At 45.6% G+C, this 576,716-nt stretch overlaps 1 protein-coding gene across 1 annotated transcript; it reads right to left on the bottom strand.

The window, feature by feature from the left end:
- Positions 1–153,319: 153,319 nt before the first annotated feature.
- ZNHIT6 (zinc finger HIT-type containing 6) lies at positions 153,320–513,752 on the bottom strand. Its single transcript, XM_078645491.1, has 10 exons — positions 513,557–513,752; positions 492,705–492,770; positions 451,216–451,322; positions 451,048–451,133; positions 317,153–317,256; positions 261,444–261,512; positions 259,649–259,729; positions 250,339–250,416; positions 197,855–197,979; positions 153,320–154,451 (listed from the first exon to the last, which is right to left on the bottom strand). The coding sequence occupies exons 1-10, from the start codon at positions 513,652–513,654 to the stop codon at positions 154,363–154,365; spliced, it is 903 nt and encodes a 300-aa protein (XP_078501617.1). The 5' UTR covers positions 513,655–513,752; the 3' UTR covers positions 153,320–154,362.
- Positions 513,753–576,716: the final 62,964 nt, after the last annotated feature.

The raw sequence follows: 576,716 nt of genomic DNA, 5'->3' as shown, positions 1-576,716 counted from the left end.
AAGGTCTCTTTGTGTTGGGTTAGGGCGTGTCCATACTTTAGTGTCTTAGATTTGAAGAAATCACATCAGCATACACCAGCTCTCTCTTCATGTGAACCGCATCAACTGTTGTGTATGTGTGTTCGGCAAAGCAATATAAAACCCGCCTCATGCCCAGAATTGGCAGAAGTTGCACTTATGTTATGAGTATGAAGTCGTGGAGATCAGACCTCATAAAAATTCTGTATCGTGTTGTTCTTGAAACTTTAGCACTCGCTGTACAGATATAGTTTAACAAGTAAAGCAGATAGTAGACCAATAACATATTATTCTCATGTAAACCACGATGAACTACTAGGTGGAAAGCTAAAGCAACAACTAAGTGTCGTGTGCAGAAGTTGCAAAAAAGGAAAAATGGCGTTTAAACCGGTAATGAGCCCATGCTAACTTAACACGGTGTAAAGATATCCAGGACCTAGATGACACCTCCTCATGATCCGGAAACGAACTGAATAAGATAATAGAAGTGCCATCTCATGAGAGCAGATTGCAAGTTTATATGTGGACGGTCCGCAAGGTAAAGCATTAAAAACTAGGAAAATTCAATGCTAAAGAAAAATAAAACAGCCAAGTACTTTATCGAGTCTTAAGCCAATAGGCAAGGTAAATAATAAAAACTTGACAAATAAGTCAATGAATTGTCAATGAAATGCTAGTACTCAGCATATCAAACATGAAAAAGGTCTATGACATAACTGTGTATGCAAAATAAGCTGCAACAGCCTCCAATAGGAAGTCACCGTCTTCATCCGAAAACAGTTCAGCCATCCAATTTAAAAGCGGAAAAGAACATACGTGCTCTCCCAGCACCGGATCCTCTATCACCATCAGAGGACAGCTCGGTGGGTTTTCAAGAAAGCTGTGTTCCAAGAAAGACTGTGCTGCCGCCAGTAAATTCCAGGGACCAAGTAGTCCATGCATCAATGCCACAGCCATAATCCTTTCGCCAGGACAAATCAACTCGTGAGTAATGATAGGAGTCATCAGCTGATTAAAGTCGACGTCAGGAGAAACCGGTCCGCAGAGACACAAATCAATGCCCCAATCGAAATCACAGGTCAGGCAGTGAAATACAGGCTGGACACAGGTGAAGTAGGAGAACCGAAAAGATAATCCATATGCCGTGCTTAATATCGCCAACGGCATTGTGCCATAATATTCTAGCATGCGATTGCGGAACAGTGTCAGCAGCTGCAGGGTCGGAGGTTGCATAGGAGGGACATCCATATTTAAAAATGTAAAAAAGCACAAGAGCGTCCGCTGGTAATGCAAGTAAAAATGCCAATCCACGAACCAGAGTGCAGAAAATACAATGAAAGGGAGCAGGGATGACTCCAAAGATTTTCTCAAATGAAGTCACGAGACCACTGGTAACAACTTTAAAAAAGTGTGCCAGGGATTTTGTGGAGGATGCGTTAAAGATAGTCGGAAACATGTTGCTGAAATTGAAAGGCAAACCTGTGTACGGGTGTTCGCTATGTGAAGTACGAAAGTTTCACGGGCCGAACTCAAGGCCACCTCTCTCTGAGACAAAAGAGCTCTTATTCTTGCCATGCCGTTGAAACGTGTCCCAAGGTTGGTATTTGTGGCCAGATTGAAAACTCCCTATGTTCATGTGTGGGAGGAAATAGAACATTTCTGCAGCAAATAACCCGTTCACTTACTGTTACGATAAAAGGAATACTTTTAATTAACTCAGAACAATCTTCATTATTGAGCATCAAATAACTACCATTTTCCAACAACTTGAACGTGGGGATGATAGCAGGAACTGGCGTGCCTTGCAACACGCAAGCCATATTTGGTCGGTGTTTGTTGCATGAATCGTGTAACTGTATGTGCCTACACATTAGTGAATGATCTGGCGTCTCAGTGCATTCCTCTCCATTCAGATAAACTTCTTGATCATCTTTGAAGCATCTGTATGTGTATGGAAGCGACCAGACCTCATGAACAAAAGCACTACCTAAAGGTTCATAAAGACCTATTGGTATATATTTCATACAATTTGAAAACTTATATAAAGCAAAAGGCAGCGTTATTAAACCGTGGATAAGGCATGTTGCCAAAAAACCCGCAATCCTCTGCTGATGATGTCACTGAGCATGTCATGAATGATGTAATATGTGACATCATCAGTAGTGGATTATGGGTAATAGTATCTCTAGTTTACTCCCCTATAGCTGTCTTTCTTTTAACATAAGTGTGTGTTTCCTTCCCTTATACTTACTGTTTTTGGTTCGCTTCCAGTTCGCGTACCAGCGAGCGAACTAGGAAGCGAACTAAGAGAAATAGAGGTTGGCACAGTTCCAAATATTGTACCAATTTTTTAATAACGGGGAGGTAGTTCTGAAAAGAACTTTTTTTTTTATTTTTCTGAACATTTTTTTACTGTTTTTGAATTTTTCGGAACAGTTTTATATTTTTTTGGGTTTTTCTTGGAGGGGGCAATGAAAACGATTCATTGTAAAGGGCTCAACAGGAGCAACAAAACAAAAAAAAGAAGTATTTATTATTTTGGGCGTTTCGGACAAACTTGCATATGATAGTCAATAGCTCTGTTGATCAGAGTGATGCTTCTTTCTCCGTAGGAAATGAATCCATCGCAAAATACGCAGGTGTGTTTTACTTCACCAAATCTCATTTGTATATTTGGCACCATCTCCCTGCCCTCTGGTCCCGTTACTTCCGGTACAACAGATCTTCTGGCCATAATAGGGAGATTATCTAGGTCGTTCCGAAACTGTGCAGCACTGTAGTTGTTAGGATGCCACCTAGTCATATGGCGATGCATTGTGTAGTTTCCGAAACTGTATTTTTTGTCGGTCCCTCTGGACAGTCTATCTTGACATATAAGGCAAGTTACGTATCTTGCATTTACTTTTTTCTGACCTTTGGGAATTTAAAAAAATTGCCAAATGAAGTTTTCTTTCCGGTGAGACGTCTTGGGCTGCTCAGGCAAAAACTGCCTCTCTTCGTGCTCGTCCTCCTGTTCCTCTTCTTCTTCTTCTTGTTGAATTACAACTTGAGCAGGTGGTCCACTCTTCCTTGGATGTGGTGGAGGTGGTGGGGAAGCACCAGCTGAAGCTACTAAAGAAGCCATTGCTCAGTGATCACAAAGGGTCTTTCTCTCACAATGATGAAAGTCAGAGTGAGGAAAGAAGGAGGGATTTTCATCATTTGGGAAAAACAAGAGTTCTCAACCAATCAAAAGTGTTCATTTTAGATTATATGACCTAGTCTTACATCATTAGGAAACCAAAAGTGAAATGAACCAATGAAAAGTGTTATTACCAAGTCACATGACTTGCTGTGTTTACGTTAAGCGCTTTGCAGGGCCTCCCGGTTTGCTTCCAGAAACCTGCGCTTTGGCACTCGCTTCGCGTACCAGTTCGCTAACGTAGCACGTCATATGACGTATCACGCGACAACGTGGAACGTCATGCGGACGGGAGGCGTCACGATGTTGTTTTCTAACGCGGCACTTGCGGTAAAGAAACGTTTACCGGCTCGCGGTCTATTTCGCGGCATCAAGGTCAGCTAACGGGAAGCTTCCCGATTCGCGAAGCGGGAACGAAGAAAAAAAAATATTTAAAAAAAAAATTATTCATAAACATATAAAATATATTTTTGGATTTAAAGAAGAATACATTTTACAGCTACAGATATTAGCTGTTAAAAAACCAATGAAATTCACAGAAAAAACCATAGGTTATAGACCATATATAGTTAGGAATTAGCATTTACAAAACCTTGAAAATTCACTGAAAAAACCATAGGTTATAGACCATATATAGTTAGGAATTAGCATTTAGAAAACCTTATTTTACTCACACAAAACCATTGAAATTCCATATATAGTTAGTTGCACTAACTATATATCGCGCACCCGCAATCCACTGCTGATGATGTCACATATTACATCATTCATGACATGGTCAGTGACATCACTGATGACATCACTGATGACATCTCAAATGACATCACTGATGACATCACTGATGACAACATCCAGTGACTGTATGCTTCTGTAAAGTTAAAATATGTCTTACATATTGAAGAATGAGTGGATGTATAAGTGTCTGGATGAAGGATTTAGTAGGTGCATGACTGACTGTATAAGTGAGTGATTAAATGTGTCTCACTGAGTGCATGGGTTAGTGACTAAACTGTTTTAAATTGTGCATCATTGTGTCTGTTGTTTTGTAATCTGATGCATGTGTTGATCATTAGCTATATGACTAACTATATGGGTTATTGATTAGTTGCCCAAGTATTTGTATGGGAGACTGAGTGTGTGTGTGGGTGTCTGGGAGGTGTATGACTCTGTGCATAGATGTGTGAGCAGTTGATTCACTAGATGTATGGGTTCAAAAGTGCATGTGGAAACATCTGTATGGGCGGTTGACTGTGTGCATGAGTGTATTGGTGAGTGAATGGATATCTCAGTGCTACATGTCAAAGTAAGTACATATGTAAAACACAGTACATGTGATAGTTGACATATATAAATAACTGTGCATAAGAGCCAGTGAATGTGTGAGTGGCTGTATGGATTATTGTGAACTTGTATCAGGGATTGTATAACAGAGTAAATATGTGTTATTATATGTTCCAATAAGTAAGGTGTGTATAACTATATAGTTGAGGAAATCGAGGTGTGATTGATTCTTTGCAAGACTGACTAGGTGTGTGAGTAACTCCATGGATGAGTGACAGTCTGTGAGTGTCTGTTTACACTGAGTGTATCTAAGGTTATATTAGAGTCTGAAGAGGTTCATTGTATCATCACATGAATGATGTCATCAGTGATGTGATCAGTAATGTCAAATGAGATGTCATCAGTGATGTCATCAGTGATGTCATTTGAGATGTCATCAGTGATGTCATCAGTGATGTCACTGACCATGTCATGAATGATGTAATATGTGACATCATCAGCAGTGGATTGCGGGTGCGCGATATATAGTTAGTGCAACTAACTATATATGGAATTTCAATGGTTTTGTGTGAGTAAAATAAGGTTTTCTAAATGCTAATTCCTAACTATATATGGTCTATAACCTATGGTTTTTTCAGTGAATATATATATATATATATATATATATATATATATATATATATATATATATATATATATATATATATATATATATATATATATATTGAATTAAGTTACCTATTCAAAATAAAAATATTTTTACATTTTTTTAAGTTTAATAAACATTTCAGATTTTTCTTATACCTCATAGTGGGATGATGTTTGAAATGTTACTATACTTTCTAGCAAATGTACACTCCAAAATGGTGATTTGCTAAAATTAGTAAATTAACCCAGTGCAGGTAATAGGGGGATTCTGGATCCAGAAGCTATTATTGAGCCAGATCTGGAATCTGGGTTGGACCAAGTGAAATATGCTAAATATGTCCTAGTTTAGTCTGCCAACACTGGGACACATGTTCCAAGGTTTGTATGTTGTCTGCATTCCATTCAGAGCAGCAACTTGCAGGCAGCAGGGGCTTTCCTATTTTCACTTCAGCTGGGCCCACAATAAATGCATGATTTAAAGGTCCATCTTCCCTCCTTTTATTCCGCATCATCCAGACTGGGAGCAATGTGGACCTCACAGCAAGATGAAAATGCAATGGAGGGAAACAAAGGCACATAGCTTGTTATCACTTCACAAGTACTAATGAGAAACAATGATTTGGGAGCAGTTTTTACTTTGTTATGCCCTGTTTATAAGAGAGACGCATGCACTGTAAGACTCTCAGATGTATGTATCTGTCTTTATGAATAATTACACAAATAATGATTGTACATAGCACTTACTCATTGTTTTTTATAACTTTATAGCATTTAACGTTCGGATGTAGAGTGTCAGAGTGTTTTACATCACAAGCATATATTAAACAGAGATAATAAATCATACAAGTGTATAAATCAATGAACATAAACTGTTATATAAGACAAAGAAGGGTTATAAGATGTAGGAGTCACATATTGTCCTTACTAGTAGGCAGTATATGTTATGAGTGCATGGTCTGGAGAAACACAAAGTCGGGAATTAAATTGGAACATAGCGGTTGGGGTTGTCTATACTAGTAAGAATGTATTACCACCCAAAGGAACCCTATTAAGCAACCATGGAATGAAGACAGATTGAGAAAAAATCAATAAGGTTTTAAACCCATGCTTTGCAGTTTGCCTGCAGCTCCTTGTTGTCAGTTCATAGCTCACTGTGTTATATTAGAAGTGTTGCAATTTATGAGCTGCAAGTAACAAAAGGATAATTGTTGCAAAAGCAGTAGTCCACTTAGATATTTACAATCATAAGAACAAATGAAAGTCTATTTAGATCTGCTTGTTACACAATGTGCTTTGTTTTCAGAAGGCACATTGACCCTCCTGGTACTTTATGAGTCAAAACTGTGACTAGACAAAACACAAATCTATCCAGCAAGCACAGTAACCACCAAAGTTGCATTACTATTATTATTAGACCCTGAAAATTGAAAAAGATGTCTGCAGCCAGTACCTTTACTTCATAATCTATTTTAAAATGCATCCTCTTTGTCAACAATTAAGTACTCCCGAAAAGATTTACTGTCACGTGTGCCCTTGGCAGGAATTTCATAGCTGCAGAGAATTCAACAAATTTAAAAGTTAACTGTTACATTCCACACCTCGTGACCACCCTTTTTGCGTTGCCTAACCTTGACCCCCAATATTTAGGTCCCAGAATAAAAGAAATGTCCTTTTGCAGAACTGAATGAATTTACTACAAACTGTATGTTTAAATTTACACGAGTAGATCTACTCACTTGTACATTTACCTGTGTGAAAAGACATCTCAGTGCCCATGGCAGACCTAACAGTGCTCACTTTTCTAAAGCAGAAATATCCATGGGCGTTCGCAGGGGGGGAGCAAGGAGAGGCACTTGCCCCCCCCCCCCCCCACCCCCTGGATCGCCAGTGCCTCCGGTGTGGGACCTAGTCCATCATGCTTTTGAAATGGTGCCATTGTTCCAGGTGGCAGCCCCCTCCATTAGGTGGGAAGGGTGCAAGGGGGTGGCCGAGAAGGGTGTAAGGCAGCGGGGAGAAGGGTGCAAGGCAGAGAGGAGAAGGGTGCAAGGTAGAGAGGAGAAGGGTGCAAGGCGAAGGGGAGAAGTGTGCAAGGCGGAGGGGAGAAGGGTGCAAGGCAGAGGGGAGAAGGGTGCAAGGTAGAGGGGAGAAGGGTGCAAGGTAGAGAAGGGTGCAAGGCTGAGAGGAAAAGGGTGCAAGGTAGAGAGGAGAAGGGTGCACGGCAGAGAGGAGAAGGGTGCAAGGCGGAGGGGAGAAGTGTGCAAGGCAGAGGGGAGAAGGGTGCAAGGTAGAGAAGGGTGCAAGGCAGAGGGGAGAAGGGTGCAAGGCGGAGGGAAGAAGGGTTCAAGACAGAGAGGAGAAGGGTGCAAGGCGGAGGGAAGTAGGTGCAAGGCGGAGGGAAGAAGGATGCAAGGCAGAGGGGAGAAGGGTGCAAGGCAGAGGGAAGAAGGGTGCAAGGCAGAGGGAAGAAGGGTGCAAGGCAGAGGGGAGAAGGGTGCAAGGCAGAGGGGAGAAGGGTGCAAGGTGGAGGGGAGAAGGGTGGAAGGCAAAGGGAAGAAGGGTGCAAGGCAGAGGGAAGAAGGGTGATAGGCGGAGGGAAGAAGGGTGCAAGGTGGAGGGGAAGTAGGGTGCAAGGCAGAGGGGACAAGGGTGCAAGGCAGAAGAGGAGAAGGGTGCAAGGCGGAGAGGAGAAGGGTGCAAGGCGGAGGGGAGAAGGGTGCAAGGCAGAGGGGAGAAGGGTGCAAGGCAGAGGGGAGAAAGGTGCAAGGCGGAAGGGGAGAAGGACGCAAGGCGGAGGGGAGAAGGGTGCAAGGCAGAGGGGAGAAGGGTGCAAGGCAGAAGGGAGAAGGGTGCAAGGCGGAGGGGAAGAAGAGTTGAAGGTAGAGGGGAGACGAGTGAAAGGTAGAGAAGGGTGCAAGGTGGAGGGGGAGAAGGGTGCAAGGCGGGGGGAGAAGGGTGCAAGGCAGAGAGGAGAAGGGTGCAAGGCGGAGGGGAGAAGTGTCCAACGCGGAGGGGAGAAGGGTGCAAGGCAGAGGGGAGAAGGGTGCAAGGTAGAGAGGAGAAGGGTGCAAGGTAGAGAAGGGTGCAAGGCTGAGAGGAAAAGGGTGCAAGGTAGAGAGGGGAAGGGTGCAAGGCAGAGAGGAGAAGGGTGCAAGGCGGAGGGGAGAAGGGTGCAAGGCAGAGGGGAGAAGGGTGCAAGGCAGGGAGGAGAAGGGTGCAAGGTAGAGAGGAGAAGGGTGCAAGGCGGAGGGGAGAAGTGTGCAAGGCGGAGGGGAGAAGGGTGCAAGGCAGAGGGAAGAAGAGTGCAAGGTAGAGGGGAGAAGGGTGCAAGGTAGAGGGGAGAAGGGTGCAAGGTAGAGAAGGGTGCAAGGCTGAGAGGAAAAGGGTGCAAGGTAGAGAGGAGAAGGGTGCACCGCAGAGAGGAGAAGGGTGCAAGGCGGAGGGGAGAAGTGTGCAAGGCGGAGGGGAGAAGGGTGCAAGGTAGAGAAGGGTGCAAGGCAGAGGGGAGAAGGGTGCAAGGCGGAGGGAAGAAGGGTTCAAGACAGAGAGGAGAAGGGTGCAAGGCGGAGGGAAGTAGGTGCAAGGCGGAAGGAAGAAGGATGCAAGGCAGAGGGGAGAAGGGTGCAAGGCAGAGGGAAGAAGGGTGCAAGGCAGAGGGAAGAAGGGTGCAAGGCAGAGGGGAGAAGGGTGCAAGGCAGAGGGGAGAAGGTTGGAAGGCAGAGGGGAGAAGGGTGGAAGGCAGAGGGGAGAAGGGTGCAAGGCAAAGGGGAGAAGGGTGCAAGGCAGGGGGAGAAGGGTGCAAGGCAGAGGGAAGAAGGGTGGAAGGCGGAGGGAAGAAGGGTGCAAGGCGGAGGGGGAGTAGGGTGGAAGGCGGAGGGAAGAAGGGTGCAAGGCGGAAGAGGAGAAGGGTGCAAGGCGGAGGGGAGAAGGGTGCAAGGCGGAAGGAGAAGGGTTCAAGGTAGAGGGGAGAAGAGTGCAAGGTAGAGAAGGGTGCAAGGTGGAGGGGGAGAAGGGTGCAAGGCGGAGGGGAGAAGTGTGCAAGGCGGAGGGGAGAAGGGTGCAAGGCAGAGGGGAGAAGGGTGCAAGGCAGAGGGGAGAATGGTGCAAGGTAGAAAAGGGTACAAGAGAACGGGGAGAAGGGTGCAAGGGGGAGGGGGAGAAGGGTGGGAGGGTGAGAAGTGTGCAGGGCGGAAGGGGAGAAGGATGCAAGGCGGAGGGGAGAAGGATGCAAGGCAGAGGGGAGAAGGGTGCAAGGCAGAGGGGAGAAGGGTGCAAGGTGGAGGGGGAGAAGGGTTCAAGGTAGAGGGGAGAAGAGTGCAAGGTAGAGAAGGGTGCAAGGTGGAGGGGGAGAAGGGTGCAAGGCGGAGGGGAGAAGTGTGCAAGGCAGAGGGGAGAAGTGTGCAAGGCAGAGGGGAGAAGGGTGCAAGGCAGAGGGGAGAAGGGTGCAAGGTCTAGGGGGGAAGGGTACAAGGTAGAGAAGGGTGCAAGGCAGATGGGAGAAGGGTGCAAGGCAGAGGGGAGAATGGTGCAAGATAGAAAAGGGTACAAGGGGATGGGGAGAAGGGTACAAGGGGGAGGGGGAGAAGGGTGGGAGGGCGAGAAGGGTGCAAAGCAGAGGGGAGAAGGGTGCAAGGCGGAAGAGGAGAAGGGTGCAAGGCGGAGGGGAGAAGGGTGCAAGGCGGAGGGGAGAAGGGTGCAAGGCAGAGGGAAGAAGGGTGGAAGGCGGAGGGAAGAAGGGTGCAAGGCGGAGGGGGAGTAGGGTGCAAGCCAGAGGGGACAAGGATGCAAGGCAGAAGAGGAGAAGGGTGCAAGGCGGAGGGGAGAAGGGTGCAAGGCGGAGGGGAGAAGGGTACAAGGCAGAGGGGAGAAGGGTGCAAGGCAGAGGGGAGGAAGGTGCAAGGCGGAAGGGGAGAAGGACGCAAGGCGGAGGGGAGAAGGGTGCAAGGCAGAGGGGAGAAGGGTGCAAGGCAGAAGGGAGAAGGGTGCAAGGCGGAGGGGAAGAAGAGTTCAAGGTAGAGGGGAGACGAGTGCAAGGTAGAGAAGGGTGCAAGGTGGAGGGGGAGAAGGGCCAAGGCGGAGGGGAGAAGGGTGCAAGGCAGAGAGGAGAAGGGTGCAAGGTAGAGAGGAGAAGGGTGCAATGCGGAGGGGAGAAGTGTGCAAGGCGGAGGGGAGAAGGGTGCAAGGCAGAGGGGAGAAGGCTGCAAGGTAGAGGGGAGAAGGGTGCAAGGTAGAGAAGGGTGCAAGGCTGAGAGGAAAAGGGTGCAAGGTAGAGAGGAGAAGGGTGCAAGGCAGAGAGGAGAAGGGTGCAAGGCGGAGGGGAGAAGGGTGCAAGGCAGAGGGGAGAAGGGTGCAAGGCAGAGAGGAGAAGGGTGCAAGGTAGAGAGGAGAAGGGTGCAAGGAGGAGGGGAGAAGTGTGCAAGGCGGAGGGGAGAAGGGTGCAAGGCAGAGGGAAGAAGGGTGCAAGGTAGAGGGGAGAAGGGTGCAAGGTAGAGAAGGGTGCAAGGCTGAGAGGAAAAGGGTGCAAGGTAGAGAGGAGAAGGGTGCACGGCAGAGAGGAAAAGGGTGCAAGGCGGAGGGGAGAAGTGTGCAAGGCGGAGGAGAGAAGGGTGCAAGGTAGAGAAGGGTGCAAGGCAGAGGGGAGAAGGGTGCAAGGCGGAGGGAAGAAGGGTTCAAGACAGAGAGGAGAAGGGTGCAAGGCGGAGGGAAGTAGGTGCAAGGTGGAGGGAAGAAGGATGCAAGGCAGAGGGGAGAAGGGTGCAAGGCAGAGGGAAGAAGGGTGCAAGGCAGAGGGAAGAAGGGTGCAAGGCAGAGGGGAGAAGGGTGCAAGGCAGAGGGTAGAAGGGTGGAAGGTGGAGGGGAGAAGGGTGGAAGGCAGAGGGGAGAAGGATGCAAGGCAAAGGGGAGAAGGGTGCAAGGCAGGGGAGAAGGGTGCAAGGCAGAGGGAAGAAGGGTGGAAGGTGGAGGGAAGAAGGGTGCAAGGCGGAGGGGGAGTAGGGTGCAAGGCAGAGGGGAGAAGGGTGCAAGGCAGAAGAGGAGAAGGGTGCAAGGCGGGGGGAGAAGGGTGCAAGGCGGGGGGAGAAGGGTTCAAGGTAGAGAAGGGTGCAAGGTGGAGGGGGAGAAGGGTGCAAGGCAGAGGGGAGACGTGTGCAAGGCAGAGGGGAGAAGTGTGCAAGGCAGAGGGGAGAAGGGTGCAAGGCAGAGGGGAGAATGGTGCAAGGCAGAGGGGTGAAGGGTGCAAGGTCTAGGGGGAAGGGTACAAGGTAGAGAAGGGTGGAAGGCAGATGGGAGAATGGTGCAAGGTAGAAAAGGGTACAAGGGGATGGGGAGAAGGGTACAAGGGGGAGGGGGAGAAGGGTGGGAGGGCGAGAAGGGTGCAAAGCAGAGGGGAGAAGGGTGCAAGGCGGAAGAGGGGAAGGGTGCAAGGCGGGGGGGAGAAGGGTGCAAGGCGGAGGGGAGATGGGTGCAAGGCAGAGGGGAGAAGGGTGCAGGGGAGAAGGGTGCAAGGCGAAAGGGGAGAAGGATGCAAGGCGGATGGGAGAAGAGTGCAAGGCAGAGGGGAGAAGGGTGCAAGGCAGAGGGGGGAAGGGTGCAAGGTGGAGGGGGAGAAGGGTTCAAGGTAGGAGGAGAAGAGTGCAAGGTAGAGAAGGGTGCAAGGTGGAGGGAAGAAGTGTGCAAGGCGGAGGGGAGAAGTGTGCAAGGCGGAGGGGAGAAGGGTGCAAGGCAGAGGGGAGAAGGGTGCAAGGCAGAGGGGAGAAGGGTGCAAGGTCTAGGGGGGAAGGGTACAAGGGAGAGAAGGGTGCAAGGCAGAGGGGAGAAGGGTGCAAGGCAGAGGGGAGAATGGTGCAAGGTAGAAAAGGGTACAAGGGGACGGGGAGAAGGGTACAAGGGGGAGGGGGAGAAGGGTGGGAGGACGAGAAGGGTGTAAGGCGGAAGGGGAGAAGGATGCAAGGCGGAGGGGAGAAGGGTGCAAGGTAGAGAAGGGTGCAAGGTGGAGGGGGAGAAGGGTGCAAGGCGGAGGGGAGAAGTGTGCAAGGCGGAGGGGAGAAGTGTGCAAGGCGGAGGGGAGAAGTGTGCAAGGCGGAGGGGAGAAGGGTGCAAGGCAAAGAGGAGAAGGGTGCAAGGTCTAGGGGGAAGGGTTCAAGGTAGAGAAGGGTGCAAGGCAGAGGGGAGAAGGGTGCAAGGCAGAGGGGAGAATGGTGCAATGTAGAAAAGGGTACAAGGGGACGGGGAGAAGGGTGCAAAGGGGAGGGGGAGAAGGGTGGGAAGGCTAGAAGGGTGCAAAGCAGAGGGGAGAAGGGTGCAAGGGGGAGGGGAGAATGGTGGGAAGGCTAGAAGGGTGCAAAGCAGAGGGGAGAAGGGTGCAAGGGGGATGGTGATGAAGTTAAAAAGGTCGTCCCTCAGCAAACATTTCTTTGGACGCCCATGGAAATATCTATCAAAATATTTATAAGAAGAATTCTGTACCAAAATGTATCTCGTGGTTCAACTGACAAAGAGGCTATTGAAACATTGTACCTACCACCATTACTACTTTTGACGCTGAAATAATGCGCTCGTTTGTCAATAAACTACGTTCAGATCAAATAAAACATTGCATGCTGCACGTAAACCCAATTACGTGTACAGCGCTGCAAAGGACGCTCTGTCTTTGTTGCTAGTTATTCAGCGTAGAGCAGTTGAAGAGTTTTCATGGGCACTTACGTCATGTACTTAAATGCGCATTCATTTTCTGAATCGATGCAGAACTTTCTCACTCCACTCCACAAACATGAAGCGAAAGATCACTACAGCACACACATCGACACACAGTGCCAGCATGCGCAGATGTTCATCACAGGGGTTGTTGCCCGTTCCAATGAGCGTTTTTATTCATTTATTTCACTCTCTACATCTCTGAACGCTATTAAAGGACACAGTCACAAATGTAGCAATCACATCTTCGGTAAACAGTGCCATCTAGTGGCAGAACTGATTATTTAATAATGCCAGCAGAGTTTTGGAACAGCTAGTGGCTGTAGGAGGCGCCTCGCAGACCTAAATACCAGGAAAATTAAGTCGAAGGGCTGGGGATTTGTTTTGACCCTTGACCCCGTTCCACTGCGTAAATGAGAAGAATGAAAACAACTTCGCTGAGGCCCATTAGCAGGAACATAAGGTCAGTGAAACCATTACCATAGCTTTGGACAATATGTTTGCACTTATTTTGTCAAACCAGAAAGCTTTTGTGCATAATCCCCTTCAATTACAGTAATTATTAGATGGCAGACAATGGCAACAAAGCCATAGCTACGTTTCTGAAACAGCTCACAGCTGACAAAACACGAGCAGAAAAACTGTGCTAAAATACCGAAATGATCCAAAATGTGGTACCCTAGCAACAGTATTCATTGGTAAAAATTGAACTGACATCATCAGCAAGTTAATCTCAGAAGTACGCTGCTTAGTAGATACGTGCCTAGCCACAGAATAGGAGAATTTCCACCTCTTTGTTGTCGCTAAAGGTTGTAATATCTACCTCGCAACTGCGTTGGAAAATGAGATGAAGGGTGTAGTTACACTAAAGATGAAAATCAGATATTCTGGGACTTTATTCAAAGGCGCAGAAGTATCCTGTTCTAGCAAAATGAATAGCCCTGTGCTAAAAACATCCCGTGAGTTACTGGCACTCCCCTATGATGAACATTTATTGATATAGAAAGGCAGAGACACACATTTCCAGAATTTCTAAGCAGGGCTAATGTTTTTGTGAATAGCAGGTTGATGTCTAAAGTGCCATGGTGGGCTCAAAGGGATGCACTGGAATGCAGCCCTGAGTAGGTACCAGTGACTACGTTTAATTCAAGTATTAATTCAAGTATTCCACCACTACTTTTTATGTTTCTTCTGTGCAAGTGGGATGGGTAGGTCCAACCATGTTGCAATCAACCGATGAGGGCCATAGAAGCCGAAATCACCCAGGGTTGTGGATGTTCTGGCTCAGAGGGGCCTGGTCTGGAAGTTCAGACGGATGTGTTCCAGTTGATGCGGGACCAAAGCTGATTTGCATTGGTTAGCTCCTGTGTGAGGTGGTATAGTGAGCAAAAAAATGATGGACTGGAATGCGTAATGTAATTACCAGTGGCAGAGATCAAGTCAAGCATTCCACCATCACTTTTTTTCTTTTCTTAAGTGTGATGGTATCTTGTGCTCACTGTGCCAATGTAATGAAGCTGCACCCTACTGCCAAGGCCCAATAGGCCGGAATCACTTTGGGGTTGCTGGTGTTCCCGTTCAAAGTAGACAGGGGTGGCTGGTGTTAACGGGCAAAGGGGCGTTGACCTGCTAGCTTCGGGACTAGCATTGGGAGCGGCGGGAGGAAATCAAAGAGAGAGACTGAACGCCATGCAGCGGCTTCAAATTAAGTGCTCACTGCTTCGTGTTGATTACAAATGCAGTTTTTTTTTTTTAAAGGAAGGGATGAGGTCAGAGACCTCCTGCGCATGTGCTGGCCGGGGCGAGGACTATTGCTCGCCCTCGAAGCACATGCAAGAAGAGTGAAGTCAGCCTGAAGGGAGTGGCCAGAGATAGGATCAAATGGTTGGTTTTAAATCGGGCGCTTATGCTGCGGCCCAGGTGGTTTTAGCAGCGCGCTATTGAAATGAATGGTAAGGGGCAGGGCTGGCCTATCTCAAGGCAAAGTAGTGGGTGCCAACAATGGGAGCACTCCCTTGCCTTCGCGCTACTTTTAGACCTCCTGATTGGATAATGGGAGCTGGGGGAGTGGGCTGTTGAAGAGTTTGCCTGTGCAGCTCTGATTTCGGCATAATCGGCATGCAGCAGGTGTGCTGTACTCCATGTGTTTTATAACACAAATTGCCCGAACCACAAAATCTCCACAAGCTTATTAAGAGGGAAAAGATCAATTTATTGTGATCACCCTCGACATCTTACTTAATGTCAATATTTTTTTAATATCTTTTTCAAGTTATAACAAGCTATATGACAGAAAACAACAATACATTAAATATTTACACACCTATATATACTTTGTACATACATAAAAAACCAAATTCTTTACACAGTACAAAAAAGAAATTTCTTGCATCAAACATTACAAAAAACTAAGAATACATCACAAGCAACATTTAGGCAAACAATACAATCACAAAATTAGAAAAATATAGAAAAATCTTTAGAACAAACCAGTCCTAGGGGGAATTATAAGCAAATGGATTGCTCTTAAACAAATCAATACTGGGCCAGTTGGCTGTATTTATTGCTCGGGACGGAGACTGACACCGGCTGCAGTCATAGCATTGCGGATTATTGCCAGGCTGGGGTGTGACAACAGGTAGGTACTACAATCGAGAAATCAGGACAGTCCTGCTTGTAAGCCCAGGGTGGTGTTGTTTGGTGTTTTGTAAGCCTGGCAGAATCATGGGTGTGTGTGGTAAACTGTGATACTTGTTGTCGGCCCATGCTTCAGAGGAGATATTTGGCTCTTGAATTGATTTATATATTTATATTGTTTGCCCGTTACGCTATTAATTATGATTTTAATTGGTGTTAGATTGCTCATGTTTTGTGTGAGATGCTTCACTATTTAGCATCAAAAGTATTGAAACACAGACCTTTTGGCCTTTAGAAAGGCATTGAAAACCTGGCTTTTTAATCAGTGAACTTCACCTGCTATCCTTAATTCCTCATGAGTGTTGTCTTTTTTTTGGCTAGTGCCTAGACACCTTCGGGTATTAGGAGCGCTTTAAACATCCTTTATTCATTTCACTTTCATTTCACAGTGCAAGCTATTATACAATATTCAAAACTCGCTCTTTTATAACTTTCAATCTAACTGTAGTACAATTACGCAAATATTTTAGTCACATCGATATACCTAATCTCGAAATAAAGACTATTTGAATTTGATATACCTAATCATTTTTAGTGTTTTAATATTGATTCCAACCTGAAGAGAATAGCACTGCTGGTGTAACAAGGTATTTCACTGGCACCTTCACCACTACTGGCTCTCATTGCAGAAGAGGTGCTCGGTCACCGCTTTGCTCCTTAATGTTATTTGTTTTCACCCCTTTAATCGCTTTATTTTTCAAACGTGTCAGTAGTTTCTGACCCACCAGTTTAAAGTTTCACCAGCCATCACTGAGAGTAGACCTGGCCTAGTAATTCAGACTGATCTGCTCAAACCAAGCAGTGGTGTAGCTGGCTACTAAGCCGACTTTTGTCCGAGGGGGGACGTTCGCAGCCCCAAAAACTTGTGCCTCCGGGGGCGGCCCGCCCCTCCCCCCTTGCTACGCCACTAAACCAAGGCAGGTTTGTGTATGGCTGGGTTCCTGTCTCAGCTGACCAAATACGCCATAACTGGTCGGGGTTGCCTGCATTCAAAGGGGAAATGGCTTGCCAGTTTACATTGGATTGTTCCTAGTAGAGCAGGACCAATGTCAGGTGGCATGGTGGACAAAAAAACAATAGATTGGAATGCAGCCCTTAGTAATTAAAAGCGGCTGAGATAAATCCAAGCATTCCACTAGCCCTTTTTGTTTTCCTCTGACGCACACCTGTGGGCTTCGTTTCAGATTTAATTGTGCATTTTTCCTGCTGCGACAAGTAAATACAGTTCAAGCTTCCTGCTTTTACAACTTATACATTCTACAGCCTGATTTAACTCCGGAGGCAAATTATCATCTTTCACTGCTCTCATTTGCAGTAGCCTTGGCTATTTTATCCTCGGCTATTTTATCTGCATTTATTTGGGAACACCAAATCATATTATCAAAAGATTCCCGTAATGCTCTCAGAATACACTGTACGGATCCTCGAAAAGGATCAAGCAGAACGTATGTAAACTGAACAGCAAGTAGGGACATATTTGATGACGCCAGACTTAAGCCCAAAGAAATGTAACATTAGAAACATGAAATCATCACGTGATAAAAGAAAGTGGAAGGAAAAAGAAGAAAGGAAGGGGAAGGGATGTTATAAGAACAAATGAATTATGAATGTGGCAGCACGAGATTGAGAAGCTAGGCACACCAATACTTTACACTTTGCTAACAAGACTGTAGAAATAAATTACCCAGAGTCTCAGTTACTTCAAATATATTCAAATTTACTGCAACAATTTACATCAGAAGAAATGTTTTCTTAATGGAGCCAGTTTATATTAAATCCTGTATTCAGTCTACACAGACCTGTCCACATTCCACAACTGCAATATAATTATTCTAGCCACAAGAAGTCCAAAAAACAGACATTGTATATAACCCAAGGCATAATTCTGAATAAAGCCATTATTGTGAAGAAGTGTTAAAGCACACTTATTTCTTGGTTTTGCATCTAAAATAATACAAAGTTTTTGAAACCACCCCAGGCCAAGCATTTGCAATAAATGTAGAAAAGTACCAATCTCATCTTTAACCTGCCCATCGAAGACTACCATGTTTAACACCACGGCAATGCATCTGAACTTTTATTTCCAGAAGAACAGCTTCTTTCGAGATATGGGCAACTCCAGAACCAATGACTTACAAACAAAAGATTTCAGAATACATCTTTATACACATGGCAAGTGATTCATCCTCTGAGTTCTGTCTTTAATTTTAGCACTCTTAATTTAAAGACCTCTCTAAATATTTGTAAAACAAGGTGTAGTGTAGTTCCTATATTCCCAATAGGCTCTGCACATTGGAATAGTGTATCCTGTAGTTTAGACGTAGGACTGAAGTTGACTAGGTCTCTACCGAATATACTAGAATTAATTGTGTGTGTGTGCCAGCCAGCTCAGAGGTCACTAGAAACTTTCTCGAATTCACAAGAAGGGATTAGTTTCTGACAAACCGCTTAAAACATGACAACTTTGTTTCCCAAGAATAATAAATGTATCTCTAGATTCGCTGAAACAATAAATAGTTATTTCACTCACTCAATCGTGCATGCTTCTTTTCACCAGAGGTGCAGATAAATAGAGAGACGGGCGTTTTCAATAAAAGTATTTATTGAACAGTCTTCTATCTCATGCAGGAGAAATTAACTGCTACAATCGTGATACTGGTTGCAAAGTACAATGCGTACAGTACGAAGAGTATCATAGAATAATACTGTAAAAGCATGATATGGTTTCTAAGCCATAAAATACATAGAATACATACATCAAAAATTAAAGACTAAAAGTACTCAACTGGTGCTTCTAAAATACGCCTACCCCGGTGTACCTAAACTAGGTCTAGTACAAGGGAAGAAGTAAGTGAGGTATAGCTTAGTTTCAGCATTCTTTTGTCAAGAATCTAATCCAATAATTCTCTAAGGGTCTAATCAGATCCGTACCTTGGTTTTAGAATGAAGAAGGTCTGGTATCTCTCTCTCAGGACTCGATTTCCCAACCACCCACAAGGGTAGATTGGAAACACTGGAGCTGAATTTCTCGGCAGGAGAAAAGACAGCGTCTCTCTCAGTGCGTCTGCTGGAGGGTCGGCTTCCTTCGGCACTTGCTGCAGCAGGGCGCGTCGGGCAAGTAGATAGTCGAACTGCTCCAAACCACTGTGTGTTTGTTTGGACAAGTGTGGGCATATTTATACCTTGAAGGTGCTGAGTTTGATGTAAGATTGGACATAATAACGTCATTAGAGACTTAATTCTCTGAAAACTCTATGAGTTCTTGGATAAATTAATATTCACGCAGGGGGAAGTCCCTGACTGCTGAAGGCGGGTTTTTCCAAGGAATCGTTGTAGATTTTCGGAACTAGTGGAAGTTGCCAAAGCCATATTAGGACTACTTGAGCTATGTCTTAATATAGTTATGAATTCTATGACCATATAAGGATATGATATTTTATACCTATATAAGGGCATGAATCGGGAAAATTATACTAGGGTCCTAAAACGCTATACAACACCCACTCAACGTATTATGTCTAATTTTACTCAATCTATAAGCATAAAAAACATAACTAAAGCATGTGTTCATAATGCCACCCAAAATACATGAAATGCATCAAAACATGGTTTATACACATACATGAGTATTTGTCTAGCACGCACTTTACAAGCAATAGTTGTCATTAAAAAATGCTATCATAATGAAGTGTAAGATGACATTTATGAAATGGCTCTAAATTTACAGGAAAAAAAAGGACGAGACCATTCCATAGCATATAGATAAACTGTTATCCTTTTCATGGGATAATGCCAAATATTGTCTTTAGGAAGTATCAAATGAATTTCTTGTTCTCTAAGAATAGTTCTACTTTAAGCAGATTACTTTGTGCCAAGTGAAAAAAGTTATATTCTTAAAAAGCATAGGAATTTTTTTTTTTCAAATGTAGAATGTAGAAACATAGAGTTCCCAAGTCAGAGGGTTTGCTTTGAAAAACCGAAGGGCGAATTTCAGAATTCAAGGAATGCTGTGTGCACTTTCAAAAGTTATTCTCGGTGTCGGGAGAAAACATCAAATCATCTATGCTGGCAAAGAAGCTGTCTACCACAGTTGGTGAAAGTGGAACTACTTCATCAAGTAGATCAAATGTGCATAGATGTGAAGCATCGCCGTCAGCGTCATTCGCATTAGCAATGTTCGATGTAGACGGTACCTGTGTGCCTGTCGTTCCACGTACCTCACCAATAGCTGGATTCGCTGGTGAGATCTCAATGAATGCTGTCATAAGGATTGACAGCCGTTGGGGGCAACACGATGTATGAGTCATTACAGGACCCAGCAAAGTGTCAACATCCGTTGGCAGTGCTGATGGAAGTGTAACACAGATGTCTAACACGTATTCTTCTCCGCAAAGCAGGCATCGTAGAACAGGTAAGATGCAATCTTGCCAGATTGGTCTGAATGAAAGGAACCAAGTGGTATTCAGATCTCTTAAACGAGCCAAGCCAAGAACCTGTGTAATTCTGTCACGATACCGCATGGCCAAGAGAGCCCGTTCCATTGTAGTCTGGGTATCGTTGGTGACTGGACTTGCCATATCGGAGCAGGAGAAACAAAAATAGAATTCCTGCTACGAGTCCCAAAATGAGAGGCAGACTACGAACACAGAGTGCACGAAATTTGGAAAAATGCAGAGGACTGCTTCAAATGGTGTTAACAGTCCCGAAAAGATCTTCTTAAATACACGTGCGATTCCACTGGTATCAGACATGTTTAAGATTTGACCTAACATTTCTGTGAAATGTACTGGGCAGTTTGTTGATAATAATGGATGTAACTCTGCAGACGTCCTTGCAACTTGCAGATCATACGTTTCTCTAGACGAGGTCAGTGGCACAGTTTTTTGTAAAAGAATGGCTTTCATTCTGCTTAAAGTATCAATTCGTATAAAAGAGATATTCAGTGAAGGCCATAACGCCGTCTCCCTGTCTGTCTTGCTTTTTGGATACAATACTTGCATACAACAAGTGATCCTGGCTGACACACTAACCAGATAGGCTTTTCCTGGCAACATGCCACAACAGCTGTGATCGTTGAGCATAACATAGCTCCCATTTGAAAGCTGCCTGTAAATCGGGTCTATCACGGCCGCTTGAGTACCGTGCATGTGTCAAGAAAGGTTACCCTCGCAGGCTCCATGTAAATTAATACCTTCACATAAAAGTGTATCGCTTAGTGAATTTTTTGTTCTAAGAAATACCTCCTTTCTCCCACTCCAACATTTGTGTGTGTATGGTAAATTCCAGGTTGACTTAATGTATCCTTTACCCAACCTTTCATACAAGCCTGCTGGTATATGCCGTAGACAATACTGAAATTGGAAAATCGTCACTGGTATCGTAAAGTTAAAACCTAATGAAGACAGCTGAGCATAAAAGTTCGCAGAATAAATTTGTTTAGTATTGGTCAGCATGGTTTTCATTCCTGTCTTTTTCATATTTTTGAAATAAAACGTTTCTGCATATGTGACATTAAAACCTGAGAAGTATGGAAACTTTTCATAAAATGTTTTTGAGTTGCCCTTTGGCGGCGTTGGACAATGTTCCCATTGATTATAAGTAAAAACATTTTGTAGGGTTTGCAGATTCGTGCAAATAATGGTGAAAATAATGATTAAAACAATATATTTGTTCATAATCTAATGAGCCTTCTAAGTATTCATGTTTTGTGAATTTAGCTGACATTTATAAATCTGTCATCGTGTTATTAACAGTTTCAAAGTCCCAATCATCAGAAAATGTGCTGGGTGAGACAAAGTCACTCAAAGAAACCTTAAACTGGTGTAGAATCTTCAACAGTTCCACCTCGCCATACATGTCATAATCAGTTGTGTCCCATGCTATACCACCAGGTATAGGAATGGCTGTGATGTCCACTGATGACGGGTCTCTTTGTTCACGATGAGATGATTTGTGAGGTTTCAGGAGCAAGTTGATGTTCTTACTTGCTGTGTCCATTGTACTGTATTTTCCATCTATCATCCTTCCTAAACTTAAAACAAGAATGAGCCAGAGCAGCAGAAAAAGTACACATAACACAATCCAAAATTCAACCCATGGTGAAACCAGATATATTCTTGCAAGTTGATGAAAGAGTTCTCTTATTTTTTCTTTGAAAGTTTTATTAACTGGCGTATTTTCAGGTTCACTGTGATCCTCAGAAAATGTATCAAAGTTGATGAAATAGCCATAGGCAGTTCTGTCAATTGTTGGGATTGCATCCAGATTGTTCGGAATCGCTGGGGCTGCTTCATCCTTTGCCATGTTGGTATAGTCAGAGGCTATATCATTGTATCATTGTAGACAGGTGTTTTTTGACGAACTCGTATTTGGGTTTCAAGAGGTACAAGTTCCATGGCTTGGTTGCATAGTCCTTCTTTTCTTACTGCACGTTTATCAAAGGTGATAAGTCTTTCAGTTTGAACCTCTTGGGTTGTAGCAAGATTTGGTCATCTGCTACATCTTGGGAGTCCACTGGGCCTACTACTTATTATCGGCCACATGATGTGGTTTGACGAAGTCGATAGACATGACTCGGTTCTCCTTTTTTCCAGCAAGGGGTGGTAGTAACGCTGATCTTGTTCCGTGGATTGCTAAGACAGGTACTGGTTTTCTGGTTTTCTGTAAGAAGGCCCAAATTCCTTCTTCACCGCGATCTTTTCACTAACTAGATCCCCAATCTTTGGAATCCAGACAGGTCTTGCTGGGACAGGTGGTTTTTCTTCAGTGGTCGTTGGCTTTTGTGTTGTGTTACTCAGACTTCTTCGTGTTTCATTTCAGTCCTGTAAAACAGCCAAATGGTCTTTGATTTCAAAGGGTTTCTGTTCCATCACTGAAGTTTGACAATCAAGATCATGGATGATCATTCTAGTACCAAATAGTATTTCATATGGAGTGAGTCCCTCCAGAGAATTTCTTGGCAGATTATTAAGACTACGTTGGACATTTATTAGATGTTTGACCCACCCGTCACCCGAACCTAATACCCTGCCTGTTATAGATTGCTTTATGTCACGTTTTTTTCGCTCCACTACTGCATTTCCCTCAGGATTGAATGGACTTGAGTACCGCAATGCAACGCCCAAGCTAGCCATGGCCTCTTTGTAAGCTCGAGGGCTAAACACAGGACCCATGTTAGAATGTAGCATGCCGTTTGGGTATGTGCCGATAAAGACTCGCAAATCTTTTATAACAGTCCGAGCGTCAGCTGAGCACTGGGGCCACATCCAAATGAATCTTGTGCAGGAATCCACTGCGACCATGATATAATTATAGTTGCCATCCCTTTGTAAGGGACCACAGTGGTCCAGGAAAACACACGCTAATGGTTTATCTGAAATTAGAAGAGGCGTCTGCGCAGGTCGTTTCACTGTAGAAACTTTCATTTTTTGGCAGATTTCACATTCTAGAACATAGTTTCTAGTTTGTTTCCTCATGCGCGGCCACCAATATCTTTGTTTTAATAATGATACTGTGGCTGAAACTCCTGCATGTGCAGAGGCGAGTCCTTCATGTGCTGCTAAGATTAGCCCTAACACATGTTCCATGTTTGGGATTACTCTATCCCCCACTCCAGGGATTCGAGCAAAAGGAACATTATTTGTATCAGTTATATATTAGTACTTTACTGGAAAGCCTTTTGGGAGTGTTTTACCACTGTCTTTTACTGAAGCGCTGACAGCTTGCATTATGTCGCTGTCTATTTTTGTTTTTGAACGAGTGATTGCAGCTACGGACGCCATTTGCACAGCTGCCTTCGCGGCCTCATCAGCAAATGAATTCCCTGCAACGTGAACGCCATCACGCTGATGACTCAGTGTATGAATCATGTGAGTCTTTTGTAGTTCTTTTTGTAATAGAACTACTTGTTCCCAAAGCATTTTATGCTTAATTGTGCCACCTTTAGCGTCTGTGAAACCATTCTGAACCCAGTTCTGCAAATATTCATTGTAAGATAGAACGCAGTAATACGAATCGCACACTATGAGTGTGGGGAATTCGCGATCGGTATTTTCAAGCGCCATCTTAAAAGCCTGTAGTTCAGCTCACTGAGCTGTACAGTCTCCGAGAGATTGAGTTTTTGTGACCATAGGTCTAAATTTCCCTTCGCGCCAGCGACCTTTAACAATCGCGCACGCAGCACTGTAAGCTTGTTTACCCCCAATTGCGGGTTGTGCTGATCCGTCTGTATATATTATACAGCCGTAATGTTGAAGTGGCAGAATTTCAGTCGGCAGAGGACATTCTAATTCGTATTGTAGGAATTCTTGTGTTTTTTAATACTGGTCAAAAACGTATTCAACGTCTGTTGCGGCAAGAGAATTAACCCATTGTATCCATCTTGGATGTAGAGCTTTAGCATTTGGAATGCTTGCCTTTGTCACTGCCTCTAAGGCAGGTACAGGTGTAACGATTTTTATGCGTTTACCCTGTGCGAGGGCTCTTTCTCTTGCTACAGCAGTCTGAACCACTGTCAGAATCTTTTCTGTAGAAGTGAATTTCATTTCAGCTTGTGTGTGCAAGTGTGATTTGTATGCTATTGGTACCGTCTCACCTTCGTTAAAGGTTAGGTGTGTGAATCCGCATCTCCCTGGGATGATTCGGATCACTAAGTTACGCACGTTGTCGTGTGTTTGTAACTGTGTTTTTGCTAACATGTCTGTTTGTACTGACCGCAAAATTTCTGTGTTTTTGTGTCCAATTAGTACGTTTGAAATCAGGTTTGATTAGTTCGTAATGGGTTTAACCCTTTCTGCTTAACTTAGAACATATGTTCTTCCAAAATTCAGGAAACCTAGAATTGACTGTAAGTTTTTCAGCGTTTTTGGAGGTTGGAGCAGTGCACATTTCTCTAAAAAGTTTGCTGCCAGGCTTTTGCCTTCACTTGATAACTCATATCCCAAAAATAGGACGTTGAGGTGGGCAAATCGTGATTTCTTAAAAGTGTATTTATACCCTTCAGAAGCAAACCCAAGTATTATGGTGTTCACTCTTTTCAAGTGCACGTCCAAATCATCGTCTGTAAGATAGATGTCATCAACATAGGATAATGCCTCATCATCCTACGTTTGTAGTAACTCTGTTACTCTGGCTGAAAATAAACCTGGACTATTCTTGAATCCTTGGGGAGACGGCAAAATTGTCGCTCTGTCCCCATGATGGAGAAAGTGGTCAAATACCTGCTTTCTGGTGCAATGTTTTGACAGAAGAAACCGTTAGAAATATCTAATGTGGTTTTATACTTTTTACTCACGATGTTATTCATCAGTGCTGCACTGTGTGCATTTTGTACTGCAAAAGTTTTGCAACAAGAATTTACGTGTCTGTAGTCCAAAACTAGACGATATGTATTGTCTGGCTTGGAGACAGGAAACAAAGGATTGTTCATAGATGAGGTGCATGTTTCAATCACCCCTTGGTATTTAAGTTGATCTAAGATCTCCCTGACTTGTTTTTTAGCTTCTTGCTTAACTGGATACTGCCTTTGTGTGTAGGTTGATTTTTTAACTGGATTTTATAATCAGGAGATTCCTCATCCCATCCTACGTGATTTTTGTATAATGCTGGAGCCTGGGCCACAGCCCGTTTTCTGGAATAGGTGTATTTTTTATGAATTGGAATGTGATTTGAGAAGGCAGGCATAATGATATCTTCGCCATGTGGGCATTCCCTGACAAATTCAGGTGGCCAGTCTTGTTCAGCTAGAAGGATATCATAACCCTTAGAGAGCTTCTCCCAAAAGAGTGCTCTAATTTTTCTTGGTTTGTCCCCCTCCATCCGGAGTATTACTTCATATAACGTATGTGGTACACTAACCCTGGTATCTGCAGTTTCAATTTGGATGCTTTCATTCAAGTCCACTGTCTCCAGATGATCCTTCAGGATCTTGCGAGCTATGGTCACCTCTGCTGCGCTGTCTAGCATTGTTTGGGCCCACTCCCCGTTCTTGAGTTGTGTCCTCAAGATCCTCGGCATGTCTGATCTTTACACTTGCTACCTTCTTTTTGGTGAATTGAGTTTTCTTATTTTTTGGAGCGTGTTGTTCGTCTTTGGACTTCACGCGTTCTTCTTTCTGTTCTGATCGTCCTCTTCTTTCGGATTTCTGCGACGAAGTCGGAAAGGTACGAGAGGAACGTGTATCATTATCTTGATATCTATCAGGTTTTCTCAAAGTATCCCTATTTCTAAGGTTATATCTCTTTTCAGAGGGCTCCTGTTGAGGAGACCTTCCTGTGGACTGGGAACGCTTCCCTTTTGGAAGTGTCTGTTTGCTGTTTTCCCACTTCTTTTTAGTAGTAGTGAGATTATTTTTAATAAAACCTTTTTCAGGATTTTCAGTTAGTTGGGGCTTTACTGGTTTCCCACCCAAACTATCTCTACCTAGTTCTTCGTATGATTTTTCAATAATTCTGGCAAGTTCAAAAGGTTGCTCTGTTATATCTGTTTCTTTTAGTTTTTGTCGGATTGCCACTGATGCTGTTTCACCTTTTATGTTGGCTAATAGTATAGCCGAGACCTGTTTGAAATTTTTCAGTAATTTCATACCCAGATTTAAGGCTGGTTCTGGACCGTATTCGTTTTGAATCTGTCTCAGAACGTCTGGTATTACCGCCATAGATGGGACACCATGTGTTTTTGTGTAGATTGAAGCAAAGACTGTACCCCAAGTGTCGCAGTCCTCTACGTGTGGTGCAATCCCCATTGGGAAGCAGATTGTTAGAATCCTGTGTTTCTCATGAGGTGTACTATCAGGGAATACTGCCTCTATTTGAGTCATTTTTTGAGGTAACCAGAATGGAATTTGTTCCCGTTTTGTGGGTAATTTACCAATGACTGACTGTATAGTCTGTGGTGTAATTTTGTTTGTGTTCCCCTGATGAGGGATGTGCTGTGGAATTCTTACAGCTGGTTGGACTGTTAAAGTCCTCATGACATATTGAACCAACTGCCTGTGTATTTTAATCAGCTGTTTTAGCTGAGCTAACAGTTCAGGAGCTGTCATTCTCTCAATGTCAGGATGTGGTGTATAGCTGGCCAGTACCGGCCATGTGGCTCCTGGTCTTCCTTGCGCACCGAGCCTGGTAATGTGATTTTGATGTTGTAGGGCTCCATTGAACCAGAGCTGATGCTCTTGGTAAGTTAGTGGAATTTCAACGTCCTCGAAAGGAACGTATTCCACTGGTGGTTCCTCTAATTTATAGAAGTGGAACTCGTGTGTTACTGCATTTGCTGCAGGAAACATAATCCATGAATAGAATACCTCTGTCTGCCGATATTCATGTGCCTCAATAACAAATATTACTTTACCACCTCTTGGTGATACCCCATTTTCTATGAGTTTTATAGTAATTGTTTTCCTTATATTTAACGGGATGAGTACAGCATCCGGGTCATTTTGTTGGAAAGCTGTGTCGTCTAAAACTCCCTGAGCTGCTGCGGCAGCTCTCTCTCTTTCGTCGTCACTATCTGTCATTTTGTTGACTGATAGTGTGCAGAGCAAGTTTCAAGGAAGCAAAGATTAGGTGCACAATATTTTTGGAACATGTATCCTTCAACGTTGAATAAACTAAAAACTAATACATAGGATTTTTTCGTCCTACTCAGTTTAAAGTGGATATTTTATCCTTTAACCCACTCCAGACGTCTATTGGAGTATTTTACGGGGAAAAAGGGGTCTATGTGAAAAGCACAACTGAGTTACTCTAGTATCTAGCGTTAAATTATCGCCTTACCAAATATTGGGCGCCATGTAGTGTAGTTCCTATATTCCCAATAGACTTTGCGCATTGGAATAGTATATCCTGTAGTTTAGACGTAGGACTGAAGTCGACTAGGTCTCTACCGAATATACTAGACTTAATTGTGCGTGTGCCAGCTAGCTCAGAGGTCACTAGAAACTTTCTCGAATTCTCAAGAAGGGATTAGTTTCTGACAACCGCTTAAAACATGACAACTTTGTTTCCCAAGAATAAGAAATGTATCTCTAGAGTCGCGGAAACAATAGATAGTTATTTCACTCAGTCAATCGTGCATGCTTAGTTTCACCAGAGGTGCAGAGAAATAGAGAGACGGGCGTTTTCAATAAAAGTATTTATTGAACAGTCTTCTATCTCATGCAGGAGAAATGAACTGCTACTGATACTGGTTGCAAAGTACAATGCTTACAGTACAAAGAGTATTATAAAAGAATACTGTAAAAGCATAATATGGTTTCTAAGCCATAAAATACATAGAATACATACATCAATAAATAAAGACTAAAAGTACTCAACTGGTGCTTCTAAAATACGCCTACCCCGGTGTACCTAACCTAGGTCTAGTACAAGGGAAGAAGTAAGTGAGGTGTAGCTTAGTTTCAGTATTCTTTTGCCAAGAATCTAATCCAAGAATTCTCTAAGGGTCTAATCAGCTCCGTACCTTGGTTTTAGAATGAAGGAGGTCTGGTATCTCTCTCTCAGGACTCGATTTCACAACCACCCGCAAGGGTAGATTGGAAACACTGGAGTTGGATTTCTCGGCAGGAGAAAAGACAGCATCTCTCTCAGTGCGTCTGCTGGAGGGTCGGCTTCCTTCGGCACTTGCTGCATGCAGCAGGGCGCGTCGGGCAAGTAGATAGTCGAACTGCTCCAAACCACCGTGTGTTTGTTTGGACAAGTGTGGGCATATTTATACCTTGAAGGTGCTGAGTTTGACGTAAGATTGGACATAATTACGTCATTAGAGACTTAATTCTCCGAAAACTCTATGAGTTCTTGGATACATTAATATTCATGCAGGGGGAAGTCCCTGACTGCTGAAGGTGGGTTTTTCCAAGAAATTGTCGTAGATTTTCATAACTAGTGGAAGTAGCCAAGCCTTATTAGGACTACTTGAGCTATGTCTTAATATGGTTATGAATTCTATGCCTATATAAGTATATGATATTTTATACCTATATAAGGGCATGAATCAGGAAAATTACACTAGGGTCCTAAAACACTATACAACAAAGGATGCAGGTAGCATCTCGAAAAATGCAACCCTGCACCAAACAGCGATGTGCATTGAACCACTGTGATGGCGGTTTCTGTATATGCTTTATAAATCACCGCTAGTTTGGTGGTCATTTATACTATCGGCAGGTGGTCCCTGCACCAGAGGGATGGAGTAATCTACTCCATCTCCCTGGCGGAACAACGGGCCATCCACCATTATATAAACCAGCCCCCTTAGTCTGTTGTTTCGAGCCCACTGTATCAAAGTCAGATAAGCGTGCCACAAGTGCCTACTGAACTGGATTTTCAAGCAGCAAAAAGCTCTGAGCAGGAACAACCTGATTTTCTTGCCTAGCGTGATCATGCCTTTGATTTATTGACAGGGGTGGTTGTTATTGATCCTTCAGAGGTCTGTAGATACAAAGCATTTTGACATCCAAATTTTTCAGAGATTTCCCAAGAAGTCCTGGAAAAAGGCCTCTTGCAACTTTTGATGTCCGTGTAGCCACAGATGAGGTCAGCCAGCTGATCCATAGAGTCCACTTCTTTGTCCTGGTACAAGTTGGAGCATGTACAGCCCTTCAAGCATTCTAACAGGTTTCAGTCAGCAGGTTGAAGGCTTTTCTGTTCTCCTGCAGGTCCAGAAAGTGTTTTCTGAGGGTCTGGAGGTCAGGTTCACTGTTGCACTTTTTGTACAGTTGAATAGCCAGTGGGTGTTGGGTAGCTGCTCAACTGTACCTATAAAAACCCGCTCACCAATGAGCAAAAGGTTTGCAGAACACCCTGTTTTCTGTACTGCAAACTGGCACAAAATGCACTGTTCTAGGGGGATTCCAAGACTGCACCGGCCTTCTGCCCTTGGAAGGAGCTTGTGTGTCAGCCAGGGTAATTTTTAGGAAAAACAGCAATCACCTTCTGCCAAGCTACACCCAACTGGTTCTGGGACCAGCTCCCTCCTCTCCCCTTAATGGGAAGAAAGCAGGCTGACTACTCTGTGTCCTGGCATCAAAGAGTTTTCTATCCCCAGGGTTCTCCTTACGCTAAAGTATGAATGGGCAGGCTCTCCCTTTCAAGTTAATGAACTTCCCAGAAACTCCCTACCTGCCCCTCTCGAGCTGATGGGGATTGTGTGCCCCACACTTAATTAAGGTCAAACACTCACAGGGGCTGCTGCTAGAAGGAAAATACTAATTAGACTCCATGATCTTTAGGCAGGGAAAAGGTAACTTCCTAAACGTTACCTTTCCTAAATACATATTAGAATATAACAATTTAATTCGATTTTTAATAAAGATAAAAACAAATAGTGGCTTAACTATTTCACTAGCTTGTTCCAAACCAGAGATAGCATAACATATTAATCAGCACTCTAGTTTTTCTCACAGGACAACCATAACCTTCCCAGTGAAAGTGACATGCCAATATGAAAATTCTATATGTCTCAATTTTATATACTAATCACCCTACCTTGCGGGCTATAAAGCCTACATATGGGTGACATATTAATATTTAAAAGGAATGTTTTTCCCTATCAAAAGAATGTCATTTTGACAGGTCTAACTCCAAGATTAAAGTGCAGCGGTCAGACTATGTTAGCACAAAAAAGAGAGAGGGGCCCCTTAACCACCAAAGGAGTGGGGCACCAAATAGACCGCAGTCAAGAGAAAAGTCCCCCAAGTAGCACCATCGCGGCAAGAGGGGTAGAGTGGTCCGCTCCCTCATCATAAACACTGTGAGCAAATTTGCATAGCTGTAAGATAATTTATGACAATCAGAGTGAACTCTAGGTGAGAGATTAGTAAATCCTCACAAAAGGATTGTAAATTACATAACCGCAGCCACGACTGGGCCGGTTCCCTGAATTTGTTACAGATTCATATGGTCGTGTGGGAGTTATATTTTCTTGTCCTGAGGAAGGTGGTGTTTTAAGCAGCGGTACCCACCGAAACGCGTTGACGCAACTGTTTAAAGGCGTACTGTAGATTGTGTGGACATTTGTTAGGTTTATTGTGAAAGCTGTCTGTATATAGTACACTTATTGAACAAATGATCTAGATCTAATGTACGTTCCTTTATCATTGATGAGAAATCATTTTTCTTGCAGGTTCTCCCTTTAACTCATTGTGTGTCAAATATGTCAGCTTGTTTTTAACCATATTTTAAACAATGTATTGTATTTTGACCTTGTGTTTGGTTAATTTTAATAAAATATTTTTAGAACTGTGATCACTTGGCCTTTGATCGTGGTGGATTCCTTTCTGACCGAGCCATTCCGATGGGCTCGGTCGGAATGGAATCCGACTCGGATTTCCGGATGGCTTACGACAGGCTCGGAGAGCCCGTCTGTAATCCGGAAATCCTTCAGGACTCCCCTGGTCGTCTCGTTACGACCGAGGGAGTACGATGGCAGTTTTTCACTGCCTTTTCGTGCCGGTTTGTCCGGCATGAAAAGGTAGTCAGAAACTGTCTCTGGAGGCCCCCAGCAGGGCCCCCATAGGTGTGAGGCTGCCGAATGATGGCCTGGGGTCACTTATGGTGCCCCTCCGTTGATCCCACCACCCGGTGGCAGACACCTTGGGGTGCCAGCCACAGGGAGCAGGGATGAGCTGCACCCCTGCATTTCACAATGGAGGCATGCATCCCGCTCGGAATGCATGCTCCCATTGTGAAGTATACGAGTGCGACCGAACAGGGTTCGGTCGCATCATACTTGCAGGGCCGTAACCGATCACAGCAGATCGGTCAGTTACGGCTCCTGACTGATGTCGGACGGACTCAGATCCGTCTGACATCGGAATAGGCCTCTATGTTGGTATGCCTGAGACCATGTTTTCCTTATAACACTAGTGGGTGGCACAATAAGTACTGATGCCTACAGGTGAGATTTAGTCTCCATGTCATTGGTATAGTTTGTACACCATATACAATATGCCAATCAGGGAGTAGCCAATTTGTATATGCTCTATGGATCAGACCCCATACACTGGGCACTTGACGGCAGCACCCTAGGGTGCAGAGTCTAAAATTCAGCATTAACATAGAGCAACAATTATGAGAGTGACCATGCAAAAAGGGGCATTTTCTCATACACAAATTACCACATTTTAGCATAGAAGGATTTAAGGTAATTGGAGCATAGCTATCCACCAATGGTATAATATTATACCATTCATGTACTCATGCTATTGCCCTGTTTCATTTCAAGAAAAACTCTTGTAAGAGGAGTGTACCAACTATGCCAAAAGAATCTTCTCAGAATTACATTTAGGCATTCTCTCCTTGCTTTTAAAGCAAAAAAGGAACTTGCAGCCTGCTGGAAACAGTAACCTCCAGGGGACTCCGCTGCTTTCAAGATGTCTGAGTACTTGATGTGCACCGACCTGGATATCCAGTCAGTCCCATGGGGCTCCTTTGATGCCTGTCTCCCAACAACAAGGCATAGGACTGAGACCTGCACATAGATAAAAGAACAGCATCTGGGAAGACTGACATGCTCTTTAGCAAAAGATTAACATCTGCAAAGATGGAACCATCTCCTGTAATTTTGTAATGATATGGCAGAATCTGTAGAACCTGCCCGAATACCCGCTACTGTTTAGTAAAGTGCCAGCAACTGATCGAAAACATGAAAATATGTAACCATCTATGAAGACTGGCATTGAATCTGCAACCAAGTATAAAACATTTCTGTGTTCTTTTTAAAGATGAGCTACACTGGAGCCCTACAACCTGCTTGCCTTACCTGTGTGATCCTCTGTACACAGCTGATGAATCACTCATACACACTGTCCCAACTGCATCTGAATTGTCTAATGACCTAACAAGATTCCTTTCACCCACCTTGTGCCCCTCACTCACCGGACATAAGGTTACAAAAAGTGGTTTCACATTACGAGGCAACTTCATGTAGCCTGTTCGTGATTTTGCAATGTGACCTAAGTACTAATATGTTTCTTTTCAAAATGTTCAGTCCCAGTGGGTCACTATCAGGAAGGGGGTTTGGGGATGCCACTTACCGCTCTGCCTGGTTCATGTAATGCTGTTTATCCATCCTGCTTGTGCTGTGTATCTTGCAGTCAAGGGAAAGTCTGAAGTCATTGCGGTGTGATGATAGTGTGTGGACTTGCTGCATCACACCACACTAGATGCGTACGATTACCAGATGGTTAAACACTTGTGTGTTGGAGGGACAGCGGTCCTCTTGCAGTTTTTGGTATAACATTCCTCGTAGTTGATGGTGACCATTCTAGGCAATCATGCCTCAGTTTTGCTGCAAAGAGGACCTACTACTTGGATATCTGATTCCCTTTATAAAACACCTATTGCCGATTGAGAATTGTTTGTATGGCCACCGAAACAGAGTAGTGTCCTGGAAGAGCACTGAGGGTTAAAGAAAATGGACATATCATAATTTTGAACTACTGAAAACAGGTGCCTAATATAGTAAGGAGTTATGGTGAACACTCGAAAGTCATATTGTTGATGAAAACGAAGTTCAAACTTGAACTAATTTCATAAAATTGAAAATGAGGTTTAATTTGCTAAGGTGTTAAAGTGAACACTTGAAATGCATGTTGTTGATTAAAATGAACTTTGAACTTGAACTAATTCCAAACTGTTGTAACTTGGGTTTATTATACAAGGAGTACAGTTAATGTTGCTGGTAGGACCAAACTTGAACTATTCTTGAAAACGTATTGGCCCCTTTTTGAACGGATAGGTACGAAAATATCACGAATAATGTTTTAGAATTTCAATGAGATCATATCATTTCCATCTATAGCGACATTGGGATATCAATTACCTTTATATTTTTTTAGAATTCATGTAAATAGTGTATCTTCATAAGTGAGTATGCAGTGACGACACCTGAGGTAGTTATATTAGTTTTCAGGAATTATCAGCTCCATGTCGCAGTGCAGAGCCTCACAGAGAAAGAATTCCAGAATATCATTAACAATTGTAGCTACATTTAGTTCTCCGCATCACAAAAAACTAAAGATATCTCTTTGCCTTGTAGGAATTCACTACGTTCCGCAGACTTCATTGACCATCTGAGTGATGAGACAGAAGTGCTAGGGTCCCATTTCTTTTTTTTTTTCCTTGACCCATTCCTCTTTCCCTTACTCATCTACGAGCCCTCATTTCTCTCATATAGGATTATTGGTGGAAGTGGCGAGAAGGCGAAAAGAGCATCTCTCCCAAAAGATCCTGTTTATAAGGTCAGTGCATACCTCACAGAATGTCTTGCTTTATGAATATTAATTAAGCAGACTTCTATTTGCGATCCCCTGTGACTGGCTACACGACAAGAAGCAACATGCAATCATTCCTTTGTTTGCATTCTATTTCTGGACTCTTTTTTTTCAAAGCAGCCTGTGCAGTATTAAAAAAAAGTTATTTTTTTCCCACTTGGCACATTATTGGGGGGAGCAGGCAGTGGTCTATGGACTACTGCCTGCTTCTTCCTAATGCCACCTGACATGATTTCCAAAGGGGCAGCTGTCCCAAGAGGAGAGCTTCACCTCTGCAAATCTGTTACCATCTCCTTTGAGGTGTTAGGGCCATATGTATCAACATACCCTTTTGCGATTCCTAAATAGCGATTTTTAAGAAATCGCTATTTAGAAATCGCAAAATGGTATGTATATGATGTAAATTGCTATTTTTTAGCGATTCCTTAAAATTCCTTAATTGCGATTAGCAAATTGCTAATCGCACTTAAGGAATAATTTCCCATTCATTTCTATGGGCCAGGAGGCCCGTAGGAATAATTGTGAAATTATTCTCAATTTGCGATTCGCAATTTGCTAATCGCAAATTGAGAATAATTTCAAGGGTGCAGGGGTGTCTCAAGAACACTCTGCTGCACCCCTGAAAATGACATGTGTGTGCATATGGCGCACATACATGCCCTAAGGGCATGTATGAGCGTCATATGGCACCTTTGGTTTTAAAAAAAAATGCTTTTTGAAAAGAATTCGCAACTTACCACCAACTAGAAGTTGGTGGTAATTTGTGATTCCTTATGGGCATTTAGGAAGGTTTTTTTCCTTGATACATTGCATTTAAGGAATCGCCAAATTTGCAATTCCTTAAAAAAAATTGCAATTCCTTAAATGCAATCGCAAAATAAGGAATCGCAAAATTTGCGATTCCTTATTTTGCACGCACATTTCCTTAAGACATACCATTTTGCCAAATTGCATTCGCAAACGCCGAAATTCTGCGAATTTCGGCATTTGCGAATGCAATTTGGCTTGATACATATGGCCCTTAGGGCCATATGTATCAACATACCCTTTTGCGATTCCTAAAAAGCGATTTTTAAGGAATCGCTATTTAGAAATCGCAAAATGGTATGTATGAAGAAAATCGCTATTTTTTAGCGATTCCTTAAAATTCCTTAATTGCGATTAGCAAATTGCTAATCGCAATTAAGGAATAATTTCCCATTCATTTCTATGGGCCAGGAGGCCCGTAGGAATGAATGTGAAATTATTCTCAATTTGCGATTCGCAATTTGCTAATCGCAAATTGAGAATAATTTCAAGGGTGCAGGGGTGTCTCAAGAACACTCTGCTGCACCCCTGAAAATGACATGTGTGTGCATATGGCGCACATACATGCCCTAAGGGCATGTATGAGCGTCATATGGCACCTTTGGTTTTTAAAAAAAATGCTTTTTGAAAAGAATTCGCAACTTACCACCAACTAGAAGTTGGTGGTAATTTGCGATTCCTTATGGGCATTTAGGAAGTTTTTTTTCCTTGATACATTGCATTTAAGGAATCGCAAAATTTGCAATTCCTTAAAAAAAATTGCAATTCCTTAAATGCAATCGCAAAATAAGGAATCGCAAAATTTGCGATTCCTTATTTTGCACGCACATTTCCTTAAGACATACCATTTTGCCAAATTGCATTCGCAAACGCCGAAATTCTCCGAATTTCGGCATTTGCGAATGCAATTTGGCTTGATACATATGGCCCTTAGGGCCATATGTATCAACATACCCTTTTGCGATTCCTAAAAAGCGATTTTTAAGGAATCGCTATTTAGAAATCGCAAAATGGTATGTATGAAGAAAATCGCAATTTTTTAGCGATTCCTTAAAATTCCTTAATTGCGATTAGCAAATTGCTAATCGCAATTAAGGAATAATTTCCCATTCATTTCTATGGGCCAGGAGGCCCGTAGGAATGAATGTGAAATTATTCTCAATTTGCGATTCGCAATTTGCTAATCGCAAATTGAGAATAATTTCAAGGGTGCAAGGGTGTCTCAAGAACACCCTGCTGCACCACTGAAAATGACATGTGTGTGCATATGGCGCACATACATGCCCTAAGGGCATGTATGAGCGTCATATGGCACCTTTGGTTTTTAAAAAAAATGCTTTTTGAAAAGAATTTGCCACTTACCACCAACTAGAAGTTGGTGGTAATTTGTGATTCCTTATGGGCATTTAGGAAGGTTTTTTTCCTTGATACATTGCATTTAAGGAATCGCCAAATTTGCAATTCCTTAAAAAAAATTGCAATTCCTTAAATGCAATCGCAAAATAAGGAATCGCAAAATTTGCGATTCCTTATTTTGCACGCACATTTCCTTAAGACATACCATTTTCCCAAATTGCATTCGCAAACGCCGAAATTCTGCGAATTTCGGCATTTGCGAATGCAATTTGGCTTGACACATATGTATCAACATACCCTTTTGCGATTCCTAAAAAGCGATTTTTAAGGAATCGCTATTTAGAAATCGCAAAATGGTATGTATGAAGAAAATCGCTATTTTTTAGCGATTCCTTAAAATTCCTTAATTGCGATTAGCAAATTGCTAATCGCAATTAAGGAATAATTTCCCATTCATTTCTATGGGCCAGGAGGCCCGTAGGAATAATTGTGAAATTATTCTCAATTTGCGATTCGCAATTTGCTAATCGCAAATTGAGAATAATTTCAAGGGTGCAGGGGTGTCTCAAGAACACTCTGCTGCACCCCTGAAAATGACATGTGTGTGCATATGGCGCACATACATGCCCTAAGGGCATGTATGAGCGTCATATGGCACCTTTGGTTTAAAAAAAAAATGCTTTTTGAAAAGAATTCGCAACTTACCACCAACTAGAAGTTGGTGGTAATTTGCGATTCCTTATGGGCATTTAGGAAGTTTTTTTTCCTTGATACATTGCATTTAAGGAATCGCAAAATTTGCAATTCCTTAAACGCAATCGCAAAATAAGGAATCGCAAAATTTTCGATTCCTTATTTTGCACGCAGATTTCCTTAATACATACCATTTTGCCAATTTGCGAATTTCGGCGTTTGCGAATGCAATTTGGCTTCATACATATGGCCCTTAGTTTCATTTCAGTGGTTTGCGACCGCAATTGTACCTGCAAACCATGATACATATATCACTACGAATTGCAATTAAGAGGGCATGCCTCTTTCACGCCCATTTCTAACTGTGATTCAAAATTATTTGGTAAAGACATTTTATGATTTGGAAATGCATTTCCAAATCACAAATTGGGTTTGGTGCATATAAAATGCCAACTTGAAGTCGCAAACCCTGTGATTTTGCAAAGTGCTGGGTTAGGGCCACAATAGTTTCATGCATCTCGCCTAGAATAGATGTATGAAATGCATAGCTTTCTGTTCAGACCATATTTAGCAAAGGCGAACTAAGATGAACAGTTTTATCAACGTACACCAAATTCTGAAGCACAGCACAAATATATAGATCCTACTTATTTGTATTGCATGGTTATAGGGCAGGAAAAAATTAAAGAGCGTTGCGACTGTTAGTGAGATTTTTATTGTGGGATTTTCCAATTCTACAAATATCTGTCTTTCTCATTGAACTTGCTGTTCATTGCTTATAAAGTTCTATTCAAGTAGAGCAGACTTACTGACTGCAACAAAGTTAATAATGCTGAGTTACAGACATATCTTAGACTGTGCCAAGTGACATAGTCTCAACAAAGCCTCTATAATTCTCTTAACGTGGTCCCTGAGTCGACTAACATATCATCTTTACTTGAGCCCATTTCACCCACTGTGGATACTTTAGTAGAAGTGTTAATGCCAGTAAGTCAGTAGTGCAAAGAATGAAGCTGGAGGGTCAGATAGCTGAAAAAGTGTTCCAGGCGACATGGGAAGAAGCAGGGAGAGCTGAGAAAGTGCTCCCGCTGAACATGGTACTTGAAGAAAAAAGATTAGTCAATGCTCATGCAGAACAGGTGAATCTTTAAAGGGCCCTAGATCTGAAGTGGGAGTAGATAGAAAATAAATATTGATAACCTTTTATTGATTTTCTATTTCACTTGCGAGGGTACAGATTTGTGGTTCCATGATTTTGAATTTAACTGCAATACACATGTGATTAAGGATCATTGGAGCAGTGCCTTGATGCAGTGGTCTCCGTAATAGGACAAACTACTAGGGTAGCTCAATAAAAAGTAAAGAAATGCGCATTTTAATAACGTGAAAGTTTTTTTCGTTAAAATATTAGAGCTGCTTCCTGAAAAGTGCAAAAATAAGTTAGCAAATGGTCCCAGAAATTCTAACAGACAAGTTAAGCATGTGTGGACTATACTTTAAAATGGCTAGATTGTAGGTAATTAGGTAACAGCATAGAAAGGGGCGTATATAGTGAAAGTGTCAAGGTTTGGCTTGAATAATTGCTTCACAGATTTGCAACAGCATCTACTAAACTCCAAGCTCACTATTTCTTGCGAACATATTAACATCCCCGACCAGCAGATCAGCACCAAAAATGTTTCAATTAAGGGTTCTTAAACCCTTCAAGTGCAGAGTGGCAGGTGTTCACATGGATGGTTCCCATTTGATGCCCATGGATTTTCGAGATTATGTTGGGCCTATACTTGCCCACAATCACCTAGGAGGCAGACGGAGTTGTTAAGCCCATAGAGGATATCTGTTATAGAGTTCTGAAAGCAGGGAGCAGAAGAAAGAAAAAGTGGTATTCCATTTAGTGTCTTGAGGATGGGTGGAAGATGACTAAGTGGTTTACCAATATGGTCAGGAATCCTAAAAAGGTTAACATTAATGAGCTTTCTGGAATTATGGAGAAGGGGGCTGCCCGGGCCGAGCGCTACCCTATAAAATTAAACCGGCACATACAACAGCGTGTATGACACAGAACACAAATACACAAAATCAATCAGTATATGATACCCATTCTATAAAAGACTGTTTTACAAACTATTACACACAACTATATAAGATGCAGTCTGCAGTCTCTCCGCCCGAAATCTGTAGTTACTTGGATACCAATGCACTAGCTTTGCTATCAGACGAACAACGTGAATATTTTTGTCACCACATCACGAAAGATGAGATAATAGAGGTCATTAACTCTCTTCCCAATAATAAGGCCCCATGCCAGGATGGTCTCCCAGGTAAATTTTACAAAACATTCCGAGACCTGCTGATATCTCACTAGGCCGAAATGTACGAAGAGGCCTAAGAGGAGGGAATGCTTCCGATGTCACTGAGGGAAGCCTTATTGATAGCTCTCCCCAAACCAGATAAAGATTTAGCAAAATGCGACTCATATCGCCCCTTATCCTTAATAAACATTGATGTGAAAATTCTGACAAAAATAATAGCGAAACAAATACAACCATTACTGTGTAATTTAGTACTACCGGACAAAGCAGGCTTTATACCGACTAGGTCCACTACATAAAACATACGAACAATTTTTGTAATGTATCATCATTTGGATCTGGATATACCAGCAGCGGCTGCACTGCTAGACACGGCGAAAGCGTTTGATTCGATGGAATGGATATTTATGTTAACTGTTCTGCGCAGGATGGGATTTCCTGAGCCATTTATACGCTGGATAACATTATTATACAATGAACCCAAAGCTAGAGTTAGAATAAACTGGTCCACCTTCAACACGTTCGACATAAGCCGTGGAACGAGGCAGGGATGCCCGCTCTCACCAATTTTATTTGCACTGACTCTGGAACACCTAGCCTGCAAAATCCACCAAAAACACTCCAAGTCAGCTTTACAATTCAGTTTGTGACCTATAGGCATCTCATTATATGCAGGTGATACGGTGGTATATACACGCTACCCTGACACCAACCTAAACCCACTCATTAGAGAATATATCAGTTTTGAGAACTACTCAGGTATCCAAATAAATTGGGATAAATCTGTAGTAATACCTATTATTTATTTATTTATATAATTTGTAGAGCGCGCTGTAACCCTGCGGGCATCCTGGCGCTGAAGAAAGGTGCAACGCAGACCAGTCAGTCTTGAAAGCAAGAGGAGGGTGTCTCAATGAGGGTCTGTTACTACTACCCCTCGGGGGGGTTAGGGGGGTAACCTTGGAAAGAGCCAGGTCTTGATTTTTTTACGGAACAGCAATAATTCGCTGATTTTCCTGATTTCAATTGGAAGCTATTCCAAAGGCGGGCCACTGCTACGCTAAAAGCTCTGCCACCCTCGGTCGCTTTTCTAACCCTAGGTACTCTGACAAGGTGAGTGGAGAAGGAGCGGAGGGCCCGTGTGGGCTCGTACCACTGGAACTTGTCTTGGAGTGGTTTAGGGCCCTGACCATGTACTGCTTTGAAGACGGTGCACAGGGACTTGAAGAGGATCCTCTGAGGCACTGGGAGCCAGTGCAGGTCAGCCAATGCTTGAGTTGTAGAAGATCGGTGGGCTTGTGAGAGTGCCAACTTAGCTGCTGCCGCCTGGATACTCTGCAGTCTGGAAATCAGATATCCAGGTGATTCCAGTAACAAGGCATTGCAGTAGTCCAGGCGGCTGAGGATGGTACGCCTGACTACAGTTGTTCTTGCCTGTACCGGTAGAAAAGGCAGCAGCTTACGGAGATCTCGCATTAAAGTTAAGCAATTGCCCACCAGTTTATTGACGTTGGTCTCCAGATTTAAATTTTCATTAAAGCCGACCCCCAGATTCCGCACCGTCTTCACTGGTGTCAGTGGTCCATCCGAGGCTAAAGGCCAGAAGTCTGCAGGCAGGCTTCTGGTAATTCTCCCCACCTTGCAGTGCATGATCTCTGTTTTTCCGCTGTTGAACTGGAGCGAGTTTCCCTTCAGCCATGCCGCCATTTCATGCATGCAAGAAACAGAACAGGATGGCTGGTCAGGATAGTTAAAGACAGAGTATGGAACTACACAGCCAAAAAGTGCCGTGCAACCAAGGGTTTAGATATTACCCAACAACTTATGTATTTTTTGAAAAAAGCTTTTGTATTATTTCATGAAAACAATGGCATCAAATAAACACTCCATCACAACAGTTGGTACAAAAACATGAACGAATATATACAAATATATACAACAATGTCACAATCAAGGCAACATACAATTAAGGAAAACAATGGGAAAAAAAACATATAATCAAATTATTATAATGACACCAGCTATTGTCTGAGATACGGAATCAATAGCACATAATTGCAAGTTAAACACTTTTTTTACATTTCATAAATGAAATAAACCAGTCCTATGATAACAAAACCTGTGAACAGGACGGAACTAAGATGGAATAGCCTGCCTGTCACACAACACCTGTGAATAGTGAGTTTGTAAGAAATTACAGATAGGGCCCACACGGATTGGTGTCACTACAACGCATGCTTTTACCACGCATGCCTTTACAACGCGGTTTTTACCATGCAGTCCATTACAACGCATAATGCTTTTAGGCGCTGGATAGTGAATTATTTAATTTACTATTCCAACTCCAGTCCCCGTGGATAGCAGGGAAGGTGTTGGATAGTATATTAAATACATTCCCTATCCTAGAGCGCCCCCCAGCGCATTGCGTTGTAATGGTTTGCGTGGTAAAAGTTGCGATGTAATGGTAGTGCGTTGTAAAAAATTCGTTGTAACCGTGCTACACCGGCCCACACATGTGGTATGAGTTTGTCCCTAGCTGCACCCTTTATTCTTGACACAGGCTGGGGGTCAACGCGTTTCGAACCTTGTTTAGTCTAGGTTCTCCTCAGGACGAGGACTGGGTAAAGATGTTCCTTCTCAGCCAACACATTGGCTGCTTGGAGAGAAGTGGACAGACCACAGGATTTATTCTGAATGTTGTCTCAAAGATGCCAAAATCAGGGCGCCTGGGGCGATCTGTGTTAATCAGAAGGGGCTCACATTCTCAGTTCTATGTATTTTTAAGTTGCGGAAGGCTGCACAAGTTGTGCACTGTACGGAGGAAACGGGCCGCAGTCTGCTGTGGAACGGCTCGGCGGGAATCAATCTCTCGCTGTTCAGTTGCAACCTTCCAATGTCAGAGTCCGTGATTCCTCATGTCTACCGGTCAAGTCATAGTAATGGAATGGCATGGAAACTCTCTAGTGAATCCGCCTGAGCACCATTAAGGGAGATCATAAGCTGTGTATCATCAGCATAGTTGATTACGCTGATGTCATAAGCCTTAATGATGCCCATCAGGGGTTGCATGTAAGCATTAAACAGAATGGCACTTATGGAAGATCCCTGCGGAACCCCATGTGGAACTTTGGCAAATTCAGATTGGTATGGAGGGAGTGCCACTGCCTGCCACCTGTCTGACAAATACGAACGCAACCAGTTAAGTGCCATTCCCTTCACTCCAGAGGTTTACAGCCTTGTCAGCAGAATATCATGGCTCACCGTATCGAATGCGGCGGACAGGTCCAGCAGGATTAGAATTGCTGACTCACCCCTGTCCGCCCTCATTCGTAGGTTGTCCAGTACCATCACCAGTGGTGACTCGGTCCCATGGGCTGGTCTAAACCCAAACTGATCCTTCTCTAGAATGCTATTCATCTCCAAGAAGAGGGACAGGGACTTACTAACCAGACGTTCCGTGATCTTAATTGGATAGGGCAGGAGCGAAATAGGTCGATAGTTCTTGTGGCAGCTGGGGTCGAGATTAGGTTTCTTCAGCAGAGGTGTGATAACAGCCTGCTTCCATCCAACCGGTACGGTGCCTGTGCTGAGTGATTGACCACATAACTGGCGGAGAATAGGAAAGAATTTGGACCTGAATTTCTTCACAGTTTTGTGGGGTAGAGGATCCAGCGGAGATGCTAAGGGCTACTTGAAGAAACTCTTTCTCAGAAGGGATTGCAAAAGTGTCCAGGAAGGCCCTAGGAGGTAGATACCTGGCCATTCCTTCTTCACGCTTCCTGCTTGTCCCTGTGCTCTGATGTGGTGGTATGAGCGAAGGAGAGTCCTCCATACTCTCCACTATTTTATTTATTTTGTCCTGGAAAAAGGAGGCCAGTCCATCACACAGCTCCTGTGAGGGTTTGATGTTACTACTAGTGCAATCAGGGTGCATCACTTCTATCACTATTTTAAAGATGTCTCTTGATTTATTGGCGCTTTTCAGTATGATGGCTGCAAAATGTTCTGCTTTGGCAGTCACTATTTCCTTTTTATATTTTATTATTGACAGTCTCCAATGTAATTTATTCTGCTCCGTGTACTCCCTCCTCCATTGTCTTTCGGTCTTTTTGCAGGCGATCTTAAGATTTCTCAGGCTTTCCGTGTACCAAGGCGCGGAGGGGCTGCCTCTTTTCCTGATCACTTTCAGCGGGGCAATTTGCTCAAATTTCTGGGTCACGTGTTCACAGAGCGTGCAGTAGTTCTCTGTGATGTTACTCTCTGGGTTAAAGAGGGCTTCTAACTGAAACAGGGGCTCCCCTGTTTTCCCCTTTTTTGATAGCCCTTTCCAGTCACGACTGATGAAGGTCCTGATTTGTTTGGTCATAGGCCTTGCATTGTTCAAGGCTTGGACATCGAATATCACTAGATGGTGATCTGACCATCCCACTGGTAGGATTTCTCCCATGACCATGACATCCTCTTCTGCGAAGATTAAGTCTAAAATGTGGCCTTCCCTATGTGTTGGTGTGGTCACCCATTGTTTTAGTCCTAGATTGGCACAGGACTGTGTAATATTGTGAAAGGCCGTGTCTAATTTACTATTGGTCCACAAGTTAAAATCCCCCAGCACTAAAAGTCTGGCATGTGTGAGTGTCATATTATTGATAACGCCAATCAGTTCCTGCTGTTGCATGCCATTGATGGCCCCTGGTGGTCTGTAACACACCATGCCGGTTAGGCAGTGACCTGAATCATATTTTATCGAGAATCCAAGGAACTCTACACAGGATATTTCATCTATGTCCAGCATAGTAATATTCAATTCTTCCCTGAAAATGATTCCAGTTCCTCCCCCCCGCCCCCTGAGCCTGGGGTTGTGGAGGACCTTGTACCCCACAGGGCAGGCTGGACCCAACTCTGACTCCAGCCCAGCCACCGTCCATGTTTCTGTCAGAAACAGGACATCCAGGTTGTTAGACTCGATCAGTAGCTGTGTCTCGGTTGCATGTTTGGGAAGGGATCTAACGTTGAGCAGGCCACAACTCAAGCTGCCCTTACACCTTACCTCGTGTGCTGGCTTGAGCGTGTTATCCGACAAAATATGACGGTATTGAACTTCCCTACGTATTGCAGCTGCCTCATTTCCTGGTGGTTTAGACTGGTAAACTCGTGCCAGTAAACTTATTGGAAGAGGGTTTATATGCGGCTGGCGGGTCAGACTGTTTGGACAGGGGTTTTTATACGTGGTTTTTGTGTTTGGTGTGGCTCGTGGGCAGGTTGCCTTTCCTCTTAGAGGATCAAGCTCCAAAAGTGACTCCCTACTGTAACAGATGACCCGTTTGTCTGGGGTGGATCGAACAGGGGGGATGGCCCTGAGCCCGGTCCAAGCGCGGACGGGCGCAGACGGGCTTGCCTTTGGCGCGCCGCCGTGCGCAGGTCGCGCCATGGTGTTCTTATATGTCAGCCGGAGTCTGCCGAACACTAGAGTGCTACCCCCAAAATGGCCGCCAAACTCGGGCCACGGAAAGTGAGGGCACGATGTGGGCTCGGTCGCCAAGACTCCCTCCACACAAACAGCATAAGCTGCGGTGGACCGGGGAGACACGACGCTCAACACCAGGTGAGAATGGAGTGAATGATTGCCAGTTAAAACCAGTAAAGCTAAAAATAAAATACTTTTAAAAGCCGAGTGCTTACAAGCCTTCTAGCGTGCTATTTCAAGCACACGGGTAGCAGAGAGCTACGTTTTTGCCACCACGCATCCTTACAGAGAGTACGACACAACCAAGTCTGGAATACCCATTGAAATGGCACACAGATCTGATAAAATATCTTGGAATATGCATCCATGGTAACCCTGAAATAGTGATTAGAGAAAATTATGGGAGAGCACTATCAAAACTTCAAGCACAGGTGAATAAATGGATTAAATTGCCACTCTTACTAGCTGATAGAATCGCTTTGTAAAAAATGATAGTGCTGCCTAGATTCCTATATTTGTTCTGGAATATTCTGATTTGGCTCACACAGACGATCTTCTCCAGATTGAGGTCTGCCTTACAACGCTTGACGTGGGCAGGGAAGCAGGCCAGAATAAGCTGTAAAATCTTAACAAAACCATATCACCAAGGGGATTTTGGAGCTCTGGATTTTCAACTATATTTTTATTGTGCGCAGGCGCAACACGCACATCATTGGTTACACCCACACACACACATCCCACATATAGCAGTGGAACACGACAGCGTATTCCCCACTCCATTGATAACCTATATCATAGACCTGAAAAGTTTCACACCGAGAGAAGCGATCCAAACAGTATACCACACTTCATGTGCATAAATTAGCTTACCATGCACAAAAGCTCCCATTATATGCACCAGCAATGCCCCTAGCTCATCATACCAAAATTTCAGTTACACAGGAAAAGAAAATGCTCACATTACTAGGCGAAATGGGATTGGTTGACATGAGGAAGGTGTTTCCACACAACCTATTCATCTCACGAGATGACCCGTCTCACTGTGCACATCAGATGCCATTAAAGCTGTTTTCTTATCTGAGACTGAGAATGGCGATTAGGGAGCTATATACATAATTTCCAGAAGAGCCACAACAACTGACTGCATTACAAATTTTATTAACAGCACCTACGCGTCAATACCTAGTAACATGACTGTATAACGCATCACAGGATAAACAAAATTGTGGATCTAACAGATCATTACAAAGGTGAGAATCAACACTAGGCATCACAATAGATTAAGAAGACTGGGGCTACAGCTGTGCTCAACTACACCTACTCACATCAAAGTGCAATCTCCGCATAATCCATTTAAAATTTTTACACCAAATATATCACACCCTGGTCAAATTACACAAATATGGCCTCAGAACAGACGACAATTGCACGCGTTGTAATACACCCAAGGCTGACTTCTTACATATGGCCTGCCCATGCCCCCAACTTTACAAGTACTGGCAAGACATTACTAATACACTAACGACTATGCTAGCAGAACAAATCCCAAACACACCAATGGTTTGCCTACTGGGAATCCGCAAAATTAGATTAGCCAGGAGACGGACATTTTTGGCAGTTGCACTATTAATTGCTAAGCGGCGCATAGCCATGCGTTGGAGTAGTAAAAGACCCCACAGACTTAAAGAATGGCTTACTGACATAACCTAATGTACAAAGATACTGGAGGCCTATGCAGAGGAAATACCACAGGCTTCTAGGCCTTGTGATTTCTGGGAACCGTTAATACAATACCTACACACAATACCGGTAGTACCCTGAATCGATATATAGTGTACTTAGGAGGTATAATGGTAAGAAGTACTTGGTGAGACGGCGGAGGGCCTGGACGGCGATGTTGATTGTACAATAGTACACACCAGATCAGTAGTATACATAAATAGAAATAAATTGTAATAAGAAACCTAGCAGATCCTTATGAAGTTCGCATGTTGAGTAGCTGATCCCTGTATTTGATTACAAGCTCAGATTATAAGATTTGTAACCAAATGTGGAATGATAATGTATGTGTGTAATGTGCTGCTGCTGAGTGGCAAAAAATAAAATAATAAAAAAAACAAACATTAATGAGCTTTCTGAGCTGTACTAAGAGAAACAGGTGCCACTTAGTCACCCAGACTATAGTCAATTGAAAGCTAGTTTGCTCACAGTAGTACACTCTAATCAGTTCTGAAAGTTTCAGTAATCATTATAAATCCAAATCCTGCTGAATTGTTTAAGACACCCTAGAATCAGGGTACCTTCCAGTGAGGGGTATGTCCTTCCCTGCCAGGGAATATCTGCAAGGCAATGATATGCCAAATTCCAAATGGGCAACTATAACTCTGGGAAGCAGAAGGGCAGCTAAAGACTGTAAATATTCCGCTTTGAGTGGATACAAATGTGGGTCCATTGACTCCAAAATCTCTTCAGGAAACTGGTTTATATTTGATGTCATGGACCATGTCACCTGCTATCATGGAGAGATACCCTTAAGTGCAAGCACAGCCCCGTGGTGCTGCCAACAATGGTTATCACTTTTACCAATGTGGGGGTTCCCCAAGCAGGCATCACCGGCCATGGTACCAGCTCCATCTCCACCTATATGAAATTATATGTGGTTGGAAATCCAAAGTAGCATAAAACTTACACTCAAGCTGGGTCCAGGCGCAGGTTCAAGATTGTGGGACTTTTTAATGTCCCTGTGGCTCTGAGCAGAATCCCAGCAAACTAGCCCTTGGAGTCACTTCTGGTAGTCCTGGGTGCAAGTGTAGATGCAGGGCTCAACAGTAGGGCTGGCCTCTCAGGGTTCAAGGCAGTCACCAGGCAGCGAAGCAGTCCTTCCAGGTGCAGCAGCAGTCTAGCAGAGTTCCCAGCAGGTCACAGCAGCAGGTAGTCCTCTTAGAGTCCTTTAACAGGTCCAGTAGAGCACTGAAGAGTGGGTCTGAAGGTTCTATTTTTATACCCTGGTGCCCTTCTTCTAGAAGGTAGGAGAAGCTTCTCGAAAGGTTCTTTGAAATGCATGACATTTACGGACTCCTCTGCCCTGGCTCCAAGATGGCTGCAGTGACAATACAGGAATGATAGGTCATTTGAGTGAAGGCAGAGCACAGGCTATTCAGGTGTAAGTGGGGCTGTGCTAAGATCCACGGCCATCCTGCCAGTAGAAGGCCCATTGAGTCACACTTAATCCATCCATTGTGTGACTGTCTGGGAGGAATTCAAAACGTCTAACTGTTATCTACAAGGGCAGAAGAACAAAACAACTTCCTCTGTCGCAAGTGCTACCTCGCAAGCGGGACCCTTGTCCGAATGGCTCTCTTTTGACCATTTGCTCGTAAACGTTTTTAGCCGAAGGCTACTCAGCCGGAATGGCACATACAGACTTTCAGCTAGGGAGGTGTGATTGTGTCAAGGAATACTTCGAACTTTGGGTCGGGCATACACCCAAGGAACTGGTCATTTTCAAAAGCCCAATAACTTTTTTTTTAATACAATGGCCTCGATCTTTTCAATATTTTCAGGACTGTTCCATAGTCTATTCAGCCCCAGTTTCTTGCACCAGGTCGAAATATATTGCAGCCAAGGGATTTTAGTAGCACCATTGTTCTTTATCAAATCCCTCAGTCCACCTCTAAATTCTACTAGTTCTGGAGTAGACCTCACCAGATACGTACCCAGAACATCAATGGTTTTAACTGTGCCATATCTGGGATGCGTTTGCTGCCCAAGTAAAAAAAAAAAGAGGAACAAGAGGGATGCTGGTAGGCATGCGGCTGTCAGTTTCAGAGTGATAGTATATCCCCAGATCTCTGCGCAAAAAAAGGGCAGGGCTTGGTGCTTTGGCGTGATATACCTCAAGAGCTTGAAAAATAGATTTAGACTAGATGTAAATTTTATGTAGACAGTCAAAAGTTGTAATCCTTCCAATGTAGCACAATGAGATATACACCTGTATCAAAGAGCTACATTCGAACTGCAAGGGAAGGGTTTAGAACCCTATTGTTTTCTTCTCAATCTGTTGTCATTCTAGGATTCCTTAAAAGGGTTCGGATGAATAGATATCAATTCTTATTAGTAGAGACATCCCCAACCCCTGCTCCATGTTATAAATCAGGACTTTTGTTTATCACACAACTGGCATCTAGCCAGATCCTCTGTACTATAGCTCAACCCACATAACAGTTTCTTTGATGTAATTTGTGAAGTCAACTTTGACATTAAAGATGCCGTCATGAGCAGTTCCTTGGGGGTTAATATGATTGCATTACACACTATTGTGTGCCCTGAAACCTCTTTCCTCAGTCTTTAGTTGTGCTCAGTGGCTGTAGAATATAGAGCATTACATTTTGCTATTTCCTAAGAATCCACAACATATGCCCAAAGGCTGTCTGCTGCATTCTAGTTGTGCATGCCATGACTGGTCTGGCCAGTCCCAATGCCCCAGGAACTTACATAAACATCCTTCAGGATTGTCATGTATCCAACCCCCATGCCATGAGCTTCAGTGGTGTACTCTGTGCCTAATCTTCTTTCCTTCAGGGCTCATTTTAGCACAGTGGGTTTCCTTTTTTCCGTGAAATCTGTAGATCTCAAAAGGGAATTGCAGATACAAAGTGGTGCCACAAAGCACACCGAGATGCATGAGTCTGGAAAGGACCTTTTGCTCCGTGCTGCCTCTTTAGGAAGGGAGTGATGAGATGGGGAGAAGGCCATACCTGACATCACCCGCAACCAACACAAGTGATATTTACTAAGATGTGGTTACCTTTGGAATGCTTTACTTGCATGTATTCAATGACAGTCGTGTTGATGTATAATGCAAAGGGGCGAAGTTTGGAATCACTGTGTGATGCCATTTTACAGATATACATGCAATATCAGAGGGCGTTAGACTTACTTAGTAGTCACTTTTCCCTACAATTCCCAGTAATCAATTGATATGCAGAGTACAGGGTTGTTGGAAAATGTAGCTGCCTTGTTGCACCCAGGAAAGGCAGCATTCCCCTCAGTGAAGCTGCCCCTGGCATCTCAGACTGCGTACATGTTGATGAAGTGTCAGTACTGTCAGCCAGGCTTCATAAAATCTATCCCGAGGCTTCGTCGGCTGAAGGCTGGTATGCTGTCAAAGGTAACATACTGGCAGTCGGTGACCGTCAAGTGGGACAAACAGTCCTATTCCCTCATACTGATCGCCACATGCTATCATAGCCTGCTGGACTCATTACAGGGCTGTAAACTCCAAACTCCACCAGTTTACTCCTACCTCTTATATCTCCCCTAACTCCCCCATAACCCTCCTTCACTGTGTCGCCGGAAAGTAATGATGATACACTTTGAGACGCTTGTAACAAGTCTAATCCAGGCCGAGTGCACCACAGGGGATCCTTGGGGTACACTGTGTGACAGGAATATGTGTCATATATAACTCGCTTTATCTGCAGCTGTACTTGGACTTTAAAGCGGTTGTTGAGTTGTTGGAACATGCATTTCCTAATTATCATACACATGGATTCATAGACATGGGGCTCTGTGACATACTGCCTTTACTGCTGTTGTAAAACTCTAAGCACCAACTGATGTATTCACTGTAACAGTTACAGTAAAATCTAATAAATAATGTTCCATGTGGTGGGGTGGCTGAGGTGCCACTTGGGTGTAATCAATGACACCTAACACTGGTGTGAAGTAATCAATTGAATAACGTTCTCTTGCCATCAAATGCCTTTTAGTCAGTGACTGTGGCTTGGTGTTAAACTAGTGCACTCGCCTGATGATGCATCTGAGTAGCTGGTGCAAGCACCATGATTGATTTGCCAGCAATATTCCCACTGTGCCCCAAGTGACACTGCAGAAAGATCTAGTGGCCACATAGTGTAGTGCAGCCAAGTATGTGTACATGTGCAGGAATAGCCTGGGAGAAGAGAGTAGGTAAAATGAGCTCCTGCTCCCAACCTGGAACCATGTCAAGGATCACATTAAGTGGTAAGCAGTATCTAGAAATTACTGCTTCCCTGGGTATACCAAATATGTTGATCCTCTGCCTAATCATCCTGTCCCTCCTCCTCCAGTAATTGTTCTTCAAAATGGAGGGCAAGGCAACAAAGTAATTCACTGACATTGTGAAAAATGTTTTGGCCTGTGTCTTGCTTTATTTATCATGAAGGTTTGTTGTGTGTGATGTTACAGTGAATCTTTCCGGGTGATAGTTGTGGTGCAGTCATGAGTAAGACTTCCTCATCTCCTTGCGGTAGCCAGTGGGTTGAATGTGAATGGACCATTGGCTCTATATGTACTCTTTTCTAATTGTATGTGTTTAGTGTTATGTGACCTTATTGACAATAAAACTATAAGCCTGCCTTGCAGTATAGGTGGTTGGCAATGTGTGGTGTGTGACTTTCTCCAATGCTCGGCCGGAGTAGATTTGAGCCAGTTTGGTCAGTTGTATTATTAGAGTAGAAAGTAGCAAGTGTAACTTTGGTGACTAGCAATTGTCTTACCATTTTGTTAGTTTGGCCCTTATTTTTCTCTTCAATTATCCGATGAAGTTATGATGATTAGAAGTCATAAGGTGTTTTCTACTGATTCGCAGTAGCTATTTAAACAATCCATTCATATTTTTTTCTTGCATACATTTATATTGGGTTTTTTTCACGAACCACGTGAGGAATTCTTTAAAAAACTGCTTTTGAAACAAAGAGCATATTAGCACTAAAGACTGGCAAGTATTAACTTCTAATATTTTAGACACTTCATTTTAAATACTGTTCTCTATTGATACGCATAACTGTGACATTTTGTAAATAAGAAAAATAGATTTTACATGTATCTCTCAGGAATTTAACTTCTTTCACATATAGATAAAATAATATGTGGTATTACATTTTTAAAAGAGTTATTACTATTTATATAGCTTTAGCTCTGAAGAAGTAAGCACTTGTTGACTTGTATTTGGACACTGTAAATATGTGGAATACACCTATCTGATGATTGATAATTTGTGACTGTTCCTTAATAACTTTGCTTTGAAATCTGAAATGTAAGAAATTAAAAGAATGTGATCAAGGGATTACTGGCAAACTATTTAAAGTATTTGACTTCAGTTGAATGAATTGGTGTTGAGTGCCTCTCTTAACCTAAGGAGGCTACAAATATCCAGACTCAAGTGGCCTCCAAAGATCCATGAATTTCCTTACGACTTCATATTGTGTCGCTAACTACTTGCAAGAGATCCCAGCTTGCTTAGCGTGGATCTTTGTGCTGTAAAGGGAGTTAGTGCTGCTACCTTAAGAGCACTGGAAATTTGTTTAGTGGGTGCCATGTTTAAAGTGCCCTTTTGGCAAACTGTTTTGTATTCACAGAAAACAAACTCCCAAAGGGGCAGTTTGCTTTCACTGGGCAAAAGCTAAATGACATGAGATGCAGGGTTTTTTCTCACTATGTAATGGAGGCTTTTCTGCTTTTCCTTGCCCGTGTCTGCTTTACATTAAAGGTCAGACGGGGGCAGGGAAAATGATTAACTAACGCCCTTTCCTAATAGGGTAAGATGACCGCTACGACTCAGTGGTCTTGTAGTGTGCAGATCATTGGATCAAGGGTTACTGTTGATGAAGACAGCAGAGGTTCGGCTAGTAGTATCCCAGTGGTTCCTCTGACTCTATGTAGAGCACGGGAACTGCAAGTTAGGCTGGGCAGTCGGACTGCCAGTTTACGACATTCCTCTTGCTTTACCAAACCCTGAATAAGGCCCTTTGTGATTAAAACACAGACAGTATTTATTGTGATAATTTCATACTGGTGGTTTATTATATACTTTTCCAAAGGATTACATATAGGGCTCAATTAACCCTTTTTCTTGAGAGGGTGGCAACATGTCGAACTCACAAAATGATTGTAAACTTACAACTAGTTACTTTAGAACCATTTTGTAGATCCATCAAATGAACTTCTCCATAGCATAGGCAGAGCTTTCTATCTATGCTATGTAACTGTGTATTAAAAAATAGGGAAACATACATCACCTGAGGAAAATATTGTACACCTGAAAATCATCACACATGTAAGAACATAAATACAAAAAGAACAATTAATGGACAGAATGCAGAACAATGTCATACATTCACCCCAGTACAGAGATATGGGCCTAAATCCATCCGGTTTTTCCTCACCATGCCTTTACAGTTTGGACCCTGCCTGTTGCAGTTACACTTTTCGCCCTAAGTGGGATGGGTATGCCCAGACGTGGGTCCCTTGCTCACTGTGCCACGGGATTCATGCTAGCCTGGCTGATGAAGGGTGACATACACCGAAACCCATCCAAGGAAGCTTTGTTTCCGGTCCAGAGAGGACCTGGCTTGGCAGTTCGATCTGGACTGTTTCCATGAAGCACAGGGTCTAGACTGTTTTGCATATGACTGGGGGAGAATGTTTGAATCATTCAGCATTCCGTCCATCATTTTGTGCAGTTACACTTTTCGCCCTAAGTGGGATGGGTATGCCTAGACGTGGGTCCCTTGCTCACTGTGCCACTGGTTTCAAGCTAGCCTGGCTGATGAAGGGTGACATACCCCAAAACCGGTCCCAGGACACGTGTTTCTGGTCCTGGGACGACCTTGCTTGGCAGTTCGGTCTGGACTATTCCCATGAGGCACAGGGTCAAGACTGATTTGCATATGGCTGGATCCAAACGTGTGTCGCGCAGTGGTAAAAAAAAGATGGATTTAACCCTGATCTCTTGACTGGGGGAGAATGTTTGGCTCATTCAGCATTGCGCCCATCATTTGTTGCAGTTACAAAGAATACAACCATTTACCGTGTGATCTGCCCTGGTGTCTTCCACAGTGCTTCAAGATGCCGGACAGCAAGACATCAGCTACACTTATGCTGTGTGCCAAACTCACACTCACACACATACACCTAGACACACATAAGCACACACCCAGACACACACACACACACACACAAATAGGTAACATAGAGTGTATGTTTTAAGGTGTCTGAGTGTGTGTGTAATATTATATGTGAAATATGACATGTGTTCTTTAAAATTCTCTAACAATTTACATATTTGCATTTTTTTATATATGTGCATCTGCTATGTTTACATTTTTATACACAATTTTTCATTGGAGGCTGGAACGTTTAAAGTTATTTGATAACTTTTTTAAATTATTTATATTTCTTGTATTTGTAACATTTGCCAATGTTTTTATGATTTGCAAGGCTTTCTGCAATATCTAAAGCTATATAACCAGTATTTAAAAGTAACGTTATCATTTTACATTTTACAACCTCAGTGCTACCTCTGTAAAGCAGAGGAATGAAAGGCCATGTCCAAACTAGGGGTGGGTGGTAAACTCCACTCCACCAGCAGAGTTTGAGGAGTTTTGTCAACTCTGCAGTCCACTGGGAGAGCTGAGTTCAGCAAAAAACTCAGATTCTGCTGCATGGCAGAGTTTGCCCCTGCCACCCACCCCTCTATCGACTACCTGTTGTGAGCAGTGTTGGATGCCAGTGGGCGTTCTTGTTCAGATTTTTCAGAGGGTGGCGGCGGTAATGTATTGTGAATTGTGAGCAGGCTCAGGTGCCAGATGTGAGTTCATGTGTTTTGGTTCCCTGTAAGGTGGTGGTGAAGTGGCAACGTGCCTTATGTATAGTGGCAGGTACAAGTGGTGAGTCATGGTATTTGGGAGGGAATGCAGGAGACATTGAAGAGGGACTTAGCAATTGCTGTGATGCTGCCCTCAGCCGTGGGCCATCTCACAGCGCTGTTTCGTATCCTGCACACAATAAAACAGATAATACAGAGTCAAATTAAAACAATAATGGTATTTTTATTGTACTTTACAGATAATTTAGTTAGAGTATTTCTAAGTGTTCAATACCATAAAATCTAATGAAGCACTTTTCTTCATGCGATTCTTTAGTGGAATACATTTCATCATAAAGTTATTGATTATACTACAAGCAAAGGTGTAGTAATAAAGGAGATATGTTTAACGGCATTGGAATTATAAAAACCGCTGCCTCTTCCAAGATGGCTGCTAAATAGTGTTGCGTTCGGCACAGGCCATGCAGCGCCCAGTGGAGCAGCGGGCTCACCTCACATGCAGTACAACTACTCGCAGAGGCCTGGGATGCTCGGCTGTCTCCATGCTTCTCCTGGGATCGTGCGGGGCTGTCGAGCCTGCTTGTACGAGCTGAATACTGTCACTCTTACATCACAGTCTGAACACAAAGCCCAGGGCTAACTTCTCTCAGACCACTTCACACCCTCTGGGCAGGTAATTTAAACAGCTGGAGAAGGAACATTGCAATGCAGTAATGGAGGGGGTATGTGAGTGGGACAGATCAATGGGTGGTCACCTTTATAAAAAAAAAAAAAGCCAGGATGGTGGGTGCTGACTTTGTAAGTGGCTTATGACCAGATAGTTGGAATTATGGCAGTGGAGAGCAAATGTAGGGCAGAGCGGAACTCTGCAGAATTCCATGGAGTTTTTATGCAACTCCATGGAATTCCGCGTAGTGTAACTCCACGAACTCCAAACACCCATAGTCCAAACACTAAAGACAGGAAATCCCTCTGGTGCTTGTATCAAACACTAAAGACAGGAAATCCCTCTGGTGATTGTATTACAGGAAATGTCTTTTTTGGGTCAAAACTCAGGATGCAAGCAGAGTGCTTCACTCACAGCTGGAGACTTTTTTTTGTTTGCTGTGATGCGCAACATGTCATGCACAATAATGCCACAGCTTGTGAAAGTGCTTTCAGTGTGATTCATGCTTTGGAGCACAGCTCAGCCTCCCGAGCTTCTGACCAATGGGAGATGTACCATTGGAAAAAGGAGATTCTCAATCTCCTGCTAGATGATTCCTGTTTGGGGATCCCTTCAAAGGGGTATTCAAATAGCAGTGATCTACCCAGAAGAATAAGGGTTTTCGAAAGGTAGAGCTCTGCCCCTCCCCAGAATGAGCAATTACTCCCATTGCTTGCCCATCAAGGTCCTCAACAGTCTTTTGCTCCACCACCCAGGCAATGGCGGCAGGCAACACTTCAAAGTGGTGAAGGCGTAAATGTTTGGGATGATTAGTGAAGCGTACAAGCCCGATAAATAAGGAACGCTCGGGGTGAGAGGGGGTCTCCACTATACTATCAGATTGAAGACTAAGAATTGTAAAAAAGGGAAAAACAAGACAGCAGGCCTTTACCATATTGGCACCCAGGATCTGGAAAAACATCTTCATATTCATTAACACCACCACCATCAATGCTGCAATGTAGGAAAGATTTGAAGACACACTTCTTTAAAGAATAGTTCATAACAACGCAGTAAAGAAATCACTAACCATCTACCACTAGTATCACTCATTGACCGTATGCTTTCCTTTACCCTGTACAAAACTCCTCTGCCTTTTTTGGCCAGATTCTTGCTTTGCAAATAGTACACATACACATGAGATACAGTATGCGCGCAACTCCTTGATGCCAGTAAATAGATCACTGTGCTATATTAGAAGAATTGCAACTTATGAACTGGAACAAAATGATGTTAAAATCAGTAGTCCACTTACCTTCCTACATAAAATACAAATCTATGATCTGCATGTTACATGATATGCTCTGCACCAGACAGATTATCCCTCTGTGCCACCTTATGAGCCAACACTGTTGCTGGACAGATCACAGTCCTCTCCCAGAACTGCATTAACTACCACTCTTATAATTCCCTCAAACTTTTGTTGTCACACAAAGATCTCTACAGCTTGTGTCTTAACTTTCCTAGCTAATAATGTCTTCACTTGTTACCTCCCAGTTCGTATTAAAAATGAGTTGGGTTAGGTTTACGGAGTGTAAGCTGAAATTCAGAGATTTTCTCGCTTTAGTTTTGTCACGGTTATGAGGCGCTATACAACTGGTGCATACCAAACATTACAATACTATAGAATGTAAAAGGCATGACTTGGCAGTGTATTCATCACGAACAAACCTTATACCCAAGTGACTTACTGATCCTCCAACACCTGAACCTTAAATCATTGATTTTACAGCCCATTCCCTCATGGCTGCTCATCCATCTCCATCTTGCCACAACCCATGAACTGCTGTGCAACATCTCCCACACAAAAATAAACCTTGCTGATGCTGCCTGAGTCGAGTGCAAAAGGGACCTTGGTATGTGTGACATGTATGTGCAGGGGCATTGGCACACAGTAGGACGTCCCTTGGCAAGAAACCTGCATTAGCAATTCAAAGAATATTGACAAATTCAGGGGTAAAATGGTGACAGATTGATGTTCTGCTGAATGGTCATTTTGTCACTCCTAGCATCACCATGTACTGTAGTTTGAAGTAAATTACATTTATATCAAGAACACTGCAACAATATTGTATAGTTCATATTTTCTTGAAATATCCTAGCATTCAAAATAAATGCATACTTTTAGAATAATAATAATAATAATAATCCACATTTGTAAAGCGCACAATCACCCGTAAGGGTCTCTAGGCGCTGGGGGCCGTCGGGAAGATTAAGCAAGCTATTGCCCAGAGTCACATGGTGCTGGGCTAACCTGCTGCCGGAGCCGGGGATCGAACCGTGATCCCCAGATTCCGGAGTCAGTCACCCTGGCCGCGGCGCCACACCTCTTCCTTTATGGTGTAGAATATGGTGAAGATGCTGGAAGATTATGAAGCAATGCAATCAGTGACTGTGGCACCTTACTTACAGGTTTAACATTTGAATGACATAATTAACTAGAGTGTTGCCTGCTTTTTCCACCACTTGGAAGCCCTTTGAATAAATGGTAGGCTATTTTACTATTATTTAATGGGGCTTTCCCCAGTAGGTTATGTTTTCTTACAGATTCACATATTTCACTTGTCCTTAATTAAACATCTAACACCATCCACTGAAAATGTACTTGCCTTGCTTGGATGTTTACTAGCCCTTAGTAAGTGGTTTCGCTTATTTTGGAAATCTGACAGTCTTGACAAAAACCTTTCCTTCCCTTTATCGAAACAGGACATGCAGTATGCTCTGCACATCTTCGTGACTTATTTCACTAACTGCAGCCCCTGGTTTCCAGCAGTTACCGAAAATCCATGTCAGATGACATTTTAATCCTAGACAGTTTCAGAGGCTGGTCATTAAAATTATCATCACTAAAATCAAGGTCTTTAAGAGACGTTGCTTTTGACCAGAAAGCAGAGCAGAACATACTTTTCTGAAGTCGAAATCTGCTGTGCTGGTGAAAACAATTTTTACAGCACTGACGACAAAGTACACAGATTGCAAAACGTTTGATAGTGTTGAAAATGAAACTGCAAACAACGGCTCATTTTATTCAGATTTGTGGTGGAGGTCAGGCAGTTATTACTAGATAGTAGATTATAACGTATATTCAGTGAATATAACATAGTCCCTTCCTAAAACAATACCCGGGCATCACAAACTTGCACAAATCACCCACATTCAACACCCCACACGTTAGTGAAAACAAAGCCCAAGACTGTCAGAATGGTGGAGTAGCTAAAAGGATGGTCTGCTCTTCACGCTGTCACACCTCAGCCCGCCTTTTCTCCAACCCTACATACCTGATATCCATGTGGCCACCTCTCAGCAACTCCGCACCAGCTTAGGGACAGCGGGCTCTGGTTCCAGGGTCAGAACCAGCAGGCATGAGAGGAACAAGGCGGAGAAACTCACCCCAGTACAAGATGCCACTGCCACCCGCCAGGCGGGCAGCCCACTAGCATCAGGCATAAGCCAATCCAGATGCTGCTCCAGCTGTTACAGCAGAGCTTGGATTGGCTGGGGTAGGGAGCCGCATTGCTCATTACTGAGCCTGGGGGCTGTGGAAAAGTCACCCCAGGCTCCACTATACGTAGGGGGAAAATTCTGAGTCAGCCTCTAGAGTGCATGTCGGGCTGGCCAGAGAGAGGCCGCTGTCCAACCTAACATGCGCACTTCTCAATGGACCTGCCTCCTCATCCTTGAGACTGCAACCGGACCGTGGCGGAAATGCCTAAAAAGTCCTAAAATGTTTAGGAATTTACTTGCATTTAATTGGAGGGTCAGGGGGGCAATGCCCCCAATGCCCTTAGGGACCCTGCACCCAGAGTAGATTGTAGGCCTGTTCCATATTCTGTCCACCCCAGTGGGCAAAACTCCCACTACTAAGCCCACTAGACCTCAAGGCTGTGTTTGTTATTGATAAAATGGGTTGACAGAGGGCCTGTTATGGAGTCAGAGCACACCCCCAACACCTAAATGGCAAACAACCTTTATTTTCCCTGGGGCCAGTTTGTGAGATTTACCCCCAATCTGTCCCTACTGTGATGGGCCAGAAAGCACATACCTGCAGGGATGTATATTTTTTTCATAAAAAAGAATGGAGTGAGGAAATAACTGTCATGGTTATTGGGCCCCACTTTCCTACTCCTAAAGCTCCAAACTGGGAATTTAACTCCAAACTGTCTTGGGGTTAAGTTAAGTTAAATTAATATAATTTATATAGTCCACTGTTAGACCTGGCATCCTTGATGTGGTTTCCCCTGACTTTTTTTGTCTTCTGCCTCCTGTATTTTTGACTGTATACTGGACTTCGTTTTTGCTGTTTTTGAACTCTGGGCACATTACCACTGCTGATCAGTGCAAGTGCTTCCTGTGCAAATTGGGATTATGATTGGTTATCCATGATTGGCATATCCGATTTACTGGTAAGTCCCTAGTAAAGGTCACTGTGTGTGCCAAGGGCCAGTAAATCAAATGCTACCAGTGGGCCTGCAGCACTATTTGTGCCACCCCCATGAGTAGCTCTGCAAACATGTCTCAGGCCTGCCACGGCAGTGTCTGCAAGTGCAGTTTTTATTCAACTTCCATTTAGACCGGGCAAGTGCACCCAATTGCCAGGCCCAAAATGTTCCTTTTATTACCTATAAGTAAGGCTCCCTGTTTTCCGTTTTTACTGATTTACCCGATCAGCACCGAAGACACCATCCGCACAATGAACTCCGTCCACTCCGGATCTCCGACCGACCCCTGCCCTCACCACGTCTTCAACAAGGCCGACGCTGTCATCGCACCCCACCTGCGGGACATTATCAACACCTCCTTCGACACCGCCACCTTCCCGGAGAGCTGGAAGCACGCAGAACTCAGCGCTCTGCTCAAGAAACCTACAGCGGACCCCACCGAACTCAAGAATTACCGTCCCATCTCGCTCCTCCCGTTCCCGGCCAAAGTCATCGAAAAGACCGTCAACAAACAGCTGGCCGCCTTCCTCGAGACGAATGGATCCCTCGACCCCTCACAGTCTGGCTTCCGAGCCAACCACAGCACCGAGACCGCCCTCATCGCTGCCACCGATGACATCCGAACCCTGATGGACAACGGAGAAACAGCGGCCCTCATCCTCCTGGACCTCTCCGCGGCATTCGACACTGTCTGCCACCGCACCCTAGTGCAGCGCCTCGGCAACATCGGAATCCAGGAGAAGGCACTGGAATGGATCACCTCCTTCCTCGACGGAAGAACACAGAGAGTCCGCCTACCACCGTACAAATCAGAGGCCACCGAAGTCATCTGCGGCGTCCCTCAAGGATCCTCGTTGAGTCCCACCCTCTTCAACGTCTACATGAGCCCCCTCGCGGCCATCGCACCCCAACACAACCTCAACATAATCTCCTACGCCGACGACACCCAGCTGATCCTCTCCCTGACCAACGACCCCGCCACCGCCAGAGCCAACCTGCACGAAGGGATGAGAGATGTAGCCGAGTGGATGACGACCAGCCGCCTGAAGCTGAACTCAGACAAGACGGAGGTCCTCATCCTGGGCTCCTCGCCCTCCGCCTGGGACGACTCCTGGTGGCCCCCCGCCCTGGGCACCGCACCCAAACCGACGGATCACGCACGCAACCTGGGCTTCATCCTGGACTCCTCCCTCTCCATGACCAGACAAGTCAACGCCGTCTCCTCGTCATGCTTCAACATCCTACGCATGCTACGGAAGATCTTCTGGTGGATCCCCACTGAGACCAGGAAGACTGTCACCCAGGCCCTCGTCACCAGCCGACTGGACTACGGCAACGCCCTCTACGCCGGAACCACCGCCAAGCTCCAGAAGAGACTCCAGCGGATCCAGAACGCCTCAGCCAGACTCATCCTCGACATCCCACGAAACAGCCACATCTCCGGACATCTGAGAGACCTGCACTGGCTCCCCGTCAACAAAAGAATCACCTTCCGTCTCCTCACCCACGCACACAAAGCCCTACACGACCAAGGCCCGAGCTACCTCAACAACCGAATCAACTTCTACGCTCCCAAGCGCCACCTCAGATCAACCAGCCACGCCCTCGCCGCCGTCCCCCGCATCCGAAGAGCGACAACAGGAGGAAGGTCCTTCTCCTACCTGGCCGCCAAGACCTGGAACTCCCTCCCGACCGACCTGCGCCTGACCCAAGACCACCTCTCCTTCAGGAAGAAGCTCAAGACCTGGCTGTTCGAGCAGTGACGGCACCCCCCCCCCCCCCTAGCGCCTTGAGACCCCACGGGTGAGTAGTGCGCTCTATAAATGCCTTGATTGATTGATTGATTGATTGATTTTTACACATAACCACAGACAGAAAACATTACTTTTCTTGTCTGTATTTAATTTTAAATGTTGATCAAAACGGAAATTGGGTTGCTTTTTGAGTAATTCTAAATACTGTCTGCCATGACTGCCAAGCCAATAGATATGTGGATTGATAGACAAGGGGGTGAGACAAGAAAGGAATTTTAGTAAAGAGGCTTTAATAGCAGTAGATATGCACAAGGTGGATACTGAAATCTGCATATTTTTCTATAAGGGCACTGATTTATCTTCTGCGGGTGTTCTCAGCACTGAAACCTGGCAGACATTCAAGCATCAGTGCATATTTATAGGTTAAATAAATGTGGAAATATACTCATTTCAGCTCAATTTTTCCACAAAACCCAAACGAAATATGGATAAATACAGAAAATATTAGCAAAAAGTAAAATATGGATACATTCAGATGGAAAAGGCAAATAAAAAAAATACTATACAACCAGGAGCCCTACATGTAAGGCACCCCTAAGGTAGTCCCAATGTAGCCCCATGGACAGGGTGCAGTGTATGTGAAAGGTAGGACATGTACTGGTGTGTTTTACATGTCCTGATAGTTAAATACTGCTAATTTCATTTTTCACTATTGCAAGGACTGTCTTTTCCATAGGTTATCATTGGAGATGCTTGTTAACACTTTATAAGTGTAATTTCCAATTCAGGAGAGCTAGAGATTTGGAGTTTGGGTTCCCTGACGAACAAGTTACATACCTTTGGTAATGATATATCTGTAAGAGACATATAATAGTTATTGATTCCTCATCTTAGAATTACCCCAAGGCGTCAGACTGGATCCAGAGAATTGTTTCATCAGCAGTACCCCTGCGTGTCGGTAGGAGGCGTAGGTCGACTCCGTGTTCGTCGTTGGGGTCGTGGTTGCCAGAATGACATTGCTGTATCTACTTAGACACCACCGCTGCGCCCTGACGTCAGTTCTTTACACAACATTCCACGGCAGAAGCGTAGAGCCATGCAAGACACTGATCACTGGTGCACAAAACTAGGGCCCTGAAAGGGAGTCCCTTACCCTAGAAGTCAGTTCGCAGAACGGGGAGGATGGGTAGGGCAGTGAGGAATCCATTAATAACTAATATAGGTCTCTTACAGATATATCGTTACAGAAGGTAAGTAACTTGTTCATCTGAAAGAGACTATTGGTTATGGATTCCTCAACTTAGAATTGATACCCCAGCAATACCAACCCCGGAGGTGGGTCTGCGAAGAAAGTTCACACCAGAAAGTCCTGGAGAACTGAACGGCAAAAGAAGCTGTCTCTCCGGACTTGGCTGTCCAGGCAGTTGTGTTTAGTAAACGTGTGCAATGAAGCCCACATAGCTGCCTGGCAGATGTCTTGAAGGGGGGCTTCACGTCCCAAAGCAGTAGTGGATGCCGTCTCCCTGGTGGAATGGGTGTGCAACCCCACTGGAGGTTTCTCTTTCGCTAAGAAATAGCAGATTTTGATGTAAAAGACGATCTATCGAGAGATGGTCCATTTTTGCAAGTCCTGACCTTTCTTGGCTCCCACATACCCAACAAAGAGATGAGAGCTGGTCATCCACCAGGAATTGCTTTGTGCGATCTAGATAGAATGAAAGCGCACGTTTTGGATCCAGACGGTAGAGCCTCTCTTCCTCTTTAGAAGGATGCAGAGGCGGGAAGAAGTTGGGCAAAGGGATGGTCTGTCCCATGCGGAAAGAGGTAACCACTTTGGGAAAGAAAGAAGGCCTAGTACGAAGGACAACTTTGTGCGGATGAACAGCCAGGAAAGAAGAAAGAGCCTGAAGCTCAAAAAGGCAGTTTGAAGTGTCAGAAGTATGAGAGGACAGTTATGTAGCGGCTCCAAAGGAGCACACATCAGACACATTAGAACCAGGTTCAAGTCCCACTGGGGTATTACGAAAGGCATTGGAGGATACAAGTGATTAATGCCAAGGCTCTCCCCACTGCTGAAAGAGCCCTTGCACCACCTCCGAGTGAAGACGTTATTCATGATCCATCATGCACCTGAGTTTGGCTGCCTGCCGTTCAGAGAACCTGCCAGATGTTGATACACCAGGGACATGCCTTGATGTTCCAGCCACTTCCAAAGACAAAGTGCCTCCTGACATAGGGTCCACGACCCGCCCTGTTTGTTGCAGTAGCACATGGTGGTGGTGTTGTCCGTAAACACCTGCTCTACTCTCCCTCGGACTGAAGGAAGGAATGCCTTCAGTGCAAGACTGATCACCCGAAGCTCCAGAAGGCTGATGTGGAGCCTGGACTCCGCCAGAGACCAGAGGCCTCTGATCTCTGCCTCTCCCATGTAGCCGCCCTACCCCAGAAGTGATGCATCTGTCACCACTGTGAATGCTGGCTGGAGAAGGGAGAGGGACCCGCCGTTGACCCAATCCTGATTCGTTAGCCACCACTGCAGTTGATGTGCAGTGCCCTCCAAGATTTGGATGCAATCGGAAAGATTCCCCTGATGCTGTACCCACTGGAACTTCAGGTCCCACTGCAGAGCCCGCATATGCCACCTGGCATAGTCCACCAGCAGGATGCAGGCCGCCATGAGGCCCAGTAGCATCAGGGTCATTCTGACTGAAACCCGGGATAGAGGCTAAAAGATCGGAATCATAGCCCGAATATCCCAGACTCACTGCTTGGGAGGAGAAGCCCAAAACTGCGCTGTGTCCGGAACCGCTCTGAGGAAAATGAGCTTCTGAAAGGGAATCAGGGGTGACTTCGGCACGTTGATGGTGAACCCCAACAAATGCAGTAGGTCAGCTGTAGTCTGGAGGTGGGAGACAACAGCCTGGGGTGAGCCCGCCTTCAACAGCCAGTCGTCGAGCTAGGGGAAGACTGGAGCTCCTGATCTGCCCAGATGAGCTGCGACCACCGCCATCACTTTTGTGAACACCCGAGGGGTGCTGGTAAGGCCAAATGGGAGCACAGTAAACTGAAAGTGCTTGTGGCGTACCGTGAACCGTATGTAACACCTGTGAGCCGGCAGGACGAGGATGTGAAAAAAAGTTTCCTGCAAGTCCAACGCTACCATCCAGTCTCCAGGGTCGAGTACAGACAGGAACTGAACCAGTGTCAACATTTTTAACTTCTTCCAGAGGAAGCGGTTGAAACCTCCTGAGATCCAAGATAAGACGCAGGCCCTTGTCCTTCTTGGGCACCAGAAAGTAGTGGGAATAACAACCATGACCTACTTCTGGGGCAGGAACTCGCTCTATGGCTCCCTTGGCCAAGAGAGCTGTAATTTCCTGTTGGAGAAGGGCCATGTGACCCTCTGGCACGCGATGTAATTGAGGTGGCATGGATGGAGGTGTAGTCTCCAAGGTGAGGGAGCAGACCCTTTGTACTATCTGCAAAACCCACCTGTCCAACATGATGTTGAGACAGTGGGGGAGGTGATGGCCAATCCTGCCGACCACTGGCGAATGGTGGCCCTGAAAGGTCGGGCTAGGAGGACTTGGAGGCTGCTGCGGAGGGGGCACTGGTGGACTGGCCCGCCCGCCATCCCTCTGACCCACAACGGTGGGTCCCACGTCCCTGGCCACACAGAAGCGGGACAGCTCGCGCAGGCCTGTGGCTCTGGGCGGAATGTGGCGGGCAGCCCTTCTGTAACCACGAAAGGGGGGAAAAGCAGACTGCACGGGGCGAGAGGCAGAAGCGAGGCCAAAGGACCTAGCCATAGCCCTGGAGTCCTTAAAGCGCTCGAGCGCATTGTCTGCTTTGTCCCCAAACAAGCGTCGGCCATCAAAGGGCATCTCCAAAAGTGTAGCTTGGACATCACCCAAAAAGCCAGTGGACCTCAGCCAGGCATAGCGTCTCAGGGCTACTGACGTTGAAATCGTCCTGCCCAGCGAGTCGGCGGTGTTCAGCCCACAACGGATGTTAAACTTTGCTGCATCTCCCTTCGGCAACTGCGCAAGAGAGCACAGCCCATGCCTCCTCCGGGCACTGTGGCAGCACCTACACGACCGTGTCCCACACAGAATTGGAGCAACGGCCCAAGAGGCATGCGGTGTTCACCGGCCGCAGTCCTAAGCTGGAGGAAGAAAACATTTTCTTCCCAATTTGGTCCAGCTTCTTTGATTCCCTATCAGGTGGTGCGGTAGGGAATGCACCCTTGGAAGTCGAGGCTTAGACCACCAAGCTCTTAGGGGTGGGGTGTTGGGAGAGGAAAATGGGGTCGCCTGGGGCAGTGGCGTCAGGCAAACATCCTATCCACAGGAGCCACTGTGTTGGGATTGGACCAAGTGCCCAAAAGGATGTCCGTTTGGGCCTCATTGAATGGCAGCCGGGGCTCCAAAGAGGCCACTTCCGGTTGAAGCACCTCAGTCAGGAGGTTAGTCCAGACTACCACTATATGAAGCTCAAGGTCTAAGGCCTCAGCTGCTCTACGCAACACCATTGCGTATGATGCACCCCCCTCTGTAGCCACTGTAGGAGGAGATAGAATGACAAGGACTGGGGAGGTGTCCAGACCACTAGCCTCATCCAACTCCTCTCTCCAGTCCGGTTCTTCTAACTGGTCTGCTAGAGAGTCCACAGACCCCTTCCAGCCCTCCACACCCTCCTATGGTAGCCACTCAGGGCGATAGGGAACACCAGGGGAGAAAAGTGGTACAAAAGTACCAGTCGGCGCCGGTTCCGACTTCGGTCGACGCCGGTCCAGCTCCCTGTCCACATCGAGGGGGAGGCTGGGGTTGAAGTCGGCTGGGGACACAACTGGCATTGGAGGGGGCAAAGGTGGTACCACTGGTTTCGGCGCCAGAGGAGGTGTCATGAGGTCGACCGGTGCCAATCCAGATCCAGGCCTGGAGAAAAGCTAACCCCAGAACTGGTTTTGAGTGACCACAGAGTATGGGGCTGCTCATTTTCCTGGTCATACATTGGTGTGGGTACACAGACCCTGCACAAGGGCCAAAAGGCTTCCCCATTTTGGGTGTAGGTGCCCTGAGGGATTGTTTACAGTAGGGTAAGCAGGAACTGCTGTAAAAGTAGTTACCCCAACCCACTGGGTAGGGCCAACCATAAATGTGGCACCCAGTGCACCCTTTTCAGAACAGCTTCCGGACCTGTGAAAGAACAGGAGGAGGATTTTAACTGCTGTTTGAAACCTGTAAGGAGACCTGAAGTGCTACTCACATGTGAACCCAGGACAAAGAAGTGGACTCCAATGGTCATTTTTCTGACCTTCTGTGTGGCTACGGGGCACAGCAAGCTGTAAGATGCTCTTTTCCTGAACTGCCAGGGTGACCAGTAGTAACTTGACCTAGACTGGACCCTGCTGGTGGCCTCTGGTGTAGTGAGTCTAGAACGCCCAGGTGCAGTTCCTGAGGTTTTGGGAGCCTTGGCTATGTAAAACTGGGCTTATCCTAACAACTCTGAAAAGTTAGGGGTTAAAACATATTTGGACACTGTGTCATATTTTTACACAGAGGACCAGGGCCATCCACCTAAGCGGGCCCGCTGCAAGGTTAGTGTTCTAGTTGTTGCTCCTCCCCCAGTCCACACTTCCTACTTAAAACCGGATGCAGCGTCCGCGCACCGGTAATTGTGACTTTCAGCTCGCTGCTAGTGCGTGGGGAGCTTTTGATCGCGTTCTTTAAAATATCACTGAATTGCACTGATTTGTACTGTTGCATTTAAAATTGGGAAAGTGTACGCTACCTGCTTTCATTCTAACGCTAACGCGGTGTCCGTCTATCAGAGCAGGCCCACGGCTAGGTTAGCGTTCTAGTTGTTGCTCCTCCCCCGGCCCACACTTCCTACTTAAAACCGGCTTCAGCGTCCACGCAATGGTAATTGTGACTTTTAGCTCGCTGCTAGTGCGTGGGGGGCTTTTGTTCCCGTTTTTTAAAATATCACTGAATTGCAGTGATTTGTACTGTTGCTTTTAAAATTGGGAAAGTGTACGCTACCTGCTTTCATTCTAACGCTAACGCGGTGTCCGTCTGTCAGAGTGGGCCCACGGCAAGGTTAGCGTTCTAGTTGTTGCTCCTCCTCCAGCCCACACTTCCAACTTAAAACCGGGTGCCGAAGGCGCGCCAAAGGCAAGCCCGTCTGCGCCCCGGGCGCAAACAGCGCCAGCCACCCTGCTCATTATTCATTAGAGGAGCAGGGAGGTAAGAGGTCCTTTAGTAGAAAGGAATTGGTGGCACTGGATAACGCCAAGTGTACTGGCGGGGATAAATGGGCAGTCCTTCAGAGTCTTTGTAGGACTTGCCCCACCTGCCAGTTCTGCTTTCATACCAAGGAGCCAGCCCCCGCCCTGTGTACTGAGAGAGAGAGCAGAATTCGGGCTGCACTTATTAATTTGCGCTCTATGGTTAAACATGCCCTAGACATCCACAAACTTCTCTCAGATGAACACTTTGATGTGATATTTATAACCGAAACCTGGCTCAATGAATCTTGCGCCCCGGTGGTTGAGCTTGCTATCCCTTTAGGATATAAAATTGCAAGACTGGATGGCAAAACCGGGAGGGGGCGGGATTGCAGTGGTGTTCAGGGATACTTGGGTTTTCTCCAGCGAGGCCTCTGTGGGGTTAGTGGAGGGGGAGGCGCTTGACTTTTCCATCGTTATATCGCCCCATTACACACTGGGCGGTACATTGGTCTACCGGCCCCCTGGCCCCCCTGGAGCATTCCTGAAAGCCCTGGATGATGTCATTACTTCACGGACCCTACGCTTTTCAAATTTCCTCCTTTTGGGTGATTTTAGCATTCATTTAGACCAGAGGTCTTCAAACTTTTCCAGGTTGAGCCCCCCCAGCTGAATTCCCCCAGATGTTGGGCCCCCCCACCACCCGACAGAAACCTCGGGAATCCGGCACACCACATGATCGACTGCCATGCGCACACCAAGGGCCAAATCCGGCAAACAATGCTCAACACAACAAGAGTGCCTAGCAAACTGAAGGTCTGTGAGTGGGTGTGGCGAAACGACAGAGGCGTACCACACAGCTCAAAACACAATCCTCCAAAACAAAATGTGCGCAAATTCTCCCCACTAGGATGCCCTGCCTTACACAGGACACAGATCAACAACAACACCACCAACATGAATGTGACGGGTGTGCCGGTGCCCAGCCACACCTAGACTCTCAATCTGTGGGTGGATCCCTGCCACTGCCATCCTCAGGCTGTGCTTCACATCCAGTCCTGAACGGTACCTAGTCTTCAACACCGCAAGTGCTGAGAACCCAATCTCACAAACTCCCCAACAAATAAACAAATACATTGTAGGATGTAAAGCACCATGCACAAGTGAACCAAAGGGAGGACCGCCGTGATGAACCCACTATAGGGAACACACCATGGGTGCTTCACCAAGCGGAACCCAAAACATGGAACCCGACCTTGCCCATGGGGGCCCCGCATTCAAGTAGCAGCTGGACGTCACGCAAAATGTCACACGCATGATGCATAGATCCCACACATGAGCACACATAGAATACAGAACAGTAACCCATAGGCAAGGGAGCAGCCAATCAATTCAAATACCTTCCACTTTGAACCACAGCTCCCATGGCACCAAGAAAGCAAAGGAAGTCATCACAACCCTCCCCATCCATCATGTACACTTTGTCAACCACCAACTCCCTCACCATTCATTCCGTCCCTCCATCTGAGCCCCATCCACATCCAAACCCCTTCCACCACTTGCAAACCCATCCACCATCCATCCCTCCATCCATCATCTCACCCATCCATCCACCCCCTCACCCATCCATCCATCATCCATCCATCCCTTCACCCAATCCATCCCCTCACCAATCCATCCACTCTTCCACCCATCCATCCACCCACTCATCCATCCAACCATTCACCCAAGCTATCCTCCCACTCATCCATCCACTCCTCCACTCATCCATCCACTCCTCTACTCATCCATCCACTCTTCCACCCATCCATCCACTCCTCCACCCATTCATCCACCCACTCATCCATCCAACAATTCACCCAAGCTATCCTCCCACTCATCCATCCACTCCTCCACTCATCCATCCACTCCTCCACTCATCCATCCACTCTTCCACCCATCCATCCACTCCTCCACCCATTCACTCATCCATCCAACCACCCACCCTCTCACCCATCCAGCCATCCCCCCACCCACTCATCCATCCACCCAGTCACTCATCCGTCCACCCACTCAACCCCCCACTCATCCATCCACCCGTCCATCCCGCTCTCCACCCTCCCCCCCACTCATGCATGCACTCTCTGACCCATCCATCTCCATGCTCCTCTCCTCACCCATCCATGCACACACCTACCCATCCACTCTGACAATCATTCATCCATGTCCTCACTCATCCATCCATCCATCCATCCTCCCCCTCTCTCTCCATTCCCCCCTCACCCAGCCACCCATCCCTCCATCCACCCTTCACCCATCCACCCACTCATCCATCCACTCATCGACTCATGAATCCATCCATTGACGACTCATCCACCCCTTCACTCCTCCATCTATCCCCCCGTCCATCCACCCTCCTCAATCACCCATCCATCCCCACATCCACCCCTTCACTCATCCATCCATTCATTCATTCACCCCTTCACCCATCAATACATCCATCACCTCTCTCATCCATCCACCCACCGACTCGTCCACCATCCACCCCCATCGATCCATCCACCATTTCACTGATCCATCCACCCCTCCACCCATCCATCTACCCTTCCAACCATACACACATCCATCCACTCCCATCCATCCCTCCACTCATGCATCCATCCTCTCTCCCACCATCCATTCACCCCTTCACTCACCATCCATCCCCTCACTCATCCATCCACCCCCCACCCATACATCCACCATGTCACCCACACATCCACCATGTCACCCATCACCCCACCCATACATCCACCTCTCCACCCTCACACATTTGATGATTCAAATTCGAATCTGCAGACCAACATCCCTGAACACCGACACTTTGGTACCCACACAAAGATCCTCCGCAGACCGGAGCCCACTGTCCCGATTCATGGCCCAAACCCGGATGGCAACCTCTCCCTCACTTCCCAAAATAACTGAAGGACTCTCGCCCCCCCAACTCCCCCTCACTCCCACCCCCCTCGAAAGGCTGGGGCCCTGGGCCAGAGCCCACCCCGCCCATGCCTCAAAACCTCTGCGAAACCTTATCTCCCTTCTGGGAAGAGCTAACTCTCCCAGGAGGGGGTTAATTCACGGAGTTGACAGATTCAGCTGCAGTGGGAGGCAAAGGGTCTCCTCTGCTAAAACTGAAAGCGTGTCTGTCTTGCTTTTGTTTTTAGCAGAGGAGACTCCTGCCTCGCACCACAGCTGAAGCTGTCGACTCCGTGAATTGGCCCCCTCCTGGGAGAATCACCCAGACAAAGAAACGGGCACAAATGGAAGATCGGAGTGGAGCCCGCGCCCCCCCTGGGATGGTGCCGCGCCCCCCCCAGGGGGGCGCGCCCCACAGATTGAAGAACCCTGATTTAGACTGTCCTGAGTCTTCGGGTTCTAGGGAGCTAATGGACCTGTTTGATCTGGCACAACCCAGTGGATAAAGTCTCCCTCACATCAAGGGGGACATATAATTGACCTGGTTTGGTCCAATTTCGCCTTGTTGTCATTTGACCCCCTTCAGGTCACTTGGTCTGACCACTATCTGGTACAGTTTTCTTGGATTATAGGGAAACTTCCATCCCCTATAGTCCCGGCCCATAATAAACCGGCTCGGAAGATTGACATTCCGGCCCTCTCTAAGGTTCTCTCCTCGTCATGCCCGCCGGTCTCCTGTGATCTTGAAGGAGCGGTAGATTGTTTTTCCTCTCGGATCAGTCAAGGAGTCGGTGCGGTGTTAAAACCCGCCTCTACCAGGCGACCAAGACTAAGTCCATCTAAACCATGGTACTCAGGCACTCTTAGCAACCACAAACTGGGTTGTAAAACAATGGAACGGTGTTTAATGTTGGCGTCGGGAATACTCTCTCCTGGCCAAAAATGCTCTTCACAAAGCTCAGAGAGACTACTATGCAGCCATTGTGGAGGCAAAAAGCAGTTTCTATGCAGAACAGATTGCTAAAGCTAACAACAATAGCAAGGAGATTTACTCCATTGTAAGAAGCTTTTTGGCACCTGGCGCTGAACAAACGGTCCTCCCAGCATCATCTCAATGGTGTGAGGAGTTTTCTTCCTTCTTTGTTGAAAAAATACAGAACATCCAAGACAGTCTTGGGCTGGGTTCCCCGGCACCGAGGGATTCTCTATCTCCGTCTCTTTTAGCTTCCACTCCTTCAGTTCCTCCATTTATGAACTTTGTGCCCATAGCTGGACCGGATACCCTGGCCATCCTCAAATCTCTCAAGTCGGGGTCTCCAACTGACCCCAGTCCTGCCAGAGTGTTGGCGGGGGTCGCTGAGGTGGTTTATCCAGAGGTCAAGAGGATTATTAATCTATCCTTACAGACCGCTGTTGTTCCTTGGAGCTGTAAACAGGCTACTCTCCTACCACTTTTGAAAAAACCTTCTTTAGACCCGTTCAAACTAGTTAGCTATTGCCTTATCATTCTCTTACAGGCATTGAAAAAGGTCTGTGAGAAGTTGGTTTTTCGACAGCTGGAGGCCTATGTGGAAACATCTGGTCTTCTCCATCCGGCGCAGTCGGGATTTAGGGCAACTTACAGTACTGAGACTGCACTGTTGGAAATGGCTGAGGCGATTAGGAAGTGCCTGGACACTGGCGGCAGAGCGGCCTTGATTCTACTTGACCTCTCTGCCGCCTTTGATACAGTGCCCCTCCAACTACTCCTTGCCCGCCTCTCAAATATTGGCATTGCTGGCTCCGCCTGGGACTGGATGAAATCCTTTTTGGAAGAGCGTACCCAGCAGGTTTGGATGCCTCCTTTCTCATCAACTGCCAAGAAGATGTCTACTGGAGTCCCTCAGGGCTCTACTTTGAGCTCTTTGCTCTTTAATATCTATTTGACTACTCTGATTTTTCTGGCCGAGGAAATGGGTGCAAAAATAATTGCATATGCTGATGACACCCAACTCCTATTTACCTGGAAGGACTTCGAGCTGTCGACAGAAATTGCCCAGAACTGTCTCTCTGCTGTGTTTAAGTGGTTGTCCCATGCTCAACTGAAATGCAATGAGGACAAGTCTGAGGTCCTTTTATATGGTCAGTTCCTGCTCACCATCAGAGAATCTTTATGGCCTCCAGACTTCCCTCGACCTAATTCTGAGGGTGCTCCAGCAAAAAACTTGGGGGTCTGGTTTGAAGAGGACCTGCGCTTTATGGTGCAAATTAAGAAACTCACAGGAGTTTGTTTTGGCACCCTCAAGTCACTTAGAAGTTCTTCCCCTTGCTGCAGAGGCTGGCCAAGGAAATGGTCGTTCGCGCATCATTCTCTCCCGAATTGATTATGCCAATGCTCTGTATGTGGGAATTCCTGGATATTTACAAAAAAAACTACAGACCATACAGAATGCCGCGGCTAGACTTCTGTTTAACATCTCGGGAAGATGTAGCATAAAACAGCATTTACGCGAGTTGGATTGGCTGCCAGTGGCTCAGAGAGTGCAATTTAAAGCTCTTATTTTGGCACACAGAGCTTTGCACAATCTTGGATCAACGTACATCAGGAAGCGCTTTGCTTTCTATGTCCCTAATAGATCGTTGCGCTCAGCCACCCACTGACCGATGGTGATCCCACGATTCCGCAGAACGCGGCTGGGGAGGTCAGTCTCTGTCCGTCAAAACAGCTATGGCATGGAACTTCCTTCCCCTGGAATTACGGAACATTCAGGACCTCAGACTTTTTTAAAAAGCAACTGAAAACCTTCCTCTTCAAGCAGTCGTGTTAAAGTTCTCGCTCCATCGGGTCACTGTTATTTTGCACGCCAGGACACTCTTGATTATTTGTGCACTGTACAAATCCATTATAATATATAACATAACATAAGCCGATCAACCCAAGGCACAACTTTGCTGGACTGAAGACACAGGTTTCTTACTCTTGGAGTTCCTCGGCCAAAGCTAATCCATTTTAGCTAGCCCTAAGCGATAAGGTATCCAGCCTTGTGGAACTCATTGTCAGATATAGACTAGATAAACCTTGACTGGGTGAAGGCAGCAAAAGTATCTGGCCAATGCAAAGACTTTTCTGGGCACAAAATGTATATGTTCCACTCTGAGCTGTTTCTTACAAAACCAATGTCTTCAGTTGGATCTCGTCAAATGGCTATCCGACTTTGAGAGGACTTCCGTGGATACACCCTGCAACCTTACACTGCTGGAGGATTTGAAATTTCAGAAACTTAGTCCCAAGTAATATCTCTGACCTGCACAAAACTGTCTAATGTACCCGACTCACACTCCACCTTGGTTGGCCTGAAATCATGCCTAGGTACCAGTCTACTGCAACTATCATTTACCCTTAGGACTTTTTGACACTATATCTCCTGACATCTTCTTAAATTTAGATTTCAGGTTACCTTAATTACATTTTTTGGTCATTTTGTTTACTAAGTTTTACTCCATTTTCTAAATTGGAATAGGATTTCTATTATGTTATGTTTTTGATTTTTTAACAGTTTTTGTACCTTTAAATGCGTTACACATTTTTATTAAGTTAAGCCTGTCTGCTGTGTGCTATAGCTACCAGGTGTTGAGCTCAGGTTTATATTGCTGCAACCTTTGACTAGAAGTAAAAGGTTAGTAACTTTATTACTTGCGTTGGACTTTCTTTCACCACAGTTAATAATTTGCGTTCCTACATATTTAATTTATGGTCCGGATGTAGAAAACAACAATTGTTATGAAGAACTACCTTTATAGCTATCCACCTGGGAGGATTCCATAATAATATATGGGGACTTTAATTGTAATCAGGATATTAAGTGGAAACATCCAATAGAAGACACAAGGGATTGATCTATTTCTTGTATCTCAAATAGGGGCCAGGAAGTGTGAATTGAATATGGCAACACAATGCAATTGTACCACTCTATCCTGACTCTCTCTGTTAGTGTATGCCACTTACAGATCCTTTCCAGCCGATGCACATTAGAATGCTCTTACAGGGTGATAATTGCTAATTGGCATGATCAGTGGCCCACACTTATCTGTTTATGCTGTGCAGGGTTGGAGATGTGCTCAAGTCTTTCACAGCAGAAGAGTGCTGCGGTGCGTGTAAAATGTGGTACTGCTTGATGTGAGGCTTTGTGTCTGCAATGCTCACAATATGTGTAACAATATGTGTAACATAGAAGTGGAGTCAAGACATACCATAGGTCCCACAACACCACAGGACTCTTAAGATATCTGCATTGTTGGTGGGCATCATTGATTTATGCATAAGTAGTTCCTCATGTTTATGTGCATTACTTGCAACGCAATCTAGAGAACGGGAGGGGCAGATTTACTAACAATTTGCATGGTGTTTGTGTCACAAAAGTGACACAATCCAGTGTAGACTGCCATTAAGGGACTTACTTTCCAGCAAAAAAACGAATTTGTGCTGCAAAGTAGCTTTCGGCACCTGCCTAGGCCTGGGCGGTAAATTCCATTCCGCTCGCGGAATTTGTGTAATTTCGCATTCCGTGGAGAACGCGAAATTGCCCAAAATTCTGCGTTCCGCGACTTCGCAACATTTTTGGCTTGTTCGCGTTCTTAAAATGCGTGTTCGCAAGATATTTCCCCCGAGCAAACAAACAGCGATTGTGAACAGTAAAAAAGCATCGCGAACAAGCAATTCCGTGTGTTCGCGGAATTTCTGCGTGTTAGCGGAGATTTTTTACCGTTTCGCGGAGATTTGCGTAACACAATTATGCAAATTCCGCCCACCCCTACTCTTGCCCCTAAAGAGGGCATACAATGGGTGGTGCATATGCAACCACCCATGGGTCTTGACGTAAAGCCCCATCTACTAAGAAATGATATGCAGGGTTTTCCACAAAATAATACCTCTTCAAGGCAGTCATTAAAATGGATAAATGTTTCAATCTCTTCTACCTTTTCCAACATAGAATGTCTGTTGTACTGTATAGCACACAATTAATGTGAGAAAAGGTTTAAATGATGTCTAAGCATAGAATTTTGTACCAGAAGTTTAGCCTTCCAGTACAAACCTATGCTTCATGCACACATGTGCATGGTGGAAAGCAGGCTCAAAGAAAGTCCAGTACAGGGGCAGAGAATAACTGACCCAGATCATTAGTAGATATGGCACTGTCCTGCTCTCACTCTTTATTACAACACAACAACTTTAGTTGCTCCGCTGTTTTGTGTGAAATGTTAGTAAATGTACACCTTAGTTGCCGCAGCCAAACCTTTGTTAGTCAGAGTCTGGAACTTTACATGTCATCAACCAGATTTAACAAAAAACGTCTGGACACAAAGAAGTATTCAAGGGCGATACTTGAGATTAAGAATTCAGACTTTGATATTTGCACACTGTTTCTGGTATTATCTTTCCAAAAATTATGAACTCTTAACTCACACTTGTTATTTCACAAGTGGAATGAAAAGTATCCTGTTCAAGTACAGGGTTTGTTTCCCTTTCTTTTGAATCATGTATGCTCTTAGGATATTGATGGATGTGGGAAAGAGTTTGCTTATTGCCAGGGACACACTCATAAATCCTAAAGTGTATTTATTATGTGCAGCGTATGAACTTGTTACATCAAGAATGATTCAACGCACAAACTATTTACAGAATACTGAAGGTAGTTATATAAAGTGAAATGTGTATTACAGTTCAGGTTATTTCTTGTACATATTTCAGAAGTACGCAGCATATTGCAGCTCTAGGAAGTCACTGTTTTTTTCCTCAAACTATAAAGAGTCAGAAATAGAGAGGTTATCACAGTGTATATCATGTCATATTAGAAATAGTAAACATGAATCAGAATGATGAAATTCTAAAGAACTCTTTATTGTCAGTGCAGATTGAGCCCAGCTGTAAGAACAGACAGAGTGAGGATTCTCAGTGTTTCTATTTCTCTCTCATTCCATCCCTCTTTCCCCAGCTCTACAGATAACCAACATATTATGCTTTGTATGATGCATGTCAAGGCTGTCTGCATTTACCCTTATTATATGCTCTACATCTGGAGCTCTCATTGCAGTGGCTATTAACTACATCCCAAATGCAATCATTAACTATTGAGGTAGCACAGTTTAAAGTAACTGCACGCTGTTTTGTATGCAATTCATATCCCTCATGAAGCATTAAAACACTACTTTGGAATCCAAATTTAGTGGATAATCCAGTGGTTGTTGTTGGTTACTGGGATTAATCTTTTTCTTTCAAGGAAGTTATTTGATATTTACTTTTGTTTCTTTACAGTAGGTTAAATAAGTAGGAGTTAGGTGGGTTCATTAGTGAGGGTTGCCTGTGTTCATACAAATGGATGTTGGGATGAATAAATAGGGTAGATGAGATTAGGTATTGTTTAAATGTAGTGGGTATAGATTAAAAGAAGGTGAGGCTGTGATCTATGAAATTAGGTCTCTGCAAATTGCAGAAATACAATAAAAGGGAATAAGGCAGGCTGGTATGCAACTTAGAGTAGGCTATACTCAGACAGAGGAGGCATAAAGAGAAAAGAATGTAAGGAGAATGTCATTTTAAAGAAAGAAATGAGAAAGCGCAATCAAAAGTTTATAATGTAAGTCAATTGTTCATGCAGGGTATAAGAAATATAGAGCAGGGGGCTTTTTGAGATAGGAGGCAATCTGGGGATGTAAAATTATAGAAACCAGCAACACTATTTGCATATTTTACAAGTGCTAGAATCAGGAGAATTGTCAATCCACCTTTAAGATTGATTGCATCCTTTCATAGATCTTCATAGATAGAAGGAGCTTCTTTCAACTGTGCAAAGCAGCTGGACTTCTTGTTGCATATCCCATCTTTATGATGATGGCACAACAGGGTATCCATTGTGGTAGAGTTGAGAATAACTAGTCCATAACAATTCCTCAGACTTCCAGATGGTTTTCAGTGACTCTTATTTTTGCTGAGAGGGAGTTCTATAATTTTGCAGCCTGTACAGAGAAAGTAGTGACACCTACTGCTTTCTTCTTGTAAGGAGATTTGATTAGTAGCAAAATTAGCCAGGTACGCAAGTTCTGAGGTTGGAAATATTGGTTGAGTTTCATCTGGAGGTTTCAACGTTTATCTTTTATTGTATTATGGGTGATAAACAGCAGATCTTAGAGGGAGTTCAATTGTTTAGAAGCAGCAAGTAGCTCTACCCCTACACACCAGCTCTAATATATGTTAATGTACCAGATTATAGACAACTGAAATGCCACTGAACAAGAAACAGTGAGGGATCCTGTAACCTGTATAGAATCTTTAACACAGTGTAATGACAATTTACTCTTAAACTTTATTGACTTTTAACATATTCTTTTCACAATACAGGTCACAATAGTACTGCCTTTCATACATTTTCATAATAAATGGAGCATGCCTATTGCCTTGATCAATAGCTTGTCACTATAAGCAACTCAGTGCTGTTCTGTTGAACATAACCTTTTTTCCCAAGGTGAAAAGTGTTACACGTGCACTCTTTGGAAGCACACAACTTCTAGCCAATCAGATGTGTATGCAAACAATCAACGTTTGGGTGGAGCCAAATCCATGCTCTCAGTAGTTTTTAAGGCTCTTTTTCTTTATATATAATTAATAAAGCGTGGTGACAACTGCGCTGCCGAGCAAGGCCTAAAGATTAGCTAAAAAACGATGGATTTTACAGTATGGTCTTAAAAGAACTTGGATAAAAAAAGACATAGATGTAGCAGTCGTCTGAAACGGCACTCAGTATCTGTTCCAAAAGTTCAAGGATGCTGAGCAAGTTCAGGTGAATGAAAGTGTCTTCCCCAGGTCAGTTTTAAAACCATTTGGAACAACAACTTCGCACAGAATAACTTCCTTTACGTCCATCTCTCAATTCCTTTTACTTTTCTATGCTGCTCCTTCCAAATAGATTCTCGCACATACCGTGCAACAACATGTGTACCTAGATAGGTAGTATTGGAAAACAAAGTAACAAAATCACACTTTCTGGGATGTTGGAGACACATTATCCCTGGGGCTAGAGAAATTGTACAGGCTCAGAAAGATGAGCTACTGTTAAGGTAATAGAGAGTTAGATCAGTCAACAGTCACCAAAGTTGCATATAGTTTTAATCAAGTGATAGAGCTCAGCCATAGATGTGTGCCACCAATACAACATGTATTATCGTTTGAATATTAGCTTTAAATATGCTTTTAAAATGCACCCAAATGCCCATCTTCAGATGCTTGTCGTTTTCAGAGAGGACTCAATTTGCTGTTAAATACCTCCATTTGCTTTTTAGTAAACAAACTGTTATTTCCTAAAACACCCTTGTTCCCATTTTCTACAAATTAATTTTGACTTCAAGTACTTTTTGCTCTACATCATGGGTACTCACAAACTTTCTCTCGGGGACCAAATTTACAGTGTGGTTTGCGGCCAAGGGCCGCACCGGTGGGGGTGGGGGCGGGGTCAGAGGGGGAGGGGGGCGGGGCGAAAGCAAAAAAAATTGTGACCATGAGGTTAAACACAGGTCCCTGCAGCAGACACCTTCGTCCACTGAGCCACCAGCATACACACATCTTTCTCTCTCTCCCTCCTTCTCTCTCTCTCCCTCCTTCTCTCTCTCTCTCTCCTTCTCTCTCTCCCTCCCTCCTATCTCTCTCTCTCTCTCTCTCCCTCCTTCTCTCTCTCTCCCAGCCTCTCTCTCCCTCTGTGTTTCCTTCCCTCTCTCTCCTTGCCTCTCCCTCCCTCCCTCTGCATCTCCCTCCCTCCCTCTGTCTCCCTTCCCTCCCTGTCTCCCACTCTCTGCTTCCCTCCTTCCCTCTGTGTCTCCCTCCCTCTGTGTCTCCCTCTGTGTCTCCCACTCTCCCTCTGTGTCTCCCACCCTGTCTCCCACTCTCCCTCTGTGTCTCCTTCCCTCTGTCTCCCTCCCACTCTCTCCGTTTCCCTCCCTCCCTCTCACCTGTGTGTGTGTGTGTGTGTCAGCCCTCAGCCCTGGCAGCGACAGGTTCCTCAGCTCGCGCACAAACAGCCGCACCAAGTACTTCACGGGTCTTTAAAAGACCATTTAAATGTTAATGAGGCTTTGTTGAATTTCACCTCTTAGGCCCCTGCAGCTCCACTCTGACAATACTGGAATCCCCCGGCCCCCACTGAGCTGAGTCCGAGTCCGCGCTGCTGCGGCTGTATTTGCGAACACTATTGAGTTTTTTTTATTTAACACAGGTGTCTGCAAGGTCTGCGGGCCGCCCAGGAAGGCTTGCCGGGCCGCTGGCGGCCCGCGGGCCGTACTATGAGTACCCCTGCTCTACATACACATTGAGCATTTAAAAGATATGCAGTGGGGGTGAAGGCGAGATAGCTGAGTGAGCAGACATGTCTCCCCGCTACTCCCCACCAGTCGCAGCAACAACAACGAAGAATTCAATCAGATCAAAATGTGTGCACCTACAGAAAGACTTAAGGTGATTCAGAAAACAGCCCTGGAGACAGGGAAGTGGCACTTTATGCCCAGTGTCGGTGGAATGCCACAAGATCATTGAAGCGTGGTTTCTGCTGGTAGAACAGTGGCAGCAGCTTGCTAACATGAAAAGTGGACTGATATCCTCAATTTCGGTGCCCCCAAATAAATGAGCTCCTGCAGTGGGGCAAGAGGCTTCAGAAGGTGAATTTCAGTTTCTACCCCAGGGTCTGTATGCAGACTTCTGAAGAGGGCATAGCTGCTGTGGGGACTTAACAGGATGTCTTCAGCCAGTAAGGGCCCTCAATAGGCATCTCAGGGCTGCCACAAGTTTATCTCGAAACTAGTATGGTGCCAAATTTGTATGCCAGAGAGCCCTTCTATGGAAATGTATTGCTTGACTTGCTGGCCCTAGGGGGATCCTCCTGAGGCATACTGCTCTTTCTTTGGTGACATCTTTTTCGCTCAACGGCTCAATGCAGTCTAAGACATTGCCAATGTGACACAAAGCTATAATGATATGAACATGCTTGATAATCTGGGCTTTTGTCCAGGGAACAAGGAAGTTGCCTCAGGATTATATTTAGCTCTCCCTCACTCTCTAAACATGTGGTGGAGTCTTGGTCTATGCTGGTCTGCAGTGTCCGGATTTGAGGATAATAGTGTAACTGCCCAAAAAGAAAATAGCCAAGAATGCTGGTCATTTGCCTGCTCCAACCATAGTCCTGAATAATAAGATATAAGTTAGGAACCTGGAGGGAAAATGGAAGAAAGGAAGACACCGAAGACACTGGTTCACAATGACGACAAAAGAAGCCTAGGGTTGTCTCAGATACACTACTCGGATATCTTTGATAGAGGACGAGTAACAAAGAAGCAGTATGCAACTTCATAAAATCAACACCCACTTAATGTATCATACTAAGGATCTTATAGCTTACCTCTTGCCCATTGAGGATATACTGACACTGGCCGCTGACATACTGACACTGAGCTGGAGATGAATGACTGTGGAGAAGATCGGGGGACTGCTAGAAAGGAGTGAGGCAGCATGCGAGTTCAACAGAATGATTGCAGAGAATATCTCAGAAGCAGACACAAACAACACATGGAGTGCAGCAGAGACGGAGAGCAGCAGTTCCCCATGGGATACGGAGCATAGAGTGTTAAGGGAGAAAAATACCATAATAGGCACACAGAGTAAAGAGAAAACACAGGAAAAAGACCAAGAGATTCAGAGGACAAGCAGAGGTAAGGAAACAAGAAAGAAAAAAATTCACACATTGAGGGACTGTGAATGCCAAGTGATGAACTGACAGAAGGAAAGTAAGCTAAAACAACTGGGAGATGTTGTCAGGCACCAGATGGGTGCCTGCACTGGCCTTTTGTAGCCACTGACCCATAATAAACCGGAAGTCCTGCCAATAACATAGAAGTGAGAACTAGCCTAGTTTCCATGTTTCCACACTTGATTCTCGCAAGCACAACATCTTACAAATTTAAAGGAGGGTATAAATCCTGCAAGTGAAAATCTACTAAACATGGAACACAAAAGGATCCAATCCCACATTTCTTTACAAAGCAACAGTTTTCAGTAGCATGGTCCAAATCAACAGAAGAGGCTAGTTCTCCAGCCCCACCATTGGACCACTACATGACTGTCACAAAGGCACATCTTCTGAACAGCTGCCAAAGCCTCAGACAAGAACTTAGATATGATCTCAAGAAAGAAATGGACAAGTGCATTCAGGATCTGAAAATTACTTTTGCATCCAAACTGGAGGATCTCTGCAGGGATGTCAATGTGGCAAGAACTAGGTTAACTGAAGTGAGGGGAAGGACAGAGGCAGGCTCTCAAAGGATTTAAAACAGGACTGAGCAAAGACTGGAATCAGCAGCCAGTCACCTTGACATGACTGTTCTCAAAGCAAAGTAGGCAGAAAACAGATACAGAAGAGAAAATCTCCACATTGGGGGCATAAAGGAAAGGGATGTGAGAACAGAAATAAGGGCCTCCATGACAGGCTTATTCAACAGAATATTGGCGCATGAACACCCGGAAATATGCCTGGACAGGGTACACCAGTATACAAAACAAAACTTTCAATACAAGAATATCTTGTCCAAATTCTACCACTATAGTAAAAAGAAGGAAGTACTTCAAGCCAAATGGAAACTAACCAAAAATATTTCGCGGGCAACTGTTGCACAATCTTCCAGGACTTATCACGGTTCACCTTCCAGTGAAGTGCTTCATTCAGATCTATCACAGAGAAATTGAGAGGCAAGACCGTCTGCTACAAATGGCCACACCACTTTGCAATAGTCTTCAACTTTGCAGCATCCATGTACCTCTTGATAGACCAATTTGAGGCTGCAAAACTCCTGAAAATTGACCTAATGAATAAAGACTGAAGAAAAGAGGACTTTGTGGTGACATTATCACCCCTACATAGTATGCCTGCAGGAAACTTCCCTTAATAGGAAAAACCCGGGTAAGATGAAACATAGGGGTTGTCGAACAGCTCACTACTCTTCCGTCCTATTGAAACATAGCAGGGTAGCCATGATCTTTCACAGAATTTTCGCTATGACTATCACTGATGCTAAATCCAACAAGGAGGGCATGTTCTTGATAGTCTGGGTCTTTTTATGAGGACATCCTTTCACTGTGGCCACTGTATACTCCCCAAACAGATCCAAGGACATGCTCCTATTCAACATCTGTCAACATTGGTGAAATCCATCACTGGGGATATTATCCTGATGTGCTATTTTTACGTGGTTTGGGATGGCCACCTGGACAGATCCAAGCCAGGTGGGGGATGGCAGGTGCAGTCTCGAAGAAGCTTAACACTGCATGGAATGACATAGGCCTATGAAATGTTTGGTAGGAGCTATCCAAATGATAATGATTACACTTACTGTTGTCATGTTTACCGCATTTACTCTTGTATTGAACCCATGCTGGTCAATTGAGGATGCTGACATTGGTCCAACCTCAGTCTCGGTCCATGGCCTCTTCAGGGACCAAAATCTTAGACCTGAAGAAGCTAAACAGATTGTGGAATATTTCTCTCTGAATGACAATGCAGAAGTCATCCCTCCTCGAGTCTGGGATGATTGTACGGCAGTGACATGAGGGAACCGCATTTCCCATATGACATACCTCCGTTAGCCTCATAAATCGAGAAAGTTGAACAAGAATTAAAAAACAGGTGTATAGAGACAAACCTTTTGTCACCAATGTGCGTAAACTGTTGAATGTTAAGAGACAGCTAAGGACCATTCAAACTAACAAGGCAGAACTAGCCCTTAAATTCTTGAAAAAATACCCCACATGGCTGAGAATAAAGTGGGCATCCATCCGATGAGGTAATATCAAGGGAAAACAGAGAGTGAATACATTAAAGAAATCAAAGCCGCATCAGGGAACATTACCCAAAAACAGAACTAAAATTGAGGAGTATCGAAAATTTGAGTGACTCTTGCACCTAGGACGTGAAAAAACGCTACATCAAACAAAAATGTCTCTGTCAACACTACCAAAAGAATAGAAAGAGACTCTCTAAGCTCCACTAACTGGCAACAAAATACAGTAGGCAATAATATCCTTAAAAAAGGAACAAAGCTTCAGGGTCAGAAGGATTCCCAAGCAACTTCAATAGGATCCATCAGGCCTTAGTGGTGCCAAAGCTTGACAACATCTTTAATTATTTAGCAAAGCACTGTAGCCATACCCTCTCTGTTGGAGAGGCAGCCATATCAGTTATACGACTATAATCTTCAGCTTTGGTCCCTGTACAGGCAAAAAGCCCTCTATAACAGACACCAGAAGATACTTTGAGATCCTGGCCAATGTCCACACAAGATGCTGCTTAGCAAACTGATTTCAATGCCTTTAGGCAAACTCATGATATCGATAGCCATATTTGAAAAAGTACATAAAACATTTTCAGCGATATTGGTGTCGCTAGATGCTGAGAAAGCTTTCTAATGTGTGGATTGGACTGTCTTGACTCGGGTCATGAAATAAATGGGTTTTGGAACATGTTTCAAAACTATGCTTATGGCAATCTACCACTGGTCAATTGTTAAATTGGCATTAAATGGACAGATGTTCAGATCATTCTCATTGACAAGAGGAACTGGCCATGGACGTCCTCTGACTCCATTGACACAGAAAGGCATTCGGGAAATACCCTTGAGATTGGAAGAAAATAAAATGGCTTTCTATGCAGATGAACAGATGAAATACTTCTGTCATTGAGGCCCCCCCCCCAAGTCGTCCCTGCCAGAACTACTAGAGCAACTGCAAATTAAGAACGCATTAGCGAGATACTGCAAATTAAGAACGCATTAGCGAGATACATCAAATACAGCTACTTAACCTTACGCTTTTGCCTCAAGTTGCAAAAGTTTTGAAAGCTACATTTCCCTTCCAGTGTATTTCGAAATTAAGTCATTGCTTCTAGGTTCCATATGAAAGGTGCAAACATTCAACCGACACAAGAACATATCAAAATAGACCCTCAGCCCAGGTTCATGATATGTCTATCCTGGACAGGCTGCACTAAAATTTATGTTCTGCCAGGGGTCCTTTATCAATTCATGATTCTTGTAGTTGCTGACTCATTAACTAAATATAGAAAACAAAGGGGTAGGGAGCACCCTGCCTGACATCCCAGCTCGCTTAGATTCATCTGGAAATTGCGGTGCATGCTAATACTTACTTCAATTCAAAGTCTTTTGTTTTCACCATGGTTGGCGCAGTGTATCTCCAGACGTGTTTCAGGATAACTGTCCTTCTTCAGCAAGGAGTTACACTTTATTTTAAGTGTGCTGGCCATGCTGCTCACAATCTTTGCAAGTCTCTCTACCACTCACTGAGCACAGGTGCATCAACCAGAACTCGTCAGCTCGCCAGCTCAACAGAGCCCAATCAACCAAAGAGGGTAGGGAGCACACTGCCTGACATACCAGTGGTGCACGATAACACTTACTTCAAATAAAAGTCTCTCTATTGAAGAAGGACAGCAATCTTGAAACATGTGTCAAGAGACGCACAGCACTAGCTGCACCAATAATGCTGAATACGAAAGACTTGTAACCAAAGCGAGTGTTATCATGCACTACATTTAATACAATGTATCTGGGGTAACTAGTGCTGGTATGCCAGGAAGTGTGCTCCCTACCCCTTTCTCATATGGAAAATAGCCTCCCAGACTTTCAAAAATACTAAGTTTTGGTGGAAATGAGAGTTATAGCTGAATGCTAAAAACTAGAGACCAGACAACTATAAGCATCCTTGAACTATGCAATAGTGGAGCCGTGTTTGTGGGATATTATCCAGCTTCAACAATATTAAAGGATCCAGAATAAATAATTCAGCACACCCGTCAGCATAATCTTAACAATATGGAAGACGGTTTCAGGGAAATTCGGCCTTCCCATACACTGCTATTCAGTTCAATAGCAGCTTCACCCCAGTGCTCCTGCCAGACTGGGTGGGGTTGGCAGGAGCTGATCTTTTTCAAGGCACTACTGTAAAATCCATTCAAAAAAGCAAAAAGGAATTCCACACTGAAGAATCGGGAAGGCTTCCCTATCACTCAATGTCGCCACTGGGTCGATGAATCGCACGTCTACGAGGAACCAAATAACTTTTGAGAAAAAAATGGGTAAATTGAAAGAAACAAAGAAGGGAATATCCAAACTTAGCATGCTACTGGTAGAGGCTCTCTCTGACAATGACTGGCCTTATAAGAAAAAATATCAACTCCCGAGACTGGTACACTCTGATAAAAGATATTCATATTTGTTCATACGTAGTTGAAAAATGAAGAAATTCAATTCAAAGTGATCTATGATGGGCAGTACACCCCAGTCAAAATCCAATGCAATTTCCCCTGCAGCTTCCCATGCTTGCTGGAGCGGTTGTGAAGTGATTGGATACATCCTAGAAATCATTTTGAACAGAAGTGGCTAAACGCTCCAGGAGGGGCTGGGCTTCTTTCTGCCCTTTGATCTGTGGGTGTTGACTGTAGGCCATGGGCCAAATATATGCAAACTCATCATGAAGACTTACAACGTATGGGGGCAGCGAAGCTCGCTATCACAATTCAGTGGAAGGAAGTAGAGCCAGCCCCAGCTTCCAAATGGTTACACAAGTTGTGGGGGGTGCCCATCATAGAGAAACTCCTCATTAACCTGGGGGCGGTGACACACCTCTCTTTCGAGGGGCAGTGGAAATCGTTGCTGGAGAATCGCTCAATGGGTGTACCCACACTAAGTCCAAAACTAAGCTGAAGGGTCTTGGTCATATTCTCCTAGGGAAATGGGGAGATGAAGAATTGTGATGGCACATGTTAAGTACAATTGAAAAGCTGTGCACGCTTGTCAGATGAAAACTGCAAACTGGGGTGTTGGAACTGGCCCTTTTTGCAGGGTTATATCCAAACTTTTTGCCTTCCTCCTGTATTTATTCTGACCAGTTTTTGTTGGTTTTAAGGACTTCGGGCCCTTTACCACTGCGCTGATCAGTGCTAAAGTGCATCTGCTCTCTCTTGTAAACTTGGTAAGATTGGTCTACACCGGTTTTGGCATATTTAATTTACCTATAAGTCTCTTGCACAGTGGTGTATCCTATACCCAGGGCCTGTGAATTAAATGCTACTAGTGGGCCTGCAGCGCTGCTTGCACCACTCACAGAAGTTGCCTTTCAAACCTATCTCAGGACTCTGACGCTGAAGGGCCTGCATGCTCAGTTTACTGCCACAGTGACGTGACATTTAAAGTGTTTGCCAAGTCTGAAACTCTCCTTTTACTACATAAAGGTCACCCCTAAGGTAGGCCCTAAGTAGCACTATGGGCAGGGGGCTGTGTAAGTTAAAGGTAGGACATGTGCCTTTGTTGTGTGGCATGTCCTAGCAGTGACAAACAGTCTATTTGGTTTCACACCGCTGTGAGGCTGCTCCTCTCATAGGAATGCATTGGGTATTTCCTTGATATGTGTTTCTGTGGTAATTTCTGATATGAAAGGGGTAGTGTGGCCATGTTTGGTATGTTTGGAAAATTGGTGATAAATCCTGCTTATTGCTGAAAGCGTTTTTATTATTACTGTTTTAGAAATGCCACTTTTAGAAGTGTGCATTTCTGTGTCCTTATGAGTCTTTCTTGTCCTATCTGGTTGTGTATTCACTGTCTGGTTTTAGACTGACCGGAGCAGAGGATGTGCATTCACTGTAGACAGACACAAGGGGGTTGAGGTATGTCCTGCCTATCCTGGGTGACGCATAGTTGGGCTGAATAAGCCTGGTCTGCATTGAGAGTGGTGGGAGGAGTTGTCACCTGCACCTGAATAGGGCTGTGTCTGCCTTTCACAATGCTCTTTATGCCCCCTCCCTGTAGTGTATTTGGAGACTGAATGGGGGTGTTGTCCACTTCTAAAGGTTGTTTGAAGTGCCCCCATAAGAAAGGCATTATGGGTATAAGTACAGGGGCTGTGACCCCATGCTTTAAGGCACTGCGTAGACCTGTAACCAGACGCTGCTGGATCTACAAACTGCACATTGCCAGAAGTTGTTGGGCTGCCAGGAGAAACCACCAGGGGGTTTTATTTGCCGTGCTGACCTGGCCTATAGGACCTTGTGTTCTGGCCTACTGCCTGCACTCCTGCATTGGTTCCCCCAGTGCTCTTCAACGAGTGCTGTTATGCAATCATGCCCACCACAGTATGTGGGCCAGTGGCCCGACAGCTGGGCAAAGCAGCGCTGTGCTCAGAGCCCTGTCACGGTGCAGGGCCCCCATCAAACAGAATCCGGTTCAGGGGTCTCAGCGTGGCCGTGTTGTGCTCCTCGCTGCCTGAGGCATGTTTTTCACAGCTGCTGCACTGCGTGATCGTGGAAAGCTGCCTTTTTGACATATCTTGGGGCATTTTGCCTGATTGCTGCGAGACAGGGAAGACCTCAAGGTGGTCCCCAAAGGGTGTAGGAATTTCCTTGGAATTACCATAGTCACCAAAGCAGGCATGCAGCTGCTTCTGCTCCCTGTGTGGCAACCAGACAGCACAGCCTTAGAATTGATAGGGGTGCATGTGGACTGTACCCATACTCTTGTGGGGTGATGGCATGACCCCGGTGGGTATTGCTACATGTGGCTTTCTTTTCAGTACAGGCTGTCTGTCATGTGTTACAGTGATTGGTGATTGCTATGTTTTGGGTGCTTTACCCAACTGCTTCCTGTTCATGCCCTGATGTTGTGATGCATGGTGTTACCTCACATTTCCAGGACTGGCACAGTATGCCCACCAGCCACAATTGATGTATAACTCCTGCATTTTGGGCCCTGATGTGTTCTAATGTAGTTCTTTTTTACCTTGCATTTGTCAGGATAACAAGCATTATTCTAGGATTTGTCTTATATGTGCAGTGCTGGTGGTTTTATAACGTGTGTAATCTATGAGTATTTACCCTATTGCACTAACCTAGGCAGTTATGACCATTGCCTAGTGGCAAAGTGATTCATGTGATTGTGGTCTGAAGTGTTTTCTGCACAATACAAAGGATATTTTTATATAACCTTGTGTGGAGTCTCTTTTTGCAGTGTGCCTAGTGTGTTACTGGTCTGTGTGCACCGTTCCCTCTAGGGCGCGCGGGCACCTCGCCCGAGGTCAACGCGCACTGCCTCGCGTGAAGCGCACACAGGACGTCGCACAAGAGAGTCGCGCTGCCGGCCGCTTTAAAGAAGCGAGCGGCGCGAACATGAGGCACTTTTCCTTGCGGTGGTGGCGGAGCGGTCGTGAGGAGTGCAGGTAAGGAGGCGGGGGGGCTGGTGGGGCTTGTGGCTATATGGGAGCGCGGGGCAGACTGTGGCCTTTTGTTTAAGTATTGCTGGTAATCAGAGCCCCTTCACGGGCTCCAATTAACAACAATACTTAAACAAAAGGCCACAGTCTGCCCCGCACTTTACTAACAAAAGCGTAGTCAGTTTCCAAACACAGCGTGTACTTTAGCACATGCTGTGTTTGGAAACTGTCTCTATGCTTTTGTTAGTAAAGCGCGGGGCAGACTGCGGCCTTTTGTTTAAGTATTGTTGTTAATCGGAGCACGTGAAGGGGCTCTGATTAACAGCAATACTTAAACAAAAGGCCACAGTGGGCAGTCAGGGGGGCAGGACCGCAGAGGGAACAGCGGCTAGGGAAACGAGCGGAATAGAAGGCAAAAGGGGCACAAAAACAAGGAAAAAAACGAGGGGCACAGAGGGCAGAAAGGAACAAAAAACGAGTGGAACAGAGGGCAGAAGGGCAAAAAAAACGAGTGGAACAGAGGGCTAAAAGGCTCAAAAAACGAGTGGAACAGAAGGCAAAAGGAGCACAAAAACACAGAAAAAAACAAGGGGCACAGAGGGCAGAAAGGAACAAAAAACGAGTGGAACAGAGGGCTAAAAGGCACAAAAAACGAGTGGAACAGGGGCAGAAAGCACAAAAAACAAGTGGAACAGAGGGCAGAAGGGCACAGAAAACGAGTGGAACAGAGGGCAAAAGGGCACAAAAGACGAGAGGCACAGAAGGCAGAAAGGCACAAAAAACGAGTGGAACAGAGGGCAGAAAGGAACAAAAAACGAGTGCAACAGAGGGCAGAAAGGCACAAAAAACGAGTGGAACAGAGGGCAGAAGGGCACAAAAAATGAGGGGAAAACGAGTGGAACAGAGGGCAGAAGGGCACAAAAAACGAAGGGAAAACAAGGGGAACAGATGGCTAAAAGGAAAAAAAAAAACGAGGGGAACAGAGGGCAGAAGGGCACAAAAAACGAGTGGAACAGAGGGCAGAAAGGCACAAAAAATGAGTGGAACAGAGGGCAGAAAGACACATAAAATGAGTGGAACGGGGGCAGAGGGGCACAAAAAATGAAGGGAAAACAAAGTGGAACAGAGGGGAGAAAGGCACAAAAAACGAGTGGAACTGAGGGCAGAAAGGCACATAAAACGAGTGGAACAGAGGGCAGAAGGGCACAAAAAACGAAGGGAAAACGAAGTGGAACAGAGGGCAGAAAGGCACAAAAATTAGTGGAACAGAGGGCAGAAGGGCACAAAAAACAAGTGGAACAGAAGGCAGAAAGGCACAAAAAACGAGGGAAAAACGAGTGGCACAGAGGGCAGAAAGGCACAAAAAACGAGAGGCACAGAGGGCAGACGGGCACAAAAAATGAATGGCACAGAGGCAAAATACAGAATACAGAAATATAGGGGCAGCTAAGAACAGAAGGCAGAACGGGCAGAGAGGCACGGGGGCAGCGAGGGGAACAGAAGGGAAAACTGGGCAGAGACACGGGCAGCGAGGGGTACAGAAGGAAAGACCAGGCAGAGAGAGCACGGGGACAGCGAGGGGAACAAAGGGAAGAAAAAGGGGCACGGACCACGTACAGGCAGCGGGGAAGACAGACAACAGCAGGCACAGACACAACAATGAAAATACAGGCAATACAATAAATTTGCAAACTGCCCTTAAGACCCTTTTTGTGGCGCTGTATGTGTGAAAATGCACCATCTTTTCACTTTTTAAAGTAAACGTTTTGAGTGCCATTTGGTGCCGCAGACACACGCGGTTTGGTTCTTGGCGCACAGAGACCCTCCACTGCTGCACACAGAGGAAAAAAATTAGAGGGAACATTGTCTGTGTGTGTGAGTAGGTTGCCCACAGGCTTTACACATTGCCTCTGCGATAAGCCGGACTGCACTGCCAAACTACCAAGGGGGTGAGCAGGGGTTATCTTGGGTGTGTAACTCCCTTACCCTGACTAGAGTGGGGGGTCTTTGCCTGGCTTAGGTGCACACCCTAGCCAGCCAGAAACCCAATTTCTAACATGGGGCATTAGTAACTGGTATTAGGGATGAGGAGGGGATAAAACAAGAGAGTTGATGGGGCACTGGTTATCGGCAGCTGTGACTGCTATTGGATTACCTAAATGTTAAAGTGCTCTTGCTCCGCTTTGCATTGAAATTCAATCAAAGGTTTATAAAAAAAAAAAAAAAAAAGATATGCAGTGGGTAAATTCGTTCATTCTAACAAACACTATGTAAAAACTTGTTTTTGAGGCACACCTGATAAGATGCCTAAAATGCACTTAAAATCAATAGCCATTATGCTATTCAGGCCCCAGTTTGGAGTTCCATTTGATATGATATGGCTCAGTAGCTGTTTGAAAATACATATCTTCATAGTGTAAACTGTGCACAGTGGTCAGTATATACGTTAAACTTACTTCCACCAGCACATTACTAGCAGAAGAGGCAAAATGAAACTATCTTAATTCCACTGAAGGGGCACAATGTAGCAATGTAAATCCCACTGAACCTAAAGCACATGCAGTCTCCAATGCAGTAGTCTACAGTGACAGAGACACTTACTAGTCAAAAACAGAATAAGACACTATTAAGGTATTCACCATATCAAATAAGTGAACATACTTTAAAGTGCAAAGGAAGGTAGTAGGATATTAAATGGAGCTAGGTCATAATTCTTAGAATCAGTAGACACGTAGCTCGGCAGCAGAGAAACTGGGAAGCATTGTTAATCTATATATTGTACAGATATTAAACATCAAAATATGAATGGAACAGATCAGACCTTAAGTTTGCCCTTATCCCAATACAAACAATATCAGATTTTCTAGAAAGTAAAGATCCGCAATTATGTGTAACTCAATTTTAGAACATCTGTTTAACATTAGGGTTGAATCGTGGGTTTGAGAAAAAGAGGTATTTTATGGATATAAACTCACAACGTGTTTTTATTTTCCTCAGTCACTGAGAAATGTTTAATGACACGGGCGTAGCAACCATTGGTGCAGCAGGTGAAGTGCGGGGCTCAAGAGGGGCCCATTAAACCCTGATAATTGCTCTATTTTTTACCCCAAAAGCAGCCAAAGGGAACATTTTCCTTTCTTTCACAAGCGACCATTGTATCAGTGCAATGCTACTGCTTACTGGCGGTATCAGCTGAGACCAACATGGCAAAGTCAAAGCAGTGGTCATCAGTGTCTTCATCCTCATGGTGAGGTTGCATTTTATGGGGCAGGAGTCCATGCAAGTGGAGAATTCTATATAATCAATTGTTTATTATTAATGTTAAATCATTTCCAACAGCCGATTCAAGATGGCCAAATAATCTGAGATAGGGCAAATTTAGTCCAGATCCACAGTAACTGCAATAGTATTAACATGAATAAACTAGGATTAGCAGAATGTAAAATAAACTGATGCAACATGATTAGGTCAATTCCACATATTTTTCACCAAATCATATTGCAAGGGACACTCTGCACCAGATCCTGGTTTAGCAACAGCCCTCAAATATCCATCACAAGTGAAGTTCGGGCAGTGTAGACAGAGGCTTGCATAGTATTATGATGTGTACCCTATTGGATTATTTTCTTGATATTGATAAATCACCTAGTAAATATTTTAGTGTTTGACTAATTCACCTATTTACAATAGTAAACAGTAAAAATGAGGAAGCAAAATCATTAATTCCTGATACTCTGCTGCGTGTTTTTGTCACATTCTGTGGAAATCCTAAGTAAAGCCTGTAGTCCATTAATAACATACGTTTTAAATAGCAAATGATTTTTTTAAAAAGGGATATTTGGCAATAAATGATAACTGTAGTAAAAGAAGTCCACACGTTGTAAGTTTCTAGAACGTTTATTAGGTTCAATTCAATATAGGTGCCCCCTGCTTGGCAGGATAATCATTGTCAACATTCTACTGCTGCCTTCAGGTGACAGCTCGGGACATACCAAGAGGGGAGGAAGCAGAGGGGGGAAAACCCCAAAGGGTGGGAGGAACCAAGAGGTAAGTTACAACACATCATCCTCCCTAGGGAAGTCCGGGAGAGAAAGGGCAGGAAGCAGGAGAAAACCAAGAGGGAGCGAGGAGGGGGGAAAAGCAAGAAAAGGGAAGAAAGGGGAGTGAGGAAGGGGTGGAGAAGACAGGTGATAGCAGGGGGAGAGGAAAATAATAACCTATGGCAAAGGTGCACAACCGTGGGTACTGCACAGAGGACCCTAACCCCGGTAAAACGCCTGATGCGACCTAATGGGATAAGCCCTTGGCCACCAGCCAGCGCTGGCTGGGACCCCTTAATACATATTAAACTGTCAATGCCAGGGAGGGGTGGAGAAGAGCAGAGGCGGAGAGAGAGTACCTGGGGCTATCTTTTAACTGCCCCTCCTTTGCTACCAACCGTAAAGTGACTCTGAAACCCCTTCCCCCTCCTGACTATATAAAAGCGAAAGGTAATGTAAAGACTGGGCACCCCAACTTCGCGAATATCCCGACAAAGCCCTAATTATTACCCTGAAACTATTCACCCGCTAGGATGAAGAACTATTGCAAGTGGGTGTAGCAGATTATTATGATCCCTTGAACACCTCTTCTCGGCAACAACAAAACACTTCCTAAAAGTTACTACATTCACATAATGACATAGGTTCAGAACTGGGTAGTGTGCTACTTTCTTTCTACCACTGGCCCCAAGGGGACGGAACATACCCGGCAGTCCAAATCAATGTAGCTTTCCACACTCCAACATCTTAGTAAGTTCATGTCCGGCCGGAAGAGCGATAAAAGCGTTTTCGTTCTTTTTCTTAGGAAATTTCCTGGGCCCGGCTACACTACAACCTCTCCCTCTGAAACCACAAGTCTTTTTTTTTTTTTCCTTGTCATCATTGGTGACAAGTTTTGGCAATCTTCTACCTTCCCTTCCATGACCCTGACCGGTATCCAAGTCATTATTGAATTCCCTTACGGACAGTTCCAGAACACTGGCACGAGTATCACCTGGCATGAGTCTATCATCCTGTTCCATCAAGTGACTACTGAAGAAGGGTTCCTTAGAGATTTCTGGGTCGCACCACTTAAGCCTTATCCTATTATCCCCAAACAGACCTTTCTTCTCTGACCGAACTTTAGATGAGGAACATTTTGGTACTTCCTGCGCTTCCTTTCTCTCACTCTGCAACTTATCACTGTAAAACATATGAAAATATTTGCCTTTATTTTCACCAATCGACTCATAAAGGCTAAAACCCACTTCTCTTTCCTGATCAAAAATATCAGTGTTCTCCTCTTCCGTTTTGGACCTGAGGTTAGCCCCTGTATGACCTTGCCGCACCACCCTGCGGTTAGAATAGTTACTTTTACATTTTTCCAAATTTAGGTCTTTAGCTTTGGTAACAATACACTCTACCCTTCTCTCCAATTCTCCGTTTGGTCCAATTATGCCTTTGCTGTTTTTTCCATCACATTCCTTGCCAATTTTCCTTTCGTCCCTCAAACCTTGGTATGTTTCATCCTTTTCATGGAATGTGTCCTTAGCTGCTGCTTCTTCCCAAATTTCCTTTCTTACTACTCCTACCTTGACCACCACACCTTTAGATAGTGGCACTCTGGCAATTGACCTTTCCCACTTTGATACATGCACTTTATTGTTTTGTGCCCGCTCACTCATGCGATCTTTTCTTTTTACAATTAGGGATTTTCTCAAAGAGTTATTTTTTTTTTTTTTTATTTTTTTTATTTTTTTTAAACCTTTATTGTACAGGGAAGGCTCACAAATACGGGCCTACAACCCAGTGGGCCGGCCACCACAGATAAGGAGCATAATCAACAATACAGAAACGCATACAGAATATCACAACAAATCATACAGGAAATAAGGGCTAAAAGCCATATAGCAACCAGCAGGGACAGGATACGAGAAGGTTGATTTTCTAATATATAGAAACGGGTACAACAGGATAATAAACAGGTAGGAAGTCTCGGAGGGCCGTGGTGGGCCGCGAACAGCCATGGTAAAAGATACAGGATAACTCAATAATGACAAATACCTATCGGTAAGGGCAGAATATGAGTCGCACCAGAAAAACAGTGGCAACTGCCGTTCAACGCCACCCACCACAATAAGAACATATCATATCAAACAGAGTCGAAAAAAGCTTATCAAATAAAGCCCTCCGTCACACAACCCAGGGAATAAGGAAAAAAACCCCCACGAGAGGGGGGAGGAAGGGAGGAAAAAGAGGGAAAAGGGACAAAAAGCGAAAGGAAGAACGCCACCTCAAGCATGTGCCCCATGGCAAACGAGGCCGGAAACCACAAATCGGTATACAGAACCAGTAGTAACCAGAGCAAAATTGAATAGTGAGCCAAAGTCGCAGTAAGACCCAAAGGCCAGCGCATCAAGAACAACCACCCCAGGGGGACACATGCTGAGACCGCGTCCCGAAAAAGAGGACACACAAGAGCCATAGAACCAAAAAATAAGAAAAAGGAGGGGAAAACCCCCCCCCCCAAAGAAATGACAGACCCCCCCACCCCCACCCCGCAAGCCCCCCCTGCACCCCTGCAGAAGGCTATGGCCCACCCCCCAGCAGCGTGCCTGTCGCCCTAATCAGAACCCGAAATATAGAAGAGCTAAAGCAAGATAGAACCATAAAGACAAAAAAAAGGGGGGGAAAAGAAGGAATAAGGGAGAAAGGAACACGGGAGAGGGCCATATAACAGAATCAACGGCTCCCACCCTCCCGTCCGAAACATCAGTGTCCACGGGAAGACGAAGAATTGAAGGATACAGAACAGGAATACGACAAAAGTCCGACATGGTCATACCGTACTAATCGATCATCCAACCATTGCAAGACAACAGTCCACAAAGGCAAGATCGTCTCATCCCTGTCCTTTTCTTTCCAAATCTGTAGCAGTCCGCCTCACGAAGAACCAGACCACAAGGAACAGGAGGCAGAGAACAGGGAGGTCAAACTTCAAACCGCATAAGATGTTCCGTGCACCACTCGAATGATCCGGAGCAGTCAGAAACCATTGTACACAAGGCAGGCACAGTTCCGAAGATGATCTGAGGAAAGTCGACCCAGCGGAGTCAGCACAGGACCTACGATCGGCCATTCGAGGAGATGAAGAACAGGAAGAACCACCAAGACCGGCCCGGACAGGACCCGGCCCACCGACCCACAGCACAGGAGAGGACACATCACGATGGAGGGCAGCGGAACTCCGCACATCAGCAGAAACGGCAGCCACCGGGTCCATAATTTCCAGGATAGAACCAGCCGCACCTAGCAGCGACGTAGCCGCACACGCCAGGGGGGGCTCAAACGGCCCAGCGAAACGAGCCTCCTCCAGGTTAACAGCGGGTGCGGCCACAGGAGTATCCCAGGAGCGCAGGGCGGCGAGGATGTCCTTAAGTGTAGGAACACCTTTACAGTATCCGGTTTCTGTGCCACATCGTGGACCACCGCCGCCCAACTCGGCCCGGCTGACATATACAGGGTCGGCCGCCATCTTGGAAGCCCGGCGGGGTCGCAGCGATCCCCGACCCCCGACCGGGCCACAGCAAGGCAAACGGAATTCAGTCGACCACCAGCAGAGGCACGTCCAGAGCAGGAAGGGGGGCCACCAGAAGAAGGAGGATCGCCGGCCCCCCAATGCCGCCGGCCCCGTTCTCCGAGTCCGGGCGGAGGCACTCAAAATGGCCGGACCGGAGAACAAAGGGGGGGACAAGCCACAATTACGGTCAGTCCCATCAACAGAAGGCAGCGCCTCCACCCAGGCCGCGGGACCGCCTGATCAAACCAGAAAGCCGCGACCGGCCTCTCTGCACAACCGCCTCGTCGGCCGAGTCCACTGCGCCATCAAGGGCCGGCCATAGCGTAGCGCCCCGTCTGGGCGCCGCCAAGGAGATTCAGGCCAGTCCGCTCCGGAGGTCCCGAAGCGAGCGAAGGCACAGTTCCGGAACCACGGCACCCAGAGACAACCGGAACAGACGGTAAGTGTCTATAAATCGCCGTAGATCCACAGCGTAGCAGAAATTGTCTTCCCGGGGCAGGATAAAGGCAGGATTTATGTTTCGAACAGGAAAGTTGACGGAGCCGAGCTAAAGCGCGGCCATCTCGGACGCGAGCTTGGCTCCTCCCCCTTCTCAAAGACTTTTGATCCTTCCACCCTAGCATGGATGGTCCACTTTCTGGTATATATATAGTACTCCTAATACTTTTCCTTTTGTGACTTAAATCCAGTACCTTGTATCCTATTAGGTTGATGTCTTCTCCAATGTACGTTGTTAGGGATATATTGGCCTCTCTTAGGCCATTTCCATTTTTTTTAGCTAATTTTCCATTCCATACATTTTTGTTTACAACTCTATTCCGTGATCCAGAGTCTGTGATTACATCTGTTTCTACTCCACCTATGAAAATGGTAACCACTGAGTTTGTTTCACTTGTATGAACTTCCTCCTTGCTAATCGCTTTATCCTTTAAGACTTCATCCCTTTGTAAATTACCGTACAAGGTTTGCATATAATCTTCATCCATCACCTTCAAGATGTTCCCCCACCTATTTCTGTCAGTTCCTTTATTGACAACCTTTTCCATTTCATTGTACATTTTCCTTCCTCCTGTTCCTAAACTGTACAGTAATATTTCAGCTTTTTCCTCAGGTAATAGAGATTCTTCCTCTTCTTCAAGAACTGATATGTAATTTTCAAAATAATCTTTCCACACTCTCCAATCTACTGTATTTTTACCCCCCTCTTCCATAAAGAGCTCAGGTGGCGGAAAATCATTTTCTCGGCCTAACTCCATGTTACGTGTGCTATTGTTGATTGGAAATATAGTGAGGGTGTAATGTCCACCTCCTACAGGAAGGTGGCACTACCAGCGAATGGCGGAAAACGCCACAGCGCGCCAAAACAGAAAAAATGATGCTCAAGATATATGCCTCAGGGATAAAGTACTTTTTTTTTTTTTTCTTTTCTTTTAAGAAGGTGATAAGTTTCTTCATAAACGGAGGTAGAACAGGAGTTTCGTTCATTCAATGAGCCTGCAAATCCGATGAAAGTCGTCGTACAAATACTTGTTCCCTCTTCTTTCAATCATTGATCAGGTGGCGCTAAATTACACAGTTTGCTTTTGGTGATAAAACAGAATTTAACTTAAAGATTACAGTCTTTGTGCTCTGTCTGCATTTAGTGCTCCGAAGATTGTTGTGGAGCGCCTAGCTATGCGTGAAGAGCCCAGAGGGAACGTTCCGAGCTATCTCATGCCCCGAGTACAAATTTTCAACTCCTTTAGATGCGCCTTTCGTACTAAATCTCATGGTACAAGTTCCGATATAAGACTGTTATTACTATATTATTATTATATATTTTTTTCTTCTAACCCTCCTTTTACTGCCACTCTTAGATAATATATTTCTTTACGTTTTTATCCTGTCACAGGGTTTTTTCATACATGTCTTTAACATTCAAGATGGCCGCCCTTTACGTTCTACATAAAACGTTTGTTCCTTCGGGACGGCGATGTTCTGAGGAGAAGCTTTTGTTTCCTGCTCCACCTCCAACTTCCACTATCGGCTTGCCGAGTTACTCATAAATGCCTAATACAGGTACCCCTGTGAGCTGACTACGGGTCTTCTTATGAATTATCGTAGATATTTTAACACACACTTATGCTTAATTTCACTGGAACAATGGCTATCAAACTTCATGACGCTAGGATAATAAATCCTTCTCAGCCTTCCGTTAAAGTACCAAGTAGATACGCATCACACTGTCGACGCGCTGCCTCAGATCAATTTCAAACTCAAATTTTCAATACTTTGTGTTGAAAACACAAACTTCCCAATGCTGTCACTCACTCAATGCTTCAATCGCTTGCCGCACAGCCTCAAGTCAGTTTCCAAAGCGATGTCAGAGATTAGTCATAAATCCCCGCTCAGTTCATTTCTCCTCAGACAGCTTAAAAGGCTCACCTCATTCACTTGCGCAGATCCCCTTATTCTCTGACCGGAGTTTTGCTTTCCTCCACAATACGAATTTCAAAAGAGCGCCAAAGGAAAAAAAATCTGACTATTATTTTCTCCTTTAATCCTCTCTCAGTCCAAGTAAAGATAAATACCAGCTCTTTCTCATTTCATTTCTCAACTGGGAATCACTGCACCTCCAATACAAAGTCCAAGGAGTACGTTGAACTCACTCTTGCCTCAGCTGTCAAACTCCTTGGCACTTTATTTCAACAATTCCACCCGCGGGAGTTCACCAGTGTGCCGTTCTACACACTGTTCAAAATGCGATCAGCCTCCTCTCAACTCAGGAAATGATCGGCTCTTCAATCGGGTAAGTCACAAATCACCATCTCTTTATTTTTATTTTCCTCGTCCAAGCTCAAAATCATTCCAGGGAAGAGGCACCACACTGACCCTGGCTCAGCTCCGTTTCCTCCGTCGCCAAAATGTAGTAAAAGAAGTCCACACGTTGTAAGTTTCTAGAACGTTTATTAGGTTCAATTCAATATAGGTGCCCCCTGCTTGGCAGGATAATCATTGTCAACATTCTACTGCTGCCTTCAGGTGACAGCTCGGGACATACCAAGAGGGGAGGAAGCAGAGGGGGGAAAACCCCAAAGGGTGGGAGGAACCAAGAGGTAAGTTACAACGGCACCTGTTAAAAATTCGTAATTTTCTAATGATATTAATAAATCACTTGATGCGAAGGGAAAGGTTAAGCATCACACAGACCATCTGTCTGTTCCATCTTTGTTTCTTTATTAGAACATTGGCATGCTGAGCACTCAATTGAAGTCAATGGAGGGCCAATAATGGTCAGTAATGGCTGCTACTGACCTTCCGCTCCAACATTTTTTTTTTGTCTACGTTTTGAATTTAGAATATTTTACCCCGGGGTAAGGGAAGAATGTTCTAATAGCATAATATCCATTTTGCCTCAGACTATACTGATTGTTAAAGGCCCTCGTCCTCAAAAGTGGTGAGGGCACATAACTCAGGTTAAGGGCCTTTACTAACCCTTAGAGCAATAACCAGCAGTCTACATTAAAGAGGCCTATATACCTGAAATGGCACCTTGAAATTTATCCTGCAAAATATATTCAAATATAAAAATAACCTATGGTTCACTTATCTAACGACGGCAGCAGCTACTCTTCAAATCAACTTTACCGTTCTACACACCTCATCATTCACGTACACTGCAATAAAAAGCATATTGAGAAAACAGATTAAATTCCTCTCGAAGACCGCGGACATGGAAAATATTAAGTCCACATCGTGGCTGAGGGCCCTGGCAGCATCATACGACGACAGCCAAGTTGGCCTTCAGGCACAATCTTATCTTAATTGCACAATCGGGAAAGCTTGCCTAACCCAAATTCTGGCAGTAAGGATGCAGGCACTACAAACTAAAGACTTCAACCCTAACTGGCCAATGCTCTCCAAGATTGTCAAGTGCTGGGTTTGCAGCTACAAGCCACTTATTTAATTCATGGTAATAAGAACATGCAACAATGCAATGAACTGGATTTATAGTACCATGGTTCCACTTGAACTGGCAAGAGTAGGCAAATTCTTTAAAGCAGAGCAAGGCCTACTTAAACACACACAACAAAGCATAGAGATGACCGCAGATTGAGAACTCTTAGTTCCTGCACCACGGACAATAGGCATTGCAAAGTCTGACCTCTTTACAATTGAGTTTTAACATTTGTTATGCATTTAATTCAATTTGAAGTCAATTTAAACTATTTTTACTTCTTTCACATAAAATTCAAACTGGTTTACTTATAATAAATTTTAAATAGCCAAATTGCCCAAAACTTAACCAACACCGCCCGTACACCCTGGGTTTTATCCTTGGGCACTAGAGGGTATTGCAAGGACCTACCGTTTTCTTTTGTCCTCGGTCTTTTAAATGTTTTATATTGTCACGGTTTTAAGTAATCTACACAATAAACTTTGTATTGACTTGACCTGAAATGCCGGTCAGCACTTATGAGCACCAGCAGAATTGCAGATTGATTTGGACATTAATCCAATATATGACTATCTAGGTATTCAATATGTATTACTCACCATGACTCAAACCCCATTGTGGTACATGGAAGTTTCTGGTGACATAACTCTGGAAAAGAAGTAGTTTTTTTTCCTTTTCCGCAATTTTCTCTAATGCCCAGACCTCTTTAATTTCATTAGAATACATACTATTATTCTAAAAGTGTTATTCTTCCTGACTCCTATTGTTTCACATGTGCACTATGTGCTTTTTCACAAAATAATAGCATTTTTATATTAGTTTTTCAGTTTGCGTAAAATAAGCACACATATTTCTATTCTGCGCCCCATATTTTCCAAATATTATTATTATTATGGTCTATATTTCATTTTCTCGATTAGCATTGTCATTTCTTTTGCGCTATCTCTATTTGATTGTATTATTATTATTTTATTAACTGTCCAATTAATTAAAATCATTACAGTAAAAAAGCATAAAACTGGTAAATGAAAGATTGATCATATTAAAACTATTAAAGCTGCCGCTTAAAGAGGTTTTTTTTGTTTAGATATTATATCCCCTCTCCACTGCACCCACTCGGGCTGCCAACACCGGGTCTTTATCACGAGTCCTTGCCCAGAGTTTCTTAAACAGCTTCGTAAGCCTTAGCGATTTTCTGCTACAGCAGTCTGTAGATCGTTCTCCTTGGTCCTTCCATTTAGAGACGTTGATGTGGTGCAGTCTCTGTGGGACCGGTGAGTAGGATCAGGGCTCTTCCTTCATTTGAGGGGAGGCTGCATTATCCCCCTTGTTATATCTCGCTGAAGGCCCTGGTTTGTTTGCTGCCTTTAAAGCCATTCTAATCAGATGAATACATTTCCCCAGACTCGCCAAGGTCATCGTGAAAAGCACAAGGCTCATGCTTCGCAACATATCTTGATTCCCTTGGTGATACAGACTGGGTGATGACGTTCGTTCCTGAGTGCGTGGCAGCAGCATAAAAGATGAAGTCAGGATTCCCTTGTGTAGGGGCACAGTTTGCAGCTTGTGATTTCTCCCTTGAGATCCCACGCGGGGTTAAATTCAGTGATTCCTAGACTGCATAGTCTTATGGAGAGGATTTTGGTTCTGGCTTGTGGTGTCAGGGCCTCATTTAGGTAGGGTTGTGCCTTGCCTATCATGTAGGAGCTGTTCAGCAGGTCTAGGTGGGGGGTATAACAAAGGGATTTAAGATCCACATCAAAAGAGGTTTTGTGGAATTGTCTGTTTTTGGCTTTTTCCCATGCATTTAGTGGGATTTCTGGCAGTGGTATGCTATTTGATTGTATATTAACTCCTGCTTACCTAGGGGCAGAGTTTGGTGTTGCAGTGCCATTGAAAGTGCCATTACTTTGCTTTTGGTGGTGTGTTGATGCATGGTGTCTTTCCCATTTGAGGCAGCGCAGCTTTGCATGATGTATGTCCAGGGTGAGTCAGCATCCTGGCGGCAGCGTTTCAGTAGAATCACAGCCCATGAGGTTATTGTTGTCTGCTGCATCTCTGTAACACTGCAGGCATGGACGTTTAGGGCTTACTAATTTAGTAGCCCCTACCACGTTTTCTTCCTCTGTTAAGGTAGCCTCTTACAAATATTTAGTTTTTGAATTGCTGATAGTAAGATGGCAGCTTGTCATTTCCAATTTCTTTCCACAGGTTTACTTCCTGTATTGGGCTAAAAAAAAAAAAGGAGACTAGACCAGTTTCAACTTGCGTTGCAATTATGCTTGTTTGCCATTTGCTCGCTTGTTGGACTTACTGGTTTTCCTCCGTATCCTGCCTCTTTCTTCAAGCTTTGTTCTGATGATTGACTTGGCTTAGTGGAAGAATGTTTTTACTGCATTCAGTCTTTTCCTTCCATCAGACTTCACGTCTAGTAGCATCCTGTAACAATCCTGGAGTCTGAGGTTGTTTCTGAAATCTAGAGTCTGAGAATGTTTCAGAAAGTGGTCGGCTATTTCTTCAGCTCGAGAAGAAGTGTCAGACTTGCATGTAACATTATTTTGGATATGAAACAGATGCAATGTTCCTTCAATAGATTCTAACCACCATATTGCATGAACACCAACTTTTTCCAGAGATGACCACTAGATTCTAGAGATGCCCATCAAATGCTTCATTGAAGGACCATCGGATACCAGAGTTCACCACCAAATGCAGGTCATACGCCAGCGACGCCCACCATATTCCAGGGCTTGCCATTATATGCCATGGAGTTCTTTCTGATCACAGGGATGGCCATTACATTCAAGGAATAGCCATCAGGTGCTAAACCAAGCTACGAAATAAGGATGTTTCTCAGTTAATGGCAGGGCTTACCAACATATGACAGGAAGGGCCACCATAAACCATAGAACATCACCAAATTCTTCGCATCGTCTCGAAATGGAAGGGATGGCAATTAAATAGGGATCACAAGACGGGTTGCCCTCGCACGCTGGACAGCATATTCATCAGGACCTTCTTCATCTCAAAAGCATTGCTTGGCCCTGTCGCCATTGAGCTGGCGTCAGGCTGGGTACTCAGTCACATGGCACAGAGAAGCATGTGGTGGTTCTGTGCTGGGGACAAGGAGGCATATGTTGCGATCCCCTGGTGGTTTATACTGGAGCAACACCTAGGCCTGGTCCGGAACAGTATGGTGAGAAACAGGCCGAGAAAATGGACAAGGACGGCAGCAGCAATCGACAGGCAGAGCTGAAATGGATGCCGCATGTTCTGCCCGCTGCCTCAGTAGTTCCTGTCAGGCCCGGCCCAGAGATACCACAAAACGTGTATTTGTGCTCAAATTGCTAAAACATTCTCTAAGCCATGAATCTGTATGTAATTCAGAGGTGGCTCGTAGAGGTAACACGGTGGGGAAGTGGGGCTGGGTGGAGGGGGTAGTGGAGTCTGACATACGATGGCAAAGATGAACGTAAATAAATAAATATCTGCTGTCGTATGTCGGATTCCACTCCCCCCCCCACCCCCGCCACCCAGTCCAGCCCACCTTACCTCTGTGAGCCGCCACTGATGTCATTTAAGATGTTTTCAAAGAGAACATGCACAACAAATACCTGTGGAGTTCTCTTTCCTCCTACTTAATCATGTTTCAGAACTTCTGCACAGCCAGGAACTGCTAGGTGTGTAACGTGATGCAAGCCTTACAATAGACGATAACCTAGCCACTGACATATCTCGGGGATCAGTGAGTGAATGGACAAGCACGTGAGCGAGCTGGTTTCAATGAGCGAATTCGTGAGTCTTACAACGTTATTCAGTGAGACATTTTGACACCAATACCCTTGCTTGTTTTTGTGTTTCTATATTTTTTTTATACATGGTTCCATCACTTTTTAAAAAAATAGGAAAACGTATAAGATATATTACAATACATTTATATTTTTTAAAGGCTGGTTAAAATCCAAATTCAGTTTAAAAGTGCAATGTGCCTCTCAGCTAACATCTTATACACCCACTACAACATTTAGGTCCAGATGCACCAATATTTAACGCACAGCAGTGAAGAAACGAAAGTTGTTGTCTTGTGTTAAAAGGACAGAGAAAAAAAGCAAAATATCTATTATGATGTGGTATTTATTTTTTATCTTTCCCGCACCGCACATACCCCTGCACAGTAGTGCAATGGAATGTGCATTATCCAGAGCATAGGTTTTGTACAGAAGGGGACCTTTCAAGTAAAAAAAACTATCCTTTAATATTTTCCCACTTTTTTATGCGTGCTGTACAATGCAGTACACATGGAAATATGGAGAAATTAAATTATCTACTCATTACGCCTTCTTTGAAGAGGCACAATGTTTTGAGGAAAATCTTAGTCTTCGAGTTTAATAGATAGGATCTTTGCCAATACTCATGGGTGGTTGCACGGGAGCAACCATTTACCACTGATGGAACGCACCCTTGACGCTAAACAATGCGTAGCACAACTTTCAGATACATTGATATAATAATTTCCAATGCAATCACTGGTTTGCGTTACATAGTAAATCCCTTAATGTCTTATTAGGCAAATTGGTTTTGAAGGTGCGTCTATTTTATTTTTGTACCTAAACTTCACAAAAACTCTTTGATGGTAAATATACCTACTTTCAGCTGCATAACTCTTAGCATGTTGGATACAAAGGCTGATTCACCACAATGTTTGGCCTTGGGTACAGTCAGGGCTTCTATTATATTTTTTTGATGTACTACTTTGTGCAATCTTAAGGCGAAGAGAGGGTGTTTGATGAAAAGGTACCCTTTGTCCTCTTCTGAAACTAACCCAAATGACCCTTCCTGAGGTCATAATTCTGTAGAGAAAGCTCCAATGAATGCGAATACATGGAAACAGTTTAGAAAATTGCAGAGGACCAAAATTGGCCAATTTCTTTTATCTTATGATTTTCGAATATGTTTCGTATGTTGCCAATAAAAAGCATTACATATCCAAGCTATATTTAGGAAAAAATCTCAACAATCTCCGGTTTTATAGCAAATAACCTTTTTATGGCAGAATTACCATAAAGCTTCTCAATTGCTGCCCTTGTTCTCTTTCTTTTGCGGCCCATTATGTGCTGACTAAGGGGAAGGATTGTTAAGTAACACAAAAGATGAAAGGCGCGCGCTATAAAAAGGCACTAATGGACTTCAGAGGGTTCCTAACACATGGTTTCAGAATTCACACTGAAGCTTCAAAGAACGACAAATTAAAGGTCGGAAGAAGAGCAACTACCAGCTTTTTGGGAAATAGAAAGATAACCTGTGAAGAGAACATTTGTTTGAACAGTAACCGATAAATTGGCATTTAATATTTGAACGTTACCAGGCACAGGAGACAAAGATTTGTGTTACATGAGGCTAAACTGAGGAGGCTCGGAAAAATCATCCTGACAGAACGCAGTTCAATGCCCCTAGTGCCATCAGTGAGTGAGATAACATTGTATTTTTTTTTAAATAATCCTTTATTGATTTTTCCAAACTGTATAATAGCAAAGCCAAAACAGTACAATTATGAAATATTTCCTTCATTTTCAGACAAGTGAAGAAATGAAGAAACACAAATATACCACATCAACCATCAACCTTCAGCAATTTCTCCTATGCAAAAATCAATACAGACTGCACTGAGGTAAGGAGTCTGATGAGGAGAACTGTCAAGTAAATCATTTTATACCACAAGAGACACAAACAATTGGTCATTAGGTTTGGATATGTTGTGTTGATGCACTGCAGTCTCCACCATTGCCCTGAACCACTCTGAGTGATGCAGTACTTGTGTGTTTTCACCGCCTCAGAGTGCAGCTTTTTGCCACAACTAGGCCTGTAGCGTCCACCCACAAAGTCAGACATATTGTGTAGCATTACTAATGAAGCACTAACTGGAGATTGTGACCCATTCAAGCTTCCCATTGTGGTCTAAATCTGCCAAGAGTAATGCAACAAAGATGGGCAAGACCAAAGGACACAGTCCATCTGCCGACCTCACCAACAACAGGAGTGCAGTCTGAGGATCGGTAACTTATGTCCACTGCTGCTCATTTAAGTAGATGTACTTTAGCCATTCCAACCAAAGTCCCATATCATGAAACACCAGAACATCATACGAGTCATTGTCGGTCAACAGTACAGTTTTCCATTCCAGCGGGAGAAGAGGCTGTAGTGGAGACGATTCAAGTCACCAACTAAATCTAAGAAGTCGATTTAATAGAAGAAAAAGGAGCCCATGTCCAACAGTCCGCCTCCTGTGTCTTCCAGCTGCAACTTACTCTCAAGCAGCTGGATGGAATCCACAGTGAGCAGCCCTGGAACATCGAATACACAGTAAAAGAAAACAGAAGAGTATTATGAACCATGTAAGCAACAAAGGGCAAAACTATAACAACTACACCAGACCACAGAGGGCGACTGCTGTAATGAATGAAACGATGCTATCAGCAAGTATTCAAAACAATCTTGAAACAATACTACGGAATTGGCCCCACACACAGACATAGGTGTGGATCGGAGAGGAGTGTAGTGAAATTTGTGCGGGCCCAGCATTCTGTCTACACATTACAAGAGATAGTCATATTTCCACCACAGAGAGACTGTAACCACACTCAAGGGAGGGTTCACCGAACAACTTCAACCTGTTGTCCGATATCAGGCCCCCACGGTAACAATTTGGGCCCTTCACTATTCACTATAAGTAACTGTATAGCCCCCAATTCATCTTTATGTAAATTACTAGTAATCTTAGTTTCGAGGGTCACTTGCACTATCCATAACTCTATAACTTCACCTCTGAGGCGGAAAGCCGGAGGAAATACACGCAAATTGTTTTAATCTGTTAATTCTTGTTTCACATATTTTAAAACTTTGTTTCCTGCCCTGAGCTCTGTGCTGGGCTGCCTGCCACTAAAGCATTCCACTTTCAGCGGATCTTAGCGCTGTTTTGGGGTGTTTGTTCACTTCTGCCGCCATCGCCAGCCGCGAGGCCACGCCCACCTGATAGGCCACGCCCACCTCTCCCGCCTATAAGTAAGCACTGAACCACGAGTGCGCTCTCTATAACTTCACCTCTGAGGCGGAAAGCCGGAGGAAATACACGCAAATTGTTTTAATCTGTTAATTCTTGTTTCACATATTTTAAAACTTTGTTTCCTGCCCTGAGCTCTGTGCTGGGCTGCCTGCCACTAAAGCATTCCACTTTCAGCGGATCTTAGCGCTGTTTTGGGGTGTTTGTTGACTTCTGCCGCCATCGCCAGCCGCGAGGCCACGCCCACCTGATAGGCCACGCCCACCTCTCCCGCCTATAAGTAAGCACTGAACCACGAGTGCGCTCTCTATAACTTCACCTCTGAGGCGGAAAGCCGGAGGAAATACACGCAAATTGTTTTAATCTGTTAATTCTTGTTTCACATATTTTAAAACTTTGTTTCCTGCCCTGAGCTCTGTGCTGGGCTGCCTGCCACTAAAGCATTCCACTTTCAGCGGATCTTAGCGCTGTTTTGGGGTGTTTGTTCACTTCTGCCGCCATCGCCAGCCGCGAGGCCACGCCCACCTGATAGGCCACGCCCACCTCTCCCGCCTATAAGTAAGCACTGAACCACGAGTGCGCTCTCTATAACTTCACCTCTGAGGCGGAAAGCCGGAGGAAATACACGCAAATTGTTTTAATCTGTTAATTCTTGTTTCACATATTTTAAAACTTTGTTTCCTGCCCTGAGCTCTGTGCTGGGCTGCCTGCCACTAAAGCATTCCACTTTCAGCGGATCTTAGCGCTGTTTTGGGGTGTTTGTTGACTTCTGCCGCCATCGCCAGCCGCGAGGCCACGCCCACCTGATAGGCCACGCCCACCTCTCCTCCCCCTAAAATGTGTTTCCCACGCAAGCGCAGCGGACGAGCGCAGCGGGAGCGCCGTTTGCGCGCCGAAGGCGCGCCTAAGGCAAGCCCGTCTGCGCCCGTCATCGCCAGACCATCGCCTCTCGCCAGTCCCCCTGCTCAACTTGCACCACTTAAACTCCAGTACGACAGAAAATCCCTCCTTGCACTTAAACCAGATTCAAGATGCAAGAAACTTGAAGGCTGCTTAGGACAAACAGGTCTGTACTGTAAGTCATGTTGTTTTCAGACACCCTTACCCAGGCTAGTTAGCCACAATACTACTGCTTATAAGCAACACTTTCTTTCCATTCTCCAACTTAATGTCAGATCTCTTGTGAAACACCACGCCGAGGTGTTCACTCTCATAACAGAGGAACATCCTGACATTATGTTTATCTGTGAAACTTGGCTCCACGATGACCAAAACAGCATCCTTAATCTCTCGCTGCCAGAGGGTTTCTCCATAAAAACCATTAATAGAGATTCCAGGGGGGGGGGGATAGCTGTTGTCTACAAATCATCTTACAACTGCACTTTTGAAAAGGAAGCCATTTGGGGCTGTGAAAGTGCAAGATTTAAAATCTCCACCAACCCCCAGTTCACCCTCTCCGGATTATATATCTACCGGCCCCCTGGCCCCACTGCCAGGTTCATTGAGGAACTCCTAGATGCCGCTCACACTTTAGTGATATCCTCTCCCAATTTTACCATCCTGGGAGACCTTAATTTACACTTCGACTCCATGACTGACCACACCACTAAGAACCTTCAGGCGGACCTCACGGCCCTTCAGCTTAACCCACTCATTCTAACTCCCACTCATTCGGCCGGGCATTTACTGGACCCTGTGTTTTCCAATCTTCCAGATGCCTCGGCGGCCCCTCCTAAACCTATGGGGTGGACTGACCACTCCCTTATCAAATTTACCCTGAAGACCAGAGACTCGGTTGCGAAAAACACTTCCAGCTCCCGATATAAGAGGCCGTGGCACAAACTGGCTCCTAGCGACCTTACTAGCAAACTAGGTAACCTCCATCTTAACCTCTCAGACGGAGATATTAACTCCACATACGCGGCCTTTCAACATTGGATTAATTTAGGACTAGACTCCCTTATACCAGCAAAATGGACTAGAACCCGCAATATGCCATCCAACCCATGGTATAACGAAAATCTTTTAACCATGCGGAAAGACTGCAAAAGGGCTGAACGCCAGTGGAGGAGAGATTACAAGGACATCGATAAAGCTGCCTACCTGCTAAAATTGAGGTTATATCACAAGGCGGTGCGCGCCACCCGTGCTTCCTTCTATGCGGAAACAATTAGCTCCAGTAAGAACCCTTCAAAAACTATCTTTGATCTTGTTCAAAAACTTAAAGACAGTCCTACTCCTACCTCGGGCATAACCTCTGCACAACAATGCGAGGAACTTGCCACCTTCTTTACGGAAAAGGTAAAGAAAATCTACACCTCCTTCCCTCAGATCCTTACGGATACCTTCAAACCACGTGAGCCCTCGTCAGATAGTCCCAGTCTGTCTCTTATCCCCAGCTTAACTTCTGACGAACTCGCCCAACTGTGCGCCAAAGTCAAATCCGGCTCGCCCACAGACGCCATGAGACCCGCCAAATATCTAGAATCTCTCGATTTCTTCCTTCCTTCGTTGACTACCCTACTTAATCTATCTTTCTCCTCAGCAGTGGTTCCCACGTGTTGGAAGCAGGCCTGGGTCTCTCCAATTATAAAAAAACCTAACCTAGACCCATTACAACCAGGAAACTTCAGACCAATTTCATTGCTTCCATGGGTTTCCAAATTGGCTGAAGCCCATGTGAACAAGGTCTTAACCAACTACATGACGCAATACCAAATTTTAGACCCCTCACAAAATGGCTTTAGGCCAGGATTCAGCACCGAATCCGCCCTGCTGACCACTATTGAAAGCTTACGGAACATTTTGGATGCCGGTCAAAGTGCTGCGCTGATCTTACTCGATCTCAGCGCAGCCTTTGATACGGTCTCCCACTCCATCTTATTAAAACGTCTCGAAGCCATTGGTATTAAAGACCTTGCATTAGAGTGGTTCCGTTCATTTTTAACTGACAGGTCCTTCCGGGTCTCTGACCCCCCGTTTATATCAGAGCCTCACCCTATAGAGCAAGGCGTCCCCCAGGGTTCGGCGCTCAGCCCGTCCCTATTCAATCTTTATGTACAGCCTCTCGCCGAAATAGCAAAAGAATGGGACCTGACACTAGTGTCGTACGCCGACGACACCCAGCTGGTCATTTCCCTGACTGAGGGCCCCTCGATCTCAGCGGCGAAATTTAAGAACGGGCTAGAGGCAGTCGCTCGCTGGATGTCACACAATTGCCTCCAGCTGAACGCTGGCAAAACAGAGGTGTTGCTCTTGGGCAAAAACCCTGACTACTGGACTGATCACTGCTGGCCATCCGCATTGGGCCCGACCCCCCCCCCTAAAACTGTGGTAAAAAACCTTGGCGTCTGGGTGGATGCATCCCTTACCTTCCAGACCCACACTAAGAACCTGGCTGCCACTTGTGTGGGCCTGTTGAGGAACCTTCATCCTATTCTTGGCTTTTTTGATCGCCATACGCGTCAACTTATAGTCCAATCCACCATCTTGGCTCGACTGGACTACGCCAATGTCCTTTTCCTCGGCCTTAATAAAGCTGAGATGATGCGGCTTCAACGTATTCAAAACTCTGCCGCCAGGGCAGTTGTAGGCCTCCCCCGAAGGTGTTCCGCAAGAAACACCATCCAGAAACTACATTGGCTACGCATAGAAGCCCGCGTCCAGTTTAAAGCCCTCACTACGGTCTTCAAAATCCTCAAGACTGACTGTCCTGGTCTCTTGCGTCCTCTCCTAGAGCCCTACATCCCTCAGCGGGCCCTACGCTCCTTGGGTCAAAACTTGGTTGTTACCCCACGTATAAGGCTAAGCAGAATGGGCGGTCGCTCTTTCAGAGTCCTGGGGGCAAGGCTCTGGAACTCCCTCCCATCTCACATTCGTTCCATAACTAATCTGCTCGCCTTCCGCAAATCGATCAAAACACTTCTTTTTTCCCCATCCTAATTTCTTTTTGCCTCTCCGTTTCATCTCCCCCTCTTGGTTTTGTTATAGTTTAGCGCCGGGACGCCTAGTTGCTGGGGCAGCTGTTCGCGCTCAATAAAACGTTATAACATAACATAACATAACATAAGGTTTGTCCCAGTCTTCACTACAGAAAACAGCTGTTTCGCTCTGCCCACCCAGGTCGGTTTATAGGTGCAAGCTAGATGAATTCCCAACAGGAATGCCATTTGCTGGGCTAAATAGTAAGGCTGCACTCAAAAGAGATAGGCCTCTCACAGACCAAAGAGACAGGGCACCAAACACGACTAAAGTCAAACAGATCTCCATTTGGGGCTCAAATCAAATTACGTCCATTCAAACAGGCATGCAGTACCATCCTCGACTGTCTGCGCACAATTGTTCCCCACATTTAAGAAGAAATCAGTGGCACATATAGTGAAATTTATCAAGCATTTAATATTGCATGTATGCCTAATGCTTTGAGGTGGTTGACCATATCGAAGGATGCCGACAAATCAAGGAGAGTAAGGGCCGTGAGGAACCAGAACTCGATTTAGGCCTAGGAAAACATTCAGTTATTGTTAGTAATTAGCATGGTGTAGCTATTATGCCGATATGAAGCTTCGAACACGAATATGCTTACATACGTAGCCGCATAGAGATTCACATATGATACTTTTCATGTTAATCACAGCTTGACTCAACAAACGCCATTTTGTGGCCTAGGCCGCTTTTCGACTCTAACGAACGCTTCCACTGTCCATACACGAGATCCATTCCCCTGAGAAATAGTACAACTGTAGCAACCTGCTGTTTCTGCATGTTAGGCCTGTCAAGGTTATAGGTGGGGGTAGATTGGGTAAGCGCATTCCAGGGAAGCGCTGTTCGGACTCTCTCGGAGCTAGCAGAAGGGAGTCACCCTCTCAACCTTGCTATAATGAGCTGAGCTATACTGAGGAGGTTTTTGTGTTCCATATATGGTCTTTCCTTTTGCACCAACCTGTACCAGCCTGTATTTTTCCATCTTAGGTAACGACTCCAAAATGCAACAGTATATATGTGGTTTGCTGATAATGTGCCGTCAGTCTTCTTGGCGGACCTCGTGGGTTAGGTCGCAAAGAGCTCCTCTGGCAGAGTTTGTTTTGTTATAATAAACACTTGGGCCTCCTGCACTGCCGACTGTCTGGTTTTTGGTAATTGGGACATGGGCTATTCGTAAGTATAGCTCTATTTGGGTTGTGGGATATAATTTTCAGTACTTCAGTTGGCGACTCCGCGTTGGGGGCGTCCCTCTGTAATCAGACACTACGGGACATTGGAAAGGGTGATCTTGATCGAGGGGGAAGGACCGACTGAAGAATTGGGGGTTCGCTCCGCTCTCCCGATCGAGAGAGTCCAGCTGCTAGTGGCCCCACGCCGGAGTCCTTCGGGTGTAACCGGAGAACGGATCAGATTGGTCCATAGGAATTGGCAGTGGAGAACGCCCAATCGAACCTGAGAGTGCACCAGGTGAGTGATTCGTCTTGTTTTATGTTGAATATCCGTTGGATTTGGAATTTGGTGGCTTTTTGGTCACGGGAGAACTCGAAAAAGGGGGTCTGACGGGGCAGCACTGAGGCTGCACGGGCAGACGCTCCTGTTTGGAATTTGAGGAAACGAACTAGAGATTGGAACCGGATGCCTCAGTGTGACTTGGGGAAGAAGTGCACACCCGGCCAGGCTGCTCTCGGGAACGCCGGTGGCTGAGATTGGGTAGCACTCGGACAAATCTGGAGCGGCGCTTGAAAAAGCGGGCTCAGCCAGAACAGTCCGGGAGGTGAACCATGAAGGCCGTTGGATGGTCCGTAGGTCGGTCTTTGGTTTTGTGAAACCTGTGCGGCTATCTCTAGGTAGTCTAAGGTCAAGACTGTTTGATGCTTTTGGGTCTGTTCGAAAATTGGAAAAAAGTTCTCCATAGGTAGGAGTCGACGGGCTCCACCTTTTGTTTAGAAATTACGTTTGTTATATTGTTGTATGTTAATGTAAAGCTGTTGTCGTTTATATTTGTGTATGATTGCGTGAAAGGAACGGAGTGCGGAACATGGCCATGTGTACGAAAGTGCTGTGAATAATACCTTTTCCCTTTTCAGCTACCGACTTAGAGAAATAGAACAATGCCCTGTTTTAGTGAGCTCAGCTTCGGCTGTGTTGGCCGGGGAGGACCAAGGCTGGACGATAGCCAGCCCGCTCCCCCGGAAGGGACCCCTAGCCATGATATGTATTGTAAGCATGGTATTGGACCCCTCTTATTTAATACATTGTGGCATAAATACACTAAGGACAATGTAGAACTCTAGTGGCCAAAGACGGGATCTTTGGATGAGAAAAAGATCCAGTATCTGCAGGAACGTCTGTTCGTTAAGCGAAGCAGGCAATCTATGTTTGATACTTTGAATCAATGGCAGAAAGAAGCGAAACGAAGACGCATTAGATCCGAGAAATTAATGAAGAGGGGCAGACTGTAACTCAGAAAGCCCTCGCCTATGATATGAGCAGGACTGAACAGAAAATTGAGTGTGCCGATAGGCAGTTTAGGTTACAGGTAGATAAAAGTTATGTGACTCGGAATGAAGCGGAAGATGAGATAGAGGAGCTGCTGGATACGCAACCCCCACCCCCATATGCGCCTCAGCGCGTATATCCTTCTCTACCTCTTCAGCCGGCCACGGCTCCCGCGGCCTCCGCCCTGGAGAACGACGGGGCTCTTGTTTCCCTCGGCACTAATCGTGCCACTCCTACCTCATTGAGAGCTACGGCCACCCTTCTCCCAGGGGTGCAGCAGCTGCCGACAACCTCCCGAGTGGTTCTGGCAGCCCAAGTCCCATTTGGACTTCACAATCAACTAGCACGACACCCGGAGATAGGGAATGCCCCCCCGTTAGAAGAGCGGGGTGGTATGAAACCTAAACGATTATTCACCAGAGCTTCTGTGGAATATGGTGAGAAGGAGGCAGTGGCAGATCAGGCCGCAAAGTGGATGCGGAATAATATATATACCGTAGCTGACATATGGAGTACCATAAAGGATCTTGAACCAGTCATGCACAACATGCGCTATATCAAATGTCATGCTACCTTATAGAGGCTTGGGAATTATGCTTTCGGGATGGGAGGGCACCCCAGATCTTGTACAATCTCAGAGACTGGGCCCATAAGTTCAACATGGACCCAGAGGAGGTGTACAAAAATGTTGACAGGTTGGTAAAATATCGATGCCGAATGTTTATCAAAAGTCCCAACTGGACTTCTCAGCATCCTATGAGAGAAGTACACCCCATATTTAATCCCGAAATCCCAGAGGCTCGCGATATTACTAATCAAGTTATAAGGGCCCGGGTTGATGCCCGATTTCAGGAGCAATGGGTATACACTCCGTGGAAAAGAAGTGAGGTTCTTGCCCTCAAGTCCCAATTGCCCGATCCCCATAAGAACCCCACGGCATACTACAAGGAACTGACCGAAGCTGCAGCATCGGCTGTAATGACATTAGCAGACATAGAATTGTTTTTCGGTTTACTGGTGCCCGTTGATATATGGCGACAGGTACATGACACAGACCATGCGGTGGAGCTGGGGGGAACGTGGGATGAATTGAAAGGCTGGGACCGAGACCGCAAACCGGGAGATAAGCCTAGAAACGAAATCATAACTTTGCCAGCGAAGATCATAGCCTATATGCATGCACTGATTCCCCCAAGAAAGGTTGACTGGGACAAATTGACTGCCTGTAGACAGAAGAAAGATGTGAGTGTTTCAGACTTCTTCACCCGGTTCAAGGGAGTTTTCATTGATTTTAGTGGACAGGATCTGGCAACGGAGGGTGGGGTCCGGTTGTTTGTAAATAGGTTTGTGACGAATTTGGCACCTGAAATATCTGCCCCGTTACAGGCCTCTGAGAGTACCTGGACGACCTCCACCCCCTCCGTGATACTGAGTATGGCTCAATATTACGAGCATAGGGAGAATGAGAGTAAGGACAAAGTGGAAAAGAAGGCAAAGGAACTTAAAACTAGAGTATTGTTGCAGCAAGTTGTTTGAGGTCGAGGAGGGGGGAGAGGAGCCCGAGGGCCAGGATCTAGAGGGGAGGGGACAGGCCGTGGCGCATGCAGAGGCGCAGGCGCGGACACCAACCAGCTGTTGGGGGTAAATCAATGTGCATATTGTAAACAGGAAGGGCACTGGAAAGCTCAGTGTCCGTTACTCCTCGCCCAGAACGGAACCGTTCGTGGCCGAGGACGTGGAAGGGGCGGTCTGGATCGCAGTGATATGCACAGAGAAGTGGCAGCGCAAGGCAAGTCTGAGCGGAATCATTTCGACAATCCTCAGAGTAGACAGTACTACAATGAGGATTATGCGTTTTGCGAGCAGGGCATGTACGATCACCGATAGGACAGCCAGGGACAGAGTAGGGGCCAGGTGTCGATCCCAGTCAATCAGCAAGGACCCTATGTGAAGGGGGAGTTGATGGGGACTTCTGGGAATTTTCTCATTGACACGGGAGCAATGAACAGTTCGGTTGCTCAATCGTTGGTTCCAGGGGCGGCTCTGTCCGGGCAAAATAATGTATCGGTGGGATTTTCAGAAGTCCCAGTGGTAAGTCCCATTTCCAAACCTCTCCCTTTCACGATTGGTCCTGAAACTATTGAAACACCCTTTCTCTTAACTGCGCATTGTGGAGAGAATCTGTTGGGTTTGGATATCCTGAAACGACTGAATGCGAAAATGTATTGTTCCCCAGACGGTGTTTATTTGACTATACAACCCTATGTTGACAGTATGAAACAGTGTTTCGCTAAGAATGAACCCCTTCCACCTGAATTCGATACTATTCCGGCCACTTTATGGGCGACTGGGGATGCAGATGTCGGAAAGCTAGACATTCCCCCGGTCCATATTACATTGAAGAAGGGTGCTAAATTGCCATGTATACCCCAGTACAAAATTTCACCAACGGGTGAGCGAGCCCTGCTCTCTATCATCCAGGATTTAATTGATACAGGAGTAGTTGAGGAGACAGCCGCCAATGTTTGTAACAGTCCGATCCTCCCGATCTTGAAGAAATCACACGAGTCAGGACCCCAGGGGAATGTCAATGCCTATCGTTTTGTGATTGACTTGCGGGAGGTTAACAAGATTGTGGTTCCCCAGTACCCAGTGGTGACTGATATCACCATTATACTCACTACTGCTTGCTATTTTTCGGTCATTGACCTGAAGAATGCCTTCTTCAGTATCCCTATTCATCCTGATAGCAGACAGATCTTCGGATTCTCGTTATCTGGCCGAAGCTTCAGATTCTGTCGTGCACCCCAGGGCTATACCGAAAGTCCAAGCATTTATAGTCAGGCCCTTAAGGCACTGCTGGATGACCTAGTCTTGCCTGATGGTAACGTGCTCTTACAATACGTGGATGACTTGTTGATAGCATCCGACACCGAGGATGGCTGTAAAGAAGCCACAGTCAAATTGTTACATCATTTGGCGGCCAAGGGCAATAAGGTGTCCTTATCCAAATTCCAATATTGTCGACAGGAGGTCACCTACCTAGGTCATCTACTGTCGAAGGAGGGTAGGCGTTTGACTCCTGAACGAATTATTACTATCTCTAACATGTCTGTCCCTTGCACCCAGCGTGAAGTCCGTGCTTTCCTTGGCATTACCTCCTACTGTCACCAATGGATTCTTAATTTTTCTCTTCTTGCTAAACCTTTGTTGCATTTAACCACTAAAGATGTGCATGAACCCCTCCCTTGGACTGATGAATGTCAGTCCTCTTTTGTCTCTTTGAAATCTGCTCTTTGTTCTGCACCCGTCTTGGGTACTCCTGACTGCCGTAAACCTTTTGTACTATATGTGCATGAGGTCGACGGTTGTTCGCTTTAATAGTTAACCCAGGAATTTGGCGGTAAGCAAAGACCCTGCGCTTACTTGTCGGCCACATTGGACAATGTGGCCAGAGCACTTCCTAGCTGTCTGAGGGCCACGGCAGCTGTAGCGGTGGCCAGCCGGCAGTCGGAAGGACTCGTTTTAAATTCTAGTTTAACGGTGATGGTGCCACATGCTGTGGATGTATTGTTAAATAAGACCAAGACGCAGCATCTTACGAGTGCACGCCTCACAGGATACGAATTGACATTATTTGCCCCGCATATCACGATTACGCGATGTGCCACATTAAACCCTGCCACATTGCTACCACTCCCTTCGAATGAAAATTTAAATGATGTACATGACTGCATATTTCGAACTGAAGAAGAAACGAAGGGTAGAATTGACCTCACAGACATTCCTCTATCTGACCCTCAGGGGGAATATTATGTGGATGAGTCTTGTTTGAAGTTAGCAGATGGAACAACAACAGCTGCATATGCAATTACCACGTTAAAAACGGTAGTAGAAACGTCGCGAGTTCACTATCGATCAGCCCAAGCAGCTTAACTAATGGCATTATTACGAGCCTGTGAACTGAGTGAGGGACTAGAGGTCAACATCTATACAGACAGCCAGTACGCCTTTGGCGTGGCCCATAGTTTTGGGCGGCTGTGGAGGGAACGGGGTTTCCTTACCTCCCATGGTCAGAAAATACAAATTGTCCACTGGTTTTACGATTATTGGATGCTCTAACCTTGCCAAAAAGGCTAGCCATAATGAAATTTAGTGCCCACAAGACAGTGGTGGATGAAGTGGGAGAGGGGAATGCCTTTGCAGACCAGATTGCTAAGCAGACGGCTCAGTCCGCGATGTCTAATATGTTTGTAACTTCTTCCGCTAGGTGGGTGGAGGAGTCTGATCTGTTTGACAATACTATAGAAAGCGTGAAGGAATTACAAAAGGAAGCTACTCCAGCTGAATTGGAACGGTGGGAAAAGGAAGTAGGGAGATTAGATGAAAATGATTGTTGGGTTGATTTAACAGAAAAGCAAAGATGGCTGTTACCCAATGCTCTAGTGCAATCAGTTGTAACTATGGCTCATGGCCCAGCCCATGTCGGAGCCAAGGGAATTTGTGCCTTGTTGGACCCAGTATGGAATAATCCTAATATACAAAGGACGGCTGTCCGTTTGGTTTAATATTGTATGGTTTGTTTGCAGCCTAACCCAGGGAAAGCTGAGAATGTTTTAAGTGGAAGTTTTACACCCCCAACTTTACCGTTTGAAGTGCTCCAGATGGATTATATCCACATGGAGCGCGTCAACAACCTGAAATACGTTTTAGTAGTGGTATGTGCTTTCAGTAAATGGGTTGAGGCATACCCGACTAAAGAGAATACTGTCTTAGCCACGGCCAAAGCCCTCATAAAGGAGTTTATACCTAGATTTGGTTTGCCCCGTTTGATCTGGTCGGACAATGGGGGGCACTTCCATGGGGCCCTTGTAAATCACATTTGCAATGGCTTACAGACACGACAAAAGTTCCATGCAGCCCGGCATCCCCAGTCAGCAGGGTTGGTGGAGAAATATAACGGGATTTTAAAGCTCAAGATGGCAAAGATCCAAGAAAGTACTGGTTTAAAATGGCCTGACACCTTACCATTAGCTCTCATGTCATTGAGAGTTACCCCTCATTCCCGTTCTGGTCTCTCCCCATATGAGATAGTATTTGGGCGTCCAGCTAATGTATGGGGGGTACCTAGGCAAAATCTTTTTCTGATATTGAATACCCTATTACTTGTATGCCTTGACTAAAGACCTTCGTTCTATTCATCAGCAGGTAACATCTGTACAGCAGCCTCCGCCAGAGGGCCCCGGACATCGGTTGGAACCTGGCCATTGGGTACTGGTCAAGAAGTACGAGCGGGATACCACCTTGGCTCCAAGGTGGTCCGAGCCACACCAGATCTTGCTGGCAATGCGGACGGCGGTGAAGGTGGATGGGAGAAAACACTGGATTCATGTCTCCCACCTGAAGAAACTGCCACTTCCGCTTCCTTATGATCAGCTGCAATCTGGTGGCATCCTGACCCAGGAGACTGAGAGAGCGACTACATTTGTTCCTTTTTCCGACACCTGTGAAACAGAGAAAAGGCAAGAGGAAGGAGCAACGGGACCGGGCAAACAGGTTTTAGCTGAATCCGAAAGTGCCCTTAATCCTGCTGTCACTATTCCTGCGAGCAAAGACCCTGATGACGGAAAAGTGCCTACTTTGCTGTTTTCTGATCAGGAGACTCCGGGTCATGTGCGATACAACCTGCGGCCAAGAAAACATCACGGTACCTCAGACAATACTGTTAGGAGGTAGGAAAAGACTTGAGTAGAAAGGGTTTGCTAGATTTCAAGTCTGAGGTGCTGAGCAGGACACTGGACTGAACACGTTGAGAGCTGGAACTGTGGTTATTTTGCTCTGTTCAGAAAGAAAGACTTACACTTGCAAGACGGCCAGGTTGTACAACGAATTCCTTTGGAAGTGATTCCTTTGTTTGGTTGAGATGAACGATAGGAGTCTGCCTGTGAGACTCTGACGAACACAGGGAGAAGAACCCTCTGGCAGGACGGACTGCTGCGCCCGAGTTTAGTTTTGGACTTTTAGTCAGGAATGTACCTTTTTGGTCGTTTGGTACTTGAAGAAGAATGTCCCATTGCACCACGATATTTGCCTTTCTATGAGCCAATGTTTTCTAGTTGGACCATGCGTGTGAAAATAGCTTTTGTGTTGGTACTAACTATCATATTGTTTAATTTTATGGGTGTTTTCATATATTTAGAGTATAAATACCCCATGCAAGCTATTATATCCACAACTGTTGCTCCGCCTGAACATTTCCTGCTTACTTTGCTCCGCCTGAGCATTTCCTGCTTACCTTAGCACCGCACAAAGAAAGACTTCGCCAGACTTATGCCAAGAATGTTTTTGTAGAAATGCTCCATCAGATTCACAGCACCAAGAATATGACAGATTGTTGGGTCTGTGGCCTTCTGCCATAACTTATTTCTTTCCCTGCCCTTGTCCTACCTAGGTAGCTGTGAAGCTTGGTTCCAAATGTTCTCTGCTATGTATAACCATTATGTAGAAAACCCCAAACATTACACGGAGAAGGACTACAGCATGATCATAGCATACATCGAAACACACCAGGGATTTGACCCAGCTGGAAATGGGGGGGGAGGGATCATTGGACCCAAATGCTTGTATGAATTCTTATACTGCTAATGAGAACAATACTTGGTTGCAGGATGAACTCTATGACTTTGCTAACTTTAATCATTCTCAGCATTTTGTTGCCAGAAATGTCAATAGTGAACGCATTCTGCCTATCCCTATTTTGAATACTTCCTCTGATTTCTGTGTCCAGGGTATGGGGCATGTACCGGTTGGGAATAGTATTTGCAATTATACTTATAGAATGAAGATCTTCAGCAGCCCTCCATTGTTGACGCCACCTAATGTGTATTTCGTTTGTGGGGAGAATGCTTATACATGGTTACCACGAGGATGGGCGGGGCAGTGTTATTTGTCCTTCTTGTATCCCCCTGTGTATATAGCACCGTCTGATTATCATAAGACGCACCAGCTCCATAGTTTTAGACAAGCTTCCAATAGGCAGCGACGACAGCTTGACATGACCGAGGTCGATCAGACTGACACCTCCTTGCAACAATTTACAGATTTTACAAAAGAATTAGTCCCCTTCTGGGGACTGATCTTCAATAGTAGGGAAATTAGACGATTGTCTAGAATAGTGGAAAAGGTCATCAATATCACCACCGATATCATGACCAATATCACTGTAGAGCTTCAGGCTATGAGACTCGTTTCTCTTCAGAACCGGATGGTTCTTGACGTCATCCTGGCTGATCGAGGAGGAGAATGCCAGGTGATCGGCAGCTCCTCTTGTGTTTATACTCCAGACTCCGCCCCACGGTTCATTTGGCTATCCAAAAATTGTACCGCATCGCAGCAGAGATGCACACTGAGAATGGGTCCTGGTCACTCTCTAGTTGGTTCTGGGGGCTGTTGTCAACTTGGGGTTGGAAATTATTAATGATAGTCGCTGGAGCAGCCGGCATCCTCTTCACTTGCTGTCTCTGTATGCAGTGTGTACTGGCTTGCTGTTCGTATTGTGCCACGAGAATGACCACCATGTTTACTCCCTCAACTGTCCCCACTAAGACTCAGATGCTCCAACAGGAGATTCGTGAGTTGATGGCCATTGATGAAGAAGTTTTCCAGGATTGATACCTCCTGTTACTTAGCTACAGCATGCTAAAAGGAGGTTTTGAGGAACCAGAACTCGATTTAGGCCTAGGAAAACATTCAGTTATTGTTAGTAATTAGCATGGTGTGGTATTATGCCGATATGAAGCTTCGAACACTAATATGCTTACATACGTAGCCGCATAGAGATTCACATACGATACTTTTCATGGTAATCACAGCTTGACTCAACAAACGCCATTTTGTGGCCTAGGCCGCTTTTCGACTCTAACGAAGCCTTCCACTGTCCATACACAAGATCCATTCCCCTGAGAAATAGTACAACTGTAGCAACCTGCTGTTTCTGCACGTTAGGCCTGTCAAAGGTTATTGGTGGGGGTAGATTGGGTAAGCGCATTCCAGGGAAGCGCTGTTCGGACTCTCTCGGAGCTAGCAGAAGGGAGCCACCCTCTCGACCTTGCTATAATGAGCTGAGCTATACTGAGGGGGCTTTTGTATTCCATATATGGTCTTTCCTTTTGCACCAACCTGTACCAGCCTGTATTTTTCCATCTTGGGTAACGACTCCAAAATGCAACAGTATATATGTGGTTTGCTGATAATGTGCCAGCAGTCTTCTTGGCGGACCTCGTGGGTTAGGTCGCAAGGCGCTCCTCTGGCAGAGTTTGTTTTGTCATAATAAACGCGTGGGCCTCCTGCACTGCCGACTGTCTGTTTTTTGGTAATTGGGACATGGGCTATTCGTAAGTATAGCTCTATTTGGGTTGTGGGATATAATTTTCGGTACTTCAGCCGCAGTCCCTCCATTATCTAGAGCTGCCCTTATTTACTAAGGGGTCTTGATCAATGCTATGTCCAGGTCTAAACCCAAAATGTGTAGGGTCTAGTAGATGGTTGTCCTAGATAAACTGGGCAAATTGCAGATTCATTTAGTTTCTCTGCATTCTTTGCCGGCAATGGTAATTTAGAAACGGGAAGGTAGTTGGCAGCATCTTCCGGGTAAAGTCTTGGCTTTTTCGAGAGAGGAAGAATCGAGGCCTTTTTTCAGGTTATTTGAATGGTGTCATGTATGTATGTATGTATAGGCGTACTTATAAAGCGCTATCACTGTCACCCACCGGGCATCCTGGCGCTATGACTGTTTCTGACACAAAGCAAGATTATACCAACTACTGCTCTTACTGCGTTATCCTAGGGAACAGGTAAGTTTTTAACTCCTTTTTAAAGATGGAAAGAGCTTCCAGGCTCCTGAGGCTCAATGGTAAGGAGTTCCACAATCGTGCCGCAGCCGTCCTGAAGGAACGACCGCCCATCCGAGTCCTCTGAAACTTGGGTACCACCACCAGAAATGCTAATGCCGACCGAAGAGTTCTTACGGGGGTATACCAAGAAAATAAATCTTGTAATGGGACCGGGCCTTGGTGGTGCAGAGCCTTAAAGACAATACACAGAGCCTTAAAGGTCACCCGTTGAGAAATTGGGAGCCAGTGAAGATCCCTGAGTGCCTTAGCCTTCCAATTGTTCACGGCTCTCTTTCTTTTTTCCCTCCGCTCACTGAGGAAGTCTTCCTTACAATACTCCCTAAAATAAAATCTGGCTCCCCGGCGGACACCTGCCCAGCCCACATTTTACAACAGATCTATTCGGTCTGTCCCAAACCACCTATATCCTTCCTCAACAGCTCGCTGGTTCAGGGGGTGGTAATTCCAGCTCTTAAATCTGCCACCATAGTCCCCATTCTTAAGAAGCCTGGCGCGGACCCTTCCATCCCAGCCAATTATCGTCCCATCTCCCTCCTGCCTTATTTAGGCAAGGTGCTAGAGCGACATGTAACATCGGTCCTCAGTGCCCATGTGGAAGCCAATGGTGGTCTTGCGTCCCGCCAGGTTGGTTTTCGGCCCAGGCACTCCACCGAGTCCGTCGTGGTATCGGTCCTGAACCATCTCAGGGAGGGCATGGACCAAAATAACAGCCAGGCTCTGGTGCTCCTCGATCTTTCCGCCGCCTTCGACACGGTGGACCATTCCATCCTACTGTCCCGTGTCGGAGCGGCGGGGGTCGAGGGCTCAGCCCTGGTTTGGCTATCGTCCTTCCTGAGGGACCGTGCCCAGGCGGTTCGGTTGGGGGATTTCTCAGCCACTCAACTTAAAGTCACTTGTGGTGTCCCTCAGGGTTCTTCTCTTTCTCCCCTTTTGTTTAATCTTTATATCTACCCTTTGATTCTTGCCCTTCAACAGCTGGAGGTCACTGTGTTTAATTATGCAGATGACCTCCAGCTTATCTTTAACCTGTCTTCTTCCCCTCATTCTATGTCTAATTTTCAGTCTATCATGATCTTCATCAGGGACTGGATGAACCACAACCATCTGAAGTTGAATCCTGACAAAACAGAACTGGTCCTCACAGGTGGTTCCTCCAGTCCCTGGACCTCTCTTTTTTGGCCTTCCTCTTTGGGATCCCCCCCCACACCTTCTTCCTCAGTTAAAACTCTGGGCATCAAACTCAATAATCATCTCAACCTCCATTCACAAATTAGTTCTGTAGTTTCTTCCTGCTTTTTTGTACTCCGAACTATTCGCTCTGTTTCTCGTTTCTTTTCTCCTTCTGCACTTAAGTTAATCATGTCCGCTCTGGTTGTCTCCCGGCTGGACTACGCTAATGCCCTCTACAACGGCATCCCGGCGTATAGTCTGCGGAAGCTCCAGCTGGTTCAAAACCAGGCGGCCAGACTGATTTATGGCCTCCCCCGTTCTCACCACTCTACCCCCTTACTAAAAGCATTACATTGGCTACCTGTTAAGGAGCGATCTCTCTTTAAGACTGGATGTATGGTCTTCCAGGCACGCCAAGGGACTGCCCCTGCCTTCATCTCTTCCCTACTAAAAGAGTATATCCCTGCCCGTGAGCTGCGGTCATCTACTCAATCACTCCTCCAGGTTCCTCGGTATAGACGCAAGAAATGGGGCGGAGCCAACTTTTCTGTCTTGGCACCTTCCTTTTGGAATTCCCTCCCCGACCACCTGCGTTTGGCCACACTCTACTCCTCTTTTCGTAAAGATCTCAAAACCCTTCTCTTTACCCAAGCCTTCCCAATGTAAATTACTTCTTTCCCTTTTTTCCCATTAGTCTTCTGTTTTACTGCTAGATTTGCCTCCACAGCGCCAAGAAACCGCATGGTGAACGTTGCGCTTAATAAATATTTTAAATTCAAATTCCTTAGTGGAGGAGTCCGAGCGGCGCCGTGAAAGCGCCAACTTAGCGGCGCAGTTCTGAATCCGCTGGAGTTTCCCAAGCACGGTAGTTGGAGCCCCCAGAAGCAGTGCGTTGCAATAGTCCAAACGACTAAGGACTATGCTCCGCACTACTTCTGGTCTTACCGATGCTGGGAGCAGAGGTAGAATCTTCCTCAGGGATCCAAGTAGGCCCATGCACGTGGCCACAGTCTTGTTTACTGAGGTGTCCAGTTGTAAATCGGAGCTAAACAACACCCCTAGATTCCGAACTGAATCAGCCGGCAGATTTGAGCCCAAGAAATCAGGAGGCCAAAAACCCTGGGGAAGGGCCCTGGGAATCCGATCCAAGGAGCAGTGTAAAACCTCTGTTTTTGAGCTGTTGAATTGAAGGGAATTATTCCCTAACCAGTCTGCCGTGGCCCTCATGCATTGGTGGAACACCTCCTGTGACACCCCACCCTTACCCTCAAACGAGAAGATAAGCTGGGTGTCGTCAGCATAATTGGTGACCGTAATGCCAAAAGACCTGATCAGTGTGATTAAGGGCCGGAGGTACAGATTGAAAAGGATGGGGCTGATGGCCGAGCCCTGGGGAACTCCCTGACCTACCCTCTTGATGTTAGATTGGTAGGGCGGTAGTGCAACTACCTGATGTCTTTGCTCAAGATAAGACACCAACCATTCCAGGGCCGACCCTGACACCCCCGCCTCCGACAATCTCCTGATCAAGGTCACATGGTTGACCGTGTCGAACGCGGCCGACATGTCAAGCAGCACAAGAAAGGCTGCCGGACCCATGTCGGCCCGCGTCCGAAGATCATCAAGAACGGACACCAAAGCTGACTCTGTCCCGTGTGCCGGTCGAAACCCAAACTGAGCCACATCCAGACAATCGTTCTTCTCAAGAAATTGGATAGGTGTTTTGTGGCCAGTTTCTCTAGGATCTTGATGGGAAATGGCAGGAGGGAGATGGGCCTAAAGTTAGCTGGACATGTGGGATCCAGATTTTCCTTTTTGAGCAGTGGGGAGACCACCGCCAGTTTCCAGCAATCTGGTACCCGTGCCGAGGTGAGGGACTGGCAACATGTATTAAAATCGACTAGCGTGTAGTTTTTGTGGGAATCTCTCATAGGGGGTGAGGTGTTGATGGTAGCGAACTTTTGGTAGATTTGGTTGACCTGGTCACAGAAATAGTGGGAGACTGAGTCACAAAAAGTTTGGCTGCTATTTGCTCCTTTGTTATCAGAAAGTTTGGTAATCACCTCGAATAATTCCCACATTTTGGATGATTCAATCTGTTATGTGTAGAAGACCATTTTCTCTTTAGTAAGTAGTAGTCCTTTATATTTCGTCAAGGAGAGTTTGTATATTTCCTTTTCCTGTGCATCATAGTGTGACCTCCATTTTTTCTCAAGCCTTCTCTAATTTTGTTTTTTTAAGTCGAAGTGTCCTTGGGAACCAAGGTGCAAAAGGATTCTTTATGCCCAATTTGGATGATTTAAAAGGAACTAGTTTGGAGACAGTTGAGTTTAACCATTCTGAATACTCTATAAAGGCTGATTCAGGATCATGTGAAAGGGTCGGCTGAGAGCGTTCAAACTGTTCCTTGAGTTGTTTGCAATCAAATTTATTCCAAGCACGATAGCTAGCAGGTCCGCCATGACCATTCCTAAACTGGTTATAGAGAGGGTGTGAAGTTAAAAAATTATAGCAATGTGGTCGGACCAGGTTAGTGGCAGGAAATCTTTCACCATAATAAGGGCTTTTTGAGAAGATCCCATCTAAGGTGTCAGCCAACCAGATTGATGGCTTATGTAGTAGCTGTAATACCCGAAAGCATTCACGGTTTCCAATATGGCTATAGTGTCTATATCATCAAGGACGTTAAGATGGAAATTAAAGTCACCTAAGACTGTGTAATCAGTAGCACATACCCTGTCTTCTGGTTGTGAGCCAAAGGATTGTAAGAAGCCACACCTGGGACCTGGAGAGCGGTGAACCAACAATCCTCGAAGCAGGACGACAATACTTCACAATCAAGGGATGAAGATTAATTTGCCCAAGTATCTGTAACGAAAATTGTATCAAGGTGGTAACTGTCAATAAAGTCAGCTAGTTCTAGCTCATGCTTGGCTAAGGAGTGAGCATTTTTAAGAGTGCTCCTCATTTTGGTTGGTGAGATAACAGAGGCAGAAGGCAGACGTAACACCTGAGGACCCTGTTGTGTGGCAGGCACATGTAGTTGGAAGCTACATTTAGAACAAGTAGTGACCATACCAGGATAAAAATCAGTCAAATCAAAGCAGGCACAGCTTTGAGAGAGTGCACTTACTTACTGGAATAACACTTTTTGGTGACATGGTACAGGAGTTCTGGTACTTCGGCACAATCGGGTTGCAGACGGACTTGCCTTTAGTGCATCCGCTGTGTGTATGTGATGGTAAGGGATTTAAATAATGCTCCAAATGGTGGCACGTGTCTGAGGCGCTAGGGCACAACAAACCTGAATGACAAGTGGCGAATTAAAATGGGGGCAAATCCAAGGCCCAGCACCTCGCAGACCCACAAAGGCTCCCCTGTGAAGGAAAGTTACTGGGAAATTCAATTAAAAAAAAGAAAGTACAGGTTAGAATCTAAAATCAAAAACTGAATAAAAACAGGGACCAAGCCCTTTATAAGATGGAGCCTGATATCGAGGGAGCCAGAAACCTTCAACCGGCCCGAGTGCCTAATGCGCTCAGAAACCTACAAGGAAAGCAACAGTATCGGCAATCTCAGTTGAGCTCTGCAGAGCAGTATTCTCCCCCAAAAACAGCCATTATCATCTTTCCTTACAGTCAAGAGACCTGAAGTGGCAGATGCCCCTCTGGTGGCCCTCCCAGCCACCTCCTGTAGCTCCAAATTAGCTGTCCCATATTTCCTGGTGTTCCCGGTAATTTATTCCATCTCGCTAATCCCTTTATTGATTGCGCTCATCGTGGAGGACAAGAAGTTCGCAATAATATTCTGGTGAAGGCAATGACTGCTATTTAGTTCCATAGGCTTACGTTTTCTGTTTTATGTCTGAGGAGAATAAAAACGTCTTACGTGCCAAGTCATATACTTAAGGGGGTAGGCAGTCCAGCCTCTTCTGGGCTCGGATGGGGCCATTCTTTTCCCATTCATGCCCGTGCTGCATGGAAAATGTATGCGCTATATACCGCAGCTCCGCCTCCTCTTCCTGGGGGTTGCTGGGACTTGAAGTCCTGCAGCACAGGGGATGCAAATTCTCTCAAGCATCCAAAGCTGCAGGGAATACCTGTGCGCTATATAGCACAGAGCCTCCTCCTCTCCCTGATGGTTGCTGGGACTTGAAGTTCACCAGAAAGTCAATCAATATTCCCAGGACATCTGTATTAGAGGGCCCTTCTGCACTTTAAATTCTTACATGCACACACAGGCTTGTCAGCTACTCAGTGCACTTATTCGAAAAAGCCGGACAAGAGATCCAGTGATGGCTGGTTATTATGGAGATTAACAACGACAGGACCATATTGGGTTTGCCATCAGACCTGATGAAGAAATTTGGTGCCAGCAGGTTTGGATAGGGAGCCAAATGGCAGCCTATCACCTGGATGAAAGTGGTCAGAGAACGCAATGCAATTGCCTCCTTCTAAAAATGGAACACATCTGAGTGGATATCTTCTGTGGCCATGGGGACAATGAGGTCCAAGCAACTTTGGCAAAGGACTTGTGGAGTTTTGTTTGGACAACACGTTGTCAGTGACCTGTCTGGTGAGCACAATGTCACTGTAGACTGAAATTCCCCTTTCCTCAATTGGGAATTCTACAGGATGAACTTATTTGCCTGTAGTCTGAACTGACAATTTCTTCTGTTTTAAAACAAGAATCAGGATCCTAGGCCTTGACAATAGACATCTTACTCCAGAATTGACATGACGCCCAGAATTAAGAATTTCTGCAGTTTCTGTCAGTTCAGAGGGTGGCGACACTGGTGACGGAGGCAATGAGTGGATTTGGTCTTGGTGATAGCACTCTGGAGGTCCCCCAAGAGGAATGAGTATTTTAAGAACTTTCTGGGGAACCCCCAATCCTTCTACCAAGGTCTCGGACCATTTTGATGGACTTAAGCACTCTTTCATGATATGAAACCATTTACATCTAATGGTATGAAAAAGTTAATTGGACAACGCCATGTCCGAGACTTCTCGAAACTAGCTTGTTTCTACAGGCTTGGTCATCAGGTACACACAAGAGGTATAACTACATGTAAAAATGATGATCTGGCTAGAATTCTGAATTTTGTCTGAATCCAGTGGTGGCACGTGTAATTAAAGTCTTTAATTTCCTTTCTCGTTGAGTGAAGAGGGGTTAGCTTGTGGCGCTATAAATTCCAATAGATGAGCTATTATGGCAGGCCATCTTACTGTACATCTTAGATGTAGAACAACTATGAAAGCTACAAAAAGAATTTCAGTAATCTTTTCATCCCGATCAGAATATTCATGGTTATCCAATTAAATTGAGGTTCTATGATTTTTTTTAAATATATATATTTTTTTAAACTGGCGGATCTATGAAGATCTGATCAGAAAAAAAAACTGTCATCAAATATAGCACTGTTGCTTTGGTTAACCTGCAGAATAGTTTTAGATCTACACACGAGACTGAAGGAGTCACTTGTACGATTGCTAAGAGAACAAAAATGTAGTACCAGGTATATTTCCTACCTCCATTCTCTGCGTCTGTGTCGTTATTCATCTACCCTGAAGTCCCTATGTAATGCAACTGGTTCTATTGTGAAGTGCTCGGACACCGTCGGGTAAAGTATGCACTATATATAAAATACGCATAAACAAATAAATAAATATCTGAAATCTGAAGAGAATGAGAGTGGTCATGGAACATCTGGTCAGTTCTTGTCTTCTTTAAAAAAAATATGTCTGTTGTCCTTTCCCATTTTAGCCATATAGAACAGAGGTATATTAATGGACACATCTATTGATATCAACCCTTTTGGTACTCAGAGGAGCAACGCAGATTAAGTATTTCAGTGGGTGTCAGGATGGAAGACATGAGTTCTGCAAACTGATCATCTGACTTGTTCTAAAAATTCGCATTCAAACTAATTGTGGCCTAACACTGGGAGTAAAAAAAAAAAGCTTAGAAGAAACATACTTCTCGCCTTCAGATATGCACAGAATCAAAGTCTCAGTTATTTTAAGATATATTAAGAAAATGGATTCGAGGATTATTCCACTGCGCAAATTGTTATTCAATTGTCAGATCAGATACCTTTAATAACTCTCTTTCTGGTAGATATGGCATCTAAATTCCGATTCCTCACCTTTTGAATATCCCCAGGCACTAGCCCCAGCAATTTTTCCCGCTTGCACTTTTGGTGGGACCTTGAACTCGGTCCGTTCATTCTGCCCAGGAAGTGACAGTGTGGAGTCGCGTACAAGCGCAGGCTTTGGGCACTGACAAGTTTTGTCTTACACTTTTCTGTACCATCAGATACAGAGCAACAAGACAGAGTAGAGGTGGCAGTGTGCCGAATCCAATGGATTGACACACGGAAGTATGATACAGTCTTCGGCAGCGAGGACTCCTGAGTCCTAAGTATCAATTTTTCAGGAAAGTATACAGAGGTTGCACTGAGCGCACCAGTGGCTCACTGACATGCATGGCACACAGAAGTAATTGCTATAAAGAAAGCTTTCTTGAAGCTGTGCATAAGCTCAAATGAAGTGCATATAAGGAACTTAAGGGACAGGTTAAGGTCGCATTGAGGCATAATAAGAGGTGTCAATGAAAACAGGTCTCATTCCTTCTAGGAATCTAACCACAATGGGTGACTTGAACAGAGTCAATTGAACAAGTACACCTAAGAAAGCCGAGAGAGTTGGCATACACATTTTAACTGTTCCCACAACAAAGCCTTAGTGGGCCAAAAATAAAAGAACAAAACATCAGATAACTTGCACAGTACTTCAGCAGACAAATTGAAACTACTCAGTTGTCACTGCTCAGTTTCCATTCCTGTAAGGGTAGGTTGTTGAGATTTGCACATAGGATCCAAACTGTTCCTGAAACATGAGATCCTTCTGAAGAGGTAGACGTTTTGGAGCAAAAATGCTCAGGCTGAACAGGCCGGGGTACCACACTCTCCTGACTCAATCTGGAGGTATCACAGTGACTGGAAACCAGTCAGTCCTAATCCTCCTCTGTTTTCAAGGCGGGAGAGCTAGAAGTGGAACCCACTACAAACGGAATGCATACCTTAGGCATCCTTTTTCAGGAACCCTGTAATACAGTAATCCTGACACCGCATATTCTCTGCAGTGGTCAAAAGATGCAGACAGAACATGCTGCTCTAGACAAGGATGTCATGAGCCACTCCAGAGTGAAGCCATAATTCATGGCCTGCCAAGTACCACCTGTTGTGCTTGTCCACACTGGCTTGAGCAAACCCTGATTGGTGTGCCATCTCCAAAGGCACAGTGCACAAGATCCCACACTACCCTGCTTGCTGCAGTACCACAAGGCAGTTGTATTGCAAATCAGGACCAGCACCAGCCTTACCCCGATGGACAGGAGAGAGGTTTTGAGAGCCAGATGGAGGTCATGAAGCTCTAGACGACCAACCTGAAGATTCTGTTCCATTGGGGCTAGAGAGCCCCCATCTCCACTCAACCCAGAGACAATGCATCTGTCACTACTGTAGCTCTGATTGGGGTATGGAGAACCACCTACCTCATGACAAGCTGGAGTCCACCTGCAACCACTGATGGTCAAGGGCTGTCTCCTTCAAGATGCTGTCCAAAAGACATCAGTAGTGCTACGCTCTTTGCAAGGCCCATGTTTTTGAGCGGGTGATGATTCCAAGAGTCCAAGAAAACTCAAGACCGTCCTGAATAAGACTTAAGATTGTGCCCAAATCATCATGTCTTGAAGACACCAGACATGTTGCAGGAGTAGAAAAGCCCCACATGGTCACCTGCAGAGAATCCTCCTCACATGCATCAGAAAGCCCCAGGGATGAAAGAAAAGTGATCATCATCCTGAGCTGGTCCACGACTGACAGTGACAAGCCAGCTGTGAACAGCCATTCAAGATATAAGAAAACATAGGTAACATATACAAGAGGCATCTACTACTGCTAGGGCTGACCTTGGCTAAAAGAGATATAGCAAGGCTGTGGAAGGTGACGGCCCCTCCCTCTCTCTCGGCATGGAAAAATGGTCTGGATTTTAACATGGGGTTAGAGATCCCGATATTTAAGGCTAGGGGCTGCCTGCAAAAACACCTCAAAATCTGGAAACAATGGGCAGATTATCGAGGCCTGGACTTGGACCGGGTGTCCCCGGTGGATGCATCTGTATCTACCTTGATATTGGGCCCCTAGGGTAAGGGACCGATATGTAATGAGGGGATTGATTTATTGGGATGGGGATGTGGTGGCAACCGAAACACAGCAGTGTGTTAGTGCAACGGGAACGGGGGGGGGGGGGTTAATGTGTTTACGTTATATTGTATTTCTTGATTTAGCTGATAATAATGTATAAATTAACTGTCAAAGACAATGATCTGCAATGTTTGATGTGGCAGATGTTTCCTAGGCTAAGGAGCACTGCACTGTATATGACTTGACATAATAAAATTTGTTTAAAAAAAAAAATATATATATATATATATAAGAAAATATGTATCGCTGACCAGCAAAAGTTGGGAGGAAGGCATTCATGGGGGTGAGGGGGGATGCAAAATCGGATTGAGTCCTTCATTAATTGGGCATCAAAAAATAGCGGGAGTAACAACTCTCACCCACTTCTGGCTCCTTGTCTCTGGCTCTTTTTGCCAAAAAATATCGTACTTCCTGCATAAGGATGAGGATATTGCCCACTAAAGTTTGAGTAGGAATGCATGGGATACTATGGAACATTATGGAAATAGCAGGGTGTAATTTTCTTTTTTGTAACAAACTGTAGTACCTAACTGAAGTTATGGATTTTCAATTCTGCAGGAAAAAAAGGAATTCTTCCCTCTACCTGATGAGCATGCCCTAGAAGGGGAAATCAATGTGCCTTGGAAGCTGGTGCAGCAGGTGAGGAAGTTAAAGACTGCTGTCCTTGGTGGTGTCTGTGACATCAACTGCCACTGCACACTCTGAAGCCACAAAAAGTCTGAGATGGCTGAGGCGTGGGCTGTGAGGGTTGCCATTGGTGTTACTATAGGGCGCAGGAGTCCCCCTCAAAATTTCCTATATTATTCGTAGAACTAACATGCTAGGACAAGTAAGGCTAAAGAGAAGGCAGAAATGTGGTTCCTTTTAAAATTCTCTGGAGCAAAGTTAGCATTTCCCCCAAAGATTATGGATCTATCAAAGGGCCTGTCCATGAGTGATGCCTGCAAGTTGATGGAAAAACCTGTGGCACACATTCAGGTATGCCACCTGATTACAACACTGGTGCACATGGCACTGGCCACACAGTCTGTCATGTCAACGCCAGCCCGTACAACATATTTTGCAGCATCTTGTCTGTCATGAATAGCTTGGGAAAGAGCATTCCTGAATATGTCAGGGATGGCAGGCAGGTTTTCACTGGCTATGTCCCAAAGGGCATGTGAACATCGGTCAGGAGACGGACAATGTTTGGGGACCAAAGGGCCAACCTGCAAAAGAAAATACTATTTTACCAAATGGGTCAATGCGCTCTAACTCCCTATCTGGTGGCACAGAAGAAAACATATTTGGGTGGATCTCGGTCGCAGACGTTGAATCAGTATAATTTTTGGTGTTGGATATGGAGTAAGAAAGGCTGGGTCTCCCAATACTCGCCTATGCAGTCTTGCTATTGGGTGACTAACTGATGAAGCTAAACATGGCTTCGCCCATGATGTTATCAAACTGTCTGTTAGGGTGCCATTAATTGCTGACAAGCTCTCCGACGTGGCAGGTACTAGCAACAAGATTTCTTCTAAAAAGTGTTTTTTTCTTCTCAATAGTTGGAAGTTGTACATCAATTACTTCTGCTGATCTGCGGTCAATTTCTGCAAAGTAGGCACTTTCCTCCATGGGTAGTTCAAGTGCAGAACTTAATCAGTATCAGGAGACGTGTCTAGACTCCTGATTGTTTGCAAATCCTCACACAATCCAGCATCAGTATAGTAAGGGGAGATTAAGTTGTCCACCTCCTTTTCATCACCATGAGACACATTTTGAAGATCCTGGACTGAGTCTGAATCCGAATAGAACAGGGCCCCAGACTCCTATAGTGTTGGCCTTGAGGAATCGGCTGCGGATCATCTAAGAATGGAGGCTTTGCTTTCATCGCGGGACATGGGCCCTGTACGGGCCAAGGTAGATACCAGAGCAGAAACCAGCACTACTGGAGTCAGGGCAAGCGCTGATGTGATTAGAACTGGTAGGCCGCTGGGATCAGAGCAGAAGCATGGGGCAGTGCCAGCAAGCAGCATGGAGTGTACTCAACAAAGTTAATTGGCACTGAGGAAAACCCTGCTGTGTGACTGAGGACCTAAACAGCTCCTTAGGGCCCAAAGACCCAGAGGAATCCAGCATCATCTTGAAAATACTACTTTGGGGGCAATGAGGGCTTGGGAAACTCAGACGGACCCCGGCTACCTTTGGATGAAGCCTGCAGTCAGAAGGTGTCAATCACACTGCTGCGTCTCCCGTGCCAGAGTGGAAGGAAGAAGACTAATCGTGCTTGGCCTTTTTGTGCTTATGGGGCAACTTGGATTTCAAATTACCTGACAACTTAGAGCAACACCCGGCACTGGCACAGGAACAGCCACAAAAACTTGGAGCAGGATCAGGCTTTCAAACACAACTGTTTCTTGTGTTCTGCCATGTACAGTTTTGCTTCCTCAGATCTGCAAACTCACAAGGTGCCACAATGTGTCGCACAATAGCTGCTCCCTTCACATTGTCCACCGGGGAGTAGCTGATATCACACGGTGGCAGGGAAGCCGCGCTGGAAACCACTGTACAAGGTGGCTTTCCATCTTGTCTTTGGAGGCTGCAAAATGCTGATGTCCATTAAGTAGTGTGAATACACCCCAGGAAATCGGTGACAACCTCAGCGAACTTGTTTCTCCCCCTTTTTGGAGAGGGAGTGGAAGGATTGGTGGGGATCAGAATGTCTCAAGTATTTCTTGGAATGATGCCCTGCTCCCTCTAAGGCCCACCCCTATACACATGGTGAAATACATTTTTATATTGGCAGGTTTGATTCCTTATCACCTCATGTGTATCAGGGAGCATTTGCTATGCAACTTTTGAGTCATTACTGGAACCTAGGTATCACAGGTAAACGTTGTGCTGATCCATGACAGACATCGGATTTTTGCAGTTGTGGCACGGTTTAGAACCGGTGCTGTTAGGTGTAGACATTTTCCTTGGCAGTAACTGTTTACGTCTGAAATTTGGAGATAGCACAACGGAAAAAGTTGGAAACAGAGCTCTAGATCCTAGTCAAAGGGCACCGAAAGAACAGAGAGGTGCACATATATAGATCCACAGTGACACCTTTGGGGCAGTCCAAGACCTTTACAGAGTCAGACGGTGCCACCTAAGGACACGCAGGAGCAAATGCTGATAAAAATCTAGACGCAGTCTAGTCCATGGGGATATTCAAAAAGTGAGGAATCTGTGGTTATAATCATTAGAAGCTCTTGCCTAGCAATGGTTAAAGCAATTAACAAAACTATTACTATATTTTATACTCTGTTTACACAGTATTTACGCCTGAACAAAGTGGTTAGGCAATAAACAGAGGAAAGAACACAAATGTGTGAATTTTTCTGAGATCTATTCACTTCACGAAAGAGGTTAAACCAGTCGCTGTAGGAGACATTAAAGTGGGGAAGCTGTGAATGGACTTTTTCTAGTGTGACTTGTCTTTCTGAAAAAGCCTCATGAGTATTTAAGTTTAGTATGTTTTAATGGGTGCTGTTGAATCATTACAAAGATTTCTAAATATATATACGTTGCCTCAGTGGCCTTTAAAAACTGAAGTGTGCAGAAGCAAGAGCTGGGAAAGGTTGAAACAAGAGGAAGGGCCAACCAGATCACTGCTGAACATGAGGTAGCTCAGCAAAACTTGAGTAGGCAAAATACATAGTTGTGAACTAGAACTATGATTAAGGAGAATGCCTGTTAAACCTGAACAAGGGCAGGCAACCCATCTATACACTCTCCAAGATAAAAAAAGAGACCTACTTCAATGGTGTATCTTAGAGGCTTGTTTTACGTTATTGAGAGCCCAGAGTGAAATGATCGACACCCACAAATAGTACAGTTGACATCCACCACTCTCTCACAGCCATTGAGGTCAGAGAACTGAATAGATACAGTGCCTGTGGCCCAGCAGAAACCCACTCGGTCAAAATTACACAAACTACTGTAAAACAAAAGAAGAAATCTGCTTTGCAACAGTCTTCCCAAAGAGTTTGCAAAGGTTACTAGACTGATAGCTAAAAGTGATTAAGAACATAATAAGGATTATTTAGCAGAGAAGAACTTAAGACCCACTTAAAGGGTCAATCTCACTCTCTAGACAGCACTTAGGATGACAAAAAAAGTGCAAAGAAAAACTCTTTTTATATTGCTTTCCATTCAGTAGCCAATAGCCAAGCCAGGTCATAAAGTGAAGGCGGTATATGTCATATAAGCTCCAGAAAGAGTAACAATGTTAGAAACACAATTATAAGTACTTCCATTTTGTGAGTGATACTCCCTGACAAATTAGACACATTTAGATTACTCATCAAAAGAAGGGGGCTGGGGAAATTATTATTAAACTTTCGTAGCATTTTTGAGGGAATTTTATCAATAGATGGTCTCCTCCACGATCACTCTACTCTAGGTCAGGAGAATTTGTCAACCACTGCCTCATGAAACAGCAAAAGTATTAAGTACCAGGAGAATTTGGGCAGCTGTGATGTAGGATAGTGGACAAATGATGTTTAGATGAGCTTTAGAATCAACATAGATGGTAGGGTTTGGGGAAAACCGCTGTGATCAAAAATCACTATTCTGATATAAGTCACTGCAGGTAAGTTGGAACCTTTTAGAACGTTGATTTGCAATTGCATGTCAGACCCCTCGTGCAAACACATTTTAATAAGACAAAGAGGTTTTGCACGGTGTGACTCATTGATTCTATGACACTTTTATATAATGTTAAATGATAGTGTGGCACTCTGGCTTAAGGAAATAAGATGAAGGTTGCTGAAATGTATTCGTTTTTCAATAATGGGTAAGTGACTGAGCAACTTCAGATGCTTTACTCAAGGTTGTTGTATGGGCAGTATCGGTGTTAACCTCTAGATTTACTAAAACTTAGCATCAACATTTAGCAATCCATTTGAGATCATTAGACTCACCTTCGATTCATGTTCACTGACCTATAAGTCAAAGTCAAAGTCAAAGTATGCTTTATTCGAGATTTCACTCATAAAAGCAAAACATACAGTAATTAAAAATTCAATTATATTTGCCATTCATTATTACGAACACTAAGCATACTATTTACAAATTTTGACTCAATGAAAACCAGTGCAATGTTTAGGTACAGAACAAGCTAAAATGGATTTAAAAAGTACAAAAAATAAGATTAAATAGGTTAAGACAATTTATAATAACAACCGTTTATAGAATATAAAAGATGCAGAGAAACATTCCAGACAGAGAATAATCAAATGACTAGCAGTCTCTGTCTAATCGACCATGCCCATCCTAAGTATTTTGCAGTGGCTATTACTATCCATGTTAAAGTGCTAGTGCATATTACACGCAGCGCAATGGTACCCCTGATTGCCCCCAAATTCCTACACATCGGTACTAACCACACACGTCTAGGGTCAGAGTAAGCTGGGCAAGTGAATAGAAAATGGCCCGTTGTTTCTTTAGCCATACCACACGCAGGGCATATATCACTCAGTCCACCATCCCATCTGGCTGTCAGAGATCTGAGAGGAAGTGAACCTACTCTCAATTGAAACAAGAGCTTTCTATCACAAAAGGAAATCAGCTTGTCAGAGCAGATGGAGTGTCCAAAGCTATAAGTTCTTTGAGAGACAAATGAAACACTGGGAAAACCCAAGTGATGACATGGGCAGTACCGAGTGGAAACTGATGGGTACCTTTTACACCTTAGAGGTACCCTGTTGCATCTTTTTAAGATTCACTGGTGCACTATATTTTTTCTGATCACAAGTAGGTTTTTCGATTAAATGTGCCTCGGACTTTCTACATAGTTGAGGTCTCTTTTGACCCATAGACACTCTTTGTTATTACAGTATATCCCCTGGGGCTTGTGTCTATTAAAGGGTCATTAAACATGCCCTTAGAGACTCTTTTCAAACTGTTGTTTTTGTAGTTCATGTGCAGCTGAGGCTGCGGGTCGTTTCTTCTCTTTTTTAAAAAAAAAGTGTTGGATATCTGTACACTACATTTGTCTAAATTGCTCGTTAACAGCGGAGATCTACCAGTCAGTATTCCATGGTTAGTTTATTTTCTTCTTTTAAAGGTTAAAGGTATTAGTAATTCTATCTTTAAACCATTAGCACTGATTTATATTGACAGGGGTCTATGATGGCCACCAATTGGGGATTGGCTTTTGACGAGACGGAAACACAATCAATCCTAACTGAGAATCCTAGCTTGTTGGACAGCATGCCAGTAGCTGTCAGCAGTAATGACGAGGGGTGGGTCAAAGTCCTGCTCCTTAAGAAAACACACTCAAGAACCCTAGTACATGGTATCACTATGGCTGAATACCTACGTGGCAATTGCGCTCCCACAGGTCTAATCGTGACTAATGTCCCCAGGCTATTTCTGGATGACAATGACTTTCTCAAAGATAGGTCCTTCATAGCCTGGAGGTGTACACGAGACTGGTTAGTCCTTATTATTAAAACCGCAAAAAAAGTGGCAGACAAAATCTTGGTTGAGATTCAAGTACTAGAGGGCCAAATAAAAGCAACCATCAAGGGTACTTTGTTTAAAAGTAGCCAGGAAGAGAGCAATAGGAACAATAAAGAATGTAAAGACTCCATCCTACTCACCAAGCTAGAGAAATTCAAAAAAGATTTAGCAAAATTCTCAACAGAAAAAGTCTACCCCTACACCAGCGACACTTATGTACCACCTGCATGTAATCGCAATGGTCGTAAGGGGGTTCCACTTATGCTACCTCTGGTTCTGAGGATCTATCAAGCGACTCAGATTCCTTGACAAGCTGAAATATAGCTAGTAAAAATCGAGGAAGAGGCAACAGAAGAAGCTAGAGGAACACCTATCACAACCAGAACCAATTCCCTCCATGGTGGCTACCAAATCCTTGGATGTTTGGGGGTTCCACCTTTCCCCAACAAATGGGACCTTTCGGACCACCCCAATTCCAATCCCACCCTAACATGCAGCCTTTTTTAGGGTATGGCCGAGGGAGGGCGAGAGGCAGAAGGCAAGGATCAATCCAACAGGTACACTAGGGTCCGTCCCCTCAAGCATCAATGGATCTGAGGAGCGGGAAGAAAGTACTGCACGAAGCAGCAGGCCCGAGCAACGGGACAGTCTCATGATTAACCTCAGCTCACACGTACTCACTGAAGATGAAGAGAGCCTACTGAATACAGGACTGGGTTTTGTGACCACGCAGACAGGGGATCCATTCCTGGCACAAATTTAGATTGCAAAGTTTTTTAGGAAAATCAGACTACACTTCTTGTTTGCCAAGCAGACAAAAGAGGGGTCTGAGTCTATGAATACGAACACTGGTTTGAAAAAACCTTCCACCTTTAATCCACCTACAGTTGGGTTGCCTGCTAAGGTCCTTACTTTTGAGCAAGCTGTCGCAAGTGATGTCAAGAAACTATACCTAACTAAAGACAAACCCTTTATCAATTTACCTAAGAAAGACCAAGAGGCATTGCGTATCCTAACAACTAATAATACGATAACAATAAAACCAGCAGATAAAGGTGGGGCTATTGTCCTACTTGACACCACTACTTATCGCAGCGAATGCTTAAGACAACTTCAAGATATTAAACCGTATCTTCCACTAACTGAAGATCCAACTGACCGTCTAACGAATATCATTGGACATCTAGTGGAGGAGGGGTTGTCAGAGGGCTGGATTACACAACAAGGGACCCAGTTCCTACGGACAACGCATCCCACGATGCCGTATTTTTACGTGCTTCCTAAGGTTCATAAGCCACAAAGACCATCACCAGGACGCCCCATAATCTCAGGGATTGGCTGCATTTTGGAGCCGCTTTCTACGTTCGCGGATCACTTTCTGAGCCCAATGGTGAAAGGGATGCCAACATTCTTATAAGACACCAAAGATGTTCTAAGACTGCTCCTCGAAATTGAATTCGATACATCTCAGGATATTCTTGTGTCCTTTGACGTGGAATCCCTCTACACCTAGATTCCACAGGATGACACACTAGAAGTGGTTGGGAGTCTTCTAGAGCAGAGGGACCTACAGTCCATCACACCAGTCCATTTCATTATGGTTCGAGGAGCATATCTACCTCCAAACATCTGGGACCAGTATGGGGAGTGTCTTCACTCCCAGTCTGGCGAATCTATATGTACACCACTTTGAACAACAGTTTGTTCTGACACCCACAAATCTATTCTTCCAGTCGCTCCGTGTTTGGAAGCGATATATCAACGACATTTTTGTTGTCTGGCGTGGGACAGTAGAAGATCTCCTGACATTCCATCAATGGCTCAATACATGCAATGTTCATCTTAGGTTCACGGTAGAACATTATATGCACCAACTGGCATTCTTGGACCTACTGATCATTGCCACACCTAGTGGTCTGGGGTCTGAACTCTATAGAAAACCGATGGCTCGCAACTCACTTCTAAGCTATGCTAGCGGCCATCCGCGATCTTTAAGGAACAACTTCCCATAAGTGCAATTTCTTAGGATACAGAGAAATTGTTCCAACAAAGATGCCTTTAAAGAACATGCAACCAATCTTGAAGAACAACTGCGATCAAGGAAGTACCCGAGGAACATCATACGCCAATCCAAGTAACGAGCCTCCAACAATAACCGCGAAGCTCTCTTGGAACCATCTACTCCAAAAGAGAAATCAAACAGAATGACTTTTGTCAATACTTTTAACACCAAATCAACTACAAAAGATTGTCCAAAAACATTGGTCCATTCTAAATACTGGGGGAGACCAGCTACCTTCGCCCCTCTTTGCTTTAAAGAGGACCCAATTTGAGGGACAAACTTGTACACACAAGACCAAAAAACAGGACATCACGCATAGTTGGTACGCTCTGGGATTTACCGGCCGTAGAAGGGCACCATCCCTGTAGTTTATGCACAGCATGTCCCCAAACGTCCAGATCCTTGAGTGTGAACATAGGTACTGATCGACCTTGGCACCAGAGAAAGTTTACGAATTGCAATAGTCAAAACCTTATCTATATGATCACATGTCCATGCCAATTGCGCTATGTGGGCATGAACACAAGAAAGATTAAGGTTCGCATTTCGGAACACAGAAGTACAATTCGGTGCCGTAAACAAGCGACACGCCTAACAGACCACTTTCTTGAAGTTGGGCATGGTCCGACTGATTTTAAATGGACTGTGTTGGAACAACCTTATATACCAGCACACGTGTCTGACATTAGTAAATATCTGTTCTCGAAGGAGCAAAAGTGGGTATACAAATTGAACAGTGACAAAGAGGGACTGAATGAAGACATACCCTGGATGTCTTTATAGAGGTTGTCTTAATTAACTAATTAAATATGACTACTACTCACCGTAGTTTTCTAAACAGCCTCTGTACGGTGACCATCAGACACATAGGTCTTTTTTCTTCAGTATTACGAACTAGGATAGCCTGCTGTATTGATTGACCCTGATAAGGATGGCCCAATACAAACTCTGTCTTACACGCAAAGTGAGCGCATGCACATACTGATTTACTGACCTTTTGCCCTTTAATTAATAATATTGGCCAATTAATATCCCTTTACACCGTGTTCTAAGTAGTGTGCACTTAATAACACGACCTATGCCTCAGGACGCTAATCGCGTATAACGAACTACATCTCCCAGAATACACAGGGGGATGTTGAGGAGACTAACTCGTATAGTGGTATGCATATAGTCTCTTATGGTTAAACAGGCACATATATATATCAAGGTATTCCATGCACCCTGACTATCGCGCTATATCGAGTGACATTATAACGGGCATAAGATATTGCATATCATAGTGTTAAATCTTATTAATAAAGAAAGCTGATCTCGGAACGAACAAAACAATAATCTTCATGGTTATGTTTGTACCCTGCGTCTTTATTACATAGTACTTAGCGATACTAAATGGGAAATAAATAAAAAATCTTGCAGGTTGTATGGCTAAACTTTATTAGCACTAACACGACAATTTGAACCAAGCAAGACTACAATTCCCATGACCCTATGTGAAGATACGTGATCTTCACATCCTTGTAACCTCGTCACAAATATGGCACACAATGGGCGTTCTCTACCCCCGCAGAAAGCGCAGAGGGATGATAAGGAGTACCGACGGACAGGTTAGTGGGTTCACGTGTATGCAGACTGTTAGTTGTTGAATACGCTCGTCTGTGGTCTAGAGGTCCCGCAAACTAGCCTGTCTGGTATACAAAACGCCTGTTCTTGTGGCTTAAATGCTATCGGAAATCACTATTCGTTGAGTAGCCGGCTGGCACGCTACAAACCCTTCTTTTGCCTGATCGAGAAGCAATCTCACCGCTTGGTCTTGGCATGCTCCGTTTCATTAAGGAGAACGCTTGTTAGTACACTAATTGATGAAGGGAATAAATCACGCATTGAGAAGCCTGGGCATAGTATTGGTTTAATCGGGCATTGAATTGAAAATGGAGGTGTATCGAAGAAAAAGCGACGCCTATACCGATACCATTTGGTAGATTGAGTACTAAGATCACGTATGGGTGAATCAGTTATGAACTCAATGCTCGTTGATATAAATTAGAAACGTGCATTTGATGTAATGAGAGAGTGACTGCGAACCATATGAAAATTCTGTAAAACGTAACAAGATCAAAAAAACAAACACTAACATTAGAGGTATTAAGATACTGTTTCTCTTTATGAATACTCTGACTGGTAATCTTTAGTGTTTTTAACTAGAGCTGTGCTCCACTTACCTGAGCTTGGGCCAGGTGGGGTGAGGCATAGTCCTCCTACCAAATAGGTAAGCAGACCCCTCCTTTGAGTAATTGGCCACTAACCGTACTCACTTTTGGTACTACGAACAAAATGTACGATGTGCTATTGACTATTTTGTTATATGTGTCGACAACTGTTTTCTTCTTTTTTCTCCTTGTATTCTGTCCTTGGCACCATGTTTCTTCAGTCTTTTGGAGGACATTCATCATTACCTGGAACCAACAGGTGACATGGTTTATATTTTTATCTTGCAGTAGCAAATCTATTGGTCCTGAAGAAAGCAATGGCTAAATGGTCGCCACACTTGCTGAAACATGTCGATCTTTCATTATAAACAGATATTTTGTTAAATCTGTTCACAATAGATACTGCTTTTAAACTTTGGAAGATTTGAGAGATACTATTAAAAATCCCTTCTTCTACTCATTTCTCTCCAATTTTATAGTTCACACATTTTTCTCTATATCACTATTGCACTGCAAATCAGTTACCCTCTACTTTACGACTTATGGTACTTCCCACACATATAATTCTCATTGGTTGAGCGCCAGCCACATCAACATCTTGTGACATACAGCGTATTCTCCTGGGTACAAGGAGAACCCAAATGATGACTGTTAGACCTGGCATCTTTGGCGTGGTTTCCCCCTATCTTTTTGCCTCTACCTCCTGTATTTTTGATGCTGTGCTGGATTTCGTTTTTGCTGGTTTAGATGCTTTGGACACTCTGCCACTGCTGATCAGTGCCAGAGTGTAAGTGCTCCCTGTGTAAATTATTATTCTGATTGAATATACATGTTTGGCATATTTGTATCACTATGAAGTCCCTAGTAAAGTGCACTGGGTGTGCCAGGGCTGGTGATGACAAATGCTACTAGTGGGCCTGCAGCACTGATTGTGCCACCCACAGGAGTAGCTCTAAAATGGTGTCTCAGGCCTGCCACTGCAGTGCCTATGGGCGGTTTAGAACTGCCATGTCCTCCTGGTCAGTGTCCCCACTGACCAGGCCTAACCCTTCCCTTTTCGTGCACATCAGCCACCCCTATGGAAGGCCCAAGGTACCCCCCTGGGCAGGGTGCAGTGTATGTGAAAGGTAGAGCATGTACTGGTGCAGGTAACATGTTCTGGTAGTGAATTACAGCCATTTTCGTTTTTCACTATTGTAAGGTTATCTTGCTCCATAGATTAACATGGGGGATGCTGGCTACAGTGGTTAACAGCATTTCTTCCCATAGGAACAAGATAGGACATAAGTATCTAGTATCCCTGAACTCAGAATTTAATAACATCTTTTAGGAAAGGTTGTTTTTAAATCCTGGGTTTGAGAACAGCACTTTTAGAAAGTTGCTGTTCTCTTGTCTAACCCTTCTGTGTGCCTGGGCCTGTTTGTGTATTGACTGTCTGGTTTGTGAGTGACAGGGGCTGGGGAATTCCCCAGCATGATGGATGAGTCAGCACTAGGCTGAATGACTGCAGTTGCAACTGGAGTGGTGGGAGGAGTTAGCACCTGGGCTGAATAGGGCTGTGCCTGCCTTCCACAATGCTGGCTCCACCCCCCTGCTGGGCGGCTGAGGACCCTGCCCCTCACTCTGAAAGGAAAGATGCAGCCAGCAAAACAAAGTGCTCAGGATCCACCCAGAACTGGTTTAGACCGGGCTCAGGGCCCACATGCACCAAGAGAACAAAGACTTTAGGGGTATAAGTACAGGACCCCTGACAACAGAAAATTAGATCATCCTGGAAATCAAGAAGGAACCTCTGCCAAGGAGAAAGCTGAAACTGAAGAAGGAAGATTGTCCTGCTGTTGCTCTGCTGGACTGACCTGCTGTTGCTTTGCTGCCAAGGAGAGGGGAAGGACTTTGCTGTGTGCTGTGTCCCCTGTCTTGAAGGAATCTCCAAGGGCCCGAGAAGAGCTGGCTCCCTGTTTTGAAGTCCCAGGAACAAAAGGACTTCACCCCCAGCTTCCCTGAACTCTGCTGAGAGAGTTCTGTCCCTCCTAGAGTGCTTGATCCAGTTGTGGGGCCTCTGGAGGTTGGACCTGAGCTGGGAAGCTTGAAACTAAGCTTGAGAGACTTTTTGAATCTGAAAAGTGTTGCATCGCTCGCTTGCGGAGCGCATCCCCGACAGTGCGAGAAGTTTCCCGCCGCTACAGAGGTCGAGATCGTCGCAGCGCCGTCGCATCCTCCGTTTGCGGGACGCACCAGACCGGTGCGGGAGAATCGAACATCGCTGCGAGTATCGTCGCAGAGCCTGTCGTCGCTGGGCGAGATCGCCGCACCGCTTGCTTGCGGGTCGCATCACGTCGCTGCGAGTGTCGTCGCAGAATCAACGCATCGAGGAGCTGCGAGAGAGAGGATCCCCGCTGGACCGCGCATCGTCGCCCCGGAGATCGTCGCAGCCCCTACGAGATCGTCGCATCGTGCCTTTGCGAGAACAGACTTCCTACAGAACCTACGCACCGGAATCCATACAAGTGGCCTTCGTCCCCATACAGACCGGTTTCGTCGCAACACGGCCGCTGCTGCAGCGGGGCTGTCGCATCGCCTACCCAGGGTCTCAGGAGCAACGCATCGCTTGTTTTCCACCGCACCAGCTTCTGCTTTTGGAACTTTGTTGCAACTAAAGGTACTGTGAGTAAACGTGACGCAACTGTGAACTCTTCACGCATCTGTGGTTTATTTTACCGCAACTTGAAGAATTTTTAACGCAACCTTAAGAACTCTTTTTGAAACCATATTCTTGAACTGTGTATGTTGGATTTTTGTCGTTTTGGTCTTGTGTAGTTTAGATTAAAAATACCTTTATTTTTCTAAACTGTTGTGGAGTCAGTTTGTGGTGTTTTCACTGTGTTACTGTGAGTGTTGGTACAAATACTTTACGCATTGCCTCTGGTTAGCCTAGACTGTTCGCGCCAAGCTACCTAGAGGGTGAGCGGAGGTTATCTCAGAGGGTTATCTCCTTGCCCTGACTGGAAGCAAGGGTCCCTATTTGGACAGTGGTACCTACCTCTGCCAACTAGAGACCCCCAGATCTAACATTGGTGGTCAGGCGGTGGGATTTGAACTTGTATTTGTACTTGACCCACAGTAATTGGTGTACATCACTAGTGAGTGCAGACCACTACGCCACCGCATACTACTGGTTTTTTTTGGTTTTGATTTTTCTATTTTTGAGTAACTCTTCAAAGCATCATGTCTGCGAAAGGAAAGGCACTCAGTGAGGGGGCAGAAGCAGAATTGGAGTTTTGCATTGAGGACTTATGTTCATACAAAGTTGAGCCACTGAGGAAATTCTGCCTTGAGTTTGAGTGCCCCATAAAAAGCACCTACAGAAAGGAGGAGCTGCAGAGAATCTTGAGAGCCCATTGGGAGGCACAAGAGGGAAATGATGTGGATGTAGAAAATGGTTTTCAAAGCGCAGACCTGCCAGTGGGCAGAGTAGGCTCAGGAGCTGGCAGCAACCACTCCGGTAGGGGCCTCACCCCAGAAGAGTTACAAGAAAATCAGAGAGTAAGAGAGTATGACTTGGAAGTCATGAAAATGAAACTGAGGCAATTGGAATTGGAGAAAGAAAGGGCAGCGGAAGACAAGAGAGAGGCTCGTGCCCTAGAGGAAAAGAAATTGCTTTTGGCTCATGAGTTGAGCATGAAAGAAATGGATCTTGAAGCCAGGAAGGTGGATGCCAGTTCAAATGGTGGCAGCGCGCAGCCAGTGCATGGGGGTAAAGTATATATTCCCAAGGACCTGGTACAGAATTACCATAGGGGTGAGGATATTTATGCCTGGTTCACTTCGTATGAAATTGCATTGAAGATGAATGGTGTGCCTGATCAGCATTGGGGGGCGGGCCTGTGGAAACATTTTGAGGCTTCTGGGAGGAGTGCTCTAGAACCCTTAGAATTAGCAGGTGCCATGACCTACCCCAATATGAAGGAGGCCTTATGTCTCAGGTATGGCTTTACCCCAGAGCAGTACAGACTGCAGCTTAGGAACTCCAAGAAGAAAGAGTCTGAGACTTGGATGGAGTGTGTGAATTTGTACTCGCGTGCACTGGAAGGTTGGATGAAGGGCAGTAAAGTAACTGATTTTAAGGGGTTGTTGCATTTAATCAGTTGGGAGCACTTGAGTAGTCTTTGTGTTCCAGAGCTGCGCCAGCATCTTTTAGACAGCAAGCTGACAGACCCCATTGAGCTTGCTAAGGAGGCGGACCGCTGGACCAGTACCAAGGTCCACAGAGGAATTGTGGGTACCACAGCCAAAGGTGGGCAGGGTCCCCAGCAGAAGAGTGGGGTGGACAAGGGTAATCAAAAGGAGTTCTCAGAAGGGCCCCAAAATAGTTCCCAGGGAAAGGAATCCCAACCCCCCAAACCTAAACAGCCATGGCCCTCTAAGGGCAGGCGGGACAATAAAGACAACAGGGGCCCACCTACCTGCTATCACTGCAATGAGGTGGGCCACATAGCTCCAAAATGTCCCAAGAAGAAGCAAGCACCCACTGGTGCCCCCGCCCCAGCGTTAACTAGTGTAGCTTTGGGAGGGGATTTGGTTTCTAGTGATTGGGGGGAGCTAGCAGTCATGACCCTTGTCTCTCTAGGAGACCAAGAGATGGTCCAGGAAACCTTACTGCCCTCTAACACTAAGAAATATGGGCAGAAGGTGACCATCAATGGGAGGGAGATTGAGGCTCTGAGAGACACAGGAGCCAGCGTGACATCCGTGAGGTGTCAGTGGGTGTCTGAAGACCAAATCATCCCTGGTGTACTCCGCCCTGTAGTGGCAGCTGACAGCTCAGTGCGCCTCTGCAAGCTGGCGAAAGTTCCCTTTGCATGGGGGGGAGTCTCTGGTCTTTTGGAGGTAGTTGTCAGTGATGCCTTGCCTGTAGACTGTCTGTTAGGTAACGACCTGGAGAGTTCTCCATGGAAGGATGTAGAACACAGAACTCACTTGGAGATGTTGGGTTTGCCTGCGTGGATCTGTGTGTCCACACGTGCTATGACAGCCAGTAGGGGGGAGTCAGCAGAACTGGAGCCTGAAACAGTGGCCCAGAGACCTGCCAGGAGAGGAAGAGGCAGAGGGCGCGGGAAACCAGCCCCAGCCGTTCCCACGGTCCAGGAAGGAGCAGAACCCGAGGGGGATGCCCTGGAACCTACAGGGGAACAGGTAGCCGAACTGGGAGAATTGCCTGAGCTGACCCATTGGCAGCAAGAAGGTGGTCCCTCCAGGGAGGAATTCTGCCAGGCGCAGAAAGAATGCTCTTCCCTCGAGGGTCTGCGGCAACAGGCTGTAGACCAGGCAGCAGGTGGAGAAGCCAGAGATCACTTCATCTACTGGGAAGATGACTTGTTGTATAGTGAGCCTAAGTTTGCTGAGCCCGGTGCAGCCCGTGTGCTGGTGGTACCCGAGCGCTTCAGAAACTTCCTAATGGGTCTGGCTCATGACGTGCCTCTTGCAGGACATCTGGGGCAAGACAAGACCCTAAACCGGCTTGTCACCCACTTTCACTGGCCCCAGATGAGAAAGCACGTTGGTTCCTTTTGCAGATCTTGCCAAACCTGTCAAGCCAGTGGCAAGACTGGAATGAAGCTGAAGGCCCCCCTTCAGCCCTTCCCGGTAGTGAGCACCCCTTTCGAGCGGGTGGGCATAGACATTGTAGGGCCCCTGGACCCCAAGACAGCCTTAGGCAACAGGTTCATCCTGGTCTTGGTGGACCATGCCACCCGGTACCCGGAAGCAGTCCCTCTCAGGACAATCACAGCACCCGTGGTGGGCCGTGCATTGATGGGGATCTTTTCCCGTGTGGGGTTCCCCAGAGAGGTGGTCTCCGACCGGGGTACCAACTTCATCTCTAAGTACATGAAGTCTCTGTGGGAGGAGTGTGGGGTAACTTATAAGTTCACCACTCCTTACCACCCTCAAGGAAATGGGTTGGTTGAAAGGTTCAACCGGACCCTGAAAGGTATGATTATGGGCCTAGCGGAGCCCATGAGACGCAAGTGGGACGTCTTGTTACCATGCCTGTTGTTTGCCTACAGGGAGGTGCCTCAGAAGTCCTTAGGGTTCAGCCCCTTTGAACTCCTGTATGGCCACCCTGTTAGAGGACCTCTCTCACTGGTGAAGGAGGGTTGGGAAAAGTCCCGTGGGAAAACCCCCCAGGATGTGTTCAGCTATGTGCTGGCCATCCGCAACCAGACACAACGCTTCAGGAAGCTCGCTCAGGCGAACCTGGAAGCAAGCCAGGAAGAAATGAAAAGATGGTATGGCCAGAATACCACTCTGGTCGAATTTCAACCTGGGCAGGAAGTGTGGGTGATGGCGCCAGTGGAGCCCTGTGCGCTCCAAGACAAGTGGACTGGGCCATACGAGGTGGTGGAAAGGAAGAGTGAGGTAACCTACCTGGTTAACCTGAAGACTCCCAGGCAGCCCCTGAGAGTCTTGCATGTGAACCGCCTCAAACCGCACTTTAAGAGGTCTGAAGTAACCATGCTCCTGGCTACAGATGCAGGAATGGAAGAGGATAGTGATCCTCTCCCTGACCTCCTGGCAGTTAAGGAGCAAGATGGGTCAGTGGATGGTGTGGTCCTCTCGCCCACCCTGACCCCAGAACAGCAGAGTGACTGTCGCCAAGTGTTGGGTCAGTTCTCTTCCCTGTTCTCCCTGACCCCAGGAGTCACCAACTGGTGCGTCCATGATGTGGACACTGGAGACAGTCTGCCTGTGAAACAGAAATTTTACAGGGTAGCTGACAAGGTCAGGGCCAGCATCAAGGAAGAGGTTTCCAAGATGTTGGCGCTAGGGGTGATTGAGCCCTCCAGCAGCCCCTGGGCTAGCCCAGTGGCCTTGGTACCCAAGAAAGCTGCTACCCCCGGTGGCCCTCCTGAACTCCGGTTTTGCGTGGACTACCGTGGGCTCAATGCGGTCACGAAGACTGACGCACACCCCATCCCCAGAGCTGATGAGCTCGTGGATCGGTTGGGAGCTGCCCAGTACCTCAGTACATTTGATTTGACTTCGGGGTACTGGCAGATTGCCTTAACTGATGGGGCCAAAGAGAGGTCGGCATTTTCAACGCCAGAGGGGCACTTCCAGTTCCGTGTCATGCCCTTTGGGTTGAAGAATGCCCCTGCCACATTCCAGAGGCTGGTTAACCAGGTACTGACCGGGCTGGAGGAATTCAGCGCCGCATACCTGGATGACACAGCTCCACGTGGGAGGAACACCTGCAACACCTCTGCGAAGTGTTGAAGGCTCTGCAAAGGGCAGGCCTCACTATCAAGGCCAGCAAGTGCCAGATAGGGCAGGGATCTGTGGTGTATTTGGGACACCAGGTGGGGAGCGGCCAGGTGGCGCCCCTACAGGCCAAGATTGATACCATTCTGGCTTGGGAGCCCCCCAAGACCCAGACAGAGGTGAGGGCCTTTTTAGGACTCACCGGGTATTACCGACGGTTTGTCAAGGGATATGGCACCATTGTCGCCCCCTTGACAGAACTCACTTCCAAGAAGTTACCCAAACGAGTTGACTGGACTGACGCCTGCCAAACTGCTTTTGAAACCCTGAAAACTGCTATGTGCACAGCGCCGGTGCTCAAGGCACCTGACTTTTCCAGTGAGTTCATAGTTCAGACAGACGCTTCAGAGCATGGTGTGGGAGCAGTACTCTCACAAATCACTGAGGAGGGAGGAGACCAGCCGGTAGCCTTCATTAGCAGGAGACTACTCCCCAGGGAACAGAGGTGGAGTGCGATTGAGAGAGAAGCATTTGCTGTGGTCTGGGCTCTGAAAAAGTTGAGGCCCTACCTGTTTGGGACTCACTTCCGTGTTCAGACCGACCACAGGCCCCTCAGATGGTTAATGCAGATGAGGGGTGAGAATCCAAAGCTGTTGAGGTGGTCCATCTCCCTACAGGGAATGGACTTTACGGTGGAACACCGCCCTGGTACAGAACACGCCAACGCTGATGGTCTGTCCAGGTTTTTCCGCCTTAGTGAAGAGAACTCCCAAGAGGGTGGGTAGTTCTCCCCACTTTCAGCTGGAGGGGACACGTGTTAGACCTGGCATCTTTGGCGTGGTTTCCCCCTATCTTTTTGCCTCTACCTCCTGTATTTTTGATGCTGTGCTGGATTCCGTTTTTGCTGGTTTAGATGCTTTGGACACTCTGCCACTGCTGATCAGTGCCAGAGTGTAAGTGCTCCCTGTGTAAATTATTATTCTGATTGAATATACATGTTTGGCATATTTGTATCACTATGAAGTCCCTAGTAAAGTGCACTGGGTGTGCCAGGGCTGGTGATGACAAATGCTACTAGTGGGCCTGCAGCACTGATTGTGCCACCCACAGGAGTAGCTCTAAAATGGTGTCTCAGGCCTGCCACTGCAGTGCCTATGGGCGGTTTAGAACTGCCATGTCCTCCTGGTCAGTGTCCCCACTGACCAGGCCTAACCCTTCCCTTTTCGTGCACATCAGCCACCCCTATGGAAGGCCCAAGGTACCCCCCTGGGCAGGGTGCAGTGTATGTGAAAGGTAGAGCATGTACTGGTGCAGGTAACATGTTCTGGTAGTGAATTACAGCCATTTTCGTTTTTCACTATTGTAAGGCTATCTTGCTCCATAGATTAACATGGGGGATGCTGGCTACAGTGGTTAACAGCATTTCTTCCCATAGGAACAAGATAGGACATAAGTATCTAGTATCCCTGAACTCAGAATTTAATAACACATCTTTTAGGAAAGGTTGTTTTTAAATCCTGGGTTTGAGAACAGCACTTTTAGAAAGTTGCTGTTCTCTTGTCTAACCCTTCTGTGTGCCTGGGCCTGTTTGTGTATTGACTGTCTGGTTTGTGAGTGACAGGGGCTGGGGAATTCCCCAGCAGGATGGATGAGTCAGCACTAGGCTGAATGACTGCAGTTGCAACTGGAGTGGTGGGAGGAGTTAGCACCTGGGCTGAATAGGGCTGTGCCTGCCTTCCACAATGCTGGCTCCACCCCCCTGCTGGGCGGCTGAGGACCCTGCCCCTCACTCTGAAAGGAAAGATGCAGCCAGCAAAACAAAGTGCTCAGGATCCACCCAGAACTGGTTTAGACCGGGCTCAGGGCCCACATGCACCAAGAGAACAAAGACTTTAGGGGTATAAGTACAGGACCCCTGACAACAGAAAATTAGATCATCCTGGAAATCAAGAAGGAACCTCTGCCAAGGAGAAAGCTGAAACTGAAGAAGGAAGATTGTCCTGCTGTTGCTCTGCTGGACTGACCTGCTGTTGCTTTGCTGCCAAGGAGAGGGGAAGGACTTTGCTGTGTGCTGTGTCCCCTGTCTTGAAGGAATCTCCAAGGGCCTGAGAAGAGCTGGCTCCCTGTTTTGAAGTCCCAGGAACAAAAGGACTTCACCCCCAGCTTCCCTGAACTCTGCTGAGAGAGTTCTGTCCCTCCTAGAGTGCTTGATCCAGTTGTGGGGCCTCTGGAGGTTGGACCTGAGCTGGGAAGCTTGAACCTAAGCTTGAGAGACTTTTTGAATCTGAAAAGTGTTGCATCGCTCGCTTGCGGAGCGCATCCCCGACAGTGCGAGAAGTTTCCCGCCGCTACAGAGGTCGAGATCGTCGCAGCGCCTGACGCCACTGCCAGAGCCGTCGCATCCTCCGTTTGCGGGACGCACCAGACCGGTGCGGGAGAATCGAACATCGCTGCGTGTATCGTCGCAGAGCCTGTCGTCGCTGGGTGAGATCGCCGCACCGCTTGCTTGCGGGTCGCATCACGTCGCTGCGAGTGTCGTCGCAGAATCAACGCATCGAGGAGCTGCGAGAGAGAGGATCCCCGCTGGACCGCGCATCGTCGCCCCGGAGATCGTCGCAGCCCCTACGAGATCGTCGCATCGTGCCTTTGCGAGAACAGACTTCCTACAGAACCTACGCACCGGAATCCATACAAGTGGCCTTCCTCCTCATACAGACCGGATTCGTCGCAACACGCCCGCTGCTGCAGCGGGGCTGTCGCATCGCCTCCCCAGGGTCTCAGGAGCAACGCATCGCTTGTTTTCCACCGCACCAGCTTCTGCTTTTGGAACTTTGTTGCAACTAAAGGTACTGTGAGTAAACGTGACGCAACTGTGTACTCTTCACGCATCTGTGGTTTATTTTACCGCAACTTGAAGAATTTTTAACGCAACCTTAAGAACTCTTTTTGAAACCATATTCTTGAACTGTGTATGTTGGATTTTTGTCATTTTGGTCTTGTGTAGTTTAGATTAAAAATACCTTTATTTTTCTAAACTGTTGTGGAGTCAGTTTGTGGTGTTTTCACTGTGTTACTGTGAGTGTTGGTACAAATACTTTACGCATTGCCTCTGGTTAGCCTAGACTGTTCGCGCCAAGCTACCTAGAGGGTGAGCGGAGGTTATCTCAGAGGGTTATCTCCTTGCCCTGACTGGAAGCAAGGGTCCCTATTTGGACAGTGGTACCTACCTCTGCCAACTAGAGACCCCCAGATCTAACAATGACAAGGGCAGTACCGAGTGGAAACTGATGGGTATCTTTTACACCTTAGAGGTACCCTGTTGCGCCTTTTTAAGACTCACTGGTGCACTATATTTTTTATGATCACAAGTAGGTTTTTCGATTAGTTGTGCCTCGGACTTTCTACATAGTTGAGCTCTCTTTTGACCCATAGACAATCTTTGTTATTACAAATGAAACACTGCCATTACTCATTTTTAATTTGATTTTAATTGTAAATTACACAACATTGCTTTCAGTTAAAATATTGACTATTACCAAATAATGCATGAAGTAAACTGCATAGCAATTCAAGTGAATAATAACAATAGATGTAGATTATTTTTCCATAAAAATTGAAAACTCTTTATAAACTGAAAAAAGATTGCCTGAAAGACATGTTTGACAGTGAAACTATATATTAATTTGTCTTTTATTAAAAATCCGAAGATGCCGTCTGAATTTCGCGATGGAAACAGCGCGCTTGTGGGAATTTATGAATCTCGTTGCATGACCTAACACATTATGAACAACTTGCCGCTCAGGTTAGTTTCACATCAAAAACGTTTTGAAATCTATTTAGATCACAGATGTCCAACTCAAGACTTTTCTAGCCAGTGCAAAACTCAACATATTCATGTTAAAAAAATGTTTTAAAATGATTCAAAATCCATGTAGGTAATATGAATGGTGTAAACAAGATTCCCAGCTGCTATGGCTGAAAGGAAGATGTCAGAAAATTGTACCTTTAGCGTTCCTCACACAGGAGTCACAAGAAACTCAAGACCATATGCATTTCTCATGCAAGAGGGTAATATGGCTTGGAACAGTATACATTACAAGCTGGTTCTGGTTGGCCAACTAATGCATTTTCGTAACAAATTACTCACTGGCAATATTTTGCATATGTAATAAAGTGCATTGGTGCACAAGTCCTGAAGAACATGTACATTACTCTACTCACACAGATGTGTAACGAACTTAAACATGGAGTCTACTGTAAGAGCTGCATTACAGTCAACAACTACACTGCCTGAGATAATATAACCTTTTAAAAATTGCACATACAGCAATATTATTCCTAGCCTCTAAAGTGGGAAACATTTACAGTTTACACTTTAATAGAACTTCGTTACACAGACTTAATGTGTATCTAGGTAACTATATGAAAAAAAGTTCACCGAATATTTCAAATAGTTTACAAAACATTTTCCTTGACAGTTCTTTGCTTCTCCTCTTTTTCGTGTTGGAGTTTTCAGGAGCTGTCCCGGATCTCTCCCTCTTCCTCTTCACTTCGAGAAGCAACAGTTGAGGGCAAACTCTGTTCATTTGAGTCGCTTGTCTCTAGAATCACAATGCTCGGTGTTATTAGGATTTAACATTTTTCCTTTTATTGACTAGAAAAGCAAACCCTTACACATGGCACAGCACAGATTTTCAACGATAACGAAATGTGAAAAGAGGAAAACAAATGTCATCATTCTGTAAACTGTTTCAGTAAAACAAAAAGGATAAAGAATACAAGGTTACTTACCAGCAACTTTGGTTTTCAGCTTCATATACTTTTGAAATCTTTCCAGGCAGACTACTTGCACAAGTTACTTACCTACGGTAACAATATATCTGTAAGAAACAGTAGTTAGTATTAGATTCCTTACCTTAGAATATCCCAAGGCGTCAGACTGGATCCGGAAAGTTTTGCGTAGCAGGGTATACAACCTTTACAACGCAACTTTTACAATGACCTACCATTACCACGCAATTTTTACAACGCAGGATCCATTACAACGAAGTACCATTACAACGCATGTATTTACAACGCAAGTACTTTTACAACGCATACCATTACAACGTAAGTATTGGTAAGTATATAATTTTATTAAAAATATTATAAGTTTGGGTTTTTGGGTAAAGGGGTATTTTTAGGGTTCAGGGTCAGTTTTGGGTTTTTGGGTAAAGGGGTATTTTTAGGGTTCAGGGTCAGTTTTGGGTTTTTGGGTAAAGGGGTATTTTTAGGGTTCAGGGTCAGTTTTGGGTTTTTGGGTAAAGGGGTATTTTTAGGGTTCAGGGTCAGTTTTGGGTTTTGGGGTAAAGGGGTATTTTTAGGGTTCAGGGTCATTTTTGGGTTTTGGGGTAAAGGGGTATTTTTAGGGTTCAGGGTCATTTTTGGGTTTTGGGGTAAAGGGGTATTTTTAGGGTTCAGGGTCAGTTTTGGGTTTTTGGGTAAAGGGGTATTTTTAGGGTTCAGGGTCAGTTTTGGGTTTTTGGGTAAAGGGGTATTTTTAGGGTTCAGGGTCAGTTTTGGGTTTTTGGGTAAAGGGGTATTTTTAGGGTTCAGGGTCAGTTTTGGGTTTTTGGGTAAAGGGGTATTTTTAGGGTTCAGGGTCAGTTTTGGGTTTTTGGGTAAAGGGGTATGTTCAGGGTCAGTTTTGGGTTTTTGGGTAAAGGGGTATTTTTAGGGTTCAGGGTCAGTTTTGGGTTTTTGGGTAAAGGGGTATTTTTAGGGTTCAGGGTCAGTTTTGGGTTTTTGGGTAAAGGGGTATTTTTAGGGTTCAGGGTCAGTTTTGGGTTTTTGGGTAAAGGGGTATTTTTAGGGTTCAGGGTCAGTTTTGGGTTTTTGGGTAAAGGGGTATTTTTAGGGTTCAGGGTCAGTTTTGGGTTTTTGGGTAAAGGGGTATTTTTAGGGTTCAGGGTCAGTATTGGGTTTTTGGGTAAAGGAATAAAGGGTAAAAATTAAATATAATTAAATTTAAATTACATTAAATTAAATTGATTAAATTAAATTAAATTAATGTAATTAAATTAAATAAAATAAATTAAATTAAATAATATTAATTTTAATTAAATTTACATTTAAAAAAATATTATACATTTACCAATACTTACGTTGTAATGGTATGCGTTGTAAAGGTACCTGCGTTGTAAATACATGCATTGTAATGGTACTTCGTTGTAATGGATCCTGCGTTGTAAAAATTGCGTGGTAATGGTAGGCGTTGTAAAAGTATGCGTTGTAACGTCATACATCCGCGTAGCAGTACCCTTGCGCGTCGGTAGGCGTCGTCTGCGGCTCCGCGTTCGTGCCGGGATGACGACGCCGGAGTACTTAGAAGCCGTCCTCGCGCGCTGACGTCAGTTCTTATACACAGCTTTTCTGCCCCAGAAATGCAGAGCCATGATAAAAACCAACACTGGTGCCATGAAACTAGGGCCCTGAAAGGATTGACCTTAACCCTAGATATCGGTTCGCAGAACGGGGAGGATGGGTGGGGCGGTAAGGAATCTAATACTAACTACTGTTTTTTACAGATATATCGTTACCGAAGGTAAGTAACTTGTGCATCTGAAAGAAACAGGTCAGTATTAGATTCCTTACCTAAGAATAGATACCCCAGCAGTACCAACCCAGGTGGTGGGTCTGCGAACCAATAATCCCACCAGAAAGTCCTGGAGGACGGAACAGCCAAAGAAGCCATCCCTCCGGACTTGGCTGTCCAGGAAGTAGTGTCTTGCGAACGTATACAGCGAGGCCCACGTAGCTGCCTTACAGATGTCCTGCAAGGGGACTCCCCGGCCCAGGGCAGTAGTAGCCGCCGTGGCCTGAGTGGAATGGGCCCTCAGCCCAACAGGAGGCTTCTTCTTAGCCAAAGAGTAGCATGCCTTGATGCACAACACGACCCACCGAGAGATGGCCCGTTTGTGCACCGCCCGCCTCTTCTTAGCGCTCACGTAACCAACAAAGAGTTGGTCATCCACCCGGAACTGGCATGTGCGATCCAGATAGTATGAGAGCGCACGTTTTGGGTCCAGACGGTGGAGCCGCTCTTCCTCTTTAGAGGGATGCAGAGGCGGAAAGAAGGTGAGCAAGGTGATGGACTGCCCGATGTGGAAGGCTGTGACTACCTCGGGCAGGAAAGAGGCTCTTGTCCGCAACAGAAACTTGTCCGGATGGACAGAAAGGAAAGGAGGTTTAGAGGAAAGAGCCTGGAGCTCACTCACTCTCCTGGCAAAGGTGATGGCAACCAGGAAAGCAGTCTTAAGTGTAAGAAGACGGTGAGAACAGTTATGAAGCGGCTCAAAGGGAGCGCACATCAGGTAAGTCAGAACCAGGTTCAAGTCCCACTGGGGCATCACGAAAGGATCAGGGGGGGACATATGAGTGATGCCCTTCAAGAATCTATTAACAATCGGGGACTTGAACAAAGAAGGCTGATCAGGTAGCCTCAAGAAGGCGGAAAGGGTGGAAAGGTAGCCCTTGATAGTGCCCAGAGCAGAGCCCTGCTGGGCAAGAGAAAGAAGGAAGAGGAGAACCTCAGAAAGGGGAGGGCAGAGAGTGGATCCACAGCCTTTGCTGTGCACCATGCCACAAATCTGTTCCACCGGCAGGTGTATACCGACTTTGTGGAGGGATGCCTGGTAGCCAGAATCACATTACAAACTTCAGGAGGCAAGTCAAATAGCCTCAACTGTCGCCGCTCAATCTCCAAGCATGGAGGTGGACACTGGACAGGTTTGGGTGGAGAACCGTCCCCTGCTGCTGCGACAGAAGGTCCTCCTGAAGAGGCAGACGAATCGGGGGATCGACAGACATGCTGAGTAGCTCTGGATACCAATATCTTGGTGCCCAGTCTGGAGCCACAAGGATAACTTGGGCCCGGTCGCGCCTTATCTTCTTCAGCACTCTGGGCAGAAGTGGTATAGGCGGAAAGGCGTACAACAGACCGCAGCTCCACTTGCGCCGCAAAGCGTCTCCGAGCGAGTGCCGCCTTGGAAATTCCAACGTGCAGAACTGATGACATTGCGCGTCCTCTTCTGTGGCGGATAGATCTAACCAAGGCACTCCCCACTGCTGAAAGAGGCCTTGCGCCACGTCCGAGTTCGTCCGCCATTCGTGATCCATCATGCACCGACGGTTGAGTTCGTCCGCCCAAGCGTTCAGGGAACCTGCAAGGTGTTGAACCACCAGGGTCACGCCCTGATGTTCCAGCCACTGCCAGAGGCGCAGAGCCTCCTGGCATAGGGTCCACGACCCCACCCGCCCCGTTTGTTGCAGTACCACATGGCGGTGGTGTTGTCCGTGAACACCTGCACTACACTCCCCCGGACAGAGGGGAGGAATGCCTTCAGTGCAAGGCGGATCACCCGCAGCTCCAGAAGGTTGATGTGGAGCCGGGACTCCGCCGGAGACCAGAGGCCTCTGATCTCTGCCTCTCCCATGTGGCCCCCCCAGCCCTGGAGGGACGTGTCCGTCACAACTACGTGCTCCGGGTGGGGTAGGGAGAGGGATCTGCCGTTGACCCAATCGCAGTCCGTGAGCCACCACTGCAACTGTCTTGCAGTGCCCTCCGAGATCAAGACATGGTCGGACAGGTTGCCCTGATGCTGGGCCCACTGAAACTTCAGGTCCCACTGCAGAGACCGCATCCGCCACCGGGCGTGATGCACCAGAAGGATGCAGGAGGCCATCAGCCCCAGAAGCCGCAGCGTCAACCTGACCGAGACTCGGGATAACGGCTGAAAGATCGGAATCAGAGCCTGAATATCCCGAACCCGCTGTTCGGGAGGATAAACCTGAAACTGCGCCGAGTCTAGAACCGCTTCGATGAAGACGAGCTTCTGAGAGGGATACAGGTGTGACTTCGGCACATTGATGGATAACCCCAGCAGGTGCAGGAGGTCGGCCGTAGTCTGGAGATGGCTGACGACTGTCTGGGGCGAGTCCGCCTTCAACAACCAGTCGTCGAGGTAGGGGAAGACTGAAACCCGTACTAACCTGCGCAGATGAGCTGCGACCTCCGCCATCACTTTCGTGAACATCGGTGGTGCGCTGGTAAGGCCGAAGGGGAGCGCGGTAAACTGAAAGTGCTTGTGGCCTACCGTGAACGTCAGGTAACGCCGGTGGGCCGGCAGGACGGGGATATGAAAATAAGCGTCCTGCAAGTCCAACGCTACCATCCAGTCTCCCGGGTCCAGGGCAGCTAAGACCTGAGCCAGTGTCAGCATCTTGAAAATCTCCTTCCGGAGGAAGCCGTTGACGTTCCGCAGATCCAAGATAGGGCTTAGGCCCCCTTTGCCCTTCTTGGGTACCAGAAAGTAGTAGGAGTAACAACCACACCCTACTTCTGGCCCAGGAAAGCGCTCGATGGCCCCCTTGGCCAAGAGGGCCGTAACTTCCTCTTGTAGAAGTGTCAAGTGATCCCCCGACACGCGGTGGTACTGCGGTGGCATGGTTGGAGGGGTCGCCTCGAAGGGGAGGGAGGAGCCCCTTCAGACGATTTGCAGCACCCACCTGTCCGATGTGACAGTGCGCCAGTGGAGGTGGTAATGGCGAACCCTGTCCTCCACTGGCGTCACATGGGCCTGAAAGCTCGGACTAGGAGGGTTTTGAGGCGGATGCTGCAGGGGTAGGTATGGACTGGCCTCGCCGTTGTCCCCAACCGCCGCCACGGCGGTTTCCACGTCCGCCACCGCGCTGGATGGTAGTCTGCAGCCCGTGGTTGGCAGGATGTGTGGGGGCGCCCCTTCTTTGGCCACGAAAGGAGCGAAAGGCAGCCGTTTGCTGGCGCGGGGCCGAGAGGCCCAAGGACTTGGCTGTAGCCCTGGAGTCCTTAAAGCGCTCAAGCGCATGGTCTGCCTTGTCGCCAAAGAGGCGACGGCAATCAAAAGGCATGTCAATAAGGGTGTTTTGGACATAAGCCGAAAAGTTGGCGGACCTCAACCAGGCGTGGCGACAAATCGCCACCGTCGTTGCCATCGCTCTGCCCAGTGAGTCCGTGGTATCCAGCCCACACCGGATGGAATACCGTGCCGCATCTCGACCCTCCGCAAGGGCTTGGGCGAGTTTAGTCCGAGTCTCCTCCGGACATTGTGGCAGCACGTCCACGACCGTGTCCCACAGAGAGTGGGTGTAACGGCCCAAGAGGCATGCGGTGTTGACTAACCATAACCCCAAACTCAGGGAGGAGAATACCTTTTTACCGTATTGCTCATACCTCTTGGATTCCTAATCGGGGGGAACCGACGGGAATGCGGTCTGGGAGGTAGAGGCCTGGATGACCAGACTCTCGGGGGTGGGGTGGGTGGACAGGAAGCAAGGGTCGCCCGGAGCCGGACGGTGGCGCCTGGCCACCTTCCTATCCACAGGCAGACCTGTAGCGGGCTTGGAACAAGTGCCCAGAAGAACGTCTGACAAGGCCTCATTAAACGGCAGCAGAAGCTGGGCCGAGCTTGCCTGTGGTTTAAGGACCTCAGTGAGGCGGTTAGTCCTCACGGCCGCGACGGGGAGCTCGAGGCCCAAGGCCTTGGCAGCCTGTGTCAGCACCACACTATAGGCAGCCCCCTCCTCCGTAGCCACGGTAGGAGGGGAGACAAAACCAGTGTCGGGCGAAGTGTCCAGACTACTGGCCTCCCCAAGCTCACCTGTCCAGTCCTGAGAAGACTGGCACTCACGTGCCAGAGGGTCCTCGGACCCCTCCCAATCCCCCTAGTCACCCATCACCTGGTACTCAGGTTCAAAGGATGGGGCCGGGTCGTAGAAGTAGAAATCTCCAAGCGTAGGTGCTGCTCCGACGCCGGACCCAAATTGAGGGTAGGACTGGGGACGGCGTCGTCCTGGCACGGCGCCACGGGCGCCACCCTGGGGGCCGGCGCCAGCGAGGTCGTAAGGTCGACCGGCGACGACCGGGATCCGGAGCCGGACCCGGCAGGGCCCTGCGGCGCCGGGACCAAAGCACCCGGCGGCGCCGGGACCGAAGCACCCGGCGGCGCCGGGGCCGTAGCACCCGGCCCGCGCAGGGACCCAGTCGGTACCGCTGGGTCCGAAGGCGCCGCAGAACCCGACGGAGGAGTGAGCGACCTTATGGCCACAAGGAAGGCCTCGATCTCCTCCGGCGTCGCGTTTTGCCCAGGGACCGGCGAGTGTGGAGCAGGTCGCGACGCCTGCGACTCCGGCGAAGCCGCGGGGACGATGTCGCCCGAACTGCCAGCCGCGTCGTGCGAGCGTCCGGGGGAGTCAGAAGAGCAATGTCGCATCTTCGACCTCTTGTGCCTCTTACCTGAGGACTTTGAGCCCGAAGACTGAGGACGACTCCCGGAACTGTGGTGACTCCAGCCCCGCGACCGGTCCCTCGACCTCCTCGCGGACCGGGGCCTCGAGCGGCGCAGTGCTGACTGCCGGAGCTCTAGCTTTGGACGCAGTCGGAGCAGGACTTGTCGTGTTCGGGGCCCAGACAGTGAAGGCACCGGCGATGGGGGTCGGTAACCGACATCAGTCGGTTGCAGTCGACGCAGGGTTTGAACCCGGGCATCCCTACCGGCACCGTCGGAGTCGATGAGACTTCGAAATATGATCAAAAAGGATTGAAAAAGTTAGTCAAAAATTGACTAGGGTACAACTTTTACCGGATCGGCGCTTGCTGGCGCGGAAAAATGAATAACTGACGTCAGCGCTCGAGGGGCGACATCTAAGTACTCCGGCGACACCATCCCGGCGCCAACGACGGCCGCGGAGCCGCAGACGACACCTACCGACGCGCAAGGGTACTGTTACGCAAAAGTTTCCGGATCAAGTCTGACGCCTGGGGATATTCTAAGGTAAGGAATCTAATACTAACCTGTTTCTTTCAGATGTTTTATTTTAGACCAACACTCCATGTGTTTTCCAGCTCTCTCCAGTGTGTGCTTCTCTTTGCTGTCTGTGTTGCAATCTTCCTTGTATGTTGCTTTCCACCACCATGCACTCACTGGCGCTCCCCCACCCGCTCTTACATGGAGCATACATTTAAAAAAAAAAAAAAATTCTATTTACTTTAGGAGGGCTAAACATCTGCCATTTGCTTCCGTGCCTCTTCTATAACGTTTTTTACATGTACTGATCTAAGAGGTATCAATCTTCGATTGATAAATAAAACAAGCATTTGCAATGCAATAGGTCTCGCATTAGGAAAGTTTGAGCTATTGGTATTGTAAATGACAATTTTTTTTTAAATAACGAAAGGAATAGCTTTGTCATTTACAATGCCAATAGTTATAACTTTCGCAAATGTGACACCTATAGCTTTTGTAATGCAATATGTGTTGTATTTACATGACTTACATGTATTGATATTACAAATAACAAAGGCTTTTACATTTTTTTCAATAATTAATACTTAAATAAAAATTATTGTAATTTATAATGGCAATAGCTTAAAGTTTTGTAAATAACTTTTGTGAAGATTATGTTCAGTGTATTTTATTGTGACGAAAATCCAAGAACAGAAGTGAAATATTAACATCTTTTTGTTACATTTTTAATAAAGCTTGAAACATTGAGAGAACATATTTGAACCAGGTGTTGTTGAATGGTTGCACAGATTGATACTGCGGTGGCGCTGAGTCATGTTGTGATGGCAAACAAGTTATGCTGTGGCGTTCAGTGATGCTGTGGTAGCACATAGTGATGTTGTGGTGCCCCAGAGTGACGCTGTGGTGGTGCAGAGTGATGATGTATGATATGCTATGTTTTGTTTTGCTATCCTATGTTTTGTTTTGTTATGCTATGCTATGTTTTGCTATCCTATGCTTAGATTTGTTATGTGTTTTTTTTCTTTTTGTCCTCATTTGTTTTACCCCCACTTAAGAAAAATGAACCTCCACTTTTTATTCTATGTCCTGCTGATCTTGCTCTTATTTCTGCCCTCAGCCAGAGACATTAAATTACTCAGAGGAGGATCGTGGGTACAAAAGAAGTTTTTTTTTATTTTACTCCATCTAGGATTTTACAAATCCTGCCGGACCGAATTCCTGGAAGTTTTGCTATCCTATGTTTTGTTTTGTTATGCTATGCTATGCTATGTTTTGCTATCCTTTGCTTTGATTTATGTTATGCTATGCTGTGTTTTGTTATGCTATGCTATGTTTTGTTATATTATGCTATGTTTTGCTATGCTATGCTTTGTTATTCTATGCTATGTTTTGTTGTGTTTTATTATGCTATGCTTTGTTTTGCTAAGCTATGTTTTGTTATGCTATGCGAGGTTTTGTTGTGTTTGGTATGCTATGTTGTGCTATGCTATTATATGTTTTGTTTTGCTATGCTATGTTTTGTTGTGTTTTGCTATGTTTTGTTATGCTATGTGTTGTTATGTTATGCTATGTTTTGTTATGCTATCCTATGCTTTGTTATGCTATGCTGTTTTGATGTGTTTTGTTATGCTATGCTATGTTTTGTTGTTTTTTGCTATGCTATGCTTTGTTATGCTATGCTATGTTTTCTTATGCTATGCTATGTTTTGTTATGCTATGTTTTGTTATGCTATGCTTTGTTTTGATATGCTCTTTTGTTATGCTATTTTTGTATGCTGTTTTGTTATGCTATGCTTTGTTATGCTATGTTTTGTTAGGCTATGCTAAGTTTTGTTTTGTTATGCTATGCTATGCTTTGTTATGCTATGCTGTTTTGTTGTGTTTTGTTATGCTATGCTATGCTTTGTTGTGTTTTGTTATGCTATGCTATGTTTTGCTATGCTTTGCAATGCTATGTTTTGTTATGTATGCTATGTATAGTTGTGCTTTATTATGCTATGCTTTGCTCTGCTATGTTTTGTTATGCTATGTTTTGTTGTGTTTGGTATACCATGTTTTGCTATGTTAATATGTTTTGTTTGCTATGCTATCTTTTGTTGTGTTTTGCTATGTTTTGTTATGCTATGTGTTGTGTTTTGTTATGCTATGTTTTGTTATTTTATGCTAATTTTTGTTATGCTATGCCAGGTTTTGTTTTGGTATCCTATGCTATGATTTGTTGTGCTATGCTTAGTTTTGCTATCCTATGCTTTGTTTTGTTATGCCATGCTTTGTTATGCTATGCTATGTTTTGTTGTGTTTTATTATGCTATGTTTTCCTATGCTATGTTTTGCTATGCTATGTTTTGTTATGCTATGTTTTGTTATGCTATGCTAAGCTTTGTTTTGTTATGCTATGCTGTTGTTATGCTATGCTGTTTTGTTGTGTTTTATTATGCTATGCTGTTTTGCTATGCTTGGCAATGCTATGTTTTGTTATGCTATGCTTTGTTTTGATATGCTCTTTTGTTATGCTATTTTTGTATGCTGTTTTGTTATGCTATGCTTTGTTATGCTGTTTTGTTATGCTATGCTAAGTTTTGTTTTGTTATGCTATGCTATGTTGTGCTTTGTTATGCTATGCTGTTTTGTTGTGTTTTGTTATGCTATGCTATGCTTTGTTGTGTTTTGTTATGCTATGCTATGTTTTCTTGTGTTTTGTTATGCTATGCTATGTTTTGCTATGCTTTGCAATGCTATGCTATGTTTTGTTATGTATGCTATGTTTAGTTGTGCTTTATTATGCTATGCTTTGCTCTGCTATGTTTTGTTATGCTATGTTTTGTTGTGTTTGGTATACTATGTTTGCTATGTTAATATGTTTTGTTTGCTTTGCTATCTTTTGTTGTGTTTTGTTAAGCTATGCTATGTTTTGTTGTGTTTTGCTATGTTTTGTTATGCTATGTGTTGTGTTTTGTTATGCTATGTGTTGTTATTTTATGCTAATTTTTGTTATGCTATGCCATGTTTTGTTTTGGTATCCTATGCTATGATTTGTTGTGCTATGCTTAGTTCTGCTATCCTATGCTTTGTTTTGTTTTATTATGCTATGCTTTGTCTTCCTATGCTATGTTTTGCTATGCTATGTTTTGTTATGCTATGTTTTGTTATGCTATGTTTTGTTATGCTATGCTAAGCTTTGTTTTGTTATGCTATGCTGTTGTTATGCTATGCTGTTTTGTTGTGTTTTGTTATGCTATGCTGTTTTGCTATGCTTGGCAATGCTATGTTTTGTTATGTATGCTGTTTTGTTGTGTTATGCTATGCTATGTTATGTTATGCTATGTTTTGTTATGTTAAGCTATGTTTTGTTCTGCTATGTTTTGTTGTGTTTTGTAAAGCTATGCTATGTTTTGTTCTACTATGCTATGTTTTGTTTTGCTATGCTTGTTATGTTATGCTATGCTGTTTTGTTATACTATGTTTTATTGTGCTATGCTGTTTTGTTGTGTTTTGTTATGCTATGCTATGCTTTGTTGTGCTTTGCTATGCTATGTTTTGTTTTGCTATGCTAGGTTTTGTTTTGCTATCCTATGCTTTGTTTTGTTATGCTATGCTATGTTTTGTTTTGTTATGCTATGCTATGTTTTGTTTTGTTATGCTATGCTGGTGAGGGTGTGTGTGTGTGTGTGTGTGAGAGGGTGGGTGGGGGGGTGAGGGTGTGTGAGGGTGAGAGGGTGAGAGGGTGTGAGGGACTCTCTCAAGGACGCCTGCACTCCAGCCGCTGACCTCGGACTTTGGACCTTTGTGCCCACAGCTAGCGGAACCCGCTCCGCGGGTCCCGCGTCGCAGAAGGGGGTGAACGGAGGCTGTGCTTCGCTGGGCGGTGAGTGTGTGACAGGGCTGCGAGCAGCAACCCGGACTCAATCTCCCAGGAGTCCCGGGTTGCACAGGCCGTTCCAGCTGGCCCGCTCTCCCTGACCGCCCCGCCCAGCTCCACCTGCCTCATATTCCGCCCTGATTGCACCTTCCACCGGGACTCTCTCAAGGACGCCTGCACTCCAGCCGCTGACCTCGGACTTTGGACCTTTGTGCCCACAGCTAGCGGAACCCGCTCCGCGGGTCCCGCGTCGCAGAAGGGGGTGAACGGAGGCTGTGCTTCGCTGGGCGGTGAGTGTGTGACAGGGCTGCGAGCAGCAACCCGGACTCAATCTCCCAGGAGTCCCGGGTTGCACAGGCCGTTCCAGCTGGCCCGCTCTCCCTGACCGCCCCGCCCAGCTCCACCTGCCTCTTAATACATCTATAAGAACGAGATCTACACGCTGCGCGGGAGCGCCCGGGTTAAGCCCGGGACAAGGGCGGGACCGTCTGTGGCCGTCCGGGGCCGAAGGAGGCCGGGCTGGGCCCACTCTCTTTCGCCTTCACCCCCCGAACCCAGCCGAATTGTGCTACAGGACCCCGCTATGTCTATAACGGCCCAAGGAGGAACTCCATCAAGGGCAGGGGGTAGCCTTAATGGGCCCCTGGATAATTTCTTCAAACCAGCGAAGGGGGAAGGGGGAAAAGAAAGCTCCCTAGAGAAGCGTAGGGGCGAGCGCCGTCGCTCCATCGAGTCTATGAAAAATCGACCTATTAGTGAAATAATCCCCTACCCTATCTTCCAAGAGGAAAGTCCCCGTCAGGGCACACCGCTTATATCAAACCAAGAGGACGTTCCTTTACTCCTACGGGATTCTGTTCCTAATTCTGCCACACTTTTTGATCAGTCCATGGAAGTTACCCCTCCATCAACCGACAGTAATACAACGGTTGATCTGATTATTTTAACATCCCCGGTAGCTAAAATTAAGAAAACCAAGCCTAAGCAGTCCGTGGTGGCAGAGATACACGGCCCTCCACCCAACCAGCGTAGAAGAAAGACAAGGGGTGGGCAGGGGAAAATCAAAACTCCTCACTCTGATTTTGGGAAAAATCATAAACCAGTGCACTCCCCTGATAGGCCCAAAGCGAAGGTACAAGTAGCCGCTCCCCCCAAGAGTAACAATACATCTACTGCCGTTGCTAACAGTGACGTAGGGAACACCCAATCTAATACATCATCTCCTGCTGTAACTCTCGGGAGCATAGAATTTTTACTAAAATCACTTTTGACGCCTATCAGCGAGAGCCTAAAAAAATTAGATACCAGGCTTACTACCCTAGAAGCTACCCTAGTGAGTCTGAATGCTGCGACTAGCAAACAGAATAAAGCGGCAGGGCAAAATCCCTCTGCAAGGTTCCCTCCCCGTTCACTACCATCCAACCCCAATGTGGGCCCTATGCAGGGCTCCCCCGTAGTCGCTCCCTTGCCACCACTTATGTCTATTCAACTACCACCCCCATTGAGCAGCCCTAATACTGCCCCTCCTGAGCTAGCAGTAGCAGCCACACATGGACCATCCCTTGGCACAACCCATAGAGCCCAACCCAATGCCAGCTCTCCCCCCCCTCAGGAAGGGAGGCTTGCACCTAGAACTCGGAGACCGGATTTGCCCCCGGAAGCCAATAGCTTTATGGTAGTACTGGCGGGTGCCCCTTCCCTGGAAAGTGGTGAAAAAGAAAATTTTATAACACTCAAGAGGAAAGTCATCAAGTGGCTTAACTGGAATAGGCCCTTACCTCCTCATTTTAATAATGAGATCACCATGGTTAGAAGGGTACCTTGGCTGGGGAGGACGAGGAAAACAATCATGGGGGATTGTATTATTGTCTCCTTCCGTGACCCAGGCACAGTTCTACACATTTGTGCAGGGACGAATAGATCACTGGACTCCACTATTCAGTCCCTGCCAGTCTCCTTTTTCTTCCCCCCCACCCGTATGTACCATGAGCCAGAACAAGGCAACTGGACAAGGGTAGAGCGGAGACCTAGATATCGGGAACATGCTATACGTCCAGTTAACCAACTGCCGGATACCCCCTTCTTCCATTATAATCGGTTTAACTGTTTGGGGGGGTTGGAAGGGGTTGATTGACTGTTTACAAATAAAGCCCCGGAAACTATGATCACGGAAAATGGCTTTAGTGATTCTCCCGAGCCAGTTGGAGCCACTACAGAAATTGTACCCGTTGTAACCAACTATGATCAAACTGAGCCGGCTCAATCCAATATTCCCCTTCCCGTGACGCCTGATACAGAGCATCTGAGACTTATCTGCTGGAATGTGGCTGGAATTGTCAACAAGCTGTCTACCCCAGACTGGGTTGCATACATTGAGACAGGGGATGTGTGCATGTTCCAGGAGACCTGGGCCAGGGAGGAACATACCCATCAGGGATACCAGTCCTTTTTTATCCCGGCCAGGTGGGAGTGCAAAGGCCGTCCTTCTGGTGGATTAACAACATGGGTAGCTTCCCACCTAGGCTGTGAGGCTTCACGCTTAGTGGTACCATCTGACGATATCCTTGTGGTCTTACTATCCTGGCCTAATCAAGTAAAACTTGCCTTTATTAATGTCTACTCTAGGCCAGTGGGAGTAGCCAGGGAGTCACCTACGATTGATGAGCTTGCAACCTACCTAGCTGAAATACCCGGGGATTTACCCTATATAGTAGGGGGGGACCTAAATTCCCAATTTGAGCCGCTGCCTGGCCTCTTAGAAGGCTTCCAGATGGAGGAAGAGGCCAGGTGGTCAGTACCATCGGTAGAAGCTCCTCCCCAGAAGGCTTGGACACCCTTGGCGTTGCAGATCACAGCCCTAACCCTAAAGTTTGGAATTAGAGCCTGTAATGGGCGAATTAAATCAGATGTACCTAGTAGAACAACTTTTAACAGAGCGGGAAGAAAATCCCGCTTGGACTATGTTCTGGTACAGATAACCAACTGGCCTACCATTAGGGATTTTAGGGTTACCGAACGGCTGGAAAGTGATCACAACGCATTAGAACTGGATCTCACACATCCTGGCCTCCAACAACCCATATTAGCGAGTGAGGGAAACCTACCTGAACTGCTTTTGGCCAACAACAAAAAAAGGATCAGGTGGGAAAAAATAGTTGCAAGCCAGGAGAAACTCCCGAAGCTTTATGCGGGGCTAATCCCCATCCTAGAGAGTGTAGGAGGGCTGGACATTGAGAGGGGCAATACGGAAACACTTGGTAAATTATACCAGGCCCATGAAGATCTTATAAAGGGTATGAGTCCTTTCCTGTATAGCAACGCACATAATGCAAGTAGGGGGCAAGCGCCAAAAACCATGTGGTATAATGCGGCCTGTAAAAAAGCAAAACAAGAACTTCTAAGAAATATTAAGGAGGGCTCAGGTGGGGAGATGCTAAGAGAAAGCAGACGGGCATATAAAAAAGTACTTGCCCATGCTAAAATTGAATGGGAGGAGAGCCAATGGGAGGAGCTCAACAAATCCCTTGTAATGGGAGACCACAGAATGTTCTGGAGAATAGTGAATGGGGGGTCGGGGAACCTCCTTTCAGCTATTGAGCCCAACATCGCAGCTGGGGTCTGGCAGGCTCATTTTCAAACCCTTTATAGCTCGATGGGGGGAGATAGCATGGGTGATACTTGCAGTCCTCAGGGGGCATATGAGGGGGAACTAGTAACAGTGGGAGAGGTTAGGGCAGCAATAGCTGGTTTGGCCTCGGGCAAGGCGCCAGGTCTTGACGGCCTGCCTGGAGATCTTTTTAAGCAGGAACCAGATGTGTGGGCCCCATATCTAGCCGTTTTGTTTAATGGAGTCTTATGCGGCATGGAAGTCCCAAGTACTTGGCTGGGGGCGGAGGTGGTTCCCATATTTAAGAAGGGCTCGCCCCTGCTTCCAGCCAATTACAGACCAATTAGTCTGATTGATGTGCCCCAGAAGCTCCTTGGGAGGGTACTGCTCAATCGGCTCCAGGACTGGGCAGAAGAAACGGAAGTCCTTAGTCCTTACCAGGCTGGATTTAGGAAGGGAGTATCAACGGTGGACCAGGTCTTCCGATTGAACATCATTTACTGGAGGACAGTGGTTTTCGATGGTGGCAGCTTATACACAATATTTGTGGATTTAAGAGCCGCCTTTGATCTGGTGCCCAGAGGCAAACTTTGGAGGGTCCTGGCCGAGATGGGCGTACCTGCGGACATTCTAATAATCTTGCAGAGGTTACACCACAACAACTATGCCAGGGTGCGGTGTGGAAAGTCGGGGGAGTTGACGGACAGATTCCCCGTTGACAGGGGGGTTAGGCAGGGCTGTGTGCTCGCACCGACCCTGTTCTGCCTCTTTGTCAACGGGGTAATCGCCCATTTGAATGGCATTGAACACACTGATGCTCCGAAATTGAACGGCAGCAGGGTGCCTGCAATTATGTTTGCAGATGACACCCTGCTGCTGTCCAAAACCCCAATGGGGATCCAGCGGATCCTTGATTCTTTCGTGGCCTTTTGTATGGATAGGGGCCTAGAAATTAATGCTGGAAAAACAAAATTCATGGTCCTGAATCCAAGTAAAAAATTGCGCCCGAATCCACTGCTGGGAGAGGCACGGTTGGAAAGAGTCTCCACCTTCGATTACTTAGGTGTAACCTTGAATGAGTCCATGTCGTGGGGGGCACACCGGACCAGGGCCAACCTTAAACTGGTACAGACCACTGGGGGCATTACACGGATGTTGAAAAATTCGACTTATCGGCCTCTGGGTCCGCTCATCCAGATCTACAAAGCGCAGGCCAGGGGCGCCACAATGTATGGGGCGGAACTGTGGGGACATACACCAACTCGCAGTCTGTCGGTAACTGAGAATAATTTTATCAGGCAGATAACTGCACTCCCGCCAAGTACCCCGCTCCTCCCCCTGAGGTTGGATCTGGGATTGAGACCAATAGCCGATGAAATAGGACTGAGACCCATAGTCTTCTGGCGAAGACTGTGGAGCAGTGAAGCACTTTTAGCCTACAGGGCTGAACTAGGGGAGCTGATATCCCACCCAAAAGCGTTACAGATCCCTTGGCTAAAATATATTCAGAATCTATGTACGTCACTGGGGTTTCCTGATCTTTGGTCCGATCCTGCTGAGGCCTCATTAAGCATCTCACGCAGAAATTTGGTCGATGCCTATCACGCTCATAAACTATCCTCGGCTATGGAAAATCAGCGAGAGGGATCACTGACCTCTGTATTTATGCTAGGCAAAGATACATACAGGATGGAAAGGGTGCTGGACGCTATGTCCCCCGTGCTGGCCAGGAAGCTGTTTCTGCAATGGAGATACGGCATCCTGCCCTTACGGGCTTTTACGAGCTCTTGGACAAACCCGCCCTCCAATAAGCAGTGTCCAACATGCTCTTATGCTGAGGAAAGTGATTTGCATGTAGTTCTGTTTTGCCCCACGTACTCGAAAGCGAGGAGATACTGGCTTCTCCCACTTATTAGAAACCTTGGTGGCAGAGAGTATCTCCCAATGTATAGAATTTTAAAAACTGATCTTTCGAGTCCAACTGTGTTTGCATTGGCTAAATTTCTTACCAATGTCTGGCATATTCGCACCAGTTTGCTGAAGTCACGGTCATTGAGTTAGCTCCAGTCTCCTATATGTAAACCCTTATAGTTTTAACCTACAGATATGAACGATTTTATAATGTACAAGTATGTCTTATTGCTATTGATGATGTTTTATGGTGTATATGTTTTATCTTGTTGTGTATCTTTGATGGCCGTATGGCCGAAATAAAGATTTAATAAATAAATAAATAAGCTATGCCTTGTCTTCCTATGCTATGTTTTGCTATGCTATGTTTTGTTATGCTATGTTTTGTTATGCTATGTTTTGTTATGCTATGCTAAGCTTTGTTTTGTTATGCTATGCTGTTGTTATGCTATGCTGTTTTGTTGTGTTTTGTTATGCTATGCTGTTTTGCTATGCTTGGCAATGCTATGTTTTGTTATGTATGCTGTTTTGTTGTGTTATGCTATGCTATGTTATGTTAAGCTATGTTTTGTTCTGCTATGTTTTGTTGTGTTTTGTTAAGCTATGCTATGTTTTGTTCTACTATGCTATGTTTTGTTTTGCTATGCTTGTTATGTTATGCTATGCTGTTTTGTTATACTATGTTTTATTGTGCTATGCTGTTTTGTTGTGTTTTGTTATGCTATGCTATGCTTTGTTGTGCTTTGCTATGCTATGTTTTGTTTTGCTATGCTAGGTTTTGTTTTGCTATCCTATGCTTTGTTTTGTTATGCTATGCTATGTTTTGTTTTGTTATGCTATGTTTTGTTTTGTTATGCTATGCTGGTGAGGGTGTGTGTGTGTGTGTGTGTGAGAGGGTGGGTGGGGGGGGTGAGGGTGTGTGAGGGTGTGTGAGGGTGAGAGGGTGAGAGGGTGTGAGGGTGTGAGGGTGAGAGGGTGAGAGGGTGTGAGGGTGTGAGGGTGTGTGAGGGTGAGAGGGTGTGAGGGTGAGAGGGTGTGAGGGTGAGAGGGTGTGAGGGTGAGAGGGTGTGAAGGTGAGAGGGTGAGGGTGAGAGAGTGAGGGTGAGAGAGTGAGGGTGAGGGTGTGTGAGGGTGAGGGTGTGTGAGGGTGAGTATGTGTGAGGGTGAGGTCGGTGTGAGGGTGAGGGGGTGTGAGGGTGAGGGGGTGTGAGGGTGAGGGGGTGTGAGGGTGGGGGTGTGAGAGTGTGTGAGGGTGAGGTGTGTGACGGTGTGGGTGTGTGAGGGTGAGGGGGTATGCGGGTGAGTGGGTATGAGGGTGAGTGAGGGTGTGTGAGGGGTTGTGAGTGAGATTGTGTGAGGGTGTGGGGTGATGGTGAGGGGGTGTGAGGGTGAGAGGGGGTGAGGTGTGTGAGGGTGAGGGTGTGAGGGTGTGTGAGGGTGGGGGTGTGTGAGTGAGGGGGTATGAGGGTGAGGGGGTGTGAGGGTGGGGGGGTGAGGGGGGGTGAGGGGCGGTGAGGGTGTGTGAGGGGGTGTGAGGGTGAGGGGGTGTGGGGGTGAGAAAGGGTGTGTCAGGGTGAGGGTGTGTCAGGGTGAGGGGGTGTGAGGGTGAGGTGTGTGAGGGTGTGTGAGGGTGAGGGTGTGTGAGGGGGAGGGTGTGAGGGGAGAGGGTGTGTGAGGGTGAGAGGGTGTGTGAGGGTGAGAGGGTGGGTGAGGATAGGTGATGGTGGGTGATGGTGGGTGAGGGTGGGTGATGGTGTGTGAGGGTGAGGGTGTGTGAGGGTGACGGTGCGTGAAGGTGAGGGGGTGTGGGTGAGGGTGTGATGGTGAGGGGGTGTGAGGGTGAGGTTTGTGAGGGTGTGGGTGTGTGTGAGGGGGAGGGTGTGGGGTTGTGAGGGTGAGGTCGAGGGGTGAGGGAGGGTGGTGAGTGGGTGTGAGGGTGAGGATGTGTGAGCGGGTGAGAGGGTGTGTGAGGGGGAGGGTGTGTGAGGGTGAGGGGGTGTGAAGGTGAGAGGGGGTGTGAGGGTGAGAGGGTGAGAGGGGGTGTGAGGGTGAGAGGGGGTGTGAGGGTGAGCGGGGGTGTGAGGGTGATGGTGTGTGAGGGTGTGAGGGGGAGAGGGGGTGTGAGGGGGAGAGGGTGTGTGAGGGTGAGAGGGTGTTTTAGGGTGAGTGAGGGTGTGTGGGTTTGAGGGTTAGGGTGTGTGAGGGTGAGAGGGTGTGTGAGGGTGAGTGTGAGGGGGGTGAGTGAGGGGGTGTGAAGGGTGTGAGGGTGAGGGGTAGTGAGGGTGAGGGGGTATGAGGGTGAGGGTGTGAGGGGGAGGGTGTGGGGTTGTGAGGGGGAGGTGTGGGGTTGTGAGGGGGAGGTGTGGGGTTGTGAGGGGGAGGTGTGGGGTTGTGAGGGGGAGGTGTGGGGTTGTGAGGGGGAGGGGGGGCGAGGGAGGGTGGTGAGGGTGTGTGAGGGTGAGGGTGTGTGAGGGTGAGGGTGAGGATGTGTGAGCGTGAGGAAGTGTGAGGGTGTGTGTGAGGGTGAGGGTGTGTGAGGGTGAGGGGGTGAGAGGGGGTGTGAGGGTGAGGGTGTGAGGGGGAGAGGGTGTGTGAGGGTGAGAGGGTGTTTTTAGGGTGAGTGAGGGTGTGGGGGTTAGGGTGTGTGAGGGTGAGAGGGTGGGTGAGGGTGTGTGAGGGTGAGGGGGTGTGATGGTGTGTGAGGATGAGGGTGCATGAGGGTGAGGAGGTGAGGGGGTGTGAGGGCGAGGGTGTGTGAGGGTGTGGGGGTGTGAGGGGTAGCGAGGGTGAGGGGTGTGAGGGTGAGGCGGTGTGGGGGTGAGAAAGGGTGTGTCAGGGTGAGGGTGTGTCAGGGTGAGGGTGTGTCAGGGTGAGGGGGTGTGAGGGTGAGGTGTGTGAGGGTGAGGGGGTGTGAGGGTGAGGGTGTGTGAGGGGGAGGGTGTGAGGGGGAGGGGGAGGGTGTGAGGGGGAGGGGGAGGGTGTGAGGGGGAGAGGGTGTGTGAGGGTGAGAGGGTGGGTGAAGTGGGTGAGGGTGGGTGATGGTGTGTGAGGGTGAGGATGTGTGAGCGTGAGGGGGTGTGAGGGTGAGTGAGGGTGAGAGGGGGTGTGAGGGTGAGAGGGGGTGTGAGGGTGAGGGTGTGAGGGGGAGAGGGTGTGTGAGTGTGTGTGAGAGGGTGTTTTTAGGGTGAGTGAGGGTGTGTGAGGGTGAGAGGGTGAGTGAGGGTGTGTGAGGGTGAGAGGGTGAGTGAGGGTGTGTGAGGGTGAGAGGGTGTGTGAGGGTGAGGAGGTGTGAGGGTGAGGGTGTGTGAGGGTGAGGGGGTGTGAGGGTGAGGGGGTGTGATGGTGAGGGGGTGTGATGGTGTGTGAGGATGAGGGTGCATGAGGGTGAGGAGGTGAGGGGGTGTGTGGGCGAGGGTGTGTGAGGGTCAGGGGGTGTGAGGGGTAGTTAGGGTGAGGGGGTGTGAGGGGGTAAGGGGTGTGAGGTGTTGAGGGGTGCGAGGGTGTGGGGGTGTGAGGGGCACGGTGAGAGGGTGTGTGAGGGTGAGGGTGTGTGAGTGTGTGAGGGTGAGGGGGGTGAGGGCTGCGAGGGTGTGGGGGGTGTGAGGGCGAGGGTGTGTGAGGGCGAGGGTGTGTGAGGGGGAGGGTGTGGGGTTGTGAGGGGTCATCATATCATAGTCTTGTCGTTACAGATGAGGTAGTCTTGTCATTATAGACGAGGTAGTATGTTGTTAGCACTGTTTAGGTTGGAGTACGAGTTAGATTACGTCTTATTTTCTTGTTTCTTGTTTTTGAGGTATATTTTGGTTCCTTCGTCATTGTTTCCTCTGTGGCCTACTGATTATTCCGGTGCTAGTTCTGGCGAGGCACATCTTTTGCTTGATGTAGTTGCTGTGATCTCCATCTCTTGTGGGGATGGCCCTTTCAGGTGTCGTGACAGTTCCATTGAGTTTTCAAATGTGTGCGACCTCCCGTTGCTACTAATCCTAAATTTAGTGGGGCCCACGAAGGACAACAGAATGTTTTTTGCCTACGTTTGTCTCTTTGTGCTAAGAAGCCTTTTCTTATGCCCACAGTTGACTTCGAGTAGTTAGGATTATTTTCGGGCCGCTCCATTGTAAATTTGGGTTCTTTCTCGCAACCCCAAAGATGGCATCCGTGTGGTGTGCTCGTAGGGGTTTGCAGATTATACGTCTTGGACCCGACCTGTTTGAAGGCTGGCACTCTGTAGGCTCTCACTAGTTGGAAGGGGCTCTCGAATTTAAGTTTCGTGAGTTTGGGTATAAGATCTTCTATGAGTGTTACGCTTGATCCTGCTTTATCTTCTTTCCCCTCCGGTATTCCTAGTATCTTTATGTTTCCTCTTCTGCTCCGGTCTTCAAACTCTGCGGCCTGTTTCTGAAGGGCTGTGGTCGCACACGCTATGGTGCCGATAGCTTTGTTTGTGTGGAGAGCCTTACCTTCTATATCGCTCACATGCTGTTCCACCTCTGATAGCCTGTTGTTAGCAGTGCGAATGTCTGCTCTCACCGCGGCTAGTTCGAGTTGGATTGCATCTGTTGTTAGTTTGGTTGTTTTTGCAAGGTTGTGGACATCCGCCAGTTTTTTAAGGATGCTGTCCAATGTACTGTTTATATCTGGTTTTTGTTTGATGGGGGATTCCGCATGACCTTCTGGTTTGGTTTTTTTTGGTGGTTGATTACCTGCCATTGTGGGTAGCCCTCTTCTTGCCTGGAGAAGCCCAAATCTACTGCTTTTGCTCTGTTGGTCTGGATGAGTTGCAGGCTTTTTCTGTGATGCAGTGTGTGGCTCGTCACTCTCTTTGTAGAGGCTGTGTTTTGTGGTTCTTGGGAGGAGATTGTGATTTGTGACACTTGGTGTGATTTTCGGCTCCTCAGGGGGTGTAGAGTATAGCGAGCCAACACAATGGCGGTCTCACGAGTCACTCCTTAGCTTCTGGACCTTCTATTCTCTTTCACTTTAGCCTTTCGCGAAGCTTTTGACTTTGCCAATCGTTTACTCTCACTTGTGTTGTGTCTTTTAAAAAAGGGCCTTTCCTCTAGTTGGGCCCCCTTTGGGTTGCTCCTGTCGTTCTTCTCCCTCCGCTAGACGTTGTTTGTTTATTTTCCTGCAAAATGGTGGCCCCCTTGTGCTGCTTTCGGTTTCTCCTTGGCTTCGCTGTTCCTTTTGTTGCTTGCGTTCTGTGAATTAATAGGGTCTCCTCACGCGTGGTCTGCCTCAAACTCTCTATTTGTTGTTACTGCGCATGTTAGCGTTCTCCCCGCTACCATCTCTATCGTTGTGGAACAAAATGGCGGCCCTCTTGCGGTGCTTACAGTTTCACTTTTTTATTTTTTGCTCCAACCCCTAGTTTCTTTCTTTTAGCTTGTTTTTCTTTTTTCCAGGTTCACATCCCCCACTAGCGTGTTTCTTTGTCTCTTGTGTGATTTATGGTAGGACAGCTCTCCTGCTTTGCTCATCTTTGTCCTTTTACCCCCCGTCCGGGAGAGTTATCGCTTGCCCCTCCCAAGATGGCTGCCTCCTTTGGTGCCTCTGAAGTCTGCCGATTTGGTTTTGGCCGTTGGGTGATGGGGCAGAGACAGAGCGAGCGCTGTGTCTTACCGGGTTGGTGGTGTCGCGCTCAGACCTCCGCAGCGGCGTTACGGCTCTCTGCAGTTTGCGCTAGTGTGACTTTGTACTCCCACGGTTGTCCCGCTTTCTCCGCCCCCCCGCAAGATGGCGGTTTGCTGTATTGCCTTCAGTTTTGTTTTTGGTGGGGGCTCGGAGGTTTTGGCCGATGGGTGACGGGGCAGAGACGGAGCGAGCGCTGTGTCCTACCGGGTTGGTGGTGTCGTGCTCAGACCTCCGCAGCGGCGTCACAGATCTCTGCAGTTCATGCGACTGTGTCTTGGTGCTCCCGCTGTTGTTCCGCTTACTCCGCCCCCGCAAGATGGCCGCTTCCTGTATTGCCTTCAGTTTAGTTTTTTGGGGGGAGGGGCTCGGAGACTGTGATAGCTTGTGAGGCGGGGTGCCTCACGGGGTGTTTTTTTTTTTTTTTGCTCCGACCTTCTTGATTCCTCTCCGGGGTCGAAGCGGCAGCCGCTCTTTGTCTCCTCGCTTCGCTTGATCATCTTCTATTCTAGGCCCGTTCTTTCAGACGGCAGTCGCCATTTTGGGTTTCTGTTAATCTTTGGGGTCCCCCTTATTTCTTTTCGCTTTAACGGCCTTGCTGTTCTTTTTTATCCGTTGAGGAGACAATCTTTCTGATCTCTGTATGTTCCAATTGCTTCCTCGTTGGTTAAATCAGCGCTACGTTTGTCTGGAATTGCTTTTTTGTCTCGCTTTGTCCCTGGGTGTAGTGAAGCTCCGGGTTCAGGCAACTCTCTTCATTGCCATCCAAGCCACGCCCCTTCCTCTAATTTTCTATTGTATGTGATTTCTGTTATTTCTGCAGTTTGTAACTATTAGGTTATCCCAGTATGCTGATGAGATACATAATACTACCATTATTAACATCTTCATGGTGATATTTGGTAGAGGTGGTATGTGTTGCTTGAAAGCTAGAACTCTCCCTTACCTGAGGAAATTTGTGGCTTACATGGAGTTTAATTCCATCCACAGGAACCATTTAAGTTGTGATGATTTCTCGATGTTCACAGTGATACACAATCTGAACAATGTCTGCATCACTTCTTCTACATTGGCACTGTCAGAACGGGTTCACGCTAACCATCAAGTCATCTAGTTAATAATAGACATAGATTATTTGTCGGTTCAAGGGCTCTCCAACTAATTAAGCAATTGGTAAAGTTTCTTGATGATGTTATTCCAAAATAGCAGCACTCTGAATTGAACATAAATGCCCCTGTCACAATACAGAGAAATATCCAATGATTATTGTGCATTGGCATAGAGAGGTAAGCATCCTTTATGGCTACTGATTCCATGGAGCCCCCCTCTTCTAGCATTGGGAGCACTGTAGTGTTGTTATTTTAACTTTTTGTGTCTTTACAAACTTGTTCAAGAATGTTAAGTCCATAATGAGGAAGATCGGCTTTGGCGTTCGGAAACACACAGAGTAGACCCATTGGTTTCAATCCTTTCAAACTCTCTCTATAGCTCCTTAGAAGCTCCCTTAATTCTTGTAGCACAACAAGAATATGATTTGGTTTTGTAAGTTAATATTTTGGTGGTATATTGGGAGGGGTCTATTCTACTTGTATATGGTATGTGTTTTATGAGATTTAGTTTCCATTTAACAGAAGGGTTTTTTTGTACTTTTTTTCAGGAAACCTCTTTGTCTGTGGGGGGTTGTCCTGGTGCAGGTCACTTATGTTATGCTATGTTATAATATTTGTAAAGCGCATGGCTGCCCCAACAACAGGGAATCCCAGTGCTGACTTGTCAAATATAGTGGAGGGTCAAAGAGAATTTTAATGAATGGTGAAAAGCCAGGTCTTCACCATCCTTCTAAATGTCCAGTGATCAGGGGTGCTGCGGACAGAAAGAGGTAAGGTGTTCCAGAGGGCAGGTGCCAGTGCATTGAATGAACGGCCACACGCTCGGGCTTTCTGTATCTGTGGTACTCTGGCCAAATGGAGATCTGCTGAGCGCAAAGCACGGGTGGGTGCATACATGGAGCACATATTACTCAAGATCCCCGGGCAAATGCCCGAAAAAATCTTGTGGATAATACACTGTGCTTTGAAGTGTATTCTCAGTTCCATGGGTAACCATTGTAACCGGCAGAGGAGATTAGAAACATGGCAATGTTTAGGAAGAGAGAACAAGGCGCGGGCAGCAGCGTTCTCTATGCGTTGAAGCCTTTTGATCACAGATTTGTTGGATCCTAGAAGTAACACATTACAATAGTCCATTTTAGCCAAAATGGTAGACTGGATGATCAACTGCCGGGTTTGAGAATCGAAGAGACCTACGATTGGCTTAAAGCCCCGCAGCAGTTCAAAACATGTGCCTGCCACAGGTTTATGAACACAAAAGAAGCTGCTCCGAACAAAATGACCGAAGGTACTCTAAATCTTGACGGTGAGTGCTGGCGTCTCACAAAAAGTGATCGACTGGCCTCACACACCGCCAGGTGTCATGCTTCATCATCAGCAGTCCTCACTCTCTAGAAACTCAGTTTGGTAGAGGGAGAGCCTTCACCTGGAGATAGGGAGGCACTTCTAAAACTAAGTGGGAGCTTTAAAAACCATTAGTTACCAATTTATATTTAATAGAGGAGGTAGGCATTTGGCGTTAAAATAAGTGGGTGGTGCGCATGGGGATATTATTGTCCCCTCATCATAGTGATTGTGGTCAACATGTGTCTGCCAATAGCATCCGCGGCATTAATCAGGACCAAGAGAGGGCTCCAATCTTACCAAGGTTGTGGTGAGAAAATTCCATTTGGTGGGCTAACCTTTGTCACACTCCACAGGAGAAAAGGACTCTCATCAAGCCATTAAAAATAGAACTAGAGAAAAATGTATGCAAGAATACCATCAGGATAACAATCAGATGTTCGGAGACAAAAATTCAAGTGTTCAAGGAATGTAATTTAATTAACGCCGCCAACAGGCGATCGTTAGGATGTAGAGGGAGAGACATGACCTATTCAGTCTGCTTCCGGCAAATTGACTGAAGCAGACTGAATAGGTCACTGGGTGGACTAGTGTGACTGCTTACGGGAAACAGACTGAATAGGTCACGTCACTCCCTCTACAACACTTAGGTTAAGTGGATGCTCACTGATTCAAACTCATTGGCGTCAGTTCCTTGCTCTTCCTCCTGTGCCTGTTTTGTTTCCTCACCAACATCCCATATAAAAAAGGAAACTTTCTGTGCCTGCACATTGGCATATTGTGCCAGCAATGCTTGTTCTATACTTGTAAAGTCCTTTTTTGGAATATTTTGCAAGCCTCATATTCTTCTTTTCCAAAGGTACCTTTGAAATGACTGAACAGGACTTTTTATTTCCATCTCAACCTCCTGCAAACTTAGCTCAGGCAATATAGAAAAGTCTTTACTACACATCTTCCGACCCCATTTAGTCAAAGCTCAACTGAAAACACCTGTCGCCTTTGGTTTTCAATATTTATTTCAAGACATCACTGTTCGGCATCTGTACTTTGCTCTTGACTCCATGTTCGAATACCATTGGAATAGTCTTGCCCTTCTCCTCTGATCAGTGCATATCCAAAGCTATATTTTGAACAGTATCAAATATATGCTACATACTAATAATATGCTTTTAAGTTACGCAAACTAGTTTTTATGTTATATGAAATGGTGCATAGGTCAAAGAATGGCACTGATTATACTAATGGATGAATCTGAATTCTAGATTAGTAGAATCTTTAAACAATGTGGAATGTGTAAATTCTTTAAAGTATGAATTTTCATAATGTACACAGAATGTAGATCAAAAATAATTACAATAGGATGTTTAATTTTAAGTAATACCGTTAACTTCATTTAAATTTTTTCTGTATATTTTTCCTGATGATTTTTTAGTAACCAAACACCTGAAGAAGTTTGCGCTTCGAAATGAATAGAGTAAACTGATGTTTCCAGAATAAAATAATTGTTGAATCATGGATATGTGTATGTTAGCTTACTAACAGAAAAAATTATCTTAGAAAGATTTTTGAAAAATGCTTTGTTCCATAAACTGTTGAAAGAAATATCCCAATCACATAGAGTAACCATAATCAAAGACATATGAACAATTCTTTAGGGTATTTACTCAAGTGTACTGTCTGGTGGAATAACCTTAATTCCACCTACTACATGGACTTAAAGGAAAATATCAATTTCCTAGCCTGTTTCACTGAGAGCTATGAAGAGAATATATAATGGAGGCACGGCTTACAGTACGTGGGAGGCACATAAGGCTTTGGCCACAGAAGTCTTAGCATTTGCAATTTCATATTATGAAGCAATGATCAAAAGTGGATGCTTTACACTCCGACTGATGGTTTGATATAAAACTGCCATGTAGATTATTGTAATGAACCATTAGCAGTATTGAAAATGCAGACTGTGAACTGCTTCTGGGATTTGTGAGATATTGGAAGAAGAATGGACAATTGTATCCCCTAAGATTTTAACTCTATACTGAATATTATTTGTGTGATAGCAAAAGGTATGAATTAAACTTAACATAGTAGAAAACTTTCGTATTTAGATCAGATCTGCAAATTAAGAATTTCTATGATAAAATATTGATGGTCTAACAAATGACATGGATTTTAGGCTGCCATTTGCACAAACGTTATCTACAAAAGTTATATTTAAGGCAGCCATTTGGAGAGCAAGTGAAGTTAAAAATTAGCTAGCCGGGAGATTATATTTGGTGCAAAGTATTACAGCTGACAGACACTACTGCCATGATTGCACTGTGACTCAAATCAGGTTTCGAGCTCTGGAATTAACTGCTGAGTCAATTTCTATTATGGTTTTATAGTGCTAATGCATCCATGCTGGTATTTCATTGAGCTCACTGATGGTGCGCGTGTCAATGTGCAGGGATGCAAGGAAAATACGATTACAGAGTCCTGACCATAGGTGTTGCCGAAAAGGTGGAGAGAGAGTTCTAGGAGACAGATATTAGACATCTGATCTAGTGGTATGGGAGTAGCATGTTGGAAAAGTGATCAGGAGCACTGCCTTGCAAGGCATTATGTGCAAGGCAGAGATTTGAAATAGATTCTTCTGCATAAACATAAGCCAGTGGAGCAACATCAGAGCAGGTGCGAACGAGCAGTAATTTTTAAGCAGATAATCAATTGGGAGCACATCTTATACACTCTCCGGATCTTATTAGTTGATTTGGCAGGAACATCATAATGGATTCCACGGAAACAATGGGTGTGAGAAGATGCCAATTCAAGAACTAGAAGACTACGGTCTGTTGACACTAGTAGAAGGATACCGCGGACACAAAGAAGATGGTGAAACATGCATTTTCAAATTTTTTATTGTGAGATGAAGCACAAGTTACTACTTGTGTAACGATATATCTGTAAGAGACAGTTAGTATTAGATTCCTTACCTTAGAATATCCCCAGGCGTCAGACTGGATCAGGAAATTTTTGCGTAGCAGTACCCTTGCGCGTCGGTAGGCGTCGTCTGCGGCTCCGCGTCCGTCGTCGGCCCCGTGATGATGTCGTCGGAGTACTTAGACGCCGCCTCCGCGTGCTGACGTCAGTTCTTAGACACAGCTTTTCCGCGCCAGAAACGCAGAGCCATGTTAAAAACCAACACTGGTGCCATTAAAACTAGGGCCCTGAAAGGGGACAACCCTAACCCTAGATATTGGTTCACAGAACGGGGAGGATGGGTGGGTCGGTAAGGAATCTAATACTAACTAATGTCTCTTACAGATATATCGTTGCACAAGTAGTAACTTGTGCATCTGAAAGAGACACGTTAGTATTAGATTCCTTACCTTAGAATAGATACCCCAGCAATACCAACCCCGGTGGTGGGTCTGCGAACCAATAATCACACCAGAAAGTCCCGGAGGACGGACCGGCCAAAGAAGCCATCCCTCCGGACTTGGCTGTCCAGGCAGTAGTGTCTCGCAAACGTGTGCAGCGATGCCCACGTAGCTGTCTGACAGATGTCTTGTAAGGGCACTCCCCTGCCCAGGGCAGTGGTAGTCGCCGTGGCTCGGGTAGAATGAGCCCGCAATCCAGCAGGAGGCTCCTTCCTAGCCAAGGAGTAGCATGCCTGGATACACAGGATGATCCACCGAGAGATGGTCCTCTTGTGCACCGCTTTCCCCTTCTTCGCGCCCACGTAACCAACAAAGAGTTGGTCATCCATCCGGAACTGGCATGTGCGATCCAAGTAGAATGAGAGCGCACGTTTTGGGTCCAGAGGGTGGAGTCGCTCTTCCTCTTCAGAGGGATGCAGTGGCGGGAAGAAGGTTGGCAAGGTGATAGACTGCCCGATGTGGAAGGCCGTGACAACCTTGGGCAGGAAAGAAGGTTTGGTACGCAGCACCACTTTGTCCGGATGGACAGAGAGGAAAGGTGGAGTACAAGAAAGGGCCTGGAGCTCACTCACTCTCCTGGCAGAGGTGATGGCAACCAGGAAAGCAGTCTTCAGAGTTAGAAGGCGTAGAGGACAATTGTGAAGTGGCTCAAAGGGAGCGCACATCAGAAATGTAAGAACCAGGTTCAAGTCCCACTGAGGCATCACAAACGGAACAGGAGGAAACGTGTGTGTGATGCCCTTAAGAAATCTATTAACAATAGGGGACTTGAACAAAGAAGGTTGATCAGGCAGCCTGAGAAAGGCTGAAAGGGCAGAAAGGTAGCCCTTGATAGTGCCCAGAGCAGATCCCTGCTGGGCAAGAGAAAGAGGGAAGAGAAAGACCTCAGAAAGAGGGGCATTGAGGGGATCCACAGCCTTTGCTGTGCACCATGCCACAAATCTGTTCCACCTGCAGGCGTATACCGACTTTGTGGAGGGACGCCTGGCTGCCAGAATAATGTTACAGACTTCAGGAGGCAAGTCAAATGGCCTCAACTGTCGCCGCTCAATCTCCAAGCATGGAGGTGGAGACTGGACAGGTTCGGGTGGAGGACCGTCCCCTGCTGCTGCGACAGAAGGTCCTCCTGAAGAGGCAGACGAACCGGGGGATCGACTGACATACTGAGTAGCTCTGGATACCAGTACCTTCTCGCCCTGTCCGGAGCCACAAGGATGACTTGGGCCGGGTCGCGCTTGATCTTCTTCAGCACTCTGGGCAGAAGTGGTATAGGCGGAAAGGCGTACAACAGACCGCAACTCCACTCGCGACGAAAAGCGTCTCCGAGCGAGTGCCGCCTTGGAAATTCCAACGTGCAGAACTGATGACATTGCGCGTTCTCTTCGGTGGCGAATAGATCTAACCAAGGCTCTCCCCATCGCTGAAAGAGGCCTTTCGCCACGTCAGAGTTCAGACGCCATTCGTGATCCATCATGCACCGACGGCTGAGCTCATCCGCCCTGGCGTTCAGAGAACCTGCCAGGTGTTGAGCCACCAGGGTCACGCCCTGGCGTTCCAGCCACTGCCAGAGGCGCAGAGCCTCCTGGCAAGGGGTCCACGACCCCACCCCGCCTTGTTTGTTGCAGTACCACATGGCGGTGGTGTTGTCCGTGAACACCTGCACTACACTCCCCCGGACAGAGGGGAGGAATGCCTTCAGTGCCAGACGAATCGCCCGGAGCTCCAACAGGTTGATGTGGAGCCGGGTCTCCACCGGAGACCAGAGGCCTCTGATCTCCGCCTCTCCCATGTGGCCTCCCCAGCCCTGGAGGGACGCGTCCGTCACAACTACGTGCTCCGGTTGGGGAAGGGAGAGGGATCTGCCGCTGACCCAATCGCGGTCCGTAAGCCACCACTGCAGCTGTCTCGCAGTGCCCTCCGAGATCAGGACGTGGTCGGATAGGTTGCCCTGATGCTGGGCCCACTGAAACTTCAGGTCCCACTGCAGAGCCCGCATCCGCCACCTGGCGTGATGCACCAGTAGGATGCAGGAGGCCATCAGCCCCAGAAGCCGCAGCGTCAACCTGACCGAAACCCGGGATAACGGCTGAAAGATGGGAATCAGAGCCTGAATATCCCGGACCCGCTGTTCGGGCGGATAAACCCAAAACTGCGCCGAGTCCAGAACCGCTCCGATGAAGAGGAGCTTCTGAGAGGGGCACAGGTGTGACTTCGGCACATTGAGGGAGTACCCCAGCTGGTGCAGGAGGTCTGCCGTAGTCTGGAGGTGGCTGACGACTGTCTGGGGTGAGCCCGCCTTCAACAACCAGTCGTCGAGGTAGGGGAAGACTGAAACCCCTAACCTGCGCAGATGACCTGCGACCACCGCCATCACCTTGGTGAACACCCGTGGGGCGCTGGTAAGGCCGAAGGGGAGCACGGTAAACTGAAAGTGCTCGTGGCCAACCATGAACCGCAGGTAGCGCCGGTGGGCAGGCAGGACGGGGATATGACAGTAAGCGTCCTGCAAGTCCAACGCTACCATCCAGTCTCCTGGGTCCAGGGCAGCTAGGACCTGAGCCAGTTAAAATTTCTTGCCGAGCACTCAAAATTGAAAGTGTCTAGATTCAAAGTTCAATCTGAAGTCTTTAAAGTTGCAAATCCATCTTCATACAAATTCAATTCGAACTCGAGAGTCTCAAAGTACATACGTTGATATCAGTCTTATTTCAAATCAAAACGCCAAAGAACGTGAAGTTGGTCCTTTTATTTCCAAATCACAACAGGTTCTGCAGCCTTATTTTCCAAATCACAATAGGTTCTGCAGCCAACACGTGAATTGTTTAAAAACCTCAGTACTGGTTCTTCTGTTAATGTAGCAGTAGCCTCTAATACACAGACAAAACAGGAAGGTCTTAGGGCCAAATTCATTAGACTGGAAAAACTTAAAATAAGAGAACTTAACAAATGGTGGGATGCTGTAACGCTTAAACAGTATTTGACTTTGAATCGCATCCCCAGGGGTTTAAGATCCACAATTATTCCTACATATGAGGATTTGGAACGAGATTTGCTAGATAAGTGGGAGCGTGAGTTAAGCACTAGTTCAAGTAATTTGATTAGAATACTAATTGACAATGCTGAACGTAAGATAGCCAAATTATTGATAGAGATACAGGCCTGTGAAGAAGAGATCAAACAACTTAATTTGCCTGAAGCTACTATTAAGAACTATAACATGTTAGATGAGATACTATTAAACTTACAAGCTGACATCAAAAGAAGGAAAGCACGTAAACTTAAGAGGGACGAACAGGATTATTCAGAAGGGAGGGTATTTACCTTTGCCCGCAAGTTTGATCATCTATTCACTAAAGCTCAGGGTAATAAGAAAACTACGACTCCCATGAGTTCAGCAGTGAATACATCATCTAGTAGTTTATCTACGAATGGTGATAGTGTCGAGGGCCCCAATGTCCCCACAGGATATAACATAAATTTTTTAGAAGAAGTACAAAGAATCAGGAAGGGGAATCGAGAGACAGGAGGGAGATATGGGAACACCCAAACAGGAAGACAAGGAGAGGGAGCCGTGGCAAACGCAGGAGAAGTAATCCCAGGGATGAGAGAGAGATTGAGGTCTTGGAGGAAGTAAATACTGGTACTAAAGAAATAGAAGTGATTAACCTTTCATCTATAGAATTGTCTGACAGTATGAATAGTGTACTCAAGAAGGGTCTTGGGTATTGTCCTACAAAGAATATTGACTGGTATCTTACTAAAGTTGATTTGTACAAATTTGTCCGATTACTGAAACTAAAGACATTTTTTGTTAGACAAGACAATGTTGTGGTGAAATCAGCAAATAAACATGTATTGAGCAATTTAACAATTCAAGAACTCCATGATACCAAATTACTTTTGTCATTAACTGAGTCTGAAGAAGATCCTGTTACGATGAGTTCACTCTTGAGAGAGTTAGAGATCAATCCAGGATTATCATTACAGAGTGGATTCAAGGAAAAATCGAAATGGACACCACAGTTGTCATCTGGTAACGTAATAGATGCGTTTTACAAATCTGTGACTTTAGAAATTGATAATATAATCAAAAAAGACATACATCAAAAGAAAATCCTACCTGACAATTTGAAAGTAGCTGAAAGGGAGGCACTACGAGAACTGATAGATCATCCTGACCTTATCATACGCAGCGCAGATAAGGGTGGCAACATTGTTGTTATGAACCGCAGTGATTACAATCATGAAGTATTATCCCAATTGACAGATGGCAAATACTATGAGAAAATTAATACTAATCCTATGGAAATGGTAAAGAACAAAATCAATAAGAGACTTAAAGAATGGTACGATAGCTCTTTATTAGACTTTGATGAATATCTATACCTTAAAATTCAATCACCCAGGGCCCCCTGTATGTACTGCCTACCAAAAATACATAAAAATCGATGTAATCCCCCAGGCAGACCGATAATTTCGGGTATAGGTGGTCCGACGGAAAGGTTATCACAATTTATTGACTCATATTTAAGTCCCTATGTTCAGAATCTACCATCTCATATTGATGATACGAAACATGTGCTTAATATCATGAATGATATAGTTTGGGATGACGACATGATTATGGCTTCACTTGATGTAGTATCCCTTTACTCAAACATTGATCATGAATTGGGAATTCAAGCGATTGAGTTTTTTTAACAGTAGACCTATTGAGTATCTGGATCACACATCAATGTTACTAGAAATGACAAGAATAGTTTTGGAAAATAACTATTTTTTATTTGAATCTACCTGGTACAAACAAAAACTTGGTACAGCAATGGGTTCCAAATTTGCTCCGTCCTTTGCGAACCTCTTTATGGGGAGTAAACAGCAAAGCTCTCGCAACCACAAAACAGTGTGAAACATAAAAACAAAAGTGACAATAAAGTAGCAGAAAGCAGCAGATCTCTATGTTCGTGTTCTTTTTCAAAAGGATGTTTTATTGGATCCACAATCAGCCGACACGTGTTTCATCGTGTTAAAGTGGAGTCAACACGACTCTTCAGGGCTGGTATAAAGACCCAGGCATCTATGGGTTGATGCGAAAATGAATACGAGTTGATAGAAATATCCTGTAAAGATATTGACGGGTCTGTCAATATATTTAATGAGCAGAGAACCCTGGTTCCGGGTTTAAAGCTGTGTTTCACACAGCTGTATTGATATATTACAACAATGTTGCTCGTTTGCTCCAAAATGAGACTAAACACGTGTGGGTGTTTAACCGTACCGGGAGGGGATCCGAATGTTTAAAGTTTTAAGGCTGGTTCTTGGTTAAGAGTCTCCGTAGGTAAGTGAACTGAAAATCGGTATCCCTCCTCTGTGTGTTCCCGGTCGCCGTGTTCCAAAGACAGGTCCGTCTTTGGAACACGGCGACCGGGAACACACAGAGGAGGGATACAGATTTTCAGTTCACTTACCTACGGAGACTCTTAACCAAGAACCAGCCTTAAAACTTTAAACATTCGGATCCCCTCCCGGTACGGTTAAACACCCACACGTGTTTAGTCTCATTTTGGAGCAAACGAGCAACATTGTTGTAATATATCAATACAGCTGTGTGAAACACAGCTTTAAACCCGGAACCAGGGTTCTCTGCTCATTAAATATATTGACAGACCCGTCAATATCTTTACAGGATATTTCTATCAACTCGTATTCATTTTCGCATCAACCCATAGATGCCTGGGTCTTTATACCAGCCCTGAAGAGTCGTGTTGACTCCACTTTAACACGATGAAACACGTGTCGGCTGATTGTGGATCCAATAAAACATCCTTTTGAAAAAGAACACGAACATAGAGATCTGCTGCTTTCTGCTACTTTATTGTCACTTTTGTTTTTATGTTTCACACTGTTTTGTGGTTGCGAGAGCTTTGCTGTTTACAGTTTATGGTAATCCTTTCGATTGTCTTGGAACGGTTTTAGGGTTATTCAGTTTGCCCTTAACGCACCACGCATTAGAACTCATCTCCCCACAGAGTGTAACGTATACTCTAGGTAGAGCGCCATCATCTGAAACTCCTTCAAACCCTATCAGTTGCTTTTCTCTTTATGGGGAGACTGGAGGCGGAGTGGATTTGGGGCCCCAAAGGACAACAATGGATAGATCACATTTATTTTTGGGGTAGATTCATTGATGACTGCTTATTATTTTGGAGAGGGACTTCTGAGGAGTTGGAATCTTTTTTTGAGTATCTTAATACTAACAATTTGAATATGTCATTTACTACCCATTATGACAAAAAGAAATTGACTTTCTTGGATATCCAACTCTTTGTGGAAGATAACAAATTACACAGTCGGATGTTTCGTAAAGAGACTAGTTGCAATGCCTTATTGCGAGCTGATAGTTGCCACCCCAAAAGTCAAATTAATTCTATCCCTTATGGTGAAATGATTAGAGCAAGGAGGAATTGCTCTAAAGATGCTGATTTTCACATGAATGTACTGGATATGGAAAATAGACTTACAAACAGAGGATACACTAAAGATGTGATTAAGAAAGCAACTAATAAAGTTCTGAAATTACAAAGAGACGTTACATTAAAACCAAAAATTAAGAATGATGTATGTAAACCGAATCAGAAAGTAAGAATGATTACTAATTTTGCTATAGGAAGTCATAAATTTTACAACATTATGCGTAAATATTGGCACATGTTGTGCTCTGACAAGGATTTGAGACCTTTTCTTACGGCTAAACCAAGTGTGACTTACCGCAAAGGGATGACTATTGCTAATCTTGTGAGTCCTATTTACCCCAAACCTATAACATTTACGAGTCAAAGTGACTGGTTACGGTTAAGACATAAGGGCTTCTATTACTGTGGTAGTTGCAGTTCTTGTTGGTGGGCGGTGAAAAAAATACTCAAGTTTGAATACAATGAGACTGGTACCTTCTACATAGATACTTTTATCAATTGTGAATCGACATTTGTGATTTATGTAATTGCTTGCACATGTGGGAAGATTTATGTTTGAAGTACAGTGAGGAGGCTTAAAGACCGTATGGTGGAACACTATAGAGCCCTGAAAAATGGAGATACCAGGTATCCTATAGCCTCACATCTGATTCAAAATAAGAATGATTCTTTTAAACATAAATTCTCCTATCATGGTATTGAACAAGTGTCTATGGACAAACGTGGAGGAAATAGGTTGCTAAAACTGAGACGTAGAGAGGCTAAATGGATTATGATCCTTCGAGCAGTAGAAGAGGGACTTAATGTTGACACCGAATTACAGTATTTTTTAGGGGAACGTTAATAACGGGGACTTTTATTTTATTTTTGAACTTAACCTGTGCGTAATGTATATTGTATTCTCTGTTTTATGCTTAGTTGTAAATTTTGTAATTACTCTGTATAACAAGTGAAGAAAAAAAGGATTCTCCTCTTGCCTATGCTATGTCCTTTTGTTTCTGGATTGAGATGCTACAATTACATTTGTGATGTTCTTCATTAGAATTGAGATGTACTATACATCACGATGTAATTAGTTATATATATCTTTTTATGTCAACCAAGAAGAAATTAATGGTGTGACGGGGGGCGCCCATTTGCCTGGACACTGATTCTTGTGCCCCACAAGTTAACAATACTATAATATTCAGCAATAAATTTCTGTTAATTGAACATGAATATGTACTTTAAATGGTCAGACATATTTTTGGAAAATTGTGATTTAGCCCTAATTTAAAAGTCTAGTCAGATATATATCATTCATTAGAGATATATAGTTAGGAAAAGAATGATGATCGGTAATAACGATCTCGAATTTCTATCTCTCATTTATATTTTGCCCATTCCAAGATGGCGGTGATAACTGAGATAGGAATAGCGACTTTTACTAATAACAACTCAAATTAAACCTTATTTTGGCAAACTCAAGTTTATCTAGGATACACAACACCATGAATAATATTTGGAGCCTGAAATATGAATTTATTTAAAATTACGTAAAGTCGGTAATACATGAATAAATATTAAGAAATATAATTTAATTTAGGTAGATAGATTTGGTGTGAGATTGGACCGAATTACAAGTCGGATAATACATTTAAACTTATCAGTTCGGTCCAAAGAGATCACGATCGACGTATAATAAAAACATGGCGGCCGCAATAGACGCCAGTCTACTGAACCCGGTAGGACTGAGACGAGAAACCCGATACGGCTACGATTGTGCCCAGATACTGGGTAAGTTAATGTTCGTAATTTTTGATAGTTGGGCAATATAATGAGAGAAGTAATAGACTGATGTGGTGTCTTATTGTCATAGATACTGAACTTTGATTTTGGGACGACGATCTGATTGGACCTATAATTTGGTATTCGGGTTTTGAAACCGATACAAGGTAAAACACTTTCAGAAATATTACATTTTGTTTGCTACCAGGACGGAAGGTTGTCGTTTTTAGTTATACTTTTGTCAAATAACTTTACAATCACAGAATAACAAATAAGTGTGGTATAGAACTAAATATTAGAATAGGATGAATTTAGAGGTTTTCTTGTTGGGCTCAGGTTTTGGTGTCTGGACTGAGGGTTACCTTATGTCATTCCAGATTTAATTTCTACTTTCATTTTCTATATTCTTCAATTTTGATTATACTGAAATGAGATCTACTTAATATAGGTAAATATTATTTCTATACTTATGGATTTGGCTATAAAACTGAATGTTTTGTGGTTCTAACTTTGACACCGGGAGTCACGTTATTTATATTGGATTTTGCTATACTTGTTATTCACTTATGGTTCTTTGTCTTTATTCTTTCACTTAGGCGGTGATTAGATCTAAATGTTTAAATAATTTTCTGACAGTGAAATTATTTATATTTATGGAATAAGCTTTGTTATATATTTTTCTTATATTGTTTTGGCATGCAGCCCTGAGGAAGTTGTTTTGGCATACGATTGATGCCTGACGAAACACGTGTTGGCTGCAGAACCTATTGTGATTTGGAAAATAAGGCTGCAGAACCTGTTGTGATTTGGAAATAAAAGGACCAACTTCACGTTCTTTGGCGTTTTGATTTGAAATAAGACTGATATCAACGTATGTACTTTGAGACTCTCGAGTTCGAATTGAATTTGTATGAAGATGGATTTGCAACTTTAAAGACTTCAGATTGAACTTTGAATCTAGACACTTTCAATTTTGAGTGCTCGGCAAGAAATTTGAATTTGCATATTCAGAGCATTGCTCATTGAATCTTGGGGGAGTGAGGTAACCTCCCACTCTTGCTTTAGAGCACCTACTGTAATTTGTCCTATTTTGTACTTTGGCCTTACTTTTTGCAGTGCGCCCTTTAAACCTGTTACCTAACTTTGTATATAGGACCTGAGCCAGTGTCAGCATCTTGAACTTCTCCTTCCGGAGGAAGCCGTTGACGTTCCGTAGGTCCAAGATAGGGCGTAGGCCCCCTTTGCCCTTCTTAGGTACCAGAAAGTAGTGGGAATAGCAACCACACCCTACTTCTGGCCCAGGAACGCGCTCGATGGCCCCCTTGGCCAAGAAGGCCGTAACTTCCTCCTGCAGAAGTCGCAAATGATCCCCCGATACACGGTGGTTCTGCGATGGCATGGCTGGAGGAGTCGCCTCGAAGGGGAGGGAGTAGCCCCTTCGGACGATTTGCAGCACCCACCTGTCCGATGTGACAGTGCGCCAGTGGAGGTGGTGATGGCGAACCCTGCCCCCCACTGGCGTCACATGGGCCTGAAAGCACGGGCTAGGAGGGTTTTGAGGCGGATACTGCGGGGGAAGGTGTGGACTGACCTCGCCGTGGCCCCCGACCGCCCGGACGGCGGTTCCCACGGCCGCCACCGCGTTGGGTATTGCCCTGCGGAGCGTGGCTGGCGGCGCGTGTGGGCGCACCCCTTCCGTGGCCACGAAAGGAGTGAAAGGCAGCCGATTGCTGGCGCTGGCCCGAGAGGCCCAAGGACTTGGCCGTAGCCCTGGAGTCCTTAAAGCGCTCAAGCGCATGGTCTGCCTTGTCGCCAAAGAGGCGACGGCCATCGAACGGCATGTCCATGAGTGTGCTCTGGACATCTGCCGAGAAGTTAACGGACCTCAGCCAGGCGTGGCGTCTGACCGCCACCGTCGTTGCCATCGCTCTACCTAGCGAGTCGGTGGTATCCAGCCCACACCTGATGGAATACTTGGCTGCATCCCGGCCCTCCACAAGGGCTTGGCCGAGTTTGGCCCGCACCTCCAACAGACACTCTGGCAGCACCTCCGCTACCTTATCCCACACAGAGTGGGTGTAACGTCCCAAGAGGCAGGCGGTGTTGGAAGACCGCAGGCCCAGACTAAGGGATGAGAAGATGTTCTTCCCATACTGGTCATACCTCTTGGATTCCCTGTCCGGCGGGGCCGACGGGAATGCGGTCTGGGAATTGGAGGCCTGGATGACCAGGCTCTCGGGGGTAGGGTGGGAGGACAGGAAACATGGGTCGCCGGGGCTGGGCGGTGGCGTCTGGCCACGTTCCTATCTACGGGCGAACCCGTAGCGGGCTTGGACCAAGTGCCCAGAAGAACGTCGGTCAAGGCCTCATTAAAGGGCAGCAGAGGCTCGGCCGAGCTTGACTGCGGTTTAAGAACCTCAGTGAGGAGGTTAGTCCTCACGGCCGCGACGGGGAGCTCAAGGCCCAAGGCCTTGGCAGCCCTCATCAGCACCACACTATATGTTGCCCCCTCCTCCGAAGCCACGGTAGGAGGGGAGACAAAGCCAGTGTCCGGCGAAGTGTCCAGACCACTGGCATCCCCAAGGTCACCTGTCCAGTCCTCATGAGACTGACACTCCCTGGTCAGAGGGTCCTCAGACCCCTCCCAGTCCTCTGCATCACCCATCTCCTGAAACTCAGGGTTCTCAACTAATGGGGCCTGTTCATAGAAGTGAAACTCTCCAAACGACGTCTGGAGCGACACCTGAGGGTCTGACGCCGGGGAGGTCGTAAGGTCCACCGGCGACGAACTAGATCCCGAAGGAGGTCCAGCGGCATCCTGCGGCGCCGGGCCCGAAGGCGCCGGAACAACTGAACCCCTCGGCGCCGGGCCCGAAGGCGCCGGCGGCGTCGGGATAACGGGAAACAGCGGCGCCGGGCCCGAAGGCGTCGGCGGCGCCTGGGCCGAAGCACCCGACGGCGTCGGGGCAGATCCCCCCGACCCGCTAGGGGCCCCAGAGGGGTCCGCTGGGCCCGAAGGCGCCGCGGAGCCCGTCGGAGGAGAGAGTTTCCTCATGGCCATGAGGAAGCGCTCGACCTCCTCCGGCGTCGCGTTTAGCCCAGGGACCGTAGGGTATGGGGCTGGACGCGGCGCCCGCGACTCCGTCAGAGCCGCGTGGGTGGTGTCACCCGAACCCCCGGCCGCATCGCGCGAGCGTCGGGGGGAGTCCGAAGAGCGATGACGCCGCTTGGACTTCTTGTGCCGCTTACCTGACGACGACTTCGACCCGGAGGAGTGCCGCCTACTCTCGGAACTGTGGTGGCTCCGAGCCCGCGACCTGTCCCTCGACCTCCCATGGGATCGGGACCTCTCGCGGCGCGGGACCGACTGCCGGAGTTCGAGCCGCCTGGGGGACCGCTCCCGTCTGGCTTTCGAAGAGAGGGCCCGGCAGTCGGAGCAGGCCTTGTCGTCGTGGTCGACGCCGAGACAAGATAAACACACGCGGTGAGGATCCGTGACCGACATCAGTCGGTCGCAATCATCGCAGTGCTTAAAGCCGGGCATCCCTACGGCACCGTCGGAGTCGAAAGACTTCGAGAACAATCAAAAATGATCAAAAAGTTAGTCAAAAAATGACTAGGGTTACTGCTTTTTCCAGATCTGCGCTTGCTGGCGCGGAAAAAAGAAGAACTGACGTCGTCTAAGTACTCCGACGACGTCATCACGGCACCCACGACGAAGGACGCGGAGCCGCAGACGACACCTACCGACGCGCAAGGGTACTGCTACGCAAAAATTTCCGGATCCAGTCTGACGCCTGGGGATATTCTAAGGTAAGGAATCTAATACTAACGTGTCTCTTTCAGATTGACAATTCAGATGCAAACAAAAACCCTGGGTAAAGAACTACATATTCACTGTGGAAAATGAATCAAACCGGATTGGGTAGGAATATGTGGCCTACTAGCAAGATTGTATTTTGTTTCGTAGAGGCCACTGACAATTGTTTATCCATTCATCTGTGCACTAGTAAGTGGGAGTCAAAGATAGCTTGTTTATTTGCCCAATCCTTCAGTATTTTGGCTTGGGTATAGGTTTTGTTTGGGTACAGGTGGTAGCCAATGTTGCAATTACTGAGGAGGATTGAGAGATTGCCACATAGGCACTGAAGAGGTTGGAAATCAAGAAGAATCCTGAGACACCTTTTGTGATATTGTAGAAGAGAACTATTTTCACTTAGAAATAACTAACTGCAGAGTGTCGATATCATGGTCTACTGCAATAAAGGCGACCAACATGTCAATCCATTTAACTCACACTCCCGGTTCTGGTCTAGTGTAGTTACTATCTCATCTCCAAAGTTCTTTAAGGAGCAAGTGGTTCCCATGAAAAGCCTGGAATCCGACTGAGAAGCATTAAGGAGGTTGATGGGTTTTAAGCGGGTAGGAGCCTGAGAATTGACCACTGTGGGAAGGTAGGCTAGTGGCTTGCCTGTAGTATGCCAGGCAGGTTGCCTTAATTCATCCCTAGCTTAATCATCTGGGATTAATGTATCTACATAAATGCTTCACTCAGTTTTTTCCCTCCCCAAAGTAAACGCTCTCAAACATTTTGCCTCACCACCAGGAAGTACTGAGAACTACTCTTGTCAACCCCCGGATTTCCTAAGCCTACATCCATACATACATTTTGCGGAATGTTTTATGTACCAGCACTTTGTATTTGAATAAAAGGAACTCTAGTAGCTCAATGTCCCAGTGTACTATAAAAAACATGTAAATAAGATCATTATTACATAGTCTGAACATTTCAGCATTGCAACTATCTGATAGTGATGGAGAGGCCTAAGACTAGTGAATATCCTGGTACCTTCACCCACAGTGACTGGAATCAAACTTACTTGAATATTCAGATAAAAAATGAATCACTAGGGACCTGTTAAGGAGTGGCGGCATGAGTGAGGTTAAACTGTAGTGTGGTAATTTTGGTAGTGAAGAAAGAGGTCGGTGCGGAAACTGCATCACTGGAGGTGGTGTGGAGGAGCCCAAATCATTTCTAGGATTACAAAAATAACAGAATAGTACTGAAGGATTGGTTATTCCAGTCATTGGTATTTTTTTAATTTAAATAGATAGGGCCATGCTGCTCAATGTCTTTCAGAGAAGAAGAATTTCTGCACACTCAACTGGGAATTTGACTTTACTTAATTCCAGAAAGAGATATCTTGAACAAAGATAACCTGATAAGAATCTGTATACACAGGCTTTCAAGATTAACACATTAGCAAAGAAAGTGAACCAAACCTTTAACAAAAAGCACCATTATTTTTATTCTGTAAAGAATTCAAATCCAACCTATGATGTGAACATTAATAGATTAGGCAAAGACATCTTCTGACAAGTTCTCAAATTTTTGTATACACAAGTGCCACAGAGGCATCACAGAACTGCCACTTTGAGTGTCTTTAGGATACAATACATATGTTAGTTTGTCAACTAGTGCAAACTGAACGGATTAACAGCCAGATTCATAATTGCAAATTGCGCTCGCAAAGGGCCAGATTCTCAGAATCTGGCCCTTTGCGAGCGCAATTTTTGCATTTGGGATTCATCATCCCAAATGCAAAAATCGCTAATAGCAAAATTGCAAAAGTGCGAGGAATTGCATTTAAGGAATCTCTATTTGAGATTCCTTAAATGCAATTCATTTACCATTTTTAAATTGCGAATTCGCAATTTTTGGCCGTTACTTACCGCGAAGTCTGACTTCGTGGTAAATAGCAAAAAATTTGAAAAATGCACTTTAGTGCATTTTTCTAAGTTTTATGTTACACACACACATGTTCTTTGGACATGTGTGTGCGCAACATCAGTCTACATTTTCATTTCAGGGGTGCTACAGGGTGTCCTTTGGACACCCCTGGCACCCTTGAAATCGCATCCTTATTTGCGATTAGCAAATTGCTAATCGCAAATAAGGAATAACTCCCCATTCATTCCTATGGGCCTAATTGCAAATAAGGAATAACTCCCCATTCAAGGCCCATAGGAATGAATGGGGAGTTATTCCTTATTTACGATTAGCAATTTGCTAATCGCAAATAAGGAAGATGTAGGAATCGAAATTTTCTTTGCAATTTCTACATGAATCCCGTTTTGCAAGTCCTTAATAGCGATTCCTTAATATTCGCTATTAAGGACTCGCAAAACGGGACAATGATGAATCTGGCTGTATGTGACTTAAGAAAATCTGCATTAGACACAACAGCGCAGGTCGGGCCTACAAATGTTAAAAGGATCGATCGGTAACTACCTGAAATTATCCTTGAAATACTGGCTCATCATTATAATATTAGTATTTATCAAATGTGATGTGCTCCAAATGGAAGAGTCACTTCACTGTGGAATCATTACAGGTTCAAACAATTTGCAAACAATGGCTGTAAAGATGAAACAGCTGTTTCTTGATAAATAGATTTGTCAAAGGAATGTCGAATCCAACTTAATTCTGGATGTTTATGTTACTGATGTACCATTTAAAATGAGTGCCAAACAAACCTTTTAAAGTTAAACGATTACGTTTGTCCTGTACAGTGCCCCTTCCAACAGATACTGTGGCATGACAGTTGATTGTGAGAGTATAGAAACGAGGAAACCAGCATGTGTGTGGGGGTTTTCTAATTATGAACAGAGAATTCAATGAAATTACTTAAATGTTTTATGGTGCAAACCGAATATCAGATGACATCATTCTTAAGAATCCAATTTTCCTTAAGTGTTTTCACGGTTGAGGATAGCAGAAACCCTGGAATTCATTATCCTTTACATTACCAGAAGCTTTATGTTTATAAGGCAAAATCAGATTAGTAAACAGTTTTAGCATAAACCGGAAGGCTCGGCAAAGGTATGAATAAACAGGCTAATCGTATTTAGAAATATAACCTACAAAGAGGAAGAACTGGCTTGATATTTTACAAAATGCAGAGGAAAATCCACAACAAAGCAGATTCTCATCAACAATACTCACTGTGTACCTAGATTATGTTTATGTGGCAAAAGACAACATTCTGTTAAACTAAATATGCTTACCTTGGCCAAGGACCACAAAATCTTTCTTGAATTCCTTTAATGTCACATGCAAGGTTGGATACTCAATTATGGTCTTATTTTTCAGGTTTTCAAGTAGGCTTTTTCCAGAATCCAGTTCATAATATCTTTATAATATTTGAGGAAAAAACACATGTTTAGGTCACAAATAATTGCATTTCAGTAAACAGGGTATTTTTGAAAATGGTAAGAAATTGCAGGAAAAATAGACGGCAGCGTCCAAACGTACTTTTGCTAACCATTTCCTGACACTCATGTGTAACCACATCCATCTGCTGCACGTTTCAGAACTCGCATACACATTTCTTGCAAAGAAAAGCTTGAAAAATATGATGAATGTCCGAGTGTACAAGATTTGAATAAAACAGTTTCATCTATTACTGAGAACAGAAACAATGAAGTCAATAAATTAGCATTATTTTATGTTAGTCAATCCAGGTTTTTCCCGGTGTCACAGGGCAGAGGCATGTTGTTCGTACCACAAACAGGATAACAGACATCACAGAGTATTTGCAAGGCTCGAGTAATAAAAATGCACCTACCCCTTCATTAGGCACCTGGAGTTCTTATTTCTTATATGAATAGATTTTATTTCGGCCTGGGAGAAGTTTTAATTATTCCAGAAAAATCAGAGTGAGTAGTAGTTTCGTATTTTTGTTTTGCCACAAAATTACACAACTATGAGTAATTTGGCACACAAATTTTACAGCAGGCACACAGGAACAACAAACTTAGCGACCGCAAGTGGCTATTGCTGTTTGTGTTCTGTTGCATTTAGCGCCATTTTCATAGCACAAGCTGCAACCTCGGGTCCATTCTGGACATGAGGGTTCATGTTAAGCTAAGAAATAGCACCAAAAGCTGGGATATTCTCCTCGTGTCTTCTTGCTATAATAGATTTGTGCAATTACGGACAGAAAATTATGCGACTTACACCCACTCAGCCACAGTAGAAAAAGAAACAAGACACCTACAAGTGGGAAGCAGCAGCCCGATGATAACAGAAAATGTTGACCAACACTAGCAGCATGTTCAGTCCAACCTAAATGGCGTTTCTTTGCTTCATTAGTCCCCGCATTAGAGCTGAGGGGTTTATGGATGCTGCAAGAGTATTTTACTATTCTAACACCAGTTCTAAAATATTTGGATAAAGTGCAAATTTCACCAAAATAATCCAGGAGGTGTATTTTTTATTTATGCTTTCGGTAAAATTGAAAATTCCAAGTATAAAAAAAATAATGGGAAGTTGAAAAGTGGCAACTTTACCTTGCTAGAAAGTGTTCCCCTGAGGTTGCCAGAGAAATAAAAAAAACTAGAATATGCCACCGAATATAAACAGTATGGGTGGCCAAAATCCTTACTTTTCAATCAGCAGTAAGAGGCTGCAAATCTCGGGCAATTCCGCTATTCCATCTGTTTTCGAATCCGCCTGTCTCAGATTGAAAAAAATGAAGAATGGAAATGATATGATTTGGAGACCATGAATTCCTCGTCCCTCCTATGGAGGAATCCATGGAACAAGAGTACTTGTACTGTCCAGCACTGCCAGAGGTCAGACAATGTAATTACCACAATAGTAATTACAATGCATTCATTACACTGACCGGTCCCTGGCGGTCCTAGGATCTGTGTAGCAAGTGCCTGATACGGTACTAGGACTACCCTTAATGTCAGGCACAGTATAATGTCTTCAATGTAGGGGAAGATGTTTTAAAGTTTACTGTGACTGGTCCAGAGAATGTATTTATCTTCATACAGTTCACATTAAATTAACCACTTCCACGCTCATGACGAGCTCAGCTCGTCATGAGTTACGACACTCGTACGCTCATGACGAGCTGAGCTCGTCATGTAACGCGGCTTTTAAGAAAACGCAGCGCACAGCAGGAAAACCGCTAGCGCGCATGCGGTTAAATATACCGCCTGACCACTCACAGTGCTCTAAAAGCAACGGCTCAATTCCACTCCACTGGTGGAAAAGAAAGAGTTCCAAAATTCTATGTTAGGACAGAAGGTAACGATTGTGCATTTTTCTTTCTTCATTTCGTAAGCCAACAAAACTGTAACACCATATTACCATGATGGACTACATATACCATGAGCCCATACATAAAAATCATTAGTTCCACATTCAATCAGGCAGTAAGAAATCCAATATAACAAACTTCAAGAAACAGCATTTGCTCTTTCTTTGCTGCTCAGCAGCCAGACACATTGTTACATATCTGTTAGGTGGAATTGAGGGCTTACACTGCACTTTACTGTTTAATATGATTCGCTCTCAGCTTCTTGTGTGCTCATTTTTCCCCATTTGTTGCAGCCTTTTCACCCGCAAGCATCCTATGGCTGTAAGGGGGCGGTCCAATGTGCCCCGCAGACTAGAGAGCACTCTGGCCAGCCCAAGTCTGGTGGTGGCGTGTCATCTAGCTAGTGCACATCCCTATCAGTGGTCAGGACACCGAGACTGAGCTGTAGATGGCTGTGGCATTCCAGACCACTAGGAGGTAAAGGGGGGGGAGAGAGAGAATGCTTTTTCCCTTCATCTTCTTGTTCCAGGCAGTAGACAGCCAACGTTAACAGTGCTGATAGTGGTCCTGAGCTGTTGAGCATTAGCATCCTGGTTTTCTTTTTTCTTTTTTAATTTGTAATTAGCCCTAATTTAAGAATCCAGGACTAGCTGTCAAGCCTTTATTTGCAGAGGATGAGTCTGCAACCCTTCAAGAGGGTTTGGGAGTATTTTATTGCACTGTGGACCCCAATATTGGGGATGGTTCAGGGATTCCTGATGATGAGTATGAAAGTAGCACTAAATGCTTGGATGCAGGGGCCAAACGTCCAAGGCTAGATGACAGGACCCCAGCAGGTCCATCTGACAAGGAGACTGGATATGTTGTAAGCAGAAAACATATACCACCACTGTTCCTCTGAGTAAACTCCAGTTGATGAAGTAGTACAAAATGTTGGCCTCAGCTTACACAAAACTCTAGAGAAGGAAGTGAGAAGCCACCTCAGGGTGAACTGTTCCAGACCCTTTCTTGAGGGCAAGTTCCACCTAACCTCCGAAACAGATGGGAGATGGCGACTTACCAGCTCACTTTTTAAAGGACTCTTCTAGGAAAGCTTATCAAGAAGAGCTTCTGGGCAAAGAAAAAAAACCTTCACCCGACTGAGAAGGCCAAAGAGACTTTCAATATGATAACATCAAATATCCTCTCTGGTTGACCACAGTCTGAGATCTGCTTCTTGGGGAATTGAAACAGTGCCCTTACAACAGAATGCCACAGCTGACTCATTAGGAAAGACCCCAAGTCTAGGGGAGTTAACAACTTCAAACGCAGGACATGAGGGGTCTCTTCGGAGATCCCTTCATAAAGGACCTTGGAAAATTTGTCACCACCATCTCGTCCCTTGATAGGAGGACTCTCAGATAAAGAAACCTTTTCCCTCACCAAAAGTGGGAGGAAGGCTGGGTTTATTCCTTCATGGGTATCAGCAAATACCCAGAGATGCATGGGTCTTACAAACAATAGACCTAAAGAACTTCCCTTCAGCTTTTCAGGCCAAGACCGCTCTTTTTTTCAGGGGCAGACAAAGGCCTTTCTCACTCAGGAGGTACAGGGACTACTATGGACAGGGGCCATAGTGTGTACTGCCCTTCATGTAAATGTACAGGAATTTATATAGCGCCAATCACCGAGCGGTTTCTAAGCGCTTGCTTAGGGAACCCGTCCTGGTATTCCCCTGTGAGATAACCCCGGCAGAGTATCCACAAGGTGAAAGCCAGGCATCCCGCCGCGAGGGGCCGTTGTGGAGATTAAGCAAGCTATTGCCCAGAGTCGCAGAGTGTGAACCCGTGAATCAAGTAGGCACCGGAGCGAGAATTGTCGAGTCCATGGACATTTTAGGACTCAAGACCCCGCTGAGCCGGGAATTGAACCCTAGTCCAGGGCTGACCTCTGCTTCCAGGTCTGCCTCCTCTAACCAGTGAGTCACACTTCTCCACCACCCTCCTTCATCCAGGAGGGTTCATGAGCAATCTCTTTTTGATCCGCAAGAAGGACAAGACCCATCGTCCAGTTATCAAGCTGCGGAAACTCAACTAAGGGTTTGTATACTTTCATCTTATCCTCCACATTGGAAATTTCCTCACTTCTTACTGAAGTCACAGACTTAAGGATGCTTTCACTCAATGAGAGGCAGGGTGCAGAACTGTGATTTCCCACCCTTTTCAATGATCACAAGATTGTTAGCACAGACAGGCTTTTTTCAAGTGATTGTTATTGAGATCCCAAGTTCGGTTTCCCGTTCTCCTGCAACTTTCTTGCGATTCCCAATCCTTGTTCCTCTGTATCCAATATTCTGAAGGATATCAGAACCACTGGTACCAATTAGTCATGGTGGGATTTTTACACTGCAGAGTATTACCGCGGCCACTGGGAAATCATGGGACTTTCATTCCAAGCCTCAGACTTTATTAAGTAGGCCTAATCAGAAACCACTGTTAAGAGATACAGTTCGCCCAGGAGGCCAATTGGTGGTTGTGACAGAGCTGTGATCCTGTGGGGACCGAGGTGATCAATATTTTGAATTTCCTTTACAAAATGGTTGAAATGAGGAGCTGATAGATGAGGTCAGATCACCTGGAGTCCGCCATCTATTGATTTCCATTAGGAATCCTTTTGAACCAGTATCTTTTCCAACACGGCAAGATGGATACAGTGGATCATGGGAGAATCGGGATTGAGGTCTTCATTTTGGGGCCCATTTTGCATAATGGGCTATGGCCTATTTAGAGTTTTCTCTGGGAGGCCAACTAGAAGATATTAAGAATGCAGCGGACTGGTCCATGGAATCAACCTTTAAAAAGTTTTTTTTTCCAAGCTAAGCGTGGGAGTGGCTTCTTTGGTTGTCAGTAAACTTTGTTTATTCATAAACCTGAAGACTAGTCCTGTCAGAGAATGAAACATTTCCAAGTTAACCTGAAGAAAAGTTGCAATTCTATGGCGGACAAGCTTCGGTCACTCCCACCCTCATAAACTAGTCATGAAACGATGTTGGGTAGAGTTATGTTTCTTAATATCTGGTAACAAAATACATGCATACATTAATGGAAAATCTCATCATTTATAGGAGATGTATATGAAAAACCATGTTGTCATTCATGTGTGGCATAGTAATATAAAAACTTAAAAACTCTCCTTGTCTGAACAGAGACAGAACACACACATGATTTCCATCGAGGATACAAATTTGTTCTGAGAGTAACTCAAATGCAAGAAGAGTTCAGTTTCTTTAAGATTGTTATATTGAATGTGTTGCTGTCTGATTTGGATCTATAAATCATGGCCTTCTTTCTATGTACTAATTGGATTGCCTACAACATAAATGAAGAAATATAATTGCATTTGTGTCCTCAATAAAATTGAAAATGTCCTTCATATTAGCTAGGAAGTTTTCCATTCTACCAAAATTTTCACTTAGCTCTAATAAATGGAGTAGACTAATGTAAATCACCTGAGGATAGTAAGTACCCAATACTGATCCTGTTGTGATTGGCACAGTTTGTCATACTAAAGCTTCCCTGATGCAGGAAGGCCAGAGGTCTTGGACTGAACAGAATATCTGGTATGGAACCCTGTCTCTTAACCATTTGTGGAAGGGTCAAGAAAGGTTTTGCTTATTTTTTGGTTTAATGCTGTTTGGTGTCAGAGTGCATTCCTAAAAGGACTTCTGGATGTTAACTGGAGGACAGGATCCAAGAGTGGCCTTTGCCTTGTAGTACCTCTGCTTTTTCCCATTCCACTAGGTTTTAATGGATGCATAAGAGTGCAGGCACAGCACTATGCACAAGATAGGAATCGCCTCCACTGTTTCCTCTTTTGCGAAAGCATGTCTCTCACCAATGCAGCATCCCTAACCCTCCCAATCTGCTAGACCAAACAGGAGGCTTTGTTCACGTAACTAACACCCAGAGAAGGAGGAATGCTTGACCTCTCGCTGAATAAGCTGCATCACATACATATAAACTGACTCCCTTCCAAGGTGCAACAGCAGTCTGGCATATCACCCACCAGGTGGGGAACAATTCTCTATGAACAACTGCAACAATCGGCCTAGTGCCGGGGAGTGTGACACAGGGTCACACATATTCTCCACCAACACAAAGCAGATGCCAGGGGATCTTGTCCTGATGATAGTTCACAGAGTGCAAGCATACACAGACGTGTTACTACCCAAACAGAAGAAGCAGTGGTTATGCTGGACAGCTCCTATGAACAGCTGGTGACAGAAAACATGTGGATTAAACCCGAAAAACACTGCTGCATAAGCAACCTAGATTGCAAAGAGAACACCACAGAAAGAAAAACAGCAAAAATCCTTGGGTGAAAATAGAGCTGGTGTAATCAACTGCTTACCAGGAGAAAGATTCTGTTTCACATGCCGGGAGGAAAAAGGGGAAATAGTGACAGGGTGCACCCAAGATATAAAGAGGTTTTCCCAAGAGTAGAGGTTTTATAAGTAGACAAAATGGTTTACTTTGCAGCACAGCATTCTAAATAAATTGATAAAAGCCATGGGTTTTAATACCTCAGGATCTGACACAGCAGAGGGGGAGCATCAGTTACCTGTATTAGCAAATGCAAATGCTGTAGGATTCCATGAAGAAAATGGGCTAGGAGTCCAGAGCTCATTTAGCACTGAAAGGAGCTATGTGCCCCCAGTCCATGGGGACTGTCCCTACACATATGGCCAGTAAAGCCCATCACTCAAGATGTTTTACTTCTGCGAGGTCCGCAATACCAGTAGGCACTGAAGCAGATGAAGGAAAAAGAAGTAGGATCATGCAATCCTCATTTCCCTTGCCCTAAATGTACCTCGTTGTTTTTCTGAGCAGAACAATAATACAATTACATTCTGTTTGAGGACATTATTGGTCGACATAAGCAGGTCCTGGATGGATATTTTAGGACGAGGAAAAAACCTGCACAAAGACTGCACAGATATGCCGGCACTCCATTATCAGTACAAACTATTCTCAAATATCTATTGGGGTAACCTACGCATCTAACAAAGAACTATGAAATACATCTGGATCCGCAGAATAACTAAACAAAAGATGGAGAGGATAAAGAGTGGAAGATCTCTGCCCCATCATCAGCCTTACCTTTTAAACTATAGATAAAATTCCAAATCAAAAAAGTTTTATTTCCACCACCACCACAAGAGCCTTGCATGCGAGGAGCTAAAGGGACTGTGATCTATTACATTAAATGGGAGATAGGACAACCAAGTCTGCATTTAAGAATCCAGATTTCTCAAATGATAAAAAAACAAGCATTTGCAATGCAATAGGTCTCGCATTAGGAAAGTTTGAGCTATTGGTATTGTAAATGAATGTATGACGTTACAACGAATTCCGTTGCAACGCATGCCTTTACCACGCATGCGTTACAACGGAATTCTTCACCACGCATAACCTTTACCTCGACTACTTGCGTGGTGACGTCATACGTCGTTAAGAGGAAACTGATTTTTTTTCCCCGATTTCTCTTAAACGACGCTGATTATGTGCAGTTCCCGACGTGACTTCTGGTGAGTTTTTTTATTTGGGGGGGAGAACCCCCAAGCCCCCCCGTTTTACTTTTTACCTTTACCACATATGCCTTTACTACAAAACTCGTAGTAAAGGTATGCGTGGTAAAGGCTTTAGTGGTAACCAAGCATGCGTTGTACTGCATGCGTGGTTAAAGATTTCGTGGAAACGGCTTCGTTGTAAAGGCCGTTTCCCATTGTAAATGACACGTTTTATTTATGTGTTTGTTTTGAAAATAGCGAAATTAATAGCTTTGTCATTTACAATGCCAATACTTTTAACTTTTGCAAATGTGACATCTATAGCATTTGTAATGTAAGATGTTTTGTATTTACGTGACTTAGATGTATTGATATTACAAATAACAATGGCTTTTAAATTTTTTAAATAATTAATACTTAAATAAAAGTTATTGTAATTTATAATGGCAATAGCTTAAACTTTTGGAAATAACTTGTGAAGATTATGTTCAGTGTATTTTATTGTGACGAAAATCCAAGGACAGAAGTGAAATATTAACATCTTTTTGTGACATTTGTAATAAAGCTTGAAACACTGAGAGAACATATTTGAACCAGTTGTTGTTGATTGGTTTCACAGATTGATGCTGTGGTGGCGCTGAGTGATGTTGTGGTGGCGACGAGTGATGCTGTGGCGTTCAGTGATGCTGTGCTAGTGCATAGTGATGCTGTAGTGCCCCTGAGTGATGCTGTGGTGGTGCGATAGATAGAGTGAGGGCAATAGATAGATAGATAGAGGGAGGGCGATAGATAGAGTGAGGGCGATAGATAGAGTGAGGGCGATAGAAAAATAGAGTGAGTGAGATAGATAGATAGAGTAATGGCGATAGATAGAGTGAGTGTGATAGATGTGTGTGGTTGTGTGTGTGTGGTTGTGTGTGTGGTTGTGTGTGTGGTTGTGTGTGTGGTTGTGTGTGTGTGTGTGGGTGTGTGTGTGGGTGTGTGTAGTTGTGTGTGTAGTTGTGTGTGTAGTTGTGTGTGTAGTTGGGTGTGTGGTTGGGTGTGCGGTTGGGTGTGCGGTTGGGTGTGCGGTTGGGTGTGCGGTTGGGTGTGCGGTTGGGTGTGTGGTTGGGTGTGCGGTTGGGTGTGCGGTTGGGTGTGGTTGTGTGTGGTTGTGGCTGTGTGTGGCTGTGGTTGTGGCTGTGTGTGGCTGTGGTTGTAGCTGTGTGTGGTTGTGTGTGTGGCTGTGCACCCCAGACTAAAATGGATTGAACCTATTTGCCAACAAATGGGCACACAGAATTACCGGGTTGCCTTGCGCATTCTTTAAATCGGACACTAGACCAGTCTTTGCTTGTGCAGTCACCAAGTTCCTTGGCCATATGTGGAGCATTAGGAAAAATGCACAAGAAGATAGCTCATGAAGTAGGCTGACTCCTCCCACTTATACTGTTGCCTGTGCCCTAAGTAGCCTTTGCCATAACTCGCTTTTAACCCAAAAGTAATGGAACTGGGCCATAAAAAGAGCCTTGGAGCAATGCACTGTACAGATAATATTTAAGAATCCCTCCCTATATAACAGAAATGTTGGCTCTGATAAAACAGTTAATAAGCAGGAGGCTTCACTGTGTATAATTCAGCATTGTGACATTCGGCCGTTTTTTTTCCTTTGCACACATGCTCTCTGTTAACTTGTAAAGGACTAACTTTTTAAGAATTCTAGTATGAATTTTTATTCTCTTTTAGTACAACTACAAAGTCAAACCTATGAACTTTATTATTTACTCAGGTAACTGCACTATTATGACGGTTTTTCCTTGAGCTCGCTTTTAAAGATTTTGTATATGTGAAAACGTTGAAGGCATGAATGCCGAAATAAAGTTTATATTACAAATAAGGGGATAATTGAGTGTTAATTTTTTTATGTTTCTAGTTAGACTGCTGGTGTGGTGAAACAGAACTTTGAAAACGTTGGGTGGCCCGATTACCCCAAAGATAAAAAATAAAAAGAAAGACCCGATGCCAAGATCTGAAAAGTCAGGTCTTAATTGTACTCTTCACGGTATCTGAAAATCTGCTGATCATAAAGGAAAGTAACCTTTGTGTGCTCTCCGAACAGCTAATCCAAGCCACACCCAATACGGCAACAGTAAACAGAATGCTGCAAAACTCGTCACAGTGCAACCAAAAAACGTGCACAATTTTGTCCAGAAAAGATCCTAAACTAGCTGAAATGCAACGTGGAGACAGAGTTCATTAATCAGTTTGGAAGTTCCACACACAATATGCAGCTCCAAAGAACTTATTTCATCGGAGTTCGCGAAGCACCACAAACTGACCACAAGATGTGCAGGCTACTTTACATAACACTTTATAATAATAATTTCTACACGTCCATTAGCCGCTCTCCCCCGTTGCATTTAAAGTGACTTGACGGGTGAAGCAAAAACGGACATCAGAACAAAACAATCCCAGAGGACGGGCAGCAACCCCTCCAGTATGCCACAAAGCTATCGCGGGATGGTGGTGTGTCTGTGGCATCCAAACAGCCCCCTCCACAGCTTCCTGCCAACGGGACCCCACAGCTGTCCCCCCCACCGCTTTCCATAACCGAGACCCAGCTGATTGTTCAATATGGCCACGGCATTGCAACCTGTGCAGCACGGAAAGCGAGGGGCACCGTCCTGCCGATAATGAGCTATTTTCTATCTTTGATGCCTTAATTACCCACGTTATAGCGATTAAAGGGAAAGAAATGAAAGAAAACATGGGAGGAAAATCGTAACCGTTTTTTTCAGTTTTGTGTTGCTGAAGGGTGACTACCTAATTATGGAAAACAACCAGTTGTCTCCTGAAACCTCATTGACTCTTCGATGTTCAGTGAATATTGAATATTAAACATGGTGCTCAACGGGCCAGTCATGTACAAGATGCACGTCTACGTAGACTGCTGGAGCTCTCACAGGTATCATCTACTTTGGACAGGGTTCTTCTCCAGAGACAATGGGCATCGCCTAAAGTTACGTCGATGTGCACCACCTACAAAGGGGGTGAAGGAGTGTGTGTCAGGCAGATGTCTCGTGCAATATTGTGACAAAACTTATAGCTCTTCATTACCCTGACAAAGCGCTGAAGCTCATTAGCAGAGGGGTAGCTCGCTACACCAATATATAGTGCTTCTTTCTCTGACAAGGCCCTGAAACTCATTAGTTTTCTGCACCAAACACTATTCAATTGTACGGACAGCAAGGCCTGCAGGGTCGGCAATATTTGGGTATCACTTGAAACCAACAGGAGGGCTATTTTATGCCAGCATCCAATGCACAGGGGCAGCTCCACTAACCACCTTGTTAAGGGAGGCTGGGCACTGCTCATGCCAAAAACAGAATTACGATGCAATTATAAATCTAATAATTTGCAGTTAAACAACATGCCCAGTTGGCTTACTCCCTCCTTGGCTCCATATCCGACCCTAACAAAAGGACAGGCTAAGAAAATAATGTTTAGTGCCCCTTTTCTTTCCTGGTCTTGCTCAGGTAGGACAAGCCAGACGCGACTTGTATTAATGACCACACGTGATGTTTGCAGCAGGGATAAAGGCTCTACTAAGACCCAGCACGTGGCAGCTACTGGCTGATCATTGTCTGCGGGGTTATGGTTTCAGATGCTAATACCTGCACTGGAACAACAATCACAACAATCAATTAAAGAGGCCGATTTTCTATACATGCAGGCACTGCACTCAACACGTAATAGATATAGAATAGTTAACAAACAGAAAAGTGCATGGTAATGTGTGAAAAACCTAGTGTTTCTTGGGCTGCCGATGCTTGTCAGCATGACTCTAGAAGCAATTGTGTCCTTCCGTCACTTGCAACCCACCAGACTTGGCCTGGGGGCGTGCCCATAATAGGATAGGCAGGTGCAATTCACAATAAAATAATCAGGACAGGTTCTACTCCGCTTATGTCTGCATGGAAAGAGTTAGGGACCCTGATTTTATATATTGTTTCTTTCGGCAATTTAGCTTCCAAGCAGTCTACGTTTGTGAAGACAGAAGTCAGACAGCTTAGTTGACAGCCTCTGATAGAGAAAACTCGGACTAAGCGTTCTCTTGTGAAAGACAGAGCCTCACATGCACACACACAGAGCTAGCACTGAGAGCGGCCAGAAGGCAGCGTAAGTGTCTAGACTTTCCAACAGTAGTAGTAAGAATAAGAATAAAACTATTAGAGGGGAAGAAAAACAAGAACATCAACAGTGGACACTCTTATGAGTAGGTTTCTGCCACTGCTGTGTTCTTATAGTACCTAAATAAACGTTACTTATATTACCGACCTCGGAAGGATGAAAGGCTGAGTAAAGAGCTGGATTCCAACACGCGAGATGAAGGCTTCACGTGGATCCATCTCATGGTGACCAGACAGTCGCCCTCTTACTAAAAGGGTCTCTAGAGCGCCCCCAATGATATTCTAGCGCTCGCATAATTTTTAAGAAACACTGGCCCCCAGTGTGAGTACGACAAAGAGACACTGTCAGGGGGGGACACCAGGGACTTCTCCCCTCCCCCCTGGTGTTTCTTCAGGATACTCGAAGAAGCACTAAGTGCCCTGCGAGGGGTTCAAAGAGGGTGGACAGCAGTGCACAAACCCGCAGGACGCCCCTCGCCAGCTTCCCGCAAGGGCAGAAACAAAATGCAACAGACCCATATCCAATTGGAGGGTTTGGGGGATTGCCTCAAACGCTCCTGCAGCACGACTATAAGAAGGATAATGAATTGCTCCCCTTATGCTGAAAGAATAACGCTACGATCCGGGGATAGGAGGGGGGACCGTGAGCATCAGCTACAGCTCAAACATGGGGAGGGAAGGGGGTGTGCACTACTGCGGGAGATTAAGGCCAGCCTGGAGGGAAACGCGGCCTTACTTAGCAACACTGCCACCGTGTTCTGCTGAAAGCATCAATATGTTTTCAAATAGCGCTTCATATCTGTTGGACTTGGCCCTTAGGGCAGGTTCACCCCTAATCTTTTTGCTTTTATTTGTGACCCAGTGTTAGTGATTCTTGGGTCTTTGCGCACTTTTTCCCTGTGTCCCAGAGTAAAGTGCGTGCGTGTAGTATGGCTGGCCTGCCCTCACATAGGAATGCATGGAGAATGTGTGTGTCCATGTTAGTTCCTGATGTGTGGGGAGTGCAGGCTCGAGTTTGGTATGTATGAACTCGTGAGAATGAATGCTGCGCAATGGTATGTGCGGCTTGTATGTGTCTAGAAGGGAAGTGCTACTTCTGGACATTGATGTATGTGTGCAGTGAGGATACTGGAGCGTGATTGGCTGGAGCTGGCTGGCATGCCAGGCTCCAGGAAGTCTGGATGGGTCTGCCCGGTGGTGAGTGTGAGATCAGCATGAGTGATGTGTGGGAGGAGTGCACCTGGGTCCTGGATGGGCTGGGGTTTTCCCCACACAATGCTGGCTCTGCCCCCCTGTGGTTTGTCTAACGACCCAAGCCTCCCCAGTGAATGAAAGGGGTGGTTGGGCCATCAAGGGTACTCCCAAGCCAGCTGCAACTGGTTTCCCCCTACCCTGCACCCTGAAGACAAAGGAATTTACAGTATAAGAAGGGACTGTGTTCCCTTACAATTGGTTCTCTGTTCTTTCCAGGATCCTTGCCAGAGGGGGCTGTTGCTGCTGCTGGGGCCAGGAGGACCGCCACTTGGCTTGTCTCCCTGCCTGGAGACCCAGTGTGCTGGCTCTGGCCCTGCCTTGCCCCCTGCCTGCCTAAAAGGACTTTGCTTGTGGCCAGAGCGCCTGGAAGCGCTTTATTTTCCCCCTTAGCGCTGAGCGCGCTTCTCTGTGCCTTGGGAGCGCTTATCTGCCTGCTAGCGCTAGTGCTCATAGCGCTTAGGAGCGCTTTATTTACGAGCCGGTGCCCACCCGGCATTGGACCCGTCTTGCCGACTTTTGGCAGAGCGAGTGCCCACCTCGCTTTACATCTATTTTGGACGCCGGTGCCCACCCGGCATTGCCCCGTGGTCGTGACTTCATTATCGAGGGAGCCCACCCCTCGTTTGCCCAGGAGATCACCGCCACAGCCCCGGGACCGAGAGAGTGCAGCCGCTGACGTCACCCAGAGAGGCGCGCTGTGATTGGTTACAGCTGCCGGAGGCTCGCCGGGTGACTCGCGACGTGATTGGCTGCCTGCCGGAGAAGCAGGAAGCAGCCTGCCGAGGCTCCGGAGGGAGAAGGGGAGCCCGCGCCGCCCAGGAGGAGAGAAGCCGGCCGTGTTTCCCGCCTCCCGCTGCACCAGTGGAGCTCCGGTGAGTGCGGGGCGGGTTCGTTGTTGTTCTGCGAGCGGCCCCGTTGGGAGAGGGCCGCTCCAACGAGAGGGGCCATCCCTTTGCTCGTGAGCCCTAGAGGCTCTTGGGGGCAATTATCTTGATCCAGAGTCCCCCGTGAGGGACTCCAACGAAGCCCCCATTTGATTTAGGAGCCCTGAGAGGCTCCAGGGCCCTGCAGTTGTTCTGAGCCCAGCGAGGCTCCAGCCCACATATTGTTTAGAGCGCTGAAGCTCAAAATTGCCTATTGGTTGTGTGAGCCCTGAGAGAGGCTCAAGGGGGCATTTTAGCGTTTGAGAGCGCTGAAGCTCTATAGTGCCAGCAGATTGATTTTGCGAGCCCAGAGAAGGCTCACAGCGCCCACATTTGTTCTAGAGCCCCAGAGAGGCCCTTGGGTGCCATTCCGGGTTCTTGAGCCCACGAGGCTCCAACGTTGGCCAGCAGTATTCACAACTGTCCAGCACTTAGTGGAGAGTTGCTACGTTTAGGCTTTGTGTTCTTGGCTGCCGGCGCAGCCTCCCCTGACATTGAGACTCAGGGCATTCCAGCCCTTTCGAGGCCAGTTGGCCTGGGGGACATTTCTAGTGTTGTGCCATGTGCACCCTGCGCAATTTAGGATTTTCTGCTTATGTGATTTCTGCGCAAATGTTCTACCTGCACCTCTGAATGTGTTTTAATGTTTCAGGTGCAATTGTTTGTTATTACCTTTGCTAAAAGTGACCTGCTTAGGTAATTGTTTATGTTTTTATTCCCCTTTGCTAAAAGTGACCTGCTTAGAGGAATGTTTGTTGTTTACCTTTGCTAAAAGTGACCTGCTTAGGTAATTGTTTGTTTTATCCCCTTTGCTAAAAGTGACCTGCTTAGAGGATTGTTTGATATTACCTTTGCTAAAAGTGACCTGCTCAGGTAATTGTTTATGGTTTATTTCCCTTTGCTAAAAGTGACCTGCTTAGAGGAATGTTGATGTTTTATTGCCTTTGCTAAATGTGACTTGCTTAGGTGATTATTTTAGGTTTCCTTCCCTTTGCTAAATGTGACTTGCTTAGGTGATAGGTTTTCCTTCCATAGGTCCTGATGATAAGGTCCTAGTTCCCTGCGTGATTTCCCTACAGTGTTTAGGGTGGCGTAGGAGGTATTTTCCCTTTACCAGTAGTTACTGGTTGTATGCTACATTTACTATTTCTGTGTTACAGTCATTATATGTTTATGTGCTAAGTGTTATACCTACAAGTGCTATTTCTAAAAAGTGCATACCCCTGACAGTGGTCCAGGTGGCCCTGTCCTGTACATAATCCCTTGTAAATCTTGCCCGTGCCTGTTGGCACATTGTAAAGTGTGTGTGTTATCTAATGTGTTTTTATTATTATAATACAAAGGCTATTTTTGATATAACCTTGTGTGGAGTTTCCTTTGTGGTGGGCCTAGGGTGTTGTCGCTGGGGTGCGCGCGCAAACGCTTTACACATCGCCTCCGAGATTAGCCTTGCTGCTCGCGTCACGTTACCTAGAGGGTGAGCAGGGGTTATCTTGGTGTGTGACTCCCTTGCCCTGACCTTAGAAATGGTGATCCCTGACTGACCTTGGCGTGAGCCTTGGCCGCCCGGGGGTCCCGTTTCTAACAATATCGCACTATTGTTATTTCTAAGTAGTGTAGTTAGCGTGATAATGTTAGAAGTTTTAAAGATGCTACTTTTACTAACTTCAACGTAAAAACCTGAGCTCTCTATGCCCCTAACTGCGATGCAGTCCTATGGGGACGGCAGAAATAAAAAAAAACACACAGCAAAATAAACGCACGACGGGAAGTTCCCGTGCTCGGATACTTGAAAGGTGCTGCATCGGTACTTACAGAGGCGCTGGCACCGGCAAGTGGATGTATGACACTACAACGCATGCTTTTACCACGCATGCTGTTACAACGCAGTTTTTACAACGCATGCTGTTATAACGCATAGCGCTTTGGGGTGCTGGATAGTGAATAGTTTAATTTACTATTCCAACTCCAGTCCCCGTGGATAGTAGGGAAGGTGTTGGATAGTCAATTAAATCTATTCCCTATCCTAGAGCGCCCCCCAGTGCAATGAGTTGTAATGGTTTTCGTTGTAAAACCTGTGTTGTAATAGCACTGCGTTGTAAAAGTTTCATTGTAAAGGATGTTTCCCCCGGCAAGTATGACTCCGCAGGACTCGGGCAGGCTAACCCGAGCCCCACACCATGGTGCAGAGTCGCATAGCCGGCCGTAACCATAGATAAAAGGCGGTGCTTAGCGCGGCAGCGCCAATCCGCGGCAGAAGGGGCAGGAAGCGCGGCGAGGCACTGCCCACCGGCAGTAGAAGTCTAGCCGGGCAGAGGCGGCCGGATAGTGACGGATGCCGCGCGCGGACACCAGGGCTGGCGCGCGTGGGACTCCAGGACACCCCGCACCACTGACTGACACTGGGACTCTGCGGGGCTCATTACAATGCGTCCCCATCTTCGAACAGGCCAGGTGATGCGGCGGAGATACGAGGGGAGTCGCGACGAAAGAGCCAGGTGAGTGGGGGAGTGGGGAGTGGGGGAGTGGGGAGTGGGGCTGTGTGTGTGCGGGCGTGTGTGTGTGTGTGTGTGTGTGTGTGTGCGCGCGACTGAGAGAGGCATGGCGGCATGGATGACTTCCTGGGAGATAGATGTACACGGCGCCGGGCTGGACGTGCGCACCCACGAGGTGCAATCCACGCTGGTGCCCGACCCCTGTCTCAGATTCCCAGAAGTCGACAACATTAGTTGTCGAGCTTGGACGCATGCTTCGCATGCTTTTCCAGCTCGACCTAAAAAAAGAGTACATAAGCACTGAGTAACGGTTAAGAAGAATCGTAGCCTTTACATACAAAAACAAAACAAGAGTATACATCTATAACAAATAGGAGTCATCAATCCTTGCATAAAGCCAGTCTCAAATTTCTTTTTTACAGTCGGACTGTGATGTCTCTGATCACCTGTAATAATGAAATGTCGCAATTTATCTACGGGACTAGGTGCAACGGTTGATGTCTGCTGCCAGCAGACAAGGCAAAAGGTAGGTCACAAAGCATAATAACTTGTAGTTAAAACAAGTAAAAAAGGAACAGTTATTTATAGCAACATGTTTATTTGCACACTATATCTAATTCTAGGAAAAAAATGCTCTGTTACTATGTATTCTGAGCTGCAGCATTTTAATCTGACTTACATTAAACTGATTGAAATATCTTTTTGCAATAAATTACTTGCTTTTTTTTGTTGCGTTTGATTTTGCGCTACAGATTTTGCATTTATTCATGTCTGCAACCATGCTATCTCTTTCATATGAAAAAGAATGACACTAAAGATTTAAGCAGTATTGGGAATGGTAATAATGCGATCATGTCTTATAAGGGATAAATAACATTTGCTGTACGTTAAAAGGGTATTACAAGTCATCTCGGAGTTCCAGGATCTCAAAGTAACTCTCCCTTTGGCTTCGTGGTCACAGAACACATTGTGACTTCCACGTTATCCTTTTAATGTGCCATGGGGCTACCTTATTCCATACACTATGTTCTTAAATGTTCACTAGAAGATAACAGATTGTTTTATATGTTCTGTTTATTGCAAGTCTACATCATCTTCACTTGTCTGCACCAGATTTCTATGGCTTTTTAAGATAATGAGCTTAACCAGGTTTTGGGGGAGGGGAGCAAGACTGCATAGTTTAAAAATACTTTGGGCGGGCTGGGACAGCTGGTTCGTGAGAGCAAAAACCACAACACCAGTGGATACCCTGAGGAGGTTAGCTAATCAATAGCTGAAACTACATTGCTTTGCCGCACCGTATTGTTACAATTATAGTACTTAAGTGATTAGAAAAAATGTTTTGCTCCACTTGGTATTAATAATTATCCTGTCTACAATACCTATTTTTTTAACTAGAAATTACATTTCTAAGCTTGTATTGAAATAATAATGTTTTAATATTAAATGTTTTCGATAATGACTTCAACCTGACACTGTTGACACGTTTTTGCAGGGAGGCTAAACAAACCACAAGCAAGCTTTTTTTCTGCAGAGTATCAACATCAAAAATTGCGTTTGCTGCGCACAAAGGCGACTTTTGAGAGTAAAAAAGCTTTGCTATTTAAAAGCAAACATTCAAAAAACAAATGCAAGTACAATATCAAAGTATTCACATTTATTTTCAATGCTTAAAGAGTTAATATACCAACTGAGGTAAAATTTTGAAAAGCGGAAATGGTGATAGAGCTGTTGAGTGAAATGCAAAAGGCAATAAGTTTGGATTTACAGTATGAACTCCATAGTGTTTTCTACAATAGAGCAACACATTTCGCATTCATTAGCTATTAAATAATTGAATTACTGAGTGGCCCAGACTTCTCTGCATCTGATATTATCAAGGCCATTCTTAGATTGGGGTATGGGCGATAAAACATGAATACCACCGGGAAAAGGAATAAAAAGAGCAGGGGTAAAAAACAACAACAAAAAAAGACATGAGTACATGAGGGAGAATGGTTAAAATGCAATAAAAACTATATGGGTCGTAGTCCGCCTCTATTCACATGGCCATGCTGCTCATTACACCGCTCTAGCCCAAAAGAAAGAAAAGCCGAGCCGCCAAAAAAAAGATACAAACACATCAACATTAGGCAGGGAAATCACAACACTACAAACATTGGCACACACCATGCAATGGTGATTGCTTTGCAGTGCAATATCTGAGACCCTGTTTTTAGTGTGCTAACTAAAGCCTACAGCACATCTGAGAGACAAACACATAGGAGGGGCGAGCAGAAAGGATGGAGGGCTATACTTGTAAAGTAGTCCTTAGTCAGTTCAAAGCAAGGACTGGAGTGCAGAAGGATACATCCAAACAGCCAATAGCTGAAAGAGACAGCCACTGTTAAAAGAAGTGGAACCAAAAAAGCCTGTTCTTGGTATATTCACACCAATAGGTCTATTTGACAACTGTGCTGTCAAGACCTATAAAGATCTAGGGGAAAAAAGGCAGCTTTTTCAATGCGATATTCATTTAAAGAGGGAAAGTGCCATTTGACCAAGTATTAGTGTCAACATGCTGATCTTTGATGAAGACGCTAATGATCTTATTAGTGCTTTCCGGGTTACCTTTCTCACTCCTAAAAGAGGCCTCTCATAATCTGCTGAGGCTCTGGCAATGCCATTCAACAACTGCAGTCATTATTTCCAATTTTTCTCCCAGGTCAACAACTGAACTGTATACCACTCTTAAGGTGACCGTCCTAATTTAAAAAAATCGGTTCTCTTTCCCAGTCCTGTGTCACTAACAATCACCAACAACAGGCATTCCGAAATCTCTTATGTTTCATGTTGTCTGCTTAGGGAAAGGGTAACATATTGCTACAGTGCATCATTCAACATATGGAGTAGATTGGTAAAGAGCAGAGTGGTATAGAGTAGCTTGGAGAGGCGAACGGTAGAGTGGCATACAGTAGACTGGCATAGAGTAGAGTGGCACGGTGTGCAGTGGGCTAGAACTGAGTGGAGTAGAGAAGGGTGGCACAGAGTGGCGTGCAGTGGAGTGAAGTTGCACAGAGTTAAGTGGTGTCGAGTAGGGTGGCACAGAGTGTAATTCCATAGAATGAAGTGGTGTAGAGTGCAGTGACGTAGAGTAGAGTGGCAGAGTGGAGTGACAGAGTGGGGTACAGTGGCACAGAGTAGAGTGGCAGAGTGTAGTGGAATGCAGTGGTACAGAGTAGAGTGCAGTTGCTGAGTAGAGTGGTGCAGAATAGAGTGGAGTAGAGAGCAGTGGTGATGAGTAAAGAGAAGTGGTGTAGAGTGCAGTTGTGTGTCATTGAGTGCACTTGCATAGAGTGCCCTGGTGTAGAGTGGTGTACAATACAATGGAGCAGAATGCAGTGGTGTAAAGTGAAATGATACAGAGTAGAGTGGCAAAGAGAGGCACACAGTAGTGAGGTAGAAGGTAGTGGCGGAGTTGAGTGGTGCAGATTTGTGTGGCGTATAGAAGAGTGGTCTACAGTAGAGTTGGGTGGTGTGGTGGAGAGGAGAGTTCAGTAGCAAAGAGTAGAGTGTCGTAGAGAGCAGCTGTGCAGAGTGCAGTGGCGTAGAGTGGTACAGAGTAGAGTGGCAGAGAGTGGAGTGGCAGAGAGTGGAGTGGCAGAGAGTGGAGTGGCAGAGAGTGGAGTGGTGTAGGGTGCAATGGTCTAGAGTGGAGAGATGCAGAGTAGTGTACAGTGCAGTGTACAGTGCAGTAGTGGTGTGGAATGGCGTGGAGTGGAACAAAGCACAGTATTTTGGAGCAGAGTGCAATGGTGTACAGTGGAGTGGCATAGAGTAGACTTCAGTGGTGCAGAGTGGAGAGGCACAAAGTATAAGAGAGTACCGTGGGCAGTGCAGATTAGAGTGGTGTACAGTAAAGTGGGGTAGAGTAGGCTTGGTATGGGGAGAGGATGCAGGTTGATATGAGTTGATAACCGCCCATGCATGCTTGCATTTGGCTAGGTTTGCTCTGTCTGAATGATAGGACCAGAGACAAACATGTAAGATTGCAGATTGACTCGGGTTTAAGTCCCAAAGTTCATCTGTAGTCAAACCCTGCCTACAGTCCTTTAAGAATTGATGGTGCAACCCACCAGGCCCGCTGGTGCTGATGTTGGTCCATGACAGGGCCTCAAAAGAACAAGCTCTGCCCCACCGACAACGTGTGGCACAGATTAAGAAAGGCTCCGGCGCCCACACCTCGTTGGTCAAAAAGGCAAAGTTCCAGCCTGATCTGAGCAGCAGATGAAAACTTCGGCAACAGCGAAACACATTTATAAATTCTAATGATGACCTTGTTCAGTAAACTGCTGTCCTTGCCCAAAAGGATTTCGGTACTGTAAGTTCATGTAGAAGAGACCTTTGCTCACATGACTTCCAGCAGGGGGAAAGGCTTGGCCCTAATGATTTTGAAGTGGAAGGGCCACGGCCTTTACTGTGGTTTCCTTCCGGTTCCTTGTGACGGAACCCTTGATGTTGATGTGTAACCCCAGATACTTGTGATTGACCAGCCACAATCTTTTTGATATTGTATGTCCAGCCGTCCCTCTCGTACCTTTTGATACCAAATGTGACTACCTTTGTCTTCTTCAGATTAACCTCCAGGTTATTGGTGATTGTGTAGGTGTGCAACTGATTAAGCAGGCAGTGCAAACCTACCCTTGTGAGGCTGAACAGAGTAAGGTCGAAGGCATACAGGAGGCTGCTGATCTGAGCTCTGCCGATCCTTGGGGGAGGGCAATAGACTGAATTAAGAGATTGTGGAAGATCCATAATAAACAGATTAAAAAGTAAGGGGACTAGCACACATCCCTGTTTGACGCCCTGAGATGTTGGGATTTTCCTGGACAAAGCAGAGCCATCCCCTCGCTTGATTAGGATGAAGGTGTTGGTGTGCAAGTGAATTATAGGGCCCAATATGTTTGAAGGGATTCCCCACTTTTTTAGTTTGGCCCAGAGCGCCCCTCTCGGTACACAAACAAATGCTGCCTTGAAGTCCACACAGCAGCAAAGTGGCAGAGAGCATGAGGAAGAAAACAAGTTACTTACCTGTAACTTTGGTTCCCCAGTATTGGTAACTTTCATAGATTCCCATGCTTTGTATCATTCCCCGTTGTCGGAATGGGAGCCTCGGTAGTATAAAAAACCATAGAAACAAAAGAGAAACTTAGGCCTAGGCCTCATCTCCTTTTGTATCCTATCACCCTCTTTTTGTAAAAAGAGACCAAACTTTTGCCAGGACCAATCAGAGCAGCCTCACCCTCTGGAACCTTCATGAGAGAGCTCAGAGCCTCAGATATTCGTAGCCGTTGTGCAAACCGCCACTAACTCTGTAACCAGGCTGAGCTTTCCCCGGGGAGGCGGGCGGGCGCATGGGAATCTATGAAAGTTACCAATACTGGGGAACCAAAGTTACAGGTAAGTAACTTGTTTTCTTGCCCCATTATTGGAACTTTCATAGATTCCCATGCTTTGTATCAGAGTAGCTGGCAGTAAATTACGAAGAACACATTTTGTACGTACATGGCATCACATAACCATATAAGCAATACATAAAGCATAGCAAAACAAACAAAATGTGCTCACCAGGCTGGAGGGATCGTAGGGAAAGCTCACCTCTCAATGAAAAAGATTCCGCAGGACTGCTTGACCAACAGCCGCGTCGTCTCGTCCTGCAGACTCCAGGCAGTAGTGTTTCGTGAAGGTATGAGTACTGCTCCACGTTGCTGCCCTGCATATGTCCTTAATGGCCACTCCTGAAAAGAGAGCCACTGATGATGCCACTGATCTCGTGGAATGTGCCCTGACTCTGCCATCCAGTGGCTTGCCAGCTTCCTGATGACAGAACTGAATCGCACTGGAGATCCAGCGGGAAATGCCACTCTTTGCCAAAGGCAATCCCTTTCGTGGGGCACTGTAGGACACAAACAACTGAGTCGTCTTCCGAAAAGGACGTGTGCGCTCCAAGTAGAACTTTAAGCATCTCTGAACGTCCAAAGAATGGAGCGTGCGTTCCGCAGGCGTAGAAGGGTGCGGAAAGAAAGATTTCAGAATCAAGGGTTCATTTAAGTGAAACTCCGATGGTACCTTCGGTATAAATTTTGAATTGGTCCGAAGGATAAGAACCTCCTTTTTAAATTGCAAAAATGGATGCACTATGGAGAGTGCTTGAAGCTCACTCACTCGTCTCGCTGATGTGAGAGCCACCAGGAGGGCCAGCTTCGAAGACAAGAACTTTAAGTCTGCTTTGTGCACAGGCTCAAACGGAGCCTTCATGAGTTGCGCCAAGACCAGGTTGAGCTGCCACACTGGTGGAGGAGGACGAACTGGAGGATACATCCGGAATAATCCCTTCAAGAATTGTTTGACAACCCTAGAGGACCATAAGGACGGACCCGAAGAATTGCGTCGATACCTCGATATGGCCGCCAGATGTACCTTTACAGATGAATGTGCCAACCCCGACTTAGCCAGAGATAGTAAATATGGCAACAATTGATGGGGTTGGGAAGTGTAAGGATGGAGACCTTGACGTTGACACCACAGGTAGAATCTTTTCCATTTTGCCTTGTAAGTCTTATTGGTACTTGGTGCTCGGGCATGAGCTAGGACCTCCCGGCATTCCTGAGAGAGCATTAGATGACTGAACTCACTGTGTTCAGGAGCCACGCTGTCAAGTGGAGTGATGTCGGATCCGGATGGTAAACCTGCCCCTGATTCCTGGACAACAGGGACGGAATGGGTTGGAAGTGAATCGGAGGAGCTCGGGAGAGCCTCAGAAGCTCGGTGTACCAGAATTGTCTGGGCCATGCTGGAGCAATTAGAATCATCTTGCAGGGCTCCGCCTTCAATTTCCTGAGGACTCGAGGAATGAGGGGAAATGGAGGAAAAGCGTAAAAGAATGCGCTGTACCAAGCCATTGAAAGAGCGTTCCCCAGGGACCCCTGATGGTGAACTTTGCTTGCGTAGAACCGGCATTTGGCGTTCTCCGGTGAAGCAAAGAGGTCGATGGTTGGTGTCCCCCAGACTGAGAACACCCTGTCCAGAATGGTTTGATTCAACTCCCACTCGTGAGTCACCTCCGTCTGTCGACTCAAGGCATCCGCCTTGACATTGAGAGTTCCCGCCAGGTGTTCGGCTTTCAGAGTGATGTTGTTCAGAATCGCAAAATCCCAAATCCGCTGAGCTTCTGCGGACAGAGTCAGCGATGTGGTGCCTCCTTGTTTGTTGACGTAGTGCATGGCCGTCGTATTGTCCGTCCGGACCAGCACTGAATGGTTGCGAACTCTGGGCAGAAAAGCTTGCAAGGCCAACCGAATGGCCGTCAGTTCCAGGAAATTGATATGGCACTGGCGCTGTCCTGGACTCCAGTGGCCACTGACTTGAAGCTCTCGGAGAACTGCACCCCAGCCCTCCAGTGAAGCGTCTGTGGTCAGTACCATGGGTGAAGGTGAACTCCTGAATGTTAGACCCTGGGCGATATTGCTTTTTAGAAGCCACCATTTGCTCGCCTGTCTTATCGCTGCTGTCACCACCACCTTGTCGTTGAATGACCCCTCTGCCTGGCGCCATTGCTTGTCTAGCTCCTCCTGCAGAGGACGCATTCGCAGCCTGCAATGTGGTACCAATGGTATGCAGGATGACATCGACCCGAGAAGGGATTTGTATTGGCGGACAGACAGGAATTGTTTGCGGCAGAGTAGTCGAGCCGAAATCATCAACTTTTGTTGTCGTTCCTCCGAGGGACGAGCTGTACATTGCGTGGTGTCCAACACGGATCCCAGGAATCTGGCCGTTCTGGAGGGAAGCAGGACTGACTTGCGTTCGTTCAGCTGAAGGCCCAGGCAACGGAACAAATGGATGCAAGTTGCCACTGCATGAGAAGTTTCCTCGAAAGATGGTGCCTTGACGAGCCAGTCGTCTAAGTAAGGAAAAATTTCTAAAGATTGTTTCCGAAGAAAGGCTGCAACCGGCGCCAACACCTTGGTGAACACTCTTAGTGCCGACCGAAGGCTGAACGGAAGCACCTTGAATTGAAAATGGCTCTTTCCCACTGTGAAGCGTAGGTATTGTCTGTGAGCTGGATGTATCGGAATATGGAAATACGCGTCTTCTAAATCCCGCGACGCCAAGTAGTCGCCTGGATTCAAGAGAGGAAGAATTTCCTGGAGAGTGACCATCCTGAAGGAGAGCTTGACGAGATAGGTGTTGAGCTCCCGCAGGTCTAGGATGGGGCGCCAAGTGTCTATCGTCTTCCGCACGAGGAAGAACCTTGAATAGAAACCCCGGCCCCTCTGGGACAGAGGCACCGGTTCTATCGCTCCCTTGAGGAACAGTTGATGGGCTTCGAGGTGGAGTTGTCCCAAATGTCCCGTGCGGATGGTGCCCGGAGCTCTTGTCGGAGGAAGGTCTTGAAACTCCAACACGTGGCCACTCTCTACAATTTTGAGGACCCATTGGTCCGATGTTATTGACCTCCAGTTCTCCAGACACAGAGAAATCCTGCCCCCCACTGATGTGACTGGGAGGGAAGGAACAGTAGGTAGAGCCGGAAAGCCGCTATTGACGCTGGGTGTTGTCACGTCCCTGCCGGGTCTGACGGCCCCGCGGCTGATGGTGAGAGAAAGACGCCGATTGTCCCTGGCGCTGATTGGAGTACTGGGGCTTATAGGACTGAGAAGGCTGAGAGGAATATCTCTGTTGGTTCCCTCTGTATGATGTAAATCCTCTGCCTCGTGCGCCCCTAAAGGGGACTTTCCGGTAGGTGAGGGACCCTAAGGCCTTTGCAGTGTCCGTGTCCTTTTTGATATTCTGCAGAGCATCGTCCACGTGCTTGCCAAACAGCATCTCCCCATCGAATGGTAGATCCAGGATCCTATTCTGGACCTCCTGGCGAAACCAGGTGGCTCTCAACCAGCCCTGGCGTCGTAGTACTGCCGAGCCAGCTAAGGCTCGAAATGCCGTGGAAGCAATGTCCATTGCACAGTCTATAACCTCAGCAGAAGACTTTTCCCCCTCTATAAGCACCTTCTTGGCTTCCTCCTTTGTGGGTTCTGGTAACTGCTCCACGAAGGGTTCCATGTCGCACCACATCTGTCGGTCGTATCGGCCGAGGATGGCAAGAGCATTTGACGCTCTAACAAGCAAGCTGGCCATTGAGGAAAACCGCTTCCCCACGTTATCTAGGCGTCGACCGTCCTTATCCGGTGGTGTGGTCAAAGGTGTGGACGGGTTCTTGGACTTGCTTTGAGCCGCCTGAGAGATGACTGAATCAGGCTTCGGCTGACCAAGAAGGCAAGCAGGACTGCCGTCCGGAGCCTTATACTTCTTTTCCAGCCACGGGAGGACTGGAATCACCGTGGCCGGATTTTGCATAATTTTCATCCCTTCCTCCCATACATGTTCAATGATGGGAATAGACTTGACCGATCTCCGGTGTTGTTCCTTAAAGTCATAAAGGAAACATTCCGATTCTTCTCTCGAAATCGGCAATCCAAATCTTTTAGCTGCCCTTTCCATCAGGTGATGAAAACCCCCTATATCCACAGGAGGGGAGATGGACGTGTCACGACCAGCAGCGTCCGGATCTTGTGGCCCACTGTCTCCTTGATCCAAATCCGGGTCTTGCAACGGATCAACCAAGGGATCCACCTGTAGCACCTCCTCATCCGAAGAGGTATCCTGTTGGACATCATGAAAGGGTGCGGGATCCGGAGTGGGGACTCGGACCGCAGGTGCAACCGGTAGTGGCGAGGGGTGTGCCACTGGAAGACTAATAGCCTGCTCTTGTGACTGTGTAGGAACTGCAGACTGTCCAGAAGGTTCCGACGGAAACCTTTTCCGATAATCCTGCAGCATCATCTGCAGGTCAGATATGAGCGAAGAGGGCATGGCTACCATGCCCTGGCCCAAACTCGGAGCATGTCTCTCTTCCCGAACATATGGATACGACTGCTGGCCACCCGCATGTTCGTAACACTCCTCCGTGTCTGTCTCCTGCATCTTGACGTTCAAGTCAGAGGGACTATAGGCAGGACCATAATCATCGTCCTCAACTTCAACTTCATCCTCCTCAGATTCATCGTCTAGAAGCATAGTAGGTGGATGTGAAGAGACCCGTCGCGGAGAAGTAATCTCCGGTGTAATCTTCATCTTCTGCGTCGAAAAAGGCATCTTTTGCCCCGTCGACGGTCGACGATGCCGTCGTCGACGGTGTAGCAGTCGTCGACGAAGATGTCAACGGAATGGTCGACGGTACCATCGCTTTCGTCAACGCCGGTCTCGTCGTCGACGGAACCACCGTCGACGGCTTCGTAGACGAACTCGTCGTCATCAACATCGTCGTCGACGTCGAGGTGGTCGTCGTCGTCGACGTAGTTCTCGTCGTCACTGCTGCCGTCGACAGTACCTTGCTTGCCGTCGTCGACGTGGAAGATGTTAGCGCCGACGAACTGGGGACCTTGAATGACGACGAAGTCATCGTGGAGGGCGCTACTGTCGACGAGCCCGTCGACGGAGCCACAGAAACGGCGGGAATTTTAACTGAAGAAACGGTCGACGACGTACCTGGTGTTTTCGTCGTCGACGGGCGCTGTTTCTTTTCCGGCCCAGGTCCTGAAGTGACTGAAGAGTGTTTGTCACTAGATTTGGCCTTTTTGGACGGAGGGGGAGACAGAGGAACCTCCTTCATGTCCTTTAAAGCTGCACTCACTCCAGCAGCCTGTCCCTGCCTCTCCTTTACACTTCCGTGAGGAGATTGAAGGGGACCAGCCCTCTCAGACCTATCAGAGATCTTGTGAGGGGCCTGAAGGGAGGGCTGAGATGTAGAAGATCCTGGAGGAGACCTACCCCTCTTCCTCGATCTGTGAGAGGAAGCACAAGACGTGGAATCTTCCTCCTCCGAAGAGAGCACCTCCTTGCGAGTCTTCATTTTTTGAAGCCAGGTTAACAGACGACCTTCCCTGTCCCGAAGAGTCTTGTTGGAGAAGGTTCTGCAGATCTTGCACTCTGTGGCCTTGTGGTCAGGATATAAGCAGTAAATACAATTGTCATGCTTATCCTCCACAAAAAGACGTTTTTTCCCACAAGAGGCACAGGCCCTGAACAAGGCCTTCTTCTCCTTGTCAGACATGTTGATCCAGTAGAATCTTGAAGAAATCCAGAAGTAGAATGAAAAGCTGAGCAGAGCTCAGTGGAGACTCCCTAGCACAACGTGCGGTAGAAAAATCTGAGGCTCTGAGCTCTCTCAGGAAGGTTCCAGAGGGTGAGGCTGCTCTGATTGGTCCTGGCAAAAGTTTGGTCTCTTTTTACAAAAAGAGGGTGATAGGATACAAAAGGAGATGAGGCCTAGGCCTAAGTTTCTCTTTTGTTTCTATGTTTTTTTATACTACCGAGGCTCCCATTCCGACGACGGGGAATGATACAAAGCATGGGAATCTATGAAAGTTCCAATACTGGGGCAATTTGCCTTGTCCATCAGAATTGATAAAGCTGGCAGATAAGTTAGTGTACCAGACTTCGCTGTGAAACTCATGGGAGCTCCTTAAGGACAAGTCACTTGCGCATTGCTACCCGATACCCATTATTAAGCTTCATTGACTTTAAGCTTAATGTCCATAGAGCCAAATACTACAGTTTGAACACAATACTTTGACTAAGAGCAATATGACAGGGCTGCCATGTGTGTCAGTGAGAGTCTTTGGGGATGTATGAACATGAGTGAGTATGAATGAGATATATGTGCATGGGTGAATGAGAGCCTGTTTCGTATGTACTTTTGGCACAGGACAGATCTTTCATCGTATGTGGCATCGTTACACGTGTAGCACAAACATATTGTGGAAAAAGGGTCAGGCAGATCAGGTCGATTACCCCTTTTCAAGGTTTGCCCGGCGCTAGCCGCCTCTCGCCCAACTCACGGTTACCAAATAAAGAGGCAGGCGCTGGAGACTGGAAGGCAGGAAACAGGAGTTTATTCCGACGGAGCAGAACACGTCAAATCAGACAACAGGGTATCTTCTCGAGGTGCTCTAAACGCATCCTTGAGGCCTGGCCTCTTATACACAGGTTTATTGCTTTATTACATGAAACACATTCTTGTCAATACTTTGATGTACGGAAAGACATCCTCGGAATCCTCACTTTGGGCCTGTTCCCACACACATTTACAGTAGAAGTCCCCACCCCGGTCACAGTAGGTGATGACTATCGCACACCAGGACATTCCGTCGATTCCCGGAATGTGTGTCTGATCGGATCTCATGGGGTGGGGGGGGGGGGCTTTGATCAGTCAGAGATCCTTTGAATCGGGGCAGCTGCTTACTGTAAGGGGGCCAATAAATGGTGTCTGCAGGGCCAGGTGGCGCCCTGGGAACGGGCAGGACGATTGGGCACAGAGGAAAGGGGGTTCATCAAAGGATGGGGAGGTGTTGGCCGGGAGCGGAATGCATTTCCGAGGCAGAGTCGCGCTGGAGGGGAGTTTTATGGTTCAGGTATGAGAGAGCGGGGGCTATCAGCGCGCGGGGGATGCTTGCGAGGTCAGAGACGCGCTGGCTAGCGGCGCTGGGCAGGGAGACCATGGTTTTCAAAATGGCTGCCACTTACGCGCACGAAGGGGCCTAAAAAGGGACAAGATGGTGTGGCCAATGTTTCATGATTTTCACTTTACACTCAACAGTGGCTATGGTGAACATAAATGAACGCCGCTTATGTATACCGATTTTAGTCATTTTCCACAGTCCCCAGTTTTTATCATAAGTTAGTTCATTTCTGTTCATGTCTGAGGTAAGGACGTACAAGCTGACATTTAGTTATACTAATAAGGGAAGTATGTGGCTGGGCTGTCTATTGAGGTCTTTGGTAGCCCATATGCATTACGGGCAGATGGAAATAATCCTGCTATCAATGCTGACAGAATCGTACATAACCACATGTAGTCAATGCGATAGGCGAGGAGGCAGTGCATACAAAATTACATTAGCTGTGTCATACGTTAGACCTTGGAGACGGGGACATTATTTAGACGATGTAGGAAATTCGTTCGAATACAAACATGATGTCATACAAAAATGTTCTGGCAGAATAAGGGCTATTATCACTTGAGGTCTGGACTCCATGGGGATCGAAACTAGACAGTATGCTCATGTGCATAACTGGTGTTCTACAATCATCATGATACAGAGTTAACGCTTTCTTAGTTATCCATGTACAGTTGAAAGTGACCGATGTAAGGTTTCGAAAGCTCAATTGGGTGATAATCAATACAAGTGGTTGGGAGAGGAATTCAAATTAATACAAGTGTCAGTCAAGGGGTGGCAATGTTCAAAAAGGGTTCGTCTTTCCAGAGTCTTATTACAGCGAGCCATCCCTGGTAGGCTCTCATTGTTCTTCTTCTTGCGTTGGCACTGTTGAGCACCGGCGGTGGTGCTATGCGTCCAGCTCTAATTCAGATTTCGCGTCGCAGGGTGTGGCCACTCTTTGCTCTCGGACCACAGTCCTGGTTGTCCTGTTCCCTAACTAATCTATCATAGGTACCTTAGGCGGGGTACCCGCATTCCGTTCTTCTTTCGTGACAAACCCTACTCTACCTTTGTGCTGTGCTTCTTCTTCAAGTCAAGTTCAAATAAAAACTCCGTATGGAAAAAAAAGGGGCGATGGGGGCGTGCTTTGGGAGGCCGAGGGAAGAGTGGGATCAGATCTGAAACGGACCAAGAAGGGCAGAAATTTTAAGCAAGTGGGCCCATCAATCGGGCACAATGGGCTGGTACTTTTGGCACGAGCTCATCAACATGCAGGGGCTTCTGGACAGCCCTTCTTTCCTTCACTTTCCACGTTGAGAATGGTGCCTCGTCCCGCAACTCTTTGCTCTGTGGCTCCACCTTGGTCGAGGTCATAGATATTCCCCGATCTGCAGCCAGGCTGTGCGTCACGTCCGGCCCCTCTCCTCCGACGACTGCACGTTATCTTTAAATGAGTACAAAAAAAGTCTTAGAGAACTGACAGGGGAAGACGTTTACACACTTTAATTTCTCTCCCAACCCCAAGTAGTTGGGGAAACGTTTATCGGTCATGATAGGGTGGAGGCTTATTTATCCTTACGACGGGGTATGCTGTTAATTCATAAATCATTGTTGTGGTGTAGGATTGCGAGCAATTCTACGAATTTCCATAATCATGTCTGTTAGGTGTTGATTCCTGTTATATTCGTAAACGTGGCAAGGAGTCTGGTGTCTATCAATTACATGGTCTATTAAATTCAAACCGGCTCCTCCGGAAGAGACTCGTCTTTCTAAAACAAATCCTGTTGAGCTATATTTTTCTTCAGGGTCTGCTAATTTTATGAGAAAGTGTGAGGGGCTACTATCATGGGCTATAGGTACCTTTTTCCAGGGAAGGACATACGTTTAGCATTTTTCTTTTCTGAAAGCAACGGCTAACTTTGATCAGTTTTAGACGATTTGTTTTTTAAAAACAAGCTCATCAGCTACCGTCTTTAAGATTTTCTGGGACGGCTGGTACAGAACTGGGACCATTCTGGGAAAAACGGGGACGTTTCGGACATTCTACTTTTGTGCAATGGGCGGTGGTAATCTGAATGAGGAAGGTGGTGTTACTAAAGCACTAAAACAAAAAGCCACTGACATATAGTTCCCTTTTAAGGGTCAGATTAGGGGACATCAGTCGTCTTACCTGTCCTTTCTTTCTCAGCCAATTAAGTTTCATCATTTTACAGAAAGGAGAGGCAGTAATATGGCAAAATACGATCGTTTTGTTTCTGTCAATTTGTTCAAACACTGTCGTGTCTAAAGCCAATTATACCTGTACCGGCGAGGTACAGCGTCGCCATTTATTCAAAAGGGAGCAAGGGAGCCCTCAGAGGGAGAGAGCGTCGTGCGCACCAAATAGGCCATTAGTACACGTACAACATAGAGAGAGAGAGAAAAACGTGTATGATAATAGGTTATTCAGTGCACACATATATAGAACAATACGGGTTGGTTTCACCTATAAAACACAAGCTGAGAGAAAACATAAATTCACAGTTTACGTACACACAAATACCGGATAGGGTGCGACAGTACATACATCAAGTGCGAAAACCTAAGACAAAACACAGAGCTATTTAGGGCAAAAGGACTTTTTCATGCGTGTTGCGCATTCTCAGTATTCCATTTAATTCATTTGGGGGTCGAGCTCTTTATTCTCCTTCCTTCCTAATAGTGGACAATTTTTGTTGGTAACCTCGTATTTGAAAATACTTACTCCCTCTTAGTTGGTCGGACACTAGTCCAGTCGTGCTTATACTCACGGTGGGGCCTTCCAACATCTAGCAAATGATGATCCAAGCTGAGGTAAAGGAGGGGTGTCAGTCGGACGTGTAATGGTACAATTCTGATTTTCCTACGAGGATGGAAGAAGAAGGGGTAAATCTAAAACATAACAATATCCCTAATTTCTGGGCTGAGGGGGATTTGGGATGAACCCCAACCCGGGGTACTCTTGACTTCTCTTATTTAGTCAGCACGTAAATTGACTCACCGGTGCGCATTATTTTGGGTGTACATTTGGGATATCGGTTCGGGTCCGAGGTACTACAATAACCCTTCAAGTTTCTGGTGTAGGCCACTCTCCCATTCACTAGCTCCAGAGAGGGGGAGAGAGTCGTTCCTAGGCAAGGTAAGTGCTATATTCCTTTTCGCCCTTCACATGCAGGTACCATGTTCGGGCTTATTTTTCTTATTCCATTAACCGCTCGATCAACACCTCCGTCATACAAAAAGCATTCTTTTATCGACCCAGACGTGCGCCACACATACGCATTCATACCGTACAAATCAGGGCCCATGCGCACATTCATACCATACAATTTTCATGCTCTCAGAGATAGCTCCTGCATATAATGTACCATCTCACAGAGCTGGCCTATTTTCCTCGCGTGGAGCATGGTGCGTTTTAGGTCCTCTACATACTTCAGCTGAATTTCCGATGTAACTGCAGAAAAAGAAAAGAGGGGGAGGGGGCAGTGTTCAAAGCACATCAGCGCGCATAAACATAAAAAATGTTTTTACCTACCACGTACCTGACTTATCTCTGTGGGATGCAGTCCCTTTTATCTCGGCATTGAAGCCCAAAGGAACCGGTAGTGCGGAAAAGATAACCAATGACAGGCTGTTCATTACATAGGTCGCCCGAGGGCGGTAGTACAGACCGCGTGTAGGGAGGGGTCAAAAGCCAGGGGCATTCAGTATAAGGTGGGGCGGGTGACGGATTCACGTTTTCATTTGAGGAAAAGAAATGGCCTACGGTGGTATAGGGTCGTTCCTATTCGCAGAGCGTGGTATTTAAAAAACCTTACCAATCAAAGTGACTGTTATGATGCTAGTTTCATATATTTTAAAAACCTTTATTGTGAAAATGTCAGCATTCAAATAAGGGCCTCCAACCATATAGGTCGGTTACGGAACAGACGGGAACCGCATGAGGTAAGGAGAGATTACACTGTAGTATAGAAGCAAGTGAGTCATTTAATTGAAAAAAAAACAAACGTGACAAACGGTTGCAGGATCAGTGAAGGTTGATTTTATAATTGAAAGTATAACAGGATCAGTTACAATAAAATCGTTCATACGCACACCATGGGCGAGTATCATGAGTAACATTACTTCGAAGCTATAATAATACAATAATCAATAGTGAATAAAACCCAATATCAGTAGGGTTGTCCGCATGCCCAGTCAGTACCCTTCCCCGCCCGCCACGTGCTCAAGGACCGCATACATATCCCATAACATCAAGGCTACGTAACTAAAACGTCATAAGGAGTTGCAAGTCCCGCCTATACTGGCGCCATTTTGGGGCGAGGCCGGGAGGGTCCAGAGTATAGTCCAAATACCTCCAACAACTAGCGGCCGGACCAGAATCCCTTTCGGCAGTTCAAAAAAAGTTCGTTAGCGCCAACAGAAAGAACAGGCTGCATGAACCGTGACTCAAAGGGGGGGAAGGCAAAAATCTTCCCTACCGGGTCACGCTGAGGTCCCACTGGAGCTGATCGAGTGTCTCTTGGTATTTCAGACAAAAGCTGGCGTCATCATGCGAGCACCATCCTCTCGCGGCAACGTCGCGGCCACTCCGGGGAGCGGGACAGCAGGCGTATCCCTCCACCGATGCGCTGAATCAGCCTCTCTCACGGCACCAGATGGGGATAAGGCGGTGGTCACCCGGGGCAGTGGCATATCCATGGGGGATAGTCGAGCAACAGTGTCGGTTGCCCCCACCGGAAGCCCGCGGGAGTCGAGGGCCAACGACTCTCGTAGAATCTTTAAAGCTTGGACAATGTCTTCAAGAGTGTGGCTCATGCCCGAGCAGGCAAGCATTCGAGTTCCAGAGTAATCCAGAGCCGTTCTAGCGGACCAGGCCCAAATCCAGGGAGCCGGTCGCCATTTTGAGCGTTCCGCAGCAGCAGCCGCTCTTCACCCCGGCCACCGGACCGGGTCCCCCGGCCATCCAACCGAGTGGAACGCCAATGGCAGTCCTGGTGCAGCCGTCCGGCAGGTGAAACGCTAAGGGTCGCCCTGCTGCAGCTGACCGGCGAGTGAAACGCTAAGGGTCGCCCTGCTGCAGCTGACCGGCGAGTGAAACGCTAAGGGTCGCCCTGCTGCAGCTGACCGGCGAGTGAAACGCAAAGGGTCGCCCTGCTGCAGCTGAGGAACCTCCCCCTGGGGAGGTCCGTTCGCGTCGCCTCCCCCCAGGGCACCCCACGCCATCTCTTGGCGCAGCATTATAGGATGGCTGGACCAGGCAACAAAAAAAAGGGGGGGGAGCCATCAGCAAGGCATCCCCCGCACACAACTTGCTGGACATCACCTCTGGATGGTCCGGGGACAGGTCTTGGCGCGTTGGGTAGCCTCCGGCCTATTCGCACAATGGGCCGCCACCAACGCTACCTCGCCGGTTGACGGCGTTTGTAGACTTTTTTATAGCCCAAAGCCTACTAAAAAGTAGCTCAAAGTAGCCCAACAGGAACAGCGTCAAGCAGACGGCAAATGCATTTGGGTTTGTTGTTGCAGCCGGCTGCCATGTAAATAGTTGTTTAATAAAAAGTTTTAAATGGTTGTTTAATAAAAAGTTTTAAATGGTTGTTTAATAAAAAGTTTTAACATGTTACTTTGCTGGAGTGTTGTATATATTTATAATATTTGCATAGGGTTTGTCGTTATTTGGGTGGGGCGGGCGATGGATCCGAGCTGTCTTGCAGCCATCATGGCGTCGAGCTCGGTTCTTCTCACTAGTTTCATATTTCTCATGAGGGGTTGTTCCTAATGTTTCTATTTTAGCGGGGTCAAAAAGATCCCATCAGTGGCCTACTGATTTTGCTCGATTCCTTTTGTTTTCCCTAACAATTTTTATGTTATAGTTTGCTAGCATGATACAACGGATAATCCGTATTTTTATATATATGTCCTTTTTATTAGGGGTGTCCTCCGGTGGAGCCGGATGACCTACCTCTAATAAACGGGCCGGGCTGAACCAACTACTGAACAATGGGGAGAAGATAGGCATGACGGGTTACAATGGGGACAAAAGTCTGCACTACCTATCCTTCACTGCTTTGCGAAGACTAGACAGAATATTTCTATTCTACAGTATTCGCAAATAGGGAATACCCAAAGAGAAAACCAATTCCAAACAGTCAATGTTCAGACAAACAATCAATCAATCAAATGAGGAATAAAATAGGCACGACGGGTTACAACGGGGGCAAAAGCCTGCGCTACCTATCTTTTCACTGCTTACAAAGACTAGACAGAATATCTCTATTCCACGTTATTTGTAAGCAGAGAATACCTCCAAAGAACCAATATCGAACAATCAATGTCCGTTCAATCAAACAATCAGTGGCGAGAAAGAAATAGGCACGACGGGTTACAACGGGGGCAAAGGCCTGCGTTACCTATTCTTCACTATCTGCAAAGGAGGACAGAATACTTTTAACCTTCCCCGTTTGTAGACAGAGAATTCTCGAGAGAACAATCCTCGAACAAACAATGTTCGGGCAAACAATCAATCAGTGGGGGAGAAAGATAGGCACGACGGATTACAACGGGGGCAAAGTCCTGCGTTACCTACCCTTTACTACCTTCAAAGGAAGAGAGAATACTTTCTATTCCTCTCCGTTTGCAGACAGAGAATCTCCAAGAGAACCAACAATTCGGAGAGTAATACTAGTATTTTCCAATCAATCAATCAAATATTTCACAGTTTGTCGTGTTACACGACCTTACCCGGACCGCATGGACTGTTTCTCGTCTTCCGCTTTCAGCGCCTGATCGTCCTCTATTCTCTGTAATTGCTGTGGCACTCCTGATGGTTCCCAGTCAGGACCGTAGATCACTCGAGAGAGGTCTGCTCAGAACCAGTGGAGTTCGGATGATCGGCTGCCAGACGAGGGTCTATCGGGCAGGTGCACTTCCCAATCGTTGCAGTCGTTCACTCTGTCGTTGGGACCTCTCCCACTGGATCCACGTGTCGCTGATGGGCCCCACGTTTGGGACGCCAATTGTGGAAAAAGGGTCAGGCAGATCAGGTCGATTACCCCTTTTCAAGGTTTGCCCGGCGCTAGCCGCCTCTCGCCCAACTCACGGTTACCAAATAAAGAGGCAGGCGCTGGAGACTGGAAGGCAGGAAACAGGAGTTTATTCCGACGGAGCAGAACACGTCAAATCAGACAACAGGGTATCTTCTCGAGGTGCTCTAAACGCATCCTTGAGGCCTGGCCTCTTATACACAGGTTTATTGCTTTATTACATGAAACACATTCTTGTCAATACTTTGATGTACGGAAAGACATCCTCGGAATCCTCACTTTGGGCCTGTTCCCACACACATTTACAGTAGAAGTCCCCACCCCGGTCACAGTAGGTGATGACTATCGCACACCAGGACATTCCGTCGATTCCCGGAATGTGTGTCTGATCGGATCTCATGGGGTGGGGGGGGCTTTGATCAGTCAGAGATCCTTTGAATCGGGGCAGCTGCTTACTGTAAGGGGGCCAATAAATGGTGTCCGCAGGGCCAGGTGGCGCCCTGGGAACGGGCAGGACGATTGGGCACAGAGGAAAGGGGGTTCATCAAAGGATGGGGAGGTGATGGCCGGGAGCGGAATGCATTTCCGAGGCAGAGTCGCGCTGGAGGGGAGTTTTATGGTTCAGGTATGAGAGAGCGGGGGCTATCAGCGCGCGGGGGATGCTTGCGAGGTCAGAGGGAGAGACGCGCTGGCTAGCGGCGCTGGGCAGGGAGACCATGGTTTTCAAAATGGCTGCCACTTACGCGCACGAAGGGGCCTAAAAAGGGACAAGATGGTGTGGCCAATGTTTCATGATTTTCACTTTACACTCAACAGTGGCTATGGTGAACATAAATGAACGCCGCTATGTATACCGATTTTAGTCATTTTTCCACAGTATCACCATTTTGTTTAAACAGGGAGAAATTCAAAGAACAGAAAAACGTTCAACAAAAATGTCCACAATATGGAACATTTTTCTGCACTTTAAATTTCTCCCATGGCTGTATTTTGCAGTTATGACTATGGCACCATGTCTCCCTACCACTGAAAGCAAGATTCTTGCTGGTGTAAATGAGACACTTTGAAATGGAAGAAAATTAAACTAAAGAGTTAACTTTATGTTTAAATGGATTCCATAAAGCTCCTCATTTATTGCATCTAAAAACAGTAGGCATCGTGCACCCAGTGGCCTGTAGACAAGTTGCCATATTTATAACAGAAAAACACAACCATTTCTTTAAATGGGCGGAATTTAAAGGGAAGAAACATGCTTCACAAAATATTAAGGCATAATTAAAATGAAGAGTTAACTTAATCATCTAACACCTCCTCACCCCGCATCTACTGGCGGAGAACACTCCCCCTCATACACCCTCCATACCCCCACCGTCCCTTCCCCCCACATTACACCCCCCACGAGTCCCTCTGAACCCACCACCGTCCGGAGCTTATCTCCCCCCCTTCCCCCTCCCCCGTGGCAGATCCTTCTCCCACCCTAGCTCCCCCCCCACTCTCACTCCACACCTACCCACCCTCCCAACTAGACCCACAGAAGATACCACCTCCCTTACCTTAGCATCCCCCCCTCTCTCCCCTCCCATTCTCAGCCCCCACTACCTTCCGGCCACCCCCAATGTCTTCAGCCTTCACTCACTCCTCAACTCACCGGCGCCGCCGCCTCCCACCGACATCTCTACCTATGCCTCCCACCCTCCCCCTACCTCACCCACACCCCTCACCCACAAATTCTCCCACACATCGAATGCCATCCCACTCAATATTACCGCAGAACCCTCCAATAACGCTAGCATATCCCCCTCCCTCGGTACCCAGCTCGCTTTCCAGCTCACCACTCAACCACTCGCCAACGGCTCTAATCACCAACACCATCCCCAACCCACCTCTGGACTTGATTTTATCCACCCTCCAACAAGTCAAAGAGGATCTCCTACTAGTCAAAGAAGATCTCCACGCCATCAAAGAACATCTCTTTTCACGCCCCAGTCAACCTCCCACCATTCCACTACCCAACAAACGACCCACCCTCCCCATATACCCTCGCTTCCAACGCTCCCCGCGCTGGCCGACTATCCCCGCTCGCAATAACACCCACCGCCCCCGTCGTGCCCTCAACTCCCTGTCGGACCGCGACTTATGCTCCCTCCTTCGCTCTTTTGGCCCAGGTCCTGTAAAACACATATTCATCACACACCTCCCCATACCCACAATTCTCACAAATCCCCTTAGGCCCCCAACCCTAAGCAACAGAGGCTCCGTCCCTAACAACCTCAGAATAGTCCCCCTCTCTCTAGAAGGCTCGACCACCCTTCTCACTCCCAGACTCAAATGCATCCTACTCAATTGCAGATCGGCCCAGAGACACTCCTCCGACATCGCGGATCTCGTCACAACAATGGATCTGGACCTAGCCATTCTGACTGAAACCTGGCTAACTGAAGCTTCTACACCGATAATGGACATACTAGTCTCCCCCAATTATCACATCATTAGACTTGACAGGCCCGGCAAGACGGGCGGGGGAATTGCATGCATTTTTAGGAGCGACCTCTCCGTTACTAAAGCCACCTCCCCCTCCCTTACTTCCTGTGAACTCTTCTGCCTCGATATCGCCAGCGAGGGCAAACAAGTTTGTGCTTTGCATCTCATCTATCACCCGCCTGGGGACAACCTCACATTCACTCAACAACTCATGGACACGATCACATCCAATGCCGGTCGGCAGATCACTCAAGTCTACCTGGGTGACTTTAATCTCCACTGGAACGATCAGAAAGACGCAGTGGTGAATAGTCTCAAAACTTTCCTTAATGCGCTTGACCTCATCCAAATATGCGATAGACCTACACACGACAAAGGCTCGATACTCGATCTCATCATCGCCAAAGAGGACTCTACCCAACTGGAGGCGATCCAACCCTGTGACTGGTCAGACCACCACATTATCACCTTCTTTATCAACGAAAATGTTAAACTTAACCCGGCTCAACCTACCAAATGCAAGATCTGGAAAAGGGACATGAAGAATCTTAACCCCAATTCCCTGCCTCCCCACATCTGCAGTCTCCTCCTTCCCCCTTCGGGCCCCTCGGATGTTCAATCACTGACTGATCACTACCTTGACTCTATGAACTCAATAGTCAACGAAGCCGCCCCATTGCAACTGAAGAGAGTCTCCACCAAGAACTCAAACCCTTGGTATGACGGCAGACTCAATGATGATAGGCGTGCTATGCGAATGGCAGAGCGCACCTGGAGATCTGACCCCTCTTCACTGCATCTCAAAACGCTTAAGAACAAGAGAAATGCCTACTTTAGGAAAATAAAGCGCGCAAAGTCTGACTTCTTTAGCCGCCAGCTGGACCAAGCAAAAAACAGGCCAAAAAAACTGTTCGAACTAATCAAAACTCAAACAAAGACAGAACCCTTACAATCAAACAGCACAACAAGCGATACCCCACACTGTGAAGACTTTTCTGCTTTCTTTAAGCTAAAGACCGACAACATAAGAAGTGACCTCATCATGGATGTAAGCCGATACCCCAGCCACACCAGAATGTCTAACACTCAACCTAAAAATAACGCATCATGGTTGTCCTTCGACACCTACTCTGAAGAAGCAATACACAAATTGCTCGGCACCTTGAAGCCCTCTAATCACATCATAGACCCCCTACCTGCTAATGCTGTAAAAGACTTCATCCCCCTGCTCCTCCCACTTTGGACCAAAATCATCAACAGCTCCCTTCAACAAGGTCTCATCCCAGACTCCCTCAAGGTGGGGCAAGTCACGCCGATACTCAAGAAACCTACAGCTGACCCGTCTGACCAGAACAATTACCGCCCTATCACCAATATCCCCACCCTGGCCAAACTGCTGGAAAAATGTGTACAACTCCAACTAACAAAACACATTGCCCAGTTTGACCTCCTCAACCCTCATCAATCAGGCTTCCGAGCGAAACATAGCACGGAAACGGCTATGACGCACATAATTGATGACGCCCTCCAAATCCTTGATCGCAATGATTCCTGCCTCCTCATCCTTCTTGATCTCTCCTCAGCATTTGACACGGTCAAACACGAGAACCTACTGGAGTTGCTAAGCACTAGAATGGGTCTATCCGGAACTGTTCTCAAATGGTTTACTTCCTTCCTACATAACCGGTCTCAGAAGTTCAAGATCAACAATGTGCTGTCTTCACCTGTGCCAGTAGATCTAGGTGTCCCACAAGGATCTTCCCTTTCCCCCACACTGTTCAACCTCGTCATGGAACCGCTCGCCACCTTGCTCCAAGCATCCAATGTACAATTCCATATGTACGCTGATGACACACAACTTTACCTAAAGCTACAATCCCCGGAAGATATCAAACTTCTGAATTCCACACTTAGAAACACTCAATCTTGGTTGGCCGATAATCACCTCAAACTAAATGCTCTGAAAACTGAGTTCCTACTGATCTCACCTCCTGCGAAAATTACCACCACCCAAATCTGGCTTAATAACCTAACAGCACTCAATGTCCAACCCACCCTCGTGGATTCTGCGAAATCCCTAGGCATCACACTTGACGCCAAGCTCAACATGCAACAGCACGTTAGCAAAGCAACAAAAGGAGCTAATTTCCAAATCAACACACTGAGGAAACTTAAACCCTTCCTCCCAGCCAAGGACTTTCAAACTGCTGTACAAGCTCTAGTCATCCCTCGCATAGACTATGGAATTGTGGGTCCTCAGCGGACTCCCGCTATCCACAACCGCACCCCTAAGAGCCTCCCTGAACGCTTCTGCGAGACTCATTACTGGCTCTAGAAAACACTTGCATATATCCCAGACTTAAAATCCCTGAATTGGCTGCCTTTTGAAGCCAGAATACAGTTAAAAATTGCCGTTATGACACACTCGGCCTTGCACCACAAGGCACCCAACTACCTCGCTCAAAAGTTATCTATATCGGGATGTTCGAGATCCAACAGAAGCACAAAAAGTCTACTCCTGAAACCTCGTAGATTCCGGAAGGAAAAAACATACAAACGCTCCTTCTCAGGAATGGCACCCAGGATCTGGAATGCACTCCCTCCTGAAACCAGGCTTATCTCCTCCACTGCATTCTTCAAGAAAGAGGTGAAAACCATCCTTATGGCCAAGTTCACCTGAACTTTTAGGTTGTTGGATCAGAGACTGTGCATCGCTTTTTATCACTGATTACCTGATTGTCTCTTGGCATTATATTCTTACTTGATTGCGACACTATTATGCTACTCTCCTACTACCGACCACTATATGGTACACATTAGTTTGTTGAATCACCCTCTTGATGCCCCCACCCCTTGTTCTCTCTATCCTAGGAAATTGGTGTAAGCCATTCCTACAGCCAAAGTTTACCTGAACCCTATTGTAGCTGGATCAATGACTTTGCGTCGTCTTATATTACTGGTTACCTGATTGTATATTGGTATGTTATTTGTACATTACTGCTATCCTATTATGCTACTGCCTATTATACTGTTCCCATTAGTTCTGTTTAGTCACCCTCCTGTTGCCCCTACCCCTGTCTCTGTGAAGCGCTCTGATATCTGTAAAGATCTTGTTCGCGCTATATAAAACTTTGAATAAATATAAATAAATCATTAAGGTAACTTCATTTTATTTTTCTCACATTTAAAAGCATCCAGAAGCATAATTTTTTTCTCACCCAATATTGAATTAACAAGGACATCTATTTAAAACTTAAATAACCTAGTGCTTCAGTTCTTTCATCTCTGTACCATGTCTCAAAAATCTGACACCTGCATTATTCATTATCAGAGGCTAGCTGCAGCCTGAAGATAATAATGTAAAATAAACACAGTCTTCCCTTAACTTTAAAAGCAAAATGTGACTGTGCTAATTTACAATGAACTCAAGGCAATGAGCTACTCTGAAGGGGCCTGTGAGCTAATGGTAGCTTACAATCAACTAGTTGGAGACACCTGAATACATACATACACACACACACGTGCGATACATCCCTTCCCCCGTAAAATAGCAAGAAGTTTACTGTGTAGATGTCACTGTCGTCAGTGGTGGTGACTCCTATTTTAATGAATGACTGGTAATGACTTACTTTGTCTGAGTGGTAGTGATCAACAACTAATTAAAGGGGGGGAAATAATCCTATGATCCAGTAAATCCGACCAAACGCCGCCAGGTAGGCACAGTTTGCAGCTAGAGTCAGGACAGATGTACTGTGTAAGGATCACATTTCAAGGTTTCTATAATACTTTCTCACATAATTGATCTTTATATGAGATCGCTACAGAGTGTACACAACCTATAATAGCATCTGTTAAACAGCCACGGCAGAGGTATGCAAAGAAACTCTGCATGCCCAGCACATGGTCACTCTTGGAATGATCGCCAGGTGCAGGTGTGGCTTGAAGAGTTTGTGACCTCTGGGAGCATGGGGCCTATGCACTTGTGGTGTTTTATGACATATCAAAGAAGCACCACAGCCCGCGAAGTTCGGCCCAACTACACCTTCCTCACCTCGCACTCGCTGACGCTGCTCGTGTAAACGGTGTTCAGTTTGGGTCATCCTTTGACCCTTTCAAAACTGCCAATGTACTGCAAAAAAGGGGCAATTATTAGTAAATCTTTACAACCGTTTTATTTATTAGTTTTGCATTGACCTATTAGAAATGTTAAGGGAGCAAAATTTCGTGAAGTATTTTAATGGCCTCCTGGCAGTAAAAAGCGAACATTTCTATATTTTGAGGCCGAATGAGCAACGCATTGGCCGGTCCATCCCAGCCTTGGGTCCGCTCTCCTCGCAGGGTGGCCATCTCATGATGCGTGAGAAGGCATGGCCCGGTGTCATGTCCGGGGGCTGTAGAGTGAGTTAACAGCCTCTTAGAGACGCCGTCAGATTCCTCCCATTGATCACGCCGTTAGGCGAGAACCGCCGCGCGAGGTGTAATTGCGCCCGAAACTGAAATGTTACCGCTAACGCTGTATGTTCCAGCAGCAAAGTAGATGATTAAGTAAATGCTTTCAAGCAGAGCGATGCCTGGGGGGCTGTCGGCATTCCAACAGCCGTATCCCCTTGCACTTTCGGTCAGATCACCACAACACAAGCAGAGACAGCATGCATGTCCTGGAGCGCTGCTGGCTGGAAGCAGCACGCATGCACACTTCAGAACTAGAGATGGTGTAAACAAACCGACGTCTCGCTTGTGAAATTCCAGCTTCGTGCAGATAAACGGAAGAAAATTAAATATCCGTGCACGCATAGCTGCCAAGGTTTCAGATTGGCATGTGTGACATTTTTTAAATGTCAGTGTAATTGTGAGTGACATTTCAATGACTATGAGTGACACTTTCTTGTGAACAAAATTCGCCTGGCTCTACCCTGTACATCAGAACGCTATTCCCAATATGAAACAACCTTGCTCAATAAGTGCATTTAAACACTACAAAGTCACTAGAACTAACTCCATTTATATCTACCAGAACCAACCTGCCCTCCCAGCCCATCTTAACCTCATTTACATCCGCAGTGTTCAGCTCACCTTTGCCAGGCAAGACTCATGCCAGGTTGAGATGGGGCTAGGGGCCAACTGCGTTTCTTTGCTGATTATTGCAGGACTGGCCTCAATAGTATGGACCGGTGCTCCATTATGGCTACTGTATTCAGCCTGTGGGCTGTATCAGCAGAGATGGGCTGCTGCTGCCTGTGTGTCATGGGAGCTGCACTGCTCTGAGTCCAGGTAAGCAGCACTGGGTAGCACTTTGAGTATCCGCTCGCTGTCACATGGGCCTCATGGTGACCCTGGGGCCAGTGCAGTGTAACTGTCACATGACTGATGTTGAGTCAAACACTGAACAAAATTCGGCTAAATATTCCTTGATTGGGGAGCTGCAAAGGAAGTAAAGGGAAGAGAGTCACAAAAGACAGAATTTGATAGATGGAAAAGCAGGGACATTCAAAGAAAAGAGAATGCAGCAGTAAATTAAAGAGAAGAGGAAAGACTAAGAAGAGGAATTAGGCTCGTTCCCAGGCCCAGGAGAGCCCTATGCAGCCCCAAAGGTAGGATCGCACTGCCTCGTCCTCACATGGATGTTGGTTACATGGTCTGAGAAGACGGCCCTGGCTTCTAAAGTCTCCCAAGCAGCCATGGTTGACAACCAAGCTGGTCTCTCGTACCCTTCCTGCAATTCTTCCAAATAGTATGATTGCCACCCATAGTTTGTGAAGTTTTTAAAGTCAAGACTTTTGTGCCCCTTTTCAAGTGGCTTGAAGAAAATATTCACCATTTTCCATCGAGTTTAAAAGTTGAGGTGTTTACAATGTTAAAGTTAACTGACGAGAAAAGGACACATTCCTTTCCGACACCATGTAGCTCTTGCAAGGTCATATTATTTAGTTTAGGGGAAGAAACTACACTAGTGCATATATTATGTAAGAAAAACTGGAAACACCAAACTGTAAAGTAGCAGTAGCTCACAAAATGACTATGCTCATTGTAGAGTAGGTGCTGTGTAACACGTTTTACGTTCTGAGGGTGGTTTCTTCATAGCTGTTAACTGTTCCTCTGCTATGTTAGTTGTTGGAACAACCTTATAGGAGAACAAGGCTTTTCTGGAGTTATTGACTAATACAAATGTTGCCACGCACACTATTTAAAACGAGTCGAGAAGAAGGCAAACGAAAGAAATGAGAAGCACTCAGCACTGAAATAATAAAAGGAGAAATTGCGAAAGGGGAACAAACAGTAGAGGGCAGTTAAAGACTTGATGGTCAAACACATTCTGGGGTGCGCCGCACAGCACTTTCTCAGCGACTAGCAGTAGACACAGTCTAGAAGGCTCTGCAAGTGACTGGGCTGCACAGGAAACAGCATTACAGGCGTGATTTGTTTATCTAACCCACACTGGTGTGCCCGGGCTGCTTTACGGCCGGGCTGCCGCCCTCAGACTTAGCAAGCTAAGCTTGCGGTGATGATGATCAGGCCTCTTCAACAGCATGCCCTCGTATTCTGCCAGCATGACCAGGTGAAGGCTAGTTGCACTCTGGAGCTCACCTGTTACTTTCACAATACAAGCTGCAGTCCCCCGTGATGACTCACTCCCCTGCACGGGCCAGGCTGCTGGGCAGCGGGTGAGGTCCAGGACGAAACAAGGACGATGCCTCAGCCTCTCATGACTCTGTGTGGCACCGGCCATGCTGAGGACTCACTGGTCGATGCTGCAGCTGGCCTCCCGCCGGGAAACGGGGTATAAATGTATGCGCAGACAGCAGCGCACCAGGACTCTCGACTCTCAGATTCAAGTCCCCCGCTGATTTTTATTCTGACTAACCTCACTTCCTTCTCCTGTGTTCCAGGACTTGACGGAGGCAGAGGTCGCATCCCGAGAATCCCCCCCACGGTGACAGCCAGTAGCAACCACTGCTGAGGGCACACCCCTCCCGGGATTCGGTAATTCAGCAGTGCCAGTAGTCTGAAGTCAGTGACTGACAGCCGCCGCGGGCGGGAATACGGCCGCAGATTTGTAACATTGTACCAGAGCTGAGCTGCACTTGCAGACAAGCTCTTTAACTGTTTATTGACTGAGCCACTACCTGCTGGCAAGTATGAGGGGAGCAGCAGAGCCGGCGCCCACTGGTGTCACAGGTGCCGGCGTGCGCGTTAGCACCCTGGGGAGCTAGGTTCAAAGTGGCATATAAAAAATGCGTGACAATGCATTTCAGTGCGGTGATGCGGAACACCGCACTGAAATGCGTTAGTGTCACACCTAATGTGTGATACTTGGCAGGCCTGTGCACGGTAGACTAAGCCAATCACACCTAGATCCTCTGTAAAAACACAAGGTGGTTGGGAGTTGGAAAAGATGAGGCAATATCAACTCAAGCATAGAGGATTCAAAACGTGCATAACTCAGTGAGCTAAATGTCTGCTTAAGAGATCTTTGTCTAACAGCTTGTCACAATAATCTGTACCAGGGTGACCACCTGGGCGTATTTTGGGCAGTTATTGTAAGAATTCAGGACAAAGGGTCAACATTCAATACAAAAAAACATCAGAAAAAAGGTAAACTTTAAGAGCACATCTGAGGAGGTCATGCATAAATCTAAAAGTAAATAGAAAAGACGGCTGACACAAGTACATTCTGGCTACGCTTAATGCCACCAAGCTGTTCTACCTTAGGTATTATCAGTTCCACATTCTATCACTTACTTACAGAAATCATAAGGCAACGGAGCCCTTCCCAAATACGTTCAGCATAAAACATGTTTTGACTCTTGTGTTCTTGCACTCTTCTATTCTAATCCTTTCTCTTTAATGTCTGGGGCAGGGTAGTAGATGAGCAGACAGTCCTTTCAATGCTAACTTGTCTGATCTCGGTTCATTCATAATACCTTTGTGCTACGCACATTAATGCGTGTGTTCCACTTTTACACACACATTAATGCATTATGCTATATGTTACCGATAGGGTTCGACGACAAAAAAAAGAACGGTGAACTGTGCAACATTTCACTTTAATACCTTTAATCTGTGCCAGAGCAAAATCCACTTCATTTATCAAACTATAGAAATTGCATGTGTGTCATGACGTGTAATGCACATGCAGATCCAGAAGAAATGGTGGATTCGAGGCAGCGATTCACACCTGCGCACTGCTGCACACAAAATGAATCTTGGCTCGGTTTGCCATCACCACTGCACCATACCCTGCATCTTCTTGATAGAGGCTCTCTTTGTGCAAGTAAATGCAGGCTGCTATCATGCACCTCACCTAGTTATGTATGTGAGGAGCTGCATACAACTTGCAGCCCCTGACATATGTACTGATGCTCAGCAAGAACAGCTGACAGTGTAGGTGTGTCTTCAAAGTAATCCGCCAGACGACAAGCCAATGAGGTGTTCGTGGTTCAAAACACCAGTGAAAACCTAGGTCTTCCATATGGACCTTCACAGTTCTGTGCACATGCACCCGTGTATCTCAGCTCCGCTTGGTGCCAATGTGAATACCCACATTCAAGGGCATCGTTTAGAGGTCGACATTAGTGCAAACACAGGAGCAAGGACCTTTGTATTTTTTTTTGTACCAGGGCAAAATAGGAGTTGAGATGAATTGGTGCCAACTCATTTGATATAAATACTGTGCTAAATGCCACAACTGCTGAGTAATTGTGTAACAGCTAGCGCCATCTGCACATTGAAAAGGTTTGTGCCTGCTAATATTCATTCTGTCTGAAAAAAGGCCAACATAGTACAAAAACATAGTGATCACCCAATAAAATTCTAGTTATGCCACAGAATTATTGCATCTGACTAAACCAACACGTTATAAATGACTTTGCACGTGGGTTGTGTGTTTGGGCCCCAACATCTTCGAGCCGTGTCCATGGTCCCCTGTCCTCGTCCATGCGTCCTCTTCTCTGCATCTGTTCCAGTCCAGGAATCTTTGTGTCTTTCTCACATCATCCTTTCCACTGGATCTATCTCAGAGTAACTTTGCACTCGCCCCTTGTATTTTTAGGCGAGGATCTTTGTCCAGCGACCTCGCACCAGCTTACTTGGACATGAAAACAAGAGTTTTTAATTATAGATCAATGTAGCCTCTCCGCGGGCAGACGTTGCTGGCATTCAAGGTGTATTCAAAATGCAAATTACAAGCACTTTTTAGTATATATGCTAATTTAAACTTTCATTCCTATAGCTTAAATGTAATAAAAATAATGGTTTCAATGAATGTCAATCTTTGCAATACTAAAAAAAAAAAGTTCCAATTTAGGCAGCCGTTTGAAAAACAGATGACATCAGCTGTTTCTCCAAATAAAATGGCACAAGGGCTCCAGTGAACACGTGCAACGGCCAACATACGGCACACGATGACATTTAGGACACTTAGGAGCATTTATGGCTAAACAGGTGAACAACTGTAACCGCAAAGACGTAAGCGAAAAGGGAAACACTGATGTTTGTCTGCTGAACCAAGTTTCCAAATAAGCTAAAAAGGTCATCTTTAGAACTGACGCATTTAGGCGCCAACAGACGCTCCAGTGTAATGAATTGAAGAATAATCATTTATAGGAGCGTTTTTGCGTCGCATTTGTTCCAACAAGACCTGCATGAGAGTGAGGAACATGTTTGAAGTTCATATTAGACAGGACTGGGCTGATTTTAATGGGATCGGTAAGCAGCACGAGACTGGGCCAGGAAAGGAGGGGGTAGAGTCTAGCGTTTGAGTTTTTCTTAAACAATGTAGTGCTCCCCAAGGTTCATCCAATCCTTTTCTCTGCTCCTTTCTTGACTTAGCTACACTTGCAGCAGACAAACTGAAACACATTCGCATTTGAGGCTTCAATATCAGAATAAATTGTCTTTTAGTCCCTACTGCACAGGACACAGTTAGATCACGAGCTGTATTTAAACAACATCAAATTAAACTCGAAATGGACTGGGCTAATTTGTCTCCCTGTCCATGTGGCTAGAAGTTGCTTTGCCCTATAACAAAGCGGCCATTACCACCACCGACTGAGCTGAGACGCTCTAGCACAACGATTGGGGGTCCTTGGATGCCCAGTGGCTGAGATGGCAGGCTCAGATTAATGCTGTCTCTAGATCCTGCTTTAGTGGTTTGGTTTCGATGGACAGATCTGGTCTTTCAGGAAAAGCTGGTGCAACTGACCAAGGCATAAAAATGCCCCACTATGGCAGGGACGGGAGATGTCTCAATGTACAGTGGCTCCGCAGTCAACACCATTAAAACAGGACAGCCTCTGAGTGGACGCAGGGCCACACAATTGTTAGTATCAGCTTCTGGATTGAGTGATGGGCTGGTGTCGGACTCCTCTTGATGGGATCACTTGCTTGGAGAGGCGCTAAAAGTCAAACCCACAGGCAAATATTCCAAACATAAAAGACCAGCAGGTGCAGGTCTGTGGTGCCAGGTTTACCAAGTGTGGGTTGGTGCCTTGTACTGATGCTCTTGCCTAAGAAGCTGCACCAGAGATGGGAAGAGCTGTACTAGTGAACGTAGATGGTGCACTAGGAGATGAACCAGGAAGTCTATGGGGTCTCTCTGGCCTTCAAGCTCAGAACATCCAGGAAAGCTCTGGATACAGATACCATGTACAACACGATGGAGGCAAATCCAACAGTCAGATCCACCGGGTAGTTAGAGTAGTGTGGCAATTCCTGGTTCACCATCACTTATACCAAAGGATGACAAAGGGCCTGGTACCCAAAGAAACCAAAATCCCCAAGGGAAGAACACCAAAAGGGAGAGTTCACTGGAGATTGACTACTGAGTAGGGGGGCCTCCGGTACCAAGACATACTGTTGAGAGCCAGCAGCGGCACCAGGTAGAACTACTGTAAAGTCATGCTCCTTTAAGCACTGGATTGGTAGAGGAGGTGGGCAGGTCGCATGCTCTTTGGGGCATCTTCAAAATGGGGCTGGTCTAGTGGGCATCCAGATTGCCTCTGCTCCCACTTGTACCTCGTGAATTTCACAAAGGGATCACAGTATGCCCAGACTCCAATAGAGGTGTTTCAGTCGTCTATGTTCAGCTGATACTCGTTTTTTGATACTTCCTAATACTAGAACGACTCAACAGGGAAGTCAAGAATTTTGCTTTCAAACTTGTTAAATGTGTAATATCCTGTAAAGACACATTCGTTCTGTCACTGCCCCGCTCCAGTTCCGAAAGGCTCTCAAAAATAGGCCGTTTACTGTGATGCTGGCTATGACTGCAATTACATCTCCCTCAGTACCAGCACAACTATTGATAGTCTCATGCTTTATACAATCTAATCTAATAAATGCCCATCACAGATGCAAAATATGTTCCACACAACATCTAATGGTGTGCATTAGCACACGTGGTCCCTCTTTGCACTTTCACTGTCAGAAACATGGAGCTAAAGATCCGATGCATACTGTTGGTCCAAAGTTGTGTTATGTCAGGCCCCTCCTTTCGGTGCCGAACTAAACTACCTCTAATTCGCAAACTGCTAAAACAGTATTTGTAAAGAAACTCTTATCTTAAGACTTGTTCCAGTGCTACGACTGAAACATGTGTAAGGTGAGTCCCAAACCAGCGACCGGACTAACCTTTATTAAATGTAGTATTATTCTCAGTACGAAGATCTCCAAACTACTTGTGGGGTGACAAAAGGAGCTTTACAAAAACACAAGAAATCATACATGAACACTTACACAATCATGGAGCACCTTCTCTGGACTCAGGTACTGCTGAGTCCACCTGCACAAAAACACACCATTGTAGTCAAGCTTCCACAGTCATGTGAGGGTTTTGGTTACTGCTCAGTTTGAGATTATTGAACTATAGGTCCTGAGTAATCCTTTTGAGACAGTTCAGGGAAGCAAAAGACAGCCCCGGTATCATGGTCATGCATTCTAACATTTGTTTTTTTAGGCCCTCTTGGCAGAATACAAATAAAATAATACAGCACAAACATTTTCTTTGAGTGTAGGCCAGCAGATCAATGGTTTACCCATTGAGAATAATTTCTTAGCAAGACAGCTAATACAGCATGCAAAAGTTGCTGAACAAGTAGTTTACCAGTAGAGCACACCATTACATGTGCCATTAGCCTGTCTTGAAGTAGTAACTTAATAAGTAAACTGTTTGGACATATTTTCAGAAAGGTCATTTTACCGTGCCTACAGGCATCCGAAAAACCATGTACAAGCCTAGTGGGTGCCTTCTAGTACCTAGACTTAAACTTATATAGGGTGGTGGGCCCATTAGATTCTGACCAATTAGCATTTCTTGGATTATGTAAACCCTATTAAAAATCTTTAAAAAGAACTCTTTACAGAGAAAGGTACTTATTAATTTCTTCACAACTCTGCACAGAGTGGTATTTGTGAGGGCTTAAAAGTACATCAAAATATTTACGTATGTTATTTTTTTAAACAATTAGGCAATTAGATCCATGGTCAATCAATCAATCAGCATTTGTATAGTGCAGTACTGTCACCGCTAGGGGTATATGGGATCTGAGGGTGCCAGGTCTCCTTCGAAAAGCCAGTTCTTGAGTTTCTTTCTGAAGTCTGCCAGTTCTTGAGTTTCTTTCTGAAGTCTGCCAGCTCTTGAGTTTCTGAAGTCTGCCAGGAAGGGTGTTCTGTGAAGGGGTAGGCCGTTCAAGGTCCTGGCATCGATGCAGGAGAAGGAGCCGCCCCCGCAGCGGCGATGACAGATGGGGGTGTGTGCGAAGGTCAGAGAGGAGGAGCGCAGCTGTTTTGGGGGCAGATGGAAGTTGAGTTAATGGTTGATGCAGGATGTTCCATGATCATGTAGAGCTCTGTAGGCATGTGTGAGGGTCTTTAACTGGCATCTCTTCTGGATGAGGAGCTATTGGAGGTTTCTGAGGTGGGGGTGATGTGGGTCCGTTTGGAGAGGTCCAGGATGAGTCTGGCAGCAGTGTTCTGTATGGCCTGGAATCTTCTTAGGAGCTGGGAGGAAATTCTGGCATAGAGAGTGTTGCAGTTATCGAGGTGGCTGGTGACAAGGGTCTGTGTGACGGTCTTTCTGGTGTTGTTTAGGATCAATCTGAAGATTCTATTCGATAGTCAATTTTGAATAGAGGACATGAGAAGACAAACATAATGCCGTCAACTTGGACCAGATATTTAAAAGCAGGAACTGTGCTGACAATTTTTATGCTAGATTCATTAACCATGCGCCAAAGCAGCAGGAACACACTGCATTTTACAGATATTTAAGTAAAGAGTTAGTTGTAAGATGGGAATTCACTAATTTGATGACAGTCACACTCCCTTAAGTCACCAACAACACAGACACTCTTGCAACCCCAGAGTATACCATGAAGTCCATTAAAGAATAGACACATCGTTATTCTATGGTACAGAGAGTAGATGGGTAACATTTCAGAATATTTACTTTCTGCCAACTTTATACCAATTTTTAGAATTAGCTGTCGCAGAGTGTTAATTTTCAGTCAACTCTGGAGACGAATTCGAATTGTGGGAGTATGGTTCTTGCTGGGATTAGAGGCCCTCTGCTTGACCTTGAGCTGACAGTACCTCCAGCCGTCTGCCTGCGGCTCGTCGATGGGTACAAAGGAGGACTGTTCAGTACACACACAGACTTCAAAGATGGCACCATAAGCCATTGTAAACAGCAGCTTACTCAAAGGGCGAACAACTAAGCTCTCATGAAAGTGTGCAGAGATTCATTAAAAGTGTAAGGAAGAAATTATTTCATCCAGTAATGGAGCTGAATTTAGCAACATTTTAGGAGAGCGAAGGACAGAGAAGTGTGGGGTGTCTAGGAGCACATCCGCCCTGGCAGCACTACTAAGGGGATTTCCAGCAGACAAGCGGAAAACGACAAACAGTAACTGACGGAAAACATGATTTACGCCCCGAAGACGGTCACAGAAATGAAGCAGATGTCTGTTACCTGACTGAATCGTGCTTTCTTTTCTCGACCTTCATGAGCACGGCCACCCCAGACGGATCCCGGACATAAACCTGCAGTCTGAAAAGAAGATGCGTTGAATGATGGGCATCATTTTAACCGTAAACAGAACACATGGGAGGCACTGCTGCTTCGAAAAAGTGCACATTTACAAAACGTTCATAAACCATCATCAAAGCCCTGACACGGGACAAGCGCGCAAGTGTAGGCGTCTCACTGCAGCGCCATTCTGATCACACTCATCCTCCGACCTGTAACACAAGCTCACTTTGGTGCAATTAGGGGGTTTACTGTAATCATGTAAACAGAGTCTGCCCGGAGGGGGCCTTTAGATCATCAATCACAGCAACTCCACTAACTAAAGTACTGTGACTTACATCGACCCCCACCATACACACATACTTCGGCTGGTGCTTCGAGGTTAAGATGCATACAGGAACTGATCACATTATTGACACTGCAGTACCGTTTCAAGCGAATATAACAGCATAACAACATCAGATCTACCAACTCACATTGTGCCACCGAGTGTCACATGTCGGCTCCCTTCGTAAGGTCACCAATATATAAAATGGTGGAAGGGAAGGTGAGCTGGAAACCCCTGCACAGAGGGGGTTTCAGATCGTTTTTGGAGGTTCTAAGCAGTCGATGTCCCATTAGTGGGTGTAAAAACACGCAAGGAAATCGGTGGCAACTTCAGCAAACCTTTTTTTTGGGATGTTGGGACTGCTGGCATGGGGAGGGGGCAGAAGGGCCACTCAGGCAGCCATAGGCATGAAAACCTGCCCATCTTCCACAGTGAATTTTATTTTAAAGTTGGCAAGTCTGCAACATTTGTACCAAGTTCCCTCAAAATTTGAATGGAAAAGACGAACAGTTGCCTTTTATAAAGCCTGGTCTTTGAAATGTGAATGTTGAATATTAACATAACCAACTGGCAGTAAATCAAACCTCATTTCTCTTGGAAATCTGTAGTTTTCTTGGAGGAGGAAAGACCTCTGGACTTGCATGCCTGAGGGTCATGGGATAGCATGCAGATTTTGCTGCATGGGGTAGCATGCAGATTTTGCTAGACCAAGGCCTCGCTAGTCCTTTTTGCTTTTCGTGTATCTACACATCCAATGCCTCAGGCAACTTAAAGTCAACATTGTGCTATATAACATACCTAACTAAATGTATTGTTAACATATTCCCATAGTTAACTAGAAAACATTTCTGTGGAAAACAGCCCTTACACTAAAATCTTTGCCATTGCCTCAGATATCATAAACATCTGTAATGCATTTGTATAATATTTTCCTATCACTGGTGTGCTTTTGAGGCAATGTGCTCTCCTGGTCCCATTACTTGCAAGTCAGGGATTGACTGCATGTTTTGAATAGCGTATGGCTGTTGTGGGAAACTTATGTGGGAAGAGTTTGATGTTGCCAATGAGGTCCAGAGTGAGGCTCCAGTCATGTTGCAGGGCGCAGGTGTACTTCTAAAACACAGAGGAGTGCATGGTCGTTATAGCTTTACTTTATTAATATGCACTTCGAGACAGTCCACGGTGATAAGAACTTTCTCATACATAGGGTTTGTGCTCATCGTGTTGGTGTTTCACGAGGCAGTGATTATTATTAAAACCTTCTGCTGAAAAGGGAGACAATGTGATTCGCATAGAAGAGGGAGCACATTCAGACTTCGAGTGAGAGAGGTGCTTGCGGAAGGGAATTTATGCAGGAGCTCATGTGTGACTTACGAACCACTGCCCGGGACCGGAGAATGCTCACAACATTTTATTCTGGGTAGCATACAATAACAGCAGAACTTCCCGCTCAGGAGTGGCTCATGCTAAAATAAGCCAATATGAACTGGATCTACAGGTTCTTTGGAAAGATGTTGGTTTAACGACTGGGGAAATTGAGGTTTCTCACAACCGTTAAGCAGAGATACCTAACTGTGATTGGATTGGTGTTATCTACGGCAGGTGTGAGGGCACAAGTTTATCATGGAAGTTACTTTTCTAGGCAAAAAGCACTTCCACATCCAAACTACTGGAAAGTCCTCTCCTGCCCGAAGGGAGCAGGCAAATTATTGCACATCAAAAAGTAAAAATGTGAATTTCCAAGTCCCGGTGATTAAATATGTGGTCTAGCTTCTGTTCACAAGACACTTACTGACTACAACAGACCGGTTCTCTATGAAGCAGTTGCATTAATATGTAATAACATCTGTGTACCCATTCGTACAGACCAGAGCTGTCCAGTTTAGGCCAAACCGGACCATACCCAGGCCAGACGTTTTCAATATTCACACCAGATACAGATAAATGCCATTCTTCGAAATGGATCTTATTTACATTGTCAATGTTTAGCATTAAAACCTAGAATATATCAGGCTCTCCTGGATCTCTGACAGGCACGGGTGCTCCAGAACAATGAAAAGACTGACAACCATTCAAAAACAAAAAACAAGGGAGGAAGGCGCTAACAGACGAGCCTTAAGCTCCTTCGTTAATCGAGACAGGAGCACACCGAATACTATACCGGAGTCTCACGGTTGTTTTCCAGGAAATCCCTTGTCAAACCCTACTTGCCTCCAACAGTATATATCATCTCCACTGGGGCGATTATTGTAGGTGGCATCATCATTGGGTTACGCACCTGGCTACTCGCTTTCCCAGGTGAGTGATGCTTCCAAATGGTCGGACAGTATTTGGTAAGTAATACTTGTGGGATCTGTGCAATTAATAAAGTCACCTCCAATGCTTAAATCGGAGTTTAATATGAAAACCAGGGAATAGGGGGCAAGGCTAAAAACAGTGTGTGACGCAGTGGGACATATTACTTATCCTTGGCGTCAAGCAGGATGGTAAAACTGTCTGTATACTAGTTCCTCAAAAACTAGTTAGCCAAATTCAGGGACTAAGTGCAAGAACTGAGTACAAAGGACCCCTCGGTGAGAAAGAAGGTTTTTTTTTTTTACCTTCCCCATAACCTCATTTTGGTTTTCCAACACAATTCTGCCTGTTCCTGAAAGCTGGGAATATCTCTATTTTAGCACCACAAACCGGTCATTAATACCGTTTGCAGGAAAAAAACAAGACGCTTTCTTCTGCAGCACATTTTTCCCACCCCCCTAACACCCCAAAAACAATTTCACTGTATTTTGATTAATTTCTCGGTACCCTCCAGGGGCATCCAAACCCTGGGAATATTTAGAATCCTCATTATGTTAGGAAAAAAGGACATGCGTAATCAAGAGAGAGAGGTAGGACCAAAAAGCTAGTCCTTGTCCCCGGGTATTATATGGATTAATCAAAAAGAGACTAGCTCATATTTGTTTTAATTTATAAAAGTACAATGGAGAAGACTCTGGTATGTTTCGTCACGGAGTGGGAACACCTGGCAGGTGTGTTCATAAAGCCCTCACCCACCAACCTAGTTGGTGGCATGCTTCATCATCGGGCCCACCCAGTAGCACCTAGCGTGCCCCGGGTGTGCTTCGACGCCTGACTACAGCGGAGCTGGTATATTGCTGAGCGTGCAGTGAAGAAAGTGATGAAGGTGATGTTAAAACGGCCGAACGGTGGTCCCAGTACCCGAAGGTGAAATTAGACTTTAATACCTGGGCCTCCGTCAGCGGTTAAAAATAAGGCAGTGGGATGTAAGAGGCGAGTTACGACCTCTCACATCCAGTGGGTCAACATGTTTCAGCCAGTGCCTTATGACTAAGCTGGCTTTCGTCAGGACCTAAATAAAATAGTGAGTGTAAGTAACTAGTGGGAGTGTGGATTAGACTATGTGTCTACACGCCCTAAAGTGTATCTATGTGTGAGAGGGGGATTCCCTTCTCAAGACCACACTAGTTTTTGCTCAGTCTGACCTCAAGGTTGGGAGGTGGCAAGGGCTTGACCAGCATTTCTGGGCAGAGCCTGCTCTGGACCTGTAGTGCCTCCTTCGCATACCGGTATAGTCTAATCCACACTCCCACTAGTTACTTACACTCACTATTTTATTTAGGTCCTGACGAAAGCCAGCTTAGTCATAAGGCACTGGCTGAAACATGTTGACCCACTGGATGTGAGAGGTCGTAACTCGCCTCTTACATCCCACTGCCTTATTTTTAACCGCTGACGGAGGCCCAGGTATTAAAGTCTAATTTCACCTTCGGGTACTGGGACCACCGTTCGGCCGTTTTAACATCACCTTCATCACTTTCTTCACTGCACGCTCAGCAATATACCAGCTCCGCTGTAGTCAGGCGTCGAAGCACACCCGGGGCACGCTAGGTGCTACTGGGTGGGCCCGATGATGAAGCATGCCACCAACTAGGTTGGTGGGTGAGGGCTTTATGAACACACCTGCCAGGTGTTCCCACTCCGTGACGAAACATACCAGAGTCTTCTCCATTGTACTTTTATAAATTAAAACAAATATGAGCTAGTCTCTTTTTGATTAATCCAGGAAAAAAGGACACACATTTGGTGTGGATACCTTATGTGGACAAACAGTTATGAGAGCCTAAGCACAAACTGCCCCAAATAGCCCCCACAAAAAAGGCTTAGTATGGGGGGAGAAAGGCCTAGCAGCGAAGGAATCGAAGGGGTTAATAGGGAACAACAAAACTCTGATATTTGATATTGCAAGACTGTCCCTGAGACTGAAGGATTGGGGAAAAAGGCAGGCATAGTATGCTTATCATCTGCCAATCTTTCAGTTCCAGCTGTAAACCTGCCAGAAAACCACTGAGGAGCATTGCATTGCCATAATCTGGACTGTGTGGTCAGGACACCTTCCTGCAGTGGGTATACAATAACTAACTAAGCCTGTCTGTTAAGACCAGAGCATATGAGTGGATGTTTCAGGCTAACATGATATTGCTTTGTAGGTTTACTGCTTGTAATAAGAACATAACTCAAATTATAACTAAAATGATATCCTAGGCAAGCTGAGAGAGCATTGGTATATACCTCCAATCCAGTGAATATTTTAACTGTACCTCAAACATCACCACTCATAAGACTTAATGATGCCAGCATTGAAGGCTTGCTGGCAGCCTCCACAAAGAATGACACAAAGTAAGAAGAAAAGACTTAACAGAAGCTTGCCTATTGGCCCAGGTAGCCCCTCAGCTTCAGTAAGGAAAACCTAAGACACAAGCAAGTTAGATGAAGGTATAATTTGTTCAGTGTGAGTAAACCTCTCTTTTTGCGTGATCACCCCATCTTTAGCTGACAGTATTGTTGGCTTGTTGAACTCTGCACACTAGGACACTGCTGTCCAATCCCCAGCATATATGCTTGACCTCTAAAACACGGTAACACTGATTAATCCTCAATTTGAATAGTTAACATCAAAGTAATGTCTAGTAACATATAGGAATATCAAAGTATAGGGTGCAGAAAAACACCATACCAATGGTATAGGAAATGTAACTATTAAATGTGGACTGCAGCACAAGCTGTGCCATCCACTAGGCTGAAACGAAAACATAGCTTCAGGTCCATCTGTGTAGCAATGCTGCTGCAGCTTTTAACCTTGCAGGGGAACCTACCAAAATATTCATATTTTACAAAAAAACACTGCTTTTAAACATTAGACGAGTTAGCCCTCAGTAGGCATTGTGCCTCACAAGGTAAGGTGCCTAGAATTTAAAAAGGGTTACACATAAGAATTCAGTGTTGGCACGTACTTACAGTGACTAGCCTTGAAAAGTTATTTTCATTGCGAAGGGCTGTAGCTGTTCGTATGACAAAAACTAAAGCTCAAATAAAATATTACTTCAGTTAGCTCAGATATTTAATAAGCTACAGACAGGATTCAATCACTTTTTTCTAATATTTATTAAAATCCAAATCACTGGTAAAGTTAGATTTTTGGTAACTCAAAAAATGTAGACGGCTTGAACCTTTAGGGGCTAATTGTCATTAGCTGACCAGCTGCTACCCCATCAGTTCCTCCTCTTAATGAGGTGTGAAACCTGCTCACAGGGCAGAAAAAATGGCTGAGGCATTTTGGCAGGAAGACCTAGATATGAGATCTGTGACTGTTTTTCGCTCAGGAAGGGCAGCTGGGGAGGCTTTAGGGCAGTTATTAGCTTGAAAAGACCTGAATGAGGCCTGACAATTTGCAGGTAAGTGTAAAGGGAGACATGGAGAAGAGGAGCTGTTGTTCTCTGCTTGGCACCAGACTAGTGGGAGTGCTGGTCCCAGAATCAGTTTGGTGTGGTTGAGGACGAGAGGCCTGCTCATGTCCATAAACACACACCTGGCTCACACACCAGTAACCTCTATGGGCAGAATGGTGCAGTCATGTTGAGTTTTAGTAATTGTGTTTGCAGTAAGACAAAGAGGATGTGCTGCAGAAAGTAGAAAGGGTTGCCCATGGAAATGTTTTCTCATTAGTTAGGGATTGTCCAGGTGTCACCACTACACACTAGCTAATGAATCCTACAAAAGTGGCACTTCACCCGCAATGTATCAGAACACATCTGGCCCTGAGGAAGTACAGAGGGGGTTGTGTGAAAACCTGAGGGGTTGGATCTGGTTCCACTTATTCCCAAGACTGATAAGTAGACAACAAGGGACAGTTTGTTGGCCCTCTGTGTGGGTACTGGGACAAAAGTGGCAAGAGGGCTTTTTCCTGGAGTGCCATCTGACTATGAGAAACTGTATCTGGTCCTGGACTGAACCGTGCTAGTGGTTTCAGCCATAGTGGGTTCTGACCCCCAAGTACTGTCCCTGAAGTCCTTGGAGCCTTAGAAGAGGCAAAGAGCAACTGCTCCAGAAATTATGAGTAGTGGGGACTTTGAAGAAAATTATTGGATTTCCATGACCATCCAGTCAGTGGGACTTTGTGGCAAAGGTGTCCAATTTTGAGAGGATATCTTTAGGCTTGCCCCGCAGGAGGATTTTGAGCTCCATAAAAAAGCCCAAGACTGAAGGCAGACCAATCGAATGCGCGAAAGTATCAAACCAATAAAAGCACTTCAGCCTGATACCTAAATTGAATTTTCACACACTGAATTTTTCAGTCAAAACAAACTGCTTTAGTAGGACCTCATCCAACAGTTATCTGACTGTGAGAGAACTTCCATGAATACGTCCTGTAGCCTTGCCCTGCAGTGGATATTTTATCTTCACTTCAAAGTCGAAGATAAAATCTTTGATTGTGACGGCCAGCTTGTGGCATCAGACCTCCACTCCATTCTGTTGAGTCCAGGCTGATTTATTGAACTAGTGTGTTGGAACAGACAAGGTTTTGGACATATTACATGGGAAGGACACCCATCCTTCTCAACAAATAACCCATTTTCTTACACTTAGCCTAGCTTTGTTGAGTTAGTGGTAATGGCACCCTAAAAGGAGATAACTAAGAGGGTGCATATGACCTTGATGTGGCTGTGAACTGGTCACTGTGCATAGGTAAGAACATGAACGCCAAATGCCCATTGGGACCAAAAGTCTCCCAACTCATTTTAACATTAAAAGGCTCTGTTCCTCAAAGGGAAGAACACCCCTAGAAGAACCCACCATTTGGCGTTGGGCATGTGTCCACATACTTTCCTCATGGCATGAGAGTCATCAAATTAGAGGGGGCCGAAAAGGCCGACTGACATGCCTACAACCAGGGTACAAACTGGGTGCCAAAACTGGTCAAGTCCCACCTTGTCAATGCCCAGTACGCTTAGTAATGTGGGAGGGCAGAAAGATTCAAGACACAAGGAACTCATCATTATAAAGCTCATAAGAGTGATACTCTGACAGAGTAATCCCCGCTCTTTGAAGACCTTCCAGAGCAGTGAGTATCTCTTCATACAAAGTGGCTTGCCCATTTTTTTAAAGACCTAATTGGAACAGCTAAAATCTAAAGAAGACATAACTGGGACTGTCTAGTATGTTGGTAATAAATAGTGTTCAAGTGAGGATCTGCATTTACGTTGCTGATCACTGGTAAAAAAAAAACCTAAACAAAACACTGGTGTTGAGCCCAGAATTGGAAAATACAATATGTAGGTGCTCAGTCAGGCCAGTGTTTAGTAGTGTCGGCTCTTCAGGTGACCACCCAAGGTTAAGTCTGATCTGTAACTGAGGAATTCCTTTAGTGATTGTCGAGCCCTCTGATGACAAGAAACTACTCATGAAAAAGCAAAGATTACAGGGATTAGTGTCTTATCCGAATAAAAAAGGCTAACAGCCTACAACGCAGGAGTGGATGAGGTGGTCACAGGGTCTCAGTATAATCAGTGGTGGTCACATTCTGAGAACTGGAATCTGAAAGGAGGAGAGAAGTCTGGCAAAGAGGGTCATAGCTTGGTCAGTAAGACTTTGGGGGTGTGATCTTCCGATTTTTCAACAATCACGCAGCATATCATGTTAATCATTATATGAGAAGCAGTGTATGATCGGTGCTTAAGGACCAGTGGAAAGGGAAAGAAGTGTGGATATGGAACCAAGAATCAAGGAATTCGAAAGATGTAACAAGCAAATGGGTTATTATTCCTGTATATGATTATTGTATGTACTCCCTTTATCTCTCTATGCTCCATTGCATTGCCCATTCCTACCCGTGCACTCAGGTTATATTGAGCTGTTATGTTTGTACTAGTTGATTCAATGCCCATTAGATTCCCCATGTTAGACTAATGTTCTGATTTGTTACCTTCTGCCTCAAATTGTAAAGCGCTCTGATATCCTTCGGGATCAAGTTTGCGCTATATAAAACTTTATATATAAATACGCAAAATCAAATCAAGGACTAAGGTAGGCAGCTGTGAGAGAAAATATATTTAACTCTAAGTCAAAAGACATTCTCATCTGAAAGAAATTCAATAGAAGAGGAGTTTGTAAGTTGACCAAAATCGTGTCCATTCTCAAGTGGAGCGAAAGCAGGACCAGAGGGAGTATGATGACTTGGCAAGTGCAGAGCCATGTACTTGCACATGTTTTGAAATCTGAAAGTTTACTTTCTGCTGTGAAAAACCTACTGTCCAATCCTTTAGTGGGAGAATGCACCCCATGTCAATGGAAAAGAGGAGGTGGGCATAGATGCAGCAAACAAATATAAAACAGAGAAACAGATGCAGCATGAGAGCAGAAATTATAGCTACATTTCGTGGGTATTTTCCATTTATAGGTGAATCTGCCATTTTAAGTCTGTGTTCCATGACTGTAAGCTCTCTGAAAATGCAAATGGACCAAGACCATTGCGAATACTAATTTTATCAATAGGTACATTACTGAGTTTGATTTCCCTTTTCTTAAACCGAAATTATACATTTCTTATAGATTAAACATTTTGAAAAGTACCTCTGACGAATTACTGGATCCGATTCTTGAGGGTCGATGTAAGTTTTCAATAGTTGGTGCAGCGTTTGATCATCTGGCACTCTTTTCACAAAAAAGAAGCAACACATTGAGACACGTTACAATAAACAACACATAGCTTGATGCATTAAACTACCATTCCAAATCCAAAGGTTGGGGCCCTTGTCTCAAAGGATGCCTATTATTTCATTAAATGTAATATGTTATTTGCAATTCTTAATGCTTTCAAACAGGATTCAGTATCCCGCTCAGCTATCAAGGCTTTTTATGCACAGACAACTAGTAAAGACCAGGTGTACATAAAATAAATATATAACAAGCTGCTCTATTACAGCATGTGGGCTGCTGTAGGAGGGATGTTCAACAACAAAAAGCCAGCTAACCCTAGAAATTGGAGGTGTGGGGTTTTGAATGCATTTTTCCTTTGTTAAGGTCCTAAACTTTAAATAAATGGGAGACTAGTTGCTCCTTTGAAAACTTCTGAACATCCAATTTCAAACAATAGACACGTGAACCACACACATGTAGATATGTAGCAGACCGTATACTGGCTTTAATATGATCATCATTGCAAAAACAACATAGAGAGGTAGGCGGTGGGGGCAGCACCTACATTAAGTCCCAGGTGGCAATCTTTTTCTTAATGGAGTCTTAGGATTTTAAAACTCAAGCATATGTAATGCTTATTTCAAAGATGATTAACTGCAACAACAACAAGGTTATGGATGTAATGCATGAATTAATTACCAGCGACCCAAAGTAACTATCAGTGGCTGTGATTAATTCAAGCATTCTGCCCAATTTTTTTGTTCACTTTAGCACAATGCCCTAGGTGCTGCAAATGTGCCTAGACATGAGTCCCATGCTCCCGATGCCAATGAAGCCAAGCTGCACCTGACTTAAGAGCCCCAACTAGGGCGAAGAAACCAGTCTTGGGTTGCAATTCATAGAGGGAGTGGCTTGGCAGTTCGGGCTGGACTGTTTGTACTAGAGCAGGATCAAGGCTGATTTACATATTGTTGGGTCTAATCGGAGGCATCGTGGACAAAAAAAAGATGGATTTGGATGCAGCCCAGAGTAACTTCTAGTGACTGAGACTAATTTAAGCATCCCACCCATCACTTCTTGTTTACTTCTAAAGTTGATTAGAGCAAGGCAATGAACTGTTAAGCCCAGCTCAAGACAGCCGATTGTGCCTTTTTGTGCAGGTAGAGCAAGAGCCAAGCCAGGCTTTTCGTGAAGGGGTGATTGAGTGGCCCATCGCGCCCCCTATTAACTATTAAGAGATTACACTATTCAACATTTATCTAGTACGTTACACTGTGAAATAATCACTGGACGAGGTCATGCTTTGGCACTTGATGTCAAGTCACACCTCTGGGATGACATTGGCTCAAACATAAAAAAAAAAAAAGCCTACTTCATAATTGAATGCTATTATTTTCATGCCACTTTCTTTTTACCTGGATTTCAGCGAGGTAATGCTGCGCTGCTTATCAACTAGCACACAAGTTTTCATTTCAGCATGAGAAGCACCCAATATAAATGGATCATCATCAGATCTCCTCATTACATAAAGCAATCAAGTACTCTATAAGCATTTGAAACGAAAACATATTTGTAAGTCATGAGTCTAAACACCGCAAGCACACCAAGGTTTCATAAAGATATTGATATTTTTTAGGAAATTTACAGAACAATAATTTTAATCTAACATAGTCTTTTATACCTATATGCATATTTACTCTGTTTTCTAGAAGAATTAAACAATGGATACCTTTTCTCAAAATATTCAGCATGACTCTGGGGAAAAACGAGCTTCAAAGACCAGTAGAACTTCTGCTGCCTAGAAAATTGATTGCAATAAGTCAATTAAGATTAGTAATCAGTTTCTGCGAAACATCTCTGTCTTCTCTTTACAGTAAATCCCTTTTAGGGGATTGCCTCAGGGCAATGCTACCAAACTGTGAACACAGTTGTTTGCTTGCTCATCTCCTATTTAAGCAGAAAAATAACCTGGGTAGCTATACTCCGACTACTACGCCCCCCTTAATTGCATTTCACAAAATTAAAACATTAAACAACGATTTAGTATGCTACAGATGAATATTGAGACTATACATCTGATATCAGTTGTAACTTATTACCTTGAAGATTCTTTACTAACTTCATTATACATACTTAAACTATATAAATGTACATATTGCATAAGAGGAATGGTGGTTATATTTTTGTGCCACACAAAATGAACAAGAACATACACGCTAAATGAACCAAATCAAGCAGTAGTCGGATGAGGATATTGTTTCATGTACAGCTTTGCTACTTTTTTCCTTACATTTATCGATGCAAAATTAACCAATGTGGTTGTGTACAAAGCAGAATGTCTAAAAATCACTACGAATGTAGATCTCATTAACTTTACCCGAGTAGGCAGACAGGGGTGCCTAAGGAAAATTACTTATATGTAAATACTTCATGAACCAGTATTATTCTAATTAACCTCGCCTCACAGTCGAAAATATTTTTTGGGGGTGACTGTGGTATTTTCATTACTATTGTTTCTACCTAGAAATGAACTCTTGTACTCTGGAATGCCGGCAAAAATATTTTTGAAGGTGCTTTTCTGAATACTAAATTGAATATTTAGTTTAAAACTGCAATTGGAATCATTGTTCTATGAGTGTAAGGACTCTACTGAGCTTTTGTTGTGAAATCTTCAATGAATTGAATTTTTAATGACTATCAAAATAGTTGCTTAGTTATTTTATAGCTAGTCACATTCCTGAAAAAATAGCTTTGAGGGGCTAGTCACTGTAAGGACATATAGATTATTAAACATTTTTGCATGTCCTTCTATTAAATACCATGCACCTTGCCTTTCTAGGCACTAAGGCCTACCTTAAGGGTAACTGCTAAGTCTTTAAAGGGAAGGTTTTAGGCCTGTCAACAGAATGTATTTTGGCAGAGGGAACTGACAATTTAAAAACTACTCTGCCATCCTACAATAGACCTAGGGTCGGGTTTGTTGTGGCATTGAGTGGGTAGCACAACAAGTTTTGCAGCTCACTGTTGGTATACAACTTAAAAGCCCTAGGTATACTTTCAATATGTACCACACACTAGCGATTATTAGGTAAGTTCAATGCACCAATCAGTTTTATACCAATTTAATTATCTTTAAAAGTGGGAGCACAAGCACATTAACACTGGTTAGCAGCGTAAAGCATACAGACTTCTATGGTCAGCAAAAATATTTAAGGCAAAAATATGGGGGAACACCACGCAAAAGATGGTCATTTCCAACATTTATGTTTATTCAAATGTTTCACACTGGAGATAACCTAACACAAGAAAGAGACCAACTTTTATAATTTAATATTCCTTGTACCATATAACAATTAAGATGTTAGGTAGTATAATGAACCTGAAGTAAAGTCATACAATAAATATAATTAAGTGCAAGCACCACTGGAGAAATACTTGGGTTCAGAAGAGTACAAGTAAAGGAACACATCAAATAGGACTCTCTAGTCAAACAATCATTGGCAAAGTCAACGATCTCATCATAACAACCTACTAGCTGTCTTAATGTTACAATGGTTCAGAAAGATGCTGTGCAGTATGGCCAAAAGAAATACAATGCAAGAAAAAGAAAAGGCGCAAAGCCACAACTACTCTGTCATTTTGTAGGTGTATGCTTGTGTGATGCGTACGTGCATGTGCTATTACACATTCGAAAAAAATTAAGGTAGTACTGCAAAAGTGCTTTTTTAAGGCAGAGGATTTGGCCCCAATTTATTGCCTGGTCCATTCCCCGCCCCAAAAAATTTTAATAAATAAAAATACAACTTGAAGAGGATGAAAAAAGCAGGACGAGGGTCAACGGAGGATCGGGTGGGGGCAATGAGGGGGAGTGATTGAGGGAGTGTAGCTCAAGATGGACAGCAACAAAGGGAAAGGGAGGGAAGCACACGAGGAAGAAAGCAGCAGAGGAGCATGGTGGAGGGAGTTTTGCAAGGGAGAAGCACATACAAGAGAGCTTGCAACACCAGGGAGACAGAAAATGGAATGTGGGGCAGGAATTAGGTGAGGTGAGAAGCACATAAGGGAGCAAGCTTAAAGTGAGCAGTGGAAAAATAAAAGCCAGCCAATCAGAGAGATGGTAATGAGGCTGTGCTCCAGGGGAGGTATAAACACAAGATGGATAAACTGGCGTGAGGAAAGTCATTGAATAAGAAGAAAGTAAATGAGAGTGACAATAAAGTCAATCAATGGCAACCAATGGGAGGGCTGTAAGTCCCTGAACATTCTTTGTAAACCACCCATAATATGTCTTTTGCAATGAGACAGCCTGCACAGTCTGGTAGGCTCAGCCTACAACATTGCAAGTTAAAAGGAATTTCCAGCGTTTGATGATTAACTATGGAGCTGGATTGGCCTGGCCAAATTATGTAGCAGAGTAGCATTATCTGAAAGAAAACCTAGGTTTTCACAAACTCTACAACAGAAGCTCTGACATAGATGGAAAACGCCAGATACATTAAAACGTGCACAAGTTGTGTGAAGAATTCATTAGCCAATGCTGTTCAAGGTGACCTAGTGGCTAAAAGAAATGTATGCAATGTTCCTAACATTGAAGAGTGCCGCTGGTATAGACTCCAGGCCCTTTCGGTACTGTGTGGGTGAATTTCCACAAGGATTTCATTGCAGGCAATGTCTTCTTCAGTGGGGTCTGGACAGGGAACTGTGGGTGGGCCACTTCGCTGTGACGACTGTTGTTCAGAACTGTGATCTCAACGTATAAGGCATATTTGGACTGTTTTGGACGTTTGGAGGCGTCCTGTCCAATGTGTTCAGTTGAATGTCTGTGTGTGGTGTTCATGGTTTGGTCTTTTGAAATCTGTGTGATGGCCAAGTACAATGTGCTTTAATGGATGTTGGTGTACCCTATTTCAGTACTTACCTTTCCGCGTACAAACTATAAAAAGCACAACTGTCACCATACACTGAAGAAATCAGCAGTGTCATGCTTTAAAATATGTGTTGCTGTCTTAACATATTTGATCTGCTCATCAGGCAAAATAAATCTTGTTTGGAGGCCTCCAGCTGGCGAAAAGCTTCCCAAAAATGCGTATGTGCACCTAGCAGCTAAACAAAACACAACTTGGTTGCTAAGTAAAACAGATTTCATGGGTGAGTTATGGGTTTTTCTTAAGCTTGACATATGCAGTATATTTTCTGCAATTTTGTGGTCGTTTCAAGGTATTTAAGAACACGTGCTAGAGCTTCTGTCCTATAACAGTGTTGCACTCAAACAGGCGATTTCTTTTTTAATTGAACAGATACACGCACTATATTATTTACGAACATGAAACTGTGAATTTATGTTTGTTTTGACATTCGGTCTCCTTTTTGAACGAGCACACCTGAATCAGCATTCACTGGTGTGCCTTTCACACTTAGTGAACATGGGCTTACAGAATCCTGCAATTTAACACTTTGTTTTAAAACATTACCCATTTCCAACCCTGGTTTGCAACCTTAAATTCACATCCAGTTATAATAGGCCCGGAGTCAGATCAATTATATTCTCTCGCCCCTTTACAAAGGTTATTTAGCTACATGTGACCGCATAGCTGTTTAACAATATTAGCTCTAAATAATGACTGTGGCATGACGAGGTAGGACTGCTCCGACCATTATGGAAGGCAACTATTCAATCTTATCAATCAAAATAAGAATTCATAAATTCATGCATTTTAGCATTTACTGTCTGTGTTGCCCCACCTGTACATCGATTGCTGTTACCGTTTGCGCCACAAATGCCCCATTCACATTTAATGATCACTCATCAGCATTTACATACAGAAATGGCGTAACTAGGAATGTCCCACTAGCATATTCCTGATTCACAGCCTTACCTTCTTTAACTCTCATGAACTAAGAGTGGTAAGGCAGAAATGCTCAGAAGAGTAGGGGCCAGGCCTAGTGAAGCTGACAGTTTTATCCCAAATTTCCGGTCCATATTAAGACCGCAATGTATCAAAGCTTTTACCCAAAGACACAGAATGGATAAAAGCAGGTGATGCATCAGGGCCTCAATTCAATTTTGCTAGCTTCTGAAGTGTTCAAACCATACGTGATATACAACGGGTGACCGCTGCATACTACCCACCGATATCTCACAGAATCGGAAGAATATATCAAATTTAGGCCTATTTTTTAAATACTTGTAAATTTCCTTCCACTTTTATCTTCAGCGGTACTATCAAGTTTCTCCTGTTAGCAACCCTCTCCTGCTCTATCATGGAGGAGAACTTAAAAAAGTGTGGGAAAAGAATTGGGTCTTTGGTGTAGATCTGTATGTATTCCCCTTTAGATATGTGTTGATTGAACAAGTCATTCATAAACAGATCAGTTGTGCTAGAGAGCTCTGTGGTCAGTGTTGCAATCGTGAATTGATTTTATTTTTCTCCTGTTTAACCTAGCACAACTCTGGTGGCCGAAGTCCGCATCTTGTTTACCTCATACAGAATCCTTTCGGGGATGACCACAAATAGCTTGCTGAAAGTATTCATCTAGCCACTAACATTTTAATTTTAATTTACAAGTGTTTGAAGCCTGAAAAGCGCTTTCAAGCAGGAATTGCAATCATAAGAGAATGTATTTATTTATCTGTTGCACCATAGTTAGAGTGAATAGAGTGATGTGCACTTCTATCTGAAACGGGTTGCATTCCTGAAAGTGGCTATTTTGTCTTAGCCTAATCACTATAAATTATGTTCTAATAGCATGTAAAGCCAACCAATTTTCGTAAGAGGGCTCTTCATTTAGGATGTGTGCGTCCTGGGGATGGAGCCGATGCCCAAGCACATTATGATCCAAAGGAGGAGTCACCTATCCTGTGACTTCCAAAGACTTTTTTACAACAAAAACAAACTGCAAACATCCGGGCCCAACACTAGGTGGCCATCTATGCACAGTGTGTAATCTGCAGCTCATATGCCTCGAACCTATAGTTTTCAGATAATTCAAAATAAAGCTCTAGAATAAATTCAAAACAATAAGAAACCTTGTGGTACACCTCAGTGCATAAGGATTTTTTTATTTTTTTTAATTTTTTTTATAAAAAACCTTTATTTGAGCAAGCATAGAAAAATACAAGAATGGGCCTACAACCTCACGGGCTGGCCGCTAATAATAAGGCACAAGGCATGAATTAGAAATGTACACCCGTGGTCAGGCACAAATACAGCACAAAGCATTACTCCCAACATATCACAGAGCATATTGAATTTTTATTTTATACAAAAAGAAAAACAAACATTAAAAAGGCGAAGGCATGGTAATCAGGGTCAGCCCAAAGAACGGAGGGGATGGTCTACAATCAGGAGAACATAGCAAGAGCCCGGAGGCTCCAACAAGGTCGGGGGGGGGGGAGCAGCGGGGAGAATCGGAAATTCAAAAAAACAGTATGAAAGGGTTCCGGGAACGCTCGCCTAGGGAGATAGGACAACATCAGTAGTGCCTACAAGGGGAGGGGCACAGATCTCCCCACGATATTCATTCCACTGGCCCCAAATCCTCGTCCACGCCCTGGGTCTGCCCCTGGCCACATAAACAGTCTTCTCACGAAACATGGACCAGTCCATGTTGTCCTCCCATTGCGAGACCTCAGGGGGCCTGGAAGCGCCCCAGAGTTGCGCAATATCCCGTTTCGCAATCATGTAACCCAAGGTAGCCCATCTGGTCTGGGCCACAGAGTAGTCAGTGGGCTCCCACACATTCAACAGACATCGTCGAGGCTCCGGCCGCAGGGCCACATCAGTCACAGCAGTCATCACCTCAAGCACAGCAGTCCAGTAAGCCGCCACAACCGGGCACTCCCAAAGAATGTGTAAAAAGGTAGCACTCGACCCACAACCACGCTTACATAACCCATCCAAGGAAAAGCCCATCGTCACCAGACGCGGACCAGTGACATACACTCGATGAAGGATTTTAAGTTGAACCAAACGGAGACGGGCAGGAATGGCTACCTCCTTGGGAGAAGAGAGTGCCGATTGCCAATCCTCGTCGTCCAGTTCCAACCCATCGCCAACCCAAGCCTCCCGAAGTCGGACCAATAAGTCCGCCCGATTATTGATCAGCTTCTTATAGATCAGGGAAATAGTGCTATCAGGCAGGTGCCCATCAAGGACACGATCTTCGAGGGGAGAAGACTCGGGCAGGGCCCTATCAGGAGTCAAGACTGAGGCGAGGGCGTGCCGGACCTGCAAATAACGAAAAAATTCCCTACCATTCAAACCATATTCCGCCTGGAGGGTCTGGAACGACTTCACACTACCTTTCGAACATACATCACCCACCTTACATATCCCAATCATATCCCAGCGGTCGAAGCCCTTAGTAGACCAGAGACACCCCAGACGTTCCGAGGCATAAAGCGGCGTCGCCAGCGTCATTCGATCCTCCCACCCCAAACTCACATTCGCGGCTCGCCACACAGTTACTGCAATCCTGGACGGGCCCACAAGATGGCGCCCGGCTGATCGAGAATAAAGCGCTCTTTTAAAGTCCCCACCCGGCAGCTGGAGTCTATCCATCTCGAATGCAGGATTTCGACCCGGTGAAAACATCACGTGATTAATAGCAGACAACTGGGAAGCCCAATAATATCGCTTGATATCGGGGAGCGCCATGCCCCCGTCGTACCAAGGGATGGTGAGTTTTGCGAGGGCAATACGCGGACGCCCGTCCCAAATCAATTGCCTTTGAAGACTTTCGATCTCTCGGAAATAGGTCTTGGGGATAGTGTCATAGGAGTTCTGGAGCGCGTAGAGGAACCGCGGCAAGGACATCATTTTAAACAGGGCCGCCCTGCCCAGAGGAGACAAAGGAAGCTTACGCCAACGGGCCACGTCCAGTCGCAATCTAAGCAACGGGGGGAGGAGATTACGCTCAAATCGGAGCGAGGAGTCCAACGTAATAAAAATCCCTAAATATTTGAAGCCAGACTGGACCACCTGGATAGGAAGTCTGCTCGGCAATGGGGGTAAAACACCCGAAAGAACATACACGCAGGACTTGGCCCAGTTAATAACGAGGCCTGAGTTGGCACCAAATGAAGTAAGAACGTCAAATAAAACAGACAGAGATTTACGCGGGGAGGTGAGATATAAAAGAATGTCGTCCGCGTAAAGCGAAACGCGGTCCTCAAAGTCCGGAGACCAGCGAATCCCCTTGAGCGAAGGTTCCCACCGAAGCCAAGCAGCCAATGGCTCCAAGGCGAGTGCAAAAAGCAACGGAGACAAGGGGCATCCCTGACGGGTACCCCTACCAAGGGTGAAAGGGGCCGAAACTCTACCATTTACCACTACTTGTGCCAGAGGTTCCGCATATAATAACTTGATCCAACCAATAAACTCAGGCCCGAAACCAAATTTCTCAAGAGCCGCCCAAAGATAAGGCCACTCCACAGTGTCAAAAGCCATTGAGGCATCCAACGATGCCAAAATGGCCGGCTCCGTCAGAAGCCCCGCCCTCGCAATCGCGCCGTGAAGACGACGTAGGTTCAGAGCCGTGTTGCGATGCGGGATAAATCCGGATTGATCTGGATGGACCAAGCCACCAATGACTGTCAGGAGGCGGGACGCCAGGAGTTTCGCCAATACCTTGGATTCAACATTTAGCAGGGATATGGGCCTATAGGATGAACAAAGGTCCCGCGGTTTACCATCCTTGGGGATGACAACTATGGTGGCCAGTCGCTGATCATAAGGGAGAATACCCCGTTCCCGGGACTCCAGAAACATGGCGCGAAGATATGGCGCCACCCTGTCGGGACGTAACTTGTACAGTTCAATTGGCAACCCGTTCGGGCCCAATGCTTTGCCCGAACGGAGTGAACGGATGGCAGTAGCTATCTCATCAACAGTAAAGGGGGAATCCAACGCTGCACGATCCAAATCGGAAACAACGGGCAGAGCTATATCACGCAATAGAAGGCGAGAGTCAGCCACATCTCTCACAGACACAGGGGTATACACCACACGGAAGTACTCAGCAAAACGGTGAACTATTCCAATCGGGTCCGTCACACTCTCACCACTCGAAGACTGAATCACGGGTACCACACGATTAGCTCTCTCCTTCTTATCCAGCCACGCCAACAATTTACCCGCTTTGTCACCCACATCATACAAACGACCCTGTTGCTCCCGAAACATCACTTTAGCAGCATCCGTGACCACGGACTTATAGGCAAATTGTTTCAGACCCAGGGCGTGGAGTTTCGCAGACGTGACACCAGATTCCAAAGCATCCTCCAATGCAGAAATCTCTCCCTCAAGATCCACCACCTCCCTATTCCTCGCCCTCTTAGCTTCAACAATAAGGGAAAGGGCCTGCCCACGAATCACCGTCTTAAAGGCCTCCCATAGGGACACAGCTGAGGAAACCGACCCCTCGTTATCCAGAAAATACGCGTCCAAAGACTTAAGCAAAAGGCTGCGGGTCTCGGGGGAGGTAAGGTACCACGGATTGATGGGAGCCACCCGGCCCACTGCCTCCACTCCAACCTCAAAACGAAGCCAGAGCGGAGAGTGGTCAGAGATACCCCTGGGTAGGTGTACAATCTCACGCACCGCAGGCGACTGAGCCGCAGGCATCAGGAAATAATCCAGCCTAGACAGACTCCCATGGGCCCCAGAATGAAAGGTGTATTGAAGCTGAGTAGGATGCAAAAGCCTCCAGCAATCCACCAAGCCAAAGGTATCCAAAAATCCACCCAACCACTGTTGGGCCGCAGGAGTATCTCTAGGGGGGTGGCGATCGTGGAGACCGGAGAAGACCGAATTAAAATCACCAGCCAGAAAGAGAGTACTATCTGGGAGGTCCAACAAGACACGGCCCAAATCTGAAAAGGTATAAGTCTGCAAGCCGGGGGGCACATAAACAGTAAATAAGGAGAGGGCACGACCCTCATAGCGACCCACAAGGACCGCATAGCGCCCCCGATCATCCTGAATCACATCATCAATAGCTAGGGGGAGGGACGCCCGAACAAGGATACCCACACCCCTAGAACCCGAGGTAAACCCCGAATGTGCTACGAGGCGATAGCCCCACCTATTCATTGCATGACAAACATTGCCTACCAAATGAGTCTCCTGCAGGAAAACAATATCAGGAGATAAACGTCGTATACATTTCAACACCACACTTCGTTTGATACGATCTCCCAGACCGTTAACGTTCCACGAAACAAATCTCAACCCGCTACCCCCCATCCCACCCAACAAAGCCAAACCCCCCCACCAATGAGCATGACACCAGAAACTTGTTCAAATACAGGATAAAGTCGCCTTGAAAACAGAACACACAAACAACAAACTCCCGAACCACCCACCCCCCAAACAACAAGAAAACACCCCCCACCCTGCACCCCTGCAAAAAGCTAAAAAGCCACCCCAACCTGCAGTGTGCCTGTCGCCCAAGAACCCCTATTCTACACAAAGACCCCGGAGGAGGAAAGGCTCCGTCCCACCCGCCACCCCGATCAAAACCAATGACGAGAAAAAGAACATACAGCAAATCACATAAGCAATAGAGGAACATAGGCATACACTCCTGGAAGAGTTATTCAAAACAAGGCACCAGGCATAAACGAAATGTTCAGCTCTCTACACCACCTTCAGCACCGCCCGGGTGGGCATCGGACTCAGTCTCAGGAGGTCGGCTAGGCAAGGAGTCCAGCCAGTCATTCACAGCGTCCGGCCGATCAAAGAAGAAAGTTCGGTCATTATACTCAACCCGCAGCCTGGTCGGAAAGAGCATAGCGTAACGCATCCCCATGTCCCTAAGGCGCTTCTTGGCACCACGAAATCCCATCCGCTGCTTCTGGACCTGTTGGGAAAAGTCCGGATAAAAGTTTACCGTGGCATTCTCAAAGGCCACCGGGCCCTTCACCCGCGACGCCTGTAGGATGGCGTCCCGATCTCTATAGTGGAAAAGCTTTGCAACAATAGGTCTCGGCGGGGCGCCTGGCTTACCCTGGCCCCCCGGAACACGATGTGCACGCTCCACTGCGAAAAATTTACTAAGGCCAGACGGGGAAAGGTGGTTCTGGATCAGGTCTTCAACCAGGAGATCAACCGAGTGGGGTTCTGGGTTCTCCGGTACACCAACCACGCGAACATTACAGCGACGTGCCCTGTTCTCAAAATCTTCCAAGCGCCGGGTCATGAAATCGTTCACCCTACGGAGATTGCCAATCTCCGTCTGTATCTCAGAGACGTCCGCCGTGAGGCTGGATGATTTGATATCCAACGACTTCACCTTTTCGTTCGTTTTGGAGAGATCGGCTCGAATTAGGTTTACCTCGATTGCCACGGTGTCAATTTTGTGGGCCAAGGTTTCGTACTGGTGGCCTATTGACTCCTTCATGCCAGAAATGGCGCCCATGATGTCCTGCAAGGAAGGCTCCGTCGACGCATCCACGACGTGGTCAGACGCACTGGGACCGGGCAGGGCAGCTCCGGGGGACCCCTTAGAATGGGTATAACGGTCCATAACATTAGATTGGACCGGACCCCCGCGCAGAGGTGTCTTCGTCTTGCGCGTCTCCCGGTCCCCTCTGCCCGCCATTTTGGAGATGCGTCACAAGGAGATTCACCAGGGTCAACGGACCGGGCACCAGGAATGGAGGCCTCGGGACCAAAGGACCACAACAAGGGTATCACTAGGCGAGGGGCAGCCAAATAAAAGAATAGTCCAGCCAAAGGCCCGACAGCCGACGCGTGTCCTGGAACCAGCTCTGGCCCGACCCTCTCACCGATGTCCCAGTCAGAGGCAGAATCGAAACCGAAACTTAAGAAGGGGACCCACAAGTCCAATCCCCCTGCCGTTGTTGTTCAACTCCAAGACGGCCACCGAACCTCACCCAGTCCCGGGCGCACCTCAAGGGCGGAGCCCAAAAGTTCAATTCACCATAACTCAGGCACCCGGTGTCAAAATAAAGTTCTGAAAAGTCCAGGTAGATCAGCCCAACGTCCTCTATACAAATCCTCGCGAAAAATCAGGATTCATGCAGGATATTATGCCGGGAGCGGCGGGGGTCCGGGGAGCGCTGTGCTCACGCGGCCATCACGGATGCCCGCCAAGCTCCTCCTCCTAAAAGCCTGCATAAGGATTTTAAATTAATAGATGCACCCTTTGGTAGCACCCACACCTATTAAAGCAAAAAGGAGAAGCAGCCAAGTGCTCTTTTTGAAATTATACTTATTAATTCCATCTCTCCAATAGAATGTTGTAATTTATTGTTCAACAAGATTGAATCTGTAGAGCTTTTTTATTTTCTGGTGCCCGCAGCGAAGGGTGGAGGGAATCTATTTTATGGTGTGCTTGTGTAATCCCTTGTCTATTTTTGATGACTATCGCTTGAAAATGTTCTTCCGTTGATGCTGGGAATTAAGTTACTAAGTTTTACCGTGCCCTAAAATACAAAATAGAATTCCGGAAGAGCAATCGCTTTTGGTTACAATTTATAAACCTAGTTCTTAAGCATGGCTGCCAAGGTTTTAGATGACATTTCAAAAACTATGAGTGACACTTTCTTGCAAGCAAAATCAAGCAATGAAGACGAGGGAAGCACATAAATATTAGAAAGTACACCAATTAGAGCAAGGAGAAACTCTAAGTTAACTGCTGCAAAGCATAGGAAATATTTGATAAGGAGTAGTTTCTGTCCTGTAACTCCAGTTCTGTAGTAGAGGTATCTCTGTTATAGTCATAATCTAGTGAATAGTCCCGCTCATGAGCGTGGACCCCGGAGCAATCAAAAATGATCTCTTAAGCTGTCTAAAAATGCAGTCCTGCACAGATACTTAAGAGAGAATTTAAAGACAAATAATGCAGCCTATATCCACAGGCTACACTGTCCAGTACTTCAACTAGACATTCCACCAAAACCACAAACAGCACAGCCTGCCAAGTTTTCATCACAGAGAAAAACGTCCCCTTTTACCAACAAAGCCTCTGGAATGATAGAGAGGAAGGGGAGGACAGACAAGCCCCATAGGCTGCCATTATGTGGTTCAAAAAGGGATACCGTGCCTTTAAGAAAACTTTCTAGAACTTTCTCAGTATCCCAGAATGCCCAGCAGGTCCCATTTACTTTCAGATCTTTTTGAAGGCGTATAACGCCAGACCTGTAGCATTCCGAACATGAACATCTTTCTCCACTGGGGAGGAGGGCGGGCGCTTATGACTATAACAGAGATACCCCTACTACAGAACTGGAGTTACAGGACAGAAACTACTCCTTCTGTAGTAGGGGATCTCTGTAGATAGTCATAATCTAGTGAATAGAATGGCAAACCCATCCCCACACCATGCGGCGGTGGAGAAAAAAAATCATACAAAACCACTACTGTGCGAACAGATTTCGCAGCGAAGACTGCCCAACCTGAGCGTCTGCCCTGGAATCAGTGTCCAGACAGTAATGCTTAGCAAAGGTATGGACCGACTTCCAAGTGGCCGCCCTGCAGATTTCTGCAATGGGAACATTACGTAACAAAGCAGTCGTGGCAGCTTTGCCCCTGGTGGAATGAGCCTTAGGTTTACCTCCTAAGGTCTTATAAGCCTTTTCATAACACAATTGTATACAGGACACAATCCACCTCGAAATGGACTGTTTTGAGGTGGCAAGACCTGTCCTGACTGACCCATAATTGATAAACAATTTGTCTGACCTACGAATATCCTTGGTTTTATCCAGATAAAATTTCAACACCCTCCTGACATCCAGGGAATGTAGAGACCTTTCCGCTGGAGAGGAAGGATTCTGAAAAAACGTAGGTAAAGTTATGGTCTGGTTAACATGGAAATCAGAAATAACCTTAGGAAGAAATTTAGGGTGAGTACGCATAACAACCTTAGCAGCATGAAATACAGTATACGGTTCTTGGCAACACAACGCCTGAATTTCACTCATCCTGCGGGCCGATGTAATGGCCACGAGGAACACCGCCTTCCAGGACAGGTGCTGCAACGAAGCCTTATGAATAGGTTCAAAAGGTTCCTTCATCAATCTGGACAGCACCACATTCAATTCCCATGAAGGCGAAGGAAGCCGGACAGAAGGAAACACTTTCTTCAAGCCTTCCAAAAAAACTTTGATCACAGGGATCTGGAAGAAGGAGGCCTGTGAAGGGCATTTCCTGTAGGCAGTAAGCGCAGCGAGGTGAACCTTAATGGAATGAAAATTAAGGCCAGACTGCGCCAAATGTAAAAGGTAGGAAGGATGACATCTTCCTTACATGTTGTTGGATCATAGTTCTTGGACTTGCACCAGATGCAAAATCTCTTCCACTTGTACGCATAAGAAGTCCTAGTGGAAGGTCTCTTGGCCTTCTTCAGTATGTCCATACAATCTGCAGGGAGATTCAAATGGCCATATTGCACTATCTCAGGAGCCATGCCGCCAAACTCAAAAACGAGAGATTGGGGTGCACCATCTGCCCCCCGAACTTCGTGAGAAGGTCCTGCCGGCACGGCAGCCGAATGTGAGGAAGGAGAGACCGGTGAAGCAGGTCCGTGAACCACCACTGCCTGGGCCATTCCGGAGCAATCAGGATCATCCGTGCCCTGGACTGGGCCAGCTTGATGAGCACCGCCGGAATCAGGGGAATGGGTGGAAAAGCGTACAGAAAGCTGTTCGACCAGTTGAGCCATAACGCATTCCCCAGCGTTCCCTGCTGGTAGTACCTGGATGCGAAGTCTCGGCATTTGCTGTTTTCGGCGGTGGCGAACAGATCCACGTCTGGAGTGCCCCACCTGGCGAAGACGTCTCTGAGCACTTCGTCCTTTATGACCCATTCGTGGTTTTCCTGAATCAGTCTGCTCAGTGCGTCTGCCTGAACATTCTGCACACCTGGTAGATGAGTAGCTGTTATCGTCAGTCCTCTGGCAAGGAGCCAGTGCCAGATCGCCTGTGCCTCCTGCGGCAGGGTGCGCGATCTCGAGCCCCCCTGCTTGTTGAGGTAATACATCGTGGTCGTACTGTCCGTCTGTACAAGCAGAGAGTTGGTCTGGAAGGACGGATGAAAGGCCTTCAGTGCCAAGTGAACAGCTCTGAGTTCCAGAAAATTGATGTGATATGTGGACTCCGTCTGGGACCACGTTCCCTGGATCTGTAACTCCCCGGAATGCGCTCCCCAGCCGTGGAGAGAAGCATCCATCACGATAGTCTGAGTGGGAATGTCCTTGTGGAAGGGAACCCCCTTGAGGAGATTCTCCGCTGAACACCACCATTTCAGAGACTGCAGAACATGCAGAGACAGTCGTATCTTGTCGTCCCAGTTTCCTCCCCTCTGGTCCCACTGATCCTCCAGACACTCCTGCAGCGGTCTCATGTGTAGCCGTGCGTGTGGCGTGAGGAAGATACTGGAGGCCATCGACCCCAGTAGAGAAGCCACCGTCCTCACTGTCGTAGATGGAGCGGTCATATGAGCCTGAGCCTTCCGAAGGAGTGATAAACGTCTTTCCTCCGAAGGAGACACGCTTGCAGAGAGCGTATTGATGGAGGCTCCCAAGTACTGTAGGCATTGGACCGGAGTCGGGACAGACTTGGACATGTTGATGTGCAACCCCAGCTTGTTCAAGAGAACAGACGTCTTCTGGAAGTGCGCTTGAGCTTACGAGAAGGAGGATGCCTTGATCAAACAATCGCCCAGGTACGGGTAGACAAACACCTTGTTCTTTTTCAGGTGTGCCGCTACCACTGCCATGCATTTTGAAAAGGTCCTGGGCGCAGACTTCAGCCCGAACGGTAACACTGTGTATTGATAATGATTTGCGCAGACTTGGAATCGTAGGAACTTCCGGTGCTTCTGTGCAATGGGCACGTGGAAGTATGCATCCTGTAGGTCTATCACGCACAGCCAGTCTCCCCTTTGCAGTTGAGGGTAAATCTGGTGCAAAGACAGCATGCAAAAGTTTTCTCTGCGAATCCACTTGTTTGCTTGTCGCAAATCCAGAATAGGCCTGAACTCGTTCTTGTCCTTTTTGCGGACCAGAAAGAACCAGGAGTACAGACCTCTTCCCCTTTGAGACAGAGGGACGTCTTCTATTGCCCTTTTCCTTATCAGGGTATCGGCCTCCTCCTGGAGCTCGCCAAGCTGAAACTGCGAGCAAACCGGTGAAATTGCTGGAGGCGGGCTCGTGAACCGAAGACTGTATCCTTTGTAAACAATATTCAGCACCCACTTGTCCTGAGTAATGTTTGTCCACTCTGCCAGAAAATATTGAACGCTTCCCCCCACCGGAGTGGGTAACGGATGACTGGGAAGTAATCGCTCAGGGCCTAGACCCGGCCGGGCCTTTGGTCGCGGTGGCAGATTGCTGACCACCCCTGCCCCTCTGACGTTTCTGGAAGGGCTTCCTCTGGAACTGCTGCTGCTGTTGTCCAGACTGTTGACATCGCCCTCTGCCCTATGCCCCGTACCGTCTCTGGAAGGGGCGGTAGTTCTTCTTCTGGTCCTTGGGCTTCTCCAAGCTCACAGCCGTCAGAGTCTCAGCCTCCGCCTTCATGCGGGCCATCTCATCGTCGGCGTGTTTGCCGAATAGGGTCTCGCCCGAGAAGGGCAGGTTGGCCACCCTCTGCTGGGCTTCAGGCTTCAGTGACGTCAGTCTGAGCCAAGCATGGCGCCTCTGATTAACTCCATGGCAGTACCCGTGGGCTGCCAGGAGCGACGAGTCTGCAGCTGCGCTGATCAGCTGGTTCGACACCAGCAATCCCTCATTCAGGATCTCCATAAAATCGTCCTTCTTTTCCCGTGGGAGGAGGTCGGCGAACTGTTGAAGGGACTCCCAAAGCACCCGATCATAGCGCCCCAACAGCGCAAATGCACTGGCAGCCTTCATGGAGGTAGCGGCTGTCGCGTACACCTTCCTGCCTGCCGAGTCCAACCAGCGACTCTCCTTGTCCGGAGGCACATTTGAGGACGGGGTGGTGGCGTGTTGCTTCCTTGCCGCTGTCACAATTACGGAATCCGGAGTTGGATCCAATTGGAGGAAAGACGTGTCCGCATCAGGAGCCTTGTACTTCTTTTGCAGCCTGGAGGGGGCTGCTTTCGCCACCGCCGGAGTGAGGAAGAGCTCCAAGGCAGGTTCCACTAATCCAGGCACCAAGGGCAACAGAGGCCTAGATAGGTGCTTCTTGTGGAGAGTCTCAAATATTACGGAGGTCGTAGGCATGGGCACAGTCAGTTGGATGCCCAGCTTGCTCGCACCCCTCAACAAGACTTCCTGAAAGGGGACCACGTCGTCCACAGGGGATACCCTCGTCCTAGGGGATTCTGATAGAGTTGGCGAATAATCCCTTGCGCTGGACGAATCTGTGCTGTACCTAGACCGACCCTTCCTATGGCGTCGTCTGGATCTCGTCGATGAGCGACGGCGACTCCTTGATCTCCCTCTCCGTCCGGAGCGAGATCTGGCCTTGGGCGTTCCGCGGGTGCTTGCGGCGGAGCATGTGGTGGGGGCCTGACCGGGGACCTCGGCCGTGGTGCCCCCTTAGGCGGCGTAGGGAGGTGCGTCAGTGAGACCGACCTCAGAGGCCGTGGTGGTGCATGTGGAGGAACAGGAGGAGGTGGTGGTGAAGGAGTGCGCGGCGGCGGCTCCTTAGGCAGTGGAGTAGGAGGAGTAGGAGACTTCGGCTTGGGGGTCGAGTACACCACAGAGTACACCGTTCCCGGTGACTCCCTCATCTTCTTCCTTGGTGTAGGCGATCGAGAGGCAGCGCCCCCTGTCGGTGACCGACGTCGCCGTCGTGCCCCGGAGGAACCGGAAGGACTCCTGACTCCAGAACGCCTCCTGGAGGATGATCTCTTCTTCTTAGGCGCCGAGCGCCTCTTCGGCGTCGAAGAACGCCTCCTCGATGCTGCCGAACGTCGTCGACGACCTATGCCTCGACGGCAAATGGCGATGTCGCCTCGACGGCGAGCGCCGAGTCAACGCTGAGGGCGAACGGCGGTGTCCCCTCGACGGTGAGCGCCGACGCAGTCTAGAATCCTTACGATGTTGAAGTGTCGACGACGACGTCGATGCCGATGATGATGACGTCTTCGGCGGCGACCTCGACGGCGGTCTCGTCCGTTCCCCTCGACGCCGAACGTCGACGTCGCCTCGACCCAGAGCCCTGGGGAGACGGGGAGCAGATCGCCGTCATGCCTCTCGACGCCGTCGTCGATGGTATCGACGTCGACGGAGAACGGCGACACTTTCTGGCCTTCTTGATGCTGGGGAGCCCCCCAGAGGCCTCAGCATGGCAAGAGGAAGTTGATCCAGCCTGCCCAGACCCACCTTGACTCTGCAGCCTTCTTTCTTCCAGTCCTTGGAGCCTGATCTTCTTTCTGTCTCTCAGGGTCCTGGAGGAGAAGGTCTGGCAAATCTCACACTTCTCAGGTAAATGAGTAGAAGGGAGGCACAGGATACACACAGGGTGTGGGTCCGACTTGGCCTTCTTCCTGGAGCACTCAGGGCATTTATCAAACAATGCTGGCATTTTTGACAAAAAGGAGTGCTCAGAATACTAGAAGAGGAAGAGGGCACCAAAACATGTCGAGTGTAAACACTCACACACTTTAAAAGTGCAAAAATTCTTATAACAAACCCAAAAAAGGGAGAGCTCAATGCTCCAGGGTCCTGCTAGCAGGAGCCGGAAAAAAGAACTGAAAGTAAATGGGACCTGCTGGGCATTCTGGGATACTGAGAAAGTTCTAGAAAATTTTCTTAAAGGCACGGTATCCCTTTTTGAGCCACATAATGGCAGCCTATGTGGCTTGTCTGTCCTCCCCTTCTGCTCTATCATTCCAGAGGCTTTGTTGGTAAAAGGGGAAGTTTATCTCTATGATGAAAACTTGGCAGGCTATGCGGTTTGTGGTTTTGGTGGAATGTCTAGTTGAAGTATTGGACAGTGTAGCCTGTGGATATAGGCTGCATTATTTGTCTTTAAATTCTCTCTTAAGTGTCTGTGCAGGACTGCATTTTTAGACAGCTTAAGAGATTATTTTTGATTGTTCCGGGGTCCACGCTCATGAGCAGCACTATTCACTAGATTATGACTATACACAGAGATCCCCTACTACAGAAGCAGCATTCATGTATCAGACTCTAACCAAAATTGTAGAAAATAGATAAAGCGACGTTCATAATTTATTAATGATAAGCTGAGTGACTCTCGGACTCCCTCAACTGCTGCTGACGACATGGGCACTAAGCCCCGCAGCATTGGAAAACTGAGTGTGAGAGGGACTCATTTAGTTCACAGCTAGGCAGGCTTAAAGCACATCTTATTGTAAATGTGTGCACCACAACAACTAGCTAGCCCCAATGCCAGGTCCAATCAAAGTGCAATCCCTACTCCTAGCTGGGCCTGGTGGCTCAGTGCACTAATGAATCCACTATTCTGGGATTCATCTCATGGTCACAGGTTTAAATATTGGCAGGTTAGCTCAGTATTTCTTTGCTCTGCGTTGGGTGGCATACGTACCATTGAGATGAGTATCAATAAACATCTATCATTAAAGGCAAAGGGGTGAACATTTGCATTACAAATATACATATTATGGTGTGTTATAGTGACTCACATATGCGTGGCAAGACACTGCTATTAATTTAACGGAATGGGCTGCTACTTTGAGCAATCTTTTTTTTTTTTTTACTTGCTTATTTGGAAAGCACATGCTTAATAAAAGAGATTTGTAAATAAGGTCCTTGTGCTCCTGTTCCCAGTAAGGCATGTTCAGCCTCATCGCTCCCAAGTGAAACTTTCACCGTGATTTAAATTACATGTGGCAAGGTTCAGCAAGTTATATACAAGATGGTACTGCTTTAATGTCACAGGAAGTAACTAGGTGCGCAACACCATCACCTAAATAAACTGGTACCTCCCTTGTAAACATATATAGAGTCAAACATGCTGCAAGATTAGAACCACCACAGTGAAAGCACCGCAGAGACCAGCTGACTTTGACCTGTGATGGAGCCAGCCTGGGGAGGGCACAGCTGTGTGCGGCGGGCAAAGAGGCTGGTGCCCCTGACACAATTGTGGAGAGTGGCAAGGGGATCGTAAAAAGTGTATCATGATCATCTAAATCACTGCCTGGACGGCTTACAGTGCAAACACCTCCCCCTCCTCCCTCCCACCGCCCTCAATGAGGATGGTTGTGCCATCATGCAGTGCAGTAGGGGAAAGCGTAGAGCCTGGCGGCCCGGTATAATGTTGCGCATATCATGCAGAAAATTATGGAAAAGTTGTTGTGGGATTTAAAGTAGCTTTTTCAAGATTACAGTGGGAATCTCTCCTAAGTGAAGTACAAAGCGGAAATGGCTGTTGCTCAAATCTCGTACTTTGTGCAGGAGAGTGCGAGCAACAACTGAACTTTAAAAGTATGCAAACTTACTACAGCGCCTGCCGCACTGGAATTAAGTTGCATGCATACTCTAAAACAGAATCCTAAGAACACGGAAGTCAAGACGTACGACAAAGTATAAACAGAAGAAGAACCATTACACCCGGCCTCGTAAATGTTGTGATTACTTACTTGACTCAGCGTGCGCCCTCTGCCTGTCTGAGCTTCACCGGGGATCGTCCAACCAGGACTGTGATTCCACTCCACTCATAGCTGCACCACTGCTCTCCAAGCCGCAGGAACTGCGCGGGCCAACTCTGATACTTGATGCACTCCGGCGGGGGTGGGCCCCGTGCTGTGAGCTCGGCTGCATTCTACCGGTTGTACTACTAGCTGCAAATGTGCCCCCCCCCGGCCCTTTTCAGGATGGGTCAAATTAAACCTCAGTCCCAACATGACCGTGAGGTCAGCAACTTTGCGTCAAGACAGTGATTAAACCATTGCAGCCACCCCTGGCCATAGGGAGCTGCCTCAGCCAGCCCCCATGCCTGCTACTTCAACGTGCGCTGCTTGCTGATAAAATTGTCACTGTTTGGTGCTTTAGCTTAAGTGAGCTAGCGGAGTAGATGCTACATGCGTGACAATGCATTTCAGTGCGTTGATGCGGACCACCGCACTGAAATGCGTTAGAGTCACGCCTGATGTGTGATTCTTGGCAGGGCTGCTTAAGGTTTCTGCTAATTTTTGCGAATGAAATTTTTTTTCTTTCTCGTTCTGCCATTATTTAGCTAGAGTTATTTACAACAAGGGGTGGTGATGGACAGAGTCTCTGAATTAAGCAGAGTACTCTCACCCAGTCAAGAGATCAGGGCTAGATCCAACACCGTTTTTTAGCTCATTGCACCATCCCAGTTTCAGAACCTGGCTGTATGCAAATTAGTCTGTCCCTGGCCCAGTGCATCATGGGAACAGGGCAGACCAGACTACAAAAGCCAATTCTTACACTGGGAAGGAAACAAGCTTCCGGGGACCGGTTTCTGGCATTACAGCCGTCTTCGGCCCGGCTTGCTTGAATCCTGATGGTGCAATGAGCAAGGGACTCACATCTGAGTATACCCTTCCACGCTTAGGGTGGACAAAATTATTTACAACAAGGGGTGGTGATGGACAGAGTCTCTGAATTAAGCAGAGTACTCTCACCCAGTCAAGAGATCAGGGCTAGATCCAACACCGTTTTTTAGCTCATTGCACCATCCCAGTTTCAGAACCTGGCTGTATGCAAATTAGTCTGTCCCTGGCCCAGTGCATCATGGGAACAGGGCAGACCAGACTACAAAAGCCAATTCTTACACTGGGAGGAAACAAGCTTCCGGGGACCGGTTTCTGGCATTACAGCCGTCTTCGGCCCGGCTTGCTTGAATCCTGATGGTGCAATGAGCAAGGGACTCACATCTGAGTATACCCTTCCACGCTTATGGTGGACAAAATTATTTACAACAAGGGGTGGTGATGGACAGAGTCTCTGAATTAAGCAGAGTACTCTCACCCAGTCAAGAGATCAGGGCTAGATCCAACACCGTTATTTAGCTCATTGCACCATCCCAGTTTCAGAACCTGGCTGTATGCAAATTAGTCTGTCCCTGGCCCAGTGCATCATGGGAACAGGGCAGACCAGACTACAAAAGCCAATTCTTACACTGGGAAGGAAACAAGCTTCCGGGGACCGGTTTCTGGCATTACAGCCGTCTTCGGCCCGGCTTGCTTGAATCCTGATGGTGCAATGAGCAAGGGACTCACATCTGATTATACCATGAGATCAGGGCTAGATCCAACACAGTGTAAGAATTGGCTTTTGTAGTTTGGTTTGCCCTGTTCCCATCATGCACTGGGACAGGAACAGACTAATTTGCATACAGCCAGGTTCTGAAACTGGGATGGTGCAATGAGCTAAAAAACGGTGTTGGATCTAGCCCTGATCTCTTGACTGGGTGAGAGTATTCTGCTTAATTCAGAGACTATGTCCCTCACCACCCCTTGTTGTAAATAATTTTGTCCACCCTAAGCGTGGAAGGGTATATTCAGCCATGAGTCCCTTGCTCATTGCACCATCAGGATTCAAGCAAGCCGGGCCGAAGACGGCTGTAATGCCAGAAACCGGTCCCCGGAAGCTTGTTTCCTTCCCAGTGTAAGAATTGGCTTTTGTAGTTTGGTTTGCCCTGTTCCCATCATGCACTGGGACAGGAACAGACTAATTTGCATACAGCCAGGTTCTGAAACTGGGATGGTGCAATGAGCTAAAAAACGGTGTTGGATCTAGCCCTGATCTCTTGACTGGGTGAGAGTATTCTGCTTAATTCAGAGACTCTGTCCCTCACCACCCCTTGTTGTAAATAATTTTGTCCACCCTAAGCGTGGAAGGGTATACTCAGACATGAGTCCCTTGCTCATTGCACCATCAGGATTCAAGCAAGCCGGGCCGAAGACGGCTGTAATGCCAGAAACCGGTCCCCGGAAGCTTGTTTCCTTCCCAGTGTAAGAATTGGCTTTTGTAGTTTGGTTTGCCCTGTTCCCATCATGCACTGGGACAGGAACAGACTAATTTGCATACAGCCAGGTTCTGAAACTGGGATGGTGCAATGAGCTAAAAAACGGTGTTGGATCTAGCCCTGATCTCTTGACTGGGTGAGAGTATTCTGCTTAATTCAGAGACTCTGTCCCTCACCACCCCTTGTTGTAAATAATTTTGTCCACCCTAAGCGTGGAAGGGTATACTCAGACATGAGTCCCTTGCTCATTGCACCATCAGGATTCAAGCAAGCCGGGCCGAAGACGGCTGTAATGCCAGAAACCGGTCCCCGGAAGCTTGTTTCCTTCCCAGTGTAAGAATTGGCTTTTGTAGTTTGGTTTGCCCTGTTCCCATCATGCACTGGGACAGGAACAGACTAATTTGCATACAGCCAGGTTCTGAAACTGGGATGGTGCAATGAGCTAAAAAACGGTGTTGGATCTAGCCCTGATCTCTTGACTGGGTGAGAGTATTCTGCTTAATTCAGAGACTCTGTCCCTCACCACCCCTTGTTGTAAATAATTTTGTCCACCCTAAGCGTGGAAGGGTATACTCAGACATGAGTCCCTTGCTCATTGCACCATCAGGATTCAAACAAGCCGGGCCGAAGACGGCTGTAATGCCAGAAACCGGTCCCCGGAAGCTTGTTTCCTTCCCAGTGTAAGAATTGGCTTTTGTAGTTTGGTTTGCCCTGTTCCCATCATGCACTGGGACAGGAACAGACTAATTTGCATACAGCCAGGTTCTGAAACTGGGATGGTGCAATGAGCTAAAAAACGGTGTTGGATCTAGCCCTGATCTCTTGACTGGGTGAGAGTATTCTGCTTAATTCAGAGACTCTGTCCCTCACCACCCCTTGTTGTAAATAATTTTGTCCACCCTAAGCGTGGAAGGGTATACTCAGACATGAGTCCCTTGCTCATTGCACCATCAGGATTCAAGCAAGCCGGGCCGAAGACGGCTGTAATGCCAGAAACCGGTCCCCGGAAGCTTGTTTCCTTCCCAGTGTAAGAATTGGCTTTTGTAGTTTGGTTTGCCCTGTTCCCATCATGCACTGGGACAGGAACAGACTAATTTGCATACAGCCAGGTTCTGAAACTGGGATGGTGCAATGAGCTAAAAAACGGTGTTGGATCTAGCCCTGATCTCTTGACTGGGTGAGAGTATTCTGCTTAATTCAGAGACTCTGTCCCTCACCACCCCTTGTTGTAAATAATTTTGTCCACCCTAAGCGTGGAAGGGTATACTCAGACATGAGTCCCTTGCTCATTGCACCATCAGGATTCAAGCAAGCCGGGCCGTAGACGGCTGTAATGCCAGAAACCGGTCCCCGGAAGCTTGTTTCCTTCCCAGTGTAAGAATTGGCTTTTGTAGTTTGGTTTGCCCTGTTCCCATCATGCACTGGGACAGGAACAGACTAATTTGCATACAGCCAGGTTCTGAAACTGGGATGGTGCAATGAGCTAAAAAACGGTGTTGGATCTAGCCCTGATCTCTTGACTGGGTGAGAGTATTCTGCTTAATTCAGAGACTCTGTCCCTCACCACCCCTTGTTGTAAATAATTTTGTCCACCCTAAGCGTGGAAGGGTATACTCAGACATGAGTCCCTTGCTCATTGCACCATCAGGATTCAAACAAGCCGGGCCGAAGACGGCTGTAATGCCAGAAACCGGTCCCCGGAAGCTTGTTTCCTTCCCAGTGTAAGAATTGGCTTTTGTAGTTTGGTTTGCCCTGTTCCCATCATGCACTGGGACAGGAACAGACTAATTTGCATACAGCCAGGTTCTGAAACTGGGATGGTGCAATGAGCTAAAAAACGGTGTTGGATCTAGCCCTGATCTCTTGACTGGGTGAGAGTATTCTGCTTAATTCAGAGACTCTGTCCCTCACCACCCCTTGTTGTAAATAATTTTGTCCACCCTAAGCGTGGAAGGGTATACTCAGACATGAGTCCCTTGCTCATTGCACCATCAGGATTCAAGCAAGCCGGGCCGAAGACGGCTGTAATGCCAGAAACCGGTCCCCGGAAGCTTGTTTCCTTCCCAGTGTAAGAATTGGCTTTTGTAGTTTGGTTTGCCCTGTTCCCATCATGCACTGGGACAGGAACAGACTAATTTGCATACAGCCAGGTTCTGAAACTGGGATGGTGCAATGAGCTAAAAAACCGGTGTTGGATCTAGCCCTGATCTCTTGACTGGGTGAGAGTATTCTGCTTAATTCAGAGACTCTGTCCCTCACCACCCCTTGTTGTAAATAATTTTGTCCACCCTAAGCGTGGAAGGGTATACTCAGACATGAGTCCCTTGCTCATTGCACCATCAGGATTCAAGCAAGCCGGGCCGAAGACGGCTGTAATGCCAGAAACCGGTCCCCGGAAGCTTGTTTCCTTCCCAGTGTAAGAATTGGCTTTTGTAGTTTGGTTTGCCCTGTTCCCATCATGCACTGGGACAGGAACAGACTAATTTGCATACAGCCAGGTTCTGAAACTGGGATGGTGCAATGAGCTAAAAAACGGTGTTGGATCTAGCCCTGATCTCTTGACTGGGTGAGAGTATTCTGCTTAATTCAGAGACTCTGTCCCTCACCTGCTGTCTCTTCGAGACGTATAGTAAGTGGCTTTTAAAAGTGCCACCAGAGGCTTTTGTTGGCCAACAGATTGCGTTCATGAGCTTGTGCACAGCTGCCATCTGTGTTTTTTTTTGCTGTAATCATGCTCCTCTGCGTGCACTACCCCCCTCCCTTTCCCCCTCCCTCCTGGTCAGCTTCATTTGTGTCTTCTAGCTGTAAATCATGCTCCTCTGCTCGCAAACCCCCTCCCTTCTCCCCCTCTCCTCTTCGTCAGTTTCAGTTGTGTCTTTTATCACTGTGAATGCTCCTGCTTCCATCAGGCACACACACTACCAGCCGTCACACACTACCAGCCGTCGGTGCACGCTTCCACCAGGCACACACCACCAGCCGTAAGTGCACACTTCCACCAGGCACACACACACACCACCAGCCGTCGGTGCACACTTTCACCGGGCACACGCACCACCAGCCATCAGAGCACGTTTTCACCAGGCACACACAGCACCAGCCATCAGTGCACGCTTCCACCGGGTACACACACCACCAGCCGTCAGTGCACGCTTACACCAGGCACACACACCACCAGCCGTCAGTGCACGCTTTCACCAGGCACACACAACACCAGCCGTCAGTGCAGTAGGCAGGCTCCTCTCAGAGTTTCTTAGTACATATGTGTTCGATGCCTGGAAGGAGTGGGTAGAGTTTCCTTAAACCATGCTGAGTATGCAGGTGCAGTGCATGAACTCCTGTGTGAGTGAGTCATGCTGCCTGTGGCTCACTCACTCCACACTTGTAAATTGTGCCTGCACCAGGCTTTTTCTCATTTGCAAAGTTCGGGGCATGCGCACAAGCTAGGCAGCCCCCACATCCCCGGGACTGACTGCTTCCTGTAACCAGAATGGAAACAACATTCAGAGCAATGAAAACAAGTTCATTTGATGCAAAGAACTGGTTACAAAAACCATGTCCAGCTATTGTAGATCTGGCAACTTAAACAAAACAGCAACAACAAAAAAACAAGCATTGGCATAGCCAATAGGTCTCGCTTTTTGGACCCTATAAGTATTTGGTTATGCAGCAGAATACCCTTGGTGCAACACCACCAACTGTTGCATGGCTAAACACTTATAAGGTCCCAAATGCGAGACCTATTGGCTATGCCAATGCTTGTCTTTACATGAATGGAATTCTGGGGTAAACCTCTTTTGGGAACGCCTCATCACTTTTGTGTTCCTTTTTCAAAGCTATGGAAATACACACTGGAGTATTTTTAAAGAAGACAACTGACTAGCTATGTCACAGGAGGCTGCTGAATTATTCTAAAATGTGTTTCTACATTTTCTGCAGTAGTATATATTTGTCACAAAAATGGATGTTTCAGCACTCATAAATTACAGACCCTCAATTACGGAGATTCTGCCTCCCTCCCCTACCCCTAATCTCCCAACCTGAGGAAAAGTTTGATGGCCACCTTATTCAGAGGACCTTTTTAGGTCTCGTCTGAGCCAGCGCATGCGTTGTCTGGCGAGACTTTTAGTAAGGGCTTTAGAAAATGCTACCACTGTGGCCTAGAGCTTGCTGTTACGCGCGCTTACGAGCAGAGGCGCCATCTGGCTTTCCTCTATCGTCATGGGTCATCAGCTTACAAGATACGAGAGCTTTCTTTCACATGCCTGAAGTCGATAGCTTCCTTGTCATTTGCGTTACTAAGCAATCCTGGGCGGAGCCAACTGTTAATTTAAATTAATCAGGTTATTTGTGTTTACCTCTCTTCTACTCTTCTACCCCTCTACCTCTCTACACCTCTTCCCTACTACCCCATTACCTCTCCTCTACCTCTCTTCTACATCTCTTTTACCTCTCTACCTCTACCCCTCTACTCTACCTCTTCTATCCCTCTACCTCTCTTCTACTCTTCTACCCCTCTACCTCTTCTACCCCTCTACCTCTTCTACCCCTCTACCTCTCTTGTACCCCTCTAACCCTCTTCTACCCCTCTACCACCCCTCTTATAACCCTCTACTCCTCTACCACCCCTCTACCAGTCTTCTACCCCGATACCCCTCTTCTACTCTTCTACCCCTCTTCTACTCTTCTACCCATCTACCCCTCGATCCCTCCACCACCCCTCTACCCTTCTACTACCTCTACCCCTCGTCTAACCTTCTACCCCTCTACTACCCCTCTTCTCTCCTCTACCCCTATTCTACCCCTCTTCTGCCCCTCTTTTACCCCTCGACCCTACTACCCCTCTTCTACCCCTCTTTTACCCCTTTCTACTACACCTCAACCCCTCTACTACCCCTCTACCCCTCATAACTCAGCAGCACCACAGCATCACTCAGCACCACCACAGCATCACTCAGGGCCACAACAATATCAATAAGCACCACCACAGCATCACTCAGCACCACCAGCTTCACTCAGCACCACCACAGCACACTCAGCAACACATCAGTATCACTCAGCATCACCTTTGCAATAGTACACCACCACATCATTTTCACTCAGCAAGACCTAAGTAGCATTCAGCATCACCTCAGCATCGTCTCAGCACCAGTCACCACCACCACTACCACCTCAACATCACAACACCACCTCAGCCTGCTCTCGGAATTTGCCATCTGTTGATTCTCCCCTAGCGTCTGGCCGCCGCTAGGTCAGGCCCGGGACCAGGGTTCAAGACCCGACGCGACAGGATCTTGGGCTCAGTGTCCGCGGACTCGATAATTCTCGCCTAGGTGCTTACTCTAATCATGGGTCCCACTCTGCAACTCTGGGCAATAGCTTGCTTAATCTCCACAACGGCCCCAACAACGCTGGGATGCTTGGCTTCACCTTGGGGGTGCCCAGGAGTGGGCACTTCACAGAGAAAGCCAGGATGGGTTCCACAGCGGTATGCGTACCAGCGCTTTGAGACCCCCCTGGGGGTGATATGTGCGCTATACAAATACAAAATTATTATTATTATTATTATTATTATAATACTGGTACTAGTTCACAACCTTCCACCTCCAATTGTTTGTGCCCCCTCAAAAAAATACTTTAACAAACAACCATTGAAATAGGCAAAAACAAGTTGCCAGCATTGCAAGAACAAAAGAAAATTGAGGAAATGTTTTATTGTACATACATTTTTTTATATGGTCATTCTGTTGGACATAATGCCTTCTTGGTCATATATAAGTTAACAAAAATGCTTCTGGTACTTTTTTATTACAACTTTTCAGCATGCTGCACAGCAGCCACACTTCTCTACAGCACAGCTTAAACACATTGGCAAAGTCAATAGCTCTGTCTAAACACTTATAAGGCCCCAAAGGTGAGACCTATTGGCTATGCCAATGCTTGTTAGACATGGGCTCACACCACACCAATTTGTCTTGTCAATACAAGTGTCAGCACAGTTTTCCAGCTCGATGCATCATTCAGTTTTTGCATTTCTCATTACATAACATGTCGTCTGTGCTTTTCCATTGCTCCGACATCAATGCACTTCTTGTTGATGCAGTCACTTTTATAGGCGGCAACCGCTACCTCATTTAGTTTTCTTTGGAAGCTTGGTTTCTAAATCAAAGTTTCTCCAGCGTCACAATTCCAAAGTGAGCCAACTGAACGGAGTTCGGGGGGGGGGGGGGGGTAAGTACAGGGTGGTCAACGTAAGCTCTCAGTCCAAAGTTGCCGAATTTTATCTTACTAAAAACCTAGCGGCCATCTTGCCACAGTATACTTGGCTAGTCTTCATCATATTTTTTTCAGGAGTATAGGTGCAAAGCAAACACAGGCGTAATCTCCAGCCAATGTTTTTACCATCAAATCAAAAAGACTAGACTACTTTCTACCAAAGCAAAACAATAAATAACATCTTTCACGTAATATTTCAGATTTTGAGAATGACATGTTAACTGAAGGTGGCAATATAACACGACATACTATTGACCTCATTAGTAAAGGCAAACTTATCTTGCAGTCCTTCTGAACAATCTATCAAAGTAACCCATTCCTTCTTTCTAAATAAGTACATTTAAAAAACTAAAGTCAATGTGAAATTTTTGAGCCCAGAGAATGTTTATAAATTAATAAAATCTAGAGAGTACACTCTCATATTGCACAGTTTTCGCCATGGCATATGTGCACCAATATTTCTAATCTGTGGGGCCAATATGTATAATTGTTCGCTTTCTAGATAACATACTCAAATGAAAATTAATTCACTGTAGATGCTAAAATGGTAACACTGCCTCATACTTTGCTTCAATGCATCCCCTATATATATATTTCACTCTGGAGTTGTTCAGGAGCGTATGCACCGAATGCCAGTCTGAAAGGAGGTGCTCACAAGATAAGTGTAAGTATAGTTTAATTTCCAGTCAGGAAGGAGAACGACTGCCAGCTCCATCACACCACTGCCCAACCGTTTCATCCCATGCGTATCATGAAATCCAGAGTCTGGGATTCAATGAAACAAGGTGACACAAAGTATTCCACCCCTTTATACTGAACAACATTTAAACAAGTCCTGCAGAACAGTAACAGCATAAATGGTTAAAAGTCTACAGAACGTTTAAAAATCACTAACCTAGTAGTATGTGATAAACAAAATAGAGAAATGTAGAAACCTTAACCCCTTCGACGCTCATGACGAGCTGGGCTCGTCATGGCGTAGCCTCCTCGCACGCTCATGACGAGCCCAGCCCGTCACGTAAAGTGCGGTTTCGCAAAACCCAGCGTACGGGCGGAATTCCGCCCGCACGCATGCGGTTAAAATAAAATATATCATAGACATAGGTCACTTCACACACAGTCCGATTACTAACTAGTAACAAAGTCATCGGTTCAATCTGGCAAGTGTGGGAGCTGAACCTCAATACTCTTCCGAACCCCAATTTTGTTGAACCCAAAATTGGACCCAAGGCAGTTCAGCTCTGTGAGTCTTCTCATTGATCTAGTGATAACACACAGAGTAAAATCATAATTAGAAACTGGGACAACTCAAGAACTGATTTCTAGATAAAAATTAAGTAGGTTTAACCCCTTCCACGCTCATGACGAGCTGGGCTCGTCATGCAGTAGCCTCCTGCTACGCTGATGACGAGCCCAGCTCGTCATGAATAATGGGGTTCATGGAGTTCCAGCACAGGAGAAAAATCCCCATAGCATTCAAGGTGTTAATACAAAATCGTTGATAAAAACATTACAGAGAAAATGCATTATTTGGCAAGAAGGCTCAGATACAGAACACAGAATCATAAATCATAACGGAACCCCTGGATAATCAAAAAATCTCTGTAAATTCCAAGTGTCAAACTCATAAAGAGTACTGACAGGATTGTAAGTGAGGAAGAAAATCTCAAAGTAATTGGACAGAATATCTGGAGTAAAATGGAAAGTCACCCCAAACCTATCAAAATCAGGAGTTCCTATACACAATTTATGCATTATAATTAATAAAACTGCGAACTCAGCATGGCACAATCATAGTTAAGTCGCACTGGCACTGGCAAATAAAAAACTTTAGTAAATCTGAAAGGTTCTTAAAACAAACCCATTTCTTAAGGTAAAAGAAATCTTCTGCTTTCTTCCTTTTCCTAACAATAGAATTAGGTTCTCATGCACGCCTGCATCAGAACTAGCAGAGGAAATCCTTCAAAATTATACATTGGGTACATGATGGAAATGTACATTCACAATATATGCTTTCTAACACTACAGTGTAGTTACGTCGTAGAGTTCTGTCTTCTATGGAAACTATAAGGAGAAAAGACTCAGCGGGTAGATAATTGAAAGGGGGAATGGGAAGGATGAACACAACACCAGAAAAGCTAAAAAATTTAAAATAATGGTGTCTCATACGTAAATGTGCATAACTATATTGCGTTATTAGTCACACTTCTAAATGAGATAATTATATTGTTTTAAGTGCAAGATGATTACTGTATCGGTTACGGTCATATGCATTATTACAATTACTAATTTGCACAAATAATCTGCCAACCAGAATTGCACATCAGAGAAAAACTTTAACAATCTTCTCCTCAGATTATTTTTTAACCCCATTAATAAACTTTACTAATCAGCCATCAGCTACTTGAAACATTTATCTTCTTAGATAATCGTACATTCTCCTCCAATTACTTTAATAGGTGATGCATGCAATCCTTGTAGTCTTCCATTTCCACTACCATTTACCTTTTTCTCTTTCAAAATTTATTACAGTAAAAACTATAGTAAAAACAATAGAGTAATTGCACAAATCATCACAATTCTTACTGGTGGTAGAACCCACTGAAGAGCACCACCACCAATATCAACTAACCATCTACCTACTTTACCAAAACTACTTCCTAACTCTCTTACCCAGGATCTTCCCCTTTGAAATAATCCAGGCTCTGTCAATGATCTAATCTCGTAAATTAAATTAGTTATGCTATCAATAAAAGAAACAATCACTCCACTATAATTAGGGATGTGAGCACATTGCCTTAATTACTATACCAACTCTGCACTTATTTGCCAAAGGATTTTCCAAGGCAAGGTGGTTCTGCATGATCATTGCCCTAATTGTTACCATTTATACATTTACTAAAATAAAAGATACTGCTGTATCGACAGCAAGTCTATGTACTATTTAAGACAAATGTCGAATTTTCACATCATTCATGGCTACGCCCATTGGTGGAATAATCGCTCCTAAAATGTCTACAACTATTTGTTTAAAACTTTGTTCTACTCTTCTCATGCCATGCTCTTCCTCTAACCAACCCAAAAATATACCTACCCAATTTCCAGGCAGGTCATATAAGCAGTCTTACCACAAATTTAACAGATTCCCCTCATAATAGGTTTACTTCCAGACTCCACTGACCTCATAAGATTTGTCACACGTTCACCTACAAATTCAACTTTTTCATTTTGCATAGGACTACGCCTTGTCATACACATTTCACATTTTCTTTCCTGATCCACTTTTAACCTAGGGTGGGAATGTGAGACTCTAAATTCTTCCTCCTCTATTTCTTCTAAAGCCATCTTCTACTCTTCTAAATGTATCTCTATTTTCTCTCCTCTCATTATATTCTCTAATAAAATTACACTCTTCACTGATAAATACAAATAATCTCTATTCAGGTTAGTAGCATATATGTTTAGCAATCACCCTCGAATGCCCACCATATTTAAATTCTTTAACATTCTCATTAATGAACAAAACGTCCAAGGGCCCATTGAAATCAGTAAGGTAAAGAAATTACTACTGGTTAAAAATAGACACAAAAATGTTACATAAGTGATTATGACGTCTATAAAAAAAGTACTTATGTTGGGCCTTTTCCACCTGATGTAAGAAGGTAAGTGTACAGATAGCACTTGCTAATCTTCCTTATGTTAATGTATTCTCCAATCATTTTATGAAACACAGTATCTTTAATAGCACTAGCTAAATGCTCTTCATGTATTGTATCATTTGTTTAAATTCTTCAAGATTAGTTTCAGCTTCAACATTACTATTCATATAGCTTCAAACATTTCCCACAGGAATCCGTAAGCACACCAAAAGGCCAACTAGTAACATTATAATTAGCAGTATCATCCCTACAATTTTACAGCATCTGCTGTTTCCCACCTTCTTATTTGAGGCCAAAAACCCTTTAACCCCTCCCAAGCTGGTGACGGAACCGCTCAGTCACCAGCCACGGACGCGCTGTGCTGATGACGGAGCGGTTCCGTCACGGCCCGCTCGGCGCGCCTGCGCGGATTCCGCGCTGGACGTTCTGTTGAGCGGGCGGGGCCGTGACGGAACCGCTCCGTCATCAGCACAGCGCACCCGAGGCTAGTGACGGAGCGGTTCCGTCACGAGCATGGGAGCGCCACGCGCCCCCCCGCCCCAACCCCCTAGCGCTGCGACCGGAATTGCCGCCGCAGCGAAGGGGTTAAGGACAAAAATAAAAACAACTAAAATGTAGTTTAATATTTTCTTCTCATTCCTTTAAAACAATAATAAACAAGAAAATGGAAAAGCATTTAATCCGCTTTTCAGTCTTTGCAAATATTTGTATATCAAAAATTCAAAACAAAATCTGTCAGTCTATAGACCGGTTCTTACAACAGAAAATGTATTTACATTCTTTCATGGATCTTCCTCATTAGTAGTGGATGATTATAGTCACTACTTCTCCTTTCAGGGTGGCTCTTTTTCAGTTTCTGTTTCGGTTGTACACTCAAAATGAAATTGACTATTTTTCATTCAGTAATAATCCTCCTCAATTTCTTCTGCTGCTTCTTTTTCCGATACTGGGGTCAAATACACCCACTCAGGTGAGATGTACTTTCGGTTCGGAACTCTACTTCTGGGTGATCTTTTAGCAACCACTACTATCTCTCAAAGTCTCTTTCTGGCTCAAACTGCTTTTGTTTACTGGTTCTCTTTCTTGAAATGTCTTCAGCCCTCTTTAGGTTGAGCCTGGGCAGCGCAGGCGTCGCTCTACGAGGCATGCTGTTTATTTACTTTTGTCACAATCGCGACACAGGCGCTTCATACATCTTAAAATATAGTTCATACAAAAGGACGGTGCACTTGATAGAAGTCAAGCAGGCGACAACTTTAAGATCCAAAAATTCTTCTTTCTATTTAAGTTTTGTTAAAAAAACATACACAGCTGTGTGCCGGTTTTTTAACGAGACTTAAATGAAAAGAAGAATTTCTGGATCTTAGTTGTCGCCTGCTTGACATATCTAGTGCACCTTCCTTTTGTATGAACTTTTGTCTTAAATTGGCATCTCTCAACAGCGGATGCTGGAAGCTGTTGAACTTATCCTTTGACTATTGAAACTGTAGAATTGTTGTGTTGGTTTTTGTTCTTTGTTGATCTTAAAATATAGTGCGGGCGCCTCAATTGTGACATAAGTAAAGAATACATTGACTGTTCTATTGCAGCAAGGCGCCTGCTCCACTGTGATCACGGTGGTGTCTGATTGCAGGACCCCAGGCAGTCACGGATACTGCAGGGTTTTTTAGGTCTCACCTACTCAGCGTGCAAGCACTGTTTATGAATTAACCTCTTGGAATCGCTCAGGACTTTTTGGAAAACTCGTGCCTGTACTGCACTGTTCCCAATGAGCCCTCGTGATTGTATCGTGTTTTCCCTTGCAGGAGCAAGCAGCGGTGCCATCTGTTAGCAATTATTGCGCCCGCCGCTGCTTGCTCCTTCAAGGTAAACACTGCGCGTCGCTTTAACTTTTGCGGCCGTGCTTGTTGTCCTTCCCACTCACTCCAATCTTTTGTTTGCATTCCTTACATTATCTTCCCCTTGTGTCTTTTCTTTCCCATCACATTTCCCTTTCGTAGTCATGGTCTCCCCTTATTTGACTCCTTCACTTTCCATTTTATTTTCTGCATTTATAAGACATGGAAAGAGGCTGTCGGTGCAAGTAATCAGCGCCGAGGGCAAAGTAAACAAACTGAGCCCGTTCAGCGCCCTACAGAGATTAGGCAGCTGGGCCAAATTGGACAGTGTACCTCAGCTCGGAGACTTTCTGTCTGCTAAAGTTCCATTCTTCTACAATGGGCGTGGCTACAGGGCGGTCATCCAATAGGGCAGAGCTATGAAAATAGCCGAAGGGCAGGGGAAATACGTTTTAGGCGAGATACGCAATATTACACAACAACAGAACCAATGGCCACACATTCCACTGTCTGAACATCTTCAGGGCACTCACTTTGCTAAGAACGTAGTCAAGTTTACAAACCTGTCTTGCACGTGGCTAGAGGAAATGTTCGGAGACAGTGAGGGTGGGCTTTCCGGTTAGCGCCTGCGTGGTTCTTTTGGGGATGGGAGTGGCGTATTGTTCCGGGCGGGTCTGTTTTCTAGCCAGTCAGAAGGATTTGTCTGGAGGCGCTAATGGACGCAATCGTAGCACCTCCCCAAAGCCTGTCAATCAGTTAAAAGTCAGAATTGCATTAGAGGCGACAGGATGCATGAGAAGTACTGAGAGGAGGTAAGGTAACTTTTTGGGAAATGTCTTGATTCTGAAAGGTCAGCATGGTGGTACTGCTAAGCCGGGCTAGTGGAAGTACTGCGTTTTTTTTAGGTGTTTATGTCTTCAAACTAATAATGGTTAACTTTCGACCCGTTTGGGTTTAAAAGTCAGAATCAAGGACATCTTCTAACAGTAGATTTAGAGTTTAGACTGAAAGAAGAGTGGTCCTTCACCACATGAAAAACCAGCATTGGCATACCCAATAGGTCTTGCCTTTGGGACCTTATAAGTATTTAGTTATGCAGCACAAAATCCTTGGTGCAACAACATCAACTGTTGCATGGGTAAACACTTATAAGATCCCAAAGGCGAGACCTATTGGCTATGAAATGCTGGTTTTTCCTTGCTGCCGCCCGGTGCACTAGCTCACGCTCTAATGTACAGTGGCACCACGAGGATGACTTTCATCTTTTAGCCCTCGCCTAAGCAGCCCAATCTCCCAAGTAGAACATTTTGCTGCCGTCCAGGGGTTGGGCCCATGGGATGGATGATGTAAACATCACTGAACTTTTCTCCTACCCTTTGTGTGTGTGTGTGTTGAGAGAGCCATTGGGGTGGGGCTGCAGTGTCAGTTGACTGTCCCAGACAAACAGAGCAGCCTTTAAAATTGTTCTACTTTATTCTTACCAATCGTGAGACTGCAAGAACATGCAATAGCCTATTCTAAAGCAGTGTTTGTCATCTGGTTCTGCTGCACCTCTTCGTTTGGTTTACTTTAGTAACTGCAGCACGGCAATATTATATACATTCCACTTTCTATACAACGAGTGGCATGCAGGCTCCGTGCTTCTCTCTTATGGTTCTCCGAGCGGATTCTTTTTTGTGCTTTTTAGAACAATGTAGCCGCTAAAAAGTTTTTTAAGCAGCATCTGTCATTTTTGAGCACTACTATTATACTGTATTTGCACTTTCAAACCACCCTGCCAGTGTGACTTAAAAAATGCTCCTCACTGTACGAAAATACATAAGCAGTGTATTTTATAAAAGGCCATGCAATCACATTTGATCTATTGCCTGCTACTTTCAGCATCCATTTTTTCACATCAGCGTCCCTCCTAACAAACTTCCCTCTTTCTCAGAGGAAAATTCAAAATCTTTGCAAGCCACAATTTATTCTTTTTAGCATTTTCCTTAACTACAGGCAAGTGTTAAACATGCCACATTTCCCAAAATCAGAAATTTTCCTCTTTCAGTAGCTTCTCGTTATTAAAGAAATTACCATGTGATGCAACACACACGTTTTGCTTCTGACGTTTACAAAACTAACAAATAGCCGATAGTTTCCTAATGAGGGATAGAATATTCTTCAACATTGTGCACTTGTGAGTCCTGTCAGAAGAAAAACGCACGAACAGCCGATTTAAGTTAGCCTTTTGTAAAATGGGTAGGACTCTAAGGAAAGCATTGAATGTGCAGCTCTGCACAGTGACAGAAATTGTCAGCAACAGCAGCGGAATAATCAGGACGTACATAGCTTAAGAAAAGTTTAATGACTTTACATACTGTTAGCACACATGATAAGAGTATAAAGTTTAAAAAAATTAATGTGTTAATGTATAAAAAATACATATTGTTTGATGATATTTTTTTTAGTTGTACAAAGAGCAGACCATAAGTACACTCAATGATAGCACTCGTAAAAGAGAAGGTAATGAGGAAAAATAAAGATATTTCTCTTTGGCAATCCTTCTCTGAGAAGGAGTATCTTTTTGGCGCATTCCCAGTCTACCACTTTTGGTAAATCTGTGAATGAGTCAAAATCCATGGGAGTTGTCTGGGAACGCTGGCAAAACACCCATGGTACACCTTCTCAGGACAGAGTAAAGCAGCACAGCGATTTGCACTGTGTTAGGTTACTCCAGTTTTAAGAAAGCCACTCAGGGCCAGGCAAGGTGGCCATGCGTGGATAATAAATAGCATGTTGTGCTTGTGTCGCGCTTGCATCATGCTGCGTGGTGCAAGTGCAATGCAAATCCTCTAATAAATATGCCCCTAAATGAGTTTCTGTACCTGCTCTAAGTACACTTACCTTCTACAAAGTACTCAATCTTTTAAAATTACAAGCAATAGTTTTTTTTGCTTAAAATTTTAAATGTAAGCATATTCCTACATTTAGGCAATATGTTTTCTTTTTTCTTTGCATTTTTGTGGCACGTCTTTACAGTAAATATATTAAAACACTAACCAATGCATTAGCTGGCCAAGGCAAGACCCATTTCCTTTGCCAATCCTTGTTAACTGTGACTTTAAGGAAAGCTGATTTCACCTGCTAGGTCCCGGGTATTTTTGAAACATGCAAATGACCATCTGTTGAACTGCATACCCATGTTCTTTATAGATGAAATACTGTTTTTTCTGCATCCTAATAAATATGAGGTCAATGCATGCTTAAACTCTGGCACACACATGCACAATATTATGTTTTATGTTACTGTAGATGTCAACTCTGGTATCAAGTCAGATATCTGTGTTATTTTGGTTTCGCCTGCACAAACAGCTTATTAACCCCTTCGATGCTGATGACGGCCCCCAGCCGTCATGCATCACGGGGCTCATGTGCTGATGACGGCTGGGGGCCGTCATAAACCCGCCCACTCGCGATTCTGCCGCACAGGCGCAGAATCGCGGCCGCACCCAAGGGGTTAATAATCACATAGGTGATACCTAATGCAGTTACCAATGCTTGTTTTCTACTGTAGGTTTTCGACTTTTGTCTTCTTGGCTTTAACTTGAGCCCGATCCTGAGCTCTGACTTGACCCAGAGTTTGCACTTTGATCAAATTTGTCTCTGCTTTTTGTTTCCCACAGCAAATCCTTTTCTTTTCTTTTGAAAGGGGTCGTTTTCACTTTTATTTTCAACTGCAGCTGGTCACTGCTTCAATAAGAGACTACTACTTCTTTCTGCCACTCATGCATTACTATTTTTGCACGGCAGTAACTCTTAAGCTCTGACTCTGAACAATCTGTAAGCTGACTTTAGGAATTTCAGGTTCTTAATCTTGCTCATATCTTTTCACTTTATCTTCACCAGTTCCACAAAATCTTCATCCCCCCCTGTGGATTCAAACTGCGAACCTGGATTTAGCTTTGAGCTTGATCAGCAGACTGCGTACTTCGTTCATTCATCTCATCCACTGCTCCAGCTACATTTCCTCTCTTTGAATGAGGAGTGTGGATCAATTGAAGCATGGCTGCACATTCAACAGCTCTATTTGTTGTCAATATGATCTGGAAAGAGTCTTTACATCTTTTGCCAAGACAGCTTTTACGAATGTGCTTTCGGATAACCACCCAATCCCCCGCATTTAGATCATGTCAGGGCATATCCTTGCAGTCTTCAGTTGACACGTTAACCTGATGAGAGACAGATTTCACTAGATCAGCCAGCACTTTGCAGTAATCCAGAACAATGTCATCAGTTAGAGTCTAGCACTGCAGAAGATACAACCAAAAGTCTCATTGCCCTGTCCATCAGGTTATCATGGGCAGTTAAGTCTGTTTTCGTGTCTAAAGTACTTCTCATATTCATCAAAACGAGAGTAAAAGAATTAGGCCACTTCAGACAAGTTGAGGCATAGAGCTTTGCCCAATTATTCTTGATTTAGCCATTGGTACATTTAACTAAACCTGAGGATTGTGGTTGATAACTACAATGAGTTAGGCCTCTCTTCCTGTCTGAAGTACTTCTCATATTCATCAAAACAAGAGGAAAAGCATCAAGCCACTTCAGACCAATTGAGGTATAGACCTTTTCCTATTTATTATTGAGTGAGCCATTAGTACGTTTCACTAAACCGGAGGATTATGGTTGCTAACTATAATGAAATCTCTGCTAGATCTCAAATGCTGTGCAGATTAATTTAAACACTTCATTCTTAAACTGTGCACCCTGGTCAGTCTCAATTGAAGTTGGAAGTCCGAATCTTGGAATCAGATCCCTCAACAACAATTCTGCAACTGTAAGGCTATCTGCTCTTCTTGTGTAAAATGCTTTCACCCATTTTGAGAACAGGAACACTATTATCAAGACATACGTCACTCCATGACACTATGGCATCTCAATAAAGCCTACCTGCAATCTAGTAAATGGGTCTTCTGATTTGCCGCAGTGATTTATTACTGTAAGTTTTTCTTGCCCTGGTTATTTCAGTGACATGTTAAACAACAACTACACACATCTTCAGCAATAGGTCTAAATCCTGCGATGTCCCAATATTCCAGAAAAATCCTAACCAGACTATCTGTTCCCGCACAAGTCTGATTTTGAAAATGTTTACACATGGGCTGTAACACTGAGTCTGGCAGGACATATTCTGTTCCGAATTTACACACAAATCCTGGGTATTCTTTTTATAGCCTAACTTTTCTCATTTTCTGTTCTCATTTTCAGGAACATCCCCCTGCAAGTCTCTTAGTTCACTCAAAGATGTCTGTAGCAAATACATAAAGAAATATTTCCTTATTTGAACTCTGTAGAGCATGGGTACTCAGAAACTTTCTCTCGGGGCCCAAATTACTTCATTTCGGTAACGATGTATCTGGTAGAGACGTTGTCTAGCTGCAGATTCCTTAACTTAGAATATCCCCAGGCGTCAGACTGGATCCAGAATTTTTTTGCAGCAGCACCTCTGCTTGGCGGGGGACGGTGCCACACAAGCCCGCCCCGACGTCATCCATATAAGTCCCTCCCGGCGTGCTGACGTCAGTTTTCTTAGGAGACACTTTACAGCCGCACAATGCGGAGCCACCAATAAAAAACTGTGAAAGTATGGGAACAGTGTGCGAGGGATGAAAAATCTGTGAACAAGAAGGAGGATGGTGGAGACACCATCATAAAAGACAGAATTAGACACTGCCTACATATAAGTGAAAAGCGGTGCGAAAAAGCCCGCAAGCTAAGCAAAGACCCTTCCCTGAGTGCAACAAGGCAAGAACATCTCAACAGACCGAAATAGACTGATATTGCCATGTAGAACTGTGTCGTTTATTAAGAACGGAGCACAGAAGAACAGTGCACCGTAGGAAGGATGAAAAGACTAGCCCATTCCCTAAAATAACGGAGGTTGAAACAGAGCACAACTGACGACCAAGAGGAGACCAGGACCCCGAGTCAATAGAGAAGAAAAAAGGAAGGGAAGGTAGCTGGAGAGGAAAACGAATCTCCTTGTGCCAGATTACAGGAAAGAACCCCCTCAGCAGAGGTTAACTGTATATGGAACACTCAGAGGGGAGCCACAAACTAAACTCATGTGAGAGCTAACCCAATGGCAACTGAAGAGGCCAGCGGAGGACCCCACTCGGCAATGTTCTCGCAGAACGGGGAGGCTGGGTGGGCGTGAAGGAATCTGCGGCTAGACAACGTCTCTACCAGATACATCGTTACCGAAGTTAAGTAACTCGTACATCTGATAGACACATCTAGCAGCAGATTCCTTAACTTAGAATAGATATCATAGCCATACCCCCAAGGGGAGGTGGGTCTGAGACAGAGCAACGGAAAGCGCCAAGCATCCGATCCGGTAGAGGCCACAGGAGGGCACATCTGATGCGAGGAATCTAGGTTCTCTACTCTGTTTATTTTTCTGCCTCCGGACAAAAAAATGACCTTTGGTGGTCAGGGAAAACTTCAAGTCTGATGTTAGCAGATACTGGGGGTAATCCTCTCCATCCCACTCTGCGCCACCTTCCTGTGATACTACTTACAAAAGGATACGTGTTCAGGGGCAGTAGGAAGATCGAAATCCGGAGCAAACATTTTTTCGGGATGGGCACCAACACTACTAGGATTTCTGCATAGGGTTCACATTTCTGCTGCAGTCCCACAGTTTGTTCATTTTTGGGGCATTGTAATAAAGGCAAAGCACACAGGGATATTACCCACCCACCGCAAACTTAGGGGACTCTACATGATCCTAGATACCACTGACCCTTTTTGGCCATGCAATAAAACTGTGCGGACAGCTGAGCTTCCTGGCATAATGCATGCTTTTCTCAGGTCTCCACCCAGTTCCCTAGGGGAGCAGGTAGAGGGTACTACCATCCAACTAGGGCAAGTGAGCCCCACTGAGCACAAGAGACACAGATTGACCATACATGAAGGATTCACAGGACCTGTGTACTGTGGTTTAGTGTCTGCTCCATTTGTGACACCCAGTATAGCTATCCCACATAATTGAAAATCAGAGCACATGAGAGGGGGATCAGGCCACAGTGGCGAAGAATACTAAAGAACTGAATCCATGCACAGATGCGTTTGGATTCCCAGCTTGTCAGTGAGATTTGAAAAGAAGCATATTTACACTGTTGGTCTTCTGGCTGGTTTGTTCTGTTTTGTACTGATCTGGATTGACTTAAAAATCCTTCTACTTGAAAAATCGAGATGTCGACCTGCAATATTTCTTCAAGAACCTTGTTTTAAGAAAATTTGTTTTTTACACAAAAACCAACTACACCCATACATGTGCACAGAACATTTGTTCATATTTGTCGTGTGGGTCTTGACCCATACTCATGCACGGGTTGTTTTTTGTTTGGGTTTGTTCCACCTGATCTGTTTGCACCATGTACTCACCTGCTTCAACATAGACTCTCACACGCATATGCTACAGCACCACTACTTCCTGTAAATAATCTAAACCATTCACCGATACAGAATATTAGAAGGTGTTACTTACACAGATACCTTTACCCACTAAGCTATATTTGCCCATAATGTCTTAAACTCTACATATCTAAGGGACCCACCATGAAAGCTTCACCAACTTTGACATTCCCAGGCATCTAGATTTCAGAAATGTTTGGGGGTTTTAGTTTCCCCTGAGTGATAGCACACTCCGGGGCCATAGCACCCCAGTTACCCACATCATACATTCAAAGATGCTTTTAAGAGCGTTCTACTGAGCTTTCCCTCTCAGAGAAACTGAGAAAATGCAGTTTTGTGAAGCAGAGTAAAATATGTAGTGGGATTCATGGAAAGACACACCAGTCTGGACTCCCCAGTGTCTGGTTTATAGAAATACTTGGGGTCTGTAGGTGTCGCTGCCTGCTGGTTGACCTTAAGCCACATGCACCAGTTAACCACATCAGAAATTATGCCTTTTGCAAAGTACTATTGAAGCAATTTTGGGCCTTTCCGGACTCAAGCGAGAGTCCCACCCACACTTGGATGGGGTACTGTTTGTAAGGGAGAAGTGTGGGAACAGAAGATGCTAGTTCTGTTGCCATACCCTCAATTATAGGAACTTTCTGGAACATAAATTTGAGGTAATGTTTTTTGGATTATGGCTTAATATGTTTGGAGGGCATTCTGAGTGAGATTTATGCAAACATCATACTATCCTGTCTCTACTTTTCAAAAGTGTCTGACAGATGGTAGGTATCTTTGGCGGATGGCCTACCCAGGGCCAAATAAGACAGAAAAAAGCCACTCGAAAAGTCTCCCTTTTCTTTAAGTTTAAAATAAACTTTATTGAAATATAAACGAAATAAGTAAAATTGTGAAAACATTAGACAATAGGATGAAGTAACCATAGGCTAGAATACATTGAGTTCAGTACAGTATTGTATAATAAAATACTAAACTTATGTCGCAAAGAAAAGAATAAATAATAGAGAAACCGAAGGGGGAGGGGATAGAGGTAGGTCTCCCTTTTCTAAACATAATTTCCTCTGTTCACGTGGTTGCATTTTAGGCCTTTGTTGTCCTATACAATAGGGCCAGTCATACATGTATGGTACTGTTTTTGATGCAATAATTGTGCATAAGCGTGATAGTAGGACTTTAAGATGCTGGATTTTTATGTAGTGTATCAAAATGAGGTACACTATGTACAAAGCTCAGACGACCCTCAGTGGCTTACAGGGCTTAAGTTATTAATCCCAAATGCTCTCTTTTGTGGTAGTGTGTGTCAGCCGTTTAGACTTATCAGATTGTAGTGTTAAGCATTTGTTGCAAACACAGAGTCAATAATGAGACACACACAAGAAAAAACTCCAGACCAATTTACAAAAATAACATTTATATATAATTTTAGCCAATAAGATTGTCGGAATCAGATTTGAGGCATGCGTCTCGAAAGCAGTAACATTATGCCATGGGGGAAACATTCACTCCATAGGCAGAATTGCAGACGACTTACAGGACAGTTCTTCTCGACTTAAGCTAAGTAGGGGCCAAGGTTCAAGAAAGCACCAACAGTTCAAGTTTACCTGCTCTCGGGTGTCCGGGTGCAGAGGTGCTTTAAGCGGTAGTAGCCTCAAATGAAATACGCAAAAGTTAATGGGGAAAAGTATCTGTAAGAAAAGGGGGCTGGTGGACCAGTCCGGCAGAACCCAAAGGGGAAATCGACTCTTGAAGATCTCAGGAGCACAGAGACACCATAGGTTTACACGAGCCCTTTGAGAAGCTATCCTGGTATATGATGTCCACTAATGTAAGTGGGCACCCTGCACCAGTCCAGACAATCCTTATGGTGATTTAAGAGGCCTTAGACAACCTTAGAAATCTCTCTAAGTGGTAGCTGAAGAGAGCAGCCTCGAGGCTTAGTCCAGAAGGAGTGTAAAGCAGCTTGGTTTACCAGAATGCAATCTTATAGTATAGATTAAGTGAAAAAGAACCACACAAGGTTTTTATAAAAACATGTATTTATTATAAAATACTCTCTAACACGTTTAGATATCTCCTACACGGAGATAAAACACAATGCATTGAAATACAGTAAATAGCACAGAATACACAGTGGGTCCCAGGGAAGGATCAAATCATATACTAAAAAAGTGGTATAAGAACCACGACTCGGGTCAAGACAAGGTCAAGAGGACCTAGAAGTGCTGTGGATCCAAGGAACCACCAAAAGTGAATAACTAGGATCCCCACGGGGAGCATGTGCAGTGTGGGGGCACGACCGCCTCCTCCGTACAAATCAATGGGTAAGTCGCGGTTAGAATTTTAAGGATTAAGGACCCTTCCCAGTGGACCCTGAAGAAACCCCGTGGAAGACACGGGGTTTCTTCAGGGTTGGAGAGCCAAACTCACCTGTGGATACCCTAGTACCCAAGTTACCTACACCAGGGAAGCCGGATGCATAGGTGTGAAGTGGTGGCGGAAACCGCTGTTGAACCCAATGGAGGACTTCAGGAAAGTGCCGCTTCTGAAGAAGGGGAAAGTGTCTGGTAGAATCCAAAGGTGGATTCTAGTTGAGAGGTGCCTGCAAGAAGAGGGGACAGAGTCTATGTCAACTCAGGAGTGACCAGGAGATCTGGAAGACGAATGCCCACCAATGTCGGAAGTTGCAGGAGAGTTGACGAGAACCTTGACTCTGCAGCTGTGAGGACCAGGCGACGCCGAGGAAGACCAGGAGTCATGAACGAGCTGTCCCACGTCAGATGTCGAGTGCTGAGGAGTCAGTGTCCGGCGGGAGCGCCAACAAGCCTCGGCAAAGGCAACCAACACATAAGTCGAAGAAGGTGCAATGTCAGGACCAGCAAGGTCCAGGAAACTCACCAAAAGCAGGGGAGTCAGGTCAGGCCCGAGCAATCAGGGGAGCCCAAAAGAAACAAAGGTGACCCTCAAATGGACCCATGGGCCAGAGGCCCTCGTTTCGCAAGAGGACCTCAAGCAGCTCACCAAAAGATGCAGGCCACGGTGCAAAATGATGCGGTGTGGTCGAAGATTCTGGTCACTGGAAATGCTCGAGGCTGGGGCTACTTGGAGACCGAAGATCTTCTTGGAAGGAAGCCAACAAGCCTTTGCAACTGCAAGTTGATGCGGTGCACAGGGGTTCGGTTATTGCAGCCCTCACGAGGGATACCTGCCTCAAACTTGGTGAGAGGGCAGGGCAGGGTTCGAGAGCTGTGGCGAACCACCACATGTGTTGCAGAACCTTTCGGAGTCCGGAGGAGCTCAGCATCAGCAGACCAGTTGACTTAGTTGCAGTGCCTGCGAATGCAGGGAATTAACTCCTTCACTTCAAGGGAGATTTCTTCAGGTGTCTTTGATGCCCACAGGCCTCGGAAGGTTCCTGTATGGTGCACAAACAATGCAGCAGACTGAAAGGGAGATGAAGTTGAGCCCTAACAAAGTCCAGAGTGTACAGACGGTAGAGGAAGAAGTGGTGTCTGATCTAAATCTTATCCCAAGACGAATATAGGGACCTACACCCAGGTAAGCCCTCAAGTATCCTAAGGAAAGAGTTGGGACGATTCAGGGGACCCGCTCAGGGGAGGGTCTGGACAGGGGGTGGTTACTCCAATGTCCTTTGTCCATTTCGCTCCCAGAGCTGGTTTGAACAGGACTATGCATGGCAACACCAAATGCGTCCATCTTGCAGACTGAGTGGTGCTGGCAAGTGCACCCACCTGGCCCCAATACACTAAATCCTATCTGAGAGGTGGTCACACCTCCCTGTGACTATGATGCCTATTGTTCTGGCTTTCCCTGTTCGAGCTTGGCTCAGCAGCAGGAGGGCAGAATCGTGGCTCTGGTCGGCAGCAACCATGATGTGCTGTCCGGGTCTAGAAGACTGGTACTAAGAGCCTAACGGAGGGCTCTTCCAGTGTTTGGAATCATACCCTTCAAACCGTTTACGGTGTGTAGGGTATGATTCCAACATGTTTGATACCAAACATGATAGGATTCATTGCAGCCAGTTTCGAGATGTCATCGCGTAATTATGTGGTGCCACTCTTTATAGTACATGGCTGCTTCACTTACAAATCGGGAGAATGGACGCTCTAGACTGTAGGGGTGTCCTGCTCATGCAGGGGCACCCTCACACTTAGAACCAACCATCCTTCCTTCAGGTTTAATAAGGCCTGCTATATGTGTGACTTATAGGCTTTAAGTGCAGTGACCCTAGATATAGGAAACCAACATCTTTAGTAAGTGGTGCTAGCACCAGCGTACACAGGCTGCAATGGCAAGCCTGTAGTTCCATTTTGAATGGTCTCCCATGGGTGGCATAATGCATGCTTCAGCCCATGGGGGACATCTGGGGTACCTATGACCTGGGTACCTTAGTACCATATACTAGGGACTGATGAGGATACTCCAGTATCCAATCTAGGAAACACTTAAGTACTGAACATAACAATTTAAGGAAGAAAGCAGATAGACTAGGGTCCTGATTATCAGCGTCCCAGTCAGACAAGTGAATAACAGCTTAGCACTAGGCAAAAGGTGGGGGTAACCATAAAAGCAGATCCTACTTTCCTACAAGCTCGGCTGGGGAGCTCTGGTGCAGAGGTGTTTTGTACGATAGATTAGTAATTTAGAGGTCCTCGCGGTTCTCGATGTACCTGTAGGAGATGGAAAAAAATACAACAGTGCCACTCTCTGTGTGGCGCTGGCCTCTCTTGATGTCCCTTGACATGGAGGAAAGATTTGGCAGTGGTGGTGTTCTGACTGAACACAAACCAGCCTTGATGTTTGCAACTAGCTATGGTACTCGGGTACTGGTGTAGGGCAGCTCCTCAGAGTCCTGGTATCTCCAATCGTGGCAGTGAGTCGGATTTGAGCACAAAGACCATTTACTGGGGTACTACTCCCTCAGTTGGCCTGAGGATTGACAGAAGGCGGTATCTGCAGTCGGTGCCTGCTAGTGCAGGGAAGTAGCTTCTCCACTCCAAGGGGGATGCTGCTGAGTCGGGAAAGTGATGAGCACACCACCAAGGGTCTGGGGAGGCTGTTCTGTTTCTGGAGAAGTCAGTATCGGTGGTTGTCAGGAGAGCAGCAGTCATGCAGGATTTTGTGCCAAAGCAGGTGCAGGTCCACAGTTCTCATGTCTTCTGGCTTTTCTTTGTCTTCTTGTTTAAGCAGACATAACAGAGTTCCTGGAGTCAGGGGCCACCGACATTTTGATTTAGGGATGAGAAGGTTAGGAGCCCACCAGCTACTTACCCCTGGGGTCACTATCAATCAATCAATCAATCATGTCATTTGTATAGCGCACTACTCACCCGGGATGGTCTCAAGGCGCTTGGGGGGAGGGGCATGCTACTGCTCGAACAGCCAGGTCTTGAGTTGTTTCCTGAAGGCGAGATGGTCCTGGGTCAGCCGAAGGTGGATGGGGAGGGAGTTCCAAGTCTTGGCAGCCAGGTAAGAGAAGGAACTTCCTCCGGCGGTGGCTCTTCGGATGCGTGGTACGGCTGCGAGGGCAAGGCTGGTGGACCGTAGCTGGCGGGTGGGCGTGTAGAAGGTCAGGCGGTCGTTGAGGTACTTGGGGCCCAGGTCGTGGAGAGACTTGTGTGCGTGGGTGAGGAGCCGGAACGTGATCCTCTTGTCGACGGGGAGCCAGTGCAGGTTCCTCAGGTGGCTGGAGATGTGGCTGCGTCGGGGGACATCCAGGATGAGTCGGGCGGAGGCGTTCTGGATGCGCTGGAGTCTTTTCTGTAGCTTGGCTGTGGTTCCGGCGTAGAGGGCGTTTCCGTAGTCCAGTCGGCTGGTGACCACTTCCTGTGGGGAGTGTGCATAACTCTGTACCAGAGTTCCCAATTCCACCAAAAACAAGATGGTGGAACCCTTCTTACTTGGAGCACATTCGGTAGCCCACCTTAAAGTGGTAGCCTAGTGTTGCAACACGCCTACTGCACAGCTAATTTCCAACCTGTTCTGGTGCCAAATGGGCCTCAGAGCATGGGGTTGCACCTCTCAGGTCTGGGGGAAGCCGAGGCCGTATATCAAAGGTGGCAGGGTCTTTGAAGCCCCTGGCCTGGATATGCTAAATCACTAGCCATCCTACTGGAAGAGGTGTGAACACCTTCCTCTGGAGCAGGCATTGCTCCTGACGTCCTAGACCTGCAGGGGGTCAGAAACTCATCTGTGGTGGCAGGCTGGAAGATACCAGTCAGCCTGCATACTAGATAGTGAAAGATTTTTCCATGGGCCCCTCTAAGGTGCCCTCTGGATGCATGTCATAATAAATCTAGTACTGGCAACAGTACAGATTTATTAGGCCAAGGTGTTTGATACCAATCTCTATAGGTTTCAGTAACGCCACTATGTATCTGGGGAAGTACATATATTTAAGATAGCTTCCCTGTTCACTTGTACCATCTAGTAACTGAACTAGACCTCACAGGGGGATATCTGCGCATGCAGATATATCCTTCTCTTGTAATGTAAGACACCCTGCCTTAGGGTTAGAAGGCATACTGTAGGAGTGACTCACATGTATTATATTCAGTGACTTTGGCATGGCACACAGTGAGTATGCCATGTCGTGCTTTCACATATGATTTGCACCATGTCATACAGCCTGCAATGGAAGTCTGCAAGCAATTTGTATGGGGGGTCCCTTAGGCTGGCATAATAACATGCAGCAGTCCTTAGGGGTCAGCTTCAGCACCCATGTCTTAGGTACCAGGCGTACCATTTACTAGGGACTTGAAGGGGCGCTAAAGTGAGTACCAATTATTACACAATTAGACCATTTTGCCTTGTTTTTAGGAAAAGAGCACTAGCACTAGGGCCTGGTTAGCAGGGACCGAGTGCACATCAGTCGAAATACATCAATACCAGTGACAAAAAGTGGGGGTGACCACGACAAAAAGGGTCACTTTCCTACAAGGACATGTTATTGTATAATGAATGGTCTATATTTTAGCTTTCGATTGTACTTCACTATGCATAAAAATCAAATTTTGATAAAACGTCCTCAGAATCCTGCAAATTGTGGGTAATTCTAAGTGGTACAAAAAAAACCTATAGCGAAAACAGATTCTTGGGCACATTTAAAAAATCTACAGCTTTCCTTCAGACCTGTTTTTATTTATTTGATTTTTCATTATGAAGTGTTGATGATAGGTGTACAAAAAAACAAGTACGGGGTCGAGAATGCACTGAATGGGAGAACACGGAAAACACCCAGGGCCAAGGAAGGAAGATGCAAGCACACGGGAGAGCAGGCGGATGGGGCTTGGACAGCAATCCAGTACGGGGTCGAGAAGGCACTGAATGGGAGAACACGGAAAACACCCAGGGCCAAGCAAGGAAGATGCAAGCACACGGGAGAGCAGGCATAGACAAGCTCTCAGCATTGCTGTGGCGGGGGAGCGGGAGCGCATTCCTTTGAAGTCTGATGCGGGGGCGGGAGAGCGGCAGCCTTTGAAGTCTGATTGGGGTGGAGCGGCAGTCTTTGAAGTCTGATGCGAGGCACAGACACATGGTGGTGTGTGATGTGGCTGGCGTTGTGCACGCGCATAGATCACATGAACTGTGTCTAATCTGCCGTTTTGGTAGACTGATCTTTTCCCCTTACTACAATCTTGCCGGAGCAGTGCGCAAACGCATTGGCTCAGGCGAGACCTAAAACCTGGAACTGATGACGCTGAGAGAAAGAGGAAAGCAGGCAGACTTAGTGTGACTGAGTACAAGAGGCAAACATAGTGCGACCTGGAGAGACGGGTCAGAGTGGCAATGGAAGGAAGAGACAGATGGTGACACTCGGAGAACAGGACAAAGTGACGCAGAGACAAGGGGAACAAATGCACTCATTGAGGTAGAGTTAATCCGAGGGAGGCAGAAGTAAGGTGACAGAAGGGGGAGCTGGCAAAAAGAGAAGCAGGGACTCCGAGAGAAAGAGACATGGGGACACCGAAAGAGTCAAAGAGTGACACAGAGTAAGAGACAAAGATAGACATCCCCTCGAGGGCAGAAGGGCGCTGGGAGAAGATAGAAAGTTGTGGAGAGATTGATTAGAAGCAGAGACACTGGGTGCAAGAGAGAGGGGGCCTACTGGAACAGGGTGTCACTGGAGAGAAGGTACAGTCACAACTGAAGGAAAAATATATGCATGGTTGAAGGAGACAGATAAGGCCTTAGAAGAGGTAACCGAGGAAGTGACAGGTTGAAAACACCCTGAGACTGAGAGCGGTTGTGAAAATACACATCGACAGGGTGACACCGATGGAAGGGCAGAGTTGCGCGGATAGACAGTCGGACACCGAAAGTGTCGATGTGAGAGAAGAGACGAGTGACACAATGGAGAGCGCTATGAGTGAAACATACTTAGGCCCTGGGCAAGGGGGACCTTAGGCCCTGGGGCAACAGTGATGACGACACAGAAAGACCGAATGAAATCAAGGGGTAGAGTGCAGCAAATACAGAGAGACGGCTAAAGTCAGAGAAACAGGGTGACACTGAACTGTGGGACTACGAGAAGGAGCCACCACTCTGAATCCGCAAGACGTACACGTTTTAAGACGGTGACTTCGCAAAGCGTGCACGTTTTGCGACATTACAGAGCTGCGTATTTGGGGAGTAATTAAGCAGTGGATCTGAGAGACATATCACGAGAAGTTAAACATGACCAGGCAGTGGCTGGAATGAAGCAGAGCCGTAAACATTGTGAGTCAAGATGTCGCACTACAGAATATCTAGAAGGAGACATCTTTCGACGTATGGAAAAAGCTTTGTACTTCGGCGTCTAGAGAGAGTGGAGCTGCAAGCAGCTGATGTGGGTGGAGTCGGAGTGAGGTGGGTGGCAAAGAGGGATGGGCAGGGTGGAGTGGGTAAGATGGCACGTGACATATATGGGGAACCCTGGACAGGGTGGTGGGTACGGGAAGTGCGTTTTCACTGAAGAAAGAGAAGAGGGGGGGAAGAGGGTCAGGGAATTGTAAGGAGTAGCGAAAGAGAGGGGAGAGATAAGTGTTCGTTTTGCTTTCATGTATGTAGCATTATCAGTGTTAAATGTAAATGTGTTTGTATTTATATAGCGCACTTCTACCCAGAGGTCTCGTAGCGCTGTATTCATACCGCTGTGGAACCCATCCTGGCTTTCCTGTGAAATGTCCACTCCTGGGCACCTCCAAGGTGAAGCCAGGCATCCAAGCGCTGTTGGGGCCGTTGTGGAGATTAAGCAAGCTATTGCCCAGAGTCACAGAGTGGGACCCATGATTAGACTAGGCACCGAGGCGAGAATTATAAGGTCCGGGGAAATTGAGTCCAAGAGTCGCCGAGGCGGGAATTGAACCCTGGTCCCATGCCAGACCTCTGCATCAGGGTCTGCCGCTCTAACCATTGAGCCACGTTTCTAAATCAAAACGCAGCGCTTTAACGTCATATTTAAAAAGGTTAAACAAAGTGTTAGGCCTAATGGTTGGAGCAATGGAGTTCCAGCGTTTCAGAGCGTTCCCAAGAGAATTATTGGAGACGCGCTTTTGACTTCTTGAAGAGGGGTGAAAATGAGCCGTAACTTGCCGTGAAGCTCCAGACATAGAGCTGGGCAGTTAAGTTCTTCTAGAAAAAAAGAGATAAGGAGGGTCTAAAAGGGTTAGTTTACCGACCCCAACATCTCAACACCCCAACTCAAATATGATAACAAAGAAGTGAGATGTCTGGTCAAATAAGTCTGTGTGCTGTACTAGAAACTAAAGACAAGGTGGGATCGTATAGCAACCAAATGAAATAACACAGGGCTGAGAAACTCCCATCAGCCCACCCTTATGGCGGAATGTCATCATGTGGGATACGAATAGTAAATCCAAACCTCGCCCAACCCATCAATTGATGGTGCAGAGATGGATTTCTGAGGTGGAACTCTAGCCACAGTGCAATTCAGATGATGCTGATGGAGTGCAGTGCTGTGAATGTGTGAGTGAAATATAAAATTGGCTACTAGGACAAAAAATAAAGTTTAATAAGGATTGTCCATTCCTACAGAGACGGAAAACAGTGCACAAAAAATATATATAATGTATAGAACTTTATTATATTATTTTTTGTGCACTGCTTTCCGTCTTTGTAGGAATGACAAATAACTCAATCCCACCAGTCAACATTGGGGATCCAAGTTCCTGGTAGAAAATATTGATGAAGGGCTCGACAAATCTAAAAAATCTCACTTGACCTGCAGGTCGAGTGAGTATTAATATTCGTATATTCGCACTCACTTGTATTTTTTGCAGTAGATATTCAGAAAGCCGGACAGGTTGTTCCACACGGCTGAAACATGTTGACCTCACTGCACAGCGCCACAACATAGTCATATTTTCACACTATTTGGCGTTATTTTAAATTTGACACTAGGACAATCCTTATTAAACTTTATTTTTTGCCCTAGTAGCCAATTTTATATTTCACTCACATTCACAGCACTCAACTCCATCAGCATCATCTGAATTGCACTGTGGCTAGAGTTCCACCTCAGAAATCCATCTCTGCACCATCAATTGATGGGTTGGGCGAGGTTTGGATTTACTATTCGTATCCCACATGATGACATTCCGCCATAAGGGTGGGCTGATGGGAGTTTCTCAGCCCTGTGTTATTTCATTTGGTTGCTATACGATCCCACCTTGTCTTTAGTTTCTAGTACAGCACACAGACTTATTTGACCAGACATCTCACTTCTTTGTTATCACAGTTAAGTTCTTCTCCATGGAGAGTTTTGAGAGAGATGCACGCAGCCTTGAACACACTTTTGGCGTCTATGGGTCACAAATTCAGAGAGAATACAATTCCAGCGATGTGCTTGATTTTCTGCCACCCTGAAGAAGGGCAGCAGCGCCTAGAAGTGTAGCCGTGAGGGCACCACGTGACTCTTCGTCCTGCGGATAGGAAAGCGTGGCCGTAGTGGAGTCTCACGAGGACTAAAGATTGAACTACTATTGTACACTCATCATGGGTAGGAGATGCTTCATTCTCCTGAGTCGGGTTATTTGGATGCGTGTACTTTTCACTCAGGCACTAACGTGTGCCTTTAAGGTCAAGTTCTTACCCAGAGATTTGTCAATTTGTGACAAGGCTGGGCTTGGTGTCCAGTAGCAGGAGGGCATCCAGTGGGGTCTGAGCAGTGGACGCTAGGCTCCGCCATCATGCCATGTAGATGCCCAGAGCATTGTCCACTATTTGGAGCGTGGCTGTGTCAGTGCATCTGGATAGAAAGCCTGGTTAAAAACCATCGAGGAGGTAGCTAGCCTCGTTGCGTTTAACAAGTGTTTTGCAACACTGAATTTAAAGGAATTTGGGCCTGAGGGTGGCGAAATCGGCCTAACATTGGCATAAAGTTCATGACAAGAACCCAAAGGGTAGAAAAAAGTATAGGTCTAGCAGAGAGTGTGATGGAATGAGAGAAGGACAAACAAGGAAAATACCGAATTAAAACTGAAGACAAAGAAGGACAGAACGAGTTAAAGAGAAACCGGGCAGGAGTAATGAGTTAAAGACAGCAGAAACGTCCAGCGAGGATGATGAGGGGAGTGATGAAGAATGGAAGAGCGGGGATGGGTGCGCAGTAAAGTAGTGGCTCCTCCCTGGGCCATGTCTGTTTGTTTAAAGTTCAGCAGGTGTTACCCTGGGGGCGGAGGTGTTCATGGAGTCCGAGGGTGTGTGTGTGTGCTGGGAGGAGGGGCGCTGCAAGGGTCAAATATTAGAACCATGCAGTGGGGCCGGGGCGAGTCCATAAAACTCTGCTGGCAGGAAGAAGTCCCCTTCCCGCCCCCTCCCAACCCTAGGTACATTTTACAATCTGACACCCCTCTGTGACATTCAGCACCTCTGCGGCCATTAGCTCCCCTCACCCATTAGGACCATACGCCACCCACCCTTCCTCCTCAAACCCGCCCCCGTCCCCCGGCACAGGTTGTTCGAGAGCGGAACTGCTCCCCGTGTGCAGACTTCTCGGCAGACTCAGGTGAGGATAGACAGACGGTCCCGAGGAAAGTTGGGGACCACTTTTGTCTGCGTGTCAAGACACGCCGGGTTGGCAGCTGTGAGTGCCACGCACTAATGTCTTATAAATGAATAAATACTCGATAAACAGTTCGGCCTCGTTCACAAAAATGTAAGTAAAAACAGCTTTTCCAGTGGGTAGTTGACCTTTTTTGTCGGAACTCAAACAATAATATATTTGCAACATTCTGCCTACCGAGGATTCCAATACTTAAGTTATTGATTTTAACTAAAGTTATAGATTTTATACGGGTGAAGAAGTAAGTCGGTTCTCCATCTCTCAATCGAGTTCGCAGGAAAATTCGAATTTTCCTGCGATTTCGATTGAGAGACGCGGACGTTTTCTATCAGATTGTGCTCACCAAGCATCAACTAAAATAAGCTGTATTCAGAATCATTAATGACTGAAGCGCCCAACTTAAATGATCCATGTGACAAATATAGACAGCAATTGCTGAAGTGAAAAACAAGTATCCTTCCATGACAGCACTTTACTGTCATTAGACTGAAGGCATTTTCGTTGATTTTTTCACGCATTTTTTCACACATCAAGATGGTGATGGTGTCATCCTCTTTTACTTGGGTTTGTGCATGAAATGATATGTGCACTATTCTTCCTTCCTCTCCTACACACGGGTCCTTGGTTTCTTTGAGATTGTGTTACATATCAAGTATTTATATGTAAATCGATACTTTTTATGTTCAATATTAGGGTTTCCCTATCAGCTTCAAACAAATTGTCCTGAAGATGGTCTGAAAGACAAAAACAGAACAGACCGAAACGTCGACCTCTGCATCTATTTCCACGTGGAAATTTGTTTTTCCCAAGTTACATATTCTCAGTTTTGATTTTTGTGACTTGTGATATATGTGGAATAGTTCTTTTATTTATGTACTGTTAGCACAATTTGATTTTGGCTTCTCTACATAATGTTGTTGCTCTGAAAAGTCTTTATTCATCCATTATTGTGTACCCTATATTTTACTCTCAATGTCAAAATAAGACTGCCATTGTTTTTCAAAAACCTAAGGTTTCCCGTGTTTTCATTCTTCTATTTTCATTGTTGTTTTGTTGTCTGTTGACACTAAGAAGTTATCTCCAGTTGGAGTGACATCCCTGACTAAGCCTTTTAATTTAGTAGAATATTTTACAGAACAGCAAGCACTGAAAGGCCAATAGCAGGCAGCAAATGGACACTCACACGTACGAGCGTGAGGAATTTGCAGGTCCATTTTTAAACTCCCTGCAAAAGGGCTTTTCGCTTCGCTCGCCCTAAAAATCTCTGTAAGCCACAGCTCAGTTGCTGGCTCTGCAGATTGCTGATTTTGGACAACCTACATACAATATATATCTCAGCAACCTATACAATTTGACAAAAGTAATGGTATAACACTTTCATACATCAGCCACCACTTGAAAACCCACAAATGCAAATCCCCAGGTGCCCATTTCTTTTTTCCTTACTATCCCTATTTTTTTAGTTTCATCAATTAGCCTCGCTGGGAAATCCTTGAGCAATCTACACGAATGACCTCTTACGGAATTCTGTATAGGATTCAGAAATGTGTAGATTTCTGGGTGCACCAATCTGTTCCACCCCCTAGTCAAATTGTAAATAGGAAGAAAATGCAAAAATCGAAAATATGGACCAACCCTTAAAAAACTGCAAAACCTCAGATTTTTTTTTAAACTGTCCCCTTTTGACATTTGTTAAGACTGCGATGTTAGCACAGTAAACCTTTCCTTAAATAAAAAGAAAAGAAAAAAATACACTTTTTAAATAATACTTTTTCCAATTTTTTCATAAAGCACCAGACATTTGTCATATTTTGGTTATTTAGTCAGGCTCTTTAGGGTAAATCACAAAGCCTGGATGCCTATGTAATCCGCTACGTGAGGTGAAATCCTAACAAGTGGACTGGGGTCCTCATGCTGAGTAGGCCATTAATAGTTAACACCATTCTAAATCAAGGTGTTATCTGATACAAAGTCGAAAATATGTGCAACAAGCCCTACCCAACTCATTTATTTCAAGAAAATACTGAGAACAGCAGCACTGAATATATAACTGAAATACAAATATTGATAACGAGCATCCTTCAAATAAAATATTGCCACACAAGATTCATCAACTGGTTAGTAAAAAAAATTCTATACCACAGCAATTTTGAAAATGCACATGTATATTTTTACAGGTGAGAAATAAACCAACAGAAAACAAACCTTGTATGGAAGAATGTAGAATTCTCTTTTCTCTTTCGGAATCCAATAGGTAAGATGTGTAGGTCTATATTGCGCTTTCTGGCTTGTTTTTTCAGAAAATGAAGCTTGGGGAAAAAAATCGGAAACTTGAAATACGTGTTTCACAAGTAGGTAGTAGATTCATCAATATTAGTAATTCAAGGACAAAATAATAAACATAACCTAAAATTAATGCAAACCACATTTGTAAATAAGCCACTAATTTTATTAGTAAGATTGACAAAAAGGATATTAACATCAGTAATCCCCTTTCTAGTGGATAATCTTTTTAACACGAAATTTCTCACCAAACTGGATCCGGAAACTTGCATTAGCTGCCACACACTAACAGTTGATGCCATTGAACTCCAGGCACGATCCCCCAAATGGAGCGGCTAGCAGAGGGAGGACAGGGGGGTGCGCTGGTACCCACCCAGGCCTGCGTGTGGGGGTTGAGTGGCGGTTCTCCATCATATCGCTATAGGCTTAGATAAACCTCAAGCAAGCCCTAGACCTGAGAAATAGGACTTCTGACACACGCCACAAGAGGAAACTGGGCAATCTCTACAGGGCAAACCAGACCAACATATCAATCAGGATCCCACTCAGAGAGCTACTACTGGAAGTCAAGGAATTGCAGGCTACTCCCAAAGCTGAAACTGACACGTTGCCTTGGACATTAATCTACTGAGAGCTGGCAGCTATAGGGAGTGCTGCTAAGACCTCAGAAGAAGTGTGGTAGTGGTTGGGGGGATGTCAGACCATTGAGTAGAAGAAACACATGGACGTGCACTCAAGGGAACGTGATGAAACCTGGAGATCCATCTCACCAATGGAAGCAGGAAGCAACACAACAGAAGCAGGTTGGATTTCCAATGACCATCACATGCGGGACGAGTAAGCCAACAGACCTTGTGGACTAAGTGACTAAAGGCCAAAGGAGCAGCAGGACGGCCCGAGCCGTGACCACTAACACTCCCCAAATCCACAGTTGGGAAGGGACAGAAACCATTTTGTGTTGTCATTTTACGTTTTAATTAATGTTTTGATGCTGTTTAAGGGGTGACAAAACCTCAATCATTGTGGATGTGGTCAGTTCTCAACCCACAACATTAGGCAGTAGGGTGGGGGGATTGTTACAGTTGGAAGGGGGTTGGGTGTTGGCAGCTTGAAATACAGCATCTACGTTTCAAAGATGGTGGCAGGTGGTGCATGCCCAGAGACAAGAAGTGAGGTTGTGGCAATGCAAAGGTCTACAGAATTACGGGTTCTGGTACACTGGACCTCAGAGTCCTAACCTGGAATGTCAATAGATTGGAGATTAAAGTAAATTTGGAGGGGATCACGAAGTTGTGTGCTAGACAAGTGCCAGATCGGATATTACTTTAGGAAATGCACCTCATGGGTAATAAATGTGGGTGACTATATAGGGTCCTAGCTCATTAACATCAGGTTAATGATGGATGGGGATATTAGCTTTAAATGCCGCCCCTTACAATTAAACAAATTGGCTTGACCCTGAGCGCTGCTAGGCTGCCATACTAGGAGAATAGAATGGGTAAAAAAATTCAGTGTCGATTTATTTTCCTCCGGCCCTCCAGTCACTGATGCTGGAGAAAATGGGTCACTGGATCATACAAGTCCCTGATGCTATAATGGTCCTGGGTGGTGATCTGAATCTCACTACGCAAGCGGAACTCAATAGGACATTGATGACTGCACAGTTAAGTAGAGTAGACAAATGACTATACAACTTCACAAAGGAGCTGGTACTGGTAGACCCCTGGCAGGCAGTCCACCCAAGGGAACGACAGTACTCATGAGTCTCAGGATGCGGGTGGAGCTGTGCAGTTCTGTTCTAGACTATTTGAGGGTGCCCGCAATGCATGAAACGAATGCACGGACACCCAGTTTTTGCCGAGTGGTATCTCAGACCACTCTTCCCCTATCCATTAGGTTATAAACAATTATACAATGACATAGGATAGATCAGAGGCTAGCCTTCTGGGAACTCTACACCTGGGAGGTCAAAAAGCAATTGATTACCACCACAGAATGCTATTTAAGAAAAATACATGGGTGGTTGAATCAGCCATGAAGCTTTGGAAAGTGTACAAGACTAGGGGTAACTTGATAGCTGCTTTGGCAGGAAAAAGTATAGAGAAATACAAGATAGCCATGTACAATATTGAACAGTGGCTCCCAAGGGGGGGGAAGCTAAATTCCTGCAAGATCCCGGTGCCTACCTGTCTCATAACATAGCATTGGCCAGAGAAGAAGACAGGCAGTTGGCAGAGGGCAATGCAAGGGCACACTTAAGGGTGTGATGATACAAGCTTTATGAAGTGGCCAACAAGGCGGGCAACGCCCTGGCGGGGCTGACGCAGTGTGAGACAAGACAGAGATGGGTGTGGGCGTGCAAACAGATGAAGGTAATACAGTGCATACTGCCAACAATACTGCATGGGCCTTTTCAGGCTATCTGGAAAACCTATACAACACTAGGGTACCTGGGACCACAGGGTAACTGCTGAAGAAAAAGGTAGAACCACCTGAGGTGGGGAAGCCATAAAAGAGCTTACAAGAGTTAAGACTCCTGGCTTCAAAGGTATGCTGCCAGAATTGTTTTAAAGCCTTAGTTGGGAATTGTAAAAGCCCCTTACACAGTTGTTCTACAAGGGCTGTGGGGAAGGATCCCTCCCAAGGGATCTCTGTGAGGCAAATATTATCCAAATTCATGAAAACGAAAAACAGGTGGATGAGTGCACCTTCTATAGAGGTACACCCCCATAAAGGAAGCCCTGATTGCAATGTATGGCTCCACCTTTGAAGGGTATAGGTTAAGGTTCAAACTGCCTCACCAGTCATGGGAGGGGGAGTTTGTAGAGGATTGTTGCACATCACTAGATGGCTGGATGAAGAGTAGCACAGTGTAACACTTTTGACGAGCTCCGTTGTTCTTTACCAAGACTACACCAACACCTGTTGGATTGTAAATGCTTTCACCCCAGGGATCTTGCAAAAGTGGCAAGTCTTTGGGTGAGAAGCAGAAGGTCTGGTAAGGCACTTCGGTCAAACCAGTTGTGGTGTCTGGCAGTACCACTGCACAAAGGAGGGTGCAGGAGCCCATATGGCAGGGAAGGAAGGACTCACCCATAACCCCTGTGATGCCTAATGGTACAGACACTGGGTTCGAGGGCCAGGTTCAGGGTATCACCACTGACCTGAAGAGAGGAGCAGCTGCCACAAGCGTCCCTACAATTTTGTCTTCTGGGGGTACCACTCCTGGTGGGAGGGTACAGAACCTCAGAAGGAGCAGGGGAAGGAAGGACTTGCCCCTGACCCCAGTTCAACCCAAGAGTGCAGACCCCGGGTTGGGAGACAACTTGCAGGGCAGAACCCCTGAACTGGTGGGGAAAATGTGCAGGACAGCTGCTACAAGTGCCCTGATAGTTCCGGATTCTGGGGGTACCACTCCTAGTAGGAGGATGCAGAACCCCAGAAGGAGGGACAAGGAGATGAAGGACTTGCCAGTCTCCAGTCCAGCTTAATGGTACAGACCCTGGGCTCGAGGGCCTGTTGCAGGGTAGAACACCTGAACTGGTGGGCATAGGAGTAGAGCAAGGAATGTAAAGCACCTGGGGCAACCACCCCCACCCCTGAAAGATCACAGAGGCGAGAGACCCCTTGTTGACTTGGGGCCTGGCTCTGGCCACTGACAGCTAAGGAGTACTCATGGGTTAGCTAAGGTTCTCCTGAGAGCATAGCCAGAGGGATCCAACTGGGTTCAGAGGGGTGTAGCACTGGTAAGTGCAGCCCCTGCAGTTGCGGGTCATTGCCCACGTTCTATCGCCCATCAAGGCATTAATTGGTCTACTCTGGGAAATGAGTCAGCAGTCGCACTAATGTATATTAATAAATATCATGACAACTCTTACACTCTACTTCTCGTGGCACCATTGCCTAGAAACCACAGTTAATGACTCAACCAACAAAACAATTTGAAAAGTAGCATCAATTATGTAAAATATATTGCCGACCTCGTGTGCCAGCGCCCAACTTAACTTTGCAGGATTCAGCCTTTTCTATTAACTGCCAGTGCCCGCCGCCACATTACGCACTTCTCATTTTTCTACTACGGGGACGTTCTATTTCTAGGACTGCCTCCCTGAGCAGGAGCACTCTTGAGCTGACGCCGCCATTGGCTGAAACACTGTAGCAGAGAGAGACGATCGGTTCGAGGTTGTGCCTTCCCCCTTTTGACTCAGGGTCTTATAGTGGAGGTCCACAGAGACACCTGGGATTGTGAGGCCCCGCGTTGCCACTCTGGACTGCCGGCTCTGGGCAGGACTTGCCTTCCATTCTCGGCCCGACGGGCCACATCCTGCCGACAAGTTTCTTCAGCATTTGCTCACACAGATTTACCGGTCTCATGGGGGCTGTAATCAAGCGTTAATTGGGAAAGAGGACCCTCTGTAAATCTCCTCGGTCAGAAGAACGGGTCAGCACCATAGTGCGTGGATCACCCAGCACAGAGGAAACATTACTGTATTGTGTGTAATAGACTGCAGGGGTTTATTGTTGATGATATTTCGGGATACCTGCATTTCTGGCAATAGGGGGTGGTTTCTATGTTGACATTTCCTAGCTTTAGGTATCTTATGACTGGAGCATTTATTAACCTTTTGGGTACCAAGCACATTGACGCTTATGATATCAGGATACTGAGGACCATTTCAATTTTTGTTTTAGATGAGCAGTCATTATGATAGAAGGGGATTCATATGTGCTTTGCTATGACCTACCTGCTGCATTACATGCCCTGATGTCATAATGTACGTCATTTTGATTTTCTCATACCGATTCAGGATTGCCAGAGTATGCACAGTATTTACGATTTATGTTGTTTTAGTCTATGACTTATGTGTAATATACAATCTATATTTTATATTATCCTGTGGAGTCTCTTTTTGTGGTGTATTTATTGTGTCACAAGGGCTTTACACATTGACTCTGAGTATAAGCCGGACTGCTCTGTTCCAAGCTACTAGGGGGTGAGCATACGTTATCTTCGGTGTGTAACTTACTTGCCCTGACTAATGTGGTCGGTTCTGCCTGGCTTCGGTGCAAACCCTAGCCAACCAGAAGCCTCATTTTTAACAACATATCACCACTAATGTAAAAGACTTTATGTGGCGTAACCTTGGTAGAATACTTGACTAATATCAGGATGAAGTTGACCATTGGAGAAAACGCCCATTATTGGGACTAGGGCAGGCAACATTGAACAAAATGATCACTTGTCCCAAGTTCCTATATATACAGAAAAATACACCATATGAGCTTCACAATAGTTCTTTAACCGGGGATGATGCAGTAACTAGAACACCTTCATGGGACAGGTGACTGCCTAGGATTGAACTCTGGATACTTTCAAGAATTATCTATGAGGGAGGTATAGCCCTACCTTATTTCAAACTGTTTTACGGGGCCTCCCAGCTGATAGTTGTAATCGATTGGACATTTGCCTCGCAGCATGAAACATTGTTGTTGGTAGAATTCTGACATCTAATGTGTACATGAAAGTGCTGAATGTGTCCGCATCAGGGCCCAACAGAACTCCCCTACAGCCAGAGTGATTAAGATGCAGCACAAAGGTGATGAGTGGTGGGGCAAAATCATACTAGAAACACTCCTGTGGAGCTCTGTTGCTGTTTGTGAAATGGGTAACTTGAAGGGATTTCACAAGTGAGATCAGATAGGCATTTCTAAATATTGCGATATCAGGAGTGATGAGGGTTTGCTGTAATTTTCCAAATTAAAACAGCAATACGAACCGGCCAACTTCCGATAATTTAAATACCTGCAATTTAAACACACTGGGCATGAACAAATAATCTGCTTGATGCGGCAGACGAGTCTCCCCTTGAACATAGAAATATGTACATCACCATGCAATTTTGCAAGTGTATCGTACACTTTTGACCAATTGCGGGAGGCCCCTTTAGCAACTCAGGGATCAATAGGAACAGGGTTTAGGGTGTCTGGGTGATACAGATTGGTAAGAAGCCTGTAGATACCCAAAGGAACTCAAGATCCTCCACAGGACCTATTGCACAAGTTACTACTTGTGTAACGATACATCTGTAAGAGACATTAGTTAGTGATAGATTCCTTACCTTAGAATATCCCCAGGCGCCAGACTGGATCCGGAAAGTTTTGCTTAGCAGTACCCCTGCACGTTGGTAGGTGGCGTCGTGCAGCTCCGTGCCAGTCACTGAAGAAGTGAGCGCAGAGATGACCTCACAGAGACTACTTAGGCGGGCGCTGAAGTCAGTTCTATACACGATTTTCCGCACCGAAATACAGAGCCATCCAAGAAACTGACCATTGGTGCATAAAACTAGGGCCCTAAAAGGGGATGACCTTAACCATAGTAATCAGTTCGCAGAACGGGGAGGATGGGTGGGGCGGTAAGGAATCTATCACTAACTAATGTCTCTTACAGATAAATCGTTACACAAGCAGTAACTTGTGCTTCTGAAAGAGACACATTAGTGATAGATTCCTTACCTTAGAATAGATACCCCAGCAATACCAATCCCGGTGGCGGGTCTGCGAACAAGATTACACCAGAAAGTCACGGAGCACCGAATGGCCAAAGAAGCAGTCTCTCCGGACCAGACTGTCAAGGCAGTAATGCTTGGTAAAAGTTTGCAGCGAGGCCCTCTTGGCTGCCTGACAAATGTCCTGCAGGGGAAAGCCGCGTCCCAAAACAGTAGTTGCTGCAGTTGCCCTGGTCGAATGGGCACGCAACCCCACAGGAGGCTCCTTCTTAGCCAAGGAGTAACATGCTTTGATGCACAGAACGACCCACCGGGAAATGGTCAGTTTGTGCACAGCCCAACCTTTTTTGGCACCCACGTAGCCAACAAAGAGATGATCATCCACCCTGAACTGTTGTGTACGCTGCAGATAGAAAGCAAGCACACGTTTTGAGTCCAGACGGTGAAACCTCTCCTCTTCTCTGGAAGGAGGCGGAAAGAAGGTGGGCAAAGTGATGGTCTGCCCGATGTGGAAGGGCGTGAAAACCTTTGGCAAATAAGAAGGACGGGTCCTTAAAACCACCTAGTCCGGATGAAAGGAAAGGAGGTTCAGAAGAAAGAACCTGGAGCTCACTCACTCTTCTGGCAGAGGTGATAGCTACCAGGAAAGCAGTCTTTAGTTTAAGAAGACGTAAAGGACAGTTATGAAGAGGCTCAAAGGGAGCGCACATCAGAAAAGTCAAGACAAGATTTAAGTCCCATTGAGGCATTATGAAAGGCACGGGAGGAAATGTGTGTGTAATGCTTTTCAGAAAGCGGTTAACAACCGGGGACTTAAAAAGAGAATGCTGATCAGGAAGCCTCAGGAAGGCGGAAATGACAGAACGATAGCCTTTGATAGTGCCCAGAGCAGAGCCCTGCTGGGTCAAAGAGAGGAGAAACAGAAGAACCACAGAAAGAGGGGCCGAAAGGGGATCCACAGCCTTCACTGTGCACCACGCCACAAATTTGTTCCATCGGCAGGCGTATACCGTTTTAGTGGAGGGACGCCTAGCTGCCAGAAGAACATTACAGACTTCGGGAGGAAGGTCGAAAGCCGTCAACTGTTGCCGCTCAATCATCATGCATGGAGGTGGAGGCTGGACAGGTTTGGGTGGAGGACCGCCCCCTGCTGCTGCGACAGAAGATCCTCCCGAAGAGGCAGACGGATCGGGGGATCGATGATCATACTGAGTAGCTCAGGATACAATACTCTTCGAGCCCAGTCCGGAGCCACACGAATAACTTGGGCCTGGTCGCGCCTGAGCTTCTTCAGCACTCTGGGCAGAAGTGGTATAGGCAGAAAAGCACACAGTAGACCGCAGCTCCACTCGAGACGAAAAGCATCTCAGAGTGAGTGCCGCCTTGGAAATTCAACGCGCAGAACGGATGACATTGCGCGTTCTCTTCATGGCAAATAGATCTAACCAAGGCTCTCCCCACTGCAGAAAGAGACCTTGTGCCACGTCCGAGTGCAGACGCCATTCGTGATCAATCATGCACCAGCAGCTGATTCGTCCGCCCTGGCATTCAGATAACCTGCCAGGTGTTGCACCACCAAGGTAATGCCTTGATGTTCCAGCCATGTCCAGAGGCGCAGATCATCCTGACATAGGGTCCACAACCCCACCCTGCCATGTTGTTGTAGTACCACATGGCGGTGGTGTTGTTCGTGAACACCTGCACTACACTTCTCCGGACAGAGGGAAGGAATGCCTTCAGTGCAAGTCGGATCGCCCGCAGATTCAGAAGGTTGATATGGAGCCGGGACTCCGCCGGAGACCAGAGGCCTCTGATCTCTGCCTCTCCCAAGTGGCATCCCCATCCCAGGAGGGACGCATCCGTCACCACTGCATGCTCCGATTGGGGAAGGGAGAGGGATCTGCCATTGACCCAATCACGATTTGTGAGCCACCACTGCAGATGTCGCACGGTGCCCTCCGAGATCTGGACATGATCGGACAGGTTGCCCTGGTGCTGTACCCACTAGAACCTCAGGTCCCACTGCAGAGCCCGCATATGCCATCTGGCATGTTGAACCAGCAGGATGCAGGCGGTCATCAGGCCCAGGAGCCGGGGGGGTCATCCTGACTGAAACCCGGGATAGAGGCTGAAAGTTCTGAATCATAGCCTGAATATCCCGGACTCGCTGCTCGGGAGGATAGACCCAAAACTGCGTCAAATCCAGAACCGCTCCGATGAAGGGGAGCCTCTGAGAGGGCCTCGGGTGCGACTTTGGCACATTGACGGAAAACCCCAGCAAGTGCAGGAGGTCGGCCGTAGTCTGAAGGTGGGTGACGACTGCCTAGGGCGAGCCCGCCTTCAAAAACCAGTCGTAGAGGTAGGGGAAAACTGACACCCCTGACCTGCGCAGATGAGCTGCGACCACCGCCATCACTTTTGTGAACACCTGAGGGGCACTGGTAAGCGTGAAGGGGAGCACGGCATACTGAAAATGCTCCTGGCCTACCGTAAATCGCAGGTAGCGCTGGTGGGACGGCAGGACGGGGATGTGAAAATATGCATCCTGCAAGTCCAACGCCAAAATCCTGTTGCCAGGGTCCAGGGAAGCCAGAACCCGAGCCAGAGATAGCATCTTGAATTTCTCCTTCCGGAGGAAGCAATTGACACCCCGAAGGTCCAAGAAGGGGGGAAGGCCCCCTTGTTCTTCTTGGGGCCAGAAAGTAGTGGAAATAACAACCACGTCTTACTTCTGGCCCAGGAAAGCGCTCGATGGCCCCCTTGGCCAGGATGGCCCCCTTGGCCAGAAGGGCCAAGGCTTCCTGACGGAACAGATTCAAATGATTCCCCGACATGTGTTGGTGCAGAGGCGGCATGGCCGGAGGGGAGGGCAGAAAGGGGAGTGCGTAACCGTGGTCGATTATTTGCAGCACCCACTTGTTTGATGTGATTTTGCACCAGTGGTGGAGGTGGTGGCGGATCCTGCCACCCACTGGCGTGGGGTGCTCCCTGAAGCTCAGATTAGGAAGGCTTAGAGACGGAAGCAGCGGGGGTGGAAGTGGACTGACCCACACGCTGGCTACCAGACCCGCCCCTGCGGAATCCACGGCCGCGCTGAGGCTGGTTCTGCACAGGCTTGCTGGAAGAGAGTGCCTGGGTGCCCCTGCCCTGGCCACGAAAGGAACGAAACCCCGGCGTGGCAGGGTTCCTTGTGGAAAGACCCAAAGACTTGGCCGTAGCCCGAGAATCTTTAAAACGCTCCAGGGCATTGTCGGCCTTATCGCCAAAGAGGCGGCAGCCATCAAAGGGCATGTCCATGAGCAAGCTCTGGACATCGGGTGAGAACCCAGTGGAATGCAACCAGGCGTGGCGCCGCAACCCACAGTGGTGGAAATCACCCTGCCCAACGAATCAACAGTGTTTAAACCACACCTGATGGCAAACTTCGCTGCATCCTTGCCTTCCGCAATCGCTTGGGAAAAGACAGCCTGGGTCCCCTCAGAACACTGAGGCAAGACCTCAGCTACCGTATCCCACACTGCGTGGGAGTAACTGTCCAATAAGCAGGCGGTGTTAACTGACCACAACAACAAGCTGGCCGAGAACAACCTCTTGCCGAATTGGTCTAGCTTTTAGAGTCCTTATCCGGCGGAGCCGTGGGAAAGACACTCTGCGACGTCGAAGCCTGAACAACCAGGCTCCCAGGCGTGGGGTGAGTGTTCAAGAAGGCGGGGTCACCAGCCGCCGGGCGATGACATCCACTGGCGCCCCTGAGGCCAGTCGCAACCAAGTGCCCAAGAGGACTTCGGTGAGAGCCTCATTGAAAGGGAGCAGCGGCTCCGTCGACGCCGTCTGGAGCACCTCCGTAAGAAGGTTGGTCTTAAGGGCCACCGTAGGGAGGTCGAGATGGAGAGCCTCCGCAGCCCGACGCAGCACCATGGTATAGGAAGCACCCTCCTCCATAGTAGGCGGAGGAGAGGCAAACCCCTGGTCAGAAGACATCAAGCTCGCCCGCATCTTGAAGGTCGTCCACCCAATCCTGCTCGGAGTCACATTGCCGGTCAAGGGGTTCCTCGGAGCCGTCCCAGTCCTCATCCGGCTTCGGAGTAGAGGGAGCCGGCTGCGGCAGCAGGGACAGAGCCGGAGAGGGGGCAAGCGGCGCCGGGTACGGCGCTGGTCGGGCTGAGCCGGAGCCGTATCCCATTGCGGATCCCAGGTCGGAACGAAATGGTCCGAGAACCAGGGCAGGGGTGGGATAAACGGCACCCAGTGCGGCGGTTGTGGCGCAGCCAAGGGCGGCGCCGGGTCCGGAGCCAGCGGCGCTGCACCTCGAGGCGCCGGGGGCCGTAGCCGCAGGATCTTGTGGCGCCGGTGGCAGAGCTGCCGGGCCCACAGGATCTAGACACGGGATCGCAGGGCCTGAAGGTGAGCCAGCGGGAGCCCAGGGCCTAAAAAGGTGGTCCATGGTAGCATAAACTCTTGCATCTGTTCGGGAGTCGCCGACGGACCCGGGTATAGCGGGTAGACCGCAGGACTCCCTGGCTCCAGATGAACCACAGGGGCAGAGCCCCTGTCCCCCTCGTCCACCTCCGGGGAGCTCGTCCACCTCCGGGGAGCGACGGGGCGACGTCTGAGAGCGCACACGCTTCTTCAACTTCTTTTTATGGCGTCGCTTACCGGAATCTGAAGGCGAAGACTTGGGAGTCCGAGGAGCGACGTCTCCGGTCCCACGAACGGCCCCTAGACCCGGAGCGGCGGTGAGAGGAGTGCCAGACTTCCAGCAACTTCCTGCGCCACTCCCGCAAGGCCTTTGGGGCCATGGCTCGACAGTCTCGGGAGTCATGATTGGTCTCCAGGCAGTAGAGGCACACATCGTGGGGGCCCGCCACCGACATGTTACTGCGGCATGACCCACAAGACTTAAATCAGGGCATCCCTACGTGCACCAGGAGAGGAGACAAAAGTCTCAAAAAAGTAGTAAAAAAATGACTGAGGTACGTGCTCAATCCAGAACTGCGCTTTCGGCGTGGAAAAAGAAAAAACTGACGTCAGCGCGCAGGGGTGTCGCCTAAGTAGTCTCCGTGATGTCATCTCGGCGATCACGTCGCCAGTGACAGGCACGGAGCCGCACAACGCCACATTCTGACGCACAGGGGTACTGCTAAGCAAAACTTTCCGGACCCAGTCTAACGCCTAGGGATATTCTAAGGTAGAAATCTATCACGAACGTGTCTCTTTCAGATTCATCTGAATTTGACTGTTACATATGGGCAGGGAGCAGGAGATTCTTATGTTATATAGAGTTTGATTAAGCGCTCAGCTACTCGGACCGAGTGTCCTGGCGCTATCAGACCCAACATAACATAACCTTCACAGCAGAGGGGGATTTATTGCAAAACAGCCACGTCTTAAGCTCCTTCCTAAAAGACAGTAGGGTCCCGCATTTTCTTAGTGACAGAGGCAGTGCATTCCAGGCACGGGGTGCAAGGTATCCAAAAGAGCGACCCCCGATGCGAGCACGCCTAACTGCCGGAACGGAAGTCAGTGAAAGGGACGCAGAGCGAAGTGCTCGAGATGGAACATGAAATCCCAAACGCTTCCTTAGGTAGCCGGCCCCAGCGCCGTGGAGAGCCTTGAAGGCCATGGTCAGCGTCTTGAACTCGATACGTTTCCGTATCGGAAGCCAATGAAGAGATTTCAGCAGGCCAGTAACGTGGGCCCTCCGACCAAGGCCGAAGATTGTACGAGCGGCCGAGTTCTGCACCACCTGCAGCCGTGAGAGAAGATAATCAGGGAGGCCGAGGTAGAGCACATTGGCGTAATCGAGCCTGGATCCAACCAAGGCTTGCACTGTACTTTTCCTGTGGGCAATGGACAGGAGAGGAAGGAATTTCCTAAGCATTTTCAGTATCCTGAAACATTGGCCCACCAGGGGCTTAGGGGGTAGTAATCTTCCAGGAACACTGCTTCATACCTTGTGGGCATACCCAGATATTGCCGAATTTTGAGAGAGTAACATACTGCAGGGTATCATACAAACTGACCTTAAACTGTACTATCAAGTGGAAATGATAGGGCTTTGGGGTGAACAAGCAATTCCAAATTATATGTTAAAAATTTGTAACACTACCCTAATAGTGGGCAAAAGGGACATCGTGAAACTATAGAGCTCAGCTACACTGCCCTCTCTAAAGGAATGGTCCCAAAATATAGACTGGTTTATGTGTGCCGAGGAAGTGGTCTATAGGGTTACCGGAGGCACACTAAGAATTTGGGCCCATGGAAAGAGACCCAGGATGCTACATAGGGCTGGAGTGTGGACAATCCTAAGCTTGCTTCTGTTCCCCTTCGCCATTGCTTACACTGTATTTTCAACTATGTGTTGAGTCACTCTTCTGTTGTGCTGCTTTTGCGAGTTTTCTGACCCTTGCAATGAGTTTGGAATTCGGTTTCTTAAGCTCATATGTAGCAGGATTAGCTAGTGTAATTCAAGGGGCTATCAGCTGAAGAATAGTGAAAAGGATTCCATAAGGGGCTTTTTTAATTATGAAAAATTTGGTTCGGATTTGTGCAAATACTTTCTCTTGTGATTGTACTTTTGCGCTGAATTACTTTGATTTACAGGAAGGGCTTATGATCTATGTCTCTCCTTTTGAATTAAAAAATCTTATAAAAAGTACCAGTAGCGTTGTCAGTTACCAGAGAGACCTCACATGTCGTATGAAGACAAGGATATAGGTGATTTCCCGATCTTGTCATCCTAGGGTAGCCCAGAAGTACCGGGCCTGGTATCTGGACAATGATACTCCCCGTTTTTTTTACTTTATTCTGTATGAATTTGCTTCTGTTAAATGATTTAACTGAAAATCTTCTGAGAAAATAGGTAAAGCCTGGTAATCCTACGGCCAATGTTTTTACAGAACAACATTAACTAGCACAAGAATTTCACTTCAACCCAAAAAAATGAAAAGATTTGTACAAAAATGTTTACATTTATCAAAGACTGTTTGAATCTATTTCATTATGGTCCCAGTATTGCTGTTATATTAGGGGTGAGGACTCATATGTTGCTCACTATGGATTAACTTGCACACAATGACTTTTGCTATGTTGGGGGTTGGCGGGCGGATGTTCCATGGGAACTCATGACGGAATAACTTCAATAAAAGTGTATTATCTCAAGGCTGGGGGGGGGGGGGTGTTCCTTGGGAACTCATGTGGGATTAACTTCAATAAAAGTTATCTCTAGACCCTTGAAATCGTTATTTGGTATAAATGTAATCTTTTAATCCGGACCTGGGTGTGGAATTTTGTGAAGACTCTCTTACGTCTTTGCCGCTTTGTTGGGGTGAGAATTCCTCTTTAAAGTAGTTTATGGAGTATTTACACACAAATGCAGCTAAATTGTTTTTATCTACAAAGGTTTGTAATTTTAATAAAAAACGTATGAATGTATTTATCTGATTTAGGACTGCGGGCAGGCCGGGGTAGGGGGGAAGAGAGATCTCTCTTTCCGTTCATTAAGGAACACTTCGTATAAATTATTTATTTTATTTTAAGGAGGGTTTTAGTGGAAATTAATTGGAACAATTATAAAGATTTTTATTCTAGTCCTTTAAAAACTGTGTACAGCAAAAGTATTTAAATGATCACTGAGGAAAGGAGCTCATGTGTAACTATCTTTAATCGCCCCATATCTCACAAGGTATAGCGACCTAAAAGAAACACCACTCAATGAGTGAAGAGCCGACAGTGCAGTAGAAAAGACATGTTTACCAAATGTATCAATTTGAATGGGCTCCCCATCATAGAGAGCTTAAGGAAATGTTTGGGTTGCGCTATTACCAGAAAAACAGATATTCTACAGTGGGATGCTGGGTCAAAAAAGATGGATGTAATGGAGTAGGTAGCTCACAGAAGGACCGGAATGCAGTCAACCAGGAGGTTAAAGCATCACTGAACTGCAGCAAGAGCTGAGCTGTGAAAGGCCCAGCTTGTGTAATTCCTGAAAGAATGTTGGTTTCCGTGTCAACAGTAGGTAGCTGTGAGCCCATGGCCTCTGCAGCCCAGCAAACTAACGGCACACAAGATTAACTCTTCTGTGGGGAGACCTGAGGTTGCGTTAGGGTAATTTTTGAGTGAGGTGTATAGGGCTCCTTGTCAGTCCAGATACAGCCATCATCTGCATAATGAAAGGGTACAACATGATCTACTTCACATTGTTGTCCTGGTACAGAGATCCCTGGGCAAGGTTCTAGCTAGTGTTGGAATCAGAGTTGAGAATGGCCTCCAATCTCCAGTAATATTAGACACCGTTACAAGGGAACTGGTGGGAAGTCCTCCATAGCCACTGGCTGGGCCTTTGTAATCTCACACCAAAATGCAGGGTGGGAACACACTAAAGACAGTTGAAGATCATGAATCACAAGAGATGCAAAGTCAGAATTTAGCACAATTGGAGACAGGACCAGCACCAGAGAAGGGTTGGATCGACACTTAAACAAATCTGCCAGCAAAGGTTTGCATGGAGCTGCTAATGGAACTGTGTGGAATAAAGGTGTACCAGTGGTTCTTAAAACGGCATAGGATATCTGCAGCATGGCCTCCTTAAGGGCCTAAACTTTCTGCAGCGTCAACAATGGAATGAGAAATTTGTAGGATATTGATGTCAGGAAAGGAAGCAAGATTAAGCGTGCAGTTGATGGAGCGAGTTTTGGAAATAATTTTAATTTCAACTCGTGAAGTTACACTTCCATAATAAGAAATAATCTTACTAATGATTTGTGCTGTGTGTGTATTAATTCAACCTAGTTTAAAGTTGCATCTACACAGAAAACGCGGGAAACTAACATGTGTGCTCATAAACGTGCATTATTGTGCATCTTTCTATTTGTGCAAAATAATAAATTAACTCTGTCTATTTGTCATGTCATAATTAATTGCGGCTGATTTATAAATGACGTGCTTATTTTGCTTTCCTTGTCTATGTAGTGTCACTCTATTCTTTACAGGTGCATAAAGAATTTCGTTGGTTTTGATGAAGAATGGTAGATATAATTGCTGCTTTATTTGTTCGCTTCAGCTAGGTAATTTAGACTAAAGGATTAATCATTAGCAATGGTGGGTGGCAACAGAACAAACTATATTTCTTACATTAATTATTCTTTTGTGTTTGTTTATATAATAGTTACCGTTAAATTGGCTGCTTTGGGCCTAGATTACTCGAGTCTGCTAAAATTCTGCAAGGAGCAAGAGAAAGTCCTTACAAAGAAACAATTCCTTTGCTGTTGCAACATTGGGCAAAAGTGATATGTCTCTGACTGTTGCTTGATCGGACAAGGCCAAGGCCAGGAACCGGCAAAAGAAACGTGCGATGATTTTGCATCCGAGGAAGCGAATGACATGATGACATTTTTATTCGAATAATGTTTCAATTTAAGGAAGCCTCAGTGCTCGAATACTAGAGACAATGGACTCTAAGAGAAGCGACGGAACTGATGTTTTGAAAATTGTGGTGTCATGTCACTTGTCACTCGTAAGCCAATGGGACTCTGACTTCTGTAGAAAAGATTTTCTTTTACTTAGATTAGCTTAGCGTAGAAAGGTATAAAAACCCATTCCCCGTGGAAGGGTTGCGCTGCTGCTTTTGCTGACCTTTGGATGAGGATGTCGTGCAGACGGACTTCTCTTGGAGCACGTAAGAGCCCTCAAAGACTTTATTCTTTATTTTCATTTATTTAGCTTAGTTAGGGACTTAGATTTTGAAATGCCAAACTGATAATTTCAATTGCAATAATAATTTCTAAAATTCATAAAACTGTCATAATTAATTGCAATGATTCCAATAAATAAAAATGCATCAATAAAGATTTCAATTACAATATTCCAATAAGTAGCTAATAAAAATCTTACTTTGAAAATCAAGCTGGACTTGTTATTTTCATGAGTTTAGGTTACCATTAGCTAGATTCTATCGCCATAAGTGGCTTAATAGTTAGTAGGGTTTGTTAAGTATGATGATTTCATTTACCGCAGTTGTATATAAATGTATATAATTTTGTGAATAAGTTAATTAAGCCACATGATTCAGTTGGTCAAAATATGTCATGTCAGATTTATGGGCCATGTGTTTGAAAAGTGATTTATAGTGTATATTGTGAAGATTATAGTGTAGCTTATGACATATTTCCTATAGGCCGCTGGATCAATTCCCTGGTAGCAGATTTGATGGTTGCTATGGTAACCAACATACTATATGGTAGTTACATAGGATCAATGTCTAACATATGTTGAGTTTGTTCTCGTGTTATACGTAAGCTGTACCGGTACAAAATAGTGTGATGAGAAGAGCACATTTGATCTGTTTCAGAATAGTGGTATCGACGTGTATCACAAGTGTTGTAGCCGTGCAACACATGTTAGGGAAATTAGGTGTGAATATATGCATAGTGAGGATTATCTAAGAAATTTGAGCAGCATGAGTATAGGGACAATGAGCCCGTTCTAAAACTCACTGTGAAAAGAGTAATAGTATATATACAAGCTTGAGTGAAGGGTAAGATAACGTGGCTTATTTTACTAACGGTGCATGTTATCTATAAGCAGGTGAGAGTCCTGCAAAGATTTCATGTGTGTATGGTTAGGGATATTTTCCGTTTGAAAGTTCGTAATTGATTCTGTAATTCCGTTCGAGTCAAACTTTGAATTGCTACTTTAAATGTGCATTCAGAGGGAAACGCGTTCGCTATTTCTTGTTAGAAGGGTAGAGTAAAAGGATTACTTTATCGGCAAATGTATATTCTGTGAGAATAGCGCCGTCTATTCCACGCAAAGGAATTCTTGTACGATTGAAATTAAGTCACTTTATTAGAGAAACAGACAGATGAGTCTTTCTTGTCGCTGTTAAATTAAAATTTAGTGAAAAAGGCGTTCTTAAAATGGAGCTGTGAAAAGTTTTTGTGAAGGAGGGGTGAACGCTGAGAGTGAGACACGAAAAACCGCAGCAGTTGTGTACGTCACACGGTTCGCGCAGTGATTGGGTAGCATACGTCACAGGCTGTGTTCTGATTGGCTCTCGTGACTCTGACTAGCTGTAAGTTGATTGGTTCTTTGAGAAAACACCATTTCTATTGGTTGAGTAAGATAGTGACGTAGCTTAACCGTGATTGGCTTCTTGGTGTGTTTCGCGCACGGATTGGTTGGTGTAACGGAACATTCAGGAAATAACTTACGATCATTTTCACTAAAGCGGATTTGATTCGAAAAATGAGTTATTTTAAACATGTTGAGAAAAAGCCCACAATGCTTCAAAGGTTTAAAAACTTTATCTCGCCTAATAAGAAAATAAAAACGCGAGGTGGTAAATTACTTCATAAATACAAAACACCTGCAGCGTATATGGAAGGTGAATATGGTTATCATACTGTTTTATGGTTTGATGTTTGGAAACATTATACTAAGGACGATGGCGTTTTGATATGGCCAGACGATGGTTCATTTAACATGAGAATTTTCAGAAATTTGAGAGAAAGGATGTCAACTCTTATACCAAAGCCTAGACCGACACAATTTGAAGCTTTAGTTGAATGGGAAGATGAGATGGTTCAACTTCAGAGAGAAGCGAGTGGAATTAAAAGGCCTTTGAAAACACCGAGTTATAGAAGAGAAACGCATGAGGATAGAATGCGAATGTGGAGACAAGGAGACATGTGCGATGGTCTCTATTTAATTAGAGAAATGGTTTTAGGGTCTCCAGGTGAAAAAAGAGCCGAAAAGAAGAATAATGTTGTCATAGAAAGTGAATCTGAGGATGCAGTTTTAGAAGAAATTTTTACTTCTAATAAAAAGAATGAACCTTTGAGACAACCTAAGTCATGGTCTACTCCAATGGTTTCTACTGGAACCATACCAAGTGCACCTATAATAAATGAATCGCCAACATTATATCCAAATAATTCTGACTCTTTTGAAACTCCAGAAAGATTAGAAACAGGAATAAACACTAGTGTTTACTGTGGAAGCAGACAGTTTTCAATAACTCCGAAGGAAAGGGAGGCTCCTAGGAATTTAATGAGAACTGACAGAAATGAAGAAAATGTAAATAGTTCAGAATATTTATGATCAAAAGAAGAATTAATTCGACAGATAACAAAGGACATGGAAGCAGTAACAGTTCCAGTAACGATTGGTCCTGTTCAACCTGTTTTCGAACAAAGAGAAAACAACAAGGCGGGTTTGACAATTCCTTTAAATGCAGAGATTCAAAAGGTTGCTGAATAATTTCAGATAAATCTGAATAAAATTTATCGTGAGAAAACTAGAATGCCTGATTTGACTTTTAATGAAGTTTCTTTTAATAAATCACCAATGGGTGCAGAATCAGATGCTGAATCTTCTGAAAGAAGAGGATCAAATTCAAAACTTGATGTTGCGAAATTAAAAGCAAATTTAGAAGAATTAATAATTGGCACAATTGGTCCTGACAGTTTAAAATTTTATCGTGATGATGAACTCCTGTTCATCTGCAAGAGCATTCAATGGAAAACAAAGAATAAATATGATCAGTTAGAAGAACTGGCAGGTGAATTAGATATCCATTTAAACAAACAGAAAAATTTTGGTAAACACTACAGATTAGATTTTACAGAGAAGGACATTGAAAACTTTAACACAATGGGAAGAATAATGCACATAAAGGATTTGATCGTTTACATAAAAAAGTTAGGTGAATTGAGTAAATGGAGAGTAAAATGGACTAAAAAGAAGGAAGATGAAAAGTTGGAAAAATTGTCTAAACAATTTCCAATGAGAGAAATTGCAGGTGGAGGTTATGTTCATGTCCCTTGGTCGAGACAGGATATTTTACTTTTCACAAATGATTTTCCCAGATTGAGAGAGAAACCTGTTGAATGGTATCGACAGGTAGACAGATTCATCAAAGTTTCGAAAGTTCTGTGGATTGATCTGGATGGATTTTTTGACATTGTTGTCCCATCAGATCTTTGGACAGAATGCAAAATTGCTGTGGGTTGGCCAAAAGAGGAACCGGAGCGAATTAAAGAAACAGGTGCTCCAGCTCCAATAGTCATGGACTTTTACGAAAAAGTGATTTATTGGTTAAAACAGAAAATTGCCCCAAAAGAAGTTGATTGGGTAAAAATAGATAGAACAAATCAGGAACTAAAGGAATCAGTTCATTCATTTTATGAAAGATTATTGTTGGTTTTCAAACAATACAGTGGCTATGAAAAATTAGATGAAAAGGATATGAGTCATTTTATCTACAGATTTGTTTATGGTCTTAGACCAGAGGTTGGAGAAATGATCAGGAATAATATTATCGGATGGCAATCGCTTTCAGTTGATGATATCCTGAGAAAAGCTAAATACTGTAGTGACGAGTTAGAGGTCAAACAGAAAAAGTTAAAGGAGAAGGCGATGTGGGCACAAGTAAAAGTGGCTGAACAGCAAATAGCTAGTCTTGAAAATAAAAATACAAATTTTGTTCAGAATCAGAACCAGAATCAGGGTCAAGGAAAATTTAAAGGTAATAATAATAAACCAAGGTATAATGCTAAAGTTGAGGAATTAAAACAGAAATTACCTTGTTTTAATTGCGGCGAGATTGGACACTGGAAAAGTGAGTACAAAAACCCACCCAGAAATTTTAAAAATCCATTATTAAACCCACAGATGCAGAATGATGTTGATCTGCAGCAACAGCTACAGCTACAGCGTCAACTGAATGACCTGAGTCTTCAGCGACAGCTACAGCATCAATTAACTCAACAACAGAATCAATTTCCACAGCCCCCATTTCCAAATTGTGGGGGAAGTCAAAAATATAATCCAGGTGTGGGATTTGGAGGAGATGACCAGGTAATAAGGACTCAAAGACAAAATGTGAAAAATGTTTCAGGACAATTTTTGTTAACAGAAAACGAAGGAAGTGATTCTGATGACTGCTTCTGACGGTGCCCGAGAGAGGGGGAAGAGTGTGTAATTGGAGCCACTCTTGAGGTTGACCAGTCTGGTGCATTTGTAAACGGGAAAGTAAATGATGTAGATATTACTTTTCTTGTGGACACTGGTGCTACCCGTTCTACTGTTAGATCAGTGGAAATTAAAAACCTACCTCTCTCTGGGGATACCATCCAAGTAGTCGGAGTAAGTAATCAACAAATTAAAACGGATCTAACTGATCCAGTACAAGTTGAAATTGGCAGTTTTAGAGACAAACACAGATTTGTAGTTTGTAACAGCAGTCCAGTGAACTTACTGGGGAGAGATATATTATGCAAAATGAATTGCAGAATATATTGCTCTCCTGAAGGAATAGAATTACAAACAATGGAGGAAGATGCTTTGTATAAAATGACAATGTTATTGGTGGAAGCAGAAGAAACAAAATTGTTTCCTGCATTCGAAAAAGAAAATTTACCAGAAGAACTAAAGGAGACAGTTAAAAATTAAGTTAGGGATTTTACAGGAAATGAGATGGGACTGATGAAACATATCGATCCAGTTAAAATTTCTGTCAAGCAGGGAATAGAATTTCCAAACATTCCTCAATATAAAATGAAAGCAGAAACAATTGAGGGTGTCATTCCTGTGATTGAGAAATTCATTAAACAAGGTGTTTTAAAAGAAATTGAGAGCAGTCCTTGTAATTCACCGATTATGGGAATCAAAAAGTCAAATGGAACTTATAGAATTGTTCAGGATTTGAGAAAGATTAATCAAATTGTGGTTCCTTGCTGTCCAGTAGTTCCAAACCCAGCTGTCATTTTATACCAGATTCCGCATGATGCAGAATGATATACTGTCATTGATCTTTGCAATGCGTTCTTTACTGTTCCATTGCATCCAGAAAGCCAGGAAATCTTTGCTTTTAGGTTCCAGAATAGGACCCTCGCTTGGTGTAGAATTCCTCAAGGGTATACAGAGTCCTTCCATTTTTAATGAGCTATTGAAAAGATCATTGGAGGATTTAAGTCTACCTGGCAGATCGACATTAGTACAGTACATTGACGATTTGTTGATTGCAGCAAAAACAAGAGAAAGATGTGTGACAGATACAATCACTCTTTTGAATCATCTGGCAGATGAAGGACATAACGTGTCTGCTGCGAAGTTGCAATTTTGTAAACAAGAGGTAAAATATCTTGGTCATAGAATTGCAAAAGGAATGAGACAAGTGACAATTGAGAGAATCAAGATGATTCAAGCAATGTTACCTCCAAGAACACAAAGACAGGTCAGAATGTTCCTAGGAATGGTTGGTTATTGTCGTCAGTGGATAAGTGGATTTTCGGTAATTGCAAAGCCACTGCAGAAATTGACAAAATCAGATTTAAAAGATCCAATTGTTCTTACTGAAACTGAGTTGGAGGCTTTTGAGAAACTAAACAGAAGCCTGTGTGAAGCTCCAGCTCTAGGGATGCCAGACTATGAGAAAGGGTTTGAGCTTTATTGCAGTGAAAGAGAAGGTTGTGCATTGTCTGTGTTAATTCAGAGACATGGGAATCTGAGAAAGCCTATTGCTTACTTCTCAGCAGTTCTTGACCCAGTTGCAAAGGCCTTACCAGGTTGCTTAAAAGCAGTTGCAGCAACAAGTGTTAGCCTTGAGCAGAGCGAAGGAATCATAATGGGGTTCCCTGTAAAAGTATATGTTCCCCATTCAGTTGAAATTTTATTAACAAGGAGTAAAACACAACACCTGACAAGTAACAGATTGACTAAATATGAGAAAATTATTCTGGGAGCAGATAATGTGTCAATAGCAAGGTGTGTGAATTTAAATTCTTCCACACTGTTACCAGATACTGAAATAACTGATGAAATTGATGTAGAACATGAGTGTTTAGATGTTATGGAATATTGTACTAAACCAAGGCAAGACATTAACCCTTTAGGTGCTGCCGTCGGCCAACGGTCGTCACGGGCACTACCTCCCCAGTGCTGCGTGCGACCGCTGGACGTCCAGTTCAGCACTGGATAATGGACAGCGCAGCACTGGGGAGGTTTGTTTACTAGCTCCTAAGGTGTTAAAGATGAACCTTTGCCTGAATCAGATTTTGTTTACTTTGTAGATGGCTCCTGTCTGAGATCAGAGGGAGGTGTTTTGAAAGCAGCATACTCAGTCTGTACAGTGGCAGATGTTGAAGAAGCATCATGTCTTGAAGGAATTCGTTCAGCACAAGTGGCTGAATTGATTGCTTTGATTCGTGCTTGTGAACTGGCAAAAGATTTAAGAATAACAATAATCACAGATAGTCAGTATGGGTACGGAGTTGTGCATGATTATGGACAGCTCTGGTCTCAGAGAGGCTACATGACATCAGCAGGATCACCAATTAAAAATGCACTGTTCATTAAAAGATTAATTGATGGCATACAGTTGCCAAACGAAATTGCTGTCGTAAAGTGTGCAGCACACAGAAAAGGTGAAGATTTCATCACCAAAGGCAATGCTTATGCAGATGAAGTTGCAAAGTATTGCGCAAGGAATAATTATGGACTTAATCGGGAGAAAAACAGAGATTATGTTTCGAATTCACTGATGCTAACATCAATTGTTGAGACATGCAGGAAATTAGAGATTTACAAAATGAAGCTGATGATGAAGAGAAAGACACATGGTTAAGAGCAGAATGTAGACAACGAGATGAGGATGGAATTTGGACTTACAAAGATGGCAGGGTAGTTTTACCAAATTGCATGATTGCTGACATGGCTAGATTGTACCATGGCCCTGGCCATATTGGAAGAGATTCAATGATTAGACTTTTTAAGGAAACATGGTTTAATACTAAGTTCAGAACGATTGCTGAATCACTTTGTCAAAGGTGTTTGATCTGCCAACAAATGAACCCAAACAGGAAATCAGTTGTGGGAACGGGAACCATAGGTCGGGAGGGGGGTCCTTTCACCAGGTTACAAATGGATTTCATAGAGATGCCTAGACATAACAGGTTAAAATATGTTTTAGTAATTGTCTGTTTATTCTCTAGATGGGTAGAAGCATTCCCCACATGTCACAATGATTCAATCACTGTAGCAAAGTTACTCTTACGAGAAATAATCCCTAGGTATGGATTTCCTGTGACTATTGAGAGTGATAGAGGAGGACATTTTGATAACAAACTGTTGAGCTTGATCTGTGAAGCATTAAACATTGAGCAGAAGTTACATTGTGCATACAGACCAGAGGCTTCTGGAATAGTCGAACAGATTAATGGGACAATAAAAAACAGAATTGGAAAAATGTGTCTAGATATAGGTATAAAGTGGACAGAAGCTCTTCCACTTGTTCTAATGTCTCTGAGAAGTACACCTGATAAAAAGACAGGTTTGAGTCCACATGATATTATCATGGGCAGAGTCATGAGACAAGCTTTTGTACCTGTAGGAAAACTGTTAAGCATTAATGACAGTGCAATTTTGGAATACTGTAAACAGTTGTCTGACGTCGTGGCTTCTGTGTCTAATCAGGTTGGTACTGAAGTACAGTCGAAAGACAAAGTGTTAACGCATGATCTGAGACCTGGAGATTGGGTCAGAACAAAAGTTCATCGAAGAAGAAATTGTCTGGTACCGAGGTGGCAGAAGCCTAGGCAGGTGATTCTTGTTACAACAAATGCAGTGAAGTGTAGAGGAATAAAGAGGTGGATTCATCCAAGTCACACTATTCCGATACCTACACCTGAAAACTCTGATGAAGAGAGTGATACAACAGCTGATTCAGATTCTGAGGTAGAAGGTGAAGAAGTTCCAGATTCTGAAGATCGACAGAGAGGTCGACATCTGGAAAAAGTGTCTGTGAATGGAAATCTGAACAGAAAAGATTTGGAAATCATTGAAATAGACTCTGAAAAAGATGAAGATCTGCTAGAAGACAATGAAGCAGATGGAATAAGGATAACTGATAAAATCGAAGAAAAAGAAGTTGAAACTGCAGAAATATCTGACCAGGAGAGTATCGAAAAGCAGAAAACAAGCTCTGAAAGAAGGAACAGAAAACCAGAAACTGGGAAGTTGAAGGTAATTGAAGAAGAGAATGAAAACGAATTGCCAAGTACCAGTAATGGAAGACAGAGTATAGTTCCTAACGGAGTGAGACTGCCGATTAGAAAAGTTCCTGAGTCAAGAATTGAAATTTCTGACAGTGATTCTGGAGAAAGCGATGAAGATTGTCAAAGGGAAAGTGTGAGAAAGAGATCTTGGAAAATTGAATCGAATTTCACTGAACCACAAAGGAAGATTCTGAGAAAGGAAGAAACCTGGCCAAATGAAAACAGAGGATTAAGAGTCAGGTTAATTAAAAGATCGAAAGAGCAGGTGAATGAGATTTCTAGTCAAGAGGATCCTGAAAAGAAAGCAGAAAAAGGAAGGAAAATAGAAGTAGTGACTAGAAAGACAAAGAGAGTTTTGAGACCTAATCAAAAATACAGATCTCCTGAATGGACGTATTTAATTATACCTCCTGTTATTGAAATTAACAGCAGTAGTCAAGAAGAAGTTGAGGAAATCAGTGACAATGATTGAAATACTTATCTGATAAAAAAAATTTGGTTTCTGTTTTTGGCAAAAGGCTGAAGAAATTGTGTTAGGTGACACAAGGTCGAAGAAATTATGTTTAGTTGGAAAATAATTTGTGACATAAGGTCGAAGAAAAGTTGTTAGAGGGACAAAAAAAAAAAGATTTTAAAAAGGGGGGTGTTAGTTTAGATGTTTAGATTTCACATATTTTAAAATTTTGTTTTCTTTTTCTTTACTTCCTTGAAAATAAACTAGCTAGAATGCCTTATGTTATGGAACGTAGTACTTCGAAATGTTCCATTTTTAAGAAATGCTGTAAGATGACACTAGTGTGTGTGCTCATATTAATTCTGCTTTGGTTGATCTTAGCTGTTGTTGTTCCTTTTGAAATCAATAAAGAGTTGTATAAGGTCAACATGACAAGTAAAGCTTCAGTTAGTCAAGACAAACATAGTGCAACAGGCAAAGCTAACAAAGTTATTGATCACAAACCTGAGGCTCATCAGGATAAATCTGTTATTGATTTTTCAAGCAATACATTTTCAAGACTTCTGGGAGAATATGTTAAAGTCATGAATGTCAAAGATTGTTATATCTGTGTAAAGTTGCCAGCTTCTGTCTCTGAGGGAGTGACATACAATATGCTTCCTCTTACATATGGCATGACCTGCAGTGTAATAGCTAGTTTATTTTATCAGACTGGTCGCTTGGAATATTATTATTCCAATTTTGATGAGATTCTTGCTAATCTAAAAATTGAGAGTGCTTTGAATAAACATAAAAGAGCTAAACAGATGAGGGAATTATTTTTAGTTACTAATGAACTCACCTATGAGTATGCTTATAGAAATAATTTAACTTGCAAATTGAGAGCTGAAGAAAAGACTTCCCTGAACCTAGTTGAGGAGAGAAGGGCGATTTATAAAAGAAATGAAATGGTCAAACAGACCAAATCCAAATTCTGGCAGAAAGAGGATGAGAAACTTAATGGCAAAACTTTTGATAATGTTGCAATACATATAGACAAACCAATTAGTGGTAAACTTTGCATTAGAAGAGAGAATACTTTATTTGATCATTTCTTTGTAGGTGCTAGCAATTGTGAAGATACCTACCAAATCATGGGGGGTTGGGGATTCAAAGGTGGCAAAGATCCAATTTTTCCTGGAATTTACTTTATCTGTGGTGACAAAGCTTATTATAATCTTCCTGACCATTGGTATGGAACATGTTTTGTTGGACTTGTTTTCCCAAAGATGTTTCATGTTGACAGAAACGCAGAAGGATCATTTGAAATCAGTAACCATGCAAATAGATATAAAAGAGAAAGCTTTTCGGAAATTTTGGGAGCTATTTTTGAGGCAGTAATACCTTTAGTAGGTATAACTCTAAATGCAGGAAGAATCAGAAAATTATCCACAATTGTTGACAGATTGTCAACTGACACAGCAGGTGGTTTCCAATTAGTTGTTGTTGTAAAGCTTTATTCGAGAAATTTACTCATAAAAGCACAAATATACATTTAAAAATACATGTTAATTAAAATCCATATTTCATACATATAAGTACCTTTAAAATAATTGTGTAAGCTTTAACAAGAGAAAAAAAGTTATTTATATTATTTAACAATATCAATTCATATTAGCAGATAAAATCCGTCGCCTAATAGACCATGCCCACCCCAAATACTTTGCTGTTCCAAGCACAATGGGCATATCAGTGGTGGTACAGATGATTCGTAGCCCCTCAACACCACTAGATGCCCAAAGGTTTCTACAAACTGGGGTCAGCCATACTCTCCTTGGCGTTGCATAGGCCTCACACGAAAATAAAAAGTGGCCTCTGCTTTCTTTACTTGCGCCACACACCGGACAGCATGAAGTGGTCGAGCTCCGCCATCTACCCGTCAAGGATCGCAAGGGAAGGGAACCAGACCTTAACTGAAAAAATAACTTCCTATCCATTGGGACAGTGATACTGTCCCAATATTGTTCCGGTATAGGTCTCATTTTAATTTCCAAGAATCTCCCCCCCATTGTTTCAGATTTAGTATTCCTCCATAGTCTTTCTTCTATATAATCCCAATAAAGAGTCTTGATAGTATTTTTACTTGGGAATACTTCCCCTGATGGGTTATCCCAAAGATTAGGGAGGCCAAGTTCACCCAAAGCGACCCTTAGTTTCTTCAACCATGTTATTTTATGGAAGGTGTCTGTTTTGATTAGAGCTAAAAACCCGTCAGCATAGTGTCGAATCTCTGGGGTAGTCCATAGCCGTCTCCAATAGAGAATAGGCCTTAATCTAGCTCGGTCGCTAACAGATCTCCTCCCTAGATCAAGGCCAAGCGGGACTAATGGCGCACTCTGGGGGAGACCCGTAATTCCCCTTAAAAACCTATTCTCTGATGTTTGTAGGGTGGGTAGCCTCTCAAAACCCGCACATCAGCCCCATACAGGGCTGACCCTATAGCTTTAGCATCGTAAACAAGAAGAACTGGTTTTATAGGCTTTGTTTTTGATTTAGCTTGCTCCACCCGAAGTGCCCCTGCAATCTGCTGATGCCTCAGTACCGCTTTATCTATGTGGTGGGACCAACCAGGCTTGCTAGATATCTCAACCCCAAGATAGGTAAAACACTTACTACCTCGAGCTCAATGTTGTTCAGAGATATCCTTGGTCGGGGTCTACGCCTATGGGAGAAGGCCATCAATTTGGTCTTCCCAACATTAACTTCAAGGCCACGCTCCCCACAGAAAACATCAAATATATTTAAAGCACGCTGCAATCCAGCTGGGGTTTTGGACACAATTAAAGTATCGTCAGCGAACATCAGGATCGGGACCCTGATGCCCGCTAGCGAAGGTGCGTCTACACTCGCATTCAGCATCCTACCCACAATTCCATTAATAAATAGGGAAAAAAGCAAAGGTGCCATTGCACATCCCTGTCGCACCCCCCGTTCTACCGGGAAGTCGACAGTAGATTCCCCATTCAACCCCCACTGTACTTTGGCAAAATTGCACTCATGAAGTCTCATGATCAAAGTGAGCAACTCAGGCGGGACCCCTATTCCATTCAAAACAGTCCAAAGTTTGCTCCTTGGGACCAGGTCGAAGGCAGCCCGCAAGTCAACAAAAGCGACATACAGGCTGCCCTCACCAAGGAGCACCGTCCCCCATCGTAACATAGTAAAACGGAATATTTGATCTACCGTACTGGTTGCCCGTCTGAAGCCTGCCTGGTAGGGGGAGAGAGCATCATACTCCTCTACCCAGTCCATTAGTTTGTTTACCACCATCTTCCCCACCACTTTTTGGACAGTGGCAATCAAACTAATTGGCCTGTAATTTGCTGGGAGTGACCGATCACCTTTCTTGTGGATGGGTATGATTATTGCTCTCTTCCATATTTCTGGGATTACAGCCCCTTTTGCTATGGCATTTCCCAGTAGGGTCACGTACCTGGCCCACCGTACTTTATCATTTTTAAATATGTCGGAGGGTATCCCATCTAAACCCGGTGCCCTTCCCCCTTGCAAGGAACAAATTACCAATTCTACTTCCTTGGTGGAGAACAAACTTTCAGTGCAAAATACAACTGGAATTGCTTCTGGAGCCACTGCCTCCCTTATCTCTGCATACTGGGGTTTAAAATACTCCACCCAGGATGCCTCATCAACATTGTTATCTGGTTTATTTGGGGTGCCACCTCTACCCCACTTCACAACCTTCCAAAAAAGCCTGGAATCCCTTGCCCCTGAGGCCTCGAGCAATTCATCCCAATATTCTTCGTCCCATTTTTTCTTAGCCAGGCGAATACTTACATTATAGTGTTTCCTTGCTACACCAATCATGGCCCTATCCCTACTTCTGATTGCTCTACCCAATTCTAATCTAGCTGCCCTACACTGCTTATTAAACCACCTAGCCGGTTTAGGTGGAACTTTCCTGCTTACATTGGATGATCTCATAAAATGTGGTTTTAAAAGGGAAAAAAACTTATCGTGTATGTCAGTAGCTACACTGGACCCAGGAATTACGGGGCTTGTTATCTCCATGGCTGCGATTGCAGTATCCAACTCTAAACGTATAGAGTCCATAGACGCTACATTCGCCAGCACATTGGGCCATTTAACTCTACGCATGTCATTGGCCATAACAGGTAATAATCCATCACAAGGTTGCGAACTGCCGTGCATGGCAGTCCACCAGGTGTGAGTGACACAAAGGGGATTGTGATCACTTTCCAATCTTTCCATTATTTCCATGTCGGATACCCCCTGCCATAAATTAAGGCTACAAATGACATAATCTATCCTACTTTTACTATGGCCATTGTCGAATGTACAAACACCTTCCTGGTCACTCTTAGTCCTTCCGTTAAGGGCCCTCAACCCATATTCCAGACACATTGCATTTAATAGCAATATGTCCTTCGTCCACCGTTTGACTGGAACCAGGTTTAGAGTCGAGACACCCCATTGGGTATCTTCCTCTTGTCCTAGTGGATTTTCCGTATCATCCAACGGTTCGAAGGTCCTATTAAAATCGCCAGCCACTACCACTCTATTTCCCAGGGACAATGATTCGAGGAAAGGTGGCAGGGCCTCTAGGGTGGGGGAGCTCCCGGTGTTGGTACCCCTAGCATAGATGTTATAGATATCCATTGCACCCCACTTGTCCGATGTCATTCTTAGCAATTGGATATCCTTAGAACCCAAGTCCAACACTTTCACTTTAATTTGTAGACCTTGCTTGACCCAAACTGTCAACCCTCCCTTGGGTCGACCCCTGGCACCTCTGGTGGCTGGAATGGAATAGTTTAGGTGGCCTGGGAGGAAGATGGGGTCGCAGGCCCATGTCTCCTGAAATAGACACACCTCAAACCCACTGACAAAATCTATCCAATTTTGGGACAATAGTCTACTGCCTAGCCCCGCAATATTCCACGAAAGGAACTTCCCCTGGCTAGAGCCATCTCTATTTTCCACCCCAATAGCTGACGTGGATATGAGTTTGACCGAGCACTCAGAGTTCCCTTCCTGGTCTACATCATTATCCATCATATTAACATCAATTTCCTGGGTAACAGTGGTGCTTGTTATGAACGACTCTTCGTCCCCCAAACTTTGGATACAGGCCCCATGGTCTCCCCTCCAATTCAAGATCTTCCCACCACTAATCACTTCTTTTGGATGCACTATTGTATCCGGAGTGGGCACCACAGAATTCTCGCATAAGTCCCCCCTTAGCACACTACCCCTGGTAATCAGAAAATCACCAGACTTTCGTCAACAACCCCACCCAGAGTTTTTCCTTCCATCAATGGAGTTGTAGATTTGACCATTGTAGAAATTTGGTTGTACCAAAGGGACAGGAAAGGGGGTGATCCTTGGCAATAGTGAATAACTAAAACTGCCTAAATCACTATTCCCACCATATTGGGGTCCACTTGGTCTTGGGTAGAAAAAGGTAAGGTCCACAATACCAATCCCACCACTGTTAGTGCCCCAACCGAACCTCGTGATCCAACCTACCACCCTTGGATCTTGAAAATTAATAATAGTACATTCCCCCCCCCAAACTTTTTAGGGTACAACCTATCCATTTGACCCTTCTTACCCCAATAATCAGACCGTCTACTTCACCGGGCAATGGTCTATTAGCCCTTAACCAGTGCATGACCTTATTTTTTAACATCTGGAAGGTTTCTCTTTGGCCTACCAATAATGGTGGAACATTGGTAAGGACAGCCACATAAGGGTAAGAATCCGGAGTAAGGTTTATGGGGGGTATCCTAGGGAGAGGCTTTGTCACAAGGAGTGTGGGACCACTTGTATCTTGAACAACAGGGCGAGATATTGGGACATTTTGTGAAACCTTGGAAACCTGGGAGTTATTTGTTTCAGCATTACTTTTTCTGGAACTATCATTACCACCGCTTACTGGACCAACATTTTTTGGAACCTGTATGACCTGTGACTTATTCAATACCGCATTGTTTTTTTTGGTATTGTTATTATCACCAGCTACAGCACCTTGGCAGGGTTTCAGGGTACTTGATAGAGGTTGAGTGACATTACTTAAAGAGGTGGAATTTTTAGAACACTCTTTACTACCCTTAACCACAGTATCAGTGAGCTTAGTTTTCCCACCATTCTTACTGCCTAGGGTTACTGACAGATCAGTGTTGGATTTGCGGCTTTGTCCCTTTCCCTGTAGCCCAATTTCAGTGCTGACCACGGGAGAATGAATTTCCACCGTGGAAACACTATCATCTCGCCCAGTAGTTTGCTGTAAATTTCTACTCTCTCCCGTCCTAAAATAGGACTTAATTAAAGATTTTGTGGAGAAAAAATTGTCCAGACTAGCCTGCTCTAAGTGATCTAGCTGGACTACTAGTTTGTTAACTCGTTCCTCAATGGGAGTCAGGAGAGTCCGTATTAGTCTCTCCAACTCCAGGAACAGTGGCGAGATGGGCGGTAATGACTCGGGCGATGCTATCACTATGGGATCTATACCTGACGGGGCAGCTTCCCTCTCTCCCATTGGTAATCCACCAAGGCTGCTCCCAGTAGGTTCCCGAGATCGTATACATGTTCCTACTTTTCTCGTTTTTTTAGGGGGTTTTGGAACATTACATTTCTTTTGAGCTACACTCCTCTTCCTTTTAGGGCAGGGTTTGGGTTTTTCTACATGTGTTGTGACACTGGATTGTGCCATGCACAACTGATCGATAAGTGGATCGGTAGGCGTACTAGTAGGGATTACAGGCAAAGTAGAGGATTCTGATTCCAAGGATAGAACAACTGGTGGCTCTATAATTTGAGGAAAGGGATAAGGATTTTCCGATGCAACCTGCAGTGTGATAGATGACAAAGGGGTAACCAAAGCTGGATAACTTTGAGGATAACGTTTGTCAACAGAGGTTTTCAATAGTTCAATAGATAACCTACGTTCTAGACGTTTTTCCGCCAGGGAAATTTCTCTGTCAATATCTTGGGGTACTCGTTTGAAGTAAGTATCCAGAGGACCCATAATAGCTGCCCCTGCCTCATTCAAAGTGGGCAACAACGTAGAAGAACTTAAAGGTAACGACATCTTGTAGAACCCCCTACGCCTTCACAAATGATAGAACACTTTAGAATACAAGGAACAATTTATGAAACACAATGTTACTGTATCAGGGTTCCAGCCGATAAATGTCAGCGGGGTGGCCCAGCCCGGCCTCCAGCGGCCCCGGACAGCCACAGACGGTCCCGCCCTTGTCCCGGGCTTCTCCCGGGCACGCTCCCGCGCGCTCCCGCGCAGCGTCCCGTGAACCTCCTTTTATCCAAATAAGGAGAGATTATGGGCGGGTGGGCGGGGCCAGCAGGGAGAGCAGCCCAGGTGTGGCTAATAGGGCTCGCAGGGACTCCTGGTAGGTTGAGTCCCTGCCTTCAAGCGCGCAGCCCTGCCGGCAGCTCCACGCGCCCCAAGTGACACAGCTCCTCTCCCAAAGCAGCTCGGGGTGGAAAATGGAGCGCTGCGGGAGCCGCGCAGCGGGTCCGGCGAGGTCCTTGTCCCCCACAAAGCCAGGAAAGGTCAGTGGCAGCAGCAATCAGGTGGCCAGCAAAGCGACGGCAAATCCGCTCTAAAAGGGTCCCACAACAGCAAACTCCTCACCCGCCTTTCACTCCGTGGGCGGGGGGGGGCTGGGCCAGCAGGGAGAGCAGCCCAGGTGTGGCTAATAGGGCTCGCAGGGACTCCTGGTAGGTTGAGTCCCTGCCTTCAAGCTCGCAGCCCTGCCGGCAGCTCCACGCGCCCCAAGTGACACAGCTCCTCTCCCAAAGCAGCTCGGGGTGGAAAATGGAGCGCTGCGGGACCCGCGCAGCGGGTCCGGCGAGGTCCTTGTCCCCCACAAAGTCAGGAAAGGTCAGTGGCAGCAGCAATCAGGTGGCCAGCAAAGCGACGGCAAATCCGCTCTAAAAGGGTCCCACAACAGCAAACTCCTCACCCGCTTTTCACTCCGTGGGCGGGGGGGCGGGGCCAGCAGGGAGAGCAGCCCAGGTGTGGCTAATAGGGCTCGCAGGGACTCCTGGTAGGTTGAGTCCCTGCCTTCAAGCTCGCAGCCCTGCCGGCAGCTCCACGCGCCCCAAGTGACACAGCTCCTCTCCTAAAGCAGCTCGGGGTGGAAAATGGAGCGCTGCGGGACCCGCGCAGCGGGTCCGGCGAGGTCCTTGTCCCCCACAAAGTCAGGAAAGGTCAGTGGCAGCAGCAATCAGGTGGCCAGCAAAGCGACGGCAAATCCGCTCTAAAAGGGTCCCACAGCAGCAAACTCCTCACCCGCTTTTCACTCCGTGGGCGGGGAGGCGGGGCCAGCAGGGAGAGCAGCCCAGGTGTGGCTAATAGGGCTCGCAGGGACTCCTGGTAGGTTGAGTCCCTGCCTTCAAGCTCGCAGCCCTGCCGGCAGCTCCACGCGCCCCAAGTGACACAGCTCCTCTCCCAAAGCAGCTCGGGGTGGAAAATGGAGCGCTGCGGGACCCGCGCAGCGGGTCCGGCGAGGTCCTTGTCCCCCACAAAGTCAGGAAAGGTCAGTGGCAGCAGCAATCAGGTGGCCAGCAAAGCGACGGCAAATCCGCTCTAAAAGGGATAAGTGCTGACTCTGTCCTTCCACCCCAGCAACTCCCAATGTTCTTAGAGGCAAAGCTTTAGAACACAAGTAACAGCAGACGGGAATGCTCTCAAAGGCATCTTCGAAGTTTTCCTGGTGGCACTGGTCTTTCTGAAGCGGTCACCATGGTTAAAGTTGAAATAAAGTGCTGCACTGATGACGGGAAACGCACGAACGTGCGCGAAGAGCTGGTCAAAACAAGGCAACAGAAAAAGAAGTGCAACAACGTGATTAGTGGATGTTGAGGTCATTGCAGTTAGATCTATGGTGATGCAAAATCGCCTTGCATTAGACATACTCCTGGCAAAAGAGGGAGGAGTCTGTGGTATTTTACATGTCCAGCACTGCTGTACCTACATCCCAGATGAAAGTAAGAATATTGAAATGTATATCAAGAACATCACAGAAATGCATTCAGAAATAGTTTCCTTAGAAGAGAATGATTTTTCAGAACGACTTTCAAAAAGATTTCAGGCTATCAAAACCTGGTTTCAAGAAATTGGTGGTTCAGTTCTTGGCAAGATCCTAACACCTTTGTTTGTAATAATATTTGTGATAGTTTTAAAAAAAATCTGTTGCATGTTACACAAGAGAAAGAAACACATGAAGGAGAAGAGAAGAATTTATAAGATCATAAAGGAACAGGAGAGGGAAATTGAGCTGGAGGAGTTACGTAGAGCTCAATATGACAGTTGCAAAGATTTTGCTGAAACAAGTCTTTAGAAATACTAATACAAGTGAATTCGAACCATTTTTGTTTAAACAAAATTTTTAAAATTTTGGGTGTGGTGTGGTGATTTGGTAATCACCAGATGAGGGAGTTGATGGAGCGAGTTTTGGAAATAATTTTAATTTCAACTCGTGAAGTTACACTTCCATAATAAGAAATAATCTTACTAATGATTTGTGCTGTGTGTGTATTAATTCAACCTAGTTTAAAGTTGCATCTACACAGAAAATGCGGGAAACTAACATGTGTGCTCATAAACGTGCATTATTGTGCATCTTTCTATTTGTGCAAAATAATAAATTAACTCTGTCTATTTGTCATGTCATAATTAATTGCGGCTGATTTATAAATGACATGTGCTTATTTTGCTTTCCTTGTCTATGTAGTGTCACTCTATTCTTTACAGGTGCATAAAGAATTTCGTTGGTTTTGATGAAGAATGGTAGATATAATTGCTGCTTTATTTGTTCGCTTCAGCTAGGTAATTTAGACTAATGTTTTAATCATTAGCAATGGTGGGTGGCAACAGAACAAACTATATTTCTTACATTAATTATTCTTTTGTGTTTGTTTATATAATAGTTACCGTTAAATTGGCTGCTTTGGGCCTAGATTACTCAAGTTTGCTAAAATTCTGCACGGAGCAAGAGAAAGTCCTTACAAAGAAAAACTTCCTTTGCTGTTGCAACATTGGGCAAAAGTGATATGTCTCTGACTGTTTCTTGATCGGACAAGGCCAAGGCCAGGAACCGGCAAAAGAAACGTGCGATGATTTTGCATCCGAGGAAGCGAATGACATGATGACATTTTTATTCGAATAATGTTTCAATTTAAGGAAGCCTCAGTGCTCGAATACTAGAGACAATGGACTCTAAGAGAAGCGACGGAACTGATGTTTTGAAAATTGTGGTGTCATGTCACTTGTCACTCGTAAGCCAATGGGACTCTGACTTTTGCAGAAAAGATTTTCTTTTACTTAGATTAGCTTAGCGTAGAAAGGTATAAAAACCCATTCCCCGTGGAAGGGTTGCGCTGCTGCTTTTGCTGACCTTTGGATGAGGGTGTCGTGCAGACGGACTTCTCTTGGAGCACGTAAGAGCCCTCAAAGACTTTACTCTTTATTTCCATTTATTTAGCTTAGTTAGGGACTTAGATTTTGAAATGCCAAACTGATAATTTCAATTGCAATAATAATTTCTAAAATTCATAAAACTGTCATAATTAATTGCAATGATTCCAATAAATAAAAATGCATTAATAAAGATTTCAATTACAATTTTCCAATAAGTAGCTAATACAAATCTTACTTTGAAAATCAAGCTGGACTTGTTATTTTCATGAGTTTAGGTTACCATTAGCTAGATTCTATCGCCATAAGTGGCTTAATAGTTAGTAGGGTTTGTTAAGTATGATGATTTAATTTACCGCAGTTATATATAAATGTATATAATTTTGTGAATAGGTTAATTAAGCCACATGATTCAGTTGGTCAAAATATGTCATGTCAGATTTATGGGCCATGTGTTTGAAAAGTGATTTATAGTGTATATTGTGAAGATGATAGTGTAGCTTATGACTTATTTCCTATAGGCCGCTGGATCACAGACGCAGGGAGAGTTAAGCATTTGGAGCAGCAATAGTACAACCTCATACGCCTACAGCATGAATGGCGGGAAGGGGGCAAGCCATTTTTGGACATTGTGTTCTTTCAACTCGTCTTGTCCCTTGACTTCACCAGGACTTAGCTGATGACGGAAAACAAGACCAAGACTCGGACCTACGTCGGGACTATCCTCTAATGTTGTACGACAAAGCTTGACCTTGCTCTCCCTGGTGGCTTTCGGCTGCACTATGGATCATTTCTTGCTCAACTTCGAATTGTGCTTACAGCTGAGACACCAGTGACAGACGTTCTGCGGATGTGTGGCCGACATATATTTGAGACAGTCATGGTACAGCGTAAAACCTGCCCTCTTCAGTGGTGCCATACTTCTGACAGACTATTTATTGAACTTCAGGAGTCTGTCACTGCACAGAGAACTTGAAGGTGGAGCTTCAGATCTAAAACTAAGTGTGAAGAAACAAAAGAGGAAATAAAACTGCAAAAATTCATCAGTTATAGTTATCCCAAGTAACTATAACTTGTGCCACCACCATATACAGTTTTGTCATCAACGATATTATTTTAGATGTTGCAGTGATGTTATCAATGATGTCATAGAACATGTCATAAGTGATGTAATATGTGAGGTCATTTGCAAAGCATGGAGAGGACGCAAGTTATAGTTACTTTAGGGCATGACTCTTAGTTACTTGAGATAACTATATATGGTGAATTTCAGTTGTTTTATTGGATAAAAATATGACATTTTGACCTATATATAACGTCCCTTCAACCATTGCTTGTTTTCAATGAGTTTTTAAGGTTTTATTTAATATGCAACTATATTAATCACTTTAACCGTTTGGTTTTTTCACAGGTTTTAAAAAAAATGTAAATTACTTTCAAAAGATAAAAGTCAAGTCTATTGGTGTTTTAGTTACATTTTTAACCGCATGCGCGCTAGCGGTTTTCCCGCTGCGCGCTGCGATTCGCAAAAACCCGCGTTACGTGACGAGCTCAGCTCGTCATCCGCGTAGCGCAAGTTACGCCCATGACGAGCTGAGCTCGTCATGAGCGTAGAAGGGGTTAAATGAAGCATTTACAGTAGAAAAATAAATATCTATATATATTCTAAATAATGAACGTTTTTACACTTCCCAGGCCGCATAATGCAGCCATAAAACCAACCACAAGGGGTCCCTGCATTACTGAGCTGAGATAAAAATCTCCAGTTCTGGAAAAGCTCGAAACAACAATTAATTTTCCTGAGGTCATATTCTATTGAGCCCAGGAAACATGGGGTTATTTTTTTTTTAAGTGCTTGTGCGGAATTGCTGCATTCCATGCAGCTCCTCCCCTCCCCCCCCCCTCGCCCAAACAACACTTCATGCATAATGGGATTCTCCTTGCTAGGATCAGGAAATAATAAATTAGAGGCTCCGGACTTTCATTTTTATAAAAATGTTACTGTGTGTGCCCTGTCCCAACCGGGACCTTACACCTTTAATTTTTGTTAGATGGGGCGGTGAAGATAGGGCCCTAGGGCCCCTGCCAGCTCTCTGTAAACGGCCTCATTTCATGGGTGGTGTAGAAGCCAGTACCATTACCTTTTAAATACAATAAAACATAGAATAATTGGGGTGCCCACCCGGCCATCACACATCTTAATAAAGAATTGAATTGAGTTATCTGATTAATGTCAGCTGCATGAAGAGAGCCCCAGGATCCTGTCAGTTACCAGCAAGCAGCCCATTTTATGGGTCCGCCCAGTAGCCAGACTTTTTTATTTTGTTTACCGTACAACATATCTGTTGGACTTGACAGGTTCACCCCTGAGCTTTTTTGCCTTAACCCCTTCCATGCTCATGACGAGCTCAGCTCATGCAGTACACTGCTTGTGTGCTCATGACGAGCTGAGCTCGTCATGAACAATGGGATTCAAGGGAGTTCAGCACCAAGTGGGATTTGCTGTAGCATTGATAGTGTTAAGCTCTGACATGGTGCTAGTGGTTTTAGGCCTCTGGGACCTTTAGCACTGTGGACCAGTGTAAAGTGCGTGCGCTCGCTGTGTACATGTGGTGAGATGGGCCTGCTCTCCCATAGGAATGAATGGGGGATAAGTGTATCCATGGTAATTCCTGGTATGAGAGGAGTGCAGGGTCGAGTTAGTATGTATGAACGCATGAGGATAAATGCTGCGCAATGGTGTGCACAGATGTATGATGACTGGTGGAGAAGTACCACTTTTCGAAGTAGGCATTTCTGTGTGCTATGTGTCTGCCTGCCTGATATGAATTGCATGTCTGGCTTGTGAGTGACAGGAGCTGAGAGGTGTGGGTGGCTCCAGGAGGAGCAGGGTGAGTCAGCTAGGCTGAATGGGACACCTGGGCTAAGAGTAGTGGGAGGGGTAATCCCCTGACTCTGAATAGGGCTGTGCCCAGGCTGTACACTGCTGGCTCCGCCCCCCGTGGTGTGTCTGATCACTGAGCCACCAATGACAAAGGGGAAGAGGGGCTTTGAAAACAAAGTGCTCCAAATCCCCCCTGAACCAGTTGCATCTGGTTCACCCATGCCCTGCACTTTTAGACAAAGGAATGTGTGATATAAATATAGGGGCTGTGACCCCATGAAAATGTTCAGTTCTGTACCTGGTCTAAGGGGTCGCGCTGCTGCTGGGGCCCAGGAGGACCTGCCACGAGGGCTGCCTCCCTGGGCCCAGCATGGCCCCCTGGATCCATAAAGGAACTTTTTGCTGGACTTACTCTTCTCTTCTAGGAAGGACCCATTTTCTGCAGCTAGCGCCTGGTGAGCGCTATATTCTAATTTTAAGGACAAGAACGTGTGGGCTGCGCAGCACTGAGCTGCCGCCCTTCGAGAGGGAATCCCGATGCGAGGGATACCCCGTGATGTTCGAGTTGGTTTGCAAATTCTGGTTGTGTATGATTGTTAGTTGGGTGGCATGAAATAAAAAGAAGGTGTGCAAGATTGAGAAGGATGTTTGGGAGGTCACAGTAGTCAGAATGGGATGAGTCAGCGGGAGAAGGGATGGGAAGATCAGAGGGAGAAGGTTTTTTGTAATAGAAAAACACACACAATGCTTGGTATTGATAATCAGGGATGTGGAATTCCTATAGCCCGATGCCCAACACATATTGTTTGGGGTCAAGGGCAACAAGTTTTCATGTGTATTTTGTCCTTGGGACAAGTAGGCCCAAGGCCCTGCAGCACAAACCCTTTGGCTGCCAGTTTGCAGCACCATATTATAGATCAGGGAAGGGAATTGTCTGCAGTTAAGGTAATATTTTTATCCATATGTTAATGCTGATCAAACTTGTATTTATGGTTCATTAATGCAAAGCCTTAATTATTAGGTTGGGCGCTCTAAGTAAATGTGGCAAGTTCTGACTACACTATCATCAGTGGTTCAAGTTTTAAATTGTGTACACATGTTTTCAAAGTTTAGCACAGGAGGCTATGTATAATGCTCCTAGAATGCTATCTGATTTGATGCAAATATTTTTAGAAGCTTGAAATCAAGATTGACGGTTCTTTGCTTTCAAAATAAAATGTTCATAAAAAAAATAAAAGCAGGAAAAAAAAAAACATTTGTCTAAACTACTGTAAAATTTCAGGTACCATTTCTTTGCAGCATCTTTTAGTAACATGTGTTGATGCAGCCTAGTATTTCCCAAAAATATTCATAATGGAATATCAGTGTAATCAGTTTCAATAAAATTATGGGAAACAAAAACAAACTAGCATTGGCAAAGCCAGAAGGTCTGAAATTGGTGGTCAGCTTTTTAGTTTTGTCAATGTGTGACTTGTTTTGGCATGGTTTTTGTAATACTTATTAGTGTGGGAGCTGCCGGGCCCTCACCATTATAACAAAGCTTGGCAAAAGCAAAAATAGTTTTTGGTCTTAAAAAGCACACACTGCCACAATAGTTACTGGCACTGAACAAAACTACTTTGTGTGCCGATATGCTCCTTGTGAAAGAACAGAATGCTGTCACTCACTGTGAAGCCAGCCGATACAGAGAGAGAGAGACAGAATTTTAATAAACGCAAAAGGCCATGTCAAGGCCATACCAAATTAGGGGGCCAATTATTAAAGAAAGTATCAAAAGTGCACCCAGGGAATATATTCTTGCGTTTAGTGCAGCTATACGGCTTTCGTGAATTCCCAAGAATTTACAGAAGTAGGGCAAGAAATAATACTCCTAGAAAATATTTGGGAACTGCATTTTAGCATGAGCAAGTATGCATGTGTAGATTTGCTCATGCAAAAATCTGAGTGTTTGCAAGTTCACTTTCCCTCCAACCACTTTTTTCCTCAACTCTAGAAGAAGATTTACGTCTGCCGTTGTCAGGAGTAAATTTCCAGCATTTCTCAGTATGGGAAACAATTAGAGAAGAGTTGTTGAAAACCCTTAAAACATGCAAGTTAGTATGTTTGCATATACTCAAAAGGACATTCTAACCCTGGAACTATTGCTTATCACTACCTTCAGCCCCAGTATGTAGATCTGCGGAAACGTGGCAACATAAGGGGATTGCAAGAATTCAAATGCTACTATGGTATGTGCCCTGGCATAATCAGAGAGACTATATCAGAGCTCTTATATAATGAGATTGCTGCCATAATTTGTCGCCGCACTACATGGCACCAAAGGGACAAGTGAATTTTTTTACAGGACAAGTAGATTTATGAAGCAACCTGCCCCATGGACAAGTAGATATTTTATTAAATTCCACACCCCTGGGTAATGTTTTGTTTGCTATACAAATACCTGTATGTACATTGCAGCAGCAATATTTAGATGGGCAGCTGTGCACATTTGCCATGTGGTAAATTTTTATGGTTTCAGGTAACTGTAATTTAGTTATATATGCTTAAATATACATATGGCACTTATTGTAGTTATTGTACGGGGCAAGATGGCGGCAGTGGCTGCGGCTCAGTGAGTGGCTTGTGAGACGTGCTCCACCGCAAAAAACCTCCCCATGGACTCCCCCTCACCTGTGGCTATGGTTTACCCGCTGAGATGTGTGCTCCGAGCGGATGATGTTGTGGCGGCACCTCCTTAGATTCTTGGCGAGTGCAGGAACAGGTACGAGAGTGAGAAGCAGCCCATGGCACTTAGCTTTCCTGTACCGGTACTCGGCTGTGGTTCAGAGGCGGCTCCAGCAGCGAAAGGGCTCCGAAAGGTGCAGGGCGACGGGTATTGAGTGGAATGGCCCCTAAATGAAGTAGCAGGGGCGCTAAGACCCGAGGTGCAGCAGGAGCGATGGAAGCAGCACCAGTGTCTGCCATTCCGGCAGCAGTATCGACCCCCCACAGAAGGAGAGAGACAGCATATTCGCAGTCGATCTGAGGACGCTGGAGTGGAGAGCGGACGGCGGCTTGATGGTGCGGGGAGGCTGTCTTCTCCCCGCCACAGAGCAACCATGTACAGCAACAAGGTATGCCTCAGAAAACGCGAACGGTTCCGGCTATCTTTAAAAAGTAACCTGCAGGGAGAGGCAAACCGGAGGATAAATTGGATAGTAAACTGGCTGGTCAGCAGAAAGGGGGATCTGGTGGAAACAAAGTATCTGGTGCTATGGTAGATCAGATAGCTGAGAGTGAAACAATGTTGCCAATTGTAGAGTCGACCAGCAGCTCAGCTAGAAATCGCGGAAAGGAGGTGGGAGATGACTGCAGCACCAAATTAGGGGCCAAACCAGGGTCAAAGTGTCAAAGATGGCGGAAAATTCACAAAATGCGGAAAATCAAGTTGGGGAGACAGTAAATGATATGGAATCAGGCGATTCTGGGGGGAAGTTTTACTCAATGTCCGATGCCTCCAACTCCTCTGAGAATGAAAGCACCGTAGGGGACTGGGCTGACGAAAATAGCTCTCAACGAGATGAGGATGAACTAAGCTTTGAACTATCTATGAATCAGGGGACAGTCCGGAAAACCCAGGATCCTGGTAGGCCTTCTGTGAATGGAAACCCGACCCCCGCTGGACCCCTGTTGTGGGACTGTTCACCCTCCCCTCAGGTGGTGATGGATGGTGAAGTTGTGGATAGCTCCGTGGCAACGCTCAATACTGCAAAAGATGGCGAAAGTGAAATCACTCTCAGTACGATTTATCGGGTGATAATGGTACACAGAGAAGAAACCAAAGCTGAAGGGTTTCGGACCCAGGGTGCGGTTCGCAAGCTGCAGAATATGGTGCGACGAGTCGCAAAGACATGTACCGAAATATCGACTTGGATTGGGGAAGCCGAGGAGAGGATATCTGCAATGGAGTACCAGATAGTGCAGCAGAAGGCGGAGATAGCATCACTGCAAAACTTAAGAGATGACACTAACTGGAAACTAACGGATTTAGAAAATCATTCCAGAAGGAACAATTTACGGGTGTTGGGCATTCCAGAGGGACGGGAGGGGAATAATGCTAGGTAATTTGTTATTGAGGTATTTTCTGAAGCATTTCCAGATCTTAAGCAGTGGAATTGGGAGACAGAGATCATCAGAGAACATAGATTTCCTTTTGTTCAAAGAGGGAAGGCAGGGGGATCTAATGAAAAACCAAGAGTGATACTTATTTGTCTGAACAATTATCTGTTCCAAGAGGCATTGTATGATTTGGCTAGGCCAGATAGGCGTAGGACTGGTAAGGGGTGTGACTTCTTTGTCCGTCCAGACTTCTGTCAGGCTACTGTTCAACAGAGATGGAAGCTTCGCCAATTGATGTAGTCTTTTTAGTCTAAAGGGGGGCAGGCTTTTATGTTGAATCCTGCGAAGCTAGAAGTAATTTATAAGGAGAAGACCAAGTACTTTGTGTCAGATATACTAGCAGAGGAATTCTTGAATGCAATTTGATAACATGCATTTAAGTTAGCTATAGGATCTCCAATTGCATGGTGAGCTGGTCCATAAAGCTTGCTTTGGAGGTGTGGAGGGTCAAGGGGGCGTTGGTGTGGGCACGGTTTTCAATCCACTATCCATCATTGAGGACTCAGTCCTTATGCCCTTATGCCTCATTCGGATGGGAGGTAGTAGGGGGTGCAATTGCAGTGGGAGAGGAAGGTGAGAGGTGAGGGGGGAGGGGAAGGCACAGAGGGTTGGTGGTGGTTGATCATGTGTAGAATGGTTATGGTACTAATGAGTTCGAGGCAGGAAATGCTTTGTTTCCGTTTAGTTTGGGGAGGGAAGGGTAGACAAGACTGTTTGATCAAATAAGGAATATGGGTCGATTTTCTATTTGTTCATGGAATATATGTGGCCTGAACGATAAAAGAAAAAGGGGGGTGATGGCTCAAATGCTGCGGATGCAGCGATATGATCTGTTATGTTTACAAGAAACACATGTAACCTGGAACAATCGAAAGTGGCTTAATGATCTTGGTATGGAAGTTTTAGGATGTACCAAATAAGGTTTTAATATTAGGGGTGTAGCAATCTTTATGAGACACGGGTAAGGGGTAAGAAGGCAGGTAAAAGAGGATGCCTTGGGGCACTGGGTAATTGTGGAACTGGCTGTCAATGGTGTCCCATTGACAGTTTGTTCAATTTACAGACCAAATTTGGATGATCCCGGGGTGTTTCATGATTTAAGCACCAAACTGGTGGCTTGGCCAGCCCCCCTAATTTTTTGTGGGGATTTTAATCTTCATCTGGAGGGGGACTTTGACATTATGAGCAATAGTCTGTACATGGGAAAAAGGCCAAAGCTTTTAAAGCCATCAAAGGTCTAGCTAAAGAGTTTGGTCTGGTTGATGCATGGGTTGCTCAGAAGAACAGTGCTCCCGGTTATACTTTTCATTCTGCTCCCGGTTATACTTTTCATTCTGCTCCCCATAAGAAGTATGTTCGCCTAGATTATTTTTTTATTTCTACTGAGGTGGTGGCAAATGAAAAAATAGAGATAGTACCAAGGATAATCTTGGATTATAATCCGCTGGTACTGGAATTTGATTTAAAAGTAAAGAAACAATTAAAGTTATTGACCTTTCAATGCAATCTTCTGCTAGATTCCGAATATTGTGAATATATGTGTGAGTGGATCTCAGAATTTATTTTAATTAATCGGGGAACAGCTTCCGACCCTATTGTTTGGGATACATTTAAAGCTGGAGTGAGGGGAGTTACATTGAGTTATTCGATAGCTAAAGAACGTAAACTACTCAAGGAAACCAATGAGGAGATGAAGCAGCTTAGGCTTTTGGAGATTCAGTTTATGGGTGAGCTGTCACATCAGCAAAATACAGATGATACCTTAAAGGCTATTGCTATTCTGAAAATGAAAATTCACCAACATTTTGTAACAAAGATCGCAACAAAGTTGGCTATATATAGGGCTCAGGTTTATGAAGTAGGGGAAGATGCCGGCAGAATCTTAGCTAAAAGATTGCACCAAAGGGAGAATTCGAATCGAATATCATTATATTTATTATATTATTATATTTAAATTGATATGGCTCAACAGCTACCCAAAGGTTTCCCGGCGCCTTAAGGACATAGCTAAACAACAGAGTCGTTGAGACGTGAGTCCCTTGCTCACTTTGCCTCTGGATTCAAGCAAGTTGGGCTGAAGATGGCTTGAATGCCAGAAACCGGTCCTCGGAAGCTTGTTTCCGGTCCAGGGAAGGCATGGCTTGGCAGTTCGGGCTGAACTGTTCACATGAGGCACAGGGTCAGACTGATTTGCATATAGCCATGTTTGAACTGGGGTGGCAGAGTGGGCTAAAGAACGGTGATGGATCAAACCCAGATCTTTTGACTGGGTGTGAGTGTTTGATTGGTTCTGATGCTCCGTCCATCACCACCCCCTTTTGTACCGCTTTTGGCCGCCATAAGTGTGCCAGGGTATGCTCAGACGTGAGTCCCTTGCTCACTTTGCCACTGGATTCAAGCAAGCCGGGCTGAAGACGGCTGGAATGCCAGAAACCGGTCCTCGGAAGCTTGTTTCCGGTCCAGGGAAGGCATGGCTTGGCAGTTCGGGCTGGACTGTTCCCATGAGGCACAGGATCAGACTGATTTGCATATAGCCATGTTTGAACTGGGGTGGCAGAGTGGGCTAAAGAACGGTGATGTATCAAACCCAGATCTTTTGACTGGGTGTGAGTGTTTGATTGGTTCTGATGCTCCGCCCATCACCACCCCCTTTTGTATAGCTAAACAACAGAGCAGAGGAAAAAGCAAGCTGTATATTAAACAAGCATGTTTTAATGTCTTTCTTAAATTTAATATAGTTTTGTTCCAAACGGAGTGGGAGAGGCAGTGAGTTCCACAGGACACGAGCAAGTAGGGAAAAAGAACGGCCATCAATAGGAGTCCGTTTAACTCTAAGGGTCACAAATTTGGCTAAGTTCAAGGACCTGAGGGCACGTGTAGGCATGTATTTCTGAAAAAGAATGCTCAGATAATGGGGGGCTGTGCCTGCATTGATTTTGTGCATGTAGCACAAGGATTTAAATTTGGATCGATTATCAATTCTTAGCCAATAAAGGTCCCGAAGTGACTTAGAAATGGAAACTGTACGGGGTAGCTGACATAGAAGTCTGGCAGCCGAATTTTGGACAACCTATAGTCTACGGATAACGTCCTTGTTAGCCCCTAAATACAGGACATTTCCGTAGTCCAGTCTTGAGATGATCATGGCCGGGACTACCGTTTTTGTGCTATAGCAGGCAGCATCCATAACATCTTTTTAAATCATTTTAGGATGGCAAACCATGTTGATACAACCTTAGTTCCTTGTTGGTGCATAGTCAATGTTGCGGTCCCCAAAGATCTTTGTTGCCGCCCAAAATCAAGAGTTCAGTTTTTCCACCGTTTAGTTTAAGTTTATTTGCATGCATCCAGACATCAATATTTTGTAAGCCAGTTTTCAGGGATGAGGGTTTAGCAGTACTGTTAGTCGAAAGAGAGAAGATTAGCTGGGTATCGTCTGCATACGAAAAGATAGTGAGTTCAGTTTCCTCTGCTATGGCCGCTAATGGGCTAATATGAACATTAAAAAGTAAAGGACTTAAAATGGATCCCCGAGGAACACCATGAGATGAGCCTAATAATTTGGAGTTAGAAGTTGCGGAGAACACTTGAAATGTGCGATTAGTTAAAAAGCTGGCAAGCCATTTCAACGCTAGGCCTCCAATGCCCTTAGCATTAAGAATTTGAATAAGGGTCTCATGTGATATGGTGTCAAAAGCGGCACTCAAATCTAACAAGATGAGTGCCACTGTATTGCCACCGTCTAGCTGCCTGCGAATAGTTTCTGTGACTCCCAGTAATGTCGATTCTGTTGAGAATCCTGATCTAAAACCTGATTGAGATGAATGCAATATATTTCTGGAATTCACAAATTGGGTCAGTTGACAGTTCACATGTTTTTCTAGAATTATTGAAAAGGCAGGGAGTAACGAGGCTGGGTGAAAATTGGAAGGAACTTCTAGGTCATCGTTTGCTTTTTTCAGCAGAGGAACGATCATGTTTCCAATTTGCAGGTATTATTAATTCAGCAAGTGAGGAATTTAGAAGGTCCATAATCCATTTAAGGATCAGAGGGTCCAGTTTTTTTCAAAGGATACAGGATCATCAAGATAGGATACAGGAGTCACGAGCCGAAGTTTTGAATGTTTTCCGTAGATTTTATACCGGCCTTTATACTGAGGATAACATAAAACTAATGTAGGAGGGCAAATGGAAGAATTTTGTGGCAATATGGAAATCAATAAAGTTACACAAGATCAAAATGTAGTATTAGCAGCAGATGTAACTTGGGAAGAGATGGAGGCAGCAATGTTATCATTAGCTACGTGTAAAGCAGTAGGCCCCGAAGGTATTCCGCTGGAATTTTTTAGAACTTTTCGTTGTGTGTTAATACCAGAGTTTATGATATTATTTCTTGATGCCCAAAGTGGGATTGCGCAAAGAAAGTGAATACCGCTGCACTCAAGTGTATATAAGGTACTGAAAATTTAAACTAAAAGTCAAGTCTTGTAGGTACTTCAGGTGTTCACCTCCTGGATCCTGAGGTGCAATAAACATATGATACAGAAAATCTTACAGCGAGTAAGAATAACCTGGAGTACTCTTTGAGCAAGTAGATGCTGTATGTAGTTAAACGTCAGTAATCCAAAATAAGTTGAAGGATTTATTCCATGAAGTTCATGATGGTTTCAACAGTTTATTTGCTAATCATCATATTACATTCATATGACTAGGTAATCAAAGCGTATATTCAATGAATAGTTCTCCTTAAACGATGTGTTTTTGGTCCACATTATTTAGAATCCCCAATGCATTTCGCACAAAAGTGCGCTTCCTCAGGGGGTCTGTAAGTAAATAGAAATAACACTAATGGGTACACTAGCAAATCTCCAGGAGCTAGGCAAAATATAAAGTGCACGAACCTATTAGGCAAGTAAGTGAGGGTTAGAGTCCAAAAAGTGAAATGAAATAAAGGTTAGGGTCTAAAAAGTACATACACCAAGGTCGCCCGCGTGCACACACAACTTTAAAGGGTGAAATAAATTAGGCGGAAGGAATTGGGCGTTAGTCAGGAGGTTCGGATTAACGTTAAAAAAGGAGAGCGTGAACCAAAAGCCATCACAGAAAGAAATGCGGTAAGACGCGAGAGAACCCGAGTGTTTTGAAAACGAAATGTAATAAACACGTGAAAAAAGTGCCAGTAATGTCTCAAAGTTATGCCAAAAAAGCGAATATCCGAAGCAATAGAAGCCAGAGTGTCTTACCGTTGTAAGAAGAGCAAAATAGTCAGTGTCAGGTAACCGAGTGTACGCGAGAACCAGGCTCCGTGACCGGCAGGAACCCGGAAGACGCCACGCATGCGCATGCATGTGTTAAAGTATGCTTTCTTAGAGTAAGCATAGAAAAAAGACGAATTGCACACCCGTGATTAGAAAAAGAAACGTGAAGTGGGTAACACCAATCTAAATTGTCAAAAATAATTGGAGGTAAACAATGGTGTAAAAGCAAGTAATAGAGTAAAAATAGGAAAGTAAAAATGGGAAGTAATAGAGTGAAAATAATAAAGTGAAATTCCACGATGCAAAATACATAATGACAATATTTTCTGAAAACAGGTAAAATGAAAACAATATGGGAGGATAAATGGATAAATAAACAATATGGGAGGATAAATGGATAAATAAACAGTAGGCTATATTTTCTGAGCCCTTAGGTTATATGACTATATAAACAGGAATATGATAAATCACAGCAAGATCACAGCTAAATCGAGAGGTATCTATGAACCGCCCAAAGGACTTAATGAACGCCTTGAATTTAGTTGCCATTTATGATTCATTTATGATCTTTGTGACATTTTGAGATCAGATGCATTGTACATAGATACCTCTCGATTTAGCTGTGATCTTGCTGTGATTTATCATATTCCTGTTTATATAGTCATATAACCTAAGGGCTCAGAAAATATAGCCTACTGTTTATTTATCCATTTATCCTCCCATATTGTTTATTTATCCATTTATCCTCCCATATTGTTTTCATTTTACCTGTTTTCAGAAAATATTGTCATTATGTATTTTGCATCGTGGAATTTCACTTTATTATTTTCACTCTATTACTTCCCATTTTTACTTTCCTATTTTTACTCTATTACTTGCTTTTACACCATTGTTTACCTCCAATTATTTTTGACAATTTAGATTGGTGTTACCCACTTCACGTTTCTTTTTCTAATCACGGGTGTGCAATTCGTCTTTTTTCTATGCTTACTCTAAGAAAGCATACTTTAACACATGCATGCGCATGCGTGGCGTCTTCCGGGTTCCTGCCGGTCACGGAGCCTGGTTCTCGCGTACACTCGGTTACCTGACACTGACTATTTTGCTCTTCTTACAACGGTAAGACACTCTGGCTTCTATTGCTTCGGATATTCGCTTTTTTGGCATAACTTTGGGACATTACTGGCACTTTTTTCACGTGTTTATTACATTTCGTTTTCAAAACACACGGGTTCTCTCGCGTCTTACCGCATTTCTTTCTGTGATGGCTTTTGGTTCACGCTCTCCTTTTTTAACGTTAATCCGAACCTCCTGACTAACGCCCAATTCCTTCCGCCTAATTTATTTCACCCTTTAAAGTTGTGTGTGCACGCGGGCGACCTTGGTGTATGTACTTTTTAGACCCTAACCTTTATTTCATTTCACTTTTTGGACTCTAACCCTCACTTACTTGCCTAATAGGTTCGTGCACTTTATATTTTGCCTAGCTCCTGGAGATTTGCTAGTGTACCCATTAGTGTTATTTCTATTTACTTACAGACCCCCTGAGGAAGCGCACTTTTGTGCGAAATGCATTGGGGATTCTAAATAATGTGGACCAAAAACACATCGTTTAAGGAGAACTATTCATTGAATATACGCTTTGATTACCTAGTCATATGAATGTAATATGATGATTAGCAAATAAACTGTTGAAACCATCATGAACTTCATGGAATAAATCCTTCAACTTATTTTGGATTACTTACGTTTAACTACATACAGCATCTACTTGCTCAAAGAGTACTCCAGGTTATTCTTACTCGCTGTAAGATTTTCTGTATCAAAGTGGGATTGCACCAGAGTCATGGCGAAAAACTATGATTATTGTTGTTTTTTTTAAAGGGTAAGCCTGAGCTCTCTCCCTCCTCTTATAGACCGATATCACTGATCAATTCGGATAGTAAAAAATGTTCAAATATTCTTGCTTTACGTTTAGGGACAGTTATTACTCCTCTTGTATCTAGGGTACAACATGGCTTTATCCCAGGGAGGGATACGGCCGATCATGTAAGAAGGGTTATTGCTTTATTGGACTGGGCTCAGGCAACCGACTTGGTGCTGGGGGCGATCCTGTTGGGCGCTGAAAAAGGCGTTCAACAGGGTCTCCTGGCAATATTTGTGGGAGGTTCTGCGCTGGAAAGGCTTCTGTTCAAAATGTATTCAAGAAGTAAAGACTTAACATAAGTCCGGTGGCTACTATACGGATATCAGGGCTGGAATCTGATGGATTTAACATCAGTAGGGGTACAAGACAAGGTTGCCCGTGCTCCCCCCTTCTATTTGCTTTATATATTGATTTATTTTTGTGTAAACTAAACTGTCATATGGGTATCAAACTGATCAGCTTTAGTGGTGTCGAATATAGAGCAAATGTAAATGTAAATGTAGGGGACACTTATATAGCGCATCTATCACTCCATGGAGTATCTTGGCGCTCAACCAGATGGAAAACGGTTTAGGGAGAGATGGATCGATGGGGGCGCTTAAACCAGTGCTATGCAGGCTGCATCTGTGAGGGAAAACACCCAGGTCTTTAGCGCCTTCCTGAACTGTGTTTCATGACATAGTAACCTAAGGTGAGGAGGAAGCTTGTTCCAGGCTCTGGAACCCAGGACAAAAAGAGACTTTCCTCCCTTGGTGGCCAATCTAAATCTGGGGATGGTTAATAGATTCTGGTTAGCAGACCTCAGGCAGCGAGTGGGATAATATCGCTTAAAGCCAGTGCACAGATATTTAGGCCCATGCTGATGGAAGGCTCTAAATGTGATCAACAGGATTTTGAAAAGGATCCTTTTACCAACTGACAACCAGTGTAGCGCTTTTAGTGCAGCTGACGCAGATGATTTTCGGGGCCAGCGTAGCACCAGTCTGGCAGCGGCATGTTGGATCATCTGCAGCCTATGGAGTACGGACTTATTAACTCCGGCATACAGGCTGTTACAATAATCTAGCCTTGAGTTTATTAAGGCTACTGCAACTGCTTTCCTGGCTGACAGAGGAAGGAGGTCAAAAAACTTCCTCAAGGATTTAATGGTGTGAAAACACATACCAGCTACGGCCACCGCTTGCTGTTTAAAGCACAACTGGTCGTCAAATTTGATGCCCAGATTCCGAGCAGATGTTATGGTCTCAGGGGGCGATTCAACATCGTCTGGCCACCATTGTTTTGGAGAAAACAGGTTTCGATTTCCAAACGGCAAGATTTCCGTTTTGCCGGAATTGCATTTAAGGTGGTTTTCAGTCATCCATTTGAATGTGGCTGTTCAGCAATTCTTCAAGTTTTCTTCCGCTCCCAGCAGTTCTCCATCCAGTACCAGAATTAGCTGAGTGTCATCTGCATATGATATTGTGCTGATGTTAAACGATGCAATTAGCTCAAGCAGGGGTACCATATATAGGTTAAACAGGATCGGGCTTAACCTCGATCCCTGAGGAACCCCGGAGCTGATACTTGCTTATGCCGACAACATAATTATAGTATCTAGTGATCTTGTAATTGCTCTTCCAGCAATAAAAGTATTCGGCACAGTTTGGTCATTTTTCGGGGTATAAGCTTAATATAGAAAAAACTCAAGATTCTTTACTCCGGCCAAGATCCCCCGGCAGATGTGGTAGTAACATCGGAGGCAACATATTTGGGAATTATAATTACTCCTATTGTGGATAAGATCACAGCTTTGAATATTCTTCCAGTCATTGAGAAGGTAAATACTACTCTGGAATGCTTGGATCATCTTCACCTGTCCCTCCACGGTAGATGTAATGTTTTAAAAATGTTGGTTCTCCATTTTTTAAAATATATATTTAGAACAATCCCCTTAGAATTCTCTACGTCATTTTTTTTTATAGGAGAGTATGTGTTCCAGATTTTTGTGGGGGTACCGAAGAACGAGAAGGCCCACAAGAAAATTATTCTTCCACGATATCAAGGTGGCTGGGGTATTCCACACTTTATAATGTATTACTGGGCTGCCATGATGCAGATTATGGGGCCGTTGGTTGTGGAGAGCAAAGCCCCTACCTCTTTAAGTCATTGTCCATCGATCTATGAATTTGGGATGGGTGACGAAGCCAATGGCTGTTTTGTGACTATTGTAGAGCCAAGCTATTACAAAAAACCAAGATTTAAGATCTTGAAGGAAGCTTATAGAGTTTGGGTACAAGTCAAACGATTATACCATATTCCAAAATTAAATTTCTATACCCTCTTTAAGGCCTCTGGATTGCTACCTGTAATCTTTCGGGACCATGTTGCATTTGAATAGGGTCTAAAAGGCATTTCCTGTCTAGGGGACCTGTTCGACCAAGGCGATTTGTTGGCATTTTCAGATCTTAGAGAGAAGTTTGCCCTTGATAAGCAAGATTTTTTTTAATATTTGCAAATTCGGAGCTTTATGGGTAAATTTGGTGCAAATATGGATAAGCAATTTGGGGAAAATGTCCTAATTGAGAAAATGAAGAAGACGACTTCGATAGGGCAGTATTATCAACAATTGGTCGCAGCCCTCCGAGATGATTTGGAGGATTGTCAAATGAAATGGGAGTATAAACTTGGTGTGGTGGGACTTAATACAAGTAGGTCGCTGGAACTCGCTAATAGTGTTTTAATGACAGGTAGATCACGGAGTTAGCATTATATGGCTCTATTTGATTTATATTACTCCCCTAGGAATGTTTCTCGGTGTGGAGCAACAGTAGTGGATGAGTGTAATCGCTGTGGGTTGTTTGCGGCCGACTCAGTTCATATGTTTTTTTTCCTATTCAAGACTGGAGGGGTTCTATCAAGATTTGGAGGAATTTTTAAGTATTATATTCTGCACCCACATAGTGATTACGGAAGATCTAGTGGTTATTGGGGGTGGGCTCGGATACAGGGGCCAATATAAGGAGCGATTCTGCAACTGCATTGTTGTTCATTATGATGGCAGTGGCTCGAGCATGTATCACTAATGGGTGGATTAGTTCTGATCCTCCAACTTTCTTGAACTGGAGATCTAGATTGTTGGCTATGTATAAGTTTGCATCGTCAATCTACAGAATTTAAGGGAGAAGGAAGAGAAGATTGGGTGCTAAAAGCTGGGCTCCCATTCTGGATTGGATGTCAGGACAGTCGGGGGTTCTAATGGGGACGACCAAAATAACCAAACTTGAAGGGTTTAATTTAGGGTGTGTAGGGAGGGGTGATTAGTGATTTCAGAGACATGATTTATTCTGTTATATGCCATTGTTTGTTGCTCTTACTATATGTTTTGAATTGTACCATAACCATGTTGAATAGTTTGTATGTTTCCCAATGTGCCTGGGAGAAAATAGGGTTAAAAAAATCCAAGAAAAAAAAAGAAAAGGGGGGGGGGGGAATACAATAACCCTTTCAGATTAAACCTCATCTCTGAACAATTTGAAGGTTCCCTAGATGATAAGACCTGAAACTCACTAACTTGCAAACTAAAAGTTTGTGCATGATGCAAGTGAAAAAAAACGAAGGGCCAGATGTACGACCCTTTTTTGCAGTCGCAAACGGGAAATTGGCTCATTTGAGACCGCAAAATTGGTCTGCCCCATGTACAAACCCTTTGTTGTGAGTCGGTAACCCATTACTCGCTATTAGGAATGGGCGTGCCAAGGGAGTCCCTTCCTAACAGCGACTCGCACTTCAATGTACAATTGTTTTGTGACCTCAATTGTGGTCGCAAAACACTCGCACTTTACCACCTACTTTAAGTAGGTGGTAAGCCACTCATAAACGGGAACGGGTCACCATGGGACCCTTTTCCCTTTGTGAATTGATGCGAAAACATTTTTTTAGAGCAGGCAGTGGTCCCACTGACCACTGCCTACTCTTTTAAAAAATTAAACAGAAATTTTACATTTTTCTTTTTTAAATGCATCCCGTTTTCTTTTAAGGAAAACGGGCTGAATTTTAGAAAATAAAAAACTGCTTCATTTAAAAAGCTGTCAAAGATATGGTGGTCTGGTGACCCCAGCAAGCCACCATCCTTGGGAGTGCTAGCCATTCCCAATGGGGTCTCAAATTGCACCTGCCTCATGAATATTAATGAGGCATTCAATTCATGACCCCATTAGGAATAGCAAACAGTGTCTGAGACACTGTTGTAAATTACAATTTGCGAGTCACAAAACGACTCAATTTGCGACTCGCAAATTGTAAGGGTCGTACATCTGGCCCCAAGATCCTATTTTGGACTGTCCTTTCTAATGGATGGTTGAGTCATCTCACTCAGAACATAAACAAACCATAGGCCTTCTGTTTTTAACATCTTTATTTAAATTTTTTTAGACTGGAGAGTTATCACGAATTAACACATAAAAACAACGATTGTTATGTTATGTATATTTGTACAGCACTCTATCACCCGCAAAGGTATCCAGGCAGTGTTCGGGTGGCCTCGCCTAGAGGGGCGGAGAAGGTTATTGGGTAATTGACTAATTGTAGGAACTGCGGGGGAGAAAGGCGCATCGCAGTCGTCCTCCCACCTGACCAGCTGACATCTGCGGCCGCCTCTGACATAATTGGGTCTGACTTAGATGACGACTGCCCGTGTTAATTTTCCATATCTACGACTAAGGTGGAATTTCCTGTGTGGAGAGTAATCAACCCCGTACTATGATCGGAGGAACCTTCACTAACTATCAAACTGGACTGTCACTCCCCCCTCACCTTTGTGCTCGGCCGGGCTCCACTGTGAGTATCCCTTTTCTTTCCCACCCCAGTCTAGAGCCACTATGTTCCCTGTGAAGCAAACTACAGGGCTGCTGCTCCCAGCGAGTCAGAGGTACAGATCTACATGACAGAAATATGGGGAGTGTAAGTGTTTAACTGTCCAGCGGAAGGTCTCTAAATCTGAACTTTGTGCACACATTTGGGTGCATACCTCAATTTTGGGAAACTACATACCCCTGTCCGCTCAGGTGAACAGATGTAACATTTGAATCCGAACACTTTTAACACTTCAAAATGTTGTGATGGCCTATACACACATGACTTTCTCGAAACATGCTCAACAGTTGCCTTACTCAGAAGCATTAACCAGTGCTGAATCCTCAACTCAACAATCTGTAACAAGCGGTTGCAATTTAATAGGTCTCACATTTACGAGAGTTTGAGCTATTGGCATTTACAATGGCAATAACTCAAACTCTCGCAAATGCAAGACCAAGTGCATTGCAAATATTTTTTGTGTCAAAGCACCCCATGTTGCGCTTTCACGTTAATGGAGGCTGTGCCCCTTTCTTTAGACAAGCCACGTCTAAAGAAAGGGGTGTGGCCAACATTAAAGTGAAACCACGGCACGGGGCTTTGAAAAAAAAGCATCTGTTTGTCAAGTTGGCAAACAAATGCTTTTTTTGGTAAAAGCCCCTAATGCCTCGCTTTCACTTTAATCGGGGCTGCGCACCTTCCTTTATACGTGGCTTGTCTAAAGAAAGGGGCGCGGCTTTCATTAATGTGAAAGTGCCGCAGGGGCACTAGCAAACAACATTTTTTTTTAAATAAATAAGCGCACCCGCTATACTTAAAGCGGACTGTGCTGCTAAAGTAAATAAAGAAAGAAAAGTGGCCGCTATAGTCAAAGCGGACCACCATTAGTAAAATAAAAGCGTGCAAAGTGCTGCCACGTAGTGGGAGGAATAGGGGCAAATCATTGAACAAAATAGTGCTCACAGCCAAGATAAAACAAACCGTGTAACAAAGCAAGTAAAAGGTCCAGTCGTTATGCCAAGTTACAAATGTAGACAAGGCGGTACCAAGAAGGGACTAACAAGCCTATTCAGGAATGGAAAGCAATGATTTAGCAAGGACAGTAACAGGAACCATTTGAAAAGATGTGCGGTACATGGGCGGAGCTTCAAGTCCCTACCTCAATACAGCAAGCCTTGGAGAGCAGAGCATGCGCTGCCCAGGCTCGACCAAAAAATGTTGGATACTTCAATGTATACAGTCTTGAAAGAACTCACAATGACTAGAACAAAGAATCCACATTATCCGAAACCTCAACTGAGGTCAAATCTATGGGATCAAATTTTGTGTCAATTCAAAAATGCTGGGCTAAAGCAGACAGAGATTAGAGGGTGTAGAAATGCATATCCAAATGCAGCCAAAGTTAAGAGATAAACTCTTGCTCGTGCAGCACTAGCCAAAGTAGCAGAATCCAAAGACCACATGTTCCCATACTGCGTACAAGGGGGCATCTTTCTCTTACACTAGCAACAATTTATGCACCCAACAACCAATAGGAGGGTTTCATTACTGGCGCTTTGGTGGAGATCCTACGCACCCTGAGGGAGCCATCCCGGTTGGGGGCCTCAACCTGGTCATAAACAACAACCAAATGTGATATCAAATGATAATGATTTAAATAACAGGCAACTGAGTACATCATAATATATATATATAGATAGACTGACATGACAGTACTGTATATAGTTTGAATCTGAAAGAATAAGGCTAACTGACCCTGTAGTAACTGTACAAATAAAAAAGTATATTATTGATTGAGATGGTAAATATATGTGATTTTTATATATACTATTTATATATTTTTTGTCTAGGTATATGTTACACGTTATTATGTCTGTAACGTACGAATGACGGTCACCTGACGAAGGCCAACTGGCCGAAACGCGCGTAGTGTTCTATTCCACCGCATTGCCTTCATCTAATGTTCCATCGACTAGTTATACCGTATAGTATTTTTTGTGTCTGTTATATGTTTTGTTAGTTAATTTGCACTGTCTTATCCAACCTATTTCTATTATATGTAATTGATTGTTAAACTTTATGAACTTTATATAATGTTTTATGGTAAAAAAAAATGAGAAAAAAATAATCAAAAATTTATCAAATATGAAGACAAAAATAGAAATAAAATTTGAAAATATCCTTTGATATAACAATGTCTCAAATTAATTTCAATTGATTTTGTACAGTATTTAATAGCAAGTATGTTTCTTAAGGGCAGTATATGATCATTGAGTTTGCTATATATTTCCTTTCTCTAAACTGTTTATATATTCCCTACGAATAGCAAACTAAACATTTTGTAGGGGTCCCCTTCTTTCCATTTAACATAAACAACAACCTAGACAGATCCGGTCAACGATATGGGTAGGCGGCCTTACAGGGCTCCAAGAGTGTGATCTCGAGAACTTCTCGAAGAACTGACATCACTTGGACAAAGACTACACTTATTACTCCACAACCCATAAAACTTTGGTGCATATTGACTACTTTCTATGCACTCCTCTCTCGTTAGTGACGTATATAGAGATCCTATGTCTGTTTGATCACGCCTTGTAACCATCATAACGCCAACAGAAAGGAGAGCCACTGGCATGTGGAGACTAATAGACAGCCTTATTCAAAACTCAGATAATATAAAGGTGCTCAGTGAAACAATAACACACTATATGAAAGATAATGAGAACAGCGAGATGTCACCCCTCATGTTGCGGGAAGAGCTAAAGGCAGTCCTCAGAGGGGGATTGATACTCCCGTCAGTCAATGAAAATCATCTACTGCGAAAGAAGCAGACTCAATTAGAAAAAAAAGTGAAAGAACTGGAGACAATCCATAAACACACCAGTCCCTCAGAGTGTGGCGATTACTGGACAAGGCCACGCACAACTGAACTGACTTGACCTTCACAGGGTCTAATATGCCCAGTTGCGCCTCAGTCAAAAAATGTAAATAGGCAGTAATAAAAGTGGAAAGATGCTTGCGCATCGACTAGGCGTTAAAATGCACAATGACAGAACTTGAACTATACAGGTGCCAAGGGAAACAGTCATTGGAGACGCCCAAATAGACAGCAAAAGTGGCTTTATTGTCAACACCAAATAGATACTCCACCTCATAGACAAAGTGGTGAGATCTCAGGTGGAGGCAATACTATTGGTAGTCATTACTGAGAAGGCGTTTGATGGAGTACACTGACCTTTCCTCATTAGCACCATGAAGCACTTAGGCATTGGGAGGAAGTCCTGTCACTGGATACCGTGTGATTACATGGAGCCCAGAGCCTCAATGAGGGTGAACTGGGTCTTATCAACCATCTTGCTCATATGCCGTCGGAAACAACAAGGATGCTCCGTCCCTACTCTTATTTGCATTATACATGGAGCCTCTGGCCCAACTAATCCAGGCTCACCCAGCCATTACAGAGGCACAGCAGGTATCATTAGCCTCTATGCAGACAACGTAATTGTGGTGTTAGCAGACGCCACAGACTCCCTAGTAGACAGGATCAAGGACCTACAGAGCTTCAGCCAGGTGTCAGGTTTCAAAGTTAACCTAGAAAAATCCTATAATTCTAAATCTCACACTTTCGTAGGCCCACAAATACAGCTAGGATCCCACTACCCAATAACCTGGACAGAGACATCCATACCATACCTGGGTGTACAGCTCTTCTTAACAGCATCCAAACTGTTGGAGATCAACTATCACCTACTCCTTAAACAAGTACACACTGACTTGTCCACCTGGAGCTGATATGGCATGTCCTGGCTAGGAAGCATCGCCCCCCACCTTAAAATCACATCATACCCAAGGTCCTGTTCATGTTCCAGGCCCTTCCCATGCCCCTGGAATGGGGCCAAGAAGCCACAGAGAAACACTGGTGGTTCCTGGAACAGGCGGTTGCAGGGGTGCACATCTGGAAGACCCCATGGCTGAATCGCAAGCAGAGACCACAGAGTTTATGTACCTTCCCTATAGTTAAAGTCACAATGCTAGCCTGGGAGGCGGCGTGCCACGGCCTCACAACCTTTCCGTCACCGATGACTCCCTTCTTCACCAACCCTGATTTCTCCCCGGGCTTGCATACGGATTACTTTCACTGATAGTTACAAGGGGTGCAAAAGGTTGAGCAGCCTTCTCAACACAGTTCCTGAGTCCCTTTCAACAGTCTTAATAAAGATTGCAACTTTCTTGAAACAAACCGATTAATGCACATTCATATCGGACACTGGGCAACATACCCATGATCAAAATGCAGATGGGTCTGCAAAGCTGCACCCCTAGGGTAAATCCAAGGGGCAAACTTGATGGGAAGCTGAACATGGGAGAACACACAGACAACATACAGTGCATCTGCTGCTGAGGCTGCTTTTAAGAAATAACATATACATACGTACATACATACATACATTTGACAGTTCAGGACATCTTGGAGGAGCCCTTACTGGTACGACAACTGATATTGATAATGTGTTAATGATATCAATGTAAGCAAAACCTTCTTCTCAGGAACCAAAATCTAAACCTAATTTTCTCCAGAACAGTTGAGCAATGCATGAGAGGTTGAGAATCATCCCTTTGTGTTAGTAGAATACATTTGTTTACTTTAGGGGGTGTACCTAGGAATTAGTAGATGATAGGACGAAAACAGGCGAGGCCATGTTTGTCCTACACTAAGCAGAGAAGAGGTAGTGTTTCTTTGAACTTCTGCAATGTTTTTCTACGGTAAAGGGAAAAAAATACGTAATACCTTGCATGGTAGGAGAACAATTCGAGATAAGAAAGCTGTTGCCTGGGAAGCCATTGCCCGCTCTTTCAGAAAGAGGTTTGAGGCTAGAATGTAAGCAAAGCAAGAGTTGCATTTCTGTAGAGTGTAAAGTGAACTGTGAAGGACTGATTGACAGTATCATGGTTATAAAGCACACATTTCTCTATATGCAGACCCCAAAAAATGTAATTAACACTGAGCAGAGTGCAAGTGAAAAGCAGGTTGAGGTATAACTATTAAACAAGCATTTACAATGCAATCGATCTTGCCTTCGGGATCTTACAAATGTTAAGTCAGAGCTATTGGCTCAGCAAATGCACACGTGGGGTTACAGAAAGGTTATGATTCAAAAACAAAAAAAGGGATGCACTACAAGACTGGCACTGCATTCCATTTTTTGTTAGATTCAGTTAATCTAACTCATTAGTGAATGCAGCATTTTCTCACCAACCCTGGTCCCCGTAAATGTTCATAGGGCTCTTTCTACGTTTCACTACCAATAGCCCCGGTTTCAGCCATTTTCAAGAAATCATCTAGGTGCTACTAACACACATCAGAAATCTTGAGAACATTCAGGGAAAGTACTGCAAGCCACATATTCCTATACAATTTCGAATTTATGAAAATGTCTCACATAAGCAATCTGAAACCTTAGCAACTATGGGTATAGTGACGCTGAGGTGTACTGGAGAAAATAAATCCGCCCTGCAACTGCATGGCAGGCATTGGGTATAGAGCACTGTGCAGCATAAAACACGCTAAAGTAAAGAGCATCAGGGCTGAACATACTGCAGTGGAGACAGAGAAAATGGAACACTGCCAGAAAAAACAAGCATTTACAATGCAATAGGGCTTGCAGCATTAAAGTTTGAGTTATTGGCATTGTGTATGACAATGAGTTGCATAAATTTTCCGAAAACTCTGAATTGGTGTATAAAGATGATTTGCAAACTGTCATATGTTGCTCAATAATAAGGAGAGTTGGGAATAATTATGCTATGCTATATTTTGCTATCCTGTGCTTTTTTATTATGCTGTGCTGTGTTTTGTTATGCTATGCTGTGTGTTGTTATGCTATGCTTTGTTATGCTATGTTGGTGAGGGTGTGTGAGGGTGTGTGAGGGTGAGAGAGGGTGAGAGAGGGTGAGAGAGGGTGAGAGAGGGTGAGAGAGGGTGTGTGAGGGTGTGGGAGTGTGGGGGTGTGGGGGTGTGGGGGTGTGGGGGTGTGAGGGTGTGAGGGGGTGTGAGGGTGTGGGGGGGTGTGAGGGTGTAGGGGGGGTGAGGGGGTGCAAAGGTGAGGGGGTGTGAGGGTGAGGGGGTGTGAGGGTGAGAGGGTGAGAGGGTGTGAGGGTGAGGAGGTGAGGGGGGGTGAGGGGGTGAGGGGGTGAGGGCATGTGAGGGTGTAAGGGTGAGTGAGGGTGTGTAAGTTTGAGAGGGTGTGAGGGTGAGGGTGTTTGAGGGTGAGGAGGTGTGAGGGTGAAGAGTGAAGCATTGTGCAGCGTGCACATAGTAAGGGTGATGCAGTACTCCCAAAATAAACATGCCGGAATTCATAAAATAAATGAGCAATAAAATGCTTTTACATTTTTTTTTTATCTTGTCACATTTGCTGCGCTTTAAAAGATGGTCAAATGTCAGGCTTTTTTGGAAAGTTGGTACTTGTTGTTTTAACGTGGAGTGTCGAGTTTACTTTTCTTTCTCCGAATGTAAAAATAGAGGATTTTGTAAAGCAAACTGACAATCTTCCTGGGAAGCAGGGAATGAAAAGAAAGGCTAAATTATGCCAGTTTGTATTTTTAAAAATAACGATTAAATACCTATAAATACACCAAATATTTCAAGCCATATCAGCAGTTGCGGCGTAAGACGTAAGCAAAAACGAAACTGTGGCCAAAAACGAAACTTGCCGTGGGGCGGGACTTCCGTCTTCGGAAGCCCGCGACCACGGAGTGGCTGGCCAGAAAAGCAGTGCTGGTGACGCGGGGCTCTCATGCCCGAGGGAGAGCCCCGCGGAGGATGCATTTTTCCGGAGTGGTGGTAAGTGGGGCTTGGGGGGAGGGGGGTGCGCGTGTGTGTATGGTGCGCTGGTGTGTGTGTGTGGGTATGTGTGCGACAGCGGGGGTGTCTGTATGCGTTGGTGCGTGTGCTTGTGTGTAGGTGCGCCCGTGTGTGTGCGCATGCGTGCAGGGGGAGGTGTGGCACAGCTTTCCAGGAGAGGAGACAGGAGCTGGGCACAGCGAGCGCGTTCACGTGCGCGTGGCCCGCTCAATTCCGAGCGCGCGGCCAGCTCCTGTCCCCTCTCCTGGAAACCAGACTCGCTTACAATAGGGTCTCTGGCGAGACCACGCTTCGCGCGGCTAACGCCACGAGCCCTAAAAACAGGCACACAGTCCATTGGAGTGAGGTGCATCAAGAGCATTGCACAGTGTGGAGTTGTTAGGCAATGTAGATGTGACTGCACAAAACACACTGTATTGAAGAACATTGGAATTGAGCACACTGCAGCAAAGCGCATCTGCATGGAAGCATAATAGTCACACAAAGCAAGCATACTGCACTGTAATGCATCAGGCTGGTTTTCAGTGCACTTGCAGAGCACTGCATGTTTCATACAGTTCAGTGCCTTCACCACTCCATCCAAATGCATCCATCACAGCGTGTGCAGTGAGCCCCTCGCGGTGTCTCAGACTTTATGACATGGCTGCTTTCAAAATGTATAGAACTGCAACAATTTAGTCCAAAGAAGACACAAATAATCGTTTTTTATTCGAAAAAAAGCTTTCCAGTGCGACTTTCAGTGACATTGAAGGGTCTCTGACAACACCAGTTTTGCATTAAAATAACACCACTTTAACTCAGGCTATTAAGTGGAGGCATTCTGGAATATTTAGGTTCAACTCCTATGGGGGCGTGCATGGCGCATTCTCTACTTCAACCTGGAAGTCGGAGATCAGTAGGGGCACCTTTCACCACTGCTATCTTGCTAACCGCGCATTATATTGTAAAACATTAATTGACACTGGTGATGGTAAAAGGTAGGCTCCTCTCCAGGACATAACTCACCATAGGCTAAGCCCTGATGGCTTCTCCCCTCCCTCCCTCCCACACACTGCCTTCGTACCCGACCTCAGCAGGTCCTCACTGCTCCAGTCAAAGAGAGACGCGGCTACAGCAAAATTCTCGTGTGAGAAGGGGCATGGCAGTTCACCTAAACAAAGAGCACCTACACCAGTGTTCTTCAAACTGTGGGGCGCGACCCCCAGCAGGTCCGTGGAGTGATACAAAGGGGATCGGGCATCCCCCGTCACACTTCTGCCCAGGCCCATAGGGCCCTCCTCCTCCTCCCCCGTCGTGTGTCTCAACCCAGGCTGGTGTAGTGCAGCTCCAGCTGCTGTGGGCTCAGCTGCGCAGTGTCTGGAGTCTTATCTCCGGCACACTCGAATTTGCAGATTTACATGCCTTTGTAAACTGGTTACTGAGGCTTAGTTTTATTCTGGTTCCAGTACCCCCTGGGCCCCACTCTGCCTATTCTTTACATTTTCATTTGCCATTTACTGCTGTAGTGTGAGAATGCATTTCATGAAAAGAAATATAAAGTACGGTTGCTAAAAGAAAAATGCCTGCTGTGTGTTCTTTAAAGAGCCTGCAAAGCCCCACTAAATAGAGTTATAAATAAAAAAGTATGTATTCACTTGTTATGTGACTTTTCTGTTTTTGTTGTCCTTAATTATCAATCATGGATCATTGACTAGAACACAATTAAAAGCGCTTCTTATTTATATTTGGTGTTCTAAGTATGCACAGATAAGTGCTAAAAATCCGGCTTTAGATGACTGCTTATTTTTGTACTGTCTGGGTCATCAAAATAATGAGCTGGCAACTCTAACCATAGGACTGGAAGTTTGGTGCAGGATCAGCAAATTATTTCTTTCCTCCACCCTCAATCCCGGATTAATGCCGTAATAGTAATAATTTAACTTGTATCTTAACCCCTTCGATGCTGATGACGGAGCGGTTCCGTCATCAGTATCGGTTGGGCTGTGCTGATGACGGAACCGCTCCGTCATCAGTACAGCCCTGGGGGGGGAGCGCTGGCGCTCCCCCCCTGGGGCATCGATTGTGGTGCTAGTACCTGGGGTGGCAGCGGAAGACTTTCCGCTGCCACCCCTTGGCCCCCCCACGCTTCCTGGTGACGTCAGCGCGCACAGCGCACGCCGACGTCATCAGGAAGCGCTGGACGTGCTGGAAGCCAATTGTTTCCAGCGCGTCCAGCACAGAGGTGGGTGTTCGGTGCTCCGGTGGGGCGGGGGGGCCGTTTTTCGGTGCCTTGAGGCATCGGGGGGGGGGGACTGTGTTTACTCTCCCCTGATGTCCCAATGCACGGCATTCCTGGTGCACGATCGCGCACAGCGTCGCGATCGTGCACCAGGAATGCCCCACTAGACACCAGGGATTGTTTTTGGGCATATTTATTTGTCGAGGAAGCGACCCCTTGGGCAAGGGTTGCTTCCTGTTGGGGCCATAATATAGGTCAGACTTTTCTGCCCCCCCTGGGGCAGAAAGCCTTTTTTTTTTGCCGATCTGCACCCAGGGGGGGCAGCAACGCCCCCTAGTCAACAGGGATTTGTTTTCATTTGAAAAGGAAGCGACCACTTGGGGAAGGGTCGCTTCCTAGTGGCCCTAATTCTTTTTTAGACTTTTCTGCCCCCCCTGGGGGCAGATCGGCCGTTTTTTGGGCCGCATCTGGACCCAGGGGGTGCAGAAAAGCCCACTAGACACCAGGGATTGAATTATATTTATAAAGGAAGTGACCCCTTGGGCAAGGGTCGCTTCCTTAGGGGAAAAAAAAAATTCAGCCTTTTCTGCCCCCCCCTGGGGCAGATCTGCCATTTTTTTGGCCGATCTGCACCCAGGGTGGCAGAAAAGCCCACTAGTCACCAGGGATGTTCTGAAGTGTCTTTATTTGGCGTTTCTGCCCTCCGTAGTGTTGCTTCCAGGAGGCCCACGTTTATAATGATTTATAATCTTCCCCCCTTGGGGACAGACAACCCATTTGTGACATACCCTGTGACATAGCCTGTTGTAATGTGTGTTGTTTTTGTTTCTTCTAATGTGTATTGGTTTTTTTTCTCTTCAGATTGTTGCAGTGTGCGGTTCCGTTACTGGTGGTTCTGTTGTTCTGCTGTTTCTGTAGTTGCATGTGTTTGGTAAGAGACCTCTTTTTTGTTCAATTGTAATGTAATTGTTTATTTTGCAAAGTGTGTAGTAATACCAGTATGTTTGGTTTCTGTTTGTTGTGATTGTAAAACATGTTTTGCATTTGTTTTTGATGTGTCCTTCTGTAGATGTAAGTTTTTTTTTTCTTCTTTCTAGTGGGATATCGCTGCCCATTTGCTGTGTCTTTGCAGAGTAGGTGCTGGTGAGTGTAGTTGTGTCTTGTAAGTGAATTGTATATTTATTCTAAATATAGTTTTTTGTGAAAAAGGCTTACATTTTTTATCTTACTTTGCGCAGTGTTGGGGTTGTTGAGTTGTTTGTGCAGACTCCTTTATTTGTAAGGATAATGGCTAGCCGCCGGATTACTGCTCAGCAAGTTGTTGGAATGCTTTTTGATTCTTCCTCTCACCATGGTCCAGAGACTGACTCTGATTCTGAGCCAGAGGTGGGAGGTGAAGATTCAGGTAGTGAGTTTTCTCTACACATGGCTTCATCTGATGATGAAGACACTTTGAGTGCTGATGAAGCTACTTTTGGTGTGGATAATGTGCCTGTGGTTGCGGAGGACATTGCTGTGCCTGTGGTTGCGGAGGACATTGCTGTGCCAATAGTGCGGCAAGAGACATCTGGGCTGCAGCCTGGGGCTGCTAGACTTCCAGTTGGTGTAGTGAGACAAGAGGCAGCTGGGCGGCAGCCTGCGGCTGCAAGACTTGCCGATGAAAGTTCTGACCTCTGGGTTGCACCAGGCATGGTGCAGCCGGCATTGCCTGAATTTACTGGTGTTTCAGGGTGTAGGGTGAACACTGAAAACTTTTTGCCTATTTATTTTTTCAAGTTGTTTATGGATGATGTGTTTTTGGCAGAGATTGTAGAGCAGACTAATTTGTATGCAGAAATTTTTTTGAGGGTGAACAGTGCCAGCCTTAAGCCCCACGCTAGAGCTACCCGGTGGACTCCCACAAATTTGGAGGAGATGAAAAAGTTTTTGGGTTTAACTTTTTTGATGGGCTTGCTTAGGAAACCATCAATGGCTTCATATTGGTCTACTAATCCCTTGATGGCAACAGCTATATTTCCGGCAGTCATGAGTCGTGATAGGTATTTGCTTCTGCTTCGGATGATGCATTTTGTTGACAATAGTCTTGCTTTGAAACGAGATCACCCTGATTGTGACCGTCTTTTTAAGATTCGGCCTGTCATTGATCATTTTGTTGATCGATTTTCTGAGATCTTTTATCCTGGGAAAGAAATTGCAGTGGATGAGTCTTTGCTGTTGTTCAAGGGCCGCTTGGTATTTCGGCAATACATTCCTAGTAAGAGGGCACGCTACGGAATCAAACTGTATATGCTGTGTGACAGTGAGACTGGATATGTCTCTAATTTCAGGGTGTACACTGGTAAGGAATCCAGGATTAACCCCCTAGTTGTCCGTCGACTTTTGGAGTGACTTGGTCGTGGATTTTTTAACAAAGGCCATCATTTGTATGTCGCTAACTTCTACACTGGTGTGTGGTTGTTCAGGGAATTGGCCAAAGTGGACACTGTTGCTTGTGGCACAATCCGCTCAAACCGTAAAGGTTTCCCAACAGAACTTGTTTGTCGAAAGCTTGCTCGGGGACAGTGCAGTGCATTGCGTTGTGAGGAGCTTCTAGCTGTGAAGTTTTCAGACAGGAGAGATGTCTACATGTTGACTACAATACATGATGAAAGCACTGAACCGGTGCCTGTTTGGGGTCAGGTTGCAGAAGTGCGCGAACCTGTGTGCATAATGCACTACAATAAGTTCATGGGTGGTGTTGACAGAGTAGATCAGAGGTTGGAACCGTATGCTGCTCTTCGTAAGGCTTACATTTGGTACAAGAAGTTGGCTATCCATCTTTTCCACTTGGCAACCTTTAATGCTTTTGTTGTGTTCCAGAAATCTTGTCCCCAGTCAAAGATGACTTTTGTAAAGTTTCAGGAGTCTGTAATAGGCAGCCTTGTTTTAGTGGAACAGGCAAGTGTTCCTAGAGTTGGAGTGGTGGAGGATGTTGCCCGATTGAAAGATCGCCACTTTCCTGATACAATTCCTCCTACAATCTCAAAAGACTTTCCCAGTCGGAGATGTAGAGTCTGTTGGCGAAGAGGTTTGCGGAAGGAGGTTCGTATGTACTGCCCCGACTGCCCTTCAAACCCCGGGCTGTGTGTACCTGCTTGTTTTAGATTGTACCACACGCAAAAGAATTTTTGGGAGTATCAATGATTGGTAAAGTGAACTGGTTGGTCTTATTGTTCAGTTTCAAAGTTTGCATTTGTGTAGTCTTTTTAGATTTAGTTGTTGAGTTAGTAGATTTGTATCAATTTGCAATTTGTTTTTGTTTTATTTAAAAAAAAAAACTAAAGTATGATGTTGGTTTGCGTGTAGTGTCCATTGTCTGACGGTGTGCATGGTTTGGCGCTTGGCTGCCGGTGTCTGTGGACTGGTGCTTGTCTGGCGGTGTCTGTGGACTGGTGCTTGGCTGGCGGTGTGCGTGGTCTGGTGTTTGGTTGGCGGTGTGCGTGCTCTTGCGCTTGCCTGGTGTTGTGTTTGGATTTGTCCTTGGCTGGTGGTGTGCGTGGAGTGGTGCTTGGCTGGTGGTGTGCGTGGAGTGATACTTGGCTGTCTGTGCACGGAGTGGTGCTTGGCTGGCGGTGTGTGTGGAGTTGCGCTTGGCTGGTGATGTGTGTTGAGTGGCGCTTGGCTGGTGGTGAGTGTGTAGTGGCGCTTGGCTGGTGGTGTGCGTGGAGTGGTACTTGGCTGTCTGTGCACGGAGTGGCGCTTGGCTTGCGGTGTGTGTGGAGTGGTGCTTGGCTGGTGGTGTGTGTGGAGTGGTACTTGGCTGTCAGTGTGCGCTGAGTGGTGTTTGGCTGGCGATGTGCATGGTCTGGTGCTTGGATGGTGGTGTGCGTAGAGTGGCGCTTGGCTGGCGGTGTGTGTGGAGTGGCGCTTGGCTGGCGGTGTGTGTGGAGTGGCGCTTGGCTGGATGGTGTGTGTGGAGTGGTAATTGGCTGTCTGTGCACGGAGTGGTGCTTGGCTCGCGGTGTGTGTGTGGAGTGGCGCTTGGCTTGCAGTGTGCGTGGAGTGGTGCTTGGCTGGTGGTGTGTGTGGAGTGGTACTTGGCTGTCGGTGTGCGCTGAGTGGTGTTTGGCTGGCGATGTGCATGGTCTGGTGCTTGGATGGTGGTGTGGGTGGACTGGCGCTCGGCTGGCGGTGTGTGAGTAGTTACTTTCTGTTGGTCACTACACACACTGCTAGTTGAGTGACACTCCACGCAGTCCATCATTTTGTGTTGTTGCAATGTCAGAAATGTGGGCGTGTGAAAGTGATGGGCCCTTGAATGGCGCTGTCTGCTGGTGTGAGTGTTGAAATGTGATGGGTCCGCGGCTGGCGGTGTGAATGTTTTGTATGTGTCACACGTACGAAAGGTGTATGAATGGCCTGTAAAGAGGTTGGTGCCTTGACGTGGCTTTACAGCTCACGAGCTGTGAGTCAGTGGTTCAGTTTATCATACTTTCAATTATACGCAGTGTATTTCATTTTTGTGAAATTACTTGCGAATACAATTGTATGTACTGAATCATCACTCACCCTCGTGCCAAATCCAACCAGTATGTGTGTGTGCTGGCGGAATAGATGGCTGTGCAGTAATATTTGTCTTTTATCTCTTTCTGAAGTAGGGTGTACCTTGTCCCTTATTGTGATTGTTGTAATGTGTTGCTGTTCCTTCCGGATGGTGTCAATGGTCTGGTTTGTATCAGGTATGAAAGGTGCGTGAATGGCCTGTAAAACGGTTGGTGCCTTGTCGTGGCTTTACAGCTCACGAGTTGCGAGTCACTGGTTCGGTTTTTATGCATTTATTTATTGACAGAGCATTCCATTTTTTGAAATATCTTGTTAATAAAATTTTACCTCCTTGGAAGCCCCCGGGTGTCTACTTTTCAGAAATGTGTGGGTTTGGTAGGTTTCCCTAGATGGCCGTCTAGCACGGGGCCAAAAACTCAGGTAACCCCTCTTGCAAAAGCTGCTGGTGTCAAAACGTTGAGACAAAAGGCTGTTTTTTTCAACAAATTTTCAATTATTCCAATATTTAACTGTTAGTTTATATAAAGAAACCTTCATGGATTTAGACAAATGACCCCTTTTTGAATTCAGAATTGTGTCTACTTCTCGAAAATGTATAGCTTTCCAGGATCCCTTATTGCTTTCATACTCATTTCTACCATTAACAGGAAGGTGGTGAAAAGCTCTAAAAATAGCAAAAATAGGCTATGTCCCAGAAAAATGCCAAAACTGTGTGAAAAATGTTGGTTCTCCGACAAAAGACTGTCATTCCCTAAAAGCTGATAAAATGGAGATTTCAGCCCCACAAACCCTTTTTGATACCATTTGCAGGGAAAACCCAGAGGCTTTCATTTGCAGCCGTTTTTCCAATTTTTCTGAAAAAAACAAAAATTTCACTATATTTTGGTTAATTTCTGGGACCCCTCCAAGGGAATCCACAAACCCTGGGTACCTTTAGAATCCACATGATGTTGGAAGAAAAGGACGCAAATTTGGCGTGGATACCTTATGTGGTCAAAAAGTTACAGGGGCCTAAGCACGCACTACCCCAAATCGCCAAAAAAAGGCTTAGCACAGGAGGGGAAAAGGCCCAGCAGCGAAGGGGTTAAACCCAACTTCAATAACATGCTGAGTTACTTCAAGCGTCAGGGAATGCACCCTGCATTCAGACAACTCACTCCTCATTCTCACCCTTCACTTTCAAGCTCAACCTGCACTCATAGTGATCACTCTGTACTCGCAATGCACTTGTGCTGTTCACCCTAAACCTCACCCTGCAGTTACACGAGCACACTACTCACCCTGCACTCATGTGACACTTCACTCACCTGTCCTCCTCACTGCTCAATCTGCAACACACTCAAACAAGCCCAACACTAACCATACATCAATTCGCCCCACTATGCACTTACATCCGCACCCAAATTTATAGTCACCTCACTCACCCTGCAGGCACTCCTCTTACCCTACTCTCACACTGTTGCATCGCTCACTGTCCACTCACATGGGCACTCTTGTGACCCACACAGTGCAGAGGGTTAATGTGCCTGCTACACATGTACCATGCAGATCACAGAACTGAGTGCGAGTGAACTATGAGTAGCGCTATAAAAAAATGAAATGTTTGTCAAAAAGGTGCTATAGAGAGATGAGGTGAGTTGTTGGTGACTGGTAGAAAGGGAACTCATGGAGGAGGAGGAAACGGGGAGAGGGCGGGGCAGCACCAAAAAAGACTGTTGCACCGCGTGCAACCAGTGCTGGGGCCAGCCCTGGCTGGGAGTGTTGGCCCCGGCTGGGAGTGTTGGCCCCCGCCGAAGTTCGGGTCTAGTGGCTCCCCTGCTTCTGCCTATTATTTACATTTGTAGTGCGCTACTGTTCCCTAAAGGTTCCTGTGGCTAATAACCATCTGCTGCCTGAAGGCAAATGAGAAACACACAGAAGGGGAAGGAGAACCAGTCAAATGGGGTGACCTCCAGAAAATAGAGCCATGTTTTAATATCTTCCTAAAGGATAATAGATTCTTTGTGGAGGGAAGCAAAGGAGGGTGCAAGTTCCATAACTGCGCGGCCTACATCAAATCATCGAGACAGACAATTCATGTCTTTCTAAATTAGGGAACAAAAAGGAGTGTGGCACAGGCCGAGAGGAGCATAAGGGTCCAACCCGTATGCTCGGTGGGAAGAGATGAGAGAGGACAGCAAAGGAGTGAGAGAATTAGATTGAAGAGGTCAGGGATGAGGAGAAATGTGAAATGCCGAAGGGAAGTGCGGACACGCAAGAAGTGAGTGTGAGCGAAAGGTGAGGGCTACTGTTAAACTGTGAGAGAAGATAGCTGAGAGATGATCTGTGACCTAAAAAGATAAAATGATGCGACATGGGTGAGGGGCAGCAGCGATAGGGGAAGTGAGGGAGTCCTGGGTTGGGTGCTGGGCAGTGATTAATGTGTAATAAAACATGTGCAGAGGCCCTCACCAGTAGGCCACTGCAACTTTAACCACCCACCCTTTGCCTGCGGGGCCAATGACAATACCTATGCAACTACCAACCATAACACTTGTACAAGTGTGACTATTCAGACTACTTCAAGCCACCAAAGCTATCAGAACGGCAGGTCCAGGTGAGCTTCTATTGTGGCGGCACGTATTCCTGTGGAGTGGAGGGCCCTTCACAAAGGTTGACTAGACATTTTTCGGATGTTAATTGCTATATTTTGGTTATAAACTGATACTGATGGGGTGAAATCTTTCCTCAGTGTTACTATGTGTAAAAAATGTCAAAATAATGAAGTAATGCTATCCCAAAATACGCAGCATCACATAACATTATTTACATTTTCTTCCCACACTATTTAGTCAAGCCTGTTGTGTAATTTGGTCCTCACCTGCCTCATAATTCCAGTAGCCCTACCTACAGGGTTAGACATTTTTGTCAGGAGGGAGTCCTTATGCCTGAAAATGTTGACAGGGGGATCTTGGCATCTAAGGGTTTGAACACCTAATACATAGCCGCCAAGGTTGTATATTGCTATGTGTGACATTTTAATAATTTCAGAGTAATTATGAATGACATTTCAATGACTAAGAGTGACACTGTCTTGTATGCAAAATCAAGCAATGAAAAGGTGGGAAACTATGTCAGAAATTACACTCATTTGATTAGCAAGAAACTAAGTTAAGGACTGCAAAGTTTAAGAAACATAAACGACTTCCATTTCCATTCAGACTGTAGCTAAAATTGCAGAAAATAGATAAATCAGCTAAGCTTGGAAGAGGTTCAAAATGTCATTATAATCAGGTGAATGACTCGCAGACTCAGTCAACTGCCGTCAGTGACATCAGCAGTGACACAACTGAAAAACAGAGCAGAGACATACTACGTGACTGACAGAGGTGCAGGGAAACTCAGAATAAAGTTAGGATGAAGCGCATTTGTTATTGAAAGCACCCGATTGCTATGATCCACACTTTAGTCATAAAACTGGGTAAGCTGTTCAGCTACGTTTGCACTTTCGTTTCCATTAGTTTAAATGGTTGACATTTTCTGCATTTTAAGACGCCCTTAAAATTGAAAGTAATCTGTTCCATTTAATTGGACGCCATGAATAAACAGGACACAGTCTACGCTATTTAATAAGACGCCTTAATAAATATAGGTCCCCTACGGGAGGGGGTTTTGCTGTGCAGTGCTAGCTGCCTGGCCCCATGCAGACTGACGGTGTCTGGATTGAGTAAGTGAAGGATCCGCAGCTGTCTTCGTGTGCGGTTTCTGATTTCTTTTATCTGCTTGTGAGGAAGAGACATGGCGCTCTTAAACAAGGAGGTCCAATGAGGGAGGCTACTAAACGAAGACATAAAAGAGCCTACAGGCCGCTTCAGAGACGCGCGCTCCCAAGGCTCCACCGAGGAGAGACAACAGAGATGCAGCGGAACAGCTGCATGCGGGGCTCAGTCAGCACCTCAACTCAGCTCACACAACCTCTCTCCCGCTGACCACGACTAGTCTGGCATGAGCTGATAGCAAAGTTTCACTAACCTGACTCAGAAGAAGGGCCTTCCAGTGACAGACTGTCTGTTATTGCCGCGCCTGTGTCACTGACTTCTCTCCGTCGGGCCGGCGCCATGATTATATGCAGTGCTCCTTCTGGCCACAAATACGTGCCATGCAGCCCGCAAACTATCCAACCACATTCGAGCTCCCAAAATAAACTCAGCACGCTCTCCCACGCAGGATGTGACGTCTCCCGTGATTACATCATGTCAACAGTAAAGACCGAGCTGCGGCAGTTAGATTTACAATTTTCATACATTGTAGCAGTGAGTTAAAGCAGCCAGCCACCTTAGCACTGCTGCAACCCCAAGCCTGCTAGAGCAGCGCGTGTAAGCCACAGTGCTGTAAGCCACAGCAACGCACTGCCACGGACTCTTTTTAGTCAGGCTTTCACTGACAACTGACACACAGCTTAGGCGTGCCAATGCATTTCAGTGCGGTAATGCGGAGTACCACACTGAAATGCGTTAGTCTAACGCCTGATGCATGATACTTGGCAGGACTGCTAATAAGCTCTCATGCCACAGTGCCACGTACAACAGACTAGAAATGCTCAGGGACATCAACATGATTTTACTGCAAAGAACTGAAGAAATAAACGAGGGTTCTCTATGAGCCAGTCAGTCATTATCTGATCAGCCTGCAGACCCTCCTCTCCTTCCCAGCTGTGCCTGCCTTAGAAGCAAACACCTGTACCCTCGAACCTCCATCTCCGAGACGTCACCCGCTGCCTGCGCTTGTCTAACTCCTGTGCCTTACAAGCAGAGCTGTCAGGTACCCGGCCCACTCCAACCCCCCCAACTTGTCTCCCCCAGGGGAAGTAATAATAATGCCATCCAAGCAGCACAGCCACATGGGGGATTTCAGGCCCAGATCCCCTCCACTGCAAGGGACTTAATTGGAAGCTACAGAACATGCCAAAATGATACACAATAATGGGCAGACCATGCTCCTGTGGAACAATTGTATATCTAAAAAGTACTGGAAACAAAATTACAGAGGGTCCTAGGTGAATAAGTGTTTATAGACCTGCTTGTATCCTGTCCCCCAACTAGACAAATACCACACACACGAAGGATACCAATGGTCTTACAAAAGTCTTCTACTCAACACTCAATAGTAGTGTCTGTACAAGACTAAACCGAACATGTTACTAAGACCTGAAAACACAGTTCCTAAGGAGAAGAAAGTGTAAAACAAAAGTGGAGAACAATGCCCATCAGCCCACCCATTGGCGGAATTTCGTCATCTGGGTCTTTGTGAAATGAAAACTGGTATCCGCTAGACACCTCATCTCATTTTATGAGGATTTGCTAGTATCGGATCCTCCAGTGCACGTACAAGCCAAAAGGTAAGAGTGGTAGGCTGAAGAAGCAAGTTGTAGTGCTCGAAAAGGTGTGAAAAAAGAATAGTGAAAACTTTAAAAATGCCTGTTCTGATGCCTAAATATACTTTATTAGATTTGAACAACAAAACGGCAAGATTAAAAAACAGAGTGAAGATAGTATGTAAGGAATTACTATCTATCATAGATTGAATTGGTCCCAGCCTACCACTCTTACCTTTTGGCTTATACGTGCACTGGAGGATCCGATACTAGCAAATCCTCATAAAATGAGATGAGGTGTCTAGCGGATACCAGTTTTCATTTCACAAAGACCCAGATGACGAAATTCCGCCAATGGGTGGGCTGATGGGCATTTTTCTCCACTTTTTTTACACTTTCTTCTCCTTAGGAACTGTGTTTTCAGGTCTTAGTAACATGTTCGGTTTAGTCTTGTACAGACACTACTATTGAGTGTTGAGTAGAAGACTTTTGTAAGACCCTTGGTATCTAAAAAGTAGTCATTCAACGTAACAGCGTCTGGTTTAAATACAATGCTCCTTGTTAGAGGGATGCCACGCCGGCACACATGCAGCACGCTCACACACACACACCACAATATTAGTTTATTTTTTTATTTAAAAAAAAAAGTTTGACAGGTCAAACATTCTGATATTTATTGAGGGTACAATATCTGATATATACAAGGACATGCAGATGTTGGTAATAAATGATACTTGTTGCACACAAATTCCTTACACCTCAGGGTCGGTTATTATTGTGTGTGCTCATTATCGTACAAAACACAAACTACTCGCACGGAGGTTTTAAGGGAAATGCATGATAATAGAAAATGGATGCTGGAATTTTAAGTTCTAACAACACTGACATCAGAGATTTTCTCTAAGTAATTATAATTCCATAATGAAACCCCTATTCTTTATCCACCACGGCACAGATTGCTAGGGTTTCATTCTAAACAAAGATCTTTCAAATATAATGAAACTTAACGTATAAGACAGCGCAACAGACCCAAATCATTGTTAACGACCTTCACTGTAGTTGCCACGTTCAAACCGCCCAGTAAATGACGCAATTCCATTTTAGAATCACAGTGGCGCAATTAGCAATGCATTCCATGCTAGTATTACACGTTTCTAATTAGGTGCACATTTCCGTGCCAGGTTCACTATTCTCAGTTGCGTAACACATTGCCTTACCAGTATAACCGTGCCCCAGTTATAGGAACACGATTTCATAGCAGTGTAACAATACACCAGTGAGGTATGGGCAAAGCCTGCAGACATATGGGTTGAAGAAACAACATAATTTGAGTATAGTGAACATCTAGGCCTCTTCGCACATACTCATATTCACACACAAACACACACATAACAAAGACAAAACAAAATGTTGCCAGTAAGAGTTAGAGGGCATGTCCTACTTCATTAAAACAGAAGACTGAAATGAGGGCCATTGGGAGAGTGGGGCAGGGCACTTAGATTCAAATGGTTGAGTTGGTGTTAGAAGTAGCAACAAAACTTGCCACCTCAGGAAAATGTTTGATTTTGTTTGCAAAGTCTCCCATTTAACCATTCTAACAAAATATGGGCTGAACATTAACCCTCTAAAAATCCATAAAATGTTGAAATTGAGGTTAACCAATGGAAATGTAAAATGCCTCACTGCAACAACAAATGCTGTCTATTAAAATGTAATTCTTTGTTTATCTTTCATGCAATATATGTAACGTCTGCATTAAATGTGAAAATAAGTGGAAACATATTCTTACATACAACATAGCAAGTACCCCATTACCTAAAATAACATTTTCAATCTATTAGGAAATGAGGGAAAGACATAAGGGCATTATGCTGAGGGTTACTGGCCAAAAGTGTGGAGTTTTACCCGGCATGCGCAGTCTACCAGCGTTACACTGAGCATGAGGAACAATTCAGCAAAGGCTTTCCTGGCTGATGATCATCCAGTTTTCAGAGGGATGAGGATGTGGCCCAATGGCTTGGTCGGTCGATCCCAAATCTGGGGAACCAGGTTCGAGACTCGTCATGGACGCTCAACATCCTGTGATTCTGAACAAATCACTCCCCGTGCCCAACAAAAAAAATGAATGTGTCCTTGTGTAACACAACTAGTGCTCATGTAAAGCGCTCTGATGCCTTATACCTTCGGGTCAAGTTTGCGCTATATATATATATATATAAAAAAAAAAGACAAAGGTAAACACATCCATGCTAGCATCACAATAACCGAGTTCGCAATGAATTTCAGTGTTGGATCACAGGGCCCCAGCTAGTTACATATTTTTAACACCACTGTCACAATGTACCCTATTAGATACACATTTCTATGCCAGCATCACAATGCCCCAGTTTGGTACACATTTATATGCCGGGATCTCAATACCTAGTTAGGCACACATTTCCATGCCAAGTTCAGAATGGCTCATTTGGACTTTGAGCTGTGCTGTCTACGCCCCAGGCCCCAGGCCCTTTCTTTAGTGATTGTAGTCATTAGCCGAAAGTGGCAGCTCTGTACTTTATCATTTTCAATTTTTTTTTGTATTGTCTTTCTTCTTACCCACCTACTGCTCAGCCCACTCACATTCCAGTATTTCTTTTGTACCTAACGTTATCTCAAATGAGATCTTTCACCTCACAAGATCTGTTTCATAATGTTGTTCGCTGCTTTTCGTGCTTATTATAACTCAAAATGCGTCTCAGCAAACAAGGGAGGCTATTTATGCAAGACGTTTACAAAGGTACATTGGGATATGTTGACGTTCGCATCTTTGACGATAGGTTATGAGAGGCTGTCTATGAACAAGCGGTCGAGATTGTGCCGAAATTGAAGGCGCACACAGATCGCTGAAAGCAAACAAAGCACATTGTCCTGCCTCAAGTAGGCCAAACCCAATAAAGAATATAGTGCTTATGGTATGAGAACCAAAGTAAAGGGGCCAGTAACCATGGGAGGAATCAAAGGACGATATTGACGTCACTAAGCAGGGACTAAAAGCCTATGAAGGAATCAGAAGCCAGCATTTTAGAAGTACAAAGACACAAGCCAATGAAAAATATGGGCGGGGTAGTGGGCGGGGCTTCTCTACCGTACTGAACTAGCCCAGATCTTCCCTAGAGCAGCGCTTGTGCGCGGACTCTATGCTCGACCTAAAAAGGTTGTAGGTAAAAAAAATACTTAAAATCTAATAGGAGAAACCTGCATCAAAGAGTAGATAAATGTGCAAAGACCAAAATAATGCTAACATCTAAACACAGATTCAAGCCTTTAATATTATCCGAACAAAGCATCATGACACCACAGATAATAAATACGAGAAGAAAAGCTAAAACAAATGCAGAATATGTGGGATGGCCAGCCATAATCACTAGAGCTTTCAGTAATGGCTACTAAAGCTGCTATGCAAAATGTTCATTCTTGGGCTCACCATATAAAAGAAGCAAGAGGGGAGAGGCAGTGATAAACAGCGTACCCCTGCTATATGATAGAATCTGGGATTAGATGCTTTCAACACACTATAGACACCTTAGGGTCAAAGGTCTTTAAACTGCGAGATGCACCCCCCTGGGGGCCGTGGATGTGTTCCCAGAGAGGAAATAGGTCTGCAATTACATGTAAATAAAGATAGCTTGGAAGCACGAAAGGCGTGTTTCTTGGCTGTCTTCATTCACATGCAGCAATTAAAGTCCATTAAAAAAGTGCGCGGACAGTGCTACTGAGTAACATGGGGCAAGGTCAGCGAGTGTGAAGTTTGGCCGAAGACATAGCTAAAACAAGCATTTACAATGCAACGGTTTCGCCTTTGAAAAAGTTAGAGCTATTGGCATTGTAAATGACAACATTTTTATTTATGTGTTGGTTTTGAAAACAGATAAATAAATGGTACTGTCATTTACAATGCCAATAGCTTAATCTCTTAATCTCTCGCAAATGCCACACACAAACACACAGACCCACGCACATACATACATACAGAGCCACACACACATACAGAGCCACACATACACAGAGCCACATACACAGACACACACACAGCTACAGACACACACACAGCTACAGACAGACACACAGCTACAGACAGACACACACACACACAGCCACACACACACACTTCATCCACCCGCATTAATATTATTATTTAACATGACAGTGCTCTGCTGACATTAAACCATACTTATGGAAAAAGATAGCATTCTAGTGGTTTGAATGCACAACCAGGAAACTTGGGATCAATTCTGGCTTCCTCCTTGACCAAATTGTATGAGCCAAGTCAGTTACCTTACATCACTGTGCCTCCTTTTCCTTTATCATTATGTTTCAGAGCCATTGAAATATGCGAGACCAGGAAGTGTGCTGTACAAAAAGCTCTTGTCTACATTTTAGTAGACTTTAATATTGCTCCACCTATAGTAACAACCTAGGCCACATAAGCTACAGGACAACGGACTTACGCTTGAATCACCAATAGAATGGTCGTTAGGGGGTATGATTGAATGCGCTAATGTCTGGAAATTATCACTGCTAATAAATACCACTTAATTAAGTGCCAAATATGACGCCGGCTGGGCTCTTGTTATGGTCCTTCGAGCGGCGTGGCTCCTGTACAGCGTCACTCCATTAAATGGGCCCCCAACACAGTAGCACTTTATTAGTCAAGAACTCCCGACGTAGCACTTCATCATTCAAGTGTGAATATTACGTCACTCCTCCAGAAGCATCTCTTGTTTCGTGTCTCTATAACCAATAGGCCTTTCATAAAAGGGGCTTGGGGTCCGTCGCCGGGTTATCATTTTTTTCACACTTTTCACAATTCACGTAAACAACGCAATTGGCTCCATTCCTTGCCTTTTAGAAACTGTACGCCAACTGCGTGAATTTAGTTTGTGAATTGGAAGGTGACAACCGCTTCCCCGTCTGTACTTAGAGGTGACAATCCGGAAAGCACTTATATATCTTCGAAAACTGATCATCTTCATCAAGATCATCTACTAGGGTGGGGTGATACTCAGCCTAAATTCACAAAGAACAGCTAAGGAAACAACGTAGGCTAGTGCTATACTAATTGGGGTCATTAAGTGTCTTGCTCAGCTGTTCCACTACCACCCACTATTCACGTCCCCAGGTGCTCCGAAAGCGCTGCGCAGGCCAATGCATGGGGTAGAGGACAGCGCAGCCAGCGTGGCACATGCGTACTCACCTGCCCACGAGGTTCTCGAGAACTGAGCTCTTGCCGACGCTCTGCCCGCCCACCACGGCGATCTGTGGCAGGTCTAGGTGGCAGAACTGGCCCAGGGAACTAAAAGCATCCTGCAGCCTATTCACCAACGGGATCAGCTCCTCCATCCTGCGGTTCCCCAAGGCGCCCCCTGCAAACCCGTGACTTCAATGGACCTTGATGCGCCGGTGTCCCTTTTACTGTCTGTGTTTCTTGACCTGGGTGGCAATCATGTGGCACGTGCACTCCTTGCTCCACAAACCTCCAGCATCCAGGTGGCCACGATCTTCCGCATGTAGGGTTGCACTTCACGCTGCACGCACTTAAAGTAGGAAGCGGACGGCAGGCAGTTCTCCTCCGCCTTCAGCATGGGGTTTCCACCTCGCAGCACAGCAGCTGATGTTCCATGTCTCCCCCGGCGCGTGGTGCCTGCTCTTGAGAGGGGGTGCGGGGTGCCCGTGCTGTCCTGTGAGTGAGAGAGCTCCGTTCAGTGCTTGCTGCTGCTTCTGCTGCTGGAGCTCTCTGGAGGCTCCGGTTCTGCCCAGCTCTCAGCTCAAGTCTCCTCCTGCGGCAGGCCAGCATCCAGGTGGCCACGATCTTCCGCATGTAGGGTTGCACTTCACGCTGCACGCACTTAAAGTAGGAAGCGGACGGCGGGCAGTTCTCCTCCGCCTTCAGCATGGGGTTTCCACCTCGCAGCACAGCAGCTGATGTTCCATGTCTCCCCCGGCGCGTGGTGCCTGCTCTTGAGAGGGGGTGCGGGGTGCCCGTGCTGTCCTGTGAGTGAGAGAGCTCCGTTCAGTGCTTGCTGCTGCTTCTGCTGCTGGAGCTCTCTGGAGGCTCCGGCTCTGCCCAGCTCTCAGCTCAAGTCTCCTCCTGCGGCAGGCCAGCATCCAGGTGGCCACGATCTTCCGCATGTAGGGTTGCACTTCACGCTGCACGCACTTAAAGTAGGAAGCGGACGGCGGGCAGTTCTCCTCCGCCTTCAGCATGGGGTTTCCACCTCGCAGCACAGCAGCTGATGTTCCATGTCTCCCCCGGCGCGTGGTGCCTGCTCTTGAGAGGGGGTGCGGGGTGCCCGTGCTGTCCTGTGAGTGAGAGAGCTCCGTTCAGTGCTTGCTGCTGCTTCTGCTGCTGGAGCTCTCTGGAGGCTCCGGCTCTGCCCAGCTCTCAGCTCAAGTCTCCTCCTGCGGCAGGCCCACACGGCCCTCCAGTGCTCACATCAAAGCCCTCCAGTGCTCACATCAAAGCCGGCGCCGACTTAAGGAGGGGGCGGATTCAGCAAGCAAATATGTGAGTCATTGTGAGAATTAGTGAGTGGTTAAGCGTGTGGCTTACTCTGAGTAAGGGAGTGAGTGCACGATTTGGAGAAGACACCAAGAGAGACTGGGGGGGGGGGCAGGAACGGTTAGACGGACTGGGGGGGGGGGGGCAGGAATGGTTAGACGGACAGCGGGAGGGCGGGAACAGACAGCGGGAGGGGGGGGTCGGGAACGGGATAAAAACAAACAAAGTGAAAACACATTTATAAACAAAATGCTCCTTACCTGATCGCTTCGTGGGAGCTCGAATCTTGCAGCCAACTCCAACAACAGACACTTGTAAAAGGAAGAAAACAGGCAGACTCGAAAAAAAATAATAACACACACCCACCGCCGCGATGACGAACAGAAGTGGGTGGAGAGGGAAAAAATTGCGGGAACGCCCCCGAATCTGGTCCGGCCTTGACAGACAGATCCGGCTCCCAATGGCTAGCCTCCATATTGGCTATCGGCCAATATGTTTACCATATTGGCCGATAGCCAATATGGTAAACAAAAGATTTCACCTGCGCGAACTGCTTGCGCAGATCGCCAGGTCGAAACCTAAAGATGAAGAAATTTGGCATTTTATTTCTTTTTCTCACCTTCGGACAACTACATCTACAAACATTCACACACCTCAAATGAAAAATAAATGCAAGCTAAACTAATCAATGGGAAATATGCTCTTTTACCATGTGAAACCTCAGTTGGCTGAGTCACATAATTAAATTGGGATTGATCCAGGGAGGAATAGTGACTTGTTAATAGAGCTAAGAGGTCCCAGTCTGTGACAGAAAGCACTGTCAATGTCATTATTTTAAAATTGTATTACACTGTATAAAACAGGCTGCCGGAAAATACTGTTTAAGATAAAACAAGTGCTTCAAAAATATAAATTTTAGTAATTAGCATTCAGACTATATCTACTGTAAATATCTTTATATGTATCCATTAAAATTATGCACTCCTTTTAACAGACACAACTTACCCCTTAAAAAGAATAAATATTTGTCACCATGACGCCGACTCCATTAATTAAAAGCTACACTGGCTCCAAAGCAGCCTTTATATGTGGTGATTAACCACTGCACACACTTGGTGGCCAGGCAAGATCTCCTAGTAGCCTTTCCTCTAGTCTAGGCACTTCCGCAATCCCGCCCGTATCCTGCAGAATCGGACAGGAATTTCTCACAGACAGATTGCCGTTGCACAGGCACTTTGCTGTGGTGTGCCTGGGGTTCCCTCCCAGGGCTTCGGGCTGTTTGGAGGTGGAAGCGCGGGACAGCGCAATTTTCCTGCTGGGGTTGACCGGGCCCAGGAACTGCCTGAGTGAAACAGCGGCTGCCCCAGCGGACTCCGACAGGGTGACTGCGGGCCCCGGCCAGCTTGAGTCCAGAGGGGGGGGGCTCCCTGGAGGGGAACCGGAGGGGCAGACAGGCTCCCAGGGATGCTCAGAGTGGTGACAGTAAGGAGGTCTGCGTCTGCCGGCAGGGAGACGGCACCATAGGAGAGGGGCGCTCATCCTTATGCAGGGGGAAACAACCGCCCTGTCAGCCCTTGGAAGGAGCGTCTGGCGTCCGGTCGAGGAGCAACGGTGACATCCTGCATCGGCCGGCATTACGGAGGTGAGGAGGCCGCTGGCCGCTGTGGAGAACAACACGAGAGGGGAGCACTTATCCCTGTTTGAAAGCCTGATTGAAAGGCCCGGTGCGGACTCTGTGGGCCCCTGAGGCGGAGCCCCGGGTTCGTAGTGGAGCCTCTGTTGGTGTCCCACTGTGGGCGGCGCGGTGGAGGCCAGTGACCAGGGAGACAGACTGATTTGGACCCCCAGGAGGGGCCCCTGAAAGTGAGCCCGAGAGAGAAGACTGTTGCCCCGAACTATGCAGTGTTTGGTGTTTAGGAGACCTGTGTATGCGGGGTGGGGTGGGCACGAGAGAAGTGTGCTAATCCCCAGCATCACCAGTGAAACCCTGCTGACTATCTGCCCGGGCCCCATGAACTACGCCCTCCAGCCTAGGGGTTCTATGTGACAGCCGTTCTAGGGCCTGGAAGGGGTGAATAGAGTGCTGCGACATGGAGGGTGTACCGATTGTTCTTCACACCTGTACGCAAAAATGACCAGGCAGCCAAGGTGGTAGTGCCAGACTTGTCGGGGATCCCTGCAACGTCCCTCCCTGATTGATACCGGTGCCCTGTGGTTGCTGCTCTATCAAGCTCCATGCCGGCTCTGGTGGCTCAGTGGACTAATGCATCTACTGCAGTATCGGTGTTCGACCTCATGGTCACAGGTTAAAATCCCAGTGGGTCCACTCAGCCTTTCATCCATCTGAGGTCGATAAAATGAGTTCTATTGAGTTGGGTAACAAACAGCTGTTATTATCAAAACGCCTATGGGTAAACATGCACTTTACAAATACATGGTACGTTATGAATGATGATTAAGAAGAGGGGGAACAGGACGGCCCTGACAAAATAATGAATTAAGCACAGCCAGTTCTTCCAGAGGGCAGAGCCCAGGAGGTGACCTAAGCTAAAGAAGGGGAGACACTAGTACAGACGGCAGAGGTTGCCTCCTCCCTTGCAGATTTGTTATTGGGGGATCCAGAATTCACAGGTCGGGATAGTCCATAAGATTGACTGTCATTATCGACGTTAATCTGTTTCGGACTGATTTAGGCGGGATATCATAGCGAGTGACTACCAAAGAACAAAATGTGAGCACCCTACAGAGGGAGGTCAGCACCCTCCACGACACGGTCATCTGTCTCCAGAAACAAGCGGTCCGCCTAAATGATCAGATGGAAGACTCTGAGGGGAGATTCCCCAGAAAACAATCTGCGATTTGCAAAGGGCGGAAGGTCAATCCACCAAACTTTTCTTGGAAGACTGGATTACTACCATTCTGGTGCATAGGAGACTCTTTAAATTTTTCACTATTGAATGCGCATACAGGCCAGGGAGCTTGCCCCACCGCCCAAACCTGGCGCTTCACCTTGAGCAATTATAAACAGGTTGTTAAATTGCCGAGATTGGAATGCAGTGCTGCAAACAATCCAAATCCGGGGACCTTTGCTGTTCGAGGGACTTCCCATATCCATTTATCCTAACTATACTCAGAGGTTACAGGGCCAGAGGAAAATGTTTCTATCAGTGAAGAAGCGACTCTGAGATCTTAACTTTAAATACAGCCTCCTGTTCTCACCAAAATTGAGAGTTGAGCACCACAGGAAAGTGTTGTTCTTTTTCTCGGTAGTGGAGGCCAGTAACTGGTTGGATTCCATAGGAAACTCCTGCAACCGGCTCGTGTCCTCGACGGGGTCATCGCAGCCATAGGCGCAGTGTCAGTCTGGGCATGTCCAGCGGCGACAGGGAAGTTGGAGGAACCAAGAGGCTAGCGGAGGGCCAGAGAAGATTATCGTCTGCCCTGGTGGTACTTTGCAGTCCACTGAGGTGGTCCCCGATTCGGATGTGGCCTCTCAGGAGCAGCGGGAGGACCAGGACCAAACTGAGAATGCCTCGCCCGACCCGGAGATCTGTTTGAGGACTCCCCTCAGTTATACATTGATTTTTTTCCATTTATAGGTATGTGACTTGTATCGACAAGGTGATTACTCCCAAGGGGCGGACAGCCGTGGGAAGGGAGCTGGAGTGTTTAAGCCTCACAACCTTCCCGATGACCTAGCCTCTAGGGAAGCACAAGTTTGTGAAGAGAAGGGGGAAGTGGAAGTATTGTTTCTCTTTTTTTCCTACTTTGCAACATTGGGGTATGGGGCGGCATTCGCGGACTACCAGGTTGTCTAGGTATGAGCGCGGTGGGATAGTGGTACTGCCCATGGGGAGAGGGGAGTTGAGGGATGGATATGACTTTTAAATTGAGGTTTTGTTAGGGATGTTGATTTTGCGCTTGCCAGGCCTGTTGAGCTGACTAGGCCCATTTGTTGGTGGCATGAATGCAAGCGTGTTGGGCCTGTGGGGAGAAATTGGCAAGTGGTGTGTGAAGTATGGCTGCATCAATGAAAAAAATGATTTCCTTGAATGTCTGGGGATTAGCACACTTTGAGAAGCTCAGGTGGGTATTTACTTATTTGAAGCGCCATGGGGTGAATGTGTGGTTCCTACTGAAAATACATGTCTGGGGCGATTGCATCCCTGCTTGAGAAACCGATGGAGGGGGCAGATTTATGCTATTTGCTACTCTGACTATGCACTGGAGCACCTATTTGGGTGTCGCACGGAGTCCCATTTAGGCACACAAATCATGTTGTGGATCTGGAAGGGCGATATGATATTCTGCAGGTGACGCTTGAGGGTAAGGAGGTTTAATTTATCAATGTCTATGCCCCAACACAGATTGTCTGGACTTCTTTTTGGGTATTTTAGCAGCGGAGTCTCCCCATTTGGACGTGACTGTGGTACTAGGAGGGGATTTTAATTGCATTCTGCACGGGACGTTGGATTGTGAATCTTCTGGGGCCCATTCTAAACCCCAGCTCACCGAGGCGCTCCATGATGTGTTGGATGGTTTGCACCTATGCAATGTCTGCCAAGAAAGCCAGCCCGATTTGTGCCTGTTTTCTTGTCATACTCTAGAGACGGGCACATTTAGTCATTAGACTACTGCCCTATTTCCACCGAGCTAGCATCGATGGTTGCGGATATCACCTATTTAACCAGGTATCTTTGGGACCATTTGCCAGTATTGTTGTACCTCGGAGGTGCGCCTGGTCAGCCAGCCAGCGTTTCCCCAGTCACACCTCCAGGCGTTGGCAGCCTTCCCATTTGCAGTGTGTCACCTATACGCTAGTACACCACTTTGATGAGAAGTGGGGATGTGCGCCTTATAGGGCACTCAACTTGGAGGCCATGAAGGTCGTTCTCCAGGGGTGTGTGTGTATAAAAACATCTTATGGGGTGTGGCGTCAGAATGGGTAATCTGTCCCCAGGAACACAAACTGGGAAAGTAGGAGGCTGCGCTCCCGTCTTTCCCTCATATCCAGCAGTTGAGCACAGACACTCGGGAACTGATATATTTGAATTTAATTTGAATTTAAAAACATTTATTGAGCGCACTTTTACCGAGCGGTTTCTTGGCGCTTTTCAGATTACGACCAGCAACAGCAGCGAGAGGGGGCTAGGCAGCAAAGGCTCGGGAAAAAAGAAAGGTTTTGAGGTTCTTACGGAACTCGATGTAGGAAGGTGAAGTGCGGTGTCGCACAGGGAGAGAGTTCCAGAAAGCTGGGGCAAGAACCGCAAATTTTGCTCCTCCCGCCTTCTTCTTTTTGAAACGGGGAGTGACCCGGAGTGCCGAATGGGTGGAGCGGAGTTCTCTAACCGGCAGGTAGGGCTTGATGGCTGAGCATAAGAACTCAGGAGCGGTGCCCATCCTGGCCTGAAAGGCGAGGCAGCCAAGTTTGAATAAGGCTCGCTCTCTCACAGGCAGCCAGTGTAATGCCTGCAGCAAAGGAGTAACACGGTGAAATTTGGGCAGGCCATGGATCAGGCGAGCGGCCTGATTCTGCACTAGATGCAGGCGGTGGATGGCGTAGGCCGGCGCGCCATTATAGATTATGTTGCCATAATCAAGGCGCAAGAGCACCATTGCCATCACGATGATTTTTAGTGCCGGGAGGGAGAAGAAGCGGGAGATCTTCCTGATTGTCCTGAGGGAGAAGAAACAGGAGGACACCACTGAACTAACTTGGGAGTGAACCGAAAGTTGTGAGTTGAGGAGAATCCCAAGGGTTTTAACTTTGGGGACAGGGAGTGGGGAGACACCGAGTGATGGGGGCTAATAAGAGGGAGACCAGGGACTGCAACCACCTCCGGTCAAGACCAGCTCTGTCTTGTCCGGATTGAGTTTGAGGTGGTTGCAGTTCATCCAGTCCTGAATGAACAGCATAACTGTTTGAACATTCTGGGCGGATGAGGGGGAATGGGAAAGGTTGAAAATTAGCTGGAGGTCATCGGCGTAATTGAACACCGTGACCTCGAGCTGCTGCAACATAAAAATGAGGGGGTAGATGTATAAAGTAAACAGGAGAGGGGAAAGTGAAGAACCCTGGGGAACACCACACTCCACCTTACGGGAGGCAGCGGTGAAGCCGGCAAGGTGGACCGCCTGAGTCCTCTTGCTCAGAAAAGACTCGAGCCATGAGAAGGCTAGGCCCTCTATGCCCGCCGCCCTGACACGGGTGAGAAGGGTGGGGTGGTCCACCGTGTCAAAAGCGGCGGACAGATCTAAGAGGATGAGGGCTTGCGAGAGGTTAGTGTCGATGCCCTCACGTAGCCCATCCATCACTGAGATCACCACCTTCTCCGTAGAGTGGAGGGGCCTAAAGCCCGCCTGACAAGGGGAGAGGCAGTGATTTGCCTCCACGTGAGTGCTCAGGGTACTGGTGACATGAGTTTCTAAAACCTTTCCCAAATAAGGCAGAAGAGAAATGGGACGATAGTTAGAGGAGGATGAGGGGTCGGCGCCAGCCTTTTTTAAAATTGGGATGACAACCGCAGTTTTATGGAGACTAGGAACAACGCCATTACTAAGTGAATCATTAAGAAGTGTGAGGGACGGGGTGGGACAAGCTAGAAAGATTTCTCTAAGGATGTGAGCGGGGCCAAAATCCAAGGGGGAGCCCGATTTCACCCGTTGGAGCAGTGGGAGGAGTGTGTCTTTGGTCAAAAGGGGAATACTGGTTAATTTGGAGGCAGTGGGAGGGGGGAGGGATTAATGAATGTAGATGATGGGAGAGGGATGTTGGTTTTAATCTTTGCGACCTTCTCAATGAAAAACTCATTGAGCGAGTCGCAAAGAAATTGGGAGGGGGGAATCACAGCCGTAGCTCTGTCGGATGAGGCCAGTTCATGCACTGTGGCAAAGATTTCTTTGGACTGGGACTCCGCTGCCAGTATCCTGTTAGAATAAAACTCTGTTTTGGCATCAAGGATGCCTTTTTTGTAAATCTGAAGAACAGATAGGTAGGTGGTTTTTAACACAGGACAGTACGCTCTTCTCCATGCTCGCTCGGCTCTCCGTGCAGCCAATTTCTTCACCTTAAGATCTGAGGTGAACCATCGGTTGGCTGCATGGGCCCGCTTGACCGTGATACGTCTCAGGGGAGCGAATTCGTCGCCCACTTGGGTCAGCCAGTTATTGATGGTGGTCAGCTGAGCTGGGGCAGCAAGACCTGAGAGGTCAGGGCTGGTTTTGGCCAAAGACGAGCAAAGGGACGGCATATCGGCTTTGCCCCATTTCCTGATCCAGATGTTTTTGGGGAGCGGGGGTTTGGCCTCATGGGCTAGGGCAAGGAAGAATGAAATGAGCGAGTGGTCTGACCAGGGACAAGGAGCAATGGTGGGGGGTGTTGTGGGGATGTTCAGAGTCCAGATCTGGTCCAACGTGTGACCCTGTATGTGAGTAGAACTGTGAATGTGAGGTGTAAAGTTAAGGCTGATCATCAGATCAGTGAACTCCTTAGAAAGGGAGCTTTCAGCAGGATCATTTGGCCAGAAATTGAGGTCCCCTAGGACTAGCACTGACAAGTTGTTTATCGCCAGTGTAGCCAGGAGGTCTTGGAGGCTGGAGATAAAGGAAGGAGTGGAATGGGGGGGCAGGTAGATAAGAACAGAGGTCAGGGGTATCTGGTAGGAGGTCGAACGTGTCACCAGGTAGTCTACTTCTGGAATGGGGGGGAAGGGAAGAATCTGAAAGTGAAGGTCAGTGCGAGCTAACAAGGCCACTCCTCCACCCCTCCTGCCCTCCGGGCGGTCCGCTCGAATAGCAGAATATGAGGGGGGCAATGCAGCTAAAACGTTGGGCAGGGAGTCGGCCTTGAACCAGGTCTCCGTTAGAAACAGGAGATCCGGTTCATGTGTGTCGATGTACCGTATTTTCCGGCGTATAAGACGACTTTTTAACCCCTTAAAATTTTCTGGAAAGTCGGGGGTCGTCTTATACGCCGGGTACAAAATTTTATGGTATGTTTTCATGCGCTTTTTCATAGCGAGGACTTCACTCTAAGGTGTCAGACCGCTTCACAATAGGAAATAACAAGAAACAACACACCTTATGTTAAAAAATACAGCCACCGGCCCTGGCAACGTCCACACCCAGCCCCCGCGCCATGAATTGTGCAAGTATCGAAAGCGAGCGTTTTTTTTTCATAGCGGATGACTTCACTCGAAGGTGTCAGACCGCTTCACAATAGGAAATAACAAGAAACAACACACCTTATGTTAAAAAATACAGCCACCGGCCCTGGCAACGTCCACACCCAGGCCCCGCGCCATGAAGTATCGAAAGCGAGCGTTTTTTTCATAGCAAGGACTTCACTCGAAGGTGTCAAACCGCTTCACAAGCGAGCAAATGGCGCCATGAGTCTTACCTCGACTGCCGCTGCTGCTGTACACGCGCCTCCAACCGCTTGCACATCCCCAGGCAGACGAGGCAGCAGGACGAGGCAGCAGGACGTCCGAAATACGGTATATGGTAACGGGCAGCCAGCGCCGAAGATGGCAGCGCCCGGTGTGTTGACACGTTTGGCACGTTTTGGCACGCGCCCCTCTCTCCTTGACATGGGCGTGGGCATAGAAAGGGGACTGTAGAATGTTCCCGAATGTTACCGAAGGCAGTAGAGCACTTGCCTGCGCTGGAAGTGGAGGTCGTCTTATACGGCGAGTATAGCACAAAACCTAAATTTTTTCAGGCAAAGTAGGGGGTCGTCTTATACGCCGGGTCGTCTTATACGCCGGAAAATACGGTAATCAAATAGCTCGTACTGATGGTTGACCGCCGAGCTAGTGTTCAAAAGCGTGGCCGCGGTATTAAATACCGGGGTATGGGGGGTGAAGGGGAGGGGGGGAATGAGCCGGGGGGTAGCAGACGAAGGGGTCAGCTGCGATATAATCGCGGGTGGTGTACTAGAGGGGAGAGAAAATAAACCAAGGTGAGTCAGATAATTAGTAACAGAGGATCCGATGGCACCGGGGTTCCAATATGAGCAAAGCTGAGATGATGAATATGTGAGTTTTCACTCTCGCCCCAAGGGAGGAACCCTACCCAAAATGGCTGCCGCACTCGCTCTGCCCTAACCCCAGGACGAACAGCCCCAAGATCGGCCGGACCCTCTGAGGGAGGTAGCGCTGGGTGTGGTGAGTACAGATTAGTCAGCAATAGTTTTTACAATTTAAAATGAAGTCTTAACCCTAAATCGGAAAAGACAACAGCGTCGCGATAAATCCGCGCACTTAGTGCAGGGGGGGAAAGGACACAGGGGGTAGTGCACTCAAGAATAGTACGTTTTTAAAACAGCTCTAGAGAAGGAGAAAAATAAAAAGTAACTGCCCGGCTCAAGCCTCAGGCATCGATTGCAGGAATCTCGCTCCTAGAGTCCTTTTACTATTTTTATACTGTTTTCACTCTCGCCCCAAGGGAGGAACCCTACCCAAAATGGCTGCCGCACTCGCTCTGCCCTAACCCCAGGACGGACAGCCCCAAGATCGGCCGGACCCTCTGAGGGAGGTAGCGCTGGGTGTGGTGAGTACAGATTAGTCAGCAATAGTTTTTACAATTTAAAATGAAGTCTTAACCCTAAATCGGAAAAGACAACAGCGTCGCGATAAATCCGCGCGCTTAGTGCAGGGGGGGAAAGGACACAGGGGGTAGTGCACTCAAGAATAGTAAGTTTTTAAAACAGCTCTAGAGAAGGAGAAAAATAAAAAGTAACTGCCCGGCTCAAGCCTCAGGCATCGATTGCAGGAATCTCGCTCCTAGAGTCCTTTTACTATTTTTATACTGTTTTCACTCTCGCCCCAAGGGAGGAACCCTACCCAAAATGGCTGCCGCACTCGCTCTGCCCTAACCCCAGGACGAACAGCCCCAAGATCGGCCGGACCCTCTGAGGGAGGTAGCGCTGGGTGTGCTGAGTACAGATTAGTCAGCAATAGTTTTTACAATTTAAAATGAAGTGTGGTATATAAATAAATAATACCGGATCTAGGTTTGACTAGGCATAGCAATAACAGATAGCTCAATAAATAAGAGTCAAGATTCGAGGTAGTAGGAGTTTGCAGGTTTATTACAGCATAAAGGACAGGAACAGGACAACCTGCATAGGAATAGAATGGCAGGGCCCGGCAGCTGCCGGGGCTGGATCTGGGATGAGCGCGCTAGCATTTAATAACAATACACAAGCATATATAGTAAAACAGTTGCATTACAGTACATATGATAGGCGGAGCGGTGGGTGGAGCAAAGGGTGTGACGCGTAGCAGTCGCGAAAGATAAGGGTGAAAGTGGGTGTAACAGGGCGTATACATAGACATGTGATGCAAACGTAACAGAATATGTCATAAATGGGGCGGAAACATGGAGGGGGCTACCTAAGGAGCCGGGACCTCTAACCTGATGGTGCGCGCAAACTGGCAATGACGTGTTACTAGGAGAAGCTGGGGGCTACGAACTCTGTGCTAGGAGCAGAGACTGAAGTCTGGAGAGTCAGGGCGACATGTACCTAAACAGTATCTAGTATCTGATGTTTAGAGAACATGTTGATATAAACTAGAAGTCAGGAGGGGAAAGGCTAACTTGATTCTAAGACTGGAGCATGCATTATTCTACATGTAGTGCGTGATGAAGAATACTAAATGACCATTAATACAGTATTTCTCTTACATGGAGACGTAAAGGCTAGACAATGACGGAAACTATTGATGCGGTTCAGTAGTTTAGGAATGCAGAGAAGGAGGGCTGGACTGATAACTAGAATCATAACATACTCTTGGCAGACTCAGAGGCAGAGCCAGGCTGGGCCAGGCACTGCGAGGCAGGAAGTGAGTGAAGGGTCAGGGATACAGGTGGGGGCTGTATCGCTCCTCAGCGAAGCTCAGGAGACAGGAGCTGAATCTGGTGTCCGGGCCCTTTTGAGGCCTAGAAACGGGGACTTTACAATGAAGTAACGTGCACACTGAGAAACGTGGCAACGTAACTTTACATAGGCCTAATACTCGTAGCTTTCACGAGAACTGGAAACTGGCATACTAGTGATGGACCCAACTGTAATTGCGTCATTAATCGAACATGGGGAATACATATGCATATTAATCATGCACAGATAACATATGATGGAGGACGCGTAGGGACACAGAACATGGCAAAATTTACTTTTCCACATTCCCTCCTTGTCACTACGTTTCCATCAGGAAACATCAATATTCATGATACCATCTATCATTTCATACAGTATCAATTGTTCGTCTCGAATTTTCTTGGAACGGGATTTAGAACGGGACTTGGGACTAGGAATACAAGAGGTAGCACAAATGCCGCAAATCGCAGGGCCACATTGTATACAGAGGCAGCAACTGAATATGATCGCTACTGCAATACCTAGAAAGGACAATACTTTCCATCCCCAGGCGGAAATTATATTCCAGAACCAACCGGACCATGTCCAGGTGCCTGGATCTTGGTGTAACAGATGGGCAATTTTATGGAGTCTGGTTATAGCTGAATAAACAGACGGCGCGTTATTTGGAATGAAAATGCAGCAACTAGATCCGATGACTCTACAGGCCCCGCCCCTATCGGCCAGTATGACGTCAAGGACGAGACGATTTTGGAGCACGACAAGTCTCATAGCAGATTGCTCTTCGGTTAAGTTACCTAGAGCAGAGGCAGTCTCATTTACTACAGCTTCAAGGGTTCTGGTTAACCTACGGATTAGCTTACTGTTCTGGATAGGGCCTATAAAAAAGAAGAAACCTCTATTGAAATCTGTATACTGTTCTAGAGCAGTTTCAGTATAATCGACAATTGGGGACTCAATCTCCCTTCTATGTCTAAGGTGTACTAAATGTGTGTTTCTATGATAATCAGATGGGGCTAGGAAAACTGGTGGCAGTAGGAAGGCAATGTAACAGATTCCCTCCCAATCGAGGGGCAGACGAACATATGCGGTTTGGCCACAAACAAAATAAGAATGACGTGAAGCTTTGAAAATAGATTTCCCACTGTCACTATACTTGACAATAGTAGTACAATCGCTATGTCCTACATGTACGGAACCATTATTTCGGACACATAATTCGCCTTTGACTGGTAGTACTGAAATAGCAGGTAAGTCTGGAGTAGTATCAGACTGAACATTCAGGACCATAAAATTTGAAGAATAATTACCTAAGTTGTAAACTTCATTCTCTAGATCTAACCCTGTTCTGTGGGGAAGACCTTGCTTGTCTGGGAAACATGTACTGTTAAGAAAAGACATATCTGTTGAGGATGACGTTAACGTGGACCATGCTCCACACGAACCATTATGAGAAAATGGATAAGGAAAGAGTGGCAGAACTCCCTTCGGTGTCTGGAAAGGGGGGAGTCGACCACACACCCAACAATTAGTGGCATTGCTGGTCTGGTGTGAATAATGTAACATGCGGATAAATGAGTTATTACGCATAGCAAGGCGGTAAGAGAGTTCATGAGGAGGCAGATCACTAAACGTGTGCTCTACTGTAACATTAGAAGACTTATTTACATGAGAAACTGGAAAATACAAGTAAAATGCATAACTGGTGCAGGAAATCATAATGCTGAGAAATAATATAAAACTTAGAAAGACGATACATCGGATTGAGTTTTGACTAACTCTCTCACTATGGGGGTCTATTTTATACATGTCAGAAACCGGTCTAACCGTTTCACCTAGGGGAGGACTTAGACAATCAAACTGGCTGACTTATTTTACTAGACCTTAACTTTTTCTTATACTCCTGTTGCGGAGTTTTCTCTAACAGGGAGGGTGCAATATCATTGTCTTTTGCGGGACAGTCCTTAAGAATAGTACTTTGGCAGTCCTTTAAATGATCTGAAATGTTCTTTGAAACGGGCTTCAATCCATAAAACTTTTTGATATGCGAAAGATGCACCCAGCCTTTGCGTCCCTCCAACTTCACGGCTGTACGGGTGGCCAGGAGGACCTGTCGGGGCTCCTTCCAGCGAGGCTCCAGCGGACTTGAACGATCAAAATTTCGCACTAAGACCATGGATCCGGGAACGATTTCATGCGGTGCCACCTCGGTATTGTCTGGAAATGCGGCGGCAACCTGTGAACGACAAGAGTTGAGGGCAGACATCAAGGAAGCTAGGTAATCTGTCAGCATATTACTTGAAACATCGGTAATACTTCGAGGTCTAGGAGTACCCCACATGTTAGGGGGGCGGCCGAAAACGACCTCATACGGGGACAGACCTGATCTGGAATGTGCGACCATGCGCATATAGAACAGGGCAACTGGCAGAGCTATTAGCCAGTCCACACCTTTCTCTTGACATACTTTGGCAATGCGAATTTTCAGGGTCTGATTATGTCTCTCTACGAGACCGGCTGCTTCAGGATGGCGTACACAATGGAACTTCCACTGGTACCCTAACAACAGGGAAACATGTTTCATCAACTCAGATGAGAATGGCTGGCCGTTATCAGAATACACGACCCTAGGGAGTCCATACCGGGGGAAGAACTCACGAACCAACTGCTTGGCAGTGGTCGCGGCTGTGTAATCTGGGACTGGATATGCTTCTGTCCACCTGGACAAAGCGCATACAACTACAAGGACATACTTGAAACCTCGACATCGCTCCATCTGAATGTAATCCATCTGGAGGACTTCAAAAGGGTGGTCAGGGGGCTGGAATCCACCTTGTTCCACCGGGACACTTTTACCTGGATTAAACTGGCAACATATCATACAGGTACGGACTTTCTGCTTGGCTGCAGCTCGTAAATGCTTGTTGAACCAAATGTTCTGGATACTGTTTAACATTGCTTTTTCTCCTAAATGTACTGGACTATGTGCGGTATTGATAATGACTTGAGCCATAGAGTCGGGGAGAAACCATGTGGCTCTACCCTTCGTTAACCATCCTTGATCTGTCTGGACCCCTCCTTGTTCGGACCATTTCTTGATTTCATCGGGAGTAGCATGTAACTGGATATCTATGACATCTTGTGTAGGGTCCTTAACTGTCATACATGTAGTCGGATCTGGAGTAAGTGTCTGTGTTGGCTTAACTGAAATGTCTGGAGCCTGTGCTGTAAGCTTAGCTGTGCGATCCGCTAGATCATTACCCTGGGAAATAGTGTCAGTAACTTTCGTATGTGCTTTGCACTTCATGATAGCAATGGATGTCGGTAAGTGTATTGCATCTAACAGAGCTTGAATAAGGAGACCATGCTGAATCTTGGTTCCATGAGAAGTCATGAAACCTCTCTCCTGCCAGAGCACTCCGAAGTCGTGTACGACTCCAAATGCGTAGCGTGAATCTGTGTAAACATTAACTTTCAGGTTCTTGGCATGTATGCAGGCTTGAGTCAGAGCAACTAGCTCCGCTGCTTGAGCAGACAGGGTGTCAATACGGTGTGTTTCAATAACTTCAGTGTCAGTAGTCACTGCATACGCGGCTACTAGTTCTCCTGTACTTGTTCTCATACATGAACCATCCACATAAAGCGTCAGGTCGGGATCTGGTAATGGAATATCTGTCAGATCTTGTCTTGGCTTGGTCATGATGTTAACTACTTCCACACAATCGTGTGTGGCAGGATTTGGATTAACTGGCGGTAACAGTGTGGCAGGATTTAGGACGTTGCAGCGTCTGATCTCTATGTGTGGCTGGAACAGTGTCAATTCATAACCTGTTAAACGTGCAATTGTCAAGTGCTGAGTTTGTGTTCGGTTTAAAAGAACTTCCACAGAGTGTGGAACTTGTACTGTCAGGGAGTGTCCTAAGACTATGGAATCACTTTGTCTGATAGCTAGTGCTGTGGCTGCAACTGACTTGAGGCACGCAGGCAGAGCCTGGGCTACAGGATCTAATGTGCTCGAAAAATAAGCACAAGGCTTGTATTGTCCTGCTTGATCTTGTGTGAGAACAGATAATGCTGTACCTTCGCGTTCAGTGACGAAAAGTGTAAAAGGCTTACTGTAGTTCGGTGTTGCTAGAACTGGAGCTTGGCATAGAGCTTTCTTTAACTCATTAAAACTAAGTGTATGTTCAGATGTCCAAGGGAGGACAGTCGATACGGCTGCCTCCTGTGTCGTTAACTGTATCAGTGGTTTGGCTAGAAATGCATACTGAGGAATCCATTGTCTGCAATAAGAAGTAAGGCCGATAAAAGCACGTACCTCCTTCTGGGTCTTGGGCTGAGGAAGACTCGCTATTAACTGAATACGATCTGGTGTCAACTGCCTACCCCTCTTGGACAGTAAGTGTCCTAAGTAGACCACTTGCTGGACACAGAATTGAAGCTTAGAAGGGGACACCTTGTGCCCCATCTCGGCTAGGAAATACAAGACTGTAAGGGATGCTTGCTCGCAAGCATGTTCAGAACGGGCTGTGATCAGTAGATCGTCGACATACTGGAGCAGGGCAGTGTCAGTTGGCATGTGTATGTTGTCTAGTTGTCTCTTGAGTGCTTGACTGTAAATACTAGGACTTTCTGTGAAACCTTGAGGAGCGCGTGTGAACATATAGCTCCTTCCATTTAAACAAAATCCGAAAAGAAACTGGCTGTCTGGATGAATGGGGACACTAAAAAATGCGTTCTTGAGATCTATGACTGTAAAAAATGTGGCTTCGGAATCAATGGCTGTCAATAGGGAAGAGATATCTGGGACAACTGGGTACTGGGGAATAATACATTTATTAAGTTCTCGAAGGTCAATCACTAATCGATATACTGGAGGTGCATTTGGATCAGTACGTTTCATGACAGGAATGATCGGAGAATTACATACATTGGAGTCAGTTTCTACCACTACTCCTTGAGCCATGAGCTCGTCAATAATTTTAGATAAGGCTGCTACAGCCTCAGGTGGCAATCTGTACTGTCTGATTCGTGGTAACACTACACCTGGCTTGAGAGTCACACGATGGGGTGTGATTTGCATATAGCCAACATCAGTTGGACCTTGCGCCCATAGATGCTGCGGAACATTAGACAATCTTGGATCAAAATCTCGTAATACATAGTGACCCTTGAAGTCACGTAGGAACAATCGTATTCCCTCTGGGGAACAGCATATAACTGCACCTAATTCTTTCAGTGTCTTAATGCCTAATAGATTCTCTGGACATGACTTAGTAAGTAACAGATCAGTAGTGCGGGACAGTGGACCTACTTCTAGGGTAACTGGCTTTGATATTTCATTTACAATAGGTTTTCCTGAAAATCCAAGGGAAACATTTCTAGAGCCTGAGAGCGGAGCCCCTGGAACTTCGGCGTGGCTGATGGTGGTCCTACTTGCCCCTGTATCAATCAGAAACTTTCTGTCTTTCCCTAGTACTTGACTATGAACATAGGGACCTTCTTGATCTACAGGTATCTCGATGAGAGGCAAGCCTACCTCCCTCTCCAGGCTGTTTCATGAATACGGTTGATACTCTGGATACTCGGACTGAGCATACTGGTACATCTGCTGTGTAACATGCTGTGTTGCAGCGATGGGCTGCGGTACAGTAACTGTCTGTTGTGCATTCTGTGGCTGAGGAGTCTGTGAAACTTGTTCTTGTCTAGGCGGACGTGGTCTTTCTTTAGTCTTACCGGTAGCTATGTTGTGTTTCAGAACTGCACACTCGTTTATAAAATGACCTGGCTGTTTACAATAATTGCAGTTCCCTTTAACGGGAGCTGCAGGATGACTGGCTTGATTTGGTCCCCTCTTCTGACTGTCTTGAGGAACAGATTGTGCAACTAGTACTTTCATTTTCGTGTCTTTCATACGCTTTCTCTCATGATCTTGCTCTTCTCTGATTCTATTCTGGTGATATTGAAGCATCTGTAACATCTGGGACGGGGTATTAGCTTGCCAGGTACTTTCGACTTTCAAAACTCGATTCTTAACTTGTGGACTTGAATTCTCGACTAGTTTAGTAACAAAAAGATGAGGGTATGACTCGCTACTCGTCTTGAGGCCACTGTTTATAATAAAACATTTTTCAAATCTAGAGTAAAAATCACTAGTGTCTTCGTCTTGTTTCTGTTTACATGCTGAGATTGCATCCCAGTCTTCCTTTTTAGTTGCTAATAGTCTGGGCAAAACTTGTATTAACAGTTCAGGTAATTCTTTACATTTATCTCCAAGACCGGTACCTGGTACTCGTGCCTTATCTTCAGCTTCTAGAACTGCCCAATCGATCTTTTTCTCTCCCACCTCCCATTCTTTTTCCTTGAGTTTCTCATATACCCCTGCGGGCAACAGGACCTTTAGCATTTTAATTATGTCTGGATACGTGTATTCTCCCATACGGAGCATGTCTTTCAATTCTCGGTGGAACCCTGCTGGATCTTTATCATGACAGGGAATTAACTTTTTCATCTCTAAGAGTTCCATCTTTGTGATAGGGGTGTAAACAAACACTCGTTGCATTTCACCACCCTCTGTCTTAACTGGATGCACTTCTCGTAACGGATTCTGTCTGTCTATGTAAAAGGGTTTACTTTCTGGGGGTGAGACATGAACAAAATGCGGGTTCAGAAACATACTATATTTGTGGCGCTGTTCTAGAATAACACTAATTCAATCGGTACCTAAACCTTTCCATTTATACTGGAGTAACTCGTTCAGGACATCATGTAACGGACCTGGATCAGAATGTTGACCCTCATACAATGTAATGAGGTGTTGAATCATATACATACCCGCCAGTCGTTGCTCGGCTGGGGGCAATTTCAGAAACATTTGTGCCACTATTTCGTCTGGAAAAGTGGTAGAATCAGTAATCCATCGGACTGCTGATCGGACTAGTTCTTGTTCATGCATAGTACTTAACTCGTTATAACCGATTCGTGATTTCAGAATGTGATCGGTAGCTTGAAATACTTGTTCCAGAGAACCTTGTTCTGGTGCTGGATGATGTAAAACTGACTTGTGTTCTAGGCGCAAATGGCGGTCTGGAAATCTAGATTTTCCTACATACGCTATTCTGGCGGGATTCTCGTCCTCTACCTCTTCCGCAGAGTCATTTTCTTTCTCGCTTACTTGTGCTGCCTTACGTTGATCATGTAACCTTATTATTTCCTTACGAATTTTCTTGTACATACTCTCTATACTACCGATAGTTCTATGCTTACCGTCGGCTATATTATCACTCCATCTTGTCAGGGTTCTCATTTCGGCTTGATCTTTGGTCGGATAATCTTGTTCTCTTATTAGACAATTAATCAGAAACTTTAATAGCATGAGCTGGACTTCAACTTTTCTTTGGCACATAACGCCACTAATACTTTCTGGATCATTCCCTGTACGGATGAAACGATATATTCTGTCTAGATCTTCTTTCATATCTGGTAGGGTGTCTAAAAACCCGAGCACCCGTCTTACACGTATAGAATATAGAATCATACTGTCATCACCTGTGACTGGATCATAGCGACATTCAGTAAGGACTCGTCGGATATCTGCAGCGGACTGATATTTGGGCGTACGTTGTGACGCACATTCATGTAACTCGGCCAACGTTTTACGTTGGTGCGGTGGCGGGGTACCAGGAGGACCTCCTCCTGCGGCCCCTAAACTGGAATCATCGACTGATGCTCTTCGTACTAGCGCGGCGGGAAATTGAAATGCGGGCTGAACTTGTATGGCGGGCTGAACCTGGGGGACCGTAGCAGGTACTGCAAGGGGTGCCCCGGTGTCTGGAGGAGCAGGAAGTGCCTGATTTACAGGGACTGGCGGAACAGGATTTGCATATTCTGGGACTGTGTCGTCCAAATAGGACGAGATGAAAATATCAGCTGCGGTCGGTTTGTGACGTAGCTTAGTCGGAACTAGTGGTGGCGGAAAATTACTGGATGCCTCCGGGGTTGCTTTTGGCAAGCCCTCGGCAAGAAGAGGATACATACCCTTGATGAGGGCATGCCTCTGTCTGTCTGACTGTTCTGTTTTAACTCGTTCACCTATCTCGATTAGTTCCCTTTCTTGGGCTCGTTCTAAGGATTCTCTACTTAGTTCTGACTTTCTGATTTCTTTTTCGGTTCTTTTATGAGATTCTTTGCGCCATAACTCGATGGCATCTTTCTGTGACTGTCTGGCTTTCTTTTTCCATAATGCTTCTTCTACTCTCATGATGCACTCGGCATCCCACGTACCTGATACGGGCCATCTATACTTTTCTTCTAACTCCTTGGTATACTCTACCCATAAATCTAGATACAATATGGCGCTTATGCCATGTTTCTGATACATAAAATGACCTGGACTGTCCCTAGGCGGGACAGGAACTGCTTCTTCTAGCAGACCCTTTCTAGTTTTTAACTGACGTAATCTCGAAAAGAGGGACATTGCAAACTTGAATCTGAACACAATACAATACACGAGGAACAATAACAATTGAGAAAACAATTCAGGCATACCACGACATTGAAAATACATTGAATAACATTATGAAGCAACAGTTCGGACAGAATACTACCTGGAACACTGAGAACAGAAACACATGAATTTCTCGAGAACGGAACAGACTAGAATTACTGGATGCGCTGCTGAAACAGCACGGAACATACCGGTCCCATAAAGGGACGCATCAAGACCCGTATCCACCTAGGTGAACACTTCGTTTCAGATCTGCGTACCCAGACCCATCGGACCAGAGACAATTTAGATTGACTCTGTCTAGATACTACCCCAGCAACGGTACTCACCGGGCAGCAAGAACGGAAGGCCTCGGACTGGACTGGACTGCTTCAACGCCGGACGGACGAACTTCGGACTTCTGTTACGGGTGGGCCTCCGGATACCTCGGACCTTGGACTCTCGGCTTGGGCTCTGGTCGGGACTCGCCGCGTTCCTCCACCGTCTCGTCTGGATGCTGGACCGCCTCCTCCGTCTCCTCCGTGGGCCTGAGGGATACTTGAAGCAGAAATATCTGCCGGTGCGCAGAAGAGTTCCGTCACGACTGCAGAGGGTCAGGGGGCCGGCGTGGCTTCACCGACGCGTGGGGAAAGGGCAAGTCCCTATTCGGGCGCCATTATGTGGTATATAAATAAATAATACCGGATCTAGGTTTGACTAGGCATAGCAATAACAGATAGCTCAATAAATAAGAGTCAAGATTCGAGGTAGTAGGAGTTTGCAGGTTTATTACAGCATAAAGGACAGGAACAGGACAACCTGCATAGGAATAGAATGGCAGGGCCCGGCAGCTGCCGGGGCTGGATCTGGGATGAGCGCGCTAGCATTTAATAACAATACACAAGCATATATAGTAAAACAGTTGCATTACAGTACATATGATAGGCGGAGCGGTGGGTGGAGCAAAGGGTGTGACGCGTAGCAGTCGCGAAAGATAAGGGTGAAAGTGGGTGTAACAGGGCGTATACATAGACATGTGATGCAAACGTAACAGAATATGTCATAAATGGGGCGGAAACATGGAGGGGGCTACCTAAGGAGCCGGGACCTCTAACCTGATGGTGCGCGCAAACTGGCAATGACGTGTTACTAGGAGAAGCTGGGGGCTACGAACTCTGTGCTAGGAGCAGAGACTGAAGTCTGGAGAGTCAGGGCGACATGTACCTAAACAGTATCTAGTATCTGATGTTTAGAGAACATGTTGATATAAACTAGAAGTCAGGAGGGGAAAGGCTAACTTGATTCTAAGACTGGAGCATGCATTATTCTACATGTAGTGCGTGATGAAGAATACTAAATGACCATTAATACAGTATTTCTCTTACATGGAGACGTAAAGGCTAGACAATGACGGAAACTATTGATGCGGTTCAGTAGCTTAGGAATGCAGAGAAGGAGGGCTGGACTGATAACTAGAATCATAACATACTCTTGGCAGACTCAGAGGCAGAGCCAGGCTGGGCCAGGCACTGCGAGGCAGGAAGTGAGTGAAGGGTCAGGGATACAGGTGGGGGCTGTATCGCTCCTCAGCGAAGCTCAGGAGACAGGAGCTGAATCTGGTGTCCGGGCCCTTTTGAGGCCTAGAAACGGGGACTTTACAATGAAGTAACGTGCACACTGAGAAACGTGGCAACGTAACTTTACATAGGCCTAATACTCGTAGCTTTCACAAGAACTGGAAACTGGCATACTAGTGATGGACCCAACTGTAATTGCGTCATTAATCGAACATGGGGAATACATATGCATATTAATCATGCACAGATAACATATGATGGAGGACGCGTAGGGACACAGAACATGGCAAAATTTACTTTTCCACAGAAGTCTTAACCCTAAATCGGAAAAGACAACAGCGTCGCGATAAATCCGCGCGCTTAGTGCAGGGGGGGAAAGGACACAGGGGGTACTGCACTCAAGAATAGTAAGTTTTTAAAACAGCTCTAGAGAAGGAGAAAAATAAAAAGTAACTGCCCGGCTCAAGCCTCAGGCATCGATTGCAGGAATCTCGCGCCTAGAGTCCTTTTACTATTTGTATACTGTTTTCACTCTCGCCCCAAGGGAGGAACCCTACCCAAAATGGCTGCCACACTCGCTCTGCCCTAACCCCAGGACGAACAGCCCCAAGATCGGCCGGACCCTCTGAGGGAGGTAGCGCTGGGTGTGGTGAGTACAGATTAGTCAGCAATAGTTTTTACAATTTAAAATGAAGTCTTAACCCTAAATCGGAAAAGACAACAGCGTCGCGATAAATCCGCGCGCTTAGTGCAGGGGGGGGAAAGGACACAGGGGGTAGTGCACTCAAGAATAGTACGTTTTTAAAACAGCTCTAGAGAAGGAGAAAAATAAAAAGTAACTGCCCGGCTCAAGCCTCAGGCATCGATTGCATTTATGCGCAACAAGCGATCAATGAATCAATAAGGTGTTCTGCACTCATCTTATCAAGGTATATACAGAACAAGTGCATCCCTTGCCAGGAGATCTACAGGTTTTTATGGCGGACACTGAACTACCAAGCCCCGACCCAGACATCAGGGAGGCTCTGGATACCCCGCTTACTAGAGAAGAGATCCTCTCAGCGATTCAACACTTAAAGCCTGCTAAAACCCCGGGTAGAGCTGGATTGCATGCGGAATTTTATCATACGTTTGCGGCAATGATTGCCAACTGGCTTCTGGAGGTCTACAATGAGGCCCTAGACACCAGCACTCTGCCGGCCTCCATGGGGGAGGCTCTAATGGTCATGATACCGAAGCCTGGCAGGGACCCATCATCCGCTTCAGCGTACAGGTCGATATTGTTCCTAAATAAAGATGTGAAAATTCTTACCAGAGTGCTGGCGGCGCAGCTCCTCACCCAGTTGCCTCTCCTCATGCACTCAGACAAGTCGGGATTCATACCGAAGCGCAGTATCATCCTCAATTTGTGGCGACTGGCCCATGTTTATCATGCCCGTGGGTCTTGATGGATGATTTTGCCTTAGTGCTCCTAATAAAGCAAGCATTCACTCCTTAAATTGGTCTTACCTATGGTAAGTGCTCCAAAGTAGGGTTGGGCCCTGGGTTTATCCTGTGGGTACTCTTTTTTTTTGTGCAGTTTTATATAGCGCAAACTTGACCCAAAGGCATCAGAGAGCTTAACTGCACCAATTGCAACACAAACTGACACATTAATTTTTTAGGCACAGGGAGATAAAGTGATTTGCCTAGAATTACAGGATGCTTGAGCCTCCTGCCAGACTGGAACCTGGCTCCCCAGCTTTAAAGTCAGCCCCTCTCTGCTCCATAGGCTAGGGTGCGATTAAGGAAGGGGGTGATCTCTGAACCCTTTAGGTTGCATAGGGGCACCCAGCATAGGTGCCCTCTCTCGCCGCTCCTGGTTGCCATCGCCATGGACCTGCTGGAGGAGACCCTGTGGCGCAGGATGGGACAGTGGGGTATATCTGTAGGAGAGACCAACCATGTGGTCTCCCTCAATGCTGACAATGTACGAGTTACTTACATTCGGTAATGATGTATCTGGTGAGACGTTGTCTAGCCGCAGATTCCTTAACTTAGAATATCCCCAGGCGTGAGTCTGGATCCAGAAACATTTTGCAGCAGCACCTCTGCGTGCCTGGGGATGGCGCCACATGACCCCGCCCTGACGTCATCCTCGTACATGACGTCAGCGAGGTCCTATAAGTCTCTCCCGACGCGCTGATGTCAGTTTTCTTTCGGAGCAACTTTTCCGCTGCACAAAGTGGAGACACCAACTAAAAACTGTGAAAGTATGGGAACAGTGTGAAGGAGGATGGTGGAAGACACCATCCTAAAGAAAGAATAGACACCGCCTACACCTAGAAGTGGAGGCTGTGAGAAAGAGCCCGCAAGCCAAACTGAGGCCCCTTCCTGAGTGCAACAAGGAAGAACATCACAACAGACAGAAAAGACTGACAGTGCCATGTGGAACTGTGCTGTCCACTAAGAACGGAACACAAAAAGAACAACAGTCCACTGTAGGAAAGAAAGTGAAAAGACTGGCCTTTCCCCTCCAAAACCAGAGGTAGAAAAACAGAGCACAATCGACCCTCAAAGAGGATGGCCACGAAGGGAGCAGGACCCCGAGGCAGTAGAGCAGACTGAAGGGAAGGGACTGGAGAGGAAAGCGAACCTTCCCGTGAATCAAAGACAGCATGTAACAGAAAAGAAGCCCCTCAGCAGAGTTGTCTGTATATGAAAGTACCCAGGGGAATGCAACAACCTGAACCCCTTGAAGATATAACCCAATGGCAACTGAAGAGGCCAGCGAAGAAGACTACCGGACAAGGTCCTTGCAGATCGTGGAGGCTGGGTGGACGGTAAGGAATCTGCAGCTAGACAACGTCTCTACCGTACCGGATACATCGTTACCGAAGGTAAGTAACTCGTACATCTTGTAGAGACATCTAGTCACAGATTCCTTAACTTAGAATAGATACCACAGCCATACCCCAAAAGTGAAGCGGGTCTGCGACAGGAAAACAGAAAGCGCCAGGCATGTGATTCGGCAACAAGGTGACGAATAAAGGGGAAAAACTGTGGCAAAACAGACCAACAGCAACCCCAGCAGCTCGAAGAGCAGAAGTCACAGGACAGAAGATATCCGACAACATGCCAGAATGGCGCCACACCATTCCAATATAAAACTGACAGGTAGAACGGTATGATCCCCAGAAGAGAGAGAGAGAAAGAAAGATCACTCTCTGTGAGAAAGTGGCTCTATATATACTGGACCAAAGTAAGGTACAGTGTGTATAGAGACCACCAACCCCAGAGGTATGACAGAGGTTAAAGTCAGGGCTGACCATACTCTCAAAAGTGGTAGCTTGGTCGAGCAGTAAGGCAGTACCAGAGGACAGTGTAAAGCATTTGTTGTACACACTCAGTCAGCAGAAGGTTTCACACACTCAAGGACTGAACTCCAGGCCAATTGTTTTTATATCAAAAGATATAGTTGTTTTATTTTTAGAACCAACAGGTATCAAAAATATACTTTTCTCAATTATGAATGGTCTCAAGTAATTACTTTGCAGAAAGGAAATAACTTTGTAAACACAACAGGTACAGGGGTTGCAAGTAGGCAACACAATTCTAAACACAATCTAACATTGAGCTCAATGGGTTTTTCTACAACAAAAAGGCAGCCGATTACTTTGTAAATTACTTTTGTATTTCCAGGACTGGATCCTAGATTCAGTCCTGTGGTCTAAGATGAAAACACTTCAGTAAATACGTTTTGGTTATTGCAATGATTTTTAAGGAATATAAAGGTATTTTATAAGTTCACACTTAGAAACTTTTCAGTGAAAATCTACCAATGTCATCCAATGGGAGAAAATTTAAGTTTCAGGTAAAGTACTTTCTCGTTACTTTTGTAATCCAGTACTGGGCTCCTAGGTCCAGCACTGGGATCTCTCCTTAAGACAGGTAAGTAATTCCGTTTCTGTAGTAGGTACGATTTTTAAGGAATATTTCAAATTTTCAAATGTAGACAGAAGAAATTTCATAGAAAAGCAGACAATGGATTCCTATGGAGAAAATACAGGTTACTAGTAAACCCGGTTAGGATTACTTTTGTGGTTCAGTACTGGGCTTTAAGGTACAGTTCTGGCTTCTCTCCTGATCACATGTGAGTACTTCGGAATTCGGTATTCGGCTGATTTTATAGGAATATTTTAGAGTTTCAAAACTTCACACTTAGAAGATTTTTCAAGTCAAACCTGTCAATGTTATCGTATGGCAGGAAAGTGAGTTATCGGTTTCCAGGTGAGTACTCGACTGGTGAAGTTAAGGTTCTGGGCATAGACTCAAGGGTCCCCCAGGGTCAGGTAGGTACAGTTGGTACACCTTCAGCGGCACAGGGGCAGCCGGGTGCAGAGGTAGGTAGGCCCAATCTTATCCAATGGAGGGGAGGGGGCCTTCGGTTGATGGCTGCAAGCAAGCAGGCCACGCGGCTGTGGGAGCTGAGCTCCTGGTCACTTACTCAGGGCAAGTTGGAAAGTAGAGTAGGGTAGTAGTTGCACTTCCAGCGGCACTCGGTCGGCTGGGTGCAGGGTGCTTTTAAGCCGTCGGGCGCCCAATGTTATTGTAATATTCTGTGATTAGTTTTGTCTGCTCAGGCGATTGTAGTTAGAACTCCTAGGTCATGGTGTTTTTGATTGCTATATAGAATGTGGGGGTTGAGGTTTTGACAAAAAGTTTAGAGGGACTTGCACAGCTTGGTGAATTCGGATGTTACCAATTGTTATGGTCTGTGGCGTGCTCCCAGAGATAAACGCTGTCTGTACCAACCAGCGTAAGAAACAGAAGACTACTACAAGGCTTCCCCAGCCTGGAGGAAGGCTCCCCGGTGCACAGCGCTGAAGTGACTAAAAAGTCTTAATGTTTATACATAGTTCATCACAAAGTAAAGAATGCAAACTTGAAAGGTTCCACGTTTTTAATCAAACTCATTAGCTTCATGAGTGCTTCATGGTTATTTGAAATATAGTTTCACAATGCTGTTCCAACATGCATCATCCAAAATTAACGACCCCAATGCATTTCGGGCTGATAGACAGCCCTTCTTCAGGGGAATGCTGTGGATGATCACATCCGAGTAACAACCGAGTAACAAGAACGATTGTCCAACTACGCGGAGTCCCACGCTCTGTGACCAGCTTGAAAGACCAGCGACAGAAGCAGAAGAAAATAAAGAGAACGAGATCGCTTGAAAGTAATCGAAAAAGAGATAAGAGCTCAATTGAGCGAAGTAACGGAGTGCTCGGAATTGTATTTGTATGCGAAAGGGTGGAAAAGTGGCTTATGAACCGATTACAGCGCAGTTGGCGAAGCGTGGTTGGAAACGTGGCAAGACGTGGTTGGCAACGCGAGCAAGAGCGCATACTGACGCATACACAAAGTGTGTTGGCCATTTTACAGTGGTAGGCAGAGTTTGATGCGTAAGTGATTGGAATTGTAAGCCGGAGCGCATACTGACGCCGAGTACGAAGTGTGTCGGCCATTTTACCGTGGTTGGCAGAATCTGATGTGTATTTTCAATAACAATGTGGAAACCAAGCGGCAAATATTAATAAAAATTAAAGATAAAGATTTTATGGAAAAACGCTGCAGATATTACCAACAGTCAGGAACGGAGCAGCAGTGTGTTTGGGAAGTTAAAAAACCCCACAGCTTCTATGTTTAAAGCAGTAGCTTCCGTTTTGTCAATTAACATTGGATAAAGTTGTCAATTATATTTTTACATGGTTGGCAAAACAACAGACAGTGCTGGTAGGAAGAATATCTTGTGCATAAAATACTTATTCAATTTATTGAAATCATTTTATCTAATTTACAGTTGTGCACAGTTAAAATGCAGTCTGTTTCTGCACCACCTCCATTTCTGGAAACACCAGGAAATCCACCTATAGCATGGAAAAAATGGTTTGATGCTTTTGAGACTTACCTAGGAGCGATAGGTGCATCTAGGTACCGTGCAGAGAGGAAAAAATACTTACTTCTGCATTCATTAGGATTTGAGGGGAGGGAGATTTATAAGCATCTACCTCCTTTAGTAACAGATAATGCAGAATAAGATATTGATGAGTATATGGAGACTATAAGGAAGCTGGAATTGCGGTTCGATATAAAGCCTAGTCTTGTGGTAATTAGGCATAAATTCTTCAAAAGAGAGCAATTGACCGGTGAGGATGTCAAAACGTATGTTTCTACACTTAGACAATTAAGTGCAGAGTGCGAATTTGAGACATTCAGAGAACAGTCGATTAAAGACCAGAACATTTGCAAATGTTCAGACAAGTCCATTCAACAAAAGTTACTTACATTGAGAAATCCTACTTTGGAGGAAACTATTCGCACAGCTAAGAGCATTGAATTGTCTAAAAAAGAAGTTAAGGCACTTGAAAAGGAAAGTGAGGAGGCAGTTGCTGTGGTCAGAGCTAATGAGACTAAGACAACACCTGGTACACAACGTTATGAAAGGAACACTTTCTTCAAACCAAGTGACATTTGCTATAGATGTAGAAATTTATCGCACAATAAGGGAAAAAAATTCTGCCCTGCAAGGAATTCCACTTGTCGGAATTGTGGAAGATATGGACATTTTGCAAAAATTTGTCAAACCAATAGGCAGTCAAATCCAGGATTCCGGAATAAAAATCAAAGTCAAGGAAATACAAGTGGGGTGGGAAATGTTTCTGATATTGTTGGCAATGAATGTGATTCTATCAAAAGTATTCAGGATGATCTTAAGGAAATGGTTATCGTGGTACATGATGAAGAAATTATCACAGGGGATTCATCTGAATGCATTGATCCTCATGTTGAAATTGGTGTGGGTAGCAAAACTCTTATGCTGCTTGTTGATTCAGGCGCAAGGATAACTATGATCACTCAAGAGTTATTTAGAGAAACAAGGCCTGAAAGAACGTTAGAACCACCTGATAGAGCTCCTGTTTCTTATGAGGGGCGTAAGATAGATTTGGCTGGTTATTTTGAGGATGTACTACAATTTAAAGGAAGGAAAATATTGGAAAAATGTAAGTCGCTATAAAAGGTTTAAATATATTGGGATGGGTTCATCAGGGTTTGTTCCAAATGGTTCTTAGACCAGGTACAAAAGAGCAAGTAAGTGTGGTTGATTCCTCTGACTACACGGAGAAATTGAGTCTTACTCTTCCTGTAGTTTTTGGAAAGGGTCTTGGAATGATCAAAGATTTTACCCATGAGATAAGAGTGAAGGATGGAGCTATTCCAATTAAACACAAGGTGAGAAGTGTCCCATTTAGCGTAAGAGATAGTTTAGAGAAAGAATTAAATGAGTTATGCATGAAGGGCATCATTGAGCCAATAGAGTCATCTTTGTGGTTGTCTACCATTGTAGTAGCACGAAAGAGGAATGGCAATTTGCGTGTTTGTGTGGATTTACGCAGTCTGAAAAAAAATATCTGGGTTGACTCCCAGCCCTTGCCAAAGATCACGGAATTGTTGTCACTTACAAGAGGGGCAAGGTGGTTTACTAAGTTGGATTTGGCATCAGCTTACCATCAGGTGGTATTAAATCCATCTTCTAGACATTTGACTGCATTCGTTTCTCCTTTCGGTAGCTATCAATACTGCAGAATGGATGTATGACATTACAACGCATGCATTTATATCGCATGCCTTTACAACGTAAGTATTACAACGCAGTCCATTACAACGCATAGTGCTTTGGGTGCTGGATAGTGAATAGTTTAATTTACTATTCCAACTCCAGTCCCCGTGGACACTAGGGAAGGTTATTGGATAGTAAATTAACCTATTCCCTATCTGAGAGCGCCCCCCAGAGCAATGCGTTGTAATAGTTTGCGTTGCAATGGTTGCGTTGTAAAGGCTCTGCGATGTAAAAGTTGCGTTGTAAGTGTTGTTCACCCTGCAGAATGCCGTTCGGCCTTGCGTCGGTGGCAGCGGTTTTTCAGAGATTGATGAGTCAAATGTTTAAAGATACCCCTGGTGTCATTGTTTTCCAAGATGATGTTTTAATTTTTGGAGAAAACAAAATTGATCATGACAAATGATTAAATCAAGTTTTGGAAATTATGCAGGAGAAAGGGGTTGTACTCAAGAGTGAGAAGTGTGTTTTTCTCAAGGAAAAGATGGAGTTTCTTGGTCATGTAGTTTCACATGATGGTGTTGAGCCCCAGCTGGAGTTGGTCAAGGCTATTGTTGATGCTAGTCCACCCGTTGATAAGTCTGGTTTGAAGTCTTTTATTGGACTTAGTGAATTTTATTCTAGATTTATTAAGGATTACGCTTCAATGGTTCAACCTGTAACTAACATGTTGAAGAAGAGTGTCCTGTTCAAGTGGGATAAGGTTTGTCAGGAAATTTTTTATTGGATAAAGTTGCAGTTGGTAAGTGACAGAATTTTGCAACCTTTTGATCCTAACAAAAAATGTACTATAACTGTGGATGCAAGTGGTTTTGGACTTGGAGCAGTTCTTACTCAAGAAAATGGACATACAGACAATACTATAGGCTACGCTTCTAGGGTTTTGAGAGCTGCAGAGAATAGTTTTTCAGTCATTGAAAAAGAATTGTTAGCCTGTTGGTGGGCAGTCCGGAAGTTCAATCCGTTTATCTGGGGAAGTCATTTTGTGCTAAGGACTGACCATAGTCCATTAGTATCTATTTTGTCTGGTGAAAAGATCAAAGAGTACACACCCAGAATTGCTAGGTTGTCATCGAAATTGTTGCAATACAATTTTGAAGTTGTTTATTTACCTGGTCTAAAGAATGTACGGGCAGATTACCTGTCACGATTTCCAGTTACGGCTAATGATTCAGAATTTGAAAAGGAAGATGATCAGGATGATTGTTTTGTTGCGGCATTAGATGTTGAAGGTATGTGTGCTGTGAGTGAAATTGAGTGGAAAAGAGAGTTGATGAAGGATGAAGTTCTTGTACAAGTCATGAACTTTCTTAAAAAAGGTTGGCCAAAGGAAAAAAAATGATCTTATCAGTTTCAAACTTATGTGAAAATTTCAGTAGAGTTAAAAGTAGAAGATGGCATTTTTCTACGTGATGAAAGGCTTATACCCCCTGAAAGTTTGAGCATACATCTGTTAAATGGTGCGCATGAGGGGCATTTAGGGAAGACGTTCACTAAACATAGACTGAGAGATGTGTTCTGGTCGGCACAGATGGATGTATGCGTAGACGAACTTGTTGATAAATGTGTAGTTTGTAAATCATCTGACAAGAGTCACAAAGTGAGGACACCACCCATGGAACCAGTTGATTTTCCAGAGAGACCGTGGGAAAAAATTGGTATTGACTTAGTGGGACCGTTCAATCTTCTACCTTCTGCATCACGTTTTGCTGCAGTAGCTATTAATTACTATTCAAAATGGCCAGAAGTTCGATTTATCAATGAACCTACTACAGCAAATGTGATTCATTTTTTGAAGGATATTTTCCTACTTCTATAATGTCTGATAATGGTGTACAGTTTGTCAGTTCTGAGTTTCAAAATTTTTTGAAACAAGGTGGTGTTATACATCAGAAGAGTTCTTTTTACCATCCTCAAGCAAATGGCCTCGTTGAGAGGATGAATGGAGTTCTAAACAATTGTGTGCAATGGGCTATAGCTAGTAAGTGTGTTGTGGAGAATGCTGTGCGTTCTATGCTCTGGTTCTATCGCACTACTGCATATTCGTCAACAGGAGTATCTCCTTTCGAACTTTTAAAAGGTAGAAAACCATCTACCAAAATATGCCCAGGTTGGATGTCAAAATGGGTAAAAATGAATGTTATGGGTGATATAGATGGTTTTGCTAGAGGTAATGTTAGCAGAGCCCAAGGAAAACAAAAGGAATATTTTGATGAAAGAAAAAAGGTTCTTCCGCACAGTATTTGTGTTGGAGATGTTGTGCGGATTAAAAGTCCTGTTCACATATTCAAAGGGCGGAAAAAATTCTCAGAACCTTTTACTGTTGATACAGTTTGTGGAAATGCGGTGAGAGTTAACAATAAGAATTGGTGGAATATTTGTAGAGTTGTTAAGGAAAAAGATCTGAATGTTGATTGTAATACTTCTTTTGCAAACTCAAATTCTAATACAAAAATGATTTTATGAAGGAAAATAATAAGAAAAATGACAATGTCTTTGTACCAAATCTTCGCAGGAGCATGAGAATTTGTAAAGTTCCTTTCAGATTTAGATTAGTTTCTTTTGTACATTCATTCCAGTCTGTTTCTTTGGTTAAGGCTTAATTACATTTTTATTTTCATTTCTTGTTATTTTTTTCTCTTGTTTTTCTACCTTTATTTTTTTTCCTCTTTACTCTGCTCTTATTTCTCATCTTATTTTCTTCTCTTGTTTTGGGAGAGAGGGGATAATGTAATATTCTGTGATTAGTTTTGTCTGCTCATGCGCTTGTAGTTAGAATTCCTAGGTCATGGTGTTCTTGATTCCTATATAGAATGTGGGGGTTGAGGTTTTGACAGTTATTTCCTGACTAGGCTGTCGTGCTATCTGTTGCTGTATATCTCTTGAGAGTGAATAAACATTAACTTGAAGTAATAAAGTCTGAGGAACTTACTACAGTTATTCAATGGAAAAGGTAAAAAGGGAACAAAGGCTGCAGGCTCTTCAGGTGCGGTGATTCTTCAGGTGCGACCACCACTTCGAGAGGTAAGTTGGGATCTTGGAGAAGAAGTAGGTACCCCGAAGGAAGGCACAGGGGGATGCAGGGAGCCGGGTGCAGGGGTGTCTTTTCGTGTCGGGAATCTTACCTTCGGCTGGTCGCGGTTGGGGGGAGGTCTCTGGTTCTGAGGCTGCAGGTGTCGTCTGGTTCATCGAGGAGGGTCGCTGGGCACTGGACTTCGGGTCCCAGTCGCCGTGGGGACATCCTCGTGGTCTTGGTTCACTCGGGCACGGGTTCGGCAGGTGCAGAGTGGGCTGGATTTGCGGTTCCTGGCTGGCACCAGGGGTGTTGCTGTTGGAGCAGAGCCTCTGCTCATGGGAGTCCCAGTCTCTAAGAGGGTCAAGGCAGGCAGGTCCTCCGGGGTTCTTGAGGTTGCTGCCCGCAGGAGACGCCGGGGTTAAGCAGGAGCAGGTTCAAGGATCAACAGGCCGGTAGGGCTGGGGCTAAGTCAGTTGTCGTCATCCTTTTGTTAGCAGCTGCACGGCAGGTCATTCTTCTTGTTGTTCTTGTTTTTCAAAACGGGATCCCTGGAAGGAAGGTTCAGGAAGCCCCTAAATACTGAATTTCAGGGCGTTACAGGTAGGGCAAGTACAGGGACCAATAGGTCCCTGTCCTGGGGTGGGTACACCCCCTAGCCTGCTCCTCTCCGGTTGGAGGGGGACGGGAATATAGCTGTGATTGGGCAGGGCTCCCCATCTTCAAGATGGCCGGAGCTCGGGGTCGTGCTTCATCTCGCCTCTCCCACCGGAGACCCCCACAGGTGGGGGCCAGTTGCTGGGTACAGCAAATGGTCTGGAGAAGCTCACAGAGGCAGCATGCCTTTGAAGCTTCCCCCTGCCCATCCTGGGGGAGGAGACCTAGCACCTTGTCCAGGATGTGCATTGTTGGAGGCACAGGAGAGCGGGGGCTCTCCACCCAGTGGTCCAGCAACATGTCTGCTGTGTGGCAGCTTAGGCAGCCTCTCAGTCCAGACGTGGATTGTAGGTTAGGTTTCAGGGGGCATCTCTAAGATGCCCTCTGGTGCATTTTACATTAAACCGCACACAGGCAGCAGTGCTGGTTTAATATGCTGAGCAGTTTGATACCAAACTTCTCAATCTTCAGTGACGCCATCATGGTGCTGTGGAGTTTGTAATGACGACCTCCCAGCACCATATACTCTTAAATGGCAGCACTGCACTTACAGTGCCCAGGAATGTCCCTGGGTACTGTAGGGGCACAGGGCTCATGCACCTGTGCCCACACCACTGGCATAAGGCACCCAGCTAGAGGGGTGACTGATGTATGCCAGAACAGTGGGGTTGTGGGCATGGCACACAGGGATGTGTGCCATGTCGACTCTGTTTAGTTCTGTACTTAGACACTCAGCCTGCAAAGGCAGTGTGTGGGTGTCAGGGTACAGGGCCCCTAATCGTGACGCCTTAAAGGCAACAGAACTCGCCATGGCTCGGCCCTAAGAATCCGCAGTATCTAAGGCTGAACGGATTGTGAATTCGGCCAGGTCGCGGCCATCCCGAATGGAGTGAAGGAGATCAACGCGAGCACCTTCGGAGGTGGCAGTAAGCAAGGACTCTGCAGAGTCCCACAGGGCAGAGGTAGCCAGAGCCAAAACACACACTGTACTTAAGGACCGAAGGGCAGCACTAGTGAATGCAAAGACGTTCCTACCCCAGGATACAAGCCACCTGGACTCCCAAGAGGGAGGAAGCGTTAGAGGGGGCAGAGAAGGAAAGGCAGTCTGCAACACAAACCCCTGCGCATCAGGGTGCACAAAAAGACAGACCGAATCATGTGGAGCTGGGCGGTGCAAAACTAAACGAGCCACCTGATCACCTGAAGCAGGTCAGACCCAAGAGGGCATCATAAAGGGAAGCCTTAAAAGGAAAAACTGCTCCACATTGCCGGACCCCCGGTGGAGGACCTCAAGCAAGGGGTCCACCGACAAGGGGATAGAGGGGGGTGCATATTCAAAACACCAATGGCCAAAGAGACCACACTCAAAAAAGCCGCACCAGCCTCGGTAGCCCTCCGCGGAGGGGAAAACAGCTCAACAGTGATCAGTGGGGGAGGGTTGGACGCTGACCCTCCCAAGACACTGAGGGTGCGCCCAATGCCCCACAAAAGGAAGCCTCATGGAAGAATGAGGATCCTGACAGGGCTCCTGGGGAGGCGAACAGCCTGCCGGACCTGGGAGCTCTTGAGGAGGCTCCACAAATTCCAAGGGGGGCATTGGTAATACTAGCTCCGGCGACGCCGGGCGGGAAGGTGGTGCCAAACACTCCCCAGAGGCCTCTATAGAAGAGTCCAGAAATCGGTGTCGACACGGCATCGAAACGACACATGTCGGCGCCGATTGTCCCTCGTCAGACGCCGACTCAGCAGCCTCCGGAGTGGAGTCGGTGCCGTCCGGCGCCGAAACTATGACAAGCTCCCCAGACAGGATTTTCGAACACTGGACAGCTTAATAGTGGACCTCCTCTGTGGTTCCAAATGCAGAAGGACTGGACCGTGGAGTTGAAGAGGACCTTAAAGTTCCCTATCTGGAACTTTTGCTAAATGGCAGCTCAGCTGCAGCATGCGGTCCAATGGCTGGATGATGTGGACAATTGGGATAAATGGTTCTTACTGGGCATTCAGAGGACGGCCCAGGACCAGGGTTCAATTCCCAACGCGGCAGGGTGTTGGACCAGGGTCAGCGGACTCGATAATTCTCGCCTCTGTGCCTACTCTAACTAGGGATCACACTCGGCAACTCTGGGCATTACCTTGCCTCATCTCCACAAGGGCCCCCCACATACGCCGGGGATGCCTGGTTTCACCTTGGAGATACCCAGTAGGGACCATCTCACAGGGAAAGCCAGGACGGGTTCCCCAGCGGTCTATAGCGCAGAGCACTCCTTCGGGAGTCGATTTTAGCGCGTTAGAAACCCACAATTAATTAATTAATTCACGGGGGAAATCCTTGCCAGTCCTTCTCATAATTGGCTCCAAGTCCCCTCCTCATTTCCTTATATTATCCAATAAGTGGGGGAAGTTTGGGAGGGTGCAGTCCGGCGAGTCATCTGGTAGGCCCCATGTACATCGGATACACCTTTATGGGCAGTACTGCTTTTCTTGTGCATCGCAGAGTCTATTGGCGTAGCGCTGGAGAGTCAGTCTGTGTGACTTTATGGGAGACCTTTATGTTGAGCAGCGTTTTATCAGGCGGGAGGAAGCCATGGCTTCCTTTTCTCTGGGCATGGGGCAATATCTTTATATATGCAAATCTCAAGAACAAAGCAAGAGGTGTGGCAGTCCTTTCCTGAGGAGCTGATCAAACCTAGTACTCTAATGGTGATGCTTGACATGGCCCTGGCCACCAGCTGATATCCCATCTCTATTGAGCTCTACGCAATGACCTGCCATGGGTAGCACTTCCTATGCAGGCCAAGTGGGACGCCTTGTTGGGGAAACTGTCTATGAGGGAGTGCGGACGATCAGCTCTGATGCACGCTTTAAGCTACTACAATACAATTTTGTGCATCAGACTTACCTCTCTCCGCAGACTGCATGCTATTTAAGATAGCTGCCCGGATGGTTGAGCCCGTTTCAGGGCTCCAACGGCGGACTTTATTCACATGGTGTGGACTTGCCCAACCCTGGCCTCTTAACGGCAATATATTCTTGCTTGTCTTATTAAAGCATTGGGATGGGATGCCCCAATGGAGATCCAACAAGTACTGTTGGGATTACTCCCATCTCCTATGAAAAAGAAATTTAGCAGGGACTAGTTCTGGTGAAGAGGCAAATTGCCATAGCATGGCTCCGTCCAGCACCCCCCACTTATACAGCATGGTTGAGGGATGTTTGTGAGTGGGTGAATGCGGCAGAGGTGCAGAAGCATCATGTTTGTAGGGACGATAGACTTGAGGATGATTTGACAGCCTGGTCTTCTATGTTGTCTGCGTTAAGGGAACCAGTGGAGTTGCCTGCATCTGGAGGGGATACTGCATGTTCAACATCTCTAATGTAAGAGGTGCGAGTTTGGGGAAGAAATAGATGTGGGTGATGGCTGAGAGTTCCAAAGGTAACTAGCAACCTAGTGCAGCCTCTCGCTATTTTATTTGTTGCACAGGCCGAACATGAATGCAGACGGGGGGTTAAATTGTTATGTACTGGCTTGAAAATTACATAGACTGTTTAATGTCCCTTTCCTCTTGTATTGCTGTATTTTCGGTTGAGTTTTATAATCTCATGGGATACCAATGACTGTTTTAGACCTTATACATGGGGAATTTGTTTTGCCTTGCATTTTCCTTTATTGGATCCGGCAGTAATCCCTGAACATGCAGTAATAGTTGTGCTGCCTATATGGGTGTTGACGGGGACTACAGGATGTTGGAATGCTGTAGATGGACACATTCTGTTATGTACTGTCTGCATGATATCCATATATACCAATTACGCTTATTGAAGAAAAAAAGAATAGCACACACTTACATATCTTTCAGTTAGCAGGCACCTTGGTGAGAAGGCATGTTTCTTCTTTAGTTCTCCATTATCTATTTCCCAGCACAGAAGCCTACCCCCAGCATCTGTGAGTGGGCACTGGACCACAGTTATGGCAGTCTTACTGTGAAAAAATATGAAATGCATTTTCCTTGCGAGCAATAGAGCCCAGGTCACCACTGTTGAGCACAGAACCGGGCCCAAAAACTAGGGGCTAAATGTGCATTATTTTATTTTTTACACAAGGCAGCAGAAAGCCTGCATTACACATCTGGCCTAGAAGTAATGGCCCTGTTGAGTGGGCAGGGTACACAAAGGGTACTTTTACAGGGTACTTTACAGAGCTGTGGGTATCATTGGTGCTGCAGCTGCATTAGACGCCTAAGGCTTTCTTGCTGTGCCAGTGTTTTTTTGAGCCTTGGAGCAATGGCCTAAGGGATGTGAAAATTGAAGCAGAGGAGGCACCTTGATTTGGGCACCAGAGAGATGAGATGGAAAGGGACAATGAGAGATTGGAGGGGGAAGGATGATGAGAGATGGGAGGGAGAGGGATGGTGTGAAATGGAAGTCCATGTTAACCGCATGCGTGCGGGCGGAATTCCGCCCGTACGCTGAGTTTTTTAAAAACGCATGTTACGTGACGAGCTGGGCTCGTCATGAGCGTGCGAGGAGGCTACCTCATGACGAGCCCAGCTCGTCATCAGCGTCGAAGGGGTTAACAAACGTCAAAGGCGACAACAAGGCAGCACCTATCCAAACATGTGCAGTGATACTTTTGCCCAGGGGCCCAATGCATCACTATTATAAATGTTTTACAATATAAGGTGGGCATGGGGGCTCAGTTTCCTTGCTAGCATTAGGGCAGTTGCCGCCTTTGTTGCAAAAAAGGGAGCAACATGCAGTAGCTCATTTGTTTTCAGAAAGAAGATTTAAATGATGATCAGACATGGTGGGGAAGGAGTAAAAGAAGAGGCGATAGCCTGCTTTTCAGGGCTAGAGCCACCATTAATGCAGCAGATGGAGCTCATTAGGGCACATAGCAAACCAATTATTGGCAGCAGTATTTTGGTCAATTCTGTTCTTGTTTGGTGCGGTTGTTTTCCTTTCATTCTCTCAATCAACAATAGACAGAAAGAAAGCTTACAATATTTATTGAAACTATTGTGCTCCATTTTGTAACAACTGCACTGCAATTAGAAAACATATACAGGTCAAAAATTTGATCATAATTAACAGACTTACACAATGAAAAGCCCTGTCATATTGAAAAACAGAGATCTGCCTTGGCCTACCCTCACTATAGAAACACAGTGTGATCTCTGCGATTAGTGGGGGACTCCATATCTGGCGCACATAGGTAGCTGTTCTACATCTCGGGCAGGGTGGCTATTTTGCATCTCGGGGCCCTTGCTCTGCGAGAATGTGCCCTCTCAGCTTTCAAAACTACAAGTTCCAGATTATGTTATAAAAATTGCATGTTCAAAACAGCAGCTGGATTTCTCAATTATGTCTATATGCTAGTGTTTGACCACAGAGAAACCAGAGCAGTGTTTGTCACCTATGCAGAAATGTTCCATCTGAATCCCAGCAGAAAAAACTAAATAACAAAACATGTGCAGCCTATTTGAAAAATAAACGTGTAGTACAAAACATTCATGTTCTTTTTTATAACGTGTGCAAAACAAATGCTAGCTATTACATGCAGTTAGGCTAAACTAAGGAAGAAAACACATTGGGCCTCTGGGAAATACACAACAGCTAATTATTTGAATAATAACCATAAGCAAGGGATGGTTCTCTCTATATTAGGGAAGTTCCCGGCTGGGACTGTGAGGCTCCAAGAAAAGCACTTTCCAAGCTCTTCTTGGGAGATAAGGGTACAAAACTGTTGAAAATTCAATGCAAGAAATTAGGAAGAGTGGAGCCTGATGGCCAATTAGAGACAGGATAATAGCCAATATTAACATACAAAATAGTCATGGGGTTAAACACTCTGCTAGATGAGGGAATAAAGAGTATATATGCTATAGCATGGTCTTAATGTCAGAATTTTGATGATGTAAGAACATGGTTGCAAATCATGGAAAATCTTGTTGAATTTACTCTATATTATGTAATTGAAGGTATCACAACCTCTTAATCACAGTCTAGTTAAATATCAAGCACCATGTGGCCATAAATAAGACTTGTAGGACTTGGCCTTTATGGCTAAAGTTCCCTAAACATTTGGTTTCCCCCCGGAGATTGGGTCCATGTGAAGATCCACCAGTGAAAGTTAGTGTTCCAGCCACAACTACAGTAAAGCACCATGCATTACTGCTTGAGGCCCATGTATCACACTGTAAGCAGAAAAGCAAAATGAGAAACATCACACCTGTACCCCTGAAGCTACCTGCCGCTACAACCCAAAGCGCTCCTGCACTTGGAAACCGAAGAGCTCCCTCCCTCCATTACAACATCAAGATGCTTTCCCTCCTGCAGCCCATAGCTATTGCATAATTGGCTCACGAAATATAGAAATCAATAACAATTAGTCTGCTACCAGGGGTGGAGCTTGCTGGCTCGACAAAATGGCTGTGTCTTAGTTGAGCTCCGCGACACCACTACAATATCATTCAATATGCTAGGAGAGATAGTGCCTTAAGTTCTATCTATTTGGGTGCCTAGAGGATCGGGAGCCCTTCGGCACAGATTGGTGCTGCTCCGATGCGGCTATGCCCCTCCGTTGCCAAGATATCGTGGACTGGAGTAGATGTGCCTCGGTGCTGGCTTGAGAGCTGCGATGTCCTACTGCGTAGCACGCCGCAGGCCGGAAAACGCCTGATTGCCTTCACGCCATGGGGGCTGAGCACTAGTACGCCGGCGAGTGTGCGGTGCAGGTGGGCTCGGAGGACTGTACCAGCTTACCTGCACGTCTCGCACGGCCTGGCCAACTACATTGGGGCGTGGTGAGGCCTGGGCATCGCGCGAAGCGGACTTGGCCAGCTCCCCGGTGCTGCGGCTGGTGCACCCCAGACGTCGCCCACGAAAGACTGAGTTCTAAAGCCTCGACAGTGTTGGAGGTGAGGAGTGGAAATTGTCTGTGAGGCCCCGAGCGGACTACTTATTTTTGCTCAGTCTCTTGAATTTGCTGGTGTTCCTTGGCCTTTAGTGGAAAACATGTGTGACGCATCTGGCGAGCGTGTGGAGTGACTCAGGGCACTGAGTCTCTTCTTTACCTTCCTGGAGCAGAACATCCCTTGCAGCGCCCAGACGGTGCTAATCGGAAGTATTAGTGACATTGAAGGTACGCAGCGGGACTTGTCCGTAGGTCGTCCTATTGTTGCATTGCTCCGGCTCCCTCCATTGACTCTGCTGGCGCCACTGGGCCCCTGAAGTGAGTCGTACAGGGTGCAGCTGGCGGATGCGAGGTGCGGGACCGGGTGTGCACTGACTTCTGGACCTGCCCGATTCGGACCACTGCTGGCAGTGTGCGGACGACAGCATCCCCGCGCCCCAGTAGCATTGGAGGAGGGTAGTGGGACTCGCTCGGACACCCTGCTTCTGCAGCCTTGCTGATGGACTTTGCCTATGCTCCTTGGCCCCTCAGGATGTGACGTGTGGGGCACTCCTGGTGAGCACAGAGAGTGTGACGGGGCACTGTCTCCTGGGGCTCAATATAAGCAACCCTTGCAGCACTCGGATGGCGGAGTTCTGTGGCCCTGGCCTTATTGATGGTGTAAAGTGGGACTTTCTGGGCCACCACCCTGTTCGCGCTTCACTACTGCTCCATTAATTGCTGTGGACTGTGCTCCTGGGGCCTGCTGCAACGATCGGAGTGCAGCATGCCTGTTGGACCTGAGGAGGGAGGTTGGGTGCTGACTGTTACCTAGCTTACCTACATGGACTGTGGAACCAGGGGTTTGTCATGCTCTTTGTTTGGACTACAATGATGTGAGGAAACGCTGTTGCTACCCTGCTGACGCCCCCTCGTATAGACAGTAAGCGTATTACAGTGCGCTGTGGTGCGACCTTGGGCGCTTATGGACTGAGCTCACCGGCAAGCTGGTCTCTGACACAGGATTACCTGCAGGGAGTGGAGAGGCCAGAGAGTGCTGCAGGTTTTAAGATGGACTCCATAGGGTTGAGCGGGTCTGGGTCACGTGATTGGTCGCCTTGCAGACACTGCACTGTCACCGGAGTGGTAGTCCTCAGCGTCCCCTGTGGAGTGTGACACAGCCAAAATGGGGAAGGAGGACAAAGCTCAACCTAAACTCACATTTGTGCAGCGTAAAACCAGGAACCGGGAGCCTGATGAGAACCAGTCCTTCCCAGAACAGGGTGCTATGGGCGCAGGGATCCCAGCGGAGTTCTGCCAAATCCGATCTACTATTCAATCTAGCCTTAGCTCCATTCATGGTCTATGGAGTTGGTCGTATGTCGGAACGCCTTGATAAACATACGGAAAGGATCGATATGGCAGAGCGGCGTATCACTGAAGTGAAGAAGGCGGACATGGAGTCCGACACGGCGCAAAAACAGATGAAAAAAGCATTAATGCAGTTGCAGAATAAATTAGAAAACCTCCAAGCCAGGTCTTGAAGGAGTAGTATACGCTTCACGGGCCTACCTGAATCTACACCTACTGGAAATATGGAACGGTTAATTGAAACTCTTGATTACACTATTGGGCCGTGACACCTTCTCCACTATCTTTGTTATCGAGCGGGCGCATCGCTCGATAGGCCCGCCCCCTCCCCCAGTTGCACCACCGCGCCCGATTATTGCCAAGTGTTTAAACTACAGGGACAGAGATGTCGCTCTGAGGAAAGCCAGAGACTTGGGGACACGACAATGCCAGGGCTCCACAATTTTGCTGTTTCCCGATTTTACTGCCAAGGTACAGTAGGCGCGTACACCGTTTGCCCCCCTAAAACAGGCATTGAGAGCCCAAGAACTGGAATATGCTATACTCTATCCTGCGCGTCTAAGAGTTACCATGAATGGAGTGTCCAAGATCTTCATAGACCCAGAGTCTTTGCAGAAGGCACTCAAGGACTACTCCAAGGAGCAACAAAGAACTACCACCACAGAGTAGACGCAGGGGGCGGAGGGAGGCAACAAGGATGATAATGATTAAGTTGTGTACTGCATTGACTGCTGCTAGTGCATACGCATACGATACCAAAGGGGATGATGGACGGAGCGTTTGAGCAAATCAAACACTCGCCCCCAGTCAACTGACCTGGGTTTAATCCATCATCATTCTTTTAGCTCACTCCACCACCCCAGTTCAGACATGTCCATATGCAAATTAGTCTTGACCCTGTGCCTCATGGGAACTCTCAGGCTTAAAAATCAACTGGGATAAGACCATTATTTTTCCCTTGATGTCTACCACAACCCCCATTGAATTGTAGTTCCCCTTGACCTGGACCACTGAGCCGGTGGTCTACCTAGGGATACAAATCCGTACTGACTCGGAGACTATATTCAGGGAAAACTATGGGAAGGCAGTAACTAAACTTGAGGAAGATGTATAAAGATGGATACGTTTGCCTATCTCACTTTTGTGGCGGATATTGTTGATGAAAATGGTGATACTCTTGAGGTTTTTGTTCTTATTTTTAAACATTCCTATGGTACTTCCGGCCCACTTCTTTAAAACCATCACCTCTATATTGACCAGGTTGGCTTGGGCAGGAAAGCAGCCGAGAGTTCAGTGGAAAGTCTTCAAACTCCCCTATTATCTTGCTGGGCTGGGAGCCCCAGATCTTGACTTGTATTACGGAGTTGTACAAAGCTCACATGCATTTCATTGGCTGCATCAGACCCTAAACCCTCTGCACCTGCATATCAAGAAAGTGTAGGTTGCCCCTTCGGACCTCCCCTCTAGTCTATTTTGACCTCCAGGACATTGCACATGTAATCTGGACTCCATAACCTCCACACTGCACGTGTGGTGTGACTTGATACAAAGACTGCAATATATTGTACTCCCCCTTAGTGCCACTGGAATGGTGCAGTTGGCTCCCTGTATGCAGAGATCGCGCTGTGCTCAGGGCAATGCAAACTCAATGTCAATGTCGTGGGCGACCTTTTTCAGGATGGGAATGCGCGATCATGGGATGATGTGGTACCTGAGGGGGCTGCTTCTACCTCATTGGTGTACTTTCAGTTTTATAGGATGAGACATGCCGCCATGCATGGGATGCTGCGCTCGACCCAGCCATACCAGGAAACTACTGCCGTATTTCCTTGCTTCCCTGGGCGGCCAAGATCACAGAGGCTTAAGTTAACTCCCTTCTATCAGATTTTCTGCCCACTAACAACATACTGGACCCCTCTCAGAATGGTTTTAGGCCGGGCCATAGCACAGTCAGCTCTCCTAGCTGTTATAGAACATCTCTGGTCTGCTATGGACAAGGGTCAAACGTCAGCGCTTATCTTGTTAGATCGGAGCGCCGCATTTGAAAGTGTTGCATGATATACTACTGAGACGTCTTGCGGAGGCTGGAATTATGGGCTTGGCTCTGGAGTGGCTTGGCTCATTTCTTCGTGAGGGGTCATTTACGGTAACTGCCCCCTGTTTGCTTCTGGTGAATATCCAGTCAAACAAGGGGTGCCACAGGGCTCCTTCCTTAGTCCCCTGCTGTTCAATATCTATGTTCAACCATTAGTAGCAGTAGCTAGCAGCAGGTGTTTGACCATGGTCTCCTACGCTGACGATACTTAGTTGTTGGTGGCACTCTCTAATAACACAAAGCAGGACGCCCTTAAATTTTAGGACAACCTTGCAGCTGTGGTCGAGTGGATGAACAGCAACTGCCTCCAACTGAATTCTAATAATTCAGAGGTAATGTTTGTAGGTAGGGACAATGGTCGGTGGAGTGATCTCTGGTGGCCAACTAGCATAAGTAAACACCCTTCCCCTAAACAGGCAGTAAAAACTTAGGGGTTTGGCTAGACTCTTCTTTAAACTATCGAGTCCAAACAAAAGAAGCGGCAGGGACCTGTTTTGGACTCCTCCAGGGGCTCAGACCCCTGTTGGTTTGTGTTTTTGACGCATCCACCTGGCAGGTCATCATTCAGGCGACGGTTCTGTTGAGACTTGACTATGCCTGTTCCCTCTAGCTAGGGTCCAATAAGGCGGAGGTCTGGAGGTTGCAAAGGGCACAGAATGCAGCCGCTAGAACACTCTTAGGTCTGCGCAAAGTTTGCTCTGTGTCAAATGCCACCCGCCATCTGCATTGGTTACCTGTGGCCATGCGCATTGAATTCAAGACCTTATGCATTGCCTTTAATGGTTTGAAGTTGGCCACTCCTCCCATCCTGGCTGATCTTCTGATGCCATATGTCCCTACACGGTCTCTCCGCTCACAGGGTCAGCACTTGGTGGTGGTTACCCGGACCCGTAGAGTCCGGGCTGGTGGCAGCTCTTTTCGTTGCAGAGCCGCCACCCTCAGGAACTCACTCCCTGTGCAGATTTTGTGGCCTTGTGTAGGCGTGGGAGTAGGGACGACCAAGACACCAGGCAATGCGAGTCTTTCTCCTTCTCTGGGTCAGTCTGTCTCGAGGAAAAGTGCTGGAGTCCGTGACGGCGTTCTTCTCAAGTCAGATGGCGGACTGGACTTCCGGGAGTGTTCTTGCGGGACCCACGCCGGCTCCGTACATGCAAGAAACCAACAAGAGGGAGGCCGTTAGATCAAGTCCTCTTGGAGACAGTGCACCTGGGGGCCCGGGGTATGTGAGGATAGACCCAACGTGAAGTGCTCTCACTTTTTACAGTGCACTGTGAACGAGGGGTGAAGGGTAGGAGGGTTGAGGCACAGGGGAGGAAAAGGGGAATGGAGGCAAGGAATGTAGCCATAGGGGAAAACGACGAACAGGTTTTTTTTTCAATATCTACACACGAGCACTCCGGCTCCCCACCCAGGCTGCCCAACGCCGCCGTACCTGTGACAGCCACACTCCTCCCTCGGGAGTGTGGCACGGCGGTTCACGGGGTCGTTGGCCTCCTGGCTCTCCTTCCCTCTGTCGCTCTCCGTCTTCCCGCGATATTCCTTCGGGTCGGTTCTCTCTCAGTCTTCTCTGCTCTGCCCCGTTGTTCCTTCCGCCTTCCGCTCCTCCGGGGTGAACACACACCTCGAGTACATTACTTCCTCCCTCTTTACCAATCCGGTCTCGCTGACGTCATCAGGGGGTGGTTCCTCCTCCTCGGTTAGTGACGCCCATTTAAAGGGGCCGCTGAGTTCGTCCTCTTCTTCGGGGTCGATCGGACCACCCGTCCATCTGTCGTTCTGGAAAGAAGGAGGTGGGGTAGGGTCAGCAGGGTAAGGCCTCCACCAGTCCTGAGCGATACGTTTTCCTACTCCTACCTCGTTACACCTTGAAAATTATTTCGCATTCAGAAAGGCCATCAAGACCTATCTTTTCCCTGCATCTTAGTTCTTGTCTGCCTCTTGCTCTGTCAGTCTTTCCGCTGGCACGCCCCGTTGCTGGGGCAGCTGTTGTGCTCTACAAGTCAGGATAACAGAACATAACATATGGCGGAGCCCCCAGAGGTTACCCCACATACACTTATCCTGAAAGCAGAATCGCCTGTTAAACTAGTGTCCAGGTTTTATGGGGCCATGCAAGCCCACAGTAAGAACTACTACACCAAGGATAGACTTGAGTGGCAAAGGGATCTGAGCATCAATATTAAAGAGGGCACTTGGAGATATAGCTGTGAAGCGACTCGTCGAGTGTCTCTAAATGAGCGACACCACCTAATCAACTTTAAATACTTTCCAAGAGTTTACTATACTCCTGAGCGGTTGTTTCGTTATGGGTTACGTGAGACTGCTGAGTGCGAAAGATTTAGGCTGAGTCCTGTGGATTTTTTGCATGTTGCCTGGGGATGCCCAATTATTGGCAAGTACTGGGACAAAGTATTTCTGGCCCTGAGCGATATCACCAAAATGCCCATAATCCCTGGCCTACTAAGTGCTTTGCTGGGGCACATGAAGAAGGTAATCCGTTGATTAACCGAGATGGAAATGCAACTCACTCAGCGCCGATTGGCAATGTGCTGGGTGCGAGGTTTCCTCCCCCCCCCTCCCTCCCCCCGATAAAGGAATGGTCCGCCGATATGTTGTACTGCAGCACCAGTCCGAACTGTATAGTGAACTGCTTCAACCCCCACCCCACCCTTCGGGGTCGATCGGACCACCCGTCCATCCGTCGTTCTGGAAAGAAGGAGGTGGGGTAGGGTCAGCAGGGTAAGGCCTCCACCAGTCCTGAGCGATACGTTTTCCTACTCCTACCTCGTTACACCCCTCCCCACCAGGATTCGCCCGATTGGGGAGAATAGGCATCCTGGAAAGAAAGTCTGCGTTCCCGTTGTCTATTCCTTTCCTATGTATCACCTTGAAGGCAAAAGGCTGAAGAAATAAAAACCATCGTAGGATCCTAGCATTCTGGGTACGGTTTCTGTGCATCCACTGCAATGGGGCGTGATCGGAATGGAGGACGAATGCCTTTCCTTCTAAGTAATATCGCAGTTTATCGACAGCCCAACGGATTGCCAGGCACTCCTTCTCCACCGTGGGATACTTCTGTTCCCTGGGGTGGAGTTTCCTGCTTATGAACAGGACAGGATGTTCCATACCGTCTGCCCCTTCCTGGGACAGCACCGCACCTATGCCGGTATCGGAAGCGTCCGTGGCCAGGGTAAAGGTTTTCTCAAAAGTCCGGGGGAATCAGGATCGGGCTTGAAGTGATAGCATCCTTTAACCCCTGGAAGGCTGTACAGGCTTCCTCAGAGGGTGGGTCGGAAGGTTGTTTCGGACCCGTTTCTGCAGGAGATCTGTTAGTGGGGTGGAGAGGGCCGCGAAGTTCTTTATAAAGCGTCTATAGTAACCGATAAGGCCCAGAAAAGCCCTCAGTTCCCTCTTAGTCGATGGAAATGGAGTCCCTGTTATGGCTCTGATCTTCTCCTCCTGTGGGGCTATAACGCCTTCCCCCAGCATAAACCCCAGGTACTTCACTTTGGGAAAAGCCGCTCTTGACTTCTTCGCATTGATATGCAGTCCTGCAGCCTGTAGGGCGGTTAGGACGCTGCTTATGTGTCTCAGCTGTTCTTCCCAAGAAGAGCTAAAGACGACTATATCGTCGAGGTACACTGAACTATACCTAGTGTGTGGAGCCAGCACTGAGGTCATTAACCGCTGGAACGTAGCCGGGGCTCCATGTAAGCCGAAAGGGAGTACGTTAAACTCAAAGAGCCCGTCTTCCGTTGCGAAGGCCGTTTTGTGTCGGTCCCCTTCCCTTAAGGGCACCTGCCAATACCCTTTGGTCAGGTCGAATATTGTGATATAACGTGCTTCCCCTATCCGTTCTATCAATTCATCCACTCGTGGTATGGGAAACGCGTCGAAGGATGAAATAGAGTTCAAGGCACGAAAGTCCATACAAAAACGGGTCGACCCGTCGGGTTTAGGGACCATGACTATGGGGGACGCCCAGTTGCTCTTTGAGTGTCTTATCACTCCTAGTCTGAGCATGTCCTGCACCTCCTTCCTCACGTCGGCCCTTGTGGCGGCTGGTATACGATAAGCCCTCTGTTTGATTACCTGTCCTTCTTTGGTATGTATTTGATGCTCTGCCATATGGGTACACCCTGGGGAGTCTGAAAACAACGGGGAGAAAGGCCGAAAAGTGTCTAACAGTTCCTGTCTTTGTCCCTCAGGCAATTCAGTATTCACAGGAAGGTGTTCCAAGGTTGACTTGGTGCTACTAGACGGAAGAGCTAGATTGGCATTCCTGGGTGGTTGTCCTATCCACCGTTTGAGGAGATTGATGTGAAAGGTCTGTTTCCTGTTAGGGGACATCTGTAGTCTATACGTCGTCCGCCCTATAGTGTCAATGACCTTGTAGGGCCCCTTCCACTCGCTCCTGAACTTTTGGGCTGAAGAAGGTAGCAGCACCAGTGCCCAATCCCCTTTCTCTAGGGTCCTCCACTTCTTCCCCTTATCGTACAGCCGTCTTTGGTTGTTTTGTGCTTTCTCTAGGTTTGAATACGCCAAGTCGTGCAGTTTACCCAGGCGGGATCGTAACTGTTGGGTGTATTCTAGCAGGGTTCTCTGTTCGGCAGCCTCTTCTCTCTCCCAGGCCTCCCTGGTGATTTCGAGTAGAGACCTGGGTTGGCGGCCGTAGAGGAGCTCGAATGGTGAAAACCCCAAACTGCTCTCTACTTGTGCTCTTACCACGTATAGGGCTAGGGGTAGCATCCGGTCCCAATCCTTTGTCTCAGTGCTTAATAGTTTCTTTAGTGTTGTCTTTAACGTCCGGTTATACCTCTCTACGAGGCCATCCGTCTGAGGATGATATGCGGACGTACGGATGTGGCGGAGATCCAACAACTTACACACTTCTACCATCATTCGGGACACGAATGGAGTACCTTGATCCGTTAGGATCTCCCTCGGAAACCCCACCCGTGAGTAAAGCTCCGACAGCTTGTCTGCCACGTTCTTAGTCGTAGGGGTGCTGAGGCCGAAGGCTTCCGGGAACCTTGTGTTGTAGTCCACCACTACCAAGGCGTAGGTGTGTCCTCGTGATGTGCGGGGTAGAGGTCCGATGAGATCCATCCCTACCCTTTCCCATGGGTTGCCTATTATGGGTAGTGGTTGCAGGGGTACGGCCGGAGGTCTGGTGAGGTTTTTCTTCTGGCACACCTCACACTGTCTGCAGTAGGCCTCTGCTTCCTTGTAGATGCCTGGCCAATAAAAGAGCCGCAGTATGTTCTGAGTTGTTTTCTCAGTACCGCTATGCCCTGCCGTTAAGTGGGTGTGAGCGTAGAAAAGGATCTGTTCCCTACATTCTGTAGGCACCACTAGCTGTAGGGGTTCCCCTTCCTTCCCTTCCCTGTAAAGTAAGTCTTTTTCTATCCTGAACCTAGGGTACCCGTGTGTCGGGGTTGTTTGGGCGATGTGGGCCGCCTCCCACGCATTCATCAGGGATGAGTCATTGGCCTGAGCGAATTTGAAACCCCGGTCTAGGGCCCACGGTTCTATGGACAGATAAGCTCCCGCGGGGTGTTCCTTAAGTTCTCTTTTAAACAGGGATAGGAAATCGGGGTTGTCCACTCCTATGATCAATTCCTCCGGCAGTGTTCCCACTACTCCAACCTTTACTGAGCAGGGGTCCCTACCGTGCGGGTGAAGGGTTATGCAGGCCAAGGGGTAGGGTTTTACGTCACCGTGCACACATCTAATATGAACGATACCGTCGTGTCCTATCTGGGAGGGGTGCAGCAGTCGTTTCTGTATGACTGACTGCCTACATCCTGAATCTAGTAAGGCTTTCACGTTTTTGTGATTTACTTGTACCCTTACATAGAAAGAGGGACCCATTTCGGCGGTGTACATCACGGCTTTGGGAATGTAGCCAACCTCCATGGGCTCTTCGGTGGGTCTTCGGTGGGGGCACATCCTGGCTATATGGCCCCATTCCCCACACTCAAAGCATTGAGGTCCCTTCATTGAGGGTGCGTCCATTCGACAAGGCCTTGGTTTGGGTGGCTCAGGGATCGTCTTCTTCCTGTCCGTTTTGGATGGCTGTACGGGGGCCTTGCCGCTTCTATCGTTGTCCCATGGAAATGTTCGGGGGGGCAGCCCTGGTATAGTTAGCTGCCATCTCGATGGCCTGAGCAGCTGTCAGACCCGGGTGTTGTCTTAACCACCTCTGGGTGCCGTATGGCAAGGCCTCCATGAACTGTTCAAGTATGATGCTGGTCATTACTTCTTCCTTGCTCCTGCTTCCCGGTCTCAGCCATTTCTCGGCAGCCATCTTGACTCTTAGGTACAGTGTTTTAGGATTCTCTCCAGTGTTCCCTTTTTCTTTCCTGAAGCGGAGTCTGTATTGATCTGTTGTCCAATAGCCCATTCTAGTTTCTGTTGTCCATCAATTAGCGTTTGTATTACCTGGTCCATCACCATGGTCGGTTTTGAGGGGGCGGATCCCACTTCTGACACCAGTGTAGGCGTGGGAGTAGGGACGACCGTGACACCAGGCAATGCGGGTAAAGAGGGCTTTATTTTTAGGCTGCTTTTATACACAAAAGTCTTTCTCCTTCTCTGGGTCAGTCTGTCTCGAGGAAAAGTGCTGGAGTCCGTGACGGCGTTCTTCTCACGTCAGATGGCGGACTGGACTTCCGGGAGTGTTCTTGCGGGACCCACGCCGGCTCCGTACATGCAAGAAACCAACAAGAGGGAGGCCGTTAGATCAAGTCCTCTTGGAGACAGTGCACCTGGGGGCCCGGGGTATGTGAGGATAGACCCAACGTGAAGTGCTCTCACTTTTTACAGTGCACTGTGAACGAGGGGTGAAGGGTTGAGGCACAGGGGAGGAAAAGGGGAATGGAGGCAAGGAATGTAGCCACAGGGGAAAACGACTAACAGGTTTTTTTTTTTCAATATCTACACACGAGCACTCCGGCTCCCCACCCAGGCTGCCCAACGCCGCCGTACCTGTGACAGCCACACTCCTCCCTCGGGAGTGTGGCACGGCGGTTCACGGGGTCGTTGGCCTCCTGGCTCTCCTTCCCTCTCTCGCTCTCCGTCTTCCCCGCGATATTCCTTCGGGTCGGTTCTCTCTCCGTCTTCTCTGCTCTGCTCCGTTGTTCCTTCCGCTCCTCCGGGGTGAACACACACCTCGAGTACATTACTTCCTCCCTCTTTACCAATCCGGTCTCGCTGACGTCATCAGGGGGTGGTTCCTACTCCTCGGTTAGTGACGCCCATTTAAAGGGGCCGCTGAGTTCGTCCTCTTCTTCGGGGTCGATCGGACCACCCGTCCATCTGTCGTTCTGGAAAGAAGGAGGTGGGGTAGGGTCAGCAGGGTAAGGCCTCCACCAGTCCTGAGCGATACGTTTTCCTACTCCTACCTCGTTACACCTTGAAAATTATTTCGCATTCAGAAAGGCCATCAAGACCTATCTTTTCCCTGCATCTTAGTTCTTGTCTGCCTCTTGCTCTGTCAGTCTTTCCGCTGGCACGCCCCGTTGCTGGGGCAGCTGTTGTGCTCTACAAGTCAGGATAACAGAACATAACATATGGCGGAGCCCCCAGAGGTTACCCCACATACACTTATCCTGAAAGCAGAATCGCCTGTTAAACTAGTGTCCAGGTTTTATGGGGCCATGCAAGCCCACAGTAAGAACTACTACACCAAGGATAGACTTGAGTGGCAAAGGGATCTGAGCATCAATATTAAAGAGGGCACTTGGAGATATAGCTGTGAAGCGACTCGTCGAGTGTCTCTAAATGAGCGACACCACCTAATCAACTTTAAATACTTTCCAAGAGTTTACTATACTCCTGAGCGGTTGTTTCGTTATGGGTTACGTGAGACTGCTGAGTGCGAAAGATTTAGGCTGAGTCCTGTGGATTTTTTGCATGTTGCCTGGGGATGCCCAATTATTGGCAAGTACTGGGACAAAGTATTTCTGGCCCTGAGCGATATCACCAAAATGCCCATAATCCCTGGCCTACTAAGTGCTTTGCTGGGGCACATGAAGAAGGTAATCCGTTGATTAACCGAGATGGAAATGCAACTCACTCAGCGCCGATTGGCAATGTGCTGGGTGCGAGGTTTCCTCCCCCCCCTCCCTCCCCCCGATAAAGGAATGGTCCGCCGATATGTTGTACTGCAGCACCAGTCCGAACTGTATAGTGAACTGCTTCACCCCCCACCCCACCCCACCCCACCCTCCCGATACAGGAATGGTCCGGCGATATGTTGTACTGCAGCACCAGTCCGAACTGTATAGTGAACTGCTTCAAATTTTAAAATGTTAAAAGCTTTTAATGTTAATATCTGATGAAACTGCAATCCTGACAACAATTTTACGATACAGATTCATGTATTATTTTTAACTGGCTTCAGGATAGGGATATTACTTCCAGTTTTTAGGACAAAATAAGTAACATGCTCTTTTTTATATTGTAAATCATGTATATGTTTGTAAACTATTGATACCTTATTCTCATCATGATATTGTTATGGTTTGAATTAACTTAAACAATAAATTATTGAACTTGAAGTACTCACTGCACTCCACCCTGCAAATACTGCCTGCTGTCTGACTTGCAAAATTGAAAGACGTAGGATCCCTGTGGGACAGAGCCAGCGAGACGTCTCATCTCCATTTATCTGGGCTAAATTCTGTTAACTCACATTTTAAACTTCCTTCAGGAGTACTGTTTAACCAAGCACAGATGAAGGAACTGAACCTGCTTTCATCTGCAGCAGCAGAGAGACTTCAGACTGCTCGATTATGTGCCACTCTGTTACCTGCTACTCAATGGGACTGTCAATCTTTGAGTTACACCCAGTTGCCAAAGTACTGGAAGAGGTAGCAAGCTCCAATGCAATTGCCTTAGATTTGATCTTCGTTTAATTCAATGCCAAACAAACTGATTTTGAAAGCAGAATGGCTCGATTTTGTTCCGGCTGTCAAAGGTGGACTTTGTGCTATTGTAGAAGCATAGGAAAACATGAACAGATTGATCACCTACGTGAAAGTTTAAATCAATTACATACTCAAACGTAATGATACTATATCTTTTGAAAGTGTTTGGGCAGGACTTAAAGGCATTTTTAGGGGTTGAGTATTAGATTATCGAATGGATATTAGACATTTTATTTAATCCTTTAGCTGATTTACAGTCTTGTCTGATTCATTACAGCCTCACCTAAGTCAAGGGTGCATCCCCATAATACCATTTAAGAATGCGAGATGACAAAGATGATTATGGTGGTCGAATGGTTATTTGGAATGTTATGATGAAAATAGGGAGAAGTGAATTGATAAATGAGTACTGAAATATCTAGATTGAACAAATAAATAGCAAAAGAGGAAGAGATGATGAAATAGAAATCTCTGCAATAGCATAACAATAGCTTGCTCAAGCTAACATTGTCAAGAAGTAGTGCCAGTCTCAGATGTTGGGAACCCTCAGACGCTCACCTGATGGAGAAGATAACGAAGACTAGCTTGCTCAGCCGAAATGTTTTCATATTATCGTTACTACCCGTTTCAATTGATCTCATGAGATTAGCACCTGCTTGTAATTTTTTTGGGGTTTAAATCTATCACATTACCTTATTTGAAACTTACGAGTACTAGTGTATAAACTCTTGCTTTGCGTTCGCTTAACAAGCTTGCCGAATTCAGCTGCTTCGAGAAAAACTCTGGTCAGCTGATTACGTGATTCGGTGTATTCATTTTTCTTTTGTTAATAAACCCTTGCAGAATTCAAATGGAATACAACATTATTTTCTTGGACTTATGCTTAGTGTTCTGCTACTAGAAACTTGAGAGATCATTCTGCCAGCTGGTTACAGAACTGGATACCCTATCAAAGATCCTCATATAAATGGTAACCAGGTATACATCAGGGCGCTCAACAAAATCAGGGAAAGTACAATAAGCTAAGTCTCCAACGGTGCTCCAAGGGGAAGAGGGGTTGGTTGCCATACAGCCCCACACAATCCACAAATGCAGATAACAAATAACAAAAAGCCCTCACCGAGCACTCAATTCAAAATAATTTAGTGTCCATATTTGAAAATTCTTTCTCCAACTTAATAGTATTCCTCAGTTGGCACAGGTAAGTCCTTTATATCCGTGTTCCGTATTCGTACATCACACAGTTCATATGATCCGTGTTTTCCAAAATGATGTTTATTCATCCAAAATGTTCAATCCAAAGAAACACCAGTCAATATTTATTTATCCAAAATTATCAATCCAAAGAAACAGCTGTTTCTTTGGATTGAGAATTTTGGATAAATAAACATTGACTGGTGTTTCTTTGGATTGAGAATTTTGCATCAATAAACATCATTTTGGAATACACAGATCATATGAACTGTGTGATGTACGAACACGGAACACGGATATATAGGACTAACCTGTGCCAACTGAGGAATACTATTAAGTTGGAGAAAGAATTTTCAAATATGGACACTAATCAATTATTTTGAATTGAGTGCACGGGGAGGGCTTTTTACCCTATCAAAGATGTCAAAGGAAAAAAAGTAAACTTAATAAACAAAATCTGCAGAGGACAAAGCTTAGTTCAGAAAAAAACTGACTAACTTCAGAGAATTGTCAAATAAACAGAGAACCTCTTCGAGTTAATATGCTAAGAGTGACATGAAGTATCACAAAACTGGAGGACACCAGAACCTAACCTGGTTCTGAAATCAGTCAAGACATTGTTGGAAAGTGATCAAATAGGCATCTCAATACCGTATTCCTTTTGAAGACAAGTCTCACAATCTCGTATTCCGTTGACCAACACCACCATTGCAAAAGATACGAGACCTAGACACACATCTCATGAGGAGTTTCTGGCAAGCACATAACAATAGTTGAAGGGTGGAGCTAGAGTAGCACGCCTGTGAAAATTTGAACACAAAGAAATTACTGGCATCTTTATATGTTACCTCTTTGAGGACCATATTCAAGGAAATTCCAGCACAAAAATACATTTTAGATACTGCTCCCTTTAAAATCTACATGGTCATTTTTTATGTCACCATTTCTAATCAGCTTTACAAGCGAACTAAAAAGAATTAGCAAATAATTTCTTTAGTAAAATGGCAACTCACAAATTTGTTGGTTGTTGGCCTCTGAATGCAAATATCTCTTGCAGCGCAGTCAGCTGACCTTGCTGCATCCTCCAAAAATCGATAATCTGAAATATTGAACAAAGATAGAATGGCATCACAAGAGTACATTACTAACAATCTCTAAATTAGGTTAAGGAGTACACATACCGCTTAGAAGGTTGATGTCATTAAATTCGGTTTTATCAACAAATGCTGCTTTGTCTCGGATCCCAGTACACTTCAGATCTGTTTTGTGCTTCTTTACGCAGGACAAGCTTAAAAAGGTAAAACGAAAAATATCACTGATTGTATATGCATGTATGTAGAATACAAAAGGAGAGTGACTGTTAATTGCTAGTCTGCAGAAAATGTATGTTTTGGATCCCTAATATTGCCTGAAATTCAACAGACTTACACATTTACTTCAAATTACTTAAAAGTAAGTACAGAAGGAATTTTTACTCTCAGCTACAGCAAATCTTACTGGACAAATTCACACCAAGCTTAACATAAAAATAGAGATGATCTCAAAATAGATCTTTTTTAGGTTTGGTCCAAATTTCAGTCAGTCACAAAATTCATAGAAAGAAAAGCGCCTTACCCAGAGGTTTGAGTGTTTATTTTAGTGCCATCAGCGATATAAGGTTTGTAAAATGCTTTGTTTATGCAGTTCTTCAATTCAGAGGTAAAATGTCATCTTTGGTTCACAAACCACTTGAATCAGAGTGGCTGAACGAACGAAGGACAATCTTATGCTCTGGTGGCCATTTGGTATTTTGACAACTATGATCCGAGATTTAAAATCTTCCTTTGGCAAAAATCTCAGTGGTATGTGGGAAACAAATTGAGCACACACTAACCTTATGAAGGCTAAGGTCACACGTGTGGAAATGAAAACAACCAAAAAAGGTCCAAGACATTTGAGAACCAACAGATTAGGATCAAACGACAGTGGCAGTGTCTCCCGACCCCGCTTGGTGCCAGGTAACATTTTCAGAGTGGATCACTCTGAATAGCATTGCGGATCATGCTGTAAACTCTGTCACTTTTTGGAATTGATTACAATTTTTAATTGATTACAAATTTTAAATATCACTTTCGCCGTGTAAGATTGATAACGAATTTTAAACCACCCACGCTGTGCTGATATTGAAATTGACTACTAATTTTAATCACTCACTCACCGCGTACCTACGATCTTCCCCAGAGCTGCAAGGGGCATTGGGGCTCACTTTCGAAGTCTGTGCTCGGTGTTTCAGCCTGCCCGCCCCGTTCCGACTCGGTATCCAATACCGTTGAGCGGAGGGCGGGACAGGTAAGAGCCAGACACGCCCAGACACCCCGAGACAGTCGAGCAGTTAGCGCTCTAGCCTCACATCTGAAAGGGCTATTTAGCCACTCGTTGGCTCAAGCGCGCATCGGTTGCGCGCAGAGGGGTGCCTAAGCCAGTGCCTGAGACGAGCCAAAGACTAGCCCGTCTGCGCCCGTCCGCGACAGGACGGGGCCAGGGACTATGGCTTTATCCACCGATGCCCTAGGAACTGTTCCTAGCACTCAGAGAACCTATACATCTCAGGTACTTTTTGGTTTACAAGACAATCTCCCGAGGGGTTGTAGCAAGAGGGTGGATGTCAGTTTGGAAGGCCCGTTCTCCTGCAACAATTGTAAAGCCCAGTTCCATACATTACTTGAGGACAGGACCCCCACTAGCAGTCAGTCACAGATGCAACCATTCAATAGGGAGCCGATCGATAGTAACACCGCCCAAATTCACAGGGTGGACGCTGACACACCTCTAGGGAGCAAGAATCTGCTCTGTAACATCAGATCTCTATCTAAACATTCCACAGAGGTATGGGACCTTATCTCTACTGAAGAACCCGATATATGCTTCCTGACAGAAACATGGCTAAAGCCCCACTCGGTCCCTGCTGTAACCTTAGGAATCCCAGCTGGGTATAAAATAGTTAGGCTAGACCGGCCTATTAAGACAGGAGGGGGAATAGCAATTGTTCATAAGCAGGAAATAGAGATCTCTGTGATTGAAGGACTATGTACCCCCGAGCTAGAAATTCTGATTTTTAAAATCAAAACTATGCCCAAAGGGAGCAGGAAAGGAGCTCTGGTATATCGCCCCCCTGGTCCATGTACCAATTTCTCCATTTCACTTGTAGAAGCATTAGCTCCTCATGTACATGAAAATAGTGACTTTCTGCTTCTAGGCGACTTCAATGTCCATAGTGAACAAGCAGAATGCAATGAGGCACAATCCCTATTAACAGATCTGTCCCTACTGGGACTGAAACAAGCCAATAGTGGCCCTACACATCAGGCAGGACACACCCTGGACTTGGTCCTGTCTAACTCCCCTCTGATTAAATACATGCCTCCATCTCAAGTAGAGTGGACTGATCATTTCATTATTGAATTTTATACTCCTATTGTGAACCCCCCTTCAACCTGTCGGATTACCTTACCTAGTAAAAGGAGACAATAGCACAAAATGACTCAGGAGTCTTTTAAAGACAGATATGTAGAATCCACCCTGATCCCTACTGAGAACATTGAGACTGCTCTGGTTAAATTTGAAGTGGCGATTGCTGCAGCAGTAAATGACATCGCACTGCTAAAACAATTTAAGTCTCGCCCAGCACATAAACAAGACGTCTGGTTCTCAGAGCATCTAAGATCGCTAAAACAAGCAGCTAGAAAACTTGAAAAGAAATGGAGAGCATCTCATTTGGCCGAGGACAAAAAATGTTATTGGAACTCCCTCACCACATATCACAAAGCCATCCGTGCAGCACGGAAAAATCACATTGCATCCCAGCTCATGGCTGTGGGAAACACTCCAAGAGTACTATATCAAATCCTGCAATCGTTCGTGAAACCCATGGCTTGTGAGAGTTCTGAGCTGGCGTCACAGCAACTTTGCGACGAGATCTCGCTATTTTTTACCAAAAAAATAGATGGGATATATGATAAAATCATTAGCTCAATTCAGTCTTTTAGTGGAGGAAAGTCGCCACCTCTGACAGCTGTAGAACCCCCTTCTTCCACCCACTCCCTTGACCTGTTTCCCCCTATCTCTTTAGAAGAGGTAATTTCGTTAACCTCTCAGATTAAGAGTGGATGCCCAACTGACATCATTCCGGCAAGATTAATGCCCATGCTTGCCAATGATCTAGGTCCTGGGATTCAAAAACTCGTTAACCTCTCCTTAAACACAGGGGAAGTCCCCAATGAGTGGAAAAAGGCTCTGATTAGACCAATCAGGAAAAACCCCGAAATCCCCTGGACAGAACTAGCCAATCTAAGGCCAATATCCCTGCTCCCTTTCTTAGGCAAGCTCATTGAGAAGCATGTCAATCGTCATCTGTCCAACTATATTGAACTAGCAGGAGGGCTGGACTATTCCCAATCGGGGTTTAGGCCAAAGCACAGTACCGAGACAACCCTGATGTCAGTCGCAGACGACCTACATATGTATCAGGACAAGGGTTTTTCCGTGATCCTGGTACTATTGGACCTGTCTGCGGCGTTTGACACTGTGTCACATAACATCTTGACAACTCGGCTGGCCAACATTGGCTTGGAACATAAGGCACTCGCCTGGCTAAAGAGTTTCTTATCTAACCGCACCCAACGTGTGACCATGGGTGCCTATCGCTCAGAGGAGGTTGAGATCTCAAAAGGGGTGCCACAGGGCTCTTGTTTGAGCCCCACCCGTTTCAACATCTATGTGGCACCCCTGGCCAATATCATGCGAACATATGGCTTCATTCCGGTGTCTTACGCCGACGACACTCAGCTCCTCTTCCCTTTCAAATCCCTTACCACCAAGATTAAGAACTCTTTTTCCCAGGGTATGAAGGCTGTGGCACATTGGATGTCATCCAATTGCCTTCAATAAAATGTCAGGAAGACCGAAGTTATGCTGTTCGGAGAGGCTAAACTCCTGTGGACCCCGGACTGGTGGCCACAAGACCTTGGACCAGTTCCGGAACCTAAACAGGTCGTAAAAAACCTAGGAGTCCGATTGGATCAGGAGCTCTCACTGAAACAGCATAGCAATTACGTTGTGGGTTCATGCTTCCACATAATTGGCCTTCTACGAAAAGTGTTCCCACTACTCACTGACTCAGTCAGAAAAACATTGGTGCAGGCTCTTGTCTTAAGCCGTATAGATTATTGCAATGGCCTGTTTCTGTCTGCTAACGAAGGAGTTCTGGCAAAACTCCAAGTGGTTCAGAACACTGCAGCTCAGTTGGTCCTAAACGCCCCTCCCCAAACTCCTTCCAAACCACTGCTGGCGAAACTTCATTGGCTGCCTGTTAAACAGAGAACCAAATTCAAAGTATGCTGCATAATTCATAAAAGCCTTAATGGATTCGGTCCTACATATCTAGTAAATAAATTCACTCCCTATATTCCCACACGCTCCCTCAGGTCCAGTGACCAAGGCCTACTATGTGTCCCCCGGGCAAAGAAGGTCAGACACGGTGGCAGGGCCTTGTCTGTGGCTGGGCCCTCTTTATGGAACAGTCTCCCAGAGCTCTCAGACAATGCTCAGAACATTTATCATTTAGGAAACAACTTAAAACTTTTTTGTTCCAATTTTAGCATACATTCTACCTGGTTTTCCTCTCCCTTTGTTGCTGTGGCTGCCAAAGGCGCAGAGATACACCTCCGGGAGTCGAATCAAGCGCGATACAAACCCGCAAATAAATAAATAAATAAAATGCAACATTCTCTTGGATCACGAAAGGCAGGTGCTTCTCAAACCAGTTTAAGAACCAGAATTATGGTTTTAAAGTTACATGCTCAATAACAATAATTCTGTGAAATAAAGCAGGGCTAAGGGGTTATTGTTAATTCACAAAAGCTACACACCTCTGAAATGGACCACATACTGTGGTTACCTATTGCTAAACTTAAACAGAAAGCAGAAACGTTTTGGGGAGTGTAAGGGTAGAAATGGTGCCAAGGGAGAGTTTAATTGCTGACCTATTTAGTGAGGTATGCTAAACAATGAATATTAATAAACCACAGCCATCCTGCTCAGATTTAACTTGTTACTACTCTATTATGCATCCATCCTTTCAACCACACAGATGTCCCCCACTCTCCATAGCCATCGAGCTCTCGCCACGGTTGTCCTGATCGATCTATTTCACTAATCTACTTAACTATTGTTCCCTTTCTTCTTACTCTGCCTCTTTTTCCTCTTTGCGTTATCAGATAACCTTACTCGTTACCCATCTCTTTACAGTTCTTCCCTTCACCTTAGCAATCCTTCCGTTATTACCTTTCTTCCCTACCCTTCTATGTACTTTCCACTCCTCATGCATTCTCTACTTTCGATATTATTCCAAGTACTTCCCTGCCCCTTACCCCACATATCCATCCTCAATACTAACCTCTTGTTATCTCATTTGTTATCATTATGTCTTCTCCTCTTTCCGTGCTCACAATCATTATCATTCCTTCTACATCCTCTCATAGTGTCTTCCTCTTCATCATCCCTGATATGTTTCATTCATTTTCTCCGCTGTTCTTATTTCCTTCTACTTTAATTGAAACCCCTTATCACCGCCTCTCATTTCCTTACTTGAGAACATTTCCCCATGCCTCTTTCCTCTCCAGTCTTCGCCCACTATCAGCACTTTAAAGTATGAAATGAAAGAGTGTTGAGCAAGAGAGACAATCTGACACTTTAAGGATGAAAACCAAGAATTGATTAAACAAGTTAAAAGGTTCTGAACATATTTAAATGTTTCTCTACCCCGCTCTCTCCCAATATGCAGGAACGAATGATGCACAACGTGTGAGCAAAGTGGATACAGCGAAAATGATATGGACACTGGCTTTAAACCATGAACTTTTGGATCACTTTTTATTAGTATCTTACATTTCAGAAAACAAAGAGAATAATACCATTACATAGCCAGGGTGCTGATAACCTGCACAGATCTATTATTTCCTTCCATACCTCTTACCAGCTTCACCTTTACATATTAACTTAAGTAAATAAACAGGAGATGTCAGCGAACTTTGGGCGACATGTTTCAAGAAGAGATAATTAAAACATGGGACCAGGTAACCACACAGGGGGGTGGAGGGGCGGGGGTGGGGGGTGTTTACAGCGCTGGATGCTTTTCAGTATTACAGGATCTGTAGGGCACTGCGCGTGTTGTTGGCCCAGCTAAGCGAGATCTGCCAGAAATGAAACCACTGACATACTTGTTGCAAACTCAATCTCCACAATGTGGTATTACAATACTTTATACACTTTTCAAATAACAGGGTGCGCAGGCTAAACTAAAGTTTCAGCTGGAGTGGGAGAAAGAACTTGGGATAGATATTACTATGGCGCAGTGGTCTTGGAGCTTCAGTAACATCAAATCGATCTCACAGAATGGTCGGCACAGACTGCTTAATTTTAAATATCTCCATAGAACCTATTATTTGCCAGAGCGGCTATGTAGATACGGCTGATGGGGAATGACAGATGCATGAGATGCGCTGCAACAGATGCACACTTTACACACTTAGCATGGGAGTGCCCCGGAATACGTGTATTTTGGGATGAGGTGTTCACTGTCCAGTCTAAAATGCTGGATCACGTACTGCCAGAATCACCTTTGGTTGCTCTACTGGGGTTTGATAAACAAATACCAAAAAGAGTGCTTACTTTTGGTCAAGTGTAGGGTAGCCATGAGATGGATGCAAGGTCCCTTGCCTACTATTGCGGACTATTTACAACAAGGGGTGGTGATGGACAGAGTCTCTGAATTAAGCAGAGTACTCTCACCCAGTCAAGAGATCAGGGCTAGATCCAACACCATTTTTTAGCTCATTGCACCATCCCAGTTTCAGAACCTGGCTGTATGCAAATTAGTATACTATTGCGGACTGGCACACTGATTTGGCATACTGTTCCACACAATCAGAACACTACAGTTGTTGGTGCCTGCTAAATGTCCACCTAAAGATATTTGGGGGCCATTTCGACAACACCTACTGGAAAAAGCTGTAGTGGATGGAGCCCAGGCAGAACAAGCTTGTAATGGGGTGGGTTGAGCAGTGTGTCAATATGGGGATCATATGTAATATTGGTTGTTTATACTACAACTGAATATTTCTGCATTCAGTAATATGATGATGTTTCCGGGAAGCATAGTATCTCCTATTGGCGTTAAGTTGTGGGATTGCAGACTATGTGTAACTAATGACATGCTAAAGCTATTCTACTGTCGCACTGTTACTGTTCATGCTGTAGCTACTGCACGGTGTGTATCCCAAAATTACTGCTGTAATAGCCTTTCCTGCTTTTTTGTTTTTCTTTCTTCTGGAAAAACATAAATAAAGTAAAGAAAATATAAAAAGTGTCAGCGAACTCTGATACCCGCAAGGACCTGGGTAAAGATAGCCTAGTAGTCCCTTGGAAAGTTGGGAGGTGACACAGCAGCTGGTGAAGATACTTCAAATAGACAATGGAAATGCTTACTTCAGTAAGCAGGAGGTATTGGCACTCTTTCTATCAAGACATTGACAGCCAGTCAATATCCCATTACTTCTAACAGGAATCTAGTCCTCACAATAAAGTCTTGTAAAATTAAGAGAGCCAATATACCCTTTAAGTGGTTCAGGACCAACATAGATCTTTAAAGGAGAGGAAAGGACTATGTTACTTACCCTGTAAGCATCTACTAGTTGAATGTAGTGCTGTAGATTCACCTGATCTTTATACTCATGCCATTTAGTGTTGTGCAATTTGTTTTTCTTCAAAGAAGTGTTTCAAGTCACAAGGTAGAGGGACTCCTCCTCTTGGCGATATTGTGCATGGGCATCAACTGTTTTGTTAGATTTTTTTCCCGCAGGCGGGTGAGTATGGAGTGTAAAGAAAGTGTCAGAATGAACGTGTCAATGCTAATGAAAGTGTGTAAAACATAATTGCAACGCCCACAAGTGTCCAGGGAGGAGGAAGGAAGCATGTGAATCTACAGCACTACAAGCCATGAACAGATGCTTATAGGGTAAATAACATTCCTTTTGATGGCATGTGTGGCTGTAGATGCACATGCTCTGCATAGACTGTAAAGCTGTCCCTCCTTAGAAGAGGTGGCTAGCGTGTGGGAGCTGCAGTAGTTGGAAAAAGGGTACTTAGCACTGCCTGACCTACATTGGCTTGCTAACGTGTCTACACAGTAGTGTTTCGTAAATATATGTGGTGGAGACCATGTAGCTGCTTTATGAATTTCAGCTATGGGGATAGTTTCTAAAAAGGCCATTGTTGCTCCTTTTTAAAGAGTATAGCGTACTCTAAGTTATAGGAAAAGGTCTTTTGACTTTAATGTAGCAAGTTTGAATGCATTTTATTATCCATCTGGCTACACTTGACTTGGGTATGGGGTTGCCTTTATGAGGTGGAGAACAGGCTACAAAGAGGTTTTTTTTCTTCTGAATGCTGCATAGAACATGAGCACTCTTTTGACGTCTGTTGTATGGATTGCTCTTTCTGCGACAGCTCATGGTTAAAGAAAAAGACAGGTACCTCAATGGATTGATTGAGATGAAACTGAGAAACTACCTTTGGTAGGAATTTAGGTTTAGTCCGAAGTATCAATTTGTCTTTGAAAGAAAAGTTCTTCTAAAGTTAATGCTTGGAGCTCACTAACACGTCTGAGTGAGGTAATGGCAACCAGAAATGCCACTTTCCATGATAGTGGGCACGAGTGAATAGGCTCAAAAGGTAGACCCATGAGCCTAGTAAGCACAATGTTTATGATCAAAGAAGGAGCTGGAGGTAGATGAGGTGGAATAACTCATTTGAGAACTTGCATGCATGCTTTAATGACTGAATTGTGAAGGGTGATGGATGCTATCTATTTTGGAGATAGGCAGTTATTGCAGCAAGATGCAGTCAAATAGAAGTGTATGCTACATTGGACTTCTGCAAATGAAGAAAGCAGCAAATGATGTCCTGTATGTTTATGTTTAAGTGTTTTGTAGAGCGCATAGCTGCCCAATGGGTTCCCAGCGCTACAGAGCAAGCGAGAGCGGATACCGAAGACTCTACCTGGAAATAGCCATGTCTTCATATTTTGTTCCTGACGGCAATCTCATCCGTGAAGAATCTTAGTTCTATAGGCATGGAGTTCAAGAGTTTTGGCGCCAAGTGCATGAATGATCATCCTCCGCATCTGGATCGCCTAATCCTTGTGGTTTTGCCAAGGCGATCTGAAGAGTATCTTAGGGCTCTTTCTGGTGTGATCAGCGCCCTGAGTAAATGTGGCCCTTTGCTTTTCAAGGCACTGTGTCCTATGCACAGTGCTTTGAATTTGACCCTGGCCTGTACCGGAAGCCAGTGGAGTATTTTCAGAGCTTCTTTTGCTGATTCATAACGGAGTATGCTTCTGAGTACCCTGGCTGCTTTATTTTGTACCACCTGCGGTCTATTCAACAGGTATTTGGGTGAACCCAGGAAAAGAGAGTTCCCGTATTCTAGACGCGATACCACCAGGGACTGTATCACTGTTCTACGGGTCTCCTCTGGAATGAGGTCTAGAATTTTACGGAGCATTCGCAGAATTCAAAAACAGGTGGTGGCCAGTTTCATGGCTTGACTTTCCATGGTGAGGTTGGTTGTGGTCTATCCACACTCCTAACTCCTTTATGGAGTTTTTATGCAGCTGTGGACATCGGAGTTCTTTTGGCCATTCAATGGTAACTTGTGGTGGAAGATTATTACCTAGGAACATGAGTTCCGTTTTATAACGTTTTAGCTTACAGCTTGTCATCTAGTTAGCTACCCTTTCCATGCAGAGAGACACTAGGTTGTGTTTCAAATTGGGGTTCCCTGCCATAGAAACTACCAATTGGGTGTCATCCACATACAATAGACAACCCAAATTCCTGGACAATCTCGGCCAGAGTGGCACTCCGCATGTAACCTATAGAATGTCCGAGTAGTGTCCGCAATCTGTGGTCTGAAAGGATCTGTCCTTCAGAAATGACACTATACCACCTTAGCATGCTGTCTTGTATCCCTGCTCTCTCTAGCCTAAGAATGAGTGTTTTATGATCCACCGTATCAAAGGCTGCACTTAGGTCGATCAACAGGATGGCAGCAGTACGTCCTTGATCGAGGATTCCCTTCCGTTCTTCTGTGACCAGTAGTAGGGCAGATTTGGTGCTGTGTGCTACTCTAAAACCTATTTAGGTCTGGTGAAACACCCCATTCTCCTCAAAGAACTGGGACAGAGTGTGGTTGACATATTTTTCAGACATCTTTCCTAAAATGGGTAGAGTGAAATGGGGCGGAAGTTAACCAGATATTTTGGGTCCGAATGTGGCTTTTTTAGCAAAAGTCAGACTATGGCATTTTTCCAGGTTTTCTGCACTTTCCCTTGTGTAAGAGATAGAGTGAGTAACTCTGTGGCAGTTGTCAGAATAGTGTCTCCCCCTGTAACAAAATATGTGGGGGTATCGATCTTTAGGGGACCCCGATTTGATGCCTTGTAGGATCTTAGTCATGGTGTCTTTTTTTAATTGCTGAAAATTCTTTTAGTATAAGTCTCGCTGTGTGCCCAATGGAAGCTTTGGTGCCTGTAGGGTCTGGGTTATCTCTACTCCCTATCATGGAGTTGTAGATGTTTTCAACCTTATTTTTAAAAAAGACTGCCAGTTCATTGCATTCCTCCTTAGAGGAAGATTGTGGAGAGGCATCCGGTTCTATTGACGTGAGGGATTTACCACCTTGAAAAGTTCTCTGGAAGAGTGGGTGGCCGAGTTTATTTTTTCCTGGAAATATCTAGCTTGGGCTATCTTGATTTCATTGTGGTAGTGTTTAATCTCTTTCTGATGTTGTGCCTTTATGGTAATGTCATATGCTTTCCGCTAGGTTATTATTATTTTTTTTATAGCAACAGTCCCGTGCACTCATACTAGTATTACATCGGGTCGACGTAATGTAGAAGCAAATTGAACCAATCCAAAGTTGTTGTTCTTGAATTCTTGAATTTGGTTCTATACCTTGTTCTCAGGTCATCCTTTGTATCATTCCCAGCCCTGAAGAGTCGGATTACACTGTTTCTCTGACGAAACACGTGTCGGCTGGCTGTGTGGCTTTCTCTTTGATGGCCAATTAAAGAATTCAAGAACAACAACGTTGGATTGGGTCCATTTTCTTCTACATTACGTCGACCCGATGTACTACTAGACTGTATGAGTGCAGTGGACTGTTGCTATATTTGATTGTGCTAGGATTCTCCTTCATCGATTAAGGGGTTGTAGGGTTTCCCCTTCCCGGTTAGCACAATACCAAATTGTTTCTAACTTCACACTTTACGTTAATTTTTGCAGAGCACCATTCTTTCCTGTCCAGGAAAACCCTTTCCACTTTACCCATCTTTCGTTTTTTTGCAAGCTCTTGTTAGGGATGCGAGAGGGCTGTTAAACCAAGTTGATTTCCTGTGTGTCTGGTTCGTTCCTGTCCTCTCTTTCTTACTACAGTGCTCTGCCGCATTAGTGAACCATTTGTCCCAGCGTGAAACTGCTATCTCGACATCCCCAGTCGTTTCCAGGGTATGTCTCTTTAGAGACTCTATCAGTTTATCTGGGATGGTTCTGGTCCATTCCCTGCCTAATTTAGGCACAATGCATCCTGTGTTTTGAAGGTGCCTGGTGGTCAATTACAAGGAGATGTAAAAATGGTCTGACCAAGGCACTAGTGTAGGGGGGCTGCTTTTAGTTTAGGGTCATTGGTAAATATTGCATCTAGGATATGCCCTTTTTCATGTATTTTCTGACTCAGCTGTATGGCATCCATGTCTTGTATAAATCTGTTGGTGATGGGGTTGTTCTGTTTATCTAGGTGGATATTAAAATCGCCTAGTACAGTTGTTGTACTTTTGGTAGGAATACTCTCTGCTATGAGGTCTGGGAAATGTTCCAGGAAGGTGTTGCAGGGTCCAGGTGGTCAATAGATTAGTATCCCAAAAAGATTTGGGTGGATGATAGCCTGATACTGAACAATATAGTGTATCAGTTGAGGACGGGTTAGGTGAAATAGTGAAACTGTAGATGTCTTTATATATGATGGCTATTCCTCTCCCAGTTTTTGCCACTCTGTCCTGTCGCTTTATGTTAAATCCTGTACAGTGGCTTTCATAGGACTGAGTTGTTTAGGGTGGCAGTAGTAAATAAAACGTTCCCATTTTGCAGCATAAAAGGCTCTAGTTGTGGGTCTGCATGCCTGTTTAAGAATATCTATACATTCTAATGGTAAGTTTGAATACCAACCTTTAAGACCTCAGTAGCCAAATCACTAGGTTGAGCATCTTGAGGTCCAGGTGTCTTATTTGTCCTTGATCAGGAGTAAGAAAGTCTGGCCTTTTGGGGCGCTTATTGTGATGGACTACTTAGAGATCTAGTAGTGTTGTGAACCAGGGCTAATATGCCCAGGTGGGCGCTCCAAGGATCACAGTGAGAGATGTTTGACTGAGCTTCCGAACCAGAAATGAGAAATGGGAGTGAGAGGTGGAAAAACGCATGCAAATATTCCTGACCAACTCATCAATAGTGTGCTACCCTTGTATAGTTGGTCTTTTTTGAGCATTTGCGTTTTAGACTGTGGCAAACAGGTCTATGTGAGGAAACACCCACTTTTGAAAGTAGGGACTGAGGACTTGTGGGTGGAGTTCCCAATTGTGAGTCTGGTGGCGCGTCCCGCTGAACAGGTCCGCAAGAACGTTGTCCGTCCCCGGCAGACATTCCGCCAACAAATGAATGTGATAGTGAAGAGTCCAGTTCCAAATAGTCGGAGAGAGGTGTGACAAATGAGAAGACTGGTTCTGCAACCTGCCACACCCCCGTTTTTGTAGATAGTACATGGCTGTTATATTGTGTTTCCAGACTAGAACAACCTTGCGAAATAGATGGGAAAGTTACTCTTTCATTGATAGGACTACTGCCTGAAGTTCCAAGTAACTGTTGTGTAGAGATTGATGTTTGGCACCCCACAGACTTTGTATTGTAAGGTCTTGTAGGTGTGCACCCTAACCTGTCATTAAAGCGTCTGTCGTTACAGTGACTTGAGGTATAGGGTTCAAGAAAGGCTGCCCTTACAGCATTGCAGAGAACAGTGAGTTTCGCAATCTATCAACACTAGATCCTGGCAGTTACCGTGTGACTGAGACCACGGACGAGAGAGACATTGTTGTTGTGGGCGCATGTGTAGTCTTGAGCTGGAAACCATGGCAAAGCAAGATGCCATCATACCCATTAGACGAATGACAGTCCGAACAGTGAGAGTTTGTTTGGCTGAAATTGAGGTACAAGTATCTGAAAGCTCTGTATCCAAGCGGGATTGGGGTAAGCAAGCCCCAACTGTGTAGAGGATTGCTCCCAAGTATGGTTGAAGTTGAAGAGGTTGAAAATGAGATGTGGGGACATTGATGGTGAGCCCCAACTTGTAGAGCAGGTCTACTGTCAGCTGTATGTGTTGCTGACACTGCTGAGGGGTGCTAGCTTTGATTAGACAATCGTCCAAGTATGGGAATACATGAACGTTTTGCAGTTGTATATGTGTGCTGCTACTACTGTGAGGTAATTGTGAACCCCGAAAAGAAGAACTTTGAAATGGTAGTGTTTTCCTGATATGACAAACCTGAGGTACTTGCATTGAGCAAGATGAATTGGTGTATGGAAGTAAGCGTCCTTTAGGTCCAGAGTGGCCATAAAGTCGCCCATCTTTAGAAGTGGAATGACATCCTGTAAAGTGATCATATGAAAGTGTTCTGACAGGATTTAGTAGTTGAGAGGTCAGAGGTCTATCATTGGTCTTAGTGACACGTCCTTCTTTGAAATTAGAAAGTTGCTATTAAAGGGAAACTGGTTCTATAGCCCCTTTTAGAAGAAGGGCTTGGATCTATTGTTTTAGCAGTGTTCTGTGTGATAACCTGTGATTTCGAGGTGGGATGTTGGGTGGTGTGGTAATGAGCTCCAGACGGTAGCCATGTTGGTTATTGGCTAATATCCCACTGGTCTGTTGAGATGAATTTGCAGACCTGGTGAAAAAAACTGTAGTCTTCCCCCGACAGAGGTTATGTGGTCAGGGGAAGGAAGGGGCAGTCACCATTTGGGAGCGGATGCTGTACCATGTATTTAAACAATCCTACCTCTTCCTTTGTTGTTATTACTACTGAAGGAGTCTCTGTAAAACCCTTTAGTGTAGGAGGATTGGCACTGTTTGTACTGAGAAGTCAAGACATCTGTGGCAATGGATCTGTAGCTGCTCCTTGTAGTCGGAGAGACAAAAGGGGCCACAAAGTGTAGGATTTGGTAAGGCTCCCATAGCCTTCACAGTATCTGTAGCTTTTTTCACTTTATCTGATGTGGAGTCTACTTGAGGGCCCAATAGATGTTCTTTGTCAAAAGGCATGTTTAAAACGGACTTCAGGTTTAAAGCCTGAGCATCTGAGCCAGGGATGTCTTCTGACAAGTATGCTAGTATTAATGCCCCAAGTGGCTGTATCTGCTGCATCCAAGGCACATCGAATGTTATTAGTTCTGGCCTGACCCTCTGAAACTATTTTTTTTACCCCTTTTCTTATGTTTGTCTCGGAGATGCTGCAGCAGTTCTTCCAATTCATCCCTGTGGGTCCTATCGTAACGTGCAAGTTGGGCTTGGGAATTGCCAAGGTGCCAATGACTGGGTGCTTGAGCTGCAACTCGTTGTCCAGCAACATCCTTAAGTTTGCTCTCCTTTTCAGGAGGTGGCGTATCCCCAGTAGCCTGACTATTGTCTAGTTTATGAGCTGTGGTAGCTACAATGGAGTCTGGTGGCACCTGACTACGTATGAAAAGGGAGTCTGAGGAAGCTGCTTTATATTTTGTATTTACCCATGGGGTTATCATATGGGCACTTACTGTCTCAATTAAATATGTCATCAGCGTGACGCACAATGCCAGGGACCACGGGTAGAAATTGTGTCTTTATGGGTGGATGACACAGGGTTGGGGGAATCATATCGCCCAACGCCCGAACCATGTAGATTTTTAAAATGGGCAAGAAGATTTAATGTCTTTTTTGTCCGATGGACAAAAAAAGACATTAAATCACTAAACACGGGTCTCTGCCCTCCAGCTCCCTGGCTCTGTGATCTGGAAGCGCGATGCCGCTGCCCCAGAAGTGGAACTGCGGGGCTGACGCAGAGACAGACTGAGAACTGGACTGTCTCTGCGGCTGCTGGCAGGTAGAGGCCAGTGTGCGCAGGAGCAGATGGACGGGCACAGTGCCCCAAGAGTGGAGCAGGGCTGGAGGCATAGACCAGGCCCGGGAGAGGGGCCCGGGCGCAGCAGACAGAAGCCCCCAGAGCACTGAAAGACAGTAGCCGGGTAGGGGGCTCAGAGACAGACCCCCGAGAGAGGAGGACCAGGCCTCAGGCTGCCTAGAGGACAGACGCTGTCTTGTGTACTTAGGATAGTGGGAGGAAGAATAGGCTGTCTGCCCGTGGCTCTAGGGGAAAAGGCCGGCTGGCCGGAGAAAGAGGCTGGCCACGGCGGCAGAGACAGGCTCACAGTAGCTATAAATCGGGGCAGTGGGCAGGCCCAGAAGAAATTATCTGAGGGTCAGAACCCGGTGGAGAGAGAGAGGCAGCTCAGGGAATTAATTACAGACCAGACAACCTCGGCAAAGAGCAGCCTCTGAACGGGGATAGCTGTGCCTCCCTGTCAGGGTGGGCTCTGGGAGGGGCAGAAGCTGGAGAGGGAGAAAGGGGCAACCACCAGAGGAGGAGAGCCGGCAGTGTGGGACAGGAGGGAGACAAAGAGACACTGAGGCAGCAGCTCTGGCCCTGCCACTGAGCAGAGAGAAGAGGCTGAAGTTAAGGGACTACCAGGGATGCAGCTATGGAGCAGATACATTACCAGTGCTCGGAACACCCTAAACCCCCAGTATGTCATGAGGCTGTAGCAGTGGGGGCATAGGCCTCACCTCCTTTCACAGACCATGTTCACTTAGCACCGACCCGCATTCCATGACCCTCCACATGCACCCCAGTCTTGCGATCTCCCCTCATCCTCGGGGGATTGGCGTCTCTCCCGTTTAACAACTCTTCCACTTTTACCAGCCCTAATCAAAGAACCAACTCCAGCCCCTACCCGAAACCCGTCTCTGGTGCCAGCTACCTCCCTCAGTATCAAAGACTGTGCTATAATCCCAGCCATAACAGGGGCCTTTCCTAGCACTAACTTCTTCAAACGACCCACGGCAGAATTCCTCGCTTTTTGAAAGATGCTTCCCAGTCTGCTGGGTTTGTTGGATCTGTTCTTACCAGTACAGAATTTAATCATGATAAAATGATTAGACCATCAGTGATGTACAGTCTTCGTGTTTCTTTTTTAAACCTGTGTATCCCTGAATCAGCCAGGATGGGCCCCTTAATGCGACTGTATTTTGGGTGGAGAGAGCAGGTCTTCCCCCTACTCTCTGTACACACCTCATCTCACCCTCTCTAGGGCTCAGGGAAATGGTCCCCTCCCCTTGCCTCTCTGTACACATCACTTTCACCTTAGTGCAGGGACGCAAGCGTCCCTCTTTCCACTCTGTGTCTGTCCCATTTACCCCTCTGATCCGGATGGGTGCAGGGAGAAGGGTTCCACCTGCTCTGTGCGAGCTGCACATACCCACTTCTGGGTGCAGGGAGATGGGCTGCCCCTTACCTCATATCTCTCACACCTTTCTCATTTGCGCAGGTTGTTGGTCGTCTGCTTTTACCTGTCTCTAAAGTCTTTGTATGCATCCCTTTCTAGGTCTATGGAAGTTAGCTGTGTGCTCTTTCCTCTGTTACTTTTCCTCTCTGTGAACGTACAACAGTGGCTCCTTGGTCCATTGGATGGGCTCTGTTCTCCAATTCTCTATACTCATTCACTTTATTTACACCCCTTGCTTGTGGTTTCCCATGTAGTTTCAGTTGTGAAATTTAAATAAATTGTTGGCCCTCATAAAGAGTGAATTCTGCGTTTGGGGAATGCTGTTGGAGTCTTGTAAGTTTTCAGCTTTTTTTTAATGTGGAATTATAGGGATGTCAAGAGGGACAACACACACAAATAAGGGGGAGTTGATGTGTGGTTTATGCTTTTAATCCTTCCAAAGTTGCTAGATTGAGAACGAATTCCCATCATGGTTGTAATGTGTATATTCCTCCGATTGTGTGCAAGAAGGTAGTTTATGATCTTGGCTGCTTTTCCCTTTACACAAGTTATCTTTGCGGCTCCAGCCACCTGTGCGCTGGAGTAGCGGACTTCAGCTCTCTTTTCTGTGATCAACGGTGAGTTCGCTGTCCAGTATGCTTGCCTGCTTCTTCATCTGTGGACCTGTGCAGACTGCCCAGCTGTAAATTATTTATGCACATCGCTCCCTCTGTCACTAGTTTAGAGGGGATTCTTGCTCCTGGGCTGTGTTTCGGGGGGACGCTTGCTTCTTGACCTTGTGTTTTAGAGGAGTGATAACAGTGGCAGATCAGCCTGTTTTAGAGGGCTGGCGAAAACGGTTCATTGGTCTTGTTTGCCTGAAGGTGTGGTGGCTTGAAGGCCTGAGTTATATGGATGTGAACAGGGTGCTGACTTGTGGCCTGGTTTGGGAGGGAGGCTGGGTGCAGATGCTGGCTTCTGCGTCTGGTTTAGGGAGTAATGGCTCAACTTTGTTGCAGGGTTGGAGACTCATGGGCCTTGTCGATAGACTGGAGACTCCTGTGCGTGCTCTAGAGGTGGCTGAAGACTCCTGGGTATGCTCTAGAGGGCTCGAACTCGTGGGGCAAAATTAGGGAGGCACTGGTGCATATGCTCAGCATAGGAGCTGAATGGCCTAGAGTGCTATTTTCTTTGCTAATAATGCAGGTGCTATTTTCTGAGCCCAGTTTAAGTCAAGGGAGTGTTGGGTCTTGAGCTCAGTTTAAAGGGGGGGTGCCGGTTCCTGGTCTAAATATTATAGGAGAGGCTGCTGGTTCCTGGAGCAAATATATCCACCATTAATTCTGCCCTCAAATAAAGCGGACTGTGATATCTTCCTGCATATATGGCGAGCAGTGGGAAAGTATGTATTTCCCATAAACTAGACACAGTTGTTTCTCTGTCAGCCCTTATAATTGATTTATGGAGTAGGTGAGACAAGTGAATTTTACAGGACATGTAGATCTCAGAAGCATTTTGTCCCTTGGCCAAGTAGATTATTCAAAAAATTCCACACCCCTGAATGACAGTGTATCAAAGAGGAAGTCCTGTTCTAATGACCCTCAATGAAGTTCGACTCCATGATAAGAAGCTGCCCTTTCTATCACTTGCTGGTAAGCAATAGCATCTTCAAGGATGGGGCAAGCTGGGTAAAGATCTGAGTCATTGTGAGGCATAGGGTCTGTATCATAAGCACAGATCAAGGTCCCCCAATGTTCTCCTATACCTGCTGTGGGTGAACCTGGAGGTGGGTGTATTGTCCATAGGGTCCTGATGTGGAGGTGGAGGTGATGATGCTGGAAAAGGTGAAGGAGGGGGTGGCGGTGGTGGTGGAGGATGATGTATAGGGCTAGTAGCCTTGTCCTTTGTCTTCTTTTTGAGAGGTATTGGAACGTCTAATTCCTCTCCGAAAGTTAACTGCCTTGTCAGTGGAGAAGAGGTGATAATTGCCCGTGCCTTCTTGAATGTGGATTTTTCTCTGTTGAATATAATTGTTTGTATTTACTTATTTAAGTATAGGCACAACAGGGGACATGGAAACCGCACATTGCTTCAAGGGTTTCAGTTCAGCTGGGCCCAAAGGCTGGGCGTCCGAAGAATCTTTTCGGATCAGACCATGGCCAGATGTCAGCGGCGATCTGCCTGCCGCGGGTGAGTGAACGGACTACCTATTGGTGGGGTGGGGGGTGTGGGGGTCACGGCAGAGTGGGATTGCGGCCTGGGCCTTGGGTTTTGCAGCCTTGGTATTTGTGGCTTATCGGCCACCAGTGTTGCCCTCATGGTGCACCCAGGGCAGTAGTAGTTGCAGTGTGGTATACCCCCCGAGCCGCCACTCAACATTGGAGTATGGGCCTGTCCTGTTGTTGCACACCTGGGCTGGTCTGAACTGCCTTCCAGGAACAGAGATCCAGAGCTGCAGCTGGTGCAGGTGCGTCACCACACGAGCACCGGGAGAGATGACGCCTCAGTGTCGATGGGCCCTGGTGACTAGGAGTTGGTACATGGAGCCCCCCTGTGAATCCACCCCATGAGTGCCTGTTAAGGGGGGTGGGCCCTTCTGCCTACGACGTGAGCAGGGGACCAGTTGCTACTACCTGTGATGGGTGGGTGTATGAGCAGCACTTCCTAGTAGAGCACTCTGATCGTGTTCATGGTCATTCCGGCACCTCTGCCTCGTGGAAGTTTGGAGCATTCTTCATACGTAGCCCTGGACTGGAATTGACCATCTACCGCTTTGTGACCCCTACAAAAGCCTAACCATGTCCTCCCTCAGCACAGGGAAAAAAGAACCCTTGGTCAAGGACATATTCGCCATATCAACCGCTGGGTAGGGAGAGGGAACGCTTGGGCCTACAACACCAGATCCCCCTGTTGAAGACGTCCGAGTGGGTGGCCTGGCCCGAGATGACTCTCCCATCACTAAGGCGTTACTGGAGCAACTGTTTGAGAGACTCTGTGAGATGACTTTGTGGGACTCAAACGTGATATAGCCACTGAGATTGAGATGATACGCCATGACGTGGAGACAGTGGGCCTGAGAGTGGAGTCATTAGAAGAAGCCTGAGATGCACTGGAAGAGGAGTTGGAGGGCCACTGCCAGGAGCTGCTGGCACTACATGATCAGAATTTAGTCCTCCACTATTGCCTTGAACACCCTGAGAACCAGTCCTGTCGCTCCAACATACGAATCAAGAGCGCCCCACTGCATGCGATTTCAGGTAGTCTCGAGAACTTTGTCACCGTCTCTTTAAACTTGTAGCCCTTTCTTTGCAGGATCAGGAGATCGTTTTGGACCACACTCACTGCGCAGGGTGGCCGACTGCTGCGCCAGGCCAACCCCAGGACATACTTACCTGCCTCCTTCTTATCAGCAGATGGAATCTATCATGGCAGCCGCCTGGGAACTACCAACCATCGACTTTGCGGTTCTCTACCAAGAACTTTCACTGATACCGCTGCAGCACCGGAAAGCCCTCAAGCCTCTCACAGATCTCTTACGAGCCCAGAGCAATAGATATAAATGGGGGCATCCCCCTTCTTCAATTTGTGAGGCAGGGGAGGTTTGAGTGGTACACGCTCCTGAAAACATTAAAGCAATCCCTGCCATGCCGGACCTGTACACTGCCTTGCGGGCGGCTGCCCCACTACTGGACCCTTCGGTCATTGCCCCTAACTCGCGGCACTCCAAACAATGGAAAACAAAGTCCTGAGTAAACCATCTGAAGCCAACAACCGAGAGGCCCACACTAAACTGCTTCAGCAACTCCAACAGGAAGGTGACCATGAAAACGCAGATGGTGATCAATGATCGACTCTGGGTATCTTGAACCTTCAGCGAAGCCCTGTGTCTCTTCCACGGCATTGTTGGCGGCTAAGGCCGCAGATACTTATCTTTTGCATTGCCTCTGTCACAGGCTCCGGAGTGTGCCGGCGGAACTCCTCTGTGCTGAGACAAAATCGCTGGTGAAGTTGCCCACAACATGGACCCTAACCAATGTTTGCTGTTTGACCCCAGGTGGGAGACGTGTTGGAGTTACTGTTTCACTTTTCTGTCTTCTGTCCCTTTCTCCTTCTCTCCCCCCTCCTCTCGTATAGCTAACCTTGCATGCTCCCAATAGGAGGCCGTGCGTGTCCTTCTGTGGGAGGTATACTGACACACCTTTTCTCAGGTACTTGCATGGCACTGTCCATATTTAGCCTCAACGTGTGTGGCCTTAATGCACCAACTAAACGCTTGGCACTCCTCATTTCTCTAAGACACTAAATGCGACATCTGTATGCTACAGGAACTCACCTGCTCCAGAGTAATTAGCAATCGCTGCTCTCTCGCTGGTTCGACCACCAGGACTTATCATCTGGAGAAGCCAAGAGGGCAGGTTTGCCACCCATTTCCCAGGTCGGGTGGACAGAGTTTTTATGAAAATCCCAGGCAGGCTTTTAGCATTACGTCTTAATCCAGGGCACTAGACTCACCATAGCCATAATCTATGCACCCAATGAACGTCAGGAACCTTTACTCAGGGATTCACCGGGCCAACTGTTAACCACTCCAGACAAAGGTGTGGTCGTGGTTGGGGACTTTAATATCGTAATGGATACTAATAGGGATCATACTACTATTATGGCAGGGAAGGTTGGGACACTGGTTAGAGGAGGCAGGTTTAACTGATATATGGCAGTATACACATACCACAACTCTGGACTACACTTTTTTTTTCCAGGTGCCCACCAAACATATGCCTGTATTGACTTATTTTCTTACCTCATCCAGGGTGACCGCTACACGTCTCGGTAGGCACCTGCGCTGCATTCTCTCTGACCATTCCCCCATATTCTTACGCCTCGAGCTCCGAGCCATCCGCCAGCCCCACCAGCCTGGGGTCTTAACGTGAAATTCTTTACCTATGATCACATACGTAAAGATACCCTGACGGCTATCACCGCCTTTTTGAAAATTGATACACTTGAAGTTGCTGTTGCCATGTTGTGTGAGACGTTCAAGGCTGTGATTAGGGGCCATTTCATTGCCCTGGCCACGTTCTGTAACAGGGAAAGGCAGAGTAAGCGTCACCAACTAGAGTTACAGATCAGGGAGCTCAAGGCCACTCTCGTCTGGTCGGGCTCATTGGCGGTCCGCCGTCAATTGACAGCTGCCCAGAACCAACTACGGGAGATAGACATGGGTATAGCAGAATACGCACTGCTTTGCCTTTGCCAGAAATATTATGACGGTGGTGTTAGACCTGGCATCTTTGGCGTGGTTTCCCCTATCTTTTTGCCTCTACCTCCTGTATTTTTGATGCTGTGCTGGATTTCGTTTTTGCTGGTTTAGATGCTTTGGACACTCTGCCACTGCTGATCAGTGCCAGAGTGTAAGTGCTCCCTGTGTAAATTATTATTCTGATTGAATATACATGTTTGGCATATTTGTATCACTATGAAGTCCCTAGTAAAGTGCACTGGGTGTGCCAGGGCTGGTGATGACAAATACTACTGGTGGGCCTGCAGCACTGATTGTGCCACCCACAGGAGTAGCTCTAAAATGGTGTCTCAGGCCTGCCACTGCAGTGCCTATGGGCAGTTTAGAACTGCCATGTCCTCCTGGTCAGTGTCCCCACTGACCAGGCCTAACCCTTCCCTTTTTGTGCACATCAGTCACCCCTATGGAAGGCCCAAGGTACCCCCCTGGGCAGGGTGCAGTGTATGTAAAAGGTAGAGCATGTACTAGTGCAGGTGACATGCTCTGGTAGTGAATGGCAGCCATTTTCGTTTTTCACTACTGTAAGGCTATCTTGCTCCATAGGTTAACATGGGGGATGCTGGCTACAGTGGTTAACATCATTTCTTCCCATAGGAACAAGATAGGACATAAGTATCTAGTATCCCTGAACTCAGAATTTAATAACACATCTTTTAGGAAAGGTTGTTTTTAAATCCTGTGTTTGAGAACAGCACTTTTAGAAAGTTGCTGTTCTCTTGTCTGACCCTTCTGTGTGCCTGGGCCTGTTTGTGTATTGACTGTCTGGTTTGAGAGTGACAGGGGCTGGGGGATTCCCCAGGAGGCTGGATGAGTCAGCACTAGGCTGAATGACTGCATTTGCAACTGGAGTGGTGGGAGGAGTTAGCACCTGGGCTGAATAGGGCTGTGCCTGCCTTCCACAATGCTGGCTCCACCCCCCTGCTGGGCGGCTGAGGACCCTGCCCCTCACTCTGAAAGGAAAGATGCAGCCAGCAAAACAAAGTGCTCAGGATCCACCCAGAACTGGTTTAGACCGGGCTCAGGGCCCACATGCACCAAGAGAACAAAGACTTTAGGGGTATAAGTACAGGACCCCTGACAACAGAAAATTAGATCATCCTGGAAATCAAGAAGGAACCTCTGCCAAGGAGAAAGCTGAAACTGAAGAAGGAAGATTGTCCTGCTATTGCTCTGCTGGACTGACCTGTTGCTTTGCTGCCAAGGAGAGGGGAAGGACTTTGCTTTGTGCTGTTTCCCCTTGCTTGAAGGAATCTCCAAGGGCCTGAGAAGAGCTGGCTCCCTGTTTTGAAGTCCCAGGAACAAAAGGACTTCACCCCCAGCTTCCCTGGACTCTGCTGAGAGAGTTCTGTCCTTCCTAGAGCGCTTGATCCAGTTGTGGGGCCTCTGGGAGTTGTACCTGAGCTGGGAAGCTTGAAACTAAGCTTGAGTGACTTTTGAAACTGAAAAGTGTCGCATCGCTCGCTTGCGGAGCGCATCCCCGACAGTGCGAGAAGTTTCCCGCCGCTACGGAGGTCGAGATCGTCGCAGCGCCTGACGCCGCTGCCAGAGACGTCGCATCCTCCGTTTGCGGGACGCACCAAACCGGTGCGGGAGAATCGAACATCGCTGCGAGTATCGTCGCAGAGCCTGTCGTCGCTGGGTGAGATCGCCGCACCGCTTGCTTGCGGATCGCATCACGTCGCTGCGAGCATCGTCGCAGAACCGTCGCATCGAGGAGCTGCGAGAGAGTGGATCACCGCCGGACCGCGCATCGTCGCCCCGGAGATCGTTGCAGCCCCTACGAGATCGTCGCATCGTGCCTTTGCGAGAACAGACTTCCTACGGAACCTACGCACCGGAATCCATAAAAGTGGCCTTCCTCCCCATACAGACCGGATTCGTCGCAACACGCCCGCTGCTGCAGCGGGGCTGTCGCATCGCCTCCCCAGGGTCTCAGGAGCAACGCATCGCTTGTTTTCCACCGCACCAGCATCTGCTTTTGGAAGTTTGTTGCAACTAAAAGGTACTGTGAGTAAACGTGACGCAACTGTGAACTTTTCACGCATCTGTAGAGAATTCTATCGCAACGTAGAGAATTCTATTGCAACCTAAAGAATTTTAACGCAACCTTAAGAACTCTTTTTGAAACCATATTCTTGAACTGTGTATGTTGGATTTTTGTCGTTTTGGTCTTGTGTAGTTTAGATTAAAAATACCTTTATTTTTCTAAACTGTTGTGGAGTCAGTTTGTGGTGTTTTCACTGTATTACTGTGAGTGTTGGTACAAATACTTTACGCATTGCCTCTGGTTAGCCTAGACTGCTCGTGCCAAGCTACCTAGAGGGTGAGCAGGGGTTATCTCAGAGGGTTATCTCCTTGCCCTGACTAGAAGCAAGGGTCCCTATTTGGACAGTGGTACCTACCTCTGCCAACTAGACCCCCAGATCTAACATTGGTGGTCAGGCGGTGGGATTTGAACTTGTATTTGTACTTGACCCACAGTAATTGGTGTACATCACTAGTGAGTGCAGACCACTACGCCACCGCATACTACTGGTTTTTGGTTTTGATTTTCTATTTTTGAGTAACTCTTCAATACAGCATGTCTTTGCATGGGAAGGCACCCAGTAAGGAGGCAGAAGTAGAGATGGAGTTTGCCATTGGAGATTTGTATTCATACAAAGTTGAGCAACTTAGGAAATTCTGCCTTGAGTTTGAGTGCCCCATAAAGAGCGCCTACAGAAAGGAGGAGCTGCAGAAAATCTTGAAGGCCCATTGGGAGGCACAAGAGGGAGAGGATGATGTGGATGTAGAAAACAGTTTTCAAGTCACAGATTTTCCAGTGGGCAAAGTAGGTGCAGGAGCTGGCAGCAACCATTCCAGCAGGGGCCTCTCCCCAGAAGAGTTACAAGAAAATCAGAGAGTAAGAGAGTATGAGTTGGAAGTCATGAAAATGAAAATGAAGCAATTGGAAATCAATAAAGAGAGAGAAAAGGCGGCGGAGGAGAGCAAAAGTGCCCGCGCCTTAGAAGAGAAGAAATTGCTTTTGGCTCATGAGTTGAGCATGAGAGAACTGGATCTTAAAGCCAAGGAGGTGGATGCCAGTTCTAATGGTGGCAGCGCGCAGCCAGTGCATGGGGGTAAAGTATATATTCCCAAGGACCTGGTACAGAATTACCATAGGGGTGAGGATATTTATGCCTGGTTCACTTCGTATGAAATTGCATTGAAGATGAATGGTGTGCAGGGGGGGGTTGTGGGTGGGAACATCTCTTTTTTTTTTGGGGTGCAAGGACATACAGCAAGAAAATGTTTTCAGTTAAGGTTATGAGTTATCTATGGCAGGTGTCGAATTTTGTAATTCACTGTTATATGATTTGCTGCGCTAAATCACTAAAAGATCATAATGGCTAAGCTGTCGATATGTTCCATCAATGTTTGTGGGTTAAACGATAAAAAAAAAGGGGAATAATGGCTCAGATGCTAAAAACTATGCGGATGGACGTAGTCTGTATACAGGAGACTCACATTGCTTGGTCTAATAGAGGGTGGCTAAAAGATCTTGGATTGGAAGTTGTAGGGTGCTCTCGTCAGAGTTCTACAATAAGAGGAGTTGCAATTCTTAAGAGATTTGGATTGGGGGAAATTAAAAAAGTCAAAGAAGATTTATTAGGCCGATGGGTCATTGCCGAACTTAAAGTTGGAGGATTGACTATTACTATCTGCTCATTATATGCACCAGTAGTTGACGACCCCACTGCCCTTATCCATCTAAGTGTGGAGCTAGCTCAATGGTCATCCAACATTGTACTATGTGGAGATTTTAATTTACATATGGAGGAAACGTTTGACATTTATGGTAGTACCCCATATAAAGGTAGGAAGAAAAAGGTATTCAGGGCACTTAAAGACACAATTCAAGAATATAGAATGTTAGATGTAGGGTATGAGAAAAGGGGGGGAATGTTTGGATATACTTTTTTTTCTGCCCGCACCAAAAATCTTTTAGATTGGATTATTTTTTTGTATCTAAGTGCTTATACAATGAACTTACACAAGTGGAATATGGGGTGTTACCCAAAATTATCTCGGATCATAATCCTATCTCTTTTAAATTTGAATTAACTACTTCATGTACCCCTCGAGCATGGTTATTTGACCGCAAATTATTGTATGACTCATCCTATGTTGACCACATGAATATCTGGATCCCCGAATTTTTTTCTAATAATAAAGGCACTGCACCTTCTGAAATAGTTTGGGATGCTTTTAAATGTGGGGTTCGGGGAGAAACATTGAGCTACTCAATAAGAAAACAAAAGGAGGTCAGAAGGCGAGAAGAACTAGAAATGAAAAATTTAAGAGTGCTAGAGATTCAGCTGATGCAGGCGTGTAATAGAGCATTAGCTACTGAAAGTATTATAAAGGAGCTAGTGATTCTTAAAGCTAAGATTCATCAGGGGTATGCGACAAAGTTTGCTCAGCAAGTTACTGCCTTTAAGACAGAGGTTTACGAAGTTGGTGAGAATTCTGGCAAACACTTGGCTAAGAGGGCTAGGCAGAAAGCGGCATTTGCTAGCATTGATAAAATACATAATTTGACAGGGACAACAGTTAATAAAATGGAGGATATTCTTAAAGTATTTAGTGACTTTTATTTTAAACTATATACTGAGGATGCGAGGCCAGATTGTTTAGATCAGACTACTCAATTTATCGAATCAACTTTAAATATCACCTTATCTAGCGAAGAGAAGGAGAAGTTAGATTTACCTTTTACTTGGGAGGAAATTGAACTCTCTCTAATGTCTTTAGCCTCAGGAAAAGCAGCTGGTCCAGATGCTATCCCTTTAGAGTTCTTTAAACAGTTTCGGAGTGCTTTAAGAATAGAATTAGTAGATTTATGTCTGAGAGCTCAACAAGGTATTGCCCCTCAATCATGGCATGACTCAATAATAACTGTGTTTCTTAAAAAAGGGAAGCCTCCGTTATTACCCTCATCTTTTCGTCCCATATCACTCATAAATGCTGATAGTAAAAAAAAATCAAAAATTTTAGCTTTAAGATTATCTAATATTATTTCCCCCTTAGTTTCTAGTTATCAACACGGCTTTATCCCTGCTAGAGACACTGCTGATCATATTCGACGGGTGATTTCGTTCCTGGACTGGTCCCAAGCAACTCGGTCTAATGTTGGATTAATATTTCTAGATGCTGAAAAAGCTTTTGACCGAGTTGCCTGGGACTATCTGTGGGAAATTCTATCTAGGAAGGGATTGGGCCCAGGAATTATAAAAGCTTTAAAAACTTTGTATATCGATCCTAAAGCGTGTATTCGAATTAATGGACAAATCTCCCCTCCTTTTTCAGTGACCAGGGGCACTCGACAAGGTTGTCCCTGCTCTCCCTTACTCTTTGCTTTTTATATTGATCCTTTAATTAATCGGTTTTTTTTGGAACAAAAAATTAAACCTATCTATTTAGCCAATATTAATTATCGAGTTTTAGCCTACGCTGACGATATAGTGATAACTACTACTGATGTTCAGACAGCTTTACCAGTGATAGATGATCTTGCTAAACAATTTGGGGTTTTTTCCGGCTACAAGCTCAATCTTGAGAAAACACAAATTTTATGCTCTGGAGATAATCTATCTCCAAACATATCTACTACTTTAGAGGTCACATATTTAGGAATAAAGATTTGCCTCCCCATAGAGAAGATACCAGAACGTAATATAAATCCCATAATAACTCAAATTAATGCTTTACTACAGCGCTTGGATCATCTACATTTATCATTATATGGCAGACTTAACATTTTAAAAATGATGATCTTACCAAAAGTACTGTATATCTACCGCACAATACCATTAGAGTTTCAGCCGCTTTGCTTTAAAAATTTAGAAAGAAGTACTTTCCGCTTTTTATGGGGCTATAAACGTCATAGGAAAGCATCAAAGAAAATGATATTAAGTAATGAACAAGGTGGGTGGAATGTTCCCTATTTTCTTTTTTATTATTTATCTGCTGCATTGCAATACATAAGTCCTTTAATTATGGGAGATAGGGTAGAAATTCTGGAATGTCAAACTCCTTCTATTTATGAAATGATTTTGGGCGAGCAAGTTAAAGGCAGCTTCTTGAGGATTGTAGAGCCCAGTTATTACAAGAAAACAAAATATAAGATACTTAAGACAGCTTTTGGAGTCTGGCAAAAAATTCGTAAACATATAAAATTATATAAATTAAATGCTTACACTCCCCTTATATCAAATGGCCTTTTACCTGAAATTTTTTGTGACTTAACTATGTATAGATGGCAGCAGAAAGGAATACGGTACCTGGGAGACTTATATAGTGAAGATCAATTTGTGTCATTTCAGGATTTAATGAATATATTTTCTATTGGTAGAAATGATTTTTTTAAGTTTCTCCAAATTCGAAGCTTCCTACAGAACCAATCCTTACTTTCCCCAGTTAAAATGACGAAAATGTCATTGTTAGAAATCTTGCAAAAAAAACCCGTATAGGTGCTATCTATTCAAGCTTAATTCAGGAATTTGGGGATGATTTGGGACAATGTCAGCGGAAATGGGCTAACAGTTTAGGTGTATCTGATGTGGATATTTTGTTATCGATTAAAATGGCTTCAGATTGCCTAATGACAGGGATGATGAAATCCCAACATTTTATGTGCATTCATAATCTATATTACACCCCAAACAAAGTTGCTAAATGGAGTACAACGATAGGTACAAATTGTAGCCGCTGTGGGCTATATGCAGCTGATGAACTGCATATGTTTTTTTCTTGCCCCAAACTTTCTATTTTGTTTCAACATGTGGAAAATTTCTTAACTATTGTTCTTAAAAGTGAGATTAAGTTAACAGCGGAATTAGTGCTGTTGGGTATTGATCATACTGTTGTTAGGTCGACACCAATCTCTTATTTTCTATTTTTATGTATGGCTGCAGTTAGATCCTGTATTACTAAGGAATGGATCAGTTCGGATCCGCCGTCTTTTTTTATGTGGCGGGAAAAATTACTGTTTATGTACAATATGGAATCTGCTATATATAAGTTAAAAGGAATTAAAAAGAGAATATTGGGGGAGAAAATTTGGGCACCAATTGCCGAATGGATTTAAACTTTTTATGTTGTTTGAATTAAATCTATGTTATAAATTGTTATGTACCTTAAGAGGATACTGATTTATTCTGGTAACTATGTACTGCTGTATTTCCTTGCAATAAAATAATAAAATAAAAAATAAATTAAAAAAAAAGAAGATGAATGGTGTGCCTGATCAGCATTGGGGGGCGGGCCTGTGGAAACATTTTGAGGCTTCTGGGAGGAGTGCTCTAGAGCCCTTAGAATTAGCAGGTGCCATGACCTACCCCAATATGAAGGACGCCTTATGTCTCAGGTATGGCCTTACCCCAGAGCAGTACAGACTGCAGTTTAGGAACTCCAAGAAGAGAGAGTCTGAGACTTGGATGGAGTGTGTGAATTCGTACTCGCGTGCACTGGAAGGTTGGATGAAGGGCAGTAAAGTAACTGATTTTAAGGGGTTGTTGCATTTAATCAGTTGGGAGCACTTGAGTAGTCTTGGTGTTCAAGAGCTGCGCCACCATCTTGTAGACAGCAAGCTGACAGACCCCATTGAGCTTGCTAAGGAGGCGGACCGCTGGACCAGTACCAGGGTCCACAGAGGAATTGTGGGTACCACAGCCAAAGGTGGGCAGGGTCCCCAGCAGAAGAGTGGGGGGACAAGGGTAACCAAAAGGAGTTCTCAGAAGGGCCCCAAAATAGTTCCCAGGGAAAGGAATCCCAACCCCCCAAACCTAAACAGCCATGGCCCTCTAAGGGCAGGCGGGACAATAAAGACAACAGGGGTCCACCTACCTGCTATCACTGCAATGAGGTGGGCCACATTGCTCCAAAATGTCCCAAGAAGAAGCAAGCACCCACTGGTGCCCCCGCCCCAGCGTTAGCTAGTGTAGCTTTGGGAGGGGATTTGGTTTCTAGTGATTGGGGGGAGCTAGCAGTTATGACCCTTGTCTCTCTAGGAGACCAAGAGGTGGTCCAAGAAACCGTATTGCCCTCTAACAATAAGAAATATGGGCAGAAGGTGACCATCAATGGGAGGGAGATTGAGGCTCTAAGAGACACAGGAGCCAGCGTGACATCCGTGAGGGGTCAGTGGGTGTTTGAAGAGCAAATCATCCCTGGTCTACTCCGCCCTGTAGTGGCAGCTGACAGTTCAGTGCGCTTCAGCAAGCTGGCGCCTGTTCCCTTTGAATGGGGGGGGGGGGGCGGGGAGTCTCTGGTCTTTTGGAGGTAGTTGTCAGTGATGCCTTGCCTGTAGACTGTCTGTTAGGTAACGACCTGGAGAGTTCTCCATGGAAGGATGTAGAACACAGAACTCACTTGGAGATGTTGGGTTTGCCTGCATGGATCTGTGTGTCCACACGTGCTAGGACAGCCAGTAGGGGGGAGTCAGCAGAACTGGAGCCTGAAACAGTGGCCCAGAGACCTGCCAGGAGAGGAAGAGGCAGAGGGCGCGGGAAACCAGCCCCGGCCGTTCCCACGGTCCAGGAGGAAGCAGAACCTGAGGGGGATGCCCTGGAATCTACAGGGGAACAGGTAGCCGAACTGGGAGACTTGCCTGAGGGGACCCATTGGCAGCAGGAAGGTGGTCCCTCCAGGGAGGAATTCTGCAAGGCGCAGAAGGAGTGCCCTTCCCTCATTGGTCTGCGGCAACAGGCTGTAGATCAGGCAGCAGGTGGAGCAGCCAGAGATCACTTCATCTACTGGGAAGATGACTTGTTATATAGCGAGCCTAAGTTTGCTGAGCCCGGTGCAGCCCGTGTGCTGGTGGTACCCGAGCGCTTCAGAAACTTCCTAATGGGTCTGGCTCATGACGTGCCTCTTGCAGGACATCTGGGGCAAGACAAGACCCTAAACAGGCTTGTCACCCACTTCCACTGGCCCCAGATGAGAAAGCACGTTGGTTTCTTTTGCAGATCTTGCCAAACCGGTCAAGCCAGTGGCAAGACTGGAACAAAGTTGAAGGCACCCCTTCAACCCTTCCCAGTAGTGAGCACCCCTTTCGAGCGGGTGGGCATAGACATTGTAGGGCCCCTGGACCCCATTACAGCCTTAGGCAACAGGTTCATCCTGGTCTTGGTGGACCATGCCACCCGGTACCCGGAAGCAGTCCCTCTCAGGACAATCACAGCACCCGTGGTGGGCCGTGCATTGATGGGGATCTTTTCCCGTGTGGGGTTCCCCAGAGAGGTGGTCTCCGACCGGGGTACCAACTTCATCTCTAAGTACATGAAGTCTCTGTGGGAGGAGTGTGGAGTAACTTATAAGTTCACCACTCCTTACCACCCTCAAGGAAATGGGTTGGTTGAAAGGTTCAACCGGACCCTGAAAGGTATGATTATGGCCCTAGCGGAGCCCATGAGATGCAAGTGGGACGTCTTGTTACCATGCCTGTTGTTTGCCTACAGGGAGGTGCCTCAGAAGTCCTTAGGGTTCAGTCCCTTTGAACTCCTGTATGGCCACCCTGTTAGAGGACCTCTCTCACTGGTGAAGGAGGGTTGGGAAAAGTCCCGTGGGAAAACCCCCCAGGATGTGTTCAGCTATGTGCTGGCCATCCGCAACCAGACACAACGCTTCAGGAAGCTCGCTCAGGCGAACCTGGAAGCAAGCCAGGAAGAAATGAAAAGATGGTATGACCAGAATACCACTTTTGTCGAATTTCAACCTGGGCAGAAAGTGTGGGTGATGGCGCCAGTGGAGCCTTGTGCGCTCCAAGACAGGTGGACTGGGCCATATGAGGTGGTGGAAAGAAAGAGTGAGGTAACCTACCTGGTTAACCTGAGGACTCCCAGGCAGCCCCTGAGAGTCTTGCATGTGAACCGCCTCAAACCACACTTTGAGAGGTCTGAAGTAACCATGCTCATGGCTACAGATGAAGGAATGGAAGAGGATAGTGATCCTCTCCCTGACCTCCTGGCAGTTAAGGAGCAAGATGGGTCAGTGGATGGTGTGGTCCTCTCACCCACCCTGACCCCAGAACAGCAGAGTGACTGTCGCCAAGTGTTGGGTCAGTTCTCCTCCCTGTTCTCCCTGACCCCAGGAGTCACCAACTGGTGCGTCCATGATGTGGACACTGGAGACAGTCCGCCTGTGAAACAACATTTTTACAGGGTGGCTGACAAGGTCAGGGCCAGCATCAAGGAAGAGGTTTCCAAGATGTTGGCGCTAGGGGTGATTGAGCCCTCCAGCAGCCCCTGGGCTAGCCCAGTGGTCTTGGTGCCCAAGAAAGCTGCTACGCCCGGTGGCCCTCCAGAACTCCGGTTTTGCGTGGACTACCGTGGGCTCAATGCGGTCACGAAGACTGACGCACACCCCATCCCCAGAGCTGATGAGCTCGTGGATCGGTTGGGAGCTGCCCAGTACCTCAGTACATTTGATTTGACTTCGGGGTACAGGCAGATTGCCCTAACTGATGGGGCCAAAGAGAGGTCAGCATTTTCAATGCCAGAGGGGCACTTCCAGTTCCGAGTCATGCCCTTTGGGTTGAAAAATGCCCCTGCCACATTCCAGAGACTGGTTAACCAGGTACTGACCGGGCTGGAGGGATTCAGCGCCGCATACCTGGATGACACTGCAGTGTTCAGCTCCACGTGGGAGGAACATTTGCAACACCTCTGCGAAGTGTTGAAGGCTCTGCAAAGGGCAGGCCTCACTATCAAGGCCAGCAAATGCCAGATAGGGCAGGGATCTGTGGTGTATTTGGGACACCAAGTGGGGAGCGGCCAGGTGGCGCCCCTACAGGCAAAGATTGATACCATTCTGGCTTGGGAGCCCCCCAAGACCCAGACAGAGGTGAGGGCCTTTTTAGGACTCACCGGGTATTACCGACGGTTTGTCAAGGGATATGGCACCATTGTCGCCCCCTTGACAGAACTCACTTCCAAGAAATTGCCCAAAAGAGTTGACTGGACTGACGCCTGCCAAACTGCTTTTGAAACCCTGAAAACTGCTATGTGCACAGCGCCGGTGCTCAAGGCACCTGACTTTTCCAGTGAGTTCATAGTTCAGACAGACGCTTCAGAGCATGGTGTGGGAGCAGTACTCTCACAAATCACTGAGGAGGGAGGAGACCAGCCGGTAGCCTTCATTAGCAGGAGACTACTCCCCAGGGAACAGAGGTGGAGTGCGATTGAGAGAGAGGCATTTGCTGTGGTCAGGGCTCTGAAAAAGTTGAGGCCCTACCTGTTTGGGACTCACTTCCGTGTTCAGACCGACCACAGGCCCCTCAGATGGTTAATGCAAATGAGGGGTGAGAACCCAAAACTGTTGAGGTGGTCCATCTCCCTACAGGGAATGGACTTCACAGTGGAACACCGCCCTGGCACAGAACACGCCAATGCTGATGGTCTGTCCAGGTTTTTCCGCCTTAGTGAAGAGAACTCCCAAGAGGGTGGGCAGTTCTCCCCACTTTCAGCTGGAGGGGACACGTGTTAGACATGGCATCTTTGGCGTGGTTTCCCCTATCTTTTTGCCTCTACCTCCTGTATTTTTGATGCTGTGCTGGATTTCGTTTTTGCTGGTTTAGATGCTTTGGACACTCTGCCACTGCTGATCAGTGCCAGAGTGTAAGTGCTCCCTGTGTAAATTATTATTCTGATTGAATATACATGTTTGGCATATTTGTATCACTATGAAGTCCCTAGTAAAGTGCACTGGGTGTGCCAGGGCTGGTGATGACAAATGCTACTGGTGGGCCTGCAGCACGGATTGTGCCACCCCAGAGTAGCTCTAAAATGGTGTCTCAGGCCTGCCACTGCAGTGCCTATGGGCAAATTAGAACTGCCATGTCCTCCTGGTCAGTGTCCCCACTGACCAGGCCTAACCCTTCCCTTTTTGTGCACATCAGTCACCCCTATGGAAGGCCCAAGGTACCCCCCTGGGCAGGGTGCAGTGTATTTAAAAGGTAGAGCATGTACTAGTGCAGGTGACATGCTCTGGTAGTGAATGGCAGCCATTTTCGTTTTTCACTACTGTAAGGCTATCTTGCTCCATAGGTTAACATGGGGGATGCTGGCTACAGTGGTTAACAGCATTTCTTCCCATAGGAACAAGATAGGACATAAGTATCTAGTATCCCTGAACTCAGAATTTAATAACACATCTTTTAGGAAAGGTTGTTTTTAGGTCGAGCCTGGAATACACGCATCCGAAGGATGCGGTCCAGGTGGAGAACTATAGTTAGCTGACTCGGGGGAATGAAGGACAAGAAAGTGCCACGCGCTCTCCGGCTGGATTTCACTGCGTGCACGCGCACCCACACTCACGCATGCGCACATCACAGCCACACGCATACACAGCCAGATGCACACACACCCCCCCCCTCGCCGCACCTACACACACACACTAGCGCACCGACACGCACACGCAGAGACCCCCCACACACACACCAGCGCACCTTCACACACACACACATACAGAGACCCCCGGCTCTCCCCCCCCACACATAAACACATGCGCGCACACAAACACATTCGCACACACACAAGCGCACCCCCCCACCCCCCTACTACTAAGCCCCACTTACCGCCACTCCGGACTTCTGCAGCCTCTGCGGGGCTCTCCCTCGGGCATGGGAGCCCTGCGCCACCACTGCCAGGCACTCCGTGGGCGCGGGCTTCACAAGACGGAAGTCCCGCCCCACGATAGGTTTCGTTTTTGTAATTGCGTGCGCACGTCTCAGTGCCGCCGAGCGCGAGGAGTATGTTTTTCGAGCTGAAGGGAGCAGGCAATTTTGTGGGCACTCCAGGCGTAGCAGGCATATAATATTGGCCGGAGGGAGCTTTAATATAATCATGGCGCCAGCAGCTGCAGGCTCTTTCCGACCCGGTCTGCCACGTGCTTCTTAGCTGTTATTGAGGAGAAAAAACTCTTTCTACAGGGTCAATGAAAGGTACCCAAGAGCGTTCTTGTCCCCCATTCCCAAAGAAATGTAGTGTTTCCCACACCCCTGTGCCTATTAAAAGCCCTTCTGCCTTTCCAGACTCTCAGCAGGTGGGCCCTGTATGTGTGTTTGCTAGGGCTTCAAGTGCGAAGCAATACTAGCGGCAGGCGCTTGTTACAAGGTAATGTGTCTTCAGTTTATTAACCACGCTGTTATGGAATCCACAGCGCCGAAGTCAAGTGTGTCTGCTTCATAAACAATACTGCATCGCAGAACACCATTTCTGTGCAATCTGCAGAGACGCCAGTGCTAGGTCACTAAAGAAACTCACTGTGTTCATCAAAAAACAGGCCAGGTGAGGAGTGTTTCAACGAATCCGAGGTTAAATCATCGCTCTGCCTAGAGCGGCTGCAAAATATTTTATGGGTGTCATAAATTGCAACGAATAATGTACCCCCTGAAAACAAACATCTCCGCTTTTGCAATACGCAGACAAATGCGCTTTCATTTAAAGGGAAAAGCGAGTGCCACAAACTGCTGCTCATAAAGTGCGTCACGAGGAACAGACTGCGGGGAGGACAAGCAGGATTTTTTGCACGCACTTCCAATTGCCATTTCTTACCGCGTACTCGCTCTAATCCCAGCTCGTTCCCTTTTATTGGCGTTCAATCAGCTTTATTTCAATTTGTGAAATCAATCCCTTGCTTTCCTTTCTGATGTAGGCCTTGCTTGCCACGTGCGATTCCAACCAGCAAATCCCAAATCTTTCAGCAACTGTGCACAAGGCAAGTAGGGCTCGTAGTGATAATAAATAAAAAGAAAAATAAAAGCATTTGCAATGCAATAGGTCTTGCATTTACGCAAGTTTACGCTATTGGCATTTTAGATGACAATGCCTTTTATTTATGTTCCTTTTTATACAAACAAAACTTAACTACTGCATAAATAAAAAGACATTGCCATTTACAATACTAAAAGCTCAAACTTTCCTAATGCGAGACCTATTGCATTGCAAATGCTTGTTAAATCCTGTGTTTGAGAACAGCACTTTTAGAAAGTTGCTGTTCTCTTGTCTGACCCTTCTGTGTGCCTGGGCCTGTTTGTGTATTGACTGTCTGGTTTGAGAGTGACAGGGGCTGGGGGATTCCCCAGGAGGCTGGATGAGTCGGCACTAGGCTGAATGACTGCATTTGCAACTGGAGTGGTGGGAGGAGTTAGCACCTGGGCTGAATAGGGCTGTGCCTGCCTTCCACAATGCTGGCTCCACCCCCCTGCTGGGCGGCTGAGGACCCTGCCCCTCACTCTGAAAGGAAAGATGCAGCCAGCAAAACAAAGTGCTCAGGATCCACCCAGAACTGGTTTAGACCGGGCTCAGGGCCCACATGCACCAAGAGAACAAAGACTTTAGGGGTATAAGTACAGGACCCCTGACAACAGAAAATTAGATCATCCTGGAAATCAAGAAGGAACCTCTGCCAAGGAGAAAGCTGAAACTGAAGAAGGAAGACTGTCCTACTGTTGCTCTGCTGGACTGACCTGTTGCTTTGCTGCCAAGGAGAGGGGAAGGACTTTGCTTTGTGCTGTGTCCCCTTGCTTGAAGGAATCTCCAAGGGCCTGAGAAGAGCTGGCTCCCTGTTTTGAAGTCCCAGGAACAAAAGTACTTCACCCCCAGCTTCCCTGAACTCTGCTGAGAGAGTTCTGTCCTTCCTTGAGCGCTTGATCCAGTTGTGGGGCCTCTGGGAGTTGTACCTGAGCTGGGAAGCTTGAAACTAAGCTTGAGTGACTTTTGAAACTGAAAAGTGTCGCATTGCTCGCTTGCGGAGTGCATCCCCGACAGTGCGAGAAGTTTCCCGCCGCTACGGAGGTCGAGATCGTCGCAGCGCCTGACGCCGCTGCCAGAGACGTCGCATCCTCCGTTTGCGGGACGCACCAGACCGGTGCGGGAGAATCGAACATCGCTGCGAGTATCGTCGCAGAGCCTGTCGCTGGGTGAGATCGCCGCACCGCTTGCTTGCGGACCGCATCACGTCGCTGCGAGCATCGTCGCAGGACCGTCGCATCGAGGAGCTGCGAGAGAGAGGATCATCGCTGGACCGCGCATTGTCGCCCCGGAGATCGTCGCAGCCCCTACGAGATCGTCGCATGGTGCCTTTGCGAGAACAGACTTCCTACGGAACCTACGCACCGGAATCCATACAAGTGGCCTTCCTCCCCATACAGACCGGATTCGTCGCAACACGCCCGCTGCTGCAGCGGGGCTGTCGCATCGCCTCCCCAGGGTCTCAGGAGCAACGCATCGCTTGTTTTCCACTGCACCAGCTTCTGCTTTTGGAACTTTGTTGCAACTAAAAGGTACTGTGAGTAAACGTGACGCAACTGTGAACTTTTCACGCATCTGTAGAGAATTCTATCGCAACGTAGAGAATTCTATCGCAACCTAAAGAATTTTAATGCAACCGTAAGAACTCTTTTTGAAACCATATTCTTGAACTGTGTATGTTGGATGTTTGTCGTTTTGGTCTTGTGTAGTTTAGATTAAAAATACCTTTATTTTTCTAAACTGTTGTGGAGTCAGTTTGTGGTGTTTTCACTGTATTACTGTGAGTGTTGGTACAAATACCTTACGCATTGCCTCTGGTTAGCCTAGACTGCTCGTGCCAAGCTACCTAGAGGGTGAGCAGGGGTTATCTCAGAGGGTTATCTCCTTGCCCTGACTAGAAGCAAGGGTCCCTATTTGGACAGTGGTACCTACCTCTGCCAACTAGAGACCCCCAGATCTAACAGGTGGTAATAAGGCAGGCCACATGCTTGCACACTTCCACTGAGCTCAGGCGAACGATCTTAGAATCTCTGAAATACCGGGAGCGGATGGCACATTACGACAGCAAGATGTGGCTATAGCGGATACCTTTTGAGCTTTCTATGCATCCCTCTACACGGCAGAACCCCTGCTGGAGTCTGATGCACTGACGTACCGATCTCAGATGCCTGCCCCCACTGCTGGTGCAACTACATTCAGTGCTCTTGATGTAATTTCACTCCACAGGAGGTCTTAGCTGCCTTCCAAAAGTTACAGCCTAGAAAGGCACCAGGCTCAGGTGGCTATAGCGTTAAATTCTATAAAGCTGTCGCACCGTAGCTTGGACATATCTTAGTACTGCTGTTTAATTCCTTCCGTGAGACAGGCACACTACCAGACAACATGAGCTTGGGCACAATCACGGTGATTCCCAAAGCAGGCAAGAATCCCAAGTGATGTTCTCCCTATGGTCCTATCTCCCTTTTGAACATTGATGCAATTTTATTTACCAGTGTTCTAGCCCACAGACTGGCCCCCTACGTTCAGGGTCTGGTAGACCCTGACCAAACCGGTTTTATCCCAGAGTGAGGATGTAGTGACAACACAAAACGATTGTGTTTCCTTCTGGACAAGTTGTGGCACCCCCAGATACCGGCTTTATTGCTCTCGATCGACGCTGAAATAGCCTCTGATCGAGTGCACCGACCCTACTTGCAGTGCTTGCTATAAAAGTGGGTATCGGTCGCAGGTTCGGTAGTTGGGTAGTCATGCTACCTTACCCCAGGGGGAGGGGGGTGTAGTGTGTGTGTGTAGTACTCCACCCCATTACCTATCATGCGTGGAACGCGGCAGGGCTGCTCCTTATCTCACCTGCTTTTCGGGTTCCATATGAAGCCCTGTGCGGAACGCATACGGAATAACCCCAGCATAACGGGCATCCAGATGTGTGGGAGCGTACCTAAGAAGATGCTGTACGCGGATGATGTCCTTTGAAACCCTCACCAACCCAGAACTTACTTTAGCAGTCTTGATGACAAAGCCGTCTGTGTTCAGTGCAGCCTCCAGGTTCAAGACCAATCTGCAGAAGTCCTCAATCCTTGGCATAACCGTCTCTGAAACGGAGACAGCCCCGCTGGGGCCCTTTTCCCCTTCCGGTGGGCGGATAATGGGATCCCATATCTGGGAATACAGATACATTCAACAATCACGGCTACGGTGGCCCAGCACTATGGACGTCTCCTCACCAGAACATGGTCTATTCTCACTAAATGAAGTACCCACGGCCTGTCCTGGCTCGGGGCAAATAGCTGCCATCAAAATGATATTACTGCTTAAACTTCTTTATGTTATGCAGACCATACCCCTCCAACCTCCTCCCCCAAAGATTTTGGACACATTGCAATCCCTTATCTGGGACTTTGTCTGGGAAAGTAAACAAGCTAGGATGGCCAGAGTCGGTGCCTATCTGCCACTGGAAGCAGGAGGACTAGGGATTCCGAATCTGCGCTGGTACCACCAGGCGGCACAATTGCACTACATGGTTGTGTGGTCTCGCATCCTAAAGGAGAAGCACTGGTGTTTTATAGACCAGGCGATTGTGGGCATCCACATTTGGAAAATACTGTGGCTGCCAAAACCATGCAGGCCGATTAGTGTCTATGTTTCGTCAGTGAATATTGGGGTTTGGGACAGGGTCTCTCTACACCAATATCCCCTGAGATGCCACTGATAAGCAACCCAGACTTCCCTTCAGCTGCCTCGGGTTCGGCATATATGGCCTGGCAGTACGCCAACTGAAAACGGGTGGGAGACTTATTTGATACTGAATGGCTTATGGACTTCCCTACCTTGCAGGCTTCTTATGGTCTTCCTGACACAGCACACTGGCAATACCTGACCGTGGCCCACTGGGTGCGCAACCTTGGATTCCACCAAATACCAGTAGAGTACTGACGACTTATGAAAAATGGCTTCTGACACGTTGCCCCAAAAAGAAACTACTACTGCTTTCTTAGCTGCGCCACAGACCCCCTATAAAAGCACCGGCATGCAACAGATGGGAAAGGGAATGTGGGCGGCCCTTTAGTGACAGGGAGTGGGATGACATTCTGCAACGAGCTGCACCCTTAACGCCACCAGTGAAGCAATGCTCCTGAAAATTGCACACTACTGGTACCTCACACCAGCCAGACTAGCCACCAGGGTCCCGGAAGGGGATGGCCGTTGCTGGCTCCACTGTGGCCAACAGGGTACGCTTACTCACCTTTTATGGCATAGCCCCAAATTACAGTCTTTCTGGGAAGGGGTCTTCGAGGCGGTAAACACTATGCATACGATTGATATCCCTAGGTTCCGGAGCTATGTTCTTTTGGGCCTCCCAAACCACCTATGTTATCCTGGAGGCAGAGCTAATACTCTTGCACTGGAAGCAGCCATGCAACTCCTCCTCACAAAATGGGGTACAGAAGCTGTACTAACACAACTTGATTGGCTACATAAGTTATGGGATATAATAGGGATGGAAAAACTGACAACTGTGGCTATGCATCGCCTTTCTCTTTTTGAAAAGATGTGGCAACACTGCCTCACATATTTGATTCACGAATTCCATGAATTATTCTGCCCCCGCTACCTACAAGTACTGCGTTTAACCTCTGCAACTCGGCCTAATGACCACCAACCTGCCCGAGTACACCCCAAGTCTTAACATCAGCGTGCGCCTGAACACAACATCCCTTCTGTCCTGAACCACTTGTATCTTTCCCTTTCCTTCCATACTTCTCTACTTGCCCTTTCCGTGATACATGCCCACAGCGCTTACAACATGAGTCACAACCGGCCAATGGATATAGGTGTGCAATATTGTACCGATTCCTTTTAATAAAAATAGTAAAATAGATGAAAATCCTAAAAGTTGAGAGGGTGAATGTTTGGAGGTATTTTTGGTTGGAGCAGAGTCTGGGGCGACAGTACTCATGCGCTGATCGAGTGGCAGGGTGTATTCGAGTTCCTCTTTCACATCGGAGACAGAGATCTCTTTCTCGGAAAACGCCCCTTCTACCTCTTTGGCAGCAGGCTCTTCCTGAGCGTGCTCCTCACCCAAGATGGCGGGAGTATCGTCTTCGCTGCAGCGAGACATCTCCGGTTGACGCAGCCTTCAGTTGTGAAGTGTCTTTTACGATCTGAATGACTGGCAGGCATCGCAGTCAGCCTCTCTGCGATCGAGCGAGAGGCAAAGGTTACACACCGGTCGATACTTGATGTGACACTACAGGCAAAATCGAAACGATGTTCATGCCATCAGGAACACTTCTTCCATACCGACGGTGCAAGTGGAAGGGTAGGCCAGAGATGAGCGGTGTCCCAAAGGGAGACCTGTCAAAGGCCAAACAGACAAAGATTTTTTAGTGGAGCAGAAATGGAAAAAGCGCAATCGAGATCACTACACCGTTGATGATAGGATAGGACCGAAAACTCATACCGAACAGAGTTGAACACAGAGGAGAGGCACACGTCCGAACCTGACAGTGGAGAGAAATCAATCTAAGAAAGGAGTCAATGCCAATATGCAATATCACCGAGAATAGGAGTCAATCTACCACTTGACTCAAAAGACTTCTTCGAAGAAAAACAAGTTGCACCAATCCGTACCAACACCATAGGGCAGGAGTATGCAGTGCATGTGCATCTACAGCTACACATGCCATAGAACATTTTATTCTCTAAAGAAAAATACCACCAAAGAAACAAAAAAATGTAATCTTATTCCAAAGGGGAAGAACATTTTTAAACCGTTTCTAACTGGAACACGTGTAAGTCTCCAGTCATAAGTAAAGGAAAACAAAATTGAAAAACTACATTTAAAAAAAAATAATAAAAAAGCATACCTGCATGAATATTTCATACAACGTGGACATCTATATTTGGCTTCTTCGGAACCACAAGTCCCACAGCTAAAACAAAAACACAGAAAAACATGTCAGTATTATATGGCTAAAGTTTCCCACTTAAGAAGAAAGTTGGCTGTACCTATGGTTCTCCAAAGCAAGAATTATAATAAACTATGTCTAATGATGAGGAGAGTTAAATACCACATTTAAATCTTAAAGCAAGGGGCGATATAGGGATTAGCCCATAACCAGACAATCTGGAAAGAGGGGTTGCGAGGAATACATGTTAGGTCTCATAATTCCACAGAACTTAGCAACTATTCTTTAAAGTGTCTGTGCCCACTAATCCATCTTGTATGGGCTTTCAGAGATAAAGGTTTGGTGACCCAGACTTGTAAGTACTCAACCTCCTCTGCTGCAATCACTGCCGTTTACAGAGTTTCAAACTTCAAATATCTCTGATATCTACTGAACCACAGCTGGGAATAGAGTCACAGATGACTCATACATGAAGTGGTCTCATGTTGCAAATTATGTTTTCTTGTGACTGAATATGATGAAGGAGCAAAGTCATGTAATAGGAGCATACACACACACACACACACACACACACACACACACACACACACACACACACACACATACACATCCACACACACACACACACACACACACACACTCGTATTGATGGATTCTATTCTCCTGGTACTGCAATTAGAGATGGGGTTAGGACTCTACACACTTGAAACCAGTTGAACATTCTGCTAACTCAGTTGTACGCTTTTAACTCCGGCACAGGAAAAGGGAAAGAGTAGTAAGTATGGACAAACAGCACTAAAAAAGAGGAAATAGTTGTGGGTTTCTAAAGAAAAACATTTTCTTCCTGCTAATAACAACCCTGGCCGACATTTACAAGTAACATGGATGGAGTCTGACATATATTAACCCTCTATAAGCATTATATTGTGAACTACCCAACAACCAATTCCACAAATAAACAACGGCTGTTTGTTTACTAGATCATAGTGATGAATTGTGAATTAATTATATTGGAAGGGTTAGTAAGCGATAGGTTAAAGTAATGTGGAGGTGAAGCCAAGTCACATGCAATATAGCTGCGCTCTAATCAGGGATGTGGACCCAGGACATATTGTTTGGGGTCAAGGGCAACAAGTTTTAATGTTTATTTTGTCCTTGGGACAAGTAGGCCCAAACCCCTGCAGCACAAACCCTTTGGCTGCCAGTTTGCAGTAGCACATTAAGGGCCAGGGAAGGGCACTGCTTGAAGTTAAGTTATTATTTGTGTGCCTATGTTAATGCTGTTCAAACTTGTATTGATAGTTCATTAATTGAAAGCCTTTAATATTAGGGTGAGCGCTCTAAGTAAATGTAAGTTCTGATCGAACTACTGACAGTGGTTACAGTATAAAAATGTGTACTCACGGTTTCAAAGTTTAGCAATATGAGGCTATGCATAATGCTCCCAGAATGCTCTCTAATTAGATGCAAATATTTGCAGAAGCTTGAGAACAAGATTAAGGACTCTTTGCTTTCAATATAAAATGCTCCTAAAAAAATGAAAGCAGGAAAAAAAAACATTTTGCTAAACTACTGTGAAATTTCAGGTACCGTTTCTTTGCAGCATCATTTAGTAAAATGTGTTGATGCATGCTAGTGTTTCGCAAAAATATTCATATTGGAAAATCAGTGTAACCAGTTTCAATAAGATTATAAGAAACATAAACAAGCATTGGCAAAGTCAGTAGGTCCGAAATTAGTGATCAGCTTTTTAGTTTTGCCATGGTTTTTGTAAAGCCTTCTTGATGTGAGAGCTGCCGGGCCCTCACCATAACAAACATTGGCAAAAGCAAAAAAAAAAATTGGTCTAAAAAAAATAAAAAAAGCACACACTGCCACATTAGTTACTGCCACTGAACAAAACTACTTTGTGTGCCAATATACTCCTTGTGAAAGAGCTTAATGCCGTTACTCACAGTGAAGCCAGCCGATACAGAGAGAGGGAGAAAGAACTTTAACAAACACAAAAGGTTGTGGTTAACGCCAGACCAAATTAGGGGCCCTATTATTAAAGAAAGTCTCAAAAGTGCACCCTTGGTATATGTCCTTGCATTAAGTGGAGCTGTATGGCTTTCACGAATTTACAAGAATTTATAGAAGTAAGGCAAGAAATGTATTCCTGGAAAATATTTGTGAACTGCAGTTCATCATGAGCAAATATGCATGTGTAGATTTGCTCATGCGAAAATCGGAGTGTTTGCAAGGTCATTTTCCCATCAACCACTTTTTTCCCAACTCTGGAAGAAAGTTTACGCCTGCCATTGTCAGGAGTAAAATTACAACATTTCCCAGCATGGAACTATTGCTTACCACTACCTTCAGTCCTAGTATGTAGATCTGCAGAAACGTGGCAACATAAAGGGATTGCTAGTATTTAAAAACTACTATGGTATGAGCCCTAGCATAATCAGAGAGGCTATAAAAGAGCTCTTATGTAATGAGATTGCTGCCATAATTTGTTGCCGAACCACATGGCACCAAAGGGACAAGTGAATTTTGTTACAGGACAAGTAGATTTATGAAGCAACTTGCCCCAAGGACAAGTAGATATTTTAATAAATTCCACACCCCTGTCTAATTATGTCCTCCGACCGAAGCCTATTACAGCCTGTGTGGAATGCAGAGGCATACCTGCTGGGTGGAGAGTGGATGAGGGAGATAAGAATGATGAGGTATCACCTTTTTGGGTCTGTTGGGCTAGAAAGGACCTTGGAGTAGAACCTCCATTCCACTCAAAAGTTACAAGGCAAGATTACACTGTGTGCTTCACCCAGTATCCGAAACTGCCAATCTCCACAATCACACCTAGAATTAGGCAACCAGGGTACTTGCATATCACTCCCACAACACATAGACCCAATCTCGTTGCTATATCCTAATAACAACCAAACACCCTGAAACGACAGAACTCACATTCAAACTCATACTCATTAACACTTGCTTTACAGTACACCATACATCAGACATAGCAGACCTCCTATCACAAGCTTGACACCCTTTTCATCACAGAAACATGGCTCACCAGCATATCCTCGATGCTCTTCTTTCCACCGGTTACAGAATCCATCATGTGGCTCTCGCAAATCAGAATGAGAGGAAGTTTTGCTGTCATCCATATGTTCTCCTAGTCCTTTACCGTACGTACACAAGAACACTCAACTTCATGGAGTTGCTGACATGCGATTTCTCACTCTCTGCAACTCAAATCTTCCATCTCATATACAGACCTCTCAGGTAGAAAATCAATGAATTGATACATTCTCAGACCTCACCTCATTCAACCGACATGCCCACACCACCATCTTGGATGACTTAAATCTCCCAGAAAGCACAAGTAAAACATAAAATAAAAAATTGCCTCCTTTTTCTACCTTGTTGACACGCAACATGGTACAGCATGTCATACAACCAATACACTTCAAAGGCCACATCCTCTATCTTGTCATCCCAACATCACCAACTATCTAATGCAAACTACCCATGCCCCTGGACTGGACCAAATATTTACCATCCTTATCTATCTGCTCATCGTCCTATCAACAAACCAGGGACAACACAAAAGAGAAGACCAAATTTTCAGATCCTTCAAAGACTTTCCATAGACCGTATCATGCTAGAACTCATCTCTCAAATTATCAGCTCCATATTCAAAGCCAGCACCATTACTAACAACTTACATTCTCTTTTGGAAAACTAAGGGAACATCCTCAACACAATTAAAACATGCAAGTGCAAGCCAATGCCTTCAGCACCCCAATACTCTGAAGACCTTGCTGACAATAAATGATCCATCTGCAGGCAGGAAAGAAAGAAAGGGAATGGAAGAAAAACAGGAAGCCAGATGACCTCCTGATACTGAAGTACCTCCATGCAACATGCAGACATTTCATCAGATTAGCCAACACAAAGTGCTGGACCAACACCATCAATGAATACACAAACAGAAGCAGACCATTTATCAAGACAATCAAGCAATGCATCAAAACCCTGCTCAGCTCTCGTATTCCTCACTGTGCATAAAGTGCAACCCTATCAGCCTTTTCTTCGGTGAAAAAAATACAAAAGATCCGACAGCATATCAACACTAACTCTGCTTCATTTTCTACTACCATCGTTTCACATAGAATCCCACCATAGTCAGCCTTCAAAGGCCTCTCTCGCAATCTACAATTACTTTTCTTTCTCAGACTTGCAAAGTTCGAGTATTTTGTATAGTGAACTGTCTGACAAACGTGCTGCACAAAAAGTGTGAAATGAAAGGCTGTAGGATGACTTGTTTTATTCTAACACACAATTAAATAGCTAAAAAGTGAACAGTTGAGACACTTCGAAATAAGTTTCAGTATTTATGAAAGACTTTGTTTTGTAATTCTGTGTGATAAATAAAACATTCAATAGGATGAAAACAAATTAGAACACTTTACTTGGTGATGTACAAATGATAAATATTTTGCTGAGTCCCAATTTCCATAGATTATTGTTTATACACTAAATAGTTTTATAGGTAAAACAGTGTGTTAATTGAACAGTTTTTGGCCATTTCAATGGAAAATGTCCTGTTGATAACTAGCTACAGATTACACCCTCATGCTTTTGTAATATATTTATTAAAAGTGAGTTTTTAAAGATGACCTGAGAGATATTCCTGCCCCAGCCCTGATGGCAATCCTATTAGCGAATTAAGAGGCTAGTCAGGGGTCATGTGTACACTATATGTGAACTGGATCCTTATTGTGCATGGAGCAAACTTTTAGTCTATTAAATCAAAACAAATAGATTTTTCTGTACAGCAGGAATGCTGAACTCACAAATTGTAACGTGCTCTCGTACGTGAGAACGAAGAAAAAGGTGGCTCTGTAAAATACAATATTTGCATAGGGTGACATAACGAGAATAGTTTAAAGGTCAAGAAAATTACAGTTAGGTTGAGTAGATCATTTAAGCCACTAGACCTGCGGGTCTACAGGCTTCTAGAAATCTACTCGCCTACTTGCAATGACGAGTCAGATGTAATCAGGGAGATCTATTTTTAGGGACTACTGGCACGGTCTGGGGAGAGACTCCAGTTGACAGAGAATAGGTGTTCTTATAACTAACAAAGTCAAATAACAATAAAGCATCTTTGAATCTTTTTATATTGGCTGTGCGTTCAAATACAGAGGTCAGATGTCAGCCTATGTAATCTCACAGATTGTCTCTTATTTTATCCTAGAGATCGTATAACAAAGTCCTCTAACTATGCAGTCAGAGGAAGAAAAGTGAACTGTATGACAATCATGATGTCTGCAATGAAAGAACATATAGGATGTCAGTTTTATTTCTAAAAAATATGTACATACCTTGTATGTGACCTGTACAAATATTTCACATTTTATTTCAGTAGATGGGAAACCACTTTTGTAATTCTGATGTGATGGAAACAAATATTTTAATAGTATCAAAACAAATCAGAAAACTTTACCAATATTCATTTTTTTAAGTGCATAATTAAACACTTTACTTAGTAATGTGCAAATGATAAATATTTGCTGAAACCCAAATTCCCCACTATCGTTTGTATGCTATATAGTTTTAATCAGTAAAACTACATGTCAGTGAGAAAGTTTCCAGCCATTTCAACGGAAATGTGCGGTCTGTAAATGAGAGCGCACTAGCACATTATGCTTTAATAATAGATCTATTAACCCCATGGATGCTCAGCATATTCCCCTGCTATGCTGAGAATCCGTAAAGTGCACTTTACATGACGAGCTGGGCTCGTCATGAGCGTGCGAGGAGGTTACTTCATGACGAGCCCAGCTCGTCATGAGCGTGGAAGGGGTTAAAAGGTCGTTTTTAGAGATTAACTTAGAAACATTCATGCCCCCCGCCATGCTGTCAATGCTACTGATGAAAAAAAAGGCAAGTGAGGGGTCATGAATACCTTTATGTGGGCTTGATTTTTATTAAACATGCGACAAATGTGTAGTCCATTTAATAAAACATAGGAGTTTTGTACAGCAGACATCCTGAACTCACATATTTGAAGGAGCTCTTGTATTAAGTAATGAAGAAAAAAGGCGACTTCATGAAATAAAATATTTGCCCTGGACGACAACATTTGGAACAGTCAATGGGTCAAGCGAATTGCACTTAGGTCGAGTAGTGTATACAAGTCACTAGAACTGCAGGCCTGGGTCTATTCACATTTTTATGATTTTTAGAGTCCTGCCACAGCAAGCTTCCAATAATTCTTGATACAGGAAGCACATGCAGACAAAACCTAAGAATGTTTACCAGTGAAACAATAACTAAATGTAGTTAATGTGATACTAACAGCATTTCATTTGCACTTATTGGTTATTGGGTTGCATATCCATGTATAAATGTACAGCCTTCGCACTCTGCAAAGAATATTCTAATTTGTGGGTGGCTAGCTCAAAAGACCTTTTGCATATCATTGCTGAATAGAACAGACATTCAATTTACAATTTCTTACATAAATCTTTTTGTATTCGATCTTTTGATGTTCATTACTTAATAAAATAAAGCTCAACCCAGAGTGACAGGCAACATGCTTTTTTAATAGTTTCAGAGAAGCCTTCAAAGTTCCAAAAAAGGCATAAACCGTTATTAATAAACTACCAAGGTCCAAAATCCACTTTTAACTGAAATCAATCTTTATTGAACATTCCACACTTCCATTTCATTAATGTCATTCACTCTCAATTCATTAAGTGTGATTTTTTAATGGACTATATATACTGTGTAACAATTCACATGGTTGTGCACAAACCTATTGGGAATCTATAGGATCGATGCTTTCATGCAAGATTACTAAAAACAATACATCTCTCTACCATTTCAAGAATCACAACTTCAGTGCTAACCACTCTCTGTGAGGTGCTAATTGCATGCATGGTGACTTTGCACGATATACGTCCTTTCTTGTTACCAAGAATCCAACTACATATCAATTATTTTACGGCTGTATAAGTTATACAACACATACACTAGAAATTACGCCAGTATTTCCACAATGCTCATTGCAACCAAAGGTAAATGTGACTGCTAACTCTTGGCTAAATTTCATTTAGTGCCACATGTTCATATTAATCAGCATTAGCCATTGCACTTAAAACAGTTTGTGCTCACCTTAGCTTAGTACTTAGTTAAGCTCGAAAAGTATGCATATGCACAACTCCCTCAGTAACATTTCATATGAGAGGGTCAATCACATACGCCCTTCAAGGCACATCAGTGGTAACACTGTTATTTGCAAAGTGGCAGTGAAATACACATTATAATAAACTGGATTATTATTTGAGGTGAGTGACTACCCACTACAAGGTAAAATCACAGCCCTTGTCAGGGTCACTAAATTAACATGAGTTCAACCAACTGGTAGCTATTGCATTTAGTAGGAAAGGTCTGCTTGTCTTGTTTTTTTTCTCTTTTTCATTTCTAAGACTGCAGTCTGACGCTGACCTGACTGCGGGTGTGTCAAGGTCTACAAGAGATGGTCAACCTGTCTACAAGATAAGAAGAGGTGCGGTTCATTATAGCTTTGGACATGATGCAGGTGGTTTTTAATATGGTGTGGCTGGCAAGTGATGCCAATGGAGTTCCATAAAGATGAGGGTGAGGAGATCATATTTTATGTACTGGATGAGATGTGCTGCAGCATGTAGGATGCCCTAAAAAGTGCCAGTGTGGTGTCTGGGAGGACATGGAGTAAGACACCATCCAGATGCAAGAGTACTAGGGCTAGAATAGCAGTCCTGAAGTCGCTTTCTGGAAGAAACCGATTCATTTTAAGACGAGAGATCTGGTACCAGTCTATTTTGTTTTTTTTGGCAATTTGTTCCTTAAGGGTGAGGTTGGTGTCCATGGTAAATCCAAGTGACCTGTCATTAGATGAAAGTTAGGCTTTGAAGCAGTCATGGTTCCTGTCATACAGCTTCAGCTTTGTTTTTACGTTATCTTATTTATTGTTTTTAGCAAATAACAGGAATCCAGTCTTAATTCGGTAGAGATTCAGGTAGTCGCTGGACATCTATATCTGGATGATGTGTCAGCAGTGTTTGATGCGTTGGCTGTCTAAAGCAGAGGAGACTTTTAAGTACAGTTGTGTATCATCAACATATTGCAAACTCTTGAAGCTGTTATCTGTGATTAGCGCGCCAAGCAGCTCCATCTAGAGGTAGAAGATGACAAGAGACAGAATGGAACCTTCGGGGACTTCAGTGGTGATAGTGGTAATTTGAAGCTGGACGAGCTCACGTGGAAAAATGTGTTTCATTTGGAAAGGTAGGAGGAGAACCAGTGAAAGACACTGCTGATGAACCTCATTTAGGACTCCAGAGTCCATATGAAAGTGGGATGGTGAACAACTGTGTCATTGGCAGATGAGAATCCCAGCAATAGAAGGAGGCAGCATTCATCTTCATCTGTGGTCAAGAGGGCTTTGCATAAAATGTGCAACATTATAGTCTCCATACTGCAGTGTGAGCTGAAACCAGACTGGCAGTCGTGAAGAAGGTGGTTAGCATTGATGTGGTCTTGAAGTTCAATATAGTCTTCTATTTCAATGATCTTGCCAATGAACAGTAGTTGAGTGATGAGGAGGTAGCTTGCGAGGTCATATGGGTCTAGTGTAGGTTTCTTTAGGAGTGGGAGGATCTGGCCTGCTTTTAGAGCTGCTTGGAATGTGCCTTAAGCAACTGAGGTATTGACAATGTTAAGTAGGGGTAAGAGAGCATCTCCAGAGGGAGCTACGATGAAGGGCAATGATAAGACATAACCTTCATAAGAGCAGTTAAGACAACATGGTTTAAGATGACACTGTTGCAAAAGGTCATACTTTTGCCATTAAAAAAAATTAATTCACAAGGAGTGAAAAGGCAAACAACACATGTTAGATCTGCGGGTCTCTTGTTGGCAGAGGTAAGTACCACTGTCCAAATAGGGACTCTTGCTTCTAGTCGGGGTAAGGAGGAAACCCTCTGAGATAACCCCTGCTCACCCTCTAGGTAGCTTGGCACGAGCAGTCAAGGCTAATCAGAAGGCAATGTGTAAAGTATTTGTACCAACACTCACAGTAACACAGTGAAAACACCACAAACTGACTCCAAAGCAGTTTAAAAAAAAAAGGTATTTAATCTAAACTACACAAGACCAAAACGACAAAAATCCAACATACAAAGTTCAAGAATATGCTTTCAAAAGAGTTCTTAAGGTTGCGCTAAAGTTCTTTAGGTTGCGATAAAATAATCCACAGTTGCGTGAAAAGTTCACAGTTGCGACACGTTTAGCTCACAGTACCTTTAGTTGCGACAAAGTTCCAAAGGCAAAAGCTGGTGCGGTGGAAAACAAGCGAAGCGTTGCTCCTGAGAGCTTGGGGAGGCGTCTGCGACAGCCCCGCTGCAGCAGCGGGCGTGTTGCGACGAATCCGGTCTGTATGGGGAGGAAGGCCACTTGTCTAGATTCCGATGCATAGGTTCCGTAGGAAGTTTGTTCTCGCAAAGGTCCGATGCGACGATCTTTGGAGTTGCGACGATCTCCGGGGCGACGATGCGCGCACCAGCGGTGATCTTCTCTCTCACAGCTCCTCGATGCGATGGCTTCGGCGATGACTCTCGCAGCGACGTGATGCGGTCCGCAAGCAGGCGGTGAGGCGATCTCACCCCAGCGACGACAGGCTCTGCGACGACACTCGCAGCGATATTAGACCTCCCGCACCGAACGAAGGATGAGACGGCTCTGGCAGCGGCAACAGGCGCTGCGACGATCTTGACCTTCGTAGCGGCAGGAATCTCCTCGCACTGTCGGGGATGCGCTCCGCAGCGAGCGATGCGATAACTTTTCTGTAGCAAAGTCTCTCAAGCTTAGTTTCCAGCTTCCCAACACAGGTACAACTTCCAGAGGCACCACACATGGGCCAAGCACTCCAGGAAGGACAGAACTCTCTCAGTAGAGCTCAGGGGAAGCTGGGGGTAAAGTCCTTTTGTTCCTGGGACTTCAGAACAGGGAGCCAGCTCCTCTCAGGCCCTTGGAGATTCCTTCAAGCAAGGGGACACAGCACAAAGAAAAGTCCTTCCCCTCTCCTTGGCAGCAAAGCAACAGCAGGGCAATCCAGCAGAGCAACAGCTGGACAATCTTCCTTCTTCAGTTTCAGCTTTCTCCTTGGCAGAGGTTCCTTCTTGATTCCAGGATGATCTAAACTTCTGTTGTCAGGGGTCCTGTACTTATACCCCTAAAAGTCTTTGTTCTCTTTGTGCAAGTGGGCCCTGAGCCCGGTCTGAACCAGTTCTGGGTGTTTCTTGAGCACTTTGTTTTCCTGGCTTCTCCTTTCCTTTCAGAATGAGGGGCAGGGTCGTCAGCCGCCCAGCAGGAGGTGGAGCCAGCATTGTGGAAGGCAGGCACCGCCCTATTCAGGCCCAGGTGCTATCTCCTCCCACCACTCAAGTTGCAAATGCAGTCATTCAGCCTAGGGCTGACTCAGCCAGCCTCCTGGGGAATCCCCAGCCCCTGTCACTCTAAAACCAGACAGTCAATACACACACAGGCCAAGGCACACAGGAAGGTCAGACAAGAGAACAGCAACTTTCTAAAAGTGCTGTTCTCAAACACAGGATTCAAAAACAACCTTTCCTAAAAGATGTGTTAATAAATTCTGAGTTCAGGGATAATAGACTCTTATGTCCTATCTTGTTCCTATGGGAAGAAATGCTGGTAGCCACTGTAGCCAGCATCCCCCATGTTAACCTATGGAGCAAGATAGCCTTACAATAGTGAAAAACGAAAATGGCTGTAATTCACTACCAGAGCATGTCACCTGCACCAGTACATGCTCTACCTTTCACATACACTGCACCCTGCCTAGGGGGGTACCTTGGGCCTTCCATAGGGGTGACCAATTTGCAAAAAAATGGAAGGGTTAGGCCTGGTCAGTGGGGACACTGACCAGGAGGACATGGCAGTTCACAGACTGCACACAGGCACTGCGGTGGCAGGCCTGAGACACCATTTTGGGGCTACTCATGTGGGTGGCACAATCAGTGCTGCAGGCCCACTAGTAGCATTTGTCATCACCAGACCTGGCACACTCAGTGCACTTTACTAGGGACTTCTTGGTGATACGAATATACCATTCTTGTATATCCAATCATCATAACAATTTACACAGGGAGCACTTACACTCTGGCACTGATCAGCAGTGGCAGAGTGTCCAAAGCATCTAAACCAGCAAAAACGAAATCCAGCACAGCATCACAAATACAGGAGGTAGAGGTCAAAAAGACAGGGGAAACCACGCAGAAAGATGCCAGGTCTAACACGTGTCCCCTCCAGCTGAAAGTGGGGGGAACTGCCCACCCTCTTGGGAGTTCTCTTCACTAAGGCGGAAAAATCTGGACAGACCATCAGCGTTGGTGTGTTCTGTACCAGGGCGGTGTTCCACCATAAAGTCCATTCCCTGTAGGGAGATGGACCACCTCAACAGTTTTGGGTTCTCCCCCCTCATCTGCATCAACCACCTGAGGGGCCTGTGGTCTGTCTGAACACGGAAGTGAGTCCCAAACAGGTAGGGCCTCAGCTTCTTCAGGGCACAGACCACAGCAAAAGCTTCCCTTTCAATCGCACTCCACCTCTGTTCCCTGTGGAGTAGTCTCCAACTAATGAAAGCCACAGGCTGGTCCTCGCCTTCCTCAGTGATTTGTGAGAGTACTGCTCCCACACCATACTCTGAAGCGTCTGTCTGCACTATGAACTCACTGGAGAAATCAGGTGCCTTGAGCACCGGTGCTGTGCACATGGCAGTCTTCAGGGTATCAAAAGCAGTCTGGCAGGCTTCTGTCCAGTTCACTCTTTTGGGCAACTTCTTAGAAGTCAGTTCTGGCAAGGGGGCAACTATGGTGCCATATCCCTTGACAAACCGTCTGTAATACCCGGTGAGACCTAAAAAGGCTCTCACCTCTGTCTGGGTCTTGGGGGGGCTCCCAAGCCAGAATGGTATCAATCTTTGCCTGTAGGGGTGCCACCTGGCCGCTCCCCACCTGGTGTCCCAAATACACCACAGATCCCTGCCCTATCTGGCACTTGCTGGCCTTGATAGTGAGGCCTGCCCTTTGCAGAGACTTAAACACTTCACAGAGCTGTTGCAGGTGTTCCTCCCACGTAGAGCTGACCACCGCAATGTCATCCAGGTAGGTGGCGCTGAATTCCTCCAGCCCGGTCAGTACCTGGTTAACCTGTCTCTGGAAGGTGGCAGGGGCATTCTTCAACCCAAAGGGCATGACTCGGAACTGGAAGTGCCCCACTGGCGTTGAGAATGCAGACCTCAGTTAAGGCAATCTGCCAGTACCCAGAAGTCAAATCAAATGTACTGAGGTACTGGGCGGCTCCCAACCGATACACAAGCTCATCAGCTCTGGGGATGGGGATGGGGTGTGCGTCAGTCTTCGTGACCGCATTGAGCCCACGGTAGTCCACGCAAAACTTGAGTTCTGGAGTGGCATCGGGCGCAGCAGCTTTTGGCACTAAGACCACTGGGATGCTGGAGGGCTCAATCACCCCTAGCGCCAACATCTTGGAAACCTCTTCCTTGATGCTGGCCCTGACTTTGTCAGCTACACTGTAAAAATTTTGTTTCACAGGAAAACTATCTCCAATTTCCACATCATGGACGCACCAATTGGTGATACCTGGGGTCAGGGAGAACAGGGGGGCAAACTGACCCAGCACTTGGCGACAATCCCTCTGCTGTTCTGGGGTCAGGGTGGGCGAGAGGACCACACCATCCACTGACCAGTCTATCCTCTTCCCCTCCAGCATCTGTAGCCATGAGCATTGTCACTTCAGACCTCTCAAAGTGTGGCTTGAGGCGGTTCACATGCAGGACCCTCAGGGGCTGCCTGGGGGTCCTCAAGCTAACCAGGTAGGTTACTTCACTTTATCTTTCCACCACCTCATATGGCCCAGTCCACTTGCCTTGGAGCGCACAAGGCTCCACTGGGGCCATCACCCACACTTTCTGCCCAGGTTGACATTCGACCAGAGTGTTATTCTGGTCGTACCATCTTTTCATTTCTTCCTGGCTAGCTTCCAGGCTCTCCTGAGCGAGCTTCCAGAAGCGGTGTGTCTGGTTGCGGTTGGCCAACACATAGCTGAACACATCCTGGGGGGGGTTTGTCACGGGATTTCTCCCACCCCTTCTTCACCAGCGCGAGAGGTCCTCTAACAGGGTGGCCATACAGGAGTTCAAAGGGACTGAACCCTAAGGACTTCTGAGGCACATCCCTGTAGGCAAACAACAGGCATGGTAACAAGACGTCCCACTTCCGTCTCATGGGCTCTTCTAGGCCCATAATCAAACCCTTCAGGGTGCGGTTGAACCTATCAACCAACCCATTTCCTTGAGGGTGGTAAGGAGTGGAGAACTTATAAGTTACCCCTCACTCCTCCCCACACAGACTTCATGTACCTAGAGATGAAGTTGGTACCCCGTTCGGAGATCACCTCTCTGGGGAACCCCATACGGGAAAAGATCCCCATCAGTGCGCGGCCCACCATGGGGGCTGTGATTGTCCCGAGAGGGACTGCTTCCGGGTACCGGGTGGCATGGTCCACCAAGACCAGGATGAACCCGTTGCCTAAGGCTGTCTTGGGGTCGAGGGGCCCCTCGATGTCGATGCCCACCCACTCGAAAGGGGTGCTCACCACAGGGAAGGGTTGGAGGGGTGCCTTGCACTTCACTCCAGTCTTACCACTGGCCTGACATGTTTGGCAAGACCTATAAAAGGAACCAACGTGCTTCCTCATCTGGGGCCAGTGGAAGTGGGTGACAAGCCTGTTTAGGGTCTTGTCTTGCTCCAGATGTCCTGCGAGAGGCACGTCACGAGCCAGACCCAGTAGGAAGTTCCTGATGTGCGCGGCTACCACCAGCATATGGGCTGCACCGGGCTCAGCAAACTTAGGCTCCCTATATAAGAAGTCATCTTCCCAGTAGATGAAGTGATCTCTGGCTGCTCCACCTGCTGCCTGGTCTGCAGCCTGTTGCCGCATACCCACAAGACACGGGCACTCTTTCTGCTCCTGGCAGAATTCCTCCCTGGAGGGCCCACCTTCTTGCTGCCAGTGGGTCAGCTCAGGTAGGTCGCCCAGTTCGGCTACCTGCTCCCCTGTAGGTTCCAGGGCATCCCCCTCAGGGTCTGCTTCCTCCTGGACCGTGGGAACGGCTGGGGCTGGTTTCCCGCGCCCTCTGCCCTGTCCTCTCCTGGCAGGTCTCTGGGCCACTGTTTCAGGCTCCAGTTCTGCTGAATCACCCCTACTGGCTGCCATAGCACGCGTGGTCACACAGATCCAAGCAGGCAACCCCAACATCTCCAAATGAGTTCGGTGTTCCACATCCTTCCATGAGAACTCTCCAGGTCATTACCTAGCAGACAGTCTACAGGCAAGGCATCACTGACAACAACTTCCAAAAGACCAGAGACTCCCCCCCCCCCCCCACTCAAAGGGAACACGTGCCACTTTGCAGAGGCGCACTGAACTGTCAGCTGCTACTACAGGTCGGAATACATTAGGGATACACTGCTCTTCAGGCACCCGCTGACAACTCACGGATGTCACGCTGGCCCCTGTGTCTTTCAGAGCCTCTATCTCCCTCCCATTGACGGTCACGTTCTGCCCATATTTCTTAGTGTTCAGTGGCAGTAAGGTTTCCTGGACCATCTCTTGGTCTCCTAGAGAGACAAGGGACATAACTGCTAGCCCCACCTCCCCACTAGAAACTAAATCCCCTCCCAGAGCTACACTTGCTAACCCTCGGGCTGGAGCACCAGTGGGTGCTGGGGGTCTCTTGGGGCCCCGGCTGATAACATGTCCCACCTCATTGCAGTGAAAGCAGGTAGGTGGACCTCTGTTGTCCCTGGGATCTCTGTAGTCCCGCCTGCCCCTAGGGGGCAAAGGCTGTCTAGGTCTGGGGGGTTGGGATTCCTTCTCCTGAGAATTATTTTGTGGCCCTTGTGAGGACTCCTTTTGGTTACCCTTGTCCCCCACTCTTCTGCTGGGGACCCTGCCCACCTTTGGCTGTGGTACCCTCAATTCCTCTGTGGACCCTGGTACTAGTCCAGCAGTCCGCCTCCTTAGCAAGTTCAATGGGGTCTGTCAGCTTGCTGTCTAAAAGATGCTGGCGCAGCTCTGGAACACAAAGACTACTCAAGTGCTCCCAACTAATTAAATGCAACAACCCCTTATAATCAGTTACTTTGCTGCCCTTCATCCAACCTTCCAGTGCACGCGAGTACAAATTCAAACACTCCATCCAAGTCTCAGATTCTTTCTTCTTAGAATTTCTAAACTGCAGTCTGTACTGCTCTGGAGTAAGTCCATACCTGAGACATAGGGCCTCCTTTATATTGGGGTAGGTCATCGCACCTGCTAATTCTAAGGGCTCTAGAGCACTCCTCCCAGAAGCCTCAAAATGTTTCCACAGGCCCGCCCCCAATGCTGTTCAGGCACACCATTCATTCTCAATGCAATCTCATAGGAAGTAAACCAGGCATAAATATCCTCACTCCTATTGTAATTCTGTACCAGATCCTTGGGAATATATACTTTACCCCCATGCACTGTCTGCACGCTGCCACCATTTGAACTGGCATCCACCTCCTTGGCTTTAAGATCCAGTTCTCTCATGCTCAACTCATGAGCCAAAAGCAATTTCTTCTCCTCTAGGGCACGGGCATCTTTCTTGTCTTCCGCTGCCCTTTCTTTCTCCATTTCCAATTGTTTCATTTTCAATTTCAGGACTTCCAAGTCATGTTCTCTCACTCTTTGATTCTCCTCTAACTCTTCTTGGGTAAAACCCCTAACGGAATGGTTACTGCCAGCTCCTGAGCCAACTCTGCCCACGGGCAGATCTGTGATTTGAAAACCATTCCCTGTATTCACATCATCTCCCTCTTGTGCCTCCCAATGGGCCTTCAAGATTCTCTGCAGCTCCTCCTTCCTGTAGGCGGTCTTTATGGGGCACTCAAACTCGTGGCAGAATATCCTAAGTTCCTCAACTTTGTAGGAATACAAGTCTCCAATGACAAACTCCAATTCTACTTCTGCCCCCTCACTGAGTGCCTTTTCTTTCGCAGACATGACGCTTTGAAGAGTTACTCAAAAATGGAATCAAAAAATCAAAACCAGTAGTATGCGGTGGCATAGTGGTCTGCACTCACTAGTGAAGTACACCAATCACTGTGGGACTAGTACAAATACAAGTTCAAATCCCCACCGCTGAGCAACAATGTTAGATCTGGGGGTCTCTAGTTGGTAGAGGTAGGTACCACTGTCCAAATAGGGACCCTTGCTTCTAGTCAGGGTAAGGAGGAAACCCTCTGAGATAACCCCTGCTCACCCTCAAGGCTAATCAGAAGGCAATGTGTAAAGTATTTGTACCAACACTCACAGTAACACAGTGAAAACACCACAAACAGACTCCAAAACAGTTTAGAAAAATAAAGGTATTTAATCTAAACTACACGAGACCAAAACGACAAAAATCCAACATACACAGTTCAAGAATATGCTTTCAAAAGAGTTCTTAAGGTTGCGATAAAGTTCTTTAGGTTGCGATAAAATAATCCACAGTTGCGTGAAAAGTTCACAGTTGCAACACGTTTAGCTCACAGTACCTTTAGTTGCGACAAAGTTCCAAAAGCAGAAGCTGGTGCGGTGTAAAACAAGCGATGCGTTGCTCCTGAGACCTTGGGGAGGCGTTTGCGACAGCCCCGCTGCAGCAGCGGGCGTGTTGCAACGAATCCGGTCTGTATGGGGAGGAAGGCCCCTTGTCTAGATTCCGGTGCGTAGGTTCCGTAGGAAGTTTGTTCTCGCAAAGGTCCGATGCGACGATCTTTGGAGTTGCGATGATCTCCGGGGCGACGATGCGCAGACCAGCGGTGATCTTCTCTCTCGTAGCCCCTCGATGCGATTGCTTCGGCGATGACTCTCGCAGCGACGTGATGCGGTCCGCAAGCAGGCGGTCCGCAAGCAGGCGGTCCGGCGATCTCACCCCAGCGACGACAGGCTCTGCGACGACACTCGCAGCGATGTTAGACTTCCCGCAACGATCAGGTGCGTCACGCAAACGAAGGATGCGACGGCTCTGACAGCGGCAACAGGCGCTGCGACGATCTCGACCTCCGTAGCGACAGGAATCTACTCACACTGTCGGGGATGCGCTCCGCAGCGAGCGATGCAATAACTTTTCTGTAGCAAAGTCTCTCAAGCTTAGTTTCCAGCTTCCCAACACAGGTACAACTTCCAGAGGCACCACACATGGGCCAAGCACTCCAGGAAGGACAGAACTCTCTCAGTAGAGCTCAGGGGAAGCTGGGGGTGAAGTCCTATTGTTCTCGTGACTTCAGAACAGGGAGCCAGCTCTTCTCAGGCCCTTGGAGATTCCTTCAAGCAAAGGGACACAGCACAAAGCAAATTCCTTCCCCTCTCCTTGGCAGCAAAGCAACAGCAGGGCAATCCAGCAGAGCAACAGCTGGACAATCTTCCTTCTTCAGTTTCAGCTTTCTCCTTGGCAGAGGTTCCTTCTTGATTCCAGGATGATCTAATCTTCTGTTGTCAGGAGTCCTGTACTTATACCCCTAAAAGTCTTTGTTCTCTTTGTGAAAGTGGGCCCTGAGCCCGGTCTGAACCAGTTCTGGGTGTTTCTTCAGCACTTTGTTTTCCTGGCTTCTCCTTTCCTTTCAGAGTGAGGGGCAGGGTCGTCAGCCGCCCAGCAGGAGGTGAAGCCAGCATTGTGGAAGGCAGGCATCGCCCTATTCAGGCCCAGGTGCTATCTCCTCCCACCACTCAAGTTGCAAATGCAGTCATTCAGCCTAGGGCTGACTCGGCCAGCCTCCTGGGGAATCCCCAGCCCCTGTCACTCTCAAACCAGACAGTCAATAGACAAACAAGCCAAGGCACACAGGAAGGTCAGACAAGAGAACAGCAACTTTCTAAAAGTGCTGTTCTCAAACACAGGATTCAAACACAACCTTTCCTAAAAAATGTGTTATTAAATTCTAAGTTCAGGGATACTAGACTCTTATGTCTTATCTTGTTCCTATGGGAAGAAATGCTGGTAGCTACTGTAGCCAGCTTCCCCGATGTTAACCTATGGAGCAAGATAGCCTTACAATAGTGAAAAACGAAAATTGCTGTAATTCACTACCAGAGCATGTCACCTGCACCAGTACCTGCTCTACATTTCACATACACTGCACCCTGCCCAGGGGGGTACCTTGGGCCTTCTGTAGGGGTGACCAATGTGCACAAAAAGGGAAGGGTTAGGCCTGGTCAGTGGGGACACTGACCAGGAGGACATGGCAGTTCACAGACTGCACACAGGCACTGCGGTGGCAGGCCTGAGACACCAATTTGGGGCTACTCATGTGGGTGGCACAATCAGTGCTGCACTCCCACTAGTAGCATTTGTCATCACCAGCCCTGGCACACTCAGTGCACTGTACTAGGGACTTCTTGGTGATACATATATATGACAATCATGCATATCCAATCATCATAATAATTTACACAGGGAGCACTTACACTCTGGCACTGATTGGCAGTGGCAGAGTGTCCAAAGCATCTAAACCAGCAAAAACGCAATCCAGCACAGCATCAAAAATACATGAGGTAGAGGCCAAAAAGACAGGGGAAACCATGCCAAAGATGCCAGGTCTAACACCACATATCTCCAAATTATGACCACCATTGGTACAAGAACAGTCTGGTGCAAAGCCCATACAAGGATGCCATGAAAATGTCCATCCGTACAGGGAACTCATTTGAGAGATGAGGCTGTCAATGTGTACTGATAATTAGACAAATGATTAGTCAATTTAATTTCCTACTTGAATGTCAGGAGGGCACAAATAAAACCAGATTGTTTATAGACAGCCTATGAGCTAAAGGCCAATATTACACGTCTATCATCAGTTCTTAGCAGCCAATAAAGACATCAAGAGGGTGATAACTTACACATTACAAAACATATTTAGTGTTTTCCATGGTCAATTCCTCACTGCAGAAAGTCAGACTCTGAGAAGCAGTAATGATACTACTATACAGTGGCAGCTGGCTTCTATGGAGAGTGATGATAAAGGCACACGGGTGGTGGGAGTGTGCATGTACTATCACGTATCACAGATAAAATAAAAACTCACTTATCATACATGCTGCATGCATGACACACCCTCCTCCTTGCTCCAGTCCAGTGTTCAACGTGAGCCCCAGCCAACTCCCTTAACCAAACCTGGCGCTACTCTCATGTTGTTAACCAGCATGAGAGAAGTGCCAGGATTGGAGGAAGCGCCCTCTCTCAGCGCTCCAGAGAGCACTGGAGGCATGTGATAGCTCTCAACCCAGCTGTCTTAAGACAGCTGAGCCAGAGAGCTTGATAGTGCCCATGTCTGGCTGACCATCGCAACACAACCGGCCAAAGGGACATGCGCATTTTAAACTTAAGTGCACTGGCAACCTACCACTCTTCCCTGCTGTCACTTCGCAAGCCTCGCCCCATTCGAAAAATTCGGTTCGGGATGGGTTGATGAAAAATAAAATGGTAATAAATAAATGTTATTACCATTTTTTAATCTCTGGGGCTTTTAGGGGCATTTTAGTTGGCGGGCAATGCTCCTGTGCTCCAATGGAGGAGCAAACCCTGCTACTATCAATAATGGAACCACGAATTTCGCAAGGATAGTATGTAGAATTTGTCAAACTCATTACATAGAATACGTCTGTTGGGCGTTACTTCCAAATCTAATAAGCTTCACATTTCATTCAGTCTGGAAAGATAAAATTCAGTTGACCATGGGAAAAAACACAAGTGCAATTTAGAGACAGAAAACGGACTGTGGTCCTTTCACATAAAAACACCCAAAAAGTGAACGTTACTTACAGAGCTTTATAACATCTTGCGTAAAGAATAAGATCGTATCAAAAGATTATTTCGTAGTTGTATAAAGATAATGATCCCCATTTGAACACACATGCTATTTACCTGTCTAGAATAATGATCTCCATGTAAACACACAGCGACCACAAGAAAAGTCTCAACGACTAATACAAAATCACAGTAACACAACATTTCTGTGATGTCGCATATGTCACACTGTTGCGTACTGCTCATGAAAATTAAACCACCCACTTATTTTTTTAAGGGCATTGTGCACGCCCTTAACAGAAGTTCCCTGAATGAGTTAATTGCACATCTGCATAGTATGCAATCACTGCGATTAAGCGTTCTGTTTCCTTGTCGATATTTTTATTATTATTTTAAGCAATGTCAGACCCGGGTATTTCAATACGTTTTTTTCGCAGCATTAAAGAACTTGTATTCCGGTTTTATTCAACTATAAAACCTGGACAACTACCACAAAGTACTGAAATACTTAACATTGATAAGCCTGCCATTCCCCTCATCACCTGGAATCATGATTCTAGAGCGTTCGGTTCCTTGTAACTTTTTGATAGTTTTACATATCTTACTGAAATCATGAGTGATGCGATGTCACTACGAGATCCCTTTTCATGTTTTATTATTCAATCAGCTCTGCAAGATGGGCGAACAGAGTACTACACTGTGGAGGGATGGCAGAGGCACCATCGCAGAATTTCTGGTCAACAACCAAAGTGTAGTAGACCACGAGAGTCGACGGGATACGGACCAGCATGAGCACAAGTGGGTGTCGCAAAAGGAATGGGGAGACTCCTCCATCATGCCCCATGTTCACCCTCACCTTTGCAAAGAGATTTTACGCTTGCGTCCGATGATGGCCGCAACTCCTGCCTCCCCAAAGGCTGCATTAGGCAACTCGAGCATCTCTAATTCTTCCATTACATATATTTCACATCAATAAAAATCCAACAAGCTGGAGCCCATGTGGGATTGGCACATGCTCAGATGCGCAACATTCTGCCACGCCCCTCTTTCTGGCTACGACGGTCCCATTGGATAACATTCTGCCACGCCCCTCTTTCTGGCTACGACGGTCCCATTGGATAACAAGATCTTCAGGTTTCGTGTTCCCATTGGTAGATAATGCCCATGAACGAGGGTACGGAAAAACGAAAGCAATAGAGAGGAGAGACGTGCTAGAGCGCCATCTTCCGGTAGAACAATCGCTGGCGCAAGACTGTGACGTAATTACTATACGCCGTCCTAACATTATTGCAAAGGGTAGTCAGCGTATTTTTGGGTGTTAGTAATGTAACCGTATCTTCTGCCTGAGTGCGTTTCTCATGAAATAAAGACCGACATGATGGACGCTGGACAGAGTTTTGCAAATTGTACGTATTTGCGATTAACTAATTTGAGAAACGGATTAATTATGAGAATACGAATTAAGCATTTCTCTATAACGAGAAAGTCTACCGATTACAATTTTAAAATAATTTTGAGCTGGTAGTTTCTTTTCCTACAAGTTACCTGCCAAGTGGCTGTTCTAAGTATATGTTTAATTTGTTAATATCGTATTCTTACGTATGGAACAGAGAACAAAACACTAAAGTGGGGAGAGGTATCTTACACATGGTAGCATGGCTCAGTACCCCTTTATTTTTTTTTTATTTTTTTATTTTATGCGTTTTTATATAGCGCGGACTTTACCCAAAGTTGTCAGAGCGCGTCACAATAGGAACAGTAATGATACATGAGGAGAAAATTACAAGTGAACTAATTACAAAAGCAAACGTTGTTACATGAGGCAAGAGTGACAAATGTGAGCAAACAAAATACAAGAGGTAGCAAACGGTACATTACAGGAGGAAAACGTGATGTGTGCAAGTTACAAAAGCGTACAAAGTACAAGAGGTATAATACTGCAATAAATGGTAGACACTCAAACACAAGAACAACCGTTACGTAGCTAATGGTGGAACTTGTGCAAGTTGTAGTAAATGTCCTCTCCACTATTCCTCACTAGATAGACTGTACTATGTCATCTATGACATCATAGAATGCCTAGGTGACTCTCTAGCTCACAGTGTCTCTCTATACCTGACTGTGACAGTTGGTTAACTCAGGCTGAGCTGCTAACAGCTGGCTCCTGGTGGGGTCTTACTTCTATACCTAATATCTTGGAAGGAACTTACAATAAAAGAACATAACTCTACAGTGGACTCTTCATCATCCTTTACCACAGTTTGGCGACGTTTTGAAGAGGATGACCCTACGTGTAAACTAAGGACAAAGGCCACTTAGCGACGTTTTGAAAAGGATGAACTTGCGTTTAAACTAAGCAAGCAACTACAAGGAAAGGAACCCATACTTAAGCAAAAAGGTAACGCCCAGCTGACCCCATCAGTGTCCTGTTTCACCTGGACAGCCTGCACCCTGGGCACGTGTTTTTACTTCGATGTTCGTTTGTCTACTGACAGCCTTCAATGTGCAACCTAGACGTTTTTGGGTTCTAAGAAACTCTACAGTAGCCTCTGCCTACTCTGCTTGTGTCTGTTTTGTTTGTAGGAACGGGTGCTTATTATTTTGTTTGAAACCTATGCACTGTTCCTGCACCTCGGAAGTCTGCTGAGAGGTGTCACATGTACACGAATTGGTGTCTACACTTGTGTCTACACAGGCATTTACTCCAGAAGCATCTTATCTGAAATCAGAGGCGTCGCTTGTACACGAGTTGGTAGGAGACAGACGCCGAGTTTTGTTTGTGTTTGAAAGCGATTCCACTTGTGCAAAACATTTGAGTATTGACAAAGCAAAATGACGAACTTGAGGATACTATCTACAGTGGGAAAGAAGTTGAACGTTTTACCGATCAGTGGGCGCACTTTTGTTTATAGTTGTGCACTCATGATGAAAATGTTTTCCTTGTGGCAGTTGAACCGCCGTATTTCTAAGGAAGTCACGAGCTCTTGCGCACAAACATTTTCAACGCACACAACCTTACCGGTCTCCTGGTGCCGACTTCTTTCTACTATGACGTCTGAACCTTTGCCACAGCTTGTCGCTGCTACTTTGCCACGTTGTTCAGCACGCATTTGCTGCGAACCATCCGGCATGAACGTGACAGCGTACTGCCTTGTTGATTGAATTCACCGCGCAAGTCTGACAGGTGTGGAGAAATACATTTGGTGCTACGAAAGTGTTTTCGTGCTGGGAAAAGGATGTTCTGCAAATGTAAGATCAGATATGTGTTCCATTCGAGTATGGATGGTTCACACGGTTTACCTAACTTTACAATCTCATGGTTTTATTCATCATTTGAACACTGCAAGTTTTCAACTTTTCTCAAGTCTTAACTACGTCGCGTTGTACAATCGATCCTTACCAACACCTGGTGCAGTCTACAAGGATCCCGGGTGAGAGATCGCTCACCGGAGCTTGTGTTAATTAATTAATTATAGCAGCTAATTTACCACTGCATATTTTTTTTTAACATAGCCTTATTTTCAAAGTAGTGTGTGTTTTTATTGTGGCAAATTTGTGTGTGTTGCTCTTATGTAAACTATGTATTCAGCGTTGGGTGAAGTCCTTGTTGGGTGTAGTTGGGTAGTCAATGCTCATTCGTTTTTTCAAGGTTAGTATCCTGAAGTGTCTTAAACTGTACCCCACTTAGGGGTGGTTGTCTGTTTGTGAGTAGTCCATGCCCAATTTTGTTTCCAGGACCACTGTCCTGCGGAGTACCCATTTAAGGGAGGTTGGTATTTGCGGGTAGTCCACGCCCCATTTTTTGTCCCAGGGTTATTGTCCTTACCCTGCGGTGTACCCTTTTCAGGGGACATTGAGTGTTTACGGGTAGTCCATGCCCTATGTAGTTGTGTTTGCGGGTAGTCCATGCCCCGTTTTTTTTGTTCCCAGGACCACTGTCCTGCGGTGTACCCTTCTTAAGGGAGGTTTAATCTTTGCGGGTAGTCCACGCCCCAATTTTGGCTCCCAGGATTATTGTCCTGCGGTCATTTTTAGTCCCAGGGTTATTGTCCTTACCCTGCGGTGTACCCTTCTTAGGGGATGTTTAGTCTTTGCGGGTAGTCCACGCCCCAATTTTGGTTCCCAGGATTACTGTCCTGCGGTGTACCCTTTTCAGGGGAGGTTGGTGTTTGCGGATAGTCCATTCCTCATACTCTCCGCTATCCTCTGCTTTTGGTAGAGACTGTTTGTACACTTTATTCTTGTCAAAGTCTACCTTCTTGTAACTCCTGGCCAGGGTTTCATGTTAATAAGACTTTGAGCTGTGAATTTATCACATCTTTAGTGTCAGCACGTCAGGGGAATCTCTAGTTCTTTGGAAAAATTGTTTTCTTTGGTGAATTTTTGTGAAAGGGGTTTGCCTCCTTAGGATTATCTTGAGTGAGTTCTAACCCTATTTTGTCTCTCTCTAGCGTGTCCGTTTACACTCACTTTTTGTTTCCAGGATATTTACCCTGTGGTATACCCATGTATGGGGAGGTTATGAGTGTGACCACTTAGCTTAGCTGCTTTGGTTCGTTAAGGGAAGGGGATGAGGCATATAGTATTAAATTTAGTTTTCTTTGTTCACATTTCTGCTAATGATACCTCATGCTAATGTTATCTCTGAACATCTCATTTAGTGAATTCATGTACTTTTCTACTGATGTTACATTTGAGGTATTTTGCCTATTGTGTTCTCTGTTCTGTTCCTATTCCGTAAGAGAAGAGGATGTGTAGTAAATGTCCTCTCCACTATTCCTCACTAGATAGACTGTACTATGTCATCTGTGACATCATAGAATGCCTAGGTGACTCTCTAGCTCACAGTGTCTCTCTATTCCTGACTGTGACAGTTGGTTAACTCAGGCTGAGCTGCTAACAGCTGGCTCCTGGTGGGGTCTTACTTCTATACCTAATATCTTGGAAGGAACTTACAATAAAAGAACATAACTCTACAGTGGACTCTTCATCATCCTTTACCACACAAGTATCTAAAGCAAACAAAATATAAGAGGTAGCAAACGGTACATTACAGGAGGAAAACGTGACATGTATGCAAGTTACAAAAGCGTACAAAGTACAAGAAGAGGTATAGTACTCCAATAAATGGTAGACACTCAAACATAAGAACAACCGTTACGTAGGCAATGGTGGCACTTGTGATTTGATTTGATTTGATTTTAAATTTTATTAAGTGCAGCGAATGCCCGAAGGCGTCTTGGCGCTGGAATAGTCTGCGGACTAGAGTACCAACTAGATCCAATTCTGAATGCCTATTTCATTTTTAAACAGCCAGGTTTTCAGCTGTTTTCTGAACATCATCAGAGAATTGCTGTTTTTAATCTCTATGGGAAGGGAGTTCCATACCTTAGCCGTACCAACGACAAAGCTCCTCCCCCCCAGCGTAGCTGTCTGTACCTGGGAACTACCAATAGTTGAGACTGTGCTGATCGTAGATTTCTAGAAGGTAAGTATTTCCTAAGAAGTGTTCTGACATAGAGGGGTCCTTTCCCCTGTAATGCCTTAAATGCAAGGCATTGCGACTTGAATATAATTCTCTTGCCCACCGGCAGCCAATGGAGATCCTTCAGTCGGTACGATATTGGTTCGTATTTGGGAATGTCCAGTATCAGCCTTGCTGCTGCGTTTTGAATTCGCTGGAGTCTGAGCAAGAGCTGCGTCTGAAGCCCTGTAAACAAAGCATTTCCGTAGTCCAGCCTCGATATGGCTAATGCAGTAACCACCGTTTTTAACGCATCTCTGGGAATATATGGACGAATATTCCTGATGATTTTGAGGATCCCCCAGAAGGTGGAGGTAAGTTTGTTAATATGCGATTCAAAGGTTAGTCTTTGGTCAAATATGACCCCCAGATTTCTCACCTTTGCTACTGATACTGGGCAGTCACCCAAATCATCCGGCCACCACTTTGGGGACCAGAAGGGAGTATGGTTGCCTAGTAACAGAACCTCAGTCTTCTCGCTATTTCATTTAAGACAGTTCTTCTGCATCCAGGAATTAATCTGCAACATACAATTGTTAAAACGGTCTGCCGTCTCCTCAACATTGTCTGATACCGAGATCACCACCTGTGTGTCATCAGCATATGATATTGCAGCGAAGCCATAGTGCCTGATGATTTCTGACAACGGGGCCACATAAATGTTAAAAAGTGTGGGACTCAGAGATGAGCCCTGAGGCACTCCGCACGGCAACTTGAAGGATTCGGAGGTTTTGCCGTCCATTTCTACCGCAAATGTTCTATTATTTAAGAATGACGTCAATAGCTTAATTATTTTATACAAAACAAGGTAACCCAAAGGTATAGCACTAGGGACCTTGGGCAGTAACGTATTACAAAAAACAGGGGTCCCTAGTAGTTCAGGGATCTTTCGCAAAAATGATAGACATACGCTCAATAGTATGTATGACCTTTGTCCAGCCGGACAGGAATTTTAATTAAAGTGATAAGCAAGAATAAAGAGGATTTTTTACATAGTGGGTGCAGCCAGCAACCCACAGGGGACAAGACAAAACAAGGGGATGGGGTTAGAACGAACAAGGCGGTCTGTATACTAGTAGTTCAGTGAACAGACACAAATACATTGTAGAAGCATCATTGTATACAATTTATACTTTTCATTTTACATATGACGCTAAAATGTCGACGACGTTTCGATGCCTATTGTGAAATGAGTGGCATCATCTTCAGGACAGAGAATAAAAAAGCTTGTCTTGAAAATCTTTAGGCAATTTTTGGCCAGATTTAGGTCCAAACATTGTTGATTTCCAGGGGGTGGTGCCCAATATCAAGGGACATATGGTGGGGTACTCAATTATCTGAGCATTTTCCAAACCAGGGCAAGAAAGCCTCTTCATAGGAGACCGGACCGATCGTGTCTCATTCCTGGTTGGATTGCTCGATATTGGGCACCGCCCCCTGGAAATCAACAATGTTTGGACCTAAATCTGGCCAAAAATTGCCTAAAGATTTTCAAGACAAGCTTTTTTATTCTCTGTCCTGAAGATGATGCCACTCATTTCACAATAGGCATCGAAACGTCGTCGACATTTTAGCGTCCTATGTAAAATGAAAAGTATAAATTGTATACAATGATGCTTCTAAAATTTATTTTTGTCTGTTCACTGAACTACTAGTATACAGACCGCCTTGTTCGTTCTAACCCCATCCCCTTGTTTTGTCTTGTCCCCTGTGGGTTGCTGGCTGCACCCACTGTGTAAAAAATCCTCTTTATTCTTGCTTATCACTTTAATTAAAATTCCTGTCCGGCTGGACAAAGGTCATACATACTATTGAGCGTATGTCTATCATTTTTGCGAAAGATCCCTGAACTACTAGGGACCCCTGTTTTTTGTAATACGTCAATAGCTTAATGGCACTAGCTTGGAACCCCAGTTCTGCTAATCTTTTGATCAGAATTTGGTGATTGACCGTGTCGAAGGCCGCCGATAGATCTAATAGGTTCAAGGCGCCCTTCTTACCCTCATCTAGAGTTTTTCTTAGTTCTTCCGCTGCCATCACCAATGCAGTTTCGGTTCTGTGACCTTCCCTGAAGCCATACTGGGAGTGATCTAATAGTTCACCCCTGTGCGATAAAGGACATAATTTGCCCATTCATCAGCTTTTCCAATACCTTGGCACCAAAAGGGATCCTAGATATTGGTCTATAGTTTTTCGGTTCTGTTGGGTTCAGGTTCTCCTTTTTTAGTAGTTTCGCTAGTTTTCTGACTGTACTGAACAGCTCCTTGCTGGAGTTTCTAGACTCCAACATTTTATGAGTAAAGTAATTACTTTTCTCAATTACTATCGTCTTTTTATACTCAGATAGACTCATCGCATACTCTCGTTTCCTTGCCTCTGCATAATCTATTCTCCAAAGTCTTTCCAATTTTCTGCAAACTTTTTTCAACTCTCTTAGTTTGTCCGTGAACCAGGGTTCAGATGGTTTTTTCCTTTTTGATCATAGCCTTTTATTCGGGACCGATAGGTCCACTGCCGCTGTGATCCAGGAATTTACTTCGTTGACCATGTTGTTAACTCCCACAACGTGGGTCGTTTAGTTGTTTCCAGCTGAGTATGAAAGTTTATGGGATTGATTTTGCTCCAGTCCTGGTATACAACTGTACCAGGACTAGTTAATGGTGTTAATAATTGGTGGGTGTCCTGTACTACAAATACAATTGCTTTGTGGTCAGACCAGGTCACTGGGGTGACTTCCAGTATTTCTATCTTATTGTTGGAGGTAAATATTCCGTCTAATGTGTGTCCTGCCTTGTGAGTCCCTTGTTTGACCAACTGTTTTAGGGAGAAACTGGCCATTCCATCAATAAATGTGCTAGTGTTATCCTCTATCTTCTCCAGATGATAGTTAAAATCCCCCAAGACTGTATAATCGGCACAATTTACACTATCTTCTAGAAAAGGGCTAATACTTTCCAGCAGCGAAGCTAGGGCTTTTGGCGGACAGTAAACGAGAAGCCCTTTAAAAGTGTAATTATTGTTAATTTTTATTTGAAAAGGCAAGGTTTCACAGTCATGCGAGCCCGTGCCCATACCTCCCGTTATTTTCAGGCCTTCTCTTGCAATAACTGCCAGTCCCCCTCCTCTTTTATTCCTTCTATCTACTCTGATCATTCTGTAGTGGGTGGGGAGCGCCAATTGCAAGTCAGGGTCAGAAGTTGCGTCCGCCCAGGTCTCCGTTATAAAAGCAATATCTACTTGGAGAGTCTGTATCAGTTCTGCCATCTCAACCCCATGTTTCACTAATGAGCGAGCATTGATTAATACTGCTTTGATCCCAGTAACCCTCTTCCTATCCAGCTTGGTCTTTTTAATATATATATTGCAACTGCTAGGTAGATCATGGCTGAGCCGTATGTTACAATGCTCACATGATTTCGGTTCTGTCCTTAAGTCGGGGAATGTATATCCACAAAGTCTGGATCTTTTTTCTAGCAATAGCAATTCCTCCCGCATAAATACTATCGGATTAGGTGCATTACCTTTAAAAAGGCCAGGGGTTTGGGCACTAGGCGCGAATCTGGCGTGGACGGGCACAGACGGGCTTGCCTTAGGCGTGCCTTCAGTGCGCCCGCTGTGCGCGTCCGCTGCGCGTTCGCGCTATTGCCATTTTAATCCCCCACGCCTGAACCACTATCGCGCTCTCCCGACTCCACCCAAGATGGCGGTGCCGCGTCTCCGAGCGTCCCCTTCTGCTATGAGAGCCCTTCAAGGCGTCAGCTCTGTAAGTTTTCCGGTATTTACTATGTTACCAATTTGACCATATGTTTTGTCATTTAAAATCAGCCACAACATTAAAAACGCATCAGAATAAAAAGTTTTATCGGTACCTAGCCTTGCATCATGGCTTCTCCCGGCTCACGCCTTAGGAGGACAGTAAAAACTAAGGCAAGCCCGCTCATGACCTCCCCGCCTTTATCCCCCCGACCTGAACCACTAGCGCGCTCACCCGACTCCACCCAAGATGGCGGTGCCGCGTCTCAGAGCGTCCCCTGGTGCTAAGAGAGCCCTTCAAGGCGTCAGCTCTGTAAGTTTTCCGGTATTTACTATGTTACCAATTTGACCATATGTTTTGTCATTTAAAATCAGCCACAACATTAAAAACGCATCAGAATAAAAAGTTTTATCGGTACCTAGCCTTGCATAACGGCTTCTCCCGGCTCACGCCTCAGGAGGACAGTAAAGACTATGTGCAAGTATCTAAAGCAAACAAAATGTAAGAGGTAGCAAACAGTGTGTTACAAGAGATAAGTGACGTGTGCATGTTACAAAAGAGTACCAAACACAGGTAGAAGGATAATGCTGCAATACTTGCAGACACTCAAAACACAAGAACACACTGGGAAGGCACTTCCATAGTCATGGAGAGTAGAATTTTCCATGATGGAAGGTATTCCTTCAGATAATAGAGAGGGCGTGAATTAAATTTGGAAGTGTCTTTGAAGGAGGAGAACTTTGAGGTCAGTTTTGAAGGCCTGGGAGGAGGTGGTGGTCCGGTGCTGAGGCGGAAGTGAGTTCACGCGTTGCCTGAAAAGGATTGGGCCATCGATCTTTCCTTCTTGAAAGTGGGAGGTTCAAGCAGTAAATTTTCCGCATTATGTGATGGTCTTAAGCCTCCAGAGAGTTTCAGTTTATTCGCCAGTTAGCAAGGAGAGGAGGAATGAAAGGCTTTGTGGGTGATACAGGCAGTCTTGTAGATAGCTCTTTCCTCGATGGGAAGCCAGGGGAGGGTGGATAACATGGGTATGATGTGGTCGCTTCTTTTGGCCCCAAAAATTAAACAAGCTGCTGAATGGAGAACAGATTTAAGAGGGGACAGGTGGGATTTGGGGAGGACAGTAAGAAGAGAATTGCAGTAGTCCAGTCTGGAGAGGACCGGCGATTGGACAGGTTTTTACGGTCTTGCTCCGGGAAGAAGCAACAAATTCCCTAAAGAAGGCGCAGTTGGTATCGAGCAGACTTTGCAATGGAATTGATGTGGGAGATTAGATTGAGTTTTTTTGTCGAGTATGACACCAATGGATTTTGCTCTGTCGACAATGATGGGTTTATTGTTAAGTAGATTCATCTGCTCCATCCATGATTGAACCAGGGGAGGAGAAAGCGAGGAGGAGGAAATCAGTTTTGGAGGGATTCAGAATCAGTTGATGAGTTGACATCCAGTTTTGAATGGAGTCGAGAGTAGAGCTTAGGATCGAGAGATCGTGAGTGGAGGCAACCTTGAGGTAGATTTGAGTGTTGTCTGCATAGAGATGATAGTGGATACTTATGAGATTTCCCAGTGGTTCTAAATAGAGATTGAACAATGTGGGTGCAAGTATAGAGCCTTGAGGAACACCTTGACCTACCGCCAAAGGAGATGAAAGACTGTTCGCTATTTTGATCATTTGGGATCTATCAGAGAGAAAGGAAGCAAACCATTTAGGCGCAGTGCCCTCCATGCCCATTCTCAGTTGGAGAGTGTTGAGGAGAGTGTTGTGATTGACAGTGTCAAAGGCTGCAGAAAGGTCAAGGAGAATTAGAAGACAAGACCCCCCCAATCGAGTATCTGCAGCGCGTCATCAATCACTTGCAGCAGGGCTGTTTCAGTGCTGCAGTTTTGGATGAAGCCAGACTGAAAATTATCAAGAAGATCATTGTCCTTGATATGACAAGAGAGTTGTTTCGCTACACATCTTTCTGTGATCTTCGCAAGAAAGGGTAGGTTAGTGATGGGGCGGAAGTTGTTGAGGTCATTCGCATCAGCAGTGGGTTTTTTAAGCAGAGGGGTGACCTGCCCAGTTTTGAAGGAGACAGGAAGGGAGCCTTGACAGAGGGAGAGGTTGTATACAACAAAAAGATGCACACAGTTCCCCTAGGGAAGGGTAATAACGTAGTGAAGTGAACTGTCTTCCTCTCTTCATGGGGTACAAAGGTATTAAATGTACCAAAGTGAAACAGGGAAGGGTATCCCTTTTCGGAACTAGGGATGCCTCACACAACAAGTTGGTTTAACGGCTGTTGTCATATCACCAGCTAGTCGTCTCGTGTCATCATCGGCTTCCTGCTCCAACGTCAAGCCGGCGCTGCAATGCCTGACGGGTAGCACTTGGTGCTACACTCTTGTGGAGATCTTTTGTTCCTTGCCGGTGAGTGAGTGGGTGTGAGGGCCCCTAGAGTGTGAAGTAGTGAGCGTGAGTGAAATGTGGGGATAAAAAAGGTTGGTGTAGTCTACTCCATTCTCTTTATTTGTGTAGTTCACCACCTTGTTAAAAACAAGAGGGGCAATGGGACTTCAGCAATTAAGGAGGGTTAGTCCCGTTCAACCCTCATCTGTGAAAAGGTCAACATGTTTCATGCCCTATGGCAATTCTTCAGGACCTAGGGAGTGCTCATAAACTTAGTGATACGCCCCGCATAAGGCTGAGGCGTGTGAAGGATACAACCTGTTTGGTTGCCGACTCCAGCAAGGAGGGTTCCTGCGTCGTCGGTGTACCCTGTGGGGAGAGAGAAAAACCTTGAGCTCTTGATTCTTCACCCCCGACTTATCCTGGGGGGGGAAACAAACCATTTGTAATACAGGGGTATGGAGTGAGGAGAGAGGAAGAAGTAAAAACAGTGACTACGTATAAAATATAACATCATAGTATATTAATGTTACAACAGACACTAAGTGTCTCAACCCAATGGTTGTATGTTTAGACAGTAAAATAAAAGGATCTAACGCCAGCCGGCGTATTAATAGGGCGGGATTTAGAGAAAAATACAAAGTTCTGTTGAGCTTACCCTCACTGGTGGGCTTGGGTGCCCCAAGGCTGCTCTCGTGGGGTCTGCGTAGTGTAACAATTATCTGGAGGGTACATAATACGGATCCAGTTGATGTATAGGGCAGTGAGATAGGATTCAATTAATGGGGTGGTAGGTTTTGTTAGGACACCTGGATTAGAAGTCCGGGGGTCAGTAGGTCACATCAGCTCAACCAACGGTGGTCTCGCCAGGCACCCGATGGCCCCAGGGTATTCATACCACCCGGGAAGGTCGCAGCCCAGGTAGGGACCAAGTCAGGGAATACCGGGACCCCGCCTGCACTGCGGCAGCACCAGGGAGGGCAGCAGCAGCGCAAATGGTGAGGGAAGTACCGCTTGCCGCGCCCCCCGCCCGCCGCGCCCCAACAACCAAACCCCCGTTCTCCACAGGGTGCCGCCATAACGGTGTGTGTCGGTGGCGTGGCGGGGGCGGGGGGGCGCGCGTGTTCGCGGACAAACGCCTCACCCACCACCATGGCGGTCGGGGCCCCTTGGACCCAACCGGACACTCAACCCTGCCGACGGCCTCTGAGGGGGCAGAGCCCTGAAGTCTCTGGGGGCTGGTTCGACATTGCGAGGCTCCAGCCAGGGGACTACTGAGCCTGACAAACCCAAGCGCCCACGTCGCCCAACCTCCAGCCCAAACACCTTACCTCATCAACGCGGACAAGTAGCCTCTCCACCTAATCCCACGCTCCGACGCGGTATTGTCGCGTAGAGCTGCCGTGGGGGTGTGTTGGTGGCGTTCGCTGATAAACAGTCGGGCTAATTGCCTAGGCGTGTCTTGGGTCGGGTTGCTGGGCAACACCACGGCAACAGCGGTGCACCTAGATGACGTCAGTGCGCCTAGGTGTCGAAAGCCGACGCCATCTTAGAGAGGTGTTAGAAGAGCGGTATTGAGGTGAAAAGGCAAAGGTAGCCGACCCATATCACTACAAAATGCTCATTGTTTAACTCGTTTTTGTGCACTTAGTACTACGTGCCAAATATGGTTGGGGACCGTTCAGGTTCAAGTCCTGTGAGCATTTCATAGTTATGGAATGTATGATGGAATTGGTTATTGGATGGCTCTAGTGGACTGGTGTAGAGTTGCTACATCAAAGTAGCGGAGTGGCGAGGATGGCGCGTCATCTTGGAGTGGGTCAGAGCTCCCATGTCAGTGTGCTTATGTGGGCTGAGGTGACTGGGTGAAGCCCTTGGCTATGTATGGCCACAGAATGTCGATGGGATAGGGTCAATGCTCGGTACGGTGGTTCATAGATCAGGCGGCGGTCAAATCACTGTGTCCTATGCTCACCTATCGGTTCTGTGCTAGGTGGTGGACTGGAGAGTGGCTCTCGCTACTGGGGCCAACAGGGGGCTATGGTAATGCTTCCGCAAGCAGGGTATTGTGCTTGTCGGGGAATTTGCATGTGCTGGCAGGGGACAGGATTCATATCACGTACTGGGCAATCATATCACGTGTTGGGTGAGAGGGGTATATCCAGTGGCAATCTACCTAGGTAGTGTGTTCCAAGGGACAGCATCATTTAGTCCCTCAGTATCTAACCGTAAGCGGTGTACCCATCTTTGTTCAATCCTATATAAGGCCTGTTGGTTTGATGAAGGATGCCATTCTAAAACGACCCATTTGACGTCTTCTGCCACATGATCATGTTGTTGGCAATGTGCATATAGGCGGGTATGGTTTTTTTTGCATTGGATATTACTGTTGTGTTCCATGATGCGTACCTTCACCGTGCGGGTCGTCATTCCAATGTACTTTAGTCCGCAAGGGCAGGTCAGCATATAGACACAGTTGCTGCTGTTGCAGTTGGTGTGTCTGTTCAAACACCCCTTGAAGGTCTCCGAGAGCTGGACTGTTTTCGTTGGTGTGGTTTGAGGACAAACCACACAGTTGCCACATCGATAGTGTCCCGTGACAGGGGGCAGATCCCAAAGAGTGTTCCGTTGTAGGATACTGGTCTTCTTTGGTCGGGTGTGGACTAGTTGGTCCTTCAGATTGGTTGTTCGTCTGAAGGCGAACCGAGGGCGGGGGATGTCCAAAGACACAGAGTTCAAGATTCCCCAGTGTGCGTTCACTGTTTTCTTGATGTAAGGGGAATTTTTCGTGAAGGATGTAACGCAGGTGATGATATCCTCTTTCTCCTTTACGTGGGTTTCCAGAAGAGATTCTCTGTTGTTGTTGAGGGCTCTCTTCATGGATTGTTTTAGTAGTCTTGTCGGGTAGCCCCTCTCCTGGAGTTTGTGTTGTAGGGAGTGCGCCTCGCGTTGGTAATCTGTGGTGGCGGTGCAGTTTCTCCGTAGGCGAAGAAATTGCCCAAATGGTAAATTGTCCCTCAAAGCCTTGGTGTGGTGGCTGTTGTAGGGCAGAAGGCTGTTCCTATCGGTCTCTTTCTTGTAGAGAGTGGTGGTAATTCCTGTCGGACCTAACATGATTGTCAGATCAAGGAATGGGATTGAGTCTTCAGCGATAGTTCCTGTGAATTTCAGAAAGGGGTCCTGTTGGTTGATCCAGGTGCAGAAGGCATTGCAGCTCGTTCGATCTCCTTTCCAAAAGATCAGGATATCGTCTATATAGCGACGCCACAAGGTCAAATTCTCGAGGAAAGGATTGCGTTCCGGGGAGTAGATGAAATAATTCTCGAACGCAGCCATGTATATACAGGCCACGCTCGGCGCGAAGGTCGAACCCATTGATGTCCCCCGGATCTGGTGGTACAGTTGTGTTTCGTATTTGAAGAAATTTTCCGTTAAGGCTATGTTAGCCAATTCCATGATGAAGGAGATTGGGGTGGGAGATGTCCATTCTTCCAATCTCAGAGTGGATTCTACTGCCTCTAGGGTTGCCTGTTGGGGGATGTTCGTGTACAGGGCTTCCACGTCTAAGGTCAGTAGTAGGTCTACATCAGTGCTACCGTCCATGTCATTGATCAATCGCAGGACATCTCTGGTGTCTTGGAGATATGAAGGAATTTTCTTCACTACCGGTTGTGAGAAAGCGTCACAAAACTGTGACAGTGGTTCCAGTAGAGAACCAATGCCGGAGACAATTGGTCTACAGGGAGAGGTTGACCAGAGCGGTCCAATAGGAAAGAGAATGGGTATAGAAGTCAATGGCAATGGCACTAGGGATGGGGTCCAGGTAATGGTTGGAGGGCTTTGTTTCGCGGATGCAATTGAGGAGGGAATCTTCAGAGATGGGGTCAAAGTTCTGCCAAATGGCTAAGGAGTTGCGCTCCTCTGGAGGGGGAGGATGAACGACCTGATCCACAAGTAATTTCTCTTTTTCATCAAAGAATATAGCGAAATCCGCTGCTTTCTTTGTAGAATCCTCCAACTTGAAGGTTGGGGGAGAGCAGTTAGGATTCTTGATGAGATCGAATAGTTTTTTGGGTCTATTTTTGGGTCAATGAGGGTTCTGAAGTGCGACGCTTTCCCAAAGAAGATGTGCTTATGGTACTTTGATCTTGCTGAATGAAGCGTGGTCAAATTATCGACGGAGGGCGCTTGTCTCCATTGTTTTTCCAGGAATCTAAGGTGCTTCCTTTCTTCATAGAGGAATTTGTTGAACCAAGGTGCTGAGGGAGTGTGCCTTTTCTTTTTGCTTTGGAGAGGAGCGAGGTTATTGATTTAGACTGCAAGGACTGTGAGGCATTGGGAGGTGAGTTAGTCAACATCTAGGTTCGGGTCTAGCCTTGGAAGTGATAGCAAAGCTGATTCCCAGAAGGAACCAACGTCAATATTTTTAGTGTCAAGGAACCAGGAGGTAGCCCTCTTAGGTTGGCCAAGAGTTATACAGTGTGATAGGGGAAGAGAGAATGGGATGAGGAAGTGGTCAGACCAGTCTACATGAATAAGGGTAGCGATAGAAAGCATGCCTGCTTTAGAAATCACAAGGTCCAGGATTGAGCCCTTAGAGTGTGTTGATTCTGTGCAGTGTTGGATAAGATCATTTGCAGAGAGGAAGGTGGCCAGCAAATTCGCAGAAGAGTCTTGCCGTAAGCCCCAGCGGAGATTGAGGTCACCCACGAAGGTCTGAGTATCACTTTGAGAGTATTTGTCGCTGATGAAGTCAGTGAGTTCGTCCATAAACGAAGGGCCGCTACAAGGCGGGCAGTAAATGGCATGGAATTTCAGGGGTGAGCGGTGGTGTAATTGAAGCTCAAGAGCTAGGCATTCAAAAGTACGGAAGGAGCTGATAGGAAAAGCCTTAAGTTGAAGGGAGTTTCTAAAGATGACTGCAACACCTCCCCCAACTTTGTCAATTCTGTCATTCCTAAATATAGAATAGCCTGTGGGTAATAGGAGATCAAAAATAGAGTGAGAGGTATCATTGAACCAGGTCTCTGTGAGGAAGAGCATGTCTATGTTGTGAAGGGTGATGGTATCAGAGATTTCAAGTTTGTGTTTTATTGCAGATCTGCAGTTGTGGAGCAGACCTCGCAGCTCTGTCAAGACTGTTTTGGTGACGGGGGCACTTGGGCTATGAAGGGTGATAGGGATATTGTACTTATAAGGGGGTGCTCGGGAGTGTTTAGGTGCATGCTTGGTTCTGAGTTGGGGTATAAGGTTCATAGGTGGGGAAAGGTGGAGGTTGAGAGCGGGAGTTGGTGTATCAGAGGTGAAGGGGGAGTTGTCTTTGTTGGCGTTGCAAGAAGGACAGGAATTAAGGACATAATTAGGGGGAGATGGGTGCGGATCATGGCGGTGGGGTGGAAGGAGAGGGGAGGACTGTGTAGAGTCATAGGAATATAGGAGGTTTGGGAGGAAAAGAGGGGAGGTGGTTGGAGAGGTCCTGTCAGCTAGGAGAGGAGGCTGTGACGGTACGGGCATCTGGCAGAGTGAGGGGGGTTGGAAAAAAGGGAAGTTGAAGAAAGGAAATGGTTCTGCTGGGCTCGAGGGAGGGAAATGGAAAGGGTTACCAATGGGGGGGAAAGGGGTAGCACAGCATTGCTGGAGGAGTGGGGGGAAGGAGAGAGATGCAAAGGGTTTGTGGAGAAATCGGGGTAAATAGCGAGGGGAGGAGGGGGTAGAGAAGAGGGGGAGAGGGAGGAATGAGGGGAGCATAAGGAAAGTTAACTGGGGGAGAAGGTTGGAAGAGAGGTGGACTAAAAAGGGGGGTGGCAGATAGGAATATGGGGAGGAGATGAAATTGGAGTACTGGGATGGTGCAGATTGGAGGAGGAGCGTATTAGCTAGAGGTAAGGCTGAAGTGATGAAGGGGGGCATACTGTGAGGGGGAAGGAATGGGAGAGGAGGGCATAGGTGAGGGGGAGGGAGGAGGCCCGACCTGTGCTTCTCGAGGGTGCAGCCTATTGGAGTATAGGGGGGTCAGGGGAGGAGAAAGGGAGTAGTGGGTGGAGCTAGATGAAGAGTCAGGAGATAACCTGGTCGCAGAGGAGGGCAGTAGGGAGAGGAAGAAATGGTCAAAGAGAGAGAGACAGGTGTCTTTGCCTTGGATCATGACAGTACCGTTGTTATAGAGTGAGATAGGAGGGAGCCCTTGAAACACGCGGAGGGGGACATTTTGAGTTGTTTCCCATGAGGGATAGAGGAGGAGGAGGTGACGTTAAGGGAATTATAAAAGCTGGTGGACCAAGAGGGAGTGTCGTGAGTGAAGAAAATGAAATCGTTTTTGAGCCTCCCAAAACGACCATTGTAAAATTGATCAACAAAAAGGGAATCAGGGAAACATTCAATAGTGTTATGCTTCAATTGTTTTACTGAGGCTTTAGTCTGGCCGGGAGGATAAATGATTTTGTAGCAATTAACTCCATCCTTAACTCGAGTGGTGTCCATGTTGGGAGAAGGAGGAGGGTGGGGGATATGAGGAGGGTGTCACTAGGAAAGCGTTGGTGAGGAGAAGTATGAGGACATAAAGGCGGCATATATTCCAGATGTCGGGTGAAGATAACTGAACTAATGTGCCGTCCGGGAAGTGAGGTGATTAGGAACAGGTTGTTACTTCAGAGCAGAAGAAGATGGGGGGCTTGGTAGTCTCTGTGTTCCACTGGTATTTGTTGGGCCCTTCATCTAGGTATCCATGATGCCACCTGGCTCTAGATAGTAATTACAAGAAAATTGTTTACATGTTACAGGGCCAACTGGACCACTGTCAGAACCATCACAAAACAAATTTAGTAAAAGTAAAACAGATCATAAACGAACACCCAGTAACCACTGGTGATCACTGCACTTAGCATCAGCCTGTAACAAAAATCACATTTGGCACCAACCGCATTGTATGCCCATAATCTCAACAGACTAATATTGGACCCTAACCTCCTGAGAATCACTAACATTAGGGGCATAAAGCACAGGGTGGAACAAAATCTCACTAGTATAACCAAAATATGCAAGACAACCACATCATCATAAAGCCACCTTAAGAGGTACTCAGAACAGGGTGCGTAAATCATACTACATGAAAAACATTTCCTAGCACCACATATTGGCAATAGGGCCTAGAGCCCAACTAACCTCCCAGTCTCCCTGGCCAACTGGCCATCTCAGAGGGGGGGCTCAAATGTCCTGTACCCAGAATGTCAGGGCTGCTGATAATGCAGCAAAAGTCAAAGGATGCACACTTGTGCAAACCTAAGCGATGCAGCTGGCACTAAGTGCTGCGCAGCTGTGAGGGAATGGGGCGAAGGAGTGCATCTCAGTCCTAACTCAATCAGAACTTTCAGACACACATTATGCACAAAGATTGGTAACAACTGTAATAAAAGATTATGACGACTTTAATGAAATCTCTAGCACCCAAGTTAAACCCTTCAAAATAAAAAAAGCTTTGTGTTCTATCTACATTCTTCTTTAGAGTACAGTGATGTAAAAGAGTTTTACTTTGTGTTTGAATGTTTGTAATGTCGGGTCCTTTGTCATAATGAAGCACAGGAATACTAGGAGGTGTTAAATACATCTTTATTTGGAGAGGGAGAACGGGACCTCCGCAACTGCCAGTGCCCCTGTGGTAAGGGTAAATAAGTCCATGTAGCCGAGGTATAGAAGAAGAAGATGGTACTTTATTGATATAGTCCTTAGATTATAATGCGAGCCCCACCAGGAGCAGCTCCCTTTCTGCTCAGCCCATAATCTCAAATGACACTCCCCAGGCATCCCAACATCCTATGACCTCACCACACATACCAACGTTCTACAGCACATCCACACTGGCTGAGCAGCAAGGACAATGAATCAGGAAATATGCATTGCATTGAAGATCAGATACAACAGCCCGTTACAAAATACCGTCCCATCAATCCTACAAGGCATAGCGGCACATGACGTGATGATCGAAAGGCTGGAATGCAACACCACACTTCTTCCCCCTTAGCAACAACCAAAAACAATTAACTGTGCAATAAGTCTCTACATTGCATAAGCGAGGTGGCACCTCAACGGAGGAGCACGGAAGAACAATAATGACCACTACTGCTTGTCATGGCGCATACAAATAGGCGAGAGAGAGAGAGAAAAACATAGAGTGGAGAACACAGAACCGTGACAATCATTATACTGTGACTGCAAAGAGGTAATAGTGGACGATGGAAGAAGGGTGTGGGTTTACATGTCATACTCGCTATATTTCTTGGGTTGCACCACTGTCCTGCCCTATGGTTGTACGTGAGAGGTACCTGGAGCTCCTGTGCTTCTCCTGTGTGGGAACTGGCCCCCATAGTGCTCCCCTCCGGGCCCCTGTCATGAGAAATGGAAACCTCTTGTGTGATGTCGGGGTTGTCTGTGTCGTTGGTTTCTTGAGGTGAAGTGTGCTGTGTGAAATTAGAATTATTTGTTTCTACTATGGTACCGGCATCACCGCCTGTCTCTCTCATCTTGCCGTTCCTTTGCGTACCTGTGACGAGGCCATCTTCTTCGTTGTCAGACTCCCACCCACCATATCCGGTGCTTGCACAGTCCTTATTTCATTTGATGACTTTGTTGCATTTGGCCATTCTATTTTGCGACCACACCTTGCCATCGCTCAGCAAAGCAGAGCATGGGTAAAGTTCTCCGACTTGTAGGGGCTTGCTGAACTTGCTATCACCTTTTTTGCATGAGTTGGCAAGTTTTACTCTGACCCAATCCCCCATTGCTAAGGAGACATCTTTCACTCCATGCCTCTGATCATAGTTGTCTTTGTAAATTTTGTGTGGCTTCCCTATGTTGCTTCTGACTACTACTGGTGACCATTTGCTCTGAAGTATCAGGTTCATCCAAACGTGGTTGTCTCTTGTGAACGGTTCCTTTTCTCTTAGGATCTTCAAAGGACTGTATCCTGTTAGGGTGTGTGTTATGCGATATTCCCACACCGTGTTCCTGATTTCTGTTTCCCAGCTCTTGCCGCGCTGATGGTCGCTTGAACAGAACCCATGATCACTCGGTTGAACCGTTCAGCTAGGCCATTGCCCACGGGGTGTACACTGGGAGTGTTTTGACATGATTCCAGTTCTCCTGATGAAGGCTGTCCATTTTTCCGAAGTAAACTGGGGACCATTGTCGCTTGGAATACCTTCCCTCAAGAATGCATTGGTGAGAAAAGAAATGACAGCATCTGTGTCCACCTTCTCGCACACTTCTACCTCCGGCCACTTGGAGTATCTGTTGACCAGGACGATAACATATTTGGGTATACCCCAAGAGTCTAGGATAGGGCCCAAAATGTCAATCGACAATTCCTCCCAGGGGTTGTTGGGAGTGGTGAGCTCTCCCAAAGGGGGTCTTAGCATGGTCAATGACTTGTCTGCATTGGCGCAATGCTTGCATGCTCTCACGTACTTCTCCACGGAGTTGTCAATGTCTGGCCACCAGTACGACTGTTTCACTCTCCTCTTCGACCTCATGATACCCAGGTGTCCTTTATGCACTATGCTGAGGATGCAGCCCACTAATTCTCTCGGGGGAATTACTTTGTCTCCTCTTAGGAGGAATATGGTGTTGTCGCTGATTGACAATTCATTATGTACCTGCATGAGGGGAGAAGCGATATTTGGTGATATGCCGCCGTGAGATCTATCGCGGAGAACCACTTGACTCCTTTAGTTTGGGCCACTATTTAATTGATTCTCGGCAGTGGAAATTTGTCCACAATTATGTTTTTGTTCAATTCTATAGGGTCTATGCATAGATGCGCCATCCCGCTTTGTTTCCATGCCACGACCAAGGGCACTAACCATTCTGCACTTTGGATAGGCTCTATGATGCCATTGTCTTCTAAGCACTTCAATTCAAGCTGCACCACGTCCCTACAGTTGAAAGGAATATTCCCAACATTATGGCTGACTGGTACGGTACCTTCTTTTAGCAGTATCTTGTGCGTGAATTTTGAAAGCTTCCCAATGGTCCCGCCAAAGACTTCGGGAAACTCTTTGAGTGGATGCCTAACGCCCCATGGACAGAAGGCCCCTTTTCTGCAACGTACAATTTGCCAGTGGTTTCACTCACCTTGAATTCAAACCTAAGTTGACCTCAGGTCCTCATCCTCGGACAATCCCCATCCGCCTGAGACAAGTCCTGGTGGCCCACGACCCTGGGAACCGCACCGACACCCACGGACCACGCTCGCAACCTGGGATTCATCCTGGGCTCCTCCCTCACGATGACCAAGCAAGTCAACGCAGTCTCGTCCTCATGCTTCAACACCTTGCGCATGCTCCGTAAGATCTTCCGGTGGATCCCCAATGAAACCAGAAAGACGGTCACTCAGGTCCGCGTCACAAGCCGACTGGACTACGGAAACGCCCTCTATGCAGGAACCACAGCCAAACTCCAGAAACGGCTTGAGCGCATACAGAACGCCTCCGCACGACTCATCCTCGACATCCCTTGCCGCAACCACATATCCGCCCACCTGAGAAACCTGCACTGGCTCCCCGTCAGCAAGATGATCACGTTCAGGCTGCTCACCCACGCACACAAAGCACTCCACAAAATGGGCCCCAAATACCTCAACAACCGCCTCTCGTTCCACACCCCCACCCGCCAGCTCCGCTCCACCAGCCTCGCCCTCGCCACCGTCCCACGGATTCGCAGGACCACCACCAGAGGAAGATCGTTCTCGTACCTGGCAGCCAAGACACGGAACTCCCTCCCTGCACACCTACGACTGACCCAGGACCATCTCACCTTCAGGAGACACCTCAAGACCTGGCTATTCGAGCAGTAGCGGCACCCCCCGACCCCCCTTCAGCACCTTGATACCCTCACGGGTGAGTAGTGCGCTCTACAAATGTAGTGATTGATTGATTGATTGATTGAACCCAACTATGGGGATTTTTTCTCCAGTGAAGGTGACGGGATGTACATTGGTGGGGTGTAGGTGACTCCCTATAGAGGTGGCAAAATCCCTTTCCCAGATATCCCTCTGGATTATAGTGTATGGGGAATCTGAGTCCGCTACCAATGGTCAACATACAGGAGGGCTTTTTCCTGCTATTGCAATCAATACCCATGACATGTTCATCAATGCATAGAATACACTCATCGTCAACATCACCCTCCCCTTCCTCAGCATTTGATTCATACATGATGCATTTGACTGTAGCATTGCTGGGTTTCCGTCTGCAGACTTTACTAAAATGTCCCACAACACCACAAAATGAGCATTTTACATGGAAGGCAGTGCATCTCCTATCATTAGCCATGTGAGTCTGACTACCACGTCTGTAGCAACAACCCTTTTTCTCACTAGTATGCCTGTTGGGCCCTGCATACTTATTTATGGACCTCCTACTATTTTTGTTCCCTGCACTGGGAACTTTTTTTTGTCACTCACGTTGCACACAGTGGTTTTACTTTCATTGTCCTTCTTAGCTGCTACTGCACACCGTTTTGACAGTTCTGCCTTCTTGACGATCGCTATGATTTTATTAAGTGGTGCCTTCCCACAAACCCTCATGTTTTCCTGTACATTAGTGTTCACTGTGTGCATTATAATCTGATCTCGCACAAATTTGTCGTGAAGGTAGCCAAATTTGCAATTTACTGCCAGTGTTTTTAGCGCCGCCAGATAGTCTTCCACTGTTTCTGTGTCACTTTGTTTCCTCTGAAAAAAATAGTAACTGTCTATGGCAGTACAATTAACTGGTTGATGATGGCTGTCTAAATCTTCTATAGCAGGATGGAATACATCAGTGTCATCTGTGCCTCTTGTTTTTTTTTACAATACCCTCGTACACTTTCAACCCTTCCGGCCCCAGGTTGTGCAATAGAATTCTCTTTCTGTGTTTACTGGAGAACTCCTCATCCCCCTCATCCTCCAGGGCAGACAAGTAATTTAGGAAGTAACACTTCCAATCAGCACATTTCATGGCCGGCTCCCCTGGCTTTAGGAGGAAAGGAACTGGGTTCGTCAGCGAGAAGGTTTGTGCGCACATTGTGACTGACAGGCAGGCTTTAATAAGTGAAGACTGCTTAAGTAATAAGGTGAGGCTCTGGAGCAAGTCCCTTTACCCTGCGGAAGGCGTGTCACTGAGAGGAGGCACACACAGGCATGCTCATCAAAAGTCACTTATGAACTAGGCGGGCTGACATGACCTCGGATGACTATCAGGAATGAAAGAAGTCTGCGTGTCACTGTGGGAACATGTGCGCAGGACATGCTGCAGAGCGGCTATCACGGAGGTTGACAGCCTGAAGGAGAGAAGCCATGAATACTTGCAATCGTGATGTGCAGTGGCCGAATAATGGCGAAAACTGCTGATGTACAGGGTCCAAAGGCTGGAATGCAACACCACAATGTTCTTGTGCAAGGTTCCAGTCAGTACTGTTACCGCTGCTGGACCGAGCACACCTGTTTCCTGTTCGGGAATAAAATATGCAATCATACAAAAGTGTATGAATTTTTGCGTTATAGGACATTATGCCAAAGTTTGCCGCAAAAAGATTTTTAAAGTGAATTGTGTATACAATCCTAGAAGTTCAAGTAGCAGTGATAATGAGGATGATAGCTATAAACAGGGAAGTGTTTTGAATCTTCAAGAAAGAAAATTTGTCCTCAATACTGAAAAGAAAAAAACACCCAATGGAAACCTCAATGTAATATGTCTATTGGTGGTGTAAGGATAACAAATTTTGCTGATTTTGGTTCACCTTTTTACAAGTGTGAAGAAAGAAAAATGGAAAGATAAGTTTACAGGAAAAGTTGGAAACTACTGTGCTGGTAGTGGATGAAGGCATTTCCATTGGAAAAGAAATGGAAAGGAAGTTTCCTAAAGTGTTCAAGGAACAATTGGGCATGCTGGAGGGGTTTGAGCATGAGATTATTCACAAATCTGATGCAGTTCCTAAATTACATAAAATGAGAATGGTACCCATAATGATACATGAAGAAGTTTCTAAAGAGCTTGAAAGACTAAAGGACATGGATGTCATTGCACCTGTGGAGTGTTCCGACTCGATTTCTCCATTTGTGATTGCCCGTCGAAGTAACGGAAAAATCAGTTTATGTGTGGACTTACGCCAGGTTAATAACAATTTACTTATTGATCATTTTTCTTTACCTAAAATTACAGAAGTGGTGTCTTGTCTTAAAGGTGCAGCGTTGTTTTCAACCATCGATGTTTCAAGTGCATACCACTAGATTTTGTTATTTGAAAAGTCAAAGACGATCACAGCTTTTATCACACCTTTTGGATGTTTTCAATTCAAACGAATACCTTTTGGCCTGGCTTCAGCTGCGGCCATATTTCAGAGACTTATGTATAATCTATGTGGGAAGGAAAATGGTGTATTATTCTTGCAGTATGACATTTTAATTTTTGGAAAGAATAAACTCCAGCATGATGAGAAACTGCATAAAGTATTAGGAATTTTAGAAAGCAAGGTATTAACGATTGAGTTAAGCAAGTGCAAATTTTCTAAAAGAAATGTGTCCTATTTAGGTCATGTTATCAGTGAAGAGGGTGTTAAACCTAAACCTGCTTTAATTAATGCTAGTGCAAATGTACCATTTCCCAAGAGTTAGGATGAAGTAAGGTCCTTCCAGGGAATGGCTGAATATTGGTCCAAATTTATTCCAAATTTTGCAAAAAAAGTATTTACTATCAGGCAACTCCTTAAGAAACATTTTAAATTTTGTTGGGATCCCATGTGTGAAGAGGAATTCCAGTACATCAAGGAATTTTGGGGAAAAGTACCACATTTAGCAAGTTTTGATCCTAATTTAGATAATGACATCACTGTGGGTGCTAGTAATAAAGGTCTGGGGGCGGTCCTTTCTCAAAGGAATGAGCATGGGAAGGAAAACATTATCTTATTTTTATCCATATCTCCTGCAGAGGAAAAGTATCCTATTATTGAACGTGAGGCACTAGCTTTGAGCCGGGGCGCTTGATCATTTCAGAGCTTTTGTTTAGGGGTAAGCCTGTACTCATTCATAGTGATCATAAACCTCTCATAAAATTACTTTTTACTCAAGGTATTTCCTCTGCCTCAGTGAGATTAGCAATAATGTCTATGAGGATGAAAGATTATATTTGCAGAATGGTTTATGTTCCAGGTAAAGAAACTTTGATTGCTGATGTTTATCAAGATTACGAAATCTGTTAGAAGAATGCGAGGATGATCCATGGAATGACTATAAAGTTTCTTTAATACATGATTCTGGTCCATCTTCCATTGAACGCAAAACTTGGGTTGAAAAACATTCGGAAGACAAAGTTTTACAAGAATTTGTGAAATATATGACTGAAGGGTGGCCAAAGAAGGAATTGCTTTCCAAGTAATGTAAGGCTTTTTGGGAAATTGTATTTGAATTATCTTTGGAAAATTAGATAGTTTTCAGAGGTTGTAAAGAAATTCCCCCAGTTGGTATGAGGAATTGGAATTTTAGATTTATAGTCATGAAGGGCATTTTGGTGTTGGATATTTCGAATCAACTTTGGACATTTTTTGACATAGATCTAATGGGTCTCATTGGAGATTTACAGAACTATGTTATTGTTTTTATGGACTAAGTGGCCTAAAGTAGATATTGTTGGAAAGGCTGACACTGACACAGTATTAGAATTTTTATATAAAAAGTTCTTGTCAGAAGGTATTCCTGTTACTTTTTTGAGTGATAATGGTGTACAATTCATTCATTAGCAGCCAAGACGTATTTTACAAGAGTGGGCTTAAAACACAAAACCACAGCACTTTATAATCTTAGCGGAAATGGCACAGTTGAAAAGGTCAACCGTGTCTTGAAAGGGACAATACAAGGAGCTGTTTCTGAAGGAACTGATTGGAGATTGGCTGTTAGGAAAGCTGTATGGGAATATACAGCTTGATTCATCAACCAAAATTGCGATCGCAATAGTTGCGAAACAGCTATTGCGATCGCAATTTATGTACCCGCATTTCATGAATGAAAAACCAATCAAATTGCGAATTCGCTAAAAATATCTTGCGAGTTCGCAATTAAATTCTCAGAATCAACGTGGAACCCCCTTTGCGATTCTGTAATAGCGATGTTCCACTGATTCTGCGAATTAATTAGCGAATTCGCAAATTAATCGCAAATCCAATTAATAAAAAATTGCAATTTGTGAAAAAACCCAAAATCGCTATTAGCGAGGCGCAAATTAAGGAGAAGTCAAACCAGGTGGTAACCATGAAGTTCAATTGGAAAAAAAACATAAAAAGTAATATTGGGCGGGGCAAAACAAACGCAATTAAGGAGATACAGTAGGAGCATGAGGACATTCACAATGCCAGGACTATATATCGTGGCAAGGCGGCTGAGGCTCCAGCGTGCAGCCCGGAACCAACGCAGGATTCAGGAGCGCATCTTCCGGCTGCGGATAACACTCCTGGCCCAGACTGATGAGGAGATCTACTCCAAATACAGGCTGAATGGGGCTATGATTAAGAAGCTTATCGATGACCTTGACCCCCTGATGCAGCACCCAACACGGAGGACCAATGCCGGGCCCACCAATGTCCAGGTCCTGTGCTGCCTGCACCTCCTGGCCTCTGGAAGCTTTCAGGGAATAGTTGCATATGCAGGGGGATTCTCCCAGAGCACACTGTCCCACTGCCTACAGAGTTTCCTAGACGCCATACTGACCCGGATACACCATTACATAACCTTCAGTAACAACCAACAGGACTTAAGTCAAACAAAGCTTCAATTCTACAACATTGCGCAATTCCCCCATGTAATTGGATGCATTGACTGTACCCACATCCACATCTGCCCACCCGCTGAGACAGAGTACATGTACCGGAACCGCAAGTCCTACCACTCACTGAACATCCAGATGGTCTGCAATGCAAAGACAATCATCACTGACATAGTGGCCGGAGGCGCGCCAGAGGCAAGCCCGTCTGCGCCCGTCCGCGCCCTCACGGGCCGAGGGCCAGCAACTCTGCCCAATTCGGCAGCTCACCCCATTAGTTATACGCGTAAGGCCCTTTTACAGTTAAGACCTACTAAACATCCTAAATGTCATGCCCTGCACAGACTAGATGATACTTATACGCCTTGTAACCTTTTCAGTTCATCCCAACAAATAAAAATGCAGCGTACACCAATTATGATCCATCTTCGCATGGCTTTACTGAACTGTAGGTCTTTACCCAAACACTCCGTAGAGATCAACTTCTTGATCCAGGAAAGTAATCTAGATATACTGTTCCTGACGGAGACATTTCTTACCTCTAATTCAGAGGCAGATATAGTCAAGGCGCTCCCCACAGGGTTTCTTATTCAATTTCAAGATAGGCCCATTGGTAGAGGGGGTGGATTAGCCATACTCTACAGAAAATACCTTACCTGTAGGATGACGGGTATTGGCATATCTAATAGCGAAAGCGCGCACTTCGCAATACAAATATCTTCCACCATGTCCATAACAGGCCTGCTGGTATACCTCCCACCGGGCTGTCCAAAGCAATTTGTCAGCTCGCTACTGGAAACAGTGACGGTATCGGCCTCGACTGCCTCTAATTTCCTAGTGCTGGGAGATTTGAACTTACATTCAATGATCCTCAGGACAAAATAGCGACTGACCTGCTACTCGACCATAAATCTTATAATTTGAGACTGACCGCCACGGAGGCCACACATAATAAGGCTTTCCTTCTGGATCCGATCTTTGCCAACATTCAGATGCTTGAATCTAATTCTCCAGTCCCCCTCCCTTGGACCGACCACTTTTTGGTCCCTTTCTCTTGGCAGGTCAGGAATGATCTTCCTCGAACCCCGGTTCTATACACTTATGATAGAGCTTGGTCCAAGTTATCCATTGAAAACTGGATGCACAAATTGGAACAGACTGTTCCCCTTCACGACCCTGATCCTGTGAAGGCGGACGAAAACTTCAGGAGCTGGCTTGTTAGCTCACTGGATGTAGTTCTGCCGAAGAAAATAATTGAGAAAAAGGGCAGAGGGTCCAAATCTTCCTGGTACACCCCGGAACTCAGGGCTCAAAGGAAAAAGTGTAAGAGACTTGAGCGTATCTGGAGGAAGGACTGGGCGGACCACAGTAAGATAACCTACCGGGTGGCGATTAGAGCCTATAAAGTCTCCCTCTAGAATGCCAAGACTGCATTCTTTGAAGAGAGAATTAGGACATCCTCCAACTCATCGAGAGAAACTTTCCAGATCATTAAGGAATTATTAAAGATCCTTGACCCCCTTTGGCCCCGGACATCTCGGGAGAGAAATGTAATCAGCTCGCGGTGTTTTTTGATTCTAAAATTCAGAACATTTTAAAAACTTTGCCGCAATTAGGGGATACTCCAGACCTGAGTAATAAGTCTCATGCACAAGGTCCACAGATGAATACCTTTGCTCCAGTTGCAGTGGAAGATGTGGAAAAAAGCCTATTAGCTATGAAAAGCGGATCGCCAAGTGATCCCGCACCTATGTACATTCTTAAACAGGTTTCTGCCACCATATCAATTCCTGCCACTGGTCTAATGAATGCCTCTTTCTGTCAAGGCACTGTTCCCCCCAGCTGGAAAGGCGCGATTGTAAAAGCTCTTCTAAAAAAGCCTCAGATGGATCCCACAGAACTGGCCAATTTTAGACCCATATCACTGTTACCAGGACTTAGTAAGATTGCGGAGAAGATGGTGAATCAGCAACTATCCTCTTTTCTGGAATCTAACGAGCTACTTCGGAGCTCACAGACAGGCTTCCGACCTGGTCAGGGAACAGAAACGGCCCTGATTGCAGATATGAAAGAGGCGAGGTGCATTATGGACTCAGGAGGATCAGTGGCGGTGATCCTCCTGGATCTGAGTGCAGCCTTTGATACGGTTAACCACCGTATCTTAATTCAGCGCCTATCTAACATCGGAGTCTCAGGCATGGCATTGGCATGGTTAACTTCCTTCCTTGACAATCGAACCTATCAAGTCTGGTGCCTGTGTGGTGTACCGCAGGGCTCCTCATAGAGCCCTACCTTATTCAACGTGTACCCGTCCCCACTGGAGGAGGTGGTCACTCCATTCGGCATAAAAATAGTGAGCTACGCTGACGACACTCAACTTGTCGTCTCACTTACCCAACGGGACCAAAGTTCTGGAACCCTTCACTCATGCCTTGCCGAGATACATACGTGGATGAGTAAGTCCGCACTCAAACTTAATGGCTCAAAAACCGAGCTAATGCTCTTGGGGCATAAGTTGACAACATTGCCTGATGCCATTTGGCCGGCCTGTATGGGTGCCCCCCCCCCTGCTCCCTAACAGTGAAATCAAAAGTTTGGGAGTGTGGATTGATCAGGACCTCGCATTTAAAGTTCAAGCCAAGAAAACTGCTGGCATCTGCTTTGGCTTGCTTCGTTCAGCTTGTAAGGTTCTCCCCCTTCTTCCCTCCCCCTCAAAGAAACTTTTGATTGGGTTCTGCAGCGATGGGACGCTCCAGGGTAACCACGCGCTTTATAAATCCGCATCCATCCATCATCCAATACCCGGGGAGCACGCATGATTCCTTCATCTTCTGGCAGAATGGCATACACACCCGCTTGGCCAGGGGTGACTATGGCGAAGGACATCTCCTAGGTAAGTACACATGCCCACATACAGTACGTCGAGACCATGTAGCTGCGCATAAAATGGCACTGACCCTCTAATCCTTTCATTCAGGTGACAGCGCCTACGGCCTCCGTGAGTACCTCCTCACCCCATACCTCAACCCTGCCACACCAAAGCAACGGCGTTACAATGCTGCACACATTCACACCAGAAATTGCATTGAACGGACATTTGGTCTGTTAAAGAGCCGATTTTGCATCCTACATAAGACTGGTGGGGCCCTCAAATACCAGCCTGAGGTCTGCTGCCGCATCGTGGCCGTGTGTGCCATACTCCACAATATTGCTACCAAGCGGAGGATACCTGTGGAGATTTCTGGCAGTGAGTCGGAGAGGGACAACCGCCCACCTACACATGTGCATCATGCACGCGGGGAGAATCCTGCAGAAGGACACAGGCGCCGCAACCAAATCACAATGAACTATTTCTAGTGCACCCATCCCCCTCACACAACACTGCACTCATGCATGCCAAATGAAATAATGACATGAGTCGGATTTATGTATGAAATAAATTCTTATTGTTTTTGGCACAATAATATTTCTTAAGATTATTTTTTAACTATACATGTCAACTGTATTTCCTCATACAGCCCCATGACAGCGGAGCAGGCGTGCTTGTCTTATCAGCATGGCACTGCTGCTAGAGTACATAGAGTCACTGGCACCTCTGGCCGGATGCACCCAGTCGCCTCTCCACGTCCTCCACGACACTATTGGCCCGTGATGCTGCAGTGGGCATGGTGCTGCGGCGGCGTGCGGTTACCACTGGCAAGGACAGGCTGCTGTGACTTGATGTGCCCTCACTGGCATCATCCCCCCCCCACTTGATTGGCCATGGTCAGACGCCTGCAGACTCTGGACAGCTGTTGTGACCTGTTCCAAGGCCCTGGCGACGTCCTGGCAGCATTGTACCATCTGAATTTGCATCGCAAGGGAGCGGCACGAATGTTGGGAGGTCGCATTACCAATCAGATGGTTGGATCTTGTGTATGCTGACAGGCGGCTCAGCAGCTGGCGGTGGCGGCGGCGGGTGATGTCCTGCTGGGACACCGGGATCTGGCTGTTCTCCCTGATAGCAGCGGTCATCACCTGCATGCTTTCCGTGAGCTGGCTCACGTTTCGCGCTGTCTTATTAAGCTGCAGGTGGATGGCTGCCAAGTGCCGTGCCTGCTTCTGGTGGATAGCAAGCATCCAGCGTTCTATGCCCAGCCCAGGATCTCGCACATGTCCCCCCCTGCCAGCGCGTGTTGACACGTTGCGCTGCTGCCTCATCAGTCCGCTGTCTGCCTCCTGGGTGGTGGTGTGGCCTGTACCACTGCCATGGGTGTCACATGGGGTGCTTGCTGCGCTCCTGTGGCTGCAGGGGTGGCCCTGTCCACATGGGAGGTGGTGGTACTGCTGCTGGTGGTTGTGAGGGTCCAGGTCGTGGGGCAGGATGGCCCTCTCCCTCGGTTTCCTCAAGGTTCTCCTCAATGTGGAGTGCCTCGCTGTCTGTGCTGGGTTGTTCTGACGCACCTGTGATGTAAATGGGTGCATGATTAATGATATGTATCTTGCACATTGGATGTTACAACATGCATGCAGGCTTGCATTCCCTGACTGGTTTTAGGGATATCTTTCACTTGACAGGTCTGGCTGTGTGTGGCTATCCGGGATTTATTGTCACACAACAGGTCCCACAATGCAATAGGGCATTTCAGGTGTGCATGCCTGCATTACTGGGGTTATCAAATGGCTAGCTCTGGAGTCATGGGCATTGTTAGGGGACGGGGTCACAGTTGCATGGCACTTACCTTGGGATTGTTGGGTGGGTCAGGAGGTGTTCAGCCGGGTGACCCCCACGTAGGCTGCAGGATTGAGTGTGTCCTCCACCAGGTCTTCGAGTGGAGTGTTGGGTGCAACTCTGGGGTCTCCTCCTTCGGTGGCATGTTGCTCCCCCAGCCTCTAAGCAATGCGTTCTTTGGCACGACCTCTGAGGTCGTACCACCTCTTTGTAAGCTCATCAATGGAGCGCTGGGTCACTCCAACAGAGTTCACCTTTGACCGGATGCGCAGCCAAATGCGCCTCTTGTCGGCCTCAGGCACCCTCCGGGACTCCTTGCCAAACAGCCTGTCATGGTCCTAGGATACTCCCTCGATGAGGTACTCCAATTCCTGTTCCGAAAATTTTATTTTTCGCTTTCTGCCTGGTGCACTGCTTCCTGCTGCTTCCTGGGACATTTTATTTTGTTGTTTGTGTCCTGTTGTAGTGCTGCAGGATGTGTCTTGTTGAGCTCTGGGCTGTGCTTCTTCCACTCTCAGGCTCTGTGTTCTGAATGAGGGAGGGAACTGCCTACTTCCTGGTTGTGATGTCATCATTGTACTCGAAATGCGACTTCCCGTTTTTGCGATCTCGCAATTAGCGAGATCGCAATTAGCGATTTCGGTAATTGCGAATTCGTAATTTTAACATGGAAAACGGGTGATTCTGCGATTTTTCTGCGATTTCGCGAAAGTCGCAATCGGCAATTGTGGCCGATTGCGATTCGCTTTTTTTAGTCGCTTTTCTTGATGCATCCCATTCTGCGAATTCTTAAATTGCGATTCGGTATTTTTCGCAATTTAAAATTCGCAGAATATAGGCTTGATGCATCTGGGGGATAGAATCACTAAAAATGATGTGGCTGGTTTATCACCTTTCATGATGATTAGAGGTAGATCTCTTAGGGGCAAGTTTAATCCTGTTTGGTTGAGTGACAGTACTGTTTTAAAGTGGTCACCTGAGATTGTGAAGGAAAGACTGGTAGAAAATCAACTGAAGAGTAAAGAATTTTATGATGTGGGTAATAAAGTTAAGGATGTTTGTGTGGAAGTTGGTGATTGGGTGAGGATTAAAAAAACAGTGAAAGTAGCAAACACCAATGGAGCAAATCATCTTCAATGCTTCTCCTCAGCAAGCCCAGCAAGCCATGGCAAGAATGCCGGTTGCCAAGGGAAAACTCTTGAAGAATGGAACATACAAATTAAAAAAATACAATACTGGCGTGGCAGGATGAAATAGTCACGAGATAGACAAAATGATTTAAAGTGAAATACACAGCACATCTTCCCCCTTAAAGGATATTTTAAATGATAAGAGCAAATTAACTAGAATGGTCATTGCAGACAAAATTAGATAATCATTTTGGTTTCATACGAGTGCGTGCACAGCGGCTTCCTTCTTCAACATCCATATTTTCATTACTACCTTCTCCAACATGTACACTATCATTACTACTATTAACCATGTTATCCTTTCCAATAGAAGATTCAGGTTCAACGTGATTCATGTCAGCATCTACATGAACATTAGGAATAATATTGTTAGCATTTTCAAGATTGTCACTGTAAACAATGTCATCATCAATATCAAAGTATTGCAAATTACCTCTTGAGGGAGAACAATCTTGTTCCTTATTGTTGCTAAACAATTCAATGTTACTTTTCAACATAGCAATGCATTTAAGATTCCACACCTTTCCATCATTTAGTTGAACTGCATTGCGTAAAACATTCACAACTTTCATAGGTTCTGTAAATTGACTCTCTCCCTTCCTTACCTTCCATGGTTTCTTAACTTTGACCCAAGTGCCAACTTTAATGTCGCACTCTTTTGTACCATGTTTGAGATCATAAACTTCTTTGTTCTTAAGATTTTTTTCTCTCAATACGTGACCTTAAAACATCTACAGGTACACAAGGTTTTGAAATATTAAATAACCACTCAGGATTACACTTTGTTCTGACGGTTCTTCCCCTCATTACTTCAAATGGTGATACTTCTAAAGCATTGTGAAGAGTGGTTCTGTACATCCAAAGAGTTTTAAATAATTGCATCTCCCAATCACACTTATTGATTAAAGCTGATGGAATAGCATTTTTAAGAACCTATTAAAATGTTCTATCATGCCATTTCCACTTGGATTATATAAAGAAGTAGTGCAATGTTTTATACCCACTTTTTCAAAGTAATCCTTAGCAATTTTAGAAGTAAACTGGGGTCAGTTATCACTAATGAGGAGTGTTGGGAGTCCTTCACCTACAAAGACACTGTCTAAAAACCTTAGGACTTCCTCAGAATTCACTTATTCGACAGTTTAAGTACTGGCCATCTCGAGAAAATACCAATAAGTAATAGTATGTATTTGCGTTGAGTGCCAGTGGGTCTCATAATGGCATTGGCAACAGTGTGCCAAGGTTGTCTGGGAATAATTGGTTTTGACATAGCAGGCTTTAAGGTAATCAGAGTTTTATCAGAGTTGGCACACCACACACAGTTCCTTACAATTCTCTCAATGCTTAAGTCCATACCTGGCCACCAATACCATTTTTCTATTCTTTGTTTTGTTTTGACTATGCCACCATGACCTTCATGACACATTTTGTTTATATTCAATCTGAGCTGAAACTGAGGTATAATTTTCTCACCTCTCATGATATTACCATGGAGTACTAATAATTCATCATAAATTTCCCAAAACAGTTTTAGCTCTTTTGAAATACTGTTTATTTTTGGGGCCACCCATCAGTAGTAAATACGATGAGTTGTTGCAAAATGTTGTCATCATTGTAAGTTTTAATCCATTCACCTTTTTTGACCACAGTTAAACCTTGATCATGGACCAACGCACTTTGGATATTTTCCCATTCATGGTCAGAGCTGTCTTGTAATTCTGTAGTCATGTGTGACAAAAAATATGCCACCACGTATTCTTTCCCTGGAACATAAACCATTTTAAAAATGTAATCCTGTAATCTTAAGGACATTCTGGCAATTCTAGGAGATGCATTAAACAACCCTCCAGTGGTCAGTAGTCTTACTAAGGGTTTGTGGTCACTTTGTGCAGTGCAAGGTTTTCCCCATACAAATGTTCTGAAGTGTTCCAGCAGGCGCCATCTTAGGTGTAGAAATCCTTCATTGTTTCTGAGAAGTCAGGCAGGTACGTTAGTCACCAAACTTAACATGACTCCAGTTCGTGATTTCGGTGCATTGACACGTCTACGCCCAGAGTCCAGCACCCAGGCGGAGCTGAGCCGTGCCGACGAGAGGGCCCCGCACAGGTCCCCCACTTGGTACCGGCAGCCTGAAATATCGCCTAGCGTTTAGCCCGCCCGCTCTAGTCCCGACCTCCACCCTCATTAGCGGTTGGCGTGGTAGTGGACTATCGAGCTGATTGCGGAGTGCGGAATTTTGCGACGGAGCTAGTAGCGGTGCATGCGGCAGCCCCCCTAGTGACTCCCATGACCCACCTGAGGCTCGTGGCTCAGGGGCTTGGTGGTAGTCCAACACAGCCTCCCTTCCTGACCCCTGCCTTTCACCTACCACCCTAGTCGTCCTGGTCCTCCGCTCCTCACACTCAGTAGCAACTATTGTAAAGCTGTGTCCAGGGCGGCGGCGGTGGAGCGAGGTGGGCAAGGTGGGGTGAGGCGAGGGTGAGGGTGAGGAGAAGGGAGCCAAGGAGCTGCAGTCAAGTCCCCGTAGTGGGAAGCGAGTCACAGTGGAACCGCCAGACAGCAGAGCGGAGAGACTGCAGATGTGCATATACATAGAGGAGTGGCGGATTTTAGACATCCAGGTGGGAAACGGCAACGGGAACCACAACCACAATGGCAGAACAGTAAGTGGGTGCCAGGAGTGAGTGAGGAGTGAGCCCAGCCGTCTTGGGGCAAGCCTGATCGCCGACAGACTACAGCATGTGTCCACAGAGGTGGCCCGTACAGAATAAGTGTAGCAAGCAATACAGCTATAGCAATCTGCTGGCCCCACCAGCCCTCCCCGGACCCCGCCTTACCCCTCGCTCTTTACTGATCATCCATAAAGACCCATAAAGATCCCCTTAAAGATCCATAAAGTCTGCCTGCAAAAACTTAACTGCAATTTTAAAATCAAAATTACAATAAAGATAAACTTCAATAAACGGACACCAGCACCATCAGCACCGGTTCTAGCACTGTGACTGACGAGACCCGAGGGACAAGAATAAGGAAAAGGACAAGGAAAAGGATAAGGACAAGGAAAAACCAGAAAAACTTGTCACAGTCACAGTGAATTAGTAGCCGCTCATGCCAAGTCTAGCCAGGCCATCTCTCAAGGAGCTCGCAGCCATTCTGACTGCGCGGGGCTCTAGAAAACTGATCATCCAAGATGCAAGCAAAACCCGGCCTTATACAACCACCAATAAAGCACCCAGCACTGGAAGTAGTGCATCAGAGTCCTGCAACTTCCCAGATGACAGCCCAAGAAGCTTGTCCCTCTCATCCCTTTATCGTTGAGTACAACGAATCGCGTACACAGAGGATAGTTACAGAACACGGTTGCAAGAACCTCACAAATTTAGGAAGCTGCTGTATGTTGGTAGGCAGAAAAAAAAGCCCTTTATCACCCATCAAATGGAATTGCGTCTTTCATCGTTCACCATACCTACATCAAATAAGACCATTGAAGAAAATTTAAAGCAAACACAGCTGGCAACGCCCAATGAGTGTTGCTCACTCCAGAATATACCTCCAGAGGCCCTCATGACATCCTCAATGAAGGGAATATATTAAAACTTTTCAAATCTCTGCCAGATCTAAGCCACTTACAATTGAGAGATATAACTGCTATTGAATTCATTCCATTCACCTGACCTAATACGGGCGAATCTTCGCAAGTAACACTGGCATCCCCGGCAATCCGGGATCTGATCTTGACGAAAACCGATCTATTTAAATCCTGGGGTATAACAACAACAATACCAAGTGCTCCTCGCTACCCCTCAATACTGGAAAATAACCAGGCCCGCACTTGTAGCTCCTCCTTAGTCCCCTTTTCAATACTAAGGTCCGCAAGAGGCAGCTCACCAACAATAATCCCAGAGCCCAAAACCGATCAGCTAAACCTTGATCTGGCAGATTGGCAATGGCTGCTGTGGGCTTTATCCAGAAACCGGACCGATTGAACCACCACTAATTACTGTCTAACAATATGCTCCTGGAACATCAATGGCTTTGGGCAGGAAAAACAATCTGCTGCCACCCTGGCCTTTTTAAAAGAACATGACATCCTCCTTTTACAGGAAACATGGACAGAAGAAAGCATCCCAATAGTGGGCTTCCTGGAGTTTATGACACCCGCAACCAGGCAGTCCAAGTTTGGCAGACCAAGTAGCGGTCTACGTATCAACAAATCTATCAAAATGTATTAAACAGATTACATTTGAGAAGGATTGGCTCTCCGGAATAATTCTGGGAAGTTCACTTACTGACCCTCAGCTGCTCATCCTTAACGTCTATATCCCTCTCTGCACCACCAAGAAAAAAAACAAAATGGATTGCTTGATCAACTCCATCTGTGACTTATTTGGCAAGCATGGAAGCATACCCAGCGTCCTCTCAGGCGATTTCAATTCCAATCTCTTTTGCAATCTTGTTGATGCTACAGGACCGAACTCCCCAAGAGTCCCCTCACATTTTGCACCCCAGTCAATCCCTGCTGGAAACAAACTTTCAACATTGGGCGAATACTTGGTTATGCAGTTTAGCAGTTTAGGATTTACCTTACTGAATGGGCGCTTCTCCACCGACACCCCGCCTGCATAGACCCAGTCAGATGGCAGATCCTTCCTGTTTTTAGACTTCTCTCTAGGGAGTAGGATACTACTGCCCATGATCAAGAGCCATCAAATTGCACCACAAGGAGAGAGTGACCACGGGGCACAAATTGTAACATTATCCAGCAGCACCCCACGTCATCAAGAATCTGCCCATACCCACTCGGGCAGTTACACAGAAGCCCTAAAGCGGATAAAGTGGTCAGACTCCACGGTCCCGTCATTGATGGAAAAATGCCGATCCCTATTACATCAATCTCAAAACTTAAACACTCATGTTGTTAGTGGCTGGTCCTCCCTTCTAAACCATCTTCTTAATGAACTGCCAATTAGGAGGAGCCCAAGAAACCAAATCCCTCAATTCTGCATCTCAAAAGCCACAAGGTAATTAAGATCTGAGAGGAACTGAGCACTCCGATTATCAAGAAAGAACCCTAGTAACAAAACCTTGTTCAATAACTATAAGCAAGCCCAAGTAGCATTTAGGATCTCGACACGAAAGGAAAAACTGGCGGCTTCGGATCAATTCTGGTTGAAGCTCGTCTACGAAAGTAAAAACCCCAATCTGAAGCAATTCTGGTCTCTTGTAAATAGGAGCACACAAAGCATAAGTGCAGTGCAAATATCAGCAAAGCAGTTTGGAGTAAGTTTTTATCTCTTCACTTTGGGGCCATTAACACAAACAATTTTTAAACCATCTCCGCCAGCCCAGGTAACAATAGGTTCTTTCCCCGGGACTGGAGAGCCCGAGACAAGCTTGCCTCATAAAAATTCCATCTGAAGATCCGCTATACAAAGAACAAGTCAAAAGGAATGATATATCGCTAGAGCCCATGGTGCCTCCTGATGTCTTAAAAAACAAGATCTCACTCCTCATAACGAAAGCCAGAGCTGAAGGAGCCCCAGGTACGAACGGCCTTCCCCAGGCCATGTTCAAATCCGATACCACCCTATGGTCAGTATACCTGACCCCTTTACTTCTTTATTGCAGTCTACACAGCACGGTACCAGAGTCTTGGCGAAGCACAATCATTCACCCAATTCAAAAAAGTGGGAAGAGAAACGAGCCAAAAAGTTACAGAATGGTTGCACTCCTCGACGTGGAATCTAAGTACTATGCAAACAACTTATTGGAGGAGCTACAGGCCTGGGCCGAAATAACTGCGTGCCTTCCTTTTAATCAGACAGGTTTTGTGGCTAACACCTGTACTACAACAAACCTGTTAACTCTAACACTCCTGATGGAGAAAGCAACAGCTCAACAAATCCAGCTGCATTGCTGCTTCGTTGACTTCAAAGCGGCATTCGACCTTGTGCCCAGGGACCTGCTATGGCAGAAATTAAAATCATGGGGCTTACCCCCACCTCTTCTTCAAGCAATAATTCAACTCCATACAAAAACATGGATAAGAATTAAGCTGGGTGACGGCTCCCATGTCTCCAGGAAGATTTGTATTGAAACTGGCATCAAACAAGGTTGTGAATTGGCCCCACTTCTTTTTAATTTGTTCATATCTGACCTATCCCCAGTACTCAACAGCGTAAGCTGCCATCCCCCTCAACTAGATGGGACCCGCATTACCAACCTGTTGTATGCCGATGACTTGGTGCTGTTAAGCCACACAAAAGTGGGTCTCCAGCGGCTATTGGATGAACTGCTACCTTACACGACAAGAAATTGCCCCGAACTGAAACTGTCAAAAACCAAAACAATATCTTTTGGGAAGCAAAAAAAGTCAACAGAAAAGTGGCACTTCAACGACACAAAGCTCGAATCAACCCCCAGTTACAAATACTTGGGCATCTTTTTTGAACCAAGAGGTACTTTTACCAAGCACAAAGAAACATTGAAAACCAAAGCCTTGTCGTTAGAAGCGGCCGCTGCAAAATTGGCAAAACAGTTACTAGGTCCCAGCCTAACCCCCATGCTGCAAGTCATGAAGGCTAATGTAATTAACTCCTTGACGTATGGGCATGAGGTTACTAAGGGCACAACCAACGTATTAATTAACAAACTAATAATCAAACTTTTTAAAAGAGCTTTTGTCAAGATCTGCCTCGCTAGCCCAAGTGAGATTTGAACTGGGATTACAAGACTACCACGGAGTGGAGGCAGGGGCATTTATTAAACTATGTAATAGACTGCGACATGCCCGGGAGGGTTCCTTGGAGGCCCGACTATGGCAGGAAATACAGAAAAACCAGACCAGCCATAAGCATCGGCAACGCTTGGACCGCAGTTTACAGTTACTAGGAGCAAAAGACATCTGGGAAGCAAACCCCTCTCACCTGGTGTTAAAGAGTAAAGACTGCCATTAAAAAAAATGTTAGATTGTGGTCCTTTCACTCAGACAGGGCAACACTGTCGAAGAGGAAGCACACCTGTGCAGTGATCCCAAATTTCAAAGTGGGTGCTCAGCCACTCTATCTTTCAAGCACATACGCACTTTATTGGAAAAATACGTTTTTAGCGCTGAGGATGGATGACTGGCCCTTTCTGAAGAAGCTCCCCGAATGGCGCAGGCCAAGTAGCAGTACTGAATGCAGGTTGTGTGGTTACCATTCAGAAACAATGGAACACCTCGTCTGTGCATGCCCTGTATTGCTCATAGCCTGACGGTCACTGCTGCGAGGACAATGTATTATGTTGGGAGTTCGATCTTGCCGCCAAGCAGTAATGGCAGCTCTTAACCCTGACAACACCTAGCTAAATATTGGGCTTGCAAAATTCATCCATAAAGCGTCAAAATAACTGGAAGCCATATCCACATCTAAACCCTCCCCATCTTAGCACGGCGGTCGAGTTACCAGACTCAAAAATCTAATTGGAGTCCAGACCATCCGAAAGCTAGAGTGATGTCTTCCAGCAGAACATAATCAGCCCATAATGGTTCACCGAATTGTTAGTAATTTTAAATCCACTGTTTTTAACACTTACTACTGTCATTTTATTGTTCGATTTAGCCATCTTTTAAATTGTAAATGGTTTGCTAAGCCAATCAAAAAAGAGTTAATAATTGAAGTGTTCTAATGCCCATATGCATGCTAAAATCTCCTTCTCTATGACTGAGAATTTTTCTTCAGTAGGTGATAATGCTCGTGAAGCATAAGCGATAATAAATAGCTTGCCCTCTTGATTAATTTGAGAAAGTACTCCATCTAAGCCTTTGTTACTAGCATCTACGATGATACAATTATTAAGGTAAGGATCAAAACTACTTAAAGCAGGTGCATCGGCAATAGCTTTCTTATTATATGCAAATTCTTTATCACCGTCTACGCTCCAATTGAATTTGTTCCTGTCTTTGAGAACTTGTCTTATATTAAAAGTTCTACTTGAAAATTGTTGTACAAATTTGGAGTAAAATTCTACCAAACCAACAAAAGATAGTACCTCATCCTTATTTTTAGAGTGAGGTGTGTTAATATTAGTCTACTAATGCGAGTTTGGTGGAAACTCCTGCACCACTAATAACATGACCTAAGTAAGTGATTGATTTTACACCAAACATGCCTTTGGTATGTTCAACAGTCAAACCTTTTTGTTCTAATACACTTAAAACATCTTTCAACACATTATCATGTTATTACTTGTCTTTACCAAAAATTAGAATGTCATCTAGAAATCATTGTACTTTATCATGTTTTCCAAAAAGCTGATGTATTAGTCTGTGAAAGATAGCTGCAGCCAAAGCAAGGCCAAAAGGTAAGCGCTTGTACTGGAAACAACCTAATGAAGTTATGAACGCAGTAAGGGATTCAGGGCCAGATGTATCAAGATAGTTATTTGTGATTCCCTAATTACGAATCACAAAAATTCGCAATTAGGGAATCGCAAAATGCCATGTATGAAGGTGTATAGTACACCTTTTGCCATTCCTAGGGGGTTGCAAATGACCTACCTCATGAATATTAATGAGGTAGGTCGCAATTTGCGACCCCTAGGAATCGCAAAAATCACGGGGATGGTGGCCTGCTGAGATCAGCAGACCACCATGTCCGTGATTGCGTTTCAATAAATACTCTTTCTTTTTTTTTGTAAAGCAGTCCGTTTTCCTTAAAGGAAAACGAGATGCTTTACGTAAAGAAAAATTAAAAGTTTTCTTTTCATTTTTAAAGAGCAGGCAGTGGTACGTGGGACCACTGCCTGCTCTTAAAAATGGTTTTACAAACATTCACAAAGGGTAAGGGGTCCCTTAGGGACACGATTCCCATTTGCGAATGGGGTAACATGGAATGTTTTGCAACTGCAAATGCGGTTACAAAACATTCATACATACTGATGTGATCCAGTATTAGGAAGAGGCGCCCCTTCCTAATACCGAATCGCAAACCCATTTTGGTTACCGAATCACAAAATTAGGTTTGCTGCATTGGAAAAGCGTTTTTTGCATTTGCAAACGGGCATATTTGCACGAAAGCAAAAATGCTTGATACATCTGCCCCTTACTATCTTCAGATAGGGGAATCTGATGGTACGCAGCAGACAAGTCAATGGTGGAGAACCAATTAGCATCTTTTATGAGGGTTAACATTTCAGAAATCTTAAGTAAGGGAAATCTATCCACAACTATGTTGTTGTTTAGATAGCGCAAATCGATGCAGAGTCTCAATTTCTCATTACTGCTTTGAGCGATGACTATTGGAGAAATCCACTGTGAGGATTCAATGGGTTCAATTATATCTGCCTTGATTAATTTCTCACGTTCTAACTCTACCTCCTTTCTGAGCAGAATAGGAATGTGTCTAACTTTGTGATCTTTGGGTCAAGCATCTGGTTTCAATATGATACAATGTTCAAAATCATTAATTTTGCCTATTTCTTCACAAAATACTTTAGGGAATTTGTTTAAAAGTTCCTTACACATGTTTGTATTATCATCCAATTACATGACAGGATCAGCACTATTAGGGTTGAGAATTATACCTAAATTACCTTGATCCTTCCAACCTAAGATCACATGACCTTTTTTAGCCACATACAGTTTCCCAAAGGACTCTCTTCCTTTAAATCGAAATAAAAAGAAACGGAAACCAAACATATCAATCTTTTCACGTGAGAAACCTTCTGGATTTATGTCAGCTGGGAGTAATTCTTGCCCTAATTTATTAGCAAATTTATTCATCCGTGTTTTTTCATCAACTATAGTGTAGGGTGATCCTGAATCAAACATTGACCCCACCTAAAGATATTGAACATAAGGGCTTCTTTTTGTTATCTACTTGCTTGTCAATAATATTTAACAAAAATAATTCTCTGGAACTATAATCATTAGAGCCCTCACCATATGTTGTTCTGTGAGAAGATAATTTTTTGATTAACTGCTCTTCATCACTAGAGTTGGTTAATTCATCATCAACACGTTTTACTCTGACATTCTTCCTTCTTTTACATACTTTAGCAAAATGCCCCACTATATTACAATTGGAACATTTTTGTTTCAAGGCAGGACAAAGTTTGCTAGAAGCTAAGTGGGTACTGCTATCACAGCGATAGCACCTAAAGTTACCACTTTTTTGACATGATATCTTTTAGGACAAACCTTCCTGGACTTATCTGTAACCTTATTCTTTATTTTGCTAATGATATTTTTAAATTCAGTTTTACAATCACCTTTAAGCACTTTTGCACTGCGGCTTGATAACTCCGCCTTTTCTCAGAATAGCCAGAATGTCTTTCAATTCTGCATCACCATTAATCCATAAACGATCTTAAATGGCAGGATCCCTGGTGTGCATGACTACCTCGTCCCCTAATAAACTGATCTTATAAATGATCAAATTTACAATCATCGGCAAGTTGTCTAAGGGCGGAAACATACTCATCAATTGACTCATTCAACTCTTGTTCCCTATGTAAAAACTTGTACCTTACAATGCCTATGTATGCAGACTTTAGGTGCGAAATGGTTATCAAAATCCTTAAGAATAGCATTAAATACATTAGTATCACCACTCACAACCCCTTTTTCCATTTCTTCGTATGCTTTTAGTCCACCTGAACCAACAGAATGTAAAAATATAGTATTCTTCTTTATTGTGGACATCTTATTTTCTTCATCTATGGCATTAATGAAATTAACAAAATATGATTTCCATTTAATCCATTTCATACATGGGCTGTTTCCTGCAGGTTTAAATGTGAAGTTTTGTTCTGCCATGGTGTCAATAAAAGAGAATGTACACTTTGCAGATAAAAGGAGTATAAATACTCTTACCCAATCTAAGTAATTACTGTTGCCTATAAGGAATAATAATTTTAAAAAAAGGCAAAAAGTAATTACTGTACCAGAGATGATGCACTCGTGAAATTTGGCGAACAAAGTGCAGATAAAAATAAATATAAATTGGCGTCAAGTAACTGACCTTACCATGACCTCGTAACGCACGTACTCTGACGTTATGAATTCAAGTTGCTCATAGGATTCTTAACCGAGATGGTGTCGCGTAACGTAACAATGCGTGTCACCGCAGTGTGCCGTGTATGTTCGTTGACGCTTAGCCCCGTGTGATGACACTGGGAGACAAACTGGAACTCCACTGCAGAAGGGATCGCATTCCACGATGGTCAAGGAATCTTCTGACGTGATGGCATCCAATTCAAAGGACCCTTCCAACAGTCAAAGGCTACAGTGTGTGGTTCAGATGTGCAATTCTATGCCGCACTGACCACAATTCATTGGTAAAGGCAGAAAGAAATTCTCTCGTAATGACGATGTGCAGCAGATCCTTGTGCAGTGACGATTCAGAGGAAATTCAAAATTCAAAATGTTCAAGGTGCGCAAAAAGCAACTTTTGAATAAAATCCATGGGTTCTTGGATGGTGTCTCAACAATAACTCGTCGCCAAAAATTGTTGAGTAATGAGTACTCCAAAATCCGTAGTAATTTTGTAGATCTAGTTGTAAGTTGAAACACCAACGGAGCGTATGATCTTCACTGCTTCTTCTCAGCGAGCCATGCCAAGAATGCCGGTTGCCAAGGGAAAACACTTGAAGAATGGAACATACAAAGTAAACAAATACAATACTTGTGCGGCAGCACGAGATAGACAAAATTATTTAAAGTGAAATAGACAACAGGGTGCCAACGTTACTTACCTGTAATATTTATTCATCTTAGTCCATCTCGTCATTACAAATAAGGTGATGTTGATCCAGCGGCTTACCAGCAACAAGTAATCTAACACCTAATACTCACCTGGGCCCATAAATTCATTCACAACAACCTGGTAATATACGCTGGGGTCATGTTTTATGAATTTTTTATCATATCAAGATTAGTTATCTCTAGTTCCTAACTAATCTTTCACTAATGAAAAAGATCCTTCCGATGGTCAATGGACCATTAGATGGTCAATGGACACAGAGTCGGGAAATATTTTAAATCTTTATCTAAGGATAATTTCATGTGAACCACTTACAAAGTACAGAACAGTCTTTGTATCTCATAGGAAGGAAAATTCAAGTAAACAATTATCAATTGAATTCATTTTATACTACTCAATGACTACGCATCGAAAGGAGAGGATAGAGAGAATAGGACCTAGGCACATATAAGTATATATACCAAGTATGGTGTGAAAACCAACCCCTTGGCCATGGAGCTGGGAAGGGTCCCCAAGGAAAGATCTGGCAACCAAAGGCTTCAGGACAGGAATCAGGGCAGGACAGATGACCTCTCTATCACCGACGCTTGCGTAGCACCCCTCTCTGACACTCTCTTCCTCATCGAGATTCTTCCGCAATCTTCTTCTAAAGTAATTAGCTTAATGTAATGGATTTACAAATCGATTCTTCTTTAGCATCTCTCGTCACTCCGACAGCATCCCGAACTCTGCAGCATTCAGCATCTCTCTTCTAACTAACTAAGAACTGCCTCGGTTATTCTTTTCAGTGTTCATGTACCACCCATTAATGTTTCAAGTTTACAAAGATACTAATTCTGATTGGACAGGCAAGGGGAGGTGATCATCACACCATGCTTATTTTTCAATATAGTCTTTTGTTTTTTTGTTCTAATTCCTACCCCTACATTTTTCTTCATAAGTCTTTATTCCCACCCGCATTCACATCTTAATTGTCACAATTTGTAAATGTTCATCGGTTTCCATGTGTGTCAGTAGACTGTCATTCCTTTTCCCAGGATATGTATCCCTTTATGTCCTTGGACGGTGTTCAATTGACACAATTCTTCTCCTGGCTCAAGTGCACTACGCATGTACAGCAATCTAGAGGGAACAGACTTTGGGTCACTTAAAAAGGCCCATGTATTCGTACTATTAAAAGAATCAAAAAACAAATGTTTAAATCAAGAATAAATGGTTTCACTGTATAACACTTATCTCTATTCTAACCCATATACTTATTAATGTTTTTCTCGCGTTAGCATTTAGTAAAATAACTTGTTTTAGTTTCCAGCAAAGCAGATGCCAAGCATGTGAGTTTCAAAGCAGCCATTTTGTCAGCATTTGTGCAGGCGCAAGAAATTCCCTATAAGCGACAGCACGTCATACTACGTAGATGCAGTAGACACATGCACACTACAGTTTTTCAGTTAGCGGCCATTTTAGAACTTCATTCGAGTTACTTATTAGTAAAACACATAGGCAAGCTTCTTCTTCTTTAGTATTGTCTGTTGCGCATATTAATATTTACAATTACAAGCTTATACAAGGTTAAAAGTTACGTGAGAGGATTGCGTCCGAGCAAATCTCTTTTCTATGAGTCCTTGCTCCATCAATCCCCTCTCTGATGGCAATTTAAAGCCTTCACAAAATTACCCATCCCTAGTCAGATGCCAACTTTAACATTTCTCACTTTCTTTTCTTTCTTCATTCTTGCTTTTACCTTTATTCTTTATTTCTTTCATTCTGTCATATAGCTTCCCCTTCATTTCTTCTAATTGTATCTCTTCCTACTTTTTTATATTATATATATATATATATATCTATATATATCCAATGAAACATTGCGGTGTACTGGCGTGCTGCCTGATCGCTGGTGGTGCTCGGAGGGGGGTGCTACCGCTAGCACATAGAATATATATATATCATTACTGACAAAACTATTATTGCTATTCCTACCAAAGGAAATACTACTTGTCCTACGGAACCTTTCCCTATATTAGTAAACCAAGTCCTTATTGAAGAAATGCTTTTTGTTAGTCTTTCCCATAAACTGCCAACCTCCAGTGGTTTTAATTCTTCTTGCATTTTTGTAATATTCTTTATATATCCTTTAATTTCTGTGCTTTTATCCGGTACATAAGTGCAACAATGTTGCACTTTCAACATTTTACAGACTCCGCCCTCTTTAGCCAATAATATGTCAAGCGCAAGTCGATTCTGCAAAACCATAGATCTAATTGCAACCATTTCTGTATTAATCATCAAGAAACATCCAGCGGTATCAGTGGAAAGACGATAGATTCTATGTGAATTTAGAACAACTCCCACTAAAGGTATCAATGCACTAAATATATCACCTATTATTTCAGAACAAGTAGCTCTCTTTCTTCGTGTTAGTTCATTAGTGTTTTCATTGCATCCAGTGATTCTCTTTACATGATAAATGTTCGGAAATACTATTCCAAAATACCAACTCCAGTACCACCGTGCAGGCAGCTTATAATAAGCTTTATTCCCACACACGTAGTAAACTCCAGAAAATACTGGATAGTCCCCAACCTCCCAAAATTAGGAAGTTATGTTCACTTTCATTCGAACCAATAAATACGTTATTATAATCTGTCTTTAATCTATGGAGGCATGTTTTCCCTGTCATCACAAAGTCTAGGGACATCGCAGCATGAGCCTTGCCAGCTGTATAAGTTCCTCTTTCGCATCCCATGTTGGAATATGGTGTTTATGTTCAGCAGCTTTTCTTTGAAAATCCGGTCTCCTCTCTTAAACTAGATTTAAAAACACTTTCTCTTCTTCATGTAATGAGTATGTTAGATTGTTTTTATGTGCGTTTTCTATATCTAATGACTTGATAGTTAGGAAAAATTCACCCATAAACTGTGCATCTAAACTACTGCATACTGGATTCATATTCTTTCGAATAGGAATTTCTGTAAATACTACATCTATATTATAATAATAATATTGTTATTTTCCTGTTCTATAAAATAAACTTGAGAATATGCTACATGATATACCATATGTTAAAGGTAAATTGTGGTACGTTACTCCCTCTGCTACGGAAGAGGTAATTTCATGCAAACATAACAATCACTAATCTCCATTGTGTCTACATACTGAAACAACAACTTTGTAATTACATTTAATGAGGTGTCATTATCTGTTATGGTGTGATGTAAATCTGTCTCATTTGATGCTTCTAATTTTACTCTGTTACTTTTCTGGTTAGCAATCTTTTCATTAGTGTTTGTGTCATTCTTTTTATCCATTATCATAAAATAAGGAACCGCTATTGTTAAAAATAGTCACACTAAAATTACTAATAATGTACTACATATACAAGCTCTACAACATTTCTTTATACAACTTCGTTTTGGTCTTTCTGCAACTCTGTTGTCAGCCATTTTGACTCATGAAGATTCCTTTTCTTTTCTTTAGTTACGAATTAGAATCTCTAAGTACTTCAAGGAGGCCTTACTTCTTTTTCGTCAATCTGTTCAGCATTTATTTCTTCATCAGATTCCTCATTTAAATCTAGATTCTCAAATTCCTCAATAATCACATAAGTCCATTCAGGTCCTTTGAATTCATTATTCAAAACCTTTAATCTTGGACTACTTCAAATATTTTTAGTAATTGACCACTCAGTCTGAGTTTGGCTAGTGACCTCATTTACTTGTTCTGAATCTTCCTTTGTTTTTCTGATATTTCAACCTTTTGACAACCCCAGGCCAATTATCACCCTTTCTGACTCGCTTAAATTGCACTGCACTTTCACCTTCTTCATCTCTTTCACGAGCTCTCTTATTCTCATTATGTTGTGACACAACCTGGTTTTCTTCGTTTTCAGAATTTCTCTCACCTTTCCTTGTTCAGGTCTTGTCTGTGTGGCTTTCTCTGCCTGAACTTGTTCTTCTTTTTCTAACTGTTCCTGTTTGGGTACTCTCTTAAATTGTTCTTCTGCTTCCAGAACTTGTTCTTCTTTTCCTAGCTAGTCCTGTTCAGGTCTTATTAAAATTTTACCTTTTGCCACCTGAACGTGTTCTTCTATTCAATCAATGACATTTATAGAGCGCGCTACATACCCGTAGGGTCTCAAGGCGCTGGGGGAGGGGGGGTGCCGCTACTGCTCGAACAGCCAGGTCTTCAGCTTCTTCCTGAAGGAGAGGTGGTCTCGGGTCAGGCGTAGGTCGGCCGGGAGGGAGTTCCAGGTCTTGGCGGCCAGGTAGGAGAAGGACCTTCCTCCTGTAGTCGCTCTTCGGATGCGGGGGACGGCGGCGAGGGCGTGGTTGGCTGATCTGAGGTGGCGTTTGGGAGCGTAGAAGTTGATGCGGCTGTTGAGGTAGCTCGGGCCTTGGTCGTGTAGGGCTTTGTGTGCGTGGGTGAGGAGGCGGAAGGTGATTCTTTTGTTGACGGGGAGCCAGTGAAGGTCTCTCAGATGTCCGGAGATGTGGCTGGTTTGTGGGATGTCGAGGATGAGTCTGGCTGAGGCGTTCTGGATCCGCTGGAGTCTCTTCTGGAGCTTGGCGGTGGTACCGGCGTAGAGGGCGTTGCCGTAGTCCAGTCGGCTGGTGACGAGGGCCTGGGTGACGGTCTTCCTGGTCTCGGTGGGGATCCACCAGAAGATCTTCCGTAGCATGCGTAGGATGTTGAAGCACGCCGAGGAGACGTTGTTGACTTGCCTGGTCATGGAGAGGGAGGAGTCCAGGATGAAGCCCAGGTTGCGTGCATGGTCTGTCGGTTTGGGTGCGGTGCCCAGAGCGGGAGGCCACCAGGAGTCGTCCCAGGCGGAGGGTGAAGAGCCCAGGATGAGGACCTCCGTCTTGTCAGAGTTCAGTTTCAGGCGGCTGGTCGTCATCCACTCGGCTACCTCTTTCATCCCTTCGTGTAGGTTGGCTCTGGCGGTGGCGGGGTCGTTGGTCAGGGAGAGGATCAGCTGGGTGTCGTCGGCATAGGAGAATATGCTGAGGTTGTGTTGTCGTGCGATGGCCTCGAGGGGGCTCATGTAGACGTTGAAGAGGGTGGGGCTCAGAGAGGATCCTTGAGGGACGCCGCAGATGACTTCGGAGGCCTCTGACTTGTACGGTGGTAGGCGGACTCTCTGAGTTCTTCCGTCGAGATGATCCATTCCAGCGCCTTGTCCTGGATTCCGACGTTGCTGAGGCGCTGTACTAGGGTGCGGTGGCAGACAGTGTCGAATGCCGCGGAGAGGTCTAGGAGGATGAGGGCCGCTGTTTCTCCGTTGTCCATCAGGGCTCGGATGTCATCGGTGGCGGCGATGAGGGCGGTCTCGGTGCTGTGATTGGCTCGGAAGCCGGACTGTGAAGGGTCGAGGGATCCATTCGTCTCGAGGAAGGCGGCCATCTGCTTGTTGACGGTCTTCTCGATGACTTTGGCTGGAAACGGGAGGAGCAAGATGGGGCGGTAGTTCTTGAGTTCGGTGGGGTCCGCTGTTGGTTTCTTGAGTAGAGCGCTGAGTTCGGCGTGTTTCCAGCTCTCTGGGAAGGTGGCGGTGTTGAAGGATGTGTTGATGATGTCTCGCAGGTGGGGTGCGATGACAGCGTCGGCCTTGTTGAAGACGTGGTGAGGGCAGGGGTCGGTTGGTGATCCGGAGTGGATGGAGTTCATCGTGCGGATGGTGTCTTCGGTGCTGATCGGGGTCCAGGCGTGGAGGGTGGTGGTTGGGGGTGGTTGTTCGGTCATGGTGTGCGTTGGTTGGTTGTTGAAGCTGTTGTGTATGTCCGCGATCTTGTTGTGGAAGTATGAAGCGAGGGAGTTGCAGAGGTCTTGCGATGGGGTGATGTCGTTGTTTCCTGCGCTGGGGTTGGATAGCTCTTTCACGATGTTGAAGAGTTCCTTGCTGTTGTGTGCGTTGTTGTCCAGCCGGTCCTTGAATGCAGTTTTCTTGGCGGCGCGGATCAGCTGGTGGTGCTTCCGAGTGGCCTGCTTGAGGGTGGTCCTGTTGTCCGGTGTGGGTTCCCTTCTCCAGACTTTCTCGAGGGCTCGGCAGTTCTTCTTGGAGCTCTTGAGTTCGTCGGTGAACCACGGGGCTTTTTTGCTGCCGGGTCTGCTGGGCGGGGTCCTCAGCGGGGCGAGCTCGTCCGCGCAGTTGCTGATCCACTTCGTGAGGTTGTCGGCGGCCTGGCTGGGGTTCCCTGAGCTGGCAGGAGGGTGCTGGCTCAGGGAGGTGGCGAGCTGGTCTGCTGAGATCTTGTTCCAGCTTCTGCGGGCGGCCTGTTGCTGGTGGTGGTGGGTCGTCGTTCTCTTGAAGGTGAAGTGGACGCAGCTGTGGTCCGTCCATTGAAGCTCTGTGGCGTGGCTGAAGTTGATGTCTGTGCTGGAGGAGAAGACTGCGTCGAGTGTGTGTCCGGCGAGGTGGGTGGGGGTGGACACCAGCTGCTTGAGTCCAAGATTGGCGAGGTTGTCGAGCAGGGTGCTGGTGTTGCGGTCGTTGTTGTTCTCCAGATGGAAGTTGAGGTCTCCCAGGAGGATGTAGTCAGCGGAGGGGAGGGCATGCGGGCTGACGAAGTCGGCGATGTCCTCGCTGAATGGGGTGCGTGGTCCCAGGGGTCGGTAGATCAGGGTGCCTCTGAGGGTGGTGTTCGGGTTGGTGTGGATCTGGAAGTGCAGGTGTTCGGCGCTGGTCAGGGTGTTGTCGGTGCTGGTCGTGAGACGGATGGTGTTCCTGTGGATGATGGCGATGCCTCCTCCCATCTGGTTGGCGTTGCGGTCCCTCCGGACGATCTTGTAGCCCTCTGGGATGGCGATGGCGATGTCGGGAGCTGAAGATGCGTTCATCCAGGTCTCCGTGAGGAAGGCAACGTCAGGGGCTGTGGCGTCTAGGAGGTTCCAGAGCTCGATGGCGTGTCTGTGGACGGAGCGGGTGTTGAGCAGGATGCACTTGAGGTGGGTGCTGCTGGTGTTTGACTTGGCGGGTGCTGGAGCGAGGCAGGTCTGGATGCAGGAGAATTTGCAGGCGTGGCAGCTGAAAGGTCCGTGGGTGCGTCGTGGTGTGGCTTGGTGGCAGTCTGGAAGTCGGCCGGTGTTGAGTGCGATGAGGGTGACGGCGGAGTACGTCAGGCGGGTAGGTCGGGGTCTTCGTGGGCCAGGGGTCCTGGCGCTGGGCGCGGTCCGGTCGCGGACGGGCGCAGACGGGCTTACCTTTGGCGCGCCTTCGGCGCACAATCGGCGCACCCGCTGCGCGTGACCGCTGCGCGTTCGCACGGTCGCCATTTAAGGCGAAGTGCGCGGGTGGGCGGAGCAGCTGGGAGGCGGGAGCGGGGAGGGAACAGAAGAAAAAAGGGGCGGGGCAAATGGCGGTGGCGGGAAGCGGGAAGCGGCAAGCGGCGAGGTAGGCGGGCAAACAGGAAGGAGACTGAGACACGGCACAGGGACTACACCAAATGAGACAGGCACAAATGGAGGGCAAAACAAATGGCAGAAACAGTGAGAGAAACGATGTCACGGCACGAGTAAACACAAGCACAAATGGAGGGCAAAACAATGGCAAAAACAGTGCCTGTTAGTCCCTGCTCAGGTCTTTCGGTTGATCTCTGTACCAGAGTATGTTCTTCTGTCCCTATCTGGTCCTGCTCAGGGTCTCTATTTTCTTGTTTCTCTTTTTCCTGAGCGTGTTCTTCTATACCTATCTGGTCCTCTCTAATTTCCTGCTCCTCTAATCTGGTTCTACTTCTTGTTTTGATAACCACCTCGGTATCTCAATCACTGGTATCCAGTCCTCCTGGCTTGTGCTCGGTTGTTCTCTGTCAGGCTCCCTTGAATCTTGTGCTATAGATTCTTCAACTGCCCAACCTTCAGCTGCCTCAACTGTTGGAGTCAATTGTAGTCTTTCTTCATCAGGAGCTGGCACTCTTTTTGTGTGACTGGCATGAATCCAGTTTGGTAAACCTGCACACTTCACTGCTGTGGTAGTGACTAATATGACTTGGTTCATCCCACAACTCTCGGGTGTGATTCTTTACTACCACCCAATCTCCTGGATTCAAATCATGTGCTTGATCCGGCTGCCTGGTCACTTTGTCTTCTCCAACTTGGTGAGAGACAGAACACACTAGGTCAGCCAATCCTTTGCAATAATCCAATACCAGATCATCAGATATATTCAGCAATTTATGTCCTGCTATATAAGCTTGTCTCATTGCTCTTCCCATGATAATTTCATGGGGACTCAGTCCTGTGTTTCTGTCAGGAATACTTCTGAGCCCCATCAGTACAAGAGGCAATGCCTCTGGCCAACTCATCGAGGTGGATGCACACACCTTGACCAGTCTCGATTTGATTGTACCATTCAATTGTTCTACCACTTCAGAAGCCTCTGGGCGGTATGCACAGTGCAGTTTCTGGTCAATGTTGAATGCTTAACAGATTATTCAAATTCTTTCATTATTAAAATGAGGTCCTCTATCTGATTCCAAAGTTACTGGAAACCAAAGTGTGGAATAAATTCCCTCAACAATAATTTGGCAACTGTTATACTGTCATTTCTCCTAGTAGGGTATGCTTCTACCCACCGTAAATACAAACACACTATCACAAGGAAGTATTTCATTCCCCTACATGGTGGTAATGATATGAAATCTAGCTGTAATCGTATGAAAGGTCCTTCTGCTTTTCCAATTTTTCCCCAACTGACAACTGTTTTTCTGCCTGAATTTACTTGCTGACAAATTAAACATCTCTGGCAAAGACTCTCCGCGACTACCCTAAACCTTGGATTGTACCAATTTTATCTGAATAGTCGTATCATAGTGTTCCTGCCTACATGAGTGTCTCCATGGTACATTCTCGCCATTTGTGAGAGTAAACAATATGGTATGACTGGACTGCCATCATGGTACACTCACACTTCGTCTTCTGCCCTCTTTTCACTACCCTGCTTTATTCAGTTTTCCTGTTCACTCTCTTTGACTTCATCATGCAACTATCTCACTTCCTCTCATGTTTCAATAACTGAGAATGACATAAGTTGACAGCTGATTCCACTTGTTTCCATTTTCCTGTTTATTGACATGCTGTTTTTAGCAGAATATTGAGCAACCTGGTCAGCCTATTTATTTCCAGCTGTCACATAGTACTTTCCTGACTGGTGAGCAGCACACTTGTCCACTGCTAGTTCTTATGGCAATTGTATTACTTCCAATAGTTCTTTAACAAATTTCCCATTCCCTATAGGGGATCCTGAAGAAGTTATGAATCCCCTCTGCATCCAAAGTTGGCCAAAGTCGTGCACAACCCCGTAACTATATTGTCTATCAGTAAATATGGTCACTTTCCAATTCTTCCCAATTTTGCATGCTTTTATTAAAGCTATCAATTTTGCTACTGGTGCAGAGTAAAAAGGATGCTTCAACAACTCCAGTTAATTTACATACAGTATAAGCTGCACTCAATCCACCTTTCTCAAGCCTTAAGCATGAGCCATCAACAAATAATTAATTCATGGTCGGGCTCCGTCAGAGGCTCTTCCTGTATGTCAGGGTGGGGCTTAGTGCACATCTCTGTCACATCTAAGCAATCATATTCTACTTCATCTTTTACTTCTTCACATCTTGAGTCTGGCAATAGTGTAGCCGGGTTTATCATGGTACACCGTATTGCAGTCACATTATTCTTTCATACTTAGTCATCAGACTAGGGGTAAGATGCTGTGTTCGAGTTCTTGTTAATAGAATCTCGACTGAATGTGGCACATATACCTTCACTGGATATCCCATCACAATTTACTCACTTGGGGCCATATGTATCAAGGCCAAATGGGTTTGCAAACGCCGAAATTCACAGAATTCCGGCGTTTGCGAACTCATTTTCGCAAAATGGTATGTATGAAAGAATTTGGGTGCAAAATAAGGAATTGCAAAATCTGCCATTCCTTATTTTGCGATTGCATTGAAGGAATCGCAAATTTTGCGATTCCTTAAATGCAATGTATTAAGCAAAAAAAATTCCAAAATGCCCTTAAGGAATCGCAAATTACCACCAACTAGAAGTTGCGATTTCCGTGCAAAGTGCCATGTGACGCAAATACATGCCCTTAGGGCATGTATGTGCACCACATGCACCCATGCTTATTTCAGGGGTGCAACAGGGTGTCCTTTGGACACCCCTGCTTCCTTGAAATTATTCTCAATTTGCGATTAGCAAATTGCGAATCGCAAATTGAGAAAAAATTCCCATTCTTTCCTATGGGCCTTCTGGTCCATAGAAATGAATGGGAAAGTATTCCTTAATTAGCAATTAAGGAATATCAAGAAATGGCAAAAAAATTGCGTTTTTCTTGATACATACCATTTTGCGATTCTGAAATAGCGATTTCTTAAAAATCGCTATTACAGAATCGCAAATTGGTTCCTTGATACATATGACCCTTTGTTCTATGCTCCTGCAAGTAGCAGCTACTGCTTTTAAGCAGCCGGGTAATGCTGAAGCCACAGGATCCAAACTAGCAGAAAAATATGCTGCTGGATGTCGGCTTAAGTTGTGTCTTTGTGTTTGGACTGAGAGTGCACAACCTTCTCTCTCACAGCAAAATATTGCAAATTCTTTCATATATATTCAGGCATACCTAAGGCTGGAGCCTCACATAAACAGTTTCGTAATTTTACAAATGCTTCTACACTTTCATCGTCCCAAACTATTGGATCCTTTGCTCTTTTTCATGTCATGCCACAACTCCAATAAACATTCTGATCTCTCTTTATGTTTGGGGTAATTGCATTTGCTTGATTATTCTGATTCTCTCAGTGGTCACTTTCCTCACACCTCTCTCTATTTGGTGACCTAAACATTTTACTCCTGTTCGGCAAAATTGCAATTTTTCTGGAGATACCTTGTGTTCTCCATCAGCCAAATGATTTAGTAATGTGATTGAATCAGTTACACAATAATCTCTAGATTTTGATGCTACAAGTAAGTCATCGTTATAAGACTGAATTTCGGGGCATAACTAACTTTTCTAGACACTTTTTCAAAATCTGATGGAAAATTTAAGGACTTTCTGTATACCCTTGTGGAACTTGATTCCATACATACATACGATCCTCAAATTTAAAAGAAAAAAGATACTGGCTGTCAGGGTGTAAAGGAATTGAGAAAAAGGCCTGGCATAAGTCAATTACAGTAAACCATCCAGCGTTCCAAGGTATCTAATATAAAATTACTGCTGGATTTGGTACTACAGGACAACATGTATTACAATCTTGTTAATCTTCCTTAAATCCTGCACTATACGGTATTTTCCGCTAGGTTTTTTAAGTCCTATTATAGGCGAATTACACAGGCCACTCATTACTTCTTTTAAAATGCCTTGTTTATCCATACGGTCGATTTCAGTAGCTACTCCTGCTTTAATTTCTGGACTAATTTTATATTGTCGGGTGTGCGGGTAAACCGCAGCTTCTTTTACACTGGGTCTACATCTGCCATTAGACATATTTGCTTTCCAGTAAAAAGCCACACTTCTGGATTCACAGTTGTTTGCAGCTCTTCTGGCAAATCGTTCTTTGTCATCAGAGAATACATCTCATCGATTTCTGTGCCTTATTTAGCTAACATTATTATGTATATCATATCTTCATCTAGGGTCTGAATAGCAACACCATCCGGTGTGCAATAAATTGTGCAATTCATCTTGCATAGAACATCTCTGCCTAATAAATTCACTGGACTAGAATCTCAAACTACAAATGTATGCATATCTTTAAAAGTTCCAATTTGTACCTATATACGTTTTGTGATTGGTGTTCTAATCTGCTGGTTGGAGACTCCAACTACTTGGATCGCTTCTCCCGAGAGGGTAGGTTTGGGATGACTGCTGTTCTCACAGTAGAACGGGTAGCACCGTATCAAATAGAAAAGTGATATCATTGCCTTCCACTTTCCCATTAATAAATGGACCTGACTGATCTTCCGGCAAGGATACGCCAAGTATGCATTCCTCTACCTCCCCCCTCAGGCACCGTCATTGTATATAACTATTTTCTTCGTTATTGTTCTGCAAAAAATATTGTGAAACCACAGAATTTTTCTTACCACTTCCTTGAAATCCGGCATCCGCACTGTACTTTTGCTTATTGACAAAATTTGGCATAGGGGGCATGTGGCAACTGACACTGTTGATTAACTACCTGCTGTGGTTGATTCACAAACACCTCATTCTGCGTCTTTGGATTTAAATTTTGATTTGGGCCATTATTATTCTGAATATTCTTACACTCGTTTTTTCACTGTCCAAGCTTTCCACATCCATGACAAGGAAACCTTTTCTTTGCATCCTCTTTATTCATTCGTCCTTTTTGTTTACCACCACTTGCCATATTATCACTCTGATTCTGTTTCTTTACCTGACCTTCCGTTTGATCATTCAATTTGATTTCCTGCTGTTCTATTTCACTTGTGCCCACATCATTTTCTCTTTTAACTTTTTATGTCTAGACTCAATGTCATCTCAACAATATTTGGCGTATTTCAAAATTTCATCAATGCTTTTGCTTGGCCAGCAAAGCATATGTTGCTGAATCATTTGACTCATCTCAGGTTTCAAACCATAAACAAATTCATACACAAAATGACCAATATCCTTGTCCCCAATGTTCTCAAACCCACTGTACTGCTTAAACACCTGTAACAATTGTTCATTATAAACATGAACAGATTCATTTGACTCGTGTGTTGTTCTATCTATCTTTACCCAATCTGTTTCTTTTGGAGGACTTTTCCCTTTCAAGCAAGTGATTACTTGGTGATATTTCTTCATTACATCATCTGATGGTGCTTCTGTTTTCCAATCTCTTGGATATTCTTTACTAGGCCAATCAACTGTGATTTAACATTCTGTCCATAATTCTGCAGGCACCACTATGTCAAATCTTTTAACAGAACTTTTGAAACTTGTACAAATCTTTCTACTTATTAGTACCATTCAATAGGCTTTTCTCTCAATTTTGGAAAATCATTTGTAAATGACAAAATATCTAGTTGACTCCATGGAACATGAACGTATCCTCCACCAGGTACCTCTCTCATGGGACACAATCTTTCTACTTTCCCTGTCTCTTTCAATAGATATTCAGTAGACGCTTCCTTTGCCTGTGCTTCCTCCTTTTTCTTCAACCACCTCACTCTCCATTTATCAATGTCTCCACATTTCTGTAAAATATTCAGCAACTCCTTTACTTGTAACTTCCTTCTAGACACATTCATATTTTCTAAATCTTTGTTAGAAAAATCTACTCGATGGGGCTTCTGTAATACTTTTGATCTCCCTATGTCTATTCCCATCTTAGATGAAAGTTCTGTTAACTTCTCATGAAACAATCTTGCATTTCTAGTTCTACTCCTGCCAGTGCTTAATTTGTGCCGGTGCTTTCCGGTGCTTAGCACCAGCACTTAATTGACAGGGCCGGGTCTACACTCATCTGCTGCACTGCGCACACCAGGTGCATGTCACATTTTTCAATTTAAGTTAAACTTGCACTACTGTGTGTCTGAACTGTCAGACTCTCGTGCTGTGCCCCAGCGTGTTTTTCAATCGTATCTCCCGAGGAGTGATTCACAGAGTCACACTCACACTGGCTGTAGTCTGTATAATTATTCAGATTCATCATCCCAAATGCAAAAATCGCTAATTGTGAAATCGCAAAATTGCAAGGAATTGCATTTAAGGAATCTCTATTTGAGATTCCTTAAATGCAATTCATTAACCATTTTCAAATTGCGAATTCGCTATTTTTGGCCGCTATTTACCGTGAAGTCTGACTACATGGTAAATAGCGAAAACTTAGGAAAATGCACTTTAGTGCATTTTTCTAAGTTGTATGTTACACACACACATGTCCTTTGGACATGTGTGTGCGCAACATCAGTCTACATTGACATTTCAGGGGTGCTACAGAAAGGACACCCCTGGCACCCTTGAAATCGCATCCTTATTTGCGATTAGCAAATTGCTAATCGCAAATAAGGAATGACTCCCCATTCATTCCTATGGGCCTCAGCATTTCCTGGAAGGACACCTCTAGGCCCATAGGAATGAATGGGGAGTCATTCCTTATTTGCGATTAGCAATTTGCTAATCGCAAATAAGGAAGCTGTAGAAATAGCAAATAAAATTGCGATTTCTACATGAATCCCGTTTTGCAAGTCCTTAATAGCGATTCCTTAATAATCGCTATTAAGGACTCGCAAAACGGGACAATGAGGAATCTGGGGGTTTGTCCTCTCTTGTTTTAGCACGTCTGGAAAGAAACTCCCTAAATCCAGAAGTGGAACAGAGGTGTCCTTCCAGGAAATGCTGAGAGTGGCCCACACAAACCAGGTACCGGCAGCGCCTGCCCCGCTGGCGGACTGGTGTCTCGTTTCACGTACTGCAGGACTCCTCATCCCTCACACACAGGGGACTGAGCCCTCATGTCTGGAGGGGGGGCTTTGAGTCAGCGAGGAGGCCACAGGTGCGAGAGTGAACAATATACAGGAAGAAAATTCCCAGTGCATGCTGGGAGGTGGCAGAGCGGCTCAGTGGGAGACTTGAGATAACAAAAGGGGCTGATTGCTGGGGCCGACAGAGGGGTTAGTTAGTCCTGTGGGTGGGATGTCTCAGCGATGGGAGACAGAAATAAAATCTAATCATTGCTTCTCTCGATATGAATGGAGAGATCAGGAGTCACAAAGGGCTGACTTTGTAGCAGACCCGAGGTGTCTCGATTACATCAACTAACATTAGAACTTTTTTTGAGCCTTCAAACAGTTAAACCTATGGATAGAGTGCCCAATAGTGTTACTACCAGCTCTGTCAATATATTTAGCTACGGCTGACGGGAGGCCCACACTGGAGAGGACTGAGTTTTATTTCGAATGGTGATTGGTAAATAATGATATGGAGTTGGGGGTCGGAATATGGTTTCCACACTCATCCTTTGGAATGTGTTTGGTTCCGGAACCTGCTAGGAGCTTTGGTTGGTGTTATGATATCATAGCATTAGAAAATGCCACTGACGCTGCAAATTAGATGAAAGGTGACCTCCATGCCAACCGTGTAACTATGAATTATACCATTTCCTTGTGTAGAGGGGGGGGTTTACTGGGCATAAACCATAACATGAACAGCAAGCATGCAAGGACAACAGCTCAGAGCACTGCATGCTCCACCGCCTGCAATAACCTTGGAGACAGGCCGGCATGTCAGAAGCGGCTTTGGCCGTCCTCCCAGACAGGGCATACCCAGTTCCTTATAGGTGATCACTTGCTGTAGCTGTCTCCCTCTTTGGGATGTACTAACGTATAGGCAGAGCCATTGGAATTATGTGGCAGGCAAGCAAGGCCAAATTATGCGGCGTAATTGAGCACATTTCTTGCTTGTATTACTTATTTATTTGGTACTTTTTACACCTGTTAACATTTGCCTGGGCAATGGGTGCACCCAGTGCAGTGGTCGAAGAGGGGGAAAAAAAGTAGGGGAACTTGTGGGCGGAGAATCAGAGTGCGGGAATAACCCAATGATTGGATCAGTGGGCGGAGTCAGAGGTGTGGCCAGAATGCACAAATCATCCCAATTTTTGTGTTTGACATTTCACTGACCAGTTACAGTTTATTATGTTATTTAATTCAACCAATGGATACACATGATTATTTAAGGTTTAATTTGAGTTATTGATATCAAAATACATTCACAAAGTGGGATACATATCCAATCACAGAATGGCCCAAATATGCTTAAAAGTGGAAGCCCAAGCCATTTGTCTCCGAGCCATAGAGATTCTGTCATCAGCACTTCTCGCTCTTTTTCTGAAGAGCAGTTCAAATATGAATGGCAAAATATCCTAGTTTGCAAATGTTTTCTATATAATTATGGCTCTGCCATATTTGCCACATCATACAACATCTTCTGTATAATCTGACTATTTTAACTAATAAATTGTTTGTAGCTCAAACCTATCAAAAGCTACAAAAAAAATTTGACTAGTGTTGCTGCAAAGTGGACATCCCTTTGTAAAGGTTGACAGATCACCTTTTTCACTGCTGCATTTGTATGTTACACATACACTAAAATGGCAAAAGACTGTTAGCCTGTGTACAAATGCCAAAATAGTAAAGTATTTTTTACTGCATAATTTAGTCAACACTGCGGCATCATTTGGTCCTCCTTTACTGCATAATTCTAGTAGCCCCAAGGCAGTCAGCACATGTTAAAAGTGCCTGTGCATGAAGCAGAGAAACTGTGGAGTTTGCAAACGTAGTTTGTGTGCGCAAATCCTGCATTGCCGATCCATGGTGAGTTGCAGCTACTACTGCTTAAACAAGGCCAATGGAGGTACCAATGGGTGAGGTGGACTGGCCTCAAGGGTAGGGCCGGCTTTAGTGCTGGTGGCTCCCTGTGCAACAATGTTTGTTGATGGCAAAACCAAAGACCACAAAATGAGTGTAACAGTTCTTGAGCGTTATATTTTTTTAACATTCCTTTTCTATGTCAGTAGCCTTTTCAAGGTGTCATCGTTATGAGCATTCCTGAAATTCATCTGACTTTTCGCAGTGCCAATTGAGGAAGGGGTGGAGCTAATAGAGTAAGTGGGTGGAGCCAGAGAAAATTGGGTGTGGCCTCCGACAAAAATTTGAGCACCTGCACTTCATATTTTACAAATTAAGCACTGACTCCTACATATAAACAACAACTCTTCCGCACTGTAGGTGTTTAATCTATCTATTGCCACATTTCCATCTATCATTTCTTCCAATTCCACTTTCAGTTTGTAAATATCTAATATTTTAGGAGGTGAACTCTGTTTTTCAATTCCTTGTGCCCATCTTTCTATGTCTTCTGGAGTTACTGCTGTGGCACTTCTGACTCCTGAGGATGTTACTGACCTTCCTTGTTTGAACTACTAGGCATCCTTCTCTTTGGTGTTTCACTCACTGAGTCTCTTATTAGTAGATCCATTAATGAAATTATGGAATCACACTGGCTGGCTTGGTCATCAGTAATTATAATTTCTTTTCTGGGATTGTGGTTTTGGACAATTTACCTTGTCTCCATACAAAGGAACAACATGATCTATACTTACGGGTATTGTCAATGCTTCAGGATTTACATTGAGTTGAGTTATTTTCTGTATTAGTTCCTCTCTATTTTTATTCAATGCTTCTCTTTCTTTATCATATAGTATTCTATTAACTGTCAGATCATGTAACACCTGTGGAATCAAAGGTGGTCCTAATACTGGTGCACTTGGGGTAATTTTATTTGGTCCTTCTTGATAAGGTGGAGGGTTTTTAGTTAAAATATCCTCCAATAACTCATCTTTTGATTCTCCATACCCTGTTGTATTTAAGTGTTTCAACTTTTCTTTACACTTACTCCCTGGTTGTTCATCAGCCATTAGTACTGGATATTAACCACTATTTCATCTGTTCTTCACGCGACCCATTCATACGCCTTGTATAGAATCCTGTAAATGTTTCTCTTCTACATTTTATTCTCTCTAATGACTCAGTTTCCCATTCTTTAAATGCCTCATATTGAGTCAATCTAGGTCTTGGTTCAAATTCATACAAACACATCCTCAAATTCTGTAAAATTCTTCCATTAAAGGTACCATGCTCTGGAAAAGCTAAAGCACCATCATCCTTTGTATACTCCATCCACTTCTCCATTCATACACATGTAAGATAACCTCTCTCCATCATCATAAATGAAGTAGGCATTTTTGGTGGTGGAATAGGAATTCCCTCTTTAGTCAAATCAGGTTTATCTCTCCTAAAGAAGCTCATAATTTTCTTTATAAATAACATTTTTCTCTTTTCTCCGTACATTTGGGCACATGATATATAGTTCAATAATCTGCGAAACTTCAAGCTTCCTGTTTAGGCAACTCGTACCAAAAGGACAAATGAGAATCAGGTACATAAATTTCCACTAGCCAATCTAAATTCAGCTTTCACTCAAGCTTCAGGTCACGCTTGTGGTCTAACCAATGCTAGCGCGGGCTTCGAATGTCATCAGTCCTGCTCCTAACTACTGACCCCTCCTTTACAAATCCGCATCAGACACACGCCCGCTGTTTCCACCTATCCCAGCGTGCTACTCCGGCGTCTGACCCTCCCTTTACAAGGTAATACAAGAAATGACTTTCTTTATTTTTCTTTCAAATAAAATAAAATCCCTTATTAACAACATAAAAACATTCACTACTCTGTCAGTTCCACTACATTAAATGATAGATTAATTCTCTCAACTTCAAGTAAAACCTTCCGCTCACTCTTCTTTGAGTAAGACTTTCCGTTTACTTTTCATACACTGCGAGTAAAACTTTCCATTTACCCTTCAATCAAGCTTGGAGGAACCTGCTACTCCTTCAGTGTTACCCTTACTAGGTGATATAAGACCAAAGTTTCACCAGCGAACTCTCTGCTTTCAATTACTCTCACTTTTTTAGGAAATAGATCCTAGTTTAACACTGCCAGCCCTGCATAGCTTCTCAGTGCTATTCCAACAGATGAGTAACCTCACTGCAGTGTGGTTTCTGTCACCACCCGCTATTCAATTTCCAGGGAATTCTGGACAACATAAAACAAAACACAAACTCTTTTTGTTAAACATAAATCAATAATCAAAACCAATATTCAAAATTAATCACCAAACTAGTCAATAATAACCATAGCTCTGCTACTAGAAAACCGATCCAGCGGCTTAACAGCAACAAGAAATCTAACACCACATACTCACCTGGGCCCATAAATTCATTCATAACAACCTGGTAATATCGGCTGGGGTCATGATTTTATGAATTTCTTACCATATCAAGATTAGTTATCTCTAGTTCCTAACTAATCTCTCACTAATCAAAAAGTTCTTTCCTCTGGTCAATGGACCATT

This window comes from Lissotriton helveticus, chromosome 1_1 (assembly GCF_964261635.1).
Source record: "Lissotriton helveticus chromosome 1_1, aLisHel1.1, whole genome shotgun sequence".
In the NCBI taxonomy this organism is placed as follows: Eukaryota; Metazoa; Chordata; class Amphibia; order Caudata; family Salamandridae; genus Lissotriton; species Lissotriton helveticus.
This window is presented reverse-complemented; position numbering and strand designations above follow the sequence as displayed.

Coding starts and splice junctions, on each gene's coding strand:
- ZNHIT6 (XM_078645491.1), bottom strand. CDS start 513,654: ATGGAAGAATTAGAGATGCTCGAGTTGCCTAATGCAGCCTTTGGGGAG. Junction 451,323..492,704: donor TGTATGAAATATTCATGCAG/GTATGCTTTTTT, acceptor TACCTTTTTAAG/CTTGTCCTGCGTAAAGAAGC. Junction 259,730..261,443: donor GCTGAATATTTTGAGAAAAG/GTATCCATTGTT, acceptor TTTTGTGAAAAG/AGTGCCAGATGATCAAACGC.